Source organism: Pseudorca crassidens, chromosome 18 (genome assembly GCF_039906515.1).
Source record: "Pseudorca crassidens isolate mPseCra1 chromosome 18, mPseCra1.hap1, whole genome shotgun sequence".
NCBI lineage: Eukaryota > Metazoa > Chordata > Mammalia > Artiodactyla > Delphinidae > Pseudorca > Pseudorca crassidens.
This window is the reverse complement of record NC_090313.1, coordinates 12,173,743-12,627,313: the sequence shown is the minus strand read 5'-3', so window position 1 is coordinate 12,627,313 and position 453,571 is coordinate 12,173,743. Positions and strand designations below refer to the sequence as shown.

At 42.6% G+C, this 453,571-nt stretch overlaps 3 protein-coding genes and 1 pseudogene across 37 annotated transcripts; 2 read left to right on the top strand and 2 right to left on the bottom strand.

The window, feature by feature from the left end:
• Nucleotides 1-5,450: 5,450 nt before the first annotated feature.
• Nucleotides 5,451-76,797, bottom strand: SLC15A1 (solute carrier family 15 member 1). 3 transcript variants are annotated; one of them, XM_067712944.1, is made up of 23 exons: nt 76,645-76,797; nt 39,748-39,764; nt 38,946-39,027; nt 38,698-38,839; nt 37,629-37,748; nt 34,797-34,896; nt 34,488-34,578; nt 32,502-32,585; nt 29,921-30,003; nt 27,570-27,656; nt 26,939-27,028; nt 25,152-25,196; nt 24,965-24,997; nt 24,795-24,883; nt 24,171-24,252; nt 22,287-22,406; nt 21,089-21,232; nt 20,217-20,266; nt 9,693-9,800; nt 9,462-9,570; nt 8,769-8,912; nt 7,183-7,290; nt 5,451-6,240 (listed from the first exon to the last, which is right to left on the bottom strand). In XM_067712944.1, the coding sequence occupies exons 3-23, from the start codon at nt 38,950-38,952 to the stop codon at nt 6,049-6,051; spliced, it is 2,028 nt and encodes a 675-aa protein (XP_067569045.1). In that variant the 5' UTR covers nt 38,953-39,027; nt 39,748-39,764; nt 76,645-76,797; the 3' UTR covers nt 5,451-6,048. The 3 variants fall into 3 exon arrangements, with proteins under 3 accessions (XP_067569045.1, XP_067569044.1, XP_067569046.1); XM_067712943.1 differs by lacking the exon at nt 76,645-76,797 and adding an exon at nt 54,404-54,488; XM_067712945.1 differs by lacking the exons at nt 5,451-6,240; nt 7,183-7,290; nt 76,645-76,797 and adding an exon at nt 54,404-54,488 and having other exon boundaries at nt 8,780-8,919; nt 9,463-9,570.
• A 14,274-nt stretch (nt 76,798-91,071) lies between these two features.
• On the bottom strand, nt 91,072-373,757 carry DOCK9 (dedicator of cytokinesis 9). Of its 33 annotated transcripts, none has more exons than XR_010936755.1 (57): nt 304,844-305,419; nt 242,595-242,711; nt 224,398-224,487; nt 220,795-220,877; nt 219,036-219,105; nt 216,940-217,035; nt 215,803-215,937; nt 210,274-210,448; nt 209,271-209,338; nt 200,079-200,153; nt 198,625-198,765; nt 198,009-198,212; nt 197,493-197,615; nt 193,985-194,067; nt 193,267-193,389; nt 185,902-185,981; nt 185,634-185,821; nt 185,433-185,498; nt 184,229-184,321; nt 183,081-183,204; nt 182,608-182,729; nt 181,443-181,529; nt 180,965-181,054; nt 179,577-179,692; nt 179,231-179,300; nt 178,299-178,424; nt 177,682-177,753; nt 162,896-163,042; nt 162,612-162,695; nt 161,764-161,875; nt 161,357-161,398; nt 158,413-158,591; nt 158,058-158,171; nt 155,735-155,855; nt 150,932-151,065; nt 148,777-148,891; nt 145,319-145,385; nt 143,896-143,943; nt 141,153-141,289; nt 133,353-133,468; nt 127,479-127,616; nt 127,178-127,360; nt 125,827-125,940; nt 125,492-125,707; nt 123,962-124,019; nt 122,996-123,073; nt 121,654-121,760; nt 109,925-110,047; nt 109,296-109,409; nt 108,590-108,625; nt 107,605-107,751; nt 103,828-104,038; nt 98,340-98,530; nt 95,233-95,333; nt 94,960-95,098; nt 92,640-93,016; nt 91,072-91,359 (listed from the first exon to the last, which is right to left on the bottom strand). XR_010936755.1 is itself a non-coding variant. In XM_067712896.1 (56 exons), exons 1-56 carry the CDS (start codon nt 305,003-305,005, stop codon nt 91,306-91,308), a joined length of 6,369 nt encoding a protein of 2,122 aa, XP_067568997.1. In that variant the 5' UTR covers nt 305,006-305,429; the 3' UTR covers nt 91,072-91,305. The 33 variants fall into 33 exon arrangements, 31 of the variants coding, with proteins under 31 accessions (XP_067568997.1, XP_067568991.1, XP_067568985.1 ...); XR_010936756.1 differs by having other exon boundaries at nt 91,072-91,323; XM_067712896.1 differs by lacking the exon at nt 92,640-93,016 and having other exon boundaries at nt 91,072-91,323; nt 304,844-305,429.
• Nucleotides 166,009-166,251, top strand: LOC137211440 (keratin-associated protein 3-1-like; the record flags this gene model as incomplete). The annotated part of the gene is made up of 1 exon (XM_067713914.1): nt 166,009-166,251. A coding segment is annotated over one exon (243 nt), but the record flags the coding sequence as incomplete, so codon positions are not given.
• Nucleotides 373,758-414,668: 40,911 nt separating the features above from the next.
• Nucleotides 414,669-416,249, top strand: LOC137210868 (protein enabled homolog pseudogene; annotated as a pseudogene).
• Nucleotides 416,250-453,571: the final 37,322 nt, after the last annotated feature.

Genomic DNA, 453,571 nt, shown 5'->3' with positions numbered 1-453,571 from the left:
GTGGAAGGGGAACTGCTGGAGGCCTCTGGGAGGAGCAGGGAGTGGGGAGGTAGTGTTTAATGAGGGTGAAGTTTCAGTTTTGCAAGATGATAAAAGCTCTGGAGCGGCCGGTGGTGAGGGCTGCGTAGCCGAGTGGATGCTCTTAATGCCTCTGGACTCTGGAGACTTCAAAATGGTTCGCGGTGAACTTTGTCCCATGTGTTTTACCACAGTGAGAAAGGAAACCAGACAGCTTGCCCGCTGTCTGTGGCCCCTGCTGTGACTTGCTGGCCACTCCTCCTTTGTAGCCCACCCCTACCCCTGCCTCCCAAGCCGGCTGCCCCTCATGTGAGACCCTGGCCCCTGCATGGCGAGCTTCAGAGCTGAGCACCATGACCTCGGAGGCGCCAACGCCAGGACTCCCACTGGCCACGGGGGCGTGCAAAACCCAGATCCACGGGGGAGGGCGTTCCAGTGTTTCCAGAACGTCACAAGGTCTTTACAGGAGGTCCTGGATCCCTCTAAGATGGTAACTGTGTTTAATCTGTTCTGTTTCATCCTTTGAGAGCAGGGTTTACCAGCCTCTCCTCCCTACACATGGCCCCTCTTGCCCATCTAGGCCAGCCCTGGGGTGTCCACCTGGATTTCGGGTGGATCGTGCTTCTCTGAGGCCCCCCAGTGCGCCCTTTGTCCTTGTCCCTGGTACATCACTCCTGCCATCACATGTCTGCATTTGACTTCGTGAAAAAAGACAGTACAGCCTGGTGATTAGAAGAGAGGTACTTCTCCCCGCTCAGACATGCTTGGGTTCACATCCTGGCTTGGCCAACTGTTGGGTATATGGCTGTGGGCAAGTTACTTAAGCTGGTTATTCCTCAGTTCTCTCATCTCTAAAATGGGGGTAATAACACCTTCTTTATTATTGTTATAAGGATTAAATTCAGTTAATCCATACTGTCCAGTAACCATTGGCAGTGAGAGGCAGGCTGGTGTAGTGGCTGGTAGCCTGGGTTCTTAAGCCAGATGGTAGATGTGACCTGAGGCAGATTACTTGGTTTCTCTGTGCCTGTTTTCTGCTCTGTGGAATGGGAATAATAACAGGAATCTAAATTATAGGGCTATTGCAAGGACCACATGCTTGTAAACATGACACAGTAAAGTGCTTCACATGTTGTCTGCCCATATTCAGTGTCCAATAAGTGTTAACTACTTCTATTTGTCATTAAAAAAAATGCAGGACTTCCCTGGTGGCGCAGTGATTAAGAATCCACCTGCTAATGCAGGAGCACGGGTTTGAGCCCTGGCCCAGGAAGATCCCACATGCCGCGGAGCAACGAAGCCCTTGCACCACAACTACTGAGCCCATGTGCTGCAACTACTGAAGCCCACGCACCTAGAGCCCATGCTCCGCAACAAGAGAAGCCACCGCAATGAGAAGCCCGTGCACCGCAACAAAAAGAAGAGTACCCCCGCTCGCTGCAACTAGAGAAAGCCTGCATGCAGCAACGAAGACCCAGCACAGCCAAAAATAAATAAATTTATAAAAAAAAAAAAAATGAAGCTGCAGAAGTAGTCCAGAATGCATGACAAAAATCTATGGCTAAAATGGTCAACAAAAATTAAACTGGAAGATGCATTTAATAAAGTAACTTTATAAAGTCTAAAATAGATGCAAAATAAATGTTAGTACCCTGAAAGAAATAAAGAACATCCACAAAATGAAAAAAAAAATTATGGAGACACGTGGAAACAAAACAAGAATAGGCCAATAAGATTCATGTGGACATTATAACCACTGTCCAAAATATTCTGCATCAAAACGTCTACAAACAATAAATGCTGGAGAGGGTGTGGAGAGAAGGAAACCCTCCTACACTGTTGGTGCAAATGTAAATTGGTGCAGCCACTATGGAGAACAGTATGGAGGTTCCTCAAAACCTAAAAATACAGCTAGCATGTGATCCAGCAATCCCACTACTGGGCATACACCCTGAGAAAATCATAATTCAAAAAGAGTCATGTACCAAAATGTTCGTTGCAGCTCTATTTACAATAGCCAGGACATGGAAGCAACCTAAATGCCCATTGACAGAAGAATGGATAAAGAAGATGGTACAATGGAATATTACTCAGCCATAAAAAGAATGAAATAATGCCATGTGCAGCAACATGGATAGACCTGGAGATTATCATACTAAGTGAAGTAAGTCAGACAAAGAAAGACAAATATCATATGATATCACTTATATGTGGAATCTAAAATAATGATACAAATGAACTTATTTACAAAACAGAAACAGACTCACAGACATAGAAAACAAACTTATGGTTACCAAAGCGGAAAGGGGAGGAGGGATAAATTAGATGTTTGGGATTAACATATACACTAGTATATATAAAATACATAATCAACAGGGACTTATCGTACAGCACAGGGAACTCTATTCAGTATTCCGTAATGACCTAAATGGGAAAAGAATCTGAAAAAGAATAGATATATGTATATGTATAACTGAATTAATTTGCTGTACACCTGAAACTAACACAATATTGTAAATCACCTATACTCCAACATAAAATAAAAATTTAAAAAAACAACAAAACAAAAACCCCAAAAACTATTCTGGCTTTTAGGTATAAACAATGAAATCCTGCTATGTACAACGAAAGCATTTCCATTCCAGATACTCTCCCCAACCCATGTAGGATCGTACTTCAACACTCAGCCCATGTTCAAGTCAGTGAATTATTTTGATTAAACACTGATCAGCAACTTAGAGAAAGGTGTAAAGCACAAAAAAATGGGGGCCAAGGAAAAGGCAGAAGACCAGAGGTTGTGGATCTGGCCCCATGCGTCCCCCTTGGCCACTCCTGCCCCATGACACTTACCACTGTCCAAAGTCTTTTGTCTAGAACCCCCATGGTCGCACCCATCAGTCTTGATTACGTTTGGAAGAAATGGGAAGATTAGAGGGAAGATCACTCTGAAAACTCACCCCTGATGATCAAAGTGCCCTGATGCCCCCCGTCCCCCCTCTTATCCTTTAAAGGCCAGTGGAGGTCACATTAACACTGAGTTAATGTTTTCGTCCAACTGCAAAGCATACTCAATATTAATGTCGTCGTCGATCGAGGGGCAGGTCTTCATTCAACATTTGGAAGCCTGGTGTGTGCCAGGTACCCTCAAACAGAGGATTTTAGAGACTTCACATTGTCTCGTGTTCTCTTTGTTTTGTAGGAGAGGAAAATGAGATTTGAAAGGTGAAGAGTTGCCCCGTGTTACCCAGCGGCTGTAAGAAGTGTTAGGACCAGAATATATTTTGAGAATTTAGGATGAGTTCTCTTTGGATTATTGACGAGAGTGGGGTAATGGAGCTGAGAGCTCATCACCGGGACTGTTGTTTTCCTCCATCAAAGGCATACTGTGTAAGTTAGAGGGTAGAAATGACCAGAGAGGCAAAATCCATAGTCCCTTATAGCGAGTCTTTCACACTAGACCTTGTCACCGAGGCGCATTCAAATCGCTGCTCAAGGTTCAGTCCTCAGCCTCTTCCATCTCACCCCTCATGGTCCAAGAGATTTTAAATTGTTATTTAACACAAAGAGGCCAACCACCTTCCGGAAATTAAGTGGATCACAGGATACATGCAGAGAGCTTCCGGCCCACGGAAAGCTGGAGAGTCACAACACACCGGGGGTGCGAGACAGGAGTGCAGAGGAGAGACAGCCAGACTGTTGCCAGAGCTGCTCCAGGTCTCTGCTCAAAACCTGCCAACCCCTACCTTTAGCAGGAGTGAACATAAATCTTTAAGTTAAAGGGTCCAGAGATAAGAAAGGAAGCTACAAACAAAAAAACCCAGATGGGAACTTCCCTGGTGGCGCAGTGGTTAAGAATCTGCCTGCCAATGCAGGGGACAGGGGTTCGAGCCCTGGTCCGGGAAGATCCCACATGCTGCGGAGCAACTAAGCCCGTGCGCCACAACTACTGAGCCTGCACTCTAGAGCTCGCGAGCCACAACTACTGAGCTGGCGTGCCACAACTACTGAACCCCGCACACCTAGAGCCTGTGCTCCGCAACAAGAGAAGCCACCGTAATGAGAAGCCTGCGCACCGCAATGAAGACCCAACGCAGCCATAAATAAATCAATTAATTAAAAAAACAAACCCAGATGGAACCAGCTGGGACCAAGATGGTGGCCCGAATCGAATCTGACCTCCAACAGACCCTGAGTCTCATTATACAGTGATTTTACTACATTAGCATATCAAATGACACACACCTACCAAAGGCCATGACCGGACATCAAGGACCAAAAAAGGATAAACGCGGTGGCGCTCCACTCCCTCGGAAAAAGCGCTAAAAGACTAATGCATATGCCTCCCGTCATTAGCCTCACTCCTCCTCCCTTCGTCTTGACTCTAAAATTAAATCCCTCTCACCAGATGGGTGAGAAGTTGATCTGTGAACTTACCTCCTGTTTCTCCATTCTTTGGCCCATGAATAAAGCTTGTGCTGTGTCCATCTCAGCTTCAGTTTTGTTATTTGCCTTCTTGAACCCAGCTGGGCTAGGTCTCAAACAGGGACCATGCAACTTAATTTGGTAACGAAACTGGGGAACAGGAAAACCGTTGGAGGAAGCGGCCTGGATCCTGAATATGAAGAGCATTTTGCCAGGAGGAGTGCGTGGGCGAGGGGTGGGTAGAAAATAAGTGTCTCAAGACCTGATTTTTCTTTTGCCTTTGACTAGAAGTGAGAACCCATTGCATTCCAGGAACTAGAAGAAGTTGGTAGATCAGAGAGAAAGGTGACATATCCACAGAAGAAACAGTTAAGGAATGAGGACTTGATCCAAAGGGTAGAAAAGGTCCTCAGCAAGCTTTGATCATTACATTTGCGTTTCTCACTCTAGACTTTGTTTCTCTGTTTCATTCCGTCTCCGCACTGCAATGACAAGCTTGTGCATGAAGCATCTTAGAGATCCAAGCTCCTAACCCAGGAACCAGTTTCCACATTCAGAACTGTGCACACGTCTGTCTAAGAACTGTTGCTCGTTTTTCCAAGAGTGCCAAAGCGGACTCGTTCTGAGTCTGATACCTGGGAATGGTTATATGATAAATATCTATAGGATGAATTTGGCAGGAAGTGTTCATAATATTTTGGAACGATTTTTATTCAAGTAGAAAAATGCTCACGAGTATTGAGAAAAACACTTTGAGATGGTACAAATATATGCACACGGGAAGCTCCTAGTAGAAAAGAGCAGTGTGGCCACAGATAACCCCGAGAAAAGCAGGAAACAAACTTTGATAGTTCATGTTCCTGGAATTTACTGTATGTGGGTCTTGCTTTGTTCATGCTTTTATCACCTTCTGAGGAAATTTGAATGAGCGGGCACAGCTTTTATAATCAGGAAAGGAAATGTTAAGGATTTCTTACTCTGCCCCCACCCAAATACACAGACACTTACTCTTAAGAATGAGAATTTATTTCATACCATTGAAACTCTAAAAATCATGACTTGCCTTTACCTGAGTAGTTTTTTGAGTTAGACATAATTTAAAAAGAGGTAGGGACTGGAAAGACAAAACTAAAAACAGAAAGTAAAGTTACCAGTTCCTACTAGCCAGTCCTTATGGTGTACCATTCTAAAGCCTGAACAGTCACTTTTTGCCTCATTTAACATTGTTTCCATAGAGTGTTTGAATGCAAACAATATGGAACTTTGCCACCGGTTCAAAAATTCAAGTTAGGCCAAAATAACTTCGTGTGTTAGGAAAGGAGTTAAATGCAGGGTGTGGACTCAGTGTTGTGAAAGTGTGTGTGTGTGTGTGTGTGTGTGTGTGTGCGCGCGCTTTAAATAAGACTCCTCTGAAAAACAAACAAACACAAGGACTTCTTTTAGAGTGCTAGGTTCATTGCTGGCTGCTTAGAGAACAGCTTTCTTGGTTTGTTTCACAGTTCTGAAGTCTTCCCCATCAGCGGCCATACAACAGAGTGTCCTGCCCCCAGGGGACAGACACCTGGGCACATCCTGGGCCCAATCTGTCCTCCACTTGCTTCTTGATATTCACAGCTGTGTCTGTAAGTCGGAGTCCAACTTGGGATATGGGTTACTCTCTTCCGGGTACTTTTTCTTTTCATCCGTATCAAACTGAGCTTCAATCTCTGCTGGACTGACGTACGTATAGAATCGGGCCATGACGGCAAATATTACGCTGACGACCAGAAGCAACCCCGCAAACAGAACATACTCGGCCCACTTTGAAGGAATTGAAGTTGGAGCAAGGAAAGAAACAAAAACAATACAGGTTATGGGAATGTATATATCGCGGGTGTGTTTTCTAGAGACATCCAGATCGAAGGTGTTGGAAATGAAGTTGTTAGGGGAAACTGGTAGCTACTGCCACAGATACAGAATGGCCAGCTTTTCTTGAATGCCCAATGTAACAGTCACGTTCTTGGAACGGCTCTGGAGTGCAGACACCCAGGACTTTAAGAAGATGAGACAAAATTTCCGAAAAACCCGAGTCTTAAGACAAATAGCTGGCCCCTGGAAGGATGGGGACCCAGAGCACACCAGGCAGAGTACTCTTGAGGGAAAAAGAATGTGCTGAAGTGTTCTCAGGTAAGACCCCCATGTTATCTTTCGGCAAAACGTTGAGGTCATGAGCATGCAGGATTAGCACAGGCTCTGATGGGACCTGGTGGGGGAAGTAATGAGTCTGATGGGGTAAAGGGACAGCTCCCTCATGAGGCAGAGATTCTGAGTGCTGAAGGAGAGTTCCAGAACCAGAAAAGCCCTCATTTTATTTTAATGGGAAAAATTACGACAACCTTTAGGATGGCTTTAACTTTAGGTACTGTGAAACTTTCTGGATAACACGCCTGCTTTGGGGCCACTGAGCCGCATTCACTGAGGCCAGGAAAGATGTTTCCTTTGGTAGTAAAACCATATGAGCGTGTAGGTATGTTAACCCCATCTGGTTACATCTGGTTATTTTCCAAGTAGAAATAAGAAGCATCAGCACGCACTTGGCCATAAGGCCTTTTTGTATCTGCCCTGTCTGGTTGGTCTGGCAGTTCTCCTCAGCCATTAGCCAAGAGGACCACGTGTATATACAGACAGCTAGGGAGGGTCGTCGCGATGACGATTAACAGGTGAGAAGACAGAGGTACGCGCGATCTCTGTCTGCACCAGTACCTGTTCGCTGAACGAGCCCGCTCCTGCTACGATAAGGACAATGAAGTTGCCAGCTGCCACTGTCAACAGCCACCCTGCTTGAAGCACTGACTTCATGTTGGAAGGAGCCTGAGGAAACGAAACAGAGTGAGTCCCGATGTAGACGTCAACCGCAGAGCGGAACACAGCTAACTCACGGACTCCCTTAATTAGGCCGTCTACCCCCAAAATGCACATTAAGAGTCAGGCTGGTCTAAATGCAAAAAGGATTATCACTTGGATAACAAGACATCCCAAATGCTCCTGTGGTATGAACACACAAGAATCCTTTGTTTTTCACTCTCCACATGCTTGCAAAGCTCTCATCTTAATGAAATGGACGAATCTATAGGTGAACCGATTCTGCTTCTACAGAAGAATTTTCAGACAAAGCCATCCAGTCCAACCTCTCCTTCCCCCCAAATGGAGGCTGCTCTCTGCGCTGTCACCTTGCTCTTTGGGGAGCTTCCCTGCTATGTCACCAAAACTTCTCTTAGAACTCTTGTCACCTGTGTTACAGTCCTATCCTTAACTAGACTGTGAGGTCATCGCAGAAAGGGATTACCCAGCTCATGTTTACCATCTTTACTGCAAAACTTGAAGGTATTAGGCACGCTGGGCTTAGGACGACTGTCACTGTATTTTGATAAAATAGTTTAGAACCTAAGCTCTAATTTAGGTATCAGCAAAATGTGCCTCATTAGTCTAATAGTCACAAAAGCAATACTACTTTTTAACTTTTAAAAGCTAGGCCTTGGGCTTCCCTGGTGGCGCAGTGGTTGAGAGTCCGCCTGCCGATGCAGGGGACACGGGTTCGTGCCTCGGTCCGGGAAGATCCCACATGCCGCGGAGCGGCTGGGCCCGTGAGCCATGGCCGCTGGGCCTGCACGTCCGGAGCCTGTGCTCCGCGACGGGAGAGGCCACAACAGTGAAAGGCCCGCGTACCGCAAAAATAAATAAATAAATAATAATAATAAATAAAATAAAAGCTAGGCCTTAATCAGTGTGTTTACTGGGAGCTACAAAGAGACCTCGAGTGAACCTTAAAAATAATGAGGACACAGACCTATGCATGAGCCTGCTATGAACAGGTTGTTTCAGAACGTGGGATCCACTGACCATCACAACCCTGGTAATGGTCGTTAATGTAGTTTTTCCTACTTAGGACCCCAAATCTCTAGCATGTGACTGGGAATTCAGATACCTATATATGGACACTCATGATGCTAAATTGTAATATTCCTTTTTTTTTTTTTTTTTTTGGCCACGCCGTGTGGCTTGCAGGATCTCAGTTCCCCGACCAGGGATTGAACCTGTGCTCTCGGCAGTGAAAGCATGGAGTCCTAACCACTGGACCGCCAGGGAATTCCCTAAACGGTAATATTCTTATTCAGTAAATAAGACTTGGTAATTTCTAAAACCTTGTTTGGTAGAACCTACCATAATGCTTTCTAGAATTTTTTTTACACTGTAAATACATGGCTACCCCAGCTTTTAACTAAGTCCCAGCAGCATTATTTGAAGGCAGGGTTGTAGGAGAGGGGTGTACAGAACGACAGATAGGAAACCTGAGAATATGAGAACTCCAATCCCGTGACGGAGAAAACCACCTCGCCGCAGGTGAGGAGGAAGTACTGGGGGATTTGCAGGGCCATGCTGACTGTGTTCGGGGAAATATCTTCAACTACTATCGGTTCGAGGCAGCCGTTATCCTAAACCAGTAAGGCAAAAGCAAGAAGAAGAAATGAAAAGCGAGACTGCTTCCAGAATAAAAATTGCTCAGACAGGCAAACTGAATTTGGACCTTCAGGGTTACACCAAAGGATCTTCCAGAAAGCACACATTTTAAATGTAAATATGCAAAACTGCATTTTATCCTTGGGATGGGATGGACTTGGTAGGATTTGAAAATATGTTCACTAGCTTTTTATTCTTAAATAAGAGAGCAGATTGGAAGTCAGATTTGTTGAAAACATTGCCAGCTCTTTGAACGAAAAGCTTCCAAGGTCCATGTTGACAGTCTATGAGGACAGTGGTCAATGTGAACGATTAGAGCAGGTCAGTCTGTTTAATTTTATTCTAAAGGTGAACTTAAGGCAATGATAAACCACAGAATTAGTGGTGAACTGAATTAATTCTAAATTCGTTTAAAATACAGATCCTAATATCACTCTGTTAAATCATTACTATGTCCTGTTTTCAAGGACTCATATCAATAAACTTTGAGTGGAACTTCTGATTCAGTGCAATGAGTTACTAACCTTCCTTGTGATTACATAGGTATACGCACTACCAAATTCAAGGTAGGATGTTTCGAACTCATTTCCACAGTGTTGTGCAATCTCTGATGAGTTTACTGTGAAGCTCTTTCTATGAAAAGGAAGATTAATATAAATTAACGTTCTTGGTATTGAAAGTTTCAATGTATTATTTAAAGGAAAAGACTTGAAACCCTTGAACTTGGGAGCAAAGTGTCCACTACAGGTACTTACCTGCCAGAAGAGAAAAAATGATATTCGCTGGCATTGTGACTGGTGACGTTTTCATAAATTTCCTCACCCATTGTGACACTGAAGCTCTCAGCAAGAGTATTTACAAATCTGAAACAGAAAACCATCTGTCTTGTGAGTGGACTATGGAATGACTTGCTCCAGGTCACAGTATGTGTATCTGAAGTTGGGATCTGTTCCCTTTTGGAAGGAATTTAAGATGTCTGCAGAAGATTTCTACAGTATAAAGGCAGAAAGTAACTTACTCTAGGTTTGTCTTTGCTCACCTCATGAGAACACACCTAAAAGAATTTATTTAACACCGGTAAATGCCGGGAACTGTTCTAAGTACTCTCTGACTAGGAACTATTTCAGTGGTATTTTGGGATATTAAGTACAGATTGAAATAGCTGCTGATCTCCTCCCCCTCCGGAAGGCAGCCATGTCTTTGCGCTTCTTATTTCAGAAGCTTGACAGCCAAAGTGATGAAGGACCAAAAGCAGTAGCTGCCGAGTACCTAAAAGACAGCCTCCAACTGGGGCTTCTTTTACAGCGTCAGGGAAGCCCATTCATTTCCTTTACTTTAAAGAGCAGCTTCAGGCAGGGAGGGGCTCCAAGGAGTGGACAGGAAGACATGGGCCAGCCCAGCAATCAGAGACAGTTTTGAGGAATTCCCTTCAGATGGCAGAGACCTGTGTCTGCAGGTCGTGGAGTAACAGTGATCAGCACCCCACGGGAATACGGCTGGGAATGGAACACCCAGTAGGACTGGGTGCTGGGTCCCAAGGTTTCCAGTCTCTGAAACATTCCCTGTGCCCAAGCTTCAATGGGACTGTTTGAGAGTTGTTTGCCTCCAAAGGACCATATAGGTGGTGGTCGGGTGGACAGATGATTAGAGATCCCTTCCTCAAGTGTTCCAGGCTAGAGAAGACTCTGGTACTCTTGTACTGCCCCAGGGAGAAGGGGGCTACCCCAAATAAGACCAGCGGATCTCTCCTACCAGATAGGTGATTGAAGGCATACAGAAGGTTATCCAATTCAGAGAACGAGAAGTAATAACAGCATACACCTAAGTACCATAAAGAACAATTTAACTTCCACATCCCTAAAATACATGGTGATGGAATAAAATTTACGTTTTAAGGCAGGACAAGAATATGGAAACATAACATTCCCTGCTCTGTATTGAGCGCTCCCTAATATGCAGTGTGCATTATACATTAACTTGACCTCCCCAAAGGTGGGAATGCTGGCTCCACCATAAAGATCAATTTTTTTTCCCTTTCTTCTGACGTCAGCAGTGTAACTCCTTGGAAGATAACATTCTCTCCTAATTCTGTAAGGGGTTGTGGTGACCTACTGCTTGCTTTGTATGTGCAGACTTAGACTATGTGTTTTTGGTGAACCTTATGTAAAAATGTGTGTCATTTTGATGTACAATCTTTTGCCTCAAAAATGTGTATTTTGAAGTAGCTTTGTGGTGTTTTTTTTTTTTTGGCCGTGCCAGGCAGCCTGTGGGATCTTAGTTCCCTAACCAGGGATTGAACCCAAGCTCTCGGCAGTGAAAGCACGGAGTCCTAACCACTGGACCACCAGAAAATTCCCTTGAGGTACCTTTGTATCAATGAAGTACCTTTGACTTCTAACAAGGAGAACAGTCCTCAGAGTTTTTTGAAAGACTGTCTCCTGGGTTATAATCTTTTAGATCTGCTCAAATAAAATTCTCTACTTCTCCTTTAGATAGACTATTGATTAATTTTTTTGTCAACAGTGGCCAAGTTTCATCTACTTTGTGGCAATAAGTAATATTGGTCAAATTCCAGGGACTGAGACAACATTTTTATGAAACATTTGACTTGGTGTCATTTAACAGGTGATTAAAATAGAAAACTGAACCTGATGTAGGTCAACAGGAGCCTAATAGAGTGAATATTGCTCCAAACTGTAAATGCCACTTTTATAAAAGGTTAAGATGAACCATTCAAAAGACAGACAGTGGAAACAGTATGCAATTAGGAAGTAGACCCTTGGGCCTGGGGCCTGGCTTTATATATTATAAGCCAGAAGACTGAATAAATCCTATCCTAAGGCTTGAGTACTACTGCCTGCCTGACATATGTCTCAGGGCTGGTACAAGATACCAATAAGAATGGAAATAATCTGAAAAAAAAAAAAAAAGCAACATCACACGTATCAGATGTGTTTTCATATACACACAAAATAGAAGAGGATAAACAGCAAACACATTCTGAGTGCTTCAAAAGGCATGGAAAGCGGAGGTTCCAGATCAATTGTGCTCTAAGAGCTCTGATCAGGCAAATCCTAGGGTCCACTAGGCTTCAAGCTGGCCTGACATCTTAGGAGCACCAGGATCTAAGCTACAAAGTGATCATGGGAGGAGGGATGGAGAGTGGGAACCAGCTGAGAAAACAAGATGGGACCAGTTCCTTAAAGAATAACAAGGGGGGCTTCCCTGGTGGCGCAGTGGTTGAGAGTCTGCCTGCCGATGCAGGGGACGTGGGTTCGTGCCCCGGTCCGGGAAGATCCCACGTGCTGCGGAGCGGCTGGGCCTGTGAGCCATGGCCGCTGAGCCTGCGCGTCCGGAGCCTGTGCTCCGCAACGGGAGAGGCCACAACAGTGAAAGGCCCGCGTACAGCAAAAAAAAAAAAAAAAAAATTATAACGAGGGGACAGAGATATTTGTTCCTCTTCAATAAAAAATTTTTTAAAAAAAGGCTTTATGAGCTATAGTTCACATACCGCAAAATTCACCCCTTTAAAGTGTGCAATTCAGTGATTTCACTACAGCCACATGGTTGTGCAACCATCACAAGAGTCCAGTTCTCATCGCTCCAAAAAGAAACTCAATGCCCGTGAGTAGTCTCTCTCCATGCCCCTCCCCACAGTCCTTGGCAACCTCTAATCTCTTTTCTGTCTCTGTGGATTTGCCTGCCGTTTCATGTAAATGGGATCATACACCAGGAGGTCTTTGTGCCTGGCTTCCTTCACTTAGCATAATGTTTTTAAGGTGTATTCATGTGACAGCATATAGCAGTACTCCATCTCTCTTCATCACTGAATAATATTCCATTGTATGGATAGACCACATTTTGTTTATCAGTTAATGGGCATTTGAATTGTTTCTACATTTTGTCTATGGTGACTAATGCTGCTATGAACATTCATCTACAAGTTTTCGAGTGGACATATATTTCCATTTCTTGTGGGTGTATACCTAGGTGAAAAATTGCTGGGTCTATGTTTAACATTTTGAGAAACAGTTTTTCAAAGTGGTTGCATCAGTTTACATTCGCACCAGATGTGTATAAGGATTCCAATTTATCTGCCTCCTCACCAACACTTTTTATTACCTGTTTTTTTTTAAAATTTATTTATTAGAGCCTGGTGAATGTGAAGGGGTATCTTGTTGTTTGGATTCACATTTCCCTAATGAATAATGCTGCTGGGCATCTTTTCATGTACTTTTTGGCCAACAGTATTTGTTTTGGATAAATGTCTATTCAAATACTTTGCCCATTTAAAAAATTGGGTTATCTGTCCCTTTACTATTGAGTAGTAATAATTTTCATACATTTGGAATATAAGTCTCTCATATATGATTTGCAAATATTTTCTCTCATCCTGTGGGTTGTCTTTCACTTTGTTGATGGCATCATTTGTAGCACAAATGTTTTCAATTTTGATGAAGCCTATTAGTATTTTTGTTGTTGTTGTTTGTGCTTTTAGTTTCATATATAAGAAACCACTGCCTAATCCAAGGTCACAAAGATTCATTCCTATTTTTCTTCTAGAAATTGTATTGCTTTAGTTATATTTAGGTCTATGACCCATCGAGTTAACTTTTATATATGGGATCAGTGAGGCGGGTGTTCAACGTCAGTCCTTTGTATGTGGATTTCCAGTACCGTTTTTGGAAAACTCCACAATTTTTAAAATGAAGATATCTTTCTGAATCTACTTATGGCCAATCATGCCCCAGCTACACTCCCTCCTTAAAGGGAGTGTTTTTTCAGTATGGCAGTCGTCAAGACCAGGACTGAAATAAACTGAACTGACAGTAAATCTTAAATTGAGATTTTTAGCAACCAAGGAAGCATACAATCACATTATCTATATGAATGATTTCTGTACCACTACTGAATAAAAATATTTGTAAAATATTGTTTTTTAAAACTTTCTTCATCCTTTTTATATTTCTTTTTTGTATTACTTATGATGAACATATTAATTTGGTATAGTAGTTTATATACATTTATAATTTATAAAGGATACCATATTCATACATTGTGGGTACATGCTCAAAATATTTTTATTGAATGTGATAAAAGGTTTAAAGATCACTGCTCTCGAGAAACTTCCCACATGTGGACAAAGAAACATATGTGAATGTGGACTGTGACATTGTTTGGAAAAATGAAAATAACCTAAATTTCCTGTACAGAGGAATGGACCAAAAAAATTGTGGTATATCTACGCAATGGAATATTATACAATGGTTTAAGTGAATGGATAAGGGACACATATATGAATGTGACTAAATATTAAAATAATATTTTAATGTAATATATTTTATAATATGATTGTAGAATGACATATACACAAGACAATAACTTTTTTTTTTCTTTTTTTTTTGGCGGTACGCGGGCCTCTCACTGTTGTGGCCTCTCCCGTTGTGGAGCACAGGCTCCGGACGCGCAGGCTCAGCGGCCATGGCTCACGGGCCCAGCCGCTCCGCGGCATGTGGGATCTTCCCGGACTGGGGCACGAACCCGCGTCCCCTGCATCAGCAGGAGGACTCTCAACCACCGCGCCACCAGGGAAGCCCAACAATAACATTTTAAGTTTAAAAACATGCCAAAAACATATTGTTTATAGATACATATATATGTAGCAATATGTAATGTTAAAAAAATTCATGAGAAAGATTAGTATCAAACTCTCGACCACTTTTTGAATGAAGTATCTTGCCATTTATTTAAAAGACTGTAGTCTGTTAAGTCCTGCAGCTTCCTGATACCACATAATTAAGAGGATTCCATTTTGCTTAAGATTCTATATACTATTCCTTTAGTTCATATATTACTCAGAAGTCTGACTTCCTGAAATTTTTGAAGTTGTTCTAATTATCAGTTTGTTTCTGACGCTAGTTTTTCAGAACTTCCCTTTTTTTAAAAATGTGTCTCTTGGGCATTACTGAAATAATAAATAATAAAACCTTTGATCCATTAAGAATTTGTTGTTGCCAATAAAAAGAAAAAAGTTTCTGGTTTATCTTTTACCACATGGATGGATTGGTGGAGTTAAGTGTTGGTGACCTCATGTATCCTTCTTTTGTAAGATCTCATCAAAGACAATGAAGGAGGAGAGGGAGAGGAGTGAGGAAGGGGGAAAAGGGAAGGGGAAGGAAGAGGGGGAGGAGAGGAAGAGGAGGAGAAGAACGAAGCTTTAACAGCACCAGAACAAGAAAGGATACCACAATCTAAATTGTCCAAAGTTTCTAAAGTTAGGAGACTTTTTTTTTTTTTTTTGCGGTACGCGGGCCTCTCACTGTTGTGGCCTCTCCCGTTGCGGAGCACAGGCTCTGGACGCGCAGGCTCAGCGGCCATGGCTCACGGGCCCAGCTGCTCCGCGGCACGTGGGATCTTCCCGGACCGGGGCACGAACCCGTGTCCCCTGCATCGGCAGGCGGACCCTCAACCACTGCGCCACCAGGGAAGCCCGGGAGACATTTTTGACAAAATCAAAGCAATGGATTCTGAGGCACAAAGGAAATCCCAGAGGTGCTGCCAGCTCAGAATCAAATACAAAGGTCAGGAAAGGGCCAGGTGACCATTATTAGTGTACTTCCTTCCAGGTCTGCTAAGGCAGTTGTGTGTATGTGCGTGTGTGAGGGACAGAGCAACAATCCAGAAGCTGGAAAAGGTATTAGGGGCTGAATTGTGTTCCCCACTTCCCAATTCATATGCGCAAGTCCTAACCCCCCAATATCTTGGAATGGGACTGTATTTGGAGACAAGGTCTTTAAAGAGGTAAAATGAAGTCATGAGGGTGGGCCTTAATCCAAGACGACTGGTGTCCTTATAAGAAGAGGAGATTAAGACACAGGCACACACAGAGGGATGACCATGTGAAGACAGAGGGAGAAGACGGCATCTACAAGCCAAGGAGAGAGACCTCAGAGGAAACCAGCCCTGCCGACACCTTGACCTCAGACGTCCAGCCTCCGGAACGGTGAGGAAGTCATTTTCTTTTTGTTTAAGCCTCCCAGTCTGTGGCACTTTGTTATGGCAGCCCTAGCAAACGAATACAGAAGGGAACAAAGAAAACGAGGGAAGGAACCAAACATTCAAAGGGCCTAGTGCAGGCAAGATGAATAAAATCACATCCAGACTTACTTTTACTGCAGAGAACTGTGAGAACACCAAGGAGAAAGGAGATAATAAAAGCGTGGGGAGAAGAAAATGAAATCAACTACAAAGACTGGCAGACGCTTTTTGTTGGTTTTTTTTTTTTTTTGTCTGCACAACTAGGTACTAGATGCCAGTAGAAAAAAACCCTCCAAGGTTCTGGGAGAAAATAGCATCCAACCTTATGATGAAGTGTACGAATAGAAAAAGGCATTTTCAGGCACGCAAGGGCTTGCAATTTACCTCACAGCTTCTCTTGACAAGATAACTGAGCATATCCCACAGCAAAACAAGAAAGGTGTCCCAGAAAGATGACACGAGATCCAAGAAAGAAAGGCAGAAACCTGGGCATACGATGAAAATTCTATGAGGATAGTGGTATCACAAGGTTACAGAGCAAAGGTTCCAGTGAGATCAAAGAGCATGCTGAAGGTTTCCAGAGACATGGAGCCCTGGATCCGCTCACCTTGGGGATAAAGACTTATGCTTTTGTCAATGAGAGGTCAAGTAAGTTACAGGAAAAAACAAAAGCTAGGCAAGAAAGCCTTGGTTAAATTAAGGCAATCAAGATGCAGTACCACCGAACAATTCATGGAATGTCAATGAATCTTGACATCCAGAACATTTCCCTTTGAGGATACATTTTCAAGTTTATAAAGTTACATTCTCTTCTCTTTCAGACTGATCACTCTTATTACACTACAACTAATATTTATACAGTCAAATTGTAAATCCTGTGTATTGATCTATTTTTTAGACTCCACCTAGCACATGAAATACACGGAAAAATAAATGTTAAGTATTAACAATGTGAAACATGGGCAGTAAAGAGAGATGAAGAGTACATTAATTTCTTTATATCATTAAATTAGTAGATACCACCGTAATAATATACTTATTTCTCTATTAATGTGTTCTAGTGGTAGCTAGTAAAAGCTAAAATCAGAAATTCGGTTGTAGCCACAAAGAAATGGGAATTGCAGTAAGGGTTAAGGCAAATAGGAGACCTACTCTCATTTTTCCCCAATTTATTCTTATTAAAAAAGTGTATTTATAGTAAACTGGCTTTTTTGCTATATAGTTCTATGAGTTTTAACACATGTCTAGATTTATATAAACATCATCACAATCAGGATACAGACCAGTTCCATTGCCCCCAAATCTCCCTCATGCTACCGCGTAGTTAAACCTTTCCTCCACTCCTACCCATGTCAACCACTAATCTGTTCTTCATTCTTAGGGGTTTTTTTGCCACTTCCAGAATGTCATATAAATGGAATTATATAGTATGTATAACTTTTTGAGATTGGCTTCTTTGATGGCATAATGCACTTGAATTTCTTTTATATTGTTGCATGAATCAGTAGTTCATTCCTTTTTTTTCTTGAGTAATATTCCATTGTATGGATGCAATAAAATCTGATGTCTGTTTATCCATCACCCACTGAAGGATATTTGGGTGACTTCCAATCTTTGGTGATTATAAACAGAGTTTCTATAAACATTTGAGTATAGGTTTTATGTGAGCATAAACTTGCATTTCTCTAGGATAAATATCTAGGAGTGAGATGGCTGGCTCACATGGTAAGTATCTATTTAATTTGACAAGAAATTGCCAAACCGTTTTTCAGAATGGCTGTACCATTTTGCACTTCCATTATCAATGCATTGGGAGGTCTAGTTGCTCTGTATCCTCACCAGCACTTGATATTGTCAGCTTAAAAAATTATAGCCAGCCAATAGGTGTGTCATGAAAACTCACTGTGCTTTTAATTTATATTTCCTCAATAACCAATGATGTTGAACATTTTTTCATGTGCTTACTTGTGTATCTTCTTTGGTGAAATGTCTGTTAAAATCTTCTGCTCTATTTTTTAACTGGATTATTTTATTATTGAGTTTTGAGAGTACTTTATATATTCTGGGTACAAATTCTTTGTCAGATATGTATGTGATTTGTAAATATTTTCTCCCTGCTTGTAGCTTACCTTTTCATTCTCCTAACAGTGAGATTTATAGAACAGATGTTTTTAGTTTTGAGAAAATTTATTTTTTTTCTTTTATGGATTATGCTTTTGGTGTCATATCTAAGAACTCAAGTCACAAAGATTTTGTTTCCCTATAAAAATTTAATAGTACATTTTACATGTAGGTCTGTAATCAATTTTGAGTTAATTTTCCTACATGATGTATAAGATTTGTTATATAATTTTGTATAAAATGTGAAGTTTAGGACAAATTCACTTTTTACATATGAGTGTCCAAATGTTTCAACACCATTTTTTTAAAAGAATAAACTTATTAGCCCATTGAATTGTCTTTGTACTTTTGTCAAAAGTCAGTTGACTGTACTTGGGTGGGTCTATTTCTGGATCATTACACTGACCAATTATGCTAAGTGAAATCTGCTAGATAGAGAAAGACAAATACTGTATGGTGTCACTTATATGGGGAACCGAAAAAGAAAAAGTTGAATCCATAGAAACAGAGAATAGAGTGGTAGTTGCCAAGGAAGGAGGGAATGGTGAGGGGAGACTTTCAGTTTTAAGATGAATAAGTTCTAAGGATCTAAATAAAGTACAGCATGGTGACTAATTAATACTATATTGTATACTTGAAATTTGCTAAGAGATTGGATCTTAAAATTCTCATAATATAAAAAGGGTAACTTTGAGGTGATGAATATGTTAATTAACTTGATTGTGGTAAATATTTTACAGTGTATACATGTATCAAATCATCACGTTGTATACTTTAAATATATATGATTTTGTCAATTATACCTCAATAAAACTGGAAAAATCATAAACCAAAAAACCAATGCTACGATTGAGATAGGAAATGCACTAAACCTATAGATCAATTTGGGGAGGATTGACATCTTTTCTATATTAAGTTTTCTAATCAATGAAACCAACATATCTCTCCATTTATTTAGGTCTTCATTGATTTCTCATCAGCCTTTTGTAGTTTCAGCTCTCAAATCCTGTATATGTCTTATAAGATTTATAATTAGTATTTCATCACTTTTTTTTGAGCTATGGTAAAAGGTATAGTTTAAAAATTTCAGTTTCCAATCATTTATTGCTAGTATATAGAAATATGTTCGTTTTGTTGTTGGCCTTGTATCCTGTAACCTTTCTAGACTCACTTACTGATTCTATGGGCTTTTTCTGTAGAGTCCTTGGGACTTGTTGATGCAATCCTGTCTTCTGTGAGTTGGGATAGTTTTATTTCTTCCTTTCCAATCTAGATGCTTTTACTTATTTTTCTTGCCTCATGGCACTAGCATCCAGAAGGATTGTGAATAGGAGTGGAGTGGACAATCTAACCTGGTTCCTGATCTTAGGGGGAGAGCATTTAGACTTTTGCCTTTAAGTACAATGTTAGCTTGGATTTTTTTAGATGTACATTTTCAGAGTAAGGAAGTTCCCTTCAGTTCCTAGTTTGCTGAGAGTTGTTAAATGAATGGATGCTGAATTTCATCAAATGCTTTTTCTGCATCAATTGATATGATGATGTGGCTTTTCCTCTTTAGTTTATTAAGATGATGGATTTTATTTATGATTTAGAAAACATTGAACCAGGGCTTCCTTGGTGGCGCAATGGTTAAGAATCCGCCTGCCAATGCAGGGGACACGGGTTTGAGCCCTGGTCCGGGAAGATCCCACGTGCCGCGGAGCAACTAAGCCCGTAAGCCACAACTACTGAGCCTGTGCTCTAGAGCCCGTGAGCCACAACTACTGAGCCCACGTGCCACAACTACTGAAGCCCGCATGCCTAGAGCCTGTGCTCCGCAACAAGAGAAGCCACCGCAATGAGAAGCCCACGCACCGCAACGTAGAGTAGCCCCCGCTCGCCGCAACTAGAGAAAGCCCACGCGCAGCAACAAAGACCCAGTGCAGCCAAAAATAAATAAATTTAATAAATTTAATAAATTAATTAATTAATTTTTTAAATAAACATTGAACCAGCCTTACATTCTTGGGGTAAACCACATACTCTCATTTTATATCCTTGTTATAGTTGAATTTTACTGTGGGTATACATTAGTTATGTAAAAAGCTGATATAACTTAAGTTTTAAAGAAATACACATACCTGATGCCATTTTTTCCATTTTCTGGCTTCTGGTTAAGGCCATCCTTTACCTGAGAAAGAAAACATTTTCAAATCTAACTCATCAGAATAAGTTCAGAAGGAGAGTGATGTTGGCATTTATCTTAGGAGCTAAGGGCACCATGACTACATTTGCTGGGCTCCATTCTTCAGCCCTGGTTCACCTGAAGTTAAGATGAGCCTCTACAACTTTTCATGCTTGCTTTCTAGTGGTTCCACAGAACACTGCTCTCCAAGAATTTAGGGCAAGCCACTCAACAGTTCCCTAATTAAACACATTACCAAGAAGTCTTAACTCCATATCGCAGTTCTGTACAAGCTCACTTAAATTCACCTTACAGAATACGCACAACTCCTTCATTAGGTCAACTACACCTTCATAGCTTCTTTATATGCTGAATGGAATATCCAGATGCCTATATTTTGTTATGAAATCATTTTTATGCATTTCTATTGCTTTTACCTGATGTATTCACTCTTTTTTTAGAGACGGCTCTAATTTCCCAATTACTCAGTGCAAATTTTTTAAATGAATGCCATTAAAGATATCTTTGAAACTTTATCTCAAAAAGTCTCTGAGAATCCACACAGGTACTCTGTGTGACCTGTGTGCACATATACCATACCATGCCCAGAAGGTCTTTTTAAAATTTGTAAAATTACTATTAACCCTTCCCATCCACCAGTCAAACCTTTACTGGAAGTCAAATGACTGTGTCCTTGAAAAAGGAAGAATTGAGGATTATCTAATATAATACTACATGGGGAGGAAAAAAAGTCACACCACTAAAAGGCCAATAGCACAGTCTCCAATAGCACAGTCAAGAGTCAGCTGCAGGTGTCCAGCTACTTACCACTTGGTATTTGTTTGGGGCCCAGACTAGAAGGATATGGCGATGGCCCTGCTCAAAGTCTTTTACTGGAGTGGGTGGTGATCCAGTAGAAGAAATGTTTATACTTGTCAGTTTGTCTGCACTGAAAGTCATAAAATCACTTGTCTATAATGGGGGGAAAGGAATCACAGTTAATACCAGAGCCTTATTCTGCACTAACACTGTCATGCATATTATTGGCATTCCCAGGTCATGTTCATACACAACCAAAAATGCCTTGATGGGGGCTGGCATTGGTTTGTCTCAGCCCCCGCCCTAGCCCACCCCTGTGGACTCTATCCTGAAGTTGTTTAGCATTACCACAAGAATTATGATTTTCATCCAGCATTTTACTTTCATTTTAGGAAGATAAATGCTATGGAAATTATTTCTACCATTGGGCAAAGAACAGCATTGAGGAAAAGCAACAACCTGGGTGAAAATCAATACTGGGCTTTCCCAAGCATCGGGAGTCAAACATTCTTTCCTCCTTCACGATTATTAGTTCGGCAAGATCTAAGGGAGTGGTTCTCAGTGGTGGCTGACCGGGAATGTGACCAGTTAAATCAAAATTTCTGGAGTTGGGCTGCAGGCGTCAGAATTGCCAAAGCTCTCCAGACTTAAGGTTGAGAAGCTCTCATCGAGACCAATGACCAACCATACACAGTAGGGTTTTCCAGTCTCAGCACTGTTGGCATTTGGGGCAGATAATTCTTTGTTGAGGGGGCTGCATGTCAGCATCTCTGGCTTCTACATAGGAGACGCCAAAAGCACACTCCCAGTTGTGACCATTAGAAATGTCTCTAGAGATTTCCAAGTGTTCCCTGTGGGGGCTGTTTTGATAGCTCCGGTGGAGAACCGCTGACCTAGAACCTTGCTATTTAAAGTGTGGTTCCACGTACCGGCAGCAGCAGTGTCACCCGACAGCTTGTAAAAATGCAGCATTTCAGACCCACTGGTCACAAATCTGCATTTTAACAAGCTCCCCAGGTGATTCACAGACACATTAAAGAGCACACTGGTCCAGAGTGAAGCCAAAATGAGATCAGAGATGAAGACATTTCACTTCTGGGCTCATCTTTGGATTTACACAAGAACCAAGAAGATCGGCTTCTCCAAATCCTATTGTGATAACTCAGGTCAGAAGAGGAAAAAGAAAGTTGCATTTCCTTCTACTTACTTGATGCATCGGGTTAAGTGTCTCTGTCTTTCCAGGAAAGGATATATTCATGCTATCATTTCCTATATTCAATACTTTAATTTGGACTTCATTTCCTTTGGGGAAGACGGGAAGAGTTTTCTGAGCAAAATAAAAGAGAATTGGCAGTGAGGTCTTCAGTGCATACCGAAGATGACCCTAACCGTGGCACCGGAGTCACTTTCCCCCTGGCCGAGGAAGGTGGACTGGCTGAGGCACACAACGTACCCACCACGAAGCCCAGGAGGCCTCCAATCCTGCACTTCATGGCGCCCACAGAAAGTGATGCTCGGACAGAACATGGAAGCAGTCAGCAAGAGGCTGCTCTCGGTCCTACCTAGCCACCTCCAGGTCAGACCTGGTCAAAGGATGCCTGATGTATGAAGCCTGATACCTGAGGGGTCAGAGTAACCGTCGCCTAAATGAAGGTTGATCTTGTTGTAGCGCCTGAGGTCTGCTCTCCCTCGTAACTCTAGAAGCTCAGACCTCAGCCCTGGACATAGTGCTCTGAATATCCCCTCCCAATGCTTGGGAGCCCCCTGCCTCTCACCCTGCTCAGGGTTTCTGCCTTTTCTCTCAAATCCCAGTGTCACTGAAGTAATCCACGTCTATTTTAGCCCCACAATTCATTTCCCACTAGCATAAAGCTAGTGATGTCCAAGAGAAAGTGAGCACACCCAAGCTCAAGGCAGCATTACTGACCACAGCCAACAGGTGGAATGACCCAAATGTCCATCCACAGATAAATGGATCAACAAAATGTGCTATATCCGTATGAAAGACTATTATTCTGCCTGAAAAAGGAAGGAAATTCTGACATGTGCTACAACATGGATGAAACTTGATGACACCGTGCTCAGTGAAATAAGTCAGACACAAAAGGACAAATACTGTATGACTCCCCTTATATGAGGTACAGAGAACAGTCAAATTCAACGAGACGAAATAGAATGGTCATGGCTGGGGGCCTGGGGGGACGTAGAATGAGGAGTTGTTTAATGGGTACAAGGTTTCAGTTCTGCAAGATGAGAAGTGTTCTAGGGATTGAGGTCACAACAACACGGATGTACCTAGTGCTACCAAGCTGTACACGTAGAAATGGTTAAGACGGCAAATTTTATGTTATACGTATGTTACCACGCTTAAAAATTTAAAGAGAGAGAAGGGAGGGAGGGAGGGAGAGGGACAGAGACAGAAACAGAGAAAGAGACAGAGAAAAAGAGAGACATGGGGGTGCAGGTGTGGGAAAAGGAGGGGAGGGGGGGGGAGAGAGAGACAGAGAGAGAGATTTTACCTCTCATCTTACATACTACCTAACACCCTGTTTCTGAGAGCTGCTCTCAGACGAACAGCATTAGGAATCTAGTTCAGTCCCATTTTGAGTCCAACAGACGTGTGGATTAGCTTGGGAACTAACCATCATCAGGAATGTTAGGATACAAAAGGCATCTTCCCATGAACAATTTCCCATTACAATTTACATATGTTTGAAGGACTTTGTGAGTGCCGAACCTCTTTTAACCAGATCTCCTAGGAGTTTAAATAGCGAAAGAACAAGTTCCACAAACTTCCCTCCCCTTATAAAAACTGTATTATAAACGGAAGCCCCTGTGTAACTGCCATCTAAGTTTTCTCCTAATTGAGTGCACCTTTTCGGCCCTATTCCTGGCTGCGTCCTTTGCAATGACAAGAACCCACAGGGCGCGCTGACTGAAAGGGACTGTTTTGCCCTGCAGCGCATCGTCCACAGCCCCAGGACTTAGTTTATCAGCAAATCCCTGGCCTCCCTCATCCTCTCAGTTCTGGAGAAGGACGCTCCACCAGACCCACCAAGAAAGGCCACTGGAGAATCAGAAAGCAGCTCACCTCGATTTCCACCTGCACAATTGCAGCTGCCACAAAAGCCATGGAAGCCAGGAACATCCCAACCGTCATCTTCTTCAAGGAGCTGGCGGGACAAGCAGAAGGGTGGCTCTCAGCCAGCCGCAGGTGAGCAAGCTGACGGTAAACCCACAAGGGAAGCGCTCCTCTCCCGCCCGCCTCCCCCAGACAAAACCAACTCCCCTCCAAAACACGTGGATTCCAAGCGTCTCTCTGTCTCTTATTCATGACCAGGACTAAGGAGGATAAATGTTACAGCTTCTCATCTGCATCTGGACATTTAAATTCTAGAAACTACTTTGGACCACAGTTACTATTTCTATCATCTACACATACAAGGGAGCCTTAATGAGAGGCTTTTTCAGGGTGCCATTAACAGCACTTTTATTTTAAGGGCAAATTTTCAGAAACGTCAGCACATAGACATCTGATTCGAAAATATTTCTTTGAAAACTCCCTCACGTAGGTGGCGTCATGGGAGAGGAGCCAGACATTCTTTCTGCTGAGGCTCTGGGAGCTGAGGGAGTGCAGCCCATTTGCAAAGCCCATTTGCAAAGCTGAGGGAGTTCGGACACATGGAGTCCGAACCCCAACCCGAGGGTCACCTACGTGAAATTGAAGCCACATTTTGCGATCAGAGGATACACCACAGCATCCATGATGGGAACCAGGATAACGATCAGGATGGCGTTCACGGTCTGCAGAGGAAGTGGAGAGGAGCTGTTACTGCCTCAGCGGTGGCTCTGAGCTCTGGAAGCGACTTAAATATTTTCTCTCACCTGCATCTGATCTGGCTGAATTTCAATAATTCCCTAAAAAGAGGGGGAAAATCTCATTGATAAGTTCGCACAGAGGATCAGTTGGGGGGTTGGAATGTTATGAGAGAGAAGCAAAAAGGGGGCAAAGGGGCTAAAGCAAAGGAATAGGGACCAGGGGCCGTAAAATAGCTCCAGGTCCCAGACTTACAATTTTCCCATTCATAGTTGTTGCCTGCAGCGTCCACCTGGAGCCCTTAAAAACAAGTTAAGTTTACTGCGTCATCTGGGAATGTGGGTTTTAAGCGTTTTATAAGCCAGTGTGGAGTCTTTTCCAAATCAGGAATGAGGTCTGAATTGCTATGGGGTTTAAAGATGTTTTTCAGTATCAGGCTCCTCTCCCAGTTCCACTGTGATTGTAGGTAAGAAGAAACAACTTGCATTTCTGCTGTTCAGTTAACAACAAATAGTACTCCAACCACTCACAGAGAGCCTACAAAGTACTACTTTGAGATAAGCTCTCCTTCATAGAGACAGAAATGCATTTCTGAGGTTTGCTGGGAAGTTGACATCACCTGCAAGGTGAAAGCATCTTCACACCCTGAGGCTATTTTATGTTCACTGGGATCACAGTTTCAGGAACATTATTACTGTTAAGAGCCTACTGTTATGTTAAAACACAAAAACAAACAAACAAAAAACAAGAAGGGAGTATCATTGTCATTAAAGTAAATTTTAAGAAGTAAAATGGTGATATAATGCAAATGTGGAAAAAAAAAAAAAAAGCCTATCGTTGACAGCCTAGGTTGTCCTAAAATGTAATTCCATCAAGAGAGTGATGGATTTAAACCTGGGCAGCCTACTTATATTCAACCTGTTTTGTAGTAAAAGATGATGCAGGACTGTACAAGTATATGTTATATATTCCATGGAGAACTGGATATGTGAATTTTTCAACATAATCTATCATCTCTACTAGGAGAACATCATCGAAAGTCAGGAAATATGCCCCCGGCTGAGTTCTTAATACAAGCCAGTCACTGATTACTTACTATACATTCTCTCTTTTGATCCTCACAGCCTTGCCCTGGGTTATTACCCTTTCAGAAGGGTTAAGGGATTACGCCAAGTCACACAGATAAAAGGTGCTCAGTGCATTTCTAGTGCAAGCCTGATTCTAATAACCAGTTCCCGCCCAACATGCAAAACTTGTTCTTCAGATGTTGGTCTAAATTTCATACTTACAAATAAGGAGATTAATGTCTATTCTCAGTTTTTTCCAAGAGATGGTTTACCCTTTTAATAAGCCCTCCTGTACAATAAAACCATACACGTGTGTAAATTTCTTCTTAAACCCCGGTTTCTAAAAGAAAGGATAGCTTATCACTTTGGCTACTGAGCGTCATGCATTGGGTTCTCTAACCCTATTTAGAAAAACTCCTAGGCACGCATCTTCCAGCTGTGGGAGAAAGAGCAGGGTGACAAGTCAGTGATGTGTTCCAGCTCCTGCTCTGATTAGAATGGCTTTGGCAGGCATTTCACATTTCTGGATGGCGCTTCTAGCCCAAGAATCCCGTTTCAGCGTGGAAGGTATCAAGTCCCTCTCAGTCTAAATATTCTGTGTATCCCATAAAAGACAGTACAGTGCAGCTTTTACATGCTGTATCAGGAGAAAAGCTCTGAATTCTCGATTTGGCTGGCAGGAGTCCTGGATACTTGTCTTTCCCAAGGCTCCCCTACTCGACCCCGCCTACTTTTCTTCATTGTTTTGTCACAGAAATGTGGATAGAACCCTCTAGGTAATTAAAAAAAAAAGGGGGGGAAAGAAAGAAAGAAACCCTAGGTGATCGAACAGTTACCAAATAAATGAAATGTAAAAAAGGAACTGGAAGAGAACATTTTCAGGAGCTAAATACTAAGTAGGTACAGCTTGCCATGCGGTAATGCCCAAAGAATGTTTTGTTAATGAAGATGTACAGAAACACAGTTTCATATTACCTGCTGATCAAACAAGGCCCAGAACATGGGGAGAGGAATATACAGGAACATCACTCTTGTAACCATCTTAATTTGAGAGATGAGCTGCTCCTGCAGTTGGAGTGAGTGCGGGGACAAATCAGACATGACCTATGCCAGAGCTCTCAGCCAATGCTATTTTCAGCGTAGACATATTTGCATCTAGAGACAAGCTGGGAGGTGAGTAATTGTTCCAAGAACCCTATCACAGGTTTCTTTAGAAAACCCCAAATTCCTAAGGTGTTGAAAATAAGAGTGAAAACATCTTTAGGAGGTAAATTGTTCAAATTTAAGTGTAAATTCACTAAATGTAAATCCCACCACCATCACTTAACCCTTCGATATTCAAACTAAAGTTATGTGGTCATAATGACATATAACGAACGGCAGATTATTCCACATGAATAACTATGAAGAGGTAATATTGTTTCCAGATAAATTATATCCATTGTTTCTCAAGGTCTTTTCAATATAAATAAGCACTCTCACACAGAGTCTTATTTAAAATGCTAATAAAGTTTATGAAGATACGACTGATAATTCTGTCCATGTAGCCTATTTAATAATACGCATTACGATCACTGGGGCCGTTGAGGCTGTAATTATCACTTACGTCGTATTTCTCGTTAGCCCAGTCCAGCCAATGCTCCCTCTTGGGAAATTTCTTACTCCGATGCTTAACCCTATTTTTGATGGCAAACTGAAGGAAGGAAGAACAATCAGATTTCAAAACAGAACTGATTCCTTTATCAGTGCAACACATTTCAATGAAACTCCCTTTAATGGAAGACTTACAAGAGAAGCAAAATATAAAATTGTAGATGTTAGTATAATGATGATGCTAAAGGCATGACATGCATTTATTTCAAACCTCTCACTAACTGAGAGCGTTTGAGCTGGGGTAAACGAAATCACGCTGTTACTTACTACTTTACTCTCCGGATTCTCTAGAGAGGAGCGTTCAGTAGAAATACAACACATGACACATTTGCCATTTGAGTTTTCTGGTAGCCATGTTAACAAGTAAAAGGGAAACAGGTGAAATTCATTTTAAATATATTTTATTTAACCCAACAAACCCCAAGTATGGTCTTAACATGTACTCAATGTTAAAAAATTAGTGAAAAAATTTACATTCTCTTTTCATACCAAGTCTTCAAAATCTAGGGTATACTTCACGCTTACGCCACATTTCAATTTGGATGCTAAATTTTTACCAGAAATGTTTGATCTGTATTTACACTGTCTAAAATTTATGCTTGAAAAACTAGACTTACACACCTAAGTTGTTTCAAACATATTTAAAAGCTGTCCAATAACTGAATTGAGTACTGGTTTTGAAATTTAAGAGAACCCACTACATAGAAATACGTGTATAAGAAATTACATAATTTAAATTAATTTAAGTGAAATCCAATTTAAAATTCTGTTCCCCAGTTGCACTTGCCACATTTCAAGTGTTCGATAGCCACACGTGGCTAGTGGCTACCATACTGGATGGTGAAGGCCTATTATAATGTATTACAGTCACATGAAGGAGAGGGAGAACTCACTACATAGAAACAGAAGTAGAAGAAAATAAAGATTATAGTTGAACATACTTTAAAACATGGTAACACTGATCCAAAAAACATACCTACCTACCACCACCCATTACAAAATTAGAGGCTTCCAAGATTCCTTGTTTGTAAGATGCCTTTAGGAAAGCAAAGTGCATTCACAGTGATGTAACAGCAGGAGAAGGCGATGGTGATGCCAGCTGGGGACATGCATGTGACTTTGTGACTTAAAAGCAATAACTCAAAGCTACAAGGTGACTTAGGATGCTGGGAAATAACAATATCATTTTCATGACTAAATAGCTTGAAATTGTTCTTTTGGCGTTGGGGCTAAGTCATCAGTTACTTGGGAAGAAAGAACTTAGAGATCACTGGAATTGGATCATTCCTATTAGACTGGAAAAAGCTTTGTGGTGGGAATAGTTCCTATGTTAGAGGAAAGTGTAGGAGGAAAAGGGAATAGCAGCGAGGCGGGAGAATTTTTGACTTTGATAAAGTATACATGTATAGTTTAACACAATAACATCAGGAAAAGGGGAAAGTAAGTGACTAAAATTATCTTAAGGCTGCCTTTACATCCAAAAGATTACCCACACTTAAAAAAAATGAGTGACACATTACTCCCTGATTATACAATGTAGATATTCCTTTAAAAAAAAATGGGTAGCACATTTGAGAATAAAGTTATTTGACTCCATTATTTAAAAATTCCTACACTCAATATTGATTTCCTGCCTTAAAATGTGCCTGTGTGGACACATACCGTGTAGATGCACATGGAAGAAACCATATTCCGCATGTTCCTATTTGGTGAAATAGTCTTGGAAACAAGACTCCTGATGTCTGCGTAGTATGACATAGATGCACTATAAGTTAAACACTGTTCTATTTTCAGCAACTTGCTGGACTTCAATTTTTGTCATAAATTTTTTTCTAAGTATTACATACATTGATAATCTTTTCATGTGACGCTGTGTTCATTTTTAAAAGTTATTTTCTTGGCCTTAGTTCCTGCACGTAGGATTACTGACACTTTCCACACTTCAGACTCTGGATATACACTATGAAACCAGACCTCTCCATTTTTGTTTCACTGCTCCCTGACAAACATCAGATGTTGTCTATCATTTTAAGAGGTAAAGAGTCCCTTTGATTTGCTTTTCTATCACCACTGATCTTATTTTATAAGTTCAATAGCCATTTCCATCCTTCCCTTTTTGAGTTCTGTTTGTGTCCTTTTCCATTTGGTGAGTTTTATAAGAAACTTCAATTTATCAAAAAAGGAAAGAACAAGAATAAAATGTCTAAAGGAAAGTCAAAGTTTCATTGAATTTTAATTTAAAGGAGGTAGAAGGCTCTGGGGTGACTAAATGTGATTGAGAGAGAAGACTACTGAAATACTTACCGCAATACACCTGGCGACTTTAGCCATGACATTACCCTGGGGCTGGACCTTCTTGTACATTCCACTGCCAATGACAAATACAACTGGGGAGGGCAAAAGAAGATAAGTCAACAGGGAGTTTGACAGAACTATCTGTGAACTAGAATATGTGTTTTTATTTGAGTTACAACCTTGTTCTGGAGATACCGGGATTACTCATTAGTGTTGGTTTACCTCTCTCTCTCCTGGTTTCCAGAGTGCTTTTGATTCTAATGATCACAGCAGCTTCTGAGTAATATTATATTGTGTTCTCATATACGAACATTGAAGCCTAATACTATCTCCTTCCCAGAACTTGGGGCAGCTGGCAGACACTCGGTAGAGCTATTTGAGCACAAGTTCTATCCCTCTTTACAGGGATAAATGCTTTCACAAAGCAGATTAATGCATTATTCTACAAATACATAGAACACAGCTTTAATTTTCTGGCTGCAATAGCAAGAGAAAGTTTCTTCTTTTTTTTAAATCTGCAGACAAAAATAGGAACTAATCTGTTGAAACTTCTACTTAATCACATATGGCAGAATTTATTCTGTGGTCATGGTACAGAAACCGTTACCATTAATTGCATGTGCAGTTACAGTTTTATGAAAAGTTAAAAAGTTCTTTTTCAATGAGGCCATTCTTCCATGGACCTTCTTATAAAATGCATAATACTGTGAAAATAATTTAGGGGGAAAAAAAAGCCTTTCTGCAAGAGACTCTGAAAACCACAATCTCTATGCTGGGATTTCTGATTATCCAATATCACAATTCAATAATTTTAAAACATCGACGAATTGCTTGACTTCTACTTGTTTTCCCCAATTTAAGAAGACATGAAGTTTTGCCAACTCTCAAGCATATCTCCAAGTGTGTGCCTGGATTGTAGATGTTCTTTGCAGTTAAAGGAAGAGGAGTTTACTTGTGTTCTCACCCAATGCTAATTTCCCTCAATCCAGACATGGAATACCCAGTTGAGTATTCCATTTGAGTTTACCTCTTTTTGTCAACCAATATTTTAATCTTTAAGCTTCTGATTAACTAATGAACTTGTTCAAGCATAGGACTGTTGCCGATAGGAACTTCTAGAGAGGATGGTAAGGCATAGGATTTGGCCTCTTCTCAAATCCATTATAAGAAAAAGCATAATCTTTGATGTAAGGATGACTCACAGGGACGAAAAGAGAATTTACCTGATGCCAATTTAACACAGCATCTGGCATAAAACAATAGTTTTTGAAAACCTATCTCTTTACCCAGAATTGAAGGAGAGAAGGCATATATAAGCCTTCTAGGGGAGAGTGGCAATATTTAAACAATTACAGAAGAAAATGGATGTTAAAAAGGGGGCGAATCCTGAGCTTTCGCCTAAGTGTAAGGATAAAGCTAAATTACTACAACATGAGCAAAAGAGATGAAAAAGGGCATACTCAATACTATTAAAAACTGGTAAAAAAAAAATCAGAGAACGTGATAGTGCTGACTGCTACCTCATCTGAGAGGGAGGAGATGCTATGAAGGCTTGAGATGGTTATTGGGTTCTGTTTCCTTCTTTTGCTTCTGTTGTAGATTGAACTGTGTTCTCCCCAAAAGATGTTGAAGTCCCTGTCCCCAGGACCTCAGAATGTTACCTCATTTGGAAATCCAATCTTTGCAGATGATGAAGTTAAGGAGAAGTCATTAGGGTGGGTCCTACTCCAAAATGACTGGTGTCCTTATCAAAAGGGGACATTTGGACACAGATGCACGCACAGGGGGAAGGCTGTGGACCGACTGAAGTTATACTGCCACAAGCCAGGGAACGATTAGAGGTAGCAGGGGAGCCTGGAAGAGATTCTTCCCTAGGGCCTTCAGAGGAAGCATGGCCCTGCTGACAGATTGATCTTGGACTTCCAGCCTCCAGAACTGTAAGACAATTAATAAATTTCTGTTGTTTAAGCTACTCAGTCTGTGACATTTTGTCATGGCAGCCCAAGGAAATGAAGACACCTACCATCTTTTAAACTGGACTATCCCTTGTAGAAAACTCTTCAGACCTCCTAAAAAGCCAATGCCAAGAACTTATGTGCAAATGACTATACACATATATTCCTCCCAGAGGGAAGACAGTCTTGTAGAAACATTTAGAGATGATACATTATGGAAAACTCGATGTTCACTGGAAATATTTAAGTGACAATTGGACCAGGTTGCCATGTCTTCAGGCAAGTTGTAGATGCGCACATGTTGATAAGAACAAAAGCTTTCAGCCATGGTTTCACCTAGTCTAGCAGATTCTATCACCTTCTTCTTAATCTGCCTAAATAGTTTCAAACCTTTAAATGTCCAACTCAGTTGATCCCCTTTCCTCTGGACTCTTTTTTGATCCTACTTTCTCTGAAACAACACGCCAACTCTACTTTCTTTGAATTCTCAGAGTATGTTTAACATGGGATAGCAATTCTTTGTATTACTTACTATTACAATTTGTTACATGAACTTTTAAAAACTGGTCACAACAATTAATATGAAGGCCTGACCTGATCACAGGACTGTAGTAATTCAACTGATTTCTACTTACTCAGAGATACAGCCATAAGGGCAGCAGGAACCCCAAACGCCAATGGGTAACAAGCTTTTTTACTGTGAATTCCACATTCTTGAACTGGGGAGAAATGACAAGATTAAAATTCAGTATGGCAATGGTAATACTCATCTATTTCCCGGTTTTGTAAATCCCTAACTGGTTCTTACATATTGTTTTCACTTAATGTTCTAGACTTATCCATTTGCCTTACTGATGTCATTGCAAGTAGACGGTCATTGCAGTAGACCGATGTCTACTACAAGGCTGAGCAAACGGCTTTGCAGTAGAAAGAGCAGGAGATGGAGGCGGGTTCTGACCTTAGCCACTAAATAGACGTCTGATACCAGCTAAGCCAAAATCAGTGGGAATCCTTATGTTCTGTGGACTGACTTACTGGGAGAGACGAAAATGACCTAGACACAATAATATGAAGAAAGTGGGACTCAGAAAGTAAAATCAAAGGGCCCTGGAAAATCAGGATTATATGTCCCTGAATTCATGCCAATTAGAAAACAATTAGATGACCCAGGGTAGGGGTCAATAAACTTTTTTGTGAACAGCCAGATAGTAAACCTTTTAGGCTGTGGACCTGTCCTAACTACTCAGCCCTGCCTTTGTAGGTGAAAGCAGCCATAGACGATACACACATGGATGGTCTTGTCCAGATCTCTGGATTTGGCCTGTGGGCCATAGTCTCCTAACTCCTGTCTGAAGATCTACTTTAGCTCTGAAATCCTAGGGTTGGTAGGGAAAAAATTAAGACTCTGGAAGGGGCAACAGAAATTACTGGAAGTCCTTTCAATGGAGTTCTGGAGCCTCCAGGAATCATCTGATCCTAAAGGGGTTTGTCTTTGTTTTTGACCAACTGTTTCACAGTTCTGCAGAGAAAGAACTTAACTAGGCAGAAAACTATAGTCATACAAATGTTTCCTGTTCGTTACTGTACAAATGATTCCTATTCACAGCAATGCAAAATAATCCCCCCATCCAGTAAAGAACCTAAATCTCTGTTAGTCAAATCCTTATTTGAACTGATTGTAGCAGCTTTCCAGTTCCCTCATCAACTAATAAGTTACATAAAATCTCTGTCATGCTGACGTTATATCTGTATGAGAGCCATGATGTTCCCTTAAAAATTATCCTATTACACATTTTCTAATTCAAACATGCACAACACATATTCTAGTAGAACCTGGAGGCGGGGGAGGTTAGGGGGTGAGAAAACATAATGTAAGAATAAAAGCTAGTACATTTTCATACAAAGCAAGTTGGAATGGGGTTTAAGTGTCATCTTCAAAGTGCTACTACAGGCAGAAATACATAAACTCCATAAATTATCTTCTTTCATAGTTTATTCTGACTCGAGGTGTGGACACCATAGTCCTGTTTTGGTCTAATTTGTCCCCAAATATTCCCTTCCATATGGGAAATTCATAAACCCTCAATGGAGTGCTGACAAGCACAAAACTGTGAGCTGATGACAGACGCTGCCCCATTCTCTTCCTTGGGGGCAGTTCTTTTAGAAATATCTGAGATGATGGGAAAGCAAAGAATAAAACCTTGCCTGCTAAATTCTTCCTGGCTCGCTGAACGTCACTGGGGAGCAAAGCTTGAAGGCAAAAATGTCAACTATGGCCCACCCGCTGTGGTTTCCAAACAGCCTCTCTTGTCTTATCTCTTACCATGAGTAAGGACTTTGCATTAATAATAAGTTAGAAAAATCGATTGCTATGCTAAGGACGGTTTAACTTCTTCAGGGGTCACTGGGATAAGGGATTCAAATAAGATTAGCAGTTAAATCTTGAAAGAAAAGTAGCTGGCATTCCAGATTTCACTGTATCCTCTAGGATGTATGTGACAGCTGAGGCATCGTGGGAGAATTGTGGGACAGGACAAACCAACAAGGACTCAACCTTTTCACCTGACTTCTCTTCACAATTAAAAAAAGAAAAACCAAGGTCCACTTCAGATATTTTTTACCTCTGAGCATGGGAGTGATGATAGTAGACAGCAAACTTCCAGCATTAATGGCCAAATAAAAGATGGAAAAAAATCTGTTTCTTTGTTTTTCCTGTAATAAAAAAGGATAAGGTAGGGTGATTTTGGCAATACAGTAACGGATCAACTGTAGCCGATGATCTGACTTGACTTTGAACTTAGCTTTGGTCAGTGTCTTACTTTCATGTGTACTCGAACAGCCTCCAATGGAGAATACACTTTGACCATGGAATTTGATTCCTCGGTGTTTATAATCACTTACATGGTTTCTGTGGTGACGCATGCTCTCACCTGGCCCTTTTCAAACTGATCTCCACCAAATGCAGACACACAAGGCTTTATCCCTCCGGTACCCAGAGCTATCAGGGCCAGGCCAACCATGGACAGTGCCCTAGGGAAAGAGATGGGTATTGCTGAAATGTGAGATCCTTAAAATCATCGGCCTCTCTTTCCCCTAATTTCCCTAAGAGGACCAGGAACACAGAGAAGGGATTCAACCTGTATCAGAAGATAATTCAAGAAATGCAGTCTTGACAGTTGAATGAAACTTGAACTCAAGGGTCTTCAAATTCATACTTTTATCTAATAATTTACCATCTAGAAAATTTAAAGAAATGGCTTGAATTCGGAACAAAGATTTAGGTATGAAGTTCTTTTGTAGCCTTATGATTTTTAGCAAAAGAATGGGTAAGTGAAATTTTAAGCATTGTCTCTGGTACAGTCATAACAGACTAATAATAGTCATTAAAAGACATTAGAAAACATGATTTAATTGCAAAGCAGAATAGCAGGTTATGTAGTAGGATCTTAACTTGTTCACAAAGTACAGAAGACTGAAAAAAGCAGAGCAAAATGTTTATTACTATAACTTTTTATAATAAAAAAGAGATTATTTATAATAATAAAAGGGATTAAGGAGTTGGGGTTTTTTTGTTTTTTTTGTTTTTTTTTTGCGGTACACGGGCCTCTCACTGTTGTGGCCTCTCCTGTGTGGAGCACAGGCTCCGGACGCGCAGGCTCAGCGGCCATGGCTCATGGACCCAGCCGCTCCGCGGCATGTGGGATCTTCCCGGACCGGGGCACGAACCCGCGTCCCCTGAATCGGCAGGCGGACTCTCAGCCACTGCGCCACCAGGGAAGCCCTAAACTTAAATTTTTTAAATTTACTTTTGTGTTTTCCAAGTTATCTGTGTTTTATCTCCTGAATTGAAGAAAAGCACTCACAGAATTTACCAACCCTCATTTTGTTAGATTTACAATAGGTTACTACAAATTTCAGGTTTTATAAGTGTTGATTCCATATCTTCTTGATTGCTAATATTGTTTTAAAATGCTAAAAAAATATTTTATGAAACAGATAAAGTCAAGGAAGATACTGCACATAGAAAGAATTCTTTAAAAAATCATGCCCATCTTCCTAGACTAACTGGCAGAAGCACCTCTTTCATCTTGCTTGCCTCTTAAAACAACTTGTGTTTGGCGGTGTCACTCTGAGCATTTTAAAGGACAACAAAAACATGGCCGGTTGAATATTATATACCGTGCACTCTCGTGAGGACTGTAGGCAGGTTTCAATACTAACCCCGTGAAATAAAATAAGTCACTAAGCTTTCTTGAGTACCTACTGCTTGCCAGGCAGTGCTCTAGGTGTTCTACCTGGATTAACGCACAGGCAGGTACTATTACAAATAAGGACAACTGGGCACAGAGGTTAAGAATCTTGCTGAAGATCAACACTAGTCAGAGGCACAGGCAGAACCTGAACCCATATGGCCTGGCGCCGAACTCCATGTTCTTAATTGATATTGTTGATTAGAAAACTGAGGTGTGGAGGAGATAAGTTGGCCTGGGTCCTACAGCTCCTCTGTGGGACTCAGATCCTGGTAATCTGAGCTGTGGATTATACCCTGCTTATACCCACTCCCCTCCACCTACACAGCTCCCTGGGGACACCACGGGTTCACATCCAGGGACCTAGCCTGGGTGGCAATCTGATTGACTAACAAACCAGAAACACAGATACTGCAGATACTAATTTGAATTTCAATAATACTTTCCCAACCCATTAGATGGTTTACTCATAGATCGAGGAATCGAAACAAAAGAACAGAAAACGAAATAAATCTTTACAACTTGTCTGCTAGGCCAGACTGCCATGAAGGGAAATTCATCTCACAGAGGAGCAGTTGTCAATAGCACTGTTCATCAAGAAAGCAGAACATAGGGCTAGAAAAAATATTTATGAAACTGAGTTACCGAAAAATGAGCAGAAATGTGGTACAAGACAGAAAATCAAAGGTACAGAGTCTTGAGGAAACCTGGGGCAATTGAGGATCAAGGTCTGTGGGAGTTCATGTCCCTCTAGGGAAGATGGAGATTAATACAAACATCCTGTGCACTGACCACGCCTCATGGGAGATGCACCCAAGACACCAAGCCTTCAAGTGAGCAATGACTCCAGACAACTGTTAGGATGGTGACATACTGAGGACCCAACTCTGAGTCAATTCAACACCTTTCTCTACACTGATGAGGGTGGAAAGCTTTCCTTACACTTATGGTGAAGGTTCAAGGAAAATGATTAAAAATTAGAGCACCAAAGGGGGGAGGGATAAATTAGGAGTTTGGGATCAGCAGATACCAACTACTATACATGAAATAGATAAACAGGGCTTCCCTGGTGGCGCAGTGGTTGAGAGTCTGCCTGCCGATGCAGGGGACGCGGGTTTGTGCCCCGGTCCGGGAAGACCCCATATGCCGCGGAGCAGCTGGGCCCGTGAGCCATGGCCGTTGGGGCTGCGTGTCCGGAGCCTGTGTTCCGCAACCGGAGAGGCCACAGCAGTGAGAGGCCCGTGTACCGCAAAAAAAGAAGAAAAAAGATAAACAACAAGGTCCTACTGTACAGCACAGAGAACTATATTCAATATCTTGTAATAAACCATAATGGAAAAGAATATGAAAAAGAATATATAAATGTATAACTGAGTCACTTTGCTGCACATCAGAAACTAACACATTGTAAATCAACTATGCTTCAATAAAAAAAATTTTTTTTTAAAATTACAGCACCAAACAAGCAACTAGTGAGAGGATGGGGTAGGGCCGCAGTTAACATCAACTCACACGTGCACAGAAATATTGTCAGGGTTTCCATCGTGGTTGAAGTCCACGAGGTCATTAATTGAGCTCACTGCAATGACTACTTGTCCAATGGTGTAGACAATGGACAGCGACACAATTGTCCTGTGTTAAAAGAGGTCAAGAGAATCCAAGTTAATTGTACAAGAGCCATACACTTCCTACGCCAGCGCGAAAAGGCCTCTGCTTCCAACTTTCAAAAGCCCAGTCGCGATTCTCCTTGTTTCTCAAACTGGGACAATTACCTGATAAACCTTTGCAAGGCAGAGCCTGCTGAAGAATTTGTTCCTCAGCATGTAAGCACTGAGCGAAGTTTTGGCTGCGAGAACCTGGGGAGGCAGAAGATCTGTTCTTTCTTTCAACTATTTGAAAGACTCAGTGTCTATTGTTACCTAGCTACTGAAATGATGACCTGTATCTTTAAATAGTCAGAGATATTTATCTTGCACCTGGTAACAATATTCGGGCAGGAGTGGTCCATTGGTTATTTTTGAATTATATTGAGTAATTTTGAGATAGTGAATATTCCTGCCTCTGCCCGTGTCATGCATTTGACCTGGAAGAGCCTTTACTTCCTTCTGTGTTAAGTCCAAGGAAATGTCCCAACGACCCGCCCCCTGCCCCCGCATCGAGCGCACTCTTGGAGCTCTTCCTGCAGGATTGGTTGAGCACCCCGTGCTTGTGGTCCAGCAGTTTGAGCCTTTCAGCTGCTGGGTTGTTTTGAGGGAGCTTTTTTGTTCTCCCAGCCCTTAATTTCTCACGCGTCATTAACAACAGACGCTATCCCTCCTACTATTTCAAGATGCGACAAAGACGTTATAAGTGTTTAGAGGAGGAAAAAAAATCCTACCGATGCTACCTGCATTCACCCTGCCGAATGCCAGGCACTGTGCTGAATTCTGACAACATGAGGATGAGTAGAAACAAGGCCTGGGACTCTCTCCTAAGAGTTTTACGTTCCCTGATTCTTCGTTCCCTAGCCCACCCTCCGAAACCCCAAAGCTTATCATTACTCGTTGGCTTGCTCGTTAACAAGAAACCTGCCACGACTCACTTGAACTTCCCCAGCCAGGAGTCGGCAATGAGAGCTCCGAGAATGGGCGTCAGGTAGCACAGAGCCACAAACGTGTGATAGATGGCGGTGCTCAGATTGTCGTTCCAGTGGAGGAAACTTTGAAAGTACAGAATCAGGATCGCTTTTTGCCGAGGGTGGTGGAGGACGAGAGGGCAACAAAGTTAGCAGTGGCTACAGTAACTCAAGCTCTTCACTGACGGGGGGTGGGGAGAGTGTTGAAGAGTTACCTCTCATTCCATAGTAGGAAAATCTTTCACAGAACTCATTGATCACGATGAAGAAGATGCTCACGGGATAACCAAAGCAGCTCTGACAAAGAGAAACAGTCTGCGTTTGAAACAACCTCCTCACTGGTCCATATTCGCCAGTGAGGGCTAACGGCATGGAAAGTAGCGGATGCGTGTTTAGTAACTTATCAGAGGCACTCCGGAGGTGGAATCAAGAATTAAAAAGTTTCATTCCCTTACACTCTACATAGAGACAACAATGAAATGAAGATTTTCTTGTTTTATAGTTTTACTGTTAGTCTGAGAAAAGCTAGACAGGCAGACCTCAGAGATATTGTGGGTTTGGTTCCAGACCATCGCAATAAAGTAATAATTGCAATAAAACAAGTCATACAAAGTTTTGGGTTTCCCAGTGCATATGAAAGTTACGTTTACCTATACTGTGGTCTGTTAAGTGTGCAATAGCCTTATGCCTAAAAAAATAAGGTACATACCTTAAGTTACGAATGCTTTGCTGCTGAAAAATGCTAACCATCATCTGACAACACAGGGTTAGCACAAACCTTCAATCTATACAGAAACACAGTCTCTGGGAAGCACAATAAAACGAGGTATGCCTGTACAGAGCATTTCCTAAAGAGAAGAAATGTCACACGGGAACTCAGGAGGGTCCCCTCATTGGTGTGAGATGCATGAGGTGCATTTGTTAAGCAAATGAAGCACAGCTGTGAACATTTACGGGCAAAACAGGTTGTAAAGTTTACATCATGAAGCTACGTGGAGAAGTAGAAAGGATACTCACCGGCCGTGAGAACGTTCCTGAAAGAAAACAAAATGCCGCCGTTAGAGTCAAGTACTTAAAATGCTTTCGGCTGAGTTAAGCTCAGACCCTCCGTGTTGGTCAGGCCGTCGGGTGTGCTGTCCAGACCCTCCGGCCCCGTCCAACATCCCAGTCCCAGGCCTGGGCCGCTTCTCCGAGCCGGGCTGGGCTGGTGGCTGCATTTTCTTTCAATCACCTGCTCGGGCAACTCGCGTGTGTGGTCAGGATGGAGAGCCAGAGGCTCCGAAAATCTGCCGGAACCACTTCCTCCTTAAAAGATTTAAAAAGGCTGCCCGATGCCCACGGGATAGAATCCAAACTTCACCATCTCACAAGGTCAGAGGGTTTGGATGGGGGTTAAACAGAAAACGCTTAAGAGTGCCTGCTACACAGTGAGGTCCCACGCCCGTCCTGTTCCCCGGGCCGCCCTTCCTCCCGCCCGGCCCCGGCACACAAGGCTCCCGGGAAACGCCACGCGCACCCACCTAAAGTCCTCAACGAGACAGCGACCCCTCTGCCGGGAAGCCTCCTTTTAACGTGCCCCTTCCCTTCGCGAAGCCTCCTCTGACCTCCCCACGTCCCCGGTGTCTTTGCGTCAGAAAAGTGAATTAGAACAGGAAGAAAATGGGTGAGAATCCAAGTGAGTTGGTAAAAAGTGGGTGCCGCTGACCGCCTTCGAAGTCCTAGCTGTCCCCTTGATCCCCTCTGTTCCAGCCCTGCTTTTCTGTCTCCGCTGAGTTCCGGCCGGAGCGGCCTGTAGTCTCACCTGCGCCACTGCCGATACCGACAGCCTGGCCCGCGCCAATCAGGGTCTGTCACAGGCTGTCCCAGCGCCCACCGCTCCCCGCGGCCCCTCCTCCGGCCGCACTGACGACCTTCGAGTCCCCCGCGGGGCTCTGGATCCGTGACACCACAGCAATGGTTCTCAGACCGGAGGCTGCCTCAGAGGCACCTCCAGGGCTGGGGGGGAGCAGGCTTCTGGCCCCCACGCCCAGAGCTGCTGTCCCTGTAGGCCTGGCGTGGTCCCTCGAGCTTGCATTTCTAACAAGTTCCAAGGGGATGTCAGTGCTGCTGGTCCAGGGACCACACTCGGAGAATCACACGCAGACTGTGAGGTCGAGTTGCCTGACCCATCTACGTAAGTAAGTTTTATCCCTGCCCTGTCCCCGAGCACCAGAGAGACCCGCCTGTGCCCTGTGTCCCGGGGCGGGGGCGGGGCGGGGGAGGGAACCGGACACAGAAGCCGGACGGCTCGCTTGCGTCTCCACCACGGCCCCCAGCGCCAGCTCTTGCACCTTCCCCGTTCTGGGCCTTTCCTCTCGGACCTGCCACCTTGTGTTTTCATCATGTGCAAGTCCAGGGCCCCATCCCACAAGAAACAAACTGCAGCTCTGCCTGAGGAACTCCCTTCTGGGCCTGGACCGCGTGGTCCTCCAGGGCCCCCTTCATCTCGTGGGCCGGGGTCTTCCTTCCTGAAGCCGCTCATGCTGGGCTGTGGGTATCTGCACTTCCCCAGCTCAGCACGGCCTCACACCCCACACCAGACAGTCTCCAATTCTTGCCTCATCATTTAAGAGCAGTGATGCTATTTTAGTCCTTGTCCTAAGGTGGGAAATATTAAAATTCTGGAAGGAGAGTCTTCACCACTAACAGACTGGTTTTCTCCCCAGTTAGACTTTCTTGTGGGAAGGGGCTGCTCTCAGGGGCAACATGTGAAGAATGCAGGCATGGGGTCAGATGGGTAATGGGATCTCAGTCCTGACCCCCCGTGACCCTGGGCAAGCCCACCTCCCCTGTGGACAGCCTGCCTATCAGATGAAGATAACGCCACCCACCTTCTAGGATGACTGTAAGAGTTCCACATGGGAAGCCCCAGACCAGGGCTCAATGGGTCCTTCAGTGGGAGATGCTACCACATCAGAATACTCAGCCCCTCACACGGTGCTTTTCAGAGTGGAAATTAAATGTTTGTTGAATGAATACATATTCCAAAGATCCAGCCACATCAGTCATCAAGTACCGTGTTCAGATCCTGGCTCTGCCACTTAGCAGTTCCATTTGCCCCGCTAGCCTCCTTCTGTTGGTGAGGCTGACCTGGTGGGCTTCATCAGTGTCCCCATGTCTTCCCAATCCCCATAGAGTTTGGCCAATGGGGAGCCGTCGCAGGAGGTCAGAGGGTCAGGGTGTTCCTCTCCCTGAGGCTTTGCCCAGGCCACCTCAGATGGCTGAACCCTCAAGTGTCAGCCACTGTGCCTCCGAGGTCGGCCCTCTCTCTCTCCACACGACTCTCCTTCCAGGTTTCCATCCCGGTTTTTTCCACTTCCTACAGGTGGTAGGCCGATACTCCGGGTACCTGCACCATCACTTATGGTGCCCTGCCCCCCACCCATCTAAATGTCTTTCTGTGAATAAACACCCCTATTTTGAGAATGCCATCGGTTTCCTGCTGGGACCATCATGGACAAACAAGCCACGTTTCATCACCAGACTACATGTTGCCGTGTTTCATCACCAGAGTGGGGAGACGGCCACTCTGCTGTGAAATAAAAGGACCTGCCAGGAAGGCGCTTTTGCAAAGTTCTACAGGACCAGCCTGTTGGCAGTATTCGAAGCCTGTTTCTTTGCTCTGTCTTCTTGAGGATCTAGCAGGACCATACGACGCTCCGCCTACTTCGACTTCAGATAATGTAGCCTTACCACTGTCTCCCAAAGACCAGACAAAGCAATGAGTGTCGTCCACACAACAGCTCAGGTTGGTTCTTGCAATGGGCCTTCTAGAGAAAAGCAGGAGGAGGGTATGAAAATCCAGACTCAACAGAGATAGCCTGGAGCTTTGCTGCAATCATCTCTTCCACATGTCTCTCAGAATTTTGGTTTGCAGGGAAAGACTTCACCTGGCCAGGGTAGCACCTGTGATTTTTTGGCTAAATATTACTTAGCACCAATTATTTGCTAAATAATAATGGCAAAGGTTTTGTTTAGTTCAGACATGAATAGGGTTACAGCAAAGAGATCTTAAACCTTATTACAGCAACCGTTGCACCCAGAACTACATGATGGAAAATGAAATTCCTGAACTCCAAGTGAAAATCTGAGATTTAGTACCCACTCATCACTCGGGAAGTTTTTTCTTTTCTGAAAGCTGTGTGTTCCAAAGAACCACTTTTATTGCCGTGGGGCAGAGGTTGCTAAGCTCTTCTTTTATAGAATTCAGAGCTACTTACTGGATGTAATACTGCAGTCAGCATTTCTTAATACACCCGTGTCCTCTCAGGATTGCTGTCTGAGGAAGCTAAGTGTGGAAGGGGGGTTACGTCGAGCCTTAAGTCTGAACTCAAATTTCAACTGTCACAAGATTCTGTTTACTCTGGTAGAGTTGGGTCTATTGTTGATATCCTGATAGTAAATCTGATCGGCATATTTGAGTGGTCTGATGTTTCTAGCATCTTTCATGGGTCACTTGGTTTTAACTACTGGGTCAGAGTAAAACAGCTTAGCCAGTCCCGGCATATAGCAACCATGGAACCAATGCTGGCTCTTACTGTTATTCTAAGCCTAGCAGTGCTTTTGTCTCTCTTTTGGTTAAAGAATTTAGTAAAAATAAGTGTACATTATAAACCTCTATGATTACTGACTTCTGAGGACAGCAGGAAAAACCAAGAAAGACACACTATTGCTTTCCAGTAGTTGATGGAATCTCTCCATTAAGGTGACTATTTCCTACTACTTAACGGAGCACATTCCATATTTTGAACCATTTAGGGATAGAAACCCTAACTTTAATGTTTTATTACCTAGAAACTGATAACTCCCTCAGCAACATGATGGGCGTAAAGAGTGCTTTTCTAGGATTTAGACTTGGGAAGGGAAGGAAGAGGCATCTTTGCTGGATCTAACAGAGAAGCTCGTGCCTGCATGCAGAGAGAAAAGTATTCCCTATCATCGCCGGGAGGGAAATTGAGGGAGAGATTTAAGCACTGCATCGTGTGTTGGGGATGACATTTCTTCAGTTGCATGGTGTGGGTGGCAGAACAGTGGTCCCCCGAAGATGTCCATGTCCCAATCCCCAGGGCTTGTGGGTATGTTACCCTCCACGGCAAAAGGACTTTGTAGGTGTGATTCATTCAAGGACCCTGAGATGGGGCATTTATCCTGGATTATCTGGGTGGCCTCAGCACCATCAAAAGTGTCTTTGAAAGAGTCAAAGGAGGAGATATGAAGACAGAAGCAGAAGTTGGGGTGACAGCAATCGCTAGAAGGCCACCACGATCCAAGGTATGTGGTGACCTCTAGAAGCTGAAAGGACAAGGAAATGGATTCTGTCCCTTGAGCCTCCAGAAGGAACCAGCCCTGCCAACACCTTGCTTTTGCCCCAGTGAAGCCCACGTCAGGCTTCTGACCTCCAGAGCTTTAAGACGATAATTCTGTGTTGTTTTAAGCCACTGTTTGTGGTGATCTGTTACAGCAGCCATAGGAGACTAATTCACGTGGGTTTGCCTCAAGCTCTGTAGATGGAGGTTTCATCTCTATTTACATAGATCATAAGACTCACATCTCCTAGCAAGTTTTATTTGTCAGCAACATGTCCTTTTATCACTTGTTTTCCTGAGCTACACTTTCTATCCGAGGGCTTAGGCGTCCATACGCGGCACCTGCCTTTTTGATGGGATTTGGCAGCGTCTGTACTTGCTCAGCTGCCTTCTGCAGGTTTCTGACTCTTCATAACCCATCTCTAAAGTGGGGATGCTGCCCTACAGGGTGGCTACCCCAGGACTAAGGGGGTCTGAAAACGGTTTCATAAACCGGGAGTAAAACGAGTTTCCTCGATTATGGCTCTTTTAGGCTGTGCATATGCCTCACAAAGTCGGTCACAGGAGACCCCAGGGGACACAATGCTCCTGCTAGAATATACTTAGCCTCACTCTCAGCAGAAGTAGCTTCTGAGTTAAGGTGAGAACTCCTCTCACAATATTACCCCTGCAGTTAGTAGATGGAAGGACATGGGACTTTGGAATCAGCTTGGAGACAATCTTCCCAGCCATGAGGCTCTGGTCAAAACACTCAACCACTGGCCTTCCATCTCTTCATCCAGAAATGCTAACACCTTCTTTGCAGGTTGGTTAGTAAGATCGAAGCTACATTAATAAGACGAAGTTTGTTATTTACTGCATCCCATGAAGACATCTGGGTAGTGTGGATGGATGTTTGGAATGGACTGACTTTAAAATAGGGACAAGAATTTGCCATGGGGAGCCCTGGCAGGGGTGAGAGGTGGCCCTTGAAGAAAGAGGCCGTCCCCTCCAGGGTTGCTCTCATCGACCAAAATCAGAAGGTCCTTATGATGTCACCTGGGGAAATCAGGTCATGGGATGAGGAAGTTGTGGACAGAGAAAAGGCAGACTTCTCAAATACAAGCACAGTGGCAAGCACTGACTTTCAGTCAAGCTGTTTTCAAATCGGCAGCAGCATAGTGCGTGACTGTGTGAGTGGCTGCAGGCGTGAAAGGAACGTTCAAAAATTCTCCAGCGCAGCGGTTCTCCACGTGTGGTACCTGCACCAGCAGAAGCAGCTCCTGGGAACTCCATGGAAATGCAAACTCTCAGGTCCAGCCCAGACCCATGGAATCAAAACCTCAGAGGGTGGGGCCAGCTGTCTGTGCCGGGGATACAGTTTGGGAGCCACTCGCTGCCCCAGAGCAGAGCTAGGGAGCCACACGGGAGGGGTTGGGGCGCAGGCAGGCGCTGAGCATCACTCACGTCTGGGTGATCAGCTCCTATGATGTGATTCTGGCCTCGGCTCTTCATTCCCTCTTTCTGAGCTCTGTCCTCCGTTCACCAGGACGACGGTGACAAACAAGACGCCTTGCCTCACCTTCCCGCCCCCTGCCCACCCCACTGACATGAGCGTCCCGGGTGAAGGCTCTCAGGACTGCCCTCAAACCTCGCTGGCTCTGCTACCTGCAAGGCCAGGCCTCCCCTGCGGACCTGACTTCCGTCATCTTCCACCGCAGCAGTCCAGACAGGCCTCCTACTTCTCCCTCCCTCCAGGCTCCTTCATGGCTCCCGGCAGCATTAGGGCAGTTAGCGCCTCCCCCCGCCACGCACCCATCAGTCTCCCCATCCTCTCTCCCCGCTTAGATCCCTTTAGCCTCTTTACAATCACCCCAGACACAGCGAGCTGTTCTGACTTCTGGAAAGTGTTTCAGAGCCTCACATATCGTATGATCCCCCCCACCTTTTTTTCTTTTTTGAGAAAATAAAGCGTGTGCCATTTCAAAAAGAGCCCAGCAGGACATGCACCAGGCATAACTGCAGCTGAGCTGAGACTTGGTGGCGGGAGAGGCAGGGGGGCCTGGTGTTGCACCCCTGCTTTGATTTTTTTTCCAAAATTGATCAGCTTTGATCAAGAAGTGAAAGGGCTTTTCTTTCCTTCAATGGGTTTTTCCCACAGGAGTCAGGCTAGTTACAGAACAGGCTCTGCACCTGTCACCCAAGGCCCTAGTTTCCAGAGTGGCTCTTCCTGAGGCTGTTTCTTGCCTGATAGATGATTTTTTTCCTTCCTGGAATGTCTGGCCACATGTCCCACCTCAGGGTCCCTGCTCCTCCGCATGGCAGTTTTGTGTGCTTTAGAAAATTGTGATCTTTCCAGCCGGATCCTGCCTGGAAGGCGAGGCTTGCAAGTGGAGAGCGGCTTGGTGGTGCCTTCCAGCCGGGGCCCTCCTTCTGGGGCCCCCAGGATGGGCGCAGCCTGCACACCGATGGGCACAGGCCCTGCCCACCCTTCACTTGTTTTTATAGAAATAGCCTCTTTTCCACGACTACCTCCTTCCCCACTAAGAGAGAACCTATTTTTCCTTTGATACATTGACAGATAGCTACATAAACACAGAACATACTGATGTATGGTTTTCCTAAAGCCATTTAATCAAGCTCCTGGCTGTCCTGCCGGCACCGCTGCTAAAAGCAAATGCGTTATCAGGCCTTTGAGAACGAAGAATTTCAGCTAAACCCGAGGAACATGGAGCTGCTTTAGAAATCTGGGGAAGCCAGTGCTCATGGGACAGTGTAGGTTTTATGACGTGACCCTGGCACGATGCCGTGGCAGGGGCTCAGCCTGGGGCGCTGGTGACCTTGTATCCACACAGACCGAGGCGTGAGCCCAGATGCCGGGGCGTGGGGCTCTCTGTGCAGCCCCAGAGGAGACAGACGTGGGGTATGAAACCGTCCGGCTGCAGCCTGGCACTGGCTCCTCAGCCACGGGGTCCCTCACCACCGTGCTGCCGGCATCGGCCCCTGTTGTTTTGGCGTCGCCCTTCCTGCCTAGTCTTCCCTGTGGGTGCAGTGAGCTGCCTCGTGGCATCCCGAGCCGCCCAGCAGCCAGGCCTGGTCCTGTGTGTGTCCGACGGCCAGGCCTTCATCTTTCTTGAAACCTCCTTCTCTCGGCCAGGGGCCCCCTGGTCAGGGCCTTTGTTTCCTGGGGCTGCCACAACACTGTACCATGGACAGAGAGGCTTAACACGATGGAGGTGCATCGTCTCGCAGTTCTGGAGGCTGGAAGGCTGAGACCAGGCGTGGGCAGAGCTGCTCCTCCTAAGGCTGTGAGGGAGGATCTGTTCGCTGCCTATCCCCCAGCCCCCGGTGGGTTGCTGGCCACCTCTGATGTTCTTTGGCTTGTATGAGCATCACCCGGTCTCTGCCTTCACCTTCACCTGGTCTTCTCCCCTTCGGTGCGTCTGGGTCCAAATCTCCCCTCTTACAAGGACACCAGTCACACTGGATTAGGGCCGCCTCCTCCAGCATGACCTCATCTGAACTGATTCCATCTGTGATGACCCTATTTCTACATAAAGTCACATTCTCAGGTGCTGGGGGTTAGGACTTCAGTATATGAATTCGGGGGTGACATAATTAAACCCGTAACAGTCGAGGGCATTTGTAGTACTCGACCTATTGTTGTAGGTTACAGATATCCTCCTACCTTTTAAAAAGGTTTCTACACATGACTGTCTAAAATCACAGGCTTAAGAGGCCCGTCATGACTGCTTCTGATGGTTTTATAAATCACCTACAACTTCTAGCATCTTGTTTCCATAACCACAGATGTGAATCATTGATCGCCATTCCCGTTCTCCTTCAGAAAGAAATCACCTCCAGGGGCCCCAGGACCCAACCCCCTCGGTACATGCTCAAAAGTTGTTTATGCCTCTTTTGCAGGGAAAGGGCAGCCAGGCCAGAGGGTGCGACAGAGTTAGTACGTAGTAAGGTGCTACGCAAAACAGAAAGATCCAGGGACAGGACTGAGTTCTGCCTCAGGTGTAGGCAGATCAGTTACTCAGGGTTAAGGAAGGCAATCCTTGCTCTCCAGGGACTTCCTGTATCTACACCTGGACATTCTTGTTTTCTAGAAGAACACCCTGTATTCTGAACTTAGAATGAGGCTGACTCTAAATGCTATGACTGCTGAGAGCGAATAAACACACATATTCTCAGGGTAAAGACAGACCTTTCCTCAGAGCTGCTCTAAAAGGAAACAGGAGAGGACGTGAGGGGAAGCGTCTCTCAGCCTCCTGGACATCACTTTCCCACCACCGCAAGTGACGCGCTCCAAGCAGGCAAGAGAAACAAGCATATTAGCGTCGGCCCTGATAATGTCGTGTGTTTCATAGGAGAAAACAATGCCAAAGGCACACAAGTGTCACTAAATTGAAAAAACAACAACAACAACTAAAAACCAATCTTCTGGTCTTTGGGGGAGTTTGTTTGGAGGCAATTAAGTTAGAGATCCAAAATTTTAGACACAAAGTTTTTTACTCTTAGATGTTAAATCGCGACTAGAAAAACAGCTTTCTGATCACGGTTAAGTGTGAAGTTAGGCTCCAACACTAGGTACAGAATGCAAATCTTTTCCTCCGTTGATATTTAGGTTGTACATGCCTCATTCTTATCCTGAGAATACATGAGAATATCCATAAGAAATTTCTAGAAGTAGAACGTTGGTAAAATATTATGTGTATTTTAAATTCCGTCAGATATTACCTAACAACTCTCCATGGAAGTGTTAGGTGACTTATTTTTTCCAGTCTTATAATTTTAGAATGAACACGCACAGAAGAGACAGCTATTAAAAAAAATAAACACTATTCATAGTTAAAGACTGCCTGGAAACTTTATCCACAGATTAGTAATACAGTATCAACAGAGTCTGACCATTATTTTTAGAACTAATTTGAGGTAAATTACCCATGTCTTATGACATCACTGTGAACATTTCTGATTCACCTACTATTATACATGGGGGGGGGTGTTTACAGACCAATTCTGTTATTAATAGATTGCTGTTCAGAACTGATTAGAGCTATGACTTGAAAGTCCATCTGTCTTGCTGCAGGGAAGACACTAGTTACTAAATGTAGCACCTAAGCTGAGGATGCAGGTCATAATGGAACCATCTTTGCACGGTAAGAATATTTCCTAACTAAAGTTATGGACAAATAACACATATATCAGAGAGAATATTTTCTATTACCATGTGTACTGGGTTAAATAGTGTTCTCCCAAAACTACTGTGCTTTCCATAATCCTAGAAGGTGACCTTATGCAGATGAGAAGGTGCAGATGAGAAGAGGGAAGATGAGGTCACTCTGGAGTAGGGTGGGTTCTGAATCCCATATGACCAGTGTCCTGATGAGGAGACAGCCATACACAGAGGGAAGATGATGGCCACGTGATGATGAACGCAGAGACCGGAGTGATGTGTCCACGAGCCGAGGCATGCTGGCAACACCCGAAGCTAAGAGAAAGGCATGGGACAGATTCTCCCCTAGAGCCTTCGGAGACAGCGTGGCCCTGCTGACACCTGGATTTTGGACTTCCAGCCCCCAGCAATGTGAGAGAATACATTTCTGTGGCTTTAGACAAACTGGTTTGTGATACTTTTGTTACAGCAGCCACAGGGAACGAACACATTACAGGAGCTTCTGTGTTTTGACTAAATAAGAATAACTTTTGCTCCTCCCAGAACATTTCAGGTGTACCTCCTGCCGTGTCCTGATAGAGCTTACGATGAAACTCCGCAGATAGCAGAGGTTTTCAACGCTGACTTTGAGAACCCTGAACAGGTCTTCTTACGCGGTATACTTCGTGAGCTTTCTGGTCTTATGTCTGATCCTTGAACCAAATTTTCCTGACGGGCACATGTTCCGTTTCACACATTTCTACGTCATACCTGGGGACTCTGACCCCTCTGTGCGATGAGAGGCTCCTGGCGGCAGCCCAGTGGGAGGCCCTGGCTGCTTTCCAGTCTCGGAAGGACTAGACCCTCCTCCTCCTTCAGGAGAGTCTGCGGAAGATCCTATCCCTTCCCCTTGCCTGTGGCACCTTCCAGCTGCTGAGATGGTCCTGTAACCCTGTACTACCTGCTCACGGTAGCCACACCTGGACCGAATCTGGGTGGCAAGCAAAGGCCTGACAGCCCGTGCACATTGACCCCATGAGTTGACCCCACCGTGCTGTTTCCTCAGTGATGTATTTCTGACCTTTGAAACCAGGGGACAAAGTTACAAAACAGCGAGTCCCTGGTTCTTTATGTTGCTATCCCGTGGACTTTATGAGTTCACGGTTCTCATCCATCTCCTGACAATACTGCCCTTATTCTTTCACCATCATCATGGAGGAACATGGAATGTCCTCAGAGTCCACCCTTGTTTAGATTTTCTTATCAGCTCACCTGGGACACCCACATACTTTCTCTCCTGCCAAGGATGGAATCAGGATGTAATTGTGTCCAAGAGCTGCCACCACCCAGAGAAGTGGGAAAACAGAGCTGGCTGGTAGTCCCTGCCCCATGGCTCCATTCATCTGGCTCGACCCTGGAGGACAGAGGCCTCCCTGTGAAGCAGCCAGGTAGCTCACGATCCCTCAATCTGCCTCTGTCCTTCAGTAACTCAAAGGGCAGCGGGAAAATTATTAATCAAAATCCAAGTGAACCAAAAATGGAATAATTCCACTCAGGACATTTTGTAGGGGTGTGAAGGACTATGCAAACATTTACCATTAAGATGGCAAATCCTCCCACTCTGATGTGGTAAGCTGCTGCTTTCCTAACACTTTATACGGGTCTCATAATACTTTGTTCACCTCACCTATAACTCAGTGCGAGAAAATGTTGTTTACGGGCTTGCGCTCCTGCCCTTGAGGATATGAGTCTCCTCAAGGCAGGAAAGTTTTATTCCCTTATGTGGTAAAACAAACAAACAAGCAAACAAAAACTGCATAAATAGGAGATTCAGGTCAACCCCCTGCCAGCCTTAGCTGGACCACGTTGAGTCAAGGCTCCCTTTCCTAAGACTGCCTTTGTGAGCTAATTTTTAAATTCTAGCTACTAATTTGACCCAAATTTGGACAAGCCAGGGTCCAGACTACACTAGATCTTCTTGCCATGACCTCATTTTGGGGGGCACAGTAGCAACATCTGGACATGGGCAAGGGTAGAGAAAAAGAAAGTTGTCAGGTAGAGTCACTTAGGGCAGTGGTTCTCAAAGTGCGGTCCTGGGACTGGCAGCAGCAGCAGCATCTGGGAACTTGCAGATGCAAATGCTTGAGCCCTGCCCTGACCCACCAAAGCAGAGACGCTAGGGCTGCGGTCCAGGCGCGCATTAGAATGAGCCTTTGCTCAAGTGATCCCGACACATGCTGAAGCCTAAAAACCCCTGACTTAGAGTAATGTCAGCCTAAAAGGACCCAATGTCAGAAGTTCTCTCTTTTTACTGCAAGGGAGGAAGACGTTCTCCCAAGGTTGGGATGCCCAAGGCTCCCTTTGGCGTGGGGTACCCTCAGCTTCCAGCAGCACGCTTACAGCCTACAGCAGGAATGCCAGCCTCCCTGGTCCTTCGGCTGTGTTCACAGGTCTACCCAAGAGCTTCTAGAAAGAGGAGAGAATGTGGAAGGACTTTTAAAGGACCAGGTTTGAGGGAACTTCAAGGCTAGTCCCTCCTTTTATACTCAGGAAACTGACTTGAAAAACTCTTCAGAATTGCATACAAGGCCAGAAGGAAGCTGAGGGCTGGAGGGGAGGAATGTGATAAAGCGTCATCACTAAGTAAATGAACTTCTCAGGTCGGCCTGGAGGCCCTGGCATGGGGGGCAGGAAAACCGGAAGCCTCTTCCTAGAACCCGAAGCCTCGTCAACCTCCCTTTTCAGAGTCATATATGTGGCATGCGACAGGGCAGGATCTATGGTTTGCCAGGACCAAAGTGAGGGAAGGAATTGGTGAGAACAACAACTTTGGCATATACCTTTGCTAAGCTCTGGGCTAGGGAGTCGGGTGGGGGTAACAGGACGGAAACAGAATATTCCAAATCTTCCCCAAAAGCATCCCCAGCCCTCCAAAGGTCTCAGAGGCAGCGCTCCAGTCACTGAGGTTTGCTGCCCTTCGGAGACCTAACTCCACCAGGCAGGCTGGTCCCTGCCTCCTCTGGCCCCGACTCTGATAATCACACACACCCTTTAAAGCAAAGGTCAGCAGCTATGGCACGGCACCAGATCCAGCCCCCAACCCATTTTTGTATGGCTCGTAAGCTAAGAATCGTGTCTACGTTTTAAAACAATCGAAAAACGCTTTTAAAGACTATTTTATGACACCTGCAAAGCATATAAAATTCACACTTCCGTGCCCATTGATAAAGTTTTACTGAAACACAGATTCGCCCATTTGTTTCATATTTCAAATTACAAGGGTGCACTTGAGTCGTTGCCACAGACACTGTGTGGCCCCCGGAACCAAAAATATCTACTATCTGGCCCTTTTCAAGGCAAACGCTTCTCTAAGAACTTTCCTTGCTTCTTTCCCTCCTGCTGGATTCACCAAGCTTTCCAAGTGTTCCCCTTTCAGTCACGAGGGGATCTGAAACAATCTTGGCATCATCTAAGTCACAAAGATCTGCTCTTAAGAGGGGAAGTTACTGCTACTTTTTTAAATTAAAAGACATTTCCTAATTATTTGTTTCATTTACTAACTAGACCGAGATATTGAAAATTTAGGACTTGAGTAAACATAAGACTGGTATCTGAATATAAACTTTTTGTTGCTACTCACATGCTATGCCAATCTCAGTTGCAAAACAAACAACCCCCCACCCCCAAACCCTTAAGCGCCAACCTGTAAACTAGAAAGTCAGCTCACTGGGGACTATACTTCAAAAGCTAACCTTGTGTTCATCCACTGACAATCAGGCTGCCGACAGCTACCCCGATTGGAACTGTGTTAGGAAAAGTTCTAATTCGGCATGGATACCATTCAGGTATTTGGGATCTGAAAACCAAAATGAATATTTCAGAGCACCTCCCAGAAAAGTTACATAGAGTGACAAGCAAATGGTGTTTGAGGCAGGACCCAGAGCTCCAGCCCAGGAGTGGGGCTGCCTGCAAAGCTGAGCTCTGATGGGTACCGGCCCCTGACAGCCTGCACTGGAGAGGAGGCTGCAGCATCTTTCTGGAACGAGCATACTTAGCACCACTAGAAGTCCCCAGGGTGACCCACTAAATACTGCTGCTCCAGGACCACGACTCGGCATGGCACAGAGAGTCTGAGAGCCAGGTGCCCATGCACACCCGGCATTGGGCTCCTACACAGCTCAGTGCTGCCACTGAGGGTGGTATGGACATTTCTGCCTAATGGCTGAGGGAGTCAAGAGCCACAGAGCTTAGCTTACTGATGCAAGATCACAGAGGGAGCAAGTGGCAGAGCAGGAATACAAGTGCCGGCCAAAGTCAGACCGGGTTCTCTCAACCACGTGGCCACACTGTGACAGCCTGCACCCATCCATGCACAGGCTTGCAGGGAGAAGAGGGCTGCTGGTCTCTTGCAGCTCCGTTCTGCTTCTGCGTTCATTCCAGAGCTGTTTATTCGGAAGCAGGCAGGATTAAATTGTTTTCTATTTGTTCCGCCGGCACTCCATGCCTACCTGTGGAGGACCGGCTACTCTCCTCTATGCCTTCTCTTGAAGCTCGAAGACAGCGGCAGAACGTTAAATAGGGCCCCAACGGGCCAGCCCCAGTTCCTCTTGGACCAGGGCTCCCTCAGCAGCTCTGGAGTCACCTGGCCAGCCAGAGGCAAGAGAAGCGCCAGAACAGCCCCTGAGCGCCCCGCTCCCCCCTCCTAGACGGAGGCTCTGCTGGCCCTGCCATCATCAGCACGATGCAGTCTAGCTTCCAGCCCACTCTCAGCCCACAGGGTGGGAACACAGAGACCGAGGATTCACAACAGGTAGGCAGGTCAAGGTTACTGCGTTCGTTCTTCCAACCTGTGACCGGGCGCCTGGGGTCCTCTGCCTCCGCGCCCGGGGACGAGATGGGGCGGGGAGGCTGCCCGCCCTGCAAACACGCCCCAGCCTGCGAATCCCACCGCCACCCCGGGCTCCGCTGACCCCCGGTCGCTTCCCGCCGCGGCGAGGTGTCCCTGATGCGCGCCTGCCCTCCCGCGGTGCCAGCGTTGCCGGCTCCGCCCGCAGGTCCGCCAGCCGCCGGCGACCGCGGGGACCTGCGTGGCAGCCCGGCCCCGCCCCTCGGCGACCCCTCCGCGGCGCCCCGACTGCGCAGCCCCTGCGCCGGGCTCCCCGCGACCCCGGCCCCGCGCGCCTACCCATGGTGGCGGCTCCGAGGGCTCCCTGCGACTGGCGAGCGAGGAGTCCAGGACGGAGGACTTTTTGCTAAGGCGTTGCTTCCTGTGACTTGGTGTGCAGGCCCTGCCCAGCACCTGTGTAGCTGGAGGCGCTCGGGCGGGGCAGCAGGGCTCCACCCTTGGAGGCGGTGGAACGGCAGAGACAGAGGTCAGAGACCCTGGAGCCCCAGCAGAGGGACACCTGTCCGTAGCCGGCACCTGGACTCCGCTGTTCAGACACCCCTGGCCCTCGGGGGCCGGCCAGAGGCATAGCGCGGGTGACACGGGGAACCTGGGCCGGGGACGCCCCAGCTTGAGCGCGCATCTGAGCCACGGGGAAGGAGCATGAAATTCAGGGCCCTCGGCCTCAGCTGGATTTGCTGACTCAGTAGGTCGGGGTGGGGCTCGAGAATTTGCGTTTCTAACAAGTGCTAAGGTGAGGTTGACAGCTGTTGCTCAGGGGACCGCACTCTGGAAAGCACTGCCTGGGAAAGCACTACGTCTGCGCAGGGAAGCAAAAGTGGGTGGAAGGCTGCTCAGTTTAATGTGTGCGCGGTGCCCGGACTTGTGTCTTTAGGTGGAGTGTGAGTGTGGAAAGCATTTATGGAGGATTCTGCACTTCCTTTCTTTAAGAATAAAAGGGGACTTCCCCAGTGGTTAAGAATCCGCCTGCCAGTGCAGGGGACATGAGTTCCATCCGTGATCAGAGAAGATCCCACATGATGCGGAGCAACTAAGCCCGTGCAACTACTACTGAGCTTGTGCCCTAGAGCCCGGGAGCCACAACTACCGAGCCCACGCGCCCAGAGCCTGTTCTCCGCAACAAGAGAAACCACCGCAATGAGAAGCCCGCGCACCGCAACGAAGAGTAGCCCCCGCTCGACGCAACTAGAGAAAGCCCACGCGCTGCAACAAAGACCCAACGCAGCCAAAAATAAATAAAATTGATTTAAAAAATAAATAAATAAAAATCTAATAAACACCATTATGCTATTGAAATTGTAAATGTTCACTGCAGAGTCAGGCAATAGAATATGATTACATTTTCATGGTACCTTTTCTGATTACATTTACTCCGTGGTTCCAGTGTTTCACTCCTGTGCCAAGCAGAATGTTCCAGATGTCACTGTCAAATGGATTTCTTTTCTAAGCCCCACCACTGGTTCCATTTGAGGCACGTTTTAGTTTGCCTTACACAACTGTTGTATAGCTTTTCTTCTTCTTTTTCATAATTGCGTTTAGCTTTTTTCTTACTGCTAGAATAAGCACACGCTTTCACTTTATTCTGAAGATTATCCAACTCTCTAATCATGCTATTACATGGAAACCACTTTCTTCTAGAGGGTTCACCCTTACATCTGGCTCCCATCAGGGCTGAGTGCCCTGTGGGCTTGGGGCACAGTCCTGCTGGGACTCCCCTCCAGGGCTCTTCCCATTAGGATTTCTGCTGTTGGATCCCATGACTCACTGACTTCCTCCCTCCTTCCTTCTCCCCTTCCTTTCCTTCCTTGGAGAACATAATCAGAAAGGGTGCTTGGCAAACACATTTTCTACCTGCCTGAAAACATCTTCATTTTGCTCTTACACCTGAATGAACTTCTTCGTTGGAATTCAATTTCCCTCAGAATTACGAAGACATGGCCTCTTGTCTTCCAGCATCAGTGTAGCTGCAGAGTTCATTTATTTTTTTCACTGTAGGTTTCCTTCTAAGTTTTTCACTCTTCTCATGAGAACGTGCCTAGAGGTGAGTTTATGGGGGTTTTTATACATCTTTATTGGAGTATAATTGCTTTACACTGTTGTGTTAGTTTCTGCTGTATAACAAAGTGAATCAGCTATATGTATACACATATCCCCATAACCCCACCTTCTTGTGTCTCCCTCCCACCCCCCCATCCCACCCCTCTAAGTGGTCACAAAGCACCGAGTTGACCTCCCTGTGCTATGCAGCTGCTTCCCACTAGCTATCGATTTTGCATTTGGTAGTGTATATATGTCCATGTCACTCTCTCACTTCGTCCCAGCTTCCCCTTCCCCCCAACCCGTGTCCTCAAGTTCATTCTCTACGTCTGTGTCTTTATTCCCGTCTTGCCCCTAGGTTCTTCAGAACCTTATTTTTTTTTTTTTTTTAGATTCCATATATATGTGTTAGCATACGGTATTTGTTTTTCTCTTTCTGACTTACTTCACTCTGTATGACAGACTCTAGGTCCATCCACCTCATTACAAATAACTCAATTTCGTTCCTTTTTATGGCTGAGTAATATTCCATTGTATATATGTGCCACATCTTCTTTATCCATTCATCTGTCAATGGACATTTAGGTTGCTTCCATGTCCTGGCTATTGTAAATAGAGCTGTAGTGAACATTGTGGTACATGACTCTTTTTGAATTATGGTCTTCTCAGGGTATATGCCCAGTAGTGGGATTGCTGGGTCATATGGTAGTTCTATTTTTAGTTTTTTAAGGAGCCTCCAAACTGTTCTCCATAGTGGCTGCATCAATTTACATTCCCACCAACAGTGCAAGAGGGTTCCCTTTTCTCCACACCCTCTCCAGCATTGATTGTTTGTAGACATTTTGATGATGGCCATTCTGACCGGCGTTACGTGATACCTCATTGTGATTTTGATTTGCATTTCTCTAATGATTAGTGATGTTGAGTATCCTTTCATATGTATGTTGGCAATCTGTATACCTTCTTTGGAGAAATGTCTATTTAGGTCTTCTGCCCAATTTTGGATTGGGTTGGTTTTTTTCATATTGAGCTGCAAGAGCTGCTTGTATATTTTGGAGATTAATCTTTTGTCGGTTGCTTCATTTGCAAATATTTTCTCCCATTCTGAGGGTTGTCTTTTTGTCTTGTTTATGGTTTCCCTTGCTATGCAAAAGCTTTTAAGTTTCATTAGGTCCCATTTGTTTATTTTTGTTTTTATTTCCATTACTCTAGGAGGTGGGTCAAAAAGGATCTTGCTTTGATTTATTTCATAGAGTGTCCTGCCTATGTTTTCCTCTAAGAGTTTTATAAAGTCTGGCCTTACATTTAGATCTTTAATCCATTCTGAGTTTATTTTTGTGTTTGGTGTTAGGAAGTGTTCTAATTTCATTCTTTTACATGTAGCTGTCCAGTTTTCCCAGCACCACTTATTGAAGAGGCTGTCTTTTATCCATTGTATATTCTTGCCTCCTTTGTCAAAAATAAGGTGACCATATGTGCATGGGTTTATCTCTGGGCTTTCTACGCTCTTCCATTGATCTATATTTCTGTTTTTGTGCCAGTACCATACTGTCTTGATTACTGTAGCTTTGTAGTATAGTCTGCAGTCAGGGAGCCTGATTCCTCCAGCTCTGTTTCTCTTTCTCAAGATTGCTTTGACTATTTGAGGTCTTTTGTGTTTCCATACAAATTGTAAAATTTTTTGTTCTAGTTCTGTGAAAAATGCCACTGATAACTTGATAGGCATTGCACTGAATCTGTAGATTGCTTTGGGTAGTAGAGTCATTTTCAACAATGTTGATTCTTCCAGTCCAAAAACATGGTGTATCTCTCCATCTGTTTGTATCATCTTTAATTTCTTTTATCAGTGTCTTACAGTTTTCTGCATACAGGTCTTCCTTTGGTAGGTTTATTCCTAGGTATTTTATTCTTTTTGTTGCAATGGTAAATGGGAGTGTTTCCTTAATTTCTCTTTCAGATTTTTCATCATTAGTGTATAGGAATGCAAGAGATTTCTGTGCATTAATTTTGTATCCTGCTACTTTACCAAATTCATTGATTAGCACTAGTAGTTTTCTGGTAGCCTCTTTAGGATTCTCTATGTATAGTATCATGTCATCTGCAAACAGTGACAGCTGTACTTCTTTTCCGATTTGGATTCCTCTTATTTCTTTTTCTTCTCTGATTGCTGTGGCTAAAACTTCCCAAACTATGTTGAATAATAGTGGTGAGAGTGGGCAACCTTGCCTTGTTCCTGATCTTAGAGGAAGTGGTTTCAGTTTTTCACCATTGAGAACGATGTTGGCTGTGGGTCTGTCATATACGGCCTTTATTATGTTGAGGTAAGTTCCCTCTATGCCTACTTTCTTGAGGGTTTTTATCATAAATCGGTGTTGAATTTTGTCGAAAGCTTTCTCTGCATCTATTGAGATGATCATATAGTTTTTATCCTTCAATTTGTTAATATGGTGTATCACGTTGATTGATTTGCATATATTGAAGAATCCTTGCATTCCTGGAATAAACCCCACTTGATCATGGTGTATGACCCTTTTAATGTGCTGCTGGATTCTGTTTGTTAGTATTATTATTATTTTTTTTTTTGCGGTACGCAGGCCTCTCACTGTTGTGGCCTCTCCCATTGCGGAGCACAGGCTCCGGACGCGCAGGCTCAGCGGCCATGGCTCACGGGCGCAGCCGCTCTGTGGCATGTGGGATCTTCCCAGACCAGGGCAGGAACCCGTGTTCCCTGCATTGGCAGGCAGACTCTCAACCACTGCACCACCAGGGAAGCCCTGTTTGCTAGTATTTTGTTGAGGATTTTTGCATCTATGTTCATCAGTGATATTGGCCTGTAGTTTTCTTTTTTTGTGACATCTTTGTTCGGATTTGGTATCAGGGTGATGGTGGCCTCATAGGATGAGTTTGGGAGTGTTCCTCCCTCTGCTATATTTTGGAAGCGTTTGAGAAGGATAGCTGTTAGCTCTTCTCTAAATGTTTGATAGAATTCACCCATGAAGCCATTGGTCCTGGGCTTTTGTTTGTTGGAAGATTTTTAATCACAGTTTCAATTTCAGTGCTTGTGATTGGTCTGTTTATATTTTTTATTTCTTCCTGGTTCAGTCTCAGAAGGTTATGCTTTTCTAAGAATTTGTCCATTTCTTCCAGGTTGTCCATTTTATTGGCATATAGTAGCTTGTAGTAATCTCTCATGATCCTCTGTATTTCTGCAGTGTCAGTTGTTACCTTTTTCATTTCTAATTCTGTTGATCTGAGTCTTTTCCCTTTTTTTCCTGATGAGTCTGGCTAATGGTTTATCAATTTTGTTTATCTTCTCAGAGAACCAGCTTTTAGTTTTATTGATCTTTGCTATCGTTTTCTTCATTTCTTTTTCATTTATTTCTGATCTGATCTTTATGATTTCTTTCCTTCTGCTAACTTTGGGGGTTTTTTTGTTCTTCTTTCTCTAATTGCTTTAGGTGTAGGGTTAGGTTGTTTATTTGAGATGTTTCTTGTTTCTTCAGGTAGGATTGTATTGCTATAAACTTCCCTCTTAGAACTGCTTTGGCTGCATCCCATAGGTTTTGGGTTGTCATGTTTTCACTGTCATTTGTTTCTATGTATTTTTTGATTTCCTCTTTGATTTCTTCAGTGATCTCTTGGTTATTTAGTAGTGTATTGTTTAGCCTCCACGTGTTTGTATTTTTTACAGTTTTTTTCCTGTAATTGATATCTAGTCTCATAGTGTTGTGGTTGGAAAAGATATTTGATACGATTTCAATTTTCTTAAATTTAACAAGGCTTGATTTGTGACCCAAGATATGATCTATCCTGGAGAATGTTCCATGAGCACTTGAGAAGAAAGTGTATTCTGTTGTTTTTGGATGGAATGTCCTATAAATATCAATTAAGTCCATCTGGTATAATGTGTCATTTAAAGCTTGTGTTTCCTTATTTATTTTCATTTTGGATGATCTGTCCATTGGTGAAAATGGGGTGCTAAAGTCCCCTACGATTACTGTGTTACTGTCAGTTTCCCCTTTTATGGCTGTTAGCATTTGCCTTATGTATTGAGGTGCTCCTATGTTGGGGTGCATAAATATTTACAATTGTTATAGCTTCTTGGATTGACCCCTTGATCATTATGTAGTGTCCTTCTTTGTCTCTTGTAATAGTCTTTATTTTAAAGTCTATTTTGTCTGATATAAGAATTGCTACTCCAGCTTTCTTGTGATTTCCATTTGCATGGAATATCTTTTTCCATCCCCTCACTTTCAGTCTGTATGTGTCCCTAGGTCTGAAGTGGGTCTCTTGTAGACAGCATATATACGGGTCTTGTTTTTGTATCCATTCAGCCAGTGTATGTCTTTTGGTTGGAGCATTTAATCCATTTACATTTAAGGTAATTATCAATATGTATGTTCCTATTACCATTTTCTTAATTGTTCTGGGCTTCTTATTGTAGGTCTTTTCCTTCTCTTGTATTTCCTGCCTAGAGAAGTTCCTTTAGCATTTGTTATAAAGCTGGTTTGGTGGTGAATTCTCTTAGCTTTTGCTTGTCTGTAAAGGTTTTAATTTCTCTGTCGAATATGAATGAGATCCTTGCTGGGTAGAGTAATCTTGGTTGTAGGCTTTTCTCTTTCATCACTTTAAATAGGTCCTGTCACTCCCTTCTGGCTTGCAGAGTTTCTGCTGAAAGATCAGCTGTTAACCTTATGGGGATTCCCTTGTATATTATTTGTTGCTTTTCCCTTGCTGCTTTTAATATTTTTTCTTTGTACTTAATTTTTGATAGTTTGATTAATATGTGTCTTGGCATGTTTCTCCTTGGATTTACCCTGTATGGGATTCTCTAGGCTTCCTGGACCTGACTATTTCCTTTTCCATGTTACTGAAGTTTTCAACTATAATCTCTTCAAATATTTTCTCAGTCCCTTTTTTTTTTTCCTCTTCTTCTTCTGGGACCCCTATAATTCAAATGTTGGTGCATTTAATGTTGTTCCAGAAGTCTCTGAGACTGTCCTCAATTCTTTTCATTCTGTTCTGCGGTAGTTGTTTCCACTATTTTATCTTCCAGGTCACTTATCCGTTCTTCTTCCTCAGTTATTCTATTGATTCCTTCTAGAGAATTTTTGATATCATTTATTCTGTTATTCATCAGTTTGTTTGCTCTTTAGTTCTTCTAGGTCCTTGTTAAACATTTCTTGTATTTTCTCCATTCTATTTCCAAGATTTTGGATCATCTATCATTACTCTGAATTCTTTTTCAGGTAGACTGCCTATTTCCTCTTCATTTGTTTGGTCTGGTGGGTTTTTACCTTGCTCCTTCATCTGCTGCGTATTTCTCTGTCTTCTCATTTTTCTTAACTTACTGTCTTTGGGGTCTCCTTTTTTGCAGCCTGCAGGTTCGTAGTTCCCATTGTTTTTGGTGTCTGCCCCCAGTGGCTAAGCTTGGTTCAGTGGGTTGTGTAGGCTTCCTGGTGGAGGGGACTGGTGACTGTATTCTGGTGGATGAGGCTGGATCCTGTCTTTCTGGGGGGCAGGACCATGTTCAGTGGTGTGTTGTGGGGTGTCTGTGAACTTAGTATGATTTTAGGCAGCCTCTCTGCTAATGGGTGGGATTGTGTTCCTGTCTTGCTAGTTGTTTGGCATGGGGTGTCCAGCACTGGAGCTTGCTGGTCATTGAGTGGAGCTGGGTCTTAGTGTTGCAATGGAGATCTCTGGGAGAGCTCTCGCAATTGATATTACGTGGGGCTGGGAGGTCTCTGGTTGTCTAATGTTCCCAACTGAGCTCTCCTACCTCAGAGGCTCAGGCCTGACACCCAGCCAGAGCACCAAGACTCTGTCAGACACACGGCTCAGAAGAAAAGGGAGGGGAAAAAAAGGAAAAAATAAATAAAGTTATTAAGACAAATTTTTTTAATTATTAAAATAAAAAACGAAGAGAGAAACCAAACCAATAAACAAATCCACCAATGATAACAAGCACTAAAAACTAAACTAAGATAAACATATAAATCAAAAACAAGTCAGTCACAGACAGCAAACCCCAAGTCTACAGTTGCTCCCAAAGTCCACTGCCTCAATTTTGGGGTGATTCATTTTCTATTCAGGTATTCCACAGATGCAGGGTACATTAAGTTGATTGTGCAGAAACAATCTGTTGCTCCTGAGGCTGTTGGGAGAGATTTCCCTTTTTCTTAGTTCGCACAACTCTTGGGGTTCAGCTTTGGATTTGGCCCTGCCTCTGCATGTAGGTCGCCCTCTGGCGTCTGTTCTTTGCCCAGACAGGAGGGGGTTAATGGAGTGGCTGATTAGGGGGTCTGGCTCACTGAGGCCGGGGGGGAGGGAGGGGCACGGATGTGGGGCAAGCGTGTGGTGGCAGAGGCCAGCAAGACGTGAAAGCCTGAGGCGCACCCTCTTTTCTCCCAGGGAAGTTGTCCCTGGATCACGGGATCCTGGCAGCGGCGGGCTGCACAGGCTAGCGGGAGGGGAGGTGTGGATAGTGACCTGAGCTCGCACACAGGCTCCTTGGTGGCTGTAGCAGCAGCCTTAGCGTCTCATGCCCATCTCTGGTGTCTGCGCTGATAGCCGTGGCTCGTGCCCATCTCTGGGGCTCATTTAGGTGTTCTGAATTCCCTCTCCTCTTGCGCCCCAAAACAATGGTCTCTTGCCTCTTAGGCAGGTCCAGACTTTTTCCCAGACTCCCTCCCGGCTAGCTGTGGTGCACTAGCCCCTTCAGGCTGTGTTCACGCAGCCAACCCCAGTCCTCTCCCTGGGGTCTGACCTCCAAAGCCTGAGCCTCAGCTCCCAGCCCCCACCCGCCCTGGCGGGTGAGCAGACAAGCCTCTCAGGCTGGTGAGTGCTGGTCGGCACTGATCCTCTGTGCCGGAATCTCTCCACTTTGCCCTCCGCACCCCTGTTGCTGCGCTCTCCTCCACGGCTCCGCAGCTCCCCCGCCGCCACCCCCCGTCTCCGCCCGTGAAGGGGCTTCCTAGTGTGTGGAAACCTTTCCTCCTTCACAGCTCCCTCCGAGTGGTGCAGGTTCCATCCCTATTTTTTTGTCTCTGTTTTCTCTTTTTTTCTTTTGCCCTACCCAGGTACGTAGGGAGTTTTTTGCCTTTGGGGAAGGCTGAGGTCTTCTGCCAGCGTTCAGTAGGTGTTCTGTAGGAGTTGTTCCACAGGTAGATGTATTTTTGATGTATTTGTGGGGAGGAAAGTGATCCCCACGTCTTACTCCTCTGCCATCTTGAAGGTCCTTCAGGAAGATGTTTTTAAATAACAGGGAGAAGGGCCGACAGACCACACATATGGCTGGTTGGGGAGCACAGAAGCAAGGCCTGGGTACTCGATCTCTCTAACTTTCAGTTTCCTCTCTCTCTAAACGGAGCTACTGATCTGTTTGGGCTGTGGCAAAGGGGAGAGGTAGTCTACATTCAGTGTGTGGCATATAACAAGGGCTGTATAGGTACTGTTTTTACATTATTATTCATCATGTGACTCTGGAATATCCCAAATCCAAGCGTAGAGTCAAAACTGAGTTGAGCATCAGTTCTTAGAGGAACTGAACTTCTGCCTGTCCTTTTGCCCCCCACCCCGCCCCAATTTCACCAAAGCTAAGCTCCCAACTACTGCAAGAAGCTGTATGGATCACTAAGAAAGAAAACAACAACGATTAAATGATGACACAAGGCTTTCTTATCACTAGGTACAGGAGGCAACTGATTTCAGAGATGTTTAAATGGGAAAACGTGTCAGAGCCAGTGAGTGATAGTTCACTGGGTTCTACTAGATAATCTCTGTGACTTTGGACCTCACTGGGGCAGGGAGCAGGGGAAGGAGACAGGGAAGGAGATGGGCAGAGGCAGGCAGGAAGCCTCTGAGCTACAGCCAGGACCAGAGGAAGGACTGGGTGGTTTGTAATACTGCACACATGTCTCACATGCACGAACGGCCTGAGCTGCCTGTACACAAGCAACGTTTCCCAGGGACACACCCCGAGAAGGCTGTGGGCTCAGAGACGGACGTGAGAGGCTTCAGAACATTTTGTCTTAAACTTCCTGACTCTTAGGTCGCCCCTTAGCATCTCTAAACTTTGGAAATGTGTTTTATGTCTGTTTCAGGGTATAAAAATAAAGATTTTATACCCAGTGTATAAAAAGTACCCTGAAGAGGATTTGTTCCTTTGTTCAGAAATATTTATTGAGCATCTATTATGTGAGTCATATTAAAAATGAGAAGCCCTCCCTGGCGTAGGATTTGCAGTCTTGTGGGATGGGCTGTGCACATTAATGGGTGACTTTTCTGTGTTCAGGTGGCCCGTGAAGAAGAGGAAGCTGTGTAAGGAGCCAAATGTCATACGGGATCTTAAGAGCCTGGGCCCGAAATCCATTTCCACCACTCACTGGCTTTGGCAGCTTGGATGTCCAGCTTTGTGGGGGTCTGTGTGTCTCAGTTACCTCATCTGTAAAATGGGGCTTCACATAGTACTTCTCTCTTAGCATTATTGGAAGGACCCAATGAGTTAACACATGCCTGCCTGTTATGAGTACTTATTAAGTGTTCATTATCTTAACAGTCAGAAGCCACTATCCAAAATTAATTTTTAAATATTAAAAAATTCGAAATAGTATAAAAGACAGTATAAACTCTTTTTCCCATCCTATTCCCCAACTACCTGCTTCTCTTCCCAACAGCCAAATTGTCTTCCAGAGATAATTTAGGTTCATACAAGCAAATGGTAGCACATATATAAATGGCACAGATTATATACACCATTCTGCACCTCGGTTTTTTTAAGCTTGAAACTTTATCTTAGATGGCTTTCCAAATCAGAAGTAAGAAACAGAGGTTTCTCATTCATTTTTTGTTGGTGTTGAATTTTTCTCTGTTATACAGATAGCTTGAAAATTGCCTTATAATCTCTTTTAAAAAGGCGCCTTTTTATTTTTTCTATTTTATTTATTTATTTATTTTTGGTTGTGTTGGGTCTTTGTTGCTGCACACGGGCTTTCTGTAGTTGTGGCGAGCGGGGGCTACTCTTCATGCGGTGTGAGGGCTTCTCATTGAGGTGGCTTCTCTTGTTGCAGAGCACAGGCTCCAGGCGTACGGGCTTCAGTAGTTGTGGTACACAGGCTCAGTAGTTGTGGCTCGCAGGCTCAGTAGTTGTGGCGCACGGGCTTAGTTACTCCGCGGCAGGTGGGATCTTCCCAGACCAGGGATCAAACCTGTGTCCCCTGCATTGGCAGGTGGATTCTTAACCACTGAGCCACCAGGGAAGTCCCAAAAAAGACACCTTTTTTAAAATAATGAAACTATTTTAAACTTGAAGAATTTTTATTCTTGTACTCTTAAATTTTAATATTAAAAAATAAATTTTTGGGCTTCCCTGGTGGTGCAGTGGTTGAGAGTCCACCTGCTGATGCAGGGGACACGGGTTTGTGCCCCGGTCCGGGAAGATCCCACATGCCGCGGAGCAGCTGGGCCCGTGAGCCATGGCCGCTGAGCCTGTGCGTCTGGAGCCTGTGCTCCACAACGGGAGAGGCCGCAACAGTGAGAGGCCCGCGTACCGCAACAAACAAACAAACAAACCAAAAAAAACCAACAACAACAAAATAAATTTTGGATATTCTGATTAATATGTGGCAATAAATTGAAAAATACATATGAAATGGACAATTCCAGAAAAATAGAAATGACATATGGGGCTCAGGATAAAAACCAGAATTCAGAGTTGTAACAATATAGTATCTAAAATGTCCAATTTCAACAAAAAAGTATGAGACAGGTGAAGTAGCAGGAAAGTGTTACCCGCCCCCAGCCCCCATTCCGCAAGAGAACACAATCAACAGGAACTGACTGAATGGGCCCAGAGGCTGCATTTCACGGAAAAAATGCTTTGCAGCTTTTATAATTGTGTCCAAAGAATTAAAGGAAGCCATGTTCAGAGAATTAAAGGAAAATATGTTGATAGTGACTTAACAAATAAGAAAATAACAACAAAAAAAATTGAAACTATCACAAGGAACCAGTGGAAATTCTATAGTTGAAAAGAACAGTGGCCAAAATGAAAAATTCACTAGATGGGCTTAACAGTAGATTTGCGATGGCTGTATCTAGCAGATTTATTCTTCAAGGATAAAAGCATAAAAATACTCCAGTTAAATAAAGATTGGGGTAATGTGTTGCTAGCAAACCTGCCTTACAAGAAATACTAAAGGAAGTACTTCAGGCTGAAAGGAAATGACAACAGATAGTAACCTGAAAAAATTAAGGGCGCTGGAAATAGTAAATTTGAGGGTAAATATAAAACACCGTATAAGTAGACTTTTTAAATTATCGACTCTTAATTTTTTTAAGAAAACAAAATTATGCAAATCAATAACATTATATTGTTGCGTTTATAACATATACAGATGTAATATACAGTTATATGTCAACTATTCAATAATCTAAATTGATAATTGATAATCTAAATGAAAAGGAAAAATTCCTAGAAAGATACAAACTACTGAATTGATTCAACCAGAAATAGGAAGTCTGAATACACCTATAACAAATAAAGAGATTGAATTAGTAAATAGAAACTTCTCCCAAAGAAAAACGTAAGCCCAGATGACCTCATGGGTGAATTCTACCAAACATTAAAAGGAGAATTAATGTCAAATCTTTAGAAGCTCTTTGAAAAAAACAGAAGGGGAGGAAACAATTCCCAGCTCATTCTATGAGGCCAGTATTTCCCTAATACCAAAACTAGATAAAGACATCACAAGAAAAGGTCAGTATCTTTTACGAATATAGAAGAAACTTCCCAACAAATACTAACAAACTGAATCTGGCAACAAACAAAAAGGATTATGCATGACTAAGTAGGATTTATCCCAGGAATGCAAGATTTAACATACAAAAATCAATGTAACACACCATATTAATAGAATAAATGGTAAAACCACATTATTTCAATAAATACAGGAAAAAACATTTGACGACCTCCAACAACTTTTCATGTTAAAAACACTCAGCAAACTAGGACTAGAAGGAACTTCATCAACTTGACGAAGGCCCCCTTTCCCCTCAGATCAGAAACAAAGCCAAGGATGCCTGCTCCCAGCTACTTCTATTCAATCTTGTATCCAGAAATTCCACTACTAGGTGTGGCACAAGAGAGTTGAAAAGACAAAAACATGCACACAAATATTCATAGCAGCATTATTCACAATAGCCAAAAAGTGAAACAACCAAAATGTCCATCACCAGATAAAGGATAAACAAAATGTGGCCCTATCCATACAATGGGATATTATTCAGTCATAAAAAGGAATGACACAGGCTACAACAAGGATGAGCCTTGAAAACATTATGCTAAGTGAATGAAGCCAGAAACAAAAGCCCACCATAGGAATTTACTTATATAAATGTTCAGACTAGTCAAATCCACAGAGATAGAAAGTAGAGTAACAGCTGCCAGAAGCAGGGAGGAAAGGGGGTGGGGACTGACTGTTAGTAGGTGCAGGGTCTCCTTTTGGAGTGATGGAGATGGTCTGGAACTATACACTGGTGAGAGTGTACAATGAACATTCTAAAAACTACTGAATTATATGCTTAAAGGGTGAATTTTACGGTATGGGAATGATATCTCCATTTTTAAAATCCATGAGTTAAAAGAAATTGTACTGGAAATCCTAGCCAGATCACAAACATACAGCTGGAGAGATTTTCACCCAAGTGCATTCACATATCACCTAAATAAAAAATAGAACATTCTTGTAGTTTCAGAAGCACCCCTTGTGCCAGTCACTAAGCCACCTAAAAGTAACCACTCTGCCACCTGCTAACACTGAAGGTGACTTTGAACTGCATATAAATGGAATCATGCGGTATGTACTCTTCACGTCTGACTTCTTTCATCCAACATTACGTTCATCAGATTCACACACGTGCTTGTGTACTTGAAGCACGTTCATTTCTCTTTGTGGATTGCATTCCATTATGTAAATACACCACAGTTTATTTGCTCATTCCCCTGTTGATGGGCATTTTGGGTTGTTTTTACCTTTTGGCTCTTAGTGTTGTGAACACTTTTGTGTACGTCTTTTATTATATATTTATAAAGCATTTCTCTTGGATATCTTCTGCCGAAGGCTGGTTCATAAGGTATATGTGTGGTCATTTTTAATATGCAATCCTGGATAGTTTTTCCAAGTGTTTGTACCAATTATACTCCCAACAGTGAAACATGAGAGTTACAGGGGGTTTTTTAGAGGCAAAAATATTAAAAATATGTGTTCATCAACATGGCAGAAAAGGCAAGACTGCTGCCATATACTTTATTCGCATGAGCCTAAGGCCATATTGACATCATTTTTCCTTGTCTTTTCTCATGCTGCTCTAGGAAGCTTTTCAGGGCAGGAAGACCCCAGGTCCTGTTACAGCACCCCTGTTACCTAGCCTCTTTCTTAGATGCCTTCAGTACAAACTCTTATGCTGCACTGAGTGAAGGAAAGCACAGGACAAGGGGTCTTTGGGGGCCTGGTATATCCCAAAGGCCCAAAACACTGCCTGGCACATAATAGGAGCTCAAGAAGTATTTGCTGAATGACTGTAGCATCCCTTTTACTCTGGTAGGTAAGTGGATGCTATTATTATCCTCCATTTATTATGGCAGAGATGAGCTACTGGCTCCAAGTCCACTTTCAGGAGGTGGCAGAGCCAGAATCTAAGCCCAGGCCCCTTGACTCCGGAGCCCAAGAGCTCAGCCATCTGCTCTCCAGCCTCCCATGGACGTTGGCCATGCTTTTGTTTCTGGTGGGGACAAGGTGGGGAAGGAGGGATGCTGGAGCCCTTGGGAAGATGCAAAGTCTAAGAAAGGGCTGTTCTCAGAAGCTGGGAGATTCAGAGTCTTGGGCAACAGGCCGGAGAGCAGGGTGCTGGGAGGGGGATGGTGGTCATGAGCGGAGGTGGACCTTTGGTGACTCAGGTCCACCCCTGGAAGGAAGCAGACCTGCAGGGCTGTGTGCTGGGACTGCATGGTGCTCCCCTTGTAGAACCTCTTTGGTTGAGCTGCCCTTCCACGTGGTGCCGTCGGCTTCTTGATACACAAGGTCTATTGGAAGCTTGCTGCTGAGACGGCCGTTCTTTAGGGACCCTAAGAAGTTCATGTCCTATCTCAGTTTCAGGACCACTTATGTTTTCCTTCAGCAACTGTTTTAGTCACCTACTGAAAATTGAGTTTCTTTTTCCACTGGCAACTAAAACGCCAAATGTGTACGCTTTCCTGTGGGCAAAAGTCTAGGTCTTTAATTATACGCAATTTTGTCTCAGCTCCACTCTTGCCTCTCTTTTATGTTCCTGGCTTGGTTTTCTTCTTTCTACCCACCTTCCACCTGAAATTATTTCTGGAACAATGTGAAATATACATAAATTAGTTCAACATATTAAAGCCTTAATATTAATGAGGAAAGGCCTGTCTTTTCTTGCCTTATCATCTCTTAAGCAGCCCGTGAGCTACTGCTGTTTGCACTGGCTCAGGAAGCACAGGCCTGGGACACTTGGGGTTTTGGTCCTGACTGCCAGCACATCACTGTACCCTTTGAGCCTCCTTCTCCTGTTGTGTGGCTCACTCTGAAGTGGTGAAGAAAAACAAGATAAGCGCAAAGCACTCAGGCAGGTGCTTTATCAGCACAGTAACAGGCATCATCACAGTGACAGCTCTCTTACTGAGACAGAATGCCAGCCCTTGAGCTTCTGCTTACGAATGAATGAGGGCAACCAAGAGTGGGCAGACCGCTCAGGGTCAGGTTCAGGTTCTTGCCTAGAGCTCTTGGCCAGTCATGGAGATGACCATTCCGGAAGTGGTGTGTTGCTGTGGGCACAGAGGGAGAAAGTGACGACTTCAAGCTGATGACCTTCAGATAGAAGAACATTCGGAAGTAATTCTCAGCTGGAGAGGGGACTGGACGGAACTGACCAGCTCTGCTAGCTCACTGCTCTCCCAGCCCCTCCGAGTGGTGGAGGTGACCGCTGTGAGGCTGCACTTGGGGGAGCCTGGCTCTCCTGGATGTCCATGTCTGTGTCCTCAATGTCTTGTGGAGGGAGCCTCCCTCCCTCCTTCTCTCACTCTCCTTCCCCCCACTCTCTCCCCCAGCGTCTCTCAATTCCTTTCATCCAACATGTGGAGCGTTCACTCACCGCCAGGCACTGCGCTTGGCACCAGGAGAGACCAAATGAGAAGGAGACCCCATCTCTGCCCTTCTGAGGCTCACGTTCCAGGCAGGTTATTCTGATACTCAGGAAATAACTGGGGCTGGGTGGGTGGAGGGTTTCAAAGCTGCATCCTCTGTAACCGACCAGCAGATGCTCCAACCAACAGCCTTCACGGAGCTTCAAAACACTGGAACACGCTACTGAAAGGTTTGTGGAATCTTCTTAAGATTAAAAATCGAAAATGATGGTCATACCTGTTTTCACACATCATATGGTGCACACATAGAATTCCATTAGGCTAAATCGTTCCTTAAAATAAATATATTGAAGATATTAAAAGAGCTGGCTATTTAGACAAAGCTTTAGCTGAGCGCTGCGTTTTGGCGGGAGAGTTGACTTTTGCTGCCAGGCCCCTTGGCTTTGGGTGGGAGACGGGGGGTTGCTTAGAGAAGCGATTCCCAGACCTTACTGGACAGATGAACCTTGTTGAAACGTAGATTCTGAGTCAGAGGTTGGGGTGGAGACCGAGACCCTCCACCTCACAAGCTCCACGTGCTCGTGTGTTTGAGGCTGCTGGTCTGCAGACCACACCTTGACCAACAAGGGATGGGATCAAGGCCTCTCAACGCCGGCACTACTGACAGCGGGACCGGGAAATTCCTTGCCGTAGGGGGCTGCCTTGTGCAGCGCAGGACCCTCAGCCGCATCCCTGGGCTCTTCCCGCGAGATTTCAGCAGCAGCCCCACCCCCGACTGTGACAACCTAAAAAAGGCTTCAAACATCCCCACATGTCCCCTGGGGACCGAACCAAAATTGTTCCCAGTTGAGAACCACTGGGCACATGACTTTCAAAGACCCTCCCCAGTCCCAGTTTCTATGATCACAAGCCGACATCAAAACACACATGCCACTAAGCCTTTAAAGACGACCCTAGAGCTAGTCTCTAAATGTCCTTTTAAAGGTATGAAGTCTGGGATCAACCTGCCTTTACTACAGCCAAGCGCAGCAGCCCACCCGCCCCCAGCAAAGCCTGGGCTAGCGGCATCTGCACCATTAAAGAGACCCTGGTGTGTGAGAGCCCCACGTGGCGGGGCTGGGGGACAGGGTAGCGCACACTTGCTCTCTGTGCACAGGTGCCTCACTGCGGGGACAGGCGTGAGCCTGCCTTGGGGGACAAGCGCTGTTCATCCCAGCTCAGCCATGGAGACCCTTCCTTGAGAAGCAGGAGGGCAATTCATCGAAATCAGCAGAACACTGATTTTTCTTTACAAGGGGACTTTGCTCCCATTACCCGAGGGGTTAGGAGGCATGCGAAGGCTTTAGATGGGGCTGGACGAGTGGCCAGTGTCTTAGGGCTCATTAGTGCCGGGAAGGATGGGATGGGGCAGAGGCCCAGCGTTCATCTGAGAGCCAGTGTCTCAGCCCCAGGACGAGAGAGAGCAAAATGTGCTACGCGGATGCCCATGTATTTGCAAATGCACTATTAGCTCTTACTGCTCTGAAAGAAAAATGAGATGGTATTTCATTAGTAGTTGCACAAACTACTATGTTTCACAAGTAACAAAAGCAAGTCTTTGAATGGAAAGTTACCCGTACAAGAACTACAGAGAAATCTCCCGAGGGAGTGCGAGGTGGGGAGGGCAGGCTGCCACGCATCTAAGGAAGGGGGCGCGGGGCTGTGTCTTGTATTGAAGAAACGGACGGATCTTCCAAAACATTTAAAATCGGTTTTCTTTAAGGAGTAGGAGAGAACGGAGGGACAAGCATAGAAGTTACACTTCTTTAAATGTACTTCTTTTTTCTTATATATTTGACCTGGGAACTATGGGAAGTAAAACAATAAATAAAAGACTTTATGTTTTAGTAGTGGTGGGTTCACAGCATAACTGAGTGGAAAGCACAGCGAGTTCTCACATCCTTCCTCTCCACCCTCCCACAAGCACAGCCCCCCACGGACAGCCCGCACCAGAGCGGGACAGTGCCACACTTCTATGAACCCACACTGACGTGCCATTATCACGCCAAATCCATCGCTCACATTAGGGTTTACTCTTGGATTCTGACAAGTGTATGATGACGTGCTTCCACCATTACGGTAGCGTTCAGAGTATTCTCACTGTCCCCAGAAGCCTCCGTGCTCCACCTCGCCATCCTTCCTCTGCCTTAACCCCTGGCAACCACTGATCTTTTTATTGTCTCCCCAGTTTTGCCTTTTCCAGAACACTGGCAAATCCCACAGTAAGTGGTGACGTATATTGTGTGTTCTGTGGGCTATGTGGTTAGTTGGAATCACACAGTGTGTAGTCTCTGCAGGTTGGTTTCTTTCACTAATCAGTATGCATTTAAGTTTCTTCCATGTCTTTTTGTGCTACGTAAGTCTTTCACCAAGTCATAAGCAAGATTAAATTTCAAAAGAACAATCTTTACAAATCGAAAACAAAATAATATAGATGAACTTAACTAGTCCAAGTGACTTTGAAGTGCAGTAATTTAACTGGACATCCCTAGTGGGATAAAACCTAAGGACCAAAATAACTGCAAAAAATTGTTTTAAACTGTTTCTAACACTTGGTATTATTGAGTTATATTTTTGGAGAGAGTGTCAGTATTGTTATTCTGAGGTTGTCAAGTATGTAACATGGAATAAAGCAAGTAGGTAATTAGTGGTATTCAAATTCCATCCCAAATGTCCTGAAAGCCAGTCTTGTCGGTGTGGAGGAAAGGGGATAGAGTTGGAGGACAGGAGAGGTTAGTGGGCACCTGCAGTCCTGGACTGAGTTGGAAGTAGCATTACGAGCTCATGTGGGGTGGTTAGCATTTTATAGATGTGCGTTTCCTAGTTCTTCCACTGTAAAGACCTAAAACCAGTGACCAACCCAGAACAGTGAGCACCCCTAGTGTCCAGACCAGTGGCTTGCAAATTTCTAACCAACAAACCCCAGGTATTCTGGGAGAATGGGCTGATGCCATGGCTGGGCCAGAAAATAGACAAGACGAGTCTGGACCACCTCATGATACCCAGGAGCAAGGAAGTTATCCAGGACTTCGAGGGTCGTGGCTTCAGGGACCACAAACAGCCTGGCTCCCACTGGCCAGGATGGGACAATCTGAACATCAGTGAGAATGCCGACTGCAGCGCCATAAAATGTTTAAATCTGTGCATTCATGAGGGCACTAGAAAGAAGAAAGCAAATTGGTCACGTAGGAGGATGCTAGTGAGCTAAGTCATTGTTTTGAGAACTGGTAAATTATAGGGAAAGAGTTAAGTATTCAGTCTGCTTTTCCTACATGAACTGTGCTGAGGGCTAACCAAGTGGTGGATGACGGGAGGTTTTTCTTATGAGAAAAAGTCCAGTTAGTAAGTGAAGACAGAACATCACTATTTTGCAACCTCTAATCAATGAATGGAACTGAGGATCATGTCAGCCCCACAAGACATTCTCTGTCTCAGGAATGGAAGCACTACCACCTCCAAGACAGTTGTGCTAAAAAAAAAAAAAAAAAATCCAAATCTACATCTGATCAAGCCTCTGGATCCAAATACCCATAGAGAGGCAATACAAAGGATGGAATGGACATTCTAGGGATGTAATCTGCAAAATCCGGTGGGAAGATCTGTGGGACAAACGGCCCACTTTCTTCACCATGTAAATTTCAAAGAACTAAAAGGTGGAGGGGAAACATATAGATTAAAAAGAGTCCGGACTTCCCTGGTGGCGCAGTGGTTAAGAATCTGCCTCCCAATGCAGGGGACAGGGGTTCGAGCCCTGGTCCGGAAAGATCCACATGCCACGGAGCAACTAAGCCCGTGTGTCACAACCGCTGAGCCTGCACACTAGAGCCCATGAGCCACAACTACTGAGCCCATGTGCTGCAACTGCTGAAGCCTGCGTGCCTAGAGCCCGTGCTCCACAACAAGAGAAGCCACTGCAATGAGAGGCCCGTGCACCGCAATGAAGAGTAGCCCCTGCTTGCTGCAACCAGAGAAAGCCGAGTGCAGCAACGAAGACCCAACACAGCCAAAAATAAATAAATAAATATATTTTTTAAAAAAAGAGTCCAAAGAAACATCTGCTTCTCAACATGTGACTAATGATGAAAAAAACAATTTTAAAGAAGTATGATATTTGCATAGCATCATTAATCCTAATCCACCATTATGTCATATAGAATAGTTTTTCTGCCCTGAAAATCCTCTGTGCTTCATCTATTCCAACCCTATCCACAGCAACTTTGGTCGACCACGATCTGTTTATTGCCTGGATCATTTTGTCTTTCCTGGAATGTCATATACATTGAATCGTATAGTATGCAGCCTTTCAAACTGGCTGCTTTCATTTAGCAATATACACCATTTGTGCCTTGAAAACCATTTCCCTTTATTACTTAGTGATATTCCACTGTATGGATGTACCACAGTTTCCAATTGTTTATCAGTTCTCTTTGAGGGACACCTTGATTGCTTCTAGTTTTGGCCAATAATGAACGAAGCTGCTACAAACATTCATCAAAAAAAAAAAAAAAGTATGACATTAAAGAGACAATTGGAAGTAACACTGACTGGGTATTTGATGATATTAAGGGACAACTGTTAATTATAAGGCATAATAATGGTATCTTCATCTTTTAAAGCTACATCCTGAACTATCTGAGGGTGAACCGAGACAATGTCTGGAATGTGCTTCTAAATGACACAGGATTTGTGACCACCTAGAGGGGTGGGATAGGGAGGGTGGGAGGGAGGGAGATACAAGAGGGAAGAGATATGGGGATATATGTATATGTATAGCTGATTCATTCTGTTATAAAGCAGAAACTAACACACCATTGTAAAGCAATTATACTCCAATAAAGATGTTAAAAAAAAACTTAAAAAAAAATTAATTAATGACAGAGGAGGGGGCAGAGGCTGGGGGTGAGAACAGGTGAGACAGGACTGGCCATGACTCATCACTACTGAAGTTGTGGGGTGGGTTTGTCTCTCTTGTATATGTTTGAAATTCTCCATCATATAAAAGCAAAAGAAAGAAAGATCAGAATCAAGTATATAGGAAGACCATAGGCTAACACAACATTGTAAAGCAATTATACTCCAATAAAGATGTTGGAAAAAGAAAAGGACCACAGGCTCCAGAGGAAGCGACGTCTTTGCCTTTATGTTGAATTTACTTTCAAGCCCTCTCACTGTGGCCCAGCTGCCTGGCCTCTGTCACCTGGGCCTGGAGCCTAAAGGACCATTAGTGATAGCTCTAATCAGGCAGCGTGATGGTTACGAGCATGGGCTCTGGAGCCAAATGCATGCTTCAGACAGAAGCTCTGCCACCTCCCAGCTGTGTGGGTGACCTTGCCCCAATCCGTCACCTTGCCTTCCTCTCCATTCCCTGGTCTATGAGTGGGGCTGACGGTAGTGCCACTTCAGGGGCAGATTAAATAAGTTCACGTTGTAAAGCCCTAGAGCAGTGCCTACTGCGTAGTGAGCACTAAACATGCGTTAGCTTCCCCTCTTTATTCTTTTTTTTTTAACATCATTATTGGAGTATAATTGCTTTACAGTGGTGTGTTAGTTTCTGCTTTATAACAGCGTGAATCAGTTATACATATACATATGTTCCCATATCTCTTCCCTCTTGCGTCTCCCTCCCTCCCACCCTCCCTATCCCACCCCTCCAGGTGGTCACAAATCTTTCAATTTCTCTTCAGCTCCAGCTCTGCGATAGGAGCTCTGAGTGAACAAGTGCTAAATAAGAAGCACAGACCACCATGTGGGTACTGCCTCTGCTTGGGGGGTGTGGGCTGTGCCCCAGAGGAGGCCACAGCCAACCAGCACCCACATTACGGAACCCTGGCCCATCAGAGGGCTGCGGTCGGGCCAGGGCACCCCAGGCCAATGTTATCTCACGTGCAAATATGCCAAACCCTCAAGGTCAGGGCGAACTGAAGCAACAGGGAAGTGCTCACTGGGCCACAGTGGGGACAAAGAGGCAGTCCATGGGTCCCTGGGATGTTTCTGAAGTTCTGTCCTCAGGGCAGTACAAGGACAGGACAGAAAGGGACACAGGCGCCAGGCTCTGTGTGCACATCCATGGACCCTGGCAACAACCCTGTGAGCCTGGCCGGGCCAGACAGCGTGAGGCACCTGCCCAAAGCCACGTCGCTGTACGTAGCCGAGCTGGTATTTGAACACACAGACCTGTGTGATTCCAGAGCCCCCTGGAAAGTTGACAAATTTTACCAGATCCTCCCCAGCCCTGGGAAAGTAAAAACAGAGCAACGTTTATGAAGCCCCATTTCATTACACATACCTCATTTTTACATGGCGGGGCCATCAAATGGGCTGAGAAAGGCTTCTGTGATGAGTGCTTGGACTCAGCACATGTTGAGTTCAGATTCTAATCCATTTCCAAGGGGGGTCGTCAAGGAGACAGGTAGACAGAGTCTGGAGTTTGCAGAAGTCTGCGCTGGAGACACAAATGTGGAAGTCGTCATACAGCAGCACGTAGAGGCAGTCAGTCAAGATCACCAAGGGAGTGGGTGAAGGCAGACAAAGGAAGTGATGCCTGGAGCCCTGGGGCCCAGCAGCTGCATCTGAGAAGTAGGGACCATGAGGTAGAAGGAAGGCAAGAGAGGGCTGTGTCCCAGGAGCCAAGGCAAAGTGAGGACTGAGGACTGACCACGGGGTTTGGCCACAGGAGAGGCAAGGGAGGACGTGACAGGAGCGGTGTTGGTGGAGCCCTGGTACCCATGCCTCGGGCCTAAAGCAGCCCCACGACCTGGGCGGCAGAGCAAGGAGGTCAGGGGTGTCTCCATGGAGCTTTGCAAAACGACTTGCTTGCTGCCAGAGGAAGTAGACCTGAGGTCACAGGAGCGCAGGCAGAACTGGTACCTTCCCAAGAGGCCCCCAGGGCAAGACAGGCTCACGTTCCTGCTGCTTTTGCCCCTTGTACCCAGTGCTCTGTCCTAGGGCAAAGCCTTCTGGACGGGCACAGCCTTGGTGACACCATGGAGATGAAGGGGCTTGAGACCTGCACCAGGGCCACCCCCTCCTCTCACCCCAGGCTGAGGGAGACGCTCCCTCTCAGGGCACCCCAGGTGGGTGCATGGGGCCCAGGAGGGCACTGCCATGTGGACGACTCAGGAGGAACGGGAGCCCTTGCCCCCTCCTTCCAGTAGAAACTAAAGGAGGGCGACCCTCCAAATCGAGTAGAGGAGAAGCGTTGACTCCTGGTTCCAGGGAAAGGGGGGTCTACACCAGCGACAGGGTGAAGCAGGCTATGCCAGGGCATCTGGCATTTCCCACCACACTGAGTCCTGGGACCGAGCAACCCTGGGGGGCCGCACGGCTTCCCTGCAGAGCCACAGGGGGTCTTCTTTCCTCCCCTCAGACCTAAAATGACTTCTGCTGCACCCTCCAATAAGCCTTCCTCCCCACCCACCTCCGCCCCCTGCCCGCTGGTGCAGTTAGCATCACATGTAAGAGGGGAAATCACAGGTAGAAAGAATTCTCACAAAGATTGATGGATCAGATTGATCTTGGAAGGAGAGTTTTAAATGATGTGTTAATTTGTGTGAATCTCCTGTTGATGGAACTTCAAACAGTGAAATAAGAAAGGGCAGGAAAACCCACGTGCCAATAGGCTTTTTAAAAACTTCTTTTCTCATTACAAATAGCTCAATTTCATTTCTTTTTATGGCTGAGTAATATTCCATTGTATATATGTGCCACATCTTCTTTATCCATTCATCCGATAGACCTAGAGTCTGTCATACAGAGTGAAGTAAGTCAGAAAGAGAAAGACAAATACCATATGCTAACACATATATATGGAATTTAAGAAAAAAATGTCATGAAGAACCTAGGGGTAAGACAGGAATAAAGACACAGACCTACTGGAGAACGGACTTGAGGATATGGGGAGGGGGAAGGGTGAGCTGTGACAAAGCGAGAGAGTGGCATGGACGTATATACACTACCAAACGTAAAATAGATAGCTAGTGGGAAGCAGCCGCATAGCGCAGGGAGATCAGCTCGGTGCTTTGTGACCACCTAGGGGGGTGGGATAGAGAGGGTGGGAGGGAGGGAGATGCAAGAGGGAAGAGATATGGGAACATATGTATATGTATAACTGATTCACGCTGTTATAAAGCAGAAACTAACACACCATTGTAAAGCAATTATACCCCAATAAAGATGTTAAAAAAACCCCACAAAACTAAAAACTTCTTTTCTATCATATTTTATTACAAGATATTGAATATCGTTCCCAGTGCTATAAGGTAGTTCCTTGTTGTTTATCTATTTTATATACAGTAGTGTGTATATATTAATCCCATACTCCTAATTTACCCCTCCCCCTGCTTTCCCCTTCAGTAACCATAAGTTTGTTTTCTATGTCTGTAAGTCTATTTCTGTTTTGTAAATAAGTTCATTTGTATCATTTTTAATTAGATTCCACATATAAGGGATATCCTATGGTATTTGTCTTTGTCTGACTTACTTCATTTAGTATGATAATCTCTTGGTCCATCCATGTAGCTGCAAATGGCATTATTTTGTTCTTTTTTATGGCTGAGTAATATTCCATTATATATATGTGCCACATTTTCTTTATCCATTCCTCTGTTGATGGACACTTAGGTTGCTTCCATGTCTCGGCTATTGTAAATAATGCTGCTATGAACATTAGGGATGCATGTATCTTTTCAAATTAGAGCTTTTGTCTTTTCTGGACATATGCCCAGGAGTAGGATTGCTGGATCATATGGTAACTCTATTTTTAGCTTTTTAAGGAACCTCCATACTGTTTTCCATCGTGGCTACAGCGGGCTTCTTAAAAAATAAAGTGGGATGGTGATGAGGATCCCCTTCAAAACGCCCACTAGGCTTCCAGGTAAATGCTCCCTGAGAAGATAGGAACGTTGGGTAAAGAGGTGATAGTGCCTTGGAACCACGTTTCTCAGTAGGCTGGGTTCTCTTACAGTTTGCAGAGCAGAGCCTGTTTTGGAGCGGGAATTGGTAGAATTGGATACCCACAATGAGATGTCTATGCCTCATCACGTGCGCTGCCTCATGGCTCTCCAGGTGGGACAAGGGGAAGGTGGCCCCGGAACGGGCTGCTTAGCTTGCTTTTGAAGGAAGTGAGCTCCAATCCAGGAGAGGCTGACAGACTGGTAAGTCTAGATGCTCCTACACAGCCTTTACTCAGAGCAAAAACTTCCAAGGCTGAGGCAAGCCAAAATTTAGGGTCAAGAAGCACCAGGAGATTCAAAAGACACAGAGAAAACACTGGAGTGAAGTCAGCTGAAATGTTGATGGTAGTTATCTGGAAGGAACGGGGCAGGGGGGACTATGGATATTTTTATTCTCGTTTAATATTTTTCAGTACTTTAGACATTTTCTACTAGGAGCAGGTATTGCTTTCCCAATTAGAAAAAAGCTATTTTTGTAAAGAGTCAAGGAAATAAAAAAGCTTATTAGATTTGCCCAGAACGTGAGATTTTTGACTGGGAAGAGATTTTACAGGGATAAATTAATCTATTCTCAACCAAACAAGTCTAGGGACTTCCCTGGCGGTCCAGTGGTTAGGACTCTGCGCTCCCAGTGCAGGGGGCACAGGTTCGATCCCTGGTCAGGGAATTAAGATCCCACATGCCACGAGGTGTGGCCTAGATAAATAAACAAACTAAACAAGTCTAGAAAGCCTAAAATGTCTAAAAATGTAGGAAATTTGAGTTTAGAATCTGGATATTGTTCTTCATGTTTGGAATCTGCACAGTGACATAAAATGATCATTTTTAGTACTATATAATGTTTTACTTTAAAAGAGTACAATAAGTGAAACAGCAATATCTTATGTTTTTTTTTTCTACTTTTGAAAGTGCTCCACTTTTTTCGTGACCGCCAGGATGCTCAGAGCTAAATTTCGCGCTTAGCCCGTCTTGTACAGTTGTACAGCCACGTCCTCCCTCTGTTCCTTAACTTCCATGATTTTATGCTTGCTTAGATGATTCTACTATTTTTTTTTTTTTTTTTTACCGGTACGCGGGCCTCTCACTGTTGTGGCCTCTCCCGTTGCGGAGCACAGGCTCCGGACACGCAGGCTCAGCGGCCACGGCTCACGGGCCCAGCCGCTCTGCGGCATGTGGGATCCTCCCGGACCGGGGCACGAACCCGTGTCCCCTGCATCGGCAGGCGGATTCTCAACCACTGCGCCACCAGGGAAGCCCGATTCTACTTTTAATATGTCTTTATTACAAGCTCCCCACAATCCTTTCAGGGAGTGGGTGGGACATAATAATAAGAATAAATGATCTTATTTCAGAGAAAACCTCTGTGAAGTCAAGAGGAACAGGGATTTATCTCGTTTACAGATGATGAAGCTGATGGGATCCACTTGAACTAGAACCCAACTTTTCAGACTTCTCATCCAGTGCTTTTCACTGTGCCAAGCTAAGTAGTGGGGCATCAGGATGGCTGGCTGTGACCATGTCAGGGAGGGTGACAGGAGAGGCCATATTGCCACCCACTCCTGGTCACTCCCCATCTGGAAAGGCTGAAAGCAGTTGACCAGGTGACATGCCCACATTGCTATATGTGAAGAACCAGCCAAACAAGACTGCCAAAGCCAACGGTAACAATTAATATTTCCCAATCTTGGTTTCAGAGCAAGGGTTAGTTCCTCCAAACACTTGCTGTCCTCATTTCTGTCCTGGTTTGGTGACATTTTTGTTCAAACTGCTTTCCCCCCCGAGGGTCCTGAGCCTCTCCACACAGCCGGGGAAGCTTTTGCTCTGTCTTCCCTCATGACTGGAAATCTCGCTGGGTTATTCTGTTTTGGGCTGCCATAACAAGGTACCACAGACAGGGGGGCTTAAACGACAGAAATTAATTTTCTCACAGTTCTGGAGGCTGGAAGTCCAAGATTAAGGTATTGGCAGGGTAGGTTCTTTTTGAGGGCCGTGAAGGATGGATCTGTTCCAGGCCTCTCTCCTTGTCTTTTAGGTGGCCGTCTACCCTCTGCGTTTTCACACCATTTTCCCTCTGTGCATGTATGTCTGAATTTCTTCTTCTTACAAGGACTCTCATGATATTGGATTAGAGCCCATCCTAATGACCTCCTTTTAACTTGGTTATCTCTATAAAGACACTATCTCCAAATGAGGTCAAATTCTAAGGTACAAGGGTTAGGACTTCAACATGAATTTTTGGGGGAAAGAGTTCAGCCCATAATGCTTGCCCTCCATCTCCTGGTTTGGACAACAGCCCCTGCAGAGGCCCACGATGCTAGGAGGCCCCGGGCATCCAGGCTGGCAAGGGCATATCCACCCTTCTTCAGCCAGCAGCTGACCCAGATCCTGGGTCAGACAAATCTCAACTGGAACCCCAGCTCCACCATTTACTGTGTGACCTTGGCCATTTCCTCCATTTCTCTGAGGTTTGGTTTCTTCACATGAAACCATCTCCTACCTAACAGGATCATTATGAGAAATAAGAGTAACAGTGTCTGTGAAGTGCTGGCACCTGGGAGGAATCCGCGAGGTGAGGCCAAGGCTGATACTTAAGCAGATTACCAGCTTTAGCTGGGAGACGCCAGGCCTGTCCTATCTCTGAGCTGCCGGGTCAGTCACACCCAGAGCAAAGGCTTCCCCGGGAGAGTCTCTGGGCCTCCTCTCTGAGGGACACATCTTCCCCCTTTGAGCATCTTTCAGAGCTCAGCTCAATACCTTGTGTCCAAAGAAAGAAGTTCTTTCTCAACCTCCCTCATGCCTGGTGACCTCAACAACCTAAGGATGGGTTGGGCCTTGATCCAGGGGTTATGCTGCTTCAGTTTCTAAGGTTTAGTAACTCAGCCTCATTTCTTCACCCATAGTTCCCTTTACAAAGCACAGATCATACATGTGAGGGTTAATTTTGTGTGTCAAGTTGACACACATGGGGTGCCCAGATATTTGGCCAAACATTATTCTGGGTGTTTCTCTAAGGGTGTTTTTGGATGAGGTTAACACTTAAGTCAGTAGACTGAGTCAAGCAGGTTGCTTTCCGTAATGTGATGGGCTTCGCCCAATCAGCTGAAGACTGGAACAGTACAAAAGGCTGATCCTCCCCAGAGTAAGAGAGCGCTCTTCCTGCCTGACAACCTTTGAACGGAACATCGGCGTTTTTTCCTGCCTTTGGACTCAAAATGAAACACTGGCTCTTCCTGTGTCTCTAGCCTGCTGGGCTTCAGACTAGAACTACCCCATTGGCTCTTCCTGCGTCTCCTGCTTCTGACTCACTTCACCCTACAGATCTTGGGAATTGCTGCCTTCCATAACTGTGTGAGCCAGTTCCTTAAAATAAATGTTTACACACACGTGCATGCGCACACACATGCATGCACACACTCGCACACGTCTTAGTGGTTCTGTTTGTCTGGAGAACCCTAATAAAACAGGTAATCCCAGGTGACTAATGCCAGCATACCTGTAGATGTCACCACCCAAATCCCAACCAGTGGGTCTACATTCCAGCAAACTCTAATTGACACTGACTTCAAGGAACCATTGTAACCATTGTTCTCACTTTTCCAAACAAGAGGAGGGCATTCCTTTTCTGCCTCGAAGGTCCCCCTTTAATACGCATATCACCCCCACCTGAAGTAGGAGGTGATATGGCTTTATCCCTGCCTTGTGGAGGGAGGGACAGAGTGAAAAATACGTTTGCTCAAGTCGCGTGTGGACACGGAAGGAGCAAGCTCCAGACTGGTGGCAGGCCTGTTGCTCAATGTCTGTGCAGCGTGACACGCCCCGGACACTTGCCGGATGACACGCAGCCTCATCTGTGCACAGGCTCAGCCGGTCTGGGAGTAGTGGTGACCCTCCTCTCCCAGGGTTAGCTGCCCAGGTGGAGGAGGGGACCGCTGCATCCGTGCTCCCAGCTGGAGTCTCGACAAGCATACCGGAGCCACTGCTCCACACAGAACAGGGAGAAAAGGCAGGACAGAGGATGGGTCTTGTATGGTCTAATGGAGGAGTCCCCAGAGTGCCTTCTGTGGGACACTGGTCCTGGGACAGGCTTTAGAGAAGCAAAATGGATTGCCTCAATGAATTAATCTGGGGAAATGCCCCTTAGGAGACCTATCTTGGAAGCAAAGTCCATGAAGATGACTCTGAGGAGTACCGTAGGAAGAGCTTGCTTAACTTTGCCTCACTATACCCATACATTTTTAATTTTGTTTCCCCATAATACCAATTAACATCCCACATCCTTTGGAATCAGTAATGTTCCACAGGACATGTGCAGGGAAACACGGGTCCAAACAATTATTGAGCAAGAATTAATACCGAATTTTCTCCTGTTTCTTCATTTGGGCTGAATCTTGATTAAAAAAAAAAAAAGTGGTATTTACTCTGAGCTTACTCAGAGCCAATTAAGTAGTTAAGTTCTTTTTTTTGCGGTACGCGGGCCTCTCACTGTTGTGGTCTCTCCCGTTGTGGAGCACAGGCTCCGGACGCGCAGGTTCAACGGCCATGGCTCACGGGCCCAGCCACTCCGTGGCAAATAGGGATCCCCCTGGACCGGGGCACGAACCCATGTCCCCTGCATCGGCAGGCGGACTCTAAACCACTGCGCCACCAGGGAAGCCCTAGTAGTTAAGTTCTTAACTCCTTAACTCCTGTAATCCTCAGGGCCACGGAAGGTGCTGGGAACCATTAGCATCCCCATTTAACAGATGGGGAGACCGAGACAAAAAAGTTAAGAAACTTTCCCACTGTCAAACAGCTAGTAAGTGTAGACTGAATTAAGATACAGTTCACCTCTGGTGGCTTAATTTCCTTGTCTTTTTCTAGTTGCTCAAGTCCAAATAATACCATCCAGCTGTCCCAGGCAGATTCTATAGTCCAAAGTGAACTGTAATTGGAACATCTGTCAGAAAACTTTCAAATACAACTACGAATCCGAGAAAGATGCTAAGCTTTAAAGGAGACAAAATAATGAGCTGTGCCCTTGACCTCGTGTTATGTTTTGGAGAGCAATTTGGGTGAACTGCCACAGTCTTACTTTTCTTGATTCGTTTCTGTACTGCATGGATTTTCTGCAAGGTGCAGCTGTTATCCTTGCAAATCAGAAAAAATAAAATTACAAAGTGCCCTGGGGTCCAGGCAGTGGTCAGAGAGGAGGTGGGCATGGGGGAGGACAAAGGGCACGGTCTGCCAAAAGGAGGTGGTTCTGTCCAAACTCTGGGGGCTGCACTGCTGTTCCGGCCTGTGCTAGAGTTTTCTAGAACAGAAGACACCTCTGTCTCCTGGGGTGACATCCCTGGACAGAGGAGATGGAACTTCCTGACAAATGGCAGAGTCCATCCAATGCCAGCAAGGCCCTACAGAGCACACAGGGACCTCAGGAAGAGAACGTGGCTTTAGGGACTGCATGGTCTCTGGAAGTGGAGGCCATGCAATATGCTGGTTAGTTCCTAGGGAGCGCTAGTTAAAGCAATACCAGGTGTCTTAGTTTCCCTTTGCTGCTGTAACCAATCACCGTAAACTTAGTGACTTAACACAGACTTATTATCTCCCACTTCTGGGAGTCAGAAGTCTGAAATCAGTTTCGCTGGGCTAAAGTCAAGGTGTTGGCAGGGCGGGTTCCTTCCAGAGTCTCCAGGACAGAACTTGTTTCCTTGTCTTTTCTGGCTTCACAAGGCTGCCAACATCCCTTGGCTCGTGGCTCCTTCCTGCATTTTGCAAGCTCATCAGCCCAATTTCTGCTTCTGTCATCACGTCACCTTCTCTGACTCTCACTTCCCCTGCATCCCTCTTACAAGGACCTCTGATTATACCAGCCCACCTGGATAATCCAGGATGGTCTCCCGCTCAGGGGCCATGATTCAGCCCATCACTACAGGGAACAGAGGCTATTGTTCTCTGTGAATACTAAGAAACACAAGTGTTAAAGTACTAAAGATATAACCTTGATCCCATCAGTTGGTGAAGCAGGGAATGGGAAATGACAGGCACGACAGTCAAGGGGATGGCGTGGTTCACAACAGGACTCAAGGCCAAGTTCTCAGGCTCTGTCCCAAGGCTGGAATGACCCAGAGACTTGCTTGGTCATGATTGCACTGAGTTGGTTGCAAACTATACGAGTGCCAAGAGAATGACAAACATGCATCCAAATTCTGCCTGTGCTCATGGGGACCCCCCCCCCCCACCGGACTTGTCACCATGAGGAAATGGTGACAAGGAGAATAGGGACACGGATATAATTATGAAGAAGCAGCCCAGAGTCAGGAAAAGGCAACTTCATCATTTTTCTACCATTGTGAGACCTGCTTCGCTTACTGAAACATTTGACAGCATTTGTGTCCCCAACTCGAAGCACAGGCCGGTCACTCTGAGTGTGGAGCTCAAGTGCCACATGCACTCTGCTTGACGCCAGCCACGGTCTTGGCTCAAACAACCCCCTTAAGGTGACATAGCCCATCCTGGCAGTAGGAGCACCTAGCTGGGCAGGAGATAGGATAGGGCGGGCAGCACGCAGCCTCGGGTATCCCTCAGGCTGCCCTCTCACGGCCTCCCACTTCCTTCCCATCCCACCCCCTCTTTAACTCCCTGCAACCACTTAACTGTCCTCCATTTCTGTCATTTTGTCATTTCAAGAACGTTATGTGAATGGAATCATACTGTATGTAACTTGGGGATGAGCTCTTTTCGCCCGTCCTAGTCCCTGGAGAGTCATAGGTGTTGTATGCACCTGTAGTTCACTCCGTTCTACTGTTGAGTGGTATCCACGGCCTGGGTGCACCGCAGTCTGTTGAGGAGCTTCTAGATTGACCTATTATACAAAAAGCAGCTATAAACATTGGTGTAATGGTTTCTGTGTGAATGAGTATTTTCATTTCTCTGGGACGAATACCCAAGAGTGCAATCCCTGGGTCATACAGTGATCACATACATGGCTCCTTAAGGAACCGCCAAACTGGCCAATTTACTTTCCCATCAGCAATTTACAAGTGATTCAGTTTCTCTACACTCTCACCAGCATTTGGTGGTGTCACTATCCTCCCCAGTGAAATGTTTATCCTAGTCTTTGGCCCATGTTCTAATTGGATTGATTTTTTTCTGGTGAGTTTTGAGTGTTCTTTATATATTCTAGATATTAGTCCTTTGTTGGATATATTGGTTTGCAAATATTTTCTCCCAGTCTGTAGCTTATAGTTTCATCCTCTTAACAGAGTCCTCTCAGAATGAAAGTTTTTACTTCTACTTTTAAAATTCAATTTATCAATTTGTCCTTTCATGGGTCATGCTTTTGCTGTCAAGTCCAGGCTCCCCAGGGGTCTCCACGGGCACCGCAGGGGCAGAACTCTTGCTAGGCCAGCGCGGCTGAGAGTCCTGGCTCCTTTCAGGCCTTCTGATCCCACCCTGGCAGGTGTGCTGGACCCGTGCTCCAGCCTAGAGAGGGTGGGAGTCTAGCTCCCCACCTGGCCATTGCTGATGTGGGTGTGGGTTAGGATGTTTTTCCTGTGGTGTTGGCTGTAGTAGTGCCACCGTGGCCTAAAAATTTTCTGTCTTGCTACGCTGCCCTTCTCATTTTCCTCTGGAAGAGAGAGCAGCTTCTGTTTCATTTATTTTTTTAATGGTGGTTAAATACATATAAAAGTTACCGTTTTAAGGTGTACAGTTCTGTGGCACAAAGTATATTCATACTATTTTGCCACCAGCACCACCACCCAGCCCACAACATTTTCATCGTACCCAGCTGAACCTCTGTACCGAACCTCTGTACCGATTAAACACTAACTCCCCATTTCCCATCCCCCCAGGCCCTGGCAATCACCCTTCTACTTTCTGTCCATGTAAATCTGACTGCTCTAGGACCTCATATAAGTGGAACCATGCAAGATTTGTCCTTTTGTGACTAGCTTGTTTCACTGAGCATGTCTTCAAGGTTCATCCATGTCGTAGCACATTAGAATCTTCTTCCTTTTAAAGCAGCATAATATACTGTTGTATTGTTTACTACATTTTGTTTACCAATCCATTCATCAGTGGACACCTGGGTTGCTTCCATCATTCGGTTATTGTGAACACAGGTGTACAAATGCTATGCTATACATAGGTGTACAAATATCTGTTCAAGTACCTACTTTCAATTCTTTTGGGCATATCCTCCTAAGTAGAATTGCTGGATCATATGGTAATTTTATATTTAATTTTTGAGGGACCATCATACCACCTTCCACAAGAGCTGTACAATTTTACATTCCTACCAGCAATGCACAGGTGTCTCAATTTCTTCACATCCTTATCAAAACTTTTTTTTTTTTTTTTTTTGGATAATAACTATAATAATGAGCGTGAAGTGGTGTTGATCTTCTTTTGTCTGTGCCTGTAGGTATTTCCGTGTTGCTGAATTCTTCAGCTCCAAGCATGGGATATAAGAGGCATAAAGAAAACTGGGGGACTTCCCTGGTGGTGCAGTGGTTAAGAATCCACCTGTCAATGCAGGGGACACGGGTTTGAGCCCTGGTCTGGGAGGATCCCACATGCCACGGAGCAACTAAGCCCATGCACCACAACTACTGAGCCTATGCTCTAGAGCCCACGAGCCACAACTACTGAGCCCGTGTGCCACAACTACTGAAACCTGCGTGCCTAGAGCCCGTGCTCCGCAACGAGAAGCCACAGCAATGAGAAGCCTGCGCACCGCAACAAAGAGTAGCCCCTGCTCGCCGCAACTAGAGAAAGCCCGCATGCAGCAACGAAGATCCAACGCAGCCTAAATAAATAAACTTATAAAAAAAAAGAAAAAAAAAAAGCCTTGAACAAAATTAAGAAAAAAACAAAAAAACTGGGGGGCTTACCACTGTTATCGTTCTTTGGGTCCCAGTGTTGCTGGCTGGTCTGCTTCCTTCACTTTACCTTTCAGAGTCTTCTTATGTTTGTTTGTTTTTTAAGGTATAATGTCCAGGGTTTTTAGTTGTATTTAGTGGAAGGGATAGGGAAAAGTTTATTTACTTTACATAGTAGATATACCGTATCAAGAGAACCTTGAATTTCTTTTAACATATAAGTGCCCTCTCCGTCTCTTTTTTCTTGAAATTTACTGAAGAAATCAGATCGTTTGTTCTACACAGCTTCCCACAGAACTGGATTTTGCTGATTGCATTCCCCATGGTGTCATTTAACATGTTCCTCTGTGTCCTGTATTTCCCAGGGAATTGGTGATTAGATTTAGACTTGATCAGATTCAGGTTACAGTTTTTGGCAAGACTCCGTCATAGATGGTGGTGTGTACTTCCATCATGAGGCATGTATCACCTCTTCGTCTTTCTTGGTAATATTAGCTCCTTCAATCGTTGCTATCTTTATTTTTCTAGTATCATCATGAACTTAATTATATAATTTTAACCCACTGCTATTATTATTCTTGTTTATGTTCACCCCATATCTACCTAGAAGGAGCTTCTTGAAATTCTCTTGACAGGGTCTGTGGTGTCTTTGCCAGTCCCATGGAAGTCAGGTATGAGAAGACGCTCCAGACTCACCTTGGACATTTTCTGCCCTAAATCTAGAATCAGCCATTCTCCATGGAGCCTGGATAGTTTTGGTCAGAAAGGTATTTAGAGACCACAATTTGGGCACTTAGAGGTGCTCATTAGCTACTGGCTTGGTCATTGTTTTTAAGTCTTTTCAGTTAACCAAGTGAGGAAATAAGTGTGTATTTAAGATAAATATATGATGAGTTCAAATTCATATCTCCATATCAAATTCAGAACTAAAGGGTTTTAATTTAACCTATTTTTGTCTTATAGATGTAACTTTTTTTTCTCCCATGCCAAAAACTTGGTTCCTAATGATATCCACGTAATCACTCAGTTACTTTCTCCAACAGTAAACACACAACAGTCTCAGAATGACAATATAATCTCACAAAAACAAAACACCACTTCCACAAAACAATTATTGAAAATGTTTTTTGTGTATTAACCAATCATTTATTTATTTGTTGCTACTATTTTTGTCCTTAGGGTACATGTCACTAGAGATGCACAGTGAAATTCCTGTATTTTAAAGTCATTTGAAATAATTCCTATGTATTTGTGTCATCAACTGTATATGTGGTTATGTTGATTTATTTCATTTTGCTTTCAATTCTTAGGAATCAAAAATTTATTTTAATAATTTTGTAAATATTCACATGGTTCTAGAGCCAAATCTATGAAGCAAATTATATTTGAACAGGGTAATCCTCTAACTCTGTCCCCTATGTATTATTCCCTCTCTCCCCATATAGGTAATAACTTAAAACTTTTCTTTTTTGATTTTTCCCTTCCATCTAAAAAAAACCAATTATCTCTGCTTCCTTATCCCTCCTTTCTTGAATAATAAGTAGCACACTATTTGCACTTTTCTCTGTCTTGTGTTTTGTACATATGGTATCTTGAAGATCACTCCAAAGCAGTAAACAGAGATATTAATCCCTTTTTATAGCTACACAGTGGAGTCACTGTGTAGATGTACAATAGTTTATGCAAACAATCCCCTGTTGATGGAAATCAAAATGTTTTTGAACAGAGTTTCTACACTGAGTAACTCTGACATATGGTTATGTAAATCCCAATGATTATTACATAAGTCACCTTTTAATTTCACATCCCTACTCTCAACAGCTTTCTCCATGCAAGGGGCTGACTTTATTTATGTATACTACCTAGAGTTAGTTAGTTCCCAGGTGGCAAATATCCCTGATAAAGTACTGAATAGTGTTTTAATTCCCAAGTTACGTCAAAGAATTTTCCCAAAGGGGGAATAGGGAGTTCTTGTTTAATGAGTACAGAGTTTTTGTTTGGGAATATGAAAAAGTTCTGTAGATAAATGGTGGTGATGGTTGCACAACAATAAGAATGTACTTAATGCCACTGAACTGTACATTTAAAAATGGTTAAAATGGTAAATTTCATGTTATGTATATTTTACTGCAATAAAAAAAAGAATAAGATCTATGGAAAACATTTAAAAATTTATTGAAAATTAGCAATAAAGATTTCTTAATGTTAAAAAACACAATTTTCCCCAATAAACTGCTACTTTAATGTGTAACTTTATACCAAAATTAAAATTTTATGCATAAACTAAATGAGGTTTTTAATTGATGTGAATGTGTTTCAGTACAGGGTCAATAGATGTCTTCATCTTAGCGATGGTTCCTTTCTCCACTGTTGTAATTAGTGAGGGTTGGCCACCTTCCAAGCTGAATCTTATCTGACATGAAATCTGTACAAATTACTTCCCAAGTTTAACCACAAGGTAGCAAGTTAGCTCTTTCTAGATACATTTATCTTACTGCACGATGACCTGCATTTTATGGCTTCTAAATGAGTCATTTGTGACCAGGAAATCCAGCTCGGCGACAAGGGAGACAAACTCTTATACCTATCCCTGCTGGTGTTAGGGAGAGTCAAGGTTTATTACACGGGGCCGACATGTCAGAGACTCAGGGCAAACGCAGAGAATCTTCTCAAGCCCTAAGTCTGGATCCACTAATGAATGGGCTGCAGCCTGGTGAGCTGTCGTAACTCCTCACATCTCTTCTTCATGACCTTGTCGCCATCTGTAAAATACAGCCTTGCCCACTGACAGAGAAGTTCCAAAGACACCATAAGATCCTTGGCATCTGGGTGCTCAGGATGTACACAGCATCATGATTTCCTTCCTCAACTGGTTATGAAAAAAGACAGCCTCCAAAACCCTTCAAGTAGGAAAACCAGCTATTTTATTTCTTGTGAAAGACTCCTCTTTCTTCCATCGCTGGAACTCTGGGGCTGAGTGGCTCCTCCGCTGGGTCCCTGGGCACAACCACAGGCAGGACCAGCACCTGCAGTCTGAGGCATCACTTGACTCGGCTTCAGCGTTTATGATGATGTAGGGCACAGGCAGTGTGGGCACACCTGGCCGCTGATGCATTGCTGGGATAAATGACCATCTTATCCCAGAGTACTCACCTTCAAAGCAAGCAGGGAGATGATAAAGATGGAGACCTTGGTAGAGTTGAAGAGGAAAAGACAGAAGTATTAACTTGTCTATGTATACTTGGGAACAACCAGTAGAATTCAGAGCCAGACTGCAGTGCAACAAGGCATTTATCCACATCCCCTGGAAGATCTGGCCCCTAGCCCTGCCTCTTGAAATCTGTACCATGGAAACTTTGCACAAAGGCAGAGAAACGGGTATAATGATTCCCACGTACCCAGCCTCAGCTTCCACAATTACCAACATCTGTCACCTACCTACCCTCTTTTTTCCCCCTTAGGTACTTTAAAGCAAATTTCTTTTGCCACATTATTTCACCCCCAAATATTTCAATATCCTGCCCCTCTTAGGACTGTCAGACAATAAATACCCAATACTCACTACCGGAAAATTAGCAATGTTATTTTTAATACAGCTGTGGTACAGAATGTTTAATTACAGCAGGGCAGAGATTCTAGTTAAATAAAATTAAAAACCTTTATTTTTCCCAAATATAAAATTACTAAATTAATGTCTGAAAAGAAAATATAACATGGTGAAAGCTTTACATTACACCACTGTTCACCACAGGATTTATGATTTACCAATGACATACTCCACCGTTTTGGCAAAAGGATGAAATTTTTAAAACAGTTTATAAACCTAACATAGCAAAGACTGTATACATCTCCATATTGCACTTTTTTTATGTACAAGAATAAAACAGTAAAGTCAAGTGTGTTGCATATACTAAGAACAACACAAATCTGTCACAATTAAACTTTATGCGGAAGCTGATGGGAGTATTAAAAATGTAGAAATGTCATACGTGTATGTACACAATGCCAAGACTGTATTAACAAACTCTGTGTACATAACAGTATACTGTACTACTTTAAATGTTTAGCATAGTTGTGTTTATTAATACAGGCCTTTGGTTCTAAACTGCTTGACTAGTCTTAAGCTCACATAGTTTCTTAAGCTTTCATATTTTTTAAATGCAAGTAAATGAGTATAAAAGCACTAAACCTCCGGGTTCACTGGTACAAAAATTACAATGGTCAGTTCCCTTAGGTCATCAAAAACTAGTCACAAAAATAGTTCTTGTATTCAACCTGAATGTGCCACGGGAAAAAAAAAATATTTTCAAGATTTTCCAGCTTAGCCTAGAGGCAAAAGGTTACCCCAGCCTCGATTTCAGTGCTATGTACATTCCAGAATACTTGTTTTCTCCAGGCCGTTTATTTTTAATACTACTCTGTAAGGAAGAATAAAATTTAACTCCAGCTTAAGAGTGTCCGCCACATACCTCTGTTAAGACATAATGAAAATGTTGACTATTGCCAGCAAGGTTTAAAAAAATATGTGTGCTCTCCTACGACCCTGCAGAACATCTGCTATGAAATAACACGGCTCTTTCTTTCCCTTCTCGCGCGTTCCCCTCGACTGCTCCTTGGGCTCCGCCTCCCCGGGCCTTGGCATGTGCCCAGTGAGTAGCTTTGGAGATCATCCTGAGTTTGCAAATGACAAAGCAAGTCCCCACACGCGGTCCACGAGATGACGTCACACCACGGAGGACGAGCTGGTCATGCCGTGAACCAGCGTGCTTGTTGGGGTCCCACTGATGGCGTTGAAGATGTGAAGGGAATTCGGCAAAACGCTGGTCTTCTCCTCCAGGGGGCAAATCTCGAGGCACAGAAACACAAGGTTACCCAAGCGTAAACTGCTCCAAATGACACTTCTCACATTTATCATCCAGTGGCCACTGTTACTGTGAGTGGCGGTGCCCTCAGAGAGCTTGGCTTTGGTGGTTTGCAGAGGGAGCGTGTTAGCTCACCTCATAAATGACGTTTTTCAGGTCAGGATTTTAAGGAGAAAGTCAAGAACAACATGTTTTGTTTCCTTTCCAGGTTAGTGAGTGGACAGTCTTCTAACCTCACCAGGTTATAAGGCACCTTGAGGCCTATCCTACACACACTTGATGGGGACACGACCTGGCCTTGTCCCCTGGAAAAGTCTTTTTTAATTGAGTCTGGAGCATCGGTGTTCTCTACCAGCTCCTTCTCTTAGGGTCTTACAGATTTCTACCCTGGGAGCAAGAGAGTGGCTGCCTCGCTGACCCTGATTCAAGTCTCTTTCGCGCTCAGTAATGCAGGGAAGAATTCTAAGTGCAAGACTCGGGCTATTGCCAGGTGGAAACTGAGAAGAACATACACACTCAGAGGCTCCCCTGGAAAATCCAAAAGCAAGTCTACTCCAGGTCATGACTCTTTTTGCTCAAGGGTTCAAAGTTTAATCTTCATAGTTGTTGAGATAATGGAAAGTTCAAGGTGTAGTTTAGAGCACGGCATGGCATTGTGTCCATACAATCTGGAAGTTTATTTTAATATTCTCAGCCCACAATTTTCTTCCTACTTTCATCTTTTCTAGTGCCAAGTGCTGGCACCCACTGACCAAGCTCTCCATCCTGTCTGGAGGCCCCATGGAAAAGACCTTGAGCTTTCTGCAAAAACTTGTTCCCATGAGACCTTCTCTTTCTGCTTAATGATTCACATGTTTATTCAGTTTTGTTTTCCTACTTTTCTAAATGCCCAGAAGAGGGCTTCTTTTTGCACGTGCATGGTCATTACGTCAATGTCTGTAGTTGCCCAAACTCAGTAATAACTTTATGTGAGCCAGTTATCAAGATCCAGAGAAATAAAATTAAAAAATGACATTACCATCCCATCTGAATGTGTGAGCATGGAGGAGAGAAAAAAGCAAGTTAAAGCTTAGACATTTAAGTGAGTTTCCTACAACAGAATCCTTCTCACTAAATCATCACATGGTACGTTAACTGACACAAATGGTCTTGGCTTCCATTTTGCGAGAATGAAAGACAGTACCGTAGGGAACAGACAGAAGCAGTCGTGTGCTATCAAGGTGCCAACACTAATCATAAAGACTGAGTCCGTGACTCAGAAGAAGTCGCTGTGGTTGATGGAGAACAGACCCCTCAAGAAGCAATAGGAGATGATCGCCTTTGAGATTCACTCAGTTCCCTGGGCAGCTGTCCCCCGATGACCACTGAGCCCACATATGTAATCCTACCAAAAGGAATTCATACAGGAAGACGACAGTAGCAGTGTAATCAGGAAAGCTGCCCACAATGACAAGGAATAAAGAAGTAGCCTTGAGGAACCCACGAGGGCACCCAGGTCAGCTGTAAACAGTAAAAAACTGAACGACCCTATCTCTTTAAATGGTGAAAGACACTTACTACAACAGAGAATTCCTTAAACCAGGCTGGTAAACCCTCTTCTTCCAAAGGATTGGGTGAATAAAGAAGCTTCCAGGAATGGTATTGGTATTTTTTTTAATGTGAGGTGTTTTTGAGCTAGATTAAGTGATAAAGAGGAGGAGGGTGCTGGTCTCCTCTGGTCATATTAGACAATGACGGGTGACACAGTGTTAGCTGCTCCCCAGGTACCCATGGTTAGGCAGTAGCGGCAGTGCAGCATGCTACACTATCCTTCAGACAGCAAAATTCTGGAAGGATGTCGGAGGGTTTAGGCCATCACTGGGGGCACTTGAGGCCCCAACTGATGTGTGCTCCCCAAAAATGAGAAGCACTCCAGAGTGGCACCTACCTGCTCATGCATGATTTCAGAAAGCTCTCTTGTCATTTCCCTGTAGTTGGCCTTCATTTCCTCCTGATACTCTAACTGGTCCTCTTTGATCAGCCGTTCATTTACCGCTAAGGCTTGACCGCAAGCTTCCACAAATTGCCTGGAACGGTGTGGGAGAGGGAAATCAAGGCATGTACAGAACACAGGATGAGTCCAACTGGTAGGATCTCGTTCTTGAGTGAGCACAGAAATGATCAATACTTGAAGAAAAGAGACATTTCCCGTGTGCTTTACCTGAAAACTTCTTTAAGCAGCTTCACTTTATTGTCAGGATATCTCTTTGTGTTTGTGTCGTCTAAGAAAGCTCGGGCATATGCTAGTGGACCGGCATTGACCTAGATAAAGAACAAAGATCTTAAATTATGTTATGAAGAAAATACCAATTATCATTAATTTAGTTTCAGTTGGCATTTGCTAAAAATGCTGCTTGAGTGAGTTAGTCATGACCTCTGCCCTCCAGGAACTTAGGACACCAAAGAGGAAACCATGAATAAAGCTCATGATGTTATAAGCGATTTGATTTTATCATCTCAGCCTTCCTTAGGGCACTTGTGATGATGGTTCATTTTATGTAGAAAGAACCAATGCTTGGAAAACTTAAGGACCCGTTCAAGGTCGAATAGCCAATAAGCAAAACACCTGAGATCAGAGCCCATGTCCTCCAACTGGTATTTGTGCTACATGACACTGAACTAAGAGGTCAATCTGGCGAGTGCAATGAAAATTGAAAAATTAAGCATATGAGCCAGTTTTAAAAAACCAACTGTTCACCTCCTGGAATTGTGCAGATAGCCATGGGCAAGCTGATCTGCTATCCTCAAATGAACCAACCATTCAGGTGGGCTGGAAAGACAACGATTTGGGGCATTTAGCGACAGGATGAGTGAACCAGAGCCCTGAATGTCTCCTTTAATTCTCCAAGAAGAGTTCGCCGAGGTTGGGTAAGTCAGGAAACGTGGGAGTGTTGAGAGAAAGAAGGTTAGATACACTGGATGGGAAGGAGAAAGTTCCAGGCACCTGAGACATCTTGGGAAAGGTCCTGACCATGTGATTAGTGCACGATTTTTCCTGGGAGGCCTGGTGGACTTGGAAGGTAAGTAGCGAGGGCTGTCCGTCTCGTCTGTGGCTGTCGGTGAAGGGGACGGGCTGTGGTCCTGGTCCACAGTGTACAGGACTTGCACAGTAACTGAGCTGAGAGAATTCACACCAGAGGTGGGGAGACGGGGGGCACAGACATTAGAGGTGGGGCCCTCTGAGACAGGGACAACTAGCTAACCCTTGGTGATAACTGGATATGATTACTGGATATGTGTGGAGAGCTATGTTAACAACCTAAAGGTAACCCAAATGAAGGATTATCCAAAACGATACATATGTTCAGTTTTAAGAAGATGCAGAAGGGAAGCTGATGAGACTTCATGAAGTCCAGCATAACAAGATCTTGGAGTGGAGTGCAGAATCACGGAGCCACCTGATGGCTCTGTCCTGTACAACAGCAAGCCCAGAGGCTCTTGGTGGAAGAATTAAAGAAACACACAAATAAAACAATAAAGTTCATTTCCCCTGACTCCTGCTTTGTTGTTACCCTGGAGGGTGCACATGTATAAACTTAATCTCTTCATTTCATCATGGAATTCTTTGCTTTTAAAGATGATGGGGCATTTATAAAACTCTAAGGTCACTCCTAGAGACTGTCATACGGAGTGAAGTAAGTCAGAAAGAGAAAAACAAATATCGTATATTAACACATATATGTGGAATCTAGTAAAACGGTACAGACGAACCGGTTTTCAGGGCAGAAATAGAGACACAGATGTAGAGAACAAACGTACGGACACCAAGTGGGGAAAGTGGGGTGGGTGGTGGTGGTGGTGGGATGAACTGGGAGATTGGGATTGACATGTATACACTAATATGCATTAAATAGATAACTAATAAGAACCTGCTGTATAAAAAACAAACAAACAAACAAAACCCCTCAAGGTCACTATCAAATGGCAGGGCACATTTTGCCCTTTAGAAGGCTAGACCTGTCCAGCCCCATCCCTTACTGGCACACACACTCTTCCACTGGCCTTAGATAGAGGCTGGATGTTCCCAGGCCAGGTTTTGTTTTAAGCTGCAGAAAATTTTGGCCTCTGGCCCATTATCTAATCAATCATGTGGCTGGAATATTTATCATATTCGCTTGATAACTTATTTTGGCACATTAGTCTTTTGGGCCATAAGGGAAGAGGCTGAAAACATCTGTGAAAACTTTTGCAGTGAATGACAGACATTTAGAAAAATGCTAGGTAACAGCTCAGCGTGGATCTGATAAAAAGTTGACAAAAACTGACTTCAGGAAATGAAACCATTGTATTACAATCTATATGTAACTTTCATAAACACACCCTTCCAGAAAGAGAAAATAATTGGATATGGGAATATATACATAAAGCAGATGATAGAATTATTTATATACATTTAAAAACATCAATAAAGCAAGAAGCATGCTGGTCCCTGGAGGGCGTGATTTAACATCTACTAATTTCTTAGGAAATCATATACGTAAAATACCTGAAAAAAAACCCCATGATTGAAGTGCACTATACAAACATAAAGGTGCATGTATCATAAGTGTTTAGCTTGATAAATTTTCACAAACTGAACATATTTGTATAATCAGCACCTAGATCCAGGATGACTTTGTCCATAAATGGTACACATCACGTGAACAGCTATAGGAAAAAAAATGTCTTGACCCCTGTATGCTACCACATACAAAAACCAATTCAGATAGATTGCACACCTGCACAGGAATCTAAACAAAGAAAACATAGAATATCTCTGACACAGATTTCTTAAAGAGGACACACAAATAAAGGAAAAATTGATTAGCTGGGCTATATTAAAATGAATAATTTTGTTAATAAAAGATACCATTAAGAGAGTGAAACTTAATGTACTTTTTCAGGTGCAATTTTCATAGAAACCAGAAAACAACAGTTTTATAAGAAAACCTATAGCTATCCACACTTGCTTTATATTTAAAAGAGTCTTTATGCTTCCAATTAGGCACACAGAATTCCTCAAATTACTGAAAAACCAGGTTGTATGGAGAGCCACCTCCTACCCCTGGCAGACAACTTGGTGAGAATGACACTCTCGTAGCCCCAAGGCTACCGCCCCTCTGGCATCAGGAGAAACTGCACAAATATTGAAGGGAGGTAACGGGGATCACCTGATAAAGCCAGGGATCTACACTGGACCTTGCTGGTGTGAACGACCTAAAATTTTCCAAGCTCTAAGGATCTGTTCTCTGTTGCCCGGTGGTTTGCTTGGTCCGGCGCCCGGCTCACCTGGACGCTCACACTGCCCTGGAGTTTGAGCTGCAGTTTGATCATGTCCACTTCAGCCGAGGAGCACAGCTGCCGGAGCTCGGCCACTTTCTTACTCATCTCGTCAATGGCCACCTCGATGGGGTTCAGGTCCGTGTGGTGCTGGTACATGACGGGGATCCGCTTCTTCACGTAAGGGAAGCAGTGTATGGCTGTGGATGAACACGGCCTAGAATGAGTCCACAGCTTGCACGTGCTTCACTAGTACTGAGGTAGAAGTGATCATTACTCCCATTCTACAGATAAGGAACCCAGAGCTTGCCTAGGTCACATGCCAGTATTTCGTGGAACCAGAATACTGTCCTCGTTTATCATTGTGCATGACAGGCATCACATAAAGTCAAGAGAGTTGGGTTCTTGTCAACTTTAATATGAGAAGTTTGTCTTTGAAGAAATCACTTTCTCATTCCCGGCTCTATTTTCTCACCCATAAATGCACTACTTCCTTGGAAATTATGAGAGCTGAATGAGCTAGTAGGTATAAGATGGCTTTGCAAATATAAAAAAGACTAAATAAACAGTTTTGAGATATCATATAATAAATTAAGTCCAGAAAAGAGTTCCAAAGAAATATGCTTGAGCCATAGAACAACTTTGAATCACATGCTTAAGTTTGTACGGCCAGAGAAATCAATGAAAAATAACATGAGAATATATTTCCAAGCAAAGTATTTTATGAAGCAGAAATTCACAAACTCTTTGAGTTGCATAATAATAAAAGATATTTTAAAACTTTTAAATGATTCAAAAACATTAAATAAAAATATTTAATTTTTCTCACTTTTTTTTTTAACCAAAAAAGGCGCCACTCGATATTGTTTTCCTTTCTTATAATAAGACACCTGAACATATCAACACCAAAGAGTTCATTTAAAGAAGAACAGAAAGGTTTTCCCGGAGGCACAGTGGTTAAGAATCTGCCTACCAACGCAGGGTACACGGGTTCGAGCCGTGGTCTGGGAAGATCCCACATGCTGCGGAGCAATTAAGCCCGTGCGCCACAACTACTGAGCCTGAGCTCTAGAGCCTGCGAGCCACAATTACTGAGCCCGTGCACCTGGAGCCCATGCTCCGCAACAAGAAGCCATCGCAATGAGAAGGCTACGTGCGTACCGCAAGAAAGACCCAACGCAGCCAAAAATAAATACATAAAATAAAATAAATTTATTTAAAAAAAAGAACAGAAAAATAACTGGTTCCAATTTGGTACTGTTTTACATTTCTACCTTATTGCTTGTATGGTATATGTAAAAATCTATAATATTCTTATTTAATATATATTTATGAATAAACAGGTAGACATATGCTTAAAAGCTTATTTTATTTTTTAACAAGCTAAAGTAAGATGGAGTGTTATGTTTGGATTCTTTACTATTTACTAAGTGGCTGGGGAGGGTTTACTCAAAAAGGACTGATCACAAAATGAGAAAGCCCGGCTCCCTGCAAAACACAGAGTTCCCTTGGGTTACCCAGAGTCTGAACAAGGCTGGAAAAGACATTCAACGTGATGCAACCTTGTTTGTCACACACTTACAGGCCTGTTCTAGTCGCTACATGTTTTATCAATCTAAGGCCAAGGGTCTGTGTCTACTATTTCTTCTGTGTTCCTTGTGGACACAGAGTTTTTAAGTGGCAACCCTGGGATTGATAAGTCCTCTTCGGACTGAAGGCTCCTTTGATACATGACAAGAACTAGATGCTGCTGTTTATCAGCCAGGGAGACAGAACACGGCCCTCCGGCCAGAGGTGAACTCGCACGTGATAGACTGACACGCTTTACACAGGGGAGGGCCACTGCATTCTCACTTGTCAGGACACACGTTTCATGAGGCTAACAGCCATGTCCAAACACACGTGATTAGTGTTATCACAGTGTTTTTGAGTGCCACAGTGCGGTAGCGCCATTATTTCAGAGAGAAAAACCAACTCCAACAGTGTCTGTGAGATGTGCACATTGCGCTGATTTCACTCAGCCAAATAAGTCCTGAGTCACTGCTCCTTACGATGGTTAACTGGAGAGTCAACGAGGCAAAGTAGGGGTGTGATGATACAGGAAACTCCAGTCTGTGCGTGAGCCTCCCCGGTCCACGCAATCTGGGACTGCCCCGGCCCCTGCCTTCCTTGTGGGCCTCATCTCTCCTCTCACTGGGGCTCACTCAGCTCCAGCCATGCCTGCCTGCTGGTCGTGCCCTGAATGTGCTGGGCACAGGGACCCCTGCCGCTGGCCTCTGCCCCGACGGCGCCTTCTCCCTCCAGACATGTGCAGGGCCCGCTCCCTCAACTCCTTCAAGTCTGGACTGTCAGTGAAACCTACCCTGGCCACGCCATTAAACTGCAGCCCCCCTGCCCCCAACCCCACAATTCCAACCCCCTTTGCTTTTGTCCAGAACGTGTATGACCTTCCAACACAGATACATTTACCCATTATATTTACTGTTTATCATCTGCCTCCTCCTGCTAGAGTCTAAGCTGCACAAGCCAGAGAGCTCTGTTTTGCTGATATGCCAAGTTGGAACATTGCCTGTGCTCAATGAATTTAGCTGAACTGAAGAATGTGTTACTGCCCAAATGGCTAAATGAAAGAGCAAACTGGCCTGGAAGGTGGAAAATTAGGTGGTGGACTGAGTGAGCCACCGTGTTATTAATCAACGCCCCACACCAGTGATCTGCAGCCCTTCAGGCAGGAGGACGAAGGAGAGATGGCTGAGAAGAGCGGGTGGGTGTACGGTCTGGCTGGACCGAACAGAGGGTGAGGGGCAGGAGGATACTTCCAACCTGAGTAGGAGCCTGGACATGATTTGGAAGACTTTGGAACAGTGACCGGGAAGAAACTCCATGGAATGAGTTCCACGAAAGAAGGAACAGAGGGAATCACGTAGGGAGGCAGGCTCAGAAATTTACACCGAGGGGGCCTGGAGGGCAATCATTAGGTTTTTCAAAGGATTCCACAACTGCAGCTAACTGACTAAACTATCCAGGAAAGTGAGCCAGTCTGGGTTCAGAGGGCAGGGAGGGCAGGGGCTCCCCGACAACTTAGAAGGCCAAAGGTCAGCTCTGAAGCATGCAGTGGAAGAAGAACCTAAGGGATTAATAACACAAGGGAAAACTCTCAAATTCAAAGTCTTCAGAATATCCTGGTCTGTGTGTCTTTAACTGAAGCTGGATGTAGTTTATAGGCTCTTAATAGCATTTTTATAGCCCCTTCTCTAAATCTTTACACTACCCAGTAATTATCCTTCTGAAATTCTCAGAATCTTTCAGGGCAAAAACTGCACCCCTCTTTGGTGCTGTGTTGTGTTATAATCTCCTTTCACTCCTCACCAACCTCAAAAGGCAAGGAGCTCAATGGTGGGTGAGATGTGGCAAAATGAAGTACATTCTTTCCACACCTGGGCATAATTTACAAAATTCTTTTGACACCAGATGGGTAGTACAAATCTCTTTTTACAGATGAAAAACTAAGGTGCAGCGAGGTTAAGTGACCTGCCCAAGGTCACACAGTGAGGATGTGACTGGGTCTACAGGACCCAGGCCCAGGCTCTGCACTGCCCACACCTTCTCAAGGTGGTTGTTTCCCAAGCCAACAGCCCCTGTGTCTACTTTGCTTCTCTCTGCAGTGGGGTTACTCTTTGTCCCCTCTGCTCTGGCAGGTACAGAGCTTTGCTCTAGCCCGTTATCTAATCAAAAATATTTCTGTGACATAACTGGCCAGGGAAAGCACCTCATGGTAACTGTTTATGAATCAGTATGCTACCTGAGCAGAATAATCGTAATAAAAAATCCTGATCTTGACTCATCAGTGAGCTAAGTTTATTTAAATCAGCAGTTCTCAAACTTGAGTGGCATCAGAATCACCTGGAAGGCTTGGTTAAACACAACCATCTGGGCCCCACCCCAAGAGTCCTCGATCCAGAAGGTCTGGGTGGAGCCCAAGAATCTGCATTTCTAACAAGTTCCCAGGTGATGCTGATGCTGCTGATATTCGCTCGAACAACCTTTGATAAGCACTGATTTGAGGTCATCACAGCTGTAGAGATAAACGTGGTAAGCTGGTAATTCTCATCAAATGACTCCACCTAGAAATGCAGTTATTTTGCTTAGTAAGAATTTGCTACTGTGTCCATTAGAAAAACAATTCATTTACCTATGGGGAGGGGTTAACGTTTTAGAGGCTAATATTGTTTGTGCCTTACATGTTATGTTATTATTCTAAAAGCAGGAGCAGAGACTCCTTCTTTAAGAATGTAGGGTTTGGGGGTGTTTTTTTTTTTGTATTTTAATTTTTATCTCAGTTCCCTCATAAGAACGGTGAAAAATCCTGTGCAATATGCTGTTCTGAACTATTTCATAATGAACCATATTCTTTCCTTGGCAACAGCTCTACTGAGACATAAATCACACACCACACAGTTCACCCATTTAAAGTGTACTGTCCACTGGCAAGGGTGGAGCCTCACCTGAAACATGCCACCCTCACAGTGCTCCTTTCACTAACTATTACAATGATCCCTGTTCCCGCCCAGGCGGAACACTTGACAGCATCGACTGCCGGACAAGCAGCGGGTGCTTTCCAGGTTCGACTTAAGTGTGGCCACTCTTTGAAAAATGGGCTTCAATAGCAGAGATAGACACAACTGGCATTCTCAGTAGCCTCCTCACCAATTTTTTTTAAGTCAAGAAAGCGTTTTATTTCAGGTTACCCGTCATTTGCTGACCCTAACCCTAAGAGCGATGGCGTCAAGCTCCCCTAAAGAAGGTAGAAATCACTCTCAAGATGACTCTACACTTGTCAGGAACAGGGAGATGATGCACAGCATAGTTCTGGGGGTGGGTGATCCATGGCTAAGCAGGACCAAAGGATCCATTAAAACTCTGGCACAGCTGAATGGGCAGCCTGTGAATGCACTGAGCTTCCTGGTTCTGGAGGTGCCCAAGCTGAAGGTGGCCAGCCACTCAGAGACTAGGTGGGTGGGGTCCAGCCTCATGTCCCATTTATTCACCCCACCTAGATCTCTGAGCAGGCTCATGCTGGTGTGTAAGGGGTCTCTTCCCATGACACAGATGCAGCACTGTGTGCGGGGGGGCGGTTCTTGACCTGGGGGGGCCACGGGTCTACAGAGTCTGCAAATCACTTGAAATTGTGTGCAAAAGCATTCTGAGCTGTCTTCACCAGATTCTAAAAAGGGTAAGCTACCTGACATTGGGTATGAACTTCTGGTCTGGTGGAAGAATAAAATACAAACAGGTAAATAGAAAAATGTCATGAGTATTCGAAAGCAAGCATTAGATACACGTTAAGCTGAAATGGATATGTAAGGAAAGTTAACTAAGCTCGAAGTGCCTTTCCAATTCTAGATGCTTCTGGGTCCCTTCTGGAGGGCTCTTTATCTTGACATCTGGGCTGATGTCTGGGTGTGATTCTTAAAGAAAGGGGCCAGGAAGACTGTACCTGTCAGTATGGTGCGCCGTTTGCACTGCTCTTCGACGCCTCCCTGCCTTTTCCCAGTCTGGGTGAAGGGCATCTCAAACATGAAGCGGCGAATGTTGTGAGATCTTTCAAACTCCGTTTTTCTTTCTTGCAATTCCTTCTCATCAAAGAATGGGATCACATGAGTCACCTGGATATACGCATACTTGGAATCCAGATCCTTCGGGTTGACCTTTAAATGCATAAAGGAAATGGAATATCGCTATGGCTATTGAAAGGACTCCTCCCAAGCATGCCGAAGCTGTGTGTTTCCACTTCGTATTAGTAAAAGTTTTGGGAAATTTCAGAAAAGTTTGAAAAAAAATAGTACAATGAACACCCACATACCCACCACTGAGAACAATTGCTAATACTTTGCTGTATTTGTTTATATGTGTCTATTCACACACACACGTATATGTAGACTTTTTTTTTAGCTGAAACATTTCAAAGTAAGTGGTTCACATCATGACACTTGAGCCAGCATCTCCTAAACATGAGGATATTCTCCTCCATAACCACAATACATCATCATATGTAACAAAATTAACACTAATTTCCTAATAGTGCCAAATATACCAAGTTGAGATGAATTTCTCAAATGTCCCAGAATATTATTTATAGCTATTTGTGTTTGAACCAGAATCTAATCAATGATTGCATTTTACGTTTAGTTTTGTCTCCTTAGTCTTGTTTAATCTAGACTATTTTTTCCCCATGACATTGACTTTTTTGAAGACATCATGCTAGTTTGTGTGTGGAATGACTCCCCATCTGGATTCCTCTGATTATTTTCTAAGCCGTAGTTTTACATATTTGGCTTAGAGACAAAAATGTTTATTTTACTAATAATGTTTAAAGCCTAGGCCCCCAAATCATAGTTAATCTGTAGATAGATTAGATATAAACAGATGTAGATGAATTAATTTAATACAGGTACAGACTAATCTAAGGCTGCTCAGATTATAAATTTAGTTCCTGACAGACTCAGTACATGAATGCTTTTAAAACTACACGGCTAGACCTCGTGGTGCTCTAACTTCTGTGACATGCTAGAAAATTAAACATAGGCACTTTCCATACAAAAAAAAAAGTTAATTTATTAGGGAGATAAATCTACTTTGCACGTATTGTTTTTAAGCTTCTACAGCAATAAAAGGGGACATGAAAGAAATGACCATACAGAGAATTTGGAGACGATCCTGGAATGAGGGCAAACAACTGAGATCAAGATGGGTTTACTGGTCCCAAATTATCATGCACCACCGTTCTCTTAACAGAGACGTGTGTGAAGAAACATGAAAAACAGATGTGCAAGTGCCTTAAACTACAAGTTCAGAAAATACCTAGTCATGAGTTACTTTTCTTTTAGAAAAGGCCATCAGGCCAATCACTATAATTATATTCGAACCTCTTAGACTTAACTTTCTTCAGCAGAAACAATTTAAAAGCAGAGGAAATGACCATTCTTGCCTGTATTTCAGTGGTGTTTCCCTAGTTTTCACTTTCAAACTTGTATGTGTGCCTCAGCAGAAGGAATAAAGGACTGGTGTTTGAGGAAGAGAAGAAGGTCTAGGACGTCTTTCAGCTGCTGCATCAAGGACCACATATCAAAAGGGCAAGAAGAACTAATGCGTGAGAACCTTAACAGAAGGCTGTTAAGGTTAAAGCCACAACCTGACCCAGACAAAGGTTTTGGTTTCAGAGAAAAAGGCAAGTTGGACCCGAGTGATTTGGTCTAGAAAGGAAGTAGGTCTTAATAAGGTTGTGTTGAGGTTTCTAGCTAAAAATGGACCAACAATGTACATTTGTCCCTTTTCCTTTGCACAACTCTATTAAAATGACAGTATAGAATTAACCAGCAAGGACCAAGAAGAGAGGACAGAACAGCAGTGGATGAATTTAATGAATATCTGGAAGGCAGGTGTATGGAGATGTACTTCCTGACTTGGGAGAGAAAGTTCTAACCCAAGTTCCCATGGAGAGGGGCAACAACAGGGGAGTCAGATCACCCCACAAAAGCCTGTTGTGATAGACTTAATGTCTGCGTTCCCCCAAAATTCTCATGCAGAAATATTAACCTTCAATGTGATGGTATTAGGAGGCAGGAGGTGATTAGGTCAGGAGGGTAGAGCCTTCATGAATGGGATTAGTGCCCTTATAAAAGGGACCCCACAGAGCTCCTTCACCCCTTCCTCCATGTGAGGACCCGACAGTAAGACAGCAGTCTGTGAAGCAGTTAGAAGAACCTCACCTGACACCGAATCTGCCGGTGCCTTGACCTTGGACTTCCCAGCCTCCAAAACTGTGAGAAATAAACTTCTGTTGTTTATAAGCCACCCAGTCTATGGTATCTGTTATGGAGCCTGAACAGACTGGCATCTGTAGAGGACCAGGACCAGGGTTTCGGTGACCAGGAGACGTGTGGGGTGGCAGGTGGCCCAAAGTCTATGTGAGGTGGCAGAACCCTGGGTTCCCTTCCCTAGTTCCAGCCCCACAAGAGAGTAGAGACCGTTCCTTGGAGAAACCGGTCTGGAAAGAGTCTAAGTGGGTTCACCAGTCTCAGCAGAAAGCAGGGGCAAGGAACAGAGCAGGATGCAGGAAGGGCAGGTGAAAAGCTGCAAGCCGGACATGGGACCTTCGCCCTTGCTCATCCCCTGCCTCCAGAATTCAGAATTATTCCCCCTCCCTTGTCCCCTCCCTACCACCTGGGCAGGAGACTGGAAGAGTCTTCTCTGGAGAAAATGAAGGGCCCCAAGGAAACAGATTCCAGACACTGGGGACTCCAAAGCAGGGCTCAGGCCCCCCAAAAATGAACGAAGGATCCTCCAAAAGGATGAACTGAGAAAAAGGTAGAACTTATTGCTGCTGGAAACTGAGCAGGAGAAGCATTTTTTTTTTTTTTTTTTTTTTTGCAGTATGCAGGCCTCTCACTGTCGTGGCCTCTCCCGTTGCGGAGCACAGGCTCCGGACGCGCAGGCTCAGCGGCCATGGCTCACGGGCCCAGCCACTCCGCGGCATGTGGGGTCTTCCCAGACCGGGGCATGAACCCATGTTCCCTGCATCGGCAGGCGGACTCTCAACCGCTGCGCCACCAGGGAAGCCCAGGAGAAGCATTTTTAATGCAAAGAACAGAAGTTCTATCTTGGCCTGAGTTTCCGGAAACAAAGGGATCCCATCTCTCGGGAGATGCCCTGAAGACAGTGGAACACATAAACATATAGGAAAAACGTGTACGTTCAGAAAGCGTTTTCATGAGAGCGATACAGCAGAGGACAGCCTCTCTAAGTAGAAAGTAGATCTCATTCCTACAAATATGCTGGCTAATTAGTTCATTCCTTGGTCTCTCTGTCTGCCCATCCATCTGTCCATATATCAGACAGTCAGAGTGTCAAGTAACATGCCAGGCACTGTGCTAAGTGCAAGGAAAAACTACAAAGACAAACAGAACCTAGGACCCTACTCCTACAGAGTTTCTAAATAGCGGGACTAAAAACAGTACATCCTTTCAGATGTTAATTATTTTGTAAAATAATATCTTTAAAATTATGAAATAAAGGTTTGCTTAATGAAAGACACCTGGGACGCACAGAAAGGTATTAAGAAAAAAAAATACACCTGCCACTCAAGGCCAACCATTCCTGACTTTTTCCTGGGTCTTCTTTTTTCTACCACATTTATAAATATATAATATATGATCAATCATACATAAAAAAACAATATTATATTGCTATAATATGTTTCCAAGCATAGTCATACCTTGCCAGAATCTTGTATCATTTTGACGTTTTCAGAACCAAATTTATCTGAGTAAAGTTTAAGGAGTCTCTGAGAAATTTCTGACAGAGGCGTGAGTTTGGGTTCCTTGTAGATATACTCCTTTCCATCTTCATCTTCAAAGAATCCCTGTGACATAAAGCACAATTAGAGCTATCCCCAAATATAAGCCCAAGGCTTACCACCCAGGAAGGATTCTTTTGTTACAGGAGTTAACAACAACAAAAAAGGGAATGATTCTAAAAACAAAATCAGGCTTTCCGAATAGGAAGGAAAATGATAATAATGTGAGGTCTGGGTGCAAGGTAAAGGCGAAACACAAAATTGCAAACTCATCCAAGAATGCTGTCGTTAAGTGTGGAGGGAAATGAAAGATTGGGGATTCAAGACTGTGTTCCCTCGGTGAAGTCTAATCATGGGATTCAAGCCTGTTTCACATTCCCAAGGAGCAGAACTCACTAAGACTCACTAAGACATGACTCAGCAGCCTGCTATCTGCAGGCCTCAGAAACGCTTCTCCTGATCTCTGCCGTTTACTTGGGATTTTACGGCATAAAAGGAAGCATTCTGGTCTGGCAAAAGTTATGTGAAGTTGGTGTAAATTATGTTTTGTCTTCCTGATGAGACAAATATTAAAGGGCTGTAGCATAAGATCAGGAAATATTTTCATTATCACCAGTCATCATCTGTTTTAGCACCAATCATGTCTCGATACAAGAAGGTTAAGTATTGCATGGGAAGTGAAAAAGGTTGAAAACTAAAAAGCCCAGATTGGGTTAATATTTGAAATAAATTTAAAAAAAAATTTTCTCATCTAAAATGAAAGAGAGAAAATGGTGCAAAAAACACAGTATATAAAAGAAAAAATGCAGGCTAACATGAAACAAAAAACACCCACATCAAACTAGGAGTTTAGATGCAGTGATTTCACTACATTACTTGCTTTTTATGTATTTACTGTAATTACCTCCACATCTGTTTCACTGTCTGTAAACTGGTATTGCTATAAAGTTATAAAAGACAATAAATAACAGGATAAATTGAAGGTTATAGAATGCTCATAGAAAACCACACACCCTGAATAAATGGATTGTAATTTATACTATTTAATCATGTTAGAGACTTGGAGGTTAAACTTTCAGTTAAATTTAAATGACCCCTTTTCTAAAGGGTTTCTGAAATATTACAATGGTAAATGTACTTGCAGAGATATTGTATTATAAAAGATAGAGAAGCACAGGGACAAAGGAAACCACAAAGTCTTAATTTTGGTTTAAAACATGCAGTATAGACGTGTAAGGGAACAGGTGATTTATTTCTGTAAATGGAATAAAATGTTAATTTTGTTTTGGAGTTTGTAATGACTGGACAGATATACATACAGACTTGAAAAGGAAACTTGCAAACCACACTGAGGTACCAAAGATGCCGCTAAGAATATCTTATGGAAGGAGAACTTACCGCTGCCTTAAGAAAGTAATAAAAAGACAGGAAGAAAGAAAAAAAGGCAGAAAGTTTACTACTGAGGAAGATAAGAACCATACTAAACATGACAAATTCATCAAATTAGCATTTCTAGAAAACAGAAAATTTACAAAATACCACTTTGTATATAGAGTTTAAACAAGAAAAAAAGGACTTGGGACGGCCTAGAGAACAGAGAGGAGGCTCACCTGTCCGAAGAAGGCTACTCGGAAGTACGTCCCCAGAAGCCTTCGGCCTGAGTGCATGACCTCGGTCACCTTGCTGTAGGCTCGGTGCAGTGTGTCATACAGATGGGCCAGCCTCTGGAAAGCAGAACAAACCCCATTTCTTCCCACTTGCAACTAGTAGAATTATTTTAAAATAACAATGAAATGATACTACATAGGTGAAAATTCGTTGGACTTGAGTTTCAAAAAAAAATCAAGAATGAATTTTGACAGCACAACTGGTAGTGATCATTATCCAACTGTTTTGTTTTCTACCCAAAGGGCCATCCTGCATATTGAAGACCCACTGGATTTCCAGTGCAGTAAGCCCATTCAGTCCTCTGATGACGTTTGCAGTCTTCGCTTCTCCTACTCCATTCCTTAGCTAAGAGGTGGAGTGCCAGAATTCCCACCCCTTGTCGTTTGAGATTTGAGGTCTGGGTAGAGGTGTGACACCTGATGGCTCTGAGGGTGGCGACTGCCAGTGTCACGTGGCGGGTCAGAGGTCATTGCTCAAATGGCCTGCTTGCGCTTTCTGCATATAAGAATGTCTGGGGATGTGTGTCACTCCACTGTCCTCTCAAACGGGAGAAAACAAACCACTCAGATACCTCAAAATCCCTCCGCTTCTCGTAGATGGGGATGATGAGCTTATAAATGTCGGCGATCAGCTCATAGCGTTCGGCCTTCCAGAGTCCGTCTGCACACTGTTCCAGGAGCTCCATGAGCACATCCTGATCAAAGAAGAAGGCCCCCGGCCAGGAAAGAGTGTTACAGGGAAATTGGCATTGTGTTCCTTGCAGAATACATAAACGGTTAAGATGGCCAGGAAGAAAATTTCAAAATATGTAATATTTTTAAACACTAACTTCCATGTTTCTTTTTTTTAATGAGCTATTTTCCAAACATGTTTACAAACAGAAACGAAGGGTCACATTGTGTAACTGTGTAATAGTTAAACGCATGGAAAAAAATTGAAATTGATGGTTTCACACAGGCTCTCAATTTTTGTTCTTAGTTTTCTTTTTCTAAATATAATGTAGATTTTCTTCCTTTCTGAGGAAAATGACAATGCTGAGACATGGAAAGTCACTAAGCATGACTTCAAACAAATTTAAACATCTTAGAGCAATTCAGTAATGGAGTGTGGTAGGCACTACGCCTGCCTCACCAACATTCTTTCCCTTTTCCTTTCAAAATTTCTACTTAAGTTTGCGCAGTCACCCTGCCTCCATTAACGCCCTTGAACTTTGGAAGAAGCTAACACTATGACTCAAGGGCTGGGACAGGTGCCTCAGGTTTAAACTAACCAGCATAAATCTATTTTCTGGCCAATCACTGCTTCATCATGTGACCTAAACTGGCCAATCAGGGTGAATTTTAGGACCCTTGCTGGGAATGCTGGGACAGATGCTCTCAGCAGACTGGACATCCCATGGCCAGCCAGGGGCCTGTCTGCCCTATTAACAGAGTGGAGAGCTCCTCCTCCCTTCCAAAGTAACTGTATCTTTTACCACTTTGTTAAACAATCAGATTGATTTGTCAATCCTCTGTGGAATTTACTAATGGAAGTCAATTTATTCGACCTTTATTTAAGCCCATTGGAGTAGGGTTTCATTAATGAGGCTGAGTAAACTTCATGTGCTTATTTGTCATCTATATAGCTTGGGTGAAGTACCTATTCAAATCTTTTCCTCACTCTTCTTCTATTGGGTTATTTTCTTATTATTGGGTTTTGAGAGTTCTTTATATATTTTGCATAAAAGTGATTTATAATTTTCTCCCAATCTGTAGCCTGTCTCTGGATTTTCTTAACAGTGTCTTGTGAAGAGCAGATGTTTTAAATTTTGGTGAAGCTCCATTTATCAAGTTTTTATTTTCTGGATTGTGCTTTATACATTACATCTAAGAGATCTTTATCAAGTTCACAAAGATTATCTCCTATGTTTTCTTCCAGAAGTTTTATAGTTTTATATTTCATATTTAAGTCTAGGATCCTTTGATCCTAGAATACAGTGTAAAGTACAGGTCAACTTATTTTTCCCATATGAATGTCCAGTTGTTCCAACACCACTTGATGAAAGACGGTCCTTTCACCATTGAAGTGCCTTTGAATTTTTGTCAAAAATCAACTGACCATACCTGTGTGGGTCTATTTCTGGCTTCTCTACTTTGTTCCATTGTCTTTGTGCCAATATCACACCGTCTTGATCACTACTGTAGCTTTATAGAAGGGTTTCTCCACAGTGACATGAACAATATTTTGGGCCAGACAACTCTTTTTTCTGGGGGGCTGTCCTATGCATTATAGGATGTTTAGCAGCATTCTTAGCCTTTACCCACTAGATGCCAGTAGCAGTAGCACCACCCTTCCCCCTTTTCCCAAATTGTGACATTAAAAAACCTTTCCAGACACAGCTAAATGTTCCCTGGGAGAGAGGGGGCAAAATCATCCCTAGCTGAGAACCACTGCTTTATCTTGAAATCAGATAGCACGGCTCTTCCAACTTTTTCAAAATTGTTTTGGCTAGTCTAGTTCCTTTGCTTTTCCATATAAATTTTAGAATCTGTTTATCAATTTCTACCAGAACTCCAGATGGGAGTTCGATTAGGATTGCTTTGAATCTATAAATCAATTTAGGGAGAAGTGACATCTTAAAAATACTGAGTCTTTCGCACCACTTATTTAGGACTTCTCTGATTTCTTTCGTCAGTGTTTGGTAGTTTTTAGCATACAAATCTCTACAGATTTACACCTAATTTTTCAACGTTTTTGATGCTTTTATAAACAGTACTGTTTTTTAATTTTGATGATTTTTTTTTTTTTGGAGGAAAGGCTTTATTTGAGTAAGATTTAAAGTCATCCAGCATACCTGTTTGTAGGAATTATACAAAATAATTGTTAACAATATGGTGAAACTATGGTATAAGAATCTCTAAACGTGAAGGTTGATTGATTTCTGTACACTGATCTTATGTCCTATGATCTTGCTAAACTCAGTTTTAGTAACTTCTCTTGTAAATTCTTTCAGGTTACTTCTGTCACAAAAGACAACTGCATCTTATGTCAATATACGCAGTTTTATTTCTTTTTCTTACCTTACTGCACTGGCTAGAACCTGCAGCACAATGTCGAATAGGAGTGGTAAAGCAGGTATTCTTGTCTTGTTCCCAATATTAGGGGGAAAGCATCTTAGTCTTTCACCATAAAGTATGATGTTAGCTGTAGGTTTTTTGTAGATAATCTTTTTTCTTGAAGAAGTTCCTTTCTACTCCTAGGATTTTTTTTTTTTAACTCATGAATGGATGTTGAATTTTTTCAAATGATTTTTCTGCATCTATTAAGATGGTCATAAGACTTCCCTTATTTATTCTGTTAATATGGTGAATTATATTAATTGGTTTTTACGGGGCTGGACTAACGGTGCATTGTCAGGGTAAACACCATTTAGTCACAATATATTCCTCTTATTTATATACTGCTAGATTAAATTTGCTAATATAGTTTTTAAGGCTTTTATAGTTGCCTTTTAATATGTTTGTATCCTCCATAGTTCTGTAAATGAAGGGCACGACCTGTGTTTTTCATTACCAGCCTAATGTTTCATTATAGTCCTAATGTCTACGGTTTATAGGTCCAAAGAAAATAAACATTTTAAAAGCAGTTGTGAATCAATTTACCAGAAAATACTACCTAACTGACTTAAACAAACCATCTTTAAAGCAAGACATTTAATGCCTATGTCATATTTACAACATACAAATCATAAAACTGTCATCTGTGTGACTAAACTCTGTACCAATGCTTATAAAGAGGTATATCAGTTATCTCATACTTTTATGGTAGGTCTCATTAAGTGCAAACACTGAAGCCAGAATATGTAGTAATTATCCTAACAGCTACAGACAAAGAAAAAAGTCAGTAAAGGTCCTAACACCATATCTTTTCTTTGTGCATTTGTATTGTGAAGCTGCAAAACCCCTCTCCGTTTTCTCTTAGTTTTGTCTCAAATCTTTTCCAATGGAGAATCTATCCAGGTTAAATATGACAAGATTTTATGATTTTTCTCATGCTTCTCTGATTATAAAAAGCTACATAAAAGAAAAGCATAAAAATAAAACTTGTATAGGGTCAGTGTCAACGCACTTACTTTAGCATATTTGTAAAACTGGGAAGGTAATAAAGGTCTAATCTAATTTGGTAGTTGTGATGATCAAATAAAATTTTATCCATTAAAACGCTCTGAAAACTAAATGCTATATGTAATTAATAGGCCAGTTAAACAAAGTTCTCTTTTTCAATCATCACTTTCTACATTGTATTAATTTTTGAAAAATGAGATCTTACTTCTACTGGATAATGTAATATCCCACAGTGCCACATACATATTTGGTAGGCAAGAATTTCTTGGATGAATGAATCGATCTGCATTTTTGTTAGTAATATAACAATATTACTATTAGCTGTCCTTCGCTGTAGGGAAACGAGTTCTTTATCAAAGCCTTGCAATTCTTACATATCTTAGATCACAGACACTGCACTGGGTATTTATTGAGCATCTTCATTCTCAGTGATGCTGTGGGACTACAGCAAAGGTGAATGAATTCTGAGAAGACCCAATTTCCCATCAGGGATGAGAATGCTGTACAACCAAGGAATTCTTCTGATAACAAAATAGTCAAGGCATGGAAATTTACCCATCTTAAAGCTATTCTTAGGTTTAACTTACAGACTACTCATTTGGCCCCTTCTTTTCTCACTACTGGGTTTTGTTCAAACTATAGTATGGTTCACACTGTAGATGTAAATACACAATGATGACACCTTATTTATTGTGGATGGGATCAGAGAGACCTAAAGGTTCTTAACTCCATGCTTAGCAGTTACAGCACAATAAGACTCTAGAGTAACTTCAATATAATCTCATATAAAATTGAACATTCTTCTCAAAGAGTTATAAATGTTATAACCAGGCACAGTCACTAAACCACATCATTAACTTGATTCTTTCATTCATTCACACATTTTACCAAGAAGCTACTACATACAAGGCACTGTACTCGACACTGGGTTTATAAAACAAACCTATATAAGTAAAATTTAAGTTTCTGTAATTTATAAAAATGGCTCTGTAGATTTTTACTAAACGTGGGCTGGGGGTGGGTTTGGGATAGTTTATCAGGTTATGTGGTATACACGAAACTGGCTTTGAGGAGGAGGCCCTCAAAGACACAGAGAGGTTGTCCTTTGAAGCAGCTAGAACTGATGGACTAGAGACTCACGACCACCGACTGGAAGAGATTTGACGTGCATCCTAAGATACTGAGGACAGAGAAAACCACAGTGATTTCAAATACGTGCCAAACTGCAAGTCAGAAGGTAGACACTCTGAACTGAGAGCAGTAGGCATTTACTGACTTAACGATAGTCTGTGTGTCTCTGAGTGAGTCCAGGGGAGGCCAAGAATCACGTGAAGAGAGCACTTCCTGCTCATAGAGCTCAGATCTCTATGCAGATCCATAAAGAGATTACAAAAGATGGTGGTGAGTGTGCTGATAAACGCACAGGGAATCAGGGACGCAGAGAGGAGCAGCACCTACCCAGTGATGGGGGATGGGGGGCCATGGAAGGTTGCAGAAAGCGATGACTGGCTGAGTCTTACACATCATCAGGCGTTAGTGAGGTTAACGTGAAAGGTGGGAATAGCAAGGAAGCGGGGGGAGACATTCCAGGGAGAGGGAACAGCCTGGGCAGAGACATGGGAGAGATGGCAGCATGGTGTGTGAGAAATTTATAAGTAGTTTGAGGGCCAGAGTACAAAATCTGAGTCAAACAGGGCAGAGAGATGAGGTCGGGGAGGTGGAAAGATTAAATACACAGATTAAATAGCCACATTCAAAAGTTTTCTAAAAATAAATTAATAATTGAAACATAATTTTATGAGAAATGAAAATGCACACAGACATACATCCACTATCACAACAAGGAAGTATTATATAAGGAAGATGTTACTTGATTTTAAAATGATGTTCTGTCTATACCTCATAAGGCGTCTGCGTATAGCAGCCTTTCAGGTATATTTTGAATGGTTCTAGATTTAGTCACTTAAATATATATCAAATAGAGTTTATGAGTAATCTCCTGGGCCAAATGCTCCTAATTGTGAGACTAAGATTTGAATACTACTTTTACTCATTTGTCAAACCAGAAACACAAGGAAAGTTTAATAACGATGAAATCTGAATTCTTGTGGTATATCAATACTATGGACAATTCAGTTCACTGTGGAAAAATCTGCCATATTTGGTACAAAAAAGTAGACTTCAACCAGGGACACTTCCCAGAATGGCTGGAAAACAGTAATGTTTCATAGAGTGAATAGAGCTTAGTAAATAACTATGAAATAAGTATCACAATTTGATGGTAATTAAGAATTAGGAAATAATACATCATCAACCTATATATGCTACTGGACATTATTTTATCTTTTCTTTTGATTCAGGAGGCATTCAGGATCTATAGTGTATCAGTCTGAATATCACTTTTTATTGTAGAAAATGGTAATGTATACTATAAAAAGCAGAATAGTTAGAGATTTTACCCAATAACAAACTAAAAATGGCTTTTTTTAAAAAAAAAGGCTAAGTCCTTCTCTCATAGAAGGTAGAGTATGGATTACTGAGCATCAAAGCTTAATTTGGTAAGGTAAATTATTCAAGCTAATGTCAACTCTATACCTCGATGTTTACAGCTGGTGCATCAAGTAACAATTCTTTGAATAGAAATAACCAGCAATCACAGACAGCTAAGTTTGAGAGACCATATGTCAACACAAAATTATAAAGAGTCATAAAAACTAAGACATCAGGGCTTCCCTGGTGGCGCAGTGGTTGAGAATCTGCCTGCCAATGCAGGGGACACGGGTTCGAGCCCTGGTCTGGGAGGATCCCACATGCTGCGGAGCAACTAGGCCCGTGAGCCACAACTACTGAGCCTGCGCGTCTGGAGCCTGTGCTCCACAACAAGAGAGGCTGCGATAGTGAGAGGCCTGCACACCGCGATGAAGGGTGGCCCCCGCTTGCTGCAACTAGAGAAAGCCCTCACACAGAAACGAAGACCCAACACAGCCAAAAAATAAATAAATAAATTTATAAAAAAAAACACAAAAAACTAAGACATCATAGTAACTAAACATCGGGGCATATATGAATAATATTCTCAACAGAAATTCCACGTATGAATTTACTTTGAATTCTCAGCAATCGCTTGAAAACCAGAACTTACACTGACAGCGGTCAGAGTGGTGACCTTGAAAGGCAATCATACAGAAAGTCTGATAGTTTTCCCCCTTGTTTAAAATCTAAATGCCAAGTTATTTTTTTTCTAAATTGTCAATACACGCAAAGAACTATAAGTAATCACTGGTCGGGGGGAAAAAAAAAACCTCAATGAGCTTTATGCACCTGGAAAGTACACATTTTATGATATTAGACTAGACTTAAAAAGATCTCGGTACACTAAGCTCGTAAGCCATTCAGGAAGCTGTTTAAAATGTAATTAGCCAGTCATTTTTAGGTGTGCCACAGCCATGCGGTTGACGGCACCGAGCACCTGTCTGTGGAAATAGCTCACTAATGCTGTGCATGGGCGCATGTGTGTGCTTGAAAATGCATTATGAGCCTGTGTATTTGCAGGGTATTTAAAGTTTTTTCACTTAAATAATATTTGCCCCATCTTAGGACTGACTGATTTAATTTAACCTTTCTTATGAAGCTAGCTATCTCTTTTATCTACCATTTGGGAATAACCGTAAGCATGTGACCTGGCTCGGGCAATGGCGTACATCATGGCATCATTCACATTTCCACTATATTATCGTTTCTCAAGATACAGTCGAAGATCCTTTGTATCGGAATAATCACCTGGCATGCTTGTTAAAATACAGATTCCCAGGCGCTACAGTCACCCAACTAAATCTGGAGATGGGTGGGGGTGGGTTAGAATGGGAATCTATATTTGTAATAGGAATCTACGTAATTTTTAAGCACACTAAAGCTTGAGGACTAGCACACTAGGTCAAACTTTCTAAGACAGGCACTCCCTCATATATCACTGAGCTGGCACATGGCACACAGCTAGTTTATGGAGTGAATCAACACATGTAAATGTAGAAATTTCTAAGCCACAAAGAACTGAGACAACTTTCAATTCAGATTCTAAGGGACCGTGGTTTAGGTGTTTCTCCTCAATGGCAAGAAAGCATCAGAAGCAGTGTTGTGTGTTGGGGCAGATCACATCACATCATGCTCACCCTTGTCTCTCCAGCATAAGGAAGCTTAGGAAATATTTGCAACATGAAGCAGGGCAATATGTCCTGGTATGAGACAAGGTCGAGCAGTCAGACAAGTTCCATGGGCCACGTTCCCTACTGCTATTGTTTTCGAGAAGCATTATAAAAGTGAAGATATGCTATATAACTTTGGCGGTTCTAAGAGCACTCTCGGTCAAGGAAAAGTAGATGCTTAGACCACTCTACAGGGTTACAGAAAATTGCCAGGCTTGGATGAGATGTAAACAGAGGAACCACAGAATGTGTTTTGTTGCTAACTCTCTCTTGGGATGTTCTGTAGGTATAAACATTTTATGTTTGTTATTTCTGAGTAGATGCAGTTTGGCTAAGACAAGTCAGTGACCTGCCAGGTGAACCTCACCGTTGCTGGTCTGTGAAACAACACTTGAGGGTGCCAAATACAGTCGATCCTCATTATTTGCTGTGGTTATGTTCTATGGTCACCACCGACACTAAATTTGTGAACACGGAACACGCCCTTCTTGGGGAAATACAGGATTAGGCTCCAGAGAGCCTCTGGTTACAAAATTTTTGGCAATTGATTAGTACATAACCTTGTTTTATGTGTGTTTCTGTTTAAAGACACCTCATTTAGTACATATTGTTGATTCATTAATATTGAACCCACGACCCAAAGCACTGTAACTCCTGCCTGAACAGAGCTTATCTGACAAGTATTTTCTCTGTCAGGCACATCACCTTCCTGAGCTCAGGAACACTGGACAGCACTTCAGCACCATGCTAGGGGGCCAGAGAAGGACCCCTGTTTACAGCACAAGCTGAAACAAGGAGGCAGAATGTTGCCTGTTCAGCCTCAGATGGGAACGTGTGGCCTCAAATTTTTTGCTGCTTTGTGCCTTGTCCCCAAATGACTGTAAAAGCACCTCATGCTGATTCTGGGGTAACAAAGAAATTTTAGCAACTGGGCAAATAATGAGGATGGACTGTATTTTCCAGTTCCCCACTACAGTCCCTTTTGGCCCTGTCCCTCCCTTGCTCTGTGCCATGCGGGCCGATGCACCAGGACTGCTGGCCTGCCTGCTGGGCTCAGCCAGTGGAAGGCCAGCAGGAGACTGGTGGACAGAAGGAGAGTGTGGGGAGGGGGTGCCTCCCTCCCTGCCCCCATGCCAGGACTGAGCCGGGGCAGGTGGCCCCTCTGTGTAGTTTCTCTCTCCCCGCTCCCTTAGCCCACAGGTTGACAGTGGCAACCCAGCTGTTGCTAACCTCCAGGGTTCTGCAATATTCCTTGTTGGTTTCCCTAAACCCTGACCAAACTTTTCAAAATAGTCCCTTTGTTAGACTTGCTTCAATTTCTGAGAGTGCTACCTATTTCCTTCTAGGACCCTGCCTGTATGGGATAATGAGGGAGGGATCTCAAAACAACATGGGCTGCATGGAATTTTGACACCATAGGAAACTCAGAATTCTTCAATCTGCACAGGCTCCAATTTGTGAAACAAAATGTAAACAGGAATGGGATGTTTCTCTTTAATCAAAAGCAGCTGCGGGGGAGTTCGCTCTTTAGATCAGAGTCAAGGAAGATGGACCGCTACCAATAAAAACTCATCTGAGGTCTCCTCCTAGGAGAATTGTGCATTTTTAGGTAGCGCCTCTAAAATCATGTTAGGAGAGCATCTTAGACATTTAAATATATCTAATAATGCACATTAAAAGGGCAATGATTTTTATTAAACTATTGTTCTACACCTATTCCCATCAGCTTTCCCCAAAACTCCTCCTCTGGCAGAGATATTCGACTTTCCCTTTTTCTTGAAACTACGTGGCAGTTTCTGCTTTCGTGACTTTTGGAACACGTTCTTTTTTTCACTGCTGGCTAGTTTCACTCTTAATGTGCAGGGCTTGCTTGGGGCTTTACAACCCCCTGTGACACATCCTAATCAGGATAGTCGTGCACTATGGACCTTGTTAAAGATTTACCAACTTTACACTTCAAGGACAGGGTGGAAAGTCCATATTCTGAAAATAACTGATAAAGCTATCCCTGCCACACGTTCAGTTATTACTCAGAGCGGGTGCCATCCACAAATTTCCCCAATCAAGCCTGCCCTTGACTTCACAGGGCTCATTCCCTAGGCTGCAGAGACTATTCCAGCCTATTACTTAATCTGATGAGCAAACCTGAACTTCACGTTATCATTCCAGATGACAGGTTACCCACAACTGTTTACTTTCGAATCTTTAGTTGTTCTTGGCATTGCTGTTTTCCTTATCGAATCTAAACAAAGTGCTGCGCTCCGGAGGACTGACTGGTCAGCGGGGGACAAGGGTGGTTTCTCCAAGGAAACAATGCATTCAAGCCTCTTTTCAGGGAAGAACCCAGTGCAAGCCCTCCTTGAAGCGAGTTCAAAGCCAAGAGCGTGCGCGCCTTGTTGCCTAAGGGACAGGCACACACGTCAGAGTAAAAAATAAAAAATTACCATTGGGCCAGGCATTTCAAGGTGGAGAAACAGCTGAACTGTTAAGACCATGTAATAACCAACTGGTTATTTTTTTCCCCTTCAGAATACTTAGAGAACTTCATGTATTTTGGTTAAAATTATTTTAATTTTTAAATATGAAGTCACTCTATATATTATCCTTATTTCTCACAGTTAATTTTTAATTTAGAGGGTCATTTGAGACTAGACAATTTTTGGCAGTGGTTCTTAAACTTTTGAGGCTTAAGGTCCCTTTATATAGCATAAACATATTTGAGAATTCTTTAAAAATAGCTGAGAACTTTTGTATACATGGGTGTTATCTCTCAATATTTACAATATTAGGAAGTAAAACTGAAAAAAAGTAAAAAGATTTATTACTTTATACTAAGATAATAAACCTATGACATGTTAATGAAAATAACACTTTTAATGAAAAAACAACATTTTCAAAGAAAAAATTAAGGAGAAGAGTGGCACTGTTTTACATTTTTTGCAACTCTGATGTCTGACTTCGTAGGAGAAGCCTGGATTCCTGTCTCTGCTTCTGCATTCAATCTCTTCAATATGTTGTTCTGGGTGATGTAGACAAAGAAAATCCAGCCTCACAGAGATATTCAATTGCAAAAGTAAGGACCTCATAGACTTCCCGAAAGGGTCTCGGGGACCCCAGGACCACACTTTGAGAATTGCTGATTCATGGTTGGTCAGTGTCATGGAGGATGTTTGCTCATGGGCCCCGCTTACCAGCATGAACATGATCAGAAGTCCTGATATTAATTGCAGGACTTCCACATCATAAACACAAGTATAACAGAGGCAGAAGACGTTTACTCCTTTCTCTGTTCTTTCTCTCCACGTGAAGAAACACGCACACAGAAAATTGGCATTTGTTCAAATTCCTAGCTGTATTTCAGAACTCTCTAGTTTCAGATTTTAAGTGGCTGCAGGGTGATGCTGTTTTGGCAAGAAACTTGCAAAAATTGCTACAATGATCTAAAGTCAAACTTTCTGGTCTCTATGGGGGGTGGGCAAGGGTGGTCTTATCTACTCATGGTGCACAGGCCCTAGCTGACAGCACTCAAGTGGGGGCAGAGAACTGGGGGCCTGGACAGGGGCTGCTCTGTTCTGAGCCCAGTCTGGCCTCTCATGGCCTTGCATGTTTGGGGACATCGGGGAGATATCTTGCGTTGGAGATACTGATCTAAAAGTCAGAAATAAAACCCAGGAACCAGAGAAATTAACTGTTGCGAAGAATGAGAAACTTTATGATTCACAATACTGGGCCTTTTACCCCAAGTGTTCAAGCTCTCAGCCTCACTTCACTATTAACTAGTTCCTCACACTCTCTCCAGAGGAAAGGGGGAGTTCCTGGGAATGGGAATGGCAGAAGCTTTCACTGTTCAGTTTCAGTGTTCTGGAGAATTATCTTAGAGTGAAGTGTGTACACGGCAGCTGCAGACAGAAAATCCCAGTTTGGTGCAGGGGCGGGTGAACGGCAGCACCCGAGACACTGGGGTTACCGGAGCCCTCGCGGGCTGCGGCGCTCACCTCGTTGAAGTGGACGTCCTGCATGCCAACGTCTTCCATCATGGAGGCCTCCTCATCTATGTTCGGGGTAATCACCCTGAAAGCTGTGCATCCTTGTCTAAACATGCCTAGAATTAGAGAGCAGGGGAGACAGTTGGAGCTATCAACCTGAAAGTGGATGAACCGCGAGGGTTCTTCCTGCCCTGTTTGTTTCTGGGTTGAACGAGGACCGATCTTGAAATCTCTTGCGTCTCAGGCCAGCGTTCCCATGGGGAGCCTGGGCGCCACTGTGTGCTTTCCTTCATTCGCTTCCTCAATATTTAACCCTCACTGCCCTCAATTTTTTTTATTTTTCTCACCCCTTTTTATTTTTCACCCACCTTTATTAAAATGTATGTAATCCTTAAATAAACTGAAATAGGTATTGAATCAAATTAATAGCAAGGTAATAACAACAATAGTTTGATTTGGTAAAATGACCCATGCTCAGATACCAAGAAAAATAAAGAAGCCAAAGCCAATCAGAGAAATACAGACTCAAAAACAACTCTGTTTACTTCCAGCTGTCATCTCACCTACTCTGGCTGGGGTAACCCAGAACTCAGATTAGAACTCGCCCTTCTCCTGCAGGAAGCAGTCTACCAAGATGTGACTCGATGGCCGCAGCCGTGAGCTGAGGGGCTGCCTTGGCTGGTTCCATGTCAGCAGCCTGAGGGGTAAGAAGAGGCCTTTCCTCCCATGGAGTCACTGGGGAAAGTTTCATGTCACTTGGACAATGTCAGCTGGGCAAAAACGATCAAGTGAAGAAGGACTTGAAATGTCTTCCTGCTCTACTGAGATTACTGCTTACAGTAAAACAAAAGTCAAAACCTGAACTGAGACCTCCCATGTTTCAGGAAAAAAAGGAACACAGAGTAGTTTGAAATCAAGTCTTGGAAGAGTGGACCCTAAAGTCAGAGATGTTTCTGCTGCACATGGTCTAGGTTTCCAGCCCCTTCATGGGTTGTCTAGCATCTCTGCCAATGTCCAGCTTTCGCCTTGCTTTTGTTTCATGGAGACAAAGATTCCCCTATGCAAAGCACTAACCTGGGAGCTTGAGGATACATGAGTGTACAAAAAGCAGAATTATAAAATCCAACCATCCATGTTTTTGGCTACAGAGTAGATTTAAAAATACAACTCAGCTCTGGTGGAACGACAATGGTGGCCAAAGTGCTTTCTTCTCCTTGCCTGCCATCAAACCAGAGTGGCCAGGAAAAGAAGGGAGGGAAGGAGAGCCAAGTCTATCCCAGCAGAGTTGAAAGAGAAACCCCGTACGTCTGAGTGTCACAGGGACGGGGCGGCCGGCCCACCCTCAGCTCACCTCCCCGGCGCCTCCTCTGGCAGGTGCTGTGGCTGGAGGGGAGGAAGGACGGCTCCAGCTGGAGGGCTAGGTCTGCTTCTAAACGTGAGGAGATGTATTACCCGACAGAAGGTCTCAACAGGAAATCGTGCTGGCAGTAAGAGAATACGGAGCCCCTCCCTGGTTTCTTTCTCCTTCCAGCTCTGACGTATGACAAGCCTAGATGCCCTTAAATTCCATTCCAAAGAGCCAGCTGTACCAGAAAGATAGAAATTCCCTGACCTGGCCATCTGTGGTTTCCTCACATTGTGAAGGAATTAGCCAGATCTGGTGCAGCCGTGCTCCAGTACACACATGAACACAACTGGCCTTTCTAAAAGCCCCGTGTTCTCAAATTTGAAGTGGAAAAGAGCAACTGGTGTTTAACCAGAGGAGCTGTGACAGAACTCGCGGCCTGCTAACGTGGGAACAAGCACTTAGCACACAGGTGGGTGGCACTCACTCCTGCCAGCTCCTTCCATGGGGCGGCAAGGTTTCCAGCCTGCAAGCTGCCTTCACACACAGCAAAGCCGACCGGGCTGTGCTCCAGAAAATACTGCCTGATCACCTCCTGTTACAGCTGCCTTTTGATTGGTAAACAGTTCCGGTGGGAACTATCTTAAGGGAAAATAAAATCTTTTCAGCTGGAGATTGGCTGGTCAGGGACTCCCAGATGCCAAGCTCATTAACTAGTTTTTGCAATATGGAGTTATTAGTAAGAGGTTATATGACAAAATGCCACCTACTTTTGTTTTGCATTTCTGCGGTGCCTACCACATCAAGCAAATGTCACACCAGTGAATAGAACAATGAATATACTGTACACATACACATACACACACACACAGAAATCCCCCATGTCCACATCTTTCTTAATGGCTCTCACTTGTCTTTGCTGCTTTGTGCAATTTTATATTTATTTCACAAAACCCAGGAATCGTTTCTTACCTTTCCGTGTGAGATATTCTGCCACCAGGGCTGTGACATGGACATAGCACATTGCTGCCTAAAACAAAAGACACGTTTCAGAATCACCAATTATGAAGAATGGCACAATGCTCACAAACAGAAATCTAATGACTATATGTACTTATATTAGATCTCAAGGCATCAACTAGTGTTTCTAATGGCCGACATCTTACCTTCTGAAAAAAGTAGAACAATTCAAATAAATTGAAATTTTTAAACTTTGAATTGAGACAAACGATGGTAAATTTGCTAAGACCTATTTCTATTTAAAATTACTAAATTTAAATGTAAAAGATTTTTAAAAAGCATTTTTTCTTGCTATAAAATTTCAGCATTATTTCTCTTAAAGGGAAAAGAGGATCATTTGAAGAAAAGGCATGTGCATTCTTAGATTCAGAGATGAAGTTATAACTTTCTCCAAAAATTCTAAATGAAAATATTATTTTATGTTAAATGGATAACATTATAAACACCTTAAAACGAAAGAAAAAATAAATTCTTTTCACCAAGTTGCCATGGTTTACAAAACATTAAAGATAGCTGTTGGAAATGAACCTACCATAAGGTTCCAATGTCTGAGCCCTGGTTCTTGTCAGAATGATAAAAAAAATTACTACTACTAACAGTATGTAATTCATTTTCATTATGGCTAATGTATATCTTAGATTAAACTTATGGTCAAACAGAATGGACTCAATCAATAGGTAAAAATAGTTACATAAAATTTTCAGATACAGAACACAGTTTTACTAATTTAAGCAGTTAGAGGGGTTTAAAAGTAAAAGCAGACTTCTTTGGTGGTACTGTTAATCACACCTAAATGCCTCGGGCATGAACCCTGAGCAGAGTTTTCATGGGAACATGAATACTTCCCGCCTTACAGCCTACAGTTTTCCTTAATTTCCCCCATTTTACAGATGATGTCATAGAGACACAGAGGGGTTAAGAACTGGCTCAATGTCACCGAGTTAGTCAATGTTGGATCCGGGATCCAGTCTGCCTTGGAGCCCACACTCCCCCTCTGCCCCCGCCATTCTGTCGCTTATTGAACTGTGCAGCTCTGTCCATGAGGGAGCTCTGACATCTGCCACGACTACAGACAGAAACTGACTACCTCAAACAGGAAAAAGCAATGCCCTGTCATTCATGACTTCGATACAGGGAAATCTAATTTTATCATAAAATAGCTGAATTTTAGATCTAGAGAGGAGTTTTGATGCAGAAACTGAGTGCACCTAACTAGCAGGCACCTGTGTGAGCATGGATGTTTTCTAAGAGCCTTCAAACAATGCTCTTTTGTGATGGAGACATCCCCTTACGATGTTGTAAATTGTTAAAATGCTTAGATGACCATGAAGGAACGCCAAGCCCAGCACTGTTTAAAGTATCACATATTTTTAACTGGCTTCTTTGAATTACTGGGAAATTTTTCTCATAATTGGCTTCCTTCAGTGAATGGGACACAATTTGTTTTCTCAAAAGCCCGGATTGACATGCTTGCGGGGCTACCTCGGACAGGTCCCCGTTTTTGACATGGATCCGGGCCATGCTGTCCAGCCACGTCTTCCGGAGCTCGGGGGTGCTGGCGTAGGACTTGGCCAGGCTGTACTGGAGGTCCACCAGCATCTCGGGGTCGTTCTCATGCTCCTTCATCTGGGCCGTGGCCATCAGAACGGTGCGGATCCTTTTGGTCAGGTCCTTCACGTCCGAGGAGAAGGTGGTGTGCTGCAACAAGGGTGGAGGGGGACACGGGGCTTTCAGCTGCATTCTGTCCGTGTGCATATGTATCGGATGATGAGGCGGAGTTTTGGGGGTAAAACATAAAACGAGACCGGGCCACCCACCTTGATGAGCCTGTCACTGTTGGCACAGTTGTTGATGATAGACAAGGACTGCTGGAATCTGGTTCCCCCAATGCCAACAACGTCTGCTATCAGTTGGCTGACGGAAATAATGACCTTAGGGACACACAAACGTGAGCAAATCATTTCACCTTCAAGTGACGCCCCAGGCTCAGCTCCTGGCTTTGGTTAGGATGTGCACAGGGATGGGGCAACGGGGAAGGTGCGAACAAGGATCGCTCCAGTGTGGGAAACAATGTCTGAGTCATCTTCCCCCTTCCAAGAATTATTCTAGAAGGTGATTTTGCTACCCTTCCATCTCGGTTGCACATCAAAATGCTAATCAGGAGAGTGTAGAGGAATGAGAATCAGATAAGCCCACATCACTTGGACGGTTACTTACCTATCACTTTCTCTAATAAAAAGGAAGACCTTATTATTTACCTCTTTGGTTTTTGGCTTGAATTTATATGTACTAAATATTCAGTAAGTGGACTGTCTTTTGCATTTATTATTAAAACATGTACATATGAACTATGCAGTGGGGGAATCTGTCTTTTTGGGGGTCTATAAATAGCACCGCCTTGGGCTTCCCTGGTGGTGCAGTGGTTGAGAGTCCGCCTGCCGATGCAGGGGACACGGGTTCGTGCCCCGGTCCAGGAAGATCCCACATGCCGCGGAGCGGCTGCGCCCGTGAGCCATGGCCGCTGAGCCTGCGCGTCCGGAGCCTGTGCTCCGCAGCGGGTGGGGCCACAGCAGTGAGAAGCCCGTGTATCGCAAAAAAAAACCCCAAAAAACAAATAGCACTGCCTTTACCCAGTTACTCAGCTAAACCGTGGACCATGCCCCTCCCCCCATTCCCCCTTCCCATCCTTTACCTTCACCACACCCAGGTATAATCAATCACTAAGTACTGTCAACTCAATCTCCTCTCCCTTCTAACCTCACCATGCCTGACCCAGGACAGCATCCTCTCTGGCCTAAACTTAACCATGGTTTCCCCACGGTCTCCCGATCTAAGGCCTTGACTCCCTGATCCATTCTCAGCCTGGAGTCCTGAGGTATCCTCCTATAGGTTCTATAAATCTTTACTCAGTAGAATTTCGGTCAGTCGAACATTGATTCGACATTTAAATGTCAATTTACCAATAGAAACACATCCTGGGCCCAAATCTTACGATGTGGAGGATGAAATAAATAAAACCAGTAAATGTGACTTTTGAATTTTCCATCTAGAGGCCAGATCGTTCAATACTTACACCGAGGTAACCTGGTAGATGTGACACTCAAAATTTTCCTGCTAAAACATAATTCCACACAGCACACTTGACCTGGAAAGCTAAAGCACACGCACCTGCAGATGCGTCCGGACAAAGGACTTCTTGCCAGTGTAGTCGAAGTTGTTCCTCATCAGGAAGTACAGCAGCTGGGAGGCCTCAGTCCTGATGGAGCTCAGCTTGGAGTTGCAGCATTTCAGGACCTCATAGCACAGGGCTGCGCACATGTCCGCTCTCCGCTCATAGAACGTTGAGGGAAACTACATGGACATGAGGAAGCAAATGAACCCAGAGAGGTTAAGTGCCTCGTTCAGCTCCAGGTAGACACAGGAGAATGGGTGAGAATCAAGAATGACCTTCCCTGGTGAAACAACGTACCTTATAGATTAATGACCTTAAGGCAGTGAAGACATTTTTTAAAGCCGTTTCAGACTGATGTTTTTGAAGAAAACACAGGTAGACGTCAAAAACCTTTTTCATGAGGGGATTATGTCCGTGGTCAGCCAGGAGCTGGTTCTTAAAACACACAAGGACAGCTTGGTCAGTGAGACACGCCAGACACTGCTGATTGGTTTCATACAACTTTCAGCCTCAAAGGTTACATTTTTCAGGTGCTAAGACAACTTATAATTTAAACAAACTTCCCATGAATCCTCTAGGAAAGCACAGAAGTCTCTTGTAGTACAAACAAACTTATCGATAAATTCATGCTTTGGAGAATTTACTTTTTCTACTAAGGGAGAGACCAATTTAAAACTTCCCAGCAAACTGTACTACGGTTTAAAGGACCACTGTGCCTCAGTACTGATTGGGCTTCTATTTATTTACTTATTTTTACTATCACCAGCAACTAATACGGAGGTCATGTTTGCGACACCTTAATTCCAACAGAGAAGTGCCATTACAGGTGTCAGCTAATCAATGGGCTGGAAAAAAGCACTGAAGTGAGGGGTATGGAGCAGGTCCTCTAGCAGTGAGGGCTGGGTTTTCTCCCCCGCCACAGGCTCTCAGGCACTCTGTGAAGCCATGAATCACCAGGCAGTCTGGTAAGGGGGAAAACGCACAGGCTTTGGGTCAGGCACCATTTCTCACGTGCACAGATCTGCACAGGTAAATTGAGCCTGGCCATTCTCATCTGTGAAACAGCGACCCTAAAACTAAGCTTGCATAGTTACTGGGAAGACTTGAGGTCAAGTATATAGCTGATGCCCGCTCTGATCTAGCTCAGTTAAGTGGCAAGAGGGTCACCATTAATCACTTCTCCTCATTCTTCAAGGTTTTCTCCCACCAGCAGCAAATTCACACTGGTTTAACACCGTGAAAGCCTGGTTGGCTACAACTCCCAATGATTGCTGCACATGCACAGTGGACAGAGGTGTCTCCCAACTAAAGGCCAGCATGCAGCCACATGTGCTTGACACCGGAGAGCTGCATCTTCAAATACAGACAGGCCTGTCAGGACAAAGGTGTGTTTGGGAGAATGTGTGCATTTTGCACAAGTAGGCAAAAATGACTATCACTGAAAAAAAATGTCCAGAGGTCAGTACCTCAAACCAACCTTACAGTTTAGCCAAAGGAACAGAGACAGCTTATGTCCAAATAGTTCGGCTGCACAGCAAATTATGGCTGGAGTAACAGTTTCAAGATTTCTCTCGTCTTATTGTTGGAGAAAAAGTTTTACTTAAGGAATAAGTTTTGTTTTTTTAGGTCCAGTAATTCACGGGTGTATTTACAGCTGGTAGGACACCTGGAATCCACAGTGATCTTTATATCATGAAACACTGAAGTACAGTATTGAATTCCATCATGTGAAAGAGAAGCAATTTAATGGAGCAGAAAATGTGACTTAATTAACTGAATATGATGTAATTCTCAACCATGAGCAGCTGTTCACCAACCGAAAAAAAAAAGAGGTTGTTTCCAGTGTTTGGGGAACTGCTTAGTGTTTACTGTTTCTGAGCAGTTCTTTTCCCAGGAGTCACAGTCCTTCCTAATTATGGCTGGATTAAGGCTTGCATGAATCTGGGTATGAGCTTTTATTTTCTCAGCCATCTTTGCTGGAGATATCCAGGAGAGACGGTTCATACAAAAATCGCTAAGACCTCTGGCCTTGCTGTCTGAATTGGCCTGTCTCCAAGTTGTTACCACTGGAGTTAAATTTTCCTTCCTTTCACTCTCTCTGGTCAAGGTTTTTGCTTCCCATTTTCAGGATTTAGTCTTCTTTGGGTTCTGATCACAAAACTTGCTTGAAGAATGGAATAAAAATGCATACAGGGCTTCCCTGGTGGCACAGTGGGTGAGAGTCCGCCTGCCGATGCAGGGGACACGGGTTCGTGCCCCAGTCCGGGAAGATCCCACATGCCGCGGAGCGGCTGGGCCCGTGAGCCATGGCCCCTGAGCTGCGCGTCCGGAGCCTGTGCTCCGCAAGGGGAGAGGCCACAACAGTGAGAGGCCCGCATACCGAAAAAAAAAAAAAAAATGCATACAAAGATATAAACAACCCTTCATTTAAAGGGGTAAGGGACCTTTCGTCCTGAACACACCCCAGTTTACCAGCTGCCTTCCTTATTTTCCAATCAATTTTCTTCTCTCTCTCTCTCTCTCTCTTTCTCATTAAAAACGTTGAACATTCAGAAAGGCTCAGAGCAGGGAAAAAAGCAAAACAAAAATCACCTTCACTTTTCCACTCATAAATAACCATTGGATAACAATGGAGTATCTCATTTCTACCTCTGTCTCCCTATAGACTTTTACTGAGGATAGGAGAATTTCAGAAATTAAATGAGACGTTAGAATAATGGGAAAGGCATGACTTATTTCTAGCAATAAGGTGGAGAATAGGTTATAAATAATTCTCAGGAATTGCCTGATGTGGATTCAAGTTTGACTGTCGTTACCAGCCTCCTAAGGGAAATGGGGCTTTCAGAGAATGAACACACATTATCAGTAATTTCTAAAGAGCCAGGAACAGGAGAAAAACGAACTTAAACCTCAGGTGCCAAAATGAGATATCTGGAACCACGTTATTTAAGACAGCTACATCCTTCCTAGGGATATGGCTTGATTTTTATTTAGACACTGATTTATAGAATAACTTTAAAAATCTAGCTTCGAGTAGCACTCTCTCTGTCGCAGAGACTCACCAATCACCAGGATGACCTAAACCCCAGGCTCATGGTTGTGTAAACTGGACCCCAGGCTCCCTAGCTGACCCCCATCATCCACGTGCTCCCCACCCTGGTCGTTCACAGCGATCCTTCTCATGGTGTACTTGCTGGTTCTCACCATGCACCTCAAATCAAGAGAAGGCACTACAGAGAATTACTTAAAATACATTTTCAGATTAAATTTATAAGTACATTAAAAATATCATCAACTATTTAAAGGCCAGATTTGGTTTAGGACTGTATTAATAGACATTTTAAAATAGCCAGAGAAGAACCAAGTTTTTCTGCATGTAATCACCTTGGTTTACAAAACACACCTCTCGTGTATTAAACAATATCTGTGAAAGTGCCCACACAGTACCAGCGTCTGGTAAGCGCTTGGTAATTTTCTCTTTTCTGTGTGAGAGATCATTCAGCTACCTTGATATTCACCCAGCTTAGCTCCTTCCCCCATTTCCTGACCTATCTCAGCCTCAATCTCCTTATCTGTAAAATGGGGGATAAGAAGATCTACTGGGCCAGGCTGTTGTGAGGACTGACGCTGAAGACACAGAAGGCACTCAATAAATGGCAGGAAGCTAATATAACAATAAATTGGGGTTCAGGGCTTAAATCTTTTCAAACATTTCCTCTCATTAAGAACGTGATTTCTTGATTGCCTTTGGCAACTTATTAGATGTGGTCAATTAAGAGGCTCACTAACGATGAGGCAACATTTGTGGAAGAAGATTTTTCTGCAAACAATTATGTCAGTTAACTCAATGTAATAATTTAATTTTCCCGATATGCTCCAATTGATGCCTCAGCTGAGTAAATACTTGCAAAGGAAGATCCAAGTGCTGCTGTGCCAGTGGCTCTTGGACCTGTGAACCTAGGCCAGGTAAGCCTACAGCTTGGCATGACATCCTTTAATGCCATAATATTTGCCCATCTTCCCATTTTTTAATGGGTCTGTGTGTGTGTATGCGCTGAGCTTTAAACATCAAAGATTTCTGCACACAGGCATATAGACTCTGATAGAGATCACCTCAGCTCTAAAACACAATCTTCCCTGTGCGTCTCAGGAATCAGACCCTTTACCATAGGATCAGGAAGGCGTGAGCCTAGGGAAAGCGCTTATTGCTAAACTAGAGTCAACATTTGAGCTCCTACTGTGTGTCAGACACAGGACAGATGTTTTTGGATACTTCATATCAATTCATTATACAGTAGGAATAATTGCCACGTTCTAAGTAAGGAAATCAGGGCTTAGAGATGTCAAGCAGACCCACCCAAAGCTTAACATCTGGCTAATGGTGGAGCTGGGGTCTGCAGCCCATGGTGTTTCTGTACACATGGCTGCTCCCAAGTGTCCTGGAGCCTGGTCTGTAGCAGCAGAGTGCTCGTCCATTCTAAGGGTCATCTCACTTTAAGCTACAACAGCCCTGGGAGGCAGATCCTATTTTTTCAATCTTACAAATGAGAAATCTTAGGTCTGGAGACATGAAGTGATTTTCCCAAAGACATTCACCCAACAAATTTACAATCAGCCTTCAATCAGAGACCATCAGATGTTGTCTCTCTCTTGAGTCAGAACCTATTTGGTGGCCAGACACTGGAGATCCGGGAACCTCGACAAATACTCTTCTTTAATATGAAGCAAGCAATTTAAAGGAGGTTGAGTATGAACTGCAGGCTGTGCAGTAAGGAAACTGCCACTATTCTCACAGTGCTGCCAGACCACACCTGTGCCACGTGGTGCCCTCACCTGCCCGTGGCGCCAGAACACACCTGCTGTGCAGCCCCGGGGTTTCCTGCTCATTTATATGCTGAGGCCCAGGGAGAGAGTGGAAGCAAGTGTCCCAACTACTGGTTTGAACTTACGGGTGCACAGTTAGCACTGATATAGTCCAGGGCAAATGCTCACATTACAAATTTCACTGACTATTTACTTAAAAATCTCCAAAAGAAAACAGAAAGAGGTTCAAAACATGGTTCTAGTAGAGTAGTGGTTCTCAGGCCATACTGTCTGTGCACATATCACTCCCAGAGTTTGATTCAGTCAGCCAGGGCCCGAGAACCTGCATTCCTAACAAGCTTCAGGGCCTGCACCTGCTGCCAGCCTGGGGACCATGACTGAAGGTCACTAGAGTAAGGCTCCACGTAAGATGACACTGCTGTCCCCATACTCATCCTAAGGGTCTGTATGCCCTCAGCTCTCGACTGGGTTCCTAGTTATGACATTTCCTGGGGACGTGAGTAGCATGGCTGCTACGAACAAAGGTAAATTATAATAAAGCAACATGATATCAGGTAACTATTTTTACTCTAATAAAGAAACGTGCTTCATGAGAAGAGGAGATGAGTAAAGCACAGATTGACTTTGGGTATGTTTCCCAAATACCCTTGCAAGTAAACATACTGATTCCATATTCAGAGCATATTAACACTAATTCAGCTTCTCTGGAAATGGAAGTAGTTATTGAGTGAGAACGGGAAGGGTTAGGTTCCTAAAAACAAGAACGTGGCTGAAGAGACCATCTTTACCTACGTAAATGTTACTTGCTAAAACCTAAAAATAAGACCAAGATCACTTTTTACTCTCTATACTTGAAATGTTTCTATCATTTAATTTAGTAACAGATCCAAAAAAAATTGAAAAGGTGAATGTTTTTAGGTATTGCTCCTCTACATATAAACATCTAATTTTAATTGCTACCACATGTGGATATGTTTAAAGATAGTAGAGGCAGAAATGCCCAATTAGGTTCCTGTATTTATCATTCTCGAGGGCTCAGCAAAGCCACCTTCCCCGGTAAACGCTTTCATCTGGCCAAGCGTCAACCGCCTCCTGGGACTGTGTCCACCTTTTGCAAGCAGGTGGCACACCCTGACCAGTTAAGCTGTATTATATTTCAGGGAATTCAAGTCATTAACAGTGGAACGGTTTCATTAAGGGAATTTAAGGATTAATGGTTTCCTTACAGGGGCAAAAACAGTTGCTGCAGTAAAAATACAACATAAGAAGTTCTTGCTGATTCAGTTAAATAAACAGAATGAATTTAAAAGGTGAGGCTCTGACCATGAACAGCTGTTCAATACAAACCTTAAATGCCAGTGTAAATAGAGAGAGGGTGTCCAGAGCTGTCAGGCACACCTCAGTAGCAATATTGGCTTCAAGTAACGACTGGTGGAGAACATCTGCGTCCGAGTGGCCATAGCCTGCATGAATCATAACACAAGGTTATTGCCGGCGGCTGAAGAAGAAAGGCTGGCTGACGGTATAGTCACAGTCAACTTTTGATTATTTCCAGAAGGCTTCCTTCAGGGCCTTATCTCCCTGTTTGCCTTTTTTTTTTGGTGGCGGGGTGGGTAAAAGGAGGTATTAAAAATGTTTCCATTCAATTATGACTTTTTCAGCTCTGGGAGGGAAGTAATAGCAGTAAACATTTATTGTGCACTTGCTATGTGCCAGCCATAATTCTATGAACTTTACATGTATCACCTTATTTAATCCCTCAATAGCCCTATGAAGTGTGTACATTATTAAACCCTTTTTGCAGATAAGGAAATGGAGGCCCACAAAGGCTAAACAACTTGTCTTAAGTCACACAGTTGGTAAACAGGGGAGCTAGGACTGGTACATGGACCAGAGTCACTCAATTGCGCCACTTGACTGAGCTGTTAAGATGGTGTGGTAGTGAAGGAGGCTGAGATCTCTGAAGCTCCCCACACAGACAGAGGCTGCAGCACAGCACAGGGAAAGAAAATGAGCTGAGGGGCAGACTGCTGGTCAGTGAATCAAGCTCGTCCCCTTACTAGCTGTGTGACCCTGGGCAAGTTACTTGACCTCTTTATACCTCAGTTTCCTCATCTGTAGAATGGGGATAATAACAGTATCTACCTCAAAGGGTTGCGGTGAGCATTAAATTCATTAATTGCTGTGAAGCTCTTGGAATAGTGCCTGGCACACAGTGAACGCTATGTAAGTCTCAAGTCAATAAAGTAAGGATCTGTTTTATCAGTTGGAATCATGAATGATAACCAAGAGTTGACTGCACTGATAACAGTATTCTACTTGCTTTAATAAAAAAGCACAAAAGCCACTATGACTGAAAGAAATGTTCAAGAAAAGGAGAGGACTTGAGAATCATAATTTAAATACAAACTGATATCTTCTGTATGTGGCTGTAAAGTCAATTTAGTATTGATATAAATGTAGTTTGACATACAATTTGAGATTAAATTATGAAATGGTATGCATTAGCAGAAATATATACAAGGGATGCAAAGGTGTTTCAGTATTGATCTAGATTACAAAGAAAGATGGCAATATAATAAAACGTCAGGTAATGTCTTTCTCCAAGGAGCAAAACAAATCAACACTTACTATGTAGGTAATTTTCTTAATACTCCAGAGAGGAGGACATTTTGTACATAGATCAGGAAAATGAAGTACAGAAAGCCTAGAGAATTTTCTTGAGGCCAGTAATGGGATAAAACCAGAAACTACACTCCCAATTCCTTATCCAGGTTACTGTACGATAATCCCTATTATTAAGATAAAATAAAGTAACTAGCATGATGTTATTCTGACTTTAATAAATGTCAGAGATAGAGAATGATTTTTGAAAGACTACAAAAAGCTTTTCTAAAGCTACCGAGTTGCTTTTTAAAGTATGATTAAAAAAAAAAAACTATTATGTGCTTTCATCCAACTTTGCTTTGCTTTTATAATGGTGGTTTTGAGTGGCCTGCATTATTTTCACAGTTTGACAGAGTCATCGTGTCCCTAGTAAGGCTATGGAACACGTTTGGCACCGTGCTAGTTCTGTTTCTTTATATTCCTGGTTTGCTTTTAGGGTTTTTTTTGGTAAGAAATCTAGCAGAAAGGAAGACAGACATTTTTTGGTACTAATATTCACTGAACTGCCTTTGTAAGCCAAGGTATTTCCTCATTTGGTAAGGTTTGTTTGGTGAGATAGCCAACAAAAGAGGAAAACAAACTAATGATTATCGTTACAGTGATCACAAACCAGGGCAAGAGAGGACCAAAAAAAAAAACAAAACCGAAACAAAAAACAAAAACAAAACAAACAAAAAAACCACCACCTTTTATCAGACCAACCAAAATTATCACACAGGTCAAAAGGACCCTATACTGAGGGCTGCCATTTATCCCAAATGAAGTTTTATAATCTGGGTTAAACTGTAACAAGGCACTTGCTTTGGTGATTAACTGTATTCTCTGCACAGAACTATCCTTTTCTCTTTCTAGATAACCTATTGGATAAGTGTATCCAAGTGTGATTCTTATAGATGAGATGGTCTACACACTGAAGAACTCCAACAGAGTTTACTTATACCTGGCTGAATGTCTAGAACAATTCAAGAATTGCAATTTGTCAATGTGCTATTTTTTAAACATATATAATCAATGGGCCATGCTAATTAATGACAAAATTTCTCTAAGCTACATTACACTATCTAATCTCCTTTAGAATAAGAGTCAATTCATACAGAAATCTGTCTGCCTGTGTCTGAATCATATAAGAATAAAAGAAACAGTCCTTTTAGCCACAATTGGTTATAATTTGCTTTTCCTTAAACGTTTCGTCTCAAAAATCAGCAGGTTCCTGAACCAGTGTTACTTAAACATCCCTAAAAATAAGTGGCAGCATGGGACGTTGTGTGAGTGACAGAGACTGACTGGACAATCTGCCAAAGGATACCCCCGTGGGGACAGTCTGTCTCAAGACCTGGAACAAAGCTGGGCATGAGGGAAGACTCTAACCAATGGTCACCTTGTTACTGGCTAACACAGGAAAATGAAACTGAGCTGGCAAACCCAAGAAGCGGTCTTAAGAGACACAGTAATTTCTCAGAGCATCAGTCAGCAACTTTTTAAAGCTGACTAAGCAGATTCTGACCAAGGCCAGCCAGTAAGAAGTGCTGTTAACCCTACTGACTTCCACTAGGGGGTAGTGGTGCCTTGGGGCACAGGCACTGACGTGGTCACTGAGGCAGGTCAGGGAGGGAAGGACTTCCCTGATGCGCCATCTCCAGCAGGCACCTCAGGGGGTGCTTTAGAGACCTTAGGATCCACTGCTCACATGTACACAATTTTCATTCTGCTGTTACTCAGATAAGTGATTTATTCTCAAATCCCCAAACCTTGCAAATACTCAAAGGACGAGGATGAGATTTTTTTCCCTCTAATGTCATCTGCTATGGTTAGACTTACCTAACTTTACTCCGTTTTATGAAGTCCTGTTTCCTGAAAAGCTCGGTTTAGTAATGCTGAGGACATCTGTAAACTACCCCTCCCTCCCCAGTGCCACATCAGAGGTGATGTGGTCAGAAAGGCAGCAGCCTGATCCACTGCCACTCGCCTTTTCCAAAAGTCAGAGGACATTTGGGCTAGAAGAATAAGTCAGATACATATTCTCACAGGAGGTACTTCCTTCTTGAAAGCTGCCTTCACTCTTTATGAAACCAGAATTCTTGTTTTTATTTTTAGTTTTTTTCTCTGGCCCATAATATGAATCCAGAAAAACAATACATTTTATGAAAAAAATACAAATATTGAACAGCTAGGGATCTTCTTGCTAAAAGAAATCCCCAAATGTAGAAGACCGAGCCTCCTAGATACATTAACTCACGGTCTACGGCTTTTACTAACTGCACGTATTTATGCAAAGTATCAGATGGATCCACCACTACACAATCTATTATTGATCTCCATCTCATTTTTATTGCTAAAAAGTTTTTCCCCACAGATGGGCAAGAAGTGGAGAACAGAATAAGGAATGACATTCCAAGGCAAAACATCATGTGATTTGCTGTCTGCCCTCTGATTAACCACCAAAGAAACAAATAGGTTCAAAATGGTTTGTGAAACTAGTCTATAATCTCAGAGTTTATACTTGAGGAAATGGTTATACTACCTGCTTTCTAGTCTCAGATTACCTTGCATAAGTGATTGTCACTTAGACAATCAGATACTTAGCTGTATCCGAAAATGGTATGGGATACAGACCCCATACTGTGACAACACTTGGTTTAAGCATATCATACCTTTTAATTTAAAGTCCTCTTTAAGGATACTAAAAATATAAAGAATGACCGACTTTAAATGGGCATTGTGTCAGGTTTTCTCAACTCTGAAACCCTATCAATGGCAAGAAGCACCAATCGATGACAGGCTACCATGTTAGATGTAATATTCAGGATGTATCTGTAAGGTAAGATCTGCTAAATCTGTAAAATATATCCTGACTTCAGAAATGCTAGCAAAGGGGCAAAAATCTATCTCCAAATCAAGAAAATGTGGCTTTATAGACATTTTATTTACTATCTTGAGTACAGACATTTAAAGCATCCAAGCCCATTTCACCTATTTTAAAAGATATATCACCCATGCTTAAGAACTTCTGAGAAATATTGATTTTACTTCAGAGACTATATGCCTCCCCTGCATTTTTTATATTGATTGAATATTATCTAAAATAAAGGAATTTAATTATCATCTATATTCAGTTTCTTACTTGAGATTCATAGATATCAAAGAATATCAGAATTAGATGGGGTCTGAACAAGCCATCTCGTCTAACTCCTCATATGATGCTTAAATGACCTGGACAGTATCCCCAATGGGTCCTCATCAAGTCTCTGTTTTCACATCTCCAGCTGCCAGTACCTATACTAGCTAATAGGTAGTCCAGTTAGAAAATGCTTCCCCATATTCACCTGAGATCTAATTCTCTGCAACTTAATCCAGTGATCTTAAATTGTCTCTTATACTGAATTATATGAAATACAGGTTTTCTTCAAGGGTTTCTACCTCTCGGCTGGCTTCTCTCCCATCACACCAATGGGAAATATGGATTATCATGCAAGTGAATTTAACATATTCCTAGAACAATACATAACATTAAAGTAAATACAAACTGTTATTTTATATTTTTTTGCAAATGAATCACTTATTTGCAAACACGTTTCACTTAGTTTTCCCCTCATCACTCAGTTTATATAAAATATACAAAGTATACTCCGAGCACCTATCACTCTCAATTTGTCCTTTGGCACAAGTCTTTTCTACTGATACACAATGAGTACATGTTGCAGTAAACAGGTCAATGCCTTAATGTTGTAAACATTTACTTTTTATAAGCCTGGGCAATGACCCAAACAACAAACTCCTACCCTTTGAGTGTTTTTAAAATAGTTAAGACCACTGGCCACAGTGAAATTTTCATTATTTCCTATAAAAATCCAAGAGTAAGGGTAAGTGCCCGCTAGCGTTACACGTGTGCTGCGTGTGGTGTCTTTTCCCGTGTCCTACTGTTAATAGGCGATGGGGACAGTGCGGCTTGGCCTGCATCGGCTTAAGTTCCTCGCAGTCCTCTGCTGCCCCCTGCTGGTCACGCTAAGATCTGACAAAGCCTTTCCTACTCAGAGAAAGGAAATGAAAAATGCAGGTGTATAGGGGACTCTTCCTATTTTCATTCTTTTCCAAAATAAATTCATTTTAGACTCTGGCATCCCAGCAAGTCTCTCACATATTGGATCTCTGTCATACTGGTTGGCCCAATAGAAGGTACTGTATTCGTTAAATAGGAATTTTCTTAAAGAGACATACGTGGCTACAAATTCCCCATACAGTATCTAGGTGAAGATGTAAAAACTCATGTATGTATGAGTTCACCCACATACACATGAATACATACAGTATACACTCCCTTCTCTATGGCTTTTGGCCGAGATGATGATTTGGAACTCAAAAAGCTAATGGTGGTAGAGGCTGAAGCCTCCCAAACACAGAATCACAATTAGAGATGTAAGTGAAGACTGAGTTCAGGGTGGAGATGCAAGGACTATGGGACATCAGAAGCTATTCGGGGAAAGCAGGAATTGTGGGCACACATTAAAAGGCTAAAATAATCAGCTACACAGTCTTGACTGGGAAGGCAAACGGAGAAACTTTGATCGAGAATGGTGTCACTGAAAACGGACTAAAGAAAAACTTCGGGTTGAAATAGGAGAGGGGCAGGAAGGACAAGGTTCTCTGTGGGTAGCAGGAAGAGAGAATGGAAATCAACCATGTTAACAATAGGGTTTTTGGCAGTAGAACACAGCCAGCTGTCTCTCTCCTCCAATTCAAACCACCACCGTGAAATCCATTTGCAGAGGGAGGGGTTGCTGCATGTCTTGGTGGATTAAGGTTATTTATTCATGTGTTGATCATTCAGTTTATTTTTGTTTGTTTTCTATGTTTCCTACATGATTATTTTTGGAGGTGGGGCCTTGGTCTGCTTATGATTTTTTTTTTTTACAGTGCTTTAAAGTTTCAGCATTTATTTCAACTGATAGTGAGGTACTGATAGTCCCTGTATTATAAATTATCTGGGCAAAGGCAATGTAGCAAGTCGTGCAAAAAGTGGGAATTTGATTTCTCTTTGCTAAATAGGAAATGAAAACTAAAAATAATGAAACTCCTTGTTTTGTCTGTTTAAACCCTTTGTCTGCAGAGCTAAAATAGCCCTAACAGACAAGATGTTGAAAAGTCAAGTTCTGTAGCCTTAGATGTGTCACTAACGCACATTCCACAGCTAAGTATAGAACCCAGAACTAGCATTTGAAGCCTACCAATTCAGTGTGTGGCAGACTGACATAATATTGATTTAAATTAAGCCTTGAATTTTATAAAGAGAGACTGTACCCACTACATTTAACTTTCTTGGGGGTGGAAGAGTGGGAAGGTGCCATATTTTGATTCCTCAGCATTTTTACTTTGAACTATTCTCAATTTAAGGTGTCAGGAATATATTGTCTATACTCTTAGCCTGTACTAAGAAAGAGGTATGGAAATCACAGTGAATGGAATGAATTCTTATGATTAGAAATGATGAGAAGATATTACTAACCATGAATTAAAGACACTGCTTGCAATGAGTACAAATAATTGTCTAGATAGAACAATAACTAGCTATGTCATGCTTGGAGCAAAGATGGGACAATTTAGAGAACACACCACTGACAGAAATGATGACATTAGTTTATAAAGTGCTACATGGTTGATATCTTTTAGGTTTTCTGCTTCAAGAAACCCTTAAGAAGACGAAACACTTAGATTTCTAGAAACAGCACATGATGCTATGCCCCCTCTGGCAATTGATAAAATTAAATTAAAGATATGCTCCCATGTTTTGGCAAAGTCTCTACTGTGAAGTTAGGAAGCCCCAAAGTTAGGAAGGCGAGATGAACAAGAAGTCTCGGTTTGCAAGTGAAGCGGCCTCATAAGCAGACTTCAACCTGATTAAATCTTACCATTGTCTACAGAAATTCCAAGCACACTTGATATCTTTCTCACACTGAAAACACAGAAAAAGTCACTTTGTTATTGGCTTTTCCACACCCTCACACATTGATTCACGGGCTTTACGGTTTCACAGCAGTTTAACGATTAACATACATTCAGGGCTAGAATGTCAGAATGTGGACGCTTGATCAATTACACGCATGGGGTCAGGAACTTGCCCCAGATGTTCTTGGGAGTCACACGGGGAAAACTGATGATAAGTTGGCCACTGGCAACAAATCAAAATACTAAATTAAAAATATCAGAGAATGTCTGGCTATCAGGCCAGATTTTGTTTTAAAAATACCAAGCAGATGGCGTGGGGCAAAGGGTCTAGGCTTTCAGGTCTACTGCTGTAGTTGACCGCGTCCCACATTATGTCATTCTCCTCCGAGGAAGGGAACTGCGCCACGAGCTCTTCATCCTACTGCTCTGAGCTGGAAGAAAAGTCGATTTGGTGATGTGGTGTGGTGTGGCCAGGGGCTCTCCCCTCTGAACTGTCACATGGGATGGCTGGCTGTTACGATGGTGTGTCATGGGACTTACTGTGGTTAAAAGTGAGAGAGTTATCCAGGCTGCCCAGCTGCTGCAATCTGGCATGCATCATTCCTGTTCTGTTACGGGAAACAGGCAATGTCTGAGATTTTCGATCATGAACTATGGGTCCCAACCCCTCCTGGTTCCTGCAACATGAGTGAAATGGGATAGAAGCAAAAGTTAGATTTGTTACACTGCAGCGAGATGGGGAGCATTAGTTAGTGAGGCCAGGACACAGCACGAAGGAGACTGGCCACGCACAGACTAAGCACAGAGGAGCCTGTTTGGGGCCACAGGAGCCAAAGACACACACAGGCAGCAGCACTTGGCAGAGTTCACAGCAAAGCATCTGAAGACGAAGGAGCAAAAACCAGGCCAAAGCAGAGACCTTTTCGGTTTTGGAAAGTCATTTAGAGATGCTACTTTTTAAAAACGTGAGCATCAGTCCAATGTGGTGCTAATGACCAGCATTTGGACAACAGCCAAAACACCACGAATCTTTTTGGATTATATATGTTATTAAACAGCAAAAAAAATTTTTTTAGTTAAAATAATACATTGGAAGAAACAGAGAACAAACATGCAATGGGAAGGATTATATGAGGCGGTTTAACACCTTTATTCTTACCCAGGAAAGGAGGAGAAGAGCCACAACCTTTGTTAGACTTGTCAGCAGTCAAGTGAAGAAAATAGAAAAGTGATCTGGATTAGCAATCAAACAGCTAACTTCCTACTGTGTACCATCACCAGAGCAGATGAAAAATGAGACCAGCGCTGGAATGACACCTGTCCCCCGTCCCGTAGCCAACCGTCTCCCTCACTGTGTTATTGTGTGGAGTAGAACAGGACATGCATGGAATATCATCGGGCAACATGCTGCTGGGTGATTTCAAAGTGACACAATGAGAAGGCGCAGTGTTCACAGAACTGGACCACCACGGAGGGCAAACACTGACAACGTTTAAATCATCACTCAGGATCTCTTCCATGTGCAGCAGAGACCATGGCAATTTTCTATAAAACAGGGCACGTCTTTCCACTGTGCACATTATGAAGTAACACCATCCTCCACCCCGCCTATCTATGCCCATTTATTTTTAAGACAGTCCAAGGAAGCATACTTTTACATGCAAATATATACAGGGTGCTTTAAGAAGTCAGAAGATTTTTCTTTAAAAAAATTAAATTTAGAGACGTAGAAAAAATAAGTTAACTGCTTCACAAAATCCAATTCCAAAATAGTCTGTTGGGGCAGAAATCTTCAGCTTTTCACATTCACCGTGTTCAGCTCTGAGGCTTTTTATTCTATTTGCACAACATTTTCCAAATGCCATCTTGTGAGGTGGGTGACACCACGAGAGGGTGTGAAGCTCCCCCAGCACAGTGTCTTTCTGTTCCAAATATACTGTTTGCCCATCTTCGTGGGACAAAGTCAAAAAGAATGAAGTTATTGTATAAGGACACATTGTATATATTTGCATTTAGTACCCAAAAAACTCAAATGCAAAAATTACTGTTACGATAAAAAATAAGAGTTAAGATTAGAGAACGTTAAGTGCCACCACATTTCAATTAAAAATAGAAAGTATTAATAGGAAGAAGGCATAATATAGTCTCTCTAAATCTGCTTTTTAAAATAAAACATACTTTTATTTGACATAAACAGAATTCTGAAACTTTCTCAAATATCTCAAGAAAAAAACAATGTTACCATAAAGAGCGAAATCTTGACACTCAAATAGAAAGTCTATTAAAAATCTATTTCCTATTTCATTGTCGTAAAGCAGAATTATAGATAAGAGAAAAACCTCAATGACAACTAAATTTTAAAGTTTTTCTTAAAACATAAATATGTTTACTTATAATTAAATTTTAGCAACAATAACAATAGAAAAATAGGATGCTTAGACCAAGACCCCATGAATACATTATCACAGGATACACAGCAACGGAAGAAAACAAATACAGGCACACTGAATGGCAACAGGGAAGGAGTAGGAACTCGCTAACGACAAGAGGCAGTCCGAGGAAAGCCTCCAGAGAAGGAGCTGCGTGGCTGCCCATCAGCAGTGAGTGTCCAGCTCTCCTCAAACTCAGCGCAGAAGCGAGAGGATGGCTGCGACAGGGCAGTGAGGGTCTATGATACTCAACAGAGAGTTCTGGTCAGATAGCAACAGAGGGCACAGACAGCTTATTCAGAAAAAGAGGAGAAAAGGCTCAATTTTAGAGATGGTTTTTGTGGCAGTCCAAACAAATTTGAGATGGACTGAAAACATTCTTTCATTAAGGAGGAAAGTGGTTAGATGAGAAATTACTCTCTTTGTAAGTTGGGAGGTGGAATGGTAAAAAAAAGGACCTTTGAAAGTAAAAAAGGGAAAGAGAGATCATTGAGGAAGGAGAAAAAGAAAGAGAGGGAAGACACAGCCAGAGGAACTGGGAGAAGAGAAAGAGGAGACAGAAGGAACAGAGCACGAGGGAGGATTTGGAAGGAAGTGGAGAAGTGCAGCAACAGGCCACGGAGGAAAATCTTTCCAGGAGGTATGCCTGAGACAGAACAAGACAGAAGGAATGTAGGAACATAGGCGAAAGATGCCACCAGATTTCATGGCAGCAATCCAAAGACCTGCCACTGTCTTCATGGTGGTTTATGAGAATTACAACCGCCAATCCCCACAGACGACAGTTCCCACGCTTCTGGATCCAAGCAACACAGAGAATGACACAACACTTCAAACTAAAACTCCCACAGTACCTGGCGATGTATCGCTTCCCCATGTACTGGAACTGGTGCAAGCAGACTCTGCGGAGAGAATGAAAGATTATTAGGGAGCGATAAAGTCATTGGAGATAAAATTATTTTTGACACATGGCTTTGTTTAAACCCATTTACAGTAACATGTTCAATAAGCTCTTACATCTACCACTAGTCCCTTACTTCTGGTTTTCAGAAATTCTCTGGAAGGTCCCTCTAAACCCAGAGAAAATGATCAAACGCAAGGGAGGCCGCATATTGTGCTGTTATCAGTGCCATGGTGGCTGGTTTGAGCAACACAGAAGAAAGGCCCAGGACCGACAGGATTGACTGTTGACTCTGGGTGTGGATATTTACTCCACATCTGCCTTAGAAGGCATGGTGGAAACCATATGCACTGTTCCAAGTTGCTTATACCATTCTCATTCAGCCTATGTAAGGAGCTTTCTTTTTTCATTCAAGTAAATGGACTGGTTCCTTACAGACATCAAGTATGTATTTTTTTGTTTTATTTTACTGTATTTTATTTACAACATTGATTTAAAAAAAAAATCATATATTTAATAAGAGTCAGTTAAAACAACGTCTAGTAAGTTCTTCTGAACTTACTAGAATCTTGTCTCACATGTGACAACTCCCACCTTTAACTCAGCAGAGGAAGTGACCATGAATTTGGGGACCAAGACTGTGATTCCAAAATGCACAAAGCTCTGAACACCATGGGTTTGCCCCGAATTCGTGCAAACACATTTGGCAGCAAATCATGACCCCAACTAACAGAGGTAAAGCTACCTGGTCATGATTTAACCTACTACTGTGAACAATCATAGTACACAGAAGTAACTTCTTACTGCAGAAACAATCATGTGCTTGACTGTGGGGTGCTGCGGAATATACTCTCTATGTAAATTTTTCAAAAATCCAAAAAATTCTGGATTTGAAAACTCATCTGGCCCCACTAGTTTTGGATAAGGGATTGTAGATTCGTGTTTCTGGAAGTAAAAAGCTTAAAGGAAAACAGAAACTTAAACTGAAGTAATAAAATAATATAGACTGTATTTAAGATTTCACTTTTACATATTTTTTAATTGTAGCAATTTTTATGTCTCAGTTTCTGAGTATCACCCACCGAATTCAGCTAATAAATGTTGTGTTATTTTATTAAAATGGCTTATACGCACAAGTAGTAACCTCTCATCTACAATAATCACATATCTAATCATTTAAGGCTGTCGCTGTCCACTGGGTCATGAGCCCCTGAGAGTGGGTGTCGGGGTTAGGTCCAGGAGAAAGAGCTCAAGGATAAGTGTGGATGTGAATATATATTGCATTCTTGGTTCAACTGTTGGTGCACTGTATTCTTCACACCTCTTAACTAGCCAGGAAAAATCAAGAGTCAATGAGCAAAGACGAAACTACTCACTCCAATATTGTAAAAAAATCCATAAGTTCAGATGTTGAGGCCTTGTTCCAATATGTAAACAAAGCATCTGGAAAGTAAACATTTATTTGATTAGAATTATAATGCCTATTTCGTACATTATAAGATGGGAAGAGACCTCAGAGTGTAGGCCTCCAAACTTTCCTCGGCCCCCTTTTATGGTTGATCAAAGGATAAACCACAGTGACTAATCTATTATAATCGGTAACATGCACAACAGGCTTAGTCAGTATGAAGAAGCTATATTTGAACTTTATTTCAGCATGCATCATCTAGCCCTGCATGGTACCTATTTAACTTATACATAATGTGCTCTTAAACGGACTAGAAAATTACCCACTACAGAATCCCTCCCCAGTAGAGAATCTGTTGAAAATTCTTACATGTACGTAAGTAACCCCTTCCACACACACACACACACACACACACACACACACACACACACACACACACACACTGCAGTGGAAGCATGTATCCTACAGGCACTGTTTTGCCCTTTGAGTTTTAATTCAGCAATTAAGCCTGGATCTATCTCAGTCTTTTCCAAGCTGCATAACAGTCCTCTCCATGGATGTACTACCACTGAGTTAACCAGTTCCCCTACTGACAGACATTTACTTGCTCTTCCCCCCAATTCTTTGCTATTATAAATCATGCTTCGGTAAAAATCCTTTTAACATGCGTCCTTGCACACTCGTCCAACTACATCTAAAGGAGAAATTCTTAGAAGTGAACTAGCCATGTTAATAGTGTGCACATTTAAAAATTGACATATATTGTCAAATAGCCCTCCAAATAACAGTGTATGAGAGTTCCTATTTCCTTGCACGATGGTACAATGTACCAGTGGTCAAGAACCACACCTGCTCTTTACCAAGAGCAACTGGGCACATCTTTAGTTAAGGCAAATCCTACAAATTCACTTACAGGAAGCATTCTCTGTGTATGACTCTTAACCATTCGACATTGCACAAAGAGTGTTAGCGAGTGATAGTTAAACATTTTTGCCTTCTCATATTTTACATTGAAGTTGAGAAATGCGTTAAAAGATTTCTCTCAGGGAAAAAGCCACTGAGTCTTTGGGGCCTGAGATGAGCAAGAGGCTGGCCGCAGAGCTGCTGGAGGCTCATGAAGATGCATGGCAACGGACTTTTATTCTACACTTGTCAAGAACAGTGACAGGCGGGAGAAGCCGTGGGATACATACCAAGTACCTGCTATGCACCAGGCACTGTGTTAGGTCTCATGATTTCACATATATCCTGTCATCGAATCCTCACCATGATCTGGCGCAGAGTTTCCATTTACAAATGAACTAATGAAGGCTCAGAGAAGCTAAGTAACTCTCCCAACTACCAGCTGACAGAAGGCCGGTGGAATGGCGATTTAAATCAAGTGCACCCGATTTTGAAAGCCACGGCTGGCCTCTTAGACCAGAGGGTGGGTCGGGGAGCTTCCATCTCTTGGGGGTTTCAAGTTTAGAATCCAGAGGGACGGACTCTGGTTACTTGAGGCTGGTGTGTTGGGAACCCAGGGAGTTCCCTGGATGCTGGGCCCCTCGGGGTCAACTTGCAGACACCTGAGGCCAGCAGACAGAACGAGCTGGTTAGCCGGGTGGTACCATCGTGGCCTGTCCTTGCTCTGTGCTCTGGCTATTGGCTGAGGAGGGGGGAAGACAGGGCTAAGCTCTATTACGGAGAAAGGAGGCACAAGAAGGCACAGAGGGCGAGGGGCCCTGTGTGTAGAAGGTGCGCATTAAATGTGGGATAAAGGAAAGAGTAGCGACAGAGCTAGTTACACAACTGATTTTGGTTATCTGTCTGGTAAACTATTCTAAAGGCAATTTCTCCCCCACCCCATACTATACACAAAAACCAATGCTTGGTAGATACTAAGATTTAAATGTGAAAATTTAAATAATACAGCTTTAATACAGGAGAATATCTTCAGAGCCTCGGGGGTAGGTAAAGATTTCTTAAATGAGACACACAAAAAAATTCTAATTATAAAGGGGAAAAAAAGTGTAACAACAGTAGATGTAAAAAAAAGGATATTCTAAAACTGTTTTGAAGAAGTTGTTGCATTTTTTAAATATGTGCCTGGCCTTCCAAAAGGCTGACTTTAAAGGGTAACTTTCACTTGGATGCAAAATTTCTTGTATATTTGTTTTTTAAAAAGTTATTTTCTAGTTACACATCACATTTAATATTTGAAATGTAAAATATTTTAAAGAAAACTTTCAATAAAGGAAAAACAGGACTATAATGCTGGCTGAAACTCACTACCATGATGAAAATTGAGAACGTTTGACTTAATGGGAAGAATTTCAACTTTCTAACTGAAAAATCAGAATAAGAGCCTGGGGCTTTTGTATTTGGTCATCATTCACAAAACAAAATCTTGTCTGTTTGTGTTTTTCAAAATAGCTATTTTAAAGTAACAAGCTGACAGAAGAGTAAAATCCTCCAGTTCCAAAGCATTTTAAGGATCGTATGCTGCTCCTAACTTCTGAGCTACAGGTCAGGCTCTTAGTGCTGCTGAAATGGAAGCTCGATACAAAAGAAACACTATTTGCAGCAGAAGTACCTTCCCCTGGATGCTCAATGCCCACACCCCCTGCCACCAGACAAGTGGGCTTCAGGTCTCCACAAATGGCATTTTACTTTCAGAAGAGTTTGTCTTCTCTCAATGACCTTAATGAAGCTCACAGTACCCTTCCTAATTTGTTACAGGAAAATTAAGAAGATTTTTGACCAAGGTAAGAACTGTGACATTATACTATGGCACAGTTTCATGTGATTGCTTATATCACACAATCAGAGTTGGAACTGTCCTGCCATGGATGTTTACAAGCTTTAAATGGTACTGATAAAGCATGAATGGTTGTGGTCATTTCTATTTAAAAATGTGGCTGTCAAACCCTTAATCAGAAGCTTAATCTACCAGAACACCACTATTTCCATTAGAAAACTAAACACACCCCACCTCTAGTTAAAGCCAGGAATGTCACACACACTGTAAATGGAAGAGCTGTTTAGGTCACCAACACTACATTCTCTAATTCAAGAGACTGACTAATAAAATTATACAAGTTGCCAGTAAGTTTGCTTGGACAAATGAAATTAAAAAGAAAAAAATCAAAAGCTACTTCATTTATCTGCTTCTGTCTCCCTTAGTGAAGATGTATGTCTGAGCTTAATATAAATTTTTAAAATACGCCATTCACATTTTAGCACTCTTTCTGAAATACAATAATTAATGAAAATAAATTTCCAAATTAAGACTTTTATTTCTAGTACATTCAGTAAATTAATATGTATTTCAAAAGAGAGAAAATCCCTTTAAATCCTTAAACACTTTGAACCAACTACAATTTTTAAAAAATAAACCAAATACTGAAACAAGGAAAGTAAAACAGGTATCTTCATTTTTTTACCTACCATCAGACATGCTTTTTAAGATGTAGAGGAAACACATCAGCAGGCTCTTAATCTCAGACTGGTCAAGTTTGTCACAGCGAACGACAGAATTTCCCAAAGTGCCACTTTGCTGGTGCTAAAGAAGGAAACAGAGGTGATTTTTCTCCTTCGTTACAGGTAAAACAAAATTAGGTTCACTTTTCTCCCTTGGAAGAGAAAGAGTCTTAGAATTGAGTCAAATCATACAAATTGGAAGGTATACATGATTTGTCAACGAACTACAAGCACACCGTCACCAAATACACACAAGTGTTAATCCATGGAAGCTCTGTCTTGTCTCCTTGGCACACTCTGCCGGGACAAGCCAGAAGGCACGGACCTTTCAAACTGAAAAACCAGTCGTAGTTGCCGGCTTAGTGCCGAAATGCCAAGCAAAACTTCATGCAAAAAACTGTGCGTGCTAAGATCAAAGAGAAATGATGATTCAGAAGATAGTACCAAACCAAACATATCCTCAGGAAAACGTCAAGTGGCTGAAAACAGCAAATTAAGTCCAAGGGGCTGCTATGGACCAGCCACTAAAGCCTGGAGCTGAGTCACTGTTATTCCGTTACATCCTGGGGCAGCCCTGGGGGAAAACCACAGGCAGGTGCCCGATAGGGACAAACAGGGACACCTCAGTGCAGCAGGACCAAAGCCCCTAAAGTGATGAGATCACGCCATCATCAGCTTAGCTCAACACTGCAAACTTCAGAAAGCTCAGGGCGCAGGGTGAGGGCAGCTTTGCCACTAGACAGCAGGTTCACACCATGTTCAAAGCATTCACTTAAAGAAAAAAGAACAAGAATCTCATCTCATTTAAAAAACACAAGAAATTTAAAAATCTTGAAAGTTATATTTCCAATTGAAATCTGGAAAATTTTTTGCCAAATACCAAAGCAGAAAGATCAGTGAAAAAATATCTTTCATTCAAGGTACTGGTGGGCAATGGAAAAGATATATACTAATCAAGTTTAACTAATAACATAACACGAGTATTTTTATTATAAGAAGAGACACGCTGCATTTAGCGGCAAAGCCGTGGTGCCGGCGTACCTCCCGCCCACCCACTTCATCAGCGCCGCTGGGAGAGCCCAGGCCTCCCTGCAGCGGGAGCAGGGGCGCCGCCTGTGGGGCCTCTTCCGGCAGAGGCAGCAGCGTTAGCAGCGAGAAGTCCATGGTGACCCGGTGTCTCCTGGCTGACTGGCCGCTCTCCTCCTCTCCAGCTCCGCGTATGACACAAGCCGAGTGCCTTCTGAGCAGCTTCTCCCTCTACGCACGAAGGCATGTCAGGGTCAAGGGAAAAGTTCGACAGGTCATGACACCTGCGCGGAGATGCTCGGACGGCTACAGAACCGCAGCTGAGGGTCATCACGGCGAGGTCGGCCACACAACCGCGGTAAGGTTACGAACCTGACCCCGAGGAAGGGCGGCTTCCACGTTTCTGAGAACTAGGAATACATCCCTAAGAGAATCACTTGTTTATTGGTACATAAACCTGTAACTTAACCTATACATAACTTGTCTATAACTTGAAATAACTTAGGAAAACAGTGGCCGAGGTGAGACTAATCTACTATCATGGTTCCAGGTTTAAATCCAAGCTTTATCCATTTGCACAAAATTCCAAACTTAGGTATTTCAAGAAAACAATAGTTAAATATGAGGAGGATGTGTTGTGCTGGGGGCACAGTATGAATAGAGTGATTTCAAATAAAGCCTTATCCCTGCCTCATCTGTACTACTGATTAATCTTTTCTGGAGCCAGCTTCGGATCCAATGCCCATTCGCATGGGTAACTGTGTTATAATTGGTGTTCCCTGGCACACAGACCGTGGGGATTCTAAGCAAGTGGCATTTTGATTTCCCTACCTGTTCAAACTGCCAGAACCACTGGCTCAAAGTGCTCCACTGTAAACACTGCCCTGATGAAATCCTACAACAGGAACCAGGGGGTTTCAGCGAATGGGCTCCATCCTTAGACCATACTCTGAGATCATCTACCCCAGGTTAACTGAGTTGTTTAAGGAAAAAAAAAAAAGGTCATCCTTACTGAACACTAGAACATGAAGCATGTTTACTTTGGGCTAAATCCATTAGTTATAAGAAACACTTAAGTTACGTGAAAAGAAATTACCTTATCCAGGGAATTGCTCTTCTCACTATTCCTTTCTGGAAGGCTGTTCCCGGAATCTGTGCTTATGAGGGATCCTCTTGAATCAGCATTTCTCACACTACTGATGTTTGGAGTTGAGTTTGTATACGGAGAAGCTAAACAGAAATCAAGCCAAGACCAAAGATTTGGTGAGACAGAACAAAATAAAAACAAGTACTGAACTGTAATAAGGGAAACTGCTTCTTTGGCACTTATTTTCCTGTGAGAGCTGGCTCAAGAGTTTCGTTCAATTACCTCTCCTGTAAAGAACCAGGCCATTCAGATTGAGATACAAATAACCGTTAATCTGAAACATTCAGACATAACCATCAATTCACTTATGAGAAACCACCTTGGATTGCTCAGACTAAAGGAGAACATGCTGGTTCAGACTGGGGTAGAATAAAGACTTCAAAAAATTAAAAAGATAAATCCACCTACAACTATCAAATTAAAAAAAAAACGAAACCATGCAATAAACGTGCAGTACTCAAACGGCAGGCTGAGATACCCCAGAAAACTCTGAGGGGTGTCATGGGACATTTTAAAGTTTCAAGGAAAACACAGTGATACTTGACATCTGCCAGAAACTGTAGTTTCAACCTCCGACTGTGCTACATTCCTTTCCGTGATGTCATATCTCTGTGAAGCGGGGTATTTGGTGGTCGCGATGATAAAATGCAAGTACTGGGTGAAAATCAGTGTGGAACAGGAAATGAGAATGTTGGTGAGAGATCTGATTCCAAATTTGAGAAGCCGTGTAGCGCCCAACAGGCACACACAACCCATTAGTAAGAATCGTGGTTAGTAAAAATAAAAATTTTTTTCTTTATGTATGTATATAGTTTTCAAATGCCTACTAAGTTGTTAGGTTATAAGTACTTATTATTTGGCCCTAAGTACCTAATAAACAGAACCATTAGGTGTTTCTTTTGGCCTTGGGGACTCCATGAAAAATTACTTTGATTAATAAGGGTGCTGTGAATTGAGAACGTTTGGGAATCTCTGCAATAAACAGTTACAAGCAGAAAGGAAATCTAACTTGGAAATAAAATTTGTGACATCTGTTGAAAAAAATAGCATTTTAAGGGAGAAGTCAGCCCCTACCTCAATACTGTGGAATTTTTAAAAGTAATAGATCGACTTCCTGCTTAGATAAGATTTAAATAAATCACATAAGTAAAAATGACTCTTAGACTTGCACATTCTGGCTTGAACCAAAAGGCATGCCTCCGGCTGCAAGGCTGGGCTGGCAGTGCACACTGCGCAAGACTTTCGGCGCCACGCTGCAGCAAGCTGTAAGCACAGCCTCCCACCCCCAAGCTGCTGAGATGCCTTTCCTTGGCACCTCAGAACAGGCAGGCCCTTTTTGGGTTTCAGCCTGCAAATTAGCTGCCATGGGCTGATACATCTCGAAGTTAATCCTCTCCCCGCCCCTAACACTCAGGTTTATCCACCACCATCTCTGAAACCAGTTCAGTGTATTAAGTATATCAAGCAAAGAAGGGCAAGGGAATCTGAAAATGTGAGTGCGGGCAGGAACACGTAAACCACTGACCAGGGGCTGCGCCTACCCAGAATAGGAACTGTGTGATTGACTGCCACAGGGTACAGGTAAAAACCCTATGAAAAAGCCAGGGGCCTTTTTCTATACTCAGAGAGAAAAGAAACATGCACTGTGACCAAATTATAACTATCGTCTTCCTAATATAACCAGACTTCATACTTAGTGTAGAACACAGAACTCAGGAGAAAAAGGCTCTCAGTAAAGTAAAATTAGACATTAAATTCTCAAAGTTTTAGGCTCAGTTCCAGAACAAGAGTTCTAATCTAAGGCAAACAGATGTAAATGCAATAAATCAAAATCAACATGCTGGGGCTTCCCTGGTGGCGCAGTGGTTGAGAGTCCGTCCACCTGTCGATGCAGGGGACACGGGTTCGTGCCCCGGTCCAGGAAGATCCCACATGCCGTGGAGCAGCTAGGCCCATGAGCCATGGCCGCTGAGCCTGTGCGTCTGGAGCCTGTGCTCCGCAAGCGGAGAGGCCACAACAGTGAGAGGCTCGCGTACCGCAAAAAAAAAAAAAATCAACATGCTTAGTAGAACTATGTTCCTGGTGTGTGTGTGTGTGTGTGTGTGTGTGTGTGTGTGTGTGTGTGTGTTTAATATCCTGGCCCAGTGCATAACTTTTAAAAGAAATTTAGTTCAACTCTCTCCCCTTTGTACAGACAGCAAAATGCAATACACTGAGTAGGTAGGTAAAGGAACCCTGAGCCTAAGAATGCATGCCTTGAGAATGTAATTTTTTTTTAAATTTATTTATTTATTTTTGGCTGTGTTGGGTCTTCGCTGCTGTGCCTGGGCCCCCTCCAGCTGAGGCGAGCGGGGGCCACTCCTTGCCGCGGTGCGCTGGCCTCTCACTGCGGTGGCCTCTCCTGCTGCGGAGCATGGGCTCCAGGTGCGCGGGCCTTAGTAGCTGCAGCACACGGGCTCAGCAGTTGTGGCTCACGGGCTCTAGAGTGCAGGCTCACTAGTTGTGGTGCACGGGCTTAGTTGCTCCGCGGCATGTGAGATCTTCCTGGACCAGGGCTCAAACCCATGTCCCCTGCATTGGCAGGTGGACTCCCAACCACTGTGCCACCAGGGAAGCCCCTAAAATGAACGTAATCTTTGAGTAGTTTTTATCCAAGCAATGAATCGGTTTCAGAAATTTTCATGCACCATGTTCCAAAGACATTAAAAAAACCGCTGAGGGTACATTCTCAGTAAGTGTGGAAACAGAATTTCCTTAAGAGACGTAAGGAGAAAGTCAGCTCTTGATAAGCACTGGGACTAAAACTAACTGGAAATTCCTTGATGAATAAAAGAAGAATTGCTAAAGCTACCAGAAAACAACTAGTAAACCCAGTTCAAAGGTGGGGGCTGCTTTCCTGGAAGGCATTTCTAAAAGGAAACAAGGATTAAAGTGTTTAAAGATGGGGGCAACATAGATAAAAGCCTGAGTATAAATTAAGTCTATTGTGGTGAATTCCCATGAAAAGTGGATCCAGATCTTGAAATTCAAGAAAGAATGAAATGGGACAAAATTAGCCTTGAGAACTTTTTGTAACTTCACCATGAACACAGAGCAATCAAAGGCCATTTACGTCATTGAAGTTGTGCTAAAGACCCCCCCTCGGCTCATCTCTATGTTCTCAAGGCACCCCAAACCCTAACAAGGTGAATGTGGAATTGGAGAATCAAGTCAGAGTCAAAACATCACCTCATTCTAGTTTCATCATTTCCACAAAGTCTTGAATCCTACAGAATACTGGTCAGAGAGGACAGAGAGTTAAGATTTAGGCTACTAAGAGTCTATCACAAAGCATGAATAACACTGAAGAACTGTGCTTGTTATAATGGCAGTCAAATAATAACACTGTTTACCTTGCCAAGCACTGCACACATTCAACTAGCTCTTCATCCCTCACCACGACTCTATTTTTGAGATGTGGACACAGGGTAAAGAGGAGAGACACCCTGCCCATGGCAATTGTAAATGGTGGAGTCTGGATCCAAAGCCACATCTGTCTGGCTTTAAAAACATTGCTGGGAACCGCTGCAGACAAAGCCCCTGAAAGGACCCCTTCCCCACTCCCAGAGAGCAGCTGGGCTTGTGGACAGAGTGAGGCAAAGGAGACAGAGCGAGGGCCCCATGAGAAAGGCAATGGAAATACCATGTGCCAGGCTCTGCGTTTTGTATGAATTAACTCGTTTCATCTTTACAACGCCAAATGAGGTAAGTATGACTATGAAAAATACACAGAAACAGAAGTAAGATTAAAGACTGGTATGGGCATTACGGGATAAATCTGAGCATTGGTATGAGGTTTCCAATTTTACAGTCTGGCCAGTTTCATCACCTACATGAAATACCACGTTAGCAACTAGAACAACACAAAAGCTAAGGACATAAACTCAGAATGAACCACAGTCCTGCAGATTGATTAGGTAAAAGGACTGCCCTTTATTCTGCCCTATGAGTTAGTTCCATTATTGGGTGGTCTAAGCATTAGCCACAGCAGGATGCTTCATTTATTCAGACTGTGGTGTAAAAGAGAAGAAGAAATGAAGACAGCATAAGCCTGTGAGTATCTGTGAAGATATATATATATATTTTTGTACCATTATCTTTATGAAGGAGCTGGCACGTGTGCTCAATCAGAGTATTAATAAATACATTTCTCAGGCATTTTCTTATGGAAAAACTACTCAATTTGAATCTTGATTTATGCCATCTGTTTTCCTCCCCATGGGGGCTGCTCTAACATTATTTCAGAGAGAAAAAATATTGTAGGAAAGAAGATTTTAGAAAACTGATTTCAGGACTTCATTCTAGCCATAAACCAGTATCTCCATCAGCAATTAGTCTGTCACATCTCATCTAAATCGTTAACACTACAAATACATCCTACCCACCACACACACACTTGCAAAGATATTCTTTTCCTAAAAGTATAAACAATCTAGTTTGAAGATTTAAAATGAAAAATTAACACGCATTAAACAAAAAGCAAACAGGACAGATATGTGGTTAAGTGTACTACATGTGTTATTCCTGAAATCTGAGATCTTTATTTCAGTGTAGAGTTAAGGGGTTTCATAGCTGAGGAGCAAAATCAGGAAAAGAATATTTGAAGTAGAAACTCAAGACTTCAAAGTTCTGATTTGAAAGCTAACAAATGATTGGATTAAAGACACCTTCCGAATTAGACTGCAGAGAAGCAGGTCAGAGCCCGAGCATTACCAATGCCAGAGATGGCACCAAAGAGGTCCTTGTGCAGACTGGCATCCAGCGAGCTCCCAGACTTCTGCGGTGTCACTATCGGGTTCACGGCTGGCAAAGTAAGGGATTCCTCCTTCACAGTCTGTCGAGGAGGAGAAAGACAAGAAACAATTGAAGATGACTTTAAAGGATTCACCAACAGTTCTTGCAAGTGTGAGGGCAAGCATAAGAACAGGACAGAACAGGCTGGCATGTTAAACGTGCCTGAGTGGGAGGAGCACAGCGCGGGGTGGAGGTGGGGTGTGTGGGTCAGAGGAGCGGCAGGAGGAGGGAGCACGGGGCACGTCAGGTCTGGGGTGGGCAGAGAAACCTTGGCCCGTGAAGTCCTGTATTTCCCCAGGAGGTCTAGCACCCTTCCCTTTCCAGAGCTCTGATGCCCAACATTTCTGTAGATTATTTCAATATGTTTCTTCCTTCAGAAGAAGCCCCATGTGCTCTTTCTAACTGGAACGTTGTTTTTTTTCTCTCACATCAGAAATCTTCCCAAATGAGCAACAGTGACCTCACAGTAGCAGCAGTGAAAACCTCTGCAAGGTGGGTGCTTCGTCTGAATTCTCAATCAGTAGAGAAATTATGTTCATTATGAAGTTATGTCATAAAAGGGATTTTACTTTCATGAAAGCCAAAGCAAAAGCTGGTGTTCATTTTTCTCAGGATTGAAGCAGTACAGATAGGTAGCATTACACCCAGAATTACTTATTCCGATTAGAAAAGCAGACAAATTTAGAGAATACACATGTGAAATACAATGTTGTAGAGGGTGAGATTAGTGTGGTGCATTCCATGTAAGGACAGTGAACATTCACGCTCTTTGGAACTACAAAAACTATTCTATAAACACGGTTCATCTCAATGCACCATCACGTAGGAGATGTATAGAAAACAGGACAAAGCACCACTGTTGGGGGAAAAGGGACAGAAATACACACAAGGGAGCTCCCCCGGTGTATGCTGTAATGACAACGTGGCAAGATGAACAATGGAGCCGGTTCACGGGTCCAGAATAAACAGGAAAAGGGCACTGCTGAACTGCTAACACCTATCCAAATTAATGCCAGATTGTCTCCAACCAAAACACTTTGAGATCATTTCTGGCATCATCCTTCAGTCAACTTAATTTCCAGTATATCTTTAAATGACTGCATAAAGCTAAAGTAAATTAAGGTGGTCAGTTTGGGGAGGTGGGGTCATTCACCCTGGCCCCCCAACATCTAGTCTGATTATCTTTCTAATTTTACAGAGGAACTTCAGCCCAAAGAGGTGGCTTTTCCAAGACTGTGTAGTATGTTACATCAGAACCGGGGCTAGCACTGAGCTCTTATAGCACGGAGGTTAGAACTATGCTTTTTTTTAAAAAACAAAATAAACTCCTTCCTCTATAACTTTTTGTTGGATACACAAAGAAGATCCTGAAATCTTACAAGAAAACAAGCCATCAGGAAAGCATGCCTTTTTATAATGGTTTTTTTTTTTTTTTTCTTTTCAGTTCGCGGGCCTCTCATTGTTGTGGCCTCTCCCGCTGCGGAGCACAGGCTCCGGAGGCGCAGGCTCAGAGGTCATGGCTCACGGGCCCAGCCGCTCCGCGGCGTGTGGGATGTTCCCGGACCGGGGCACGAACCCGTGTCCCTTGCATCGGCAGGCGGACTCTCAACCACTGCGCCACCAGGGAAGCCCTATAATGATTTTTAACAGGAGTTGAAGGTTTACTGACTGACTCCGTCTTAGCCAGAAATGCAACTTACCAAGACTACTGTAGATTATTATGGTTTTAGGGGCACAAAAAGAGGAGACGTGTATAGTTGAATAGTGTCCCTCCAATTGCATATCCACCCTGAACCTCAGAATGTGACCTTATTTGGAAAGAGGGTCTTTGCAGATGTAATTAAGATGTAAGATAAGACGATGTCATCCTGGATTAGGGTGGGCCCTAAATCCAAGCACTGGTGTCCTTATAACGACAGAACAGGACACCAGAGACACAGACACACACCAGGGAGAACACCATGTGAAGACAGAGGCAGAGATTGCAGTGATACAGCTATAAGCTAAAAAAAGCAAGGATTTCGGGCAACCACCAGAAGCTAGGAGAAAGGCGTAGAACCAGCTCTTCACCCAGAACCTCAAGAAGGAACCAACCCAGCTGACATCTTGATTTTGGACTTCGGGCTTTCTGACTGTGAGAGAATAAATTTCTGTTGTTTTTGGCCAGGCAGTTTGCGGCATTTTGTTAGGGCAGCCACAGGAAGCAAATACAGGCTGTGTCTATGTGAATGCGCTTACGTACACTGCCAGGGTTCACGGGGAAGGGAGACACATCTCTCACGTTGATCCGCTGGACATTCTCAATCAGCAGACCGAACAGAGGCAGGTAGAGAGTGGCTATCCTTGCTTGATGGCTCTGAAACAAAGGCGCAAAGCGTAAGTTTATCCCGGACTCAGAATTTAACGATGGACTGAGCTAGCACTTGGCCATCTCCTGTATTTGGATCCTTCCTATAAAGATTGCTGTTAGATTTTATTGTATAAACAGAGAAAGTCTTAGTGCTGTTACCACTAATTTTCTAATTGCTTATTTCTTTATATTACTCAAAATGAAGGACACTTATCAATCATATTTCCTTCCATTAGAGAACACTCACCCTGGAAGCATATCTGTCATCAAAAGAATGCTTTATCAGCAGGTTCTTAAGCACACCAATGGCAATCAGCCGGACCTCCCTGAACTCCTGGAGGGCGGTCCCCACCTCCCTCAGTAACAGTCCCACCAAGAAGTGGTTTCTGCAGAACTCATCCGTTAATGAGTAGTCAAGCTGGAGATCTGAAATGAGGATAGAAACCGCTTTAGTTAGAAAGGATGTAACACTCTTTGAATAAAATAAAAACAGAGCCCATCCTTTGCTTTCAGCCTCCCCTGTGTGTGTTATCAGGTGGTCACATCTGGCTTCCAAGGGGAAAGGGCTGATAACCTAAAATACTGCTCTGCACTCCAAAGTGAAAACAAAATTTAAATACAAATAAATGCACTGGATTTTGATTTTAAAAGGTATTACATCCTACATAATTATTAAGTTAGTGAATAGTTTCAGTACCAATTTTTAGAATACAGGACAGCATGTTATATTACAAATGTAATTTTGTTATTGATATGAAATTTAAAAATAAAATTGTAGTAACTGACATCATTGCGGGGGAGTAAATTGTGCATAAGAGACACGTAATTAAAGAATAAATATAGGTGGTCTATTAAAATGTTCTTCACTACATGAGTTCATTTATCGATTTCCTGGTCATTAATGCCCATATATGCCCATTAAAACCCAATGTGTTTAAAATGAACGAGTTACCATATTACCTATTATTTTGCTATCACTGAAGATCTTATTTGACTTAGAATTTTCTAAAATATACTCTTAAAACTTCTTTACCTCAAAAAGCCAATAGAAAACTGATATAAATTAGAACTAAAATGGACAAAGCACCAAATCAAACTAGTAAGTCATCAGCAAGCTAAGTGACAAGACTGAAAGCTCTTCTGGAAAAGAGATAATAAGCAGACGTGAAACCTACTGAGGGAGGGTAAATAAAAGCAGCTAAGCATCACACGCTAAAGCTGAAATACACCTATCCAGAAAGCTGTGGCTCGGATTTAAATTCTTATACTGAATCCATTGTTAGAGGAAAGTCTATAGGCCTCTCCTTTAACTTTAATGCCATGTTAGTTGCTTCTAAACCTACTCAAAGTCTGACCCAAGTCCTATGAACTCTTTAGCAGAAGGAAGGGAAAGAGCGTTCATCTTTCCAGAATACTCATGTCCACTGTTTATGATTTTTAAGTCCAGTTTACTGAAAAGACAGTTCACAGCTTGAATTCACATGATCCCCTTAGAAGGAAAACTATTTATGGGTTTAATTGCACACGTGTGTGTGTGTGTACGTGTGCATGTGCAGAGAGGAGAGTGGAGGAGCAGGTGAGAAGGGTAAGAGGAAGGAGGATGCTGAAAAAAAAAACGAAACTTTATTCCTATCAGTGCAGTTATGGAAATTATCTGTAGCTGACCCACCACCTGCCTAGGGCAGCCCTTCTAGCCACCAAATACCCCGACAGTCTACTAAGAGCTTGTGCGAGTCTGTGGGGTACCTGAAGGGTCTCCTCCTCACTCCTCACTTGGTTCTACAGGATAGACACCTGGGCCAGTGGGGAAGACGGACATTAGCACATGTTCACTGCCCAACCGCTGGGCAGCAAGAGCTATCCTCAGCACCCTGAGAGGTGAGAGGAAAACGGTCACAGTCTCCAAGGACAGGTGGGCTAGGAACTGAAGGTGGGGTGAAGGAGGGTCTGGGGTGCAGGGTAGGGAGCAGTTCACTCCAGGTGGGGCGCTGGGAGAGGCAAGGGGGAGACCTGGCTGGGCCCACAGGGGAGGTGCTGAGTGACTGGCCAGGAGGAAGAGAGGATGCCCACGGAGGTGCTATGTGAGGCTGAGAAGTGTGGGGAGGGCCTGCCATGTGTGAGGAGCTGGGAGCAGCAGGTGTGCCCGGCATGTGGGGAACAGTGCAGGGTGGGACAGGCGGGCGGGCTGGGGTTGGATGGGGGATGCTGAACAGCCCAGGAGCTCAACCCCTCACCTTCTTCAATTATCACCCCAAAGTTGCCTTCTCAGTGAGGCTTTGCCTGGCCACCCGATCTCAATGCCAGCCCATTTCCTATCCCCTTCCCTTGCTTTATTTCTCTCTCCGTAGCACTTATCACTCTCTCATGTTCTACATATTTCACACAGGTAAGACAGCAGGGGATTTCATCCTTCTTGTCCACAACTCTATCCCAAGGCTAGGTAGAGTTGGTGCTGAGCAAGTATTTGCTGAATGCATGACCACCGACTTCAGGCCGCAGTCCCCCTTCTTGCTCTTTAAAAGGCAAGGTATTTATGTCTCTGAATGAATTCCTTTGTGAGTTTCTCTCTGAATTTCAGAGTCAGTTGATTTAGGTGTCATTAATAGTTTGGTGGCATCCTTCCACTTTTTCTCTCCTTTAGCATAAATAATCCTGAGCACATACAAGGTGCTAGATATTACTTGACAGATCCAAGAGACGAATTTGATTCATTTGACTTACTCAGTGAAGACAAAGAAATCTCTGTGAGCTTAATTCTCTTCAAACTCAGAAAGGATACAGAACAGTTAATAAAGACTCAGCATGCAAACATAAAAAGCATGTGAAAAGCCATGTTGCTTGTGACATAGCTTACTGCTACTGCTATAAACAAGGACTATGAAAATGGTGGAATAATACATTTTTGAAATGAAGCAGAGCTTTTTGTTTATTTGCTTTACTTCTTAAAGAAACGTCCTAGAGGACCTAGTGACCCCAGGAGCAAAAAACCAGATGACTCCTGGGGATGCTGTGGCAATGTCTTAGCTACAGTGAGAACAAATTCACTGGTTTATCATCAATTTTAAAACTGATCCAAGTATATGGCAAATGCCTACATGAATAGCATACGTAAGCATTTCAGCAATCACTTGCATTCTTTTTCTTTTAAAGGAGGAAGATGCAAGAAAGCAAGCGTCACACCCCACACCTACCTACAGGAGTGTCATTTGACTCCACAGCTGGTGAAAGAAAAGCTAATTCACAAGAAAAAAGAAAAGTGAAACAAATAAAAATAAACTACAGTAAATAAAATGGATTACTATTGTTTAAGCAATGGAACTTTTCAATGAAAAAGAGTCACACTGGCATGATCTGTAGTCTGGTAAATTTGCACACTGGCATGATCTGTAGTCTGGTAAATTTGCTAAAAAAAAGTAAGTTCCTACAGAGCATTTTATCAATTTTTTTTAATGGAAATTTAACAAGAAAAAAATCAATTCATCAATGAAAAATATCAGATAATTTGAATGTCATGTGTGAACTAATTCTCTTTTCTTATTAAAAATGAATGGCTCTCTTTCTAAAAAGACTAGGATTAATATATTTAAAGATAAATTACCTTGATATCTTTGAATCCTGCCTTTTCCAAATGGCATTGGTAAATTCAATGGAATATAATGTTCATGATTGCACACCACACGGAGAAATTCAAATTTGTATTCAAAGAGGGTCTGCAGGAAAAATATGGTTAGTCGTAAGTTAAATGCCTCAGTGGATACTTTATACAGCCTCCTGAAAAACCTATTAGGAATCACACACTTGTCTTTAGCCTCTTCCCTGTCTTAGAGCTGCAGGCTCTGGGCTATTTTACAGATTTCAGAATGTCTGCAGGGATTTGTTTGAAAATTGGGAACACATTTCATTAAACAATGTCCTCCACTGACTTTTAGGGCATTTATGATTTATGCTCCTCTTACTTCAATAAAGGATTTCAGGCAGCTTATAATTATAGGCACAGGTTCAGTGCAATAAAAAAATGCGTAAGGCAGAGCTTTAAAATAGACACGCAAGGGAAGAGACAGATAATTCTAGCAGAGAAAGGCTACATGGTTATTTCTGTTACCTTGTTAAATAAACTATGATTTGCAACACATATACTTTTAGTTTTGCAGCTGAGAAGTCATTTAAGGTATTTATGAGAAAAATCAACAGGTATTTATGTTGCATATGGAATTACTGTGTCCTTAATATCTCACACATTAATGCAAGTACTAGTTAGTACTAGTTAGTATCTCCAAGAGAGGAGAATGAATAGTGCCTCTGGGACTGAAAGAAAATTCTGATGTGAACCAAGAGAAACAGGTGGGTATCCAGATGTCACTCAGAGAGACAAAAAGAACAGTGTGTAACACACACACACACACACACACACACACACACACACGTGCACACGTGCGCACAGGCTACCTTAGGATCTCCAGGAGCAAAGCAGCTGATGTAGTTGTTGATCTGCTTAAAGACAAAGCCCCTATCCATGAAGGTGAAACATCTCTGTGGAGGAAACAACCCACAAAGTTTAAGTATTTAGGCTTTTTTTGAAAGTTGGCTTCTAATCTGCATTTATTGTAAGTTTATCCTTTGGCATAAAAACCTGCCATCAACGTTCACTAAGCATCTATATGTACGAGTCACTCTGCTAGAAAAAGCACATTAGGCACTCGGCAGACACCCTCTTCCCCGGAGGCCCCCACCTTGATGAACACAGCCAGGCTATGATTCGCATTCTTAGACGCCTCCGGGTTATCTCGAAACTTCTGAGTGATGTGTGGCATCAGCATATTCACAACAGTTTCCACTGCATGATGATAGGATGCAGGAAATCTCTGGTTTCGCAATAACTAAAAAGGATTTAGAGCAAACATTTATTATTTTTTAAGTTGCAACCTTCGAGGGGAAAAAAAACCCCACCTCATCCCTGAGTTCATTTCAAAAACCCAGGGCTCTCATCTTATTTATCTGAAATTAGATAAGATAAATTATTCTTTCTTCTCTCGAAGTACTGTATGAGTATTCTAATACTTCAAATAAATGCTGTGGATCAGGTCTGAGACGTTAGACTTCAGTATGATAAAGACCACTGTGGAGGTATTTATAAAAATGTGGAGATGCACCTTTACTTCCAGAGATTCTGATCAGACCAGCATTTTTACTGCCTTTTACTTTGATTCTCATGCCTGTATCTTTCAGAGCTTTCTTTAGAAAACACTGTCTTAGGTTTAATCCTCAAGTACTCAAACTGAACACACACAGAATGGTGACTGTATGTCACTAGTTGAAACTGCTTAGAAGTCCTCTTTAAATTGACTTTACATAATAATTTTTCCCCATCAGGAACGCTTGCCTAAGAAATTACACACAGATCACTTAGCAATTAGCTACCACTTACCATATATCTTCTACACACCAGGCACTGCACTAGATATTTTTATGTACTTTTTCATTAAATTCTTAAACACCCTCATATTATAGAGGGTCAGAGAGGTTAGGTAAATGTGTCTTCAGTCACACAGCTAACAATAACAAGATTCAAAGCCAGATCTACAATGAGTTTAAAGCCTATGCTCTTTCTGCTCTGTGATGCTGCGCTGCCCCCTCTGGCCCCAGTGCATGGAACCATTTATTGAAGGCCTGGAATGTGAAGGGGGCTGAACTGGATGCTCCGCGACACTTACCCGTGCATGCACGTGATTCTAAGAGCACGTAATTCTAACAGCCACAACAGGGGGGTGTTTTCATCCCCACATTACAGATGAGATGAAACTGAAGCTTGGAAGGATTCAATAAAAAATACTAACTGACCTTTAATATCTTTCCTTTCCTTCTCCCTTTCAGTGGCCGAACTCCTGGGTTTTACAGGGCACATGGCTGCCCAGCTAGAGACTGCATTTCCCAGCATAAGTTGTGCCAAGATAATGGCCATGTGACTAGTTCTGGCCAATGGGCTGTAAGAGGCTTGCCTTTCTCATAAAAGGAGCTGCTTGCCTACCAAGTCCTCCTCTTTGCCACTGCCTGGAATGTGGAGTGGTGGTGAGCCAGCTTCTCAGCTATGCAGACGAGGGTGACACCTGGGCTGGAGAGTTGGATAGGAGCTTGAGTCCCTGAATGACCTTGCGGGACAAGATCCCCACTGTCTGAGCTGCCTACTGGCTCATAATTTTCCAAAAGAGAGAAATGAACCTTCTGTCTTAATTTAGCCACTATTATTTTGGCCTCTTTTGGAGCAGCCAAACCAGTATCCTAGTATCAAACAAATAGTATTTTGTAAAACTAGAACTGGAGCCTAGGTATTTATGCTATGAAAGCATGCATTATTTTATGCATTAAATACCAGAACCTACTATGAAATTTTGAAATGCCAGCTTTGTAATAATCTCAGTTCTCAAACCAATAACAAGACAATCTTTGTAAATGTACATAAACTCAAGAATCCAGTGAGGGAAGGATCAAGTCATAAGAAATGGAAGTTTACCTACTTTCAAAAACAGAAGAGTAAAATTTTAAATTCCAAAAGGACTTTGTTCCATATGTGCAAACCAGTAACTCTATATCCTGAGGTGTCAGCCTCAACAGATGATCAGCTTCCAGGAACCCAGGTAAGGCCAACTCTAACCACCAGGCATGACCGCCAGCTACCTAAGCTGGCCATTCCTAAAAAAGAGGTCTCCCAAGAAAAGCCTACAGAATGGGGCTGAGTCAACAGCTGCTTAAACCATGAAAAGTGGACGGGAACTCTATAATGGCAGCATGGGGTGGACCGAATGGAACCCATTAGTCAATATTATTATAACTAAAAGTGGGACAACCAGACTCCTATGCCTCTGACGTGATACAGTAGCACCAGCCAAGGTGTATCCTTGCCACAAAGAAAATCAAACCTGGATGGAATTAAGCCTCTAGATATCACTACACAAGGGTACAGGATACAGAGGGTACAGAGAATCATGTCACGTATCACTGCAAGGTTACAACTGGCCAAATCTAGAATATGGAAAATTCTGCAGGACAAATGGTCTACTTTCTTCAACAAATACACTGCATTAAAGAAACAAACAAATGGAGAGGAAACAGTGTGAGGATCCAAGAAACTTCAGAGACACATCAACCCAATGCAGTGTGTGGACTATGTTTAGATCCTGATTCAGACCAACTGTAAAATGACATTTTTAAGACACCTGGGGGAAACGGAATACAGATGGGGTGTTGGATGATAATAGAGAAATATTTCTAACTTTATTGAGTGTCATATGGTGCAATGGTTATTCTTTTTTAAGGCTTTATCCATTGGATATTATACACTAGTTTTATAGATGAAATGATAAAATATTGGGGAACTGCTTTAAAAATACTCTAGGAAAAAAGAAGTATGAGGGTGGATACCTAAAGCAAGAATGGCAGAGTGTTGATAACTGTTGAAGCTGGGTGGGTGAGAGGCACATGAGATTCATGAAACTATTCCCTTTCTTTTTCTTTTTAAAAATGTCTATAATAAAATTTTTTTAATGGTGAGATAAAGCTCTCCCTGCAGTGACAAACAGCCATTGTCTAGAGTCCTCATTTGGCAACAAAGCAATGAGGCAAGACACACATTGAAGGGTAATAAAGACTGAGGTAATGAGATGACTTTATGGAGATTATTATAAACTGAGATGGAAGAACATGATCTAGGCTAATGAGCTGATATCTAGGGGAGTGTTATAAGCGCTGGCTCAGGAGAGGACAGACACTAAGACAGCAGGAGACTTCTCAGCCAAACGAAACCTACCTCCTGACCATGTCCTGCAGCCGGATCTCCCTTTGGTAATGCTGCAGCGTCCACAGTGGCCCGGCCACAACCATCTATGCCTCCAACAAGGGCTGCCGGTGCTCGGTCTGCCGGCCCAGCACCTGCCCACACCTGATCTGCCTCTTCCAGCCCACCTGCTGCGCCCCATGCCCCCCACCCTGCTGTCAGCCCGACACCTTCATGTCCTCCTGCTGGCTGCTCAGCTCCTGCCACCAGACCCCTGGCCTGAGTGGGATCTCCCTGATGACCCACACTCAGCCTTGAAGCGAAGGGCCCTGCGGGCCCTGCTGCTGACAGCCACGTCTCCACAGACACCAGCGAGGGGCTATACCATGTCCTACATCATCTGGGTGCCGCATCCACTGCCACCCAAGTCGCTGCCCACTGCGCAAGGACATCCAAAAGCCTTCACGCGTTCAGTGCTGTGCTCCTTGCTGTGTTCTACTCTCCTGGGTGTAGAGACCTCTCTTCTACAGGCCATTTCACTGCTCAGTGTTAACAATAAATAAGACTACTAGTTAATAAACTTCATTCTCCTGGCTTAGCAAACGACAGTAACAACAGAAAAGTAATGGGATAGACAAGAAATTTGCCAATGACATTTCCAGCAGTCTCAAGTTACTCCCTCTCACTGGAATCCCTACATCACTTCTCTCTTTTGTCCTGCAAGTTCTTTCCTTCTCCCGTGTCCTCGTTTTCATCTGCAGAACTCGGTCTTCTCTCTAACCTTTCTGTGTTTACTTCTCTCTGCACCCTGCTGGTGCCATATCCTTACAGGGAAAAGGCTGCCCTCCCCTTCGTGCTGGCTCACGTGGGCATGGGGGTGACCCATTCAGATCAGGAGGACGAGCAGCCCTCCAGGTAGACAAAGGAGGGAAATGGAAGGAGTCTGGGCCTCTGTAACTCTGTGGAATGGAACCCCCATACTACCCTGGACTTTGAGGTGAGAAGAAATAAACTTTTTCTCTTGTGTGTCAATATTACTTTAGATCTCTGTCACAGCAGCTGAACCCATAGCCCTAAAGCATAAGATCTCCCAAGAAAACTGATCACCTCCACCTTCCCTGGTAAACCATGCCCCGATTCTCTCTTTGGAAAGCTCCATTCTACTGTACGCTCACACTTAATATCCAGGTGGCCTTTTATCCCCCATTCAATCTGACTTTACTACGTTCTAAGTCAGATTTATTGAGGTTTAATTTACATACACTAAAATTCACCCTTTTAAGGTACACAGTTGGGTTCATCTGGACAAATGAATACAGCTGTGTAACCACTACCACAGCCAAGATACAGTCCATTTCTATCACCCAAAAAACTTCCTCTTGGGCTTCCCTGGTGGTGCAGTGGTTGAGAGTCCACCTGCCGATGCAGGGGACACAGGATCGTGCCCCGGTCTGGGAAGATCCCACGTGCCACAGAGCAGCTGGGCCCGTGAGCCATGGCCGCTGAGCCTGCGTGTCCGGAGCCTGTGCTCCGCCACGGGAGAGGCCACAACAGTGAGAGGCCCGCGTACCGCAAAAAAAAAAACAAAAAAATTCCTCTTGTCCCTTTGAATCCCCTCCCCCACGCTGGCCCCTGGAAACCACTGCTCTGTTTTCTGTCCCTGTAGTTTACCTTTTTCTAGAATGTCATATAAATGAACACATACAGTGTATAGTGTATCGTGTATATGTGACCACAGTGACCTCCTTCACATAACATAATGCTTTCGAGATCCATCCGTGTTACTGGATGGAAATCAAATCAATACTTTGTTCCTTTTTATTACTAAGTAGTATTTCATTGTATGGAGTTACCACAACCTGTCTATCATTCACCAGTTAATGGACATTTCCAGTTTGGGCTCCTATGAATAAAACTGCTATGCACATTGGCATACAGGTCTTTGTGTGGATATCTGTTTTCATTTCTCTTTGGTAAATACTTTAGAAGTATAATTGCTGGGTCAAATTATTGGTTCTGTCTTAATATCCTCTCTTATTCATTCATAATGGTTTGTGTCCTCATCCTCAAGCCTACCTCTTCCCTCCCAATGCTAGATCTTCATCAGCATCACCAGAAAATGTCATTTAGAGAGCTAAAAAAAATAAATAAATAAAAGACATATAAACAATGACAGGTGCATTAATCTGTTCCACAGACTATTTAAACTCCAGGAGGAAGGGAGACTCATTGGTACAGAAGTTTCCCAATCACTCTGCTAACATTTACACTCTCTTTCATCTTGTCACTACCCTGCCTTTCTATGGTCTCTACCAAATCGTCTGCTGCTTGACCACAAAGCTCCCCAAAATAATCCTTCTAGGCCCAGGTAAAGTTCCAGCTCCAGCTCCACGTGAATCTACCACGTTGGAGCTTGTACACCTTCCTGCACTCTCCTCTGACTGTATGTTCTCCTTCTCCAAGGACTCTGTGAGCTTCAAGGTTGAGGACGCACCCTCCACTCTACCTGCATTTCTCCTCAGTGCTCTGCACAGAACAAACACTATTTGAAACAATGACTCATGGATGGAAGTATGGCTATTACTGTTCTGCCATCATGTATGTATAGAGTTCACACATATGGTTTAGAGGAAGTCCAGGCAGTACACTTAGAACATGAACCATATACCACCCTTTTGTTCACTCTTCAAATGAAAGCTCTTTCCTTGCTCAATTAAGACAGAAAATGGTTGAAAGCTAAACAACTGACACTTAAAGGTAGATATTCATCCTGTCCACTGCCAGGTTTCCAGCTTCCCCGAGGAACACCTGTGGAATGCTAACAATTTGCGTGATTCAGTATGGGATGGAAGGAAACTCAAAATGAGTCTGCTGAAATTACAGTTGCTAAAAATAAATGACAGAAAAAACACACCTAAAATATGCTGACCTTAGAGGCAGAGTGGGAACTCCTCAGTAAGCCCCAATGAGGCCTGTTTTGTATCTTTCTCAAAAACTCCTTATTACAAATTCTAAGGACCTCACCTATAAAACACTCAAGTTTGGCACAGTCATATGTTATCAATCCAAACTTTGCAGGTTCACCTGCGGTAGTAAAGAAATTGATTACTTTAGATGCTAGTTCAGAGAGGCTCCGATTCACAGCTCTCCTCCGCAAGTGTAGCAAAGTGTAGTTTGCTTGGCCGCGGACGGGAAGGTGGACATATATACATGGTTGCCTTCATCTTCGGTACAACAGCGTGCAGATTTATCCCTCCTCATATATGGGCATCAGATGGAACAACCCTGCCAGCACCGGGACTGGAAAATGAAGGCCTCAGTTCAAGACACACTATGCCCCCAAATGCTGATCCACGGCAGATATCCTTGGGCAGGGCTTTCAGCAACACTGAAAGCAACATCTGGCTCTTACATGAATCCATGGCCCAGGTGCCCCTACAAGACAGTTGTGTGCCTGTTCATGGCACTTTAAGACAGACTCACCAATGAGGAAGAAAGTCAAGGTCGGGATTATAAACACATTGGATTATACTGACAACCTTCAGCCTAAAAACAGAAAAACTCTGAGGGGATCTGATCATGATTCTGGAAATCACAAGTGGTACAGAAATGGTGACTATGAACTTGTTCCCTAAATCCAGAACACAGGGATCAGGGACTAGGACATGCAATTCTTAATATGTAAATATAAGACAAACATTAAAATAAATAATTCAAACATAAAAACTCATTACTCCTAAGATATGAGGCAAAGTTAATGCACGCTTCAAAAACTGAGAGAAGTTCCTAGATCAAGGTGTGGTTTAGGGGAAGGGCGGCATGATTTAGGGGAAGGATGCTATCTTGGGTGACATGGAAGCAGAAGCCACAGGAGAGACCCTCTAAAAGTGAATAATGTCAAACTCCCCAAAGTGGGGAGCTGGTGTTTTGAATCTCTTTTTATAGTAAATTATGCTGCGATTAAGCTTTCTCCTTTTGGATGCCTGTGTTTCTTTGCAAACTGGATAATTTTAAAATAAACTACTTCTAAAAACTGTCTGAATGCTGTTTTGAGACCAAGATATAATTAACTTACAGAAAAGGTTCTGCATGGCAGCATCTGAGTGCTTTGTGTAAAGTTCCAAGTACAAACTATTCCCTCGTGGCGTTGGAGAATGGGGTTATAGGCTGGGAATGGCAGAACACTTGAGATAGGCTGATCCTGCCTCTAGCATGACTCTTGGCTCTGCTCAATTGTGTGACCCTGGGCAGGTCACTTCATGGGTACAGACTTCCGTCTCTACCTCTGTGAAATAAGGGAGGAGTTGGACAAGAAGTTAGCTTTCTGGTCCCTACTGACCCTAAAGTTCTACGGTTTAATTTGCCATCTTGAGAAAAGATCACACACAATTAAATTCCTTTATTAATTTTTTATCACAGTTCTCAGATAGATGACACTGATAGTTGATTTTAAATATACTTCTCAACCAGTCCCTCCATGAGGAAGCTTGCACAAACCTCTCAGATAGCCTCATCCACAAGAGGGCAGACAGAAGCAAGATGAACTACAATCCTGTAGCCTGTGGAAAGAAAACCACATTCACAGAAAGATAAACAAAATGAAAAGGCAGAGGACTATGTCTCAGATGAAGGAACAAGATAAAAACCCAGAAAAACAACTAAATGAGGTGGAGATAGGCAACCTTCCAGAAAAAGAACTCAGAATAATGATACTGAAGATGATCCAGGACCTCAGAAAAAGAAAGGAGGCAAAGGTCGAGAAGATGCAAGAAATGTTTAACAAAGACTTGGAGAACTAAAGGATAAACACCTAGAAGAATTAAAAAACAAACAAACAGAGATGATTAATACAATAACTGAAATGAAAAACACACTGGAAGGAATCAATAGCAGAATAACTGAGGCAGAAGAACACATAAGTGACCTGGAAGACAGAAGGGTGGAATTCACTGCAATGGAACAGAATAAAGAAAAAAGAATGAAAAGAAATGAAGCCAGCCTAAGAGACCTCTGGGACAACATTAAACTCAACAACATTTGCATTATAGGGGTCCCAGAAGGAGAAGAGAAAGAGAAAGGACCTGAGAAAATATTTGAAGAGATTATAGTCAAAAACTTTCCTAACATGGGAAAGGAAATAGCCACCCAAGTCCAGGAAGTGCAGAGAGTCCCAGGCAGGATAAACCCAAGGAGAAACACGCTGAGACGCACAGTAATCAAACTGACAAGGATTAAAGACAAAGAAAAATTATTAAAAGCAGCAGGGAAGGGCTTCCCTGGTGGTGCAGTGGTTGAGAGTCCACCTGCTGATGCAGGGGACACGGGTTCGTGCCCCGGTCCGGGAAGATCCCACATGCTGTGGAGCGGCTGGGCCTGTGAGCTATGGCCGCTGAGCCTGCACGTCCGGAGCCTGTGCTCCACAACAGGAGAGGCCGCAACTGTGAGAGGCACGCGTACCGCAAAAAAAAAAAAAAAAAAAGCAGCAGGGAAAAACGACAAATAACATACAAGTGAACTCCCATAAGGTTAACAGCTGATTTCTCAGCAGAAACTCTACAAGCCAGAAGGGAATGGCACGATATATTTAAAGCAATGAAAGGGAAGGACCTACAACCAAGATTACTTTACCCAGCAAGGATCTCATTCAGATTTGACAGAGAAATCAAAAGCTTTATAGACAAGCAAAAGCTAAGAGAATTCAGCACCACTAAACCAGCTTTACAACAAATGCTAAAGGAACTTCTCTAGGCAGGAAACACAAGAGAAGGAAAAGACCTACGAAAACAAACCCAAAACAATTAAGAAAATGGTAACAGGAACATGCATATTGATAATTACCTTAAATGTAAATGGATTAAATGCTCCAACCAAAAGACATAGACTGACTGAACTGATACAAAAACAAGGCCCATATATATGCTGTCTACCAAGAGACCCACTTCAGACCTAGGGACACATACAGACTGAAAGTCAGGGGATGGAAAAAGATATTCTATGCAAATGAAAATCAAAAGAAAGCTGGAGTAGCAATTCTCCTATCAGACAAAATAGACTTTAAAATAAAGAATGTTATAAGAGACAAGGAAGGACACGACCTAATGATCAAAGGATCAATCCAAGAAGAAGATATAATAATTATAAATATATATGCACCCAACATAGGAGCACTCAATACATAAGGCAAATGCTAACAGCTATAAAAGAGGAAATCGACAGTAACACAGTAAGAGTGGGGGACTTTAACACCTCACTTACATCAATGGACAGATCATCCAGACAAAAAATTAATAAAAAATACACAAGCTTTAAATGACACAATAGACCAGATAGATTTAATTGATATTTATAGGACATTCCATCCAAAAACAGCAGATTGCACTTTCTTCTCAAGTGCACACGGAACATTCTCCAGGATAGATCATATCTTGGGTCACAAATCAAGCCTCAGTTAATTTAAGAAACTTAAAATCATATCAAGCACCCTTTCCGACCACAACACTATGAGATCAGAAATTACAGGGGAAAAAACTTAAAAAACACAAACACTTGGAGGCTAAACAATAGGTTACTAAATAATCAAGAGATCACTGAAGAAATCAAAGAGGAAATCAAAAAATACCTAGAGACAAATGACAATGAAAAGATGATGATCCAAAACCTATGGGATGCAGCAAAAGCAGCTGTAAGTTCATAGCAATACAATCCTGCCTCAAGGAACAAGAAACATCTCAAATAAACAATCTAACCTTACACCTAAGGGAACTAGAGAAAGAAGAACAAACAAAACCCAAAGTAGAAGCAAAGAAACCATAAAGACCAAAGCAGAAATAAATGAGAAAGAAATGAAGGAAACGATATCAGAGATCAATAAAACTAAAAGCTGGTTCTTTGAGAAGATAAATAAAATTGACAAACTATTAGCCAGACTCATCAAGAAAAAAAGGGAAAAGATTCAAATCAACAAAATTAGAAATGAAATAGGAGAAGTAACAACTGACACTGCAGAAATACAAAGGATCATGAGAGATTACTACAAGCAACCATATGCCAATAAAATGGACAACCTAGAAGAAATGGACAAATTCTTAAAAAGGTATAACCTTCCAAGACTGAACCAGGAAGAAATAGAAAATATGAAAGACCAAACACAAGTAATGAAATTGAAACTGTGATTAAAAATCTTCCAACAAACAAGAGTCTAGGACCAGATGGCTTCACAGGTGAATTCTATCAAACATTTAGAGAAGAGCTAACACCTATCCTTCTCAAAATCTTCCAAAAAATTGTAGAGGAAGGAACACTCCCAAACTCATTCTACAAGGCCACCATCACCCTAATACCAAAACCAGACAGAGATACTACAAATAAAGAAAATTACAAACCAATATCACTGATGAATATAGATGCAAAAATCCTCAACAAAATACTAGCAAACAGAATCCAACAACACATTAAAAGGATCATACACCATGATCAAGTGGGATTTATCCCAGCGATGCAAGGATTCTTCAATATATGCAAATCAATCAATGTGATACACCATATTAACAAAGTGAAGAATAAAAACCATATGATCATCTCAACAGATGCAGAAAAAGCTTTTGACAAAATTCAACACCCATTTATGATAAAAATCTCCAGAAAGTGGGCATGGAGAGAACCTACCTAAAAGGCCATATACAACAAACCCACAGCCAACATCACTCTCAATGGGGAAAAACCGAATGCATTTCCTCTAAGATCAGGAACAAGACAAGGATGTTCACTCTTGCCACTATTATTCAACATAGTTTTGGAAGTCCTACCCACGGCAATCAGAGAAGAAAAAGAAATAAAAGGAATTCAAATTGGAAAAGAAGAAGTAAAACTGTCACTGTTTGCAGATGACATGATACTATACATAGAGAATCCTAAAGATGCCACCAGAAAACTACTAGAGCTAATCGATGAATTTGGTAAAGTTGCAGGATACCAAATTAATGTACAGAAATCTCTTGCATTCCTATACACTAATAAAGAAAGTTCAGAAAGAGAAATTAAGAAAACAATCCCATTCACCATTGCAACAAAAAGAATAAAATACCTAGGAATAAATCTTCCTAAGGAGGTAAAAGACTTGTGCTCAGAAAACTAAAAGACACTGATGAAAGAAATCAAAGATGTCACAAACAGATGGAGAGATATACCATGCTCTTGGATTGGAAGAATCAATATTGCCCAAAGCAATATACAGATTCAATGCAATCTCTATCAAATTACCAATGGCATTTTTTACAGAACTAGAACAAAAGATCTTAAAAGTTGTATGGAGACACAAAAGACCCCAAATAGCCAAAGCAATCTTGAGGGAAAAAAACAGAGTTGGAGGAATCAGACTCTCTGACTTCAGACTACACTACAAAGCTACAGTAATCAAGACAATATGGTACTGGCAGAAAAACAGAAATATAGATCAAAGGAACAGGATAGAAAGTCCAGAGATAAACCCATGCCCCTATGGTCAACTAATCTATGACAAAGGAGGCAAGGATATACAATGGAGAAAAGACAGTCTCTTCAATAAGTGGTGCTGGGAAAACTGGACAGCTACATGTAAAAGAATGAAATTAGAACACCCCCTAACACCATACACAAAAATAAACTGAAAATGGATTAAAGACCTAAATGTAAGACCTGGCACTATAAAACTCTTAGAGGAAAACACAGGAAGAACACTCTTTGACATAAATCACAGCAAGATCTTTTCTGACCCACCTCCTAGAGTAATGGAAACAAAAAGAAAAATAAACAAATGGGACCTAATGAAATTTAAAAGCTTTTGCAAAGCAAAGGAAACTATAAATAAGATGAAAAGACAACTCTCAGAATGGGAGAAAATATTTGCAACTGAATCAATAGATAAAGGATTAATTTCCAAAATATATAAACAGCTCATGCAGCTCAATATTAAAAAAACAAACAACCCAATGCAAAAATGGGCAGAAGACCTAAGTAGACATTTCTCCAAAGAAGACATACAGATGGCCAAGAAGCACATGAAAAGCTGCTCAACATCGCTAATTATTAGAGAAATGCAAATCAAAACTACAATGAGGTATCACCTCACACCAGTCAGAATGGGCATCATCAGAAAATCTGCAAAGAACAAATGGTGGAGAGGGTGTGGAGAAAAGGGAACCCTCCTGCACTGTTGGTGGAAATGTAAATTGATACAGCCACTATGGAGAACAGTATGGAAGTTCCTTAAAAAACTAAAAATAGAATTACCATATGACCAAGCAATCCCACTACTGGGCATATACCCTGAGAAAACCATAATTCAAAAAGAGTCATGCACCCCAATGTTCACTGCAGCACTATTTACAATAGCCAGGTCATGGAAGCAACCTAAGTGCCTATCGACAAAGGAATGGATAAAGAAGATGTGGTATATATATACAATGGAATATTAGTCAGGTATAAAAAGGAACAAAACTGGGTCATTTATAGAGACGTGGATGGACCTAGATACTGTCATACAGAGTGAATTAAGTTAGAAAGAGAAAAACAAATATCGTATATTAACACATATATGTGGAATCTAGAAAAATGGTACAGATGAACCGGTTTTCAAGGCAGAAATAGAGACACAGATGTAGAGAACAAACATGGACACCAAGGGGGCAACGTTGGGGGGCAGGTGGTGGTGGTGGGATGAACTGGGAGATTGGGATTGACATGTATATACTAATATGTATAAAATAGATAACTAAAGAACCTGCTGTATAAAAAAATAAAAATAAATAAATATACTTCTCAGGAATGTTTCAAAAGTGTTCCTTACCTCCTTGAACATGGCTCCCGTGGTCTAACTGCACACTTTCCCACATGAACTCCATGAGGGCACAAATCATACTACATTTAACCGTGTAACCTCTGAGCCTGTCATATAATAAGGGCTCAATGAATACTTCCTGAACACATCAGTTCTTTTTAAAAATATAATCAGGTTTACTAATCTCTCTGAAGTGATCCCATTTATTTAAAGACAAAAATGATGAAAAATCCAGTAGTTCAGTTATGAACTGAATTGTGTCCCTGTTCCCAACCTCCCCCCCAAATTCGTATATTGAAGTCCTAACCCTACCTCAGAATGTAAGTGCATTTGGAGATAGGGTCTTCAAAGAGGAAATTAAGTTAAAATTAGGTCATCAAGATGAGCCTTAATCCAGCAGGATTAAGAAGAGATTAGGACACAGACACACACAGAGGGAAGACCATGCGAGGACACAGGGAGAAGAAGGCCACCCACAAGCCACGAAGAGAGGCCTCCTGAGAAACCAACCCTACAGACACCTTGATCTCAAGACATCTAGCCTCCAGGATCACAAGGAAATAAACTTCTGTTGTTTAAGTCCCCTGGTGTATAGTACTTGTGATGGCAGCCCCAGCAGACGACGACAGGCCTAGAGCCTGTCCTGTATAGGGCATTTTTAACAGAAAGGCAAAATAACATGTGTGTGTGTGTGCATGCCTGTTTAGCTGCATACTGCCAAGTAGACAATCTGCTAGATTTTTCCCTTGGCAGGCTGTGCTGGCAAGATTTAGATGGTGCGCTACTCTGTGGAAGGCAGGGCCCACCTCCATCTGGCATCTCCCTGTGCACTAAAATTGGATTTAAAAGAAAAAAGAAAAGAAAGGAAACCTCCTGAGCAGGCTCCAGCTCTACTAGAAGAAAAGCACAGCTTTAGGTTCTGAACCACCAGCCTTCCACCTGACAAGATCCACCAGCCTTTCCCCAGGCTTCCTCTCCATCCAGATCCCTTGTCCAGGGGACCTAGATCTTGAGCCTCCCTCCCTGGGGCTCCGCCCTCCTTCCCACGTGCATTGAGGAGGCTGCTGGGCCCCAGGACTCCTGCTCCCCACATGAGCGCCTGCTGCTCCCGGCCATAGTCACCAACACCCCGCTTCTGTACAGCTATGACACAGTAAGAATCCAGTCATACAGCAACTCCGGGACTCCGAGAGTCTCAGAAGCAATTCTGCGCACAGCCACCTTGGTTTACTGCGTTGGAATTCCATAAACATTTATCTACACTGAGCCTCAGCCAGCCAGCGGGGGCATCAGGCCAGAGTCTGTTCATCTCATGGCAGAGACCAGTGGGAACCAGGGGACAGCACGGGGACCCAGAGGGTCACACACACCCAGGCACCATGGGGAGGATGCGTCAGGGGAGACGGAGTTGTCTCAGAGTCCACTAATTGGCCATAGAGGATGTGTGATCATACCAGACTTTCCCATCTAAGTTGCTGAGAAATCTCTACAATGTTCAAGACACTTAACAAACACTGGGTAGTTACATTTGAAATGAACGCTTAAACTGCTACTCCCTTTTCAGCAGATGTGAAGATTTCTAAGCTAGTCAAAGGAAAAGACTTATTTTTCTCTGGATTTAATAACACAGAGCTCCACGAGTGTGGGCTCTGGAGCCAGACTGGCCCAAAGCCTGGCTCCCTCAATTCATTGCAGGGTGATCCCGGGTAGTTAACTCAAGCACTCTGGTCTCACCTTCTTCATCTATAAAACTATAAGACTAGTACTTCCCCCATAGGGTTGTTATACAGCCAAAATGACTTACTACTTGGAAAGCCCCTAGAACAGTACTGTGACTGGAACATAGAAAGCAATAATAAGTGTTAGCTACAAACACAATGAAAGAGAATTTCCCGTAAGAACTGCCAGGTAAGCCCTGAGAGGAAGTGACATACCTTAACCTTGGAGTTCTCTATCAAATGCTGAGCCATGGATTTGATCAAAACTTCAAAGAAAAACCATGAATACTGAAAGAAACAAAAGAATCCAGTAAGGAAAACAACAAATCAGAAGGTGAGACATTTACTCCCTTAGGCTGACAATGTCACTGATGTGAAACAAGTGTGACCTGAAAACATAGCTGAGCCTCTTGGCGAATGGCTGCCAGAGCAGAGGTGCAAGGCAGATGCACCCGCTTCCACGTGTCCAACAGTAAACAATGCCATACACTCAGCACGGCACAGCCAACCAGAGGTGCCAGCTCATTCGCACTGGCGTTTCCTCTCGGTTGGGTTCCACCCGTGGACACTTGCCTTTATAGTCTCTAACTCAGTGTGCTCCAACGGTTTGAATATAATGACTGTGAAACTTTGAACACAGTAATACCTTGCAGCTCTGTTAGGAGCACAAGTACAAGCAGTGAAGTTGGTACTGAAGAACTAACTCTGTTACCCCCTTTTAGGAGGTGGTGATTATCTCCAAAAGCACACAAAGAGGGTGAAATCGATCAGGCCATGAAGTCTGAATTTTCTTGTTTCAATACCACAGAGCCACACTGGCCCTCCTGACATACCTTAAGTAGTTTGTTGCTGGTGAGGAAATCGGCGGAAGGCTTGAGAATTGTGGTCATGGATTTGGTCAGCTCTTCATGCACCGTCTTGTATTCGGAAGCAATATATGGCTCAGCCTTATAAGCATACTTTGAAGAAAAGGGAAAGATATTTTAATGCACCGGTTCTCCAAGTTGGGCTGAAAGCTGGAGAGGCTCCAAAGGATGGAGATCTGGGACTGAGATACAACTGCATGGGTGGGAGAGGAGGTGTGGAAACGGAAGGTGGGAAGGGTGGTTGTCATGTGACAGGAAGAGGGAGCCCAGGGTGTCTTCAGGGAGCCCATCAAAACATGTGGATCACCTGACTCAGCTGGTGGTTCCTCCAGCCCAGAACTCCACCTCCCAAGGGCTTTAAGCAATGTGTCGCATGACACTCAGGAACTGATTCCCTAAAGCACCCCAATTTTACTTTTTAAACTAATACATAACTATAATTCACAGAGGTGTCGAAGGTTACATAGAACACGTGTAACTTTTGAGAACAGTAAAGGCCACCATGTTCACGAAATATTGTATGTAAATGACAAACTTGTTGATGTTTATCCTAACGGCACCTCTTACTTTCCTTCATAGTCTTCTAATTTGATGGTGGCCACAGCTAACCTTCCCATCTTTCAATTTCTATGTCATTTGGGTCACATTATTTGCAAAACCCATAAAAAGACGAAATGTAGCTGAAAGAATGAAATTAAGTAAATAAAGGAATGGCTGCCCCTCTCTGGACTTCCCCGCGTTCAGGTGCAAGCACCAGCTATAGGCATAGAAGATAAAGCAGAGGTGTTAAGTTTCATCCCAAATACATCCCCAAATGACTAGATTAAAAAAAGTAAGTCCTCAGAAGGAAAATTGGAGAGCCACAGATTTAAATGACCGGGGCAGTTTCATTTACATACCTTAACATATGACCTCAAGTGGCTCTCCAATCCTTCCTCATGGCACTGGGCAACCACATGAATAATGACCCTACACATCACAGGAATGAATAAAGCAATGAACAGTAATGTGAAAATGGAAACATTTCATTATTATCACAGTAGTAGTAGAACAATGACGGTGCTATTGGCACCACAGGAAACGAGGAAACAAGGAATCAGATGGGGTCCCCGCATATGGGATCAAAAGAAATTTCTTAACTATAATGTTCAACACATACTTGCATCCCAAATACGTATGACTGTGCTCCAGATGCGGACAGACTGAAAGGGAAGAAGAGTATCCACCTCTCTCTGCCTCTCTCACCGTGTCACGTTGACGGCGACTTCCTCCTGGGTTGCTCGGGTGAGGACACGGAATAGCTGGTTTAGGATGGTGGGCAAGAAGGCGATCATCACGTGACCTTCCATCGCATGCAGGCTCTACAGACGTGGAATGGCAAAGTTCATGTTACCTTTTTAAAAGTAAACCAACCCCAAGAAGTTTCCACTTAGTTCCAAATAAGGATGGAAGAAATTAAACAAATGGAGACAGTGGCAGGCAGACTAATGGGCAAAGATGTCCACGTCCTAAACCCCAGAACCTGTGAATGTGTTACATGGCAAAGGGGAATTAAGGCTGCTAATCAGATTAGCTGGCCTTGAGACAGGGGACTCTGCTGGATTATCCAGGTGGGCCTGAAGTAATCACAAGCATCCTTAAAAGCGGAAGAGGGAGGCAGGAGAGTGGGGGGAAGAATGCTCAGAGATGCAACATTGTTGGCTTTGAGATGGAGGAAGGGGCCACAAGCCAAGGAATGAGTGCAGCCTTTAGGAGCTGGAAAAGGACAGGAAATAGATTCACCCCTAGAGTTCCAGAAAGGAACTCAGCCCTGTTAATAACACCCTGGTTTTAGCCCAGTGAGACCCATGTCAGATCTCTGACCTACAGGAAGTGTAAGAAAACAAATTTGTGTTGTTTTAAGCCACCATTTTTTTGTAATTTGTTACAGCAGCAATAGAGAATGAATAAAAGGCTCTTATTCAAGTCACATGGCTCTTATGATATAGCTGAAAGGGGACCTGGAGCAGTGATTTCAGAATCCCCATTCCATTTTCCTTGCTAAAATCAAACGAATTCCACTTCTCACATTTCTTCTATTTTGTCCCCATGCTTAGATTGCCCTTTTTCGAAATGCTCCCCTAGAATCACGTTCTGGGTGAAACTCCCCTAGACCAACCCTCCTGCTCTCCCTGCGCCATGACTCCAGGAGCCCCCCAGCCTGCCCAAAGCTGGAGTTGGTTATGTGCATCATTTCTGGGTTTTTTGCCCACCTAGCATGCATTCACCAAGTTTATGTTGTCCCCTACAATGAATAAGAAGTTACTTAACAGTGGGACTAAAGTCACTGCTTTTTATGTGCCTGTGACTGTGCTCTGCACCCAGTGAGCACTCACAGGGAGGGCCTCTAAGTGGGTGGTTTTCTATGCGGAATAACGTGTTTTAGGTCCAGCCTGAGAAAAGGATATGTGGGGCTGGAATGAACATCACAGTGGTATTATTTCCGAGTCCACTTCTTCCCACTATCTAAAACCATATAGATGCCATCAGTGTGAGGGCATCTAGCTAAGAGCAGCCTCACTCACCACCAAATAAAAAAACCCAACCTACTGTACACTCATTAAAAAGGGGTTACTAAGAAAGCTATGTGATACCTTCAGGTATTTTACAAGTTCGCTCCCTAAGGCTTGGGCTCCGGATTCGGTTTTCTGACAGTACTGGAAAAAATTATGGAAGTGCTGATCCTGGGGAGATAAAAGAAGACAAGAAAATGAAAGCTTATTAGCATATCTGCTGTGGAAACAGAAGTATTTGCTTCTTGCAGCATGTATCTTTTATTTAGACTATAAAATATCATATAAAAATGAAAGCATCAAAGAGATAAAAATAAATTTAAAAAAAGATTTCAAAGATCCTCCAACAAAAGAGGAAAACTGTTGAGAAATGTTACTTGTACTATTCATTTATATCATTACATGAGAGCACCTTATATGCACTTTCTTTCTTCAAAAAAGGACTTATAGAGTGAAAATATATCTATGTAATATATCAATTAGGATTTTATTTTGCCAAAAAATCACACAAACTCATTCACAAAGCAATGACTGCTAATTCTAATGGAACAGCGCTTACCTGAGTATACACTGTGGAAACCAGGTGAGTTGAAACTTTTAGCAGTGGCTTGCTTCCATCTACCCATTTAATTTCTGGACCATAATGCTGAAAACATATGGAGGGAAGAAACATCCCAACAGATTAGTGACATTAGCTTCAAACATCATCTTCAGTGAAGGTACTGATGAGGTGCTGAAGGCCAGACAGCCTCAGTAACTTGATATTTAGGCCTGGCTCACAGCAGGAATGCAACCAGTACTAGTTTCTGCCTACTTCCTGATATTCTAAGCTACCTTTTCTGTGTACTTGCAGCTGTATGAATTACTGTCCATTTGAGAGGGAAAGACTCCCAATACTACCAATGACTTAACCAAACTTGAGTTCAGGGTTCCGAAAGTCATGGCATAAGGTACCAGATAAAGTAAATAGGATAGTAAGTATTCCTGGCACAGGCAAAGAGTCCATCATCTGTTTGTGTTTAGTTTTATTTCTGAAACCTCTATTTTTCTCATGTTCAGACTAGGAATAATAACTGAATGTTATATGATTTACCCTTATTTTGGAATATTTTAACTATTTGTTCATAACATGGGCCCAAATTTGGCACTATTTAAATGCAGAGAGATATTAAAAGCCATTCACAATGAAACAGAACAGATCTTAACTAAGCATGCTATAAAACTGAAGTCTATAACATTTAAGATGGCTAAAAAGAATATAAAACCAACAAACCAATTGGAGAAATCTGAGAAAATTCAAGCTCTAATGAATCAGAAATGTATCAGAGTGGACTACCATGTGGGTGAGAGATATGCTTACTAGACTTACAATAAGTTGGAAGACAATTCCTAACCATTTGCATGACTCTAAGAACCTATCTTTATTTGAGCACGGCTAGTTTTCAGAGACAAACTTCCATCTCATACAGTACCTCCAAGTTTCCATTTCCCTGCTGAAGTACTGCTAGTTCAGGGCTTATAAAATGCCCAAACTGTAATTCCAGATTGTGATAACTGTTAACAGCACTGCCTTCCAGTGGCCTAAGTTTACTTGAAAATGAATAACTAAAACCAAAATGTGGGACTGGCAAAAACACTGCATGCTTTTGTGTGTTACTGTTGTTTTAGCTGATTTTTAATGCTTTCTGAAGGAACTGTGATCAACCAATCTTAAAGTACTGTACCCTGCCCATCCCAAGCTCCTGGTAGCCAAGGTAGCCGGATGGGAGATTGGCTGAGACAGGGATGTGCTGCTCGCTAGTCACCACCCTTCCATCTTTCAGGAGAGGAAGCCAGGAATATCCAACTGTTGAAATAAAGAACAAAAAAAATCACCGTAAGTGTAGGAAAATGTATGAAGACAGCCATGTTACTAAATTGCCTGATCTTTAAGAACTGTTAATACCAATCAGTAAGAAACTGAGAAGACCCTGAATATAGTCTCTGCAGAACAGCGTCTATAATGTACGCTGGCCTCTTTGGGATGAGAATTCTAAAATTATCTCCTATAAAATGGACGTATGTGAGCCAGGCATGCTATCCTTACAAACGTCATCTAAAATCACCTTCACAAAAGGATGCAAATTCAGAATCAAGACAAAATTTAAGAACCTGATGTGTAAGTTGTGAACAATCAAAGGAATGATGAAATTCAAACCTTGTGTTTCAACAACATCCTTCTTCTTTGTGCTTCCTTTGCTTGAATTATCACAGCTGACGTGGAAGAATGTGAACAGCAAGTGGTGCTTTTCATGTAGCTGGGTGGGCAATTCTATTTTAATCTGCAAGGAAGACAAAATAACAATCTTTTTTATATTCCAAAACAACAACGTGTCACCCAGGTACAAACGTGTATTTGCTCTCCAAACTGATTTAACGTTTGCAGTTAAAGAGAGCTGAGGCTGTAAAGTTGTGCTAAGGAAGAAATGGATCCTTAATACACTGTACTGGTCTAAATGTTTGTGTCCCCCACAAATGCATATGTTGAAATCCTAGCTCCAAAGGTGATGGTATTAGTAGGTGGGCCCTTTGGGGTGATTAGGGCATGAGGATGGAGCCCTCATAAATGGCATTAGTGCTCCTGTAAGAGATCCTATACAGCTCCCAGGCCCTTCCTGCCATGGGAGGACACCACTGAGAAGTCTGTGACCTGGGAGGTGGCCCTCACCCAACCATACTGGCACCCTGATCCTAGACTTCCAGCCTCCAGAACCGCGAGCAATTAATATCTGCTGTTTACAAGCCACCCAGTTGGTGGTATTTTGTTACAGCAGCCTGAATGGACTAAAAACATTCACTGACCAAAAAACAGGAGAGTTGGTATTTCAACTCTAGAAAGAACTGGAAAACTCATGACAGAAACCACTTCGTTAACTTAACACAACCAAGGCATAATGAAAAACCAGGTTTAAACATTTAAAAGTAGGATTCACATAGTAGTTTTTGAACTGCATTGTAATTCTACATAAGGAAACCCAAAAATAAGAAAGGAAGATTCTCAGGTCCAACAAGTATTTAACTATACTTAAGTATGCATTTGAACGGAAATATTAATTGTGGTAGGGATACGGGAGGAATTTTGAGTTTTTCTTTTCTATATTATCTGCATTTTCCAAGTTCTTATTTTTTATAATAAATGTTACTTTTATAATTAGAAAACTTATGTCAAATAAATATTTCAACATTTAGTTCTATTACTGTAATTTCAGTATGCAGCTTCTCTTGAATTCTGGTTTACTAGGCAAAGAAAGTGGAGTTTTCCTTAAAACTGGTTAAACTGGGTTTTCTCTTGAAAACCTCACTTACCTCATCATAAAATTCTGGGTTTTGGTGATGGTGTAGAACTGCAGCAAAGGCGCTTCTTGTGAATACTGGCCCACCAGGTCTGCCATAAATGCACTAAAACAAGAATTAGCAAAGGGAGACACCAGTCTTCAATTAATAGAGTAAGAAATTAAACACAGATGTGTTGTAAAGAAAGCAGCATTCCTACAGCATAAACTAAGCCACCTTTGATGGATTTCTCCTGCTTACAAGACTCCAGACCCACAAGCCCTCTTACTCCTAGATCCTACCCGCCCCTGGCTTATCTCCCAGCCCTCCCCTCCACTCCCTCCCCCACCCCTCCCCCACCCCTCCATGCCCTGGACAACGCCTGCTCACTTTCACCTCCATGCCTTTGCTGACACAAACCCTCAGTCTGAACGACCTTCCCTCCCATGTACAGCAAGCAAACTCTCATGCATCCTTCAAGAAATGATTCATTCCTTCCTGTGTCCCCTCGGCAATTTTTTATACTAATTATTCAGTTTTATCCAAAAAACCATTTCTGTACCTTCTGTGTGCCAGGAGCTTTTCCTCCATGACTTCCTTTCCCACTAAACTGTGAATTTCTTGAGGGCAAAAACTATATTATATTCTTTGCATCTTTATCTCCTTCCCTTTTTGGAAAGTCATTTCCACACAGTTACAGTAAAGAATTTGGGCTCTGGAGCCAGAATGCCTGGGTTTGAACACCGGTTCCACTAATGTATGGCCCTGAGCGATTCACTTAAATTCTGTGCATTAGTTCCCTCATCTAAAAAAATTTCAGATAATAATAGTTCCTAACTCAAAAGACTGTTATGAGCATTAAAGGAGCCTAATTACCTATAGGGCTCTACGAGCAGAGCCTGGAATATAACAAGCACTCAATAAACATCACCAATAATCTACTATTATTATTACATACTAGAATAAACATTTTCAAGTTAGGTGCATGATATGTTTACTGAATTGAACATGTTTAAGAAAACCCCCTCCCTAAAGAGTATAACAAAACAGACATTATCAATTAAGAGCAAGAACTCAATTATTCCAAATTCTGTAAGGTTCAGCATATGTGGTTATATTCTGTGATGTCACATATTTCGTGTTTGTGTCAATTAAAATGTGCTAAATCCCTTTAGTTGTACAATATCATGCAACTGCATTTTTAAAATGGAAAACTACGAGCACATAAAATACAAACCTTCAGAGGCTGAGAGTCTTCCTCATCTGAATCTTTGAATTCAATGCAAATAGCAATATTTCTGGCCTGCAGCGATAGTTAAATAATAATAAAAAAAAGAAAATAAAAAGCCAAAGTATGTAAATATCTATAAAAGAACACGAGAAGCCAAAACCTAAGAGAGCTGGGTATCAAAAATAAAACCTCAATCTTTGCACTCACCTTGGCAAAAGACTTTTGACTGTCATATTTCAAGGACTTAGGATAAACATAAAGGTGGTGGTTGTAGATGGCGTATGGCTGAGTGTGTTTTGGTATGCAGGGCACAAATTCCTCTACCTCAAATGTGATTGGCATTTTAGTACACGTTTCAAATTGCTTCGTAGGAATGTATGATGAATTGACATAATCTAAAAAAATTAAAAACAAACAAATTGAAGTAAAAACCAAACAAAAACTTGTCTGTTTATTACACAGAACTTACACTTACTAGGAAAGTCTGAGGAAACACTATCAATTGTAATGTCGAGATTGCCCAAAATCACGGGGAGTTTAGCCATCTTCTCAGGTCTACAAACGAAAGAAGAGAAAAATCAAACAGGTTAGGTTAGCTCTGAATTCTAGAGCAGCACTTCCTAGAGAAATATAATGCAAACCATAAAAGTAATTTTAAACCTTCTAATAGCTATATTTTAAAAAAGTAAAAGGAAACAGGTAAAAATTAGTTTTAAAAATATTTTATTTAACCCAACATTTAAAAAATATTATCTCAGTATGTAATGAGTATAAAAAGTGCGTTCTAATTCTTCGAAACCAGGTGTGTATTTTACACTTGCAGCTCATCTCAGTAGGACCTGCTGCATTTCAAGTGCTCGATAGTCACACGTGGCTAGTGGCTACTGTGCTGGACACCACAAGTCCAGATAAGAATATTAGCAAAATGTTATAGCAGAAGTTTTCCTGAACCATTCCATCCTCAGCATACATTCTTGGCTCATGTAGATTCATGAAAATTCAGAAGCCATCTTAGGCTCCAATGTCTAGTGAAATGCCAGATACAAAGAGGGTACTCAGTGAGATGCCTGGTTTTTGTATTTGGTCTGACTCCATCCAATACAGGAATATCCTCTGTGACGTTCCTGACCTGCCTCAGCCCTTCCTAGTGAAATGGAAATCTTCAACATAGCCGTTTCGATACCCAGACTGCTCTTCGTCACAGCATGGTAAAATTCACTTCTCTGAAGCTTCCACTCATCAAGGAGCCTAGTTATGTTTCTCTGTGTAACACTTTTAACCATCTATAACAGCTATCACACCTTCCTGAAGTCCTGGATTCTCAGTCCTTTTGCATCTCCCTCCAATGCCATTTCTCTCACATAAGAACATCCCCTTTACATCATGGCTCCCAGAACTGCATAGATAAGGCCCAGTGTGGTCTGCCCAGGTGGGGTAGAGCAGCTGTCTGGTTTTGAGCAATATACCCTTCTACTGATGCAGCCAAAATTCTATTACTTTTAAACAGTCACGCCACCCTAGTGACGCACATTAAATTTACAAGCACCTAAACTCCCTAATTTTTTTTTCATATGCTTCACTATCGTGCTATATGTTTCCATCCTGTATTTATACAATTATGTTTTTAGAAGTCAGAACAGGATTTGATTTTTGTCTCGGTGAAATTTTATCTTTTTATGATCGAGTCATTCCAGTTGATCAAAGCCCTCCTAAATCCAGATTCTAACATCTAATGTATTAGATATGCCTAACAGCTTTATGTCATGAAGACATTCATCAGCACTTTACATTCTCATAAAAGTCATTGATGAAGATAATGCACAGAATATTGCAAGAAGCAGCTCCTTCTCAAACCTCTAGAGGCCCATCGCCAGACTGATACTAGCCACTCATCACGCCTCCTGGCTTCTGGTCACTCCAGCACTGAACAACTGTCCACTCTCTCACATGCGCTACACTCCTCTGACCCGTCGGTCACCTTAGAATATACACTTTGCATTCCTCTGCTGGACCAGCGTGGCAACCCAAGTAAAAACAGAGAAGCAGAAACTTGGCTAGGATAACTTGTTCTACGTGACGTGACTTGTTCCTAGAACACAGAACACTGCCTCCTGGTTCTTCATCGGCCACCTGTTTAATAATGTCTTTGAGAACACTGGCAAGAAACAGCACAGCTCAGTGGCCAAGATTCAGCATTTGGTTTTGTTCCCAGTTTTGAAAAGTTCCTAACTCCTGATTTTATGATTCCTCAGACATTATTGTTGTCTTAAGCAATCTCACATGTAACTTAAAATATATCTTGTGGTATTGTGGATCTGAACCAGGAGGTCCCTAACAGTTTCAAATTCTTGCTTTCATATGACTGACTACAGCCTACATTGAGCATAGTCATCTTTGCCCATCACCAGCTCCAACTTACACAATCACTTTCTCTCAGGGTTCCTCTCATTTCCACTTGTCTTTTGTTTACATCTGAGTTTAAATGAACAATTCCTTGAACTCCTGAGAGAGGTAACTGTCAGGAAGGCAAGTCAACAGATATTCATCATTCTGCCTTCAGTTAAAAAGGTTGCTGGCCAAAAGATGTCCATGTACCGTCCAGCACTACCCCGATACTTTGTCCCTGTGCCACTGTGTGATCTGTTCACAAACACAATACCCTTTTTTTCTAGCAGGAAGACTGTGCCTTCGACAATCATTCCCTGGGAGCTGTCAATGGCTTCCCAAGCACTGTTAACTACCGCAATGATACTCCACCAGAGCCTCCCTCACCTTTACCCAAAGCTCTTGGGGCATCATCCCTCAGACCAGGGGGCTTCTATGCAGGTATAAATTTTCTTGACGTATACTGCCTTGCTCCACCTCGTCATTTGAGCAACTTAACTCTGCAACATACCATAAAACTCTGTGTTGACAAAATCTTAGAGACACCTACAGAGTTGCATCTGCTTCCTTGAGTCAGAAATATTATGTTTAATGTAAATGATACTTTTAAATGTACAATAAGTACTCGAGAGTACTATATTTCACCCCTTCCTAGTTATTTCTACCTGTGGATAAATATACACCTTCTTCAAGATTTTTTTTGATTATCACTATGACATCATGCCCATGTAAGTTTGAGAGATTTGGATTTCTAAGCAACAAATTTTAATTAAATTATCTTCATTCACTGGAACTCTTTCTACGATGTGTTACTTACTTCTATGTCTAACTATACTTACTTCTTTTTCTGTTTCCTCCCTCTACTGAGAGCTTTTACTTCTAGTTGCTACTCTGTAGTGGCATTATTTCCATTCATTTCCAAGCAAGCACCGATCTGAGCTTAGTTCCATATCAGGTAGCACAGGGACTCTGTGGAAGCTGTTTCTACCAACTCAGTTTTTTAAAACATAATCTTAATCCTATTTCAAAACTTTATGATTTTTATTGAACTTGGCTTATTAGAGATCAAAACGTCACACACATCAAAAATTCTACAGCCTTTCATATGTGCATTTCCAAAGTGATGGGGTGGGGGGGGGTTGTGTGCGCAAGCATGTGTTGCACAAAGAGAATTCTCTCATATCTGAAATCAGTTTGGAGGTTTTTTTAATGCTAAAAATTAGTACCTACATTCTATGTAAAACTTGTAAAAGAATGCTTGAGCATGAAAACCCATCTTAAAACTTCACTGATTAGATAAATGTGTAATGGAGATGCATGTACGGAGCCTGGCCTTTGGAAACGGCTTCTGTCTACATGTGAACTTAGGAGTGAGGCTCAAACTCCCTCTCTTGGGAAAAGGAAAGGTTTTCTTTTCCCACTGCCCATACATTCCTGCTGGTTCAACCACTCCCCCAGAGGAAAGGGCAATGATATCACAAACTAGCAGTCATCCCACGCCAAGAGGGTTGGTGTCCTTACCTTTGTGTTTCTGGAGCTTGGCCCTCCTTTCCCTACTTCCTATATTGATCCATTAAAGTGATCAATTGGTAATACAGACATGCTTGGGTGTGTTGTTGGTGTGAGTCTACTCTTCTAACTGCATTTTGTAAAAGGAAATATTCCCTAAAAGCTCTTCTGTCACGTAAATATATATATATATATGATTGAAAGAAATTTGAGATATTTTTGTTTAAACAAAACCACTGAACTTATGTCTATGATAAATTTCAATAAGCATCTATCAAGTGTTTACGCTGTGCTACAATGTGCACTACACTAGGCACCGTGGACAGAAGACAAACAGGATCTGATTCCCATCTTCAAGAAGCCAAAAATCCAGCAGATACTGTCAACTATTTAAGATATATGATGGCAACTACTTCCGTAGCATGTATACAAACGTCTACTGAAAACTGGAGGGTCTAGACGTATTGAGAAGGAACAGGGAATGAGACCAGTGCTCACGGTGAGAGGAATCACCCTGACAGGCATTCTCACTTATTCCCCCCACAGTTCTAGGAGGCAGGGCTATTATTATCCCCCCTTAAAAAGAAGAGGACGCGGGTTTCCCTGGTGGCGCAGTGGTTGACAGTCCGCCTGCCGATGCAGGGTACACGGGTTCGTGCCCTGGTCCAGGAAGATCCCACATGTCGCGGAGCGGCTAGGCCCGTGAGCCATGGCTGCTGAGCCTGCGCGTCCGGAGCCTGTGCTTCGCAATGGGAGAGGCCACAAGAGTGAGAGGCCCACGTACCGCAAAAAAAGAAGAGGACACTCAAGCACAGAGGCCAAGTGACCTGCCTGAGATCTCCCATCACGGAAGTGACTTACGGATTAGGCTGCGAACAATAATAATGTCAAACTTGGGTACACAGAATAGAGAGGTACAAATAAACACAAATATGTAAGCCTCATGCAGAAACCCTTATAGTATTATTACCTAAACTACTTAATATGGTAGCATTAAAAAAAGGTCTGCATTTTAAAGAAAATGTTCTATTTTTATACTTTGCCTTCAGATGCACTGCAGAAATAAGACAAGACACAGCCATCAGCAAATCAAACAAACATAAAAAACCATATCCCTCTTCTTGGATAGATACTTCCCGGAGCACATATGTTAGCAATACTATCTATCTGACAGAATTGTTTTCTTACTAAATCGTGGAATGTCCCCTCTCATAATTACTACAAGGGAGAGGGGCAAAGTGGCTGATGAGCTTTGCCAGCTGTTTTCTAGACACTAGGGCAGCTTCAGAACACTTTTCTCATCCATTGTCAAATGACATTTTGAGACAATCATGGGAGCAGAAACCATAGCTTTGGATCCAAGCTGGTGCCCAAGCCACTGATATGAGATTATTCTTTGTTAAAAAAAAAAAAAAAAAGAAAAGAAAACAAAGAGGAAAGAAAAAGAGCAACACTAAGGTTTTTTAAAAAATGAAAAAAGGGATCCTCCACTCCCCTAACTCAACTGTGAAAAAGAAACACGGGCACTTCTTTGGACGCTTACTGAAAAAGGACAGCAGCTTTCCTCATGCCACTGCATTTTTTGCTGCTGACAGCATTGGGTCTCTATTTTCGGGTTTCTGAGTCTCTCGCTGGCCATCTGGACCACACTCTTCCCAGCAAACCCTTCCTACTGAAGGCCTGTTGTGCAGGGAGAACCCACCCTGTGCTCGGGACCAGTGGAGGCTTTGCTCTTTGCTGCCTGGTCACAGGCTCTCTGCTCGGATCATGTTTTGATTGATGAATCTGTGAAGTTCCACCCTCCAGGTTCCACCCAGGAAGCCAGACCTTCAGCTGGGGCCACCCCCAAAGAGCAGCCACTGTGGCGGGAGCTTCAAGCTAACCAGCCTAGGCAGTGACTTCTGAGACAGGGCTCCCAACCCCCATCACACACAAAAAACTTCACTACCTGTTTTGTTGGAACATATGGGTAAATGTTAGTTAAAAAAAAAAGTTCATGTAAAATCATGGAAAGCTACAAAGGGGAAGGTGAAAAATCACCCATAAACCCATCCCTCAGAGATAACCATGACTACCATTTGGTGTATAACCCAAATGACTATTTTTATGTCCTTCTATCTTTCCATCTAGCTAGCTGTTCGCCTATCCATTTCTTCATTTATATACAAAAAAGAAATATATGAAATAGTTTCTTTACAAAAATGATGTCACATAGATATACTTTCTCCTCCTTAGCAATACAGTGAGCTCACCTTCCTAAGTGAGTACACAGAGACCTACATCATGAGTGTTGAGAATAGCATGGTAGGCCAGTGAGAGAAAACTGTAATCTATTTAACTAAAGGTGACTAGAGTTTTTTTTTAAAAATCAACTTTTTTTATTCTATAAGCAAGGCTGAAAACTTCCTGAAAATCAAATAAAAACTTAACAATACTCTATGACAACACAGTATGTATAACAATACACTACCCATTACCAATAAGTAAAGGTTTTTGAAAGATGTTAATTATGACTCTATTTAGAATTCTGAAAAAACACAAGAGAGAGATGAAAAAGGTGAAAATGAAGTTAAAGAAAGCTAAACAGCCATTCTGAATTCTAGGTAAACTTATATAGTTACTTTGAAATGCATTTTTTTCAAGTAAAAAAATCAGACTGAAAGGCACCTAAGGTATAGAATAGTTACTGGCTGGCTCTTGGCTCTTCTTCTGATTTCATTAATACCCTCAGCTCTGTCTCCTTCCCAGAATTTTCCCAGAGAAATTGTAAAACCCACGTCCCTAGCAACGGAAATCCGCGTCATGGGTTCAGCAGTGAACTTCTTACAGTGGAGCACCAGAACAGCCCAGTGGTTAAGGGCCCAGATCCTCAGTCCCCTGACTGCCACCAGCTGTACAGTGCTGGACACCTCACTCAGCCTCTCTCTGCCCTATTGCCATGGGTTGAATTGTGTTCCCTGAAAAGATGGTGAAGTCCTAGCCCCCAGAACCTATGAATGTGACCTTATTTAGAAACAGGATCTTCACAGATGTAATCAAGTTAAGATGAAGTCATTAGGCCCTAATCCAATATGATGTGTTCCTATAAGAAGAAGGAAATTTATAGACAGAGACACACAGGAAGACAGCCGTGTGAAGACGGGAGGCAGAGATTGAAGTTATGCTGCCAAAAGCCCAAGAATGCCTGGGGCTCCCAGATGATGAAAGACACAAGGACAGATCCTCCCCTAGAGATCTCAGAGGGTGCGTGGCCCTGCCAACACCAGGACTTCAGGCTTCTAGCCTCTGGAATTCTGTTCTTTTAAGCCACCCAATATGTGGTGCATTGTGAGAGCAGCTCTAGGAAACAAATATCCTCACTAACATAGGTAAAGCACTTAGAACAATGCCTGTGAACTGTTAAGTACTAGATGAGTTACCGTCCTTGCCCCCATCACCCATTCAGTTAACGGTACCACGAATCACTCCATCGTGCAAGTCAGAAAACTGGGAGTTATTTACCTGAGACTACCACCCATTTCTCTCTCCTTCCACCCTAATACCCAATCAGGAAGCCAAGACCCAGTAACTGCACCTGTCTAACGTGACGTGAACTAGTCCTATTTCCTACTCTTCCTATGTCCACTTGCGATGGCTTTGCTGAGTCCTTGCCCACCTCTTGCCAAAGGTTCCTCAATTGTCTCTTTCCTCCCTGGGCTCATCTCTACCCAACAAACCCTTCACAGCACCACCAATAACATTCTTTATACAATTCAAATTAACCAGGTAACTCTTACGACTTTAAACCCCTTCTTCCTGCTCAAGGACTTGAGGAAAAGTTCCATGCTCATCCAACACGCCCTGGTGTATGAGCTGAGCAACTGAAAAGACTGCTCCTGCTTTCTCCCTTTCCACTGAACAACTTCTGTTTTTCAGGTGTGGAAATAAGTAAGGCCTTGAGACTCACTTCCGAAAGTCTGCAAGTAACTTGAGCATGTCTTCATTGGATAGCTTATTGCTGTCTTGCTTGTAGAGAGCAGAAAATCTGGCATTTTTGTCAAGGTTTCCAGATGCATCCTTAAACAACGTCCTGAAATAGCAAAACAACATGTCTAAGCTGTTTCCAAATGACCAAAATAAATCCATGACTTGACTCCGGTTTCTATGTGAAGACTAATTATTATTCCACTGGCTATAGCCCACAGAAATCTCATTATCTAAAGACATGGCATATATTTATGAGAATGAACACAACTAACTCAATTTACATAGAAAACATTTCCAGCAAATGGCTTGTGCTTAGGAAATAACATACACAGCCAAATGCTTAAGAAATAGAGACCACAAATAAAGAGGATCTGCAGGCCTCACTGGGCTGCCACCCACTCCCAGCTGGAGGCATGTGGCTGGAACCTGGAATCCCTGCTCTGCAACAAACACTCCTGTCCATCCTGCCAGTGCCAACACTGCTACCCTCCAGCTAGCGTCTCTCCTCTCTGTGTCTCTAGTAAAGGACTTTTCAGATATGGAGCTTACTTATTTTTCAGTTTTACATATTTAAATCCTCTTTGTCTCTGGACAAAAAAACAGAATAGGTCAGTCTGTCTGTCTGTCTGTCTGTCTGTCTACTATCTATCTCCATATATCTGTATCCATATAAAAGGAATAAAAGATGTTCTCCTTACCTTGCTGCCCAAGCAAATGGCATTCTGTACTGCCCTAGTCTTTGGCATGCCTGCTTGGCATTCTTCAGCACCTTCTGAGCAACCTTGAAGACATCAGAATAAAACCATGAGTTACTGTATCCCACAGACTAAACAACCTCTTATGGTAGTATCAGATGCATGGACAAGCACACCTTACTGCAGTGAATGTGGCTGGATTTATACTCAGTGCAGAGTATTCTGCTTCTCACATTCCCTAGCAGTGATTTTCAAAGACTATCAAATGAAAATTGTTTCCAAAATGTATGTCTTTTCTTTGGTCTTCACAGGCAACAAGCATGCCATTTCATAGGCCTTTCTATTTCTTCATGACTAAGGGCTATATATTATGAGTCCACTGAGTTATTAATAATTACTAATACTTGGTATTCATGCCAAAATATATCACATTACTAGAGTTTAAATGAGAATACTAATGAAAATACTAAGCTTTCCTGACTCCTAATGTGTACTGACTTATGCAGACTCCCCAGATTTGGGGGATATATATTCATTATTAAGACATTACAGGTATTGACTTAAGTTAGGCCAGTGTTTTCAATCACTATGTTCTTGTTTTCTAGGTATAAGTTACCATTACTTTCACTTCTAATGACTAATTTTGGTTTGTTGCGGGTGGCTGGATTAACTCTATAGTGCACAGGGAAGCAGATTTGCTTTTGGCCTATGTATGCATGGCAGGTCTATTCATCAACTATACCCCTATTGCTAAAGCAGATGACACCCAATTTCCCCAAATTTGCTTCTTCTGGAATACTGCATTGCTAGCACTACAAGGTGTGACTGATTCAGAGTCAGAGCGGGGGGCTGAAGGGTCTTTTACATTACTTAAGTATATCGGAGTCAAACCAGTTTTGGGAAATGTGACCTAGTGCCTGTGAACTAAAGTGTGCTCTGCAGAGCTGCAGCAGCAGCCCCACTGGGAGCCTGTCACGAATGCAGAGTCTTGGGCCCCACCCCAGACCTCCTGAGTCAGAACCTGCATTCTGACCAGACCGCCGGTGATCTGTGTGCGCCAGGTTTGAGAAGTGCTCATCTAGAAGACTCAGAAGGACAACAATAGAGCTCTCTGTCTCTGAGTAAAACTGAAACCAGCTGTGTGAGTCTAGAGCACTAAACCTCTCTGGGCTCTACTTTCCCACCCGAAAAATGAAGAGCTTGGGCTAGACTTGCTATTATCCGTTCCAGTTACTAAACATGATGATTCTACCGTAACCGTGGGGGGGAACTGCTGCCTTCATGAATGACTTGGAAAACACTTCTCGATTCAAACAGGTGTCGGGAGCTCATCCAGCCCCTCCCTTTCTTCTTCAAGTGGGGCATGTCCATGCAGGGACTCGGGGATCATAGGGTAAATGGTCTGCCTTCCTGGGGTGGCCATTTTTACTTACACATTTTCAGGTAGAAATGATTATTTTTAGGTTCTAACAGTAATGACTATGTTGTGGAGTAAAATGCAATATTTGCGTACAATTTAAAGCCAAAACAGGCCTCAAATAAGTTTCACTCTCACCTGTAGTGAACGAGGACTGAACTCTCAGACTTACTGAGGGTATAAATGGAACACAATATATATAAAAGTCAGAGTGAAAAACTCAATTTTGCCCTTTGGGTTTCCCCCCGCTTTTCTTTCTTTTTTAGAAAATCTATTCGTGGTGGACACCTACAGAGACTACTCCTAAAAATTTCCTCCAAAACAATAATTTCCTCCAAATGATGTTCTAGACCATCTTGGAAAACATGAAGAGACATTTTGATATACAGAAAAAATCATCCCTCAGCAAAATCTCTACCGAAGCTCCTATTTTTATATGAGATGGTTGAGTCTTAATCTCTGCTTTAATTTACTGCATTGGAGGTGTGAACGCATGGCTGAGCCTTACGTTCCATAAGTAATGAAGCAGGAGCAAATTCAACAGATGCTCAACGGACCCTGGAAAGTGTGGCATCTAGTCTGGGGGGTATGTGATTTTCACACCAGCGTCAGCTGCCAAATTTCAAACCATGCACGTGGCAGGCAGAAGTAGCAAAGCTGGTGCATACCAAACTTGGAAATGTGATGCATACGTGGCGGGGGAGTAGATCTTATCTTGGGCATTCATTGATTATTAATCAAACCATCAAACAACTAAAAGAGCTTCTCATCCAAGGTTTTACAGACTTGATTTTAAAAATAAAACTGTTTCTCTCCAGAGACCAAATTTTACTCTGCTTTTTATCAGCCAGAAAGGCATATGTTTGAAGCCATGTGCCTGGGTAAATGGGCTTCTCCTTGACTGGAGCTGTAATAATTGATAATGACATCCTCCTATATGCATCAGTGATTTAGCACCCATAGCACTGTCTCGTATGTAGGTGGTGGGGGGGGGTAGCAACATCATCTTTCAACTACAGATGGAACACCTGGGGCCCAGAGAGGTGACATGATGTATCCAGGCTAGTTAGGAGCTCAGCACCCAGGTCTCTGACTCCTGGAACCTGTTCTTTAAAAACCGTCCTGCATCTTGGTGGACACACCTGTGATGTACAGTGGCCAAAGAGAGGAAGACAGGAAGCTCTGAATCACTCAGAAAACCCCAGTTAGAGCCTCTGGGGTGTCCCCTCCTACTGCTGACCAGTCCATGTCAATGTATCAGGGTCTCAGATGACCACTAATACAAAATTCTTTTTAAATAACTAAAAGTACTGTAAAACTGGCACAGGACAGCACTCAACAGCTGACTGGAACCAGGTAGCTCAATGTGCTAGAAAATGACAGTCAAGTGCCAGTTGGCAACTCCAGCTGTGGGACACTGAGCAGGTAACTAAACCTTCATAAACCTCAGCTCTGGGGAGTGTGAAAGGTATTCTTGGCCTAGATGACTTCTAATATTCAATAACTCTACTGTATGTCCACACCTAGGCACTCCCCAGGTAATGAACAAACACCAAAGTAATGAAAACACACCAAACATACATCTTGTACGTTTCCTTTCCCTCTTCCACCTAATGTCACAACACCTCTGCCACCGTAGCCCCACCCCACCTGACAAAACACAAAATCTGCTGACACTATCGGCTAGATCATCCGAGCCAGGTCACCTCCTAGTCTCCAGTCTCACATTTAAGTGTAAATGGACCCAAATTTATAATTCCAGGACCTTGGAGACATGCCAACAAGTGGAATGAACTCTATTTAAATACAATATACGTACTTTTTAATGATAGAAAGTTTACTACTAAGCTGGAAATTCCTTTGCCAATTATTTCAGGATGTCAGGATAGTCTAGGCAAATGAAGTATTTTATTTACACATGGAACTACTTTTCACTGAAAATTGGACACACAGGTTAACTATAAGACAATCTATGAGACTAGTCTACATCTCTTAGAACATAAATATGGCTTAACTGTGATTTCTTTAAGCATTTCTATATGCATTTTTTTCTGATTGCTGTTAATCATCACAAAGCATGCAGGTCATCCATACCTTAGAAGAGTCTGAACTTTTCATGTAGGGCTCAGCACCATGGGTGATGCTCCCCTGAAGCACTTTTTCAATTCTAGCCACAAGAAATATATCAGGATGAGGGCACGTGACTGAAAATATTCCCTAGGGAACAAAAGATTTTCTTCCATGAGCAGAATTTACAGCCACATTAAACTAATCCCATCAACATGAAAGATTCTCAAGCAGCCAAGAGCACTGACACAGTACAGCTATTCAGAAGCACCCAGGGCCAAACTGGTTAACTCATCAACAGTTCATCATCTGATCAAAAAGCCTATCTGGTGGAGGAGGCAACTAGCAGAAAGTTTAGAAAAAAGAAATCAAAAACTACTTCTTCTCTTTCAGCTTGCTTTTACTGTCTCATTATATATGCTGTCAATATAATTAACCGTCTCATTTACCCCAGTTGTGCATTACAAAGTTTCATTACGTATTTACAGAGCACGTGCAAAAGAAGCCTTATTGGCATGACCGCTGGGCTCACGCTGCCCCCACCTGCTTCGGATACTGCATGGCGGCTTCGTGAAGGATGTCCTGCAGGGCAGGCGAGCTCTGCCTACCGCCATTCATCAGAGACGGGGATGTGGTGGCCAGCATCTGCCTCACTGAGAAATGGTTCAGGTCCACGTGGAAATCGGCAGAAATCTTTCGGTTGTATTTTATGTCAAACAGGGATAGAGTAACAAAGAAAGGCTCGACCTGAACAAAACAAAACAATCCAGACCATCACTATGGCTCAAACTGTCAGGAAAAAAGAACGCTGCTATCAGAGAATAAATGACTAGACCTACGTGTGATTGTTGCTATAAATTACTGCTAAAGAGCAATAGCCTCCACACCTGTCCTGTATCACAAACATCCTGTCCAGGCAGCGGAAACAAGCCTCGGCACCTGTACCACAAACATCCTATCCAGGCAGCCGAAACAAGCCTCGGCACCTGTACCACAAACATCCTGTCCAGGCAGCCGAAACAACCCTCGGCACCCTGATCTAACACCGCACCGCCCTGATACCAGGAACTAGGTCTGAATGTCCCAGCTGCATTGCAACAGGCACATCTGAAACCTCTGAATAGGTTTTTTAATCTTTATTTTTTAAAAGGAAAATTACATTTGTAGTGGGTCCTTCTTCATTTTCAGCAACACAGCATTGCAAATTGAAAGATAAATCATTGCACTTGACAAGAATTCTTTTTCCAAACTTTTCTTCAAATGGCTTCACTTCTGGCTCAGCTGATGAGAAGTCAAGCTTCTTTAAAAGAAAATGCAAATATATCAATGTATTATGCTCTCACTAAAAAAAAAAAAGAAAAATCCCATAATAAATGTATCCTAAGGAAATTGCTTAAAATATGGAAATGCTATATACCTTAATTTACTCACAAGTGTTACTATTTTATACATTTATATAGTATATAATAATGGTCAAATAAATGATGCTGTATCTACTCAATGGATCATTATGCAGAGCTTAAAAATTATTGTTATGAACAACTCAAGTGTCCATCAACAGAAAAATCTATAAGCAAAATGTGGTGTATATATACAATGGAATATTACGCAGTCATAAAAAGTGGAGTTCTGACACAAGTTATAACAGGGACGGACCCTGAAAACATTATGCTAAGTGGAACAAGCCAGACATAAAAAGGCAAATATTGTATGCTTCCACATATATGAACTTCTTAAATAGGCAAATTGATAGAGACAGAAAGTAGAATAGAGGTTACTGGGGGTGAGGGGAAGGAGGCATGGTGGGCTGTTGTTTCATGGGTACAGAGTTTCTGTTTGAGAGGATGAAAAAGTTCTGGATATGGATAGTGGTGACAGTTTTACAGTAATGTGAATCTACCTAATGCCAGTGAATAGTACACTTAAAAATGGTTAAACTGGTAAATTTTATATTATGCATATTTCACCACAATAAACAAAAAATCATCAAAAAGCAAATATATATATATATGTGTATATATACGGTTATGAAGTCTGTGAAGAGACATAGAAAAATACTTATGTTTAAAGATAAATGGTTAAAAGAAGTTCTATAAAAAGACCACAAATGAAGAAGAGGAAAATATGGGAGGAAACACAGCAGAACAGTTGGCCCCTCAAAGCAGCCCTATCTGTAGGCAACCCTGGAGGCCCTCCCAAGCCGTGTTTTGGATTTTTTGGGGACACAGATGTGGACCTCATGTACTGCAAGGCTTGTATTTGGAACTGAGCCTGGGCTAGTCAGAAAATATCACAGTCTACTGGTCATCTGTAGCGATGCTTGCTATTTTCTGATGGTGATTTTGGGGGGTAAATTATATATGTTCTTCATAGACTTGAGAGTGTCTTTGGATAAATCAATTTTCAACAATCTATTAAATATCAAATATTCACAATGGTTGTGCTATGGTAATGAGATTACAGGTTGTTTTTATTTTTTCCTCTTTCTCCTGAATTTTCTATATTGTTATACTGCTTGTTATCCAAAGTATATAAATAAGCAAACAAACAAACAAATAATCTAACAAAGGTTTTCTTTCCTTCAACTAGTTTAAATATTAAAATAGTTCTTACCTGAGCATCTGGGTCCAAGTAAAAAAGTTTAACTCTGCTTTCACTTTTCAGCTTGATTTCTGCTTCTCTGGTACTCTGATAACAAGATAAAGAGAAAACAAAAATTACATTGAAAAAACCCTTTTCTTACAGAGATGTCTAAATATGTTTGAAAGCTACCCCATCCTGAAGAGCCAGACTGCCAGACAGCTCTGCTCTCATCTTGGAGGGTCACCTGCATGTCAATGAACAAGGATAGGCTATCCAGTATGTAGCATACAATGTAAGTGCTATGGGGTAAAAAGAGAAGACTTGATCCCTGCCCGTATGAAGCTGATAATCAACTGCAGCCAAAACCAATGCAAAGAAAGCAAAAGAGAATAACTAAGCATTAATAGCAAGAAAAGCTTCATAAAGTCATGGAATAGGGGACAAGCCTTGAATGAAGGGGTAGAATTCAGATAGCAAAAAGGAGGAAAGCATGAGCATTTCAGACCAAATGAAAAGGATGCACAGAAAGGATAGATACTGAGAGAGGAAATGAGCCCAAAGGGTAGAAAGGACTTAGGGTCCAGCCTGAGACTGAGGGTACAAGCAAAGGAAGAGGAAGGCATATGTTTTGGATGGTGGAATAAAGAAAACTGTGGCGTATCTTGAAGGACAGCCATAGGTGTCGGGAGCAAGCAAGGGGAGAATTGCTGATTCACTCAATAAATATTTATGAGCACATATTTTATGTCAAGCTAGGGACACAAACATGAATGAAATGCAGTTCCTATCCCCAAGGAACACCATCTGGGAAGACAGAAAATAAACAGCAATATGAATGGCAAAAGAAATCGTACGTACAGTGAGCTAACCTGCACTAGGGGTGGCCGCCAGGAAAGAGCTCCCAGAGGAAGGCCCATCTTGAATGACAAGGACATTTGGCCAGAAAAGGAGAGAAGGGCATTCTAAGAGGAGGTACTACAGGTATAAAGGTACGAGTCACACCTGAGCAATGATCAAGTCATTCATTACAACTGAATGGTAGTACATGATGAAAAAAGTAGAGAAATGAGTCAGATTTGTATGGTAAGGTCTGGAGATTTCACTCAGAATCCAAAAAATCCTGCGATATTTTAATCAAGGGAATAAAATTACCAGTTCTGCATTTTAGATCCACCCCTCGGGTAGGGCTGAAGGTCCCTAGGAGGTCCACATGGTCTCTCCTGAGTTATCACAACAGGCTCCCAGTCTCACAGCAAGGCCCATAACAAATCCCACCTTCCTAGCTTGGCTGGCCTGCTGACTGGACAATCCACTAATTTGGGAGGAAGAGCAGGTTTGTGGAGAAGATGGTAGAGTCTGGAGGTGCCTGCAGGATTTCTAACCGGAAACATCCAGTAGACACAGGGTGTTGAGCACAGGGTGGGGAGGAAGGGACGTGAGCACAGGGTGGGGAGGAAGGCTGGAGTTACAGACCAGGAGAACATCAGCATAGAGGTGAGGATGCAAGTTTTGGGGGTGGGTGAGAGTCCCTGGGGGAAAGTGTGAAGCGAGTCTGTGGACAGAAATCCAGGGGCCCCAACACTGAAGGGATGGACAGAAGAAGAGAAGTCATTCAGGGAAAGAGACATGGTGGCAGAGATGGGGGCTGGAGAAGTGGGACATGGGAACAGGGAGAAGAGGGAGCTTCTTAGACATTCACAAGATAGAAGTCATCTCCAGCCACGTTATGCCACACCTGATGCCTCTAAATCTATATCCTGTTCTTCCTGGCAGTCATAGTTCTTAATAGAATGTCCTCTCTCATCTGCTCCTTTGCCCAAAGACCATGAGTCACATCTCAGCACATAATGGGTGGTGACAGCCACAGGGGAGAGGGCTCTTGTCCTCTCTGCTGGTGGCTTAAAGAGGTCTACTATTACATTTCTAATCACGGCCAATGAGAAATAAAGCATCTTAATTTTCTCAGCCATGTAGTTGTTGTAACAGGTTCTTAGCAATGACCCAAACTCTACCCTGACCATATGTGACAAACTATCTACATCTAGCAGAATGAAATGACCACCAGAATGCCAGCTAAGAAACTGGGTTCTAGTTCTTGTTCAGTTGTTAACTGGCTGCATGAACTTGAGCAAGCCACTTAGCCTCCTTGAACTCTATTTTCATTTCTGAGTGGAAGTGTTCAACAAGATGATGGCTCGAGTCTTCTTCTACAACAAAGTTTATCTTGATGCTCTCCCTGCAGCTTTAAGGCTTCTGGAGGCTCAGGGGCATTCCTACAAATCATCGGCTCATGCTCACAGAGGACAGGGTATGCCTGTGGCTGGGGACGGGGGTGTGTAGGACAATGTTTTAAATCCATCTTGCCCATCCCCTTATCCTAATTTTTCAAACCAAAAGAGCCAGAACACGTGCATGTAGAATACACTTAACTGAACCCAAAGAATTTGCTTTACTTTGTATACAACCCATGGCGTTTCCTAACAAAAACATCGGTACTAGGTGCTGCGAGCCACCACCAACAGTAATACATTCTCCTGAATTTTTGCTTGAGTCCTTCAACAAGAGCAAACGCTATGATCTCAGACACTGGAGCACAGCAATGGGTTCTTAACGTAGATGCATTTCCTCATGTCTTTCTGAAAGATGTTTGTTGACTCAAGTGGAGTAGGAGATGAGAAATGAATAAAGCAAGAAAGACTGCTAAGAGCTCTATATAATTAGAAGACAAACAGAGATGCAGACACATTAACAGAAAAAAAGAAAATCAACAACTAGCCAAAATAGACTCAAAGTATCCTGATGTTGCCACTAATATCCAAGGGATATATTCTTCACTAGAAAAACCGTTTAATGGGGAAGAAGGGACAACGTTAGATGTAAAAATAACGTGAAAGCTTATAATCCACCTTGCGCACACTGACAGCTCTTCTATGAGATAGATGAAAAGCAGGCTCAGCTTCTTAAAGCTCCTCCCATCCTTCCCAAGGCCCAGAGTGCTTTAAACAGATGGGACGCCTGATAAACAGTGTTTGAAAGAATTACCAAGTAAAACCTAGGCAGTAAGAAAATGTGGCTCGGGAAGGGCAGGGCTTTCCCCCAGAGCCAGGGAATAATAAATATTTGAAAGCATCATAATGATAAAAGCAAATATTTGTTGATAATAGCCAACATCTCTATGCTAGATATTATCCTAAGTGCACATTTAAATTTGGTACAAACTTAGGAGGCAAGTCTTATTATTATCCTTGTTTAAGAGAAAAACACTGGGGCTTGAGGGGTAAATACTTTGCCCCAAATTCACAACCCTAAGCAGAAACCTGGCTTCTAACTGAGGCTGTCTGGCTTCAGAGCCCAGATTCTTTAACTATTAGACCAGAACAAAATAGGTAAAGAATATGAACAGGCAAGTCAGAGAGCAGGAAAACCAAATGGCAAATAAATATACAAAAATATGAAAAATACCACTACTAAAACAGTGGGATACAAATTAAAGCAGTGAAACATCATTTTTCACTCCTCTGGTGAGTATGCAGAGAAATGGGAATATGAATTGTTACAACCTTTTGGGAAAGTAACCTGGCAATATTTAAAGCACTAAAAGCACAATAAACTGTGACCCAGAAATCCCACCTTGGGGAATTCCTCATACAGAAATAAGAGCATGAGTATTTCAGCTTATAAATACATCATGATGTTTATTGTGCACTGTTTGTATAGGCTAAAAACTGAAAATTATCTAGATGCTCATGAATAGGGAGATGGCCGAATAAAGTGTTCAGTATCCATATTTGGAATATTATGCAGCTATGAAAATGAGTGAACTAGATCCTCTATGGCCCCAGGGAGACATCTATGAAAAATTTTTAAGTAATAGAACAAGTTTCAGAGTAATATATATATCATGAGCATATTTTTAAAAATAACTAAAAACACTGCATATGTGTAAATGTTTCCATGAGCAATTGGTTCGGTAAAGAAACAATTATAACAGGTTAATAACATCAGTGCTCTCAGGAATCTGGGGATGGAGGTTGAAGGGAAAAGATGAACTTTTCTTTATACAACTTTGAATATTTTTACTTATTATAGCAAGTACATTTATTTTCACTTAAATTTTAGTAAAGACAATAAAATAAATTCCTGTAATAAGTACTTTCACAGTCTAAGAGCCCACAAAACATAGCTGTAAAAAAATATCCCACAGGGCTTCCCTGGTGGCACAGTGGTTGAGAGTCCACCTGCCGATGCAGGGGACGCGGGATCGTGCCCCGGTCCGGGAAGATCCCACATGCCGTGGAGCGGCTGGGCCCGTGAGCCATGGCCGTTGAGCCTGCGCGTCCGGAGCCTGTGCTCCGCAACGCGAGAGGCCACAACAGTGAGAGGCCCGCGTACCGCAAAAAAAAAAAAAAAAAAAAAAAAAAATCCCACAGACTATGCCATCCAGCACTTCTCAAAGTGACAGAGACCAGCTCTGCTCTTAAAATAACCTGTGGTCAGTCCATACCGTAGATGCAGGAAGAACCCAACTGGTTCTTCCCCAAACCCTGTTGCTGGTCCTACCCACTGCCCATCTAATAATTCAGTATAGAGGAAAATAGAGAGAGAAAAGTGACAATGACAGAGCCATTCTCTATAAAAACGGACACTTCTCAGATACTACAGAAGAGAATGATTTGTCTAAAACAAAGGCTATTCCCCCCACTCCTGTATTCTCTAAGTTTAATCACTAATGATACACCCTGACAATGTTTTCTTCCTTGTCTTAAGAGGCAGTTATGAACCAAACATTCAAGAGTTTCCAGAAGAACTACCATAAAGTTTAGGCATACCCTGTGTCTTCAGTTTATCTCTGAGCAGGGAAAACAATCGAAGGCCAGAGCATCATATTTTGAGGACGGCTCGTCAGGAAAATACTGTGTTGACTGTTGGCTCATTTAAACAGAATGGGTTGCAAACAGGAAGACTTAGCAAAATCCTTTGAAGCCAGAATACATACTTTTAACTTAAAGAGCCGTCATGATTTGTTTCCACTACTTCCATGATATCTAACTCCCAGGGACCATCATCTCATCCTCTGTGTCACAAAGCTATAATAAAGCATTCTAGATAAGGAAGCCCAAGAAATGGAGCGCCAGCTGACCTCACAAACACAACCCTAGCCGGTTCCTTTGTATCATAACACAATGACATAATTTTCTGGATTAGGATACAGAGAAGGAAGCATTTATTACAGATGTGGTTTAAAATCTCAGAGAAGGTGTCTGTGAAACTGTTTGGGTTCTGACAAGTACTGCTGAACTTGGCCTCCTGATGCTCACTCAACCTCAATGAGACCATAAAGTCTGAGACACCAGACTCTAGCCTGTGTTCAACTGTGGAAGATTTACCAAGAAAGGTAAATTCATTCACTATAAAGAAGTTACAAGGTAACAGAATGGGAGCAATTTTGGTTCAACAGGAACCACATGGGGAGGCCAAATTAAGAGTGAGCAGCTGTTTTTTGAGTACACAAAGAGCTCAAAAATAGAAAAGCTATGGAGGAAAATATAAGGTGGGAGCATGAGGGTTTTCTTCATACTACCTTTACACAGGAGGTGATATATATACATACATACATATATATATATATTCATTTCAATGTTACCTAAGGTAAATGTAACCAGAAAAAAATATTTATCAAATAAATAGTAGTCGGGTTTACCACATGATCATATTACCCCTTGACATTGTAGGGAAGAAATCAATTAACTAACTTTGACTACAGTTTGTGTTTATTTCATAAAAATGTTTATAAGACTGTGTACTCTGATACTATAAATGCTGTTACGTTTAGAACAAACATATGTTTGGCTCCATTTTAGACAATAGGAGGAAAAGAACAGGTTTTAGGGTATACACAGTGTGTCCCCATAAGAAAACAATAGAGATGTTCAGTACTAAATGTACAAGCAACAAAAGGGCCAAGAACATACAAAATATTCTGAAAACCTAATTCCATATCACTCCTACTGTATGTCAAGGGCCCCTCCATCACATTCCACAATGAGACACCAGCTATTTTTGTACTAAAACAACTTCCTGTCGCTCATATCCTGTTTGGTTATGTTTCCGTCACAGTGGAAAACAAAAGCTGGGGCAACAGGATGAATGAAGCAGAAAGAGGAGTTGACCTGAGTGGAGCCTGCCATTAAATTACACCTTTGCCTGCCCCCACTGTTCTAGTCCTTTCTCTGCAATCTGATGTAACTGTGGCCTGATCTCCCCATGGACCTTTCCCTGGTACTGCCCTCTTAACCTCCTCACCCCGACTAAACTCTCCCTCCTTGCCTAGCTGTGCAACTCGAGCCTCCCTCCCCCTCCCACACGCCCTCCCACCCCTATTCAATCTCACACTCTGGAATCCATTCCTTCTAAAATCAGGATGACCAGGTATCAATCAACCTCCTTCCTTTTTTAACAGGTACAAATGATCCCACCCCAGATACACTGGAGGGGGTTATAAATAGTCAAAACCACTCACACTCGGGGCCCTGGATGATGAAGGGGCTGAGAGCCAGGCACACTGGTGCCTGAGCCCCTCACACTGCACTTCTGCCACCAAGCAGGCGGACAAGAGGCATCACCAACAGACACCTGCCCCACAAGTGGGATGGCAGCATGCTGGTGAATAACAGCACACCTTAATTTTCTTTTTTTTTCTCTTTGAAAAATTACCTTCTGCACTTTTTCTACCTTCTTAAATTAAAATAGTTTAAAAACACTTGAGAGCTGGGGCGGGGGGCGGGAAACAACAGTTAAGTCCCTTATAATGCTGCACTTTTTAGGTTCTGACCATGATCCACAGTTAAGAAATACATTTACATCACAACCCAACACACACATACACAAACACACTCACTCTCTTTCTACATATATATATCAACATATGATATATGCATGATATACACATATATCTTAAATAATATCTATCATTATTAAAGGCAGTGCACTTTACTATCCTCTATTCAATTCTATCCATTTTTTTATTCTGGGTCACATAATGTTGAGCTAAAGAAGCCTGACACAAAGAGTCATATGTATGATTCCACTTTTCAGAAGGTCTAGAATAGTCAAAACTAATCTACAGTCATAGAGGTCAAAACAACGAGAACGTCAGCTGGGATGGAGGATACAAGACAGTCTGCCGAGGTGCTGGAAATGTTCTATATGTTGGGGGTTATGTGGGTGCACAAACGTGAAATCCATCAAGCTATACAATTAGGGTCTGACCATTTTACTCTATGTAAGTTCTACTTCAATAAAAAAAGAAGACAAAATTTAAAAGTAAATGAGAAATGGAGATTGAAACCAATTAATTTAATTTAATTAGACCAATTTAATTACTTTTTACCAACTAAAATAGCTTCAGCTAACTTGGTCATTACCCACCAGTTTGAAAAACATCTTCAAATATGTTTTATAAATATGTATATATATATATTTTTAAAGAATAAATATATGTGATATATATCTCCTTAGGTCTTAGGATCAAGGAATTCTGAAGGCCAGGTAGTAGTAGGCAGTGAGAGAAGAAAGGAAGGCACAACTCCTGTTTGTCTTCACAAGAAAAAAAACATTTCTAATTAATCAACATTAAGCTCAAATAATATGACTCTTCTCCTAGGTATCCACTGTGTTCACCCAGTAAGTGTAGAAAGTTAACTTTTAAAATTCTAGATTGCACTACATATATTACCTGTTTCAACAGAGATTTTGCTTTGAGAAATCATGAACCCCAAAACATAACAAAAAAGCGAATCTCAATGCAAAATATGACACACAGAAGTTCATAACATGAAAGCACAAACACACAAGCTAAACCCTTCCCAGCCTAGAAGGAGGTTACAATGGTAGCACTAAAATTAGCTTTAATAGGCAGGTGCTAAAAAGATACTGTGGTAACAGTCAAGTGCTAAAGAAAAACAATGCTCTGAAGTCCTAGCCAGGGAGGGAGATTTTATATTTTAGAACAGCTATGTTGTCTTAAAGTAAAGGTCAATGTTGAATGCTAGTCTATTTATAATGGTATATAGATAAACCATGTTTTCTATTACAGTGTTTAAGATACGGGTGTGTAGCGTCTCTATTTCACTGTATTCACACACACACACACAAAAGAATAGAAAGGCAATAACAGAGTAAGAATATAAAGGGCCAAAGAAGACAAGGATATTTCTCTCATTTAAAAAGAATTATTCAGAGATGCACACAAGGAGGCAAGTACAAGGATATTCACTGTGGCACTGTTTGTAATAGAAAAAATTGGAAATAATAGAACTGCTAAAATAAAATGCTTACACAATGCAATAAAGGGTATGAATTAGATCTATATACCAACTTGGATGGATCTCAAAAACAAGGCTAATTTAAAAATAAAAACAAGTACAGAATAATATGTTAGCATTTATATAATATGTTAAACGTACAAAACACAGCCACATATTATTACGATAGATATATTGGTAAAGATATGAAAATCAAATGGAAGTATTTCCAGAAAACTGGTTGTGGTTCCAGGTTGTGGGGGAAGAAGGGAATGGAATACAGATGATGTTTAAAAAAGAATTTCAAGTATAACTGATATTTTTATTTCTTTAAAAAATGTTGAAGCTGAAAAGACAACACAGTAACAGGTGTTGAATCTGGGTGGTGGGAATATGGTTGTTTTGATCTTCGTGCTTTTCAGTAACTTTTTGAGTTTCTCAAGATTATAAAAAACAGGTATAACTTTTTTTTTTTTTTTCATTCAGACTGACCCGGGAAAAATTCATATAACTCAGGCAACCCTCTTTGGTTCAGTAACAAGATTATTACTTATCCATCCTTTTTGGAATTGTCTCTATTAACTTGAATAGGGGAAGCGTATGTGTGAACATATTAAGTAACATGTTACTATGGAAACATTTACCTGTGCACCTTGGTTATTTCTTCAATACTTCTAATGTGGCATTAAATATTATGTGGGGAAAAAAAAGAATAACAAAAAGAGAATACTTTGTAAGGCACTTTCTGGAAAACAGACTCAAATCCGACTTAAGAAGTCAGCCATGTGTTTCACCTCACCAAATGCTGAAGTCAAAAAATAGCAGTAACTACACCATGATTTTAATAATTTACTCTAATGTATTTGTTAATCCTTTCAATATCATTCTATGAAGAGCAGAAGATTTAAGATGATGTTACCTTGGCAAGTTCAGGCAGGTAGCTATCTAAACCGGAAACGGAACCTTCTATTTTGCTTTGTTCATCATCTAAAACAGCAAAACAGATTACCTAAGTCACTCACAGTTGAAAGCATTTTATTTAAAACAAGAGGAGGAAGGCCGTTTCTCTTACGTGCCCTTTCACACAGTGGTTTGCAACTCTGGATACCAAACAGAAACACCTCAGAGCTTTTAAAAAATGCTGATGCCAGGCCCAGTGGTGAGAGCTGAACATTTGATGGCTGGAGCAGCACGGACAGTGTCTAACCAGAACTGTCAAGGGCTATGGACAGCAGCACACATGGCCACACCCACCAGGCACCAGCCCAGGCCAACTAAACCAGAATCTCTGGTGGGACAAAGGAAAGAGTACTTGTTAAAAGTCTCCAGGGACTTCTAAGGCACAGCCAGAGTTGGGAATCACCTGTCCAAGGGCCTGAAATAAAACATGAATTGTCAAGAACATAGCCAGATTTTCCCAACCAATTTAATCTGTGGCTTCTGCCCATCCTAACTTTGACTTGAAAATTCCAAAGGATATGATTAATGATAACAATAAAAACGATAATTAGTATTTGAAGTGCCGACTCTATGCCAGGTACTTGAGATACATTATCTTGTTTAATCTTCCCATTGACCAGCAAGTTCTGTTTTGATTCCCATTTTACAAGAGAGTAATCCAAGGCTCTGAAAACATAAGTGGCTCGCCCAAGGTCTCACAGCTGAAAAATGGTATTGCTGGGACTTGAACTCAGGTATTCCTTTCTGCCTCCAAAGCTGTGATTCTTCTCATTATACAAATGATGTCAGGGTAGGACATTCTACTGGGACAAAATCTTTGCTGACAGGTTATCTCTAAGGAGCTCACGTCTGTCCCACCTCCATGTACCTCTGCAGTAATCTAGCTACTTCCTGTGCCCTCTGGCAAAACAGAAGACACCCGCAGAGTGTGCATGCACCTGGGGAAAGCTATACCTGCCTACCTTCATGAGAGTCTCCGTTTCGCTTTTCTTGCATTGCAGCTTCAAAGTTGAGCTGGAGAATCTTGTTCAGAGTTGTGATCCACTCTTCCATTTCCACTTCACTGTCTGCTGCCAAAAGGTAACTACTTTTGTCCTGCATCTTGAGCTCAAAAGCAAAACGCCTGACTTTGTTGTTCTGAAACAGAAAAAGGGTAAAGAGACACATTTCAGAAGAACTGGAACAGCCTTAAAAATTCTTCTCTTTATTATCTGCTGATGGGTACTATCTCATCGGCATTTCGGACCAAGTTATTTAAAAAGGCAAGCCCCTTCCCAATAAACCCCCATCTGTATCCACCTTCCCTGAATTATTTTCTTCATGGCTTTATTTCCCCATCTGACACATTACACATTTTACATATTTATTTGTTGTCTGTCCCATCCAATGAAATGGAAGCTCTTCAGAGCAGAGATTTCTTTTGTTCAGTGCTACATCCCTATTTCTAGAACACTGCTTGGCAAATAATAGGCTCCTGAAAAATATCTGAATGAATGAAATTTCATTGAAAATTTTCAGTTCCTCTAGCTCCTATCTTTTTTAATGAAGTAGTATGTGGTATCACATTTTAAAAGCAAACCATTATCTATCAATATGTCTGATTTCCTTACCTGGAACTTTCTCATCATTTATGAGGCCCAAAAGGTATTTAGACACCATGTCTACCTTCCTCCAGCTTCCCTCGTGCCTCCAGCTTTTATGCCTGTGAAAGGGTATCTTACTCAAAGTATAAAAACCGCAGTCCATGTGCATTAAATGACGAAGGATGAATGTGCACGAGGCCAGGGTTTCTCCACTTTGGCACTATTGACGCTTGGGGCCAGTAACTGTTATGGGGACCGTCCTGTGCACTGTAGCCTGTTTAGAAGCAGCCTGGCCTTACTCCTTAGATGCCAGTAGCATAGCCCCCCAGTTGTGAAGATCAAAACATGTCTTCAGATATTATCAAACATCCCCTGGTGGGTAAAATCGCCCTGGTGACTGCACTAGATAGAGGTTCAGCTCCGAGGAACATGACACAAGACTCCTGGTACTTACAGGCTGAGGGACGTGACATCACAAATTCCCACCAATGTGCGGCGTCCGAGCAGAGCCTTCGCCCACTAAAATTCTAGCTGGTTAGCCGCAGTCCCTGAGGGGGCTCTCAGTGAATGTCTCGGGGACAGGGTGGCCCTCCCAAAGTCGCCTCTGTGACCTCTGCAGCTGGTTCTCAGGAGAGAACTGCTCCCAGCAGAGCATGCAGACCACTGTGCACAACGCCTCACACCTCACTTCACAGAAAGAGTCAGAGAAGGGGTCAAAGGCCAGATATGAAAGGAGTTCTCTCCCCTGCACTCCTCACCTACTCATTACTATGAAAATAAGTTAAAAGTAGGGTGAGCATTAGGCCTTGATTCTGAATTATTCCTCTTTCTGAGCCTCAGTTTCCTTATCTGCAAAATAAGTGTAATCAACTTCAAGGTTCTAAAATACTTTTAGGGCTCAAGATTCGTAACTGGATTCTTTTCAGGTCTAGTTTTAAATTTTAGCATAGGCATTTCTTTGAACTCATAGCATTTAATCAGCTCATATTTTTACAATGTCCAAAAGCAATATTAAAAAAAAAAAACCTGAAATACTTAAGCCTCAACTTTTGGAGGTGAGCTTACAAACAGATGTGGAGATAAAAACAAATTATTTAAACATATTGAAGCCTTAGACACAATTCGTTAAATGTAAAACACCATCAGCCACACCTGCAAAAAGAATATGAAGGAAGGGATGGCCACTGAAGCCAGAACTTTAGATTCCGAAATGTATTCCAGAGACTGAGTGATTGGGGACTCCGTACTGTAAATCACCTATACTCTGCTGAAGACAGGCAACAAAACTCTTATAAAACAAAAGTAATTACTGCTACTTTCCAAATGAGTTGCCAAATATATTTAGTTTTGCTTTAAACATTTTTTTAAAGTCAATGCCAGAAAACTCAACTAAAATGTAACTGAAAAGGTCTCTCAGCTTAAGAATCCAAATGGAACTCCTACTTGGCAATCCCACCCAAGAAGTTACTTCACGGTCATTGACAATTCGCTCTGGTACTCCTTCCTTTATGCTGTGAATAAACATACTTTGATATAATTTGGTTTCTACAGTGGCAGCTTTCAGCTGAGTTTGGGTTACAAGCTGAGAGTGCCATGTGCCAATTAGCTGTTGATGCAAAAATAATTCTCAATGAATATTAAGTGGTGCTATCACCTTGATCTAGGGTTTGGTCCTGCACTAGAGGACCAAAAACAATGTTTTTTTGGGGGGGGGGTTGTTTGTTTTTAAATTAGTCACCAGTAACTAAAAATACCAAGATTTAACTAAAATTTTGTATTTCTGGTTTTCCTGAACCAGATGAGCTGGCAACCTTGAGCTGGCAGTGCCACCCAGCACATCAGCTGCCCCTTTAAACGGGACCACTTGTGCTCCAGTTTGTCACAGTCCCCAGCATTTCCTATCACTTTACACCCAGGCCTCTTCTTTCACTTAATTTATCTGCTTGGCCCCTGTAGCCAGCTGAGTTTGGACCCCCAACTTCCATGCTGACCATGATGAAGCAACAAGGTCTGGACTTATTCTCCCAACATAACTACTAGAAATAACTGGGCAAAATAGATGAAACAACTGTTTTTAGGTATTTTGCAACCATCAGGGCAGCCCTGTGATCCCTGATAGAAAGGAAATAGATGAGGTGAGCCCTACCATCACCTCATCACTTCCTGCCTGGAGGCCATATCTGGACCCAGGAAGGTGAGCCTGAACAGAGTCCAACAGTCTTGCTAACTGAGGAGGCTGCCCAGAGTTCAGAAGACCCAGGCGGCTAGAACATGCAGGACAGAGTCTCCAGAACAAGAACAGACTTCTCAGCACAAATAGATAATAGAGATCTAAACTCAGTAAAAACTCATTCATTACATGTTTATTTTCTCCTTATGTCATGCCTTAACAAAAAAGCTTACCAAAAAAATCAAAATCAAGACACAATAACCTAAATTTCAGGTCACCATAGATAAGAGATAAGGAGAAGACTGTGAAGAATAGGGAATAACATAAGACTCCAAAACAACACAAGCATCTAGAAGACAATGGAACGCCTTCAAATTCTAAGGTAAATTTCATCTAACTCTCAAAAAATTAAGACCTTACACATGATTTCCAGGAAGCTCCTGGAGGATGTGTTCCTCCAAAACAAGAAAGGAAAACGAGAAAGAAGACGACATGGGATCCTGGAAACAAGGAATCTGACACAGCCAGGACAGCAAAGGGAATTTCCAGGATGGTGACTGTGCAGAGGCTGAGGAAGCAGTCGGTCCAGCTTAGAGCATGAAGGAGGGCTGCAGGAGCTAAAATCCTCTCTAGCATCACATAATGTCCACAACTGATGAATGAAGAGCAGCGAACACTCCTTACCTAACAATATGGAGGCAAATCCCAAGAAAAAAAAAACAGTGGAAAAAGTTGAAAATGACCATTTCAGGGAGTGGGGAGTAGGTGAAGTGAGGTGATGCTGGCAGGACTGTGCCTTTAGTGCTACCTCTCTGTACTGTTTGACATTTAAACCAGATGAATGTATTATTTGGATGAAAATGCAATTTAATTTTAAGTAAACATGTGAACGCATAAGCAAGTATACCTGAGGGTCAAACCAGAGCTGTGTCTCTAACCTTAGTCACACTGGCCCCACAAAACCTTTCTTAGAGAACCGAGCTTTGGGCTAATGTCATCAGCGAACACTGAGTCATCTTAAGGAAGAATTCTCTGATAACGGTGACTGCGTCTATTGTGAGGAGCCGTCAAGAAGACTGTTCGTTCATCACACAGCGCCCTCTGTATGAGGGCCCCCAAGAGAAACGCCTGAATGGGCTTCATTCTGAGATTACTCGGGCAGCTTCTGACTAATTGGACTGTTTGTATCTACAGACACTGTGCAACTGAACGGGTCTCCAAGCTAGAAAGCGTAGAGCCTGGTTTGTCACCCACCATAGCGGGTGTTAGTGAGGTCTTTAAAATACATGCTTTTTCCTTAACTTAATCCCACTTCATCTCTTCCCTACCCTGACTCCTTTCACACCACTTTATATTTATATTAGCCTGTGTTTTATGTATCCTTGTAAACTGCTGCCTTAGATATTCCTGGAAAACTGGAGGGGAGTGGATGAGTGGATGGACGGACGAACAGACAGATTGGGGAAACTGCCAACCTGCTTTCAAAGGCAATTCTACAAAGGCATGGAAGGAGGCACATCAAACTGCTAATGGTAGCTCTTTGAGAAAGGGAGATATGGGGGTCAACAGGGACTTCTGCACTACCTGTACTGTCTAACATTTCATAATACAAATACATTCATGTATCATGTATAATTAAAATAACTTTTAAGACTAACTCTACAACTGTAACAGCACTATGATAACAAACCCTAACCCCAACCCTAATATTGGCTGAATGCTTACCATGTGCCAGCACCGCTCTAAGCTCTTTACATGTATTGATTAATCCCTTCCATAACCATATTCAGTATTATCATTATCCCTATTTAACAAATGAGGAACCTGAGGCACAGAGAAGTTGAAAAATATCTCCAAGGTTATAGAGCTGTAAGGGGTAGAGCAGGGATCTGAACTCACTCTGAATCTGAAACCCAGTCTCTTGGCCAATATACCACTGTGCCATTGATACTATCATGATAAAAGTCATCCCAGAGATGCTAAGAACTGTTCTGAATATTTCCAAGTTAACTCATCCAATCCTCTTACCCTATTAAGGAAATATTATCATTATCTGAATTTTGCATGTGAAGAAACTTCAGTTAATAGCCAGTCCAAGGTCACACAGTTAAAAAGTAGCTGAGGATTTCCCTGGTAGAGCAGTGGTTAAGAATCCGCCTGCCAATGCAGGGGACACAGGTTCGAGTCTTGGTCTGGGAAGGTCCCACATACCGCAGAGCAACGAAGCCCGTGCACCACAACTACTGAGCCTGCGCTCTAGAGCCCACGAGCCACAACTACTGAGCCTGCGTGCCACAACTACTGAAGCCTGCGTGCCTAGAGCCTGTGCTCCACAACAAGAGAAGCCACTGCAATGAGAAGCCCGCGTACCACAACAAAGAGTAGCCCCCGCTCACCGCAACTAGAGAAAGCCTGCGTGCAGCAATGAAGACCCCACGCAGCCGAAAATAAACAAACAAATAAATAAATTTAAATTTAAAAAGTAGCTGAGCCAGGTTTTAAACATAAAAACTCATATGCAAAGCACTCGGGCCTCCTACGACATAATTCTGCATGTGTGTTGTACCCACTATCTTCTAAAATGATGAAAAACAAGCCTTTAACTCATTTTTAAGTCTGCTATTACACTTCTACCACGAATATTGCCATTTTTTGAAGTGTTTGCTTAAATCTGCTAATTCATAGATGGTACTTTTACAAATGAGAAAACTCAACGATAAAACTCGCTTCATATTTACCTGAACCACACCCATACAGGAATCCAGAAATATTGATCCTTTTGGTTCCTTGGAGATCTTTTCATCTTTATAAAAATTCAAATTGTAGGACCCATCACCAAGTTGAATCAAGTGGAAAAATCGTCTTTTAAACGACTGAGAGAAAAATACACACATAATTATGGTTTCAAGATGAAAACAGCCACAATCTCTCTCAATAACTCACAAGTACACCCTATGAAAAAACCATTTCAGTTCTCTCCAAAACAAATCTAATTCTGGCCAGCGCCCCAGGTAACTGGGTGAGTTAAGACTCTCCAACACATCTAATAATTTTACTGAATTTAAATTCTGTGGAGTTGGTTCACTAAGCATTCCTGGGTCATTTTTCTCACCCACAGAATCAGAGATTTTTACATAACCACCCAGAAGCAGTGCAGGGAATTCTAATTTGGGATGGAGCTCAGTCTAATTTGGGATGGAGCTCAGAAGGATGGAAACTTTCTCAAATCCCCAGGGTGTCTTGCTCACACGGAGTAGGAACTGTTCTCTGCCTCACGGAACTGGACGATTTTCCAGCCTCAGGATTACAACAATCAGCATTTCCCCTGATTTAACTTTTATCCCCTGCTCATCCTACCTCACTTCCATTGTTTCTCTTTATTATTAATTCTGGCCTTTCATTGGTCCTACTTCTCTCCTGAATAGTTTTTACACTAGTTTTACTTTTCTCTTGACAACCCCCTTCCAATTTAACCATTTTCCCTTTAGTCCTTGATTTTTGCTTTTCTTGACTTTACTGCAGGAAGACCTCCATGAAAGTGCTTAGGTGTAGCCCCTCGGTGATGTTCTATGAGGTACCAAGTATCCCTTTTGTAGTCAATACGGAGAAGAAAGGCTGTAAGGCGACTGCACCTTCACACCAGCCTTACGATGATCTCATCACGCTGGTGGTTGGAGGGTGACAAGGGGAGCGGGTGGAAATGGGGCTGTACCAGTGGGGGTCGATCACCGATCACCAGGGAGGCATCTCACTCACCAGACAATGTCACTTTTGTCAGAAAAAACAGCATGCCCATTCATCTTGAGCATCATTTCCAAGACCCACAGGAAAAAAAGGGCTTAGTAAGGGGAAAGCAGGGTGATGGGCCTCCTTACCCTCATGGTCACGCTTATTGCACTGTTCATGTTGCCTTTGTACAGCCAACCGTGCTTGGTGATCCCACCCTTCTGAGAGCCGAGGGAAGCAGCATCCTAGGAGACAAGGGCAACGTCGCAATCAATCTCCCGATATTACTGATGGGAAATCCGTTCAATTCATACCAGGTTGCCCCTCGCCCCTTTACTGGAGTAACTGTCTGGCACTAACACCTACTGTGTCCACTTATCAATAAAAGAGGTGGAACAAGCCTAGTCCATTAAAAAGCAAATGCTAGTCCATTAAAAAGCAAAGCTTGTTCTAGTCCAAGTTTTTTTTTCCCCCCCAAGTATTTTAAGTGTTTAATGAGCCACAGAAAGTACATACCATACTTAACCACTCAAGTTGTAAGGTCTCGCCCGGTTTGATGAAAAATGTTTTCACATTACACTCCCATATAGTTGGAGGACAAAAGCAAATTCCTGGAAAACTTCCCAGATGCTTAGTTCAGGGAAAGGTGAATAAGAAAGGAAGGAAATATGAGGCAGGCAATAAAGAAAGCAGAGATAAAATGCTGGGGCAACAGAAATGAAGGAAAGAGAGAGGCAAGACCACAACAGGGAGAGAGGAAAGGAGGAGAGAGAAAAGTGAAGGGCGACAGCTAGAAAAGTAAAGAAACATGTTTCCTCGAGTTCTGACCCGAACACTGAGATCTGGGTTTAAGGGCATGGGGCTGCCAGCTGCTGCTATAAATAAGTCAGGCTTATATTTGCACATATAATAAGCAGACAGACAGATGAAATATACACACACACAAATACACAATGTGGCAAACCTTCCACCACATCCTGACCCCCACCCTTTCCTTACTCTCTAAGACCTCTGCCTTGTGACTCTGCCCCCTAAGACTGTGTCCAATATACACTTGAGTAGGAGCCTTAGGAAGAGAGGACTACACTGTCAGGTCACCCAGCTCACACCTCCTGAGGACTAGTCTAATTATGATGTTTATTTTTGTAATCAAGTAGACAACTGCAGAAAGACCTGTCTTATGCTTTGTCTGAGACCACCTCAATTTTTTTTTTTTTTTTTGCGGTACGCGGGCCTCTCACTGCTGTGGCCTCTCCCGTTGCGGAGCACAGGCTCTGGACACACAGCCTCAGCGGCCATGGCTCACGGGCCCAGCCGCTCCGTGGCATGTGGGATCTTCCTGGACCGGGGCACGAACCCGTGTCCCCTGCATCGGCAGGCGGACTCTCAACCACTGCGCCACCAGGGAAGCCCACCTCAATTTTAATATTGGTGGTTTTACTGTTGTTATTATTAGTGATAATAGAAGTAACTTACCTGTCTAGGATTTTACAGTTTGGTGTGCGCTCTTATGTGCATTATTTCAATCGGTCCTCCTCTTACTATTAATCAGCACCAAGTTTTTAATATCTTATTTTTCATTTTGAATGACCACTCACTCTTCCCAGAATATTTTTAAAGTTGTTTCTAAAATAATTTGCTACCATGGACATTGTTAACACTCACAATTAGGCATCTAATACTGAGTAGGGAAGAGTAAGTAATGCAGAGATGGGCAGCACTAACTTTTTATTAGGTTTTCCTTGCTCAGTGGACACGGTCACCTTAATGCCTGGCTCTCTTTATACACTTCTCTGGCCATAACCGTTCCCCCAATAGTAGGGGGAGTGGGCTTGTTAAATTCAGAGGTTCTGGGTACTATCTACTTTACTCAGAGCCCTCACTGAAGAAACAGCCATTTAAAATCGACTGGCTGCCAGTTTGTTTCAAATAGCCTGCTGAAAAACAACCTCAACTTAGGATCTAAGTAATCTTGATCTTTTAACAATGTAGCCAAATCTTGTCCAGGACTTTGAAAATGATCTCAGAACAAATAAACAAGGACCAGAGGAACAGGCAATGCTAAGCAGTCAAGTTGAAACAGAGACCTTATTTCAATCAATCAAACAATACATTTGAAAAAAATTCCTCCCCGGTTTCAAGGAACATTCCAATTCCTGTTTTGGCTAAATGTTGGTAATTTTCCAATGAATCTTCTAAATCTGTGAACTAAATGAATCCTTCGATCCGCCAGCAAGCATCCTACCTCATCTTTGTCCACCTCCTCATCAACTTCATAGACATGAACTGGAAGTTTATCCAACTTGGCCACTTTGCTTTAAAAAGAAGAAAGAATCTTGTTTTATAATTACCTAATCTGTGAAGAGATGCTGCATTTCTTCCCCCATCAAAGGAACCAGCATTTAACAAATCCAAAGCTGGCCCACTTGGCTAAAGAATAAAAACAACAGATGAAGTTGCTTTTCAAAGTGGGTGATGCAAGAGTTAGAGAGCTCCCAAAAGGCAGGCAGACAAGACGGCATGGCTTGTTGGGAGTTACGTAGATTAAAAATGGGAAAGTGTATTAATAAATAAACACATGGTAGAATAACTTTTAATACGAAGTTTAAATGAGGTCACTCCATCTGAAGTGATTGGAAACCACAGTCTTAATGATGATGGTATTAACAACAAAAACAGGACAATAACGATATCAGTCATTAAACGGTTATTATGTGCTAGGCACTGTGCTATACTTCACATGTGTTACTCCGTTAGTCCTTTAGATGGTGGGGACTGGTGCTAAGACCACTTAACAGATGAGGACACTAAGGCTTACAGAGGGCAGAGTAAGTAGATGATGCAGGCCGACTACAGAGTCTATGTTCTTAATCACTGTTACAACCTTCGTCTACTTCTCATCACACAACTGAAATTCTTATTAACGCCAAGAGGTAAAATCCACCAGCAGTAAAAGTATATCGTATAAAATACACCGAATCCCCGGTCGGTTCTCTTTCAGTCATGAGAAGAGCATGAACAAACGTATCAGTGAAGATAGCTTTACCGACCAAACAGGAAGAATTAAGTCCCCAGATAAGTACTGGGTACATACAGAAGTAAGGAGCGTACCCATCTGGACAATGCTGGAAGGGAGTGTTCTCAGCAGAGGTTTAAAAAGAGGCAATTGGGAAGTTGGCTGGACGCTCTTAAGGAGTGGCTGAACCACACAAACAGAAAAAACAAACAGCTAGGTCCACTGAGAATAGTATAAACAGTTCAAACTCATAGATGGAACAAACCCTAAGAAAAATTTATTAACAGGGTCTTAATTAAAATTTTCATTGGCAACGGTTACTTTTGAAACACAATCCATCGTTATGTGCTTTCAATTTTCATAATAAACTAAAATCTGCCAACTGTGTTATTTCAGGATGTACCATTTTATAACAGATACCCTCTCAAGGCAAGACCTATCTATACCTGGTTTACTTTAACTACTGCTCATCAATCTAAACACACTTGCTTTTGGTATATTTTAGAATGAGTTAATACTTTAAAGGACGTAAAGAAATTTGAGAAAATGCTTGTTCTTTGATGTACATTTTTTAAATATAAAATTTGTTCAATATAAAATGCTTTTCATGTCTCTTCAAAATATTATTTTTAAGATAAAACACACCTCAGCATATTTCAATACACTTACATTTTGTTTTCTGTTTCTCACTGAAAAAAATCTCACCTGTTTTTGTTTCATCAGTGGTACCCTGAGCAGAATCACTGAACATAATTAAACCATCCATGTGTTTCTTACCACCTACCAATTCCCAGAGTACCAGGTTTGAGTACTATTAACAAATACCCTGTAAACAATAGCTAACCCATATACACACAAACCATCTAGAAATATTTTCTCTAATCACTCTGATTGCATGTGAAGTTACACATCTCCCTAGGCATTTCAAGTACAAAGAACTTTCCCTGTGTGTATAACCCCATCTTGTGTGGTCTGATCATTTACTCACTTTGGAAGCTGTCGAAACTCTCCTGAGTAATCTTCATATTTGTAGTTCACAAGATGCCAGTCAGAGTTATAGGTTTTGATGCACTATTTGGGGAGGGGGGGAGAGCATAAAAAAAAAAAAGCATAAGAGAAAAAGAAAAAAGACATGTGATGACTTTTGGAAAACATTTGGGAAAGTTTATGAATGCACACCCACACCAATATCAAAAAAATTCTTTCCCCTCAACCCTCTCATGCCTGAAATGCCACCATTAGAGGTTCCTATGAAGCTTAAGAACCACTGAAACGTTACACTTGGGAGAGGGGTCACTTAGGTCATCGTCATTCACGATCAGATGATAAGCAGATGTTACAAGGAGACAAACCTCACCTCCTCTTGCTGCATTTACATAACAATGTGCTGTTTCTGACTTAAAACCACTTGGCTCCTAAGAAGTCATGTGGGCTTCTAGAAGAACATGAAAGTAAATGGAAAGTGTGAACCTAAAGATACTTCCATAGTATTTACTAATATTAAAACTTGCTCATTAGTCAATATTACATACATTTGCCCTCAGATTTTCATTTTATTTATAAGGGACAGTGTGAGGTAATTAGGAAGAAAGATTTAGATTCCAATTCACAGTGGCACCATGATCTCTTCACGTGTACATGTGTGCGTGCATGTGTACAAATGTACAAAGTATGGAGCAGTCCATTGCCCAGATTCCACAGTGACACCAACCTACACGGACTGCATTAAACTACCTCGCTATCTGACAAGCTCGACCAACCAGCACGGTGTCTTTCATTCATCTGTCCAGGAGGATCCACTGAGTAGTGTGTAGAGTCTTAAGATTATAAGGTCTCCTCCACCAGATCTTCAAATATGAATGAGTCAAAATCAACAGGTGAAGCATTTGATTTATTTTCCATCAGCGAACTTGCTTTTCTGTATGGACAGCTCTAGACTACACATATATAGATGTCAGTGTGGCAAAAAATGAATGAATAAAGTGAAAACATAGGTAGTTAAATGTATTAGTCGTACCTAGTTGACTTGACTCTGGCTGAAACATCATGAACAAAGTCTCTATTCTGTTTACTTCACTTTGTTGTTTATACTGTGAACCTTTTTATCCATTTCATACTTCATGCCCGAAGGCTTTCTGAAGCAAAACCCCAAGGTCATGAAAGTAACTACAGCTAATGCCTCTTGTGCCAGGCTCTACACTAAGCACTCTATTGGCAAGGTTGTGAACGGAAGGTAGAATAAGTTTTTTATATTATCATTCTGAGGTGGAATAAAGAGCAGAGAAGGGTTAAAAACAAAGTCAGATGTGGGAGCTGAACAACTTTCAATTTCTTTGCTAAGTAGTTACAAATGTTTTTAAATACCATTTTATTCTTATAATTGCTTTTTTTTTTTAATTTCAAAGCATTTTCACATTTAGAACATCAGACATCCACACTCAAAATCACATTCCAAAACCAGTATGACTTCAGAATTATCTGTAGGTTTGGGTTTTCCCATCCTACCCCTGGGTCCATTAGCATAGCTAAGTCAGGTCAGACTATGTATGACACAGCCTTGTGGACATGCTCTATTATCTTTGTTCTGGTTTTTCACCAAGCCCTTCAACTTCAGCTTTCATACCACCAAAGTCTCTTGTAGGATATTAAACCTATTCCGAAGTATAAAATGTACCTGCCCAATTAAAAATAAATAAATAAGTATACACTTGTACATAATCAGTGCATTTATGAACAGAACACCTGAGTGCCCAGATTTTTAATATCTTACGGAAAATGGGTAAGAAAGATAATTACAATGTTTAAATATTTTAAACTATAAGGAACTGCAAAAAACACAGTTAACCAGGTTAAGTAACTAGCTTCACTCATTTAATAAGCCATTGTTGACCACCCACAAGGCAGGCACAGGCAAAATTCCAAGGCAGGTGCACAGAACAAGGCAAGCAACCCGCACCCCTCTGGAGGTGTAGAAAGTCTAGGAGACAAGGGGTTCAATCAGAAATCAGTACGCAGAGAACTGCATCTCTAAAGAGACAGGGATCTGACTGGGCTGATTTCATGACTGACCTTTCAAACTTGTGAAATTCAATAATATTTTGAAGTTACACTGGAAGGTTTTTGAAGTTTTGTTTTGTTTTGTTTAAAGCCATTAGGTCATCCTCCTGTGGACAAGAGTACGGGGCGGAAGTGCTGTTGCACTCCACCCTGGTGGAAGAGGCCCAAGAGGGTGTAGCTATGCTGGCTCCTGCCCCACAGGGTGAAGTCGCTATTGCCCAGCCTGCAGTGATGGGAGAACCTAATGGAGAGCTGTCCCTCAAACACAATATTTTTTTTAAGAAACTGGGAGAACTGAATTAGTAATTAACAATTTTACTATATGCTTTAAAACAAGGATCAACAAATTTTTTTCTGCAAAAGGCCAGATAGCAAGTATTTTCAGCTTTGAGGGACACACTGTGTCCATTGCAGCCATTGGTGTCTGAGCTGTAATGTGAAGTAGTCACAGGCATATGTGAGCGAGCAAATGGGTGCAGCTGTGCCGCAGTGTACCCTTCTTTACAAAAACAGGCTGCAGGACAGTTCGCCTAATGTCCTGCTTTAAAATAAACATTTGAGACTCTGTAAACATATTTGGCTGTGTTTGTCTTGCATTAATATTACGAATAGAGTGGCAAAGGAGGTAAGACAAGAAGTTACCTTTTCAGAATGCTAAGAGAACAACACACTTCAAAAATTTTAACTATACATTCAAGTTTTCAAAAATCTCAGTGAAACTAAATGTTGTTATTGTAATGGTCCTTTGCTTAGAACAGCATAGCTTCCTTGTAGTGGGCAAATTTATTGATGGGCATATTTAGCTCCTAAATATCAACTAGAAAAATGGGGATAAAAATACACTATTTTTTAAATGAAGGAGCACTTCAAGAAACAAAATTAAAACATCTAACTCGTTCGTCCTATCTAAAGGCACCTGTAGGAAGAAACAAACACCTCAAGACAGAACAAGCAAGCAATCTCAAAGCAATAATTTTTCTTTCCTCCTTAACGAAAGAGTCGTTTTCTGTATGTTCAAACAAAAGTAATAATAATCATATATTGATCAGGGGTAGTTAGGCTCTGCTCATTGTTACCTGGTACTTCATGAATATTGAACTAATCTTGATAATAAATTACAAGTATAAACACATAAATGAAGTCAACGAATACATAAATGCATATGCTGAGTCTCCATTAAAAACAATATAACACCATTGTAAAGCAATTATACTCCAATAAAGATGTAAAAAAAAAAAAAAAACCCAGCAAAAAAAACCACACAAAAAAACAATATCAAAGTCTGCTAGGTGTCCAGTGAGTTCATTCACAAGTTACTCCTATTCTAAGGCTATGAGATAAGTTTTGTAGAATTCATGTTTTGTCATCAAATTGACCCCTGTTGACATTTCTGTCCAAGTTTCAGACTCTGAAAACTTCTTATTATTTTTCTATTCTAACTTCCACCATAAAAATGTAATTACCTCTTTGACACTTTCTTGAAAATATCACTGAAATTTTTAAAAGGGGAGGAGGCATAGAAGAAATACATTACCTCTGTAACAAATAAGCTCTGAGCTTCCTGCTGTGCGTTGGCAGGGATGGTGGAGCATACGTACCGCCCCTGTCGTCTCAGGATGGCCGTCTGTGAAGGAAGCACCAGGACACGCTCGGTTAAGTGAAGACGTTAAGGCGCCAGCCTCCCAGGGCAGTGGGGCCCTTCCCCTTCCTCTGCAGTCGCACCCCGTGGACCCCAGACTCCAGTTGGCTCCTTAAACTTCAAAAGGTGGGGGCAGTGGCTCCCAAGTCCTTCTGGATCACGGGCTCAAGGACCCCTCCAGGCAGGAAAGAGGCCCCTTTCAGAGACCCTAACACTCCCCCACCCCACGTGCTTGATCTAGTCCCACGAAGTTGCCTTTTACTTGCCTGGATTGCGGCAGTTTTAAAACTGTGGTAAAAGAGACATAACATTCACCATTTGAACCATTTTTAAGTGTACAGTTCAGGGGCATTAAGTACATTCACATTGTTATACATCCATCTCTTAACTGCCTTTTACAACTGTTCTTATTCACTGCCACATCCCCAGTGGGACCCGTAGCAGGTCCTTAATATTTGTTGACTGAATCTGTGACTGTGAACACTACCTTCCCTCCTGTAACTGAGAACTGCTCCTGTTTCATGAGGCTTAAATGCTTATTCTAAATAATAAAATCTCTCATGACTTTAGGCAGCAACACATCTACCCTAATTAACACTAGTGTAGGGACTGTAATGTCAATTCGAGTTAACTAGGCCTTGGGCTTCAGGAAGGAATGTTCTAGATTTTTTCTCCCATGGACTGTAATCCTTGGATACTATTAACAGATCATAGTTATAAAAACAGCACACAAGAAACCAGCTTGTTGACAGAATCTATCCCATTGGTTCCTGAGGCTAATTACTAAGCTGGGATCTCCCAGCATCTGTCCCATCTGTTTTTCTTCTTCCTAAGATTGGAGGAAACTTTGGGTCAGATCTGTGGTCCCTCCTCTGCCAGCACAGGGGAAGAACTCCAGGGCATACATTTTTAAATAATCTTATTTCCTGCCCGTATTGTCTCCCTGTTGTGTCTGCTTCACCTGTCTTTACTCTTTGCTTGCACTGTGACCATCATTGAAAGCAATCTTAAAACCTACTTTTACAATAAGGCTTCCTTATTCTACAGGAAGAGAAGGAAGGAACTCTGTTCTCTACCGAAGTCCTTCACAGGTGAATTTTTAATTCATTCAGCCTCCTCCACGAGGGCTTTCAACACCCTGGCTCTTGGCTTCTTTGTGAAAGTCACAAATGGTGACCCTTCTTACACACCTGGTTCCATGAAATGCCATAGAGATGAATGACAGTAGGCACTGGAGGCATAATCTATTCAAAAAACTTCAAAGTAAAACATCGATTGTCAAAACTGTTAAGAATCAGGTATACCAGTAAAGGGGAATTAAGAAATTATGTGCACTTCAAAGAAGGACACATTCTATACCCCCACTTACTGCGTCCTTATCTTGATTTATTTGGGTCTATCACGATTTTTTGAAACTAATTATCGTACTTTAAAAATGTTCATGAAATGGCTCAGGTCAAGAAATAGGACTATTAGGGTCATTTCCAGCTCATTCCCCATCAGAACATTAGGAAGAAATAAAATTTATTACAGAATTTTCCTAGTGGAATTACCAACTCAAGAAACTTTAATTATGTGACACTTTTCCAAACACCCCTTTAAGGTAAGAAAAATAATAGGAAATGAAACCTTTTTATTATTGTGGATCAAAGTGCATTACGTTTTCAATTTAAAAAGAAAGCAACTTTACTCATTAAAGATAGATGACTTTTAACAGATAAGAGAGCACTGGGCATAATTAAACCAATCATCCATGTGTTTATTACCACCCACCAATACCAGAAGGGTGTAAGAAAGAAGAACACAGAAGCACAGGCTGGTACGAGAGGAAAGAGTCTAAGAGGGGAGTCTAAATCCGACAGGGAGGAGAAGTGGACATCAAGAAGATGAAGACGTGCACTGAGGCAAAGATGCTTACGCTACACTGTACAGGATGAGTACAAGTTGTGTTTAGTACAAAAAGGAAGAGAAATGTGAAGATAAGCCTACCCTTAGAAAGTTAAAATAACAAAATCAAGTCATAATAGATGAGATTAGTTTTTTGCATACACATAAAAAGCAAACCCATTAAGTCCTAGAATTAAAAATATATACGCCAAAGAAAAAACTGCCTAAAACTCTAATTAGCTTGAATTAAACATCTCTAAAACCGCACCAACCTACAGCCTAGTCAATGGTTTTAACTAGGGAAAGAATGAGCCAACAGAAAGAACAGGGCTTGTATGACCAAAGCAATTTTGTCAATGTCTTTGTCATCATTTAATAGGAAAGGCTGGGATCCATCAGGCTGTGACCCACTGGGGGACTCCTGGACTTGGCTCCAATGAGGAGTCACAGTTTGATGTCACCAGTTGCCAAGGTCTTTCCTCTTGTTCCTTCTGCTTTGAGTTTAGCCTCACTAACCCACTTGTTTATCATAATTCCCATTTCGACTCTCCTAATCAGAGAACACACAGCCAATGAATATATTCTGATCTGCTTATTAATTCTAGTTCTCAATGCACATTATTAAATGGTATTCTGGTTTGTTTAACTTCTCCATATATTTTATGTATTAAAAGTCACATTCAGGTAATAGTCTACTGTATGTCAAATCGATTCACATTAAATTTCTGTAGTTTTATTTATCTGGCTTATAACAGAGTCCAAATCAGTACCAGCAGATTTATACTCAATGAACACTAAAACTCTTCTCAAATATGAGCTTAATTTTCTTTTTCATGGTTGTGGTATTCTTTCCTACTTTACTATTAACTAAAATCATATTCCTGCTAAAAGATGGGTCTGTGTCCACCTTATATAAATCATCATCAAGGTGGACATTCAAAGAACATCAGTCCCATCCCTTTGTTTGCAAATAAATTATTTCCATTCTACTAAAAAAGCTGTACATCTGCAAGGGGTAGGGGGAAAAAAACAGTGCACACTATGAAGTGTGATAAGATCTGAAAATTAAAATCTAAACATAGCTAGCATCTCAAACATCCTTTGGGATATAAATCTCACAATACAAAATACAATTTAAAGCCCAGCTTCCCTGGTGGCGCAGTGGTTGAGAGTCCGCCTGCCGATGCAGGGGACACGGGTTTGTGCCCCGGTCCGGGAAGATCCCACATGCCGCAGAGCGGCTGGGCCCGTGAGCCATGGCCACTGAGCCTGCGTGTCTGGAGCCTGTGCTCCGCAACGGGAGCGGCCACAGCAGTGAGAGGCCCGCGTACCACAAAAAAACAAAAATAAAAATAAAAGCCTTCTTCTAGCAACTATAACAGATTCAATTATTTTCAGTCAATATTGTTTCTTAGGTTAAACACTGGCAGTGCTTGACGCACAGAAATCCTTAATTACCTTGGCCAAGTATGGGCGTGAGTCTTATGAGGCCTTCCACAAAATTTTAGGACTAATTGAAAAGGTAACTTAGGACTGCAAAAGGAGGAGAAAAAGGTGAAGTCCTCTTCTAAAGGACTTATATAATGATGCATGGACACCTGAGAGCCTAGGCCAATCTTTATGGGACATTTTTTTTTTAATGGAATGAACTGATGAAATGCAGAGGTGCCCCCAGATCCGAATATAAAGGGTACAATTTACAACTATCTCCAAGTCTAGTTAGGAGGACAAATTTCAAATAGAGCCTTTTTTATTTTAAAAACTTATTTTTCCTCTTGGTTGAAATGATTCCCTCCAAAAACTGGGGTCACTTTAATGGCTATGAGTCGTAATCAGGAATGCGGGATGCTCAGCCCAGGGAAGCAGGGTCCCTAAAGGGAACATACAGAGGTACCACGTTTCCTCACCTGGGCACAACCCCAGGGCCTTCCGGGCATGTCCTGCCCCTCTTCTTCACCACTCACTGCTCTTCCCCGATGGCCTGCTGTGGCCCTGTTTCTTTAGCTTTAACTTGGAATCCCTCTTACTAATGAACTTCCTGCCCCCAACCTGGCCAGGGCTCTGTCTTTCCTCCGTAGGGTGCTGGCTAACACGCTACCTTGACCCCACTGAGGCTGGGATACCAAGAAGCTCATGTTTCAAACCACAAGCAATGTGAAGCACATAATTTAATTAAACTTCCTATGGAAGAATTTGAGAAGTGATCTTGGAAAGAGGTTGGACTTGAGAGCCAGGAAACCTGAGTTCTCATCTGAGCTCTGCCTCTAATTAGCTGTGTGATCTTGGAGGAAAGTTTTAACTTTCCAAATCCAGAATTTTCTAGGATCTCTAGGTTTTCTTTGTGGTTTAAAAACTCCATAGTTCCATGGAATTCTAAGTCTCTCTCTCACAAGTGGTTTATTATGAGTGCTACGAATTGCTTTGTGAGAAACTAAAAACTTAAAAGACATCCAGAAAAAAGATGAATACCCTGTATCTTTTTTGATTTATAGTCATATTACCCCACTTACTTTTTTAATGAAAGGAATTGTTTTAATGTGTTTTTATGAAAGGAATTGGATTAAAAGGAGGGAAGATTCACTCTGTAGACTTAAATACAGGCGTTAGTATTAACGAAGATGTTCTTTTGTGTCATCATTTCTTTATTTTTCTAATCCTCTCAACTCATAAGGCACCAGATTTTTTTTATTAATCACTTTACAATGGGCATTAAACTATAACAAAACAACCCTCTTAATTCCTGGTGGGAAGTATGCATATATACTGGGTGTCTAATATATCATATTTTATAGGACTTACGATTCAGACATTGAAACAAAAGGCCCACCCTTCCCCTGGGACACAGGAACAATGAGCTGGAGACAAAATCCCAGAGAAGTGGGTGGGCTGTAACCTGAGCCAGCTGTGCGTATCTACAAGGACTCTCCCCATCTCTCCTGCCCTAAGGAGCGCAGGGCAGGGAGTGTCCGCCCTCAGACAGAAAACAAACATCACGGGCAGCCCAGGAGGGAGTGCGAGCTCAGAGGTGGCTGCTCCTCGGGTGTCCTAAGCAGAACAACTCCGAAGGAAGGCGAGGCCAAAGTGTACCACCTGAGACACAGAAGAGGTGAAGAGGGTTCTCTTCAGTAATCAGTCAGTAGGTATGGCTGCAGAACAGAGAGAGAGAAGGGATTCCTATGCTCCTGCCATCTTACCTCTAAGATGGGCCTTGAGGCCTGGGGAGTGAGGGTAGGAGGGGCCAAGGCGCAGTGAAGGGAGGCAAGTGGATGTGGCAGAAATCAAAGCCCAGGTGGTCTGGGTAAGACTGAGCTCTCAGGCGGGCATGGCCCATCTCCCTAGCTAAAGAGTAAGCCCTGGGTTGAATTTTTATTGTGCTCAACTGCACCAAGTGGATTTTCAACTGCTCCCTGCTAGAGAGACGGCTCTCAACACCTCCTCCCTCTGTCTCTAGGTCCCTCTGAATCTGCTGGAAATACCCCCTTGGATGCATGTCCGTACATTAAACGTTTTGTATCCTGCACAGTATTAAACCTCACTTTAGACAAGGCTGGGAACTTAGCTGCAACTTACTGAGCACAGCAGTAATGGAACCTTTCCAAATATCTGGCAGATGCATTTGTTTCAGAGCAGATGACTAGCTTTTGAGAGGATTCAGTTCCAAGCTAGGCTGGAAACTGAAATCCACACAGGGCGTTCCCCGCATCTCACTGCAGAGATCAGACCCACAGTGTTCCATGAAGGTCAGACAAGTCCATTTCCAGGGAAGCGGTTTCCTGAGGATTCTCAATGTTTAATGCACTAATAATCAAGAAACAAACAGGGCAGGGGACAAGACAAGGGTCCAGAGAAAGATGTCCACTTAGGTTTCTGGAGGGACTTAATAAAAAACAACTCCCGAGAAACTAAAACATTACAAGGACGGAGCCTAATATGGGCAGAGAAACGGACATCTCTCTGCCTCTCTCTGACAGCTCCTCTTCACTAGTCCCTGCCCGGTGCCCAGGTTTCCATCTTTAACTGTCTCTCTCTCTTCCCTCAACAGCATCACCCTGTGCCGTCAAGGACTTTCCTTGCTGTACATCCCCATGACAACGCACCGATTTAGGGGGCTCTTGTGTGAACCTCAGTGTGGCACCCTCCCTGACGGGGATGTCTGCCTTCCCTCAACCAGCCCTCTGCACAGCTGCCAGTCATCTTTCTGAAACTCTTATCAATAGCGTCATGCCTCAGCTTGAATCCTTTCAAGGACCCCCACCACCACTGCCATGAGAATAAAGTCCAGACTCCTCAGCATGACCTGACCTTTGGTGACCCATGGTACTGACTTCTCTGGACTCCTCTCCTGCCCGTCTCTGACCCTCCAGCACGCGGGCTACTTCTGACTCCCTAACGTAGCAGCCCCTGCGCCTGGCTGCAGGGCTGCTCACTCCCACCTCCTGCAGCACATGGCACACACGCAGTTCTGTGGAAATTACTCAGAAACCTTGCTGCATCGCCCACCAGACTCAAGAACCTCAGACTGTGCTAGTCATCTTTGCTTCTCCAACACCCTTACATAACGTCTGGCCTAACCTGAATGTCTGAATGAATGGGCAGTCAGGGCTTTTAAATGGAATCACTTGGGGCTCCGAATGAGACAGTGTCTTAGCAACTGGTGAGACATCAGGTAGCTCTGTCACTGCATAGTGTCCTGTTTCCTAAAGTGTCATATATGTACATTTATAAATGTCAGTAGACCTTTGATAGTCATAAAAATTTCACTCTGCTACCTTGAAAACCCCCCAAATTATGTATTACATAACAGCTTGGTCAAATGCAGTAAATTATAACTAAATAAGTTAAATGTTCAAAACCCTTAATGACCAGACTCATCAATTGGGGGGCGGGGGGTGTTTGGTATTACAGAGAAGCTGGTTTCTTTTTTTTTTTTTTAATAAATTTATTTATTTTTGGCTGCGTTGGGTCTTTGTTGCTGCGCGCGGGCTTTCTCTAGCTGCAGCAAGCGGGGGTTACTCTTCGTCACAGTGCGCGGGCTTCTCGTTGCGGTGGTTTCTCTTGTTGTGGAGCACGGGCTCTAGGCACACAGCCTTCAGTAGTTGTGGCACGTGGGCTCAGTAGTTGTGGCTCGTGGGCTCTAGAGCACAGGCTTAGTAGTTGTGGCACACGGGCTTAGCTGCTCCGCGGCATGTGGGATCTTCCCGGACCAGGGCTCAAACTCATGTCTCCGGAACTGGCAGGCGGATTCTTAACCGCTGCGCCAGCAGGGAAATCCCTCTAATCACTTAAGTATCACTGCAGAAGTGAGGGCGGGGCTGGCTATCCAGAAAACCAGGAGAGGCCTTGCAGCCCCCTGAGTGGACAGGTGGCAGGTCCAGCTTCCCCATGAGTAAGGGGCTCAGCCTGCTCCACATCATATGACTTTGCAACTAAAAACTGCCAACCTCAAAAATAAAACGATGTTACCTAGAGGAGAGGAAGGAGACTCCACTAAGCATCCTGGGCACTCAGCTCCCTCCCTGCTGCCTGGCGGGCATCAGCCAGTGTGTACAAAGAGCTTCCTTGAATGGTGGTATCTCTTTGGATTCTCACACATCTAATGAGAACCCCAATTTTAGGGCAAATGTTATCCCTGAATTACAGGTTAAGAAAGGTGAATTTACATGGGAGCATCATTTAAAAAAAAAAAAAAAAAGGAAAGGTGAATTTTAGGAAGGTTTATGGCTTACTGAAATACCCAGATTAATGACAGACAGACCTGGGGCTAAAATCTAGACCCAGATGACTACATCTCAGGTCTTGCCACTACCCTATTGTCTAGAACAACTACCATTCTATTTGGTAACAGAGCCTTGAGGAAGGGGTAGGCAAGTGTAGCTTCTTTCATTTTCTAGTTGTCTGTGTATGGTTCCCTATGTCTTCTTTAGAATGCAATTTTAGTTGTTAAAAACACCATACCTTTGTGCGAATACCTAGCGTAGTGAATATGCTTCACGTTAAAACATGTCCATTATTTATATACTTCCAATATCCCAATGAAGTTTCCTTTCAGGACTTGCCTTAGGGAGGCACACGCCTTCATTCACACGTAAGGCCTCGCTCGTGCATCAAGGATAATTTCACACAAGCCCCTCTGCGCATTTACCAGCACCGCCAGGACGGTCTGCTCAGAGCAGCCCTTCAAAGCCTGGGACGCCAGGCAAAGTCCTATCTTACACACAGTGGAGCAGAGGTTATGCTTTGCGGATAAAATGCTAAGCAGATGGGGAAGTCCTGATTGGAGGACTTCTGACATCAGGGAACTTCACGGAACTCCCTTAATTTGTCCTCACTGGATATCAGGCACACACTCAAGGGTGCTGCTGATGCAAGGTCCATCAAACCCACACAGGACACTCGGCAGGGCCCAGGTTCTGCCAGGCAACCCTGGTAGGAAAAGGCAGAGGTATGGACACAGCAGGACCCATTCAGGTTGTAGGAACCACGAGTGTGTGCCTAGTAATATGTTAAATGGCATCTGATGATTCTGAGACCAAAACCCAGCTTTTCTTTTTCTTGAAGGACTTCTGAGTTTTGTTTTTGCATGCAAACATGTCTGCCTCTCTTCTACTCCCTTGACCCACCACCTTGAGCTGTGCCCTTACGACCACAAAGGCAGCTGGTGCCGAGATCTCAAATCCATCCATTTACTCAAAACATATTAAATGCTTACCACGAATTAAGCACTGTTGTAGGAACATCACAAATGCAAAGGTGAATTTTCAAAAAGCTATGGTTTATAATAAAAAAACAACAACTATGGTTTGCCACTCTCACAGAGGTTTTATTTTCTATTTGGGGAGAAAATAATAAAGTCTTATAGTTACAAATAACCATAATAAAGAATGATTTTCAGTGAATGCTAGAGATACGGTATAAATAAATCTCCACTGCTTGCACTGTCTTAAGATTTCATCTTGGCTCAAATCTTCCTCTGTCAATGCCTCTGAGTAGTGTTTAATAACCTAAGACATATACATGAATCACATAGATAAAAGTGTCCTTCTACCCGTCACTGGTTACACATGAGGTCTGTGCTTACCCAATTCCACTCACTGTAGAACCTTCACTGGTCTCTCTGACCTATTTAAAATGTGAGCAAACGTTATTTTTAAAAAGCAAAGAAAATTTGAAAAAGAAAGAAAGAGAGTGAGTGAGACAGAAGGGAGGGAGGGAGGAAGGAAAGAAAATGTGACCTGATATGGGGAAAACATGCATACAGTAATGGACTACTAGACTCATCCAGTATCTTTTATTCTACCTGAGAAGAGAATAAAATCTTAGATTCACTTATGAAGGTAATATTTTGTGTGTGTGTGTTTTATTTCATCTAGTTATTTATGTAGGTAATCTTAACTCCCCACTCGATCATAAGTTTTCCTAAGCACTACATGGTGTTTCTAACAAAAATCATGTCATACATTGCCGGTATGGTGGGGGGGGGGGAAAGAACTACTTCCCTCACCCGGCTGTCTTGAGGAAAAATGAAGAAAATGTCTAAAGTGCTAGTAAACATAGAAATCAACCTGACAAGTTTTTCCTCTAATGGTGTTCACAAAAGGCACCACAGCTCCCTGAGGTGCCCAGCTGCTGGCGCACCATCACACCGCATTCTGTATGAACGCCCCAGCTCCCTAGGAGAACAAAGAACGCGCATCAATCATGTCCCCTAGAGTTGCATCCCATGGAGCATGGCATGGGCCACCCTCCACTGAAGAACGGGCCTCCTCTGCTTGCACAGAGCACAGGGACCCAGAGGTACACCCGTGGGCAGTGAGGAAGACCAGAGTACCCACCTGGGTGTCACATCAGCTGAACCTCACTGGTTATGGCCAGACTGTCCTCCTACCCTACAAGGCTGCTACCTTCATTTAGAAAGGATGGCACAAATCAAAGTTAATTATGGTTCTTCAATATATTTCTGTATTTTCTGATTGAGAATCTGATATAGAAGCTGATTTTCAAAAGCAATTTTCCCCGTCACCAAAGGAACACTGAATTGGCATACTTCCAAGGCTGATATTCCTTTAAAGTGGGTGAGCTGAACACAAAGGTTTTAACAAATTAAGGAACAAATGTAACAGTCAAGGTAATAATAATGACCAAGGTTCCTAAATCACTTCTTTTCCTGCTGCATTTCTAACAAGAAAGGTTACAATATATACCTTCCAAGGGCCTAAGGATCCATGTCGAGCTTACATTAAATGTTCAAAATAGTCATTTGAGGAGCTATACCCATAACTTACTTCTTATTTCAGTTTGATTTTATATATCATTTAAATTCATTGGACCTGGTAGTTGGGCTGAACATTTTCACGTCTATTAATCTTCTGAATTTCTATCCAACAATTATTCAGTGCTCACACATGTCAGTTCACCTTTCCTGTGGGCCCTCCACAGTCACCCACACTCCACGCTGCCTACCCAGCACTCCACCTTGGGATGACAAACACAGCAACGTCCCTTCTCCCAGCGCCACCTTCCATCCCTCTAGCTCCCCTGCACCAGGCACTTCAGCTTGTTCATCCTCAGGGTCCTCCCGTGTCTTCTCCTCCCCATCCAACATCCACCTCTGAACACTCCCCAGCAGCCGAGAGTCCTGAGGACTCAGCTTCCGCGTTTTTGGGTCCCGCAGCTCCACGCCCACCCCTTTGCCATCTTAACCCCCATCCTTTGTTTTCTTTTCTCTGTTCTTAAGCTGTTAACATTCCCAACAAGGCTGATTTCATCAAAATCTTAGGTGGAAGGAGCCCGCTCTTGGTTGGTGATTCATACATTCTCACTCTCTCTTTCTCTCACTCACTTCTTCCATTCAATGAGCACTTCTTGAATTCCTACTCTGTGCCATGTGTCCTGTGTGCTCGGGAAACATCAGTGAATACGACTGAGATCCCCACCCTCACAGGGTTCACATGAATAAACAACAAACATGTGAGTATCTTAGAAGCAGGTAAGTAATATGCTGAGGAAGAAAGAAAACAGAGCAAGGTAAAGAGGACCTGGAACGCCAAGAGGGTGAAGGGCATGGCAGCAGGCAAGGGCCTCACGGAGAAGTAAGAACTGGAGAAAGGCCTGCAGTGAGTGAGTGAGAGCTGGATAAAGAACTCTCTGGAAAGAGGAACAGCCTGAGAAGAGGCCCTGGGGCAGGAGGCTGCCTGGAGTGACAGAGGAGCCCCACAGAGGCCAGTATGGCTGCAGCAGAGAGTGGGAAGGCGACTGGTCAGAGAGGTGCGGTGGACAAGAGCACGGCCACAGTAAGACTTCCCTGGGTGAGGTCATCGGACCTACCTTGAAACTTAGTTTTTAAAAGATCACTCTGGCTACTCTGTTAGCATAGACAGGAGGAAGGGCAAGGATAGGATCTGGAAGACCTGATAGGATTAACCAAGGTAAGAAGGGATGAGGGCGGTGGCCACAGTTACAGCAGTAGGGGTACTGACTGATGACTCTTACTGTTACGCCCTCCCCATCCCAAGCCCCGTAGCCTGCTTTCCAAACCCTCCTGACTCGCCCCCAGGCTGCTCTTCACCTGGGCCAACCTGACATTAGCTCCCTCAGCCCAATCCGCCTCTAAATTTCTCAAATACCCAATCCTCTCCTTCCCATTCAGAGACAGAACTCTCTCTCCTTCCTGAACTCTTCCTGCAGAGACCCTTCATTCCATCCCCACAGGGCCTCCTAAAGAGCCTTGCTTCAAAACGCACCCCCAGAGCTTGCATCTTCAATCTCTTCCTCATTCCTGGACTTCTCTTCCTAGCTCATTCTCTCAGTCTTGATAAAACCTCCTGTTATTGCTCTGACTTACGATGATCCCTTCTCTCTGCTACCATTTAACGCTAACCTCTGTGCCCCATGCACTCGCTTCTTCAGCCCTCACAAGAAACGACCATCACAGGCAATGATGCCCTAGCTATCAACTCCGAGGACCATTCTCCCACGCCAGTAGCAGGAGCGCATGACGGTCTGCTCTTTTTGCCTGCCTTCTTCAAAACGCCTCTCACTCCCTTCCAGGGCCCCCCAGTTTCCTGGTCCTTTTCCCACTTTCTGTATCTGATTCCCACCCCCGCTTCCTCCTAGATGAAGGTGTTCCCCAAGACTCAGTCCCCTGGAGGGCACTCTCATGCTCTCAGTCCCTGTGGCCGCTGTCTCACATTTCTGCAGGTGAGCCCAGATTGATAACCCTGGCTTCTCTCTTAGGCTGGACTTCTGCATTTCCAACCACTTTAAGGGCTCAGCACCTGGACGCCCCACTATCTCAATGTTCCAAGAATAAATTCCCATGGGATTCAATTTGTCATGACAGTGGTCACATTCTCCTTCTTATTATTAATATTAATTTAATATCTTCTCTCCTAAGTTTTGAGCAATTCGAAAGCAGGAACCCTGTCTGAGCTCTTTGCACAAAGAGTATAACTCTAAACTATATGCTAAATAAACACACTCTTCAACTCAGCTGATCAGTGCTATCCAAAAAATAAGCTTTTCTTTTTAAGACATACTTGATGATAAAAAAAAAAAAAAATGACCTGTCACTGTTTTCTGTAAAAGGCAGAATTCTTGACCTGGAATTAAAATCCTCATCTCCTGAAGGTCTGGACAACGTCAATTTGGAAGCATTATTTATCTAGATTTTTCAGGTAGGTTCAATCCTAGACATGAACTAATAACCCAAAACCCACAATGTTCACAGAAACTGACATTGTTGGCCACTGAATGCAGACCGATAAAAATTTTGAGGAACTTTATCAAAAGAACACTTTCCAATAAAAAGCCCAAAACAAAGTATTGAGATTATTTTTTGGCAGCATATAATAAACAGCAAGGACAAAACACTGTGGAAAAAAAAAATTCTTTCTTTTCAAAAGGACAGATGGGAAATGAGATGAGGGACTTCCAGCCCCTTTGTAAGTAGTGGGGCCTGGTTTCCTTTTCAGGTCAGTGGTTTGTAGATCATTATCAGTCTCATGTAAGCAGAAGAGGAAAAGAAACAGAAGAAAAATAAAAATCAGGATGTTATTTAAAGGGAAATGGATTGACCACATTTTTCGATACAATGCTGAGAACACTCTAGGATTCTCCTGTATCTAAACTTTTCCAAAAGTGAAAATTTCTAGAGTTGCCAATTATTAATAATTTTCCCATCTTTTAAATTCTCTTGCTAAAGAGATTTGACATTGATGATACACCATGAAATGTCAATAGCAAGAACACCCGAGAGACACTCCTTGCCCTAACTTCTCACACAACTTCCAGGAAGACAACAATTTCACGTCTGTACAGCACAGAAAACCCGTAACATCCTGCTCTTTTTTCTACATTGTGGTATAATGTCCACAACATAAAACGTACATGTCAACCACTGTTAAGAGTACAATTCAGTAGCGTTAAGAATATCCTCATTACTGTACAGCTGTCACCACCATCCATGCATAGAACTCTTTTCATCTTGCAAAACTGAAATCTGTAGCCATTAAATAATTAACTCTCCATCCCCCCTCCTCCATCTCCTGGCAACCACCATTCCACTTTCTGTCTGGATAAATTTGACTATTCTAGGTATCTCATGCAAGTGGGATACAATATTTGTCCTTTTTTGACTCATTTCAATTAGCGCAGTGTCCTTTTTTGACTCATTTCAATTAGCGTAATGTCCTCCAAGTTCATCCATGTACAATATTTGTCCTTTTCTGACTCATTTCAATTAGCGTAATGTCCTCCAAGTTCATCCATGTTGCAGCATGTATCAGAACTTCCTTCCTTTTTAAGGCTGAATAATATTCCATTGTGCATATACACAATTTGTTTATCCATTTGCCCGTTGATGGACACTTGAGTTTTTTCTTCCTTTGGGCTATTGTGAATAATCCCATTAGGAACATGGATGTACAAGTATCTCTTTGAGTCTCTGCTTTCAATTCTTTTGGGTATATCCCCAGAAGTGGAATATGACATTCTCTCTTTATTTCTTTCATACAAACTCTATGCCTTGTTAGTTTATATCAGACACCAAAGTCTAATGTTTGTGAAATATAAATGGTATCCATAAATTGCCTCCCGACGTCCTTTTTTACTGTTTACTACCTTTTCCATATTCTATCACTTTATAAAATTGCACAAACATTAGTAAGCTGTGTAACAAGCCAGGATACAAGGAGCTCAAAAGCCAGCTATAGAGTCAGTGGATTGATGCCAGCAGTTAAGAATGTCACCACCAACAGTATCATCCAGTAAAAGGCTTCCACCTGAAGGAGGAGAACCTTGATTGGAAATCAACGGCCAGACTCACATGGAATTCTGTGTCTCTGACAGGAAAGGGAGGAGCCCTGGGCATTATTTACAGTTATGCTTAGATCTGTCATTTCTTAAGCAATAAGTCAACTTACCTTTCTTTTTTCTTTTTTTTTTGGCCTCACCACACAGCATGTGGGATCTCAGTTCCCCAACCAGGGATCGAACCCATGCCCCCTGCATTGGAAGTGCAGAGTCTTAACCACTGGACCACCAGGGAAGTCCCTCAACTTACCTTCCTTGATCTAAAACATTTTAATCTTAAAGGTTATCATCTCTGTCTAATTGCCTGTTAAAGTTTACCTATTATTTACCCACGGAAAAGTAAGTTCTCAGAGTTTTGCCAAGTAAACTTGAAGAGGCCACAAAACTTTAAGAACAATAAAGGTCCATTAGTCACCAGAAAGTGTGCTTCTTTTATGACTCTGTTTCGCTTCCATTTTATTTTTTTACTTTTATTTTTTTGCGGTACGCGGGCCTCTCACTGTTGTGGCCTCTCCCGCTGCGGAGCACAGGCTCCGGACGCGCAGGCTCAGCGGCCACGGCTCACGGGCCCAGCTGCTCCGCGGCATGTGGGATCTTCCCGGACTGGGGCACGAACCCGTGTCCCCTGCATCGGCAGGCGGACTCTCAACCACTGCGCCATCAGGGAAGCCCCCATTTTATTTTTATTTCAAAAATTACCTAATTTTCCACCAGACCAAATCATTGGCGCAGCAAAAAGTTTTACAATTCTAGTCACTGGCATTTCCACATGTGCTCACTGGTATTCATAGTCCCTTCATGAATCAAAGAAAACTAACTAATTAATGTTCATAATACCTTTACAGATTTTATATGAAGCCAGAAGCACCCAAGCCTGGCATCCAGTGTACAGAGGTCATGTGGATGTGGAGGTGGATGGGTGGGGAGGGAGGTGACAGAGGCACAAGCACAGCCCCGTCCTCAGGGCCACAGCACGGGTGGGGACACTTGAACACAAAAAGCGTGAGAAGCCATTACTGAAAAGCTCTAGACAACGCACTCAGGTATTCATGTAACAATGTAGACAGTAAGTATTAGAGGAACTAAGAGAATGGGGAAAAAATTACTGTGGATTTGAACAACTTCAAAAGACAGGGGATTTGAAGTGGCCTCAAAGGGTGAGAAGGTTCTAGAAGGATGGGAAAGAAGAGATGATATTGCCGGGAAGGAGAACCATAAAGCCAGGGTAGAGACAGAACAGAACGACCCCAAAGCGCCAGGGTCTGATTCTGAAAAAAAAAGCAAGCGTAGTCTATATGAGCCACGGTATTCCTACCCCAATCTTGGCAGATAAAACTTCACTTCATAAATATTCTGACAGCTGAGAACTGTCCTTTTGCCTTTTTAAAATTCACATTGACTCTGTCTCTCGGGTTTTTTTCTTTTAAACCCTCTTCTCCCACCTTAGACGAGTACACCCAACAACAAACCTTATCTCCATAAGGCTCATTTTCAGAGAACTCAGACGTTCTTAGGGGCTGACCAATACCAACATGGGTCTACTTGCGACCTGTACAAATGTTATCATCACTATGCACACCTATAGTTTAGTAAATTGTCATTTTGAATATAGTTGACAGGACTTCACACCAAATTCTATTATCCTAACAGGTAACTAATATTGTTTAACTAGTAAATATAGTATTGCAAATCAACCCCACTATGCATTTTGCTCACTATCTGACCCACTTCCTAACCAACTTGCTACCATTTTTCCATACGAAGTAAAATACTTTCCCCTGATCTAATCTGTTCCCTCTGCCTCTAATAATACAATAATAATTCTGCTCCCATTCTGCCTAAAAATGCAGGGACAGACAGAAGGAATCTGTGACATCACTAAGACATTTGGCTCATTCCACTAACTAGACAGTTATTAAAATCATCAAACAATTTAGCAAGAAAGCATATAACCTTACTGGATTAGAATACAGGAGTCTCCTAGAAAAAAAAAACTATCCAAACTTCACTGTGCCCCATCACAATTACTGTGATGGGGATGAAAGCTGAAATTCAAGCTCCTTAATCTTTGAAAAAACTTCCCCCAAGCAGAACTTAACACTGTTCATTCAATCTTGGCCAGCAGAATGTCAGTGAGTTCTCTGCCGTTCCTAGAATATTTGTGTCTGGTATCCCCAGAGAAGTTGTTATAGGCAAAAGGGACAAAGGAGTTTTTCTCAAAGTTTCAATCATCTGTTTCTACAAATGCTTAAACATCCAGGTTCCTTGTCTGTGAGATAAAAGATGAAATTAAATTAAGTGTATATTATTTATGTGGTTTGTTTGCTTCTTAAGCAGTTTTATCTCAGGTTTGCAAATACAATTTTGCATTCCAGGCTGCAAAACTCGAAATAACTTTGTTACTCTAACTGATACCAAGAAGAATACATACTTCACGCTCAGAGAAACTTGAGGTTCAACCTTTAGCTTCCTCAGAGCACACGACAGGAAAAATACGTCAACATGGAGTATAATTTGTAATCATCTAATTTAACTTCTCATGCTAACAAAAGGCATCATTCTGAGGTTTCCATTTATTCATCCCTTAGCTAGGTAATCTACTCTTGTAATGAAGTTTTCAAGGCATCATATTTGGGGGGTGATCTGAAACCATTTATGAGCAGAACGTACTTTGGCAGCAGCATCCCACTAATAGTCAATTTCATTTCCATGGCATTCCTTATTTTTCAGGAAAGAACTGAAGAATAATCATTTTACCCACAGTTAGAAAAAGTGAACATTTGTGAAAATTCTCACCTTTGTTGTAAACTGGAAGCTTTTAAATTTGGTGGGAAAAAAAAAACTTCAAGGAATATAATTTAACAATTGTTATTAACATGGAAATTTCTAAAGACAATTTGGTACATAAAGAACTGTATATATAACAGGTTATGTTCTGGGGAGTGGGATTAAAAAGAAGGTGGTAGGGGAGGCTTTTAATGTCAAGCGTTTCAATAGTGCCTGTTTGTTTGTTACAAGTATGTACTAGTTTTTAAAATTAAACAACAAAGAATCAAGGAAGCTTTAAAAAAAAAAATAAGGCAGTTTAATTCACAAAAGACAGGTCTTGGATGGTAACAGCATCAGGTAGAGAAGAAGGAAGTGCCAAGAGTAAGTCCCAGGAGATCAAGGGCAATAACTGGAATCTCCAGTAGACAAAGATGACTCCAGGTTGCCAGGCATCTAACGGTACTGGGGTTCTATCACTCCTCAGTGGCTCAAAGCTCTTGTGGGTCACTCAGCCACAGGCCATAGTCTGAAAGGCTTCAAGCAACAATCTAGAGCAGCTCACAGCAGAAGCTGGGCTGAGTCCCCTGCTGGCAGCTACTGAGCTCCCAGGAACAGCACCTGTCACTGCATCAGTGAGGTAAATGTTAGGACATTCCTCGATGTCAGAACCCCCAAACCCTTCTCTATGAGCCCACACACAGTTCAGGGCCTCTCTCAAGGCAGTCTCCCAAAGTGACATTCTAAATGGATGCATGGCAAAATCCTCCACTGCTTCCGAGCAAATCCCATCCTTAAGACTCTAAGGCACTTGGCAAAACCCCTAAACACCTCTTCAAACAAATTTCCTAAGACATAGGAGACACTTGTGTCTACAGAATTAGCCCAGAGTATAGCACTTCTATTCAAGATAAAAGATACCCACTTGAAAAAATATTTGTGTCATATACGTATGCGTGTTTATGCATATGTGTACGCATGTATTTGCATGTACATACATACATATATGTATACATATGTAACATATATTCAGATCTGCGTGTGTACACACATACACCCACATATATACACATATATATGCAAATATAATTCCACACGGCTCTATTTACACACACTTAGAAGTTACCTACCTGAAAGTCATCATAAGGGAAGAGCAGCATCTCCCTTAAACAGTCGTTCAGGATCTGTGTCTTCTTCTGGACGATGACATTTTCATAGTCGAGTGGCTCAATCAGCTTTGGTTTGGCCTAGAATGTGAAAAGATAAGCAATTGGAACACTCTCATAAGATAAAAGTAACTTCTTAAGACTAAAGGACTTCATACATCCTACTCTACATGTTTTTGTACTTTCCAACTTTTCTACAATGAGAGTGTATCAGTTTTGCTATCAGGAAGAATCTGAAACAAGAGAAACAAGTTGTCTTCAAAGGAAAGAAAACACTTCATGGTCCTCATGCTTGTTTGGTTATTTAAACACAAAGGAGGCTATGGAGTCTGGTGGAACTTCCAGTCACGTCTTGGGTCACCCCTGGCTAGGTCAGTCCCCTTCTAAGCCTTAAGCTTTGCCAGAACTGCCCTGCTTGGAGGTCCAGCCATGGTCTGGCAATGAAGGCCACCAGCTCCAGCCGTGACCATCTCTTCTTGGCCCTAGGCTTAAAGCAATCCCCAGAGCTCACTATTTTATATAAAACTCTATGGAACTCATCTCTGAGTCTCAAAATATCCCTGTCTAACCTGAACTATCTATACACTTACATATATAACACCTAAACATAGAGAAATGTGAGCTGGACCAAAATCAGGCAAGCAAGGGAAAAAAGTACTTAAACCAGGGCTTGTGGGTGACCCCCAGGGGGTAGGGATGATCATCCCTGGAATGCACTAATCCAAAGAAAGAGGCAACGAGCAACTGGGAAAGAAAAGAGAGAATATGCCTTTTCTAGCTATTTCCAAACTTATTCTCAGTAAAAATCTCAGCTAGTTTTAGTCATTGCCACAGTGTTCAGTGATCACTTCCCACATGCAAGGCACTAACTGGGCTAAGTCAAGGATAAAGATATATATTCAACTAACTATAGCACAGTATGCCAAGTGCTTAAAAAGGCACACGTGCACGTGTGCGCGCGCGCACACACACACACTTATCAGAAGTAAATTCATTATATCAATAAATTCATTACTGCAAGATTATTTTTGAAACTATTAATAAAAAACATCTGATAACACAATTTCAACAAATGCTCTATATATTAAAATGACAATTCATATACAGATAATAAATTTAATAAAGACATCGGGTATGTGCCATCTAAATTAGGAATTGTAACTGAGACTTCTTTGTGTTCCCCAAATCTGTCTCTTTTCCTTCCAAATAGAACTGGACTACATTTCCCAGCCTCCCCATGGTTAGTGTGGTCATGTGACTGTCTTCTGGCCAACAGCGTGTCAGTGGAAGGGATGTGGTCGCTGCCAAGCCTGGCTCATAAAAGCCTCTGCTATAGACTGAATGCTTGTGCCTTGAAAACTCATATGTTGAAACCCAATCCTGAAAAATAATGGGATTAGGAAATGAGGCTTTGGGGAGGTGATCAGGTAATGAGGGTGAAATGAAGGACATTATTAGTGTCCTTATAAGAGAGACCTCCAAGAGCTCTCTCGTCCCTTCCACCATGCAAGCGCACAGCAAGAAGACAGCATCCATGAACCAGGAAGTGGACCCTCACCAAACACTGAATCTGCCAGTGCCTTGATCTTAGACTTTTCAGTCTCCAGAACTATGAGAAATAAATATCTGTTGTTTAAGCCCCACTCTATTGATATTACAGCTGCCCAAGCTAGCTGAGATGGCCTCTCTCCCCTGTTCTCTCCCTATTCCCCTCTGCCAGCAGCATGCACAGGATCCAGCAGTGGACTCAGGAGGCCTGAGGAAAGGGTGAAGCCCCAAGACGAAAGGAGTTTGGATCCTGAATCACCTTGCTGAAGGCTGTCTGCTTGAAACAGGCACTGAGATAGCCTGAGAACAAGAACTAAAGCATCTACTGTGTTATGCCAATGAGGTTCTCAAGTTTCTTAATGAAGCAGTCAGCTTGCTCTGCCTAATATAAGAATAAAATGTTCATATTTAACTTCAATTACTTGATTTAGGTAGACTCTACATGACGTCATGATATGCTGAGGAAAAAACACAGTGCTCAGACATGTGCACAATTATTATAATTGGGTAACAGTACATGTTTATGGACGGAGATTGAAAATATATATACACAATCAAAAAAATTAAAGCTATCTTGTGAAAGTGTAGGTAATTTCTTCCTCTAAAATATTTGTAATGTTAAAATGTTTTTACATTCAAAAGAGGCCAAATAAAAGATTTACACAAGTAATTATTTTTAAGTAAGAACTGACACAAAATAAAAGTATTCTCCAAAATATTTTAAGTCAACTTAAATCATTTCTTCCTTTATTTTATTTTGTTATGTTGTATATAGTAATCAATCTACAGGTGCTTGTTGGCAAAATGGATCAATGTCACAATCAGTAACATTTTCTTTAGGAACCAGGACTATATTCCTGATAAAATCCAAAAAGGCACAGAGCTTTCTACAGTGACAGAGCTCAGGATTCTGACAGCTAAACTTCCATTACAAGGAGGTCAGAAGGAGAAAGACTGCAGGATGGAACAGACACTGTGCTCCCCCCCTGCCCTGTATGTGTCCAGCACATGACTGCAGCCAGCGAAGCCCAGAGCAGGTGACCTAGTTTTGCAGCCCTGGGCACCTCCACAGGCACTAGCTGGCCCAAGGGAATCCTCAGCTGGGTACCTCCCCTTCCAGCCCCTCAGAACAGATCATCAGCTCCACTCCCTCCAGGCCACAGGGTAAGGTCAGACTGCTTTCTCAGAAAACTGCCGCAGTGTTAGCCCTGGTTAGCAGAGGGTGCTGCGGGGACACTGCTTAGAAAGGGGCTTTTCTCAGGCTCCAGTGTTCTGGAATTGTTCCTTGGTTTTTGGGTTTTTTGCTTTGTTCCTATAGCCCAGCAGCCACTGGGGGCTTTCCGGGAGAGACCCAGCGGCGCACACCCTCCTGAAGTTGCACAGGCACCCCAGCAGGTGGTTCCCAGCCTCTAGCCCGCAGATCCTCAGCAGACTGACTTCTCCACTGTCCAGAGACCAGGGCCACACTCCCTCCACCTAGGCCTGAATCTTAGCCTTGGGTGCAGGTTTGGGGGGTGGGGTGGGGCAGGCGGGGGTTGGGGGGCTCTTCCCAGTTTGTGCTTTCCTTGGGTCTCTGCTCCCTGGATAGACTAGGCTTGTATTCTTAGAGCAGGGGTTGGCAAATGTTTTCTGTGAAGAGTCGGAGAGCAAATATTTTGGCTAACTTACAGTTTCTGTCATAACTAGTAAACTCTGCTGTTGCAGAGCAAAAGGAGCCACAGTCAACAAATGGGCACAGCAGTGTTACAATCAAACTCTATTTACAAAAACAGGCAACCCAGTAGTGTACGTCAACATCTCAATAAAACTGGCACGGCAGGGGGAGGGGCAGTACAACAGCCAGATTTGGCCCACGGGCCATAGTTTGCTGATCCATGCTTTAGAGTTACCCTTACTCCCTAGTAGTTGATCCCCTTTTACCAATTTAATAATTCTCTACATTAATTTTCCATGTTCAATCAACTGATGTGTTTTCTGCGTCTGGACTGATACAGACAATGTTTACAGCTTCTTAAGTGCATTTAATGACACTTCTCACCATTTGACTGAACTTGGATTTCTTAAATGTTTAGTAAATGAAAACAACTAACATATTCATAAATCAGTTTTGCTATTTAGCATACCAAATAACGCTTTTGTTAATTAGATGAACTACTGTTTTCCCCTGAAGGTATCTTGGCAGTATTTTATGTAACATTGTAGGTATTAGGATTACCTTGCTTTCGTGGGCCACTGTTAATTTTTGAGGTGTTTTCACACAGATGATCACACTTAATCCACTGTTAAATTAACTAGACAAGGAGGCCATCAGTCTGAGGTGGCAGTCTATGTAAGCAAACTGAAATGTAAGCCTGTAAATGCCTCAAGGTTAATGAAATCAAAACACTAAGGACAACCCAGCACAGCCAACTAGGCTTCACGCTAGTGCCAATCAATTATTCCTTTCTTTGCTTCTGCACTTTTCTTTATGTAAATCTCTCGCCAGCTCCTATCATCAGAGTGTTCCCAACCACTGGGAATTGGGTGTTGCCCAATTTGAATCGATTTTTGCTCAAATAAACTCTTGAAATGTTTAATATGCCTCAGTTTATCTTTTAACGCCACTAAAAGGTAGGCATGGAAACATCACTCCATTTGACTGAGGCTGGAAACTGAGGATCACAAATTGAGCTGATTGCCTGAGCGTCCCAAGTAGCCGGCAGACGGGACTAGAACCCAGTTTTCTATCAGTCAGAACCCTTCCTTCTCCAGGCTTCCTTGTTAAGGGTCTGTGCTCACCAATGCTCAACTATGGCACGTCTGTGGAGAGTTTATAAGCCAGCGTTTCTGTTAAAGACTGATGATGCATGTTAACCAGGAAAGCCCACAGAAGAATGGCATAAGGGAAATCTCAGGGAAGAATGAGAAATACAGGAAATCTCAGAGAAGAATAACACGTCTTCTCTGGTCTTCGGGACTCCAGGACTGGGAAGATTTGAAACTTGTGCAAATCCTTAAGTTGCTCAACGAAGTGACTCCTGGAGACCTGACTGGGCAGAGGTCTTCGGCAGCTGCAGGGAGCACGGTCCCCGACAGGACCGCTGACTCCAAGGAAAAGGGGCCAATGGAGAGCAACTCACCTGCTACCTAAGTTAAGAACAAGGCAAAAAGCTCTTGCTTCAAACACGAATAACTGGCACAATGTGGATTCTACATGTGGATTTTAGGAGGAAGAAAGAAAGAAACTATCCGAGGAGAAAGGCTGAGAAGGGAGACTGACTGGTGAAGACAGAAAAGAAAAGAGACAAGAAGGAGATGGGGGAGAGAAAGAGACAAAAGTAACAGACACCTAGGCGTGGCGGAGGTAGAAGATGCAGGGATGGAGGAAACATAAGGGCAAGATAAAGAAGACAGAAAGAAATGACAGAAGAGAGGGGCTTGGGAGGCTTGAGGCGGACCTATCTACCAAACTGTGGGTCAAGAGCACAATCGCCTATTTTCCACTCTTTCTTTAAACTGATGATTCACTGGTTACAGCTGTTCAGTGTTCTTCAGCTCCACTAAGCTTTTCCAGCTGTTCACAAGTGTGGGGGACAGCCCACTAGTGTAGGAAACTGGCCTGCAGCATCACTGCTAACAGGAATGCACACTAACAGCAAAGTGAAATTAGGTTAATTATCAGACTGCCAGTCCCCTAGTCCTGGTTCAGAAGAAAGAGGTTTTATTAGCACAGAGCTGGCACATGGCCTTGGCTTTAAAGCCATCTCAACACACCTAAGTTCAATGCTTCTCCTGGTGACATAACTCCAAGAGTGTTGGGCTGCACCCCAGAGTCCTGCAATCCTTGCAACTGCCCGGCCATGAGGCCAGAGGAAGAACCTGGAGTCGGCGACATAGACATCAACGATTTACTGAACAGGGAATCCTACAAGCCAGAGGCCGAAGTCCCAGAGCAACAGCTGACCATGTACAGCTCACGGCAGGTAGGACACGACAGCAATCTTCGCTACACAGAGGAGGAGGATGCTATCAGTTATGGGGACATGACATCAGAAGGCTCCTCGGTTGCCAGGGGCACTGCTGGAACACATCCCCCTGCAGCTCTTTGGGCTAGCAACCGTAGTGAGGGCCGCGGTTTCCTGTTGATGACCAAACATACTGGAGCTGGTCTAGTCCCAGGGCTAGAACAGTCACTCTCGGACCAATCACACTGGTAGTTACTGACTAAACCGTCAACTTAGGAGAAGGAGGCAATCACGTGCATAAAGTAAGGGTGACGCAGGGCAGGGTCAGGCAGGGGATGTACAAGACAGCAAGAGAGCAGCCATCTTATGAGTCCTGATTATACAAAGAGCTACTTTTTTTCTTTTCTATTGAGATAATTTACATACAAGTTCTTGATTTTTTATCTTCAAACGAAAAAAAATCTGAGTCCAGAATTACCCAAATTGATGAAGGGTCAATACTCCTAGAACGGCTCCTAGGCCATCGGAACTACCAGATTCCGGAACCCTGCACATTTACCAGTTTGAATTTTCAATATCCCAGGACACTGTGTCTCCCTAGGCATGATGGGGCTCGGCCAGCTCCCGAGTCTAGGACATTGAGAACATGTACAGTGCATGTACTGTGCATTTACAGTGTGTAGAAAATGTAACTCAATCTACACACGAGTCCCTCAGCTTTCTCCCCCGTTTGGAGGTTAAAAGTCCTTATCTATGAACATTCAGTTCTCGGTTACTGTGAAGTCAGACAGGGCGAGGACTGTGGTACTTTCAGTCCACAACAGTCTACAACAGCGGTTCTCAAAGTGGGGGCCCGGGAACAGCACCTCCAGCATCACTTGGGAAGCTCACACAGATGTACATTCTGAGGCCCCATCCCAAGCCTGAATCAGAAACTCCAGGAATGGGGACCATGCTTGAACAAGCTCTCCAAGGGATTCTGAAGAACCCCTGGTCTATCATGATGACCCAGGAACTGTGCTGGAATTTGTAAATTTAGGGATGAACAAGGAACAAGTCCAGTGTTGAGCTCCCTAACCTCCTTGGGTTACAGACCCCTTTGAGACCATGGGGCCCCTCCCCCCAGAAATGTATATACACATTACTTTCTACATTTTATACCCAGTTTTGGGGGGAGGGTTGTCCCTCCCTGGAGAATAGCCATGGGACCGAGTCACAGAAACCCTGGACTAGTGGGACAGGCAGGCTTGTAAACACCTAATTCAGTATAGTGAGAGGTGCGGGCAGACGTTAATGCAGAGCTAGGGCGGGAGGTGGTGTCAATTACTGTCCACGGCTGCAAAGTTTCCTCACTTCACCAAGGAAGTGCTGCTTCACGAGTGCTGAGGGAAGAATGAGAATTCTTCAGGTGGGCAAGGTTTTGAACTCCTTAACGTGATGGCACAGCCCTCCTTGGGCAAGCAGGTGCACAGGTTCCAGTCACATCTCCAGCCCCGCGCGCCCATGACACAAGCAGTGTGGTTCACTGTCTCTGACAAGCCTGCTCCTGTCATTCCCCACGCCTATACACCTGTCAGAGTCCTACAGCCCTTCAGGCAGAGGTCCAAAGATGTTTTATTTTAGCAGCAGAATCCTTCCTCTAAAGAAACAAATCTGACAGAGGCAGAGATGCCGAAAAAGTTAAAGCGTAGTTGCTCTGGCCCCAGGGCATGCAGTGCATGGCCATATAACTGGGGCACCACCTCAACCCATTAAAAGGCAGCCTGTCCCGTCTCTGACCACTGCATCTGGGTTAGTAGCAAGTCCTAGGGTGCAGTTCCTTCTGCCCTGCATTGAAATGACCCATGGACAGCTCATCTCCTCCACTATTAGTGCCGTGGGACAGGGCCGGGCCTCCTTATCTCTGTGCTCCCGCAGCATCTAGCCCAGGATCCAGAGACACATTGACTGTCATTAAGACAGCTGAATGCCCCTCACTTGCACAGACCCCTCTCCAGGCCCCATACACGTACGTCCCTGTTGAGTTCAATTGCTGCTTGGCATCCTGGTGTAGGAAGATTTACAGGAACATGGCCCACTATGTCGGTCCCCCAGTGTCATATAGGCAAATCGATATGAGGTGCAACACAGGGGCCATACTGCAATATAGGCACATCCCAAGGTGCTTGGGCCAGAAATGGTAGGAGGTGCTTGAGATTAGTCATTGCGCAAACTGAGAATGCCCCCAAATCACACAGCTCCTGTACAGAAGAAACCTAACAGAGGTTTATCCAATCCTAAAAGCTTATGTGATGTTACCAAATGTTGCAGAGCTAGAAGAAACTTTTCTAAGCTATGATTAATAAAATACAAAGTTCAACTAACCTTGCTACAGGAAAGACTGAACAACCTATTCTTGCCACACAGAATGATGATATAAAATCATGATCATATGAGAGGTAACAGGAGAATGAAGCCAAAGAATGCCAGGAAGGAAGTTATTACTGAGGTGTGCCAAGAGACTCATTGATAAAAATGTGTTTTCCTGTATTTCCGATGTTGATAATTTGGCTTTTTAAATTTTGTAATTTGTTGTGACTTCTTTTCAAATTCTAAATTATTCTAAACTCAAATTCTAAAACATTCACTTCCAGGCCAAATTTTGTATTTATAAATTTCATATTTAAAACTTTTAATTATTTTTCTTAAAAGTCCCCAAAATTCTAAGCTTCATTGCTCAGAAAACCTGTATCTGCCCTGATAGGGCCATATATGCCACACAGATATTGATCGAGTTGAAGGCAGTCTACAGTACAGTGCTTAAGAAAGCTGAGCTGTGCAGTTACGTGAGGTTGTTATTGGGCCTCACTGAGTTAATGTTCGACACAGCCTGGCAAACAGTAGGCACACAATAAATGTAACCATTATTATTATTATTAAATATGTTGCTTGCATGACAGTAATCTTAGTTTTTTGTTTGTTTTTGAGTGGGTGCTACACATACATTCAACTTCACCAATCTGTTTACAAAAACTTTCCTCTATCCTCCAAGGAACATATTAAACAGACAACAGTGGCAGGGACTCTCACAAAAAAAGGAAAAACAGAAGGCCGAATGCAGAGGAAACTATTAATATATAATAATAAATAGAGGTGACAGTGGAATTCAGGGACTGAGCCCAAAGAAAACCCGAATAGACGCTTACGTTATAAACTGAACTGAGTATTGATGAGGTTCGTGTCAGGAAGGGCTGAGAACAGTTGGGGGTCGGGAAGCACTTTAGACCCACCCGCCACGAGGGCAGCTCCATGAGATCAGCAGGATCTACACTGAGGAGGAGAGAAGGGGGGGGTAAATCCCAAGGGACGCTGCTCATCGAGGGTTGTGTGGTGCTTCCGCAGGGCAGAAGATGGAGCAGAGTCACTGGGGCCCACACACGGTTTTCTATCAAAGAATCAAAGCCTTGGCTTCCTTGCAAGAGACTCACAGGAACAGCCTGAGGCCAGGGCCATGTGACCAGACGGTGGGGAGAAGCATCTCCACCTCAAGGGACATCATGGGCACAGGTAAGCCACTGACACCAAGGCCACCAGTCCCCATCTGCTGGTCAAAGCAGTGGGCAGCAGGCGAGCCTCCAGTGATCACGTGGCTCTCACGGGCGCCAAAGGGCGTGATCCACGTGCCCTCCCGTCCATCTCCCTCTGAGCCTCTCTGAACTCAGCCCTTCCTACAGCATTTGCTGCTCTGCGTCTGGCTGTTCAACAACCACGCAGATTGAAATTCCAGATCCACAGGCCATCAGAAGCCAGGGGATCTTCTGAGCGCCAAGAAAATGAGATTCCCCTGGAATCCAGCAGAACCGGAGAGCATCAACCCACAAATGAGTTCAGTGTTGGCCAAACATGTATGAAGCCTCAAAAACCATGGGAAGAGCTACACAAAAAGGCTTTCTGATTCTACTGCTCTTCCCTCTGACATGATAGCTTCCAGTGCACTTTCTAGTCATTTCTTGCCTTTGTGCGCCTGGTAATTAAATGTTAACACGAGCTGAAACCCTGAATGCCACTTCTTGAAATAGCAAACTGAGGAAATGGCAGCTCCTGGAGCACCCTATTTTAAGCAATGAGAAATGCATCGCTTCTGCTTATAAAGAATTTAGGACTTCCTTGATTTATCTGCAGAGCTATAAAAGCCACTCGACCAGCTGAGATAAAAATCCCTCACGGAACTGAGTCCATTTTCAAAATGGTGCACTTCTCAACATTGCCAACAGGACCCCAGCACTGTCGCTGGGGAGAGGGGGACGACACGGCCTGCAGGAAGGAGGAGAGGGCTTCTGCAGCCAGATGTTAATCAGCGTGGCCCCCGAGCCTTTCTGCACTACCGTCTTGCACACAACTCTCACTCACTCTATACTCGCACCGGGAACTTCTTGAAGTTGTCAGCTTTGAAGGAAAAGTCCTCAGCTTCCTATAATTAGGGTGGGTGCAGGAAATTAGCAGCTGCCCCCCTTCCTCACGTGCAAATGCTATTAGCAGTTACATGTTCCTTCTCTCCACAGATTTTCACTGAGCCTATCCATGCGCCTTGTGCCAGGTCTTTGGGACACTGAGATAAAAAGGACACACAGCCCCCACCCAAGAAAGCTCACAATTCCAGAGGGAAGGCAGATGTGTGAACAGTCCCGAGAAGAATGACAGCAGTGGGAACCCAGGAGTGGCACCTGACCCACTAGAATGAACCTGACTCCCCTCCCCCTCCCACTCCAGTTAGATTACAAGCTCCATGAGGGCAAAGAGTTCTATTTTATTTACTGTGTCTATATTATTTCTGCTTTGTCCAGCCCCTGAACAGCACCTGGCATAGCACAGGCACTCAGTGTGCAAAGGGGCCCAACAACGCGGGTGCTTCCTAAAGGAGGCGGTTAGAGCTGAGTGTAAGAGCTGAACGAGTCAGCCAGGATTCAGGGTGGACTGGGGGCTCCTGGCAGAGAAAATGGAGAAGGCAGGGAGTGCACTCACGGATGGAACCAGATTTTGTGGGGGCCTGAAATCTGTACAATCGAAGAGGGAAGGGGGTAAAGAAAACACAAAGTCATGAATAGGAAGTTGCTGGAGTCTCTTCCAGGGCCTGTTGATCCCCTCTGAGCAGGGTGAGTTCAGGAAGCAGCGGGCAGTTCAGAATAGCTGGGCAGAGTTGCATGAAGGGAGCAGACGGCAGCTGGCCAAGGGCTTGGGGCACCAGTGTCTGCATCACTGGAAATCCAATGTGATGCAGAAAACTATGTTTACGAGAACTCCTTTCTGAAAGGGTACTCGATGCGGCTGCAAAGAATACATGGACAAGCCGCCTGAGGTCAGCAGCAGAACTCCTGGAATGGATATGCTTAAGAAACGATGGATAGTTACCCGCAGGGCCTTGGTTTCTCTGAATAGGTGGGAACACTGGAGTCAGAGACGAACAGCTCTGCACAAGGGGTCCCGTTTCACCTCTGCCCCAGGCAGCCCTCAGTTCCCCCTCTAAAATAAACAACTATCTAAATAGCATGTCGTTTTGGGTTTTTTTTTTAGATTATTTATTTATTTTTGGCTGCGTTGGGTCTTCACTGCTGAGCGCAGGCTTTCTCTAGTTGCAGAGCGCTGGCTTCTCATTGTGGTGGCTTCTCTTGTTGTGGAGCACGGGCTCTACGTGTGCAGGCTTCAGTAGTTGCGGCATGCAGGCTCAGCAATTGTGGCACGCGGGCTCAGTAATTGTGGCTCGTGGGCTCCAGAGCACAGGCTCAGTAGTTGTGGTGCACAGACTTGGTTGCTCCACGGCACGTGGGATCTTCCTGGACCGGGGCTCGAACCCGTGTCCCCAGCATTGGCAGGCGGATTCTCAACCACTGCACCACCAGGGAAGTCCCATGAATAGCCTGTGTTTGAGGTCGTCCCAATGATTAGCTCACCTGGGGTACGCACATGTCTCAAAGCCACCCCTAGACTACAGCCTGTGGTGAAAGATGAGGCCACAGTGGCAGGCGGGCCATGTCGAGAAGGGCCCTAAGGAAGCCAGCAAACCGGTGAAGACTGAGAGACATAAAACTACGTCCATACATCTTCCAGCCGTGGAAAATGCCTCCCATCTCCTTGTAATACACATGGTCTTCTTCCCTTAACCCAGGACATTAGAACTTAGGAGACCATGGTAACCAACATATTGCTCCTTCAGCAATACATGCTCTTCTCCAGACTGTGGAGAAGTGTGTGTAGGAACAGTGGTCTCAGCAGCTGTTCAGAATCGTGCATGTTTAAAATGAGCAGGAGGTTCAGTAATACTAGAACTACAATTGTGCAAACATCAGAACCTGAGATTATCTGCTCTAGCCCTCTCGTCTTACAGACAGAGACACCTGGGAGCATGGATGGGAGTTAAGTGACTGTCCTAAGGTCTCAGAAAGAGTTGCTGGCAAAGCTGGGCCTGAATCCCAGGTCTCCTGACCCCCCAGACCATGCTCTTCCTTGGTCCCTGTTCTTCTTCTAAGCCTCTACATTTTAAATTTTGCAGGTTCACTGATGCACAAGCACGTGCTATAGAAAAGTGGAGGAAAAAGGGAGCCCTATCTAAGCTTGGACTGAGAAGAAAGCTCAAACCTGAGCATTAAACTGTAACAGCTGATGAACCGGAGAATGTCTAGAAGAACGCATAATGAACACCAGACTTGTACACATCTAAATATGTTTCTCATGATGAAATGTGGTGTTACACTCAGAACAGACTAACACCAAGAATAACACACTTGTGAATATAGTTTTTTATATTATAAACACTGATAAGATGTTGAATTCCCTTTTTACACAGTACTAAAAAGAGCACTCAAATGAGAAAACTTGTCACTGAGAGATTTTATTTAATCAGGCATGTCAGTATGAGCAATACCTGGACACTCAAAATCAATCAATTTAATGGAAGGATAAGTGCCTGGGTTTTGTATTTGTCATTTTTATAAATAACTGTGGTTTTCCAAAATTATTATCCTATTACTAAAATGAGCAGAATTAAAGACTCTATGAAAAACTGTCAAGTCAATAGCATCTAGAAAATGGAAAGGGAATTGAGATAATAATGAAGGTAATAACACCAGTTAACAAAAACCTGCACAACTGCTTGTATGTAGTCAGCTGTGCTCACTGGGGGTGCCAGAGAGAGCAAGGGATCTAGGGGGCTTCCTCTATGCCCTGTGCCTCTGGAGCACAAGGAGAGAACTGAGTGGAGAAGGGACCACCCTTGCCGACAGCACCTCAAGTGCTTTCTATCCTGACACAGGGCATGAGCCAAAGAGGGGTAAAGAAGGGTGTGAGAAGGAGAGAGAGAACAGGCGGAGAGCCTGAGGGACAGCTCTGCAAGCATCTCTCACACACACATCCATCCCAGCGACTAATTCTGGCTGCCATTTTTTCACATGTGCAAAGTGATGATGAAAGCAAAAGAGAAAGAGATGCACCATGGTAGGTGCCTAAATAATTCTATCTTAAATCTATACTACAGACTCTGTTCCAACTAATAATTTCCCTCCCCTTTTTTTTAGCATTATAGCCTGAAATTTTTAATTCTTCCTATGTCGATAAAAGTTATTTTCGAAACTGAAATAAAGACGTTAAGTAATTAGGCTAAAGGGCTCGAAAAGCCAGATTGAGTCAGATTTCCAAACAACCTACTTTAAGCTACTTATCTGAAAATATTGGTGGCGGGGGATGGAATTCATAACACATTTCTGGTTCACAGGAGCTTCTGAGCATGTCATCACCAGAAAGGCAGTTCAGAGACCACCAAGGGCAGGTGTGGGGAGTTAGGATTGAAGTCCTGGTCCCCAAAATATTTACTACTGTTGCAGGTGGCGACAGGGGGATGGGGATTCCTTATATCAGTCCAGTGTTTCTCAAAGCATGGTCCCAGACCAGCTGCATCAGCATCGCCTGGAACTTTTTAGACATGCACATTCACCCCAGACCCACTGAATCAGAAATTCTGGGGGTGGGTTCCTGCAATCTGATTGTGATCTGTGTGTGACTGTGACGCCACCCAAGTTAGAGAACTACTCTACTAGTCTACCTACCTTTGTGTGTGTTTGAGAATTTCACATTAAAAAGTATTTTTTTTAAATCCTAGCTTGAGGGACTTCCCTGGTGGCACAGTGCTTAAGAATCCGCCTGCCAATGCAGGCGACACGGGTTCAAGCCTTGGTCCGGGAAGATCCCACGTGCTGTGGAGCAACTAAGCTCGTGCGCCACAACTACTCAGGCCCAGAGCCTGCGAGCCACAACTACTGAAGCCCATACGCCTAGAACCCATGCTCCGCAACAAGAGAAGGCACCGCAATGAAAGGCTGCACACCGCAACAAAGAGTAGTCCCCGCTCACCGCAACTAGAGAAAGCCCGTGCACAGCAATGAAGACCCAATGCAGCCAAAAATACATACATACATACATACATACATACATACATACATACACACATAAGGGAGCTTTCTAAAAAAAAAAAGAAAGAAAAAAATAATCTTAGCTTGACTCCTTGTTTGCTATGTGGCCTTGAGACAAGTTACTAAATCTCCATATCCACATCTGAAAATGGGAAAAGTACCAATTTCTCTTATCTTTATCACAAGGTTATTGAAGGGTTTCAATACACAGTGCCTGGTACAGAGCAGGACCTCACCAAATGGTGGTCACGGGGATCATACATAGTTAAGTGTCATTCAGATACAGGAGAATTTTAGTCCCTACAACATAAACATGCCTTTGCTGGATCACACATATATCTTCTCTTTAAACCTCCCCAAATTTCTTATGGTTGTATCATCACCATTTCACAGATGCGGAAACTGAAGCTCAGAGGGGTTACATGAATTAACAAAGGTCTCACAGATGGTGACCCATGGGTCTCCAGGCCCCAAGCCCAGGACCTTTCCCATCACCCACTAGCAAGACACGTGATGGAATTTCAGAGTTCCAGAACAGGAAGCGCTCCCCTAAATGCTTCCACTTCTCTTTGTATGAGAAATGCACAACACTGCTCTATACTGTGACGCTTCAGCCTGCACACCTCCAGCAAGGACAGAAATCTGAGCCTTTCTGCCCTGCTCTGAGATCTGGAAACGTAAGCTACACTGAACTGCCCAGGCTCCATGATCTCACGGGGGAGAGAGAAAAGGCAGAGTCCTTTCCTGAAGGATATTCATTTTCCATATCAAGTACATTACAAATCATACTCCAAACTATTAAATCTTCCTGAAGAATCAGGTTTGAATGTGAGGTTTTAATGCCATCAGGTAGAACCTCATTTACATTACCTCCAATACTTCAAGGACATGATCTTCACAAGGAAAACCCAACCTTAAACTTAAATCATGCATTTCCTCCCCACCCCATCCAATGACTCACCCACCAAAATGACAACTTTCTGGTTTGAAGTGTTTCTGCTATGGAATATGTAAGGTCATAGACCTGCACCGTTCACTACAGTAGCTACTAGCCACATGTGACTATCTTGAATTCAGATGTGTTATAGGTGTACAATAGACACAAATTTACAAACACTTAGTATGAATAAAAGAATGTGTAATGCCTTGATATTTTATAAGGATTAAATGCCAAAATGATGATATTTTTGGAAATATTGGGTTAAAACTATATTACTAAAATCAATTACACCTATCGATTTTACTTTAATTTGGCCATAAGAAAATTTAAAATTACAAATGTGGCTCAGGCTATATAGTTCTATTAGACAGCACTATTACAGACTGTATGAAACATATGTTTTTTTAACACACAGGTAATTTTTAATACTTCATGGCAAAACAAAGGACAGACCACTTCCTGAAATTTTCACTTGGGGACACAAGACAAATTTGGGAAAAACTACCCTATTAGGGACAAAACAGGTCGAGTCTTGGTCAAGTAAAGCAGGTGACCTACATTGTTCAGTGTTGCTAACAGGCCCCGCTTTCCTTTCTTTCCCCCCAGGAAGAGTGGTCTTCTTTGCCCTACATCTTGTAGGTCTCCACTACCCTTTCCACATATAATCAATTTACTGGGATTCTGGTAATAAGGTCACACAATGATTTTTTCCAAATGTCCTACAACCATTAAAGGTGATGTTACAGTTTCAGGTGTGGCTGATGAGAAGAAGTAGTACTCACATGGAAAGGGTGCTGGCTAAGAGGAAGAAATAGAAGAGTTTTGACCCTGGTCACCTAAGTTTGCACTTGTGTCCTCAAGTCACAAAGTGTTAGCTAACATTTTAATTTAGATCAAAAATAACAGAAGCAAAGGAGAGTTTGGGGGCACAATACCCACATCACATTTAGTCAAGCAGGCTCCTCTAGGTGCATCCTTTTTTACTTTTTGGCATTTCAACGTACTTGAATATTAGTGGCTAAAGTGATGAAGGTGGAAGAGGGAAGAATGAAGAGGGAGAATGATCCTCAGATCCTGTCTCCCCCAGAAGCCCTTTCTGCAACCTGTTCTTCGCATCCTGCAAAAGTGATGCTGAGAAGAAAAGAAAAAAAAGGCGGGGGGGAGCTTTGACATTATGGCAGAGACAATACAAAGAAAACCATGGTTCCTGTGGGGCAGAAGCCCCCGCATTAGTGAGGGAGACTAGAGTACAAGCCTTAGCTACAACACAGCAGAGATGCATAATAACCTAACACGCTAGAATAATGATGCCATGATGGGCCACGGAGAACAGAGTCTATGGGAAGATGTGGGGAGAGAGTTTTAAAAGCTTCTTGGAGGAGCTGGCATGTGACCGGGACTTGAAGGATGAGGGAGAATGGTCGGGCAGTGAAGCCACGCCAGGCAAAAGAAGCACTGTGCCCGGGTGTGAAAGCACCCCCGGTTGAAGAATACAGGGCCTGGGTCAGGACGCATTTTGTAAAGTGCAGTAGATGAGGGAGACCTGCAAGCAAGTTCAGGGCCAACTTCTGAGGGTCAAGTGGGCCGTGCTTTGCCTTCTCTGTAAAGGCAAGTCAGGGGAGGGGTTTAGGGAGGAAATTAATAACCGTATCTGCGTTTTGGAAAGATTGGTCCGGTGGCACTTTGGAGCATGGCTCGAAGTAAGAAAAGACTGAATGGGGCTTCCCTGGTGGCGCAGTGGTTGAGTGTCCGCCTGCCGATGCAGGGGACACGGGTTCGTGCCCCGGGCCGGGAGGATCCCGCGTGCTGCGGAGCGGCTGGGCCCGTGAGCCATGGCCGCTGGGCCTGCGCGTCCGGAGCCTGTGCTCCGCAGCGGAAGAGGCCACAACGGTGAGAGGCCTGCGTACCGCAAAAAAACAAAAACAAAAAAAAACAAAAAAGAAAAAAGAAAAGACTGAATGCAGTAAGTTGACCAGGGCAGCCAGACAACCCTCGGAGATGAGGAGTCTGGAGGACAGACACCACGACTACCTCCATCTGACAGAAACGCAATCTCAGCTTAGAAATGTCGAATGTTTAGAAGACACAGGACCCAGGACTCCTGACTGTGAGCGCAGGGCCCTTGGCACCACGAACTTCTGCTTCTCCCTTAGTAGTGACAGCTCTCCACGAAGGAGATCCCAAAACAGAATTTCAGATTGGCTCTTCCCCAAGCACCCGGCAGAGCACTCAGAGACCCACTAGTAAGCGGCACGTACATTTGTCTGGAAAGCGAGCACTAAAAACTTCTGAAGCCTCAAAAGGGTACTCTAAGAGCAACTTCGGAAGAGCTCTATGTATCACATTACAGGGATATTTCAAACTTCTGGAAAGTTGAGGATAAACTATAATTTCCAAGTCTTCTTGTTTCTAAAAATTATACTCAGTCATGTCATCTGTAGGCTCAAGCCAGGTCTTCTTGCCTCTCTTGTACAGTAATCCCTGGTAACTGCAAATTTGCTACCACTTCTATTTATTTCTAGGTTTGCCAACCCACTGCACTCATCTTATTCATTACATTGGGTGGAAATCCAGTATCCCCTGTTTTACAGCTCCTACAACTCAAAACCCAAACGATTTTGGATAAACTAAGCTTAGAACCTGAAACTGAAACTCTAGGATCTGGATCTGACTCCATCACAGGTTATTATGGGACCAAAGCTAATGACCCTGAAATACAGAGCTTTAGCCCCAGAAGAGACCTTCGAGATTATTTACTACACACTTCTCATTTTACAGACGAGAAAAGTACTAAAGCCAGGGCCGGGCTGGCACGGAGTTGGGGAGGGAAGGGTGGTCATCCTCAGAGATTGAAAGGCAGATTCCAGACCAAACCTGAATCTGGTCTCCAAAGTGCTTTCTCTGAGACCACCCAACACCACCCACTGCCTGTGACATAGTTCTGCTATCTTGTATTTAGCCACTACCTGTCAAAGGGTAGAGCGCACTGGGCAAATGGCAGCCTCCTCTAAACACTATGGGGACCACGGTGCCTATTCTACTGATTAGGGAATAAACATTTCAGGGTTATCCTGGATCGTGCTGTAAATCAGTTTAAAAAAAAAAAAAAATCTAGGGGGGGAAATAAGATGTCTCCAGACTGTCAGACATTCCACCAATCTGTGCTCCTGTATAACGTTCCGGGAAGATGATAAAACGGGACACTCAAAAGGAAAGTGACGTAACTCCCAACTCCATCTTGTTCACGTTTCCAACTTCTTCAGGCATGACCATCCTCCTCTTTATTTTTCCGAGCTATTCAACTGCTGTTGTTCTGTCACTTTGAAACTGGCCTTCCTCTAACAATTTAAAAACTTTTTTAAGGACAGAGAATTTTGAACCCCTCTTTTCCATCTTTATAATCCCAATGTCAAGCATAAGGAATACACTCATTTTTGTTAATGAATCATACATATGTGTTCACTTATGGGTTCTGGAAAACCTGACTGGCAGCTTAAAACCCAGGCTCTGTCACTTCCTAAATGTATGACTTTGTGCAGGTTACCTAACATCTCTGTGCTCAGTCTTCTCATCTGTAAAAAGACTAATAATAACAGTACCTGCCTCCTGGAATTGGGAGACTAGCTGAAATAATGTTTAAACAGGTTTAAAACAGTGTCTGACACAAAACGAGGCACTATATAAATATTTTCTATTTTTATCCTTACAGCGGAAAAAAAAAAAAAGAAAGAAAGCAATTGCTATTACCTTGTTATAGAAAAACAGTGACCAGCCACTCTGCCTCCACGATGATGACAGACATGAGAAAAGAAACTCACTGGGGCTGGGTGGATTTTTATGCTCTGTACGAGCAAGCCTCCCAGAAGACATGAGTGGCTCAGCGCTGTAACGAGGCAGTGACACGAGTTGTGGAAGCTCCTTCTCTGGGGTAAGAGAAGCATGCACTTCCCAAAGATTCCTTCCACCAACCGCTCCACAAAATACGGTGCAATAGCTGGGCCTCAATCACACAGACTATTCATGTGAACAGAGGTCCCTATGCCTTCAGTAAAGCAAGGCTAGGCCTGCTTTAGGTGCTAAAAAATAGAATGTGTCCTTGCTGGAGCTGATGATGATTTAGGTGTTTTCTGCCTAAGTGGAAAAGGATGGGTGAGATTAACACTCACTGTGCCTAAAAACTACCACGTGAAAAGCATTTCTGAGGAAGGAAGCCCCTCATTCCCCAGACCTTGCTGCCTGAGGAGAGGGAGCGTGTATCTCACTCACCCCGGTATCCCCAATGCACTACCCAGTATGTTTGACAAACCTCAGTACTTATAAATGTGGCTGAATGAACAAACAAACAAATGAAGGGGAAAACCAAAGAGCATAGTGAAGGTTTATGGCTCTGAATCAGTAAAATGTCCTGTTGTTTGTCACCTGGGAATATGTCATTACACAGAGCTTGAAGGAACTTCCTTCCTTTACCACTCAATATTAAAAAAAAAAAAAAAGAAACTACATATTAAGTATCGTCAACATAATATAATTAATTATTTCTAAAGACTTCTATAGAAGAGCTTTATAAGTATAATTTAATTAACTCAATCACAGTCCTCTGAAGTCTTATAGGATATTGACAACAACATGATCATTACCCATAAGCTTAGCCTTCAGGGTTTGTACCTTAATTCGTTTCTGCTATTTCTAGAGTAAATAGAACTTAAGGGAGAAAAGGTTTCTCCAGGTAACGCACTGACTTGTCCAACCAGCAGCCCAGTCTCCTACTCCTTTCTACACTGGTACACATGCTCCTTTCTCATGTGGTCATTTAGCTAATCATTTGTTCTTTAAAATGTTAAAATAAGAACTCAGATTCAGTGTTTAACACTTGAAGATTCCAGAAAATTATAAAAAATTGGGAATCCCCTGGCAGTCCAGTGGTTAGGACTCTGCACTTCCACCGCAGGGGGGCACTGGTTCAATACCGGGCCACGTGGTGAAGCCAATAAATAAAGTTCTGATTGCTGTTTTTTAAAAAAAGAAAAATATCAAAAATAGAAAAGGTGTTTCTGAAAAGATACTTCTTTAAAAATACCTAAGGAGCATACCTAACACGTGAAAACGCAGCTCTCTCCATCTTCACATCTTACAACCTTCAAAATTCGCAAAATAAGACCTGTGCTGCAGTCCTCACCCGCCTCTTGAAAGTAACCCAATGCAAAGGCAACACACAGGACATATACCCCAGCCACTTCTGACTCTCTGAGGCCACACCCTTTTCCTCTAAATTGTTGAGCTGTAACAATTAGAATAAATTATTTCCAGGAATTACGTTAGAGTTTGGGGGGCAAAAATAGGTATTCAAATTCAGTGGGGTAACTAACTTGTAGACATCAAGAATATCCTGATTTTTCCCCTATTAGTCATTCACAACCCACAAAGTCATTTTTCTATAGGGTTGGCAGTGAGCCTGGAGAGGAATGGGGAAAATTCACCATGTACTTCCTCCTGTTTATTGTCACAGTGAAGGGACATGACCTACCTGCATAGGTGCCTGTAAGTTGAACCTTGCAGCCTCTGAAAATCCATAATGTCCAAACATATACTTCTCTTAGAAACATTGACTTTACCTAGCATGGAACAAGTAGCCACTGCTAAGGGAAACTTAACTGTTGCCCTGGCAGAGGGGAAAGAAACACTGACTTCTGATAGCGGTTTTACAGAAAAAGCACTTCTGTCCAGCATAAGTGCTTTCAGATACGTTTACTAGTACATTCAATGTTAGTCACTCACAGCCCACAAAGCCATTTCTCAATGATTATACACTGCACTAATGGCAAAGAATTGGAAACAAATGGAATCAAATTATGGTACAGCCATTAAAAAGGATGGCATAAATCTATACGTGGTGACAAAGAAAGATGTTCTTGATATGTTCTGGGAGAAAATTAATGCATAAATTTATAGTACAATGCATTTTCCAAACACACACAATAAGTTATATTTTTATGTGCACAGGAGAAAGTTTTACACCAAATAATAAATGGCGGGCACTTTTGGAAATTAAAGGTAAGGGCACTTTACATTTCCCTATTTTACACCATTCATATTTCTAATTATATGCATTAATTACTTTTTTGCTTTCTAAACTACGTAATATTTTCCCCAAGGAGTGATTGTGTACATAACTAAAACCAGCCAAAACTTGATTTCAAAGTAAGTTACTTACAAGTAAACATTACAGACTTGGGGATTCTCAACAGGCACACGGGCTACTAACATAATAGTAACGAACAGCACTGCAACACACAGATCTCATGGCTGTGCTGGCATACTTTTAAAAAATCATCTTGCAGAAAAGCTGTATTCCGAGCAGTGTGCTGAATTCTCATTTGTTGTGGGCAGTGAGAATCACAGGTAAGGAGATCTGCCCTGGGCAGAGGCTCTGCTTAAATATCCTTGCTTCTCTTATCTGGTAGTAGCTCTTTTTATCTTGCTTAGTTACCCCAATGGAATAAGAGAAACACCGTCAGATAAGAAAAAGCTTCTTGTTGTATCACTGTTGCCTTCCCCTCTCCCTCACACCTCTCTCTGCAGGTGCACGGGCCAGAGCTCTCCATGCTGCCAGAAGCTTCTGGGTCCCACAAGCACTCCCACCAGGTGCAGCTGCAGCCAGCACAGCCTTATCCATTACAGTGGAAAACGTACTCCCCGTGGAACTGCCTGGAGTGAGATTTGACCTAAACAAATAACTGGGACATAAGCGGCTGATTTTTTGAGCACAAGAAAGAGAAGCAAGTTTTTTAAAAGTCACTTGGGTGGTTTAAAAAAAAAAAATCACAGAGCATCTTTCTACAGTGTACTTAATCCTCTGGACAAATATTTCTACACATCTGGAGAATCACTGACAAAAGATTTTTAAGAATATTCACAAGGGAACCCAAACCACACAACTTCCTCCAAGAAATCATAAGCGACATCAGCTGGGAGCTTTAACCGGTTAAATCTATTACTGCATGGAAGCTGCTCAAGCTTCTCAATGGATAAATGAACTATTGTGCTAGCAGAAAGGAATCCAAGATAACGAATAACATCTCTAAACAATGCTGGGAGCGGGGAGGGGGGCCTAAATCTCTCAGATGAAAACCTACAGTGAAAAAGCCCATCACACTTTACTGACTTTCTCAGTTCGTGGTTAGCAACATAATTTTGAAGGCAATGCAATATAAGGCAGTCTCACAGGTCAAAGGCAATTTAATTCACATCAAATCCATTACAGAGAAGTTTAAGTTCAGATTCTTAAAGACATTAATTGAAAATTAAGTTCATTAACCAAACACTTTATAACAGCAAATGAACCTCCGTGTTAAAAAAAAAAAATCACTATATAACATTGCTAAGTACAAGTTTAACAATCCCTTTAACAGATCATTTGAAAGGCTCAATTGTCCCCACCACAGGGCATGTTGGTGGTTTTTTGCAGTTTGCTTAAAAAATTATGTGCCTTTATTGTACTAAAGAAATTCCGAGAGAGAAGCACAACCTACTCACTGATGATAACAACAAAACCATTTTTCACATTCCTCCCTTACAAAGTCTACCGAAGCACTTAACCAAACTGCTCTGAGTTTAGCTAATGTTAAAAATAGAAACTTTTCTATTAACTGGTTCAAAGCTTAGGTTATTTCTTACTTTGCTCAATTCAAGGCAAACCTGTTAAAATGAGTGAGAATACATGTAACTAACTTCAGCAGTTATGTTCCTTAACACTCCCCCCATGTCATCATCATAATTTTCACAATCACATAAACACATAATGTAAATATGTTTTAATTTTGCAAAAGACGTTTTTCAATCCTATAAAAGGCAATTACAATGTGCCTCTTGGGTTTACGTTTGACAACAGTGCAGCTAGGTGAGACATGAACAATACATAGTTGTTCTATACAAAGGAGCCTCCTGGAAACCACATTCACCCACGAAACATCAACATATCTTTCCTCCCAAAGAAGAATCAAAGTGGAACTGAAGTCAATCTACAGGAGGAAACAGAGAAGAGAGTTCGCCAGAAACAGGCAAGGCAAGTTTAAAATCAAACCAGAGAGCCAGAGGCCCCGAGCATGCACACGCAATAAAAGCACTGCGTGGAGAAGACAGCAGAAGCCCCGTGGATGGGGCCCTCTTACCAGCACTGGCCCTGGGCTCTCTGCTTCCACTTCTCCCTGGGCTGCATCCTTGCACTGCAGGGGGGACTCGATCACCAGCTCCTTTTTGACATTTCTACTACTTGTCCTGAATTTATCAGCCTGCATCCTCGGCTGAAAACACAAGTCAGAAAGTCTGGCAACTGGGACAGCTGCGAGTCCTTGGCTGTGCAAGGCACCAGCATGCCAGGGGCCTGAGGACAGAAAGGAAGCTGACTTCCCAGGCACAAGTGGTCAGCCCTGCCGGCTGGGTCTGCAGAGCCCGCTAGGGTGGGAGGGCCAGCCTCCAGGGGTGTTACTACTGCTCGGAAAATGGGAGGTTCCCACTCATCGGCCAAAGGAAAACAAACCCCAAACTGCACAATGCACAGTGCACTGCCTCTTCGATAAAGGCCGGCCTCATCGTGCCTGCTCCACGCAGCGTGGGCCACATCGACCCGAATCAGAATAGTGCTGTGTTGAAAAGAAAACCAGTCACGGTTAGACTCCTTCGTAATTACTTCAAATCCGGAGCTGAAGAGAAGCTAGGTCATCTGGCTGTTCTAAAATTCTTAGTTTTCGGATGCTTTCCTTCGTGTTATGGCTCAACACCAAATGCCTGGCTGATGATCAAAGCAGGGAGGTGCAAACACCAAGGGGTTCCTGTAGCCGGCACCTCATGCGTGCAGATGTAAGTGAAGAGTTTCTCCCTGCACGACAGCCCGCGGCACGCAAACTTAATTTACCTACTATTTTATAGTAGATGAAAGAGGAGGTCATCACACATTTTCACAAGATACCGCATGTCACAGTAAATTAAACAAAATACTACTTTAAATCCATCAATATGTATGTGAGTACCAATTTTAATAAGTCTGGTACTAGGTACTGAGAGGATCACAGTAAAAATATAAGGCAGAGTAGAGTGTCTCTCCCTTCAGGGAGTGTCAGAGCAAGTTGAGAAGGCAAGATTAATAGACATCATAAATAACAGATTCATACAATTAATAGAGATTTACACAAAAGCACAGGAAAGTAGATGGGTCACCATCCCATGGTTCAATGGTGATAGCACTTAAAATGTGTTTTCCCAAAAGCCTGCTATTTTAATCATTTCTTCAAATTACTAGTGAAGTAACTTTTAAATCATCTCAGGAAAAACCAAAACAAAAGTGTTAAGGGATTTATTAATAAACTACATGGAAAATGCACATTAAGATGGGATTAAATATTAATCTGTACTTCCTGGGATGCTGCAGATTTTCTCCCAATCAGTTATTCTTCTTGTTTCACTGAGACTGGGGAGAATTTAGCAAGAGTAATAATAGAAGTAGAAGTAAACAATGGAACGAGGTATCACTTAACAACAAGAGGTGCCACAAGGTATACAGGTGTATCTATCCAGGAAAATACAGAAACTATCACTAAGGTATAGGTACAAGTCTCTTCCTCTCCCGGTCAAGTGACTGAGGCTGAGAGGGCTCCGAGGGGGCACTGGGGGAGCCAAGATGGCGCCCTATGTCCACACGTTCTTCTTCCCACCAGGGCCCGCGAGGTCACCCCAGTCTCTGTCACTCAAACATCAGGAATCTTTCTGAGTGTGGATACTATTGGGTAATGAGTCACAAGGGTTCTACGAGTCCATTAAAAAAAATTAGTAGTTTCTATAATATTTTTTTAAACTACCCAATTCCTCAACCTTGGGTAATCTTTCAGGGTAATATAAACTCACCAAATCTGTGTTCCAAAATAATACAATCTATGGATTTTTAAAATCTATCTTTGGGGAGGGGACTTCCCTGGCAGTCCAGTGATTCAGACTCCGTGCTTCCACTGCAGGGAGCACAGGTTCGATCCCTGGGCTGGGAACTAAGATCCCACATGCAGCACAGTATATCCAAAACAACCAAACAAAAAAACCCACAACAACAAAATTAAAAAGAAAAAACAAAAAAATTGTTTTTAAATCTATCTTTCAAAAGTTACAAGAGGATAGAAAAAAAAACCCAAAGAGCCTGTAACATAAATATAGATTTGAAATAAGTTAAATCAAAACTTAGAAATGTTCTATAAATCAGAGGAGGCAAGCCATAAGCACTAAACAGACAAACTGAGCCCTAGTAAAGCACAACATAACCAACAGTTGGAAAACCTTTTCAAAATGGCTCGAGATGTTCTAAAAAGCCCAATTCTTCCTCAAATCCCCATCATCATTAAGCCAGCAGAAGTTCTAGACTTTAAGGAGAGAACTGCTCTCCTATTTATTGGGTCAAAATACTCTGACATTCTGTAAGTAATGAGAAGGAATTTAAAAGGTTATTTATTTTATGAACACTGTAAGTGCTCACTGTGTCCCAAACCCTGCAGAGGTAATGTATTTAATCTTTATAACAACCCTATGAAGTAGGTAACATGATTATTCCCATTTTACAGATGAGGAAACTGACGGGCAGAGAGGTTACGTATGTGCAGAAGGTCACACACTGCATTGGCAGTATGGATGCAGTGTACACACTCTTCACCATGATGCTATGGTGAACCAGTTTTCTATTCCAACGATGCCAACAGCTAAAAAGCACAAATAGGTAAAAGCTACTGATCAACGATTAAAGATAAAGGCAGCATCTGGGTTTAATCCAATCGAGGTAATTTCCGTGAAGAGGTAAAACTGTAAAAATGGCATAGCACAGTGCCTAATACATATGTAGGTATTTATTTAATGGTAATTACTATTGCTGCTGTTGCTATTCCAATCTGAAGAAATTAACCTTAGTCTTAAATTCAGGACTTTGGCTGTGTGATCTAAAACGACAACTCCGCCTACTGTGTTGCTACAACACATCACAAAGCGCTTAGGCAATTTAAAATCCACTGCTCTTCCCTCTTTGCGGCTTGATTGTGACAACAGCCTTCAAATAGTTGTCTTGATCCCCCTGTGTGCATGCCATGAGCATCTTCTTCTTTAAGTTTTTCTATACTTTTCAAAACTTTAGCCATGAATTTACATTTCTTTTGTAATCAAGGAAAAAACTCTGAATTGGCTCTGAGCTTCCAGGTAGCCAAGACAGAAAGGCAAACATAATCAGTTCCATAATTCATATCAAAACAAAAAAACATACCAAGCTGTAAGGCAAGTAAATTTTTTGAAGTTTCTCACACAGAGAGTTACAGAAAAGAGAACTGATTAATGTCTAGACAAGGTTCTCAACATGTTTATAGGAAATGCAGCAGCAAAATTCACACAGCTTTCTCACCACCACCTCAGAGCATTATACCGAAATCCCAGATAAAGGAAAGCAGTTGTGAGAGCAAGACATTGGTCTAGCCTGTCACCTTCGAGTGGGTCCACTTTTTAAGAAAGAAGGAAATTCTCAGGACCTAGAGGAATGGAGATACTACTGTCACCAATCCTGCCACCTAACTTCTCAGGCAATGTAAGGGGCCCTTGTTCGATTCTGCTCATTGAAGACAGACCAACACTTTAGAAGTCTGCCTGTCAAGGGGAGGCACACAGTACAGAATTTAGCATCCGAACCTAAACCAACAAGTAGGATGTGGTTTCTCTAAGGGATTCATGAGATCGATGTCTGAGGACATGAGAATGACACCTGGTCACAGCAGCCACAAGAGGAAATGCCATCTTAGAAGGACAGGAAGTATGTGGTCAAGTTCTACTTTACAACATTCAAAGAACAAGGCATAGGCTGGACCTCTGGATTCAAATCCACAAACATTCACCAAGCTCCTAACTCTAGCGACCTCAAGTTCTTTCACACACTAACCACTTTAACTCTTAAAATAACAAATACGTCTATCAACATGCATTAAGAGTATAGAGTTTTACTGTTAAAACAGAATGGAGTAAAAACCATGGGAAAGTAGGAACATTTCAGAGACAAGATGAAATGGATGTTTCTGTATATGGGTTTCAGCTCTCAGATTTTGATATACATACAAATTATTATACAGGTTGGGTACAAAAAAAACATGAAGACTTTACAGGAAATTTAAGGAATTTTCCAAGGGTAATTTTTTACTATAAGGAAGGCTAACTTTAGACTCCAAAGCCCCCATCTTCCTCCTCCCACCGTAAGATGAAGTTCCATCACATTCTGAAAAGCAAGAAGTTGAATAAAGGACCCTTTCCCCCAGAGGACATCTCAAGACCCTGTTTACATGCCACCTTCCCTCTGAAACTCCCTGGATCCTCCTGGCCAGACTGAATTAGCTCCTCTTCTGATGCCATCTGGGCATTAGTTTCATTTACCTCCAATCTTGGAGCTTTTCACAGTCTACCTTTTACTAAGTTTGTATGTGCCGCACTCTTCAGTGAGACTGTAAATTCATGGGGGCGGGGACTGTATCTTAACCACCTCTGAGTCCCCAGTGTCTGAGGTACTGCAAGCATTCAAAACATACTGGCTGAATTGAACTCTTATGGCAGTTTTATGTCACCGTTATCTTTAGCCCTAAAGTGCAATTTGGTGGTTGTAAAGTTATGCAAATATTTTCATTTGTTAATGACCCAAATTAAGGCAGAAGCATTCAACTGTTCATAAACTGAAACCCAACGGATCATTTACTAATAATTAAAATGTTCCTTTCTCCCAGCTAAGAAAATGTTATTCTGCAAAACTTGCTAGACATTTTTAAAGACAAAGGTATCCTTGTAAACAGTGTAAGTGAACCTTTAAGAAGTACAAATAAACTTGTTTTTAGCAATGAATTATATAAAAATTCAAAATGCATTTTGCTGTACTAGTAACTATATAAAGAATGACTGTGCAAGGAATAAATGTCAATTAACTCAACAGAATTTTTTTACTCTCCTATTAGAGGTTCTTGGCATATCAGGAGGATATTTAAAATATAACAATTAACTTTAAAGGCATATATATATATATATATATGCCTTTAAAGTATATGTAAAGTATATTTGAATAAATAAAGTGTACTCTACTTTGGAGTAGATAAATACATATTAGATATACTCCAAAGTAATCATTCCTTTTCTCTTTTGTGGGAAAATGTGAAACAGTAAGAAAAAATTATTAAGAAAAATTGCAAAAAGGAGCAAATGACTGAAGATTTTCCACAGTGTATGGGTCAGCTTGCTAGCCAGAGAAAAGAAAAGGTGTTGGGAATATGATCTGTCCCTCTGAGAAAACAAAAATATGGTACACAGAAGTAGCAGAACAGAGTACAGGACAAGATTGGAGGCAATGGGTGCAGGGAGCAAAGTGCTAAATAGTCAGTAACAGTACAGGAGGGATATGGTGACAAAAATGCAGGACAGATGTGGGGACAGGTAGAGGTGGGAGGGGAGAGGAGAGAGGGTTTCTATACCAGACCCCTGGGGCCTCTTAGAAGAGTTAATATCAAAAGTACATTCTGATATAAAGTCTGATGCTCACCTCAGTGACTTCTGTCATTAGAGATTTAATCAGATAATCACAGAAACGAGATACACATCATCATCTAGCCTAGTGTTTCTTAGCCTGGAATCCAATGCTGAACTTGGGAGGAAAGTAGTCCACGAACCCTCTAAAATTACATCCAAAATTTCGTGTTCCTGTAATTTCTGAGGAGAGAAGCCCCTAGAGTTTACCTAGTTCTTAGAGAAGGGACCAAGGGAAGACCCTCCACTTACAGAATAAGATAACGGGTCCAGAGGGACCAGCCAGAGTCAACCAAAGGTTTAAGATACAAAGCTCTTCACTTTAGCAGGTTCAAATTCAATTTAAGTAGAGATAAAGCAATTTAAATGGTTTAAGTGGTTAAATAAACAGACCATTAGATGGCAATCAGCAGTGTCAACACCTGCAGTCTTACTCATTTGCTGATTGACGGCCAAGTCAGCAAATGAGTCATCAGATGAAGCCTAATGCCCAGGGGACACCCAAAGGCCAACACAGTAAACCTCCAAACAGAGCAAATAATAGAAGCAATAAAAGTTATGCTTTTTGAGAACTTTTAATGACATTGAGGAAATGCCCACAATAATACACATATACAAGATTGAAAACAACAGCAACAACAAAATGTGACTGCTGGTTACTTCTGGTATGTAACATTATTAGTGATTTTATTTTTCTCACTCTTGTTTTCCAGATTTTCTTCAAAAGCACTTATCACTTCTAGAGTTAGAAATAAACAAGTATGCTGTATTACAAGGTAATGGCATAGAGAAAGCTCACACTGAGGTTTCAGCCCCACTATACTGCTCAACAGCTGTGTGCTCTTAGAGAAGTCACTTCACCTCTCTGGGTCCCACACACTTTACCTGTAAAACAACAGAGAACTTAACACCAAAAGATCTTTCCAGCTCTACATGTCTATAATATTAACTGTTAAAACTTCCCCTATTGATGGCATTTGGGGAGAAATAAACCATCCAAATGGAATGTTAAACATTTCAAAATCATATTGCCCTACTACACACAGAAGAAAAACACAAAGACTAAAAGGTAGATATATGTCTAAACATGTCAGATCCTCATTTCCAACAGAGCTGGGGCAGAGCTGACAGGCTGGCAGAGGACAAGAACTATAGGATGTTCTATTGGTGAAGAAGCAGGAAGGGGAGGCCTGCTGCCCTCTCTCCCCAGGGGGGGTGAGCCCACAGGGCTGGGACAGTGGCGGACAGGCCCTAAAGAAGGCTCTGTTTTCAGATGAGGAAAGTAAGATGGGCAGAGTCCTCCCATTTCTACTGGCTGCTCTCTGGTACCAGCTGTGGGAATCTAGAACAGCGACTTCACCATCTGGGGGCCCAGTTCCCTCACCTGGAAAACAAGGATCAGAAAGTCCACCATTATTATCCTAGCTAGATATTGTTCACTCCCAAGACCCAGGTGGATAATGGACGTGTCCCACCACGTGGAGGAACGCTGCCTCCAACAGCTGTGAATGATCTAGAAGCTTCTCAGTAAAGACAGCCTTTCCCACCCGCAGCATCCCCTTTTCCTGCCTCCATTCTTGCACAGCCCCCATCACCATCTGGCACTCTATATTCTGTTTTCCTTATTTGTTTAGTGTCTGTCTAACTCCAATTTAAAAACAGAAGAAGCTCTGTGAAGACAGAGGTTTTTGTCTATCTTGTTTACTGTTCTATTCCTAGAAGAGGGTAGGTGCTCAAAACACATTTATTGGATGAATCTACTAAAGGGTCGGGAACCCCTCAGTCTGGATATAGAGCTCTTACACTCTGCATACCCACAGTTTTTCTGTGAACTATTTATTTTAGTCACTATAATGATAATTCGCAGCCAGCAGTGTCAATGATTTGTTTCAGAGATGGAAATTTACAAAGCCAAGAAAAACATAATGTGCCTGGGATTCCTCTCAGGAAATGAAACTCCCGGCCTGAGCTACCAAAGCCAGGCCTGTTGCAGCCTCAACCTTGACTGGAGCATGTGTTATCTCCCCTCGGCAGCTTTGAGCCCTGGGAGGGGGGACGGCTATGTACTGTGTACACAGTAAGTAATCCATAAATGTTTGCTTATAGAAACAAAGGATGAAACTGCCTCACCTTGGTTTGATTTATCACAAACTCAAGCATCAAGGGAGTTCACACGAAGTTGAATTTTCTAATTTTCCTCACCACGTGACAAATACTGAGGTGAAGGGCCAGAGAATGCATGCTTGGTAAGAAAAAAATAATCAAAACCTTTTTTGAAAGCACTAAAGTTTTTCTTTCAAATGCCTTATTTGGTTATAAATGGAAGACAAATGTCCACTCTTTCACTTCTCCCCATATCCACCTCTCAAAACAACATAAGGAAAAACACGAATAACCACGCCCCAGGTTTACAGGTTTCATTAAAATATTTGTGTATGTTAATTTACTTAAAGCATGTTCCATCAGTGTTTATAAGGCGCAAAGCCGGGGGACCATCTTGATGCCTGCATCTCTAGACGACAGAGATGGGACAAGCAGGAAGAGGTCACAGGGCTCTGATTACTCCCAGGTATCACAGTTCATGGCCATCAGCTCCCTAACAAGGGGGAAGGAGAGAGAACGGGTCCAGCCAACACTGCACACCTACTTCTGCAAAAAGGAAAACACTCCCAGGCTGCAAGGGGCAAACCCACCATGAGGAAACTTCGCAAAGGGGGTGTGGAGTCTCCTCCAGAAGATCTGGCCAAATGTAGCCTGCATTTAGAAGACAATGATCATTTACAATCATACCGGTTCCCTAACAATAATTGGGAAGTCCCCTCTTTTAAAAAGCAGTAGATTATGTCCCTTCCATAAGATAAACTCATCAGCAGCCAGGATGATGTGTCCTTCTCATCCTGCTGCCTAAATGAGGGCCCTCCCTCCAAGCTCATTGTGACTGGTTTCCTTTGTGAAATTAAGAGACTGACAAGGAATAGAAAATAAAGCCGACAGTTTTAGGGGGCTCAAATGTTATTCCTGGACAATACATCCTGACAAGTCAAAGCTTCCCCCCCGAGTGCTTGTAAAAATACATAACTAAACTAAATGAATTTTTCATAGATAAGCTACAAATAAAGGTGACCAGAGGTGGAGATACAAACAAGGCAGGTGGGGAGGGCAAATGTCAAAGGAAGGCAGGCCATCAGAGCTTCTCTTCACTGCCAAATCAACACACACACATCACACAACTCAGAAACCAACAGTGGTGGTGGTGGTGATGGAGCTGCAGCATCTCTGGTCCTGTACTGAAGGTTGAACAGTCCAGTGTTACTTCTGTCACATTTCTAAAGTATTACACATGCAACACAATGGACTTCAGCGTTCCCCTCCCACACAAGGGAAAAAACTCTTCTTCCAGGAAAAACATAGTTAAAAGAGAGAGGTGGAAAAAAAAAAAAAGAGAGCAAGAGAGAGACATGTTTAATCAAGCTCTGAAAAGTGCAACACCAGGGGCCTTTCCACAAAAGGGGACCAGGTCTTCAAGTCCCTCTGTCGATTCGAAAATAGCAGGTTAAATAAATACGAAATAAATGAGTCTTCCAAAGTTGTATGAAGCATTCAGGAACCTTCCAGGCATACACTTCAATTTATGCTTTGCCAAGACCTAAATCTAGAAGTCAATAATTATTTATTTATTTAGGTAACTGTCACACAGGAATTTCAACACAGAAGGGGAGCGAAAAGGGAAGAGAATGAGTGGCTTGGGGTCTGGCAGAGATGGGCAAGGAAACCATTCCCAAGTCCCTACTATGTGCTAGGCTTTCAACATACATACTCATTTAATTCATTTCAATTTAACCGTTACAATAATTACACTATATGGAGGTATTTTTGTTTATAGAAACTGGTGTTCTTATAAATTAACTAACATACCCTAAGTTGACATAGTTGCTGTGCTTTGGAGCTATGCTTCAAAATTAATTTTAAACCTAGTAATTAAGTAGGTCGGAATATTTTATGGGTTTTTTTTAAATAAATTTATTTATTTATTTTTGGCTGCGTTGGGTCTTCATTGCTGCGCACAGGGTTTCTCTAGTTGCGGTGAGCAGGGGCTTCTTTTCGTTGTGGTGCACAGGCTTCTCATTGTGGTGGCTTCTCTTGTTTCACAGCTCAGGCTCTAAGCATGTGGCTTCAGTAGTTGTGGCACGTGGGCTCAGTAGTTGTGGCTCGTGGGCTCTAGAGCACAGGCTCAGTAGATGTGGCGCCTGGGCTTAGTTGCTCTGTGGCATGTGAGATCTTCCCAGACCAGGGCTCGAACCCGTGTCCCCTGCACTGGCAGGCGGATTCTCAACCACTGCGCCACCAGGGAAGCCCTTAAGTTTTATTTCAAACATAATTTTACCTCCCTTTCAAATATGTATCTCCTTAAGGGAGCCACGGAAAATACTGGAGAGTTTTCTGAGGCCTGAAAATATTAGAATGGAAGATAACAGGAAGTGAAAACTGAAATGCTATGTTAACAGCAGTTGTGTCTGAAATATGGAACAAAGGCTTTCATCTTCCCTACTTTCTACTTATCTATACTTTTTAGACTTTCTTTAATAAGCATGAATTACTTTAAACTAAGCACATTATTTAAACCTTCTAAAGCCATTTATTACCATTTGGGAAACTTTTTAAATTATGTCTAAAAAGTAGCTAATGCATATATAATACTTCCTCCATGGCCGGGACTGGGATAGGTTAAGTGAGGCACTCAACTGAGGAACAGAATTTAAGACAGCACTAAAAACTCAGTAATCAAGATACATAAAATTTAATGAAATACTAAATCAAAGTTAATACCCAAAAAAAGCCATGACAGACAAATCAAAACTTGAAATAAAGATAAGATCAGTACTACTGATTGTTTTTTCTTTTTGCTTCAGGCTCCAATACAGCTCTGCTCAGCATGGGCTTACTCTGTGCCTGGCACTATGATAAGCAGTATATTTAGTCCTCCACCAACCCTTGTTTTACAGATGAGGAAACCAAGGCACGGAAGTTAGGGAATTAGTCCAAGGTCACAGAGGTGCTCTGCGGTAAAACAATTTTAAAAAGATTAATAAGAGGTCATTTTTACTTGCCTTGACCATAAAGATAAAATCAGCATCTATTTTTAAAACTGGTCTACAAGTGACCAGATCTTCAGATTATCATCCACAACTTGAAAGATTTAAAACTGAAGCTCAACATAAGTGCTTCTTCCTTAGAAGACTAGGTGAATACAGGGGCAATTTGGGCAAAGGACCAAAACCTCACTCTCTTGAAACCTTTTTTATTTTGTTGTTCACACATAGGTGAAACCTCCTAATAGTTCAAAGTAGGGAACAGAGTAGATGGAAATAGGGGGAAGTAGGGAAGGTAGATGGAAATGTGAGGGCAAAGACTTTCCTTCCATTTTAATCCCCCAAAGGAAGGCAGGAAGGAAGAAACAAACAGTATAACCTGGAGATCCAGCTCCCAGGGCAGGACAGTCTCTCCATGTGCTAAGCCGTGCAACCCTTCAACCCACAGCCTGCCAGGCTGATGCAGCACACAGACCCACTGTGGTCCCCCCTGCCCTCCTCACCAACCCCATCCCAAGTCTTATGCACAAGGACTACTGACTGTTTTGCCTCCTCATGCGTCACCTTCATGCCTCCAGAAATGCTGTCTGTCAATCTGGAATGTTCCCCTACCACCTCCTGATCTTAACCTGTCAAATGCCTGCTCGCCTCTGTATTATACAGATCCAAGACCCCACCCAGAACTTCTGAATTGAAACCTTGAGCTGAGACCCAGGGATCTATAGTTTTCACAGCTCCGCAGGTGATAACTATGCTGCAGGCTTTCACCTAAGTCTGAGAATCACTGATCTTAATTCAATAACGTAAAAGGTATAGGAGGAACACCCACAATGTTTAAGCCCAGATCCAATACAAGGAAACATGTAGAGTATGGGGATGAGGCCAAAACGTTTACTTATCCTCCAGGGGATGAACACACACCTTAGCCTAACTGAAACACCATGGCAGGTTTCCACTCATTAGTGACTGATCAATTCTATTTAGCTGCACTTTTTGGAAAAACACAACTTTGTGGGTGGGCTCTTCCACCAGAATCACCCTTCACCCACTTTCCTTGCTCCTTCTTCCCCGACCCCTGCCAAAATAAAATGCCTTTCAATTTCAATCCAATAAGAAAAGATCTACAGAGCAGGACAAGCTTCACACATCTCTCAAATTATTTTTGGTATGATCACATACTGAAACAGGCGCTTAGCAGTATACTTTCCTGAGAAGAATATAGAACAAAACCAACCCTAGGGTTTTGTTGCCTAGAATCCCTTCACAAACACCTTGTTTGCCAGCTGATTTACAAGCTCTTATCCAAGTTCGAATTTGTGACCATTATTGTGGCTAACTAAAAGCAATGAAGCAATCTGTTTAGAGAAAGGCCACATGCATTTCTAAGGATTTCCTCTCTTCCTGCCATAAGAGGAATAAGATGCCAAAGTGACATCCTCCATATGTATCCTCCACACTGCAATTAGCCCAGTAATGAAAAAAAATACCCCTAATCCAATATTACAGTCTAATGTACTATTTTCCTTTTAAATAGAATCTCAGGTGTGTACATTGGACTGATAAACATGAGCTTTCCTAGTTCCTGATTTAAAACTTAAAAAAATGGTAAAACAAAAAATCTTAAACAAGTTTTGTTTAGCAGCATTTTTAAACTGAGACTATGTTAACACTTTCCCTAGCATGTCATTTTGAAATAACGGCAGCATATACTAAAATATGTGTTCATTCATTTGGGGGAAAACACAGGACTTCAGATTTATTGCAATAGAGTTAAATCAACTATAAGTGTCAGCAGACCCATCTCCCCGGAGCTGATGTGCCACCTCAAAGTCTCCACTTGTCTCAGGGACATATGCTCATCAAATGAGGACAACAAACCATCTGATGGTCAAGTTCTTTCAGCTCAAACTTTCTGCAATTAACTACTACGTATTAGCACCACAGCTAATTAGGCTTATTTTATTCTTCTACTGTGACACTAATTTTGTTATACCCTGTGCAAGCCAGCACTTACCACAAAAGAGAACTTGTTAGGAACTTTCATTAGAGTAGTTAAAAGAGCCAAGAGGAATGCTCTCCCATATTTACTCATTAATCCATTCATGATTTAGTGGATTCACACATTAAGTCTCCTGCCCACCTCAATCACTCACAAGCATTTCTTAACCACAGGGCACTGTGCAAGGACGGAGAGGTAAGGAACACACAGTCCAGCGGGGGAGTGAAGATGGGGGGATGCAAATGAGTAACGTACATACCACGTGTGGCAGCGACTGGCCAGAACAGTGCTGTCCACTGAAGTAGCCACTAGTCACACGGGGCTATTGAGCATTTGACATTTGGTTAGTCAAACGGAAATAAGTTCTAAGTGTAAATTTCAAAGAATTTGGATGAAAAAAGAAGAATGTAAAATATCTTATTCATAATTTTTTATTGCTTACATGCTGAATAATACTTTGAATATACTGGATTAAGTTAAATATATTATTATAAAATTAATTTCATCTGTTTCCTTTTAATTTTTTTAATACAGCTACTAGAAAATGTAAAATGACAGATATGGCTGGCATCGTATTGTTATTGGACAGAGCTGGGCTAGATGCTCCCCAGTACTGTTTCTTCTTCCTGGGTAGAAAGAAAGACCACCTTTTCCAATCTGCTTGGCAGTTAGGCTGAAACTATGTGATTGTATGCTGGCCACGGAACATAAGAAAAATGAGGTAGCAAACTCTAGGTGCAGTTGTAAAACAAGGTGCACAACTGTCCCAGCTCTCTCTCTCTCTGTCTCTTTGATGGGCCCACTGAAAGCAGAGACTCCACAGGCAGCTCTGAGGAAGTCCTAGGTAAGGGAGAAGCCACAGATGTACGGAAACTAGATTCCTGAATCATCACGTGGAAGACCACTCAAGGTATACCCAATGAGATCTTGTCACAAGCGAGAAATAAACCTGGTGTTAACCTACTGTCATTTGGTTACAGCAGTTAGCCTACCCTGACTAATTAACACGCTAAGAAAAAGTACCTCACGAGACAGATGACTACCTGCTCAAGAACTCTCAGGATAAGCTTCAGAGATGAGGTGCCACGCGAAAAGGTGACTAAACATGGTGGTTCTCAAACTCCATCATGTCAGAATTACTCAGAGAGCTTGTTAAGACGAAGACTGCTGGGTCCTCTTCCAATCCTCTCTAGGATGATCCAGCTAGGGAGGGAGGTCTGTGTGAGAGCGCTAGCCCTCTAAGGACACAGGGTCTCCCCCAAGACCCTCCTCTGAGCTGCTGTCAGTCTCCCTTCCCCCAATCCTCCAGTGCAGGAGGCCTGGAGGGCCGGTGAGAATCTGTAGCTCTAACACGCTCCCAGGTGTGCTGACGTTGCTCGTCTAGGCAGCACACAGCACACTTTGAAAACCAACGTCTTTAAAGAATAAGATTTGTCAAGCAGTGAACCGAACAAAAGGCATTCAGGGCAAAAGGAACTACTATCCAGAAAGGTTTGGAGGGTTGGAAGAGCACGGTATGTTTGGGGAGCAGCAAGATTTTCAGTGAAGAAGCGTCACAGGTCCTGGGAAAGGAGTAAGGGGGAGAAAAAGCCAGAGAAATGCAGACTTGTATTCAGCAGTCAAGAGTTTGAATTCTACCTGAGTCCTCAGTGAGAACCTTAAAGCAGAGCTTTCCTTTCCACAGCATAGGTAGCAATAAAAATAATTACTCTAAAGCCAATATGAATGTCTGCTAATACTTCAACTACCTGCAAAATTCCTGGGAAATGACAGGGGTAGAGTATGGTGATTTATTCATTATGGACAACTGTGAGACTCCAAAATTGTAATTCTTGGATGAACCACCCCTTTATTATAATCTTGTTATGTGACCTGAGAAACGATTTAACTGCCATGTAATTGCTGTGTTTGTGCTATAAGCAGAGTAACACCTGTCTTCAGTGTACTTTTACGGAAACTTTTGGGAAATTAGATATGGAAATTTTAAAAATTTGCTCCTAGGAAAAGATATATAATTTACATGCAAAGAGTGTCTATTATTTTAACCAGGTGCTACTCAACCTGGTGAGATACAAATGGCTAGCTGTCTTGGAGAGAAGCAACCAGAACTGACAAACACCACGGCAGAGGACAGATGGGCCTGTGCTGGGTTACGGAAGGCAGGGAGTATGAGGAACAGGACTTCACTAGGAGCCCCTTCCAGGGGCACAGATCTAAGCGCCCTACTTGCCACTACTCGGGACACACACACACACACACACAACAGTTCCCAACTCACTCAATATTAGTGCCCTCTGAATAGGGCAGTGAGACAGATAACCTCTAAAATCACTGTTAACAATATTCTACGAAATCATAATCTAATTTATGACTATACCAAATTTCCAACCCTACCACAATTGTTTATTCACACAGGCAACATAGTTTTTAAAAATTAAATGGTGAAAATAGATTTCTAGGTGCAAGATGCTGAAACAGGCATGCTGTCTGCTGTATCCAAATGAACGCTGGGGAAAATAGTGTTTTTCTTTCTCTCAGTAGAAGGAGAAAGACTTCTATTTGAGCTAAACATATTCTTTGCTCAAATACAAATGGTCCCTTTGTGATCTAATGGTCCCTTAGTTATCATTTGAGGGAGGGGGGAAGTGATTTAAAATAGTTTGTTAAAAAACAGTTTATTAAATGTTTTCTCTCACAGTAGTTAGAATTAGATTAATAATACATGGAATTTGCTTATGTCAAAAATTCAAGGAGGGGCTTCCCTGGTGGCGCAGTGGTTAGGAGTCTGCCTGCTCATGCAGAGGACGCAGGTTCGTGCCCCAGTCCGGGAAGATCCCGCATGCCGCGGAGCGGCTGGGCCCGTGAGCCATGGCCGCTGAGCCTGCGCGTCCGGAGCCTGTGCTCCGCAACGGGAGAGGCCACAACAGTGAGGGGCCCGCGTACGGCAAAAAAAAAAAAAAAAAAAAAAAAAAAAAATTCAAGGAGCAAACTGGTTTTACACTAAAGAGAAAAAAATTATATCCCTTTCAGCAATATAACCTTAATATAGTCAAGCTGCAATATGAGAAGATACCCTTTCGATATCCTTCACTCACACACAACTTTGTCAAAGAAATTTCGCATATATTATCAATTTCTTTTATCAGGGCACTGTCATAGGTTTCCAACATTTATTTTGCCAAGCAATAATACTAAAACACAAAACCCAAACAAACAAACTAAAAACAGATAACATTAATCACTACCATTGTTTCATATAGAAAGGTTATTAAAACATATACACACAAACATACTTGCCACCAGGAATGTCAATCTTACCTTTTTTTCTTAAAAGCTTTTAAATCTTTAAGAGCTCACTACATTCCCTTATTTTTCTCACTTGCACACAGATCAGAAAGAGCTTTGTCATGGTTTGAGGACCAGCATTTGAGAACCTAGGAGGGAGGCAATCAAATGCTCACAGGAGTTGATGAGTGATCACCTAGCTCCCTGCAAAGGTGGGTTTGAGTTGGCTCTTAAGGTATAATTAAGGGAGCTTCCAGGTTGGTAAATATGTGGAGATTCAGGGAGAGTGGTGTGACTGGAGAGAGCATTGAAGCTCTTTCCCCATACCTCACCCTATGCATCCCTTCCATCTGGCTGGGCCTGAGATCAGATGCCAGAAAGGACCAAGCCAAATATTGCTGACACTACTCCTGCTTTTGGAATCTGACAAAAATATACAAGCCTGCAACCCTGAGTGGCCTCGCCCTGGGAGACTTTTTCATACAACATGATGATGGACTGGATAGTTATTAATGACTGAATGAGATTCTAGTAATGTGCCAGTATCTTTTGACCTTTATGATTGTTTTGCTGTAAGAGTTCCTTGTTTGAAGACCAGGGGGCGGACTGTGATACTGTGATTTATAATAAGAAATACATATTTGGCCTTTGTCCCATTTCTGGCACAGAGCTCCTAACAAAATAAGAAGAATAATTCAGAATTGGATTGGTGCTTCAAAGTTTAAAAAAAAAAAAAAGAACAACAATGAACTCGACTTCATTTACTTCAGAAAAGTCCAGCATGAAATGCCCACTGCAGAGGAAGGGCTGTCAGCATGAGTCTCAACAGAAGCTGGGATGTGCACACCACCTCCCCGGACAGAAATGCTGATGGAGACAGGCACCCTGTTCTGCCTGCATTATTCTGAGCACTTAGGCTAGTTTTGAGCACTCACCCTCCAGACTACAGACTTAACCTGAAACATGAGATACTCCAATCTAGCAGTTCTCAACTGGGGGTGATTTTGCTCTCCTCCAGGGGACACTTGGCAATATCTGGAGACATTTTTGGTTGTGATGTCTTGTGGAAGAGGCATCTAGTGGGTAGAGGCCAAGGATTCTGCTCAACTTCCTACAATGTACAAGTCACCCCCCCTACAAAGAATTATCCAGCCCAAAATGCTAACAGTGCAAAGGCTGAGAAGCCCTGCACCAACCCTATCAGAGGACTGACTGACTTCTCAAATGTACAGATCTTCTTCTGCAACAAGAGAATGCAGGCACAAACAGTTCAGTGTATCCATCCTACAATTATATCTTATATAATCATGTTATTTATAATCATATATGTGAGTGTACATAATATTATATATATACATATATAAATATTTACAATTATGTCCCTAATCAAGGTCAATTAATTCACTATCTTTGTTCCTTCCTCCCAGTTGTGCTCCTAATATAAAGTGGTATATAAAGTGGTAGTTCATCTTCCCTTTTCTTTCCATTCTTTTGTATGACTTCTGGAAGAAAATTAGAAACATGCTTATCAAAAATCCAGGCCTTACATATGGTAATTTTTTGTGTTAAAAATATTTGATTATTATGTTTTAGAATAGTACATTCTAGAAGCCCAACAATATTAAACATTAAGTTTTACATTTCTGTTCACTTTAAATTGTAAACAAGTAAAAAACTTGAAGAAGTTAGTGAGGGATGGTTACTACCAGTCCACAAACAGGAAATTGTATAAATGACCAAGGTGTTCTAAAGAAATGTACACATAGAAAAACATCCCTAGTGTCTGAATCATGCTGTTAGAAGTCTCTCTGCTGGGTGGCGGTACTCAACCGTCTGGGTCTATGTGCGTGCAGGTCATGCGGCCACCAAGGACCCCGAGTCCCACCATGACAGAGACACCCTTTCCCAGGAAGACCTTTGCTTGTGGACATTCTATTAATATGGTTCCCTCACGTAAAGCTAATGGCAGGGCACTGATGGGGGTGATAACTTTACAGTGGCTCATCACATAACGCCAGCAAGTGGGCTGGGAGGAAGGAGCACCGGAGACATGTTGACTCGCCAAGGTTTCTACAAACGTGTGCAGAGCTCCCAAGGGAATCATCCTGTAAGTAATGAGCTACACAACTGCTGGTTTACGTATGGTCGTGATAAGCGTGCTGAAAGAAATGCAGAAGATGCTTAACCAGTTTGGGGTCAAATAAGCCTCTCTGAGGAAGATACTTTGTGTCCAGAAGGAAGAGTGAAGTTGAATAAAGAATGGCTGAGTTAGAGCAAGTTGGGGGTGGGGTTAGCACAGCACATGCAAAGGTTCTGAGGCACAAAAGAGCTTGCCCATTTGGGGAATGAAAAGACAGCCCACTCAGTTTCAGTGCAGTGGTCCAGGGGAGAACAGCACATGCTGAGCCTGGTGGGGTAAGCAGAGTACAGATTCACCCTGATAGGTGTATTAAAGATTGTGTGTTTTAGCCTGGGCTACATGGGAAGCCATCAAGGGGTTTTAGGCAGAAAATGATATGTGGCCACACGTGCACAGAGATGAGAACAGAGCTTCAGATGCAGATCTGGTGGGAGTCCACATATAGGCAGGTGGTGGCTAAAACATGAAAGTGGATGACATCACCCAAGATGTTGGCCCTGAGTAATACAGGTGCTACTACTAGTAATTACCACAAACCCAGCTCACCCACACTGCTTCCAAGGTGCAAACCAGCCCAACAATGACAGTGGTCACACACCTTTTTCCAGACCCTGAGTACTAACAGCAATTCACCATTAGGTGACTTACACCTTCTAAAGTCATTCTGAGCTAAGATCAAGACTAATATTACACAGTTATTTAATTTTTCATATATTTATATCCCATACTCCAACTGGACTGTACATTATAGTTCCTTGATGATGTATATATATTCCAATAATCAATTTTAAAATAAAAGATTTTCTGACCCTGGAAAGATAATCTAATCCAAACCTGCCCTTACACAAGAAGAAGGACAGCTCAAGGAAATTAAGCAAACTGGCCAAGGTCTATCCACTCTGGTCATGGGCTGTTGTGTTACAGAAGGATGCCCATGACCACACCTGATTTCCTATGTAAATCTTTATTTTTTTAAATCAATTTATTTATTTATTTATTTATTTTTGGCTGCGCTGGGTCTTCATTGCTGCGCGTGGGCTTTATAGTTGCAGCAAGCGGAGGCTACTCTTCCTTGTGGTGCACGGGCTCCTCATTGCTGTGGCTTCTCTTGTGTTGTGTGGCTCTCTAGAGCACGGGCTCTAGGCGTGCGGGCTTTGGTAGTTGCAGCACGCGGGCTCAGCAGTTGTGGCTCAAGGGCTCAGTTGCTCCACGGCAATGTGGGATCTTCCCGGACCAGGGATCGAACCCGTGTCCCCTGCATTGGCAGGCGGATTCTTAACCACTGCACCACCAGGGAAGTCCCTGTTTATGTTTTATTATAATATTAATGTGGAATTAAATTGCTCTGCCAGTGGTAAAGCAAACAGCACAAGCATTCCACAAAAAAAGTCTGAGTGTTCTGAAATCCAAAGAAACTGCATCTGTGCTAAGCCCAATCTGTACTCATTTCTCAGCTGGCTTAACAGAAAGAAAACAAGAAAAGATGCATGCTCACCCTTCCGCAACCTGTGAGCAGAAAAAGAGCCCTGCAGGGGGTGTTCACTCTGGAACACACCTGCTTAACAGGGGCGCCTACTGCTGCCACCCGAATGGCCGCGCATCTCCGTAACTTCAGGGAACAGACAGTGAAGTGGGGTCCCTCCATAGATGATTATACACTTTCCTCCTACTGAAAAGGTATGGTTCCCCCCCACCCCCAATCAGGAATGATATGAAAACTCTGGATAAAAAAGAACTCACCAATTTGGCTTGAACTTCTAAATAAAGCCTTTTGTTTAACCTCAGTCATGCTGAGCCCTCAGAGTGGCTTTGCCTAAAACACTGTAAAGAAGACCTCTCTCAAGGGCTTTGATAACGTGTCTCCTGCTTGACCACTAGATTCCTATTTGCCACACCTGAAATAAAACCAGGTCGGCAGCAATGTGAAATAAGGTTTGTCTTCAAAACCACCTGACATCCTTTGGCATTCTCTCACCACCTACCACCCACACTCCATCCCCAGGGCCCACCTCTCTGGACTATCTTCCAGGGTTTGCCATGCTCAGCCTCCACTGTTTCTTCCCGGGAATTCACTCTCCATCTCTGTGTGTTGCTGATTCACAGCTCATCAGGGTGAGACATTAAGTCCTGAGTGGTCAAGAATACTCCAGATGCCTCCCTGATTTTGTGCATCTTTGTGATAGAACAGAAGGCACTTCCATGCGGGATCGTGGGAAGACAGTTTAGAAGCATGCCATTCTGCAACCTTATAGTTAGGGAGGGGCTGGCTCTGCCGGGTGTGGTACTGCCCAGCCCACCTATGCCGACAAATCCCTGCTAAATCCCCAGAGTCCTCTTTGCTAAAGCCCTGAGGAGTTTCTCAGACTGTGAGGCAGAGGCCCGTCTGCTTTTCCAAGCTGTGCTCCAAACCACAGAAACATCCCAGGATGGTGGTGAAAGTTACACCACAGTGCCCAACCTGACATCCTCCTCCATGGCTCCTGGGCACTTGGCTGGCCTTCTGTGAGGGAGTCACAGCTGAGAACAGCTAACGTGGGACGTGGATGGATGATGGAGCCATAGGGCAGGGATGAGGGGACACGTCACAGAGAAAAGCCACACGGGGTGTGACGAGGGCACCCACGCGTCTCCGTGTACACGTCTCATCTCACTAAATGGAACGGAAGCCCCTGAAGGTAGGAACCACCCCACCTTCGAGGTTCCAATTGTACTCACCCTCTGGTGTCAACTAAGGGCTGATCATTTGTCCAGGCAGACAGAAAAGCGGAAAAAGCCTGTCACCAATGTGATGAGCCCTTTTTAACCTCAAGTGCACTTTACAGCACTCCTGGTCTTGGTTTTTCCATCTGAATCACACAGGCAGAGAGAGCCCAAAGCCAAGCTGCCAAAATATTTTACAAGTTTTCAACCCAAGAGACTTGGTAAGATTCATGAAGTCTGAAAGAGGCTTGTGGTTCAGGGAGCACAGTCTTGGTCAGCATCTCCTCCTTCTAGAGCAAACTTGCGAACTCCCCACCCAGCTGAGATCTTCCCAATCTACCTTCTACCCAGGACAGTAAGAGCAACACCAAGGGAGGCTGCACAGCTGCTAACACTCCAACTGCTTAAACTCTAGGCACACAAATTCTTCTAGATCATTCAGATTACTCTCCATTACTTCCAAAATAGTAACGGAGAGAGGCGATGGGGGCAGACTGTCCTTCGTGGTGGGCAATCCAAGGCCATCTATATTTGCTTATGGATCTGAGCAGCCAGATTCATCTTTAGGGCTATTTTCTAAATTAGTTTGCAATCCCAAATGTACAGAGAGTGGATAGTGGAGAAAGACAGCCACAATGTCACTGGGTCACGGTGAGGCACAGAAAGAAACAGAGAAAAGGGATGGGGGGAAGCTTAGAATCACAGTTTTGTTATATAAATAATCTAACCACAGACAACAGGGTGGACAGGAAGTCAAAGGTATGCGTCAACTCCCCCTTTTACTTTTGTGATAAACCCAAACTCAAGAGTTTGGCACTAGAAGCTCATACATTGTATACTTGGAAATAAATGGCCTAAGTCTTCTCTTAAAACCTAGTGTGGCAATTCCCTGAGTTCCTTCAACAGCCTTTCCAACTCATTAGTCTTGTTGTTCACAGGCTCAGAGGGTGGGTGTGTGGCCTCAAACAAGGTTCATAGGAGGAGTTTATAAACACACAGACACACACACACACATACACAGGAAGATGGCCAAGGAAAGGATAACAAAACAACTCTTTTTTAATAAGAAAAGCAAAAACAGTTTTAAGGTTTTGTTGTTTTTTTTTAAAATTCATTTCCCAATAGAAGGAATTCTTAAACAATGAACCGTCTTGCTTGTTTCAAGATCATCTGGCCTTCTCCTGAATTCTCTAATTGCCTGCTTCCAGCCAAGCCCTACATGTCTGGGGTTGCAGGACAGAAAACATAAGCAATCCTAAAACTTATCTTCAATGGTCTTTTTTTAAAAAACGTTTCTTTTTTTAACAGAGGGTGATTAGAAATAATAAAAATGAAAGAGGTTTTCAAGTTTTGGTACAGCTAGAGGTTGTTTTTAAAATTGAGACCATTACTGCCTGCTTTCCCTTTGGACAGTGCCCAGCATTTTTCAGATAAACACGCATCTCCAGAAACTATCAGAACTTCCTCTTGTTTTACAACACTGGTCACGAGAGAGTATGATTTGGACAGCCGCCTGCATCCCTCTGTAACACAACAGGCCATTCTAAAAGGTGGTTGAATTCTAAGGGTGAAAAGTGAAAACAAATTTCAGCATCAACTCTCTTGCATCCAAGTTCCCAGAAACTATCCATGTGCCCTCATTTATTAATTTGGCGAAGAAGGACTGTGAATCCCACTCCAGTTAGTGGAAAAGGGAAACCAAAAAGAAGACAATGATGTCTACTTTGCAGGAGTGGCTAAAACATTCAGGGCTCTGCCTGTCTTCAGTATCCCACCCCACTCACCCCCCAAATCAGATTTATAAACACAGGAGGATCTGGTGTAACTTAAGGCTCTGGGAAAGAACATACATAGAAGGGGCTCCCACCTACCAACTTTAAGTTATAAGTACACACCAGTCCTTTTAATAGCCCTTCTCTGGATTTTCTCCTGCCCTGTTAGGTCCTTCTTAAGATGTAGCACTCAGTTCTCAGCCCTGACTCAGGTACGCCAGCAGGTCATGGATCTGAATGAGAAAGCAACATCTCAGTACCCTTTCTTTATAAGGTCCCAGGATTTCAGGCCCGGTGATGCAATTTGCAGATATTTTCAGTTCACAAGAGCGGGAGCCAACTTTTCCAAGGCAGGGTGCTAGATTCCCAAGCTCATCTTTCTGGAAGCTTGGTAGTTTGCAGTTGGCAAGACACAGCAGAGAAGGCCACTGCTAGACGTTAATTAAACATTTGAAGTTTGCCCTAGATAACCATACACAGAAAACCAATGCCTACTTGGGGGGAAAAAAAAAAGAAGAAGAAGAAAAATGAGGTAAAAACATTCTCCTCCTATAATCTAAACAAAAACCCAACACACACAGAAACTAGCATACAAACTCCATTCTGCAGTTTGGAAATGAATGACAAATTGCTCCAAAATCTTCCATAACCTGCAGCGCTACCCTTAGTTAGCAAACTCTAAAGTGCAAATACCCTTTGACAGATAGAATTCTGTAAGCTATTTATACCATGTTGTGAAGGTTTTAATCAGATAAGAGCCTAACATGTAGCTGAGATCATCCACACGCAGACTGACAGTGACAGGAAGGGTGGGGGTAGATTTCTCGAGCACTGAGGGGGCAGGTGGGTGCCCAGAGCACGAGGCACTGTAGTGGGTGGTTCCAAAGGCCAAGGTGCAGCAGCAGGAGAGAGGACGTTTGACCCAAGTACAACCTTGTCCTTGGTAGTGTCAGTAATTATCTCCCTGCAAGGATAGGCTCTTCTGCGAAGTTATCAACGACACAGACTAAACAATGATTCTAGCATTCCCCTCGCCGCTCCCTTCTTACTGCTACGGAACTTTTTGTACATATTATTGGGATAATTACCTAAATGTGCTGCCTTATATTTTTACTGGCTATGATGAAACCATTTTTCATCTCTGTTAGGAAACGATGCAAATTTGGTTTAAAAGACTTTATTCTAAGAGGCTTTAGGTAAAATAAGTCCCCCAAACTCTTTCTTAAAAGGAAAAGCTAGAGTGCTACAGTTCAATGTACACATGGCCACCAATTCCTGCTGATAATCTAAATAGAACATACTGGGTTGGCCAAAAAGTTCGTGCGGGACGTTACAGAAAAACCCGAATGAACTGTTTGGCCAACCCATACTTTCACTCTTCTGGTCATAGACAGCGGTAATAAACTGAATCCCTCGTCCCATACAAGCCCTTTGTGGCTTTTTCTTTCCGTTTCACTTGTGTGTTACGGAGACCGGGGTTGGGGGGCGGGGTAGAGGGCGGGAGTAGGGTACCTTTTCTGTAGAAAAGTCAGAAGGCACAGCACAGGCCTTCCTAGACATCACATTAAGGTAACCCTGGGTTAACTTTAATTAGCTCTTACAGTCTAAACAAGATGATGGCCAGCCTATGGCTCAGAGAGGAATCTGGGGGTTTTCTGAGATGCAGGAAGACACAGCAGGGGACACCAGAGAGGGAAAAGGACCTCCAGGAGCCTAGGCATCTGCCACGACACAGGAGCAGGTTCACCAAGAAATTACCGAAGCTCACGCTTCAGGACCCTCCCTGGCATAGGCCCCTCCTAAAGTCCTGTACCTAACTTGGTCTTTTCACTTTCTATTAGTTCTCTTAAAGAGGGCTCTCAACTGTAGGAGCTTCAGGCCCTACAAAAGCTGGATCTGTCCCTGACCTGAAGGTTCCTCGGGTATTCAAACACAGCAAGACCAAAAGTGAACTCATGATCTGCTCTCCCCCTTCCTCTGCTCCACGCCAGCTACGCTTAAACCCGTCCCTCCCCTTCCATGCCTGCATTTGATTAATGGCATCACCACCTCCCAAGTCAGAAGACTGGGCGTTGCTATTCCCTGCTCTCTCATCCATTTCCAGTGTGCAGCAGTCCTTTCCCTCCATGCCTTCCATCAGAGGGTTTGTCTGGAGGGTCAGAGCTCTCACCCTGGTCCTCCTGCTTCCAGTCTCTTCCTTTCTGATTCCAAACCCCACTCTGGCATGAGGAGGATGGTCTAACCCCACAGGGCCCCGTGGGCCTCCAAACTGAACACTGGTTGCTCAGCACATGAGGCAGCTCTTCACAGACAGGCCAACTCACCTCACACCCAGCTCTGAGCCGCTCAGCCCTCCCTGCACACCTCCCAGCACGTTGTTCCCCTTGGCTACAGGTCCTCCCCACGCATGACCACACCCTAATGCCTTCAGGGTTTGCGTTTATCCTTCAAGACCCCCTGAAATGCCACCTTCTCTTCGGTCCTTCCCAGTAGCCCCCGATCAGCTGTTCCACACACCCTTCGACCTCCTGTGGAATTCAGCTATTGCTTTCTACTGACGTTTCCTCTTATCTCCCAAGCTGGACTGGGCTCCTTGTCCTGCCTCATCTTTTTCTCACTCATCCAGTGTTACGAGGTTCATTCATTTCTGAGTACTTTCCCACACCCCATGTGTGCTGTACCAGAAGGCTGGACTCTATGGTATGACAGTTAAGAGCACAGGGCTCTGCAACTAAATGACTGGTTTGAATCCCAGCTGTGCTACTAACTACTTATATGACTTTACACTTTATTCACCTTTCTCTTTGTTCCCCGATTTGGTTTCCTCATCTATAAGATTAAGGTAACATGAGTACTTCACCAGGTTGTCATAAGAATTAAACGAGTAAATAAACATATGGAGCTTAGAACAGTGCATGAGAACTAGTGAACACTCAATAAACGTCAGCTATTCTGATAAGGGTAGAAGGAGGGGCCATGACTTTATTCAATGATCAATTATTCCTCTGCTCCACTATTTAAGACCCTTCTAAAGGGCAGAGGGGATACGTACCTTGTGCAAGAAGGATACTGTGCACACAGCTCGCTAAACGTTTCTGTGAGTGGTTCAGATGACTCTGCCGGTGCTCTAGAGGCAGGAGGCTTAAACAAAAATATGCAGGCAAAGTTCTTCAAGCTCTGGGCATTTAGGGGGCTGTAATCCTGCTTCCAGATGCAAACCTCACCATGCTCTACCTCCCTGACCACTCAACTCTAGACAACTATTCCAACTCCCTTCCTTTGCCCTTCCCGGGGCCTTGGCTCTCGGTACTCTCAGCTCTCTCACCAGGAGACTCTGTCCACTCCCATGCCTTCCTCACCAGGCTGGGATCCACAGTTCTACCTACAGCCCAACAGTCATGGCCCCCCTCAAACTCAGGATGACCCAAAATAAAATCCTCCTCTCCATCCCAACTTCCCCAGACTCATTCCTTCAAAGCTGTTCCCCAGCTCTGTAGACGGCAGCCTGGAGGTGCCCAAGGCAGACATTTGAACACCCTTGACTCCTTTCTCTCTCATTTAACTATCTCTTAGATCCAGATACCACCCTCCATCTCCACTACCAGCCACCTTAGTCCGGCCACGACTGCCTGTCATCATGCTGCCCAGGCCTCCTCACTAGTGTCCCCATCTTCAGACACCCTCTTTCTCCAGCCCATCATCCACTCTACAGTCTGAGAGATCTTTCTAAAACATCAGTCTGACCATGTATTTCCTAATCTAAAACCTTCAGCAAATGGTTCTCCTCCAATATTAGAATAAAGTTCCAAAACACCCACCATGATCTGGTCCATGCTACCTCTCTAGCCACACTGGTCACCACTGTACTTTCAGCCCAGTGAGCCCTCTCCAGCCTCATGAAACTAGAGCAGCTACAAGGAGGTCTCAGCTCTCCCTCCCTAGGACTTTGCTCCTTATGCAGAAACGTCCTCCTACCCTTTTGGTTGGTTAACTTCTTTACCTTCTTCAAGACTCAAGTCAGACATCACCTCCTCCAGGAGTCTTCCTTGACTCTGTCCCAAAGGTGAGCTAGGAGTCCCTTGCAGGTTTTCTCATGGTAGCTAGGCTCATCTCCATCACAGCCTGCATCCCACGTAGGAGATCTCCAGGCCTTCTGAGAGCACAGACTGTGGCTTATTCACCATTGTATTAAAAGGTATCCAATGGATATTGGGTGTGACATAATACGAATTATTTGGTCTCTGCCCTGATTCCTGGCACAGAGCTTCTAAAACTCCTGTAATTCCGTGACTAACAGGGGTGACAGAAGTATCTTGTTATACATAATAAACCCCTTTCAACCATACCTGAGTTTATGTTAATGAGGTGACTCTTAAGAGCAGGAGGGGTTGGTTGCCTGAGGAACCAATCCTGTGAATAGTAGGCTGTATCTTTCAGCTCTGCTTCCTGACTTCCCAGGAGAGGAGAGAGGCTGGAGATAGAGTTCAATAACCAATAGCCAATGATTTAATCAATCATGCCTACATAATGGAGCCTCCTAAACACAGAGGTTTGGAGAGCTTCTGGGTTGGTGAACACATAGAGGAGTTAGGAGAATGGCATGCCTGGAGAGGGCATGGAAACTCCATAGCCTTTCCCCATACCTTGGCCCATGCATCTCCTCCATTTGGCTGTTCCTGAGTTGTATCTTTTATAACAAACCAGTAATAGTAAGTTCGGTGTTTTCCTGAGTTCTGTGAGCCATTGTAGCAAATTATCGAATCCAAGGAGCGGGGACGTAGGAAACCCTGACTTACAGCTGATTGGTCAGAAGCACAGGTGAAAACCTGTGAGCCCTGGAGCCCTTGACCTGTGGGATCTGCACTAACTCTGAGTAGTTGGCGTCCAAATTGTTTAACATGAGGGATAAACCCCACATATTTGGTGTCAGAAGTGTTGGGAGTACAGGAAATAGCTTTTCCAGTAGAGGGGAAAAAACAAGAAAACAATTTCAGGGTTCTCTTCTGATCGCTCTTTGACAGTACAGAAAGCTCAGAGAAATAAGAGTCACTTGTAAGGCAACTTCTTTGATGATGCTGTTACCTATTTCATAAGCCTAGAAAACACAAGGAATACCAAACGTGCAGAAGGATAAAACTATTAGCAAGGACTGCCACCAAGCCCACATCTTAGAACTGTACAAGTAAACAGACCCTGTAAAGGCAGAACATACTCTAGAAAAGCAGAGAAAACCTATCCGTCAGCAACTACCATGTCCCTCTGCTTAGGTTCACAAGTCACATCTACTTCAGTTTTCTAGGATATGGGTTTTTCCTTGGCAGAGAAACAAATGTTTATTGAAATGCATCCGAGGATAAAGCCTTGAATTGTTCGCTGACATGCAAAAAAAGTAAACTACCCCTTTATCCAATATTTCAGTACTGAGGTGACAACAAAAAATACACACACATACACAAATAGACAGTCACACACAGACATATGCATATCTAAAACTTAACACACAGGGCTTCCCTGGTGGCGCAGTGGTTGAGAGTCCGCCTGCCGATGCAGGGGACACGGGTTCGTGCCCCGGTCCGGGAAGATCCCACGTGCCGTGGAGCGGCTGGGTCCGTGAGCCATGGTCGCTGAGCCTGCGCGTCCGGAGCCTGTGCTCCGCAACGGGAGAGGCCACAACAGTGAGAGGCCCGCGTACCGGAAAAAAAAAACAAAAAACTTAACACACACATAAAACGTAGGCAAGGAGGGAAATCAATTATCTTTAGAATTCATATAATGTATAAAGGAAAAACTACAATTCACTCTCCATCTATTAGGATACAGATAAATTTCCTGCAGACACCAACACAATTGGTTTGGAAACTCTGGTAGTACCTCTGCTTATAGTTTGCTGGGACTCCTTTTGTTAGGAGAGACCGGATACACAAAACATGTAGATTCAAACCAAGGTCACTTGAGGATGCAGCTGCCACATTGGAATTTCTCTTTCATCAAAATGCACCAGAGATGCCTTATTAAGACAAGCTTGATCTACCTTATGAGCAGGGATTTCACAAGGAAACACATTTACAAATATACTTAACCCTACACTCAATCCTTAACCCTCAGCCCCTGAATCTTTACCAATACCTGCTTTATAAAACTACCTAAATCAGCAACTTACGCAGTATAGCCTATTTATAGATAAATCTTTAAAATGTAGAATTTGTTTCTTCAAATTTCTTGTTTCCATTTTTACTAAACTGTAATTGAACTCATAGCTGGATAAGAAGTTTGCTTCTATAATGGACAAAGGATAGTTCCCAAACAAAGCCTAGTACATAAAGGAACATAAAACATAATGAAGGCAGGATCACAAATCAATGACTAAGGAATGGATTATTCAAAATACAGGAATGGGAAAAATGAGTGTTGGGAGTAAGGAGGAAATCAAGTTAGGGCCTCAACTAAACTATATACCAAATAAATTCTAGATTGACTAAAGCGAGGATTGGCAAACTTTCTATAAAGGGTCAGCTAATAAATCTTTTAATCCAGAAAGTAAATAATATAGACCTCTACCGCAACTACTCAATTCTGCCACTAAGAAAGAAGTCATAGACAACATGAAAACAAATGCCAATAAAACTTTATTAACAAAACCAGTTGGCAAGCAGGCCCCTTGGATAAAAAAGCCAAATGGTAAGTAAATAAATAAGCAAGCAAACAAGTTCCAAAAGAAAATACTGGTGAATATCTGATCTGAGATAGGCAAGAATTTCTAAGTATAAAAGTAATGGAAGAGGGACCTCCCTGGTAGTCCAGTGGTAAAGAATCCATCTTCGAATGCAGGGGACACAGGTTCGATCCCTGGTCAGGGAACTAAGACCCCACATGCTGCAGGGCAACTAAGCGAGCCACAACTATTGAGCTCGTGCGGCTCAAGGGGAGAGCCTGTGTGCCACAAACTACAGAGCCCACACGCTCTGGAGCCCGCGCACCACAACTAGAGAGGAAAAACCTGCATGCCACAACTAGAGAGAAGACCGAGCACTGAAACAAAGAGACCACAGGCCTTAATGAAAGATCCTGCATGCCTCAACAAAGATCTCGTGTGCCACAACTAAGACCCAACACAGCCAAAAAAATAAGGGGGAAAAAAAAAAGTAATGGAAGAAGTCACAGAGGAAAAGACTCTTATGCTTATCACATACACTTAAACTTCTATTAGTAAAATAAGTACTATAAAGAAGGTAAACAAAATTAAAGGCAAATGACAAAATGGAGAAATACTTGAAAAGAATATGACAAAGGATTTGAGTTTCAAAATTGTATCTTTTATCTCTCAAATTGGCAAAACGATCCTGGCAATCATCATATATAAAACAAGACTAATATTCACTGGTGCTAGGAATGTAACTTGGATCAATCATCAAGCAATAAAACAATATGCCTTAAAGGGCCTTTAAAAAATTCATTCCTGCCTTAACAAGTTCATGTTTATGAATCTAGCCTATGAAAATAATTACAGATCCATAAAAATACGTTTGGGTAAAGATGTCTTCAATAAGCTTAGTTTATAACAACCTAAATGCCTAACAAAAGAAAAGCATTTAAATAAATTCTAGTATATGCATTACAATGGAATATTATGCACTTATTAAACACTGTGTTAGCAGAACATTACAGGCGTAAGTAAATGGCCATAAAAAATGACAAGAGAAAAAGGCATCGGAATTATTTATGAAATATTATACCATTTTTTATATTTGCATAAGCATGGAAAGATATTAGAAAACATATACTACATGTTAAGCAGTAATTAATTCAGGGCTGTGGGATTATGGCTGATTTTGTTTTCCTCTTTATTCTTCTCTGTAGTCTCTATATTTTCTAAAATAATTACATATTCTAAATATGAAAGACGACCAACGTTACTTTTAAAAAAGCAAAAAAGTTGTTGCTTCTCACCAGATCAATGGGAGAAACATAAACCAGCTATTGGAATACCTAAAAAGACTTGAGCAAAAGCAGTAACAGCCCTACTCATCTGTTTCTACTCAGTATTTCTCTGCTCTTCCCTCTTCAGTATCTATGAAATAGCTACCAACTCTAAAAGGTTGATGACCCCCCAGAACAAACACATTCCAGCCCCCCACAATGGAACATTTCAGAATTCTACGGGGATATTTAAGAATGCTAGTGGTCATGCTTCCAGAAGTTGAGGCAAAAGTAGTACTAATTTGAACCCTGGTATGACTATGTTACTGCCTAAGTATACAGCAATCTAAGTTGATATTATTCTGTTGAGCAGATAACTCCATCAACAGCTTAATAAAAAGCAATAATGATTTACAACAGCCAGGACATGGAAGCAACCTAAGTGCTCATCGACAGAGGAATGGATAAAGAAGATGTGGCACATATATACAATGGATTATTATTCAGCCATAAAAAGAAACGAAATTGAGTTATCTGTAGTAAGGTAGATGGACCTAGAGTCTGTCATACAGAGTGAAGTAAGTCAGAAAGAGAAAAACAAATACCGTATGCTAACATATATATATGGAATCTTAAAAAAAGAAGAGTGGTTCTGAAGAACCTAGGGGCAGGACAGGAATAAAGACGCAGATGTAGAGAATGGACTTGAGGACACGGAGGGGGAAGGATAAGCTGGGACAAAGTGAGAGAGTGGCATGGACACATATACACTAACAAATGTAAAACAGATACCTAGTGGGAAGCAGCCGCATAGCACAGGGAGATCAGCTCAGTGCTTTATGACCACCTAGAGGGGTGGGATAGGGAAGGTGGGAGGAGATATAGGGATATATGTATACATACAGCTGATTCACTTTGTTATACAGCAGAAACTAACACAACATTGTAAAGCAATTATACTCCAATAAAGATGTTTAAAAAAAAGCAATTATGAAGGCAAACTGCTTGAAGTTACAGCAGAGAAAACAAATTTTCTTGTCTTCAATTTTTAAAAATCTCAAAACAATATTTCTGGAGGACAATCTGGCTATACATACAAAAATCCTTTAAAAAGCAAATATATTGAGCTCCATGAGCTGTTTGTATATTTTGGAGATTAATCCTTTGTCTGTTGTTTCATTTGCAAATATTTTCTCCCATTCTGAGGGTTGTCTTTTTGTCTTGTTTATGGTTTCCTTTGCTGTGCAAAAGCTAACGGAAAACAGTATGGAGCTTCCTTAAAAAACTAAAAATAGAACTACCATATGACCCAGCAATCCCACTACTGGGCATATACCCTAAGAAAATCATAATTCAGAAAGAGACACGTACAACAATGTTCACTGCAACGCTATTTACAATAGCCAGGACATGGAACCAACCTAAATGTCCATTGACAGATGAATGGATAAAGAAGATGTGGCACATCTTCAATACAATATTTTATGGCTGAATATTACTCAGCCATAAAAAGAAACGAAATTGAGTTATTCATAGTGAAGTGAATGGACCTAGAGTCTGTCATACAGAGTGAAGTAAGTCAGAAAGAGAAAAACAAACACTGTATGATAACGCATATATGTGGAATCTAAAAAAAAAAAAAGGTACTGATGAACCTAGTTGCAGGGCAGGAATAAAGAGGTAGACATAGAGAATGGACTTGAGAACATGCGGTGGGAGGGCAAAGCTGGGTCGAAGTGAGAGTAACATCAACATATATACACTACGGAATGTAAAATAGTTGGCTGGTGGGAAGCAGCAGCGTAGAACAGGGAGATCAGCTCGGTGCTTTGCGATGACCTAGAGGGGTGGGATAGGGAGGAGGGAGGGGATATGGGGACATGTGCATGCATATGGCTGATTCACTTTGTTGTGCAACAGAAACTAACACAGTATTGTGAAGCAATTATACTCCAATAAAGAGCTACTTTAAAAAAAAAAAAAAAAGCAAATATACTTTGACCCAGCTACTCCAAGTCTAGAAGTTTATGCTAAGAAAATAATTTGACAACTGTTTAAAGTACACATGCAAAGATGTTTATCACAGCATTTACAATTGGAAAAAAATGGGATAATGGGTATAAGTTAAATAAAATGTCACTTCCTCCAATGTGAATGTTTGTGTCCCCTCAAAATTCATATATTGAAACCTAATTCCCAATGTGATGGTGTTTGGAGGGGAGGCCTTTGGGGGTGGAACCCTCATGAGGGGGATTAGCGTTCTCTATAGAAGAGGCCCCAAAGAGATCCCTCACTCCCTCCTGCACATGAAGTTACAGTAAGAAGACAACCAAAAAGTGGGTCCTTGCCAGACACCAAATCTATGGCTGCTTTGATCTTGGATTTCCCAACCTCCAGAACTATAAGAAATAAACGTTTGTTACAAGCCACTCAATCTATGTTATTCTGTTATAGCAGCCCGAAATAAACTAAGACACATCCATACGATGAAATGACACCATTAAGAATTAGATATACATGTATACTCATTGACATAGAAAGATGTTTGTGATATCTATTTAAAGCAAACAACAAGACTATAGAACAAAATAACATGTATATTGTTATGTATTAGTCAGCTTTGGTTGTCATAACAAAATACCAAAGACTGAGTGGCTTCAACAACAGAAATTTATTTGCTCGCAGTTCTGGAGGCTGAAGTTCAAAGTTAGGGTGGCCTAACTTTGAACTTCATCCTGGATTGGGACCCTTATCCTAGATTGCAGAGAGCTGCCTTCTTGCTGTGTGCTCATATGGCAGAGAAAGAGAGATTTCTTACTCTTCTTAGAAGGCCACAGTCCTATTGGATTAGGGCCCCACCCTTATGACCTCATTTAACTTAATTACTTTCTAAAGACCCTACCTCCAGACGCAGTCAATACTGTGGATTTGGGCTTCAACATATGAACTGGGGGTGGAAGGAAACAACAAAATTTAGTCCACAGACACCCATTACATATGTAACTTTTATGAACAACACTATACATGGATGAAGTTCTTGAAGGTTTTTGCCTCAAAATATTTGTATCAGTGGTTACCTCTGTGTAGCAAACACAGCACGCTTAGTTTCTACAATGAATGTTAAATTTCCTGCTTATGATTTAATAAATATTAAAAAGACGGTAAATTTTTAAAAAGCACCAGGGAAAGGTACAATACTCGCTCCTGCTAGCTCATGCTGGCTGCACTCACAAAAAGCAGCATCAATAGAGCAACGCAATCTCAGGACACAGGAAATGGATCTAGGAATCAGAGCAGACTGTTCCTTGAAAACATCAGCCCAATTTACTGCTGTGATCAAAATAGGCAACGAAATCCACTGGGCATCATTAGGAAGGATAATTAGAAATAAAATGGAAAACACAGCCTACCGAAAGCCACGGCCCCATGACCGGACCTAGAACCAAAGGAGTGTTCCAGAAGGTGGCCAAGCAGGTTTCCGCTTTCTTACAATTCAAGACACTTGTAACAGTGCAAGAAACAGTTATGAGAGAACATCTGAAAAAATAAAGATCTAGCCTTTACTTTCCCCGCTGCCTCAAGCTGATAGGTATTATACCACTTTTCACTTAGCCCGTCATCGATTATACCGTTATCTCCCCTTACGCTCCCGCAACCCATCTATCCCTGTAGCTGCACAGACACGTACAAGCAGGACCGCAGGCTCTTATGGCCGTATCGCCTTCAACTCTGTTCTCTTTGCACAGTGCACATACGATAAACCAAAGGATTTTCAAAGCCAATAGGTGCTTTACGTTAGGAAGGACTGTTTAGCCTGGGGAGACTAAAGTGGTCTGATAAAATCCTACACAGCAGTAAAGGCTGAGAACATGCTGACGACGTGTAGCACATCTTGAAATAGGAAAACCATGAAAAACTTCAAAGCTTTAAGGAAGTAAGAAAAACAGATTAACTATCAATTTACCATGGGTAAAATTATCAATATATTATCCCAACATGTCACAAAAGAAATTGAGGACAAGAAAGTTTGTCTTCTCTCCTTGTGACTTGCAGCAACGTGCTCTCTATGAAGCTACTGACAAAATCCCAGCAGCCATCAAGGGTATAACTAAGTGACTTCTTTCACGTCAGTTACAACTGGCAAAAAGAGAACATGGTACAGCATAATCCCACAGGTCCTCAATTCCTCCACAGAAACATTAAGAGAAGATTCTATTACTGGCTATGAGTAAAACAGGGCAAGTCCTAGTCAATAGGGCTGGGTGCATCACAAACCTTCACAGACAAGGAAAAATGGGATTTACAAGTGTTTTGTCTCAGCTCAAGCTGCCCTTCCTCATGGAAGGTGCCTGGGCCAAGCCGAGCCCTCACGTCCTTGACCGTGCCCTGTGCATTCTATGTCAACTTCCCCCGGTGGGGACCTGAGCTTCTTCATCATTCCTGTACATCCAGCACCCGGCACAAAGAAGCACTCAAGGGTGTTTCTTGAATAACCTGGACATTCCATTAATTAGAAAAGAAAGACTTTAGAAAACTCTATACTCAAGAATACAATCTACCCCAACTCAATCCCGTCCCTCCATTGTGGCAGAATTACTAATCAAAATCTAAGTGTGGCACACTGGACATTCAGTCAGTCCACGACTTCCAGATAAGCCCTTTTCCCAGTGTACCACCCGCCACGGGGCTAATTCATGCCTTTTAGACATAAAGAGAACCTTCCTGTGCAAGATCGCACAGCTGCAGCCTTACTATAAAGCTAACGTCTGCGCTCAAGACATCTGATTTTTAATGAGCTATAGTGTAACTTTTAAAGAAGTCACCCAGGTGATTTTTAGTAACGGATGAAGATGTAACGTGTAGCTTAAGCGCTACATGTGCTGTAAGTGAATATTATATAAAACTGTCTTAACTCTGATGTAGCCATTGGCACAGCAAAGCACACAACTTGTGTGAAAACAAAACGTAAAAAAAAAGCAAGCTTAATAAAATTAGATCTTTACGGAATTAAATTAACATTAAAAAAAGACATCTGATTTTGCTTCAGAGCCACCTTGAAGGTTTGTTCTTCACTACAGTTCTCTATTCACTTATTAATTCATACTCTGCTTTGTTTCAAAAGGATTTAAAGTGATTTACATAAAAACATACAGAAGAGGATTAAAAGTATTTTAATAAGCAGATGAGAAGAAGCAGACAGCGACAAAATAGTCATACAGGAAAGTAAGAAGCAAAGTTTAAGGGAAATATAAAACAAATCATTTTGAAAGAGCCTATGTATGTTAGAATCGGGTCATATTGTGAAACTGTTAGAAGATAAGCTTTCTTTTATTTATTTATTTATTTATTTATTTATTTATTTATTTTTTGCGGTACACGGGCCTCTCATTGCTGTGGCCTCTCCCGTTGCGGAGTACAGGCTCCGGACGCTAAGCCTCAGCAGCCATGGCTCACGGGCGCAGCCACTCCACGGCATGTGGGAGCTTCCCGGACTGGGGCACGAACCCGTGTCCCCTGCATCGGCAGGCGGACTCTCAACCACTGCACCACCAGGGAAGCCCAGATAAGCTTTCTTTTAACAGTCAACTGAAGAGGTGGCTGAGGTCAGTTACATGAATCATAATGTATATAAAATAAAAATGAAGTAGTTCCTCAGGAAAAGCAAAACCATTCAGAGCATGAAGACAAGAAATTTCTTCCAGGGCTCCTCATAAAAGGAACGCTAAAAAATAGAAGTAATTATAATTGCTAACAATTAGCACTAACTTACGTGCAAAACACTGTTCTAAGAACTTTAGACATATTCACTCATCTAATAACCCTATGAGGTAATAAGCACTGTTATTATCTGCATTTAATGGATAAGGAAACAGGAACAGAGAGGTTAAGTAAACTGCCCAAAGTCACACAGCTAGCAAGTTGTGGATTTGGGACTCAAACCCTGAAGGCTAGCTCCAGAGTCGCCACTCTTAACCACTACACTATAGTGCCCTCAACACCCTCATAGCAGACATCACTTTTCTAAGGATGTTTCTTATGATGTCCTTCAGTGTGGGCAAGAGAAAAATGCAAAGCTTAGTTCAGGAGCAGCAATTCCTCTGAGGCCAAAATGAGCCAGTCCACCCCTGTGGGTTTCTGACAGATAGGCAGATATCTCCGGTATTTTAGAGTCTCCAGAAGAATGGTAGCTACATGAACATTACTTTTCCTCCACAAGGTTTGTTACGCATTGAGTGACGGGGGTGGGGGTTATACCCTGAGGAGCAGTGAAGTACAGTGCTGACCTGCTGACAGTTAAGGTCGAGCCACAGGCTGGCGTCACCACCTGAGCTGGAGGAAGGACAGACATCCTCCCCACCAATGCTGAGGCGCCTGACAAGGACGCACATCTGCCTGATGAGAAGGTCAACCTACTTTGCATGGAGCAGGCCCAAGGGACAGCCGATGGGCAGGGCTCCCTTAATAAAGGGTTTGGCTAGATCAAACCAAAGGATGAGAAGGTCCTCAAATGCCCATGCCACAGAACAGGTCTCAACAGAGCTAGTGTGGACAATATCCAAAGATAGTATTATCAAATCAATTGTCACTCAAGGATCATAGCAAACCCACGGAATGGCCAGCCTTGGACCCCATAACTTCTTAGGGTAGCTCCAAGAAAGACTGGTTCTAGAAGATAACCTATCTTCTCAACAGCTTCTCCAAGTTCAAGTTCAGGACCATAAAACCATTTCATCAGAGTTCACTTATTAGCCAAGGACTTACTAGGAATCAGGCATTGTTCAGGCTGTTGAGGGCAGAGCGGTAAGTAAAACAGACAAAAATCCCTGCCATCATAAATCTTATTCCTGTTTAAGTACCATAAGTAACAGCACTAATTACTATTACTACACTTACGCTAATATTCTTGCCTAACTGTATGTCAGCTGAGATCAATATTATGAAGAAATTATAGCGAGGACCCAGAGAAGGGTGCGCTGGGGGTGCAGCAGGATTACACCAGTGGTCAGGGAAGCCTTGCTGCCATGGGGAGATCTAAGAAAAGCCCTGCAGGAGGCTGGAGGTGGACCAGGTAAACGTCTGGGTAGAGATCCCAGGGAAGAGGCCAGTGAGAGAGGAATGAGGAGAATGAGGAGGAAACAGGGTGACAAGGAGGAAACAGGGTCTGGTGGGCAGGCTGGGGATGGACCTGGAAGCCCCCGTAAGGATTCTGGATCTGACTGAGCAGAAGAAGGATGGTCTGACTTTCCTTTCCAAAGGACCACTGTCTGCCACGTAGAGAAGAAGGCACAGGGCCAAGGAAAGGGGCAGGGAGACCAGTTTGGAGGGAGAGGGTGCATCTTTCCACCCACAGCACCTCGGCCACATGCACACACGGTCCTGTTGTGCTCCGGGGTCTGCTGGTGTGGGTGAGGGTGGTGGCAGAGAGCATCTGACCAAAGGCACAGGACCTGTGCTTCAGAATCCAGTCCCAGAGTACCAACAAAGGCCCCGGCAGGTTAGAATTCCTTCACACAATAAAAGAAAAAGAAAAACATGCAGAGTCTCCCAAAGGCAGGTTAACCAAACAAAAGTCAGTGTGGCCTGAGGGAGCAGAAGCTGGTGGCATGGGAGAGGCACTGGCATCACGGGCCAAGCAGTCCCACGGCTGTCAGGGTTATGGACTACACTCCTGGGACAGACACTGTAATGAGCCAGTCCTTCTAATCTCTGAAACCAGCTATTCTCAAAAGCATATCCCAAAATACTTTAGGGTTTAAAATATTTAGTAGTTAAAACAGCACCACTTAAATTCCATACCCACGCATAACACTCACTGCCTTCCAAAACGCATCTGATGCTCATGCGATACTCTCCTTTTCTTTCCTCCCAAGGATTTTGAGAGCTAACATCACATAAGCCTCTCCACAAAACACATCCCCTCTAGGGGCTTCTGCAAGGCTGGGGCGACCCGGTACGATCCGGAGGTGCATATGGCACGCCAGCCTCTCAGTCTCAGATGGCAGCCTAACGACCAGGAACGGTTTTGGGGTTTCCGCACACCCTGCCCTCGCCATACCGAGATCCTGCTGGCCAGCCCCACACACAGAAACTCCCACATGTATTATTCCCCACTCGTTTTGACACACACTGTAAGAAGAACAAGGAAAAATGGCAAGGCATCCTGAGGGAGGAGGAGACCAATATGCAGCTTTCTCATGAGCCTGGTATTTGTGAGAAGGCCATGGAGAGGCACACCCATCTGTGACTTGACACCTCCTTGTGCATTGGGAAAGGAGGAAAGAACACAGAGGCGTCAGCTAAGCTTCCTTTTACTCTCAAGAGCCTTCACCCACAAAATTATAAATAGCTGGATTTAAAATAATAAAACTGCAAATATTTTTCTCACACCCATTACATTACAATTTTCTTTCATGTTCCCTTTACATTTCTCCCCCTGACTCAAAGGACTAACCACAAGACATTAGTAAGGAAAATCTAGCCAGGTAAAAGGCTAAGATGTAAAGGGACTGAGTAATTCACCATCATAGGGAGAGGGTTCACTCTATTAGACCTTAAATACAGGCTTTGCCCAGTATTATTTCTAGAACTATACTAAGAACATGTAAGCTCACAGAGCTAACTTAGAAAACTGGTCTGTAACCAAATATCTTACTCCAGCTGCTCTCTCTGTATGTATTTCAGATTTGATTAACACATGACATTCTCACACATACAAACAGGCACTTCATAATTTAATTTTAAGGCCACTAATTACCCATTCATACACACAAGCTACATATATATAAGCACACTGAGATAAATATATTTGCTTTACAGGTAAAGACTAGTTTATCCTAACACCAGCAAACTACTTGTTAATTAAGAGACAGCATTTACCAGACAGGAGGAGATCAATAGTTCTGAATCTTCTTTTGTCCAATTGTATGCTGTGTATTCAAGGGCATTATTCTCTCCTTGCTGTTTGCACATATAAGCACAGTTTCTTTCAAAAACGGTGCGGATGCCTTTAAACAGAATCACACTAGTAGTGCAACCCATCCCCAAGGTGCGGATGTTCAGGTCTCTAGCAATCTCTACTCCATTTCCACATCATCTTCCTTGGCTCTTCAGAGCAGGCTCCCACGGCACCATCTTCGTGACAGGCAGTTGCCGACACCAGAACAGAAGGGAAGCTCCGAGCTGTTGTACTAGATTCCGCTTCTGCCCAGCAGCCTGACAAAAAAATCCAAGCTCCAAGTGTAAAACAGGAGGGGTGGTGCAAAAACAGGATGACACACCTTCAGATGCACCAAAACCTTTAAAGTATTGCTTTTCCAATAGATTGCTTCACTGTTAGTACCAAAAACAAATAAGCAGAAGATTTACATGTGGTTACTGGAAAACTGCCGGCTCCTGGGATTTGCTTGGGATTGTTCTGAATCTCAGAACCTGCCCAAAATGAAAAAGACGGTGCCAGACAGCCACCCTGCTGCAGATGCTGCTGGAAGGCACAAAGAATGTTCATCTGCTGCAAGAAACCTCCCTCCCAGAATGCTTAGCCTAGCATCTATATTAGCAAACATCTCTTTCCTTGACCTAAATATGCTGTTTGTTTAATCCTGCATCCGCGAGGAATAGGGAAGCAAAAGAAAAAAAAAGTCCGAAAACGAGAGGAATCACTAAGATGACTGCTGCTATGGAAACATGTGTAAGCCCACTTCAAACAACCTTTTGCGTGTGTGGGTAACAGCTTGCTGACAGCAAACCACAAGGGAACATGAAATTGCTGTGTCAATCTTGACTTCTGCCCATTTCCACTCTTTGCTAGAGAGGGGGCTAGCAAGTTTGCACTGCTTGGAAGAATTCTCCTATGCCTGGTACCGAAAGATGCAAATGAGAAGATGGATACAGGATTACCTGGCACCTTCTGAAGCAGCTCCCTGGTATGCAATGGTAAATGCACACTGAAGTCCCACAGGCAACAAGGTTATTATTTTTGGTGCATAAGTAATCCAGGTCCTTCCACTGCAGACTGAACTCAGTAACACTACACTACCTTGTATATATATCTTTGGGGATGGCTGATAGGAAAGCTCGTCATTGATATAATACCAAGTTGACTCTTGCCACTTTCCTTCTAGAAAATGAAAAGCAAATTATGTAAAAAGACCACGATGAACACACAGGGGAAACCCCTCCCACCTACAACATGCATCTAGAAAAGAGTTACTGCTCTTTTAAAATCTGTTCTGATATTCTTCCTTACTTCACAAGGCAACAGATGGTTTTCATTTTCTATCTACAGATTTCAAAGTTAGAGTGAATTATAATAATTGAGTACCTGCAGGTTGGTAACAGAAACCTGTGTGATGTAGTGAAAGCAAATCTTTAGAGGATACCATGCAGTCACCTAATTCTAAAATTTCTGCTTTCTATGGTTAGTTTACCTATTAGGCCCAATAGATAAGCAAAAGTCTAGGATTCGTCTATCTCCTGAATTTTTATGCAGGGTATCAAACAGCTATAGAGATCAAAGGAGTAGAGATACCGGCCACATGCAAAAAGCAAGCAAACAAAACCAGAATAACTATATGTGGTCAAAAGCAATCAGCTTCAGAATGGTAATTCTGTTAAAAAAAGAGCTACAGTATTCAAGATTACACCCAAGCCCTGATATCATAAGATCTAAGTCTTCATGTGACATCCCAGTGCTGGCAGATAAATAACATGGAAACTTATCTACACAGAAACTGAATCCTATAGACTATAAAAGACTAAACACCTGGGTTAAAAATTGTCTGTCTTGAGATTTCAGAAGACTCACCAACTAACCTAACTTCTGTACTATAAGGGGAACAATTTAAAAAGTAATAGTTGGGCTTCCCTGGTGGCACAGTGGTTGGGAGTCCGCCTGCCGATGCAGGGGACACGGGTTCGTGCCCCGGTCTGGGAAGATCCCACATGCCGCGGAGTGGCTGGGCCCTTGAGCCATGGCTGCTGAGCCTGCATGTCCGGAGCCTGTGCTCCGCAACGGGAGAGGCCACAACAGTGAGAGGTCTGCGTACCACACACACACACAAAAGTAATAGTTAATTCAATATAAAGATAATACCTAGAAATTTAAACTTAATTTACCATTATTACTTATTTTAGACAACCTGGGTATAGAAGCCAGCAAATACTGCTCAATATATAAAAGATTATGTTTGAACTTTACAAAGGATCATAAATGATAACCAAGCAAATTTGAAGCTGCTGGTATATTCTATTTGATTTACCAAAAAAAAAAAAAAAAAAAAAAAAAACCCTAAGTTAATACTTAAAACAATGGAAGAGAATGAAACAATTTCCTAACAGTCATTCAGAGGAAAAAGAAATGTTTCCTTAAGCATTTAAGCAACTTGTATCAATTTTAAGTATTAATCATTTTCCAACCAACAAAATGAGTGGGCAAGAAAAACAGAAAACGTTTAGAGCAAAGGATTCAACAAGGCCAAAAAGTGAGTTTCATGCTAATAGAAGCATGACAAAAATGAATCATTCAAAATGTGTGTCTGGTTTCACTGATTCTTCTGCATCATAATGATCTTGGATTAGTCTAAAATGATAATTACCATGAATTCCATCAGAGGACATGAATAGATGGATGGTATCTATTGGCAATGATTTCAGCTACCTACAGAGTACATATTTCAATTTGGAGATCACATTTACTCTCACATCTTGAAATGCCACCTCTAATTTATACAACATCCAAGACTGGATGTCTGCCCTTGACTCCCTTTGAGATCCAAGCCCATGTCTTCCTCTCCTGCTAATAATGATATCTGGCTCTCCCATCATCACCTCACCCTCAGATGTTCCAAGTCAGTCATCTTTTACTATAACTACCATAGTACGACCACACAGTGGAATATTACTCGGCCAAAAAAAGGAATGAAGTCCAAGTGCACGGTACGATGTGCATGAAGCTGGAAAATGTCACGCAGAGTGAAAGAAGACAGTTACAAAAGACCTCATATTATACGATTCTAGTTAAGTAAAACGTCCAGAATCAGGCGAATCCATAGAGATAGAGAGTAGCTTTGTGGCTACCAGGGAACGCAGGAGGACTGCTAGCGGGTACGGAATTTCTTTTAGGGGTAATGAAAATGTTCAGAAATTAGTGTTTCTAGCATACATGCTATCTATACACAATATACAGTCTGTGAATATACTAAAAACCACTGGATTGAACACTTTTTCTTTTTTTTATTGAAGTACAGTTTATGTACAATATTATAAGTTACACGTGTACCACATAGTGATTCACAATTTTTAAAGGTTATATTCCACTAATAGCTGCTAAAAAATACTGGCTATATTCCCTGTGCTGGATAAAGAACACTTTGAAAAGGTGAATTTTGTTGTATGTGGATACAACAAAAAGCCCGAATCCACTTCTGATGTTTTACTGCTAACAGCTCTTAAGTCTCACCTCTCCTTCTTCCCCTGTGGGCGAAGGACAAGGAGTGCCAGGCTGGCTCCCTCCCTTAGTGCCAGAGGGAAATTCAAACCACTCTCAGGAACCCTCACCCCCGCCCCACCCCCCAACCACCACAAAACCCCCAAGCCAGTCTCCTTTCCCTGCTCAGTCAAGCCACGCCACTTTAGGACGTGCTTGGGTACAGCCCTGCTCCCCTCAGAGCGCTTCATTATGTGAGTAATAAGCCTTTCACACCCTCCTGGGTGGTGTGTGTGTGTGTGTGTGTGTGTGTGTGTGGTGTCATTAGTCTCAACATCCAAAGCAAATTTGGGGGGAGGGGGGCAGGTGTCAATCCTGTTTCTGTGGAGTGGCTCCAACGGTAAATTATATCTCAATAAAACCATTATTTAAAATAGGAGAGGCGAAGAGGATAGTATCTATTCTACCTACCACATAAGGTTCTCAAGTTCAAATAAAACCACAGGAGAGAACTCAACCGAGACATTGCTATAGACACGGAAATAGCTGTTGTTTTATACTTCACAAGGGATTTACCGTGCACCTAGAAACAGCCACCTTGCTTAACAAATTCAGCAACGTCTGAACGTTGCTCTGGCCCCACTTGTCAGGAATACACTAACCAAGTAACATGGGATGTACCTGGGGCTGCCCTCGGGTGCGCATTTTAGGTCTGGGAAAGGGGCGCCACGCTGCACAAAACACCAGAAAGCCTGTATGAACAGTAAGTCCAGGGAGATTAGCTGGCCACATCGGGGGTCACAACACACCTCAGCCATCCGGCCACAGAGACCACAGCAAACAGGTCTCAAGCTTTGAGCACACACCCCCGGCCCCACCCCAAGCATATCCATCTGGAGCTGCTGCTCCCATTTGCAGTTCTCGCCTTGCCAAGTACCTTTCTGTTTTAAGTATCTTCTAATAGTCAGATTTGTTTGACTGGTAGATTTACTTAATACTTTCTCAGAAAAATGTGGATAAAGAAGAATCTGAAGTGACCCCTAAAAATATCTTGAACTACAAACTGGAATGACTATTGTATCTCAAACAGATATAATGAGCCTTCCACCCGGGTCAGACCTTGGGTTCTACCTTAGGAGGCCAGGAAGGGAGTGGAATTCTGTCCATTCTGAAGTGCTGAAATGAAGACCTCATGTAATGATACACAACCCATGATATAGCCACACTTCATAAAACCTAAATAAATAAATGGAGTATGGGTAGAATTCAATCTAACAGGTCATTTATTCTATTTAAGTGCCCTTATGATGGCCAGTCCAGACAAAGAGCTTATTTCCATCCCTAACAGTCCATATTTCATATGTTAATGCAGTGAATTCTGCTGAACAAAGAAACCTTATATAACTTGATCTATCAACACCCTATTTTTTATTCAATCAGTAATAATCAATCATAAGTCGAGTGTCTAGCACAGGGCCTAGTATATACCACATGCCCAATAAATGTAGTTCTCCCTTCTCCCTTTTACCCCAAATTAAATTTTTTTCTTCCCTGATATTAAGAGTAAAGAGTGAGATAGTTCTTCCAAAAATACAAGCATCCCGTACATAAAATTCATGCGTATGAGAATGTGAGATCTAATAAATTCAAACTACAAATTACTTGTAGTGATAAAAATTAATTAAAAGAGAGAAATGTGGGTGCTGGAACAGGAAAAGGGAGTTAAGATAGTTGGTGAAGGAGTGGAGGCTTCAGTCAAGATCATTAAAAAGTTTTTTTTTTTTTAATAAGGGAAATTATGGAAGTGTTATTAAATAAAAATCTTTTTAAAAAATAAGGAAAAGGAAAACTTTCCCACCACCGTGTATTTCAGGAACATAAACCTTAAAATTTGATTGGAGGAGAGTGGGTAGACTTACCATGTATCCAAAACCTTTTATCCATCATTTATCTTTCCCACCTCAAAACACTGAAATGCCAGGACTGTTACCTCTAGGTGAGCAGAGATGAAGGTGGGTGTAGGTACAGTGGTGCAGAGGAGGGTGTCAGACCCCTGAGAGAGCCCCGGTCTGCACTCCTGTCTGTACCACTGTGGTGAAACAATTAATTTTGCTAAAAAAAAAAAATGTATCTCTAAAGTCATGACCACATAAAATACTGGAGTCAGGTCTGCTGCTAACAGTGGTACTTAATCATTTCCAGAAGCAGAGAATGCAAAGTTACACAGGTGTCTCTGTGTTGGTGCTGGAGCATTAACGAGGCAGCCAGTCCCTGTGGGATGCTCTGAATACCTGCATGCTCATTGGGTGACCAGGTAAAATGGAGTGGAAGCAACCAACTCAGGCTCCATGAGACTGAGGGCGGTGGTCTTCCAGAGATGACCAGTCTCCCGAAAAAGGGGGAAAGAATCCTCCTTTTTTTGACAGGAGACCAAGTTGGACAACTTTTCAAATAAAACAGATCTCCAAAAGGAAGAAAAGTTTGCACTAAGAAAACCAACTTACTTGCTGGTAGGAATGCGAAATGGTGAACCACTTTGAAATAGGGTATGACAACTCCTCACAAAATTAAATAGAGAATTACCTTATGATCCAGCAATTCCACTTCTGGGTCAATCCCCAAAAGAACTGATAGCCTAATTTTAAAGAGATATTTATATACATCCATGATCATAACAGCACAATAGCCAAGAGGTGGAAGCAACCTAAGTGCCCATTAAAGATGAATGGATAAACAAAATGTGGTACGTACATGCAATGGAATATTATTCAGTCTTAAAAAGGAAGGAATTCTGACACATGCTACAACATGGATGAACTTTGAGGACATTATGCTAAGTGAAATATATAAACCAGTCACAAAAAGACAAATACTATATGAGTCCACTCATACGAGGTACCTAGAATAGACAAATTCATAGAAACACAAAGCAGAATGGTGGTTTCTAGTAGCTGAGGGGAAGAGGAAATGCGGAGTTGTTATTTAATGGATACAGGGTTTGTCTGTAATGATGAAACAGTTCTGAAGATGGGTGGTTACGCAACAATGTGAATGTACTTAATGCCACCAAACGATACTTAAAAAGTTAAAATGGTAAATTTTATGTTATGTATATGGCATGTTATATATACATTAAAAAAAAAGAAAAGCAACTTACTTACTAGGCACTGCTCTCCTATGACTTCCAGGAACAACTGATGTGAAATAACAGAAAACCAGGAGGATAACTAGTCTTTTCTCCCATTCTCTCCTCCTGCCCCTCACGGAGGGCAGACGAGCCCAAGGAATAGGTTTCATATGCTTATATTTCTCCTATTTCAAATAGTTTATATTAGATTAGTTTATATACTATAGTTTATATAACTAATAACTACGATATTTCCTCATTAACACTTGGTAATGAACTTCTTAGAAAAACCCTTTGAACTACGTACCATCACACAAAAAAAAGACAGCTTGAGATTTAAATTTCTGATTCATAAATGACTTCTACTTCTTCATTTCGAGCTACAAAATGAACGAACCAACAGTATTTATACAGGTGCTGATTTATCCCTCAGCTCAGGAAGCTGCAGGCAAAGTCAGAACTTCAGTCACTGTTATGGGAGGTCATGGAGCAAAACCATGGTTTCTGAGGGAACTCAGTTTTTTGAAGAGAAATCAATAAACCCATAAATGCCAATCATATGTCAAATATGAGAAGCTGCCAAAAGAGCTATCTGCAAAGCTTTATTCCTCACTGAACACACTGGTAGGGGAGGGGCTCAGTGGAGGGGGGCTGATGGCCCAGAAAAGCACAATGAATACAGTAAGCGTTGAGGTCCAACTGTAAATGAGACACTAAGCAAAAAACAAGGAAGGAGAGCAAACTCACAATGGCAAAGTGAGACTAGAACTCACAGTGACCTCCTCTTGGCCTCCCCCAGCCTCTTCCGAGGAAATTCTATTTTAGGCAGACATCTGAAGAAATCACTTAGTGGCAAGATATACTGAGTTTAAACAACATAAAACATATGCAGCATAATTTGTGTACAAATGCACTCATGAAAACAGTTCATGTGCTTCAAATACGGAGTTACAGCTATTGGAAAGTTGTTCTTACATGTGAAGAGAGAAAATTCAGATTCCACACACTTCAAGTACTTGTATCTTATGTTTTAGCAGCTGAATGTTTAAAAAATTTTTACTGTCATTGTGTCAGTATAGAAATATTTGTCTCAACACGAATGAGGAAAGGAAATAAAATGGAAAACATAAACATAAAATTTGAGTTTGCCATTTTAAAAACTATTGCAATTATACTTCAAAAAACAAAAAAGAGATCAGATTTGTGGTTACTAGAGGCAGGGGGAGGGGGAAGAGGAATTGGATGAAGACGGTCAAAAGGTACAAACGTTTTTAAAGAAAAAAATTAAAAGTATGCAATATCATCAGACTTTCAATCAGATTAATCAAAAAGCAAATAATAAGAAATAAAGATACCACAGTGGTTACTTCTCCAAAATATAGGTGGGAAATGGAATTTTTCAAAATATTCCTATGGTTTTGAAAAAACAGAATGAAAAGATACCAAATAAAATATGTACTCCTTTATCTAGGCCAGTGGGTCAGAAAGAACTAGATATATCATATATCCCCACTTATGAAAGCTTATAAAACTCCATTTTCTACCTGACTCCTTAAAAAGTTTTAATTTCTTTTTACAAAGACACAAATTCAGAGCCTTCGTAAGACTCTCTTCTATACACAGCCTATGGGTGGGATATGGCTTAACTATAACTGGTTTTAAAAGAACGTTACTTTGAGTAAGCACTCTCTGATGTGTAAGTGGACTTAACTATGTCAGGGAAGTGTGAAACTTTTCTGGGAAACCAGTCTCCACATAACAATTGGACAGATTACAGATATTGCCATCCCTCCATGCCAACTAAAAACAGACAAAACCCATAGAAGATACACATTTGGCCAACAAGCAAATGATAAGTCACTGGTGAAATGCAAATCAAAACCACGAGACAGCACTTCATACCTACTAGGGTGGCTAAAATAAAAGAGACAAATAATAACTGTTGGAGAAACTCGATCACTCATACACTTTTGGTGGGAATGTAAAATAGGGCAGCTGCTTTGGAAAACAGTTGGGCAGTTCCTCAAACGGTTAAACATAGAGCTACCATATGATCCAGCAATTCCACTCCTAGCTATATACCCAAGAGTAACTGAAAACACATGTCCACACAGAAGTCTGTGTATGAATGTTCTTAATAGTATTACTCATAATAGTCAAAAAGTGAAAACCCAAATGTCTATCAATTGATGAATGGATAAACAAAATGCAGTATACCCATACAATGGAACATTATTCATGCTACAACATGGATGAACCTTGAAAACATGATGCTAAATGAAAGAAGCTAGTCACAAAGGACAACATGTTGTATGATTTTGTTGGTATACAATGTCCAGAATATGTAGAGACAGTAGATTAGTGGTTGCCTATGGCTGGGGGGCTGGGTAGGGTGGGATTAGGGGGCAACAGCTAAGGGGTACAGGGTTTCATTGGGGGGTAATAAAATTTTTCTAAAATTGATTATAGTGATAAATACACAACTCTGAATATACTGAAAACGACTGGATTGTACACTTTAAAAGGGTAAATTGTATAATACATGAATAATGTCTTAAATTGTTAAAAAAAAATAGTACATATTAGGCACAGGAAAACACAGGCAGAACACTCTTTGACATAAATCATAGCAATATGTTTTTGGATCCGTCTCCTAAAGTAAAGGAAATAAAAGCAAAATAAACAAATGGGACCTAATTAAACTTAAAAGCTTTTGCACAACAAAGGAAACCATGGACAAAATGAAAAGACAACCTACTTCATGGGAGAAAATATTTGCAAATGATATGATCAATCAGGGGTTAATATCCAACATATATAAACAGCTTATACAACTCAACCTCAAAAAACAAACAACCCGGGCTTCCCTGGTGGCTCAGTGGTTGGGAGTCCGCCTGCCGATGCAGGGGACACAGGTTGGTGCCCAGGTTCGGGAAGATCCCACATGCCGTGGAGCAGCTGGGCCCGTGAGCCATGGCCGCTGAGCCTGCGCGTCCGGAGCCTGTGCTCCGCAACGGGAGAGGCCACAACAGTGATAGGCCCGCGTACCGCAAAAAAAAAAAACAAAATAACAAAATAACCCAATTAAAAATGGGCAGAAGACCTGAATAGATATTTCCCCAAAAAGGACATGTAGATGGCCAACACGCACATGAAAAGACGCTCAACACTGCTAATCATCAGGGAAATGCAAATCAAAACCACAATGAAGTATCACCTCACAACTGTCAGAATGGCTATCAATAATAAAAAAAAAAAAAACCTCATAAATAACAAATGTTGGTGAGGATGTGCAGAAAAGGGAACCCTCGTACACTGTTTGTGGGAATGTAAATTGGTGCAGCCACTGTGGAAAACAATATGGAGGTTTCTCAAAAAACTAAAAACAGAACTACCGTATGACCCAGCAATTCCACTCCTGGGTATATAACCAAAAATAAACAAAAACACTAATTCAGAAAGATACATGCACCCTAATGTTCATAGCAGCACTATTTACAATCACCAAGACATGGAAGCAACCTAAGTGTCCATCAACAGATGAATGGATAAAGAAGATGTGGCACATATATACAATGGAATACTACTTAGCCATAAAAAAGAATGAAATTTTGCCATTTGCAGCAATATGGATGAACTTGGAGGGCATTATGCTTAGTGAAATAAGTCAGAGAAAGACAGATACTATATGATATCACTTGTATATGGAATCTAAAAAATACAATTAGTGAGCATTACAAAAAAGAAGCAGACTCACAGATACAGAGAACAAACTAGTGGTTACCAGTGGGGAGAGGGAAAGGGACAACATAGGGGTGGAGGATTAAGAGGTACAAACTAGGGACTTCCCTGGCGGTCCAGTGGTTAAGACTCCATGCTTCCACTGAAGGGGGAGTGGGTTCGATCCCTGGTCGGGGAACTAAGATCCCACATGCCACAGGGAGGCCAAAAAGAAAGAAAGAAAGAAAGAAAAAAGAGGTACAAACTATTAGGTATAAAATAAGCTACAAGGATATACTGTACAAGGGGAATATGGCAATTTTTTTTTTTTTTTTTTTTTTGGCCACACACACGGCATGTAAGATCTTAGTTCCCCAACCAGGGATCAGAATCCACGTCCCCTGCATTGGAAGCACGGAGTCTTAACCACTGGACCACCAGGGAAGTCCCGCAAATATTTTATAGTAACTATAAATGGAGTTATTTGTTTAAACTTTAAAAACTGTGAACCACTATATTGTACACCTGCAACTTATTTTTTTTTAAAGTTGAATTTCTCCTGAAGTCACTCTATCCTCAACAGTTATCTCTACAAAGCATATCACTATGTCCAACACAGCAAGTTCCCAAAAGCATCCCTAGCGTTGTATATGCGAAAGAGAGTACAGAAGAGAATGGTAAGATGACTTCTTAAACAACAGTCAGTTAAAGCCATCCTGCTTTAGCTTTTATGATGGATTTTGTAAATAGATTAATTACAGGGTAACCTGTTCTCTAGCTGTGATCTTACCACTTCAAAATGGGTGTAATTTGAATAAATTTTGTATGGTAAAGGATCAATAAAATGATTTTTTTTAAGAGTTAAAAAAAAGCTATCCTGCTTTATTAAATTCACAGAGCACTTCAGGGAAAACTTTTGTCGAGTCAATAACTTGGCTCATTCATTCTGTTAGGCAAGGTCTGGGCCTGAGGGCTGAGCCATCTATCCCAAATCATTCTAAGAAATTTATTTTGCAGATCTTTTCCCACAAAATTCTCATCTCTGCTTTAACCACAAGGCTCTCAAGATCCAAGAAAAAAATACCACTTGGAGAAAAAGTCAGAGGAGGGGTGGAAAGAGATAGATTGTGAACAGGGGGTCTGAAATTTTATTTAAATCACAGAATTGGCTTTATTTAGGTCACTCTAATCACCTAAACAATGTAGGAGATTTACATTTTAAATGTAAATTTTATGGTAAAACAAAGAAAAACACTATAAATAGTGCTGGGCACATCTTTAATAGAGTGGGTTATGTGGACCTAATTCCTGCTACATGCCAGATGCTGAGCACAGAATTCAGTCGCATGGTCTCACAATCTTCTAAACAATTCTAAAAGTTAAGTTCATAGGTGAGCTCACTCGTGACTGCCACGCTTTGACCTTGTTACAAGTAAACAAGATCTCCACAGAAACCCATCCTGGTGTGTAGGACCACTGAAGGACTACAACCAACACTGACATCGTGTGGACCAGGACTGATAAACCACGTGGGGTTGGATGTGAGAAACCCACAAGTTCAAATGTCTCCTTAGACTGGTAGCTTTCAAAGTACTGTCACCATGAATTATATTAATAAATGAATTTTAAATCACGATACAGTGTGTATAAGAATATCTCCCCAAGAATACATACCCTTACAACATGTGTTACACTATATTATTTTCTATCCTAGCCTCTCTAGTCCATGCTAGCTCATTGGAGGGAAGGAGGGAGGGAACTGGTCACAGCCCACTAAACTGGCTTCAGGACCACTATGGCTCATGGCCTGCAGTTTGAAACCACCACATGTACCACTTATGAAGTAGTGTCTGTCAGCACTTGGAATTCACCAGTGTCACCACATATCCCATTCCCTACAAGCAGCTGGCCCAAGAACAGAATGGAAGGGCCTACTGAAGACAACAGTTGTAAAAACATTCCGAAAGGACGGCCTTCTGTCTCACACGATACACTATATGTTTTGAAGCAGCTGTCTCTCCCCAAGTCAGAAGACACTACTAGCCCAGAAATCAAAGGGTAGAGGTGGGAGTGGCCACTCTCACTGTAACCCTAATAACACACTCCATCCCTGCTGGTACAGAGGGCCTGGTTTTAAAGGGAAGAATGCTTCCATTTAAGGGACAAACAGTGCACAATGAATTGAAGGGTGAGACCTGGCCATTTGGAGGCTCCTCAAGCTGCTGAACCAGAAGGCAAATGAGGAGGATACTCTACCAGTTAGGGTAAGATGAAACTGGGCTGCCACCTTCCAAAGGGTCAGCAAAGACCATGGCTGTAACCCAGGATGGATTCTTCAAGGCATCTCTTAGTATTTCTATCTCCAATAGTACAAGTTGATGAAAAACCACAGCAACCCAAAGAAAGTCAAGACTACTGAGAATTCAGATGTTCAGATAAAGAAGTCTAATCAATTGAGGTTCTGGCTGGGGGCAAAGGACATATGGAATTAGTAAGAGGACAATAAAGATATAATTATGAACTACTCCCAAACAGCCAGTTAGAGAAATGAACACTGCAACACCTATGCATATTTCCTTCCTGCTTGGGTGTATGTGTGTACCAATTTCATCTCTTCTCCTCCTTCTCCATTTTTTTTTTTTTTTTTTTTGCGGTACACGGGCCTCTCACCGCTGTGGCCTCTCCCGTTGCGGAGCACAGGCTCCGGACGCGCAGGCTCAGCGGCCATGGCTCACGGTCCCAGCCGCTCCACAGCATGTGGGATCTTCCCGGACTGGGGCACAAACCTGCATCGGCAGGCGGACTCTCAACCACTGCGCCACCAGGGAAGCCCTCTCCCTTCCTCTTGTATTACTTTATACAAGCATTGTTGTTGAAACTTTACAATTTAGACTTCGGGTAGCACATATTCACGAGACTGCTGCTGAATTTAAGGATTAATTAACAAAGCCCAGAAATGGATGATGTTACTCCTCCCTAAGATGGATACAGTGAGACTTTGTGACTCCTTGCTTGAGGAGCCAATGAGAACATCTTCATGTACTTGAAGGATATCTACGTTCTGTTAGGCTGAAACACGTATGGAAGTTCAAGTATGTGTAGAGGGTGGGTCTGCATGCTGAGTAGTCAAGGGGGTGGTCTGTGCCAGTTATTAAGCTACTGTCTCCCAGCTCCAGCCCCACCATTCCATACTCAGCTCTGGGATGCTAGAGCTGGTCCTCTGAAAACCACATTGTTTTACTAGTTGGGTCCCAGTTAGGCTCGCCAGCAGGGGGCACCAGAGGGAGACTGCAAAGCCTGGGGAGGAGAAGGAGCTTGCTCCTTGGTGCCAGCTTCCTGCTGGCTTTGGTTCCCAGTGTCACCCAGCAACACTGCTTCACCCTGGCGGCAGCAGTTCCTTCCTGTGCAGCAGCTGAATCAGGTTTGCCTTTTCTCCAGCACTTACAGAACCATCCTCACTATGCTCCCCCTCAGAAACACCATCACCAGCTGCCCAGCACCCACTCCTCAGAGGTCTGGGTTTCAGCTCTGGGAATCCCCCCACTCTTAGCATCTAAGATTTAATAACACAATCTCAACCCTTGGTCCCCCAAGCTCCAGGGCTGATGGCTGCTTCCTGCTGCCACTAACTCCATGATATGTTAATGTTCTCTTTTTAACTTTTCAATTACCTGCTTAACAATTTTATACCTAATAGCAACTCTATTTAATTCTATTAAAATAACTGGTGTGATTTCTGTTTCCTGGCTGTACCCTGACTGTTATGCTATACAGTCATTCCTTGTAATGTGCAGAGGATTGGTTCCAGGACCCCCTGCAGATACCAAAATCCAAAGATGCTCACGTCCCTTATATAAAATGGCATAGTACAGTCAGTCCTCAGTATCTGCAAGTTCTGCATCCATGGATACAGAGGGCCAACTGTACTAGGCTCTAAGGAGTTTTTAAAAACTAGGATCGGGCTTCCCTGGGGGCGCAGTAGTTAAGAATCCGCCTGCCAATGCAGGGGACACGGGTTCGAGCCCTGGTCCAGGAAGATCCCACACAACGTGGAGCAACTGAGCCCGCATGCCACAACTACTGAGCCTGCTCTCTAGAGCCCGCAAGGCACAGCTACTGAGCCCGCGAGCCACAACTACTGAAGCCCACACGCCTAGAGCCCGCACTCCGCAACCAGAGAAGCCACTGCAATGAGGAGCCTGTGCACCGCAACGAAGAGTAGCCCCCTGCTCACTGCAACTAGAAAAAGCCCGCGTGCAGCAACCAAGACCCAACACAGCCAAAAATAAATAAATAAAATAAATAAATTTATTAAAAAAACAAAACTAGGATCACCAAAGAATGAGAATGGCTAATAAGCACTAAACAGATGCTCAAGATCATTAAGGAAATGCAAATTAAAACTGCAATGACATCCCATTACATACCTATTAGGATGGCTAAAATTTAAAAAGACTGGCTACACTGACTGTTGGCAAAGATATGGAGTAGCTGGAACCCTCATATATTGCTAGTAGAGCCGCTCTGGGAAACACATTGCCTAAAAATGTTAAAGAGTTACCACATAACCTAGCAATTCCACCCCTAAGTATCTGCCCAAGAAAAATGAAAGCACATGTTCACACAGAGACTTGTACACTAACATTTACAGCAACATTATTCATGATAACCAAAAAAGTGGAAACAACCCAAATGCCCATCAACTGGTGAATGGATAAACAAAATGTGTTTTATCCAGAAAACAGAATGGAATACTATTTGACAATAAAAAGGAATGAACTACTGACACATACTAGAGCATGGATGAACCTGAAAAACATTAAGCGAAGTAAAAGGAGCCAGACACAGAGGCCATATATTGAGTGATTCCGTTTACATAAAAGGTTCAGAAAAAGCAAATCTTTAGAGACAGTGGATTAGTAGTTGCCTAGAGCTGGGGGTGGGAACTGAGAATGACTGCGAATGGGCATGAGATTTCTTTTGGCAGTGTCAGAAGTGTTCTAAAATTAGATAACGGTGATGGCTGCACAAGTCTGCATATTTACTAAAACTTGTTGAATTGTACCTTTAAAATTTAGAATGAATTTTCTGGTATGTAAATTATACCTCAATGAAGCTGTGATACAAAAGGCTAGGAAAGGGCTTCCCTGGTGGCGCAGTGGTTGAGAGTCCGCCTGCCGATGCAGGGGACACGGGTTCGTGCCCCGGTCCGGGAAGATCCCACATGCCACGGAGTGGCTGGGCCCGTGAGCCATGGCCGCTGAGCCTGCGTGTCCGGAGCCTGTGCTCCGCAATGGGAGAGGGCACAACAAGTGAGAGGCCCGCGTACCACAAAAAAAAAAAAAAGGCTAGGAAAAAGATTTGAAGAAAATCTAGTGACGTAGGCAAAGGAAATAAATCATGATAAGAAACCACGATGCACTAATAAGTAAAACAAAATGTTTGTGTCTGGACGTAGATGTAATTATATAATTATGTGATACATACAGGATGCCTAAGAACAAACCATTCCAGTAAATAGAATATATTTCTTTCAAATGCTTAAGAATAGGTCTGGTGTGTAGCACTAAAGAAATGCCCAGCTTGAGTGAAAGATGGTTTGACTGCTTCCAAACTGAACAAATAGGATAGTACCAGCATTCAGATCTAGCCAACGTCATTAAATAGGGAGATACTGTTTTAAAGCTGAGAAAATTATTTCCTGTGAAAGGACAGGCTTTTTTTTTTTTTAAGGAATGCCTCTTAACAGTGATAGTGTCATTGCCAAGAAAGACAGACTGATGATGCCTTATTACGAAACAGCAAAGACTGACTGACCATAGGCTTATAGTATAACTAAATACATTACATACATCACTGAAATTGTTCTTGACCTTGAAAACAAGGTTGAACTGGAACTCGGATATCATTACAATGTAAAAGTAAAGGATCTCTAAAGATGGGAACACTCCCTCCACTAGACTAATCATTCAGACAGGCAAATACTTTTTCTTAAAATGAATGACTCAGATTTTGAACTCTTTTGTTGATTCCTGGATGATATCTATGCTTACTACAGAGAAAAGAACTACTCTTTAGCCCAAGTTCAGGGCATTCATATTTTAAGAAGACTTTTCCCCAAAAGTCCATGTAAAATATGTCAAAAAGGAATATAATGATAACATAAATTTTATAATAAATATTGTTTTACATAATTAATGTTTTTAAAAGCTAATGTTTACTATTATAACTTTAAAAAATAATCTTTGGTGCTTTTATAGTATAAAATTATGTTCTGCAAAAGAATCCCAATTTGTAACATTGTACTTAAGACAAATATAAGGTAAATTTAATGTTATCCAGGAACTAATTAGGCCATGAGACATGGGTTGCCTGTATTACTCTCTCATTACAGATGACAAGACCAAGGCTCAGAGAAGTAAACTGATTTGACCAAAGTCATAGAGTTGGTATGTGGGATATGAACCAAGATTCCCTGGCTCCTAAGTCCCTGCTCTTTCCAGCATGTCACAAATCCCATTAATAATAATGATGATTACACAAGAGGTATTTAAAATTATAAAGTATCCATAAAAAAAATAAAAAATAAAAAAAATAAAAAATAAATAAAAAATAAAATAAAATTATAAAGTATCCATACATGTAAGATGCTGAAAGAAAATATGAACTTCCAGTGCTTTATTTAGTTATATTAGTTCCTTAAAATAGATCTAGTCCTCTATTTGGGAAACGTAAGGCTGGGCTAGGTCCTTTTCATCAACTGAAAGACTTTTCAACACTCTAGAGCTGAAGAACATTGAAGAAGATGCTCAGTAAGCAGGTAGGTATATATATATATATATATATATATATATATATATATATATATATATTTTTTTTTTTTTTTTTTTTTTTTTTTTTTTTGCGGTACGCAGGTCTCTCACTGTTGTGGCCTCTCCCGCTGCGGAGCACAGGCTCCGGACGCACAGGCCCAGCGGCCATGGCCCACGGGCCCAGCCCCTCCACGGCATGTGGGATCTTCCCGGACCGGGGCACGAACCCGTGTCCCCTGCATCAGCAGGCGGACTCTCAACCACTGCGCCACCAGGGAAGCCCAAGGTAGGTATATTTTTTTATTATTCCAGCCGCCCTACCAAAACTTCTAAAATACAAAGTGGTTCATGCACAGCCAGTGCAAAGTCTCCATTCAAAAGGCCAGCCTCATGTTCTACTCAGTACATAAATTCCTCATATCCATGGAAGGTAAGGAATTATTCCTCCTGTTCCTGATGAGAACCACAGGGAATTCAAGGGCTGATGTCACAGCTACCTGCTTAGGACACACCACTGATGGGAGAGACAGATTAGAGTCCTCCAATTTCCACAAATGAACAAACTCAAGGCCACTTCTGGGAACACATGATTCTTAATTTCATAATGACCAATAGCTTGATTATATCTATTATGTGACCAAAGAAACAGCTTGATGATTCAAAATTTCCTGGGAAAAACTAATGATGCACTTCCTTCTTTTAACCCATCAGAGTCACCAATGTAGGTCACTAGCTGGAGGTCACCAGGAAATCAAGGTACATCCTTACTTACACTTAGTGGCCTTGGTCCAAGGAAGTTTCTCAGTTTTTAGTTTTCACCCAATGCATAGGAATATGGCCATATACATTTAATCCATTACCTCAGTGCCAATGAAGACACAGTGGAGATTACATACTAATGTTAAAACTGATTCCAAGATCCTTTCAAATATATGAACTCCTAAAACTCCCCTATTTGGGAAATAAAAGACTGAGGCCAGGTCCTTTTCAACAACCAAAAGAAGAGGTACTATAAATTTATTAATTTATATGTTATAAATTGATGTTTTATTACTTTCCCACTGAGGATATCAAGCATGTATAATTTTAAAGGAATTCTGAAGAGTCTGTTTCAACATATCACAAAATTTTTGGTACTTGTCAACCAATAAGAACACCAACCTAAATGAAAGTCTTTATTCAGCAGATGTCTACCTAATTTAAAATTAATAGAAATTACGAATGGTAAAATTTCACATTCCCATAGAAAGTTCAAAGATGCCTAAAAATGAAAGTTTTCATTTCACTTCATTACACGTGAATAGCAGATTCAAGTAGTCTAAGATACCACTGGCTTTTAGGAACAAATGTGTCAACCAGGGCTTCCCTGGTGGCGCAGTGGTTGAGAGTCCGCCTGCCGATGCAGGGGACACGGGTTCGTGCCCCGGTCCGGGAAGATCCCACATGCCGCAGAGTGGCTGGGCCCGTGAGCTATGGTCGCTGAGCGTGCGCGTCCAGAGCCTGTGCTCCGCAACGGGAGAGGCCAAAACAGTGAGAGGCCCGCGTACCACAAAAAAAAAAAAAAAAATGTGTCAACCAACAACTGTTAAAGATTAGTTCCCTGCTATAAAAGCTTAAAAACTTAGGACATATGATGTTTTAGCATATCTAGAAACAGATAACAGATTTATATATATATGGCCACTTTCCTAACCATCAGGTAAGAACTAAAGACTGAGAAACATTTTGATGATACTCTCTACTTCTTATACATCACTTAATTCAGCCAGGCCCAGTAGTAAAGAAGACAAAGATAAATGTTCCATCTTGGCTTTAAAAGAGAAAATCAGGATAGGGAAGACAGATTAGATTACAAGACCTGGGCTGCTCTAGAAGGAAAAACCAGGACCAATATGCAAAACTTCTCTAACAAGCAGGAGCAGGAATGCCAGTGAGGGATGAAGCACTGCCATGGCAACTGAACTAAATGACGTCAAAGGTCCCTTCAGGTCCTACAATTTGATGGGTTCTCCGCTTTACAGGCATTGACCGTGAGTGTGATTTCAGCCAGGCAAAATGGGAGTGAGCGCATCTTTGGTCGCACAGGTAACCTAAAGGGATGGCACAGAAGGCACAATATGCCTTATGTATAAGGTATATCTTACATATTACCTAGTACAATAATGTTACCAGTGAGGACACTGAGGTTCAAAGATGTTTAAAGAAGACATGACCAAAGACAACCCTCAGAATGTGAGAAAATATTTGCAAAGGAAGAAACTGACACAGGATTAATCTCCAAAATATACAAGCAGCTCATGCAGCTCAACATCACAAAAACAAACAACCTAATCCAAAAATGGGCGGAAGACCTAATAGACATTTCTCCAAAGACATACAGATAGCCAAAAAAATGCATGTAAAGATGCTCAACATCACTAATCATTAGAGAAATGCAAATCAAAACCTCAACGAGGTAACATCTCACACCGGTCAGAATGGTCATCATCAAAAAATCTACAAACAATAAATGCTGGAGAGGGTGTGGAGAAAAAGGAACCCTCTTGCACTGCTGGTAGGAATGTAAATTGATACAGCCACTATGGAGAACAGTATGGAGGTTCCTTAAAAAACTAAAAATAGGGCTTCCCTGGTGGCACAGTGGTTGAGAGTCCGCCTGCCGATGCAGGGGACGTGGGTTCGTGCCCCGGTCCGGGAAGATCCCACATGCGGCGAAGCAGCTGGGCCCGTGAGCCGTGGCCGCTGAGCCTGCGCGTCCGGAGCCTGTGCTCCGCAACGGGAGAGGCCACAACAGTGAGAGGCCCGCGTACCGCAAAAAATAAATAAATAAATAAAATTTAAAAATAGAACTACCATACAACCCAGCAATCCCACTACTGGGCATATACCCTGAGAAAACCATAATTCAAAAAGAGTCATGTACCACAATGTTCATTGCAGCACTATTTACAATAGCCAGGACATGGAAGCACCCTAAGTGTCCATCAACAGATGAATGGATAAAGAAGACTTGGCACATATATACAATGGAATATTACTCAGCCATAGAAAGGAATGAAATTTAGTTATTTGTAGTGAGGTGGATGGACCTAGAATCTGTCATACAGAGTGAAGTAAGTCAGAAAGAGAAAAACAAATACCGGATGCTAACACATATATATGTAATTTTAAAAAGCGGCACTGATGAACCTAGTGGCAGGGCAGGAATATAGAGACGCAGACGTAGAGAACAGACTTGAGGGCATGGGGCGGGGGGGCGGGGGGGAAGCTGGGATGAAGTGAAAGAGTAGCATTGGAATATATACACTACCAAATGTAAAATGGATGGCTAGAGGAAGCTGCTGCATAGCACAGGGAGATCAGCTCGGTGCTTTGTGACCACCTAGAGGGATGGGATAGGGAGGGTGGGAGGGAGATGCAAGAGGGAGGGGATAGGGGGATATATGTATACATGTAGCTGATTTACTTTGTTGTACAGCAGAAACTAACAACATTGTAAAGCATTTATACTCCAATAAAGATGTGGAGGAAAAAAATAAAAGAAAACATGACCAAAGTCACAGAGTACTGAGTGTCTGAACTAGGACATCTAGTCCCTCATCCCCAGACTTCCAGATTCGGACTCCTACTCTACCACAATGCTTCCCTGTCAGGACCCCAAAGAACCTCATACATTCCTTACACACAGAAGTACTAAGCAAGTAAAAGAAAATTTTGTATTTACAGAGGAAAAAATAAAACCCACAGATCAAAATGCCTGGCCAACTTCAGGGGGTCTGCAATATGGCTCCAGTGAAGACCACATCTTTCTTCCAACTTCTAATCATGAAATATATTCAAACCATGTGCTCCATCTAGTGGATTAATGGAAGATCCTCAGGATGACGGAAATGCACATTTTTAGTACTGTTCAGTTCACACAACCCTGAAGCATTCATTTGTTATCGCAAACCTCTACCTAAAATGGCAGTGCTAAAGAAAAGTTTATAAAAACCACAAGCTTCCAAGAGTCAAGGATGAATTCTTTCCAACTAGTTAAAACTGTACTCCAAATTTGCTTCCTCCCCCTTCCCAGTTTTCCCCAACATAAGTAACGAGGTAGGTCACCTCACAGGTAATCAAAGTAAAAGTTCTCACGTGGCACACATCCAGTAGGTGTAACTCAGACCTGACTTTGAAGCTCACAGAGATCCTATAGCCTCTTGATGTTACTGCAGTTACTAATCGTCACCTTAAACTCAAGAGCAGACCTTCCTCTCAAAGAAAAGAACAAGATGTGACAGGAAAAACCCAGCTCAGAAGTCAGCCAAGATTCCTGGTCCTGCCAAGTTTCTGAATGTTGCAACCTTAAGTCATTTAACTTCTGCCTTGGTTCCTCCTTTGTAAAACATGGTCAGTGATCTATCCCTCAGGGGGTACTGTGAGGATGAAGAGGGATGACCAGTGAGAAGCACCTCCAGGAGGACCGTAGCACGCAATGAACGGCAAAGACAGACAGGTGGATTTAAGTACGTTCACTTCTCCAATTTATGGGCCCTTTCTTTTCTTCACCCCCAAATTTCTATTTTAAAAAGGTAATATATCTAAATGGCAAGCAGAGTTGCTAGAAGATATGGAGATACAAAATAATAAGGAACTGTTCCTTATTCAGTGTGACCAAAACATCTGTGAAACAAGAAGGTGGGTCCTTGTAAACCACATTAATGTGTTTGAATTTCATCCAAAATTCAATGAGAAGCCACGACACTGTCCTTCCTTGACCCCAATCTGTCACATTCCCACAATGTTCCAAAACTTCGTCAAGACATTTCCTAAAGAATAAAATAGAATACTCTTAAGAAGATGTGTTTGTCTTCTGCCTCAGCTTTACAATTTGAATGTCAACTTTCACGTACATGTTCACTCAAGACTTGTGTTTTAAGTCTGAAGAAACATCAAATTCAATAATGTCCATTATGAACCTTTTGTTGTGTCATAACTCTCAACCTATCAGTTTTGAGTGAGCATATTTCATAACAGCAGTAAACATCCTCAACTCCAATTAAACTATTAACTATAACGTAATACAAAATATGAAGGAACTGTCAGAGACAGCTGATTGCCTCACTCACCCCAATATCTTTCCTGCCCTTTTGATACAGTAAGAGAAGTATGAGTGAGCTTATGGCCACCCAGCCAGACTACATTTCTCAGCCTCTCTTGCAGTGAGGTATGGCTACACGACTAGGTTCTGGCTAATGGGATATAGGCAGAAGTGATGTGTGCAACTTTAAAGTCATGCACTTAAATGGGAAGGAGTATGTCATCCTCATACCACCTCCCCTTCCTGCTAGCCCTAGTACAGACCGGTTGGCAGAAGCTGGAGTACGCATCTAAAACTACAAGAAGAAAGATCATGTGGAAGATGGCAGAACAACAAGCTAACAGGAACCTGGACCCCAAAATGGTAGAGTCATCAAGCAAGACTGGGCTGTTTACACTTGGACGACTATTGTAAGAAAGATTTTCCATCCTTTATAAGCCACTGTTTTTTGGTCTTTGTTAAAGTTAAATCCTAACGAATACTGAAATAACTACAAACCTGAAAACAAACATTTCGTCCATTCAACAAATATTTATTGGGGACCCACTACGTGCCAAGCATGGTATAGACTCTAGAAATACAACTAAGAATAAGACTCAGTTCCTGCCCTCTAAGAGCTCACACAATGATGGGCTGAAAGACTCTGGACTGTGGTATTAAAAAATAAGATAATGTGAATGTACTTAATGCCATTGAACCTATCACTTAAACAATGTTTAAACAGTAAATTTTGTTATATGTACATTGCCACGATTAAAAAATATTGCCAAAAAAAGAAGAATCCAGAAGAAGCAAACTTTAACTCAGTGATTTAAGGTTTTCAAATCACGTAGCTGATAAAGGACTTTTATCCGGATAAAAAGAACTCTCAAAACTCAATAATAAGAAAATAAACAATAAAAATAGACAAAAGGTTTAAACAAAATCGTCACCAAAAAAGATATCTAGAAGCAGTACATTAGAAGATGCACAACATCAACAGTAATCAGCAAAATTTTAAAACCCAGTGAGCTACCTCTACACACTTACTAGAATGGCTAAAATTAAACACTGACTATAACAAGTGATGCCAAGGATGTGGAGCAAAGGAACTCTAAAACACTCCGATGAGCTGTTTGTGGGAATGTAAAATGGTACAACCACCCTGGAAAACAGTCTGACAGTTTCTTAAAAAGTAAACATTCACCAACCATATGACCAACCATTCTACAGTTATTTACCCAAGAGAAATTAAAACATGCATCCATACAAAAATTTATACACAAATATTCATGGCAACTTTATCTGTAATAAACAAAAACTGAAAACAATCCAAATGTCCAAGTGTCTAGATTGACTGACTGATATATAGTATACCCTTATAATCAAATGTTACTCATCAATAAAAAGGAATGAACTGTATGAATGAATCTCAAGATAATTATGCTAAAAGAAGATAAACCAAAATGTTTGTAATGCATGATGGCATTTTTATAAAAAAATAATTTATAGTAACAGAAAGCAGATCTATGATTCCCCAGGATGAGGAAGGATTATAAAAGGACACAAGGAGACTTTTGGGGGTGATGGATATGTTCATTTTCTTGAATGTGGTGATCGTTTTACAGATGTATACATGTCAAAGCTTATCAAATTCCACATTTTAAGTATGTGCATTTTAATGTTTGTCAATTATCCTCAATAAAACTACTTACGGGGGAAATGTCTCTATAGTAGCATTTTCACACAAAGACTCTCAAATGTACCCGTGTTTTAGCTTGAACTAATCTAATTCAGACTCTGCTCTAAGGTTATCAAAATACCCAAGTATTACTAACTACTAAGCTGAAAAGCTGACATTATGCCACTTTTAACTCAAAACAAAACTGATTTCTGAAAAAAAGAGAAGAAGAATATGCATTTCATATTCTTCATCCTTTGAAAAGAGTTCAGTTTTCCTATGTGCCATTTTTGGCTTCTCCCATGGGAAAGTACATTTACACTCAGTCTGTGCACATGTATATTCTTCAAAGGGGGATTAAGAAAGGAAAGGATAAATAGTACCTAGAAATTATCAAGCACTAGCGGATGAATTAAAGTTCTCCTAATTCCACTATGAGAATTTCTCAAAACACAATGAAAAACTCATAAATATGATATCTATTGGTTGTCTTGGAAATTATGCACATTTGGTGCACGACAATTATCATTCCACATTATCCTCAGAACAACGGTAAAACATAAAAAGAGCAGTTTAACCTTTATTTCACTTAATTTATATCTACTTCCTTTACTAGAGAATTTCTAAATAAAAATCTGCACATGACTTTTCAGGAAACATCTTTCACAGATTAATTTTTTAATGCATTATTTAAACAACATGTTTGGGCAACAGACCCAGTAAATAAAATACTTTACTTTCTGAAGTTAGAAAATGTATTGTTTTGTACACATAATAATTATGTTAGTAAACCCTCCAATACATAAGGCGGGATCTTAAAAGTCTTAACACTCAGCTCACAAAATAAGCTCTGTAATTTATGGGTGTTAAAATGGCTCTATGATCTAAATGACATTACTGTCAACCATGACTCATAGGAAGAAAAAAATGGTTTTCATTTCTTAACACTTGTTAAGTTGTTTCATCTTTAACTACTAAAATTAAAAAACAAAAACAAAAACACTCTCAAATTAAACTGTTACAAAGAAACCTTGGTAACAAAGAAACCTTGGTAGAAAGTCATACACGTACTCTTTTAATTGAATATTGATAATAAAAGTAATCAAGTATAGTGGCTACTCTCTGCAAAATGGTGCCTGCCATCAGGTTGTCGGTCCTTGAACACGCACTGTGCTTGGTGGAGGAAATGTAGTGCAGAAGTAATTCGACCCCATTAGGGCCTCTGTCTGCTAGAGAAGTTCTCTACACCAGAGGGGAAGACCAGCGCATTCTTGGTAGCAGACTCCAAGTGTTCCCTCCTCCGTATTTGCTCAGTCATCAGCACAGCCGCAGCTTAAAAGAGGCTGAGTACCATTGTACTTTGATTACAAATTCCTGTCTGGACTGCCTAACGGGAGTTATACTTTCCTGATAGTACTGTGAGGACGCTTGAAATCCGGAGGGGCTCTGGAGTCAGACAGCCCTGGTTTGAGGAGTTTCAGCTCCATTTCTTACTGGCACATAACCCTGAACAAGTTACTTAACCTCTCTAAGGCTCAGTTTTCCCATCTGTTAAAGGGTGACAATAACAGTACCTACTTCTAGCATAGTGAGTACTCCATAAACAATATCACTTCATAATTCTTTTCCTATCACAATCAGCAAGAGGGACATCTACAAGTATTGGTGAGAACCGAGTAGAAATTGAAAAAAACTGACACTGACTTTCTGAGAAACCAAAGATATAGTCAGAAATATAAAAATTTCAGGAAAATGTGTACACAGTGATTGTTTAAGTAAAGTGTTCTACTTCAAAATTCAATCCAAGTGTTGTACCAGATATCTAGTGGCTGCATAAATCATTCATGGATCCCCAGAATTCAAGTATTCATTCACCAAACATTTAGAGAGAGCTCCTACTTTGCTTCAGACCCCAGGGAGGACACACAGAGGGAAGACCTGCTTGTGTCCTAAAGGAGCCAATGACAGCATGGGGGTGGGGAGACTGGGGCGGGCGGGGGATGGGAGGGTGGAGGATGGACACACTCTTAATACAATAGACTGACCCATCTCTTCCAGCCTCACTGCTCTACCCGGGAACCCCCCAAGCATCACTGCATAAGTCAGCAGTGTAACAAAAGATGGCTTTATTCCTCTGAAGCAAACTAAAATGGAACCTGGTTTGATGACCGACACAAACGTTCAGAGTTGGTTTTCCTCTTCCTAGGCATTCCACTCACACCTAAGGTGGGCCCTGCAGAACCCTTTGTCCAGAAGTGTCCAAGAGCCATCAGACAACTGTGTGGGGCTATCAGGTACGGGCCGTGTATCAGTCAGCTCAGGCTGCCACAACAAAGTCCCGCAGACTGGGTGGCTTACAGAAGTGTATTTTCTCACAGTTCTAGAGGCTACAAGTCTAAGATCAAGGTGTCAGCAGAGCTGGTTTCTTCTGATGCCTCTCTCCTCAGCATGTAGATGGCCATCTTCTCCCTGTGTCTTCACATAGTTTTCCCTCTGTGTGTGTCTGTGTCCCGATCTCTTCTTATAAAGACACCAGTCATATTAGATTAGGGCCCATTCCTACCTCATTTTAACTTAATTACTTCTTTAAAAACCTTATCTCCAAATACAGTCACATTCTGAGGTACTAAGGGTTAGGATTTCAAAATATGAATGGGGTGGGGGCAGAGGGACACACCTCAGCTCGTAACTGAGAGGACTCAGCATCTGTGGTCAGAGCATCTTGAAACAGAGTACAGGGAGGCAGGAAGATGTTCAAGCAGGACAACATGCAAAAATAATTCACTTTCTCCTACTCTCCTAGAGAGAATTATGTACTGGTAAGCAGACACATTTTCCCCCTGGTTTCTTTATACTCCTCTGTATATCTTAAGTGTTCTACAATAAGCTAAGAATGAACTACCTTGATGTGTAAAAGCATCATTCCCTAGAGTTGGACACCTAGTGCAGGCCATGGGGTGCCTCTGGTACACTTTCTAGTCATCAGGATACAGATGGAGAGTACAGTGGGGTGAATGGTATCCCCTCAAAAGATATGTCCATGTCCTAACCCCCAAAATCTGTAAAAACGGGTCTCTGTAGATGTAATGATCTTGAGATGAGATCATCCTGGATTACCCATGTGGATCCTAAATCCAATGACAAGTGTCCTAATAAGAGACAGAAGAGAAGACACAGACCCAGAGGACAGGCTGTGTGATGCAGCCACAAGCCAAGGAATGGCAGAGACCACCAGAAGCTGGAGAAGGCAAGGAAGGAGTCTCCCTTAGAGCCTTCAGAAGAAGCACAGCTCTGCCAGATTTCCAACTCCAGCCTCCAGAACTGAGAGAGTAAACCTCTGTTGTTTTAAGCCACCAGGTCTGTGATAATCTGTTAAGGGAGCTATAGGAAACAAATACAGAGACCAATATGATTAACACAGGAAACTCTGTGGTTGTAAGAATTTTCTAGTGGGCTTTTATTGGCAGCCTATGGTCAGGCACCTTTATTTCTGCTGTAGCCAATAATTCTAACAAACTGCCAAGGGAGATATTATCTCTGTTCTACAGCTAGTCACTGATGCACCGAAACTGAACTTGAGCATCAAGCAGCAAGAGATGGTGCAGCGGCATTTTACACCCCAGACTCCACTAAATGTGGCCTTTTACCTACACCTCCACGCTTTCCAGCCAAAAGGTGTGTAAGTTTACTGCACCGTCCAGCCTCCTCCTCCTGCAAAGTATCCACTTAGTCCTGCCGGGCGACAGAGTGATGCTTCCCAGACTTGAAGATCCCCTGTCAAACGAGGAAGGACCCTGGAAATATTTTTAAACCGGAGTGAAATGTGTTAACACCGAGTTCCTACTCCCCATGAGTTTACGTTTTTAGACATTTTGCTTTCAACTGTGGAACGGAAAGATGTGTCACTTTTGTATAAATGCGGCAAAGATGTGCTCTGTGCCTTGAGCCCCAGGTCATTTATTTCTTCACTGCAGGCTGAGACAGGTTGGCTCAAGAGCCCACTGGCACCAAACTCAAATTTTTACACATCTGACTATTTTGAAAACAGCACAAACAAGCAGATTTTTAGCCATTTAGCCTGCTTTACTACATACCCTGTGGAATGTCACCAGACACTGATGACATAGGGTCTTACACTTACAAGGCCCAGGCTGCAAGAGCCCTCGGAGCGCTCTGCTGCTGAGCAACGTCACTTAGACATGTGAGCCCTCTCCAGTCCCCCCTCAGCCCACTCCGGCGAGTCCCCTGCCCTCCTCCCCTTCTGAATGGTGGTCCCTTGGCTGTAAGCCTCTGGCTGGTCTCATGTAACTTCGCCCAAGTGCTGTCCAATCCAGCTTGTGTGTTACTACTGCCTCTCGTGGTTGTACCTTTTTCCTTGATCAGCCCCAAACCCTTCAAACCCCCTACAGTCACCGCAACAGGGCTCAGAGGCAAAAGAAAGAAACTGGAAAGAAATCATCCCGTCTTTTCCTTGCCTTGAAAATTGAAATTCCCTTAGAACTAACTGGCCCTGAGGCAGCTGCAGGCGCCTGGGTTTTCATCCTTCTGCCCCAGAAATCCTGGACAGGCTCTCCCCTCCCCGAGTACTGAACAGTCATCTGTCCCATTTCTCTACCGTCTCCTGTCCTGGGATGTCAGCCCCTCTGGCTTTCCATCACTTAGGACGTCGACCTCAGGAGGAAGAGGGGGAGGCTGCCAGACAGGTACACAAACAGGACCCAAGAACAAAGATGAGGCAGACAAAAGTGCAGCTGCCAAGGACCATCTCTAATCCTTATCCACCAAGGGTGAGGAAAGGCAGGAGAAGACACCCCACGGGGAACTGCGGAAGGGGGTTCAAGCAGGCAGTGGTAATAGTGGAGGAGAACTGACTCCTTTACCCAAATCATCCATATCCCCCGCCCCCTACTCAGCTCAGCCCCTCTTTGAAGCCCTCCGAGACCTCTACATGTGCCGTATAGTAGTCGGAACAGCAGTGACGTGACCACCCCTCCGCATGGCAGGGGTGAGCACCCTGGACACTGCTTGGCACCAGAGGCCTCTAGTGAATGTTTGCTGAATGAATGACAGTGAGCACTTACTTATCATTTACATTTAATTGCTGTATAACCCAACTGTGATTCTTATTTATATAACACATTAACTCTGCTATGAAGTTATCTGTGAACAATGGCTCGGGAAGGCTCAGTCATGGTTTGCTGGTTATAAAGCATGTTCAACTGCAACACTGCTGAACTTCACGAGTGGAAAGCCGGGGCCAAGCCTGATTGTTCACTGCCCCACGCTGATTATGCAAAATGATCTTAAACTCCAACGCTGAGGGAAAGGACTGGCCAGCCCTCCTGCAATTGTCTCTGTAGGAATCACTGGCTCAAGTAACAAGAACCCTGCAGGCAAGTGAGCAGCAGGCCTTGGGTATAATTTGTGTGTCCCCTCAGCAGCTAGAGTTATACAGCAGAACGTCAATAAATGCTTAGTGTGAGGCTTCCTGCAACAGCAGATGCTTCCTACAGCTGAGATGTTTCAACCTCTGGAGACATCAAATGTTCTCTCACCTGGCTGAGGGCCCCGGCCAGACCCATACCACCCAGGACCACTGTACGGTGGCAACTGGAAAGGAACAAGAGACCATTCTTTGTGAAAACCAGGATGATTGCCTACTTCTTTATTTTAGAGTAATTACTCACTGATGCTTTATAAAAGTGCAAATTTTGACACATACACCAAAATAAAAGAATTTGGAAATGCAAAAACTTAGAACAAAGAGCAACTGAGATAACTTACAAGACACTTAACTTTGGGCTCCCTTAGAAATTGTTTCCATATTGACAACAGGTTGAAGACAAGGGCAATCATTTCCCCCAAACTACAGTGAAGTTTTTAAAACCATAAGTAGAAGTTACACTAAAAGAACTCGCCTGATTATAAGCTCAACTGCTGACATCACACACACACACACACACACACACACACACACACACACACACACACACACTTCTCCCTCAGTTTTTCAGCAGCAGGATGGGATTTTACCACACGGAGGGAAAAAAGGGAGGAAACTCCCACCTCATCCAACCAATAAAAACATCACCCACAAGCCATTTAGTAGCACCCAGATGGACAGATCTTCTGCAAGACTTGCCTCACTATGTTAATCAAAGTTTTTTTAAGTGGTATCAAAGTGACTGCCACTAACAAAACAACCAGGAAATCTTAAAGCAGACAGAAAAGGAGGGAACTCCTTTTCAACACGGCCACCCCAGACTCGCAGAACCAAGCTGAGTGACCGCTCCGAACTCGCCCTTCCTCCCAGGGAAGGTGGGAGGTGGGACGCTCAGCAGCAGATTTTGCTGGAAGGATGCCCATCTGCTCTGAGTAGGAGGAACCTGACCTCGGTGCCACACACATCACATAACTAAAGGCTAGGCCTCACCACTCACCCTCTCAGAGATTAAGAAAGGAAGTAATTTGTTGGTTTTGAGGTTTTCAAAAGGAAGAAGGATTTTACAACCAGTGGGCTAACCCCCTTAGCTCTACTCTGCAAAACAACAACTAACCGGTTGCCCAACTTTTAGGCCCTGTCTTGGCGGTAAACACCCAGTAGAACCTGCCTGGTCAACAGGAAAGATGCGGGCCATGGGGGTGGGGGGGCGGGCGGGGTTCTAAAGAGCCACTCTGACTCACTGCAGTGTCAAATACCTTGAAGGCATTTCAGCCACACCCTTGAAACCTGTTTTATTCTGAGTATAAACTCAGATACGGATATCTCTCTCTGCCTGAATCCACCATTTACTTTTTCATTTTCATTACATCCAACTCTTGACCCGTAGTTCTCCTAAAGATATCCCCAGAAATAACTTATGCTTAACTTCACGTGTGCATTGATGCTACAAAGTGTAGCTCTGGATGTTTCTTAGAGGCTCCTCTTCAGGTTATGCTTCAAGTGAAAATCCACCTTGAAATTTCCTCTCCCGTAAGGGTGAGTATGAAGAGAGAGCAAAAGTTGGGTGAAACAAGTTTAATCTCTTATATCCCTAGCAATTAATTAATAGACAAAATGTTTATTTAAAACAATATGTCAAAGAGCCACTGAAATCTATGCCATTTTTTGATGGCTGTGTTGAAGACGCACATATAGGAGCCAAATAAATAAAGTAAGCCAAGCCTTTTAGTATACTTTTCTCAATGATAAAACTTCCCAAGATGATAAGCTAATTAAAACACATTCCAGTTGACCCTGGAAGTAAAGTATGGCCTACTTGCCAAAAAAAAAAAAAAGAAGTTATACAGTCTTGATTTCCTCAGAATACACGGCCTTTCCTATGGGACCACCTTAAGGAAAACAACTGAACAGATTCTAGCAGAGAGCCACCAGACTGAGAAATGCCCCTACCATGCAAGCACACAGGCTTGTTACTGTCAGGGCCCTAGAATTAGGCAACAAAAATTAGGGGATTATTTTCAACTTTTAAACATTTTCAGGTCTAAGAATATCTTCTTTACTACATTGTTTTTCACTCCTGGGGTGTTGTCTGAAAGTAATCAAACAAAAAATTAAATTCCACAGTTAAACTTGTTCTCAAATCAGTGGTTCTAAGAAGCACCAGTCTTAAGCAGCAGCCTTTATTGCAAAGTGTCCCTGGACACAAACTCAGCATTTCGCTCTCCCCTCACTGTCTTGCTTTCCTGTCCAGGACTCCTCAACAGCAGAGCTCCTACTGGTCGAGTAATCGGCTCTGCCACCAATTTTCAACCTGGCAAGGCCCTCAGGTCATGGGCGGCACCAGGGACTACAATGGCAGCACAAGCGTTGACCCAACATTGGTGCCCAGAGACAGAGCTCACTGACACTGTATCCCATTGCGCTCGAGGTTCTGGAAGATGTTCACGTGGATCTAAAAGTGATTCACTGCTGTCTGCTTCTTGGTTTACTGTTTTGTTTGTTTTTTCATGGTCCAAAGCTCTGGCAAGATTTTTTTACCAAACTGTGAGTTTTGGAGAAAGAGGCAAACCTGGATACAACCTATGGGTGACCAGGACTCTGGGCTTCCCCAAATTCACTTCTCGCTCTCACTGCTTAACTTCACCACTCTGCTACTGTCTGTTCCCTACTCTGGAAAGGAAGACAAGCTGGAATTTTTAACAACGTGTGTTTTGTGTTTGTCAAAGTAACATATGCACATAACCAAAAGAGCTGACAATGAAAAGCAAGTGTAGCCTGGCTCACCCCACTCCACTCCCAGCCTTGCTCCTCAGAGGCAAATCCTTTCAGTGATTTTGGTGCTTTTCCTGGTAGCTTCCTCTGTAGCTCTAATGTATAGATTTTCTAAATTCATCCTTTCTAAGCATTTTCAATCAACTTTCTGCTATGAGAGAGGAGGACAGCACACAAACAACACTCTTATGCTCACACTGTCACTATTTCTAGGTCTCTTTAGTTACCTGTGTAACTGTAAGTAATACACTTTATAATATTATTCCATCACTGACAGTTTCTCGTGACTTCCCACTTTGTAAGGTAAAGATGTCGAGTACCAAAAAGTGAAATTCCAATCACTTAAATTTCGCTTTGCTACTAATACCAGCTGATAAATGATGTGCCTGACAATAGAATGAAAAGGAATGTAAAAAATACGTTTTGGCATTTTATGGACTTCAATAAATTACTGTTTCCTGGTTCCAACTGGCAGAGTAATCAATGGCTATTCTTACGCAATTCTCCATTACTTAAGAATTTTGGAGGCAAGGCCCAACTGTGAAGCAAAAATTCATAAACAGTAACACTGAGTTCATGTGAATATGTTTACAACACCTCCAAACTCACACACCCTCCCCACCCCCTCACCTTCCAACCTCAGAGTATCTGGCTAAGCAGAGGTAGCAGGTGATGGGACAGTTTCTCATCAGATCTTGGCCAGCCCAGAGCTTCAGGAAGCTTGCCATAGCCATGGGGAAGGGACACACCACAAAAAGACAAATCTGATTTGAGGGTGCCAGTTAAAGGCTACTGATGTAACAAGTAATTTTTGAAGGTATGACATATACTATAGCCAGTTAATGATCTCTAACACAAAAAAACTGAATTTCATTAGGAAATTATCGATCTTTCAAGATAATGCCGTAGACACTCTTTTAGGCCAACATCTTCATCATACCTAAAAACATAAGCAACAAATATAGCAAACATATTTAAAATAACCTATGAAGTTTTCAAAGTTTACCAAGGATATTTAGGTTTCAGAATGTAAAATGACACCTGATTACATTTGTTTGGATCCTGCCTAAAATTTCAAACAGTAGACAGCAAGTAAAAACAAATGAAAAATTGAAACACACATGGAATGTATAGTTTGTGTGTTTTTGTTTTTATTGAAGTATAGCTGACTTACAATGTTGTGCTAGTTTCTGGTGTACAGCAAAGTGATTCAGTTATACATATATTCTTTTCCATTGTGGTTTATTACAGGATATTGAACATAGTTCCCTGAGCTATACAATAGGACCTTGTTGCTTATCTATTTTGTATATAGTCGTCTGCATATACTAATCCTAAAGTCCTAATTTATCCCTCATTCACCCTGGAATGTGTAGTTTATATTATGTCACAAAGCAGAAGATAAAACTTCAGTGATGTTTTAATTATAGTCCAGTACCTATAATTCTTCCCATATTTCAGGCCTGTAGGAGAACTATAAACAAGATGGCTTTGGGGTGATATGCCAGTAGAAACAGCTAAGAGAGCAGAAATGTGAATCAGCCACAGCGTGATCTTGAATGACTCACTTATTCTCCCATCCATTCAATAAACATTTCACAAGCACCCACTATGTTCCAGACACCATCGACATGTCCCGTAAGCTCTCTTCATCTATACCCTGCAGCAGCTGCAGCCTGACCCACTCCTAGGTGCCTCTGCCTCTAAAACTGGATTCTACTTCAGATACATGACCTCCCCAAATGTTGGTTCCCGTTTGACCCAAAGGTGCCTGACTCTCCAGGTCAAAGATCAAACCTTTTCAGAGACAGCTGCCTAATGTATGAAGCCCAGCACGATAAGCTCATTTCACGAAGTGGACGTAAGAAGGGTGGGGAGCAGGTGGGAGACCTCTTTCTGCAGCACCACCCTCCCACCCTCCCAGCCGGCCCCCTCCCCAGCTCTGCCGGCACCCCTCCTTCCAGCAAGAGAGACTGTGCCAGCCACTGCCCGCCGTGTCCTTAGAGTCAGTCCCTCCACTGTCCCCTGGCGCCAACAGGGAAAGGAGGCACTTGGAAGGCGGGGAAGCCTCACCGGGTTTTCTGCTCTTTAGCCAGCTTGGCGTACCCTTCACTGGCCAGGAGCTGGCAGTTAAAACCATGACGCTCCAGACCACCTATCGCCCCTGACTCCTCGGGTCCAAAGCTCAGTTACTGCTTCCTAGTTCACTGATTTCCACACGTGCTCACTATCCCTGCACACACACCTGCAACTTCCTGAGAGCCCATGAAGACTGAGCCTGGGACACAAACTCACCCTGGGTCTGGGGCCAAGGGCCTGAGGACTCTTCCTCCTCCCCCTTCTCTGCCACTCCTAACAGGAACCTAAGTTTGCAGGTTTCATACCAAAGAAAATATCACGCAAACAAGTTCTGGGTGGTTTTATTTTTAATTGAAGTATAGTTGATTTACAATATTGTGTTAGTACCAGGTGTACAACAAAGTGATTCGACTATACATATATATTTTTTCAGATTCTTTTCCATCACAGGTTATTACAAGATACTGAATATAGTTCCTTATGCTATACAGTGAATTCTTGTTGTTTATCTATTTTATATATAATGGTACGTATCTATTAATCCCATACTCCTAATTTATCCCTCTTCCCCTACCCTCCCGTGGTTTTTTAACCCCCAGAACTTAAAGCTATGAGAATGCTTTACAAGCCATTCACTGACATATGCCAATCGAAGGAGCAAATCAAAGAGAGCCGAGACAGAAATGATGAGGACAGTCACTTGGAGGACTCGACCCACCTACAGAAGGGGGTCCTGCACCATCACCACAGTCATCCTTCTTACCCTCTATTACCTCAATTCTCAGACAAAAACCCTCTCAAAAATCAACAGATAAAAACTATGTTTCCAGTGTGGAGATAGAGAATAAGTCTCACTCCTCTAGTGGCTAAGAAAAAGTCGAAATTCACAATCTGCTGAACTTCCCTCATAATAAATTTGCCCAAAAAACACAAGAACCACAGGAAATACCTTGTAGGAAACAGAAACGAGCTGGCTTTTTGAAAATAGAGAAGAAATCCAAGGGGCAACAGATGCCAAACTGATATTCAGCCAAGGGACCATTCCTGTTTAAAGATTCAAAACATCCTTAATAACCGTAAGTCATTAGCTCTTGGCATCTCAGCGTGACCATTTTCTCATGGAAATATGTGGATGCCAGCAGAACTGGGGCTTACAGTGGAGGGTAGGGGCATACATGCACCACTCCACAGTCCACGTGGAAACACGGAGAGACCTGCCAGGTGCATTGGGTACCCAGCAAAGAAAGGGGTACACACGGTGGAACCCCAGTATCCTCTCCTCCACAGGGACCCCTGTGCCTGGCCTACCACCCACTACCTGGGCCTGAAGCAGAATGGAAGAATCTCATGTTAAACAGATGCTAGCACCCAGCTGACTCCCTGAAGGTGGCTCCCCATCTCCCTAGATTCCTTGAAGGAGTGATGATCAACATACAAAATATTCTACTATCCCAAAATATTTCCAAGTATCAATTTCTGCATTTATCCTCTTGCCACAATCTCCAAGGAAGAAAGATAATACAGGGGGTTTTTTTGTTTGTTTTTTAATGTTAGGGGTAGGAGTTTATTAATTAATTTTTGCTGTGTTGCGTCTTTCGTTTCTGTGCGAGGGCTTTCTCTAGTTGTGGCAAGCGGGGGCCACTCTTCATCACGGTGCGCGGGCCTCTCACTATCGCGGCCTCTCTCGTTGCGGAGCACAGGCTCCAGACGCGCAGGCTCAGTAGTTGTGGCTCACGGGCCTAGTTGCTCCGCAGCATGTGGGATCTTCCCGGAAGGGGGCACAAACCCGTGTCCCCTGCATCACCAGGCAGATTCTCAACCACTGAGCCACCAGGGAAGCCCTCCCAATACAGGTTTTATCGTAACATTTTTACTCAAGAGGTCTTTGCCTTTCATTCTGAAGATTGTTAAAGGGAGTAAAACTATAGTATTAGTTATTGATAACCACCAATAACATATTATTTTTAAGAGACTTCAAAAATTCAGGGCCTGTCATGTGCCAAAGGTTAAGCCAGATATTTTACACACACCATCCTTCATCTTCCCAGGTTAGAATATAAAATCAGTGATAGGTAAAAGTTGCTTTGGATCACTGCACATCCATTCTTGCCAGAAACAACTCTGATAGTGAAATTTCCAATCTTACTGCTAACTCAGCCATCAACCAAGGCCACCAGGAAGCTTTATGAAGTTGCTCTCCCATTCTGTGCCCTTTCCCCTTTCCTTTCTATGGCCCATTTTATCTCAGAGGACAGTTATCTCAGAAAATTTAATTAGAAAATCTCATAGAGAAACTAATTTGCATTAAGATACTTGTGAGTTAAGGCATTATTGTTCCCAGAGGTATATACTTGATAAAGGAGACCAACAGGAAGACAGCTATGCTTAACACAAATAAACAAATTACTAATGGTAGATTTTTCAGGTCTCAGGATTATACGGTAGGGTGAAGTCTTTCCCATTACCCCTTCAATCAAACCACTTCCAGTACCATGTTGGTCAGTTGTCTCCACGACCACAGTCCCTAAAGAGCCCTGAAAATGAACCTCCGGGCAGCAGCCTCTACACTCTCCCCTCAAACAGATTACTGTTGACATCACCACTATCTCCCCTCCCCATTTCCATTGTGTTTACTTTCCTACTGTCCTTTTCTACTGAAATCAGGCAAGAATGATGTCAATAACTTAAACCACAAGATTACAAGGACTTTGTTAAATGAGAAAAGTAAAAATTCACAAGTCTACAATATTTCACAAAAAGAACTAAGAAGATAAATTTTGTCACTTGTACATTATTCAAAACTGCAGCAATGGGTACTATAATTTCCCGCACTAATCACATATGTCAAAAAGAGAGGAGGGAAAAAAACACCAGCAACTCTGATACATATTTCCAAAATATCACATTAGGCTTTTAAGAAACAATTTAGAATATAAACTTAATTATTCAAATTCAATTTAATTGAATTTAACATAATTGCATTAAAATATTTAACTTATTTTCAAAGATATTCTTTCTGTAAGCCACTTGAACCAGAAAGTCACCTGGTTTTATTTAAGGCCAACAGTAAGAACTTTCTGAGAAAGGCAGAAACCTCTGTAATTCAGATACTTGTACAAAGGAATAAAAAAATAAAAACAGCGTCCCAGGTTTCATTAACTGCTAGAGTATTCTGCTTCCTGCCATGGCCTGGAGTCAGGATCAGTTACTGTAACTAAGAAACCTCAGACTGTTACCTGGTCTCCAGTGATATATAGTACGTGTGGCCTGGGTCCATCAGATAGCACAAGCTCAGAGGGTTATCACCAAGGGAAGCTAAGCACCCCATAACCTCCATCTCCACTTATCTACCTTCCTACTCCCAAGAAAACATCAGGTGGTTTTGGGAAAAAGATTAATTCTGCATTGAAAAAACACACAACAGATGGGGCTAACACAGTTTAAACACCACATCTCAAAGGTTATCTGCCCTAACATGTTAAGCAAGAAAGGGGGAACCATGGTGAAGCCCAAGTCAAAGTCTTAAGTGAATTTCTATATAGATCATTTTCACCTTTCTCCATCTCCCCCATAAAAGATGTTGCAATGCTTTGCCACAGGTCAAAGGATGCGACTCTTCTGCTGGACTGCTCTGAAATCCAGTTCATGGGGATTATCCAGGTCTATTTATAAACCCCAAAGGCTGCAAAATTACAAATATAAGAGCTCTCACCTAGAAAAATGAAGACTTGGTTCTACCATTATAACATAGAAATGTTACTCTCCATTCTCTGAGACCCTTAAGGTAGGTTACCTTCTTACCTATCTAAAAATTTGAAAGAAGGTGGGCCCATGTTGCCCACTATGACCTAGAACTGAGGCTAAGATAGCTGAACCCAGAATCCTAGTACATCCTAAACAGCAGAGAGACAGTGAGCTCACAATAGCAGACATAACACCCATCATGATGAAGCAGGTTTTACAGAATAACTGGGGAAACAACACAAACCCACACAAAATAGTTAAGTTCTTAACTGTGACAAACCTAAAAACTAGGCTTTTCTTGTTTATTGTTTTGTTGAACGGGGTTTGAGGACAAGAGAGAAGGCACGGAATAACATCAAATTTCTTTTACTGTTATTGTTTTGCCACAGGTGGTTTGATAAAACCTGCTCCTCTTTTTACCTTTGGTATTTATGTTCCCTCTCCTCCGCTCAGACAGTCTTAACTCCGCTGGTTATCACTCACTGACCAGTGCACTCACAGACCAGTGCAATCAAAAACAGCACCATCTTGAAGTTAAGGGATAAGGCTAAAGAAGAGAGATGGAAAAGATCAAGCCACCTTACTCATAGTAAAGGCACCTGAGCTGCCTTTACTATGAGCCATTTTTAAACCAATATCCACAAAGAAGACAAAAAAAAGATGGTGTCTCAGAATTATAGGGTGCCTTCTCCACTTACCTTCCCAACTCAGGAGAGAGGTATTCATCTGTCCATTTTACAGACCAAGAAACTAAATCACAGTCATGACTGCTATTAGTAGATATAAAATAGGGAGAGAAAGGTTCTCATCATTTTTAATACAGAAAGTTTCTGCTATGAAAATTTCCTGAATGAACATGTGAATGAATGAATGGTCCATTACTCCACTACTTAGGAGTTCAGTGGCTTAACTGATTCTGTTTAACTAACACAAAGAATGTGTCAAGAGTTAAAGGAGGAACAATTCCATTCCTAGGTATATACACAAAAGAACGGAATGCCGAGACTCAAATTGATACCTGTACACCAATATTCATTGCAGCATTATTCACAAGAGCCAAAAGGTGGAACAACCCAAGTGTCCATCAACAGACAAGTGGATTTTTTTTTAATGTGATATATGCATATGATGGAATATAATTCAGCCATAAAAAAGAACAAAACTCTGATACAACATGAATAAAACTTGAAAACATTATGCTAAGTGATAGAAGCCAGAAACAAACAAATATCTGTATATTATTTCACTTATAAGGAGCTACCTAGAATAGGCAAATTCATAAAGAATAGAATAGAATAAAGTAGAACAGAAATTACCAGGGGTTGGGGAAGAGAAATAGGTTGTTATTGTTTAAGGGATACAAGTTTTCTGTCTGGGGTGATAAAAAGTTTGGAAATGGATAGCAATGATGGTTGCACAACATTGTGGTTGTAATTAATGCACTGAATTGTACACTTTAAAATTGTTTAAATATCCTCAAAAAATTAAAAATATAATTGCCACATGATCCAGCAATTCCACTTCTGTGTATTTGCAAAAGAACTGAAAGCAGGGACTTGAAGATATATTCGTACACCCCATCCACAGGAGCATTATTCATAACACCCAAGAGGTGGAAGCAAGCCATGTGTCCAACAGAAGAATATGTAAACAAAACATGGTATATACATATAATGGAATATTATTCAGCCCTAAAAAAGAAGGAAGGAAATTCTGACACATGCTACAACATGGATGAACCTTGAGGACATCAGTCTGAATTAAATAAGCCAATCACAAAAGGGCAAACACTGTATGACTTCACCTACAGGAGGCAACTACAAAAGTCAAATTCAGAGACAGAAAGTAAAGTAGTAGTCGCCAGGAGCTGGGGGAATGGGCAGTTACTGTTTAATAGGTACAAAGTCTGTTTTGCAAGATGAAAAGAGTTCTGTGGATGGAAGGTGGTGATAATAGCACGACAATATTGAAATGTACTGTAACTATATTTTTAAATGGCTAACAAGGTAAATTTCATGTCTTGTGTACTTTACCACAATTTAAAATTTTTTTTTAAAAAGGCCAAAATAGTAAACCTTGTTATATATATTTTACCACAATTAAAAAAAAACTAATAATATATCAAAAACCACTGAATTGTACACTTTAAAAGGGGGTTGTGTGGTATGTGAATATCTCAATAATTTGTTTAAAAAAAAAAACAAAAAAAAAACAGTTGGAGAAGGAAGCAACAGCACTCTCTGCCTACCTGCCAGCTATTACCCAGCTGTGAAGCGTCCCGCTCACCCACTTCCTGCCCTACTCAACCACTTCCTGCCCTACTCATCCACTTCCGGTTCTGCTCATTCATGTCCAGCGCTTCCCTTTCCTCCCTCTTCCTGACCCCAGGCCACCCAGTGCAAGGAGGGGAAGAAGCACCATGCCTCTCCCATCTCCCCGCAATCTCTTCACTTACTTTTGCAGCCTGGCACACAGAGGAAACATGAGAAATAGCTTATTGAATGGAGTGAGTGGGTGAAACTGAATTTGATAAGCAAAATCAGCACTGCATTCAACAGACTTACTAGGTTCTCACTAGCTCTGCACAGGGAGTTTCTGAGACTGAAACATTAAATACTGCTTGATGAGATAAGTACACAAATAAATACAAGACAGAGTTTAAAAAAAAAAAAAAGAGCCTAAAAGTACAGAGAAATCGTTCATGCTAGGGAAGAAATCATATCTGGCTTATCCTTTCTCCGTGTTCATTTAGGAAGATGATCAGTAATACTCAGCCCTAATGTAAATAGCTGGGGTATCTGGGTAAAGGGTATACAGAACTTCCTGGTTTTATTCTTGACGTTCTGTTTAAGTTTGGAATTCAATAAAAGTTCCAAAAACAGAATATGGAAAAAAAAATAGTAGTTTGCCCTCTGTGTGGGGTACGGTTCCTTCTGTTGAAGACCAACACTAAAGGAGCTTTCTAGAAACTTTCAAAAGCAAAATCCGTGTCCCCATGTGGAAGCAGGAAAGGAGGATTCCCTGCGAGGAATCCGAAAGGAAAGAAGTAAATGCTGCGGGAGTAGGAGATGGGATGTTTGTTTGGGCTGGGTATGCTCTTGTGAGTAGAGGAAGGTGACTTGAGGACACCTGGTATGGGAAAGCTAGCTGGGGCTTCTCCATTTGGAGAGATGAAAGGGGAGGGAGAGATTGGAAGAAAAGGGCAGTTTGGCAAGCACTCAGTCATCTGTGGTCAGTCCAAAAACACAGGGCAGAGTAGGAAAAGAGGCACAAGGAATTTGGATTTGGGTTTTAATGGAAACTATATGCACTTATATGGCACATAAGCTATGTAATTAATTATATTAATTACTACTATGCACACAGTTCTTAACTTTTCTCCAGGCTTTCCACAGGACAGCCTCATAAGCCTGTACAGCCTCTCCCCAGCTTTAAACGAAGACAGACAGCAGATACAGGGAAGACTAGAAGTATGCAGCACTAGACCCAGAATCTGAGGCCTATTGTAAATTCCTAGCCCAAGGCATCTGGGCTCTTTCGGAAATAAACCAAGCTTTCCAAAAGCACCATCCGAACCAAAAATCAGCTGCACTAGCATCACAGGGACTTGGAATTTTAACAAAAGTGTCTTTGTAGTTGAATGAAACAGAACCTAGTCTGGTTATTGTATTCCACACCAAATGCTTTGAAGATGACAAATTTAAATTCCAGAAGGTCTTCTTCCAGTTTAGTGAACACAGTGCCCCCCGGAAACATTTTTTTTCCTGATAAAGAGAGCACTAAATATATTTCGGAGTCATTTTTAGAATATATGTGTAAAAAATACTTCTGAAAACGCAATTGTGAGATCTGTTTCGCCATACAGACTAATAATAGGCAATTTAGCTTCCCCCCTGGGCATCCAATGACTTTCTTGTTTGACATTGTTTCGGCACATTAAATGGTGCTGAGGAAGTTGTTTTTGAGCTTGTCTTTTAAAACAACAAATCTTAATGGAAAACATCAAAGGGCTATTTAAATACTAAATATTCAAAAGCATTATAAAGATATGTTAATATCCTTATAAAGGATAACTAATATTACTTTGTACATTATTAACTCTGAGGGGGTAAAAAGATGTTATGTCTGTAATGATTCAACTAGGTGTGGCCCAGTCTTCACTGTGAGTAAAACCAGCTCCTAACTGTCCAGAACAAAGAAATGAGCAATCCAAAAGTCATTTCTGAATGGATTTATATTCTGGGGCAACAAACTTTCCTCCCCAATACTATTCTCTAAGTTAAAATAAACATCGTGGAGTGAATACTTGTTGGGTGGCTGCCCAGCACTTCCCTCTTCCCCGTAACACACCTTTTTTCTGCGATGCCCCTTTTTCCATAACCCCCTCCATGGCACTGGGGGTCATTCATGCCAGGACAGGTTGGAAGGCTGCCCAGGCCAGTCCACCTCTAGGGCCCAGAAGCAGTCCCTTGCTCTGATGCAAGGCAGTAGTCCTACAAAGCCGTAGGGACAGCATTGGGGCTCCCAGAAGCCACATTCCTACAATGACCCACGGCCCCAGCCACAAAGGCAGGTTCTAAGGGTGGACATCAGATCCAAGCCAGGTCCCCTCCTTGTGGGTGTCAGAGCTGAGCCTGAGAGATGGGCCAGTCTCTTGACAAGTAGCTGGACTCTCAAAGTGCCATTCCCCACCATGAAGACTGGGGGCAAAGAAAGGGGATCTCCAGGTAGAGAAGGACTCAAAACCTTAAGGAGACCAGCAGGGGTAAGGGAGAGATTACTGAAGGATGGGAAACCCATCGATACACCCAGCTGCATCCCTGCCCTTGGGCTCTGGGAGACACCCTACATCTTTATAACACACACCCCTTTTTTCTGTCACTTGCAACCAATATTCCAAATTAATACAAAGAATTTCCAGCAGTCACACTAAAGAAATGATCCAAAATATCAACTGATACCTTGGGTGTGAAATCTTGCAAGCACAAAATAGATAACCATAGAACAGCGGGGGACGGGGTGGGGGGGTGATATTTTTAAGTCTTGATTTAAGAGTAATTACCCTGCCACTCAGGTAGGGGAAGTCCTGGCTGAGCTGGTTGACTGGGCTTTCGTGTTTCATCTCCGATTTCTTTACTAAACCACTGACTGAGGGTCAATTTTGCATTTAGGGAACTTCCACATCTATTACACAATATTCCCCCAAATAAAAGAATAATAGTTATTTGAACATTTAAATGTTTCCATAACACTAACGTGCTGCCTTTAATAAAGTAAAAAGTAACTGCAGCTTATAAAATAAAGGTTAAAAGTGCAAATTATAAATTTAAAAGTCGAACAGCTTCAAAGCTCTTTGAAACAATAACTTAAACCCTCCTTAAGGAACAGTGGTTTCAAAAATACAGATAAGTAGACCCGGAGTTCCGTGCTGGCTTACAACAGACTAAAAGACCAGTAGGCACTCTGCTTAGACAGTATACTAATTGACATGCGTTTAACTGATTTTGAAGATACTATCCTTCATGTTGATTTTTCTTATACTGATAATACAATGTAGTTTTGTTATGCTGAAAACTGATGAGATCTAGATTTACAACTTTAAGAGAATCCCATAACTTGTATTAAACAATATTTCAAAGAATGGGCCAAAATTGGAGGTTAGAAAGTTTATTTCAAGTATTTGTACAGTATCTCTCTGAAAACTGTACATGACCAAAATACCAAGAAAAATATGAAATGCCCCAACTTAAAAACCCCCGGCCTTAGTGATTCAGACCGTCAGCCCAGCAGTACTTGACATCGTGACACATGCTGTCCGCTGGGTTCTACTAGGCCAAGTAAAAAACCAGACAGGACATCTACCTGTGTCAGCGACCCCAGGACCCTCTGCCCTAAAGCTGCATCTTCCCTCCCCTGCCCAGCTCTATGTGCCCCATAGGCCAGGGCCACTCACCAAGGGTTCCCCTACAAGCATCCTGGTCAAACACTCACCCAGCAGAGGCCCTGTAAGTGTGTACTGTGCTCCAACGAGGCCATACTATGGAATGGAGAAGAGCCAAGGAAAGCGTGCTGGGTGGTGCTGCCCATCATCATAAGGACTCTATCCCCTGGAGGACCCATGGGCCACACGTGGAGCCCCACGCCAGCCCGGCTCTAGGTACACGTCTGCACCACCCATGGACCTCGCCAGGTCACCACCTTGTCAGTAAATCCAATGCACACTTTGCATCTATTACCTTACCTGACCTCTCAGCAGCTTATGGCAAGCTTATGTTTCCTTGCTTTGCAACACCCTTCCCTTGGTTTCCCTGACACCCCACCCTCCTGGATGCCTCGTATCTCTCAGGGTCCAGACCCCTGTGAAGTCTCCTCTTCCACTACTGGGCTCATAAGTGGAGACGGAGTCCCTTCTTTTCTCTCTCACACCCTCTCCACAGGAAATCTCACATCCACTCCTATAGTTTGGAGGCACGTCCACAGAGTGGCCTCAAATTAGGTAGATCCACCCTGATTAGACATTCTGACTTAATACACATAAAGTGAAGCTCCAGAATTTGCATTTTTAACAAGCCCCCTGAGGTTCTGGATTCCTGAGCTCTGTATCAACTACCTACTCGACGCCTCTGTGTGCCCGGTCCGGGACCTCTCAGTGGGTCCAGCCGTGGCATGCTGATGTCACCTTCCTCCCTACTCGCTCCTCCACCTATGGCTTAAGCTGGACATATAGGCACACACCTCAAATCGCTGCCCCCAGCCCCCACCCGCCTCTGTCCCTCCCACATCTAATCAATCACCAAACCCTGTTAAGTTTACTGTCTGCTTCTGGTCATTCCCACTGCCATTTCCCTAGTTTAAACTCGCAAAGTTTCGCATCTGTATCACTCTAACAGCCTCTTAGTGGGATCCCTGCCTCCCGTCTCAACGCTTCCAAGCCACTCTCCTCACTGCAGCCAGAATGATCTTCCAAAAACAAATCCAACTGTGTCACCACCCTGCTGAAAATCCTTCAGGGGATCCCAACCTCTGGATAAAATTCATACTTTTTTTTTTAATGTTTTATTAAGATACAATTCACACACCACAAAAAATTCATTCAGTTAAAGTATATAATTCAGCGATTTCAGTATATCTACAGGGTTGTCAACCATCACAACAGTCTAACTTTTATCACTCCAAAAAGAAACCTCAAACGCATTAGCAGTCTCTCTCCACGCCCCCTCTCCCCAGTCCCTGGAAACCACTCAGCTACCTTCTGTCCCTGTGGATTCACCTACTCTGGACATTCTAAATATGTGGGCTTTATGTCTGGCTTTTTCCACTTAGCATGTTTCAAAGTTTATCCATGTTGTGGGATGTATCAGCACTTCACTCCTTTTTATGGCTAAATAATATTCCATTGTATGGATATTTTGTTAACTGTAATATTTGTTATTCATCAGTTATAGACATTTGGGCTCTCTACTTTTTGGCTATTACCCACCATGTGATTAAGAACATCTGTTGTGATGGTTAGTTTTACATGTCAACTTGACTGGCTCACAGGGTGCTCAGATACCTGGCTAAGTATTCTTTCTGGGTGTGTCTGTGAGGGTGTTTCTGGATAAACTTTGCATTTGAATCAGTGAACTCAGTAGAGCAGTCTGCCCTCCCCAGTGTGGCTGGGCATCATCCCCTTATCAGAGGCCCCGAATAGGACCAAAAAGCAGAGGAAAAATATGGCCCTTCCTGCCTGATTACTTAAGCTGGGACATCGGTCTTCCTCTGCCCTTGGTACTTCTGGTTCTCAGACCTTCAGACTCCAACTGAATTATACCACTGGCTCTCCTGGGTCTCCAGCTTGGAGATGGCAGATTGTGGGACTTCTCAGCCTCCATAATTTCGTGAGCCAATTCCTTATAGTAAACCTCTTCCTATACATATAGGATATACATACATATATTTCCTATTGGTTCTGTTTCTCTGGAGAATCATGACTAATACTTCCATGTACAAGTTTTTCTGTGGACATTATGTTCTCAATTGTCTTAGATATACCTACTAGTGAAACGGCTGGGTCATAGAGTAACTCTATATTTAGCTTTTTTTTTTAACTGAAGTATAGTTGATATACGTTCTGTTAGTTTCAGGTGTACAGCAAAATGATTCAGTTATATATATATATATTCATTTATATATATTCAGAATATACATATATATTAAGAGCGTGTATATATATTCTTTTTCAGATTCTTTTCCCTTATAGATTATTACAAGATATTGAGTGTAGTTCCTTGTGCTATACAGTAGGTCCTTCTTTGGTTATCTATTTTATATATAGTAGTGTGTATATGTTCATCCCAAACTCCTAATTTATCCCTCCCCACTATATTCAGCTTTTTGAAGAACTGCCAAACTGTTTTCCAAAGTGGCTGCACCATTTCACATTCCCACCAGCAATGTTTGAGGGCTCAGATCTCTCCACACCCTCACCAACATGACAATAACAGACAAGGGCTATTGTTTGTCTTTATGTTCTAGCCTTCCCAGTGGGAGCCAAGTGGTAGCCCTTTGTGGTTTTAAATTACATTTCCCAGATGACTAATGTTAAGCAGATTCATTTGTATATTTCTTTAAAGAAACATTTGTTTAGACACTTGGCTCATTTTTTAACTGAGTGGTCTTTTTATTAATGAGTTGTAAGAGTTCTTTATACATTCTAGATGCAAGTCCCTTTCCTCTCATTCGGTGGGTTATTTTTTTGCTTTCTACATAGTGTTCTTTGAAACCCAAGTTTTCATTTTGATAATATCCAGTTAATTTTTTCTTGATTACTTGTGTTTTTGGTGGCATATCTAAGAAAACACTGCCTAATCCAAGGTCATGAAGATTTACACCTATGTTCTTTTTCAAAGAGTTTTATAGTTTTAGGTCTTGCATTTAGGTCTATGATCAATTTTGAGTGGGTTTTTACACATGGTGTGACATAAGGATCCAACTTCAATCTTTTGCATATGGATATCCAGTTGTCCCGGCACTGTTTGCTAAAAAGACTATTCTATCTCCATTGAATAGTCTTGGCACTCTTGTAAAAAAATCAATTGATTATAAATGCATGGATTTATTACTGGACTCTGAATTCTAGTCCATTGATATATTTGTCTATCCTTATGCCAATACCACATTATTTTGACTACTACAGCTCTGTAGAAAGTTTTGAAATCAGGAAGTGTAAGTCCTCCAACTTTGTTCTCTTTTTTCAAGATTTTTTTCGTTATTCTGGGTTTCCAGAATTTCCTTATGAATTTTAGGATCAGCATGTCGATACCTGCAAAAAAAGCAGGTAGGATTTTGATAGAAATTGTATTAAATTGTAGATAGATTTGGGGAGTAGTGCCATCTTAAGGATATTAATTCTTCCAATCCACAAACAGTGGGTGTCTTTCCATTTATTTAGCATTCTTACACTTCTTAGTTAAATTTAGTCCTAAGTATTTATTTTTTTGATGCTATTTATTGTAATGCTATTGTAATTGGAACTGTTTTCTTAATTTCACTTTTGGTTTGTTCATTGCTAGTAGAGAAACACTACTCATTTTTTTATATTGATCCTCTGCCCCTCATCTTTGCTGAACCCCTAAGTTTCTACTTCTAAACGTGCCTAAGAAGGCCTTATGTTGGGTCCCAGCTCACCTCTTCAGAGCCCTCTCTCATCATGCCCATCAGAGACGAAAGACTTTGGCCATATTGACCAGCTTTTAGTTACTGGATGCTAAACTAAAAGGGAAAAAAAGTCATGCTTTTTCTTGCCTCCAGGCCTTTTTGTACATGCTGGCTCCTATAACTAAAATAAAATACCCACTTTATCTGGCTTATTTCTTTTTATCCTTCAGATCTCCACCTAGATGTCACTCCCTTTGGTCCAGAACAGATGCCTCTACCATGTAATGACAGGACACCTCACATGTCTCTTTTTGGAGCTCTTATCCCACCACATTGAACTGTCTGGTTACCTATTTATGTCCTGACCAGACTGGCAGGTCTGTGAGGTTGCAAAGTTTATTGCAAAGACTTGCAATAAACTGTCTAATTTACAGTTCTAGTCCAGCTTCTGGCCCAACAGCTGGTATGTAACAGGACTCAATGAATATCTGTTAAGTAAATAAGTTACCAAAATCAACAGATTATCCAGTCCAAGCCTCTACACTTTCCACTTTACATATTAATCCTACATTACCTATAATAAAATGGCTAGCAGATTTTATGATAAATAAGTTTTCATAGATTTTTTAAAAAAAAAGATAATTTACTCCCATACCTTATAAGGCTGTCTCTCGGTATCCTTATAAGGTAAATCTGACTAAAAGTATGACCTGCTGACAGCGGCTCTATAAGTGTTTACCGAGATACAACAGTGAAACAAAACTTATTCATTCCATAGAACACCTAAATACTGTCAATATGGCAAGACATGGAGGAACTGGGAAGGTCAAGAAGACATTGAAGGATGACAGAGGCCACAGTACATTTCTCCCTTACCCTCCTCAAAAAAACTGTTTTACTCTTCTGCATCAACTCTTTTATATTTTCTTTATCTCCCTTACAGCCAAGGTTCTCAAACATTCTCTCTCTCTCTCTCTCTCTCTCTCTCTCTCTCTCTCACACACACACACACACACACACACACACACCCCACTCACTCACTAGCTAATATATCTGTCTATTTTCAGAGATTCTCCTTGCCTAGCACTCCTCCTCCTAGACAGACAAGATGTGAAATGCAGTGAGTTAATTGGCCTTTCAACTTGTCATCACACAGTTTTCCAGCCCCAAACAAACTTGGAATGTTCAATCAGGTCTAGACTCGTGGTAGAGTGGGGACACCAGCCTCAAAGGGTATAAAGTCACCGCTGAAGGTGTGGCATGCAAGCAAGACAGCCTCCCCGGGGTGGTGCCTGGGGAGATCGTCCCTGACCCTTTCCCACCCCCACTGCTCCCAGAAGACCCTGGTTTTCTCTCCTTTACCACACTGCTCTAATTTTCCATTTCTATGTCTTTCCAGCCCACTCCTGTACTGTTCAGTTGGCTGTACGTGTTATCTAATTTTCCTATAATAAACATGTATTGCTCTTGTAGTAAGAGAGGAAAAAGTTAGTTCTCTTTAAAAAGTACCAAGGAATGGTCCCCTAAGAGCATATACCAAACCATCCTCTTATAAATCTAATTCAACAAGAATTTGCCATTTTAAGTGATCTTTAAACTTAATAATAAATAAAACTTGGATAGAGTTTACATTTACTTGTACAGTTCACTGCCCCCTCCCAGGCAAACTTAGAACAACCTCATGGGAAACAAAAAACTATTTCATTTTCCTAATTTGTCATGTGCTATAGATCTCTGTGTCTGACAAGTTTTTAAATCACAAAGCACACACTTATAATCTTATTAAGCACCATAAATAAACGGAAAACCATTTCGACTTGGCCTGCAGAGTGACTGATTTCCTTCCCATCTCCTCGTATTCCTTAAAGACACGGGAAGAACGAGGTGCATTTGTCGACATTCACGCCCCAAGCCTCCTCCAACAGGATATCTCCATCCGCTGCTTGCTTTTTGTTCACTGCTCGTAACAGGAAAACTCGCTTTCCTGCTTTCTCAATACCAAACGGGTTAGAGCTGCAAGGGAAAACATCCCCTCAGAATCCACCCCAAGGCTACACAGAGGCAAGAGAAACAAAAGCTGGTCCATTCTTTCCCCGAATATTCCGTTGGCAGGCAGCCGAGGACCGCGTACCAGTTCAGTGGTTTAATATCCTGTCACTTCGGTGGAAAAGACAGAATTAGGAAATTGCCAGCCCAGGATGCCAGAATCTGCTCTGCTGGTGTTAATACCTGCTGGACATCTATCGTGACACCACCTTTCACAGAAAGAAAAAGCAGCCACTGTCAGACAAGTGATAGAATTGGTAAAAGGCCTATGGAAAGGGGCACGGCTTAGAATATAAGGGGTCCAGGAAAACTACCAACAGAAGGAATCTTCTTCATGTTAGAAGAATTTTAAAGACGCATTTGGGAAACAAAAGAGAAGAATCACCATTAAGGTCTGTGCAGTATATCTCGGCAGAGTCAAGGTACAAAAGGACAGAGACAAATAAAAGAGGAAAAGCAAGTTTAGGGCACAGGGAAAGACGTGATATACCCTATTCATGTCTGGTGAGCCCAAAATGACACTACGGATGATGGTCCAACAGCCCGAGCCTAGAAGCCCCTGCCAGTAGGGCAATATACACACTCCTACCAAACGCTGGGGCTGGACCTCACCCGGGTGTGGGCGCGATGTGCCTAAACACTCTTCTTCAACCCAAAACCTCCTTCAAGTCACAAGACTCAGTCTCACTAGGGAACCCTTTTCCTCAGCTGCTAAGAGGAGCACCCACCTGCTCCCGGCCTGGGCAACCCTCATTCCTGCTGCCCAAACCAACCACTTCAAATAGAACATCCCCGACTACCATCCTCACAAACCTACACCAGCCTTCTCAAACTACTTGTGAAGGTGCTCTTACTCCCCCACTCCACTGGGGACCAACACTTCTATAATATACCAAATAATAATAACAACAAATGAAATAAAAGACAAAGGCATGCAAGATATGTCACAATTTTTATTAGATTCAACAGACTCAAAGTTGCCCCGTCAAACTGTTAAAGATTTCTAAACACTTATTCTCAATTTCTGCACATATCTCATCATAGGCCAGTTACAAACAATTCACAAACAAACTCCAGTCAGTGGATTTCACATTGCGTAGCTCCGCCTCACAACAAGAAAGGGAGGTTCAACACCTTCACGTCTCCATTACCTCCTGTGCTTCTCTATTCTGGAGCCGCCAACTAAGACCTGTAGATCTTCTATTTGGGGCAAATTCTCATTGATTCTCCTCATTTTTCTCTCACCATAACCCTTCCAACTGGCTTTTCCTGACCCTCAAAAATGTCTTGGTTAAGGCTGGAAATTAAGATATGGGATGAGTTTTTGAAATAGAGGTAGCAGCTAAACTCTCTGGAGGGTAGAAGGAGGAAAACTTCAGGTACTCATCCTTCTCGGGTATGGCTACAGTGGAAGCAGAATGGGGAACAGTGAGAGACAAACGAAGACATGAGAAAATAGTTATCATTATTACCATTGTCACCATATTGATTAACAGCCAGGTAGTAACAACAGTATCAAAGGAAGATGGGATTTCAAGGAGGAGAGATCTACAGTCATAGGAAGCAAAGAAATCCAAGAGGAGGAAAACTGAGAACACTTTTCCATCTATAATTTATCAATCCACGCAGTGACTTAGCTTGTATCTGGAAATATTAAAGAAACTCACATCCAAAAATGAACTGGGGCCCCGTTGTACAAAGCAGTCATTTATCTTCTCTTGCCTAAAACAAGTAAATTACAGAAATGTGCACGAAAAGGGTAACAAAATGAATTACCTAATTATCTATCTTCTCTCTAAATAACTGTTTATGAACCTACCATTTTGAAAGACTTCTTTAATTTTTCCTTAAAAGAAGAGGGAAGAAAGGTGATTCCAGAAAACTGATATGAAGTCAGACTATCGGCCTTGAAGACACAGTGGCAGAGAAAGCAGCTGGTTGGGACCTCCTGGTTTAGCACACGCTGATACGACTGAGTATTTTAAAAAGGACTAGATGGGTGTTTTTTAAAGCTACCGGCTCTACCCTAAACACTCTCTAAAAAATGAAGGCCCCTAACAGCTCACTGCTAACCCCTTTCTCTGGTGGGGTTTATAGTGGGAGATGAGAGTCTCATCTGTCTGCACCAGTTTATCTGAAAGCAGGAGGCCAGGTAAATTTACACTTCCTTCAAGGCCTGAGGAAGAGGGGTGGGTGTTCTCAGATTTCTGTATCACCACCTTCCTGGTCTTGGCCTGAAACCTAAGGCTGTATTTAATGCCTCCAGCTTCCCACTCTCCCGTAGCCAGGGAGCGCGCCAAGCTCACCCTGGGGTGGGAGAAGGAGGGATTATTGGTAAATATTTACAGAATAAATAACCTAACCTAATCAGGTTCAAATACTTAGCGACTTTATCCCAAAATTCTTCTTACACATGACCTCTACCTCTTGCCTAAATTATGGTAAAGTCTCCTAAGTTACATCTAAAACCCCAGTTCTCTGCCTCTATCCCCACCCCAGCCACTGGGCTCCAATGTCATGGTCACCATAGTCCCTCAGCAAAGCTCTGATCCAGACACCTCCCAGCTCAAAAACCCAAAAGGAAGAAAAAAGTCAACACTCCAGACATGGCCTCTGTCAGCCCCCTCCTTCCTTGGGTGACCGGGATCTGTGCGCCCCTAACTCTCCCAACACCTCACCAGGCTCAACGACCATGTTCCCCAGATTTCCTTCCTCGGGGCCTTCATCACAGGGTCCCTCTAGTCAGAACAGTTGTCATCTCTCAAATCTACTTTCAGCTCAAAATGCCACCATCTTCAGTAAGTTTTTTCTAATTCCCTCCACTAGAGGTACTCTCTTTTCCTTAGTAGCCTTTAACACGTTACTTTTAACGTTCCAATCTTCGATTTAAATGTGCATAAAGCTTATTTTGCAATCTTCCCTCCCTATTAGTCTGTCAGCAAGGTAGGAAAGGATCTGTCTTACTCATCCTGCTTCCCCCAAGCACCTAGCACAGTACTTGGCATATGTAGGGACTCAACAAATGTGTTCAATTAGTTTGGTGTATGTGTGAAATTAAAAATCTATTCCTGGGGACATCCCTGGTGGCGCAGTGGTTAAGAATCCGCCTGCCAACGCAGGGGACACGGATTCAACCCCTGGTCTGGGAAGATCCCACATGCCGCGGAGCAACTAAGCCCGTGCGCCATAACTACTGAGCCTGCGCCCTCTAGAGCCCGTAAGCCACCACTACTGAGCCCGTGAGCCACAACTATTGCAGCCCGCGCCTAGAGCCTGTGCTCCGCGACAATAAGCCACTGCAAGGAGAAGCCTGCGCACCGCAACGAAGAGCAGCCCCTACTCGCTGCAACTAGAGAAAGCCCACGTGCAGCAACGAAGACCCAACGCAGCCATAAATAAATAAATTAATTTTTTTAAAAAAATCTATTCCTGGGACTTCCCTGGTGGTCCAGTGGTTAAGACTCCACGCTCCCAAAGCAGGCAGCCCAGGTCAATCCCTGGTCAGGGAACTAGATCCCGCATGCCGCAACTAAGACCCAGAGCAGCCAAATAAATAAATAAATATTTTTTTAAATCAATTCCTGTACAACACGGGGAATATAGCAAATATTTTATAACAACTGTAAGTGGAATATAACCTTCAAAAATTGTGAATAACTATATTGTACACCCGTTATTTATATAATACTGTACATCAACTATACTTCAATAAAAAACTAATTTTTAAAAATCTATCTATTCAGGGGCTTCCCTGGTGGCGCAGTGGTTGAGAATCTGCCTGCCAATGCAGGGAACACGGGTTCAAGCCCTGGTCTGGGAAGATCCCACATGCCGCGAAGCAACTGGGCCCGTGAGCCCCAATTACTGAGCCTGCGCATCTGGAGCCTGTGCTCCGCAACAAGAGAGGCCGCGATAGTGAGAGGCCCGCGCACCACGATGAAGAGTGGCCCCCGCTTGCCACAACTAGAGAAAGCCCTCGCAGGGAAACGAAGACCCAACACAGCCATAAATAAATAAATAAATAAAGCAAACTGTCAACAAGTAAAAATAAATAAACACTATTATAAAAAAAATCTATCTATTCAGAAATGTGGAGACATAGATGTGGAAGCATCTGTAATATGTGTATTTATTTGTCAATCAAATACATGCTCATTTCTTTTCCCAGGAGCTTACTAACATAATCCACACGTCCTTAAAAGTAGGAAGCAAAAATCAATCTATGAAACTAAATAAAAATCAAGCCTAAACCAAGTAATGCACCCTTACATAAGAACGAATTTTAGTATTTTATTAATAAAGACATTCCTCAGCACTTGAAAAGGGGTACTTTTCTAGTGTCAGTTATGCTATCATTAGCCTAACTGCAATCAGCAGGATGTCACCTTGCTTCCAAAAGCGCCCATGCTTAGTATCTTTTACAATCACTAAAAGCCCAGGCAACAGCACCATGCAAATCTCTGTCCCATGGAGCTTAAAGTCACTGACAATTTTGCATAAAAAACTGAATTTTCTTTTCATGCACAGTTCTCACAATCAATTCAGATTATTTTTAATCTGGAGCCCCACAAAAATTGGTTTCATTTTCAGTTCTGAAGAAAGCAGAGGTTTTACAGTTCTTAAACCCTCAACCATAGTATATAAATAACTACAATAATATACTACCATATTATTTAACGTAAGTTTAATATGTTACTATCACACTGAATTATTTAACGTAAGTTTCATATGGCTTCTAGGACTAAATAAGGACATGATCAAGATCTAAATCCCTGCATATTTGGGGATCTTTGCACCTCAGTACATATTCTAGATGTCATGAGAAATAAATCTCTTAAACGCCCAATCTGTTCTCCCTAGTTGGCAAAGTAAATTACTCGTGCATAGATAAAAATCTTAATTTTAGGACTCTTCAGGATGTTAATAGCTCCCTCTCTAGCTCTATAGTCTGTGCCTTTGAGCCTGACCCACAATTCCCATTGCACTCTTATCAATGATGTGAGTTTCCTCTATCTCTACTCAATATCTTCATGAGACAAACATTCTGTCACTACTCCTACAATGAACAGGCAGGTCAAGCTTCATGTTTCCTGGGTCTCAGGAAAGCAGTGTAAGAGTTGAGGTCCCAGTACAACTTCCCAGAAAGCTGACTTCAGTCTCAGCACCTTCCTAGGAACTCAACCTGCAACAGGTCACAACCGTCCTTCTTCCTTCCAGGGTGCGAAAACAGCCAAGAGGCAGAGGACTCCCAAAGGGGAACACCAACCCAAGGGCTCCCTGGGGCCTGTCTGTGCTCCTTTTCCCTCTAGACTGCACAGTCTTTGAGGACAAGGTCTGTGTCTTAATCAAATGTTTATCCTGTAGTGTCTGTTGAGTAAATGAACAACCAGTGACAACTGGGGATCTACTGAACACAAGTTTTTAAGCACAAGAGCTTAAAAAATTGTAACAACACAACATTTCTGTCTGCTAATGTCACTGTTAAGAACTCAAAAAACAGGGCTTCCCTGGTGGCGCAGTGGTTGAGAATCTGCCTGCCAATGCAGGGGACACCGGTTTGAGCCCTGGTCTGGGAAGATCCCACACGCTGCAGAGCAATTAGGCCCGTGAGCCACAACTACTGAGCCTTCGCCTCTGGGGCTTGTGCTCAGCAACTAGAGAGGCTGCGATAGAGAGAGGCCCACGCACCGAGATGAAGAGTGGCCCCCGCTTGCCGCAACTAGAGAAGGCCCTCGCACAGAAATGAAGACCCAACACAGCCAAAAATAAATAAATTAATTAATTTTTTAAAAAAAAAGAACTCAAAAAATGCCTCAAGATCTGCTAAGATCCTGACTAAAAGATAAATAAGAGGACACTGAATCCTCTGGGAGGCTCCGGGGCAAGACACCCTGGACTGATAAGAAGAAGAAGATCACGAGGAAGCCTGGAGCACATAAGCCTGGGCTCCATGTGGCCTCTGTCCCTCCCCTCCCAAAGGTCACCTTTGATGGAAATGAGCTCCAGGGCCACAGTAGGCCAGGCTCCAAAGAAAAAAATCTGGTCCGAAAGGAGGATCTTACATCCACTGTAGGCTGGTCAGTGTCCCCCCACATTGTGCGGGTGACACCAGGCCAAGACCACAAAGGGATAGGCATCACAGGTAGAACCCAGGTCTCATAACAGCAAGTGTACAGCTAACTGGAATATGCTGGGAGACTGTGGGGTAGAGTGGTTTGGGGCTTGCTTCACAGAGTAGGGGATATCCAAGACACCAAGACTCCAAGTTGTGAAGAAAGAAGCCAGCACTCTTTCTGATCATTTCCAACAACTGAAGCTATGGAAGAAGACATCTGTGATTCTCTCAAATTCTGGAAGCTATTCTGAAACCCCTTTCCTAAAATGGACCACACCCTCCCCAAAATCCACCAAAGGAGCCCATCCCCACCATCCCACCACCTATGGAGTCCCCAGCAACTATGCCTGATATATTAATTCTTCCAGGAGAAATTAACATTGTGACAGGAATCTTTGCCCATCTCAGTTTCAAGTGGCTTTGAATTCTAAGTCCCTTTAAAAGTTTGATACTTTAATTGGTTTTTCACAAAATCAACTCCAAAGAAATCAGTAGGGTACACATTCTTCCATTTAAAAAAAACAATGATAAAACAGCAGTTATTTCTCATCTTCTGGAAAAAAATAATTAACATTCTCTCAGAAGGTTTTTTTTGAAAGAATAAAGAAAATTAAAATGGCTAAATGAACATATTCAAATCCTGGGAAGAAAAAAAGCTAACCTCAGAGATTAAATATCCTGTAAATACTAGCTAGTGTAATGGTTTATGAACGAATTTAGTATACTATAAATATTATGGGACCTCTGCTATCACCATAGGAACTGTGCTTTCTACTTAAGAAAATAGCAATAAGTTAGAATGACAGATTAGATAAGTTCTCTAAACAATCTTAGGAATACAACTCTTTTAGTAATGACACAATTTGAACAAGCTGCCATTTACAGCTGAGTATTTATTTTAGCCAAGGCAAAGCAGGCTGAAAGGTAAAATGACCCAGGTTAATAGAGTTTAGTCTACATTAAAGAACTGTAGGTTAATAGGCCCATGAAGGTTTTTTCCTCAAGCCACAGAATTATTTTAACCAAAGTACCCATAAAACCGTGATTTCATATCCCTTTAAAAAATATTATCTGACTACTAAGTTAATTCTTCCTTCTTCAGTAAGTTTCTATTGAGATCTTTTGTAGATTAATCTTGTAATTCTTGCTTTTTATTTCTTTCTCTCTCTCCTCCTAATATCCCTTAAACAGAAACGAAGAACTCATTTCTTGGCTTATGGAAAAATGAATGTCAATTTCACCTACAAACTGGCCTAGGACTAATGAAATATACAAGCGGGAAAGAGATCCATGGTACAAATAGATGTTTCATATTCTGATATTATCTGATTACCACAGTATGTAAAGATACTTGATAAAATGCAAAAGTAAACAAAGTACATTCAATTATTTCCTGGGGTCAGTGGAAAATACATTGGATCAGAGCCAGTAAACTCTGTAGATTTTGTTCTTTGTTCTTGTCTGTAACACGAACTGTATCACCATAAACAGATTAATCATGGTAGATCTTATCTTCCTCATCTGTAAAATTAGGAAACTGAATCAGATGACCTCTAGAGATATCTTTCACCTCCAAAGCAGTATGATTTCATTTCCATGTCACAAATTTCTACCAACCCAGAGAATTCATGGTACTTTCCACAAAGGCGTGTAATGATTCAAATTAACCATTTAAAAGTTTCTGACAGGGTAAGACAGGAATAAAGACACAGACCTACTGGAGAACGGACTTGAGGATATGGCAAGGGGGAAGGGTGAGCTGTGACAGGGCGAGAGAGAGTCATGGACATATATACACAGTAACAAACGTAAGGTAGATAGCTACTGGGAAGCAGCAGCATGGCACAGGGATATCAGCTTGGTGCTTTGTGGCTGCCTGGAGGGGTGGGATGGGGAGGATGGGAGGGAGGGAGATGCAAGAGGGAAGAGATATGGGAACATATGTATATGTATAACTGATTCACTTTGTTATAAAGCAGAAACTAACACACCATTGTAAAGCAATTATACCCCAATAAAGATGTTAAAAAAAAAGTTTCTGACAAACTCAAATTTTTAAATTATATCTTTTTTGACACACCCTGCCACCCTATCAAGAAAAAAGTGTTAACTATGAGCCAGGTGACCTTAAGCAAGTCACTTGATTTCTCTGGTCTTCAGTTTCCTCATCAAAACAGAAATTTAAACAAACAAATAAACAAACAAACCAAAAACCCCACTATCCCTGTCTATCTGACTACATTTTTCCAGAGGCTCACGCAAGATGTTTTTTGGAAAGAATTTTATAACACCGTCAAGTGCAACCTTTCATTATTTCACCTGGGCCTCCTTCCTTCCTCTGAGCATTCAAAGCAGGACTCTTAACTTGTTGACAATATTTTTGCTACCAAGATGCACGTGTTTATCTTATTCCTGGAACACACATTTTACATTAAGATGCACACCTGTATAAGCACTAAGATGTACAATTTTCAAAGAGGACCAACTGAAGTGTCTTACATGAAGCACCAAAATTTCCCTCCTATATTCGTTTTCTTTTTTCTTGATAGGTTATTATCCATTCACTTATGAAAGTTAAACAATTAGGAAATATTAGAGTATATAAAGAACAAATCATATTTCCTTTTCATGTATTTCCTTCCATTTTTCTTACACACAGGTTATTTCTTACACAATTGTGATGTACATACTTCCACATACTATTTCTTTTTCACCCAACATTAAAATTTTCCCGTTATAAGTCCTCCATAAGGAGCACTTTTAAGAGTTATATGATATTCCTTTAGGCTGCCCTCATAAATCACAAAAGCTTGTACTTACTGGGTATTTACTGTGCGCCAGGCCCTATTCTAAGTGCTTTATATGCATCTTCTCACTTAATCATCACAAACATGATGATGATGGGATGAGTGCTATTATGATGTCCATTCTTGGGATGAAGAGACTGAGAAAGCAGAGCTTTCTCTGAAGAGCTGGGTTTAGAATCTCCTGAGCTCAAGTTCTTATCCACTACATCCTACTGCTACTCCTCACAGAACTATCCCCCTATTAACAAAACTTGGTTATACCATGGTTATTTTCTAAGTTCTAGAATTCAGAAACTAAACATCTGATATCTAACTTATTCCTGAAACAAGAGCATACTGTACTGTAGCATCTGTAATACCATAAAACTTTTTCATCAACAAAAGAGTGCTTATGCTTTTTTAAAAAGGGAACAATCTGTATATACTGTTTATAATTTTTTAATTTATCATGGTAAACAACTTTCCTTAGAACATTTCTACATCCACATGACAGAATGTGTATTTTCTGTATGAAAATACAGTATGTGAATCTCTAAGTACACAGAGTTTGAGAATAAACTTGTGGTCAATGGAGATGGTGGGCAGTTCAATGACATCTGCTTTCAGATTCACTTTCACACTAACATTCAACAAATGTTAATCTATAATAAATAAATGGGCACATCTCCAACACATGCACTGACCCAGCCAGCCTCCCTAAGTAGACATACCCAAGCACTATCTTGATTGTATTTATTCCTGCCAACTTCAAAGAAAGCGGCGGGTGGGGGGGGGGCAGGGAGATGCCAACAAACCATTTGGCATTACAGAGCTCTGATCAGGTAGTAAGTCTCCTTGCCAACAATTTGCTGATAAGAATTTAAGGAGTCCATCTGAGAAAAAGAAAAAGTGACAGAGATGTAAAAGAAACAGAAAAAACTTCACCATCTAAGTACTTCTTAATGATTTGCAAAACTCATGCTTCAAGTGATAGAAAAGCACTTGCAGGTTTTTATTATTTGTATTTTTGTTTTATTTTGTTTTGTTCTCAGATGAGTTACTAGATACCTAACATAAGAATTAGATCACTGTGTTCTTTTACACGTTGGAGTTCAACAGATTTGGTGAAAAGAAAACTGTCCTAAAAAAGGAAATGAATATTACTTGTATTAAAATGCGCAGCTGCTCTCAAAACCTATGCAAAGATCACGCAGATTTACTGACAACTTGCTTTTTCTAAACTAAAGCAGACAAAGGGCCAGCCTCAAAGCGATGCATTCTTATGTACATGAACATCATCAAATCTATCAGGTTGCAATGAGAAACTAATGATATAATGGATCCTGTGCGTTAGGAAAGTTAATCTGGCAGAAAGAGATAGGCTAGAATGAAGTAAATAGAAATGGGTGCAGGGGAGAGAAATTAGGGGCAGTGGGGAATCAAAAAAGATTTAAAAATAAAACGTGTCAGATGTAGAGACTTCAGGAGTCTTTCATTCATCAAAAAAAAAATCTAATATCTTGTAATAACCTATAATGGAGAAGGATCTGAAAAAGAATATATATATGTATATAACTGAATTACTTTGCTGTGCACCTGAAACTAACACAACATTGTAAATCAACTATATTTCAATAAAAATTTTTAAAAAAAAAAATATATATATATATGTATATATATATATATATATATATATATATCAAGCCCCTGCTAAGTGCCAGGTACTGGGGAAACCATGGTGAACCAACAGTCCAGTGAGGGAAACAGATGCGAAACAAATGTACATACACATCAATAGGTAAATTGTGGGGCTTCTCTGGTGGAGCAGTGGTTAAGAATCTGCCTGCCAATGCAGGGGACATGGGTTCGAGCCCTGGTCCGGGAAGAGCCCATGTGCCACAACTACTGAGCCTGCGCTCTAGAGCCTGCGAGCCACAACTACTGAGCCTGCGTGCTGCAACTGTTGAGCCTGCGTGCTGCAACTACTGAAGCCCACACACCTAGAGCCCATGCTCCGCAGCAAGACAAGCCACCGCAATGAGAAGCCCGCGCACCGCAACGAAGAGTAGCCCCTGCTCACCGCAACTAGAGAAAGCCCGCGTGCAGCAACAAAGACCCAACGCAGCCAAAAAAAAAGAACCCACCACATTCAAGACACTGGCTGTCCCATCAACCCAGGTGCCAGAATATGGACAACGTGGTCCCCCGCCAACCTCAATGGAGAGGCAGCGTGAGGGAGAAATAAGGAGGAATTAGAGATTTCAGAGTTGGTGACCATGCAACGATGACTCTCACTACAGAAAACAAGTATGCGAAAAGGACGTCTGCTTTGAGATGAAAAGTGACTGTTTAGGTTTCATAGATGCTAAACTTAAGGGACTGGTAGGACAGCCAAGTACACGTCAGGCAAGTTAGCAGAAAAGCAGGTCTGAGCTGGGGGGAAAAAATCAAAACTGAGATAATGATTCAGAAATTGCAATGAAGGTATGCAGCTCCCTGCAGAGTGCAGGGAAGAGATTAAATGTTATGACCCAAAGGTGGAGAAGGGACTCTTTCGGAAGGGTGGTGAGTGAAGCAAGGGAACAGAGGAGCGGGAGAACCAGAGAAGGGGAGAGAGGTGCTGTGTGGTAACAAATGCTGCAGAAGACAAGTTGAAGGGGTGAGGACGGAGAGGCTACCCCACACTAAAGGCAGAAGCCAGGCTGCAGGTGCACAACCCAAGGTCACATAGTGGTTAGTGTTAAAGTGGTAACAGAACCCAGGCCCCCAAACTTAACCGCAGGCCTCACTGCCTCCCAACACTATAATGGAAGAATTTTCTCAAGTCATTATTCTTCTAAAACTAAACTTAATGGCATCATAAACAATCCAACCCCACAATCCATTTACACTACTGTTAAGACCTTTAGATCGTTTGCAGTTGGTCAGTATTTTACATTTTCTGCCTTGAACCATCAGCACTGTGACTTCAGACACTGTCTTTTATGTACATTTCAGTTTAGTCCTTAGGGGGAATTCCTATAATCTTAAGTACTGAGCCAAAGAACGGAAGCACATTAAAGTTCTTCATACATACAGCCCAGCTCAAAAAGTTATACCATGCATGTTACAAAACCCAGGTGACACAATGCTCATAAAATGCCATGCGAATGGGGCCCCTGGAATTGTGGGATGAGGAAGCCCTGCAAACAAAAGTGCCTGGCTCACCCCATCCGTGCAAAACCTCTTCTATCTCTGCAAATTTGCAAATTTATCAAGCAAAATGGCATCTTGCTGTAATTAATGTTTCTTTAATTGTTAGCAAGGCTGAAGATTTTTTTCTTCTGTTCTTCATTGGCTAACTGTATTCCTTTCTTTGAGGAATTACCTATTAATGTCCTTGCCCATTTTTCTTCTGGAGTATTTTTCTTTCTTTAATTGATTCGTAAGAACTCTCAATATATTTTTTAAAACTTAACACTATGACAGAGATATAGATATACAGAGAAGACAAATACTGTTCCTAAGCTTATTATTTGACTTTTAAATTTATGGTACTTGTAACATACAGAACAGAGGTTTGAGTTTGCATGGGGAGGCAGAAGGCAGAGTGGTGAGTAGGAACACATGGTCTGAAGCCACAGTGCCCAGGTTCAAGACACAGATCCCCCACTTATAGGCTTGTGACCTTGAAGTGACTTGACCTCCCATGTAAAGCCCTAATACATATCCTAGGACACAGTAAGTGCTTAATAAATGCTGGCTCCAGATATATTTAGTCAAGACAAGCAATCTTTTATTATCATAATACAAGCTTACCTTTGTTAAGCACTTAGTATTAAGGATCTTTACATATATTAAATTGTTTAATCTTTACTTTAAGAATGCCCTAAGATAATAATACCTAACAATCCCAATTCTCAGATGAGCAAACTGAGGCTTAGGTGAAGAAACCTGATCAAAGTCCTCAGCTCATCAATGGCAAGGCCCCGGTTCACCTCCCAAGCCCAGGCCAAACTATTTTCCTTTACTTTCATGCTTTAAAAAAATTCCTCTCCACCCTTACATGATTATTCACCCATGTTTTATGCTGTTTCTTTGATTTATTTTACATGTGACTCTTACATTTATTTATCACTTATTTCAGTGACACAAGTCCCCTATATACGAACGAGTTCCATTCTAAGAGTGTGTTCTTAAGTTCAATTTGTTCGCAAGTCCAACGAAGTTAGCTTAGGTACCAAACTAACACAATCGGCTATATGGTACTGTACTGTAACAGGTTTATAATAGTTTTCACACAAAAAATACGTTAAAAAAACACAAAAAATAAAGAAAACATTTTTAATCTTACAGTACAGTACCTTGAAAAGTACAGTAGTACAGTACAACAGCTGGGATACAGGGGCATGTTCATATCTTTGAAACTTCACAACTTGAAGGTTCGTATGTAGGGGATTTACTGTATAAGGTGGGACCCCAATACTTTTTATGCAATATCATTTACTCAATGGTGTACCCACCATGTTTGACTACTGTTCACATGCACCCTAAAGGTTGACACACACAGAGGCCTGTTTTCTGTTCTGGGTCATAGACTTCTCTTTGGGTCCTTAGGCTTGTGTGACACAAAACTGTCATATTATTTACCCCCAAGATTACACTGAGGGGAAGATCTCTCTAAGAAGCGTTTATGATGTGTTCTCAGCCAGTCATTGAAATTGTTCCCCAAATTAGCAACTGTATTTCTCAAAGCTTCTCTCCCTTCCTTCTAAAACTTACTCTGTCCAAGCTGCTCTGCTCCTTCTTTGCCTAGCCGGGCATTTTAAGCATGTGCTCAATCTCTCTCATTCTTTTCTGGAGAAAAGTCTTCCTTATCATTACATCTTCCAGGTCCAGTTCAATTCTTCACAAACCCTTTCCCAAGTACATCAGTTCTCTGTTATTTCATCTTCATGTGTTGTCTGAACCAGGCATCTGAACCTTTATATGTGCTCCTGTGTACTGCTATCTTTTTGTTGAACAGTGACCTGTCCACCTGTTTAGACCATAAGCCCTTCAGGGCAAGGGCTCCAACACAGCAGCAGGTCCTCAGCACCCAGCAAAAAGTCCTAGCACAGAGCAGGCCCTCATCAAATGTGGATGAAGATTTCACAATTCCCTTCTTCCCTTTTCAAATTCAAGGCATTACTAATGTCCTCCTGTCTCCCAATATTCAAATGGATCAGAAACCAAAGAAATAGAACCTATTGTTGATTATCTAGTTGGAGATGGGCCTCCACCCTGCTTCCTGTATTCTGGGACATTTCTGTTGTTAGGACTCTACCAGAGGGTGGAGAAAGACAGTGAGGTGAAGCTCAGGCCAGTTCAGTTACCGATTTCCTATCCTATCTGATTTAAAATTACAGCCAAAATGAGGTTTTACGTTACCTGAGGATTTCAAAGAACACCACCCCTCGGGTCTCAGGTTACCTCAGATCATACTGGAATCTCGTGTTGACTGAACTGGGAGGGCGAGAAGGGCCTCAAGCGTGCACTCCGGGAGATTATCATCCCACACCTCTGTCCATCATCCTCCAGTTACACAAAGGAAAATTTAGTGACGGCCTGACTTGGTTTCATTTCGTTTCACACTGCAGGCTCTCCGATGGCTGTGCAATGGTGTCACCAGCAGGGGCTTGATGTCAAAGGAGAGCCTGAAGCTGAGCACGCTGAGATAAGATCGGCAAGGAAGCCGGCAGCCAGATGACTTGGGCATCAATACCCAAGCGCAGTCGAGCCAGCAAACCCATGCAAAGCGCCCTGTCCCAATATTTACACAAACCTTTCAGAAAAAGAAGATTTTTAGGCCTTGGGTGGTATACTCCGTTAGATCTAGGTCATTATGATGCTATCTTTAATGCATCTGAAAGGCCCAGTCGCAACTCAACCCTGATCAGGGAACTATTTCTAGTTTTTCTCCTGAGTTTGCATATTATTTTGAACGTGCTGCCCTCCTGACTATTCTCAATCACGGGCAGCTAATTCTGGAGTTGTGAGGATTCTTCTTTCATTACCCAAAATCATAAATTACATTTCCTACAGTTAAGAATACTACTGGGGCTTCCCTGGTGGCGCAGTGGTTGAGAATCTGCCTGCTAATGCGGGGACACGGGTTCGAGCCCTGGTCTGGGAGGATCCCACATGCCGCGGAGCAACTAGGCCTAGGCCCGTGAGCCACAGCTACCGAGCGTGCGCGTCTGGAGCCTGTGCTCCGCAACGGGGGGCCGAGACTGTGAGAGGCCCGCGCACCGCGATGAAGAGTGGCCCCCGCTCGCCGCAACTGGAGAAAGCCCTCGCACAGAAACGAAGACCCAACACAGCCAAAAATAAATAAATAAATTTAAATTAAAAAAAAAAGTGCTCCAATAGCCTAAAGGAGTTATTAAAAAAAAAAAAAGAATACTACTAATAGTACCTCTGCTACTCTTGTAAAAGCATCTTAGAATCGAATCCTGTTGGTAAGGAAACGGACTCTAGAACAATCTAGTACAGCTCCTCATTTAACAGGAGTCCTGAGGTTCAGAGAAGTTAAGCGACAGCCCAGGGTGACTTAAGTAGCTGGCAGAATATCAGCTGGGCACCATCTAAGAGCTTTACCTCTATTGCTCATTTAATCCTCCCAACAACCATATAAAGTAAGTATGATTACTATCTCTACTCTACAGATGAGGAAACCGAGGCACACCAAGGCTAAGTTATATGCCTAAGACTGCACAGCTGGTAAGGGGCAGAGCTGGAATTACAACCCAGGTGCTTCAGAGCCCATGCTCTGCACTACTAAAGCTCTAGGATTAAAACCCAGGACTCCTGACCCCAGGGAGGGTTCACTCCGTCATTAATAATTCTAAGACTCATGAAAGAGTAAACCACATTTGAAAAAGCCAGCAAAACTTGTTAGGATCCTGATTAGAACAAACTACCATTAAAAGATGTTTCTTAGGCAATCTGGGAAATCTGAATAGTATGTCAACAGATTATTGCAAACTTTAACATAATGGCACTGTAGTAAGAAAACATCCCTATTTTTAATAATACACACTGGGTACTATATAGGGGTGAAATGATGGGTGGTGTGGCACTCACAATCACACAAAAAAACGAGGGGGAAAAGGGGACAGTTAAAGCAAGTTTAGCAAAATCTTGATAATTACTGAATCTGGGTGATGGATTATTGAAGGTTCATGATGCTATTCTCTCTGCTTTTTTGTATTTTTTTTCAAGGTTTTCAAACAAATTAATACACTATCATTTTTTATAAATTTATTTATTTATTTTTGGCTGCGCTGGGTCTTCATTGCTGCGCGCAGGCTTTCTCTGGTTGCTGCGAGCGGGGGCTACTCTTCATTGCGGTGCGCAGGCTTCTCATTGTGGTGGCTTCTCTTGTTGCGGAGCACAGGCTCTAGGCATATGGGCTTCATTAGTTGTGGCATGCAGGCTTAGTAGTTGTGGCTCGCAGGCTCTAGAGCGCAGGCTCAGTAGTTGTGGCACACGGGCTTAGTTGCTCCGTGGCATGTGGGATCTTCCCAGACCAGGGCTCGAACCCACGTCCACTGCATTGGCATGCAGATTCTTAACCACTGCGCCACCAGGGAAGCCCTACACTATCATTTTTAAAGGCCCACACACCTGAGCTTATGAAAAATGAACCTAACAAAAAATTTATGAGTACACCTTACTTCTACACTTTAAAGCTTGTTTTTTAAATGGCAGCCTTTATTACCCACTGAACTATTTAATTCTGTTGTTTCTGATCTCACTAAAAGCCACTCATCAATACTAGAAACATGAGAAGAGCTAGTTAAAGCCATACCCTGTTCGTTTTTCTTTTAGTCCATCTACAGAATTGCTACGTTAGTCAGCTAGTTAAGAGATATTTACTGTGTGTTTACTATGCTGTAGGCATTGTATTAGCGCTGACCCAAGCTGTCAAAAACAGAGCAGAGTACTACTTCCATCCAAGCACGGATCGGTGGACCATGGGATTCCAAACCCTGGCCTGGCTGCTGCTCTGCCTTCTGCAAGGATCAGGGGTAGCTTCTTAGATGCTCCTAGAACAAAGCCGAGAGAGGTGCACCTGCTGTGGCTTCCTGGCAGACACTGGGGAGCAGCAAGAAAAAGCAGGCGGTGGCAGAGTACCTGGCAGGTGAGGGGGGTGAGGTTGATGGGTAGTTTTTATATCTGTAAGCTATTGCAAATTCCTCCATCTGCAATGCAGAATCACTGCAGTGTATTTCCCATTCAGCGGGGGAGCCTTTCAAAGGCCCAAGGAGGCCCACCTACTTTCCAGCATTTTGTGTTTGCTTCATCACAAGTTTCATCAGACAATGATCACAGACAGACAACACTAAGGGTTGAGACACCAGCCAAACGTCTGGCTGTTCATGCTTAAGGGTGAATAGGGAAAATAGATGTACTATTAAAGTGTCATGAGGTAGAGCACAGCAGCAGTATGTCACACATGGGAATGGACACTACTAGGTCACTATCAGTAGGCCAGCCTCCAACAGGAAGGGCTGTTGAATTCAAGGACTGTTGCATGTGAGTAATGAGCAGTGTTGTGCTCAATCTAATGGCTTATCAAACTAGTACCTCCTTTTCAGTCCGGGTCTGTCCGCACTTTGGAAATCATGATTTTATTTACTCTTCTTTTGCCTCAAATCTCTAACGAGGACAGTGCCCCCAGTTAAAAGAACTAAGTTTCCTTCCAGAACAAAAAAAAAGCCACAGATGTCTGCGGGCTTTCTCCTTAACATACACACATTGGCAAAAGTCAGGAAGATACAGGATATACTACTGAGGCCAAAGCAACTGAAGTTATGGAAGAGATCCCAGGTTTTGGTCCACTCTCAACTCCTGCTCTACTCCTTACCGTCAAATGATCAACTTCAGTAAAAAGAGAAAAATAAAATCCCTTATTACTGAACCAACTGGAGTTTGAAGAATCTAGAGGGAGCTGTCAGAGCAATTGTGAGAAAAATCAAACTGAACAGACTAGCTATGGAAATCAGTGAAGCTTCGTCTCCAATCTCCACAACCATCATTCATGTCATTCCGTGTCTGACCAGAAAGGTAATCTATCTGCCACCGAAGAGATGAGCCAGGCCCTGTGTTAAGGGACCCAGCACTCCACCCCAACAATAACCCACACACAGCCCCACAAAGCCCAGAGAATCACTTCCAAGGCCCTTCTTCTTGGATCGTTCCAACAAACACAAGTCACCCACCCACAAACAAGCCCCTTTCAAGAAAACAAATGGCAGCGCCAATGCAAGGAGCTGCTAAAAGTTTCCAGCTACCCAGGAGAGCACGCTGCTGCTCTTCCGCACCTTCCAAGTGATGGGGTATACTGCGTTTCCAAGTACAGCAGGACCAGCCCTGGCAGTGGAAAAGTTGATTTAAAACTTCATCTTCCTCACACCCAGAGGCCTATTCTCAAAAGATTTTCTGCTACGACCAGATTAATCACCGGTCTGCTTGCTCCAAATCCCCAAACTTCGTAGTAATTTGCACCCAAGCTGAAGTCACGGGGGATTCCTATCAAGACCCTTAACCCTTGATAAGAGGCGGCCAGGGGGAGGGAGTGGAGGAGAGAATACAGAACCCCTTCCCTTCTGGAGCTCAGCCCACCCAAAGGGTCCGCAGGGCCATATCCCACCCTGGGCTGCGGACTGGAAAAGGAAGCTGCCACCTCCACTCCCCTGCGCCCCTCCAGGCCACAGGTGCCAAGCCCCTCCAGAATAAGGGAGGAGAAGGGGGATGTGAGAGGGAGGGAGGGAGAAAGGAGAGAGTAATTTCTCAGTCGGCAGAGGGACGTAAAGTTGGGGGGGAGGGGGTAGGAAGGAGATGGCGACCTCACTCCCAGGGAATTTCCCCGGAGGGAAGGAGCAGCAGTGGGGAGAGGACCCCCTAGACGCAGGGTGGGGGTCTGGGAGCTGCTGCCCCTCCAGGACCTTCCCTTCTCCCCTGTCCAACACCCCCCTCCTTCACCACCTCTTAATCCTACAGACCCAGTAGGGTCGGCGGCTCCGCCTCCGCCCCGCCGACTTAGAGGAGCGTGAAGGAGGTGGCCGCCCGCCCTCCTGCCCGCCTCCCTCCCTCCCTCCGTGGTCCCGCACTCACCAGGAGCACCGAGCCGCGCACCACCTCCGACACGCTCTGCCGCAGCTCGGCCGCCGTGCCCGGCTTACTCAACGCCCGGGTGAACTTCCGAGTCTCCGCCGAGGAGGGGAGCAGCGGCGGCTGCGACATCCTCGCCACCAGCGCCGCCGCCGAGCCTGCTCCGGCAGTCCGGCCGGGCCGCGCCGCCGCCAGGTGCGCCCTCGGCGCTCGGCCCGGCCCGCCCTCGGCCCCCGGCGCCGCCGCCTGCTCCCCCCGCCGCTCGCCGCGCGTCCGGGCGGCGCAGCCCGAGCCACGCCCTCCGCTCGGTGTCACGCCCCGAGCCACCCCCCTAGGCTCCCGCGGTCCCCCGCGCTCCGAGCGGCGCCGGGGCTCGCTAGGGGCAACCGTGCTTGTGGCCGCGACGGCTGCTCCCCCATGCCACCAGCCTCCCTCGGCGCCCGCTCGCCGGGCCGCCTCCTCGGGGCGGGGTGTCCGGCGCGGCGCGGGGCGGGGCGGGCGGAGGAGGGGCCAGCGCGGCAGGACAGTGGGCCCTGCAGGTCGGGCGGCTGGTGCCTTACGGCGCGGGAGGCGGGCAGCGGGAGGCTGGCAGCGCGCTGCCCCGGACGCCTGGCGGGGCAGGTAGGGACCCCGGGGGTCGCCTCCTCCCTGGTCCGACTGCTCCCCAGGCCGCACGTCCGAAGACCCGAGGCGAGGGCCGCGCAAGCCGCCGGGAGGGCGCGCGACCCGGCGCCCTCCCGGGTCGACAAGTCCTCGGCCAGTGCCTATACACTGGGACCGTGGATTCCTTGCCTGAGGAGCCCCAGCATCTTGGGGACTCCGCGGTCACCGGCAGGGTCGGGGTTCGGTGGCACCACGCCCACCCCCCCTGGGGCTGCTGAAGGGACGGAGGTTTCAGGAAGGTGGCACTCGAAGAGCACAGAGCCGTTCGGAAGCCCGGGCTATGCAGAGCGGGACGGAGCACCCCTGCCCGGGACCCGGCGTGAAGCACCGCGCGCACTCGTGGCGGCGCTTCTCCGCCTCAAAGCACTATTCCGCCCCCAGAGGCGTCGCGCGAACGGTGGAAGCCTCTGGAGCCGAAGGGAGGGTCCGGGATGAGTCACGCAGACCCTGGCCCGCAAGGACGAGCTGCTGAGTCACCATCAAAACTTCTGAGCCTGGCCCAGCTCCTCTGTAAACTGAGGACAATAACCTGCAAGGGGCTGAGGGGACACGACGTGCCCATCTGCCGCGCTTCCGCGGCCGGGCGGGACCGCTGGGCGCGGAGCCCGGGAAACCCAGAAGCGCCGGCCTGCGGGCCCAACATGACCCGGGAGCTGGCGGCTGCTAGCGACAGCCACGACTCTGAGGAACTTCTTCCTCACACCGCCTTTCCGCCTTCCCCATCCCTAACGGGCCCCACCTCTCCTTTTCTCCTCTTTTCTGAGGAAACTCGGGGCAGCCTAACTCTGACCTCGCCGCGGAGAGGGCGCGCGAAGAGAGAGGAATTTGCGTAGCGCCCGTGGCGCATGCTCCGTGGTTTGGGCGGGGAGACTGCCTTAAGGATGGGTCTGCTGATTGGTCGGTGTGCACAGGCCACGCCCACCGCCTGCTGATAGACAGCTCCTTACCTGCGCGCGCGGGGGCACTGTGGACCCCGCCTTCAGGGGAATCTCCCGTGCCTGTGCTACCTAAGTGCACTGAGGCCTCCTAGCAGACGTCAGCTCCGAAGGAGGCCGCCCGTGGCGTCCCACTCTGCCAGAAAGTCAAATACCGGAATCTTAAAGTGGGAAAACTACCAATCTAGTGTAGAAAGCAAAACACCACCGTTCAGGACTTAATGGGCAGGTCTGGCCCATAATAAGCCTGGAGTTTAGGCATGCAGTCAGTACTCAATAAATGCTTGCTGGATTGGATTGTTTTCCCAGTGCTCTGGGGTGCAGGTTGTAGCACTAAGTGAGCCTGACAGGCTGGAAGATAAACAAAACAATCATGTGTGATTATAAAAACAATTACTAACCGATTTCCTTTACTGCGAAATGAGGGAGTGGCCTAGATGTGAACCAGGCTGCTTCTGTTCCAGGAGTAGGGCTGGGTGACCCCAACAGGCAGAAGGCGCTGCTTTCATGGGGAGCTTGTGCTGCTTGATATGACCATGCCCATCTCATATATACACCTCTGGGCTCCATGGGATATGTCAGTTCGGTTCTTACCTGAACTGTTAGATGCTAGTCTGAGAATCCTAAATTTTTAACCTTTGAGCTTCTGACTCCTGAAGAAGTTCCAGATAGCATAAATCTTTACCCCACTGTGTTACCTTGACTCTCTAAACCACATCTACTTCCATAGACTGCAAATAGATTATTTTTTTATTATTAAAAACAACAGAAGCACACAATGTGGGGGTGTTTTTCCTTCATTTCCTTTTTTTGCTTTGTTTTGTTTAAGAAATATACGAACACAGAAAAGAGCACGTATATCTGGAAAGTGAAGAGTTTACCCATTCCTACTACTCCTAAATTCTGTGCTTGCTTACTGACTCATTATATTCTAGAATTGGCAGATTTTCATTTAGGAAGCAGGGGATGATGCGTGGTGCTGACAGTAGTCACTGACAATGCCTAAACAAGGACAAGTTCTGACAGAGAAGGAGGTATGGAAATGAGAACTAAGCCCAGGAAGACTGATTTTCCCAGCAACTCAGAGCAGAGCCTCTTCTTCCCGGTGGAGTTAACAAATGGGACATTTCTTAGGTTTAACTTTGAGCAGAAATTTGGTCCTTACACTTTTGGGTTGAATTGTGTCCCCCCAAAAGACATACTGAAGTTCTAACTTCAGTACCCATGAATGTGACCTTATTTGAAAATAGGGTCTTTGCAGATGTTACCAAGTTACAATGAGGTCATACTGGACCAGTATAACTGGTGTCCTTATAAGAAGAGAAGAGACAGACACAGAGAGAAGGCTCTGTGATGACAAAGGCAGAGACTGGAATGATGCATCTACAAGCTAAGGAACACCAAGGATTTCTGGCACCCACCAGAAGCTGGATGAAACAGGAGTCTTCCTTTGAGCCTTTGGAGAGAGCATTGTCCTGCTGATGTCTTAATTTTGGATTTCTAGCCTCCAGAACTGTTAGAGAATAAATTTCTTGTTCTAAGAGACCCAGTTTGTGGTACAGCAGTCCTCAGAAAGTAGTACACTTACCAAAGTCTGGTTTTTTGTTTTTGTTTTGTTTTTTTATCCCCGCCAGTGTGGACCTATAATTGTGAGTTCTTACTGCATCAACTCCTGGAGAGAGGCTGTCACACCTTTATAGAAGGAGGAGCATCAGCTCCAGGTGAGGATGCTGCATGGAATGGGGAGGATGGTGTTTAAAGTGTGGTGGAAGATAAACCCATCTACTATAGCTTGAGGGAGTAACCCCGTTTTTGTTTTACCAAAACTGTAGGAAGAAAGCTTTCCTTTTTGCCAAGGATGATACTAGTAGGTAGTGGAGATGAAATATAACTGCAGCCAGTTTTGAAAATTTGCATATAAATGACTGTACAACGCCCAAATATTTATAATTCAAGCATTATCTATGTTTTAATGATAACCTCTTAACTGCATCATTTCCTTGTTAGGTTTGCTTTAGGATTTGTATGTGTCTTAATAATACCTAATTAGTTTAAAATCTCTTACAGGTGTATCCTGAAAGAGCACATCTGTTTTTAGCCTAAATAAAAAGTAACCTGTAAAGAGCAGTCAGTCCTGTGTTAGCATCCAGGGAAGGGCAAAGGGAGCTTTCATTCTTTATTTTTGCATTGATTGAATTTTTTTTAAATAAGCATCTTTTAGTTTTGTACTTCATTTTTTTTCCTATGAAAGCTGAACCCTTTATTTTATTTAAAAAAATATGTTGAATCCTTTTGTATACAAGGCCTTACTAGGTGTCAAATTTTTTTTTTTTTTTTTGCGGTATGCGGGCCTCTCACTGTCTTGGCCTCTCCCGTTGCGGAGCACAGGCTCCGGACGCGCAGGCTCAGCGGCCATGGCTCACGGGCCCAGCCGCTCCGCAGCATGTGGGATCTTCCCGGACCGGGGCACGAACCCGTGTCCCCTGCATCGGCAGGCGGACTCTCAACCACTGCGCCACCAGGGAAGCCCAGGTGTCAAATTTTATAACAATAAAATTCTGAAGTTTCTTACAACCTAATGGTGAAAAGATTTGGGGTTTTTTTATTTTCGTAAACTATACATAATGTAAAGTTTACTATTTTAACTATTTTTAAGCGTACAGCTCAGTGGCATTAAGTATATTCACATTGTTGTGTAACCATCACCACCATCCATCTCCAGGACTTTCTCATCATCCTAAACTGAAACTCTGTACCTATTCCTTCCCCCTACCCTCAGTACCTGGCAACCACCATTCTATTTTCTGTCTCTTTGAATTTGACTACTCTAAGTACCTCATATAAGTGGAATCATACAATATCTGTCCTTTTGTGTCTAGCTTATTTCACTTAGCATGTGTCAGAATTTTCTCCTTTTTTAAGGCTGAACAGTATTCCATTGTGTGTGTGTGTGTGTGTGTGTGTGTGTGTGTATCACTTGTTTTTTTTATCAGTTCATCCATCAATGGACACTTGGGTTGTTCCCACCTCTTGGCTATTGTAAATAATGCTGCTGTGTACATGGGTGTGCAAATATCTGTTCAGTCTCTGCTTTCAGTTGTTTTGAGTATATACGTAGAAGTGGAGTTGCTGGATCACATAATAATTTTATGTTTAATTTTTTTTAAGAACTATCATACTGTGCTTCATTGTCTAAATATTTCTCATAATGCTTGTTTTCTAAAAACACTGGTTGATTAATTTTAGAAAAACCAGCATTTTAAAATTCCACTAGGTAATATAAATAGAAGACATAGCCCTTCAAGGAAGAGCATCTGGGGGAAAGGTACGCAATTAATCTAACAAATCTAGTAAGTTTACAGATACCACTTAGGGTTAATGGTACTGGAGGAATATAATCCCCTTTCACTTTTATCTTTTCAGGAGAGATTCCTAGTGGAGATGAAATATGAGGTCTTTAAGAGATCATTGAGACCAGGGCTTCTCAAACTTTAGTATGCATAAAAATCACCTGGGGATCTTGTTAAAGTGCAGATTCGGATTCAGAAGATCAGGTGTGTTACCCAAAGTCAACAGTCCTAACAAGCTCCCCACTGATGTCAAATTCCTTACCCAAGCAGATGCTGCGGATGCACAGATTTTGAGTAGCAAGCACTTAAACTTTCATTCCCAGCAGTTGGGCAAACTGCAGGCCCTTAAAAATTCTCCACTTTTAAATTTTAAGGGGAGGGGCTTCCCTGGTGGCGCAGTGGTTGAGAGTCTGCCTGCCAATGCAGGGGACATGGGTTCGTGCCCCGGTCCGGGGGGATCCCACGTGCCGCGGAAAGGCTGGGCTCGTGAGCCATGGCCGCTGAGCCTGCGCGTCCGGAGCCTGTGCTCCGCAACGGGAGAGGCCACAACAGTGAGAGGCCCGCGTACCGCTAAAAAAAAAATAATAATAAATAAATAAATAAATAAATTTTAAGGGGAAAGACGACCAAACTCCCAATAGGAAAATGGACAAAATTCGTGACCAAACAATTCACAGAAAAGACATAAAATGATCAGTAAACATATGAAAAGATGTTTGGCCTCATTTATAATAAAGTAAGTGCAAATTAAAACTACACGGATATACAATTTCTCATCAATCAGACTGGGAAAAATTACAAAGCATAACACTATTGGAAAGGCTGTGGAGAAATAGGCACTCACACACATGGCTGATAGAAGTACAAAGTGATATAACCATTATGGAGAGGAATTTGGCAATATCTAACGAAACTATATATGCATTTACCTTTTGAACCAGCAGTACCACTACTAGGAATTTACTCTGAAAATACACCGCAAATGATAATAAAATACTACACCCAAGGGTATTCGTTGCAGCATTACTTGTAATAGTAAAATTTTGGAAAATGTCAATATTGGAGACTGGTAAAATATGGTGCATACACACAATGGGATATTATTCAACTGTAAAAATGAATGAGAAAGATGTCGATCAACATCTGTGATCTGTGTGTAATGTGAAATAATTTTCAGGATATATTGTTTAAATAAAACAAAAAGACTATCTAAAGTATGCTGCCTTTGTGTAAGAAATAAGGGAAAATAAGAAAATATACTAGTATCTACGTGCTTGTTCAAAAACAAACATAAGAAGGATAAAACAGAGATTTGTAAGTTTGGTTACCTTCAAGGGGTCAGTGGGAATAAGGTAGGAGGGAAAGAAGAAATGGGGAAACATGGAGTCAGGGACACTTCTCTGAATATACTTTTTTGTACAATTCTGACTTTTTATGTTAATGTTTCACATATTTTTTTAAATCTCGACAAAGAGAAAAGAAATAAAATCAACAAGAATGGAGAAAAACCCTAAAATGGAATACAAACAGAAACCAATGGACAGAACTCTATTTCAAATGAATAACATAACCACACTGAAGGGGGGAAATAAAATGAACTAAACCCAGTACCCTTTGAACACAGTGTTTGGAATATATACCATTAGGTTAAAGACAAAAAGAACTCTTAAAAAAAAAAGTGAGATGTGAACAAGTAGGCTTTTTTTTTTTAAGGTGTATCAGTCAGCAATTCTGAGATGACTTTCTGTGTATTCCAGCATTGAACAAATAAGTAATATATTCTTGATAATGAAAACCAGGTTTTTCACTGTCAGAGAAGGGAATTACAAATATATAAAGGAGGGTTTTAGAATAAACCCTGTGGTATTGGGTTGGATTTGGAGGTATAGTGTGAACTCATGGGTTTTAATACAGATAGATTAGATAGATGATTGATAAGTAGATGAGAGTAGATAGATACACACATGAGAGTGGGGTGCTACTGGTTCATATTGGCTCCAGATAATCTGCTCGATTGTATTGCCTTTGCTCCTTTGTCAAAGATCAGCTGACTATAATTATGGGAGTCAATTTCTGGTCTCTCTATTCTGTTCCACTGATCTCTTTGTTCTTTTGCCAATATCACACTGTCCTGATTACTACAGTCTAGTATTCAGAATATATACTTTAAAAAAAAAAACACTTATAGGGCTTCCCTGGTGGCACAGTGGTTAAGAATCCGCCTGCCAATGCAAGGGACACGGGTTTGAGCCCTGGTCCGGGAAGATTCCACATGCCGTGGAGCAACTAAGCCCGTGCACCACAACTACTGAGCCTGCACTCTAGAGCCCGCGAGCCACAACTACTGAAGCCCACGCACCTAGAGCCGCAACTAGAGAAAGCCCACGCACAGCAACGAAGACCTAACACAGCCAAAAATAAATAAATAAATAATTTTTTTTAAAGAAACACTTATAGGTAATTCCCTGGCAGTCAGTGGTTAGAACTTGGCGCTTTCACTGCGGTTGCCTGGGGTTCAATCCCTGGTCAGGGAACTAAGATCCCGCAAGCCAAGCTGTGTGGCATGGCCAAAAATAAATAAATAAATTTTAAAATAAATAAAAGTTTTTAAAAATTTAAAAAACACATCTCAACAATGAAAAGACAACCTAATTTAAAAATGGACAAATGATCTGAATAGACACTTCTTCAAAGATATACAAATGGTCAATAAGCATATGAAAAGATGTTCAGCATCATTAGTCACTAGGAAATTGCAAATCAAAACCACAGGGAGGTACCACTTCACATCCACTAGGATGACTACAGTCAAAAATACAATAGGGCTTCCCTGGTGGCGCAGTGGTTGAGTCCGCCTGCTGATGCAGGGGACATGGGTTCGTGCCCCAGTCTGGGAGGATCCCACATGCCTCGGAGCAGCTGGGCCCGTGGGTCATGGCCGCTGGGCCTGCGCGTCCCGAGCCTGTGCTCCGCAATGGGAGGGGCCGCGGCAGTGAGAGGCTCGCGTACCGCAAAAAAAAAAAAAAAAAAAAATACAGACAATAACAAATGTCGACAGGATGTGGAGAAATTAGGATCCTCATATATTACTGATAGAATTACAAAACTTTTAAAAAGTTTGGCACTTCCTCTAGAAGTTAAACACAGAATTACCATATGACCCAGGAATTCCACTCCTAGGTATATACCAAAAAGAGTTAAAAACATATATCCACATAAAAACTCATACATAAACGTTTATAGCAGCATTATTCATGATAGCCAAAAAAGTGGAAACAACCCAAATGTCCCTCAATTGATGAATGGATAAACAAAATGTGGTATATCCACATGATGGAATATTATTCAGCTATAAAAAGGGAGGTAGAGCTGATTTATGCCACAACAGCTATGAACCTTAAAAACATTATGCCAAGTGAAAGCAGCCAACACAAAAGGTCAAATATTGCATGATCCTATTTATATGAAATGTCCAGAATAAGGACTTGTGGTTGCCAGAAGCTGGGGGGAAGGGAACATGAAGAAGTAACTGGAAGTAACTGCTGTTGGGCATGGGGTTTCTTATTGGTACAAAAAAAAATGTTCTGGAATTAGATAGTGGTGATGGTTGCACAACTTTGTGAATATACTAAAACCACTGAATGGTACACTTTAAAGGGTGAATATTATGGTATGTGAATTACATTTCAATACAAGAAAAAGAGGATTTATTTTGGGCAAGAAGAAATTTACTCCAAATGAGAGATCTGAGATAGAAGAAAGGATGGTGAACAAATAAACTAATAAACACGTGAGCATATCTAAATAAATACTATATCAGAAAAAAATAGTGATGCCTAATTTGTGGAGCTTAAATCAACCTCAAATATCAAACAACTATATATAAAGCAGGATGGTATTTGACAGGATGGTATGTGCAGGTTCTTATATTGTTCATGAGGAAAATACTGATTAGTTTTAGAATTTGTTAAATGTAACTGTCTAGGATGTTCATAGTATATAAATAGAGTGTTTCTCTTCCAAACTAGTAAAGTGAAAAAGTAAAAATGCAAAAAAAGATTCAGTAGAAAAGGAAGTAAGAAAAGAGAGGGGATAAAAATATAGGAAAAGTGCAACAAATGGAAAAAATAAAATAAGCTGGTAAAAAGAAATCCCAATATATTAGTAACAACAATAATTATAAATGGACTTATACTCCCAGTAAAAGACCAAGATTGACAACATGAATTAAGAAGCAAAAACCATATATATGCTGTTTATAAGAGATACGCCTAAATCAGAAAGAAAAAGAAAGGTGGCATATAGAAGGATAAAAAAAATTATACTAGGCAAATACTAACCAAAATAAAGTTTAGCATAGCTATATTATGATCAAAGTAAAGAGATTTAGGGCAAAAATCATTACAGAGTTAAAGAGATTTACTAAAGAATAACAAAGAGAAAAGTTCAAAACTTCAATTCCCCAGGAGGATATAACAATTCTAAACTTGTATGCACCTAACAGTATCTGCCTCAAAATATATAAAGACATGGGCCATTCAGGACTTTTCATAAAAATAATATTTCCCCAAAATTATTGAATATCTTTTTTTCCTGAGGCTTCACATTCAGATTATACTTTAAAACTCTCTAGATAAGAGTCAAGTGTTAACAAAGAGTTGAAAAATATTCTAAACTCTATTTCTTAAAAAGATTATGAAATGTCTCAATATACTCTGAAATAGGATGTCAACAAAATGGAACTTTTTAAGTCATAAAAGAACACTTAAAAGGATATCATTCAATACCCTTTCAAATATGAAATCATTATGTAATATCCAGTTGTCTCCTACATTTCTTATAATCATTAGTACTTATAATTGAACTGTAATAGACTATAGCATAGAGCATCATTTCAGGTTTGAACTATCCTTTTTATAGTAAATAGTTACTTTGCTACAAGACTAATAATAAAGTAGGAGGAGAATATTAAATTAAATTAGCTGGAAAATAAGACATCAGTTTTTAAATTAGCATTTGTTATCAGCCATATTCATTCTATCCACCTTTTTTTAAAGGGCAGCACCAACAGTTTGCCACCATTTTTCTAGGAAAAGGAATACAAATTGCATTTTTTTAATGTTGCAGAGATCCTTTCAAGAGGTGAATATAGGGACTTCCCTGGTGGTGCAATGGTTAAGAATCCGCCTGCCAATGCAGGGGACACGGGTTTGAGCCCGGGAAGATCCCACATGCCGCGGAGCAACGAAGCCCGTGCGCCACAACTACTGAGCCTGCGCTCTAGAGCCCGTGTGCCACAGCTACTGAGCCGGCGTGCCGTAACTACTGAAGCCTGCGCACCTAGAGCCCGTGCTCTGCAACAAGAGAAGCTACTGCAATGAGAAGCCTGCACACCACAACGAAGAGTAGCCCCCGCTCGATGCAACTAAAGAAAGCCAGCGTGCAGCAACGAAGACCCAACGCAGCCAAAAATAAATAAATAAATTTTTAAAAAATAAATAATGATAAAATTTTTCAAGAAATTGTTGTCAGAGCTGTTTACTACGCACCCAGAGAGGGTTCAGATTGCGGGATGAAACTCCCTACCTCAAGGCTAAGGAGATATTCTCATCACCAAGTTCTCTCTCTTTTTGAATTAGCCTCAGATTTTCCCTCCCTTTTAACTGCTCATCACCAGAAGTTTTTTTTTGTTGTTTTTTGTTGTTGTTTTCTTTTGTTGTTTTTTTTTTGTGGTACGCGGGCCTCTCACTGCTGTGGCCTCTCCCGCTGCGGAGCAGAGGCTCCGGATGCGCAGGCCCAGCGGCTATGGCCCACGGGCCCAGCCGCTCTGCGCCATGCGGGATCCTCCCGGACCGGGGCACGAACCCGCGTCCCCTGCATCGGCAGGCGGACTCCCAACCACTGCGCCACCAGGGAAGCCCCATCACCAGTAGTTTTGCTCTAATTTGTGAACACCATTCATAAACTACAAAGGTTGACTGACACCAAAAAGGCAAATGATGTTTGTTCATCTCATTTTTCATTTTGTAACGTGCAGTTCAGAATTTTGTTAATATTCTTTGTGGCAGTTTGTATTACAAAGTCTAAGCTTGTCATGTCATCATTTAATAAAAGAGAGCTGGCAACTGATGTAGAGTGAAAATTGTCTAATATCACTGAATCTCAACAACCTGTTATTATTTCTATACTAGATGTAATCAAATAATGATCATATATAATCACAGTGAACACATAATCATAATTGTTTGGTTTAAAAGTGCTGTTGTTGAAACGATTCTGACTTTATCAAATGAATTCCCACAATATTCCTGCAAGATAAGTGAGTTAAAGTTCATGTCACAGATGAGCTATAGAAACACAAATAGAGATGTACTCCTAGATAACTTATCTCTCCAAACATGCTCAAATGGGTCTTGTGTATCAAGAATATATCTGAGGAAGTAACAAGATCTTTCTCCTCAATTATTTCCATTGTAGGTAAGGCTTCTCAATGAGCCAATAAAGCAGAAATTAGGCAGGAATTCTGCATGATTTTAAAATGTCTACCTGGTTAAAACTGACTAGCTGAAATATGACCTAAAAGCCAGTTTCCTTTGGAAAAGATTTATTTAGCAAAATTTACACAATTTTTCTAGGAAATATAGTAATAAGAATACAAACACAGAGTTTAAACAGATGGGGGATACAGTTGACAATGAAAGAAATGAGAATCGGGGGTAAAAATTGAGCTTAAAAAAGGGTTATGCTTCTTAAAAGTATAAAATTTCTCATAGCAGAAAAATGTTGATCTCTAAATGCCTTTTTCCAGGCTTAGGCTCCAGAAGAATGTGGGCCAGGATGAATGGCAGAGGAACAGGGCCAAAGAGAATCTGTGGTTAGCACAAAGAGGACTGGCGTGGCCTCCCCTACATTGTTCCTGGTAGAAACCTTAAGGCAGAATCCCTTTCCACTTGGGAAAAAGGTCCAGTGTCTAAAAGGGCAATGATTCTGTTGAGGACTGGCTATATAATTTGCCATAATCTACATGATCTGTTCAGGACAGCCTACATAATTTTCAGAGCCCCGTGGAAAATGAAAATGTGGGGCTTCTTATTCGAGAAGAATTTTAAGAGCTCAAAGGCCCTTCTAAGTAAGCTCAGTCCTGGAGGCCCCCTTCACCATCAGCCATTAACGCTTTATATGATCCCAAGGTGGTAGGGAGGTGCTCAGGGTTACAAGGTAATGGCTATTTATCAAACAGTTTTCAGTGTTTTAGCAACAGGTCCTGTAGTACCAGCTGTATCAGCTTTAACATCAACCAGACATAGAAAGAGCATCACCATTGAGTATAATGGGAATGTTACAGACCTACCTTAAAGTTTTCAACAGATTGTAGAATAAACAAGTAAGCAGAACACATCCTCTTGACTAACGGGGTAGAAATGTATGTATATACAGTAAACTCTAAAACAAGTAAATGATAAACCCCAAAAGATGTGATCTATGATCACTCAAAAGCAAATCTGAATAAACTGATACCAAGGACTTCAAGAGAAAGAAAAGGCGAAACCAATACGATACAGAAGTACTGGGCAGCAGCACTCAAAGGCTAAGCTGTGTTCTAACCATGACCATGGACATGGCCATGAAGGGGAGAACAGTGTAAAAGCTTACCCAGCAAAACCAATCCCAGCCATGACTTAAAAATACATTAAGGGGCTTCCCTGGTGGCGCAATGGTTGAGAGTCCACCTGCCGATGCAGGGGACACGGGTTTGTGCCCCGGTCCGGGAAGATCCCATATGCCGCGGAGCGGCTCGGCCCGTGAGCCATGGCCGCTGAGCCTGCACGTCCGGAGCCTGTGCTCCACAACGGGAGAGGCCACAACAGTGAGAGGCCCACGTACCACAAAAAAAAAAAATATATATATATAAAGGGCTTCACACCCATTCAAATAGCTATTATCCAAAAAACAGAAAATAAAAAGTATTGGCAAGGATGTGGAGAAACTGCACTGTTGGTGGAGTGTAGCAGCTGCTTCCACACTGTGGAAAACATTATGGTGTTTACCTGAAAATTAAAAAGAGAACTACCATATCCAGCAATTCCACACCTGGGCATATATCCAAAAGAATTGAAAACAGGGTTTGGAAGAGATATTTGTACACCCGTGTTCACAGCAGTATTATTTACAATAGCCAAGAGGTGGAAACAACTCAAGTGTCCAATTATGGTTGAACTGATGAACAGAATGTAGTATATACATGCAAAGGAATATTATTAAGCCTTAAAAAGGAAGGAAATTCTGACACATGCAACAACATGAATGAACCTTGAAGACATTATGTTAAGTGAAGTAAGATAATCACAAAAAGACAAATACTATAGAATTCCACTTAATGAGATATGTAGAATAGTCAAAATTCATAGAGACAGAAAGTAGAATGGTGGTTGCCTGGGGCTGGGTAGAGGGAGGAATGGGGAGTTAGTGTTTAATGGGTACAGAGTTTCAGTTTGGAAAGATGAAAAGAGTTCTGGAGGTGAATGGTGGTGATGGTTATATAACAATGTAAATGTTCTTAATACCAGTGATCTGTATATTTTTAAATGGTTAAGATGGTAAATTTTATGTCATGTATATTTCACCACAATTAAAAAATGTATAATAGATATAAAGCTTACAGAACTTCAAGAGGCCCTCTTTTAGAAAAAGAATAAAAATTATAAATACCAAATTGGGTACAAAAGTGGATATTTAGTATAAGAAAAATCACACAAATTACAATTTTTAAAGCTACTAAATACCACAAACATTACAAAATCCAGAAACATAACAGTGTTTCTAACTAATTAACTTCCTCATGCATCTCTGAAATGCTTGTTTTCCTACAATATTTGTCTGTATACATTCTGATAGTCTCTTCAAAAGACAATGATTTTTGTACTGTTTTTTATAGTGAGTATAGAAAGAAAATTCAGTCTTCCCTCGAGCATACTTAATTGAAATTTTCTGTTATTGATAACTTAGAACAGATTTATTTCAACTTTGCAACTAGTTGTTAGTAATGTCTTGTAACTCTCTTGGATTTCATCAAATTTGAAGGAAGCAAAGAACTTTCATAGATGAGCTGTAAGATTTCAGAGTATTTTAAGTATTTTTGGATCAATGTCTTCAAATTGACAATATTAAATAGCCAGTTTGTCATCAAAGTCCTCAGTGTACTGGAGGATTAAGAGTTTTATATTCTCCTTATCAATGTCAACATTTCATGTTTAATCTGTAAGAATTTAAAATTCCTTTCCAATGAGTTCATATGATTCACAACTCTTCACTAATTGGATTTTCAAACAATCCAAATACCATTTATTTCTCCTGATAGACTGTCCCTTCCTCATAGTGAATGACTGATTGGTTTTAGTATGATCTGAAAGTCTGTGTTATGCTTTCCTTCTCCATGTCAGAATAACATCTATTGACTTAATCACTCAACTGTTTTGTTTCATATTCCAGTAATTTTACCTGAATTTTCTCTCAATTTTTTAGTAAATGAATTTAAAGAATGTAAAATAAGCTACCCTTATGTCTAAATAGGAGTTTATAGTTTCTTGTGTGTTTTTGTTAAAATGTTCCCAAACATCTTTCTCGATTGCAGTTAATATAACGTATTCCTAACTCAACCCTCCCTTAGCAAATCTGAAAACTGTCCACGAAGGAAGTTGAGATGGAAAGACACAGTGGGGTTAACTGACTGCGGTTAAAATATCCTACTTCAACAAATTTTTAAATACTTAACGCAACTAAGACCCAATGCACAGCAGAAACTAACACAGCATTGTAAAGCAATTATACTCCAATAAAGATGTTTAAAAAAAAAGACCAATGCAGCCAAAAATAAATAAAATAAACAAATAAACAAATAAATCTTTCAAAAAAACCTTAAGACCATAATTTTATATCTATATGAGATGATGGATGTTCACTAAGCTTGTTGAGATAACCATTTCATGATGTAAGTCAAATCATTATACTGTGCACCTTAAACTTATCCAGTGCTGTATGTCAATTATATTTCAATAAAACTGGAAGAAAAAAAAAGCAAAGGTGATTTTTATTTGCTTAGCAAGATGTCCCAATAAGTGAGACAGGTAGGTTACAGAGTAGTATATACAGTATGTAAAATTGAATACATCAATGTACGTGTGTATTTGAAGAGACAGATGTCTTTATGTGTGTACGAAGGGTGTTTACCAAAATGTTAACAGTGATTGTCTCTGAATTGTTAGATTTGTGGTGACTTTTTTCAACTTTTCAAAAATGTTTCCATATTTTTTAATTAAAAAAACAAAACAAAACACCTAAGACCATATAAACACATTGCTAGGCCCCTGCCAAGTCCTTGGAGAGGGGACAGAGGACGCCAAAGCTTAGGCAAACCTGCTTCTGCCACCAGCCCCAAAGAAGCTGCACCCTAGCAGCAGATCAAGTCCAGAGAACCAAGTCAGCGGTTTGCCAGTTGTTGTACCATATTTTAATTTTATTTCCTTTCATGACTGCCTCCTGCCAAACTCCTCCCTCTCCTGCTGTTTCCTCCTGGCCCCTCCTCCTCCTCTGTTAGCACCCCTCCCCCTCTTGGGTCCTGGGAGATCGAGCTCTGGGGCCCTGCTGGTGCTGACAGGTTTCATTAGCCTGATGGAAATGTTTCTCCTCCTTAGGCCCTCCTGTGGCAGCTGCCGAATTTCTCTCCTCCTCCCAGGGTGCTGAGTCTCAGGTCAGGTCTACACTGACCCGGAGCTGCCCATGTGACATGGGGCAGAGGGTGGCAGTCATTGGAAACCCAACCATGGACACTTCCTTTAGTTCATACAAAGAAAGAATATATTTTGTCCAATGAAAATAAAAATACAACCTCGGGTGCCTTGAATTTGATCTCTATTCTTCAACCACTCTTTGCCCTTCCATGTGTCTTGGATCTCACAAGTGAACTGAAGATTCAGGAGCCTGTGGGCTTTAAACGGAGGCAACATCCAAATTGTCAGGTGCATTATCAACACTTCATGATTACAGTTTTTAGCAAATGCAAAATAAAATTACACTCTCAATGCCAGGAGGTAATAGTTTCAAAAGGCTGTAGGCTCATGGAGGAATCCTAATTGTCTTGTTAAGTTTCAATGCAAGTCTTCTGAGTCAAGGCCCTGAACAAGTTTCTAGAGAGGGATGAACAAACTGCTTTTGCTAACGTGACCTAGCAGACATCAGACACTATGCAATTTGGGGGAAGACTTCCTGAGTCACACTGTCCTCAACTGTAAAAATAAAAGGATTGTTAAGTTTCCCCCAGCTCTACTGTTCTATTAATGCCCACAGTGTTCATCTTTCATCTCTTCATCTTTTTTTTTTTCCCTGCATATGGTCTTGGCCTCTCTCTTCCAGTGTTTACATACCACAGTAGGAAAAAAATTTTTAAGAACCAAGTTCCAACAGGTCTGATGTAGCTCAATAAAAACCCTTGGAATAGGAATGGGAAATACTGGCCCATGGTCATAGTCCTGGGCTCAATTTTTTGGGAACCTTCAGGTGATAATTGACTAGTCTTTGCTGTAGTCTAAAGCAGGGGTACCTAAACTTTTTTGTAAAGGGCCAGGAGGTGAGTATTTTAGGCTTTGTAGGCCTTTCAGTCTCTGTTGTAACTCTGCCATTGTGATTGCTAAAGCAGCCATAGACAGTATTTAAATTAATGAGCATGGCTATGTTCCAATAAAACTTTATTTATATTCATGGACATTTTGAAGTTTATATAATTTTCACTTGCATGAATCAATTCTTTGTTCCTGCTGTTTATGAGTAGTGTTCCATTGTATGAATGTACCCCAGTTTATCCATTCATCCACTGAAGGACATTTGGATCGTTCCTAGGTTTTGGCAACCACGAATAGAACTGCTATGAAATGTTCATGTATAGGTTTATGTGTGAACAAAAGTTTTCATTTATCTAGGTGAATACCTAGGAGTAGGATTCCTGGGTCATACGGCAAATGTATGTACAAGAAACTGCCAGACTGCTTTCCAGAGTGACTGTAGCATTTTGCATTCTTGCCAACAATGTATGAGAGTTCTAACTGCTGCACATCTTTGCCAGCACTAGGTATTACAGTGTTTTTTAATTTTAGCCATCCTAATGTTTGTAGTGGTATCTCATCATGGTTTTAATTTACATGTCCCTAATGGCTAATGATGTAGAACATCTTTTTATATACTTATTTGCCATCTGCCTCTGTTAATGAGTATTCAAGTCTTTTGTGCATTTTAAGGTGGGTTGTTTTCTTACTGTTGAGTTTGAGACTTCTTATGTATTCTGGATAAAAGTTCTCTGTTGGATATGTAACTTGAAAATATTTGCTCCAAGTCTACTGTTTGTCTTTCCATTCTCTTAATGCCATCTTTCACAGAATTTTGATGGAGTCTAAGTTACTAATTTTTTCTTCAATGGATTGTTTTTCATGTCATGTAAAATAACACGTTGCCTAACTCCAGATCACAAAGATTACGCTCCCTTCTAAGATTTTGGTAGTTTTGTGTTTTACATTTAGATCTATAATCTAAGTAAATTTTTGTATAAGTCGTGACATTTAGGCTAGGTTTTGTTTGTTTTGACTTTTTTTTTTCGCATATTAGTGACCAATTGCCCCAATCTCACTTGCTAAAAAGACTATCTTTTTTCCATGGACTTGCCTTTGCAACTTTGCTGAAAATCAAATGATCATATTTGTGTGAGTCTATTTATAAACCCTCTTTTTTGTTCTATTCTTCTTTCTGTTTGTGGTTTTTCCAATATCAGTTCCATTTTCAAAGTCTTTGCTGTGCTTTTTTGGATCTGTCCTGTGTGTGCACCCCCCAGTGGCCAGTCTGGGACCAGGGTCTACCCCCTAGTTCGGTTCTCAGAGCTTATGGTGTGCTGTTTAGGGTCAGGTCCATGTGTGTGCAGTTCGGAGGTTAGCCCAGGAGATCATGAAATTTGCTGAGGTGTTCCCTTTCTGCCGTGATGCTGGTACATTCTAGTTCCCTGCAGTTCCTTCTTTTGGTCCTCCATCTTGAAAGTTATCCCACTCTGCTGCACACTTCTCAGAAGAGTCCTCACGTCCAGGACCAAGAGATGGAAGGAAAAAGCACTAGGAGTTTGCTTCCCCTCTTGGGATCATAGCTCCTCTGATTAAAGAGGAAGGCTTTTCGAAACTGCAGGCTCCCACTGCTGCTGCTGTGGCTGGAATTGCGTCGGGGGATAAGGCTCAAAAGAATAGACAAAAGAAGGGAAAAAAAGAACTTGGATTTCCCCCCAAACTCTACTACGAGTCCCCTTTCCAGTTGCTTGAACCAGAACTAGAGAACTTTTCCTGAAGCTCTTCTGTCCATGACTGGGGTCCACTTCTAGGTTTTGGATGACCTTGAGTCCAGGTATGGGGGGTACTGGAGGGGGCAAAAATAGGAAACACTTGCAGTTTGGTGGTAGTTCACACTCTGGTTTTCTTTCCCAATCCATCTGCTCCCATTTACCCAGGACCAGAATTCCTAAACACAAGGCAGTTTTGGTTTTTTCCCCCCCAAATATTTATTTATTTATTTGGTTGCATGGGGTCTTAGTTGCAGCTCACAGGCTCCTTAGTTGTGGCATGCGAACTCTTAGTTGTGGCATGCATGTGGGTCAGTTCCCTGACCAGGGATTGAATCTGGGCCCCCTGCATTGGGAGCGTGGAATCTTAGCCACTGTGCCACCAGGGAAGTCCCCTACAAGGCAGATTTTACCCTCTTTTGATTTATACTGAATTTTTCAGGAATGTGCATAACATGTAAAATCAGGAGATACTGAATTTGATTTTGTTTAGACCTATATGAAAATGTGTTTATTATCTTCAAAAATCACCAAAGGCAGTACTGCCTGTGGCATTTGGGTTGCCAGCTTAACACGCCCATTTGAACCTCATTTGTAATTTTATATTCTCCAGTGATTCTTCATACACATGCATTCTTCTTTCCACATACTATTTTGTGCTTTGCTTGAGATATTAAAATATTGAAATACTTATTATTTTATTATAAATTACTTAAATTTTATTTTACTTATACTATAGATGGGGCATCACAGTGATATTTTTGTATGATGTGTTTTTTTATATACATAAATATATTTATTTATTTTTGGCTCTGTTAGGTCTTCGTTGCTGTGTGCAGGCTTTCTCTGGTCAAGGCGAGCGGTGGCTACTCTTTGTTGCGGTGCACGGGCTTCTCATTTCAGTGGCTTCTCTTTGTTGCAGAGCACAGGCTCTAGGCATGCAGACTTCAGTAGTTGTGGCACGTGGGCTCAATAGTTGTGGCTCGTGGGCTCTAGAGTGCAGGCTCAGTAGTTGGGGTGCATGGGCTTAGTTGCTCCACGGCATGTGGGATCTTCCTGGATCAGGGCTCGAACCTGTGTCCCCTGCATTGGCATGTGGATTCTTAACCACTGAGCCACCAGGGAAGTCCATACGATGTGCTTTGGCAGATTAAAGAGGGCTTTAAGTCTTTTGACATTATTCTTCTCTAGAGGTTCTTCTGGGGTTGGCCAGGCTTCTCTCTCTTCACGTAATTTCAGGGACTCACCACGTATTCTCTTGAGTGTGGTGGTCTCAGTGTAGGTGGACTTCTTACATGGCAGTTCAGGGCTCCAGGAGTGTTCCCAGAGCTCCAGAACACAGGTGCAAGAATTCTTATGACCTAGCATTGGCTGTCCCCAAAGGCCATCTTCTATTGATCAAGCAAGTAACTAAGGGCCAGCCTGAATTCAGGAGAGATAAGGCAGGAACTGCTCAGAAAGGGCTGGTGCCAGGAAAGGCTTGTGCATGAGATAAGGACCTGGAGGGCCAAGGCTCCCTAGACTCCAGTCAATGAATAAACTACTTAACACTGAGTGAATCTCGACAATTCATAAAACAAATAGAGAGGAAGTCCCTTCATTGGGTAAATGTGCATGTAATATACATGCTATATTTCTCATCCTTGTATAGAGCTGCCAAAGATATCCTTTGAATGCCTATATGCACAGAGCAAATATATATTTATTCAATATCACAGTGCTAAGTATGTGGGTGATAAAGTTAGTGTCTCTGCCCTTCAAGGCTACAGTGTTATTATATATATATATATACAGGCATGCAAATATATATAAATCAAGCAGTATGCAAAAATTGTCGTAGAAGAGGTTCACTAAAGAGCTTCATGAATCCAAAACAGAAATGCTCTCTTTTCATCTCTAACCATCTATCTGTAATTTCAACCCTAGCTTTCCATTGGAATCATGTGGGGAACTTTTAAACAGAATAACTGCCCCCCCCCTCAGATTATGGTTTAATTGAGGGATGGGCCCCAGGCATCAGTACTGATAAAGAGCTCTCCATACGATTCTAGTGGGAAGCCAGAGTTGCAACCAGTGCCCATTTCTCTACTTTCCTGATGATCAGACCACCCTTGGCTTCTTTGTAAATGGTATCACTCTTCCTGGGAAGGGGATCCGGCAAGGCTGAGAGGGACCAGGAATCTGTAGCTCCAACAATTCCCCAGGTGATTCTTGTCATCAGGGAAGTTTAGTTAACACCGCTGGTTTCCAATCCCTTTGCAGTACTTCATGCAAATGCCACTCTGAATCTAAACTCTATCTCAATCTCAAATACAGAGGCCATCCCCACCTCTCAGTAAAATCCTAACTCCAATGCCAGCCCTAAATTGAATCCTAACCTAACGATTTACTTCAGTTCCTACCTTATCACCTACTTCAAATTTTGACTCAAAAACCCATTCATTAATACCTCAGAGGAAAAGACCCCATCTTTGAACCTATTTCCCCCACCCTGTTTGCCACCTTTATCAGCTTGTTTAACCCTACATGGGAGTCACTTGGTACTTTGGCCTGGAAACAGGCAGACCTCAGCTTGAACCTCAGTTCCACTTTCTGCAAGTTGTTTAATCTCTAAGACTCACCTTTCCTTATCTGTAAAGTAGAGATAATAATACCTGCTTTATAGGATTGTTCAGAAGAATTAAGAAAGTAATGCCTAGGAGGCATTTTGAGTTAATAGATGCAGTTAGCATTCTTACATCTATTATGTCAACCTCTATGATGATTCCATTCCAGGTTTCAAGCCCAGAAACGTCCATCTAAACTCCTGCTTTAGAAAATCTAAACAAAATTTATTTGACAGTGTTGGTGCAGGTCAGAAAAAATCTTACCTTACTCAAAAACAATGAGAAAAATTATAAGGCAAGAATGGTTTCCTGAGATTTCTGATCTCTTCCCCTTCTATCTGTCAATGAAAGTTCAGAAAGCAAGTTTTAAAAATTTAGACCTACTTAATTTGGAAATTTTTACTATAAGCACTAAAGGAATATTAGCAACAGATGTTTCGTATTCTTTCTCTTTTGACTTCATTTATAGATCTACCACTGTTCACTCTGTTTATTTTTTGAAAAACTTGTTTTTCTTTTAAAGTTGTCATTACCTTTTCTCTAGGATTTAGGTTGTGTCATAAATCCACGTTTCTCTACTCTAAAAGAAGCAAAATCACACATAGGGATGGTTTCAGCTTTAATATTTTCAATATTTTCGAAAATAGAGAATGACAAATGACTTTTTTAAACTGCAACTTCCCTTCATGCATTCCTCAGCATGCACAGGCTCTCTCCTAAAAGTAGGACATAACCTACTTTTATGTCAGTTATTAAGATCAAAAGAAAAGAAAAAATACTTTTAACCTGACCTTAAAAATGGTTCCTTTTTTGGTAGAATGGGAATTAATGGAAATGGAGTTCCCAATAAAAATGGGAAAAGAAGAAAGATCATTTATAAAAGAAATATATTCTCATTAAATACATATGCCTTCAGATTCAGGGTCAATAATATTAAGGAAAAGAAAGTGTTTAAAAAATATATATATGTGTGTATATATATATATATATATATATATATATATATATATACACTTAAACTTGGAGAATGTGTATGTGTGTCAATTCTCCAGGTTTAAGTTTTTAAACTACATTGTCAATGGAAATTATGATTGAAAATTCATTGCTGAGATATTTAACATTATTAAAAATTTTAGCAAAATGAACGAGAGTTGAGGGCTTCCCTGGTGGCACAGTGGTTGAGAGTCCGCCTGCCAATGCAGGGGACACGGGTTCGTGCCCCGGTCCGGAAAGATCCCACATGCCGCGGAGCGGCTGGGCCCGTGAGCCATGGCCACTGAGCCTGCGCGTCTGGAGCCTGTGCTCCGCAACAGGAAAGGCCACAACAGTGAGAGGCCCGCGTACCGGAAAAAAAAAAAAAAAGAACGAGAGTTGGGGACAACCACATGGGAACTGAAGAAGAAAAGGTTATGCTCTATACTGAGAGAGCCCACTTCCTCTGACTCTTTTTCGGCTGGGCAAAAAGAACAATCCTATCCTTCCTTTTGAATTCTCTGTTGTGAAATTTTCATTCTCCCTCTTTGTGGCTTGTTCTTTCTCTTTGGTGTGGGTGCCTGCTGTAATGAGGACATTTTTTTTTATATATACAGCAGGTTCTTATTAGTCATCAATTGTATACACATCAGTGTATACATGTCAATCCCAGTCTCCCAATTCATCACACCACCACCCCACTCCACTACCGCTTCCCCCCTTGGTGTCCATACGTTTGTTCTCTACATCTGTGTCTCAATTTCTGCCCTGCCAACCGGTTCATCTGTATCACTTTTCTAGGTTCCACATATATGCGTTAATATACGATATTTGTTTTTCTCTTTCTGACTTACTTCACTCTGTATGACAGTCACTAGATCCATCCATGTCTCAACAAATGACCCAATTTCATTCCTTTTTATGGCTGAGTAATATTCCATTGTATATATGGACCACAACTTCTTTATCCATTTGTCTGTCAATGGGCATTTAGGTTGCTTCCATGACCTGGCTATTGTAAATAGTGCTGCAATGAACATTGGGGTGCATGTGTCTTTTTTTTTTGATATTTATTTATTTATTTTTGGCTGCACTGGGTCTTTGTTGCTGTGCACAGGCTTTCTCTAGTTGCGGGAATAGGGGGCTACTCTTCACTGTGGTGCGCGGGCTTCTATTGCGGTGGCTTCTCTTGTTGCGGAGCACGGGCTCTAGGCACGTGGGCTTGAGTAGTTGTGGCACTCAGGCTCGACACTTGTGGCTCACAGGCTCTAGAGCGCAGGCTCAGTAGCAGTGGCGTATGGGCTTAGTTGCTCCGTGGCATGTGGGATCTTCCTGGACCAGGGCCCGAACCCGTGTCCCATGCATTGGCAGGCGGACTCTTAACCACTGTACCACCAGGGAAGCCCGCGTGTGTCTTTTTGAATTATGGTTTTCTCTTGGTATATGCCCAGTAGTGAGATTGCTGGATCATATGGTAATTCTATTTTTAGTTTTTTAAGGAACCTCCATACTGTTCTCCATAGTGGCTATATCAATTTACATTCCCACCAAGAGTGCAAGAGGGTTTCCTTTTCTCCACACCCTCTCCAGCATTTGTTGTTTGTAGATTTTCTGATGATGCCCATTCTAACTGGTATGAGGTGATATCTCATTGTAGTTTTGATTTGCATTTCTCTAATAATTAATGATGTTGAGCATCCTTTCATGTGTTTGTTGGCAATCTGTGTATTTTCTTTGGAGAAATGTCTACTTAGGTCTTCTGCCCATTTTTGGATTGGGTTGTTTGTTTTTTTAATATTGAACTGCATGAGCTGTTCATATATTTTGGAGATTAATCCTTTGTCCATTGATTCTTTAGCAAATATTTTCTCCCATACTGAGGGTTGTCTTTTCATCTTGTTTATGGTTTCCTTTGCTGTGCAAAAGCTTTTAAGTTCCATTAGGTCCCATTTTTTTTGTTTGTTTTTATTTCCATTACTCTAGGAGGTGGATCAAAAAAGATCTTGCTGTGATTTATGTCAAAGAGTGTTCTTCCTATGTTTTCCTCTGAGAGTTTTATAGTGTCTGGTCTTACATTTAGGTCTCTAATCCATTTTGAGTTTATTTTTGTATATGGTGTTAGGGAGTGTTCTAATTTCATTCTTTTCCATGTAGCTGTCCAGTTTTCCCATCAGCACTTTTTTTTTTTTTTTTTTTTTTTTTTTGGCGGTACGCTGGCCTCTCACTGCCGTGGCCTCTCCCGTTGCGGAGCACAGGCTCCGGACGCGCAGGCCCAGTGGCCACGGCCCACGGGCCCAGCCGCTCCGCAGCATGTGGGATCTTCCCAGACCGGGGCATGAACCCGCGCCCCCTGCATAGGCAGGCGGACTCCCAGCCACTGCGCCACCAGGGAAGCCCCCATCAGCACTTATTGAAGAGACTGTCTTTTCTCCATTGTATATCCTTGCCTCCTTTGTCATAGATTAGTTGACCACAGGTGCATGGGTTTATCTCTGGGCTTTCTATCTTGTTAATGAGGACATATTTTTAATTTCTCAGAAATCCATAAACATGCAATTAAAATGAAATAGAAAATGTTTAGCTCAAAAGACACAAGCTCTTTTAGCCAAACTTTTCAATTCCCTTCTACTCTTTGTAGATTAACTTAGTTGTCTCCTGTCTGCAGTTGAGTGGTACTATATAAAGCAGAGTAAACAGTAAAAAGCTTGTTTCAGTTATAAAAGGAGCAATGTTTCAAATCCTAATTAGGATGTAAGAGTATCACTTATACAGATTTGCAAAGTGACCACAAACAGACTTGCCAATATGTGTGCACCATTGTTGTTCATTCTTAAAGGTGCTGCTTTGGCTAAAACAATGACAGTTGTTTCGTTGTGTTTCTTCCCCTTTTGGTTTGGATTGAATGAGATGGCAGCTTTATATGCTGTTACCGTGCTTTGTCACCTAACATGTAGAGCATTTCAGTCTAAAAGTTCTTTTTCCTTTAAGTTTCAGATAACATAAAATGAATTAAAGCCCTTTTTGGTCGATATGGCAGGTTCACAGGGTAGCAAAACATGTTTCTTTCAATGAGGGGCAACCTGGACAAATGCTGGGTGCATTTAAAATTCTGTTAGAGGATGGGCATCACAATGGGGGAAATCTCAGTGGCGGGTTTGTAAAGGCTGACCAGAGGAAAAGGAGAAAGATGTTGCTGTCTGAGATGGTGCCTTGGATTGGGAGCCTGAGATAGGAAGTAGAAGGTCAGGAACCAGGAGCTTGGCAGTAAAGCACTACAAACCCAACATGTGTCAATGGCAGAGGCTCTTTCCCTGGAAATATCAGGAATAAAACAATCTAGCAGAGGGGACTTCCTTGGTGGTCCAGTGGGTAAGACTCTGCGCTCCCAATGCAGGGGGCCTGGGTTGATCCCTGGTCGGGAAACATGCCCACAGACGCAACTAAAAGATCCCACATGCCGCCACGAAGATCCCGTGTGCTGCAACTAAAACCCAGCACAGCCTAAATAAATAAATAAATATTAAAAAAAAAAAAAAAAAAGCAGTCTAGCTGAAACCAGGGGAGGGGACATTAGTCATAACATTTTTATCATAACATTCCTAATATCTCACAAAGCACAAATACCTACCTAAAGGGGAGCTTTTATTGTTTGCCATGGACCAGGCACTATGTTGACAAAAGCTTTCTTGGGACTGATCAAGGAATTCCAAAGGGACCAAGAAAAAGTTCAAGGGAGGTAGATTTCAGTCCGACCCAGAGAAAAACATCCTAACCAGCGAAGTGCTTCTCTTCAAGCTGCCTTACCCTGGAGAGTCACCGTCACCTGCCCCAGCACCCAGCAGCTCCCCTGAACGATTTCTGACTTCGTACACGCTCAGCCCTGCCACATCCCATAACCCAAACAACCTACAGCCCAGCTGGATATTAGTTGCTCCTTCCCACAAGGGAGTGGACTTAGGCCTGGCCTGGCATCCCTTGCACTGGTCTGAGTAACTGGTGTTAAACAGAACCAGGCCTGGTGAAAGCACTGCGGTCCAGCCTTGCACCTTCCCTGCCCCTGGTTACTCACCCTGCTGGCCCTTCTGCCTGGCTCCCTGACACACGTGTTTTCTACTAGCTCTCCCCCAGGATGGAAGAGAGAAGCTGGCAGCCCTGCCCAGCTTACCTGCTTCCTTCTAACCTCTTTGCCCAAGGTTTGCCCTGTGTCGGGTTTTTCTCCCCTGGGGAACAGCATCTCCGTCAGCTGCGAGAAGGCTGGTGTTTCCACGTCATTCCTGACCGGCTCATCATGTGGGTCCCTGACAACGGCCCACGGCCCGAGGTCGTCTGGGGCCGTTGCTCTTCTCACTGCCCATCTTCACCCTGATTTGACTCAGGTTTTGCACAATGTTCCCTCAGACCTTCCACCTCCATTGCTCCAGTGTTTCTCCTGTTCACCTGTGCCCCGCCCACCCTGGACACCACTGGGTTCAACCAGTGGACGTCCTGCTCCCTCCTTTGAGTCACAAGGGAGAAGGGGGGGGGGTCTTAACTCTGTCCATCTTCCCCACATCATGTAGCAGGTGTTATCGGTGCCCCTCACCCCAAACCCCTTGGCATTTGCTTCCAGAGTCAAAGGCTACTTACAGCTGACCTTGAAAATCTCCACTTCAAGGTTTTTTCTTGCCTTGGGAACACACTGTGCCTGGGCACGGGGAAGTCAGAAATACCGACAGTTAATTCCCCTGAAAGTGCCCTAAACCAATGGAGAATTGGTGGATGAATACCCATCCCCTTGCTCCTCAGCTGGGTTAATTCTGAGTTTTAATTCATAGTTTTCAGAGTTAGCTAGTGGGATTGAGTTCTCTGCCCACAGTGGTAATTTGCTTGATAATGACCCTTCATTGCCTTCCTTCCCTTCCCTTCCCTATCTCACATCCACCATGTCCAGTGTTTCCTGGGACCCTCTCTCACATAAACTACTTGCACTTGAGTCTTTATCTGGGGCTCTGCCAATGTGCGAGGCCTGACACAATATCTAGCCCACAGTAGGTGTTCAATAAATACATACATAATTAACGCTGGGCAGGCCATCTCTCGATTTTGCAGATGGGGCTTTTGCATTGGGAGAGAAGCTACACCATAGAACCACAAAGGATTCTTCCAGGAACAGCAACCTTCCTATGTAGAAATAGCTTTCCAACTAGGAGACCTGCAAGAGGAGCTGTGAGATGAAAACATGTGAAAGAAAGAGACTTTTCTCCACTTTGTGCCAGTTCACTCTCAGATGTGAAGGGGAGGGAACTAGGATCACAGGTTAGTTATGAAATTGTTCAGTTTCTGGAGCCAGCACGGTGCCTTTTATGGACACTGCAGTCCAGGGTGCTGTGCAGGGAGTGATTTTCCATCACGGTCTATATAATTCACAGCTTCTAGTCACTACAAGAGGAGCCAAAAATAATATAAGATATTCATACCCTAGAGTATTGTATTATAAACACATAAGTTCAAAATCATATATGAAATAAAGTTTTAATTATCATATGGCCAGAATTTTCATAACACTCCTTTATGGCTGGTTGGCACTGCATTAGTACTTCTCTGTTACAAGTGAGGAAATGAGTCACAAAAACTGTAAAAAGATGTGCTGAAGGTTCTATGGCTGCCATACGAGGACAGCCGGAAGAAAATGTTCCCAACCACTCTCCTCATACACTCAGGCCAACACGGGGTCTTCATCACAGTTTCAGACTCTCAAATCTTCCTGATATATTTTTATAAGAGAACAAAATCTTGTGGTTAATGAGCTATAGAAGACCCATTTGTGAAGGGGAGTTTGATGAAATTATATATTTTGGAGGTAAAATGAGAATCTGAAAATCAGATTTGTTTTTCCATAATAACTAAGAGTTTAACATGGTTGAACAAAATCAGATTTTTTTTTTTTTTTTTTCCAGAACAGCTAGGAGTTTAATGCAGTTGAGCGTATGCAAAATGAGGTCCCCACCTCCAAGGAGCTGCCCTGCTGGGAAGTCTCTGAATTCCACATCCCTTCTATCAGAACAGGAGCTTGGGGATGGAGTAGACAGGATGGGACAGCCCAGGAGCGGTCTGCACCTGGAGTCTACACATGCTCATGGAGCAAAGAAAGATGCATGGAGGGAGGGGACCCAGGTGCAGCAGCACATCACCTGCTGAGATGACTAAGACTGACAATGAACCAGGCAGCGCTTAGCACTTAGGAAATCCAGAAAAACAGCCCTCTGTATTTCCTGGTTCCACATCTACAGATTCAACCAACCGGGGATTTGCCAAACTTGGATAGGGGGCAGGGGGAATTCCAGAAAGTTCCAAAAAGCAAAATTCGAATTTGCCACTTGGTGCCAACTATCTACATAGTATTTACATTGTAATTACAACTATTTGCATAGCACTTACATTGTATTAGGTATTAGGAGTAATCTAGAGATGATTTAAAGCATGGGAAATATATGTGTAGGTTATATGAAAATACTATGCCATTTTATACAAGGGACTTGAGCATCCGTGGATTTTGTTATCTGTGGGGCTCCCTGGAACCAAGGGGACTAAGTGCAATACACGGGTGTTGGGCAGACACTGAGGCATGGCAGCCTTGCATTTGGGAACATAATGATCCAAACGGACAAGGAGTAACGTCTGGAAGCCACAGGACTGGCTAAAGGGACAGTCATTGGTCAGGCTACAAAAGTAGGCTTACAAGTCAAGAGACACTGGAACTGCGTGCTACGTGGGGACAGAGTGTTCAGCCACTACAGTGAGAACCAAGGTTGAAGAAAACCCAGCCACATGGAAGACTTGATCAGGACTCACTTGAGGAATGCAAACATGGAAGTGAATTCTTCCCCAAAGCCTCCAAAAGGAAAGAAGTTATGCTGACATCTTAATTTTAGGACTTCTGACATCCAGAACTGTGAGATAATAAATTTATGTCATTTTAAGCCACTAAGTTGCAGTAATTTGTTACAGCAGTAATAGGAAACCAATATAAATACCTTATGAAGACACAGTAGCCTCAGAGAAACTATCAGAATAGTCATGATAGTTAAGTTTTAGGGAAATAAAATTGCTGGAGGAGACAGACAAAAAGTTGAATTAAAATATAAAAAGAGCACATAAGAAGATTCAATCACACATAAACTTTCTGGAACTAAAAACACTTTAAACTAAAATATTAAGAGAAAATTGTCACTGTTAAGATCCAACTTGGTGGTATGGAAGACAAATAGAACAAAAGCTTAAAAGACGGAATGAATATACAAAGAAATGGAAACTACAAGAGGGAAAAAAAAACTCGAGAGATATAACTAAGGGAAATAACATAACTAAGAGGATTCCAGAAAGATAAAGAGATATAGGTTTGCTTTAAAATAGAATCAAATCTTCTGTGGTAGCATGTTCATGGGGAATGCACGCTCCCGGAAGCAGTGGGGAGGGAAATGGGAAGGGGAGAATAATTATAAAGGGGGGCACACTGAGCTGCCTAGAGCTTCATAAGCAGCACAGCTGAAAGCTTGGCCCTGTGTGATGTGTTCAGACAGGTGGGATAAACCACTGCATCTCAGAAAAGTCTTCCGGAAAGAGTAAAATTGACTGTCTAGCTCCCGCTGGTGTCCTGTCTGCCACCAGCCAAAGCTCGGTGACTCCAATGACACAGATGTTAGATGTTTAGTTACTGTCCCACAGGTACCTGAGGCTCTGCTGTTTTTTTTCCGGTCTCTTTTCTCCCTTTGTTGCCATCTGATCCTTGAATGCATATTTCATGGCTGATGCCCAGGGTGTCTGTTATCAAACCATCATTTGATTATATAACTGTCCTTACTTGTGCTTTGGCATTTTAAAAGAATGGAGCCTTAGAGAAATGAGTCACAGATAGTCAAAAGAGCCAATGTCTTAATAAATAAACCACTAGATTGAAAGTTGAAGCTGAGCATTAGGAGACCGGCAATAAAATATCCATCATTAAACAAAATTTTTTTTAATTAATTAATTAGCTAGTTTGTTTGTTTGGCTGTGTTGGGTCTTTGTTGCTGTGCGCAGGCTTTCTCTAGTTGCGGTGAGCGGGGGCTACTCTTCATTGCAGTGCGCAGACTTCTCATTGTCATCGCTTCTCTTGTTGCAGAACACGGGCTCTAGGCATGTGGGCTTCAGTAGTTGTGGCATGTGGGCTCAGTAGTTGTGGCTCGCGGGCTCTAGAGTGCAGGCTCAGGAGCTGTGGCGCACAGGCTTAGTTGCTCCGCGGCATGTGGGATCTTCCGGGACCAGGGCTTGAACCCGTGTGCCCTGCCTTGGCAGGAGGATTCTTAACCAGTGCGCCACCGGGGAAGCCCCATCATTAAAAATTAAATTGTTGGGCTTCCCTGGTGGCGCAGAGGTTGAGAGTCCACCTGCCGATGCACGGGACACAGGTTCATGCCCCGGTCTGGGAAGATCCCACATGCCGCGGAGCGGCTGGGCCCGTGAGCCATGGCCGCTAAGCCTGCGCTTCCGGAGCCTGTGCTCCACAACGGGAGAGGCCACAACAGTGAGAGGCCCGTGTACCGCAAAAAAAAAAAAAAAAAAAAAAAATTAAATTGTTACTGCTTTAACAGAAACTCATCAAAATATCTACAAGAGGAGTAGGAAGCAAACTTGAAAGTAACAGATTGATGTATCAAATAACAGTGCGGAAAAATCAATTTTTACTGCTGTTTTATTTTCTAGAACATTTTCAAAGAAAGAGAAACAAGTTCGATTAAACTGTCAAATAATTTAAAAAATCCCCAAGAAACTGTGCCTGTACTTTTTGCCAGTGCTCAGTGCTTGATTACATAAAGTTCAATAATAACATTAGGATCTCCTGGCTCTTGAGCCAGAGGACTCAGAGTCTATATATGTGTATATACATTGGTTCGAGGAGAACAGATCTGCTGCCATGAACCCCTTACTTCTTCTAATGCCCTCTCAGAAGACAGGTTTAGTGCTGGAAAACTCAGAATGAAAGTACCTGAATGAAACTCCAGAACAAGTCAAACTTTGGCAGCGAAGATGCAGGGCAGTTTTTCCAGCCAGAATGAGAGGATGGGTGGGAGAGGGCAGAAATGAAGAGATGCTGTGGAGTTTAATGAGAGGAAAGAGCTATTAAACGTATTTACTTCATTTTTTAAAATTGCTCTTTGGTCTCACAGCCAAAGCAGGGAAGGAATGAGGAAAGAGAAAAATCAGCACTGAAGAATATAGAATTTAGTCCAGTAGATTGTAACCAACATAGAAATTCACTGGAAAGTTTCTATGGGAGGAAGACATAAAGGGCCAGGTGAGAAGGGACAAATTGTGTTTGTTTTCCAGAAAACTGTCAACTCCAATTCTCATCAAGGATTCAGGGCCAGCATATAATTTCTGAACCTTAGAGTGTGCTGGGCACTGAGGGCTCCTGAGCAGAGAGCGTGAAGGGGCTGTGATGAGCTGGTCAGTTCTGCGGAAGGAGCAGTAAGTGGCAGCAACTGGACCAACCCAGGGAGTAGGAGGTGATTCCAGGTCATTTCAACCAGACCTCTAGGTGGAAAATCAAGAGAAATAAGATGATGTGTTGAGGATAGGGAATGTGTACAAAATAGTGTGTGTATGTGTAAGTGAGAGCTTGTGCGAATGTAGAAAACAGGATGGGGCATGGTTCACTGGAGATCATGGAAGTATAAATTATTCAATTATTCAGTTTTTTAAAATCTTAAATCAGTTTAAGATTTTAAAAAAGAGAGTGAAAGGACTTCTCTGGTGGCACAGTGGTTAAGAGTCCGCCTGCCAATGCAGGGGACACAGGTTCGAGCCCTGGTCTGGGAAGATTCCACATGCCGTGGAGCAACTATGCCTGTTTACCACAACTACTGAGCCCACGCACCACAACTACTGAAGCCCGTGTGCCTAGAACCCATGCTCCGCAACAAGAGAAGCCACTGCAATGAGAAGCCCACACACCGCAACGAAGAGTGGCCCCTGCTCGCCACAACTAGAGAAAGACCACATGCAGCAACGAAGACCTAATGCAGCCAAAAATAAATAAATAAATTTTAAAAATTAAAAAAAAAAAGAGAGAGTGAAGAAGGGGACAGCCAATGGGAAATAAGCTCCGAAACAAGGTAGAAAGCTGAGTCTATCCCCCTGGCTAAGATACGGGGATAATTCCCTTCAGGATGCCTCAACATTGGGGACCACATTTTCTTTCTTTTTTTTTAAAGTGTTAGGTCATTTAGCTTATCTTTATATTTTTATACATCTTTATTGGAGTATAATTGCTTTACAATGGTGTGTTAGTTTCCCCTTTATAACAAAGTGAATCAGCTATACATATACATATATCCCCATATCCCCTCCCTCTTGTGTCTCCCTCCCACCCCCCCATCCCACACCTCTAGGTGGTCGCAAAGCACTGAGCTGACGTCCCTGTGCTATGCAGCTGCTTCCCACTAGCTATCTATTTTACATTTGGTAGTATATGTAAGTCCATGCCACTCTCTCACTTCGGGGGACCACATTTTCTAAGCTCCTATTGGAGACACATGCTCTGATAAGAATACTTGAAAATGAGTTCATCCCAGCAAATTCTACAGTTGCTGTATTAGCAGGGATTTTAACCTCTGCACTATTGATCCTTGGGGCAGAATAGTTCTTTGTTGTGAGAAGAGCTGTCCTGTGCAGTGTAGGATGTTTAGCAGCATCCCTGGCCCTTACCCACTAGATACCAGTAGCACAACTCTCCTAGGTATGGGGGTCAAAATTGCTCTGGTGGAGAATAACTGCTGTTCTGCAATAGACAGTAGCCCCATTTCAGTCCTAATCCTCCTTAAACTCTGCAGCATTTAACAGGATTGTCTGACCACACCCTCCTTTGGTAACCTCTCCTTTCTCTTGGCTTCAGTGAGGGTTTATTCCCTTGATTCTCCTCCTCTTCACAGCCAACTCTTTCTCAATCATCCGGAGGGTAGGTAGAGTCCTAGAATCTCCCCCGTTTTTTCTTGATGATTTAATCTGATATCCCCCCTGTTCCTTCAAAGTACCAAACTCCCAAGACCATGGGCGAAATTCAAAGGATATGGCTCCTGATAGAGCATGAGCTTTGGCTGGGTAACCGGAGCAGTGAAATCAGCTAAGTACTGGTGTTGCAAATCAACTTTTGTCCCTGAACTCGCCTCTGAACTTCATACCCACACTTCTGAATTCTTACTCAGAATTCCCCTCTGGATGTAGCTCTGGTGACTTAAGATGAAAATGTCCAGAGATGACTTCTCTCTCTGCTCTAGAATGTGTTCCCTATGTTTGCTGATGGGATCTTCAGCGTTAGTGGCCCAGAAACGTCTTTGTCTTCTCCCCCTAAAGGCACTGGGTCCTGGATCTTGATCTCTGCGTTGAGTCCATTTGTTTGTACTCCTGCAGTGTCTCTGTAGCCGTGCCTTCCTCTCCACACCATGCTGGGTGGATCCTCTTCATCCCTCAACGAGATGCCTTTCTCTCCACTGTTTTCTCTCTCTCCATTTTCTACCATCTATCGACATGTTTTCTCAGAGCTTACATTTTTAAAAGAGGAAAACATGCATGAAGTTGATGCTGAAACTAGCATTAATTCTAACAAGAATTAATATTCTTGGATATATGAACTGATTGAAGATATTCACACCCATCTTAGTAAGATAGCATTTTCAATACATTTTTCAAATGTTTTAATGAAAAATTTCAAGCATACAGAAAAGTTGAAGGAATTTTGCAGTAAACGTCATATACGCACTGCCTAGATTCTAGAATTATTTTTACTAAGCTTGCCATATCACATATCTATTTGTCCTCCATTCTATCCATCTATCAATCCAGATACGTTCCAAAGTAACTTGCAGGCACCAGTATATATATATATATATATATATATATATATATTTTTTTTTTTTTTTTTTTTTTTTTTTTTTTTTGCGGTATGTGGGCCTCTCACTGTTGTAGCCTCTCTCGTTGCGGAGCACAGGCTCCGGATGCGCAGGCTCAGCGGCCATGGCTCACGGGCCCAGCCGCTCCACGGCATGTGGGATCTTCCCGGACTGGGGCACAAACCCGTGTCCCCTGCATTGGCAGGCGGACTCTCAACCACTGCGCCACCAGGGAAGCCCCAGGCACCAATATATTTTACCCCCAATACTTCAGCATGTTAGAATTCAATATTTGTTGACAATTATTTTTTTTTGTAAGATCAACATGCAATGAAATGCTTAAACCTTAAGTGGACCATTCTGTGGGTTTCAACAATACATACACCTGTGTAACAAAACCCTCCTCAAGACAGAGTCTTGACATCACCCAGAAAGTTCCCTGATGCCATTTCCTAGTCAATCCCTGGAGGCAACCACTCCACCCCAGAGGCAACCACTCCGGAGGCAACCACTATTCTGATGTTCTTCCACCATAGGTTAGTTTTGCCTGTTTTAGAACTTCATATGAATGGAAATCATACAATATGTGCTCTTTTGTGTCTGGATTCTTTTAGATAAAAATAATATTTTCAAGATTCATTCGTGTTGTTTCATGTATAAGTAGTTTGTTCCTTTCTATCGCTAAGTAGGATTCCACTGTGTGAATATACCACAGTTCATTTATCCATTCTCCTATTGATGGAGACCTATGTGTTTCCAGTTTTTGGCAACATTTTCAATAAAACTGTACTTTTCTTTATCATTTATTAAAGTTTGTAATATATTTTTGTTGTTTTACTCAACTGTGGACTAAGAGTAATCATAATATCAACTCAATACAAAATAAATTTTTATCACCTTCAATTTCATAGTCACAGAAAGTTATATTAAATATACATATATTTTTTTGCAACGTATTATGAAAGGGTGAGCAATAAAAACTTTAAAGCATAAAAATGTAGAGAATTCCCTGGTGGTCCAGTGGTTAGGACTCCATGCTTCCACTGCCAGGGGCCTGGGTTCGATCCCTGGTCGGGGAACTAAGATCCTGCAAGCCGGGTGGTGCGGCCAAAGGAAGAAAGTTATATTAGGATAAACTTCTAAGGAGGAAGTGGAAAACAAATACGAGTTTGAAGGAAAATGAGAAACGATGTGAACTATCCAACCGTTAAAGATGATCTGTGTTTCTTAAATGGATGATGTAAATAATAAATTGCCTGGCATTTAGATTCCACTGGATACATTTGAAAGAGCAATATTTATAATATTCCCGAAATGTCAAATGTATGATGAAAACTATTAGATGTCAAAGTAAAATTATGCAAAGGGGTTCATAGTTTTCCCAAAGTATTTTCCAGAGCTCATTCAAAATACCAACAAGACAAACAGAAGTCCTCCTTGATGCTTATTACCCTAAATTGGAGCCTGGGTTCTAATTGATCACTCTCTAGCTGTAATTGTCATCTTTGAATCCCAACAGGCCTTCAGAATACTACCAATTAGGCAATTTTCATGGATCCGTTTTGGCCTTATTTTATATCTCAGAAAACTGAAACTGAGGTAAGCCTTTGGGCCAAATGCAACCCAGATGGTCAACCAATGTGGTTTCATTCATATGCCCCTCTTTTTTGGTCTGTGGCCAAGCTCTGACCCCAAAGCAGAAGTGAATTCACAGCTTTTCACTGGGAAGATTTGGGGTCTTCCACCATCTTCTTTATTTTTTTCCACTCATGTGGCTGGAATACTCCAAAGGAAATCATAGGTGTCTTTGCATTGGTTATTTCATTTTTCCTCTGAGAAGGCCTCTTTTGGCTGAGTTTGAATAGCCACAGATCCTGTTACAGAAAACAGTGATTACAGAATTTAATGGGTTCCTCGTGTATTATATTTAGCTGTGTCTATAGATATAATATGAAAAGAGCTCACTAATTTGTGGAAAATATAGTAAAAGTGGTGGGAATGGCATAAATAAAACCACTGACTGATAACATTTTAATATGAGTAACCTGGAGCCTTTACAGAAATCTAAGGGTCATGGGTAGACTCAACCATTCTCTTTTTCCCAGAAAATGTTCACTTTTTTTTTTGGCTGTGCCATGTGGCATGCAGGATCTTAGTTCCCTGACCAGTGATCAAACCTGTGCCCCCTACAGTGGTTAAGAATCCGCCTGCCAATGCAGGGGACACGGGTTCGATCCCCAGTCTGGGAAGATCCCACATGCTGCAGAGCAACTAAGCCCGCGAGCCACAACTACTAAGCCTGCGCTCTAGAGCCCGTGAGCCACAACTACTGAGCCCGCGTGCCTAAAGCCTGTGCTCCACGACAAGAGAAGCCATCGCAATGAGAAGCCTGCACACCGCAAGGAAGAGTAGCCCCCACTTGACACAACCAGAGAAAAGCCTGCGTGCAGCGACAAAGACCAAACGCAGCCAAAAATAAAATTAATTAATTAATTAATTGAAACAAAAAAAACGGGCTTCCCTGGTGGCGCAGTGGTTGAGAGTCCGCCTGCCGATCCAGGGGACACGGGTTCGTGCCCTGGTCCGGGAAGATCCCATATGCCGCGGAGCAGCTGGGCCCGTGAGCCATGGCCGCTGAGCCTGTGTGTCTGGAGCCTGTGCTCCGCAACGGGAGAGGCCACAACAGTGAGAGGCCACCGTACTGCAAAACAAAAAAACAAAACAAAACCTGTGCCCCCTGCATTGCTAGTGTAGAGTCTTAGCCACTGGACCGCGAAGGAAATGTTCACTTTTAATGTGTCAGGACTGCAGAGTGCTAAGGACAGAATGTACCCCCTCCCCCAATTTACATGTTGAAATTGAAATCTCCATTGTGATAGTATTAGGAGGTAGGACCTTTGGGAGGTGTTTAGGTCATGAGGGTGGAGCCCTCATGAATGGGATTAGTACCCTTATAAAAGAGGCCCCAGAGAGCAACCTCAGCCTTTCTGCCATGTGAGGACACAGTGAGAAGATAGCCACCTATAAGCCATGAAGTGAGTTCTTACGAGACTCTGGATCTACTGATGTTTTGATCATGGACTCCCCAGCCTCCACAACTGTGAAAAATAATTTGTTGTGGAGTCTTTCAAGATGGCAGAGTAGAAGGACCTTGAGCTTACCTCCTCTCATGAGCACACCAAAATCACAACTAACTGTTGAACAACCATCCGTTAAAAAAGACTGGAACCTACCAAAAAAGATCTTCTACATCTAGAGGAATAAAGAAGAAACCACGGGCTTCCCTGGTGGTGCAGTGAGTAAGAGTCTGCCTGCCAATGTAGGGGACACTGGTTCGTTCCCCGGTCTGGGAAGATCCCACATGCCGCGGAGCGGCTAGGCCCATGAGCCATGACCGCTAAGCCTGCGTGTCCGGAGTCTGTGCTCCGCAACGGGAGAGGCCACAACAGTGAGAGGTCCGCGTACCGCAAAAAAAAGAAGAAACCACAACAAGATGGTAGGAGGGGCACACTCAAGATATAATCATATCGCCTACCACCACCCAACACTTGGCATTACGGGGCACAGAGCATCCATGGCTGGAGGGAACTCCTGAAGGGACTGAAGCAGCAACCATGGCTGGAACTTTGTTTAACTTTCCTCTCTCATTGTGTCTGCTGTCATAATCATTTCTACAGACCCCAACGGAGATGTCATAAACAAAAACAATCAGGACTTTAGAAAAGTATCAATGCCTGCAGCAGCCGTGCGGCTGACAGGGTCTTCATGCTCCAGCTGGGTGTCAGGACTGAGCCTCTGAGGTGGAAGAGGCTAGTTCAGGACATTGGACCATCACAGACCTCCAGCCCCCACGTAATATCAATCGGCGAGAGCTCTCTCAGAGATCTCCAACTCAACACTAAGAACCAGCTCCACTCAATGACCAGCAAGTTCCAGTGCTGGACACCCCATGCCAAACAACTAGCAAGGCAGGAACACAACCCCACCCATTAGCAGAGAGGCTGCCTAAAATCATACTAAGTTCACAGAAACCCCAAAACACACCACCAGACGTGGTCCTGCCCATCAGAAAGACAAGATCCAGCCTCATTCACCAGAACATAGGCACCAGTCCCCTCCACCAGGAAGCCTACCCAACCCGCTGAACCAACCTCACCCACTGGGGGCAGACACCAAAAACAACGGGAACTATGAACCTGCAGCCTGCGAAAAGGAGACCCCAAACACAGTAAGTTAAACAAAATGAGAAGACAGAGAAATATGCAGCAGATGAAGGAGCAAAGTAAAAACCCACCAGACCAAACAAATGAAGAGGAAACAGGCAGTCTACCTGAAAAAGAATTCAGAGTAATCATAGTAAAGATGATCCAAAATCTTGGAAATAGAATGGAGAAAATACAAGAAATGTTTAACAAGGACCTAGAAGAACTAAAGAGCAAACAAACAATGATGAACAACACAATAAATGAAGTTTAAAATTCTCTAGCAGGAATCAATAGTAGAATAACTGAGACAGAAGAACAGTTAAGTGACCTGGAAGATAAAATAGTGGAAATAACTACCACGGAGCAGAATAAGGAAAAAAGAAGGAAAAGAATTGAGGACAGTCTCAGAGACTTCTGGGACAACATTAAACACACCAACATTCGAATTACAGGGATCCCAGAAGAAGAAGGGAAAAAGAAAGGGACTGAGAAAATATTTGAACAGATTATAGTTGAAAACTTCCCTAATATGGGAAAGGAAATAGTCAGTCAAGTCCAGGAAGCACAGAGATTCCCATACAGGATGAATCCAAGGAGAAACACACCAAGACACATATTCATCAAACTTTCAAAAATTAAATACAAAGAAAAAATATTAAAAGCAGCAAGGGAAAAGCAACAAGTAACATAAAAGGGAATCCCCATAAGGTTAACAGCTGATCTTTCAGCAGAAACTCTGCAAGCCAGAAGGGAGTGGCAGGACATATTTAAAGTGATGAAAGGGAAAAACCTACAATGAAGATTACTCCACCCAGCAAGGATCTCATTCAGATTCGACAGAGAAATTAAAACCTTTATAGACAAGCAAAAGCTAAGAGAATGCAGCACCTCCAAACCAGCTTTGCAACAATGCTAAAAGAACTTTTCTAGGCAGGGAACACAAAAGAAGGAAAGACCTACAATAACACACCCAAAACAATTAAGAAAATGGTAATAGGAACATACATATCGATAATTACCTTAAATGTAAATGAATTAAATGCTCCAACCAAAAGACACAGGCTCACTGAATGGATACAAAAACAAGACCTGTATATATGCTGTCTACAAGAGACCCACTTCAGACCTAGGGACACATACAGACTGAAAGGAGGGGATGGAAAAAGATGTTCCATACAAATGGAAATCAAAAGAAAGCAGGAGTAGCAGTTCTCATGTCAGACAAAATAGTCTTTAAAATAAAGACTATTACAAGAGACAAAGAAGGACACTACATAATGATCAAGTGATCAATCCAAGAAGAAGATATAACAATTGTAAATATTTATGTACCCAACATAGGAGCACCTCAATACATAAGGCAAATGCTAACAGCCATAAAAGGGGAAACTGACAGTACACAGTAATAGTAGGGGACTTTAACACCCCATTTTCACTAATGGACAGATCATCCAAACAGAAAATAAATAAGGAAACACAAGCTTTAAATGATACATTATATCAGATGGACTTAATAGTTATTTATAGTACATTCTATCCAAAAACAACAGAATACACTTTCTTCTCAAGTGATCATGGAACATTCTCCAGGATAGATCATATCTTGGGTCACAAATCAAGCCTTGGTAAATTTAAGAAAACTGAAATCGCATCAAGTATCTTTTCCGACCACAGCACTGTGAGACTAGATATAAATTATAAGGAAATAACTGTAAAAAATAAAAACACATGGAGGCTAAACTATACACTACTAAATAACCAAGAGATCACTGAAGAAATCAAGGAGGAAATCAAAAAATACCTAGAAACAAATGACAATGAAAACACAACGACCCAAAACCTATGGGATGCAGCAAAAGCATTTCTAAGAGGGAAGTTTATAGCAATACAATCCTACCACAAGAAACAAGAAACATCTCAAATAAACAACCTAAACTTACACCTAAAGCAATTAGAGAAAGGACAAAAAAAAAAAAACCAAAGTTAGCAGAAGGAAAGAAGTCATAAAGATCAGAACAGAAATAAATGAAATAGAAACAAAGAAAACAATAGCAAAGATCAATAAAACTAAAAGCTGGTTCTTTGAGAAGATAAACAAAATTGATAAACTATTAGCCAGATTCATCAAGAAAAAAAGGGAAAAGACTCATATCAACAGAATTAGAAATGAAAAAGGAGAAGTAACACTGACACTGCAGAAATACAAAGGATCATGAGCGATTACTACAAGCAACTATATGCCAATAAAATGGACAACCAGGAAAAAGTGGACAAATTCTTAGAAAAGCACAACCTTCTGAGACTGAACCAGGAAGAAATAGAAAATATAAACAGACCAATCATAAGCACTGAAATTGAAACTGTGATTAAAAATCTTCCAACAAACAAAAGCCCAGGACCAAATGGTTTCACAGGCAAATTCTATCAAACATTTAGAGAAGAGCTAACACCTATCCTTCTCAAACTCTTCCAAAATATAGCAGAGGGAGGAACACTCCCAAACTCATTCTATGAGGCCACCATCACCCTGATACCAAAAGCAGACAAAGATGTCACAAAAAAAGAAAACTACAGGCCAATATCACAGATGAACTCGATGTAAAAATCCTCAACAAAATACTAGCAAACAGAATCCAACAGCACATTAAAAGGATCATACACCATGATCAAGTGGGGTTATCCCAGGAATGCAAGGATTCTTCAATATATGCAAATCAATCAATGTGATAAACCATATTAACAAATTGAAGGATAAAAACCGTATGATCATCTCAATAGATGCAGAAAAATCTTCGACAAAATTCAACACCCATTTATGATAAAAACTCTCCAGAAAGTAGGCATAGAGGGAAGCTACCTCAACATAATAAAGGCCATATATGACAAAACCACAGCCAATGTCGTTCTCAATGGTGAAAAACTGAAACCATTTCCACTAAGATCAGGAGCAAGACAGGGTTGTCCACTCTCACCACTATTATTCAACATAGTTTTGGAAGTTTTAGCCACAGCAATCAGAGAAGAAAAAGAAATAAAAGGAATCCAAATCTGAAAAGGAGAAGTAAAACTGTCACTGTTTGCAGTGACATGATACTATACATAGAGAATCCTAAAAATGATGGTTTATGATGATGCTAATAAAAAGTGGGTGCCAGCTGGTGGTTCAACTGGGTTCAGGAGAGTTCATATATATCATCATACAGGCAGCAACACGTTCAGAGTGGTGGGCAGGAAGATTCAGGACCATCAGGTCGTGATAAACGGTGCCGTTCCTAAAGGGTTGAAGTACAATCAAGCTACACAGACCTTCCACCAATGGTGGGACGCTAGACAGGTGTATGGTCTCAACTTTGGCAGCAAAGAAAACACCAATGTTCGCAAGTGCCATGATGCATGCCTTAGAAGTGTTGAGTTCACAGGAAACAGGGCCAACATTGCCTAGACAAAATTCACAGCTACCTGCCCATGTTCAGAATGGCCTATCACAGGAAGAATTGGAAATTCAAAGAAGGCAACTTCGAGAACAGCAACAACAAAAGGAGCTGGAGTGGGAAAGGCTGGAGAGAGAAAGGATGGAAAGGGAGAGATTGGTGAGGGAGAGGTTAGAAAGGGAAAGGCTGGAGAGGGGGCGACTAGAACAGGAGCAGCTGGAGAGAGAGAGGGAGGGGCTGGAGAGACAGGCCCGGGAAAGGCCAGAACGAGAGCCACAAGAGCAGCTAGAAAGGGAGCAGCTGGAAAGAATATCAAATGCTGCCTCTGAGGAGACTTCTGAGGAGACTTCTCCAAACTCTTTGCGGGGAGACTCCTCTGCTTCTGAGCCAGGCTTGCAGGCCGCCTCTCAGCCGGCAGAGACTCCAGCCCGACAGGGCATTGTCTTGGGACCACCTGCACCCCCACCCCCTCCTCCACTCCCACCATGTCCTGCCCAGGCATCAGCTGCGCTCCCTCCTCCCCCAGGCCCCCCTCCCCCTCTCCACTTCCGTCCTGGTCCTTGGGCCTCCGCCTCCTCCACCACCACTTCCTAATCAAGTATCCCCTCCTCCTCCACCACCTGCCCCTCCCCTCCCTGCATCTGGATTTTTCTCGGGATCCACATCTGAAGACAACTGCCCTTTAACTGGACTTGCAGCTGCAATTGCTGGAGCAAAACTTCGTAAAGTGTCATGAATGGAAGATGCCTCTTTCCCAATTCATTGGTGTGAATTCGGCCTTATCTAAAACAGATAAGGAAAGGGACCCCTTCCTTTAAGGGGTAGTGGTTTAATGCAAGAAATGAGTGCCCTGCTGGCCAGGAGGAGAAGAACTGCTGAAAAAGGATCAACAATAGAAACAGAACAAAAAGAGGACAAAAATGAAGATTCAGAGCCTGTAACTTCTAAGGCCTCTTCAACAAGTACCTGAACAATCTGAACAACCTGAACAAGTACCTGAACACCTGAACTAACAAGAAAACCTTGGGAAAGAACAAATACAATGAATGGCAGCAAGTCACCTGTTATTTCCAGACCAAAATCTGCACCTTCTTCGCAGCCCAGGGGAACGGAGTCCAGGCGGAAGCAGGACATTCTAGATGAAATGAGAAAAGAATTAACTAAGCTAAAAAATGAGCTCGTTGATGCAATCAGGCAGGAACTGAGCAAATCAAATACTGCATAGAGAAACAAACTAAGGAGAGATAGGACTTTAATCTGGAGAAGGAAAAAAAAACCCTACAAAGAACAACTGTTAACAACAACCTACATTTTGTGAGCTGTAAGAAGAAAATGGAGACAACAGTCGGAAGGAGGGAAAAACCAACGTACTTTGAAAGCCTTCAGACATGACTACTCTGGCGATAAGCTATTTCCCTCCCAGTTTGCTGCTTTTTTCTGACCTTTACAACAGGATGGGAGTCATACAGGAGTTCCTGTATCAGTTATGCAGAAAATACTAAACCTGTCAGGCAAGATCGCCATGCTTTGAAATATTTTCATGTCAAGAGGAAAAATCCCACATTTTCCACAATCCACACTACGATAAAGAGGAGAAAGGCTTGAGAAGTTTTTTTCACAGAAAGCTGATGAAGAATTTCGCAAGTTAACGCTATTGTATTGTAAATGTTTCTCTCAGGTTTGTCTTCCTATCATATTCAATATTCCATGAATAAATGAGGTCAGCCCTACACAGGTTAAGATCATAAGATGTGGAACAAATGGAATGGTATGTGCTTTCACAGGGTGATATTTATAAGAAAGTGTCCTAAAAATGATTTATCCAGAGTGAGGAATTTTAGAACGATAGTAAATCTCTCAAGTTAGACTTCATGCAATTTTGTAGATTCAAACATAAAATTCGTCCAGAATCTAAAGATGTAGATGCCTTCCTAAATTGTTACAAATGCTTTACCAAATCTGTGCCTCCTACATAACACAAACCAGTGGTCAAATGTAAAACAATATATTGTAGATTTACTGTAGGTTTTCAACCTTTTTTAGATTTATGTGTGTGGACATTTTTATAATGTAATTACAACTACCACAAAATTAGCTTTTTTATTTGTTTTATTTTATTTTATTTTTGGCCGTGCCACACAGCTTGCGGGTTCTTAGTTCCCCAACCAGGGATTGAACCCGCGCCCTTGGCAGTGAAAGTGCAGAGTCCTAACCCCTGGACCACCAGGGAAGTCCCCAAATTAGCTTTTTTAATTGCAGACAGTAATGCATGTCAAACTAATATGTAGTGGCCTTTTCAAGGCCTAGTCCCAGGGAAAAGATTTTGCAGAGTATAGGGGAGTGGGAGGAAGGGAAGGAATAATGTTTTACTTAAAGTTAATTTCTGCACTATCTTTTTTTCTCAATTATTTGCATGAATAATAATGAGGAATATTTTGTGGCTTTAATTGGTAAATACGTTAACAGAACCAAGTACTTCATCTTTTACATCATGTCTTCAGCTATTTATATTTTAACTTTGGTAAGTTCAATGGTCTGAAACATGATTCTGAGCTTCACGTGAATTATATCTTACTGTGGAACTCAAAACAGCCACATAGCACAGGGACGTCAGCTCCCTGTGCTTTGTGACCACCTAGCAGGGTGGGATAGGGAGGGTGGGAGGGAGACGCAAGAGGGAAGAGATATGGGGATATATGTACATGCACTTTGTTCTACGGCAGAAACTAACACACCATTGTGAAGCAATTAGACTCCAATAAATATCTATTAAAAAATGCTAGATCTTAAAAAAGAAACTGGTTTATGCACTAAAGTTTTGTGCCTTGATCTAATATTAACATGATGTCTGTGTAAAATGACAAAAAGAACCAATACTGAATCACATTACATTTCCTGTCATCCTGCATTATCCCAGATTGCTAAATGTGTTCTTTCTAAGAAGTTTGATTGAACTACTGTATACATTTACTGTCCTATGTGACAGTTTTGTCATTGTTAAGAGATTTCAGTAATTAAAATGGGAAACAGAAGCTTAGGTTATTTTCCTTATCAAAACTATGTTCCTTGAAGCGACATTATTATGATGGCTTTCATGCTCTTGTACATTGGATGTCTTAAGCTGAGTGCAGTTTAGGAGATCCTGTCTAATTACAGGAAGGTACCTCTTTCCTTCAACACTGTGATCTGACCTGTGACAAATCTGTACTATATATTATGTAACTGGCTAACAAATCAACTGCAAACCAACTGAATGTTCAAATCTTAGTGCTGGTGCTGAAATCTCTTCAAATAGTCATCACGATCTCAAAGTCTGTTTCAAAATTTGCGAACATCAAGTGTCAATCAAATAAGAAGATGAAACACTAATGAATGTTGAATTCTCATGCTTTAGGTGTACTTCCGTTTTAGATTTTTTGGTTCCCTGCTATTTTTACAGTACTGTTTCATTTAAGCTTCCTACATGCTAACTTCGTTTGTGCGATTGAAATAAAATTGCAGTATACACATGTTTAAAAAGAATAATTTGTTGTTTAAGTCACCCAGTCTATGGTATTTTTGTTATAGCAGCCCAAATAGCACCCCAAAACTCTGAGACACAGAGTTTAGCACATAATTATTCCTGATTATTTAATCTGTATCTGTTTTCACCTCAAATTTAAACTTCTTGAAGGCAGGTATTATCTAAAATTTCTGTCCCTCACAGTTCCGATCACTGGATTAGGTACCTAGCAGGTGCTTAATCTGGGGAATGATAGTCAAAATCTTAATAACTGACTAATTAGAAAGAACACTGGGGACTTCACAGTGGTTAAGAATCTGCTTGCCAGGCTTCCCTGGTGGCGCAGCGGTTAAGAATCCACCTGCTAGTGCAGGGGACACGGTTCGAGCCCTGGTCCGGGAGGATCCCATGTGCCTCGGAGCAACTGAGCCCATGTGCCGCAACTTCTGAGCCTGCGCTCTGGAGCCCGTGAGCCTCAACTACTGAAGCCTGCATGCCTAGAGTCCGTGCTCCACAGAGAAGCCACCGTGATGAGAGGCCCGCGCACTGCAGTGAAGAGTGGTCCCCACTCGCCACAACTAGAGAAAGCCCGCGTGCAGCAACAAAGACCCAACTCAGCCACACACACACACACAAAAAACTCCACTAAAAAAAAAAAAAGAATCTTCTTGCCAGTGTAGGGGACATTGGTTCGAGCCCTGGTCCGGGAAGATCCCACATGCCGCGGAGCAACTAAGCCCGCGAGCCACAACTACTGAGCCCGCATGCCTAGAGCCCATGTTCTGAAACAAGAGAAGCCACCGCAGTGAGAAGCCTGCACACCACAACGAAGAGTAGCCCCCGCTCGCCACCACAAGAGAAAGCCCGTGCGCGCAATGAAGACCTAATGCAGCCAAAAATAAACAAACAAATAAATAAATAAAAAGATTTTTTTAAAAAAAGAAGAAAAGAAAGAACACCGGCCATAGTGTTTGGTGAGCACCCTCTGTGCCCAGCATTTTAGTTGCTGGATTGTAGGGAAGTCCAGGGGTTCCAGGGATGGGACCAAAGTAGCAGCGGGGAAGCGGGGGCCCAAGGCTGTGGCTGTTTACCACCCAAACCAGAAGTATTTATATGTTTATAGCAGGACTGGAGTTAGCAGCCAGCTTCTGGACTCCAGATATCACAGACCAGATAGTTTGATGTGTTGGATGATGCTGGTGGCCCGCCTTGATCCCCTCCCATCCATTTTTACCATTTTTGTCTTTCCCTTTTGGGGGTGCTTTTGATTTCAACAAGCAAAGTGTGCTGCACCTTTACGGAGAACTACCTTCTAGTTACTGGACCCCACTTGCCTGCAGGTGGAGGCCCTTGGCGTGGTCTACAGCCTGTAATGGATGGGGCGCTGGGGCAGGAACCCTAGCTCCCTTGCCTCGGGTGAGCCCACCCCAGGGCATCGCTTACACTTGAGCCGCCCTCAGGGTTGGGACATCACCACCTGTGGAACCTGGCTGAGCAGCCTTACTCTCCTTTTCGCGCTCTGCTCCCCACACCGCTCTCTCTCTCATCGTTTCACCTGTGAGCCCTTGCTTACGAAGCCACTCCCACACCAACCTGACTGTGGGGATTCTGACGGTATTCATTTCCTAGGTCTACTGTAGCAAGTACCCCTGCAGCGAGTACCGAGTGGCTTAAACCAACAGAAATATCTTCTCTCATGGTTCTGGAGGCCACACGTCTGAAATCAAGGTGTCGGGCAGGGTACGCTCCCTCTGAAGGCTCTGGAGAAGAATCTGTTCCATGCCTTTCTCTTGGCTTCGGCTGTTGCTGGCAATCCTTGGCATCTCCTGATTTGTAAACACATCTCTCGTCTCTATCTCTGACTTCACACAGGGTTCTCCCTGTGTCTGTGTATCTTTTCTTCTCCTTCTAAGGACACCAGTCATATTGGATGAGGGACCATAACCTCATGAGTATGGCCTCATTTTAACTTGATTGTATCTGCAAAGGACCTGTTTCCCAATTCGGTCATGTTCACAGGTTGGGAGGGAGGTGTTTGCTGTGGCTGTGAGGGATGGATCTGTTCTAGGCTTCTCTCCTTGGCTTGTAGATGGCGGTCTTCTCCCTGTGTCTTTTCATAGTGTCATCCTTTTGTGCATGTGTGTTTCTGTATCTTAATTTCCCCTTTTTATAAGGACACCAGTCATATTGGATTAGGGCTCATCCTATGACCTCACTTTAATCTGATTACCTCGGTAAAAAGCCTTTCTCCAAATACCATCATATTCTGAGATTAATAGGGGTTACGAGTTCAACATACGAATTTTGAGGGGATATAGTTTAACTCATAAGGGGGGCTTACAACTTCATATCTTTTAGGGGCACAATTCAACCCTTGACACTGACTTAAAACATCTTATTTATTACTTTAAGGTTTTGTGAAGGTCAAGTATCTAAACACACAAAAAATGGTATGTACAGTATATAGAACCCAGTGGCTCTATTTTCCAGTCATCGTTTTTTATTTATTTATTTATTTGTTTATTTATTTATTTAGGCTGCGTTCGGTCTTCATTGCTGCTTGTGAGATTTCTCTAGTTGCGTTGAGCAGGCGCTACTCTTTGTTGCGGTGCACGGGCTTCTCACTGCGGTGGCTTCTCTTGTTGTGGAGCACGGGCTCTAGGCACACAGTTTTCAGTCGTTGTGATACGTGGGCTCAGTAGTTGTGGCTCACAGGCTCTTGAGCACAGGCTCAGTAGTTGCAGTGCACAGGCTTAGTTGCTCTGTGGCATGTGGGATCTTCCCAGACCAGGGCTCAAACCTGTGTCCCCTGCATTGGCAGGCGGATTTTTAACCACTGTGCCACCAGGAAAGCCCCAGTCATTGTTCAAATGTATTAAAACACTATATTTTTATCTTTCTGAGTTGTCATAAAATCAGAAACAATATTATAACTTCATTTATAGGACTTAAGTATCTACAACATTTGTGTTTTTACTTCCTGTAGTTAAGGTTAGATTCTTTTTCTGATAAGTATCAGTTTTGAATTGGAAATTATGTACCCTAAGTGTTATTTGTATGAAACAAATGAGTCATTAATAACACAATAAATAAACTGTACAGTGGTTAAGAATGTGGACTCTCCTGTCAGACGGCTGAGGTTTGCATCAGCTCTATAACTTACTAGCTGTGTGACCTTAGGCCAGATAATTAATCTCTCTGAGCTTTCATCCCCTCAGCTGTAACTGGCGATGAGAACAGTATTGTTATTTTGAAGCACATTGCTCATAGTTAACACTCTCTAAATATTAGCTATTATTTTGCCTGAGGTATTCATTTTTACATAATAAGTCTGAAAATGTAAAGACATAATAGAAGTGAAATTTATAATTATCTCTTTAGGTAAAACCTCACACTTCCAGGAAAGTATTACTAATATATTCCTTTAAAATAACAGAATATAACTAGTCTTTTCTCTTTGTCTTTCTGAATTTAACTATTTATTACCAAGATAAAATTATTCTGTTTTCTTGAGAAAAAAATTTTAATTGTATATAATTTTTTTTTTAAAAAGGCAATTCTCTAATATGGTACAAACTTAAATATCACAAAAAGAAATATAGTGAAAAGTAAGTCTCCTCCCCTTTCCCCCAAATTATCAGGTGACCTTTCCAGGGGCAACCATTGTTACAAGTTTCCTTCCAGAAATAGTCTATGAATATGCAAGGAGTACATTTTCTTACCCATATTTTTAAACGTTATAGCATATTATGTATGCTCTTCTGCATCTTGTTTTTTACAACTTAATAAGATACCTGGGAAATTTTCTCTTGTCGATACCAAGTAGTTTTGTTTCATTCTTTTTCAGTGTTGCATAGTATTCCACTCTACGGATATACCAAACTTACTTAACCAGCTCCCAGTATATTTGGCTGGCTTCTTTTTGTTACTGCATGCGTATGTGCATCTTTAAGCTCATGTGCAAACATATCTGTAAAATAAACTCCTAGAGTAGAATTGCCAAGTCAAAAATATCTGCATATGAAAATGTGGTGGCACTTTGTAAATTGCTCTCCAAAGAGGATGGACCAATTTGCCTTCCCACCAGTATTAGTCCTCCCATCACCATCAGGACATTACTAAATTTTCTGAATTTTTCCAACCTTACAAGTGTCAACAGCATCTCATGCCACTTTGAATTTCTATTTCTCTCATTAGAGTGCAATTAAGCATCATATCATTTGCTTATGAATGATTTATATTTCCTATTTTTTACAAACTATTTGGATAATTTGCCAATTTTCTATTTAAATATTTATTTTTTCATAATAATCTCTATTAGCTTTTTATATATGAAGGAATCTAAATTTGGTTGTATGTGTAGTATTTTTCCTGTTTAGTCATTCGTCACTGATTTTGTTACGGTATTTTTTTTTCCAGGAATTAAAAAAATTGTTTTTGTTAAATCTATCAATAAGGTAGGAGACTATTGCAATTCTGCAGGTAGAAGCGTCAGGTGGCTTGGGATAGAGTAATGCTAGTGGATGTGGTGATAATTGATAATTGTATTTGAGGATACAGGTATTGGGAAGCTAGAGCTTGGCTGACGCATTAAATATGGTGGCAGGGGGTGGGGTGGGGAAGGTGAGGGAAAGAGAGGTTGACGCAGAGGCTTTCGGCCTGAGTAACCAGGTGGACAGTGATATCTCTGACTGAGATGGACAAGATTTTAGGGGAAGCAAGTCTCTAACCTGTTTTGGAAACATGCTTCCACAGGCCTGGTTTCATAATGTGATACACATTCAGGTCCTATTCATTCATTGTCTACTGAGGCTCTTCCCATCAATGCTGAGTCAAACTATATATTCAGCATGTCTGAAACAGTCATTACTACATTGCATACACTCATAGGTGGTGACTTAGAGTTCAAGAGAGCTAACATCATACCCCCAATGTCATCACCTCACCCTGCAACTGTGGTCTCTTTTGGGGACATCAGCACATGCTCTGCAGTCACCAAGGAAACACTGACCTGGCTCTGTGTCTGGGATTGATTTAAAAGAGTTTGACTAGTTTTCCCTGAATTCTCAGGTATTTAACTGGCAGGTTGAGTCAGTTTAACAACTTGGCCCGGTAACCCAAAACCAAAAAAAATCAGACTGGTTTGTACATGTCCGGAGAGAGGGCCATGGTCTGTGAGCTCAGCTGGTGGGGGCAGGGGAAAAGGTTGATTTTTTTCAGAGACTTTATAAACATAAAATTCCACATGGATGATTAATAATTCTGTGCAACATAATGGGTGTTGGCACACAATGGGGAGAAAATCTTACTGAAAGAAAATAAACAGTGTTGTGGAATGATTCCAGTAGGAATTTAAGACAATCTCAAGGAAATCTCTGAGAGTCTGTTCGAATCTGTCTTTTCATGTATCCCTTTGACAGTAAAATCAGTGCCCAGCATTATGGAACACGGTGAAGAACAGCTGCCAGCTAGCACCCCGACTACTTGTACAGCACATCCAGTCACCACGTCCTCAATACCTTCCTAAACAGCTTTCAAATCTATCTTCTTCCTTCTGCAACTTAATGAGTAAAGCTGAGCCAGTCACCACCCAAAACAAGATATCAAACATTCCTAGCCCCTCTGCAGTGTTCTTTAAATTAGGGAAAATAATACCTTCATTGTACAGAGAGTAGACAATTTAGTTACGACGCTTACCTTGCTATTTTGTTGATTCTGAGCACTGAATGTTTTCAGCTCTGATCACCCAGTTGGCTTTCCTAATAATGTCTTAGAGGTTCATCCAGAGGCCAGGAGAACAGAACATATACATGTACTACAAGGGGGCCTCAATACCTTAGCAGGTGGGTTACAAACTAGAGTAACTCTAGATGGAAATGTACATGTTACCTTCCTTGGCCAATTGTATTTTCCTGAGATGGTGGCAACACTAGATTCCCATCCCCTGTGCTCCTCTGCAGTGTGATCTTGTCACTCTCCCATAGAGTTGGGGGTCTCACTGTCCTCTCCTTGAATCTGGACGAGTCTTAGTGACTTTCTTTTCTAACAGAGTGTGGTGGAAAGGGATGTTCTGGACTTCAATGGACAAGTCATAATAAGCCTTGCAGGTTCTGCCTGGGAATCTTGGAGCTGTTGCTCTTCGGATACTCCCTCTATGAACCCAGCTGTCAGGCTGTGAAAAGCACATGGTGAGGCCAGGCTTGGGTGCTGTGGTTGACAGCCCCAGCTGAGCTCTCAGCCAATAGCCAACTTTATCCACATGTCACAAGAGTGAGCCACCTTGGATGTTCAGCCCAACTGAGGCTTCAGATGACCGAGACTCCAGCTGACATCTGATTGCCACTTCAAGTGAGACCCCAAGTGAGAACTTCCCAGTTGAGCTCAGTCAGCTCACAGAACTGTGAATGGCTTGTTATGTAGGAAGAGTTACTGAAACATCTGCCACTCTAGGAGAAATAAGGGTCAGGGAAAGTAAAATCAAGGAACCCATACTGAGCATGAGACTCCATGGAAGATACAAGAATATGTATGCAGTTGAGATGGGGAGAAGGGACACTTACATTAAAAGAGTAAGAGATGGTTCGAGGTAGCACATGACTCCTAAATATAGGCGTGTAGGGAACAAAAAGATCAGTGAAGGCTGGGAGTCTTCATGGAGGAGGAGGGACTTGAAGTGAGAATTAACAGATAGGGGAGTGCATGCAAACAGAGAATAAGAGGGAGGTCTGGGTACAGCACAGATAGAGGTATGGTTCTAGAAATGTGCCTAATGCTTAAAGACTGAATAGATCAACATGACCGGAACACAGCATTTATATACTTATGTAACAGCTGATAAAGCTGGAGATAGACCCAGAATAACAGGTTAAACTGCTTATCAAGAGAAAGGTTAAGGCAAGAGTTCTGAGTGGAAGAGCCATCTATGCTTGGGTGAGAGGTGAGACCATGGAAGTGAAGGTCTCCGAGGAAAAGAGTCTCAAAATAACTTTGTTGGAGTATGGAATCTTCTAAACTGATCATTTATTTTTGGAAAAATCCGATTTCTATAAAGCAACTCATGTTGGATAGGGGAAGGAAAAAGAACCACCAAGGAAAGAGAACCACTTAAGATTATCATTGTTGAGGAGCATGACAATAATCTCCAGTGATTCCATCCTAACCGAGGAGAAATTTGGGAGTCAAAAGTCATCTAATTGGCACTGAGACCACTGATACCAGCTGCTGAGGACAGGGCCGTTCTAGCTATTTCAGTTACTCTTGAAGCCAGTTTCAGGAGGCAGCCAGACCCTCCTTAGCCCAACCTCAACCACCAGGGAGGGGAGAAGAGCTGGAGAGTTCAGTCCCCAATGACCAATGATTTAATCAATCATGCCTACGTAATGACACCTTGATTTAACACACAGCATCCTGGACGGCGAACAACTGATGTACCAGTTGGGTGGCAAACCCTGACCCTACAGGGACAGAAAGTCCTGTGCTCTGGGCCCTTCCAGACCTTGCCCTATGTATCTCTTCATCTAGCTGTTTAATTGTATCCTTTATAATAAAATGCTAATTATAAGTATAGAGCTTTTCTGAGTTCTGTGAGTTGTTCTAGTGGGTTATCAAATGTGAGAGGGGCATTGTGAGAACTCCTGAATTTTCAGCCAAGCTGGACAGGAGAGCGAGTGGCCCCAGGCTGGCATTTGAAGTGGAAGCCGTCTTGTAGAACTGAGCCCTAATTTGTGAGGTCTGCACTAACACTAGGTAGTTAGTCTCAGAATTGAATTGAACTGGAGGACACTCAGTTGGTGATGTGAAACACGAGGGGTCACGGGGAGAGGTGATGCAGACCACAAGGGAGGGTAACCAAGTGGGGCATTTTCATTATGAAGCCCTATGTTTATAAGGCCCTTCCCTTTTGTGGTAAAGGGGAAGGAGTCAAGTTGATGAGGTCAGAACTTCTGTCTCCTGCACTTTACCACTTTGGTAAGAGATCTGCCCACACATCCAGTGTGGTCTGGCACTTGGTGCTAAGCCAGGAGGTAATCAAAAAAGGGACAGGAACTGCTTCCTGGATGTCTTCAGAGGAAGAGGGAATGAATGAATGTAGGCAGAGATGAGGTTGAAAAGGAATTAAATCTCCATAATGCATGGATTTGGTGCCACATATGGCCCCCGATTCACCTTTGGATAAGCATACCTTTCCTATTCTCAGTGTATATGGAGTGGTGGGGCTGACCCCACCACCTGGCTCCTGACCCAAGCCAATGATTGGTTCAGAGGGGGCCCACTACCTAGGCCAGGCCAATCACAGACAGGAAGCATCATGCCAGGAATTTTGCCAGCGCTACTGGGGAAAAAATAAGCTTTTCTCCACTCTAGGCTTGCTAAGTTATTAAGATGTAAGCCTAAAAATGTGGGTGGGTGTCTTGACTCCAGTTGAGGTGAGCGTAACCTGCCAAAGAGTGAAACCAACACAAAGGAAAGCAGAGTGGGCAGGTGTGTATGTGTGTCTGTGAGAGAGACACAGACAGAGAGAGTGAGACAAAGAGGCACAGAGAGACACAGATGACATTATCTCTGGAAGGGCTTGTGTGAGGGTAGTTTGTCTTGGGAAGCAATCCCAAAAGAAGAGTGAGCAACTGGGAAGAGTGAAATCAGAGAGAAGGCAAAAACAGTTGGAAGATATCTTATTCAGTTGCTCATTGCTGTGGCCAACTGGGACTGGATCCCACTGAGACCTTCCAAGAAGCCATATTGACAACCTCACAATAGTTTAGAAGTGGGACACACTGATCAAGGCTCCAGGCTCCCAGTGGATCAAAGGATGCTCCATGAGACACTAGCTTCTCCTCTCCACTTTTAGTGGTCAAGATTCTCCAGAAACCAGCCCATGCTGATAAAGAGTTTTGATACACATACAGATTGAATAACCCCTTATCTGCAATCCTGTTTAGATGGGAAAATAAAAAAGTTTTATTTAGGCTTTTGAATAAACTCAGCCAATTCACTTAATCAAAGATGCATAAGACACAGCATATAACAAGAGATTTGTCTGTTTAAGGAAAGAGATGATTTTGAAACATTTAGTGCTTAATTCTACTTATATGAGGTACTTGAATAGTCAAATTCATTGAGACAGAAAGTTGAATGGTGGTTGCCAGGGGCTAGTGAGAGGGAGAAATGGGTAATGGGTAGCACTTGGGATGATGGAAATGTTCTGGAGATGGATGATGGTGATGTTTGTACAACAATATGAACTTACTTAATGTCACTGAATTGTATACTTCAAAATAGTTAAAATGGTAAGTTTTACGTTATATATAATTAACCACAAAAAAATATTTACTACAGGGACTTCCCTGGTGGTGCAGTGGTTAAGAATCCGCCTGCCAATGCAGGGGATATGGGTTCAAACCCTCGTCGGGGAAGATCCCACTCGTCGCGGAGCAACTAAACCTGTGTGCCACAAGTACTGAGCCTGCGTCTTGAGCCACAACTACTGAAGCCCGCACGCCTAGAGCCCGTGTTCCACAACGAAGAGTAGCCCCCACTCGCGGCAACTAGAGAAAGCTCGCGCGCAGCAACAAAGACCCAACGCAGCCAAAAATAAAAAAATATATATAAAAAAAATTTACTACAGAAACTTAGCTCTAATGAGTGATTCAGGGGGTTATACCACCTCCTTGGCAATGACCAGATAATGAGCTTGATGATTAGGCCAGATTGACTATAAAAAGCAAATGCTTCAAGGAGTATTGCTGTAGTTTTCACTATAAAATATAAATTCATTTTCTGACTTGGAGATAGAACAACTAAGAATGTGATTAAGAGAATGCTCTTAAGGATAAAAGGCCAAAAATTTGGCCTGTGCTCTATGTTAGCAACAGGAAAATGTAGGGCAGGAAAAGAATTCTTCTCACAGAGCAGGAGTGCTCTACAATTTTTTCTTTACCACTTAAAAAATGGTTGGGTAATCATGGTCTAATGAGAAAAAATACTGGGTTTTTTGTTGTTGTCATGGGCACAATCTATGAGCAATCCATCCTTTGATTTTATTAACTGTCACCCCTCCCCATGTGTTATCATTCTGATTAATATACAGATAATTTTTTAAAAATAAATTTATTTATTTATTTTTGGCTACGTTGGGTCTTCGTTGCTGCGTGTGGGCTTTCTCCAGTTGTGGCGAGCAGGGGCTACTCTTCATTGTGGTGCGCAGGCTTCTCATTGCGGTGGCTTCTCTTTGTTGCGGAGCACGGGCTCTAGGCTCGCGGGCTTCAATAGTTGTGGCACGCGGGCTCAGTAGTTAGTTGTGGCTCACGGGCTCTAGAGCGCAGGCTCAGTAGTCGTGATGCACAGGCTTAGTTGCTCCGTGGCATGTGGGATCTTCCCGGACCAGGGCTCGAACCCAAATCCCCTGCATTGGGAGGTAGATTCTTAACCAGGGCTCCACCAGGGAAGTCCCCTATATGGATTCTTTTAATTACCAGTGTACTTTAAAGCCTTTTTAAATGGAAGAATATGAAATTCCTAAACATGAATCTACCTAAATGGGAAAGTTTGTATTTTATTTCCTGTGATACTTTACTTAATTTTGGAGGCTATACACTACAAATTAGTGAATTGTTAAAAGTTATACATAAAATAGCCAAATATAAAATAATTATAAAATAGCCAAGCAAACTGAAAGTAAGTGTAACTATTATTTATATAGAAACGTCTACATGACAAATTATATAATGCATGAGAAGTTCTTAAGAGAGGGTCTAGCACATAGGAAGTGCTTAATAAAAGTTCGTTTTTACTGACAATATTGATGCCTTTAATTTGCTTCATTTTAAGTCCATGAAATACGTAATAAAGACTTAGTGCACTTTTACTAGATAAAAGTCCTCTTGCTAGGCTGTATGGGGGAACAGAAAATTGAAGGAAATATATATACCACAGAGAGGAACATCAGTTCTCCTAGGGATGGGGAGAAAGCAATTCTATAAAAAAATAAATGACACGACAGAGAGTTACCCAAATGTTATGGAGATTCAGATAAATCAGGGGAAATTTCACAGAGGAAGAGGCATTTATCGTGGCTCTCGAAGGATGGATGGGATTTCAAGTGGTAAATATGAGAGAGGGAGATGGAGGGGGTGGAGAGAGCACAGATGCAGACAGAGGAGTGAGGGCAGGACCGGATTATCAGGTTTATCTGGAACACAGGACGGCAGCAGGAGAGTTGTTGGAGATCAGCCTGGAAAGGCTGGCTGGGGCCAGAGCATGGAGATCTCAGATTCTGAGAGGAGGGGAACACTTAAAGTTGTTTGTACCTGAAAGAACATGACTAGAGGGGGACTTCCCTGGTAGCTAGTGGTTAGGATTCTGGGCTTTCACTGCCATGGCCCAGGTTCAATCCCTGGTCTGGGAACTGAGTTCCTACAGGCTTCGCGGGTGCACAGCCAAAAACATGACTAGAGAAAGTTTTTGGAATCGTGATCTAGAGGCATTCTGCTTCTGCTCTATTGAAATAAAGAGGAAAATTCCTTTCATATAGGAAAATGGTTAGTTTCCATTTCACAGATGTGGTCGCTGGCTCACCTTAGGCCAGAACCAACCCTTGGTTTTCAGACTTGAGGTCCGGTGTTTGTTCCGTTTCGGTTGTACTTTATAAGAGCTCGTCGCTGCCACTGTATCTGTATGGACCTGCAGACAAGGTGTCACCAGTGGCTGTTGGGTGGGCTTCCTGATGGAGTCTGAGAAATGGTTAGTAGAATCTGCATCACTCTGATGCTCTCCGAAGGCCCTGGCTGCCATCTTCCCAGGCCCTCCCCTCCCCCAGTCGTGCAACACATCTCAGTGTTCTGGATGGACCGAGAAAAAAGCTGGAGAAATCGCCAGCCAAGATGGTCCGTCTTGGTATGAGCTGTGCCAGTTTAGGGGAGGAGGGATGCAGGTAAATCAAAACTGTTCCTCTTAACATCTTCAGTGTGTCCAATCCCCATTTTTTTTTGCTTCACTGACATGCTGGAGCTCCTCTGCTGGACTCCTGGACTTCCAAAAAGACATTCTTGTCCACGGGCAACTGTCAGAATTGGTGTTCTTTAGGGGGAAGATGGTAGAAAACACCTATTTTTCCAGTTTGCTGACATCACCCCACAGGATCCCTTTTAAAGAATGAGAATTCCCCTGGGAAGATCTATTTACCTTTGTTTATTCACACCTTGCAGAAAATTATCTTATTTATACTCTGTGTAAAATCTGAGCAACTGAGGGCATCTTCTTTAGAATCAAATTGATGGATGTCAATGATTGACATCATTCACATGTTGAATAAATTCAATCCTTTGAAGATTGGCTTAAACCAGGGTGACTATGAAGAAATGACCTTCTTACTGTCTCTGAAGGGAATTCTAAGAGTGGCGGTCCAAAGAACATTTTTGAAAACAGACAGCACTACTTGAGTAAGATTTATGACCTCTTACAGAGGTCATAAATCTTTGAAGGTCAGTCTGTTGGCTTTTCTCAAATTTAACAAATTTGTTTTCAAAACTGAGTTTTATTCTTTCTTGTAACAGAGGCTGTTAGAGCTCACCAATATCAAGTTGGCCATACAGCCAGACGGTACCTCCCGGGTCCCATCGTCTAGGGGTGGTCATGTAACTAGTCTTGGCCAATGGAATGTGGCATTCCAAGTGATGTGTGGCATTTCCAGATGTGGTCCCTAATCCCTCCTTGGATTCTCTGTGTGTCCCTCTTGCCTTGTCTGTTGGCTGGATGCAGAGAATCTTCTGAGACTCCTGGGCTCTAGAGGATAGAAGGGCCACCAGATGAATGAGGCCTGAGTCCCTGAATGATTACATGGAGCAGAGCCTGCTCCCCACCAGCACATTAGACTGTGACTTTTTTGGTTAAGCCAGTCGGATTGGGCTATTTTATGTTATGGCTGTGAGCCCCTCCTGACCAATATACATGATTCCTCTTAGATTCTGATGAAGTTGCTAAGACTTTAGAGGTGACACCTATCCCACATCTGAACCCCAAATCGCTAGAGCATTGGACACAGCTGTTGCTTTTGGATTTATTTAACATTAGTGTTGTGCTCTTTGGGGCCCCAGGCCAACCACTCCTCTTGATTTAGTTTCTGATTCACTGTCGATCAGCGTCAATCAGTCCGACCACCTTTGCAGGAGATTTCTCGAGGACAGCTAGCTGTGTTGCTGATGAGAAGCTTAGACTGTCCGGGGTTCCCTGCCATACAGTTTGTCTTCAACAGTTCTGTCAATAGGCTTTAGAACTTCACCACCCCCTGCAAAGTCCCAGAATCTTTCCCACATTTTCTTGAATGTGTGCTTTGAGATTGCGAACGGTTAGCACCCAGTAAAGCCTGACCCACGGTGCCAGAACTTTCAATAACATAACCAGCCCACTGAGTTCCCAGAAAATGAGAAATCTATTTTAACATCAGCCTCAAGTTCGCTTTTCGTGTCGTCAGGGAGAGAGACGCACACATTCATTCTACTTGGCTCGTAGAATGAGTCAGAGTGCAAACCAGTAATTTGACACAAGTGACCAAATTCTCATGTACTGGGCTCCAAACTCCTCAATAGACATAGTAAATGAATGAATTTCTCTGGCTGCTCAGACTTGCCAAATGTATATTTTTATGGAGTTAGCTACGTAGATTTATGGGCTTAGGAATAACTAAGGTGGACAGAGGTCTGGATATTGTCTGCACATCTCCTGGAGGGGCTCTGAAGCAAGGACTGGGTCTGCTAGAGCAGCGGCCCCCAACCTTTTTGGCACCAGGGACCGGTTTCGTGGAAGACAAGTTTTCCATGGACTGTGGGTCTGGGGGTGATGGTTCAGGCAGTGATGCGAGCGGACGGGGGGCGATGGGGAGCGGCAGATGCAGCTCTGCTGGCTCGCCTGCCGCCCACCTCCTGCTGTGCGGCCCGCTTCCTAACAGGCCACAGACCGGTGCTTGTTCGCTGCCTGGGGGCTGGGGACCCCTGCGCTAGATAACTCCGAGTGTAAGTGTGGGCTGGGATTCTGGGAGCTAGCGGCTGACAGCTGTGGTGAACAAAAATGTTTCATAATATTTTACTTCCAACAAAAGTGTTAAAGTGTTAAAGTGTTAAAAGTATAAAAGTAAGAGTAGCCCATGGGCATGTATTTTGGGTGAAAAGAAATGACTCAGAACCACTAGTCTAAATAGCCCTATTTTGAGATTCTGCATTCAAACATTTTTGTACATGCATTAATTTGAAGCACTTGTCCCTTTTTCAGAGCCACATTCCTTTTATGTGAGACATCAAATAACAGTTGACATGGTCAGCCAAGAGATGTTATTGTTCAATTTCCTCAAGTGACAGCCCCACACCTAATAATGCATGCAACTGGGAATAAAATTAAGTGTTCTGAGTAAAAAAATGTTAAGAGACCTCCAAAGGAAGAGATGTTATTGCTCGGATATTCACAAATGTAGGCAAAACCATGTCCCTGAGGATTAAATCAATGCTAGGAGGAACATAATTGCATAGAAAAATGCTCCATAAGCTATGAAGCATGATATTAAGTAAAGCTGATCATTGCTGCCTCTTTTTTTTTTAGAGATTTTTTTGATGTGGACCATTTTAAAGTCTTTACTGAATTTGTTACAATATTGTTTCTGTTTTATGTTTTGGTTTTATGGCCATGAGGCATGTAGGATCTTAGCTCCCCCACCAGGGATCGAACCCGCACCCCCTGCATTGGAAGGCGAAGTCTCAACCACTGGACTGCCAGGGAAGTCCCTGATCAGCTTCTTTTACTACAAATGTTTATCATGCATCTATAATATGTCGGGCACTGTTCTCAGTCATTTGGATGCATCAGCAAACAGTTCCAAGTCCGTGATACATATTCAAATAGTGGACAGACAAAATATAATCTATTTCTAGAAGAAAATCAGGGGGTGACTGATTATGCTTGATATAAAATAAAGCAAGTTAAGTATAGGGGGAGATGCAGGTGCTGCTATCTTACATAGTATGGTCAGGGAAGCCCTCTCTGAGGAGGTGATATTTGATGGGAAGGATTGAGCCAAGTGGAGATATGAAAGAAGAGGGTAAAGATGTGACGGTGGAATGATCAGCATACAGATGTTATTTATAGTCATGGACTCGGGTGAGAAGGGTGAGAGTATCCAAACAGACAGGTGAGGAGGGCACTCCCAGTCACTCATCATGTAGAGTCTGCAAAGAGGAAGAGCTGGCAATGGACACCGAGAAGAAGCAACAAGCCAGGGACCTCCCTGGTGGTCCAGCAGTTAAGACTCCATGCTTCCCTGGGTTCGATCCCTGGTCAGGGAACTAGATCCCACAAGCCACAACTAAGATCCCGCGTGCCACAACTAAGACCCGGTGCAGCCAAAAAAATTAATAAGTATTAAAAAAAAAAAAAAGAAGACGAAGAAGAAGCAATGAGTCAGATGGGAGGACAACCGGGAGGGGGATGTCCCTGAAGCCAAGTGAAGAAAGTGTATTAGAAAGGAGGCTTGAGCAAGTGGTAGTCCACACAGAAATAAGAATCAGACTTAAATCCCCACCTCCCCTAACGTGCCAAAACAGGTTCCACTTGACCTACACGTGGAGAGCAACACTTAAGAACTTTTTGAAGGAAACAGAGACAAATATTTTTATGACCTCAGTCAGTGGAAGTATGTCTCTAAAAAGACATAAATAGCACATACCACAGGAGGAAAGAAGAAGACGTTTTATATTTCTGGTCATTAAAAAACAGTATTAAAAAGTAAAAAGAGTGCAAACTGGGAGGAAATATTTGCAGCACATATAATAACCAGAAGCTTCTTAATAATTCAGAATAGAAAAAGGACTCCTACAAATTAGTAAGACAAAGACATATAATGCAATAAAAAAATGCACAGATGACATAAATAGGCATTTATCATTAAAGGAAGCTTGAATGGGCAATAAACATACGAAAAGATGTTCAACCTCATTAGTAATTTGCAAAAATGCAAATTTTAATCTGCAAAAGATATCATTTTACACCCACCAGATTGGCATAAATTTTAAAATATGACAATACCAAGTATTGGCAAGGATATAGAGATTGGGAAATATTATTCACCACTGGTAGGAGTGTAAATTGGTAAACAACTTTGGGGCAATTTTGGTTTTATCTTATCAATCTGAAAATGCACATACCCTATGGCCCAGTAGTCTCCCTCTAGAGAAACTCTTGCCCATGTGCATCAGGAAGCCTGAATAAGAATGAGCATAGAAGCACTGTTTATAATTTTAAAAATTGAAATAATTAATGTCATTAACAAGAGAATAGATCAATAAATTGTGATATAGTCATTGCAGTAGCCAGCCTCCAAGATGGCCACAAATGTCAACTCCCGGCATTCACATGCTTTGAGCTGTCCCTTCCCACACTGAATAGAGCTGAACTGTGGAACCAATAGAATATTTTAGAAATAATAGTGTGTGACTTCCAAGGCTAGGTAATAAAAGTCATTGTGACTTCCTCCTTGCTCTCCTGGATCTCCCTCTTTGGAAGAAGCCAGCTACCATGTTGCATGGATACTCAAGCAGCCCTGTGTTGATAACATCATGGCAAGGAACTGAGGTTCCTTCCAACAACCAGCACCAACTCTCAGTCTCCTGAGAGTGAGCCTCACTCAGTGAGGCTCCTGAGTGAGCCATCTTGCAAGCAAAGTCTCCAGCCACAGTCAAGCTTTAAGACGACTGCATACTTAGCCAATATCTTGACTGCAGTCTCATGGGAGATCTGGAGCTAAAACAACTAGGCTAAGTCTCTCCTAAATTCGTGCCCTACAGAAACTGTTTATTGTTGTTTCATACTCCTGAATTTGGGAGTAATTTGTCACGCAGCAGTAGATAACTAATACAGGCATGTAATAGATACTGCACAGCAGTATAAGTAAGCTGGGGTTACAAGCAGCATCATGAATAAATCTCATAAAAATAATGTGGAGAGAGAAAAAAGCAAGTTCCAAAGACATAGGCGGTAATTTCTGTTGATGTAAAGTTCATAAAACCAAAAATACATACATTGTTAGAGAAATAATACATTGCTAGAGAAATACACATATATAATGAAGCCATGCAGGATGGCAAGGGAATCATAAGCACAAAATTCAGGAGGATGGTTACGTCCAGGAGACAAGCAATCAGAGAAAGACACACGAGAGTTTCTAGTGGAAGTGCTCTACTTTTTAAGCGACCAATAGGTACATTCATGTTTTATATTAATCTTTATATCTTTTTTAATGTATAAAAAAGTCACAATTTTTTTAAAAAAAGGGTGGGAATAATTGACTCTCATCAAAACTACTGAGAGTCAATTATGCTGAGGACAAAGGACTGACCGTTGGGTCTTTTTTTCTCTTTTTTAAAAGTATTTATTTGCTTGCACTGGGTCTTAGTTGAGGCAGGCAGGCTCCTTAGCTGCAGCTTATGGGCTCCTTAGTTGTGGCAGGCGGGCTCCTTAGTTGATGCACGTGGGCTCCTCAGTTGTGGCATGAGAACTCTTAGTTGTGGCATGCATGTGGGATCTAGTTCCCTAACCAGGGGTCAAACCCAGGCCCCCTGAATTGGGAGCACAGAGTCTTATCCACTGCACCACCAGGGAAGTCCCTGACTGTTGGGTCTTGCCAGGCAGAGGCCATCAATGACCCTAATGAGCATGATTTCAGTGAATCATGCGTCAAAAGTCTACCTGGAATGGGTTGCAAAGAGAATGGAAGATGAGGAAATGGACACAGCAGGTACCAGCTCTGAGATTTTTTGTAAAGGGGAACAGAAAACTTGTGTGGAAGCAGGAGAATAAAAGGATATCTATTTGGGGGCAGGATATTTTTAAAGGATCTAATGAGAAGTGGAAAATTGTTGTTTCAAGAGAAAGTAAGAACTGTGTCTATTCTTGGATATTTGGGAGATAATGAGATACAGTTCAAAAGTGAAGGAGTTGGCCTTAGATGAGAGTACAAGAACGGTATATTGATATTATTCACAGGATACTGGTGGTACCAAGGCTGGGTGGGCAGCAGCCTTCATACTGCTGCTGAGAATAGAATATACAGACTTACATGGTCTGAATTAAGGTCAGATTTTTGGTGACGGGGAAGACATCAAACCATCCCTGGTATCTTAGGACAGGGATAAAGACAAAACTATGAAGCAGATACATTGTTTCCAGGATCCATCTTTTGATTATTCCTTTGTCCCTATGGTCCTCTCTCTTTTCCTTTCTTTTCAGATTCTCTTCCCAGTCACAAACTTTCAGAATCTCATCTCAGTTAATGAAATCACATATAAGAAGTAGCAAGTTCACATGGCTCCCTTTGGGGGAGCTTTGGCACTTTAATTCAATTCCATAGTTAAATCTGAACATAGTTGAAGTGGAATTCCATAGTTCCAGTTTTTTTTGTTTGTTTTTTCTGTTTTTGTTTTTGTTTTTTTGCAGTACGCGAGCCTCTCACTGCTGTGGCCTCTCCCGTTGCGGAGCACAGGCTCCGGACGCGCAGGCTCAGCGGCCATGGCTCACGGGCCCAGCCGCTCCGCGGCACGTGGGATTTTCCCAGACCGAGGCACGAACCCGTGTCCCCTGCATCGGCAGGCGGACTCTCAACCACTGCACCACCAGGGAAGCCCCATAGTTGCAGTTTTGAATCTCTAGGTCCCTCCTCCTCCTAACATTGTGTGACTCCATGAATTTGAAGTTCTTAGAACAAGTTAGTGGACATTGTCTCCACCCAATTCAAATCAATCTGGAAGGTATTAATATTATACTTTAAATGATGAAGTGTGAGACCCAGTTATGAGGGAGCCACCCTTCTTTTATTGTATAGGTGTAGTTATATGTGTCCACTGTGTGTGTCCTGTGGTCATGATATTATACAGTTGGACCAATGTTAGGGCTGGAGCCAACCATCTCTATACTCAGGAACCACACCTGAGAATGGAAGGTAGGGATGGAAGGGGAATCCTTTCATGATGTCAAATACCCGGGAGAAAGGTAAATCTTCCAGGCCAGAAACTAGAATGGGGAGGGAGGCTGTAAGTGATGAAAAGAGACCTTTTCTTTTGGGTTAAATTACAAAGAGGTCAAGGTGTCCAGGAGGAACCTGGTGGTGGGAAATCAGCTGGGACCACCTAAAGAGACAAGTCAGGAGCGCTCTCCTTTTGGGACCCCATGTGCAAAGGGAATGGAACCTAAGCCTTGAGGACAAAAGGAAAGCTGTGGTGGCCTTAGAGATTATTTCTAACGCAGACTGTATTTATGTTCCTCGTATTCCCTGTTCATCTTCACTAGCATCCAGTGAAATCTTTCTGGGTCTAGCCTGTCTCAGCAATAATGGTATCTAACTTTACTGAGTACGTACTGTGTGCCAGAGACTGTATAAAGTCACCTGACAATGTGACTCCATGGGTTAGGGAACACTCAAGGGACAGAATTAAAGCCCCTATAGACTAGCCACGCCAATGCACCAGATTCTAATTCTAGGACTAAACTTCAGAGGCACTGGTGCTTCCTTACACAGGGGATGTGAGATCCAAATAGCAGAGAATATTGCACCTGAGAGTTGAGAGAAACTGATGAAGTCAGAACTCGGAAAAGCTGTGATGGGAAAAGGCGGTGCAAGAAGATGTATTCAAAGGGAGACAATGAGAAACGGTGCTGAAAACAACGGTTCCAGGGAACGAAGTGTAGAGAGAGGATGTTCAGGGCAGGAGTGCGTCACATACATAAGTGGAACAAGCATTATCCTCCTAACAGCACTAGGTGTTTGAAATTGTACATTGGTTGCCTGCATCTTTTATTTGTAATATCTAATCTGCGGTACTAAAATCTAGTTTGGCAGTAAGTAGCTTCCGTTTTGTCAAGAACCGCTACCTTAAACAAACCATTCTACATTCACCCAACCAGTTTGGGGGGCACTAGAAACATTTTGCTGGTTTTAAGGTATTTTAAAAGGATTGTTTTATTATAGTTCTTGTAATTGGATCTTTTATCTCTGCTGCTTCCAATTCATCTAGACTAGATGCACGGACTAGAATCCGTTCCAGTGTCCTAAAATGAAACGAGGTCAGTCCAGGTGAAATTTTTGTTCTAAACATTTCAAAGTTTCTATTCTTGTTCCATCGGTTGGGGTTTGAAGTGTGGGGACCTGTGGGCTTTTTTTTTTCTTTCTTTTTTTTCATGTCATAGGTCAGAAACTGCAGCATTTTTCTACCTCTGAGGCAGACAGAAGAAAGAAAAATGTGACACAAGTTTGGACCCAGCTGCCTCCACTGAGGGGCAGGGTCGTTTCTTGGCCCCAAAGTGTATCTGGTCATGTTCCTTCAAAGTGTCCTCTGGTCATGACTTTCTGAAATGGACATGAGATAACCATGGACCAGGGTGAGGGTAGTGATGAAGATCACAGAGCAGAGAGAAGCATGGGAGCAGAATTCCTAGCAGGAAACTGAACTGGCCACACTGGCTATAGCTGGCTCACAGCAGGGCGAAAGCACTCCTATGTGAATTCAGGTTAATTGCTGCTAAAATTATACCAAATTTCTTTTTACTCTTTATTGTCATAAGAAAAAAATCTGGGAAATTCTGCAGTTAATTGCTTGATGAACAAAAATACAGCCTGTCAAAAAGTAAGTCTTTAGCACTCGTCCTCAGTAAGTCCTGTGACAGTGAGTTTTCTCCACCAGCAGACTCAGGCCTGCCCAGTTTCTGAGCCAACATCTATGAGTGTAGGAGTACATCAGTCTATCTTTCCTCACTTCCAACACCATCACTACCAGGCCAGGTCAAGACTCTGGTACACTGTTAAAGGCCTGGCATTTCCCGTGTGGAGTAGAGGCCCTGTTATAGGCTAAATTGTGTCCCCTTCAAAATTCATGTGTTGAAGGTCTAAATTCCAGTAGCTCAGAATATGACTGGATTTAGAGATAGGGCTTTTAAAAAGGTAATTAAGATTAAACAAGGTCGGGGAAGGCAGGGAGGGACAAATTAGGAGTTTGGGATTAACATATACACATTACTATATGTAAAATAGATAACCAACAAGGACCTACTGTATAGCACAAAGAACTGTACTCAATATTTTGTGATAACCTATAAAGGAAAAGGAAAAGAATCTGAAAAAGAATATATATATATACACACACATATATATATCTCTGAATCACTTTGCTGTATACCTGAAACTAACACAACATTGTAAATCAACTATACTTCAATTAATAATTAAGATTAGGATTTCCCTGGTGGCGCAGTGGTTAAGAATCCGCCTGCCAGTGCAGGGGACATGGGTTTGATCCCCAGTCCAGGAAGATCCCACATGCCACGGGGCAACTAAGCCAGTGAGCCACAACTACTGAAGCCCACGCACCGCAACAAGAGAAGCCACTGCAATGAGAAGCCTGCACACTGCAATGAAGAGTAGCCCCCGCTTGCCACAACTAGAGAAAGCTTACACGCAGCAAAGAAGACCCAATGCAGCAAAAAATAAATAAATAAATAAAGATTAAACAAGGTCATTAAGGTGGGCCCTGATCCTAACCAGAATAGTGTCCTTATAAGAAGAGGAGGTTAGGACACAGACATACACAGGAAAAAGACCACTGAAGACACAGGGAGAAGGCAATCTTCTACAAGCCAGGAGAGAGGTCAGAAGGAACTAACCCTGCTGACACCTTGACCTTAGATTTCCAGTCTCCAGAACTGTGAGGACACAAGTTTCTGTTGTGTTATGCCACCCAGTCTGTGGCGCTTTGTTATAGCAGTCCTAACAAAGTAATACAAGCCCCAAACGTTCATTCCACCAAGTAATATCTGTTTTCTTGTCCTCGTTCAACAAGCCAACATCAGTGGGCTTCTGCGAGGATCACTCTGTCCTGAACCCACCACTTAAACTAGGGGTTGGCAAACATTTTCTGTAGAGGGTCAGATAATAAAAAGTTTAGGCTTTGAATGTGAAGAAGCAAAAGAGAGAATGTTATGTAGCTGCTTATATAACCATTTAAAATGTAACCACTTATACCTGTACACCTACATTCATAGCAGTGTTATTCGCGAAAAGGTGAAAACAACCCAAGTGGCCATGGGTGGATGAACAGATAAGCAAAATGTGGTCTATACACACAATGGAATAGCCTTCAGCTTTAAAAAGGAAGGAAATTCTGACACACGCTACAATATGCATGAACCTGGAGGACGTTACGCTGAGTGAAATAAGCCAGACACAAAGGGATGAATATTGTGTGATTCCACTTATATGAGGTACTTAGATTAGGCAAATTCATAGAGACAAAGTAGAATAGTGGTTGCCGGGGGCTGGAGCGGGGAGGGGGGATGGGGAGTGATTGTTTAATGGGTACAAAGTTTCTACTGGGGATGATGAAAAAGTTCTAGAAATGCTTAGTGGTGATTGTTGCCCAACATTGAGAATGTACTTAATGCCACTGAATTGTACACTTAAAATAGTTAAAATGGCAAATTTTATGCTATGTATAGTTTATCACAAAACGGCTATCCCACCCCTCAAAATGCAACCATGGGGAAGTGGGAGTGGGAGCAGGTGGGTAGGAGGAGAAGCAGATTGGCCCATAGGCTGTAATGCGCCTACTCCTACCCTACACTGTTTGGTTAGGGCTCCGCCTCTATCTCTGTTCCCTGAGCGACAAGCATGAGACCTGCTCTAGAGAGACAGATCGCCTGGAACCATCAACATCTGTCATTAAGTATTATGACCACTGTCTGGAATGACCTCTTACTTTGCCCCTTCTAGATTGTGCCCTTTGCATAAGAAATCAAGCCCAAATTTATCATGTTCCTTTAGACATTCCTGGCTACTCACTTCTGGGGGTAACCCTGCACCTGGAAGGCCCCCCGATACCAGGAGCTTGGGGTCCTCTTTCTCCATCAGCCTGTGCTGCTGACATCTCTGCGTGCCTTGGCGCCTAATCCACCGAGGCTATGGATGGAGATGGTTGAAGGATACAAACAAGTTAAAGAACACAATTCTGCTTAATCGTAACAGGACCTGAAACAAGAAATAGCTGAGTTTGCTGCCTACTATAGTAGAGCTATGCTGGTTAGGCTCGGTATCTCTGAGCAGAGTACAGGGTTGGCTTATGTAGGGTTTGGGGAGCATGGAGCTCGGGGATTGGGAGACTTTCAGAGGCATAAGCGGGTTGACATCATCTGTAGGAGCGTGATTGCTCGCTGAGCTATTGTTGATTGGTTGGCACTGGTGTATTTATTAAAGTGAGTTGATCTCTGATTGGCTGATTTTCAGAAGCTAGGGGTTGAACTGATTGATTAGCTTGTACAAGTGTGTCACTGAGGCAAGTTGTCATTAATCGATTAAAAAGGATGTAAAACTAGTTCGTTGGCTACTTGTTACCATGGTTGCAATCATTTTTTTCCTAGGTTGGTGGGAAATTTTTAATTTTCATGTATTATCTGTGTAGCTGTCTCTCCAGCCATTAAAAATTTGCCTTATAGGGCTTTCCTGGTGGCGCAGTGGTTGAGAGTCCGCCTGCCGATGCAGGGGACACGGGTTCGTGCCGTGGTCCGGGAAGATCCCACATGCCGCGGAGCAGCCGGGCCCGTGAGCCATGGCCACTGAGCCTGCGCGTCTGGAGCCTGTGCTCCGCAATGGGAGAGGCCACAACAGTGAGAGGCCCGCATAAAGCAAAAAAAAAAAAAAATTGCCTTATCTTCCATGGCAAAGAATGTTAATTGCCAGAATTCCCTGGTGGTCCAATGGTTAGGACTCGGCACTTTGCCGCGGCCTGGGTTCAATCCCTGGTTGGGGAACTAAGATCTCGCAAGCCGCGTGGTGCAGCTGAAATAAAAAAGAATGCTAATTGCCTAGGTAATATCCATTCTCCCCTTCTTCCTTACTAACAGAACCCTGTTTTTGTCAAGTGTAACAATGTTCCCAACAAGTACCTTCCCCAGACAACCGTGCCGATTGGGTTGAGCACGTGACACAATCCTAACCAATGAGCTATGAGCAGAGGCGCTGGGTGCCCTTTGGGAAAAGCTCCTTCAAAGCCGAGCAGAGTCAGTGGGCATGCCCCGTCTCTCCTTCCTGACTGAAAGGGGGTCATGCTGGCCTGGGGGGCAGGTGCCATCTTGGATCCATGGAACTACAGCCATAATGATGGCAGATAGGAAGAGAGACGGAAAGAGACCCTGAATACGGTGGAGCTATCATATCAGCTCTGGACCGCCTGCCTCCCGTCTTGCAGGTGTGTGACAAAAATCAAACCTCTATTTGATTCAGCTACTGTGAGTTTTCTATTAAGTGTACCTAAACCTATTCTTATTTGATAAACCTGCCCTTCTGCTTTCCTTATGCTTCCCCTCACAATCATTATCAATGGCTCCCACGTGGCTTCACTGGATAGCAGAGTGCTCAGCACATCACACGATACACTCTCAGTATATATTTGTCGAGTGTGCAACTCCCAGATGAGGTTTTTGTGCTTCCAGATACGAGGCAAAAAGAAGTACAAAACATCACCTACAAAGCAATCTTGCCAAAAATATTTAACGTGAATCCAATCATGAAGAAACTATTAGACAAACTGCATGGGAGACGATCTAAAACAACTCACCTGGACCTTCCGAAAAGTTCCACGTGATAAAAACAATAACCAAGAAGGCGGGAGGGAGGATTATTCTAGATTAAAAGAGACTAAACAAACATAACAACCCAGCGCAATGCATGAACATCATTAAATCCTGGATCAAACAACAAAAGATATCTGCATCACCCAGTATACCTGGACTTACCTGCCAGAAATCCCGAGGGCAGCCACAGTGGCCTATGTGGTATGGAAAGGGCACTTTTCAAGGGATAGATTCCCCACTCAGAACCCCAAGCAGATGACTCAGATCAAGAGAGAAATTTGGAGAGTTATTTAGTCCCAAAACCACTCATGTAGTTGAGATAGAAATCCAGGAGTTTCTTTACCATTCTAAGCATCAATACAGCCAGAGAGGCTGAGGAAAACTCTGAAATCTATCAGGGATGCTCCTGCAGGGGTTGAAAGGCCATTGTAACCAACATATGATAATCTTGCCACAAGCCTTGGAAGCCACCAGGGCTGCTCTGGGGATGCTCATTAGGGGTGTAGCAAAACTCAGCCACTTGCAGTGGTTAAGAATCTGCCTGCCAATCCAAGGGACACAGGTTCAAGCCCTGGTCCAGGAAGATCCCACATGCCACGGAGCAACTAAGCCCGTGCACCACAACTACTGACGCCCGTGCGCCTAGAGCCCGTGCTCCGCAACAAGACACTGCAATGAGAAGCCCGCGCACTGCAACTAGAGAATGCCCGCACTCAGAAATGAAGACCCAACGCAGCCAAAAATAAATAAAATTTTTTCAAAAAAGAAAATGTTTAAAAAAACGAACCTCAGCCACTGCTGCCACTCGCTGTAGCAAACCTGGTGTGGTGCTAGGGCTGAAAGAGGGGTGTGCTACATAAAACAATAGAAGCATTATTAATGCATAAAGTAACGACTGTGAAATGCCTTCTTACCGAGAGGGAGAAAAGCTGCGTCTCCTACCTGAGGACCAGGTATCAGTGAGACAACGCAAGACCAGGGGATCCACTAGGGGGCAGTAGAGTCCACTGGTTAAAGGCACAGTCTGGAATCAGAGAACCCCATCAGTCCTGGCTTCTCCACTTCGCAGGTAGGTGACCTAAGGCTGGTCACAAGCCCTCTGAACTTTAGTTTCCTCATCTGTGAAATGGAGATGAGAACAGTGTCTACAACAGAGGTTTGCTGTTGATAATAAATGTTCCCGGCATACTGTAAATACCCAATTCATATTAGTTATTATTCATTATTTACAATAGCCAAGATAGGGAAGCAACCTAAGTGTCCATCAATCCATCAACAGATGAATGGATGAAGAAGATATGAGATACACACAAAATGGAATACCCGTTAGCCATAAAAAAGAATGAAATTAGGTATAAAATAAGCTACAAGGATATATTGTACAACATGCGGAATACAGCCAATATTTTATAATAACTATAAATGGAGTATAACCTTTAAAAATTGTGACTTGCTATATAGTACACTTATAACTTATATAATATTGTACAGCAACTATATTATACTTCCATAAAAATAATAAATAAAAATAGCCAGTAGTTTAAAATAAATAAAATTTAAGTGTAAAAATAAAGTATTAATCCAAACTTTAACTGCAAAAAATGTATATATTAGTCATTATTTTCGTTCACTGAAATAACACATCGTTCACAGGAAAACTAGAAGGGAAGGCTGCACCTGCACATACGCATCTGGGTAGGAGGTGGGTGTTGCAGCAGAGCAAACGAGGACAAAACCCGTTGGAACTTACGACGTAAAGTCTGGAAAATGCTGCGCATGAAGGTGAGTTGAGGAATGAATCACTGTGGGAAGATGCAGACCTGTGACACATCAGGTGAGGGGTGCCCATCCAGAGCCCCCAGCTGGAACCTTTTAGTTCCTTTTTAAAAATACATAATTGTGGTAAAATACACATAACAAAATTCACCATCTTAACCATTTTTAAGTTGCATTTAGTGCATTCACACTGTTGTACAACCATCACCACCATCCACCTCCGGAATACTTTTCATCTTGTAAAACTGAAACTCTGCACCCATTAAACAACAACTCCCCATTCCTCCTGCCCCTGGCAACCACTGTTCTACTTTCTGTCTCTATGAATTTGATTACTCTATACTCTAGGTGCCTCATATAAGTGGAATCACAATATTTGTTTGTAACTGGTTTATATAATGGCCTCAAGGTTTGTCAGTGTTGTGGTATGTCAGAATATTTTTCCCTTTTGAGGCTGAATTCCATTGTTTGTATATATGACACCTGGTGTCTCCATTCATCTGTCGATGGATACTTGTAACCCTTTTTTAGTTCTTTTTGAACTAGATAGTCCATCAGGAATTTTCTGGGAGGGGACAAACAACCAAGGGAACCAGCGGCTGAGCCCTGGGATGAGAAGAAAGCTCCAATTCAGCAAGAGGCCGTAGAAATGATTCTCAGACAAGGGAGGAAAGAAATACAGCCAGTATACATGTGTGTATAGTGTATAGTTTCTAAATGTCACCATATAGTTGAGGACTGGCTTCCCCATGATGGTCATTGCCTCTCAGCTCCAAACTCATGCTTCTCTACTTGGCTTCATGATGCTGGGCTGAGATTCTGCAAACCACACTTTGGGCTCTAACAATTAGGGATGCAGCAGGAAGGCTGCAAGCCTGGAGGAAGAAGGAAGGATTTGCAACGTCCTTTCCGCTTGTGGTTCTTCAGAGCAACACCCGGGCAATGCCTCTTCACCCGGCAGGGGCTGTGCCTGCCTGTAGCAACAAGTGAATCCAGTTTCCATTTGTTCCAACACCTGCAGGGACAGTGTCATTGCTCCCCGACCATCACCAGCCAGCCAGCACCCACTTCTCAGAGGACTGGGTCCCGGTCCCGTGGGACCACTTCTGCACGGTTTAAGGTTTTAGTAATTCCACCCACCTGCCTTGGTTTGCCCAGCCCGAAAGTGGTAGCCGCCTCCTCTGTGATATCTTGGCATAAAGTTATAAAAGTTCTCTTTTAACTTTAATGTAGTTAACAGTTCTTCACATTTAGTTCTCTCTTTTCACATTGCTTTGGGTTTTGTCTCTCGACTAGATTAAAATTGATGCACCCCCAACCACTATCTCAAAACTTTAATGGCCTCCCAGGCCCCGTGTTTAAGCCTAAACCCTTCACTCTAAGTAAGAATGACCCGTCCTCCCTTTTCATCCAGAAAATTAAAGCCATTATAAGTGACCTCAAACATGCCCCCGTGATCTATAAAAATGTCTATGGCCAATTTTCTCTTCTTCAGTCTCAAAAGATAAAGCATTTTCTTCCTATTTAATCCCAAATCTTCCAAGGGTGCTTTTGAGCCCAACTCCATCCCACATTCTCGGGGCTCCTACTCTGTCCCTATATCCTCTCTCCAATTCTTAGCAGGCTCTTTTCTGTAGCCTCCAGGGAGCTGAGTAAGGACAGGTCAAAGGACTGGTAGGTACTTCTCTTCCTCCCTCCTGTTAACCACATCCATGTTTTCCCCCATTGCACGTCCACCCCCCAAGTCTGAATTTCTGGACAAGTTCTGCATGCCCAGCACCCAGCACAGCGTCTGGCAAGGAGTAAAACCCTGGGTTATGAGTCAAGTCCATCTCACCTGCCTTCGCTAATCAAGGTCGTTTTAAGACTTGCATGGCCTCCAAGCTGTGTGTAGCCTAAACAATAAGATGTTTGCCAGAGTTCTGTTCCAGAAACTTGGAGTCAGCTGTGTCTACTTCGAGCTGAGCTGGTTAAGACCGGATAGGACCATGGACCCTCCAACTGGGCATGCGTGAGTGTCCTCCGGGTGACCTTTTGAACACACGGAGGCCTGCAGCCTAGTTACGCCTGTGCAGAAGGATGGTTACCGCACCTTTTCCCAATCACCTTTCCCCAGGCTCCCCACGCCTCAGCCCGCCCTGCTTCTTTATTCGTTATCCCATGCATACCCTGAGCCCCTTCCCTTTAGGGAGGCAGATTTGAGATTTGTTTCCTAGCTTGGCTGCCTTGCGACTAAACCCTCTCTTTGCTGCAGACCTTGGCGCCTCAGCATTTTAGCTTGCTGTGAGTTGGGTAAACCAGCTTGCTTCGGTAACAGGAGGAGGCTGCAAGATGACACTCAGTGTTTGCTGAATGGGTAAGATCAACAGAGGAGTCACCCCTTACCTGCTTGCTGAAGGGATCACTGAATAGCTGGGATTCTGTAGCTAGAGCTCATGGCACACCTTAGGGCCATGTTTCTCCCAGTGTGGCCCTTGGACCACCTGCACCAGAATCACTTGGGGATTTTGCTAAAAATGCTGATTCAAAAGTCACGTGGCGGGGGGAGGGGTCAAAGTGACAGGAGCCAAAACAAAGCAGTATTGGGTTATAACCCAAAGTATAAAATAAATATCCGTGAGTCCATACTGATGTAAATAAATGGTTGAGTAAATAAACAGGGAGAAGAGACAAATCTTCTGTGCAGAAGAATTCCAAATAATTTCTGTGGATCCTCTGTCCCCAACAAGATGGAGCTTAACTCCCGCCTCAAGTGTGGGCTGCACATAGCGGCTTCCTTTCAAAGAGGACAGTATGAAAAGGCGTGTGTGTGTGTGTGTGTGAAAGAGAGAGAGATTAATTTGACAGTAGAGAAACCAGACTAACACAACCTCACCCAGGTGATCAAGGTCAACACAAACAGTGAGGAGTCAGATTGACAGTATGTATACTTGGTATGAAGTGATGAAAATGGCATTTTACCCCTGGGTCTTCCAACAATCAATCCATGACCTCAATTTTAACATGAGAAAAGTATCAGGCAAGTTCCCATAAAGGAACTTGACCCTACTCCTGACCCCTACCTGACCCTACTCCTCAAAATTTTCATGGTCATCAATACAAGGAAAATCTGAAAAACTGTCACAGCCAAGAAGAACCTGAAGAAACGCGACAACAAAATATGATGTGCTATCCTGGATGGGATCCTGGACAGAAGAGGACAGTAGGTAAAAAGGAAATATATGAACTAAAGTATGGACTTTAGTTCATAATAATGTATCAATATTGGTTTGCTAATTGGGACAAATACACCACAGTAATGTAAGATGTTAATAACAGAAGAAACTGGGGGTGTAGGGCTTATGGGAATTCTTTGTACTATCTTCTCAATTTTTCTGTAAAGCTAAAGGCTTTCTAAAAAATAAGGTCTATTGAAAAATGTTTGGTTCTTTAACAAATGCAAATTCCTGGGCCTCCCTTCAGAATCTCAGGTAATGGGCCTCAGGACTCTGCGCTTTAAACAAGCATCTTGTTGGTTTTGTACACACAAGTCTGAAAACCAGCGTCTTAGAGACTCTCTGCTCAGAGGTATCGAGGCTCCTTGCTTGTTGTGGTTTGGACCCATGCCACTGTGTTGCACAACCCCCAGGTCATCATTGGTACTGTGACCAAACTTACAATGTTAATGGCACCTGTGGAGTGGACACCATGCATTTTCATCTGCTGCAGGCCTTCCTTTGGCCCACAGATATCAATATGAGCCAACAGTTAACAGCTGGGAAATGCTTCATCAAAGCCCAAAGCCCTGGGCTGCATTTCTGAATCCCCCCAGTCCCTTCTGGCATTTTCTCATAGGGCTCATAGTGGCTCAGCTCTTCAGATGGGATGTGTGCTGATCAGTTCCACACATTCTCTACCACACCCTATTGTTCCTCACACTTTAAGAGCTGTTATTATCATGACTGTGTTGTTGACTTTTTTAAAAAATTTTTATTTATTTATTTATTTATTTTTGGCTATGTTGGGTCTTCGTTTCTGTGTGAGGGCTTTCTCTAGTTGCGGCAAGCGGGGGCCACTCTTCATCACGGTGCGCGGGCCTCTCACTGTCGTGGCCTCTCATTGCAGGGCACAGCCTCCAGACGCGCAGGCTCAGTAGTTGTGGCTCACGGGCCTAGTTGCTCCACGGCATGTGGGATCTTCCCAGACCAGGGCTCGAACCCGTGTCCCCTGCATTGGCAGGCAGATTCTCAACCATTGCGCCACCAGGGAAGCCCCTGTATTGTTGACTTTTTACAGAAAAAAAAAGTTTTCTGTATCTGGGTCACGCTCAAAAGTGGGAAAATGAAAGATAAATGAAGTGAGCCTGTGTCCTTAAAAACTGGAGGAGAGCATCTTTACCTGTGTAGGTAGGAGAATCTTACTGCCTGATTAACATACAAGCTAAGTATGTCTGTTGATTGCTTATGTCCAGCCTTTTCCTTCAGTGATGGCCCATTTGGACCTCAGGCCAGCAAGAGATGCTGCAGCAATAAACAGACTGAAGGTGGATCATAGAGGAAGAAGGAGGGGGAGAATGACTCTTCTCTCCCCTCTGTTTTTGCATGCCCTGGGAACACAGCGGGGAGAGCAACTCGACTCCCCAGAGAATCAGGATCTGGCGGAGCTAAGCCAGAACCTGCATTCCCAGGTCCTTTGTCAGATGGCGTGATCATACCGTTCTGGTCCTTTATTTCTAATTACTATTTTAGGAACAAACTGTCTCATGAGTGCCCGGGCACAAATAGGCAGACTCGATTTTGAGAACTGTTTCAGCCTCCTTGCCAATGTTCAGAGTATAATTATGAAAATGACAATGATAATAATTGCAAGAAATTACTACAGGCAGGATCTGTTGTTCAAAGTGGTTTTTCTTTCTTTTTTTAAAAATTTTTATTTATTTTAATTTTGGCTGTGTTGGGTCTTTGTTGCTGCACGTGGGTTTGCTTCTGGTTGCGGCGAGCGGGGGGCTACTCTTGTTGCGATGTGCGGGCTTCTCATCGTGGTGTCTATTCTTGTTGCGGAGCACGGTCTCTAGGTGCGTGGGCTTCAGTAGTTGTGGCTCGCGGGCTCTAGAGCACAGGCTCAGTAGTTGTGGCGCACAGGCTTCGTTGCTCCGCGGCATGTGGGATCTTCCCGGCCCAGGGCTCGAACCCGTGTCCCCTGCATTGGCAGGCAGATTCTTAACCACTGCGCCACTAGGGAAGCCCTCTTTTTTTTTTTTTTTTTTTTAATGTATTAACTTATTTAATGCCCAGAAGGCCCCTAGAGGCAGATACTATTATACCACCATTCCCTGTTTACAGATGAGAAAATGAGGTGTGGAGAGTCAAGTAGACCTACCTGGGGGTCTACACTAGTTGAGAGTCCAGCTGGGATTGGAAGCCAGGCTCCCGGCTCTGAGCATTAGACCACCGCACTGTACTACCCTGTTCAACTCCCCAAAGTTGAACAGATACCTAGAGTTGTTCAACTCTTACAGTATATCAAGATGCTAGAGGACATAACTACCTATTTATATTTTAAGTACATAACACATTTGTGTTCACGTTTTAAGATGATGAAGAACATGCAATGTATGGTAACAGTATACACATCATTTCTTTAAATAGAATCGTTGATTAAAAGCCCTGGACTTTGTAAATTTGGCATGACGGATTGTCAGCTGGAGTTCCTATAAACTACTGGTTGGTGGCAGGGGGAGCAGTTGTTCTGCTGTGAATTTGCTTGGAATAATTTTTTAAATGATACCTTTTGTGTTAAAACTTGAGGTAAACTATTTTCTTTATCCACCCAGCTCTTGAGTTGACTGGCAGATTGTATTAGAACTTCTTTTCCTTTCCTTTAGGAAGTCTGGAGTAAGGGATTAGACCTTGTCAGTTATCATCAGAAATATATCATGATCAATGATATTTTATGCCTCTCTTTTATATGTAGAGTCTCATATACCATTTGAACTCCATGGTGTAAGAATAATATGGAATATTGGAGAGGAATTTAAAAAAGAATAAAAATGATCAAAGGGTTAAAAAGTTATAGAAATATTTAGTCTGGAGAAGAGGAGGCTGAAGGTGTTTGAAAAACTCACTTCAGAAATGACTAAGGAAAACAACCCAATCCAAAAATGGGCAGAAGACCTAAATAGACATTTCTCCAAAGAAGATATACAGACTGCCAACAAACACATGAAAGGATGCTCAACATCATTAATTATTAGAGAAATGCAAGTCAAAACTACAATGAGATATCATCTCACACCAGTCAGAATGGCCATCAACAAAAAAATCTAGAAACAATAAATGCTGGAGAGGATGTGGAGAAAAGGGAACACTCTTGCACTGCTGGTGGGAATGTGAATTGGTACAGCCACTATGGAAAACAGTATGGAGGTTCCTTAAAAAACTACAAATAGAACTACCATATGACCCAGCAATCCCACTACTGGCCATATACCCTGAGAAAACCATAATTCAAAAAGAGTCATGTACCAAAATGTTCATTGCAGCTCTATTTACAATAGCCCGGAGATGGAAACAAAGGCAGTGGTTTATTAAAGGGCACTCAGCCAGATGGACATATGCTCGTAGGCACGATCAAGGTCAGTGTCAGGATCCCACCACTCCTGTGGGCATCCCTTCCTCCCTGGAGTCAGGCTCCCTCATGCAGGGTTCACCTGAGTCCCAGTCTGTCCAACTGGCATGTTTGCACAGGTAAAACCTCCTTGGCCTGCACACAAGGACAGACTGCTATCAGCTAGTTCAGAAAACGCAGGTCTTTATTCTTTCATGTCTTTTTGGCCATTGGTAGGGCACTTGTTGCTGAATAATTTCCTTATAAATAAATCCAGCAGGTATAAGGACATAAATACTTGCCAAGTCAGAACAATCACCTCACTTTAACATTTTAACCAACACCAGTTTCTAAACATACATATTATCATTGAAACAATATAAAGGAGAATGTTAAATGCCCTTGTTTATGCAGTTTTACCAGTAGACTCTCTGAGACTCTCCTAGAACATAATTTATCTTACAATGACTTTGGAAATCCTTTGTCCATACCCAGTGGAGGAAGGGGAATGGAGGGATGGAAAGGAGGGAGGGAAGGTGGGGTTATCTTGAAACCTACCTGGGATTTATTTTAATCAGGTATGGTATGGTGACAGCCACGGAGACAGCTGCCTTTGAAGAAAAGTTTATTACTACAATTCCCACGAGGAGGGGGACCCGCCACTCAGGCCCACAGCGGGAAGTACTAGGGTCAGTCAAGGAGGTAGAAGGAGCGGGGAGAGAGCATGGTCTAGAGCCTTTACTGTGGTTTCTGTTGGGAGGAACAGGCGAAGAAGGGTGGGCAAATCTGAGCAAGTTTAGAATTGGATGGTTTGAATACTTTGGGCAGGCTCTGAGCAATAGGGGTGATCTCTAGTTGTATATTACCTGGCCCTGGGGTAATCAGGGCAGGGGAAGATTGCTTTTGGGTATGAGAGTTAGATACAGGAGGGGCCCGAGAGTGAGGGCTTCTGCCTGGTTGGTTTGCATATGAAAGGCATGCTCCCAGGCAAGTTATTCACCATCTCTGGGAATCAGTAGCCCTTAGAGGAGCAGTCTTTCCAAGCCCCGGGATGTTAAAGCCTCATAAAGTAGGAAAAGCTCCACGATGAATACAGGAGTCTGGTATCCCAGAACCGGGTCTGAGTGACTCTGTGAAAGGTTGAGGGCAAGTCTAGGCAGACAGGCTGCACACACAGTCTGGGGAGAGGCGCAGCTGGCAACGGGGGTGCCTGTCAGAGCACAAGGGGTCGGGACTGTCCACTGATCACAGAGCATGCGGATAGCACAAGCATACTCTACTTAGAGAGCCAAGCAGACAGGGACCATCTCTCAGCAAGGGAGCTGATGAGCCCAGCATTCCCAGGAAGGTCACTGGTCCTTGAAAGTGGGTGGGATGGTGTACTGATCAGGGTTCTCCAGACAAACAGAATCAGTAGGATGTATAACTATATCTCTGCATCTATACATTTCTCCGTCTCTCCATCAGTAACTACCTATCTGTCTATCTATCTATCTATCTGTCTATCTATCTATCTATCTACCTGTCTAACCAAAGAGAGAGATTCATCATAAGGAATTGGCTTACGTGATTATGTCTGGAGACTTGAGAAGAGTTGCTGCTGCAGTTTGAGTCTGAAGGCTATCTGCTGGCAGAATTCCCTCTTCTTTAGAGGAAGTCAGTCTTCTTTCTTAGGGCCTTTTCCTGATTGGATGAGCCCCCCCTTGCCCCCATTATGGAGGGTTGTCTTAGTCTATGTGGGCTGCTATAACAAAAATGCCACAGATTGGGTGGCTTAAACAACAGAAATGTATTTCTCACAGTTCTGGAGGCTAAGAGGTTCAAGATCAAGGTGCGGGCCAATCTGGCTTCTGGTGAGGTCCCTCTTCTTGGGAAACTGACACCTTCTTGCTGTGTCCTCACATAGCAGAGACAGAGAGATCATCTCTCTCATATCTCTTCTTACAGGGCACTAACTCTACCCTCATGACCTAATTACCTCTCAGAATCTCCATCTCCAAACCCCATAACGTTGGGGATTAATGCTTCAACACATTTGGCAGAGGGATGGAAACATTCAGTCCATGGCAAGGGTCA

Coding starts and splice junctions, on each gene's coding strand:
- DOCK9 (XM_067712883.1), bottom strand. CDS start 305,005: ATGGGTTGCACTACTAGTGTGATTCTGTTTAAAGGCATCCGCACCGTT. Junction 242,712..304,843: donor TATTGATCTCCTCCTGTCTG/GTAAATGCTGTC, acceptor TTCACATTCTAG/GCCAAACCAAAGCTGATTGA. Junction 151,066..155,734: donor TGGTGCCATCTCTGGCATTG/GTAATGCTCGGG, acceptor ATTTCTGTTTAG/CTTCTCCGTATACAAACTCA.
- SLC15A1 (XM_067712943.1), bottom strand. Junction 37,749..38,697: donor TCCTGGCTGGGGAAGTTCAA/GTGAGTCGTGGC, acceptor CTTTTAACACAG/GACAATTGTGTCGCTGTCCA. Junction 9,801..20,216: donor AATGGAAAAAATGGCATCAG/GTATGTGTATTT, acceptor TTTCTGTTTCAG/ATTTGTAAATACTCTTGCTG.